The sequence below is a fragment of the Podarcis raffonei genome, chromosome 6 (assembly GCF_027172205.1).
Source record: "Podarcis raffonei isolate rPodRaf1 chromosome 6, rPodRaf1.pri, whole genome shotgun sequence".
Taxonomy (NCBI): Eukaryota; Metazoa; Chordata; class Lepidosauria; order Squamata; family Lacertidae; genus Podarcis; species Podarcis raffonei.
This window is the reverse complement of record NC_070607.1, coordinates 42,511,037-42,967,367: the sequence shown is the minus strand read 5'-3', so window position 1 is coordinate 42,967,367 and position 456,331 is coordinate 42,511,037. Positions and strand designations below refer to the sequence as shown.

The 456,331-nt window shown below is 42.9% G+C and overlaps 11 protein-coding genes across 38 annotated transcripts; 4 read left to right on the top strand and 7 right to left on the bottom strand.

The window, feature by feature from the left end:
* Positions 1-521: 521 nt before the first annotated feature.
* CDCP2 (CUB domain containing protein 2) lies at positions 522-24,521 on the bottom strand. Its single transcript, XM_053392359.1, has 6 exons — positions 23,941-24,521; positions 20,473-20,820; positions 17,036-17,374; positions 14,653-15,006; positions 11,767-11,945; positions 522-4,014 (listed from the first exon to the last, which is right to left on the bottom strand). Exons 1-6 carry the CDS (start codon positions 24,014-24,016, stop codon positions 3,697-3,699), a joined length of 1,614 nt encoding a protein of 537 aa, XP_053248334.1. The 5' UTR covers positions 24,017-24,521; the 3' UTR covers positions 522-3,696.
* An 11,460-nt stretch (positions 24,522-35,981) lies between these two features.
* Positions 35,982-50,281, bottom strand: LOC128415735 (NADH-cytochrome b5 reductase-like). Of its 3 annotated transcripts, XM_053392371.1 has the most exons (7): positions 49,888-50,281; positions 47,028-47,207; positions 45,198-45,346; positions 43,328-43,415; positions 39,610-39,714; positions 38,502-38,705; positions 35,982-38,021 (listed from the first exon to the last, which is right to left on the bottom strand). In XM_053392371.1, the coding sequence occupies exons 2-7, from the start codon at positions 47,202-47,204 to the stop codon at positions 37,818-37,820; spliced, it is 927 nt and encodes a 308-aa protein (XP_053248346.1). In that variant the 5' UTR covers positions 47,205-47,207; positions 49,888-50,281; the 3' UTR covers positions 35,982-37,817. The 3 variants fall into 3 exon arrangements, with proteins under 3 accessions (XP_053248346.1, XP_053248347.1, XP_053248348.1); XM_053392372.1 differs by lacking the exon at positions 39,610-39,714; XM_053392373.1 differs by lacking the exons at positions 43,328-43,415; positions 45,198-45,346; positions 47,028-47,207; positions 49,888-50,281 and adding an exon at positions 41,774-43,316.
* A 63-nt stretch (positions 50,282-50,344) lies between these two features.
* Positions 50,345-58,626, top strand: MRPL37 (mitochondrial ribosomal protein L37). The gene is made up of 7 exons (XM_053392361.1): positions 50,345-50,822; positions 51,758-51,941; positions 54,432-54,547; positions 55,931-56,116; positions 56,334-56,485; positions 57,695-57,898; positions 58,441-58,626. Exons 1-7 carry the CDS (start codon positions 50,438-50,440, stop codon positions 58,516-58,518), a joined length of 1,305 nt encoding a protein of 434 aa, XP_053248336.1. The 5' UTR covers positions 50,345-50,437; the 3' UTR covers positions 58,519-58,626.
* A 9,812-nt stretch (positions 58,627-68,438) lies between these two features.
* SSBP3 (single stranded DNA binding protein 3) lies at positions 68,439-239,735 on the bottom strand. Of its 5 annotated transcripts, none has more exons than XM_053392363.1 (18): positions 239,217-239,733; positions 238,277-238,349; positions 237,978-238,039; positions 235,175-235,259; positions 116,070-116,159; positions 90,627-90,707; positions 89,689-89,748; positions 85,802-85,868; positions 85,611-85,687; positions 80,402-80,490; positions 80,231-80,279; positions 78,440-78,475; positions 77,576-77,630; positions 75,786-75,856; positions 73,940-74,018; positions 72,546-72,568; positions 72,046-72,147; positions 68,439-70,442 (listed from the first exon to the last, which is right to left on the bottom strand). In XM_053392363.1, the coding sequence occupies exons 1-18, from the start codon at positions 239,270-239,272 to the stop codon at positions 70,413-70,415; spliced, it is 1,185 nt and encodes a 394-aa protein (XP_053248338.1). In that variant the 5' UTR covers positions 239,273-239,733; the 3' UTR covers positions 68,439-70,412. The 5 variants fall into 5 exon arrangements, with proteins under 5 accessions (XP_053248338.1, XP_053248337.1, XP_053248339.1 ...); XM_053392362.1 differs by having other exon boundaries at positions 72,546-72,574; positions 239,217-239,729; XM_053392364.1 differs by having other exon boundaries at positions 72,546-72,574; positions 80,402-80,466; positions 239,217-239,724.
* A 56,029-nt stretch (positions 239,736-295,764) lies between these two features.
* On the top strand, positions 295,765-353,150 carry ACOT11 (acyl-CoA thioesterase 11). Of its 3 annotated transcripts, none has more exons than XM_053392358.1 (17): positions 295,765-295,986; positions 321,300-321,447; positions 324,378-324,447; positions 329,006-329,056; positions 332,157-332,217; positions 334,687-334,788; positions 335,381-335,543; positions 336,795-336,951; positions 339,027-339,146; positions 339,587-339,731; positions 340,510-340,565; positions 346,738-346,804; positions 349,215-349,298; positions 349,559-349,692; positions 350,151-350,282; positions 350,582-350,708; positions 352,015-353,150. In XM_053392358.1, exons 2-17 carry the CDS (start codon positions 321,318-321,320, stop codon positions 352,168-352,170), a joined length of 1,755 nt encoding a protein of 584 aa, XP_053248333.1. In that variant the 5' UTR covers positions 295,765-295,986; positions 321,300-321,317; the 3' UTR covers positions 352,171-353,150. The 3 variants fall into 3 exon arrangements, with proteins under 3 accessions (XP_053248333.1, XP_053248331.1, XP_053248332.1); XM_053392356.1 differs by lacking the exon at positions 295,765-295,986 and adding an exon at positions 315,943-316,178; XM_053392357.1 differs by lacking the exons at positions 295,765-295,986; positions 329,006-329,056 and adding an exon at positions 315,945-316,178.
* Positions 353,151-353,841: 691 nt separating this feature from the next.
* Positions 353,842-372,167, bottom strand: FAM151A (family with sequence similarity 151 member A). 6 transcript variants are annotated; one of them, XM_053392347.1, is made up of 7 exons: positions 371,776-372,167; positions 362,244-362,381; positions 358,634-358,786; positions 357,418-357,577; positions 355,963-356,187; positions 354,839-354,978; positions 353,842-354,339 (listed from the first exon to the last, which is right to left on the bottom strand). In XM_053392347.1, exons 2-7 carry the CDS (start codon positions 362,350-362,352, stop codon positions 354,266-354,268), a joined length of 861 nt encoding a protein of 286 aa, XP_053248322.1. In that variant the 5' UTR covers positions 362,353-362,381; positions 371,776-372,167; the 3' UTR covers positions 353,842-354,265. The 6 variants fall into 6 exon arrangements, with proteins under 6 accessions (XP_053248322.1, XP_053248320.1, XP_053248319.1 ...); XM_053392345.1 differs by lacking the exon at positions 371,776-372,167 and adding an exon at positions 370,347-371,463; XM_053392344.1 differs by lacking the exon at positions 371,776-372,167 and adding an exon at positions 369,636-369,804.
* Positions 372,168-372,294: 127 nt separating this feature from the next.
* LOC128415729 (transmembrane protein 205-like) lies at positions 372,295-376,723 on the top strand. 6 transcript variants are annotated; one of them, XM_053392353.1, is made up of 5 exons: positions 372,295-372,392; positions 373,443-373,503; positions 374,702-374,883; positions 375,548-375,711; positions 376,203-376,723. In XM_053392353.1, the coding sequence occupies exons 3-5, from the start codon at positions 374,784-374,786 to the stop codon at positions 376,500-376,502; spliced, it is 564 nt and encodes a 187-aa protein (XP_053248328.1). In that variant the 5' UTR covers positions 372,295-372,392; positions 373,443-373,503; positions 374,702-374,783; the 3' UTR covers positions 376,503-376,723. The 6 variants fall into 6 exon arrangements, with proteins under 6 accessions (XP_053248328.1, XP_053248326.1, XP_053248329.1 ...); XM_053392351.1 differs by having other exon boundaries at positions 372,374-372,461; XM_053392352.1 differs by lacking the exon at positions 372,295-372,392 and adding an exon at positions 372,542-373,017.
* A 787-nt stretch (positions 376,724-377,510) lies between these two features.
* TTC4 (tetratricopeptide repeat domain 4) lies at positions 377,511-386,279 on the bottom strand. Its single transcript, XM_053392348.1, has 10 exons — positions 386,090-386,279; positions 384,461-384,578; positions 383,651-383,806; positions 382,842-382,919; positions 381,832-381,956; positions 381,643-381,729; positions 381,325-381,539; positions 380,607-380,688; positions 379,648-379,730; positions 377,511-378,708 (listed from the first exon to the last, which is right to left on the bottom strand). The coding sequence occupies exons 1-10, from the start codon at positions 386,198-386,200 to the stop codon at positions 378,606-378,608; spliced, it is 1,158 nt and encodes a 385-aa protein (XP_053248323.1). The 5' UTR covers positions 386,201-386,279; the 3' UTR covers positions 377,511-378,605.
* A 744-nt stretch (positions 386,280-387,023) lies between these two features.
* On the bottom strand, positions 387,024-415,724 carry MROH7 (maestro heat like repeat family member 7). Of its 10 annotated transcripts, none has more exons than XM_053392331.1 (23): positions 414,059-415,721; positions 411,671-412,045; positions 410,281-410,378; positions 408,759-408,860; positions 408,491-408,579; positions 407,773-407,893; positions 406,492-406,587; positions 405,348-405,452; positions 403,600-403,738; positions 401,360-401,472; positions 400,500-400,652; positions 399,511-399,665; positions 398,421-398,553; positions 397,410-397,573; positions 396,077-396,214; positions 395,486-395,600; positions 394,127-394,267; positions 393,120-393,284; positions 391,634-391,789; positions 390,697-390,819; positions 389,426-389,528; positions 388,713-388,775; positions 387,024-387,444 (listed from the first exon to the last, which is right to left on the bottom strand). In XM_053392331.1, exons 2-23 carry the CDS (start codon positions 411,810-411,812, stop codon positions 387,200-387,202), a joined length of 2,859 nt encoding a protein of 952 aa, XP_053248306.1. In that variant the 5' UTR covers positions 411,813-412,045; positions 414,059-415,721; the 3' UTR covers positions 387,024-387,199. The 10 variants fall into 10 exon arrangements, with proteins under 10 accessions (XP_053248306.1, XP_053248310.1, XP_053248309.1 ...); XM_053392335.1 differs by having other exon boundaries at positions 403,639-403,738; XM_053392334.1 differs by having other exon boundaries at positions 408,759-408,842; positions 414,059-415,720.
* A 527-nt stretch (positions 415,725-416,251) lies between these two features.
* Positions 416,252-419,937, bottom strand: PARS2 (prolyl-tRNA synthetase 2, mitochondrial). Its single transcript, XM_053392329.1, has 2 exons — positions 419,696-419,937; positions 416,252-418,817 (listed from the first exon to the last, which is right to left on the bottom strand). The coding sequence occupies exon 2, from the start codon at positions 418,781-418,783 to the stop codon at positions 417,353-417,355; it is 1,431 nt and encodes a 476-aa protein (XP_053248304.1). The 5' UTR covers positions 418,784-418,817; positions 419,696-419,937; the 3' UTR covers positions 416,252-417,352.
* Positions 419,938-421,231: 1,294 nt separating this feature from the next.
* Positions 421,232-446,592, top strand: LOC128415723 (lanosterol synthase-like). The gene is made up of 22 exons (XM_053392327.1): positions 421,232-423,270; positions 426,037-426,205; positions 427,420-427,558; positions 428,739-428,847; positions 429,659-429,780; positions 431,963-432,059; positions 432,498-432,633; positions 433,539-433,647; positions 434,982-435,100; positions 435,360-435,457; positions 436,039-436,066; positions 436,863-436,916; positions 437,297-437,368; positions 438,333-438,383; positions 438,630-438,779; positions 439,617-439,713; positions 440,228-440,333; positions 441,008-441,073; positions 442,353-442,433; positions 443,138-443,308; positions 443,785-443,863; positions 445,840-446,592. Exons 1-22 carry the CDS (start codon positions 423,257-423,259, stop codon positions 446,017-446,019), a joined length of 2,247 nt encoding a protein of 748 aa, XP_053248302.1. The 5' UTR covers positions 421,232-423,256; the 3' UTR covers positions 446,020-446,592.
* Positions 446,593-456,331: the final 9,739 nt, after the last annotated feature.

The window sequence follows — 456,331 nt, the reverse complement described above, 5'->3', positions numbered from 1 at the left end:
TGACAGGAAGATGGACCAGGACTTTAGCATGAGCATGATTTGGAAAACACAACAACAGGGCAAATTAGGCAGTGAAACAGTGGATTTAATGCATTTGCCTACCTCCATTCCCATCCCTCCTGTGAAACTCTTTTGATGTTGCCAGTTTTGTCCTCAGCAGTGTACTGGCACTTGCTCCCACTATGAAAACTGTCTTGTGTATTCATGAGTCACATGTACATCAGGAATCCGAAAAGCAGCTTGTCATACATGTGTCTGTCTAATTCATTGTCTAAGCTCCTGCAAGTCTCGGTTTCTTTTCACTTTTGTTAGGTGGGAGACTTGTGTGTGTGCTCTTGTGTTAGAGGAGGCCTTCAGAATCTGCTAATAATGCTGCCGCTGAAAACACAAGGACATTATTCTGAAACTATTGTGGAGAAGGCTCATCCTCTTTAGTGAAGATTCTGCATTCAAGGATAGTTCATTCTGGGGGGGGAAATATTGCTACCCAAATAAATATCCTCCATCCTGGAGAGTCAGGACCATGTTTGGACACAAGGTTTATTTTGAGATGTTTTTACATCATAGTAGGATCACATATATGTAACTTTTGGAAATAAACTTTTGAGAATTTTGGGAAAGGACCCTGAAGTGGCTTTACAACTAAAAATAGGGAATCAAGAAGTCAGCTACTTTATTCATGAAACCTAATATTCTTCGTGACTTAAAAGGAGTAATGGAAGTTAAGAGTTCTGGTATAGGCAAGTAGAGGAATATTGTTGTGTCTGATGTGGCTTTCTTGGTGCAGCCAGATTAAAGGACAATGAATTATATTGAGGTGTCCCATGCTTTTGACCCAGAAACAACTATTTTTTCTCTATAATTAATGCACTTTCATACAAATTCAGACCACATTCAACTTATTCTGTCCTGTCCCTGAGATTTTCTGTAGTACAGAATTTTCAAGGAGCAGAATGGGGGAACCTTTCACTTGTAATTATGCCATAGCCAGTCCCCCACTGTTAGTACAATGGTTATTGGTTTCCCTTGCTAGGTTTAAGAAGCTATGAGCAGCATCAAGAGACTGAAGGTGGCAAAGCACTGTATGTGCAACATTTCAGAAATAAAGCGCTTGAAGGCTTGCCATAGCTGTCTCTCTTGGTCATTTAAAAGTGAAACCGACTTGCTCAAATAGGCACTCTGTGGAAATCATTTAAGTAGAACTTCATGAATTTATCATGAAATATCATGTGCTAAGAAGTGATTATTTAAATATATGAGTATCGCATGTAATCAGAGAATTGTGAACTCATGAACTATCAGACCTTTTGAAGCTTAAAACAAAAAAATATGTTTGTTAACATTGCCCATGCAAGGCAAAATCACTACCAGGACAAAAATATTAAGAAGGCTTAACTTCTGTCTACTCCTGTTTTACCTGTACATATGCTAAAATCCCATAAGGGTACCTACACACTTGATCAGCACTTATTTCTTTCAACAGGGTATAGGATTCCAGGGCTGGATCCACACTGACCTTTTAACCGTTATTGGAACGGTATTAGATAGATCGTTCTAAAGCGTCACAGGGCATACTGGTAAATTAAAAATGTTCCTTACCTTGTTTTTATCCGTCAAAACGCAGTTTCCCTACTGCTGGTTCCTGGTTGCTCTGCAGCGTCCTCTGGTGTCAAATTTTAATAACACATTATGAACATTACAAGCAAAATGTAATGTGTCCATCTCCATTATGAAAATCATTCCTTAACGTTATAAACCACGAGTGTAGTTCTGCCCCAGGTGATTTGTACTCATAAACTTGTTACTTTAAAAACCAGCTTTTGGATTTGTCCCAGGAATATTTAAATTTGCTTTATGGTTTTAAATGGAAGACCAGCTAGATTGTTAGAAAAAAACATTTTTCAAAAAAACAAAGCTAGATTTTTTATTAAGAAAGGGAAGAATTGGTGTGCATCTTTTTTCTTTAAGAAGAGAGATGGAATACTGGCTCTGAATTATTTCAAGACTCTAAAAGTTTTTTTATCATGTCAGAGGCTGACTTCTTAAGTCTAAAGAGCAATATGTAGTATGAACAAACTGTGGGTTCCTCACCCTACCCTTGGCATATGAACACACCAACCCTCTGCTCCTAATGTGTACAAAAGCATCTGGCTTATAGGTTATCAAGATGCTAAGGAACTATAATACTTCTGCTGCAATGTCTCTTACAGGCTGCTGTGATTTTTCCACTATTCCATAAGCAGTGTGATATCTTCTCAAAGGAGACAAGAGTACACACTCAAGATCTCTTAATGTGGATTAGTTACTTGTTAATGTTCTTTAATCACTAGTTTCTTCACACAAGCAGGTTAAAGAGCAGTTCAAGTGTCACACCACTCTTTAAAGCAACATTAAGACTCTCTGTCTTCTTAAGCTTTTCTCCATAAGGGAAGGTGCTCCATCTCTCCTAATCATTTTAGTTTCTCCATTTTGTATCTTTTCCACCTCTACCATACCCTTTTAGAGATGGGGTGAGAGAACTGAACATAGAATTTTAAACAGGGACACACCATAGGGCAGTTTATGTGAAGGCATACACATTACTTGCTGTTTGATTTTCATATCCTATTCCTAATACTGAGATTGCCTTTTTCAGTGTTAAAGTATACCTCTTCACACCCATCTCTTCTGCATACTGCTTCAAAGTTATTGATTTGTATGATGACAGGAGTGCACAGAAGTAATTTTGCATAAGCAGTACTATTTTTTTGAAGTCCCCAGAAACCCACAATTATTCTAAGAGAGGTGATCACATATACATACAAAATTTCTCAGCCTCATATAATCAACATGCTTAAGTCTAATTAATGCATGAAGGTGTTAAAGCCACAGAGCAACCCGACATGCCAGGCTTAGCTAGGTCACATCCCCTCACCTCGGGAGGAAGGTAATCAAACCTATTGTTCTCTCCCAACCTGCCTGAGAACCTCAACGTGTGAGGTCTGAGCTGGTTGCTCCAAGCGCAGACTGCATGGCTCTAACAAGCCATTATTGTGTTCCTGTACCAATAATTTAGGAACTTTCCTGTAATTAAGTCAAGTTTTACTGCCTATGTTTTCCGAAAGATGTATGGAAAAGCACATGAACCTGACATGTTTGTAAGTAAACCAATTGAAGTATTTGTAAGTAAACCAATTTTTAATGTACCAAACATTTGATCTTTTTCTATGCTGAGGGAAAAGGGACCATTTTGGAACTCACAAGGGTGTATTTTAAATATTTAACAGCCTCCCCTCCCCACACTTTGCTGCATGTTTTGTGATTATAAATCTCTGCTGGGATTCTCTCACCAAAAAATACTTGCCCCAAACTTCGATCTTGGCATCCAGGAATTCTCCTTTTATACCCATAATTTCCCCTTGCCACCAACGAAGATTAGTACTGGGGAAATGAGGGGCAAATTTACATTAAATGAAAACGAGTATTAAGAAGGTGTGCTGGTGCAGATACACTCTAAGCGTGTGATTTTGAGCAAAAGCTCAGGAGTCCTGTTCAGATCTAAACTGGCAGGGGACAAGGCTAGCCTGATGTGGTGAGTTGCCACTATAAGTGAGCATTTTAACCCAGCTCCAGAAGAAGCTGCCTCTCATGTGAGTCTCATTGAGTAGCTGACATGGAAGGAGTGCCAAGAGGATAGGTGCCCGAAAGGCTGCATCCCTATAGCAAGACTAACCCGACAATAGCAATGATCATGAGAACCCCAGCAAGAATACAGATGCTGATGAAGACAATGTCACTGGTGTCCTGGCCCTTGCTCTCGTAGACGTCTACTGCCTCCATATCCTGCTGTTGGGACTCCACCAGGTTCTCTGCATACTGGTTCAGTCTGTAGGGATCAGAGCCAGAGATAAGATTCACAGAGGCCTCTTTCCTTTTGGGTTCGCACTGCACTTCATATTGGTGAATGTCTTCCTGATTTCCATCTGAAAAGTCAATATACAGGATGCTGACAATCACAGACGTGTTGTTTCTTTTCTATAAAAGAAGAAACACAAGCAAAAGAAAAGTGTTTTATTTTAACACCGTGCAGCCAGTGAACACCTTCCTTTTCTACATTAGTAATAAATCTTCTAAAGAAGTAAGGCTGTCTAAGGTTTACTTTGTGAGGTACTAATTTATTTTTAATCCGGTAGGGACTTTACCTACCAGAGAAGAAGGGCAGATCAAGTTGATGGATTATGCCAAAATGGCTAAAATGACCGGAAGAATCAGAAATCAGGAAGACCAAAATTTTAATAAGGAATGGGGGGAAATTATAACCTTAAAAACCATTGCAAACAGTTAAAATCATTAGTAGGTTTGGGATATCACTTGTAGCTTAATGGTGAGTTTTGGACACAATGGAGATGTAAAAGATTTGAATTATCATAAAAGATGCAGGAGGAAATGATTAACAATAAGACCCACTGTTGTAAATAAAAATATGCCCTTTTCCCTTATGGGGTATCCAAGAGCCCATATAGAGTCCTTACATAGGTTCCCTATTGGTAGGAGAAAATAACAGAGGCCAACCAGAGAATATTGAGAAGCAAAGCAGCTAGTAAGCTTGATCTTTATTGATCTGTTGCAACAGAAGAGCTAGCTTGACACCTGAGAAACACACAAAAATGGCGAAGGACAAAACACCAACTGCATTTTTCAGTCAGTAGTGGACCTTCCTGCTAAATGTAAAGCATAGCCACTATTGAGAAAATGGTCTCTCCCAAAGTGTTAGAATGCCACAAGTAATTTAGTAACAAAACGCAACATGTGTTATTTTTATATGATATATTTATACAAAGGCATCCATTTACAACATACGATGTTATTATTCGTGGGGCAAAAATGTTTAAGAAAAATTCTAGCCCCAAAGGGGGGATAATGTGATAGGAATTTTATGGTCTTAGATATAATAATAATAATAATAATAATAATAATAATAATAATAATAAATTTTATTTATATCCCGCCCTCCCCAGCCGAAGCCGGGCTCAGGGTGGCTAACAACAATAAAACAATACAAAAGTACAACACAAACAACACTCTAAAATCATTCATTATAAAATTAATTAAATTCAAGCCACTGGCCACCATTGGGCCAGAGCTCCGCGAAGATTGCCGAGGGAGGGAGTCAGGCTGTGCCCTGGCCAAAGGCCTGGCGGAACAGCTCTGTCTTGCAGGCCCTGTGGAAAGATGTCAAGTCCCGCAGGGCCCTAGTCTCTTGTGACAGAGTGTTCCACCAGGTCGGAGCCACAGCCGAAAAAGCCCTGGCTCTAGTTGAGGCCAGCCTAACTTCTCTGTGGCCTGGGACCTTCAAGATGTTTTTATTTGAAGACCGTAAGTTTCTCTGTGGGGCATACCAGGAGAGGCGGTCCCGTAGGTACGAGGGTGCTAGGCCGTATAGGGCTTTAAAGGTTAAAACCAGCACCTTAAACCTGATCCTGTACTCCACCGGGAGACAGTGCAGTTGATATAGCACAGGATGAATGTGATCTCGCAGCGAAGACCCCGTAAGGAGTCTCGCTGCAGCATTCTGCACCCGCTGGAGTTTCTGGGTCAGTCTTAAGGGCAGCCCCACGTAGAGCGAGTTACAATAATCTAGTCTGGAGGTGACCGTCGCGTGGATCACAGTGGCTAGGTCAGGGCGAGAGAGGTAAGGAGCCAACTGCTTAGCTTGGCGGAGATGGAAAAATGCCGCCTTTGTTATAGCTGCAATCTGCGCCTCCATGGAAAGGGAGGTGTCGAAGATTACACCCAAACTCTTAACGGACGGTGCTGGCACTAACTGCGCCCCCGCAAGAGATGGGAGTTCCCCCCCCAAACCCATATCGTCCCGTCCCAGCCACAGGACCTCTGTCTTCGAAGGATTTAGCTTCAACCGGCTCCCACGTAACCATCCAGCCACAGCTTCCAGACATCTGGTCAGTGTGTCTGGGGCCGAGTCAGGATGGCCATCCATCAACAGATAGAGTTGGGTGTCATCGGCATACTGATGGCAAGCCAGCCCAAAACTCCGGACAAGCTGGGCGAGGGGGCGCATAAAGATGTTGAAAAGCATTGGGGAGAGTATCGCACCCTGAGGTACTCCACACACCAAGGAGTGGCGCGATGACAATTCCCCCCCAAGCGCCACCCTCTGTCCCCGACCAGAGAGAAACGAGCGCAGCCATTGAAGGACTGTGCCCTGGATCCCCACGTCGGCAAGGCGGTGGTCCAGAAGTTCGTGATCGACCATGTCGAAAGCTGCTGACAGATCTAGAAGAATCAGCAGCCCCGACCCGCCTCGATCCAGCTGTCTACGAAGATCATCTGTTAGGGCAACCAGAGCTGTCTCGGTCCCATGACCAGCGCGGAAGCCAGACTGGAATGGATCCAGAGCCGATGTTTCATCCAGAAACCCACCATATGGCAATGTTCATAACCGCACATACATAGATCAACACAGGAAGGCCAACCTGGAACCATTTTGATTCCTAAACTGACCAAATGTTTTCTCTGCAAGGTCAAACTGGAAAAGTCTCCCCATTGTCTCTTTCCTCACAAATCCTGTCTTAAGGACACATTTAAGATATGAATAAGGTGTGAGCCTGTGACCTGGCCCAGGAAATAAGTATTTTACCACTACAAAAGAATGGCCAGGCTCCCCAGGAAATCCAATCAAGTAACCTGCCAGACAGGAGATAAACAAGGACAAGAGAAAAACAACATTTAAATTTCTGTGATGTAGGTGGGATGTATCTGAGGGGTGGTCTTAGGTTACACCCCTTTTGTGATGTATGCATAATGTTTCTGGGGGTGGTCTTGATCTAGAGGATGGGAATTTCAAAAGTCTTTATAAGCCCTTGCACAGAATTTTTGGGGGTCCTCCTCCTTTCCTGCGAGTGAGGGGAGCACCATGTTGCAACAGATCAATAAAGATCAAGCTTACTAGCTGCTTTGCTTCTCAATATTCTCTGGTTGGCCTCTGTTATTTTCTCCTACCAATAGGGAACCTATGTAAGGACTCTATATGGGCTCTTGGATACCCCATAAGGGAAAAGGGCATATTTTTATTTACAACACCACAAAGGGGGGGGGGGAGTGAAGTCCAGGAGATTCCTTGCAATATTGTTTTTATGTTGTATGTTTGACATGTGACAGTAAAAGTTTAATCTGAAAAACCAAATAAATAAATTTATATATATCTAAATAATTTTATTGTTAACCCTCTTTGTTTTCTAGCTAAAACAAGATGCATAATGCCATGCAAGGCAACAGAATCCAGGTGGGCCTGACCAACTCCACAACAACCAAGCTGAACACAGCTCTCAAGCAACATATTGCGGTTGCCATATGCTCAATATCTTTTTGGGTTTCTGCAGTGCCAGGCAAAATCAGATGCTTATTGAGAGGCCCCTGTTGGGCCACCACCCCTGGACAGTTAACTGTGCTCAGCTTTGTGGATCACAGCATTATGCAGGGCTATACAGAGAAAAGATAGGTGGCAACATAACTTGGTAGGTTTACAGGTAAAGTTTTAGGTCAGGAAGACACAGTATATTTACACAGCGAGATAATTAGGTGGATTGCAGTTTGTACTAGTGTCAAACTGGAGCAAGCTTTGAATAGAGCAGAGGGAAGTTATGTGCATTTTGTCTTTGACATTCAGCACGTGTACTGATTTTTATATTTCCGTGATGGAATCTTTGGTACCACTATCTGACTTGCATATGCTATGGATGCAGAGCAGACGGGAAGAAAATCAATACGATTGGCCTGATTATGAGCTACTCACAGCTGGTGAATAATCCTTTTTTTATTCTACTGGTAGTCCATACCCTTCCTTCCAGCCACAGTACATCAGTCAATCAATGTAGGCCTTTATCAGAAGAACCTGCATTAAAACGCTTGTAGAGCTTCCCCTTTCAAAGAGGGAAAGTGCACAAAGGAAGCAGACGGATCTGCTGCCAGAAAAAAAGTCCTTCTCAAACTCCATGAAACTAGAGAAAGCAAAATTGGATTACTCATTGGATTATCATCCCATCGTGCCGCTGGACATCTGACCTGCTGTGACATCATTGCCAAAAATAAAGCAACAAATGCACATGGTTATTAGACCCTTGTTCTGGACGTATTTTTTAAAAGTGGTTTATTTCATACTGTGGCCTCATTTAGCCCCATAAAGCCTCATTTATGGTGACTTGTCATAGGCAGATGCCTTGTTTGGACTCAGACCAATAGTCCACCAGGTTCAGTATTGTCTATGCTGACTGCCAGTAATTCACCAGGGTCTGAGGCAGGGAATCTTTCCCAGACCTACTTAGAGATGCTGAGGATGGAACTTGAGAACTGTTGTATGTACAGCAGATATGCTTTGCCACTGAGCTACGGCTCCTTCCCATCACCTTAAGATTGCCTCGTATTGCTTGTTCTCTGTCACAGCAGAGAAGTCATGCCCACAGTCCAGGAAAGGCACCTTAACAGCCCCCACCTCCAACTTATTGCCACCTTGACTGTTTTAGCCCCTGGGTGTTTTCTGCCTATGTGAGTGACTGCCTTGTGATTGGCGGGACATAGCCACCTGTCAATCAAGACCCACCTGGGCCAGAAACTCTTTAAAAGATGACTGTTGCCAAATAGGTCCCTCAGCTGACCATCTATCTGAGGAGGCCAGGAGCATGTTTATAAGTAGCTGCAATAAGAGAAATAGACTTGAAATGTTTTCTTTTTGATGTACCATTCTGCTTTTACCTTGTCTTTTTATTCTAAATAAACTTAATAAGATTGGCTGTTGGGGACTTGGGTGCATTTCTGCTGGACTCAAAGGGGTATTTCCCGCCCTCACAGGGCTGTACACGTTGGATCTGACAGAGAAAAGTAAAGTCTCTGGGGTTCAGGGAAGAGCTGGGAAGGCTTGATGATCTCTCATTTCCCCTCATAAATATGCCCCTTGGATCCACAGAAATCACTCTCATCTGGAGGCAGAGGAACCAGAGAACCTCAGGCCTGGTATGACTGACCTACCTAGACTGGCAGGTGAGGAATGAATGAAGCAAAAGACCTCTCCTCTCTTCTTTTACACACACCTCATGGAATCACAAAATGGTACAATAAAGGGAAACAAGTTGAACTTATGACTACCAGTTCTTTGATCATGACAAGTCAAAACTATGTCATGAGGAAGCTTGGCTTAGCTCCCACGGTTATGAAAATATTTTGAAAATAAATACATGAAAATATTATGAATAATTTACAAGTTATCTAGTATTCCCCAGCAGCGCATAGCCTCATTTCAATGTCGTTTGGATGCTCAGCACCTTTGACTGCCAAGCCATTGACCGAGGAATGAGCACCCCTCGTTTCCTCTTTCTTTCTCTGCTCACTGGGTGGCCATAGACAAGTTATTTAATCTAGGGTCTTTAACGTGAGCCTTGCCACCTGCACATCAACAGCTTCACAGATGACAGGGACCTAAAATGAAATTTCCCAGGACTCAGACAATAACTGCACCCCAAAGCAATGGTTACTTTCAAAAATGTATCACCTATAACTTACAAAAATATAGTGCTGGTGCTACTATCAGTAGCCAGATAGCCCTATACTGGAAATCATCCAATATTCCTATGAGAGAGGTATGTTTTCCTAATGTATGGAACACAGCTTTATCTGAATATCTGGTCAGACTTAGACATGTAGTTTGGGGTGAAGCCAAATCAGACAGTTCTGAAATGGATCCGTCTCCATTTTTTAAATTATATAAATATGGAGAGTCATATAAGTACTCCTCCCATGACTCCTCGCTGTGGTTGGACTATATAAGGTAAAGGGTAAATGGACCCCTGAGTGTTAGGTCCAGTTGCGGATGACTCTGGGGTTGCGGTGCTCATCTCGCTCTATAGGCCGAGGGAGCCGGTGTTTGTCCGCAGACAGCTTCTGGGTCATGTGGCCAGCATGACTAAGCCACCTCTGGTGAAACCATAGCAGCACATGGAAATGCCGTTCACCTTCCCACCGGAGCGGTACTTATTTATCTATTTGCACTCTGACGTGCTTTTTAACTGCTAGGTTGGCAGGAACTGGGACAGAGTAACGGGAGCCCACCCCATTGCAGGGATTCAAACTGCTGACCTTCTGATCGACAAGCCCTAGGCTCTGTGGTTTAGACCACAGCGCCACTACATAGACTCATCTTTAAATCTTGGCTATATGGAACTGCACCTCTGTAATTTTTTTTTATATACAAAATATACTCAGCGTATGGTTCTGTTATGGTTTGTATGATTATGTGTCAGTTTGTACGTACGTTTATGATAAATCAATAAAAATTATACTAAAATATATTAAAACAAAATGTGGGACTTAGGAGCAGTTTTTCGGTGGTTTTAAAAACAACCACCCCAAAGCAGCACAGTGGTAATTGAAGGTGTTATTGGTGCTGTGGTGTTTTAACCTTTTCCTTGCATGCCACAATCCTATTTGAAGTACACTCACTCTTGTTAGCTGCTGAGAGGAAATTTCCTCTCAATGCTTAAAATGAGATCTTTTTCTAAGGTCTGCAGAAGGGTGGAAGGAGTTAAATTCTCCCTGCTTTGATCCTGATATTTAACACCCCCTAGCAGAGGCTGCTATTTGCATTTTTAAAAGAAAAGTGCCCAACAAATGTGTGAAACTCCACCTTAAATGTTACTCTGGTTTAGCTCTTAGTTTTTCTTTGTGCAACCTGAGGATAATTTAACACATGCTGAACATCTGGAAGGATTTTGCTTAGTAAAAAAAACCCCAGATCTGAGTTCCCCATTCACAGTGGTCGGTATGCTTTCTGATGATCATGAAACCTTCTTCCAGAAAAATCATTAGACCAGGCTAATCAGCCAGAGTGTTGGAAAACCTTCTTAGAACAAAAACTGAGTCATGATGAGCTTTCTGCCTATGCTTGGATGCCACATGAGGTACAGTTCAAACAAAACACCACATTTACACCACAAACTTTTATCCAGGCATCACTTCACAGGCCGCTTACTTCGGAGTATAATGGAGGATACTTTTATCTTAGACAGATGCTTCTCAGCCTGACCTACCTCATAGGGTTGTGGTGAGGATAAAAAAGGGGGAAAGGGGAGAACCAACAACAAACGTTAGAATGTGCTTTACCCCAAATAGTTCTTTCCATTCCTTCAAATACACACCCATAGATGTAACATTTCCCCTGTGTGTTTGTGTGTAACATCTCAGAGGTGGTGTGGAGAAATGTCAGAGTATGTGTGTGCGAGAGAGACAGAAACAGAGAGGAGGTGGGGTGAGAGACCCAGGATGGGGACTCCCATGGGATTCCCCATGTACACTTCCTGGAGTTCCATGGTGGAAGAAAGGTGGCATATCAAATGTACAAGATGAATAATAACTGCATCTGCATTGCCTCATCTTCACTCCTCCAATAGTAATTCTTCTTCTTCTCCTCTTATCCATTCAATGACACAACTGTGTGTTGGCCTTGTAGTTCCCTGTTATTTATGTTGAACAAGCAAAGGAAGCAGCCAGCAGTAAGGGACAGCAAGTAATCCACACAGGAGAACTTCACTAATTCGGCTACGGAAACAAATCCAGGAGCAGATGCTCTGAGGATTGGTCCAGAGGCAACAAACGATAATAATTGTGCCTTCTGCTGATGCAGAATACAAGGCCCAGGCAGCCAACATATTTTACTTGGACATGGCCTTAATTTATACAGGCCTAACTTTTTTTTTAAAAAAAACCACACTGATCACTTACTTGCGGTTCTGTACCACAGGTTTCAAACCTTGCATGTATCCTAAAATTCAAGCCGACCACTTGTGCAGGGCAGGATGGGATTCCTAAATATATCTTATTCCTCTCCAGCTGAGCCAGTGACTGTGTGGGAATCTGGATCTGAAACTCTGTCCGTGTGCAGCTGACATTCATGAGGACAACTGCGAGAGGGGAAACAAAAGAAAGGAAGAACCTTCCCTGAAATCACCGGAGGTTAATAACAAATAGCTGGCAGCATTCCCACAGATGAATCACACTGTCTTAGCCAGATATGTCAGTGGACCTGATACAGCGCTGTCTAAAGGGAAGTCTATGTCCTGTGTTCTAAAGTCCTATATGGGCATATATGCATTGCCTGACCAGATATTTGGCTGCAGGCTTCCAGCGCCGGGTCCCAAACCACCTCATGGAGGGTAGGTCAGTAATTGATAATTTTGTCCGTGATAGCACCAGGGATGCCCCCCCCCTTCGTTTGCCCCTGCCAGGGCTTAACAGAAAGCAGAGCCTCAAAGAGCTACCCGGCTAATGTTTGTTAGTGATCCAACCTGAGTATGAAGTTGTACTTTACCAAGTGAATCAGGGAATAAGACATAACCAGTGGTAAAGGCCACAGGCTCAAAATTTTAAGTGAACTGAAACATTTGCTTTAGTGGTACACAGTATTTCATACAGAAAATAATATTATCTTTGTGCAGAAAATAATAGTATGAGCTAAAGCACAGATTTGAAACTAGATAATAATCGACACCACCACAGTGATCGTAGATGTGACTCTGGGCAGCAGAGTTTAGTGTTTGGGAAGGTTCATCACGCCTTTTCACTCCTGAGTTCATTTTTTCAAAGCTCACTGAGAAATCCTCAAATACAATTGTTTGGTAATTTAAAACCCTACTTCCAGCTTAACAACAGCAATGTGAAATAGAAGGCGCATCTCTTAACTGCTGCTCATTTCCTAATACCCACCACAGGAGATTGACACCACTGGCTCTGACCTGGGACAAAGAAACCAGTTTCCAGCAAACACATACAAGGCTGATCATTGGTACTATGCAGGAAGGAATGTCCCATGCAGAAATAAGATAGAAATCATCCCTCACACATCCCTGAGACACTATTAGTCAATAGCAAGACTGCTGTTTGCTGCCCAGCTTTAGGTGTGTGTGTGTGTGTGTGTGTGTGTGTGTGTGTGTGTGGAGTGAAAGTGTGAGTGATGCTTATTATGTATGATTAGGCGTCATAGATCTTATCCTGCCAGATTTCAGCAAGAGTTAGGCTCCAGGCAATAAGATTCTGGGACCCAATGGAGCTTGTTGTCAGCCCATGTGAGCCAGAAGCAGGTGTCCTGTCCAAAACAAGCAGAAGTCAAGGTCCAAAGCAGAAGCATACATTTAGTCAAACCCAAGATCCAAGAGAAAAATCAGAGAAAGGGAGCAGGGGCTTAGGCTCACTTCTGAGGGAAGCCATTCAGACTGCCAAAGACAAGCAAGCTCTGAGGCAAAATCTTTATAGGACATGGTGTCCTGGGATTGGTCGTTGGGGGGTCAGCTGACTGGGTGCTGAACAGGCTGGTATTACTGTCTAGATGGCACATCAGAACCCAGTGTGGTGGGCTTATGCTACTGGTGACACAGCATATGAAGCCCCTGATCATGACAGTTGGGAGTTCTTGTCCGAGATCCTGCGCCCTCCCTTTCAGCACTGTACACATCCATTTAAGATCTATGCATCCCCAATTATTTTTGCAGCTTGTACTGCGCTGTTGTGTTGTGGCAGCAGCATGGGCGCAATCGCAGGTGAGGGTACAGTTGCAGTGACGGGGCTGGCAGCAGCACAGGCATGACACCCAGAGCAGGGAGAGGGCGGGATCGGGACCCGGATTTGCGGAGGGATGTGTCATGGGGGCAGGAGCATTGTCAGCCATTTTGCTTACAGCGGCAAAATGTATCGGGTTGGCCCTTACGACATTGTCCATGTCTGGAAGCACCCGAAGTCATTTGAGAAGGTGAAGTGTTGGTCTAATAAACATACATACATACATACATACATACAGGTGTTTATCTTTGTCCTTGCAGCCAACCTCTTTATCCTGTATATTTTAGCTGGTACCAAGAGTCAAGGGAGCTCTGGTCTGATCTAGTACCTCAGTTCTTCTAAAGCTTCTCTCATTTCGTTTATTATGACTGTATGAACCCACAGTGAAGAAGTGTGCACTTTGCAGCACTAAAATGAACAGAACCAAACAACTGAGAATATTAAAAATAAAATGTCCAACCCATTCTGCCAAGGATTGGACCAGGTGTTGACCAATAGCAGCCCACCAGATTTCAGCCTACACAATATAAACCAATATGACACAAGACAGAGCAAGTATACTGCAGAAAACCCGTCTTGGATGACTTCACTCTAGATGACATAAACAAGACTTCCAATTTTAGCTGTTATGCAGCTGGCCTCTTGCAAAGCTCATCACAGAAATACAACCTGTGATAAGTAAATATTAGAGTAAAGAAATAGCAAAGCAAGGGTTGAAAAATTGCCCATATTTCTCCTGAAATGAAGTATGAACTACCAAATTCTTTCTGACCATGTAATAATGACACAGTTTGGGAAACTGCACGCAAAACAGAAAACCACTGAATGCATAGCTTTCCCTCAAAATTTTATATAATTTGTATGCCACTGCATTAATAATTTTGGTATTTTCTCCCAACACACAAACACAAGTACCTTCTGACAACTTATCATTTGTGTGTCATGCTCATTTTTGACAATGGTTATCTTCAGGCTTGTTCTGGATTCCCCCCCCCCCCCGCAAATATTCCACACAACAGAAAATCTGGGTGAAAGAGATCAGATGGTAGGCCATACCTCCGATGTATGCAACAGAGAAACCTCGGTTGGCTGTGTTCCTGTCTGTGTGAAGGACCAATAGCAGCTTGTTTCTACTGGATATAATAGGAGACAGCATTTCTCTCCCACACCACTTCCCCAGCAGAGACGCCTTCTCGGTGCCTCCATCAAACGCAGCCAGATGGTCATAATCACAGCCATCTGTCAGGCTGTTCCGCCCCTCCAGATCCAAGTCCAGGAAGAAGACTTTGATTCGATATCCTGGGGGCAGCTGGATGGCCCAGTGACACTTGATATTATTGGGGTAATAGTTGGGATACTGAGGACTGGAGAAATTTCCTTTGACGGCTGTGTACACCTCCTGACATGCACCTGGTTACAGAACAAAGAGAGTGTGATACAATTCAGACAGCCCAAAGAATGAACTTTAATTTCTTGTAGTGCTGTGTAAGACATTCCTAAACACTTCTCTCTCTTCCACATCCCTCTCCCAACCCAATGGGAAATGCAATTTCAACTTCTTAACCGCCCCCCCCCCCAGCTTGGCTGTAGGGTAGCCACTTGCTCGTCACCCAAAAGAGGAAATGCATCATCAAAAGAAGAGGTTTGCATAAAATCCGCATATGCTGATGTGTATGTATAGATTAGGGATGGGGAGAAATTGGATTCAGTTCACATTTAAACAATACAAGAACCAAACTGTAGCCATCCTTCAAAATTCACACTTCTCCAAGTTTTGCAATGCAGTCCTACAAACAAGTACTGAACATAGAAATGCATACGACCACCAGGATAAGGTGTGCATATAAATGTATGCATTAGTGAGTTTGATATATACCTACTGACATAGAATAACCTAACAGCATATTCCCTAGCCCATGTGTCTAATGGGAGACCTTTGTCCAAGCCCTATAGGAAAATCCCCAAGTCTGACTTAGAGCTGGCAAGCTCTTCTGGGAAAATGCACACTGTAAAGCTGTCCTAGGGCTAAAAAACTTCGTAATACAGATAAGGATGGGGAAATCCCTGTACATAGAAAGGTAGTGCATCTGGGAGAACACCAAGGCATGCCTTTTCTCCCTGACAGGCTAGCTTTCCTTAGGAATAAAGTTTTGTATGTTTGTGTTTAATGTGAGGCAGAAAACATGCAACCCTCTCCTGTACGTTTTATAGCTCCTGCAGGTTGTGCCCTTTTTTAAATGTGTAGATTAGTTCTGTGCCTTAATTCTCATGCTCCTTTTGAATGTGGTGAAGTTGCCACAATGTGATTTTTATTAATAATTTTCTGTGGTTAACATTTCTTCTGAATATGCATCAGTGTGGTGAGATCTCAGATTTGCCACATCCTGGAGGCTGGTCAAACACTAAGGTTCTCCAGGATGTGGTAAATCTCAGATTTCATGATGTGGGATTGCATTCAGAAGAAATACTCAACAAGCAAACATGTTTTCAAAATGAACATTAGAACAGATATATGTTGCCAAAGTTTAGCATAAGGTGAATCCTATTGATTAGGAACATATCATAAAAGGCTTAAGATTTGCAAAGGTTGAAATACTAACTTCAGTTTTAAGCAATGCTAGTTTGTTAGCTTTATTGAGGTCAGGATCTATCTCTCAATTTATACAAAAGCTAAGGTTTTTTGAGGAATGAGTAGATATATCCTATTTTTCCCTAGGCTGCTTCCACACCAAGCATTTTCTGAGAAAAGCTGCACTTGTTCATTCTCCTTTTTAAGATGCTTATGCATAAAATCCAGGACCAAAGCATACTCTTCCCATATTTTCCCTGTTCAGCTACCATTTTGCTTCCAGAGCTCAGAAATTGACTATAAAACAAACAAACAGTGGGATAGCTGCAGAATCTCCCATGGTGCAAATGGCCTATCACACAGCTGTTCAGTCGGTTTTGGAGCCAGTTATGGCCTGCTTGCATTTCTCTAGCCATTTCCTTCTCTATGGTCTGTCTTTCCTCTCTAGAAATCAACTCTGCCACTTTAACCGTTCACTTTCTGAAGAGCATTGTCACTATACTGTATCCATATTTTTTTCTTCCCCTCTTTGCATTGTAGCGGTGCTGGAGTGAGGGAAGAGGAAGAATTTAGCCCTTGTGCCCATATCAGGATCCCAATGATAATCACATCCTGAAACATTTGGGGCTGAATTAAGTGAGGCTTCCCTCTTGGTCACACAATGTTATTTGGATTCCAGAAGTTTAGAAGCCGAGTTGGCATTCCACTTCCAGCTTAAAGTAGAACCAGCAATATTTAGGTGCTGCTAAAATTTCCATGTCTGGAAGGACCCCAGGATGACTTCCTGTGCTAACAGAGACTCCACAAAACTTGCCATGCCTCTGCTCACTTGATATTGGCATAAGGTAAAGGTAGAATTGTCTTCCATACCTGAAAAGAAATATGCTTTGAAGCCTCTGCCTGCAATGTTAAAGTCTGATTTGAACACAACCAGCAGTTCCTGTGCAGAAGAGATGTCCGGAGGCTTCACATGCCCACAAAAGTGACCGAGGAGTGTATCCCCCATAGTTGGCCCATCAAAGATGGCCACATAATCAAAATTGCACTGCTCACTGTTTTCCATCTGGAAGTCCACAAAAATCAGTTTGATGACAGAATTTGAAGTTGCCTGGATGACCCAATGGCATTCGGCATTGTTGGGGTAATTCTCGGGGTAATCAGGGCTTGTTATTGATCCTGAGAGGCCGGTGAGCACCCCCCCACAAACATCTGGAAGCAAGAAAGCATAACATATTAAAATGAGAGAGAGGTTACAATTCAAGTTGCATTTACATCACACAACTTTCCTCAAAGCATCTTAGGAAGTGTAGTTTACCTCTCACTGAGGTAAAATTCCCAGCACTCTTAACAGACGAAAGTCCCCGGGATTCCTTGGGGAAAGTCATGTGCTTTAAGTGCGTTTTAAATACCATATATGGTGTGTACGCAGACCCAGGAACAGGGGCTGTTTCAGGCAGTGCGGGGCCTGAGCCACCGTGCCACTCCCAGGAGAGACAAGAGGTTCAGGCGCACTGCAGGCCAGGCCCCACGGTAAGTGCCGCCCCCGCGGTGTGCCATTTTGTCAACCCCTCAGGGATGACACCCGGGGCAGAGGGGCCCCCGCACCCCCTATCCTACGCCCCTGCCCAGAAAAGGGATATAAATTTTGTCATACAGATCTCCATCTCTCCAAGCAATAAAAAGAACCAAAACAAGGCATGTGAAAACTGGAAAAGTATAGAAAATGAGGACAGATAGTGGTTCCAAAGACAGAAGTAATATTATAGGCCCTGCCATTTCAAACGAAAAAGTGATGAGGTGAGAGGAGACACAGTGAGTGCTCCCAGACTACCTTCATTGTATCTTCACTGTTGATTTGTTTGCAGGGAGATTAGACAAGTTTATTTAATGAGCATTCATTCTGGTTTCATTGCAGAAGGGTTAGATGACATTGTATCAAAGCAAGTGTCAACCTACACTTCCCAGTGCGTTTCCCCTCACTTTCCTTACAGAAAAAATTCTGATCTTTAGGGGAAGCGGGTTTGTTGTGCAAGACTCCCCCCAATCAACTGTAATTGTCCAACCTGAATCTGCCCTTTTGCCTCCAAAAGTGACAGTCTGGAAGCCCCTACTGGAGCTAGTAGAGAAGACTAGATCCAATGCATATGTAGGAATTGAAGAATTAAATGAAATGAATGAGAAGAATGAGATGAAAAAGAATCAGCATGCACGGGGTGTACGGGCTTTCTTTTTCACCATGTTTCTAGGCACAGGTCTCAAACTGCTGCTTCCTCTGAGTCGACGTTAAACAGCAGGATTTTGTGGGGAAAGTACTGGGGCAAAAGAACAAGCGCTTGGTCACAGCGCTTTGAAATGCAGACTTGTATCTAAAATGCATGGGACAAGGTGTAAGGGTGGTCCCTTGGTTTTCTCAGTTCAAATAAGTTTCCAGGTTGTGGGAGGCCTAGAAGATCTCACACATATAAAGGAGGAGGCCTCATGACTCCATGAAGTTTGAGAAACATTGCTTTGAATGGTGGTCATTCACCATCACTTTACAAAACAAAACACTATTAACAAAAGCCACAGGCACTTTGTGCTTGCTGACATAGGTTGCTGTTTTGAAACTGCTTACTCTGGGGTAGCCTTACTGAAACCAAGAGGGTTTTCTAAGTTGGAACTGGTTTGCAAATCACAGCCTAAGTTCCCATTGTGAGGTCAATTTCTGCTTCCAATTACGCCAAGAAGCAATAAAACTGTAAAGAGAGAGCAGAATTAAGTTTGCAAACCCTTTCCTGCCAGTGCCGGCCCCTGAGACGGAAAGAATCCAATGTTACTACTCCTGAATCCTTCCGTGACTGTTCAGGAAAAACCCTTGAGAAGAAAATACATTTCTACTTGCAATCTCTGCACATTATTTTCTTGAAATCACCAGGAGTAAGCATAATAAATCTCAGTTGCTCCATGATGCCATTTTTATGGACCCATCCTGTAGCTTGATTACAGTTTAATATGAAAAGGGAAATGTAAGAGCTTTTAAAGGAAGTCTAAGCAAGGATTTATAAATGTTCTGGAAATCTGTATCTAAAGATAATTGATAAGCAAAATTTAAACTAAATTTTAAACTGCCCTTCTTCAGTTAGCCTCACCTGCAGCTGGTAGGAACTGATTGGGGAAGTGTGGTATACCACTGCAGTGTAATATATTGGATTCTGTCTGCGGAGAACCACACTAAGTTCCCCACTCAGCCATGAAGCTGAATGACCTTGGTCTAGTCACTCACTCTCATATAGACCAACTCAGTCACACCAAGTTCAGACATGCAAGGTGCACTTTCAAGGTCCATAAGGACAATAGCCTGAGCTGGAGAAACTGGAGATACAGCCAGGTCAATGAACTGCTCCGTTGACTACACCAAGGTAGAAATCTAGGCTCCTAAATATGTATACCAGGCAGGCCTAGTCAACACAAGACTTTGTAATGCCTGCCAGTCACAGGAACTGATGCTGCACACCTTTTTTCTTCTGCACCGGAATGAAACTTTGAGAACTTCTGAGATCTACAGACCTCAGAAGTTCTCTGGGGTAGGTTACAGAAAAGAACTTGTGTCCCTGACAGCCACCACCTTCCCCCTGCAGCCTGTGCACTTTTATTTTTGCTCTCTGAGCTCAAGTACCCTCTCAGTATATTAGCCAGTTTCTTGCCTTGCTTCACTCTCTCACCACTCTACACGACAAGGCATGTTTTCTCCTCTATATCTGGCTCTTCATGCTTGCTGACTCTGTTTGTACAGTAAGGCACACTGTGTTTGTTCTTTATAGGCCTATTACACTTCCCAATCGTTGTTTGCTTGCTACTTCACTTTTGACTCCTCTTTTCTCCTCTGTTTTACCTGTTCTTTTCCTTCACTAGCTCTCGCGTTGTTTGTTTTGATTGCCTAAAGTGGTATTGACCCCCGCCTGTCTTTATAATCACAGATTTGCCTTGTGCCTTAATGAGTAGCTTCAGTTCTATTGGCCGGCTTAGACATTGTACTTGCTGCTGAATTTTCCCTAGAGCTCCACTCTTGTAAAGGCTTATTCCTCCTAAGAGGCTCTGAATCTGTAAGGTGGTGCTGTGTCCCCTGATGTACAACAAAGCATGACATATACATGGTCTGGCCTAACGTTGACTGACATTTCTTTTCTGTAAATACGTTTTAATGTAATGTTGATGTATTTTTTGTATATCACCTTGTGAAGGTTGCAAGAAAGACGTCATAGAAATAGTTCAAATAAATAAACAATTCTCTCTTTCGTAGAGACGCTGCAACTGAATCCCATTCTAACCTTTTTGGTAAACTGCAGAGAATCCTTGGCTGGCCACATGGTTATCTGAGTGGAATATTACAGTCATGATGTTCCAAGATGAGGTAAATGGTGGAGGAAAACTTGTGCCACAGAATTTTCCTAGGAGATTGCCTTGGTCTTCCGAGATCCCGTTGTAAATCATGAGGTAGTCAAATTCACAGTTGTCATGGTATTCCAGGTCAAAGTGATGAAAGGTGAGAAGAACAGAGGACCCTTCTGTTACCACTATGAGCCACATGCAATCTGTATCGTATGGGTAGAGTCCAGGGAAATTCGGGCTTGAGACATTGCCATGTGGCGCTGAGAGGACACCACCACATTTGATGCCTACAGAAAACATAAACATTTGAAGGTCAACTTTGACTAAGCAGCCACTGTAGCCTACTGTATCTATAAGCAACAACTTGAAGAAATATATAGCAGTGTAAGTCCCCACCCCCAAAACTCCAAAATTTATTTCTGAATGTGGCTTTCTCTTTCCTTCTTCTGCACAATGCCATTCTCCCTAATGCCTTTCTCCTGCTTACCCAAGGAGCATTCATTTGACCATCTTTGCTTGTTGAAGTCAATTAAGACATATTGAACCAATCTTGTGAACAGTTTGATGTGTGTCCAGATAGTGACTCAACACACTACAATGTAGTATTATTGCCCATTTTGCTAATATTAGTTGGTTATTTTACATGCTTTACACGAACCGTAATCCACTCAAGAATTTCTGGGACTAGGCAGACTCAAAATAAAATCTAAATAACTGCCACAGGCAAAGAAGAAATACTCTGTCCTTCCTAACCTTTTACAATCAGTGTGTAATGCATTGTTATCAGACACTATAATGGACCACAGGGCAAGATCTACAGCTAGTAGATAGATAACATAAGCCAGCATCATATACATTCCTTTACTACATAAAGTTTAAAGGTAAAGGTACCCCTGATCATTAGGTCCAGTCTTGGACAACTCTGGGGTTGTGGCGCTCATCTCGCTCTATAGACCGAGGGAGCTGGCGTTTGTCCGCAGACAGCTTCCAGGTCACGTGGCCAGCATGACTAAGGAGCTTCTGGCACACAGCGCACAGAAACTCTGTTTACCGTATTTTTCACTCTATAGGACGCACTTTTTCCCCTTCAAAAATGAAGGGGAAATGTGTGTGCGTCCTATGGAGCGAAGAAGCCATAGCCCCGCGACCCTCTCCTGGCTGGAGAGGTGACGCGCGACTATGGCAGAAGCCTCTTTAGCCACATGTCACCTCTCCAGCCGGGAAAGCGCGCGCGTGGCTATAGAGGCTCCTGCCATAGTCGCGCGTCACTTCTCCAGCTGGGAGAGCGCGCGCGGCTAAAGCAGCCCCCCGCGACCCTCTCCCAGCTGGAGAGGTGACGCGCGACTATGGCAGGAGCCCCTATAGCCACGCGTCACCTCTCCAGCTGGGAGAGCGTATGGGGGGCTAAAGCAGCCCCCCGCGACCCTCTCCCAGCTGGAGAGGTGACGTGTGACTATGGCAGGAGCCTCTATAGCCACGTGTCACCTCTCCAGCCTGGAGAGCGCGCGGGGGGCTGCTTTAGCCGCGCGCGCGTGCGCTCTCCCAGCTGGAGAGGTGACGCGTGACTATGGCAGAAGCCTCTTTAGCCGTGTGTCACCTCTCTAGCCTGGAGAGCGCGCGGGGGGCTAAAGCAGCCCCCCACGACCCTCTCCCGCTGGAGAGGTGACGCGCGACTATGGCAGGAGCCTCTATAGCCACGCGTCACCTCTCGAGCCGGGAGAGCGTGCGCACGGCTAAAGCAGCCCCCCGCGACCCTCTCCCAGCTGGAGAGGTGACGCGTGACTATGGCAGGAGCCTCTCCGCTGCGCGCCTTTCCCTGCTCCCTGACCTGCTCTTTGGGGCTGGTGGTGGGCTTCCCCCTGCCAGCCCCAAAGAGCAGGTCGAAAAGAACCTGAAGCCTGGAGAGCGAGAGGGGTCGGTGGGCACCGACCCCTCTCGCTCTCCAGGCTTCCAAGGTAGTCGCCTTCAGGCGACTGAATGCACCTTAAACGGCACCTTGTTTTAGAGGGGGAAAACAAGAGTGGGAAAATTCTCCCCCTCTCTGCACAGCGCCTCCTGCCGCTTCGCTGAAGGGGCGCTGGGCAGAGAGGGGGAGAATTTTTTTTCTTGTTTCCCCCCCCTCTAAAACAAGGTGCGTCCTATAGAGCGAAAAATACGGTACCTTCCTGCCGGAGCAGTACCTATTTATCTACTTGCACTTCGATGTGCTTTCGAACTGTGAGGTAGGCATGAGCTGGGACCGAACAACGGGAGCTCACCCTGTCGTGGGGATTCAAACCGCCAACCTTCTGATTGGCAAGCCCAGGAGGCTCTGTGTTTTAGACCACAGTTATACACAGTGGAAAGCATCTCAATCCTGCATAAATCTAAGAGAATGAATAATTGCATATTATCTTTCACTGGAATATTCAGCATATCTAGCAAGGTTCTGTTGCCCAGCTCATTTTGGAGGGAATCTGGGCGTGTGGTGAAGATCATAGCTGCAGAGAGAAAAACTTTGGTTAAGATTGGGGGAAGCATACCTAAACTGGCAATAGCATTGTTTTAAAATCTGGAATTAAGTGGCAAGGAGGAGGAAGGCCTACTTCAAAACTGAGTATCTTCTTCTCAAATGCAGCTGCAGGTCCATAGAATTTAGAAATAGAATCCATTGGAAAGCATTAGTCACTCTGTCTTTCTTCACACAATTTCAGCTTCTCACTAAGAACACTAACCCTGCTCAACTGGGCCTAAACCTGTTACCCTAAACCTGTTTATATGCCTACAGTGATAATTGAAAAGAAAGAATGAAAAATACTGTTCTAGCACACCGCTATAAACATGGTTCTAAGCACACAAAACATCTCCATATCTACAGCTCTATTGAAATCAACAAATCTTTGCTCTCTGCTGTTCTTCTCAAAGCACATACACTGCTGCAGCAGACCCATTCTTCTCAGTAGGGGTGCTGGGTGACTAGAAGCTTCCACCCTGTCAACCTGATCCAGAAAATACTTGTGGATGCAAGAGTTCAGAGATGTATACAGTTCTATGTTAATTCCAGTGGAGGAAGCTTGACCCCATACTTCCTTTGCCCACTTGGACCCGCTGCCTCCATTACATGAGTTATGGGCATCATACATACAAGAGATCCATGTATGCATCTGATTGAGGCATGGATACAAGGACAAATTTGGAAGCCCTAGCTTAAAAAAAATATGTAGTGTATACAGGGAGCAGATTACTGAAAGATTTGTAAAAGAAGCACCATCAGTACACAGCACATTGCAAGTGCACCATGACAACTAATGTTCTAGAGTTAGTACCCTACATGATCATGGGAAGCAAAGCAAAGGCAGTCCATTTTAAAAAGAAGCACGATTTTGCAAATGGGCCCAGAACACAGCCCCCAAAATGCCTTACCTTACCTTTCTTGGCGTTTATCCCACTCGCTGTGCACAAGAAAGTTATTGTCACAAGGTGTTGGAGAAGCATCTGCTGCATCCTTTGACACAGCTATGAAGAGACAAATGGACCCAGTGCCAGAAAACAGCAGAAGTATACTCAATGCAGCCTATCTGAGAGGGAAAAAATAGCTGGAGGCCTGTCGAATTAATAATGGAATGAATAATTCATTGCTTGTTTGAATTAGTAACCTGATCTGTTCTTTGCTTCCTTCACTCGGTTTTAACGATCTGGATCAAATGTCCCTAGGATTTACACTGTACCAGGTACCTTGTCAATACACTATATTTGGAAGCGATGTTAATGGTTGGGATATGGTGCATAACTGCAGTAAGTCAGTGCTGACAATATGCCCTGAAGGGCTCGTGAAAATAATTTAGTTCACCATGCAAGATAGGGAACCAAATTAGGAATTTCAGATTTTACATGGAAATGTATCTGGGGAATTAGCTTGATTTTAAAATATGGGGCCTGCTGCACAAAGCCAGTAGTTGATAAAAGAAAGAGAAATATGGGACAGATTTTTAGATTTTGATGAGCTGAACCATACTAAAGGATCGAGGTGCTTTTTAGTTCCCTAATTACTGTTTGGATGGTGAACTGCATATCACAACCCTTTAAAGGGTCTCTTCAGACTGGTGGGCATGTTTGTTTTCGCAGATATATTCTGCAGCATCTCATTGACACAATAACTGTGTATTAGTAGTGGGATAATCCACACATCATTCCACTTTGTTCATTGTTCTGTGATGCTTCCACGGTGTTATTGCGTTATTGTCATGTTCGCAGGGGCAGGGGGAGAAGGATACTCGGTACTATAGTGCAACAAAAGCTAGTCGGTCTAGCTTCTCTGTAGGGAGGGAGTTTCAGAGTCTGGGAGCAGCCACCAAGAAGGCCCTCTCTGGTGTCCCCACCAAGTGTGCCTGTGAGGATGGTGCGACTGAGAGAAGAGACCCTTGAAGGTCTCAAAACCCAAGCAAGTTTGCATTGGAGAATATGGTCTTTCAGATGACTTGGACCTAAGCTGTCTCAGGTGTCAAAGGCCAGGGTAAAGAGGTGTGTCTTCAGCATTATCCAAAAACTGCATTGTGTAGATGCCAGATGCACCTGAGGAAGAAATTCCACAACTTAGGGATTGCCACAGAGAATGCCCTCTCCCACATTGCCACAACCCCATACATCTAATAAGGCAGAAGCGGCTACCAAGAGGGCCCCTTCTGAGATCTTAACAACCAGGTGGCCTACAGGAAATTTGGGGGCAAAGTTGTTTAAACACTAAATGTGAGTAATGTCATCAATGTCCTTACCCCATTACTATTGGTTCCCCACTGGCACTACCTAAAACTCTCAGGAATTTATGCCTATAGTCTGAAAGTTAAGCTTAGAGAGGGGAACATGGCAGTAAGATCACTGGGCACGTTTTATACTGGTGAGAAGGAATGTAACCTTTGACTAGCAGGCTTACATTTTGACTATTTCCTTCTGTCTTTCTCTCTGCCTCCTCTGTTGTGAAAAATAAAATTAAATACAAGTCTTATTTACCTCTGGATTTATGGAGAGCGGGATAAATCAACATTGAAGTCAAAATAAATAGCTGGTAGAGTGACAGCAACCTGTTTGTACATGCTGGAAGGACTCATGTGAAATACATGCAGCACTGATCAATATTTAACATCTACTTTTCCAAAGTGCTCACACCATCTTTAAGAGGCACTACCAAGGAAATGTTTCGGTTTGACAGCCCTCTCTTCTTTAATTAACCGTAAGTTGGGAGCATTTTAAAAGAAACTATCTAGAAGAAGGAGTGTAGACTCACTGTGTAGGCATAAGGATTTTTAGATAATCAGACCCTAATTGAGCTAACTAAATTTAGTTTATGCTTAAGCCTCAATTACATGTTAGTGGTTAATTTAAATCCCATTGATTTCAATTGTACTTGAACACAACTAGCTTTAGCTAAGATGGAGACCTCAGTCTTTTGCCATGAGTGTTAACCTGTAACATTTACTGTTTTCCTCTATCCCAAATGTATTGTTGCGTTTACTGTACCGTGATTAATACAGTGTTCATTCAAGATTTAGGGTAAGATTCAAGTTGATCTGCTCAACCGTGAAAAGGCTTGCATTTGACTGATTGATGCGATTTTAAATTTACATCTTTGGAATAATTATTATACTCGGGCTCTGCAGTGTAGCTTTGGGCTAAATATTTAGAGGATATGTGGGACCACACCTGAAAAACAACAACGCAAGAGTAGCAGTGCTTTGATGAATCCCTAATTTATGTTGGATTTAACTTGGTCCAGTAACTACCTATAGAAGAACGCTGCGTACAAATGATGGCCTTTGGAGCTGTTGCACAGGGTTTTCTGCACTGATGCAGTAGGAGAACATATGCTATCCAGAAGGAAATAGGAAAGCAATTTCGAAAAATCATTTGAATCTAAAACGAATATAAAAGTCATCTGCAGTCCTATATACACTTAATCCAAAAGTAAGCCCCAGTAAACATAAGGGGGACCTATTTCTGAGTAACAATGAGTTCGATTGAACTACAATATTTTCAATAAGCTGTGGTGATTTGAGGAGAGTATCCACTGTAGGCCATTCTCCTCTACAGTGCTACCTCAGGTTAAGTACTTAATTCATTCTGGAGGTCCGTTCTTAACCTGAAACTGTTCTTAACCTGAAACACCACTTTAGCTAATGGGGCCTCCTGCTGCTGCCGCGCCGCCGGAGCACGATTTCTGTTCTCATTCTGAAGCAAAGTTCTTAACCCGAGGTACTACTTCTTTGTTAGCGGAGTCTGTAACCTGAAGCTTATGTAACCCGAGGTACCACTATACAGCCAGCAGGACTCTAAATGTTGTCCAACAGGAGAGGAGAAAGGAATCCAGAGAGCAATGACGTTGTCCTATCTCTGTGTCTGGCAGGGGGGGGCGTTGCTAAAGGGCTAGCCAAAGGGTGAAGATATGGATGTTTGTAGCCGACCCATCAAAGCATAAGATGGCATAACAATAACCATAGGATGGGTACATGATGCTGGCATACTCTTATGCATTGGGTTGTATCTAATGCTAGTCCTACTGAGAGCAGACCCATTGAAATGAATGAATATTGTCAACTTAGTTCCATTGATTTAAATGGGTTTACTCTGAGTAGCACTTAATTACAAACCATGAGACTAAGGTTATGTGCACACCAGGGTGTTAATGTGCATGTCAGCCACACAGATCTGATTGTTTGGTGTGTGCTTCCAATTTAAATAGGTATTTAAGTTTCCTGTGCGCGCGCACACACACACACACTACTCCTTTCTCTTCTTCCCTGACTAAGGGTGAAATTCTCTGCTGCCTCCTCGCAGAGATGAATTCTGAGAGACAAAATGAAACAAAAGCTTTCAAAGGAAATACTTCCAGAGAGGCTGGAGGTAAAAATGTCACCTTCAAAGCAGCAGAAAAAGAAAGGTCCATCTCTAAATCTAAGACCATAAGACACGTTGCATTTATTAATTAAGCTATAAGGATCGATACCCGAGACATTTCCTGTGGATTAATGACCAGCTGGGAGGAGCTGATGGCCTGAGGTGCAGCTGAGGGCCATTAACACCAATCAGTCATCAATTCCCAGGAAATACCTCGTGCCAAGGTCACTAAGTGACTAGATTTATTTTATGGGCAATGATAACAATAATAATATTTAGTTCGTCTCCTCTCGCTCGCTTCCTGAACCAAATGATTCTCATTTTTATGCAACAGAATGAATTCAGAGTCGTACATATTCTAGAAATTCTATGAAAAAGAAATACAGAGAGAGAGATGTTCTCTTACACACACTTGGTAAAAGTATATTGAGGGTTTTCTTTTGCTCCTTTGTGGTAAGAAATTGTAAATAACTGCAGGACACCATAGCGATGCAAAAATTGCTCCTTTGCAAAACACCTCATGGGCATGCTAATTTACTCAAAGCTGGCAGGGTGGATTTCGAAGGACAAATGTTATGGCCTGCTGCGTCAGCAAGTAAATGGGGGTACAGTTACCACCATGTGAGCTGGTGTATCATAGTAGCTGAGGCTACAGCCATAGGAGTAAGCCTAAATGAGCACAGTAAGACTTACCTCCAACTATGGCTTTTTTTCCCAGGGGAACTCGTCAGAACTCAGTTCTGGCACCTCTCAGGTGGACACCATTGCCGTTCTAAGATAGGGTTACCAAACGTCCCCGGATTTGCAAATCTGTCCCCGGAAAACGTGGCAGTGGCAGCCTCAGCAGCCCCCAGAGCCAGCCTGGTAGCGCAGTTGGCTCTGGCTGGCTTCAGGAGCTGCTCGCTGCTGCCGCCACTGCTGAAGGGGAACCAGGGACGTCCGGCGGTGCAGATCTCCTGCCCCCTTCCCCCTTTGTTTTGACAGATCGGGGGAGGCTCGGGAGTCATGGGCAGGCGGGCACTGCCCAGGAGGGGCACAAGGCGTGTGGTTTCTCTGCCAGGCAAGGTGCAAAGCCCTTCTTTTGCACCCTGTGAAACATAAATGTGCAGAGTTTTTTTTAAAAAAACTGGGCAACAGCCACCTCCTTGTGACTCCCAAGCCTCCCCTGATCAGTCAAAACAGAGGAGGAAGGGGGCAGGAGATCGGGGGAGGCTCAGGAGTCATGGGCGCGCAGTGCGCCATTGCCCAGTTTTTTTAAAACTCTGCGCATTTATGTTTCACAGGGTGCGAAAGAAGGGCTTTGCACCTTTATACAATATGCATGTGTGCTTGGGCCCAGGGTCTTTTGCCTCACCATCCCCACTTCTGACTCCCTGTTGCTACTCAGTTTCGGGGGGGGGGGAGGAAGTGTCCCCGGATTCATTGGGAAAAATCTGGTAACCATATCTAAGAGAAAGAGAGAGGATTTCAGGGTGAGTTCCAGCACCTCTTTTTCTAGAAAAATAGCACTGCCTCCAAGTCAATATGCATCGGATATTTCCTCCTCTGGTCATGGCTGTGGATGCATGACTTGACTGTTTCCAGGCACTGTGGTCGTCTGCAAGGGATTCTCACGTGGCAGGCTTGATGTTGCCAGCCTTTATGTCGTGCTTGCAGACATCTTTGAAATACAGAGTTGGTCTGCCAACGGGCCTGGTGTCTGAGTGGAATAAGAATGTGATAAGCAAACATTTAAAATAATTATTTAGTATTTGTTAAGAGCATAAAGCATTATCAAACGGCATCCGGCCTATAGAAGAATAAATGTTTTGGACTCTGATTTGGCCTCCAAATTAGATGTAAAAGGCGGCATGGCTTCTGAAACATTAAAAGTTGTGTAGAAGATTGAATGGCATGCAAGCTGTATCTATTTATTTTATAAATTTAATAAACAAATTTTACTTAATTAACAATATTTTATTTGATAATAATATTTTTATTTAATAATTATAACTATTTTGTTTAATTAATAAATAAATTTTAAAAAGCTGTACCTGATGAAATTCTCAGTTATGCAACTATTAGAAGTGCAGGAAACTTGTCTTCCTTATAACTTAAGCTTCATAGAAGCCCAATGCGGTGTTTCACAGCTCCCGATCTCAATTAATGCAAATAATTATGACATGTGAGTCTTTCTCCATTCATGTCTGGAAAAGCTTCTTTTCCAAGGAGAAATTCCTTAAGGAAAGATGGTGAGCTTTTTTTTAAAAAAAACCCCAAACACCTCATCTGGCCCACTGAAACTTGTCTTTGCTAACGCTATTAGTCCTAGAATTAAATCTATTACTCAATGGAGGAATCAATATAGCTAGCTTTAGACCCCTCCACCCTTTTCCAGCCAACTGTTGGGCGTGTGAGTTGCGCCGGATGGAAACTGAGCATTAACATTTATGGTTCAGTGACATCCAGTGTTTTCTGGTGTTAAGTGCTCATGTAAAATGCATAAAGCTTAACACTGGGGTAAAAGGTGCTTTCTACAGGAGGTTGTGGTCAACTACCAGCATTTCACAGCCTAGCCAGTGCTGTCCACCTAATGAAGACTAATGTGGAATAGCTCCTGTCTCGTCCGCACAGTGTATTAAAGGGCTGACTACTCCGTTTACTTAAGCAAACAGGGAACTGTTACAAAGCCCTGAGGACCAATTATTAAAAAAACCCCTCTCCAGCATTAGATGAAGTGTTAACCACAGTGTCCGGGACAAATTCCAACTCGAGTAATGACATTCTATCTAAACTCCCTCTGCCTTCTTTTACCCTTTCGAAGGAATCAGGCTTGTGGTTAAAAACACCAAACAGTTGTGAAAAGAAATCTGGGGTCTATTCCTAACATGGCCGCTCACTTCTTATTTGACCTTGTAGACAAGTCACAAGTCGTGTCTGTTGGAGGCAGTTCTCGCAAAATGAAAATATGAAGTGAAATGGTGTGTGATTTCCATTTGAAGTACTGACAGTGTTTACATGATTTTCCCCAAGTTATCCTCAGGTATAAATTGTAGCACCCTCCATTTTGTACTTTCCCAGAGTACTTTGGGGGACACTGTGTGGGTGGGTGTAGGGTCTTCTTCTTCAAGCTGGGTTAAAACAAGAAGACACTCCACTCTCTGTGCTGCATGGTGATGGTGGTGGTAGTGGTTGTTGTTATTGTTATTATTATTATTAAAATTTGTATACTGCCCTAAACCTGCAGGTCTCGGGCGGTTTACAAGGTAATAAGTGGGCAAACGGGGATTTGAATCCACATCTCCACAGTTTGACACTATGGGTGGAAATCAACATCATGCTATTATGATCAGCATAAGTATATCTGAATGAGCATTACGGAGCTCCATGGTGCAGCCTCCAGACTCAGGGAATGCTCAGCAGGACTCAGCAAAGGTGCATACCAATTCTATTATCAACTCTCTCAGGACAACGACAAGAATCCACCAACAGCATATGAGTCAATATGGCTAACCTGATTCAAAAACACCCACCCACCCCACTCACACATGAAAACAAAGTTCAACACAGCCAATCACAAACAAGCAACCGCACCCTAGGCCAACCACAATTTCTCTCACCACCAAAGGAACACAAGCGAATAGCAAAGAGAACCTGCACAAACAACGCTGACACAAAAACCTACACATTCATTAAGCAAAATAGAAATATTGCCTCCCGACCCCACCCACCATGGCCCCCTCTACCTCTTCTCCCCTTTTTCCTTCTTAATGTAACCCTAATGTCTCAACAAATGAAACTGACCTATGGAAAATGTAACTTGAAAAAAGAGACATGGTGCATACCTTTGTAAACCAAGAAAACTTTAATAAAATATTTTTTTAAAAAAACTAAAAACTAAAAAACAAAACTGTCTCAGGATGTTGCTGGCCACTCTCTGGGCTACCATGCATAATGCCAATGGATACAATCATGGTGAATACAGTACACCTTTATTGCATCTCCACAGTGCTTGGCATTTGCTGTAATGGCCAGTGGATTACTTCTGAATTCAGAAATCCATCTCTATTTGCTGCATTGTGCTTTATGAGGCATTGTCTGTACGCTGTGCTGCAAGCCGCTTGTGTACTGAAACGAGCCGATACCCACTCAGCACATGTCAAATGCTGCACAACTCTGCTCAACTCAGTACAGGTTTGTTTTTCTGAATGGGAATCTCATTCTCATTTATACTTGGAATCTCATTTATACTTGGAAACACTTGCATGTAAGCTAAGAAGTTGTTTCTTGCCATAATATTGTGGTGTCCAGCAGCACCAACTTGTGCTTCTTCCTGATGTGTGACTGTAGCATGAACGTGCATAGATGGCGAAATGTGTTCAAAAGGGTGGCAGGTAACTGTATGTAGTTGCTTAGAGCCCATTGGTTAGTTCTGAGTCCTATTCCTCCTCCTTATTGACACCGTTAACCAAGGAATAATACAGCAATTGTGGTTGTGATTTTTAATCGCCGTTAAGTTCAATCGCCTTACTTTTAAGCAATCAGTTTTGACTGACTGAAGCATTACAGTCATTCGATACCATTTTATAGCATTCCATTTTTGCCCCTGCATTCTTCTGAGGAAATTGGGCATGCAGCAATGGGATCCCTTGCCCTAGCCTCTCTCAGTGAAGGACTCAATTCTATTTGCCTGGTTTTTCTTCATTCCTTTCTGGCTTGTTTCGCAGCCCCCCCCCCTCCGTTTTGCCATTTGCCGTGCACACAATGGACACAATGGCTTTGCTTAGCCAGGAGGGGGGGCAGAAGGACTGCAAAGAGGCGCCAGCTGTGACCTGAGCCCAGGAGACATCGTATTTCAGCCTTGTGACACATTTCACCCTCTCGTGACCTGGTGCCTGCGCTGCACAAGCTGTGTCTGAAATGGCAGAATTGTCATTTGTCAGTCAGATGGAGATGGAGGGGGAGGGAAGGAAAGGAAAGGAAAGGAAAGGAAAAGGGGGGGGGGGTCACGCAGAGGAACTACCAGGGCACCATTGCAAGGAAGGTGTCTACTTCAGCCTCTACACCTTGGTGGAATAAAGAATGAAAATGGGGAGGGCAGAAAGGGAATTTCGAAAGTCTGTTCATATGTTTTAGCAACCCCTAACTCAGCTTCTCTCCTCCCACAGCCCCCCAAACAGACATTTGTGTTTTTTTAAGTAAGTCATCTGGCATCATCCTTACAATTGTCTGGGAGATATCTAAAAGCTTAGAGTCATCCGATGCACTGAGCATACTGTTTTTGATTAATATATGGAAGCTACTAACTAAAAGTGTAAAAGTCCCACTGATGCGTTTATCACTTGTTAAGGGTATTAGAGCCTCCTGGTTTCTGGCCTTATCTATGTATTGCCTCTGGCTTCTCTTTTTTTCATATCACCTGTGGAGAGGCTGAGTGCTTGGCTGTGAATCCAAATCACAGTTGGTTTTCCCAACTGACTATTCTCCCCCTCCCTAAGCCTTCTTTTGGCTTTTCTTCAGGCCAGATCCCACCTGTGACCCACTTGTAGCTTTCTCAACTACCTCTCTCTCCAGAGTGACCCCAGCAATCATCATCATTCTTTACCAGAGAATCGCATCCCGCTTCTTAAACTCCTCACCATTGCTTTGACCTCTTTGCCCAGAAGGGTTTTAGGGTCTTTAATTGCTGCATGGAAAGCACAAATTCAGCAAGTGATGCTTTTCCAGGCACACAAATATACCCACTAAATGTCTGCTAGTCATGCAGCCATAAAAAACACAGAGCTCTGCAAGAATATAAAGGTTGCTATGAAATCTAAGCATATGTTCCCCTACCTTCACTTCTTAGCAACCAAGTAGAAGAGCTGATGTATTCTCCTTAAGACCCGACATGGACAGCTTCTCACTCCAGTTTTCAAGTATTAGGTAAGCATATCTTCCATCTACCTGAAAAACATGGCCTGCTCCACATAGAAGGTACAGTGTGTGTGGGTTTCTGCATGGAACAGGAAGCATGTGTAGGCTTCTGCAACTAGATGAGCTCACCTTCTTTCTATCTAGGAGGGTCAACAAATTCAAATTTAATTTAATTTCCTGCTGTAGAGCAACTGCAGGACTGTGCATTGTGAGTAGGAGCACCTGTATAGTGGGGGCAATGGCCTTTCAGATAGACCCCTGCCAGCTGCCACTGTATGTACACACAGCGTGTCTTTCATCGAAAAGGCTTTAATTCCAGTTAAAGAACTGTCATAGACCTGCCATAGCCAATGCAAGACAAGCCTATCAAACAAAGCAGGGTTGTTACCCATCCCTGCCTTTTGGGGTGCTTCCAGGTGTGCTTTTAAAAAAATCGATTGAGCATTCATTTGTTTGCTGGGAGGTTAGATGACATTGCATCAAAGCAGGTGTTCTCTCTTAGGTTCCATTGCATTTTTGCATCATGTTCCTTATTGAAAAACGTCTATTTTCTGGGGCGAAGTGGATTTGTTGCACAAGACCTTCTAGTCAAGGACTGTGAGCAACATCATGGGAGGAGCGTTTCCAGCTACCCCAGCCTTTAGAAGCCTTATAAGCTGCTGCAGGAGGAACTGCATGGGAGAAGCATTTCTAGGACCAAGGTGAAACTCTCAAGCTCCCTGGTTATTTCTAATGTTGTTGATGTAATGTTGTTATATACAGCACAGAGAAGTTGTTGTTTTTTGTATGCTATATTTGCTGTTATCTTGCGATGGTTGATCTTGAGATGTTTTGCCGTTTGTTATAAGCTGCTTCGACCATGATTTTTTTCTGGAGAAGTATCACAGAACTGTAGAGTTGGAAGGGACCCTGAGAATCATCTAGTTCAACCACCTGCAATGCAGGACTCTCAATTAAAGACTACATGGAAGACGACCATCCAACCTCTGCTTTAAAACCTGGAAGGAAGGAGAGTGCACCACTTCCCTAGGGAGTCTGTTCCACTGTCAAGCGGCTTTTCCTGTCAGAAATTTATTCCTGATGTTCAGTAGGAATGTCCTTTCTTGTAACTTGAATTCATTGGTTCAGCTTCTAGCCTCCGGAGCGGGAGAAAACAAGTTTGCTCCATCTTCCATGTGACAGCCCTTTAGATATTTGAAGATGGCTATCATATCTCCTCTCAGTATCCTCTTTACCAGGCTAAAAACATACCCAACTCCCTCAGTGAGTCAACTACCAATGTGTCACCTGTATTTGCCTGTACTTGATTGAATTCCACCCCAAAATAGTGAGAGTCTGGAAGAACCTCAAGTTACAGATTTCTGATTCACCTGCACAGGAAAGCTCAGGCAGGGAGTGTTTACCAGCAGAATTTGCTCATGTCACTTATGAACCAGTAAAATGTGTCATTCTCATCACAACCTTGAGTGATGAAATAAGACACATTTTAAGAAGTTTGCCCATCCACAGTATAAGCTAATTGTCAATGTTGTCACTGGCAGCAAAGACAGAGATGACACTACTGATACAGTGGTGATAAGCCAGTGTCTCTGGGGTCCCTGTTCAGACAAATTCACTTCCTTAACAGTATGGAAATCAAATACTCATTTTTGTTGTTTCGGTGCATGCCATATACTTTTGACTGACTGCTGAAAAAATTACACCTTTCATATCTTTCCTGTATGACTAAAAAAAGAAGCAGCAGCTTTTTAGGCATGTTTGACTAACTTATTAATAGTCCCATTCAGTTAAAAGCATAATGGAAATGACACATCTAATTCTATGAATTTAAAGCTAAACACAATCTTGTGTGTCAAAGAACTCAAGTCAGTATCGTTGCTTTGACAGTGAAATCTGAAACATGTTTACTCAGAAGTCAATCTAAATTCAGTGGGACTTACTCTCCAGCAGATGTATTTAGAATGGCAGTCTGAGTCATTCGAGAATAACTACTGCTATCTCACATATTATGTAGTGCAAAAACACAACATTTGATGGACAAGTTTCTATTTCTTACAACAAAATCCTATAGTGTACCTAAATGCTTACCACTGCTTGTGCCAACACAAGCTAATTACTATCTACCCATAACTATTATTAAATCAACACAGGAGCAAAGCTAGAAGAATTATATGACATTCCCACAACTGCTTAATGCCTCCATGAAGCATAACATTATACTGTACCAAAAAAATACCTCCAGTGCTTAAGCAAGGAAAGAACTGACAACGATGGCTCTGAGATTGTATCTCCTGTCTCCTAAAACTTTAGCAAGCAGCAACCACAGAGGATAGGGGATTTCAGTGATAATGAGAATGTTCTTTTCCCTGTTAAATGTAGATGCATACATGTCATAGAATAATAGAATTGTAGAGTTGGAAGGGACCCTGAGGGTCATCTAGTCCAACCCCCTGCAATGCAGGAATCTCAACTAAAGCATCCATGGCAGGTGGCCACCCAACCTCTGCTTAAAAACCTCCAAGGAAGGAGAGTCCACAGCCTCCCAAGGGAGTCCATTCCAATGTCTAACAGCTCTTCCTGTCAGAAAGTTTTTCCAGATGTTTAGTTGGAATCTCCTTTCTTGTAACTTGAAACCATTGGTTCGAGTTCTACCCTGTGGAGCTGGAGAAGACAACCTTGCGCCACCTTCCATGACAGCCCTTCAGATAGTTTTCTATTACAACAATCCAATCCAATAACAACCTCATTATAACAATGCCAAATTATAATACAATTAATAATACCAATCATTGAGATGCCAAATTATACAATTTAGTAGGGACACTTGAGTAGGGATTTAGTTAACAGGCTACAACCATTAAGTGACTGTTTTGCCCTAGGGCAAGGAGAGTGAGATACCATCCTGTCCTGTTCAAGCAGTCTTGCCAGAGGATAGAGTCAGGTTGTACGATTCAAGTTCTCCATGTGAACAGAGAAATAAAGAGGAGCAATTGATTATCTTGATTCTTATCATATTATTCCCCAAAGATCCAGGACTGTCTATTTGGAAAGAATCATGGTGACATAGCTAAAGCGTTACATTTTTCTATATACAGCGGAACCTCTCCCTATCCTCCCACCTTCAGATACTACTAATTCAGTTTTGAGTTCACCCATCTCTCTTGTGACTCCACATCAGTGTAACCTTATGGAAATGATATCCTCTTTTATCTGCTGTCTGATTACTCAAATGTTTTCTGTGCTCGTGAGGCTATTTAGATAAATTGAATTGCACAGTATATGAAGACATTTTTACATATTATGGAAGCATTTTAAATGCCACAAGAAATGATGGGAGTAGTGTGCTATATTTCTGAGCACTGTGTAGATTGGTCATGATTTTTAACATGAACAGCTTTCAGTAGCTTATTTGACTGTAAATTCTTTACAGGCTAAAACGTAGCCACAAATACATACATTATGTACACATATGAACATAAATCTGCATGGTACTGAGGCAGACCATTGTTCCTCCTTTGAAGAGAAGATGCCAGAGACTGGTGCTGGGAACTTGTGTATGCAGAGCATGTAGCTACCACCAAGCTATGACCCCTCCCTATGCTGGAAGCAAAGCTTTGTAGATGTATTCATTTTTCAGTTCTGCGCTGAGAAAAGTAGAACATCATGGGGTATTTCCCCCTCAAAGAGGCTTCTATGACTAACAACAGAAACCCAATGCAATTTTCCATTATGTGTATTAATTAGATCAGGCTAAGGTTTCCGGTTTCCTCGGTCTACAGATCAATATCCTCCCAGCTCTGAAATAGATCAAATTTAGGCCTTTTGTTATAAAGTGAAGTTGAAGCTCTCTTTTTTTGGTTCCTTATTGTACTGCAGATTCTGCCCTCTGAACTTGAATGGTGGGCAGTGGAGTCTGACCACAGTTCAGCAAAACTTAGTCATGACTAAATTCCATGCTATTGCTCTCAATGGGGCTTAAATATGACAAGTCTCTTGTTGGACTGTGCCTAGGGCACCTGGGCACCTAGGGATGGGCAATGGGGATTCAGCTTCAGTGCATTGGTTCATATCCAGCCCATCACTGCTTCTAAGTGTGAGTCCTGAGGTGCTCTCCTGATTCAGATGGAACAGAGATAGAGCTGGGCATCACCTGCATACTGATAACATCTCTCTCCCAATCTCCTGATGACAGCTCTCAGCAGCTTCAAACTGATGTTAAATGCCATGGAGGACAAGATGGAGCTCTGTGGGATGCCACAGGACAATTCCCATGGTGCTGAGCAATAGCTTCCCCATAATTGCTTTCTGGAAACAGTCAAGAATAACTGGCTGCAAGTGGAACCAGGCTTTTATCACTAACTGTGGTATCTGCTCATTCATGGGATTGTTTAGCCAACTCCTAGGACACAGAAGGCATAAATTTGGATGGATTGGCACAGCTAAACATTTTTTAAAAATCCAATCTGACCAAAGGCAGATTAAGGTTATTCGTAGCAAAGATACCTTGTTTGTTTAAAGTCTGTTAAAATATAAAATAAGAATCTTCTTTAAGCCCAATGGCTTTCAAAGATCTCTCCATCTCTTCACTAAATGTCACAGAGCCGCATATCAATACGTAAGGTTGTCTTCTGCATGTGTTCACCATACTCTTAATCACGTCCTCGTTTATCCGACCAAGGTAAGTGTTTTTTTGAAAGCTCCAAGGCAGATTTTCAAGTGAATGTTCCTGAAGAGGCAAAAGTATAAGACACTTTAAAATCATCTCAAAGAAACATATGGCAAATACTAAATTAGCCTTGAGCTATATTAATCCCGTTTTTCTCTCCTGGATGGAAGGAGAAGAGGTGGGATGTAGAGACCACTGGCTTTTGTCAGGCCAGGATGTAGCCTTCTGTACAAAGATAAGAGTCACATCCATTGCTCTGCCTGCTTTCGCTTCCGGATCCACTCAGCCCTGGCATGTGGCCCCTGGAACACTGTATATGAGGGGGTGCGGCTCTTGGGCTGCCAAAGGCTCTACATGCAAACATGGGCTTTACTACCTAGCTTTGGTCCTTTTCCCAACTAGGAAGGCTAGACATGACAAGGTTTTCAGTGCAGGACTGAACCACTTGCAATACATATAGCATGAAGGTTCATGCATCAACCGAGGGGAAGGTTGCCCCACTGTCCCATGAGAAGGAAAAATTGCCTATTAGAATATTACCTGGCTTAATACATAAAATGCCCTTATGTTCCAGAATCGAGATTGCTCTTGAAGAAGAGGCTTCATGTAGATATTTTCAAAGTTCCTGAAGCAGCCCACTAGAGTTACAAATGTTTCATCATCCTCATTCTCTGTTATGTACTGAAGAATAGGAAGCATTGGTGCTAGACCAGTACCAGAAGCAAGCATGAGAAGTTCTCCATACTGAAAATGAAGCAGAAGATGCCAAATACATCTGAGTCACTGGAACTGGAAAAACACTACAACAGAAACTGAATTTCAGCGCCAATTCATCATTTCATCCTATAAAAAAAGTGTGAACGCTGCATAACTCAGGGATTATCTTTTCTCCTTTGGCAATCGTGTCCACTGTGATGAACTGAGAAAGCTTTACTTGGCAATAAGTCCCAATGAACTTTTTGAATAGACATGAGCTTGTTCCAGAAAGTGCATGTCATGCTAAATCATGGTCAGTATTGAAATTCAGATGAGAAGGAAGCTTCAAGAGGGAAGGAAACAAACATGGTAGGAGGACAGTGCTCAGAAAGGACTCAGACTCCACCGTTTATCTTTTCTGTCTCTTGTGGTTTGCAATATTAACAGGACAATTCTAAGTATGTTGACTTGGGATGGAATTCTATTTTGTTCAATGGGGAGTGCATCCTATTTAGGATTACAGCCTTAATTATCAAATATAAAAGAAAATTATGCTAAATCTGACTCGACTGCTATTCTTGATCATCTGCTATATTTTCTCCTCTTGTTCTTTTTAAAAGAAATTGCATCCTACACAGATCCATGTCAAAGCTCTGAAGCACTGTGGTGAAAAATCTGAAAAACCCTACCCTCATCCTTAAACCCTAATGGTTTTCCCCTCATTTCCTGAAACCAAAAATAGGAACCCAACTATTTGGTATTTGACTACTTGTAATAATGGCCTTACATCTGATTGCATCTCATTGGTATTGTATTGTCCATTTTATTTTATATTACATTTTTAGATATTATTCTGTTAGCTCCCCTGTGATTGCTATGTAGTGAAGGGGTTGAGAGGGGGGTTGTGTGTGTGTGTGTGCGCGCACGTGTGCAAGTATATATATGGCTTTACTTGATTGGCTGAATAAGGAAAACCTCCAAATGGTCCTCTCCAACAAACCGAATCTCCTTCTTTCCAGGATTTTACATATTGTGACATGAGTCCATCTTCATAGCACTTGTAAAGAAAACACAAAACAAACAAACAAAAACATTTTTGAGAGGAAAACCTCATGTTTATATTCTACAAATAAAATTTCATAAACTAGAACAGAAAGTCTTCTATGCATTTTTTAAAAATTGCTTAAAATATATATTAAAGGTCTAGCACAAAGAGATTTAAATTAATCTAGGACATGAGTTACGAATCTAGCATTATTATTTGTTAATTCGCTCAAGTGTATGCAAAATAAAGATTGTCTATTGCTTGTATTGTGATTGTGCTGACTAAGCTGGGTGGCAGATAAAACCACTCAGGTATTTTAAAACCTGCTCTGACTGCAAATAGCCTTTGCACCCGATACTAACAGATACACAAAATAGCACCTAACACATGCAATCATTTATTCATAATGGAACTCTGTGCATTTATAGGAAAAAGGGAGCTTTCTGAGTAGTAAAATTCAAGTGCACAATGCCTCTTCGGTCATTTGTTCCAGGACTTGTATATTCTGCCTTTTTAATGCTTCCTTCATCTATGAGTTTGGAGTGAAAGTAGTTCAAGCTAAGACAATGTATCACACAAAAATCTGATCACAGCACCAGGCCTTATACTTCCTCTACAATAATGAATGTAAAAAGCATCTGCATCTAGGAAAAAACAGAGTTGGCTCAATCAGCACAGCATGAGACTCTTAATCTCAGGGTCAGGGGTCAATCCCCACACTGGACAAAAGATTCTTGCGTTGAAGGGGGTTAGACTAGATGACCCTTGTTGTCCCTTCCAGCTCTACAATTCTATGATTCTAAGAAGAGAAATAGCTATGCTTAAGGTGGCCAGCTTTACACAGACTCTGCTCCTATGTCTCTGGCATGACACACAGAAAAAAAATTCCCAGAGGGAGAGTCTATTGCAGCAAAAGCAACACAGTGTGTTGCAGCACCTTAAAGACTTAAGAATTTATCATGGCATAAGATTTCATGGATTAAAGTCAACTTCATCCACTGCAGCGGACTCTAGTCCATGAAAGCTTATGCCACAATATATGTGTTAGCCTTCAAGGCATAGCTGTCAACGTGTCCCTTTTTTAAAGGGAAATTCCCTTATTCCGAATAGGATTCCTCGCAAGAAAAGGGAAAAGTTGACAGCTATGCTTCAAGCTGCTACAGGTGGTCTTTGCTGGTTTTACAATTGCCATTTAGCAGATGGAGCTTTTCTTATCACGTATCTTCATCTCAGGAAACATTGCTGATAAATGTCTGCATGCCAGGCTGCTGTTAAAACTTTAGGAGCTGTGGCAGGGTGGAGTTGCTGGTATATCTCTAGCCATAGTGAGAAGAAAGCAGAAGAGGATGTTAAATTCAAGGTGTGAAGAGAGAGAAGACTTCAGTTACATTTCCCATTTGGTGAGAGATTGGTTGCAGGAGACAGAATGTATTTGGAATCCAATAGGTTCCTTCCTCGTTCTAATGGGGAAATGACCAAACTGGTTTGTAATGAATTCTTGTAAATAGAAGAGCAGGAGAAACTCCTGAAGAGAAAACCTCTATGCCAGGTTTTACACCAAAAAACACCATAACATTATAGAATCACTCAAAGGGAGGGTTAAGCGCAGAAAATCGCCACTCACTTGCACTTAACTGTAGTATCACAAATGCAGCGCCATAATCATGGGACACAGGGGTGTCTGAACAGCACTTGGATTGCATAGTAATAATAATAATATAGTACTTCCAAAAATTGCCTGAATAGTGAGAAATACACTACAATCTACAAAGCCAAGTTATACAAACGGGTGCTTTACGATGGGTGTTCCATCTCTTTTGTTACTGCCAGAGAATAACTATGGTTCCTTTTGGGATGAAAGGTTCTATATAAAGGGAAGGTGTTATTACAATCATTACTACTATTATTGAAATGCAAAACTTGTGTGTAATAAGCAAGTATATATAAAATTTCACAGTCAGCCTATAAAGGTAACCTATTAATGCAGCTCAAATGTAGCATTTCCCCCTCCAATTGCCACAATAATGGTGAAATGATCCACCCACAAGTGTCTTATAAAAGCTATACACACCTCAAAAGGAGTATAATTCATGCTCAAACTATCATGCAATCAGTGATAAAACCCTGAAAAGCACACATTCCTGGAGGGTGAGCAGAGGGCAAAATGATGGGTCCCTGTGACCCACCTGGAAGATCTAGTGCTTGAGGTTTGAGATTTACAGTGAAATCTATCTTCCCCTGAGAAGGTGTAAAGACAGATTAAAAAGATAGACATGATTTTGATATTCCTAGGCTCATAATTATTTATGTTTGCACTGATCCTTGTTAGGCTTAGCCAACATTCCTTCTGAACATAAGGACTCAAAGGCTGCAATCAATAAATCTCTTAATCCCATAGAGAAATCATTGAATTTACTCAGGAGAATTGCCTTATGCAGTGATTGACACTGATCCTAAAAACATTACAGCTGTCTTACGGCATGGAATGGCAGGCACTGTAGTTACTACAGTTTCCTGCTGTGGTCATTCTGGCTACACTGCCTGTAACATACCATAGCAATGTAACAGATGACTACTAATATAGGCACAAAGATGGATCCTATATAGATGGCTCCATATTGTCCAAAATGACAGATGAGCCACCCTCAACCCTTTTACCCCCCCACCTCATCATCACAAAACCCTTCACAATGACAAAATGCTGCAGCCCAACATGCACCAAGTAGATGCCCTTCTCTAAGAACAACTTGGCTTAACCATGAAGTAAAGCCTGTTGAGCTGTCAACTCGATTGACTTGGGTGCAGTCTATACATACGGCAGAATGACGGGGTAAAATGGACAGAAACAATTCAGATGGGAGGTAGGATGGGAACGCATTTTAAGATTCTCCCTTGTGTTGAAAGCTCACTGCAGGTAGAAAACTATGGATTAGGGAAAGTTGTACTTATTTATGGGGGGGGGGGGAACCCTTGCATTCTGCTATCCCCTTCGGAAATGGAGTTGCTCCAAAATGTTAACAAGGTGTAAACAGCCATAAAAATAACAACAACAGTAAAATAACATGTTATTAAAACAAATACCAAAACCAACTAGGTCTAAACACAGCGTCATGAAACAGGAAGGCACGGAGAGCCAGAGCTAACAATAAATAAACAGAATAAAGCAACAGCAGAACCAAAGCCTCGCGGTGCTGTTGTTTCTCTTAAAAAAGGCATAAAATGCCAGCAGAACACAAACAGAGAGGAAGATAACCTAATCTCTTGAGGCAGGGAGTTCCATATGTGGCACACTGCCACAGGAAAAGCCCTCTTGCATGTGCCTCAAAAGGCAGTGCTACATGTAGTACATGCCATTTTTTTACTTGCAGGAAGTTTCTGAAATGGTACTGCCCAGAATCCCGTCACTCCAGTCTACCACCTCATCTCGCTGCATGAGTAGCCCCGTCTTTACTTCAGAACGAGGGGAGGGGGGCAGAATTCCACATATTGATTAGGACTAACAAGCCAAATCTTTGACTGCAGGCCTCTAGTTATTAAAGTACAAAGCTAAGCACTCCGCTGGCCTAGAAGATGACATGATTCCTACGTCAAGCTGTTAATCTATAGAACAAAGGCCGCTATTTACCTTTATTAAAACTTCAAAGTGCCCTTCAGCATTCACAGGAGTAATTGGAGTATAGGCTCTCTGAACCTCCAAACCATTCACTAGTCCTCTGAGGAAGGAAAAAAGAGAGAGAGAAAGAAAGATAGAGGAAGGGAACCCTGATCTGAATCCCTTACAATTCCTGTCAGCAAAGTACTGCTCTCTCAGCAAAGGCTGCTGCCTGAAAAGCACTGCAGGTATCCTTCCTCCTTCCCCATGGGCTGTCCTTTGCCAAGCCAGACAATAGATCATTCCCTCCCATTTTGCAGTGAAATCACAGAGATTCAAGGCATTGAAATAACCTCAGATTTCTCTGTCACACACCTCCCTTAACAATCCTTCCCTTTCCTGGGGCCAGATGAGCTACATGGCCAGCCTAGCTATTTTGTGAAATATAGCTATGTTGCTCACAGAGTAAGGGAATTATAGAACTATACTAAGGGGGGGGGTTATAAATGGTCTTGGACAGATAGTGAATACATGGAAATAATATTAACAAACAATATTCCACACTCATAAAATTTTGAATTTGGGAATGCTCCCAACTAAATGTGCAGAAAGAATAACTTAAACAGTCATGCAAAATCAGACCTATCTCACAAAGGTTGCACAGAGGTCAATGATACTACTCCTAGGCTTAATCCATTGTATTCCTACATGTGTTGGAAGGAGCCCGGAATGAACCATGCTGCTGTCGTGGTGCTGGCAACTTCACCCAGTTTATAGAAACTGACTTAATCACAGTCATCTTAAAAGTCCAAAAATGACTTGGGAAGCAATGTACCTCTTGGCTTCCACTGCCAATCAATTGCACATCAACAACAGACAACTTTTCAACTCAGAATAGTCAATTCTTTTATCCTTAATGAAGTTTTGTGAGGCATCTAGCTGTTACAGTGACGTGGAGGATATATAGTGAACACTAAAAGTTTCCAACAGCAGCTTTATTAATCTGTTTTCAGTGGGCGTCAGGCCTTTCGGATAGATGCTCAGTGTGATAGTCCTCCCACAAAGGGGAGGGGGGAAGTCCAGGAGATTCTTTGGAATCTTGATTTTATGTTGTATGTTGCATACGTGATTGTAAAATTTTAATCTGAAAAGCCAAATAAACAAATTTTTAAAAAAGAAAGATATTATGGTCAGGGTGTTGGTGTTGGACCACAGAATCTAGAGACTGCACCATCATTCAGTTATAAGGTTCACTTGGGAAACTTTGATCAGTCACGCTAACTTATTTCACAGAGTTCCTGGGAGGGCAAAATGTTCCCACATACCTTAGAGCAGGCATGGCCAAACTCGGCCCTCCAGATGTTTTGGGACTACAACTCCCACCATCCCTAGCTAACAGGACCAGTGGTCAGGGATGATGGGAATTGTAGTCCCAAAACATCTGGAGAGCCGAGTTTGGCCATGCCTGTCTTAGAGGAAGGGTGGGATACAAAGGTAACTCATAACATAAATAATATGAAAGGTGGCTCTGTACTTCAATGGGCATAACTTCCTCAGGGGGAAAAGTTAATATACTTTCCCTAGGTGTTGGTACGTGACGATCATTCCAATACACATTTGCTTTTCACCTTTTCCCTTTCTGTAAATTGGCTTTCTTACCCCCACTTAATTTTTCTGCCTCCAATACAACTAAAATGGAAGGAAAAGCAAGTGTAGGGTAGCATATACCATAAAATTAACAAGGTTAATAAGCTCAGTGAGCTCACAAGTTCTTTCAACAGAGCCAATCTGGGAGCACAGAAATTATGATTTACTTGGCATGAAATCTTTGTAGCTCAACAACAACAAAAAGAAAGTTAAATCACATACTGAGGCCTGTTTAACTAGAGACTTAGTACAGTACCTTAGCACAATATGTTGTCCCAAACTCAACCCTAGGCTGCTATTTCCAGGCAATTCAAATTTATACTGGTAGGTGTCCTCTGCCAGCTGATCCACAGAGCTTATGATGAAAGCTGTAAACGTTTCTGGAGTTAGTTCTGAATTACTACACTGCAAAAGCAACAATAAATAATTACAAGGTTAAGCAATGCCACCCTCTTTTCTTTTTAAAAAAAAATGTGAGTGAATTCTGCCATGGTGAAACATGTTACTGCAAAACACACACACACAGCCTGCCACACACACAAATTTTAAAGACTGAATACATCTGGTCTCAATAAAGTGTTAATTCAGTAAGTAATTATTTGTGAAGTCCCATTTTAATCTGCTTGCCTTTTTTACAATTATGACCATAACAATATGCTGATAATGATTTTGGAAGGTGAGAAACTAAAGGTATGTCCACACAGAAATAGTAATAGCACTCCCAAAAGATGATGGAAGGCCATCTAGGAGGTAATTTTCTACCTATCTCAAGGAACGGATGGGCATTCCTCCTTAGTTTGCAGTCTCTCTCAAAAGCAATTTCTTATTTTTCTCCAGACCTCCCACTAGGGCTGCCGTCTTTCTTCCTTTGCAAAACTCCAGCGCTTTTAACAGCTCCATGTCTGCAAGAATTACATGAGCGAAGCTTCTCACAGTACAAAGATCCACTGAAGAGAATAGCTTATTCGGGCCTCCAGGCAATCTTTAGAAGCAAATTTTGCATTACCAATTTGTTCAAGACATGTTTTATCTTTTTCAGGGCACGTGAGCCATTCATTGTGTGGCCCCTGAATTTGATTGAAGTCTCAAGACTTCAGATTTGGAACAAGGAATCATAAAGAAAAGCACCTCTGAGCATGTGCCTCAGCCTTAGCCCTGGCACATCAAAATGGCTTCCAGGCCAATGGAAAGGGCTTCCAAGCAGGCTTGAACCTTAATACCTATCGTTTCAAATATATAAAAAAGCATTTCTCTTTGTTTCTTCATTTCCTTGTTCTCATTTTCCCAGCATGCATTTCACAACCCTATGCGTTTTTAGTCTGAAGTAGGACCCATTGTGTTCAATGGGGCTTAGTCTCAATGGGATCGGCACCTCAGTTCCTAGCATCCTTTCTCAGGTATTACTCCAATAAGCAACATCATATTTTAAAGGGATTTGTGCTTGCCCTCAGTTGTTGGGTGCTTGAGGTGCGTTAACAGAATTGGAGAAAGCCCAGATGGCACAATGGGATAAAACTGAATTATGAGTAAGTTGTGATGTTCATCAATATGAGAGATGCTGGAAAGGAATGTATTCTCCTGCATGGATTACTATATATTTTCTTGCATTTAAAATGTAATGTTAATTAAGCTTACATATTTTACTGCTTTTTATTGGAGCAAAAATACTTGCAAGATTTATTGGGAAGACAATATGGCAGCAAACTATAATTACAAATATTAAAGTGGGAAATTTGATGAGTGTTATAAAACACTTTTTCTAATAATTCTGCATTCAAGAGACTGACAGGAGAGAAACAAGTCAAAGACATAAACTTTTTGAAACATACTCATATTAAACTTCTAATTAGATATAAAAAGGACAAAATACTGTTTTGGAAAGTAACTGCAAAGTAACCATGTCTCCTCAGAAATAAGGCCTACTGAATGCAGTGGGGCTTACTCCCAGGTGTGTGGGGTTAGGATTGCAGCCTAAATAGATATACCTGAACATACAGTAGATCAATTTGAAATCAATGGGATCTATTTACAAGGGGGGGGGGAATAGGACCCAGATGAAATATTAACATAATTTTAAGATTTCTACTTGCTGTTTCTTCCTTGTCAGGAGGCTTCTGTCTTTTTTTGCCTTGGCCTTTTCCCACTGCTCCAGCTCGTCCTGATACGTGTCATAGACACAAGGTTTGCAGCCACTACCACAGCACTGGGATGGCAATGGCTCTTTGGGCTTGAGAGACAGCCAGTCATCTTCACTATCATCCATTATCTAGAAAATATAACACTCAGTTTCAAACTGTTGGATGGAGATGATCTGTCCCTACCACAATCAACATGTATTTTAGCACATTCTAGCTGAATTCCTTGCTTGGAAGCACTTCATTTTTTATTGATAATGTTAATATTACTTGTAAACCTCTTAGGAAATTTTGTTATGACCAAGTAGTAAATAAATCTTGTTAAATTTAACACTTATATCTGATTTTAATCTATTTTTGGAATATTGTTATTTTTAAGTTTTGGTATGTTACTACAGTATTTGTTATTTTGCTTCATGATATACACATGTAATCAACTGTAACCTTCTACAGCATCATACTTTACTTTGGATTGATGGTGCAGGTCCTACCCCTTAGAAACAGGTTAAACAGGTCATTTTTCCTCCTTCCAACTCTCTACAGAAGCAAAGGCGTCAAAGAGAATGTAAAATCTGTTGTCCCAACAGCGAAAATGTCGAGGCTGTGGATCCTGTCCCCAGTATGTTTTAGGAGCTAAACCTCTGTAAACCTGATCAGAGTTCAGTATGTCATCCTTTCGTATAATGTGGTTGTTTTAGGAAAAACTATCTTGCTGGACTCTTCTGAAGTTACATAATCAGGGGAGGCTGACAGTTTTACATGTACAGTGGTGCCTCGCAAGACGAAATTAATCCGTTCCGCGAGTCTCTTCGTCTTGCGGTTTTTTCGTCTTGCGAAGCACGGCTATTAGCGGCTTAGCGGCTATTAATGGCTTAGCGGCTATTAACAGCTTAGCGGCTATTAACGGCTTAGCGGCTTTAAGAAAAAGGAAACAAACTCACAAGAACTCGCAAGACGTTTCGTCTTGCGAAGCAAGCCCATAGGGAAATTCGTCTTGCGGAACGACTCAAAAAACGGAAAACCCTTTCGTCTAGCGAGTTTTTCGTCTTGCGAGGCATTCGTCTTGCGGGGCACCACTGTACACATTTACATTAAAAAATCCAATCTGGATGTATTCACAAACTAGCTAAGAGCCATATTGGGTTGTGGCTACAGATGTCTATGCACCTTGTCTTACATAAATATGAGTACAGTAATGGCCACCAACTTTACAAACAGGTTTAGACAAACTCATGCGGGATAAGACTATCGACAGCCACTAATCATGATGGCTGTGTTTCTACCTCCAGTATCACAGGCTGCATATCTCTAAATAGCACTTGCTGGGAAACACGAGCAAGGAGTATTGTGGCACTCATGTCCTTTCCAAAGACATTTGGCTGGCCACTGTGAGAACAGGATGATGACCTTCATTTCATCCAGTACAGCTCTTCTTTATGTTCTTAAGATCAAAATGTACAGGCCAGGAGGATTCTGGGAGTTGTATTAAGCACCATTAACAATATATGCCAACTTCCCATATTTTCCAGGTACAGTCTTGATAAATTACACCCTTGATCAATTACAGTCCATATTAACATTATCAGCTTTTTAAACAAAAAGGCAGGAAATGGATAGAATCAATTAATATTTTCATTAGCACATATGCACAAGGTAAGTCGTTCTTGAGATTTCTAGTCAGAATGTTAATGTGAGGGAGGGACAAGAGCTGTTTGCAAATGATCCCAAGTTCAGCCATTGGCATTTACTGGTAAGCTGAGAAAGTCCCTTGTTTGGAACACTGGAGAGATGCTCAGTGCAAAAGATATTGAACTAGATGGACCAATGGCTCTGACTTGTAAGGCAGTTTTCTATGTCCCGTTTTCCACTAAGCAGTGCTAGGAGGGTTATTATTTGACCAGTCCCATTAATGCTACAAACATCGATGGCGGTGGCACATCAAGAACAGAAAGTTGTGTGGTTCTGACTATAGCTTAAATTCAGGTCCACACTCCTGCCTACTTTCCTGTGTTGTGCTGCTGCCTCTGCCCTTGCTTGGTAGGTCAGAGGCAAAACTACCTAAAGGTGTGTGGCGTGGGCTGGCTTTGTATAAGGTAATGTGACCGGGAAGGGACACCCAGGTTCAAATCGCTGCTTATTCACAAAGCTCACTGGGTGATCTTGGCCCCATCACCCTCCCTGCCACCTACCTTACAGGGCTGTTGTGAGCATATTATATGTGCTGCTCTAGAAGAGGGATAGGGTATAAATGAAATAATGAGAAAGATACGATGCACCGTAGTGTACATGTCTGTAGGCCTGTCACTGCCTCTCAGCCTAATTTACCTTAGAGGTTCTAGTTACAGGTAGGTAGCCGTGTTGGTCTGCCGTAGTTGAAACAAAATAAAAAAATTCCTTCCAGTAGCACCTTAGAGACCAACTAAGTTTGTTATTGGTATGAGCTTTCGTGCGCATGCACACTTCTGAAGAACCAACTGTCTCTAAGGTGCTACTAGATGGAGTTTTTTTATTTCGTTACCTTGGGTTGTTGTGGGGATTAAATGAGAACTGTGTATGCCGCCTTGAGATACTTGGTGGGGGGATATAAATGCAATAAATAATGACATGAGGGGCAGGAGAAACTAATCGAATTATTTGGACTTTGGCTTGCATTGGCAGCCCATGAACAAGGAGCCTCTCTCTCTCTCTGCAGGCTGAGCGCCCCTCGATCTCCCCCATATGGAAGCTGCTCCACACCAAGCCGGGCCATGGGGGGCCACCAAGCTCAGCCCCTGCTGCCACCCTCCAGAGCTTCCAGCAGCGATGCCCTACCTGGAGACGGGAAGGGGTGAAACCAAGACCTTTCGCATGCAAAACGTGGACAGTCAAAGGTGCTTTAATCGCAGCAGAGCAAGGTGGTGGTGGTTGTTACGGGGGTTAAATGAGGACGCGGGAGAACCATGCACACCGCCCGGAGCTGGGGGGGCTCCAAGTGCAGCAAGCGCCGTGCACTGGCAATGCCCCTCCGTTGCGAAAGCGCCGCGTCCCCTGGAGAAAAGGGCAGGATTAGTCGCCACGTTGCGAGGCGGGACGCTGTTCTTCTGCCCTTGAGGGAACTGGAGGCGCTTCCACCGGCTGCGTCATGGGCAGGGAGAGCCACCGCCAGTCCCCTCAACGGCGAACCCCCGACCCGCTTCCTTCCCACGCCGGGCCCGGACAAGCGCCGAGTTTGCGCGGTGGGGAAGCGGCCCGCTGTCCATCACAACATAGCCCCGCCCCTCTACCCGGCATGCGCTTCGGAGGCGGAAAGAAAATGGCTGCGGCCGCCAGCGGGCGGTGAGGTGTCTGTGAGGGGACTCGGCGACGTGGAGCGGAGGCAGCGATGCTGGCCGTACGGCTGCCCGCCCAGCGGGCGCAGTGCTGGGCGCTTTGCGGGCAGCGCCGCGCCAAATTCACCTACGGACCGAAGCGTCCTCGGGAGCCGCTGCCCCGCACCCCGTGGACGGTGCGCGGGCCGCCGCCGGGCGCGCCGTTGCCTTGGTACTTACGCAAAGTGCCTCCGGTGCGGGAGCAGCTTCCCGAGCTCGACGTGGTGACGTACGAGGGGAAGCTGCACCGCGTGCCATGGCTGGCCAAGCCTCGTCACCCCAAGTGGGAGCGCGGGTGGCACGACCCCTGGCACGACGGCGGCCCCCGCTTGGAGGAGATGCCCTCTTACAAGCAGCGGCCCTGCTACGTCTTCCACCAGCGGACCCGCGTGCTGGAAGGTGAGGCTGGTGGGCGGGGAAGGCCGGCCAGCTTCGGGGTGTTTCGTGTCAGGATGGCTTGGGCTCTGAGGGAGTCCTCGAGGGCAGGCGATGCAGGGGGCGGTGAAAGGAAGAGACAGGCCAGAGATTGGTGCCTGCGAAGTGACAAGCTGAGCTTGGGTTATGCAGATCAGGCATTCGAGGAGCACTCGTTAATTAATGGCATGGACACCCAGAAAAGGCTCTCCGAGTGGGCAGTCTCAGTTTAAAAAAAGGCATACAGCAATAGCACGTGAGGGGAAAGGGAGCTTGTGTACAAGTTTTTAAAGGGGCTGTTCTTAATGGCACAGTTCTACAGCTCTGCCTTTATGGAGATTTTGGCTTCCTAGGAGAGCAGCGGTCTCCTCGCTGATGTGGCACTGCTGGCAGTCTTTCTCTTGCTAAAGAGCAGGCCTTTCCCAGAAGCACTCCACATCGGAGCAGAGCAGGTGACAGTGGCCAGCCTAGGAGGCTAGCACAGTCACATGGTTCTTCTCTCAGGCAGCTGGCCCAATGTAAAATTATTTAATAAATTTGTTACTTGCTTTATCTTGCCCAGCATCATAATTGTTATTTGCAAAGAAAAGCCCAGTATTTGGAAAGCATAAATACTGTTAAAGGTGGTAGTTATAAGAAGGCGGGAACTGCAAATTAATGGACACAAACTTGTTGGGCCACATTGTGCCAACTTATCTATACTTGTCCAGGTTTTGTTAAGTAATTAACTGCAATGCATGCAGCATTTATAAGGTGGTCTTGGTTTTCTGCTCCCATTTTGTCTCTAGAATAGCTCCCCCCCTCCCCGCTCCAAATCTTAAAAAGAATGGTGGAAAAGTCCTTGTTCTTGTGTAAGAGTGATTGAAGTGCAAGGTACAGTACTAAAGATGCTCACTGGTAATATATTATTTTACTTGAAGGTGTAAAGCAAGCATTGTGGCTAACCAAGACAAAGCTGACACAAGGTTTACCTCCGCGAATACTTAGCATAATCAATGGCCCAGCTAATCAATGTGAAAACCAGGATGAGAGAGTCCAGAATGCCATTTATCATGCACGCCTCTGGGGTAGCAGTGAGGAGGATGTACCTAGAGAAACCTATTGGTAAGTCTTTGGCTCAAGTTTCCTTTTTTGTTGTTCCAATGTTTGGGACCATTTCTGAAATTGTCATAACAGCTTATATATTTTATTCTTTTAATAAGGCAGTTAGCAAACAGTGTGGTGACAAATACAGCAGAACTAATAGCCTGGATCAGTTTATGCCTCCTTGCAGAGCAGTGATTCATGCAGAGATACAGGCAGTTAGTTTTTCATACACCCTAAAAAGTCAACTTTTGGGGCTGTAAGAATCAAATGTGCTGTCCAGTTTTAATTCAGAAAAAGCATGCTTTCACTATCAAGTGTTTGGGGAACTGTCCTGAGATGTTCCATGGAGACTGATTCTGTACTCTTGGCCTTTGTATGTGTTTAAATTAAAAAATAGGAAGTTTACTTTTTTATTACTGCACCTCAGATGTGTGTGAGGTATTCTACAGAGTACATAAGGACAGGTTTCTGCCCTATTTAGCTTACAGTAAAAAATCTGACATGGGGAAGCAACAGAGGAAGGGGAGACTGGAATGGATGATGATTTTGGTTGCATGCAGTTGGGTTTGTTACAGTAAAACATTGAGGGGGTTGTGCCAAAGGCTTTATAGAAAATCTGTGTGTTAAGGAGGGATTTGAAGAATAATTACTTCTGCACCTTTGTTCTGAATGAGAACAGCTTATGGATAAGGTTGTGTATGTTCTTTGATTCTGTATAAGTGCAGAATTCACTTTAGAATCTTGGAATGAATTTAAATGAGTTTCTAGTGACTGGCTAAGAAAGATTGAGGAATGACTGCTAAAACATTCAGAATCTATAGGGCAGTAGTGTAGGTTATTAACCATACTTAAGGACATAAGAAGATCACACCCAAAATCCAACTAGTCCAATGTCCTGCTATTTACTCTGGCCAATCAGATGTCTCTGGGAAGCTCACAAACTCAGCATAAAGGCAATGCCACTCCCCCAGCAACTAGCTTTGGAGGTACATTGGCTATGAATCAGGAGGTTTTCTTAAGTCAGTGGTTGGCTTAAGACTGAGTTTAGCCTCTCCATTTGCCCTGCAAGACTTTTAGCCAAGCTATGTCTACTTGTCCTGTTGGTCAGTAAAGATGTGACTGTGCCAAAAAAGGGGGTTGCAGGCTCTACTGATTTTCATCATTGGCAGCTCCTGCAAAGCCTGTGTGGCTCTTTTCAAGTTTCAACAAGCAGCTGATCTTAGGTGCTTGCAGAGACCCCTTTAAAGACCACTGGTTCTGTGCAAGCACATCTGATCACCAGTGCATGCAGAGAGCCATGTGTGGTGTTTTGGATCATTGGGGCTTCAAAGTGCTGCCACTGCTCCTGCCTGTCAAATTTGGTGATTGGAGGGGTGGGGGAGATAGGGATCTAGCCTGCTTGCCTTGCCTTGCTACTAGCTGCTGATAGACCTAACCTAGCCTTCTTTAATTTGGCTAGTGGTCTTAATGGCAATGGATTCCATAAATTAATTACACCTTGTAAGAAGAATTACTGTTTTGAATCTACTGCTGATAAATATCTAATAATAAAAATTAACTCTCTCCACCTGCATTCGCACCTCCAGTCATCACCCATGACTAGAAGTAGAATAAATTATGCAAAAGGAGACTTGCCATAGAATTTGGGTTACCTTTTGCACAGAACTATTTTAATGTAGCTCTGCTTATGCCTTTGCACAATATTGTTTCCAGATGATTGCCGGTAACACTGATTGGCTTAATTATTGATTCCTGGCATTCTTAATAATGAATACCTGGTGTACTATCCTATGTATAATTAACTGTAACTATAATTTGAAGTTGTGTTAAGGCATTTGGCTGAACACATGAATGGTCTTCAGTGTATTTGCCTGCATAGCACTCCCCCTAGTCCCTGACATTTAACGTGTTCAAGAACAGGGAATTTCCACTCACGTGCAAGTGAGGATGAGTAGGAGCCTTCCAGCTCAACGTGGGTGGTTGGGAACAGTGTTAGAAACTCAGATACATAAGCTAGGCACCAAATGACTCCTTAAAGCAGTGTTCCGTTTGCCAAAACGGAATGTCTAGTTGCCATTTGGGGGCCAGACGACTCAAAAGTTGTATTTTTCAATACAACTTTTTGGTTTCTGAAATTCATTCTGATTGTGCAGATAAAATATAATGGGTAGAATTCTACAGGATATGTTGCTAGTGTGTGAAAACAGTCCAGATCCGAGGATCCCCAGGCATCCACCGCCTGATGAGGGAGATGACTGGGCACCAGGATGGCACCTGACATCTTCACTTAGTCACAAGTGGCCAATAGTCAGGTGCAAAATACACATAGCAAATTCTGAACACTGGTCGGAAACATAGTGTAAAGTGTAACACACATTTGAGCCTGAACATGCCTTTAGCCATTGCAAATGCTATAATATTTACAAACCAATATCCATGAAAATCCTGCTATGTAATAATTTGTGATTTGGGCACTGTCAGTAAATTAGTTATTTTTTTGTTCTGAAGCCCTGTACTTTTAGAAGACTTGCTTCACTTATGCAGGACGATGACAGCCAAATTCCCCTTATTGGGTAAAAGAATGTTTGCTCAAGACTATAGAGTGGCAGCTGCATGGGAACGAGGTATGTCTCTTTATCCCAGTAGAATTGTCTAAAAGAACACCTCTCCCTGTTCTGTCCACCATATTGCCTTAAGGTCAGCTGGAGAAGCCCTGCTTATGGCCACACCCTTGTGAGATGCTAGGAGTGTGGTGGGACAGAGCAGTGGTGGCTCCTCCTTGGGGAAATATGGTCAGCCCTCACCATTAAGAAATAAAGGCATATGATCCGTTTGCTCTGAAGCTTATGGAATTTTATTGGTGATTTTTATTTATTTATTATTTGGATTGTTTGTAGTTTTTATATATCCATCCTTTTTTGTAAGCCATCTTGGGATCCAGATTGGAGGAAATGTGTGGGATTCTAACAAACAAGTCAAAATAAGTATTTTGTTTATAAGGAAGGTTCTGTAAAAAGATTATAAGGTCCACAGCTTAGCATCAGAAAGAGTGCCCTTGAGGTAAATTCACAAGATCTTCTATGTCATGAACCTTTTTCTGTAGGTTAACAAAAGGGGAATAAGTAGAAGGACAGAGAAAATCCCATAGAGCTAATTCCCATCATCCCCCACTGTTGGCCAGTCTGGTTGGGAACTGATCGGAGTCCTGACAACATCTGGCAGGTCACAAGTTTCCTACCCCTGCCATAGAGCCAGTGTTGTACAAGTAACATTATTTGTTAGAGCTGTGCTGCTGTAACAAAACGGCTTTTATAGCTCTCCTGAAATTAGAGGGGACTGTTCTTTACTGTAAACTTGCAAAATGTGCACATTTGATGTTAATGCTGAATCTTTAACAGGACATTTCTGTAAAATACGTATTGCTAGTTTATGTTCTCAAAGCATTTGGGACATATGTTCCTGAAAATAATAGAGCTTGATCGAAAAATATGATCTTAATTTTGGCCATGAACCAATTGATTTCCTTAGCTTAATCTGCTGACCATTTACTCAGTCCCTGCAGTGACTGATTCCACTTGCTCTCAGTCTTGGAGGGCAGAAACCCTTTATAGAAAATATACCATGTTTCATTGACATCCACACTAGCCTAGGTTCCCTTCCTAGCCAAGGGCGAACCATTACATTTTCTGGAAATTGATGGTTCCAAGAATACAACAGTAAGCTCCCCTAAGTAAGTATATGGGAAGTATCCACAATCACTCAATGAGGACGTGTACATTTAGCTATGCATATTCATGGGAAGTCGTGAAGGTCTTCTTTTGCTCAACATGGGAGGGAGCATGAATAGGAGAGTGCTAGCACCTGCTGTCCAAACAGAAAAGGAGATTGCCCCCTGTGAGTGGATTACAAGAGCATTTTTGGAATGGTATTTATATGGGTCAGCTGATAGCTTCAGCATAGTTCTATTGAGGAAGGATCTATTTACAGTCCACTGTTTTCCTTTACAGAATCTGTTCTACTTCAGGTTCGTGGTCCCCACGGGAAGATTTTGAATGCAACGAACCTTCTACGGCCTATAGCCTCCAAAGATGAGATATTAGCCACTGAAAACCACACTTTAGAAACCTTCTACCCTGTTTTGCCTACAATTGACCTTCAAGAAGTTAATGCATATAACATAAAAAATGATACAGGTGAATTTCCTAGAGCTTGGAGGATTAAGGGGGAAAAATCATTTTCACAGAAGTTAATTTGTTATGGATGAGATTGTATCAGATGGCATATGTGAGAATAGGGGGTTGAAGTCAATACACTAAAATGTCAGGTTTCTTAATTGCACTTTAGAAATTGTCTTCTTCTTGAGCAATGAGTTGTGAAATAGTTCTAACTATCACCTGATTTGTGGTTTAGGTTTCCGAGAAGGGTACCCATACCCTTATCCTCACACTGTGTACATTGCTCAGTATGACACCGTACGTAAAATGAGGCCACCACAGCTTCAGGCGAAAATGATAATGTTTGCTTTTGGGAATGCTCTGGCCAAAGCAAAGGAGCTATATGGGGTGAGTATTAAGATTTTTGTAGGAAAACTATGGCATATGCTGTCCAAATTAGGAGATGGCAGTTAGTTGCTTCTATTCGTCCAATCATTCCATTAATGGTCACCACGCTAGCTGCTGTTCCTAACTCAGAGGCAAAAGTTTGCTGAAGCTCCTTCTGTGCTTTGCTCTCTATCCTTCCATGGGCAAATTCACATGGAAGCTTGGTGTGTTTCAGAGTTGGTGTTTTGGCAGTGCTAGGACACTGTGGTATTGTGATCCATAAGTTGCATTTTAAAAACCCCTAAAAAGCTGGCACTTTCCATTTCTGCTGTCCACAGGGAGTGTGGGATTGTTGGGGACTGACTGATGTAGGAAAACAAATTATTGTTGCTAAGTTGTATGGTCCTTGTCATCCAGGAGTCTAACTGAAAAGCCTTGGTTGAATTCTAGGTCTGTTGTGGGCGTCATGGTACTCTATTCAACATGAGTTTCTCATATAAAATACTGAATAAATAATAGTCTGGTAAATGTCTGGTACCTGAACAGAAGAGGAAAAAAGCCCAATGGGATTGAAGCAGCTTTTTTAGCTGATAGTTGGTATTTGAACTTATGAGCATGGAGAGCTGTCACAGATTGTCCTCAAGTCCTGCAGCTTTTGTTGAGGTTTGGCTTGGCCTCTGGCAAACCCTCCAAGTAGGTGCCACTTCTTCCCCCAAACTAAAATCAGACATAATTGTAGTTCTCTGTCTTGCTAGCCTGTCTTATCAACTCAAAATGTTTTCCTGGCCAGATGTTTGCGCTGCTGTCTAGCATCTTTCTACCATCCATTGTGACCCTTTCCTGCGCTACCTTCTATCCCCAGTTATCCACATGTGGACAGACAACTTTACATGTTTTCAAGTACATTCGGGTGGCAAAGCTTAAGAGTAAATCAGGGATGGGGGAATCTGTGGCTCATTAAGGGTGGTTGGACTCTGCTGGTAAGGATGATGGGAATTGCAGTGCAACTGCACCTGGAGGGCCACAAGTTAACCACCTCTGATACAGCCACACTGTGTGCCTTTTTATCTTTATTTCATTAACAAATTAAGAATTGAACCCATTCACGGTTTCACCCAGTTATAAAATAGGCAGTATTCTTCTTTTTAATACTGTACAGCATTTCTCTTGACCAACGGAGCTTATCCTATGGCTTCTTATTTCACACTTCCCTCTCATGCCGATTTCCAGGATGAGCCCAGGGTCCTGGAGAACCCCATTGTTGTGCAGACTGTGGCTACAGATGGCCAACGCTTCCATTTCCTGGTGTTCCAGTTGAATACAACAGACCTAGACTCTAGCAATGGTGTAAAAAACCTGGCCTGGATGGATGCAGATCATCTTCTGTATGAGGATTTCAGGAGTCGTCCAGTAATCAAGAAGAAAGTTGTCCGGGTATGTTGATGAAGGTAGAATGACTTGCTGCCGCAGGAACTCGGTCTAGCTTTATAGTTTAGACAGAAGAGCTTGGAGACTAAAATATTAATTCTCTGAAACTAGAATAGGGGGCATCCTGAACATGATTAAGTTAGACTCTCAGTAGCACTGAGGTGCTTCATGCCCAGCACCCATGTGATTACTTAGAGTGCATTACAAGCAGAAATGACCAGTGTGTATCATTGTAAAAGTACACGTAACATCGTAACAGGCATGCACAGATGCCTTAACGATAATGCCATACTCAAGTGCATGTTGGCTGATTAGAGCCTGGTTCTGACAACATCTCTTCAGGATATCCAAAAGTAAAAAAAACAAACACAAAACCTTAAGTTGTTTGAATCCTTTTTATATCCTCTTCAAGAAATTGCTTCCTTTCCTTTGTTTCAGGGAAGGGACAGGATGAGAATAAACTTAAGATGGTATTTGAGCACAGTGAAATGTATTGCTGTATTAATGTGTATGACAGACATTGAAAATCCAAAATTTTCCCCCTACAGATTCCAGCTGGAATACATGGCTATCAACCAGACACATTCAAGAAGTTCCTGGCATTGTACTTGCATGGTGTCGTGTGAGCAGAGCTCTGCCTTTGTTTCCTCCTGTAATGCATATGCTTACGGTGCAGTTAAGGGTTAGAGACTATTTAATTTTTTTTAAAAAAATAAAGTTTCTTTATATATAAAGTGTCACATGTAAATAATATTGTTTCAATCTGTTGTCATAACATTTAACACCTTAATATTGGTGTTCATTTTGAATCATTAAGTGCCAGTGTTCTACTTTTACAAGAAAGAATGGAAAGCAAAATCTAGTTCTGTACTTAAGGCTAGCTATACTTGGGCCATAATCCTGTCTTTCATCCTCATAGCAGCTCACCCCCCCAAAAAAAACCCCAACTTAGGTTGAGTGACAATATTAATACAAGTTCTGGGGTGGCAGCAATCAAGTAATGCACTTTTACAAAACATCTTCAGTTGCATTTGTTCAGTCATTAGGGAGTAGGTGACATTCTAGGGCTTCAAACAGCCAAGTTGAAAGTTGTTATTCCAAACAACTACTGTATATAGTGTCTTAGTTGCAGAGGAAGAATTCTAAACAATGAGAGGACTAGTTGAGATTTAAGAAGATCAAATCTCTCAAATGTTTTGAATTTTCATTTAGACAATAATGATACACATAGCTAGAATATATACCAATAGTAGTACTGTGTATATTATTATGTCTATAAAGGTTTGTGTCATTGATACATTCAGGAAGTTGTAAAAAAAAGTAAGCTTCCTTTAGAAAAGGAATCTAACTTGCTCAAATCTAACTTGACAATAAGCTAAGTGAAACAAAGTTTTTAAAAAAATCTCTAAAATTCATCAGGAAACTGAACAAAGCTATTTGGGTTGCTAAAAAACAAATGGGTGAAGATAAAGCAGCAAAATTGAATAAATTCACTGTATATAGTCAACAGTGGAAGATGTAGGACAGAGACTTGTGCCTGAACTTCCAGGGAGGGAGTGTAAAGAACTCAGAGTGACCAAGAAATGAAGTGCTTGGGAAGGGGTAGTTGTTGTGGGGTACTTCCAACGTTCCCTAACCATTAGCCACTCTGGCTAGGGCTGATAGAAACATCTGGAGAGCGCCATATTGACTCTCAATGTTCTTGTAAAGTTAGATGGCATTAGCTATTTCCTGCTCTAGTCTAATGTAGCACTTTTAAAAAGGGAGCAGGATCATGCAAATTGGAAGTTAGTTAGCTTATCATCTGGGCCAGGTCAACTGGTAGAGAGCATTATTAAAAGATCATTTAAGAATCAACATGGTTTCTGCCACGGATAGTTCTTTCCTGAGCAAACTTCACCGCTATGGGATAAAAGGACAAGTCCTCATGGATGGGTAACTGGTTGATAACAACAACAACATTATTTATACCCCTCCCATCGGGCTGGGTATCCCCAGGACACTGAGAGCGAGAATAAGTGAATAGTCCTCATGTTGGAGGGAAGAAAGAAGTAGAGCTCTCCATATCTGCAATGATATGCAGTTACCAGCTGAATTATATTTTTGAGCTTAACTAAGTACAACCACAGTGCTGCTAAAGATGAAACATGTTCCCAACAAATGATTGGATCTAGCATTTGGGGTCCTTTAATGAAAAAAAATAGGATGTAAGATTTGTGCTTGGTGGGGAGAAAGTAGCTAGTTTCCTGCTTATTGGGATTCAGCAAAGCGACCCATTAGCAGTTGGTCCAGGACAGACAAAAGAAAGTTCTCATAAAGAATAACTTTTGGAATTCGTTGACAAGATGCAACAAGCGCTAACTTAGATGGCTTTAAAAGATTAGACAGACCACTGTAGAATAACTGTGTGAACAATTACTAGTGATGATGGCTATAGTCAATCTCTAGGTCAGAGCTTTCCAAACTTTTATTGTTGGTGACATACATTTTACATATGCATCATTTTGTGACTATGGTAATTCAGTTTTGCTGGCAAACCGGAGTTTAACTAACCCCTTTCCATCCCCTTGGGGAGTGCAGGGAGCATTCAGCTGACACACTAAAGTGTTGTGAGTCAGAGTTTGAAAAGCTCTGCTCTAGGTTCAAATGCCTCCAAGGAACAGTTGCTAGAGAGTAACAACAGTAGAGAGGACTGCTTTCATATGCTTAAGGTCTAGCCAGAGGCTTTTGATTGGTCACTGGGAAAGAGGGAACCAATCAGCTCCTGAGAACTTCTTATGGGGGTAAGAGGAAACAACAGGATGGAGAGGCTTGCCATGTTACTGTGCTGCATCTGCTGGCACATTCCCCATCTTTTCTGCAGAAGAATGTAAATCTTTTGAAAAAATAATGGCATGCACCCAAAAGGGACAGAGTTCCCTAAGCAAGAGAGGTTGAACCACCCTACTGCATAGCTGCAGTTTGCTTCTGATCAAGCAAGAAGCAGCAATACTTTGACAAAGCAATTCTGCTTACAGGAAAGCTAGTTGTAGAAAAAAATATTTCCAACTGAAACATTGTGAGCTTCTTAATTAATTGTCCAAGAAACAGAAAATTCTTTTCGGCTTGGTTGAATTCTATTATTTGCATAGAACTGAGGACAAAATCTATTTTACAACCTCATCTTTATGTAGCTAATAATATACTAGCTGCAGGAGGCTTTCCAACATGTTACTGTCAGGTCTTGCTAGGGATGTCAACAGCAATTGCCTGTGTGATGCTGGATACATCATCTTAACACGCCACAGGCCCTCAAAACTGGCATCTCATTGCCACTTCAGGACTGGATGGATTTTGACAGATGTAGAACTGACTTGTGATGCAGGGGAGCTATCCGATACCAGAGATTTTCAGCTAGCAGGATGGTAGCACTCGGCAGCTCCTCAGCCACAGCGAGCAAGCCATCAGACAATGGCTACACAAGGCCTAGTGCTATACAGGGAGACCTGGCTGAGCGGTTTGTGTCTCTTAGATATGAAAAGAAAACGCATCAACAAAACCACCAGGAACAATCTGTATTCTCAACACGCCTTTCCACCCTCTTGTTTCCCTCTGCTATGAGCACAGACAAATGCTCTCTCCTCCTACAGTTTCTGCACTACGGTGACAATTCTAAGGCTAGGCCCCAGGGACCTGCCAGAGTGTTTGTGATAGGCTTTTGAAGTTGCTCCCACTCGTTGATCTCTTTGTCTGAACTGTTTCAACAGGTATGCATGGCTCAGATAAAACACAGTGCATGATGAAGCCTGTATGCTGTTCAAGGGGAGAATTGTTTCTTAAAACAGCATGTTCCCTTGATGTGAAGCTAGTATGAAATCAAACTCTGCAGGCTGTGCTAATAGCTCTACCAGGGGTTTGCATGTGCCCACAAACAACTCAATCTTAGACTTCAGTTGCACACATTCTTCCTGTACTCCCTAACAGGGAAAAAGGAAAATGGGAAATGAACGCATTGCACAATTGGCATTTCATTTTTATCTCATCTAAGGCCAGCTTGGGACAGGCTCTGGCCACCTACCATTTGTAGTCCAGCGCTAGACTGAGGACAATGATTCCCCTGGGTGTTCTGAAATAGAATTAGCATAACCAAATAATAGACATTCATGATGTATAATTCCCACCACCACCACCCACACATCAGAATAGCTACCTTAATTTGCAGCCAGTGTTATGACCAAGTAATATTTGTTATTCCGTATGTTCTAGAACCATAAACCAGCAGGTTTTTATACTATAAACTTCTAATGCTTTAGCTAAAGTATTCTAAAACCCAGCAAACACTTTCACTGCAAAAACGGATCTAAACAAAATTCCCAGTTTCACAGCAAAACATTACATTAAAAAATTCTGCAATTTATATCGTAGGAAGGAATGTAAAGTCTGATTTCTGATGACACTTTTTTTAAAAAAAGTTTGAAGTGTATAGCTTTTACTACGGTGGGGTAGAGGTGGGGAATTGGGATAACTTTAAATCCATTCTCTTTGTTTGTTAATGACTTAAACAACCTCGTCCCAAACTATTACAGAAGGAAGCAAGGAGAGCAACAGCTACAAGAGCGCTGGCAAGATGCAGGATTGGCCATAGGGACCCTGCTGAACAGCTGGCCGGTGGCAATTCCAACAGCTGCACGCTGGCTGGTACAAAGGAGATGCTGCGTACAAATGAAAGTGCAAGAGAGCAGCAGAACCAATGAGTGGCTCCCCTAGGGCCACTGAACCGGTGGTCCTGGATTAAGAGAAAGGAATCGGAGAGCTGCCTTGGGGGTTCACTGAAAACACCTGCAAGTGCATTTAGCCTTCGCAAGTAGTCCAAGGGTTGAGGCAGGGCTTAGGGCCTGTCAGCAGCTTTAAGAATAAAAAGCAGCTGTGGGGAGCAGCACATCACATCTCTTGGGTTGTTTCTATAGTCTCTGCGGGTGCCCAGTCTTAAGCAAACCATTGCTTAAGGCTGGACAAACAGTGTCAAAGTGCAAGTCAGCAAAGCATGTGATCCTATGGTTAATAATCCTAATGAATATTAAGTTGTAACTTCCCACAATGCTTCCACCGTAGGGGAAAATAACATTTGTGGCTACCCAGCCAGGTGGTTGGGGTATAAATAATAAATTACTACTAGTACTACTACTACTACAAAAGCCAGAAGACCCAACCATTTAAAGTCATCTGGCTCTCTTAACTGGGGACTTTGAAGAAACAGTTGGATTAATACATTTCATTTCGTTTCTGCTGTGGGGGGACGACATATCTTCAGTAATGAGATAATTGGAAGCCTGTCTTCTGTACCAGATCAACAGATATTTGATATATTGCCCTGCTCATAAAAATATACCACTTCCAGTTACCAGAACAAATACAAAGTCCAAATCCTGCTATTTAATCTTAAATTTAGACAAGCTGCTATTATGTTATTTGGAGGAAGACAGGATTATAACAAGCAAATGGTTAATACCTGTAGCCATCAGTGGAATTTGCTGTGATGGATGTGTGTGTGTCTATATAAAACCAAGTCTACCATGTTTAAATGGATCCTAGTTCTATGGCTTCCACAAAGTGCTAAATAGGCAAACATGCCCCAGGGAAAATAGCCTTAAGTAAGCTGATTGTTTGGTGGAGGCCAATATCTAGAGTGAAATAGGGAGAAAGGCATTAGCTATCAAATCTAGGGTCTCAGGCAGTTCTCCCTTTACTCCTATAGCCTCTACCTGGGAGGTGAAGGCAGAACATATCTGTCCCTCAGGATTCTGCTGGGCTCCAAACTTATCAGCCATGCAATGGGCTTTTGGTTTGACCAATGCCAGCATCAATAATAAGGGACAGCTGAGACAGGCATTGGGCTGGAGCAGGAGAGGAAGTCTCTCTTCTGTGAGGAGAAAGGGCCAGAAGAGGTTCTTAAAAGAAATAAGAAAGTGGAACAAAAGATTACTAAAACAAACTGAAAATATGATGTTATTGGAAAAATTGTTATAGGTAGAAAGTAGTGAATGTCTAAGAAACAGGGAGGAGCAATGAAAAAAACCCTGGCAGCTGAGGGGGGTGGATAAGGTACAAAGCTGAGCATGAAGGGAAGATGGGGGGGTAGGGGATGAGAGATGGGTAAAAATACATTGAAATGCATGTGGGGATGAGATGGACACATGCCTTTTAGAACCTCTGGATCATCAGATTCTGACTAAAATGGAGAGGCTGTTAATAGCTCCAGAGCAAGACAGAGCTATGGAACTCCTTGCCACAAGGAAAACTCAGTGATAAAGAATGCAGTGGCAAAGTATCCAATGCTAGATTAGCTCTTAGTTGAAAATGATATCAGTAATTGCTGGCTGATTATATCAAAAGCCACCTGTCTCCATTTTATGACTGGCACTGCCCTTGCACCACCATTTTGAGAGTGGGGGGCCGTGGTCATTTTCAAACACCTCAAGTGGGCTGTGGGAGAAGGAAGTTTGAGAACCCCTGGATTATGCCACAGATGTACAAAGTGGCTTCATGCATGTGGCATGCCTAGATAACATGTCAGTGATTATCAAGTTTTATCACTACAAAGTATAGGATGCAGAAGTGGGCATCGTATTTAGCATTCAGAAAATGTCAGTCTTTTGGTACTTTTCACTCATGTAGCTAAAAAGATAGGCTTGATAGTCCTCAGGCAATGCCTGTTTAAATCTTACAAGCAGAGAAGCGCAGCAGGCTGCCATCACAATGTAGTATTCGCTTGCGCAGTAGAACTTCCCCCATCTCTTTCTCCACATGCCTCAGAACAGATATAGGGAGGATGTGGGGAGAGTGGGGGGGGGACTTCTGTTGCGCAAGCAAGCAAGGTAGTCAGATACTGCCCAGAGCTTGAAATGCTTTGTCCCTCTCTGATCCCTAATAGGTTCAGAATAAATTATGTATGAATAAATTTTGCGAAACACAGCTTAGTGCAATATTTTGGTACATTTTAAAAGAAGGCCCTCCATACAGCTTGTGAGCAAAATACTTGAAATGCTGGCCCCAAGAGAAGCTGTAACTCTATTGCATGAGTATTCATCAACTGCCTTGCTCCCTGTCCCTGGGATGAATCAGGGTTTAAGTGTTGCTGAGACCAAGTGCCGTGTTGTTTAGATGTGAAAAGGTAATATATGGAGGGCTGGATTCAGTGGGTCTCGCTAGCGGAAGCCCATGCAAGGTCTACTGCTAGTACAACGGGGCTGCTCCCCCATGTTGTTGTTTAGTCATTTAGTCGTGCCTACTCTTCGTGACCCCATGGACCAGAGCACGCCAGGACCATATGCCCCCCAAATTCCCTGGAGATTTTTTCTGCGAGAATCACCAGAACAGCATGCAGGAGATTGTTCTACCAGGCAAGCAAAAATGCTTTGAGCTGAGCTGACAAGAGCAATTAGCACCATTTTGAATTCCTCCCAGTATTGCTCTTTGTGTAAAAAAAAAATACTTGGGAGAAGTCAGACCATTCTGGGAGTCCTTATGCTAGAGAACCAGGAGGGAGGAAGCAGAGTGTTGCGGGCCTTTTCTGCTTTTAATCAGATGGCTGCACTTAGGCTGGAAGAACCAGACAAATATAGGATGGGGGACACCTCGCTTACTAGCAGTACATGTGAAAAGGATCTAGGGGTCTTGGTAGACCACAAGCTTAACATGAGACAACAGTGTGATGCAGCAGCAAAAAAGCTAATTCTATTCTAGGCTGCATCTACAGAAGTATAGTGTCCACATCAAGGGAAGTAATAGTCATACTCTATTCTGCCTTGGTCAGACCCCCACCTGGAATACTGTGTCCAATTCTGGGCACCACAATTTAAGAGGGATGTTGACAAGCTGCAACATGTGCAGAGGAGGGCAACCAAGATGATAAAGGACCTGAAAATCAAGCCTTACGAGGAGCGCTTGAAGGAGCTAGGTATGTTTATTCTGGAAAAGAGGAGACAAGAGAGGAGATATGAAAGCCATCTTCAAATATTTTAAGGGCTGTCACATGGAAGGGGGAGCAAGCTTGTTTTCTCCTGCTCTGGAGGGTAGGACTCAAACCAATGGCTTCAAGTTACAAGCAAGGAGATTCCAACTAAACATCCGAAAAAGCTTTCTGACATAAGAGCTGTTTGGCAGTGGAAAAGACTCGCACGAGAGGTGGACTGTCCTTCCTTGCAGGTTTTTAAGCAGAGGTTGGATGGCCATCTGTCATGGATGCTTTAGCTGAGATTCCTGCATTGTAAGGAGGTGGACTAGATGACCCTTGGGGTCCCTTCCAACTTTTAAGATTCTATGACTAGCAGCTGCTGCTTAAGATGAATTCTAGTGCTGCAAGACATTGCCCAGGTTTGTTACATGCACTGGGCAGTTTTCCACACTGCTGGTTGCATGACTTAGCTCTGAACTGCAAGTGGAAAGATCAACACTGCTTTCAAAACACGATTACAAAAGTGCACAGAGTTTTGTACAACTGCACCACTACGTTGCTTGAACGGTGGGTGCTGTGTTTACTTATCCAACTAATCCTGATGTGGAGCATTCATAGTCGGCGTTCTCAGATGGCCAGCAGCTGTTGGATGTGCTCACACTATAACGGCACAAGGACTTCCTCCTCACACAATGAGAAGAGTAGCAAAGACCACTGCTGCAAAAATTACTCTTCATCTCCGTAACGTTTCTCCACACCAGAGAGAAGCGAGCTGAGAAGTAACTGCTGTGGGAGCAGCCCACTATGGAGGTGGATCTGCTCCTCAGCATCAACCTGTAGGCACAGCAGCCTCTGTCCTTTCTTCACATCCTCTTTTGAGTGGTTATGCCTGGCTGGAAGGTGTCCTTGAACTCTGATCATATCTCCTGCTTGCTTTGATGGACGACAGAGAATTGTGTGTGAACGTGTGTAGAAACTAGCCCAGTAGACAAAGGTTCACACCCATTGCTCCACCTACTTTTCCCTCTGGCTCCACCCACCATTACCATGTGGCCCTTTGGAAGGTGACCCAGAAAAGGATGCAGCCCTTGGGGTCCCCCTACCCCACCCCTGCTGCACCACATATGGCTAGAGGGACATCTTCGCAATCTCCCCTGCAAAGGCCTGGGAGCGACTAAACAGCCAGTCACCTATGCAAAAAATAGCTTCAACTGACCAGGTAGTGGAGCTCTTGTGAACTGGAAGAATTTTTTCTTCTTCTGTCAGCTCTTCAATGTACAGCGGTACCTCGGGTTAAGTACTTAATTTGTTCCTGAGGTCCATTCTTAACCTGAAACTGTTCTTAACCTGAAGCACTACTTTAGCTAATGGGGCCTCCTGCTGCCGCCGCGCTGCCAGAGCACGATTTCTGTTCTTATCCTGAAGCAAAGTTCTTAACCTGAAACACTATTTCTGGGTTAGCTGAGTCTGTAACCTGAAGCGTATGTAACCCGAGGTACCACTGTACTACAAAATAACTACCAACATAATTAGGTATGGCTAGAAAAGGACTGGCACCTTCCCTGCATATATTTGCAACTTGTATAGCTGAAACAATATCCCACACAGAGATTCCTGGGCCAGGATTCGCAGAACTATACCACAGGCAATCCCAAAGAGCTGATATATTTTCCTTTGTTTCAAAAGCAGCTTAATGAAACTCTCTTTCAGGAATGGCTTGCCATTTAGAAAGGAGCTGTGTCGTTGGAGAAGTCCAAAGCTCCCAGAGGTGAGCAAAAGTAGGTCACAACACCCTTAGATAGCAACTTCTTCCACAAGTATGACGATGCCACCCTGAAGGCAGTAATCCAGGCTTCCTCCACTGACAATCACATGGGTACAGCCATACCTCACAGATCACAATAGCGCAAGCCTTTTCGGGTGAACGGTGTCAAACTCAACACCACTGCAGGTTCATTTTTTGCTTCTTGTGAGCAGCTAGCAGGAAGGACCACTGAGGACTTCTGCTGTTTTAAAAACACACGGTAGTTTTTCTGGAGGTCTGCTTATAACCCTTATTTCTAGGAGCTTTAGAACTGCTGCCACCATCTTGAATGGCCTTTTTTCTGCCTAAAGCAAAGGACAAGATGGCACACACAAACAAGAACTCTACTCCACGTTCACAAGCAGCTCATTATCTCGCTATCTCAACACTGCCAATGGGACAGTGTCCTTCTTTCAAGGGCAGGAGTTTGGGTTACTTCCAATAGAAGGAAACAGCTTAGAGAGCTGCTGCCCCCAAAGATCTGCCACCTGAGGCAGCTGTCTCACTCTGTCTAATAGTAGGGCTGGATTTGCTGTTCCTCCATTGTCTGATATACTGTTCTCGAGCTACTTTTCCTATGTATTTTCAATATTGACTGAACAGGATAATAATGTCTTAAAAACGAATGTGGCGGCAGGAGCCTGGAATCCAACACACTTATAACCTTTGTGACAAGCAGTTAGCTGTGTCTTCAGAATAAAGAACGCAGCCGATGACCATAGACTACACCCCAAGCCATCTCTTCTGGAACCACTGCAGGCATGAGAGTCAGAAGACAGCTGCTACGACAGTAACAAACAGCAAGGGACTGAAATCAAATGTTTATATTTATTACAGCATGGGGGGAAAGGGAGAGGAGAGGGTCTTGATTCATCTTTTAAAAACCACCCCGAACCAATGAAGACAATAATTTAGCTATCACTTTAATACAATGAAACCTGTCAGTTATCCTTTAAAAAAAATAGAAAGGGTGCTGCATTAGCAATGGGACAAATTGGTTTGCCGGTTTATCCCCCCCGCCACCCTGCTTTTAAATATTTTCTTGACTGAGAGACCAACCATTTGTCAACCCCACCCCCCCATCATATTTCTACAGAGAAAACACAATTAAAATGCCTAAGAAAAAGGCAAACATTAAAAAAAGTCATTGTACTACTAAAAAAGTTTGTCAATTCACATAGTTTTTGTTTTCAGTCAGAATAATAAAAAGCCAATGTTTCCCCCCAAAAAAACCAAACAAAAAAAAAAACATTTCGTTAAGGGGTGCGGAAAAAAGACATCCCTTTAATAAAACATTATCAACAAATATCGTACACAAACTACAATGTATAATAATTACTTTTCTTTTCCCTCGCTTAATTTTAGAACCAGACTACAAGGTAAGAAAAAACACTGAAACAAGATACAATGTTCTCAAGAATCCGCACAAAGGTAGGTAAATCCAGGGGAAGATAATATTTTACATAATATGAAATACATAGATCAGAAGTGAAGTTTTTTCTTCTTTTTATATAAAACAAAGACCAGCTACAAGGGAGTGTAATGTACAGAGATCCCAAGACTTGCGAGTTTCACTATACATTGTATGCTTTTCTGTAGTCACCTCTACCATGAGAAGTTAAGGGTTTTTTTTTTAATTTTGCTTTTAATTACAGAGTAAGAGAGAGAGAGAGCCTACAGAATAGCAAGTATACATTTTAACAACAATAATTACTTAAAAATATCTCCATCCAGTTTCAGAGCATATACAGTGAAACCCTAATAAGATCACATCATTTCATTAAAACAAAAAACAAATGTTAAGAAGTTTGCGCTCACAGTTTTCGTGTCCCAGGTCAAGTTTTTAACCCCTTTCCCTTTCAATTCTGGTGGACCAACACCTCCCCAACATAAAAAATTAAATACCACGTACCCTAACCCCACCTACCCACCCACCCCCGGAATTTTTGACACTTCAAAAGTTTTGCAAAAGGGGAGTTAATAACATTTCTTTGTAATTTGGGGAGAAGGACAAGGGAGGGAGGGGGCTAATACAGTGCATGCCACAGTCACAGATACCAAGATCACAATTAAAAGTTTTGGAGGATGTGATCCTACAAGGGGGCCAAGCTGCATTACGCAACTGAGAATGAGGCAGAAGAAATCTGTTCCACTTGGATCTTCCTTGCTGGAGAATGTTTTGTGCTGCAAAACATCAAATGCGGGGGGGAACAAAAACCAACCAAAACAAAAAGAAGTTGGGGGTGAGGGGGGCGGGAGAGGGAGGAAGTGGTCTTCCGAACAAAACCCACCAATTTATATATATAAAAACCAAACTCTCCAGTTTTATTAATTATTTTAAAATGGCTACAGAGACAACATGAGATTTCATATCTAGACTAGCTTCCTTGCGTAGCACAGCACAAACATACAACAGGTTTAAAAGAATAATCAAGCAAAGGAGGTTGGAAATCGGGTGCTAGAGGCTTTTGTTTTGTTTCCAAAAAAAATAATCAACAAAAAAGTGTCATGTACATAGAATCAACCCTTCTTCTGCAGAAGGATCTGGTCATGTCTTGAAATATTTTAAAGATTTGTCCTTCATTGTTTTATGGAATAAAAAGTTCAGCCTTTTTATTGCATGAAACTAAAAATCAGGGGTGGGTCTCCCCCCGGCTCTCTGCATGTCTCCCTGCCAAACACACCTAGATTCTCTTCTTGCATAATTTCTTGAGATCCTCCAAATGGCAGCCGACTTTTTCTTTATCCTGGAGAAGAGGATGCAGGGTGAGGGAGGAGGGAAATCACACACTCATCGTCATGCTGGGAGAATACTGGGCGGTTGGGAGGGAAACGGGGAGGGGGCGGAGAAAGAGAGAAATCACAGCGTTAGAGTGAGGCAAGAACAAGACCAAAATGCTAAATGTTGCGGAAGCTGAGGAAATGAGATATGAAAGAGATGTGGGCTTATGAAAACTATAAAGCAACGTAATTGGCTTCAATAAATCAGGAGGGCTAGAATATGCTAAAGACTAATTTATCAGGACATAATCGCTCCCATTTCCCCAAACCACAGTTTGCCAAACTGGGGGGTAAAGGAGAGTTTAATAATAATAAAAAAAGCCTAAACAGTATGTGGCAGAACACAATTAAAAAAAAAAATTCCCCCCAAATGTATATAATGATAAATACAGTGCCAGTTTACAGTCTTTTATAGGAAACATACTGTGTTTCATTTCAAGGCGCCACTGCATGTAATGAAGTACCACTGGTAGAACTAACTCATCTGGAGGGAAACGCAGGAGCATTAGGACCTCATGTATGGACGTATTCAACTAAAGGAGGCAGGCAGCTTTCCTAGCCCTTCCCCTTTGCTCATCTAAATTTTGACTGGGAATTCTGAAGGGCAGGGCAGGGCTCAGTCTTTGGCATATGCTACTATGCAACACATAGATATACATGGCTGGTGCAATAACCATCAACTGAGACTACTCCTGGGTAGAACTCTGTCCCCACAGGACCCCTCACAGGAGGAAAGGGGGAAGCCATTGCAGATTCTTCCTCTCCCCCTCCCACCCTGGAAAGTTTCTCCAAAGCGCCAAATGACACTCCAGAACAAGGGGGAGGGCAGGATGAGGCCTTCCTCTAGTGAGCAGGAGGAATCCTTCTATTTAGATGCTTCACATTCACTGAAATCACTGTTATGGAAACAGCATGAAATGGACATGTAGACTGCCAGATGTGATCTCACTCACTCACATATACAGTGCTTAGAAGCCATACATATTAATTTGCGGCTTGCCTGCTGACTAATCATGTTTCGAAGTGGTAACTACATTGCTGGATAGTCCAACTTAATAACCCATGGCTTGCTGATCAAACCAGGATGACCCTCACAAATGAGTCAAGTAACCATGGCTTGTGCTGTCCAATGTTGGCTTCATTTTCTGACTGCTCCTGCCTCTTGTTTTGTAGGCATAGCTTCATAAGCCAGCTGAAAGCCATGGTTTCACAGACTGGTTTGTTGGCCACGGGCAAACCATAATTAGTTGGCTGGAGTGGGTGGTTCAGAGATGCAAGCAAAGCACAGCAGTTAAGCTAAGCAAATCATGGCTTAGCAAGACAAGTGAACCATGGTTTCTTGTCTCTATTTTAATAGCCTCAGTTTGGAACCATTTATACCCTTTGTCTTTGAAAGGTATGTCACGTCTCAATATGCCGTACTGTGTACCTTTCCCAAGTTTTGTCAGCTCCAAAGCTGCCATTTCTCTATGTCTAGTTCCCTTCCCCCACCTTTTTATGATCACATAGCACCCCCTCCCTCTCCCCTCTCTGCACATATCAGTGATTCCTTCCCAGAAATAGCTTGAAAGAGCCTAACAGGCTCTGTGATTCAAACCCCGGTTAGCATGAAGAGTTGGTGTAAAGATGACTCACATTGTCATTCTGGAAGGAATGGAGGAAGTTGCCTCCCAGTTCACCATCATCTCGTGGAGTGCCGGGAGGATTGCTAATGCCACTTATGTTGTTTGGAGAATTCTGCAGGGTGTTTTTTTTTTTGTTTTAAAAAGAAACAACAGACCACACAGATACACATGCAAGAAGTGAGTGTGTGCCTTTTCAAGTATGCTGCATACTAGCAACTGCAACAAAAACATATTGTTCTACAATGGAAAAAAGATCACACAGATAGCTAAATATATATGAGAAAATGACTTGTTTTTGATGACTCCCTCACAGGGCTAAGAGCAAAAGGGGGGGGGGAAGAGGGAGAATGTCCTTGCGCTGGTGAGCAGAGGGCAGAAAAGAAGGGTAGAGCTTCAGTACTCCCTCCCTGCCCCTGCCCCCAGGGTCCCATATTAACCCCCCAACATAGTTGTTATTTTGTCCATGAAAGCAAGAAAAGAACACGGCCCAGTCTAAGAATGCAGACTTACTTTTGGAAGTCCATCTATGTCTCCTGACCCTTGCGAAAGAAGAACAAAAGAAAGAAAAGAAGAAAGGTAGGCTGTTAGTGGGGGAATAGCTGATTTCCTTGCTCTCGATCAGGGTGTCCCCCCCCATCAGCTCTCCCCACTCCCCCACCCCCGTTCCGCACCAAAGTGTCCGGTTCCTGAACCATCATCCAGAAATAAGACGCGGCTGCAAAAAGCTCCGCCTTGGCCTTCCCGGAAGCAGCTGGCAGTACATTAGTGAGCTGCAGGTCACAGCTGGGCTAATGCAAACCTCTTAACATTTGCCTCCAGAAAGGGACATGCTGGGGTTGCCTCAGCTGCCATTCCTTTGCATGCAGAACTCCCGGGAGCAGAGCCCCGGCTCACCTTCCTGCACGGCACTAGAGTAATGGCCTAATCGAGTTGCTACGGCCTCGGCTCCCTCCCGCGAGCTTCGTGACACTGATCAAGATGGAGTATAGCACCTCTACTTCAGCAAGATGTATAAGGCAAACATAGGAGGTTAATGGGTCTTTCTGCTGCTTTAATTAAAACACTCGTGCCACGGTTAGGTTGATGCTGCCGCTTCGCCTTTATCCATCAACAGGAGCCTGGCAAAGCCTGTGACCAGCAGTCCCTGCTCCCTGGCTACTTTCCTACGCTGAGTGTGTTAGGAATGGCCAAGCCCTCACAAGACTGGGCTTTGCAGATTACCAGCACTGAGCAAGTCCCCAAAGCTCTGGAAACAAACAGGATCCGCACCACAAAAACAAATGCCGAAAGCACACACCAGCCAACAGGCAGAGCCCTAGGAGCTCTGAGGTCAGGAAGCATCTGCTACAGAATTTTGCAGAGTATCAGGACAAAGGCCCCGGGTGTCGAGTCTAGCTAGGACTAGGGTCACCCCACCACCTTTGCAAGGGGTCCTTGCAAGAACCGATACCTGTACTAATCCCTGATTCAAACATTTCCCCCCTAGAGTGCAGTGCTTGGTGACTGCTCTTTTAATTTCAACCATACACCCGAAGTAACCCTACACCAGGGTCACTGCAAAAAGCAACAATCAAAGCAATTTGTGGTTCACTGCATGTCCTCCCAGGGTTCTGTACCAACGGCACTCTAATTCTGGACCCAAACAGATTATAACATATCTTAAACAACTATTCAACTGCCTGGTGTTGATCCCCCAGTCAAAAATTCTGCATTCCCACATTAACATAAAGCAATGTTTTCAGCCAGGAACAAGTACATGAAGAATGTTAAAACGTGTTTGTGATTGCACATCCTATACAGTTAAAATGACAAAGTGCACAACTAGAACTCATTTTATCACTGCTGGTTCTGGGATGTCCCGTGAGAAGATAGTCCAAAAACGCTGAATATTGCTGAAGTCTTACCTAATGAGCCATTCATGTGATGCGGCTCCATCCCACCCATGCCCCCCATTGGGCCATCTGAGCCAGGTCCCATGGGGAACTGAGAAAGAAAGAAAGAAAGAAAGAAAGAAAGAAAGAAAGAAAGAAAGAAAGAAAGAAAGAAAGAAAGAGCTGTCAGTTACGACACATCACTCATGTTATAAAATATCCAACATACAATAATATTAGCTTGTATGTCTACTGGCAGAACACCAATGGCAGCAATGCTCTGCAAACCCAGTTTTCTGAATTCTGCTTAAAACACAAAATAATGAAAAGTTCTTTAGGAAACAACAGTTTGCACTGAAAACCCACCATCGCCCACTGGGTATGTGTCTTCCAAATTGAGGAGGTTTGATACACACCCTCTCTCTTCGAAGAAGCCATTGATCTATTGCATCTTGTACCACTCCTGTGGGCAGCCTCAATCCTGACAAGGAAGTTGCGGGGAACTCTGCTCTTCTCTTTTGGATCAAAGTGGATAGCCAAATGGAGCAGCTGCTGCCCAGCTTAACACATGGTTGTCTGGGCATCTGATACTGTTGGATGGTCTATGGCCGGCCATACCACAACTACTGTGCTTTTCAGCTGTGCAGAAATTTTGCTACCACCCTCTACTTCAGCACCATGTGTGGGCAGTCTGGAACCCTTCGACCACAAACTACTACTATATGCAGGGTCCATATAAAAGCCATCTCCAACTTGCCATGTGCAAACCAAGGGAGGAATTCAACATAGCATTAAGCAAATTTTTGTGCTTGCGTGATGAAATGAATGCTCTGCCTTCTCTTCCCCCTGCAGGTGCTTGTGGGTGTTTTCCTGATCCCAACAGAGCCAGTTTTGTGGGCACAGGAGGAGGAGAGGGAGGAAAGCTAGCGGAAGTCCATACATGGGCTTCTGCTGGTGGGGCTCATTTGCTGAATCCTGCCCTTAAGTGACAGAAGTAGTGCAAGAGGTGGAAGTTCTAATAACATGACTAATCCAGGCCTCTGAAATCTCATCTGCCAAAATGTTTCAGTTGCCAGTCAAGATTTCTTTAGGCTCCATGTCATCTAATTGTACCCCTGCCTTTCATCCAAGTTACACAGGGAAGCACACACTGGATTCCTTGACAGTTTTCTATCCAAATACTGGCTAGGAACAGATTTCTTTAGCTTTAATGGATTAAGCCACAACACCTGTATTTAGACCCCAGTTGTTTTTTATTCTTGCAATCATCAGTTTGCTTCTCCTAACATCCCATGAATTAAAACCCTGAGATTTAAGTGTTTGCTCCTCCTCTGCCTCCTCTCTGTTCTGTATTCCATCCTCTTTGGACAATGTTTTCTGAGAAATGGACAGAACACACTTTAAGCAATCATCCAGCTGCTGGAGTTTAGACTAGTTCAGTCTGAAAAACTAGGTCTGAACATAGTAGTATCCAGGAAAGAGCTGCCCTTCCCCAATAAGAGCTTCTTATCTGAAATATTGGGCTGGCATTGTCCTGAAGACAAAAATCTGGCAGGTAATCTTAACAGAATCTCTTTGAGATCAGCTTGAGTAAAAGGTGAAGAAAGGCCCGGGCATCAGCTGTGTCTCCTTTAAATGCAACCCCGCTAACCAGCAATGTGCGTGACAATCTTGACCAGAGCTGCGTGAACGCCGCTGTTTTAATAAGCGTAAAAAATTAACAAAGTCGCTGAAGAGTTAATCACTTTTTGATGGTTTGTTTTATTTCTGTTTTGTAACAAATGGCTGAAATCAATTAAACTGCTTTACCCTCAACTGATGAAGTTAATTATGATTTGTTATGGTATCTGATATGTAAATTATTAGAAAGCAGACTTACATTCGACCGACTGCCTCCAGGCGGTACGGGATTAATCATTGTGTAGATGTTGTCACTTGAATTTGTCGAATCTGTAGAACAGTGAAACCCACTAAGTCAGGGTGATTAATTCATTTCTTAATTAAAACAAACTCATGCCACTTGAACTCATTCTTTTGTATTTTATCACCTAAAATTCTCTCTAAGTACCACCATTTTCTGGCTAATTTGTATTTAATGAAGATTCACAAAGTTTTTAATCACAGAAATTCAACTGTGAAAAGAATTCTGCTACTAACCGAGAATATTGGGGCTTTCTTGCCAGGAGAGGTGTAGAAAGATAATTTGCTGCCATGTGTCGCATAACACCTCAAAATTAGCTGATGCAATTATCTTACTACAACATCATATTTCATCTTTAAAAAAATAACAAAATACATGGATGACATTTAGTCTCAATATTTTTATTTAAAGAAAGAAAAAAAGAAAACCCAATATTTTTCTTAATAATGAAAGCACTACGAGACAAGTGTTTAATTGAGGGGCAGAATACAAACAAAAATACACAAATTACAAGCAGGCCATGGTGACAGGAGAGAGAGAGAGAGAGAGAGAGAGAGAGAGAGAGAGAGAGAGAGGGGGGAGTGGTGCCTACATTAACATATGGATTGTTTTATTATGACCTAGTCTGAAATGTAGGTCAGAGTTCTCATATAAATGCAGGAGCAGGAAGGCAGTGGTAATACTACACTGAAGCTCCACCCCTGCAGCTGTGGTACACGAGAGTTACACGCGGCATGGCTTACCTCCCCAGAGCCACCACTCCCCCCGCTTTTATTCTTGCCACCGACACATGCAATGTATAGTAAATCACCCTTGCAGGCCTATCAGGAATATTCACCAGCCCCAACACTGACACATACTCACTCTTTCTCCCCTCCCACTTTACTACCAGGGAAATACACGAAGGGGGGAAGGGAATTTTACTCAGCCTCCTGGGGAGTGAGCACCGTTTTACAAAGTGGAATTCACTCCCAGAACAAATATGGCAACACAACAACATTGACCCTGACCACAAAAAGAGATTTGTGTAGGCCTTCCTGGTGCTAATACTGGGCAACCCAAGAACAGAAGGGCCCTAAAGAAGTTGGGGTTTTTTTTTAAGGTGGGTGGGACTGGCTTAAAAACAACAACAATAACCCTCTTTAAACTTGTTTGGATATCTGGAGAATGTTCCTAGTTAACGTCTACAAATCCACCCCTCCCACAAATGATTTTTCCTTATCTACCAACATAAAAATAGGTTTTTTAAAAATTATCGACACCTCTCCCAATGTGTCAAATTTCACATGGATAATTCATCAAGGGACGCAGCGACCTCTCTCACATGGCTTACTGGGAGCTCAAGGCCGAAGTACGGTGCACGCTGCCTCCCACCCCTCAGGAAAGGCTTTTGGTGCGGCCAAATCTCCCACTAACCCCATTTCTCATACCCCTCTTGCGGGGTTTCCTCATGTTTTAAGCCCTGGCAGAATAAAAGCCACCAGCACGTGGCTGGCAGCGAGGGCAGGGAAAGAGGAACGGAAGACAAAACCTCTCCCTTTGAAAAGAGTCGAGTTGCTTTACAGCAGCTGCGCCCAATCAATAGCCAAACAGTGCATCGGTGGCATGCAGATTGTTGCAGTTGCGACCTTAAATAAAAATCCAGCAGCAAAGGAAACCTGCTAAGCTAACCTAACCATTACCGGGCTCTCAATTCTCTTTAAAAAAAAAAATGGGGGGAAATTAGTGCTGCTTTCTTTCACCCTTACCTGCAGGGCTAGGCATGATAGGTGTTCCAGGAGGACCTCCGCCACCAGGGGGCCCCTGTTGACAAGATTAAATACACATCAGGAACCACTGTGATAACACAGCCTGCAATAGGTCAGCCAGATCCTGCTGCTGTCAGCAACAATGTCTCACCTTGGTATTCAGCCAAGCATTAATCTCCTGCTAAAACCTTTGATGCACTCTTGTAGCCAAAGTGCAATTTCTTTGTTTAAGCCTCGGGAAAAATGAAGGTTTTACTGAGGAGCGGGGGGGGGGGCACATCTGTGCAAGGACCACATACCAAGTCTATCTGCCAGGGTAGTTAACAGGGGGCATTCTTTCTATAACCTTCACATCTGCAGAAGGTGCAAACAGAAACGGGCAACTTAGAACGCTGCAAAGTACTTCTTGGATGTGCCAATGGGATGATCTCATTCCAGAACTAGAGGAGTGTGCATTCAAAGTTCTCCACCGACACGCGAATTGTAATCACCGTGCGAAACTTCAGAAATGCGTTCTCGAGACCCCTTAAACACCGTTACGCCACCAGTGCATCATTCGCACAGCTGGGGTCGCTAAGGGATTTCTTTCCCTACTTTTGAGGCATGTTCAAGACTGGGGGGTGGGGCTTTTAACATGCTTTATTGTCTGGAGGAACAGAAAGGGGCTTCCTCAGAAACCACGTAGCTCAGACTTTTTAGAATTCTTGGCCTCAACGCAGAAGCGAATACACAAGACACAGAACCAAGTCCCTGCAGGCACTTGTATCCTGAGCCAGGATTTCTATTGGTATGCACGCAAACACCAAAATATCGAATCGTATGGTGGACCGGCATGTCATGACCCATAAAGAAATATAAACCTACCACGTATGTACCAGGCGATGAAGAAGAGTATGGAATCTGCAAGAAGATCAGAACATAGGCATTACTTGATGAAATATACCAGCCGTACAGGGAAATGAATCCTATAGGTGATGACTGTAGGCCAAGAGCCATACAACTTAATTTTTTTATATTATTATTATTATTATTATTATTATTATTATTATTATTATTATTGAATTTATATACCGCCCTATACCTGGAGGTCTCAACAACTGTTACCTGTGTCCAGGAGACGGATGCAATACACACAACCCAGATAACATAATTTCAGTCTTATTGGTTTTTTTTAAATGTTCGGAGAACCCAAGATAGGAGCAGAGGAACACTGGAGCACATGCCACCATCCCACTGGGAAGGCATAGCGGTCAACTTTTCCCTTTTCTTGCGAGGAATCCTATTCGGAATAAGGGAATTTCTCTTTAAAAAAGGGAAACATTGACAGCTGGGAAGGGGAATCAACACATTTCAACAGATATTCAGGAACCCTCTTAAAAGATTGCACACAAGGGAGGGCAGTGGGAACGAGCACACTAGCTCTGTCCCCTGGCCGCCATTGGATGGCAAACGTCTGAAGCAGGGAGATTCCTGTACGTGTGGCAGTTCCCCAACCATTTTAGAAGCCTGATATTCTGGGGTTGGAAAACATGCAGGAGATTCTCTACCGGCACACGCAGGTCCCGCTAACTGAACGCTTGTTATGCAAAAATTCGCTTAGTTGTGCCCAAACTTTGCTATACAAACGGCTGATTCAGATATCTGAACAGCTGGACTTGTGAGAATGGTGTTGCTTAATCGTGAGCTTTATTTTCAATGGTGAGCCTGAAATTTTCCTACTGTGTATCCGAGCCCACAAGCAAAGCCTCTTCCTCAGTAGTTGAGATGGGGGCCAAGTCACTGTCCCTGAGCGGCGAAGAACATGTCAGAGCCAAGACCAGAGAGTGCCAGCCAGGTTGGCGGCTGGGACAATGAGGGAGACACCAAGGATGAAGAAAAAGAGGAGGAGGACCTTGGCTTCCTTCATGGCTGAGCGAGCGAGTTTTGTCACTGCAGTAGCTGGTGGAGGAAGAAGAGGAGTTGGTGCTGATGCCGGCCTCAGCCTCATCATAGGCTTCACTCTTTGCCTAGGCCTCAGTGCCAGAGGAGGGCGAAAAAAGGAGAAGAAAGAGGTGGCGGCTGCACCAGTGGAGGAAGCTCCTAAGCTTAGCCCCACAGGCCTTGCCTTGACTGTCCTTGCAGGCTCATGCAGTGACATTGTTGACCAACTAACTCACTGGTTAGATTCAGGCAAGTGGAGTGGAACTGGTTCAAAAACGGGAAGAAAAGGGGTAGGCCAGTAGCACTTATCAGAGATGGAGGAAGAACTGGGGGAGGGTGACGGGGTGGAGAAACCATGCTGGTGTAGATATATAGTAGGGAAATGTGGTGTTTCTCCTGTGGCCTTGTTTTATCAGGGAACGCAGTGGGATTTCCCAATAGAAAACAAAGGAAATGATTGACTCATTATGCGAATGCTCGCCTAACGAGCCATGGTTGGAAAGCGGGACCCATGTGTACAGGAGACTCCCTGATTCAGACTTTCTCCCTCCAACTCATGAAAGGAGACTGGAATGGTGGCTGCAGCGTGGGCCTAGTTAGTTTGGTTGTCCCCACTCACCCCGACAGTAGAATGCCAGAAGACGGCAAATGAGAGGAATTCAAGTACTACAGGAAAACTAAATTATGAGGCCCAAGTTTACAAATATAAAGGCATTCAAATAAATGGACACTTACTGAATTAGCGCTGTTGGGATTGGGCCATGGTCTACCAGCTCCTGGACCCCTGGAGTTTGAGAGAAACAAGCTTTCAGCATGTACAGATTGACAACGTGAAACCAAAATGATTTCCACATCTAGAATTGTAAGAATGTCAACGGAAAGCCAGCAGCGTGGCAGGTGCCTTACATGTTAATCCCAGGCATGCCGGGCCCTAGAGAGTTGGGTGGAGGTCTCATTCCGCCGCCATAGTTCTGCAATGATAACCAAGGATCAGTCTACCATAACGAGAAGGGAAACCGGAGAAGAAAAGAGAAAGGAAAAAAAACAAACAAAAACGAGAGGGTTAGTTTGTGAAAATGAACTTTAATTAAAAAAAAAAAGATGATGATAATGAACATATAGGCAAAATTAGCTACTTTGAAAAAGTAAAACTGGACGGCGGCATCTCTCAATTTGCGCTTTGACCAGGAAAAGGATTTTTTTAAAAGGGGGAGTGGGGAAGAAAATCTTAGAAGCCACCCAAATTCCCATCTCATGGTAGGAGTGTACCAGGAATGCCCAGTGGGCTAAGGCTTCTAGCACTGGCCAATGCTGGTCATCAAGGAAGCAGTAGCTGCACCTAAAGGGTATGTAAGATGGTTATCTTGAAAGGTAATAAACACAAACAAACAAAACCGAAAAAGAGAGGCTTGTCACAGGAAGCCAAACGGGAGTGGTAGACATGAAAGAATTAAGATTCCTTGCTTAGTGTTGTGGTGGGAGAATTGCATGGAAAGAAGCAGGAAAAAATGTGGGATGGGGTGGGCAGAAGAGAGAAAGATTCTGCTTTAAGGAAGACAAGGCAATGAGCACGTGATGGGGTGTTCAGAAAGGGGAATAGTGACAGCACAAAGGTTTGCAACAGCTTCTAAGTAAAGAGCATTCAGTTACAAAACAGCAAAGCTGGCCAGTCACAAAACTGCGCAAATCTTTACTGGTGTTCATGCACAAGAAAGAGAAGACAATTCTTAGGCTAGAAAATGTCATTTCTCTCCCATTAAACACGGCTGGCAAACACTTTTGGTTCCCCCAACACAGACCAAAGTTAGAGCACAAATTCACTTCTGTGCACCAGAGAGATACTACAGAACTGTACTAGGTCCCACTTGTTTCGCAAAGGAGATCTAAAAGATGAAATCTGACAGAAAGGGCACCAATCTGTCACAGCTGCGAAGCCCACGGAAAGCTAACGATTAAGGGCTGGGATGAAAAGGCAGCTTATTGTGGAAGTCTACATGTGAGCACTTGCTGAAACACCTGAAGAAGCCGCTTCCTCCCCACCTCTCTGAAGTCGTAAATCTAGATCTAAAGTTGGCGGCTATGGATTCCGACTTTCTTGGTTCCTGAAAGACAGCTGACACTTGGCTGGCTGATTGGCTCCCCTCCAAACATGGCTGCCCTGCAGGGCCTGAGGTAGACTGCACAAAGCAAAGAGGTGGTTCAAAGCGGGTTCCTCTTTGAAAAGAGTTTAAAGCAAAATTGCAACTGGCTTACATACTGTTTATAAGCGATGCTTTTACCCTCTCGGAAGAGCTGCTCGCTGCACACCAGGCAGAGCTCTGCTGTGATTTTGTTGCAAGGGTTTCTCAGGAACCCTCAACTCTTGAACGGAACACTTTGGCCTTCCATTTCTCCTGACAGAGGGCAGCCACAGCTGGCAACAGATCTGCTGATCATTAGCCGATCAGTACAGTCCATACTCCTGGCAAGCAAACAGCCTGCTTGGCTGAATGCTAGGCAACCTGGGTAGTCACAATCTCCATTTTTTGAAAAAAGCAAATCAAAGAGCTTCACCTGCATCGCTAACTTCAGGGAACTACACAGGACAAGTGGGACAGCTCCTTCCTCACACTTTTATTAATGACATGTTTAAACTCTTATTGGCTAGGAACAGGGACCAATGCTATTTTGGAATGAGAAGCAAGCACCAAAGGGACAAAAAATGACTCCCCCCCCCCAACTCTGCACCCATAGCAAGGTAAACAAGAGCTAGACACAGGGAATGCTCATCTACACACATTTCATGCATGGCTTTAGAAAGACTCCATGCACCTACACTTAACAGCAGCTGCAAATTCAACCACGGCAGATGCCTACGTAACTACAACGCCCATGGAATGAAATCACTCTTAAGTACGCCACTTGGTGGGGATGGCAAGCACATGGCTTGTCCAAGTTGTACAGCACATCCAAAAGTTTTGAAGCAGTCTTTGTTTGGCTGACACAACTATAACAGATGCAAGCTGTTATAATAACACATCAGGGACTATTAAGAGCTTTGTACCCATCACTAACAGTGCCAGACCATTAAAATAGATAACAAAGCGATTGGAATCTAAGCTTGCCGGAATGATTATGAGGCAAGCAACTTTCTTTTTTCTCTTGCTTTCCTGGGGTGTGTGTGGCTTCAACTGGCATTCTAATGGACAAGTTCATACTTTCCACCAGAATCAAGAAGTTCAGTTACCGTATTTTTCGCTCTACAAGACGCACCCAACCATAAGATGCGTCTAGTTTTTAGAGAAGGCTTCAGGGATAGTTGCGCAGCCTGCATTCGCTCCATAAGACGCACACACATTCCCCCTTACTTTTTAGGAGGGAAAAGTGCGTCTTATAGAGCGAAAAATACGGTATTTATCTTCCTCTTTTGCACTCTCCTTCAGATGCTATGCTGCACAGCCTTTCCAAACCTGGGGGTTTCCAGGCTACAACTTTGCCTGTTCCTGATCATTGGTCATGCTGGCTGGGGCGAATGGACAACAACTTGAAGTTCCTGGGTAGACGAAGGCTGATGTGTTATGATAAACAGGATTAATTTGTGTAAATTAGATGCAGAAGATTGAACGTGGGCTCATACTGCACCTATTCCAATTGTTTTCTTTGCAACGATGCTGTCACAGAGTTATCAAGACCCTTTGACTAAAGTTGTTCCTAATAGCAGGCAACTATTATTCTGCCCACTTTCTCCAAGTCTAAGCCCTCCTTCTGCACTTGCCTATGCCTCCTGCTCAGCTATTGCCAGTCCTAGCCTGAAAACAGATGGTCTGACTTAAAGCCTTCTCCTTACACTTGCTGACCCTGAGGTTAATCTGGTAATAGCAGCAGAACCTTAAGTGCTGGGCTGACTTATCACAGGTGGCTACCTAGGAATGGTGTTTGTAAGGGTCAACACTTTTGCTGCAGCTGCAGATCCAAAGAACTTCACAGGGTATTACTGGATGAAAGCGATTTGCAAGGAAACCCAAGGAAACATTTTATGCATGTCCTCCCCCTTTAAAGTGGAGGTTCAACACTTTAAATGATTATGATTTCACAGTTGCTGAAATTGACAAACCTGATAGTATTAGTAAAAATGACAGGGGAGATGGAAGGGAAAGAAGCAAGCCACTTTTCTGACGTGTACTAGGCCCTGTTAATACATCCCTTGGTATGCTGACATTTTCTTAGTATCAGTTTTAGTGAGGGACTCATGGTGTGCTGGTATCGAATCTGTAGTCGGTTTTCTATGCTGTTCCTTCAAACACTGAACCATAATCATGGCTTGGAAGGCTGTCTGAACTGAGCCACTGCACAGATAGTTAATCCCAAAAGAAGTTTCAGAAAGTGCAAGGGACCTCACTAAAATGTGGCTACTGGTTATGGTTCCCCTATAACTGTTTTCTGAAGTGCACATGTGGCAAGCTGGTCATCTCTAGTATCAAACCATGTGATACAGGTGCCTCAATCTATTGGATTGGACACTACAGAAAAGCCTCATTGTGCAGCTGAGTATTACTAATGACCATATGGTTACATGAGCAATGCTTTAAGAGACTACGAGTTAAATGATCATCTGTAACTACCCCAAGTCAAGGAAAATCTGGCCTGAATGTCCCTAAAGTTTAATGTGAGAAAGCAAAGAGAGGTATCTGAGCTTGTCAGGTTTCAGGAAGAAGCATGCTAAGAGAACAAGGAGAGAGCAGGATTGCAAAGGAAGGTCCACAGGGAAGCGGCAAGCCTGTGAAAGAAGAGATGCACATTCCTCAGTACCATCCGTCAACACTTATTTATAACAAGTAAATATGCATCATGCACCTCAACAACCTGATCCAACCATGGCACAAAAAGTGGACCAGTCGAGAGACTGGAGAGAGGACCTTGTATATCTCTCTCTTCACCATCTGACTCCATCTGTCCCCTTGGAAGCTTCTCACACTGATCCGTTGGCTCAGAGAGTCCCAACAGAACCCACAAAACAGATGTATTGCAACAGAATTAGGTATCTAGGAGCAATGGCTTTCTAGGCAGCCTACGAAGTTGTCCAGATCCTTAAGGGTCAAACCTTGAGGTACGGATTCAACTAACTGAATTGTTCCCACTAACTGAATTGTTCCTTCCGTCCTCACAAGGTGCTTGATCCAGAAGAGGAAGTGTGGAAGGAGCTTTTTGCTGTGTTCTCTCCCTCCCCACAACCCTTTCCCCCTGTCCCAGAGAGCCTCCAACCCTCCAGAGCCGATTTTAGGGAGATGCAAGGGGCTGCAGAAGGAAGAGGTGAGTAGGTGAATGCCACCTCCCACAAGGTCCACTGGCGGGAGCTTTCCCTGAGTGGAGTTCTGCTGAGGGGATGCTACCACCAGAGGTAGCAGTGCTGGGATCCAAGACTGAACCAGAACTGTATAAAAGCAGATACGGGCCATGATTGGCCCATGGCATGCAACTGAGAAGTAACTTGTCAGCCCTCCTCTTCCCTCCATCATTCCTCCTGCAGTATGTAGTAAATGTGAAGTATGGACATCAAATACACTTTGCTGTGCAGCAAAAAAGAAAAGAAAAAGGAAGCACCTTTTGGGTCGACCTGCATAGTCGACAGGGTGTCTGCCGGTGCTATAAAGCGCAGAATAGACTGCAGCAAATTTTATTATTAAAAAAACAATTAAGTGAAATAAATTCAGCATTGTACCCACAACCCCACCTCACCCCACCTCACGGTTAGCATCCCAAGTTGTAAGATTCCTTCCTGACCAGAGTCCAATTAAACCGGAGTTTGCCTATTTGGATGAAAAAAGCAAAGATGGAAGGTGGGAGCAGGTGAGCACATGAAGTACGTGATATGAGGATGTTCACTTCTGAAACCATAACTAGATGTTGGAAGGTGGGATTCCCCCCCCACCCCCCATCCAGACACATGTAAACACACTAATGTAAAATGCATTATCGCTAATGGTGAGGAAGAAAAGGTTTGGGAGGAATGGAAGTGCTCCTAGCTCTTCAAGCTCCCAGAGGCTGCTTTTATGATGTTTTGCTAGCTAACTTCATAAAGTAGCAAAGCTATTGTTTGGCACTGGACAGGGTAGGAAATGCTCTGCCCAGGTTTTACCTGTGGACCTGGACCCATGGGCCCCATTCCTCGTGGAGGATTCATCCTTTGCATCGGCCCTCCCATGTTGGGATGCCCTAGCGAGGGAAGAGAGACAGGAAGATGTTACTTTATTACTGGAGAGTAATGCACTTGGTGAAAGGATAGGCCAAGGGGAAAGAACACTTGCAGACAAGCCGAATCACATTTACCTTGTTGTCGTGTGGGGTCCATTGAGTTGGGCAGCAAGGGCTGTGTACCAGGAACACCCCCTGGAGGCTATGGGGGAAAGGAAAAAATTTTGAGGAAATCAAATACTTGGGAGATGCACAGTACAATTATCAATATTTCTTTGCTACATTTGCTGCTGCAATTAGAAAAACCAGTCATAGGCTGAAGGCCCTTTTGGCTCAGCTGCTTTTATATCTATACTTAAAAGCATTAGACTTCAAGGAAATGGGTCAATTTACCGACGAGGGTGAGGGCAGAACAGTCCCCTTATGCTATAAGCCCTGCATTTGTCTCATTTTGCCATTGTGTGGATGTCTGCAGAGAAAACCTGGTTGATTTGAGGATAGGCTTAATATTCACTAGAAATCCTCCTTCAAAAACAAACAGGAAAACCTTCCCCACTTTCCAGTTATTCTTGGCCAACTTTTCCCTAAGCCAACAGTGAAAGGTAGGTATGGCAGAGGGAGTGGGATGAAAAAAAGCAGTATTTTTAAAAGTACCATTTATTTGTATGGGGAAAATGTAACATATGGGACATCATTTTCACAATACACATGTAGGTGGAGAATGGCTTCAGTTTCATTCCCTGAATGGGTAAGTGATATCTCTTATTTATCCCAGTTCACCTATCATCAGTTCCTAGAGTCTCACGTGTGCATAGCTGAATGCTACAACCCCCTTGTCTACCAGCCCATTGAAAAAAGGGGGTTTCTAGGAGAGAATCAGAAGGAAGGATTAAACAGTCCTTTCCTCCCACTTGTTGACGGTCTTCTAGGAATGCCTTTCACCTTCGCGTTACCTTGGCCAAATGGGCTTAGTGACACAATTTGTAATTTTGTCCACTCCTGGCCTTCTTCAGAAAACAAGCCTCCTTTTCTAGAGTTCATGGGCACTTTCAAAAATCATGCTTTTCATGCCGTAAAGCCAGAGTAAAATAGCTCCAGGTATTTGGGTGGGCTAATTGACTGTGGCAACTCTTTTGATGCTAAGTATTCTTCTAGGTTTGGTCCTTAAGTTCATCTGTGTTTATCTAGCTTGTGGGTGTTTTGTAAACACCCTCCCTCCACTTACCTGCTACATATAAGCATCCTTCATAAGCACCTATATATTCCACAAGCATATTGAAAATGCATACACCGGAGACTAGCTAACTTAAAAAGCCCCTTAATGGATGGGGACCTACGTATCTTATGGAGCACTTCCACCCACACCACCCAGCCTGGGCTCTTGGATTGTCTCAGGGGGCTCCTTCTTGTTCACAGTGTGGGGATATAGGGTAGGGCCTTATCAGTAATGGCACCTTCACTTAGAAGCCATGCCATTCAGGGCCTTCTTTGACATAAACAACTGCCCTCCCAGGTTTTTGTAGGGTTTGGTTGAATCTGCTCTGGAGTTTTAGTACAGTATAGCCTGCATTACTGCAGGTTTTAATGTGTGAACTGCTTTGTTTTATCACTAGGTTTATATTTATTTTCACTGTAAACTGCTTTGGGACCACTTTGGAAGTGAAAAGTTGTATTTAAATTTTTATAAATAAACATATATACCTATAACAGTGATGGAGTTTACCTGCACTGGCGGGGTAAGTTTTGATCAGGGTAGAATCTGCATGCATTTTTAAAATGTTCCTTTTTTTTAATCCTTTTGAAAAATACATTGAATTTGCTATAGCTCACAGTTGCCATCTAGTGTCTAGTGTATTGAACTTCACAACACATTTGCAGCTGCATAGCTGAGTCCACGATTGACAAACTCACGGGGTGTCACTTTTTTGGGGGGGTGCAAAATAAAACCCAGGTTAGAAAGATAATGAACTTCCATCTTTGCTGCTACCTTTTGGTTTGGGGTGCCTTTACTCCAGTCTCAGCTACACTAAACGCCTAGGTACCTGACCTCCCCCTCCCCCCCCCATTTGACAACAACGACTTCCTCATTGGAGAAAAACATAAAAGCTTTAAAATGAGCCACAAAGTTTCTTAAATATACCATTTCTCTCTTGCCTAATTGGCTAGATCTGCTTTCCTAAACATCAGTCATTGCTATGCCTTCATTCATTGGCTAAAAATACAGAAAGAGGAACAGGCTAAAAAAATTTTAAACAAAACAAATGAGCAGAGTAGCACCTGCATATTTTGCCTCATATTTCAGGTTCAACAAGGGCTGAAGACTTACTTCCCCTCCACTTCTTTTTGTAATGAAAACTTGGAATCCAGGGAAAATGGCTTATCAGGTGTGTGGGGTGTGTGTGTGATGCTCTCCTTATCCTCCCTGCAGATGCCCACGTGTGCATATCCCATTCCTCATGAATCTATCATATATCTTCATTTAAAAAAAAAGCTGTCATCCATATGCAGCCTGAGTCTCACAGTGAAGGTCCTTGAATAAAATGCTACTGGTGCCAGTGCAATTTTAAGGTATACATTTGGGAAATGCACTGCTTTAAAGAAAGTTATCTGTTTGCCAACACAGATGACATTTCATCAACAAGGGTGATAGCGTTTCCCCTTCCTTCCTTACTTAATGGAAGTGAACAGATTATGATGATGCCATTTGTATTTAAAATATGTCAACACGTTTTGTAGAAATGGTAAGATTCCTTTTTTCTTGGACAACAAATCCTTTCAACTTCATAATGTGCCTTCCATTTTTGATAAAGCTGGAGAGAAAAGACAGATATCGTCTCTCTCTCTCTCTAGCTATAAGCAAGTTTGCGATTTGGACATTTTCTTTAAAAAATATTTTTTAAAAAAATAGTCCAGATCCCTCTTAACATCACTACTTAATAGAAGTTGCTGGCTGTAACTTAGACAGAGAACTGGTATTCCAAAATGGATATACTGATATAAAACTTAGAAACATGTGATGGATAAAAGGTGCCGTGAAACTCCTACATAGCTTTATGGGTCCCTTAAGGAGCTATGCACAGTTCAAACAAAATGGACAGAGGACCTCTGCAACTGAGGATAGGTGAGATCCAACATAGCCAAGAACATGATAACTCTCTGCTCCAGTTTTGGCAAGCCTACTTACAAAGCCATAAGTGAGTGTGATGGCACTGGATGTACATTTTTTAAAACAACAACACGTAAACCACAATTATATATATAATTTTTAAAAATCCTGCACACAGTTATAAAAAGGAATTTAACTGCATACAAGATTACTTATTATTGTTATTGTTTTGGAAATGTGCAGGTGGTTAGTGTATATGGAGGACAAAGCTTTCAAAGGCTATCTAGTATTGATGGCTTTACGCTACCTCCAGGAATGGAGGCACAATGCCTCTGAATTCTAGTTGCTGGGAAACCGCAGCAGGAGGGAGAGTTTCTGCCCTCATGTCCTCCTTGTGGGTTTCCCCAAGAGGCATCTCTAGTTGGCTGCTGTGGGAAACAGGATGCTGAAACTAGATAAGCCTTTGGTCTAATCCAACAGAGTTCTTGTTATGTTCTAGCCTCCTGCAGCAATTTCAAAGAGGAATTTAATGTGATCATTGGTCAAGAAAGCCCGGAAAAGCATGACACTCAATAGGATGGCAGATTTAAAAAAAATTTTTTTTTGAGAGTTGGTAAATCTTCTGTGCACATCTTACAATCTGGTTTGCATGAACTCCACTTACAAAGACAAGCTGGCTACAGACAGGACATCCGTCTGCCCTCAAGCTCCCACGGTTTACTACATATATGCATTTATTATCTTGTGGGCAAAAGATCACCTGAGAGCTTTACAATTCCCCCTTTAAGAAATGGGGTGTGTGTGTCTCTGTGTGGTAACTCATTGCAACCCCAGTGTTAAAAAGTACATGAATGAAAGAATAAACATCTTAAGCCTCAATCGTGCTTTAGCTGCAAATACTGAAGAAATACAATACCTGATTTCCCATTCTGATTGGGGGCCGGGGACCTCCTGCGTATCTTGGTGACATAAAAGGCTGTAAGCATATAAAATTAGTTCAGTGGCAATGAACGCTCAAAAGTGGAAGTAAACATTATAACCACTTCTTTCACAACTGCTCTTTAAAATACCAAAATTGATTGTATTTCCCTTATTCTACACACGTACACACAAACTCCCCAAACCGAGCATTTGATTAGCAGAACATTTCTGAGGTGAATTCCAGGCCAAATGAATGAAAGATTTAATATACTGCATTCTATTCAACTTGTAATTAAACTTGACACATATACACACAGAAGCGTTTTTTAAAAAAACAAAACAAAACCCTGCTTATAAGAAATATTTAGACTCTCAAGTCTTTGACATTTGTTGTGCTTTACTGTATTTATTTGTTTAAGGTTAGGATGGTTTAAAATTTTTTGACAAGAATTAAAATTAGCACAAATGAAAGTACTAAGCGAATATTAAGATACTTTTTAAACAGACTGGTAAATGAAAGTGCGGTTTGGGGAGGAGAAGAGTTTAAAACATTTCAATGACAAGTAGTGAAAACAAGCACTTAAACCGTACAATGATTGTCTTAATGCTGTTCAGGGTTGGGGGGGGGGGAGGATTAAAAAAAATGATATTTGTATGTAAATTAGCATGTCTGAAATTCGAAAGCTACTTTGTAATCTGATGTCAATGGAACAAATGCAGCCAAGAGGAACAGTCTTCCTAGCGGAGGTGAGATGAGGTGGAATGAAAATGATTTTGGGGTCCCGGGATCTTGAGTGGATGTAAATTCACAACGCTCCGCAAACTACCCTGGAGCTGCTCGCTGGTTAAGTTAGCGGAAGGGTGTGGCTCCCACATGCTTTGAGAGTTCACACAGAACACACATATCACAGCAGTGCCCTGCGATGTCTTTACCTGACTGTGGGGTCCCATCATGCTGTTGGGGTTGTGAGGTGGAGGCTGTGCGTGTGGCGAGGGCTGAGAGCCAGGCGGTCCCTGTGAGGTTAGATAGCAGAAGGTGGTTATAGGTCAGGCACATGAATGTGCAGGAAAAGAGCTGGCTTAACAGGAGAAGCTGGCGAATCTTCACAGGGAATGAATGTTTTGTTTCTAAACATCGCAAACTTCCAAAAGAAAAAGAAATAGAAATTGGGGGGCGGGGGGGGGAGAATGTGGGCAAAGAACCAATAACTGTCAAAGCACATCAAATGAGCTGTTAATTCTGAGTGAGCGACACAGCTTGTGCCCTCTGACATTTGTGATGGGATCGCTAGCGAATCCAACGCTGGAATTGCTGCTCGGTGCTGGAATTTTACTGCTGTGCGGACAGACTAAAATAGGTGCAATGTGTGGCAGCACATAACCTGCGAGCAAACATTTTCATTGCCGAACCTTAATAAATGCAAACTGTGATCTCAATTAACACAAAAAAGTCTCCAAAATATCTGGAGTGGGGGTGGGGGAAAACCTGCCTCGTCTAGTCTCACACTGGAAATTGCACACATGGCACCGCAGAAACGCAACATGTCCGCCAACTGTGCCCTGGCATCTGCCCGCGTTCAGGCATGCTTTATTCAAATTATGTTATTCAGCAGATTTGGGTAAACAAAAAACAAAACAAAATGCAAATCTGTGTTGGCTGTATGGATCATGATATGGGTCTGGGCAATACAACTTATATAAGCTGAACAAAAAGCCCCCTCAAGTGTATTGCACTGTACTGTTTCAATCTTCCACAAGCCTGCACAATTAAATGCATCTGGATAAGTGCTTGAAGAACACATACAAAAGTAGCTCACCCAACAATATATTCCTATTAGATTAGCAATAGTACTTTTCTGTGTTTTCATTTGTCACTTGGGTTAAGAATTTAGAACAAGAGAAAGTTAACAAGAAGGTTTATGATGATGATGATAATAATAAAAATAAAAATGCTTAATAACATGTTTCCATGTTTTACCTAGACTTCCAATTCTAAGAAGTTTGTAGCAGCAGCAATAACTTATCATTTCTACACACAAGACTATAGTGTCACATTTTTGAGACCAGAATTGTGGTCCTTCACCAAGATTAACTATCTATTGAGGCAACAATTAATCTTGCATGCAGATTTGATTTTACCTTGGGGGGGGGGGCTTATATGCGCCTGAGAAGAAAAAGATTCATTTGTATAGTTTCAACCCTGCAATTCAGGGCTGTAGGATTAAACATCATTTTAATTCCCTCCATTCCTGGAATCCCGGAAAACAAGAAGTTTATTTCAAAAAAAGTGTGTTGTTGAACATGAATAACCAAATTCGCACTATGATGTACACATGTTCCCTGTGTAATTTTTTCTCTCTCAAACAAACACAAAATTGTAATTGGTCTGGAAAGCAAACAAGACTTGTAAGTACATTATGAGAATCAGCTACACACTTCAGGAAAAGCAGAGGAACAGATGTTCTATACCTGCCATGTTAGTAATTTCAACAAGTGTTCGCCTTCTAGCTGCTGCCAGCAATGGCACGGTTTGTTACCATGAGCAATTTTCTTAATTAACAGACATTAATTAGCCATTTAGCAATTTTGCAAGCATTTGTTTAGCAGCTTTCCTAAACATGAATACCACTGTGATAATGGTACTGATTAGAGGATCCCCTAATTAACAGTACAGGGAAGGAAAATTGAAATCACATAAATTTAAAAGGGGAGGGGAAGTTAATGAAGGCAGGACATATTTGCACCTGCAAATCTTTTGTACTAGGGAAACTTGAGTGCAATGTAAATAAAAGAGGGGGAGAAATTGTTAAAGAGTTAACACGGAAAGATGCAAACAGAGCTCTAAACAGAAGCAGACACTCTGCTAATCCTCCAGGTTATGTTTACGGGATCGTAGAAACTGATTTTCCTTTGCATTAATACGATCCATTGTACATAGGGTGCTAATATTTGCTCATTAACTCCTTTAACTGAGAATTAAGGGTTGCTTCTCACAGGTTATTTTTTTCTCTAGTACCGATATCTATAAACAAAATACATGAATATAGTGTTGGGTATGAAGTATGTTTCAAATGTAGCTTTCCCCCCATTTCAAATACTTAAAATCACAGAATTAGACCCCCGCTATCAAGTACAGTGGTACCTCGGGTTAAGTACTTAATTTGTTCCGGAGGTCCATTCTTAACCTGAAACTGTTCTTAACCTGAAGCACCACTTTAGCTAATGGGGCCTCCTGCTGCCGCTGCGCCGCCAGAGCACAATTTCTGTTCTTATCCTGAAGCAAAGTTCTTAACCCGAGGTACTATTTCTGGGTTAGTGGAGTAACCTGAAGCGCATGTAACCTGAAGCGTATGTAACCCGAGGTACCACTGTATTTTGAAATGCATGGGAAGCATTTGTACCTAACAAAATCAACTTTTAAGAAGCAATCACTGTGCAGCAAGGAGAATTTGTTCTCAGCACTAGCTTATCATGTGCTTTGACCTCTTCACAAAACCACAAAAAGTCCTTGTGCCTCTTTTAGGTTCCAGAAAATCAAAAACAACTTTTTCAATTACACACAATTAAAGGAAGGAGTTGTCAGGAGCATACTGCAAGTAATGCAATTATTTTAAAGTCAACTGAAAATGGTCTCTGGGATGGTAAACACATAAAGTTTGCACAATTTAAATTGGAACAGAAAAAGCCGGCTGCTATGTGGATGCCTTTGAGATGCTTCGATCAGAGCACTCCATGACCTCTGTCCGTAAATGTGCTACCTTCGTGTAAACACTTTATCTTCTCTAGACCAAAGAAACTCCCACTTTAAATGAAACTTCTACTGAGTAATTCTCTGTGTGAGGTGTCAGTGAAGCCCAACCCAACCCAACGAAATGGCAATGAGTAGGCAACTGTTGCTGCTATCAATGGCAGCTTGCTTTCAGCCATTGAGACTGCCTAAGCCCTCTCTGATCGCCTCTAAGCAGTAGCTGCATATGAGTCCTAGAGCGTAACATTTCCACTCTGTCTGGAAGAACAATGTCAAGGTCTCCATGACTGCAGAATCCCAATGAGGCTTGAGTATGACTTTCATGGTAGAGGAGGATGGGAAGCATCAAGGTTCTTTTAGAACAGGAGATGTCAGCACTGGGGTTACACGCAACAGCAACATAACAGAACATAGCCTAGAACCTGAGTTGGATTCATTCAAACATATAACAATTGCTCCTTGTCCAAGATATATTAACATATACCTCTGAAATGCCTTGCTTCATGACTCCCACATTTCTATCAAACATGTCAATGGTAACCTCAGAAAGAAACTCTTATTTTAGGTCTATTAACATCATATTTGAAGTAGCTTTGACCAAGAAGCCATGTAGCTAATATGATCTACCTAAGTCTCCATGGAACAAAAGAACTACCCCATTTCGTCAATCTAATTTATTTTATAGCATAGTTTATATGCAAGTTTATTTTATTCACATCTTAATTCAGGGGTCAGCAACCTTTTTCAGCTGTGGGCCGGTCCACCGTCCCTCAGACCATGTAGTGGGCCGGACTATGTTTTTTGGGGGAAATGAACGAATTCCTATGCCCCACAAATAACCCAGAGATGCATTTTAAATAAAAGCACACATTCTACTCATGTAAAAACACGCTGATTCCCGGACCGTCTGTGAGCCGGATTGAGAAGGCAATTGGGCCGCATCTGGCCCACAGGCCTTAGGTTGCCTACCCCTGTCTTAATCCCACCTTTCTTACACTGAGCTCAGGGCAAAGTACATTCAGAGGAGGGGAGTCTGGTGCAAAGCTCACTGCAAAATGAATCTCTCTGGTTGAAGTCCAATGCTGTCCATTACCCCATGCTAGTTTCCCCTATAAGAAGTGTGAGAACATGGAATATTTTCTACTAAAGACATAACCTAAAGATTATAGTCCTTTGCTTCACCATGTCACCTAAAGAGATAACTTCTTTTTCTGACACACTGTAGTTTGCAAGCAGAAATAATCTGCTGTTAATTGAAAAGGGTAGTGAAAAGAAAACGACAAAACCATTATCTTTCCCAACTGTATCATTAGCAAAGTACTAAAGGAAATCCAGCAGTTCAAAATAAGAACAGTTTTTGGAAAGCTCAGAGCGACTACCCAACTATTCAACTACTTCACATACATTCATTAATGGCAACAATCAAGTAAATTGGTTTTTAAGATAAAATGTTCATAGGACTGGGGGGCAGGGAAACACCTCAAGGAAGTTAAGAATACTTAATGCTGTTCCCAGTACTTCATTGCAAATACAGAACAGCAAGTAGTGACCTACAGATTTACATTCTCATAGGTATTCACCAAACACAAGAATAAAAGTTCCATAGGAAACTTATGCCAATAATCCCTTTCAAAACCTTCACCTCTGATCTTTCAGAGCCAGCACTTGCCATACTGCTATAATGTAGAAGCTTCTTTGCCTTCAGTTATCAACCTCTCCTTACTTGAACTTATGAGCAAATTATTTTGTGGTTCTCCTATATTGAAATAATTAAAGGCTAAAACATAAATCTAAAATAACCTTGCCTAAATCAGGAATCCTGCCTCTCCACATAATAAATGTTGAGAGATGAACCTCAGGATTTTAAGAAGCCAGTGCCAACCTTCATCAATTAAGTAGACATCACAGATTTACCATTGGTGAAGTGCCCACTAGTCTCCGTTAATGAACATGGCCAATACAGAATGAAGTATTTATTTCCTTATATTTATCCTGCCTTTCTTCCATCATGGAACGACATATTGATTCCATAGAGTAGTAACGCAGATGTGTTATTTCTGCATTAATGCCTGCAGACATAATGAAAAACCTTTCTTGACCAGGAGTAAGTCACAGGATTATGCACTTTTTAAATCCTTGTTAAGAGGACAGCCCCAATCACCATGTAATATTGATACCAAAGTAATGCTTAAAACTATGATCAAGGTGGGTAGGAAAAATTTGTTTTAGACGGGAGGGAGGTTAAGGCAAGGGACAAAGTGATTTCATTGCCTGTTCTCTATTTCTTTACCACAGTTTAAGAGAGCCATTTATATCTGAACCACCCCTAGGTGTCCCATTACTTGAGGTCTATCTTACCAATAAGCATCCACATTGAGACGTTTCTTTTGCAATTGCAGAAGTATGTATGGCAACCAAATTCCATTTGTAGCAAAATGTCATTTAGAAAATGGTTGAGAAGTAGCACTTTGCCAGTTTGGCCACTGTACATTTTTATGCATCGGTATTTCCAAATTAGCTAAAGAAAAGGACGATTATAATAGAAATCGCAAACATTTTGGGCTTGGAGGCACAATTGGAAATCTAATAAAACATCCATTTTACGGAAGACACTGGTGCTGCTCAGAACTCCCTCCACAAGCAACATGCAGAGAAACCCTATAACCTCCCCACAAAAAAACCCCAAGCCCCAGACCCTTCTCCAAAAGCTGCCAACTAACCAAACCAAATGCAATTTCTTTAAATTTTTTGGGATGTTTGGTGGCCTTGGAGGAGATTTGAGAATACCACCGTGTCTACAAGTGCCACCTGGGGACCCCAGAAGAATACCATGGATAAACAAAGCAAGCCTAATAAAAATTCTGCAAAAGAGGGGGGGGGAAACCTGGCAAAACTACTTTCTTACTTAAGCTACAGAACGGTTAATGGCAGACCCACATCTCTTAAAAAGAAAAAGAAAAAAGCAACCAGACACCGCTGTAAGATCAGCTGGTTGAAAAATTGCAGGAGATCTGGAGCTTGGATAAGATGTGTGGTTTTTAAACACAATCAATTACTTGGAAATGGTACAAATAACCAATGGATGAAATCTGCAGAATACTTTTTTAAATATTCAAAATATTGAATCTCACAGCAGATTGTGAAGCATATTAGGGAGGATCCCATAACACTGGGAACAGGCCATGGAATGGTACTTGAACGTCAAAGTTGGCAAGTATTATGTAACTTTTTCTGGAGGGCAGTGGGGAGGGGATAATCTCATTCATTAGAGACAAGGGAAAGGAGTCTACATAGGGACTATTCCCGCACAGCCACTCACTATTTCACACTATTTGGCATTAGCCTCAAGGACAGTGGCAAGCCTCTGCCGATTATCACATGCATAGGAGTAGTGAATGGCAGAGGACCTTAACAGGTTGGTCAAGAAATCCACGTTATGCCGAATTTCTTAAAAATGTCAAGTGAAAATATCCAAAACAGAACCCAAACATCCCTGCCTCAGTTAAGAACTCCCTTCGTGCACCAACTGCACCATATAAAAATACTGATCTTTATCTAAACTTAGAACTGTTTTTCCACAGGATGCAAGGATGACCAATAGCAAAAACGCTTTTTAAAAGTGTTCCTCACAGATGTCAGTTTTACTGGCCCTAGTTAGACTGGGCTTCTTCATTAACAGGTTCTAGGGGCTTGGGGACAAAAAAGCTCACAATCAAGATCTGCCTGTGCATTTTCAAAGGCACCTGCCTAACCACAACTGCAAGGATGGGGAACTTGTGGCCCATTATGTTGTTGGACTACCGGCTCAGGCTGGCACACAACTTGTAGAAGTCTACGTACTCTCCATCTCTGCACTACTGAGAAGAGGATGCTGGATTAGATGGATTCTTGTGCTGCTTTCAAAAACATGGGTTGATTAACATAGGAACAACTAGCACACCCGTATTCTTACCCTTACAGAATCATAGAATTGTAGAGTTGGAAGCGAAGCTAAGGATCATCCAGTCCAACTCCCTGCAATGGAGGAATATGCAGTTGTCCCTTACGGGGACTGAACCTGCAACCTTGGCATCATCAGCAGCACACTGCCCTTCCCGAAAAAACCACAACCCCTTGAGTCAAAGCCAAAAGGAGATTTTGCCTTTCGTGGTGTATCTCCTTTCTGGAGCACCATCATTATACATAGCACTTTAGAGAGTTGCATAAACAGGATGGGGAGGCAGCCCCTGTTCCCACAGACCTTACAATCTGAGAACAGTGGCATTCTGAAAGAGGTACATCATCTTTCTAAGAAGCTTGGGAAGTGGAAACACAGAACGGGGCTCCCTCCTTCTCAGGACTGATACAACAAAAGCTTAGAACTGGAATTTGAACTAGGGAACCAACAAAACATAATAATAATAATAATAATAATAATAATAATAATAATAATATTTATTTGTACCCCACCCTCCCCGGCCGGCGAACATCATGAAACTAAGACAGTATACAAAGAACATAAGAACATAAAAACAGGCAATCAATTAGTTAAAGAATAAGCGATATTTCTTAGAAACCCAAACCAGTTGGTAACCAGAAAGGGGGGGGGCATGTAATGTCCGTCTGCTCTTATCCAGAAACAAGATTCATGCATAATGTTATCTTCTGGGTAAGAATAGAGGCACATCTTGGAAGTGGTATGCAAAGGCTGAAGTGCAGGAAGCAACGTTTAGTCTCCCTCAGGAGGTGGTGGAACCTCTTCCTTGGAGGTTTTTAAGCAGGGGTTGGATGTTCACCTGTCATGTATGATCTAGTTGAGATTCCTGCATTGCAGGGGGTTGGACTAGGTGACCCTCAGGGTCCCTTCCAACTCCACGATTCTTTGACCCTGTTGTCATAAGCAGCATTGGACAAAAAGCTGGTTTTTAGGGACCGCTCACCGGATGACCCACAGGCCAAACAAAGGCTAAGCACACATTGTCATTTACTCTGCGCTCCCACTGGTGTCTGAAGCAGAGTTCACATGATGGTGGCCACAATTCTGTAGTTTGTTGAGAAAGACTGTTGTTTGATGCGTTTCCCCTCGAACCAGTTTCTATCCAATTTGAAAACGCAGGCTGAAGTTACACCGAAGTATGCACAGTTCAGACAGCTGTTGCACATGTGTAGATGACAGGGGTTTGCAGTCACAGGGAACAAAATATTATAATGCCTATTGGATGAAGACATCTCCACCCCCTCGCAAGTGTGTACAGTAACAGCAAATGTGACTTGAAACACAGCAGGGGGGGAAATGACCTTGCTGCATTTTAAGCCACTAATGTGTACGTTCCCTAATACATAAGAGGAAGTATTAAGGAATACTTAATATATTAAGTATTAATGTATTAAGAAAGCCTTCAAAACTCTGACCTCAAAGGATCCCAACTTATAGGAAACAAAAAGAGTTCCAGACCTTGACGCCTTGATTTTCTGTATATAAGCTTTCAAACATGTTCTCACATCTATCTTGGGCCATGCCCTCTCCTAACCACCTATGAATAATACAATCAGAGAATGGTAGAGTCTGAAAGGACTCTACCACCCTGGTGCTCCCCAGATGTTGTTGGACCATCATCCTTGGCTTTTGGCCATGCTGCTTGGGGCCAGTGGGAGCTGTAGCTGAAAACCTCTGGAGGAAAAGGCTGGCACACAGCAATGCTGCTTGAGCAAAAGACGAAAACAACTTTTGAAACCTGGAGGGTTATAACTTTAGCTTCAAAGCTCTTAGAGCCAATTCCTTTCTTCAGTTATTAGTTTTTCCACAGAAGAGAAGGCAGCCACAGGGGTGTCAAATTTAGGTATACCTCCGTCGTCATCAGCAATGTATTTTTAGGAGAGAATACAGTGTGAGAAATTGCTAGTGGTTTTGGTCCCCATGTGGGAATTCCATTGCAGCTTCAGAATCTGTTGGGAAGATGGAAGCAAAATGGCAGTGAGGCTCCTCCATTCCTGCTGCCATGTGATGGTGAAGCAATGGCTATCCATGTAGTTCCCATGGCACCTATGGATGAGTTGGACCTTCACATCATGTTTCTACTAGGAGAGAGGAGTTGGGCCTACACTGAGCAATTTCTGCGGTTCCAGGAGAAAGTGCCTCTCTCCCTAAGCCAACATCTCAGGCCCAGAAGCCACACTGAGACAACTACTTCCTGCGACTTGACGAAAAAACCAAGGGAGAGTAGCTAAGAGACAGAGGAAGAACCAAGAAGCTAAAAACAAAACGAAGAAAATTAGCTAAGGTAAGATGTATGCCGATGCAGAGCTAAGTAGAAATTGCTGCCAAGAATTGCCTAGTAGCCCTAGGCAGGAAGAGGCTAAGAGCAGGGGGTCCCCTCCTCCAAGTAAGTCATTTTCTACTTCTTGCCTCCAAGATCCCAGGTAAGGGACACCTCATTTCCAGAATGTCCCTCTGCCCATATCCAGGAAGTTGCAAAGAGATTCAAGCATGCCCACACTCAAGTGTATCATCTCAAGCATGAAGACCCTTTCTTTAGACTCAGAAAATGTTCTCCTGTGCCTCCTGGAGAGACATTAGAGTGATTCCACTCAAATTACCAGTTTTAATTAAAAAGGGGTCGAAAATCAATTTCTGCTTTTAAACAAAACTGATTAGCAAGTAGGTTATTGCAATTCACAGCAGCAGAGCTTTCCCTAATTCTTTAAACGAAAGCGACTGGTGTTGGAAGGGCATTCATCTAAGCATCAAGACACCCACGGTCCTTTATATGATAACGCCCGCTTTAAACACACACTTTTCCCCACAGGAGATCAAAAAATAATGGTTTGGGCAGGGAATCCCAGTGGTTAATTTAATCCACTTCCAAGATGCATTTGTGTGTGTGTGTGTGTGTGTGTGTGTGTGTGTGTGTGTGTGTGTGTACTGGAAGACAGGGGTGTGCTGGAACAACAGCTGAGTGCATGCTGCAATTTAGGGGGGGAAATGCGAGAAATTGTATGACACTCCCAGGAAATTCAAGACTTTGCGAAGCATTTTGTTGGCAAATGACACACAGCAGTAAATTGAATCCTCATGGCCACATTAGCTTGCAAGAGTAATGCTCATGACAGGTATCTCTGGATAATATAACTGCAGATCTACAGTGAAGGCAAGCATCTCTGCAAAAGTGCTGCATGCTCTTTCTTTCAACTTGTTATGCAGCAGTGGGAGGGGCTGGTGGCTTGGGGCTGGCCGAGAAACGGCAACAACAAGGATCTGAAAACATTTGCTACTTCCTGTCTGCTACCCTGGGGCCACTAAAACTGCCTTGCTTGGATATAAAAAAACCTGCGGTCTTACAACCCCCTCTCTTCTGGTGCCCCATCACCAAACGACCCCTGCCTTCTACCTTTTACAGCCCAGCTCAAGATTCATTTTCTACCTTCTCTTAGGAAAAAACAAAGCAAAAAAAGCCAGACCTCTGGATATTGTTATCTCTGTATATATTTGCAGATGTTGTAGGACCATGGAGAACTGCAATTCAGCAGAGAGTGAATGCTGGAGCACTCTCTCTTTCCCCTCCCCCCTTACATACACTCAGTTATAAATCAAGGACTGAAATGAACTGCCTGCTAATGCTGGTTTTAAAGATACAGAATACAAAGAGCCAAGGAAAGCCAAACTGGAATCTTTGGGAAGGAGACGCATGCAGCCAAAGTATCCCAGGGCCTTTGCATATAATCAGATCATTGCACACCCTCCAAGTGTCCCCCGATTTAGAGACCCACCCCAGTTTCTGGTTTTATTCCAGTATATCACACTTTTTCTTAGGATCTCCCTATTTTTATTGGAGAAATGTTGGAGGGTATGGAATTATCTGACCCCTGAACCACCTGAAGGCAATCATGTATAGGGAAGTTGGTTTTTTAAAAAATGTTTAATGCTTTATTATGTTTTTGGAAGCTGCCCAGAGTAGATGGGGCAACCCAGTAAGATGTGTGGGGTAGAACTAGTAAAATTATCATAATGGAATGGAACGTCCCTATTTTCATCAGAGAAATGTTGGAGGCACAGCAAACTATGAATTAGTTTCATGTTTGTTCTGCACAAGGTGTATGTGATCCTTCGCAAATGCACTTTGCTTGAAGAGATATTACATATTCCATGCATTTGAGCCACAATATTTTGAACCTGGGAAAATGCAATTCTTCAAAGCACAGTTTCTTGCAGTTGTGATTTCTGTGGGGAATATAGTTGCACAATTGCTACAAACACTTTCTAGCCATTCTTCAAGACAGATACAACATGCATATACACATTTCTGGCCTGCTCCCCCCCCCCATGTTTTATTTGGTGCATTTAATTTGTCCTGACATAAAATGCACACTTAAGACACCGGAGTATTCATTCATTCATTCATTTATTTATTCATTCACTTAGTGCATTTATCTCCCACCCTAAGGACCTCAAGGTAGCATACATGGTTCTCCACCTTCCCATTTAATTCTCACAACAACCCTGTGAGGTAGGTTACGCTGAGAGGCCATCCGTGGCTCGGGGTCACCCAGTGAGATTCATGAGTGAGGATTTGAGCAGTGGTCTCTCAGGTCCTGGTCCAATAATCTAACCACTAAAGGAATGGTGAGAGAAGAACAAGCAACTGTGCACTATCATGCAATGAGCTACTTTGGATGATTTTATCATGGCGTAATCAATAAACAAAGAAGCTCCCCCTGCCTCACATGCAGCCAAATAGGCCCTCCCTTTATGTGAGATCTGATTAAACCAGGAAGTCTGTAATTAATCAGAGTTTCCCATTCCATTCAAACTTGGAAACTATGGTTACAAGCTTTAATACAAGACAGGATGTTAAACCATGATTTAAAGCGGTCTTAATATCCTGGATTGCTCCCAAGCTAGTAAGCATAGTTTCGCAGTTGGTACAAAAAGAAGAAACTATGTTCAACTGAAGTCTTCCTGGTTTGTCTGGTCATGTTGTGATGGGAGGAGTAAAGGGGTTTCATAGGAAAGGAAATAGCCTGTTCATACTGGAAGTAATAGTAATACCCCCCCCCCCCGTATTCCCAATTTTCCACAGGGATGGGAGAGGGGTTGTATTCCACAAAGCCGCTGTGTGAGTAGAGCTTTGTCCCGCCACTTCCCCCATCACCCTCCAATCTGCTCTGTGGTTTCCCCCAACTCTCCAGAGCAGATTGCGGGGAGATGAGGGGGGCACACCGGTTGTGGGGGAGAATGAGAAGTTTTGTTCTATTCGCAGAAATTGTTCTTGTCACGCATTGACTTCATTGGCGCTAACCCAAAGAAATTATCTCCACAGTTCAGCAGCAACCCTAAGCTCATAAGAAGATAGGCTGCTGGGCTCACAAGGTGTAATAAGTGATCGTAAACTTTCAGTAATGTAGGAGGTGGCCTTGGACTGAGTCACCCTCATTAACTAGCTCAGAACTTACTGTACTACATGGGATGGGACCAAACAGAAATTTTAAAATATGCATTTCTATAGAACTTTTTACTTTCTCAAAAATGATGGTGTATTTATATGCAATGTGGTTGTTTAAATACTGGGTTTCGGCTTTCATGAAGCTGAGAGAATGAACAAATCTTAACAGAGCACTTCGAGATAATTTCAATACATTTTTTGCTTCCTTGTAAAAACCACCATTCACTAAACTTTGAAAAAAGCAGAGGGGTATTAAAAAAGAAAGAAAAGAAACTTAACTTTCCCCCCACCAAGCCACTGTTATGCATTAGTGGAGTTATAAATCCTGCCAGTCCCAGATGATTAGATGCGGAGAGCACAAGATACCAAACTGTTCAATACTGATTTTAAATGGTTAGCAAGCACTTTCTGTTCTGCTTTTACTTGGGGTTAGAACACTGAAATGTAGACCTCAGATTTTTTAAAAAAATTACTTTACAAATACACAAAGACAGCTCAGTTATGCAGCCTCTCTTGTAATTATTGAAAGTTTTAGTTTTTTTTAAAATCCCATGTTCTTAAAAGCAACACTCCAAAAAGCAACAGCTTGGCCACTTGGAAACTTCAGAAACTTAGGGTTCCTATATATCCACCCCCATGACCTAGGCACTTCCATGGAGGTTCTGCCATCTGGCAGATAAAAGAGATGTCATCTAGGAGCAGAGACTTCTGGGTAAGGCTTCCAGCATTTAGGCAGGCCCTGCCTAGGGAAGCCTTCTCTTCTTGGTCACCTTTCAGAAGGCAGATGAAGATGACTCTTCTTATAGTAAGTATTATTAGTTGTGAAGTGCCTAAAAATGGGGTGCTGCACAAAACCCATAAAGCAACAGTCCTACTCAATGGGTTCATAATCTAAATTAGACAACAACAGAACAAGGAAACACAGGGAAGGAAGCCAAACACAATTAAATGCAGGGTGCAACTCAGCAGGGAGATCTGTGATCAAGATAAACAAGGATGTTTGTTTGTTTGTTTGTTTGTTTGTTTGTTTAAAAAGGACCTAGCAATTGTGGGACCTTCCAGATTTGATTAGGACTGTGTTGAGAGGGTGGGAGTGTTAACTGTGCTTCCTCATGATATTCCCCCAATGAAGCCACCATGCTTCCCTGAAGCCTTCCCCCCAAAGAGATGAACCATGTAGGTACCACAAAGTCCCCTGTAGAGCAAGTAACAGCTTCAGGGAGTGCAATTTGAGTTTGGAAAATGATACAGGAGGAGCAGAGTTTAAACTCAATGCTGCGTACACAACCTGTCCCCTTCCCCACCCAACCCCATGTCTAATATTAATATGTTTTAAAAAGGCCTAAAATCATAATCATTAATCTATCGTTTTAAGTATAGTTGCAACCATAGGCTACCTAAAATAAATGAAGCTCTTTTAAAGAAGGAGGAAGAGGTCCAATTAAATGAGTATCAGCTAGGTAAAGAGTTCCATTGATAAGAAGCAATAAAAGTACAGAGCATAAAGATATGAAACTTAGAAACAGATACAGGGTTTAACAAGCAACAACAACAAAAACGGAAGAATGCAAAGACTAAAGCGGAGTATATAGAGATATCAAAGATAAGCAGGAGATAGAACGAATTCATATGAAGCAACAGATTCTTGTGAACAGGAACTCCGTGTGAAGAAGAGAGAAAAGCAAAGAATCATGATCATATTTACATGCATAAAAATAAAAGGGGTGACAGAGTGCAAACAAGAAGTTTAATATATCTATGTATATTTGTAGCATAAAGGTAAAGGGACCCCTGACCATTAGGTCCAGTCGTGGCTGACTCTGGGGCTGCGGTCCTCATCTCGCTTTACTGGCTGAGGGAGCCGGCATACAGATTCCGGGTCATGTGACCAGCATGACTAAGCCGCTTCTGGCAAACCAGAGCAGCGCACGGAAACGCCATTTACCTTCCTGCCAGAGCAGTACCTATTTATCTACTTGTACTTTGACGTGCTTTTGAACTGCTAGGTTGGCAGGAGCAGGGACTGAGCAACAGGAGCTAACCCCGTCGTGGAGATTCGAACCGCCGACCTTCCAATCGGCAAGTCCTAGGCTCTGTGGTTTAACCCACAGTGCCACCCGCGTCCCTTTGTCTAACCCTCTGCATATTTATTCAGAAGTCAATGGCACTGTATTCAATGCAAGCTGTACAGTACCACAGCCAAAAAGAGTAAAATGATAGCTAATCCAACCAGGACCAAATTAGAGAACCCACCGAGGTACAAGTAGAATCAACAAAAGGATGGACCAGGATACCTTAAAGACTGCCTGAGACAGACGGAGGCCAAACAACCATGCCTGAGCCCTTCGGTGGCAGCATTGCCGGAGGAATCCTGTTATCTGTCCCCTGTGTGAACAAGGCCCACTCGGCATCTAGAGGAAAAGGGGCACTGAGTGTGGCTGGGCCAGCAATGTGGACTGTGCTGCTGGTGGAAATCCATGCTTGTTATTCTGAGTTGCATTTCGAAGGCCTTTTCAGTTGGATGAATGTTTGTTATGTGACTGGCCAGTTCTTTATGAAAGTTTCTGCTCCCCTATATTTCTTAATATATTTGCTGTACACTGCTTAGATGTTTTCTATATGAGTTCGCAAAACACAAATATTTTTAATGATAAATAAGCAAACAAGGAAAAGGGGAATAAAGGGAAAAAATTAAATGGCAAGTTCTGCAGCTTGTGGCAAAACAAGAGGTGCTAACACCAAACAAAGGAACAAGAGAAGAGTCTGACTTCAAACAATGAGCAGAGGCTATGAGGAAGCAGCAAAAGATTAATAAGAAATGACAACAGATCAGAGATAGAAAAGAATGAGTGGAATGTGCCGCAAAAATGTTGCAGTGTATTAGCCAGCCAGCCATACCCTTTTCCAGGGCACTCCGTTCCACTACCACCACCAGTCAGCATTCTGTGGCCACTGGGCAGACAGAGTCCTCAGTGGGCTATTCTGGGGCTTCCCTTCCTTTATATTGTGAACCACCCTGAGATTTTCAGATGAAAGGTAGCATATAAATTTAATAAAAAATAAAATAATAATTAGTAGGGTTTTTTTTAAGTAAAAAAAACCTATTTCTGCAAACTGTGGTGTTTCCCTGAGCCTGCTAATACTACTCTCTTGCGCAAGAGGTGATGCCTCTTCGACTCTGTTATTATTATTTGGGATACTGCCACGATAGACCTGATAACTGAGGCAAAAAGACTAAATATTTCCCCGTTTGCTCTGTTCTGGGGGTTCTCCTGACCCCTGTCTGAGCCAATTTAGGGGGCATGCAGGGGAAGGAGAAGGAGAAAGCCCTGTTGTGCAAGCAGAAGTCTGTACACAGGGCTTCTGCTGATGGGACTGGTTTCAGGCATTCCCAACTCGGCCCTCCAGATGTTTTTGGACTACAATTCCTAGGTGAATCCCACCCTCCCAGCCTAAAAAACCAGAAATTTGAGTTATCCTCATATATTGGTTGGTGAGGTGGGAGGTAAAGAAAAAGAAGTATTAACTCAGAGATGGAAAACCAACATTGTTTTATTATAACTCCCATCATTCATGGTTGTTGCCTAGGCTGGCATTAGAGTTGGAGTTCAACATCTGGAGGGCCACAGGTTCTAGTGGAATTAGTACACAAAGATGAAAACAAGAGAAGATAATGACTGCAAAAACAAGGATACCGTTCAATGAAGAAATGATCAATAGCAATGGAGGAGGAAGATCAAGAAGAATAACAGATAAAGGAAAATTAGTTTAATTAGTTAAAGAAAGTAAAATGATTTGTTGACTAGTAAAATTACAGAAAATAAAATTATAACACAGCAAAACAACACTACAACCAGGCAATTCAGAAGAAACTGGATTATATTTAGGCCAACAAGGAAGAATCAAGAGTAGATTGTTGCACTTTTTTGTTAACTAGAGAAACCAAAAGCAGCCCTTTCCCTCCTGATTAGGTTGTTCTTGAACTAGAAACTCTATCCAATGGTTTTATTACTCTCTGCTGCTTATTTTCATTAAGTTTTTACTGTTGCAGTGTTTTTATGAATTTTATGTGCTTTTAATTCATGTTTTATTTCTTTTGAAAGCCACTATAGGAGCTGTGCTGAGAAGCAAGTGGGTGAGGTAATCCTAAAATTTAAAATAAAATAAGAGGACTATCCCAGCACTACCTGAAGTTTTGAATACAATCCGGAGTATATATTGCTTTAAGCCAAGCTTTATGTTCACCTCGCTATGAAAATAGCTTTGACTTCATATTTCTTTTGTTGCATATTATTTTCAAATAATTTATCAAGCTTAGCAAGCTGAGATTCTTGTATTGCAGGGGGTTGGACTAGATGACCCTCTGGGTCAACTTCCAACTCTACAATTCTATTGTATGATTCTATCATTTCACAACAGCATGAAATCCAGCCACACTACCATAATAATTGTGCGGAAAGCAGCAGCCACAGAGATTTGTGAATTTGTGACAGAATCCACTGGCTAACACTGATCACAATGGCGTCCAACCGTACAACCCAATGATATTCTTAGGTCAACAATGTGTTATTGGAGGTTATCTCCAAATAAAAGGGAAAGCAGTTTGCACTCTGAACGCAAATGACCAATTCACCATATTTAAATAGCTCCACATTTCATATTGTTTTGATTTCAAATGTTTGGTGCCCCTGGCAAAATGGCTGCATCTTTCTGAAAAATAACTGAATTCCAGCCCTACCATATGTACCTTCTTCTCAGCTGCTCTGGTGTGTGTGTGACCATAGTGTAGCCAAATAGCTAAACAGGGAAACAATAGCATTTTATTTTCTTCAAGGAATAATACTGATAGGAAAGGGTTAATCTAATGAGGATCTGGCAATGCATATGTCTAATACCATTAGTGCTAAGATACTCGGTAGTGACATAGCCACCAAAGGGAGGAGTTTGAATTACATTTATTTTTTAACACACCCCCACACCCAAGTGTTATTTGGTCATATATCATTTAGCTACTAATATTTTTTCTAGATTTTTTTTTCTTTCAGCCTGGATGGTTTTAGTAACCTTAATTAGAGGGGATATAAAGAAAAACACATGAGCATCCCTTTAACAAATACCATAGATCTGTGTATTATTTGTTATTGTCACTTAACTAAATTAAAGTTTTCCCCCTATTATGCAGCTCAACACAAAGCTATTAAAAATAGTTGCCATTATCGGGAAAGCGAATACACAGGTCACAGTCACACATGTGGCTACATTTATATATTTCAGGTGCAATTTTGCCACAATAGATCATGTTTTAGGGGGAAATGGTGGGCTTTCCATAATTTTTCAAGCACAGCCAAAGAAGATTATGAGAACACCAACATGCAGCAATCCTCACCCCGTTGCAAGGGCCCAATGAGGTATTGACAACATAAACTTTGCAAGAGAAATATGCTCCATTATTATTTTTTGTTTGCTACACATTCCAGAGGGAGAAAATGCATTCAAATTCTAATCTGATGTAATTTTCAGATGCTAATGGAAAATTATACTACTAATACTTTATTGGAGAAATTCTAGAATCCTTCATAAAAGCATACAGGGTTGCATTCAAGAGACTTCTGTACTTTAGTAGGAAACACAACTAAGATTAAAGAGGTATTTTCTACACCAGAAGATAGCATCATCTCCCCCCTACTTAAGAACTCCACAGTTAATCATGACAACATTAGCAGTAGGTGAGATGAATATTAAAAAGCACCAGGCCCTTACATTGCTTTCCCAAGGATTAATGTTTTGCTCTCAAACCACATATACGACACTAGGAATGCAAACACATTTTAGAGTCCTAAAATGACAGGCAACTAAGAAGGAAAATAGATATTGGGAATGACACCAGACTTTGTGCCATGGAACTAGACCAGCCTTCTCCACCCGGTGCCCTCAAGATATTTTTCACTACAACTCCTATCATCTCTAACCATTTGCCATGCTGACTGCAACTGATGGGAGTTGTAGTCCAAAATCCCTGGAGGGCACGAGGTTGGGGAAGTCTGCTCTAGACCAAGAAGAAAAGATCTTAACAAAATCAACATTCCACTTTAGAAGTTTGGGAAACCAGTTGATGAGTTGCATCTAAATCTAAACCAACAATTTCTTGTTGGGACCTCATAACTTTGTTCTCCTTCTTGGAGCAAAGTCGTTTTTCCACCTCAGGCTGTCTAGTGAAGATTCCTAATTTTGGAGGAAAGAAGGTGATACAAAGTAATGGCGTTGGGAGTTATTTTGCCTCCAACTGCTCACTTTAAGGATCTAGGAGATAATGAGAAGCTTTGCAAGTCTCAGGCACCTTGTCACAAACATCTTTCAAGGTGGCAGACAAACTTTTATTTAATAAAGCTAATTTTCAAAAAAACGGTAACATGACAGGATAGGAAATCAGGGGTCTTGCTACAGCATGCTGCCCTAGAAGATGAATGAACACAAAGCATAACCACCAACCTTTTCATTCATAGTATTTATTGCCCTTCCATACAGGCTGCTGAGGACGTGGGTGGCGCTGCGGTTTACACTGGGCTTGCCTCTTGGGCTTGCCGATCAGAAGGTCGGCGGTTTGAATCCCCGCGATGGGGTGAGCTCCCATTGTTTGGTCCCAGCTCCTGCCAACCTAGCAGTTCAAAAGCGCGTCAAAGTGCAAGTAGATAAATAGTAACCACTGCAGCGGGAAGGTAAACAGCATTTCGGTGTGCTGCTTTGGTTTCGGTGTTCTGTTGCGCCAGAAGCGGCTTAGTCATGCTAGTCACATGACCCGGAAAAACTGTGTGCGGACAAATGCCAGCTCCCTTGGCCTGTAAAGCAAGATGAGCGCCGAAACCCCAGAGTCATCTGTGACTGGACTTAACTGTCAGGGGTCCTTTACCTTTACCTTTTTTTACAGGCTGCTGTAAAGATGGTTAAGCTAAGGAAATGAAATGCGCAGTAATTTGAAATGCGCAGTATTCCTAAGTGTTATCATGATAGAAAAAGGCACAGAAAGGGCACTTTGAAAAAACCCAAGAACAGATAGATTGAGAAGGGTACTTCAAAGGTAGCAAGAAGCTGGGTTAGAACAGGTGCTTGAATGAAACTATTTTACTAGCAGATCACCTGCTGAAAGTGGTATGTGTGAATCCCAAGCAGATCCATTCTGCTGAATTTCTTAAGCACAACTGGGACTTGACTTTAGAAGCTATTCAGCTCACCCACAACAAACAGAAGCAAGTGCATTGTCAAGAAGACACTGGAAAGATTTATAATTTCACATTTCCCTATAAATAGGAATTAGGTTAAAGGGGGAAAATACTTCTGCAGCTGATTAAAGATGGGAAAACATTTTAATCTACGTAAATTGTTTATTTATTTTTTTAGAAGCCACTTGAAAGTCAATACACATGTTTAAAGGAATCTTGCAATAATAAACATCTAAAGTTATGGAGTGTGAGTATGTGTATGTGTATGTATGAGTGTGTATATATACATATCTATCTGTCTGTCTGTCTATCTATCTATCTCAACTGTATTAATTTTACTTAAATAATACAAGTTTATATAATATCCTGATATGTTATTGTAAGGGCCCAGCATTCAAACAAAGAAAGCTGTTTTACACTATCAGGCCACTGATGCATTTGGTCACTACTGCCTACTACACTGAGTGGCAGCAGAGCGCCTGAATTACAGGTGGTCAACATTCCTGGCCGTACCTGAAGATGCTGAGGTTTCAACCTGGGACTTTCTGCATGTGAAGCACGTGCCATTGATGATAAGCATTATTTTTTTAAAAAATGTGGCAGATTGAGAAAAAACACGGTAACTACCATTACTGGTCCACTAATGTACTGCAGAATGTACTGTTTATGAGTAAACAATGTCACGATGTCTACTGATTCACGTTAGCTGACTGGTTTTATTCAGGTACTGCTAAACATACAGCTTATTTCGTTTAGAGACTAAGAAATGGTTTAATGACTCCAATGTAGTGTTGACATCCATAGCCTCCTCACAAAACACCCATTAGAAGTGTTCTGAAACCTCAGAAAGCGATGCTTCCAAAGCCAATAATCAAAAAGGCTCATATTTCAAGCCACACTGCCTTCACAGAGCAACCTGCTTTCAGGCCAGAGGGGTGGTTTTCCTAACTCCCAATGCTGTGCAGATGTCTCCGATTGGGCTCTAATTCGACATTTGTTGTCGGCAGCACTCCAAGTAAGCCAGGGACAATTAAAAAACTGCATCTGTATGGCGACACTTCATTCAGGCAGCCACAACCTTCTGAGGTTCGTTCCCAAATGCATGGAGAATCTCCATAGTAGTAGCTCACAAAAACATGCAAGTGAAGGCAATGGCGATACCCCTCATAATACCAAAGGGCTGTCCCTGCTCCCCACCATTTTCAGTATTCTAACCAGCCATGCATAAGTGAACCAAAGTGCTACAACAGTCCTGTCCCCCCCCTTTTGTGACCCTGCTACATTCTGGGATACCACCTGGGAATTTATTTGCAAGGCTGCGGAACACCCTTTGTGGCAACTCCCAAGGAAAGATTGGAAAAACTGGTACGAATGTGTGACATCTTGGTAAATAAAGAGGACTCCCCCCCCCACTGGGTCTGAAAGACCCCAAAGCTTAGAATGGAAGGCTTTTGTGCTCCATTGTAAGTTTGGGGAAACAGCCATCCCTCCTTCCAGTCAGAACTGTTAAGCAGGGAATTATCTGCAGCCACTGTGGTAAGAAAGGAAATCCTGCCAAATGAAGATGGTGAAGATGTGTCTGTCAACAGCACTTCCAAGAGTGTTTACATAGGAGAGGCTGGAAGCGTGTAGCCCAACAATATTTTCAATTTTAGCTGCGTTTTCTTGTTTCTCTCCTGTTAAGATACTGCAACAAATTTTCAAGTGTTAAATAGCAAGGATTGGCATTTCATTCTATGGTGATGCGAGTCCATCAGACCCCAAAAGGCTAAAGTAGCAGAAACAAACATTGAAATAATCATACAGTGTTTACAGTCCCCAAATAAAATTATTCTCTGCACATCAGTTCCTTAAACCAGATCAAGCCAGTCACCATTAGAAAACAACCTATGTAAAACTTGATTTCTAAAGACGGGCCGCTTGAAAATTACAAGCAAGAACACACACTTAGAATTAATGTCCAAGCTGAATATCATTTCCATAGAAGAAATCATGTGAATTTCATTCAGGTATGATACACACTTGTTCCATTTCAGTGTGTATACATGTGGCAGGAAGCACCAATTTCTGGCAGGTTCCCAGGGTGACTAACAACTGTGCACACATCATGTGTAACTGCATGTACCTCCCTGAATGTCATTTCCGGCAGGGGCGTGATCTGTATCCATGTAGGAGATCAGGCTTATGCAATTCAGCTCTTAATCTTACCTTTCCCCCCCCACATTAATTTCGTTTCTGCTTTACCAACAGGATTATAAACTAGCAAACAAATGTAGCTAGTTAGCATGGGAAAATGCAGAAAGTCAAAGCTCAATAAAATGCAAAAGTGCTGAGGAACACCGTCATCGGTTGGCTCCCAAGGTCTCAATGCATTAGGGGGCAGTGTAGGAACACAAACTTGATAGTGCTTTGTTATGGTGCATCCCTCGCTAACTGCTGATGCATAGCTAAAACAGCAACAGACATTGATTTATGTTCAACTTTCCATTTCATCAGAGAGATTTTTCAAAATGCTACACACCGAGTTCAAAAATCAGCAGGAAAATACACAGCCACCAAGTGTACAGCAGTAACCGTACACAAAGAGCCTGAAAGAACACATAAGGTAACTGAGCATTGCTAGAAAACTCAAAGCACATATAGACTCTCATTTTCCAATCCTCGCCACTCTCTCCAGAGCAGGGTTAGGCAACTAGGTAAGAGTCTGGACCCTTCAGTGCATCTTACACCATAATGTAAAAGACAACACATGCCCATCTTTTAACTGCTGCAAAGCCTGCCTTATTTCTGGAGGAGGTGCGGACTGGTTGCTAAGGAAGGCCCAGTATCAGCAGCTGGCACTGTGGGGCATTTGCTAGGGCCCATGGGCTGGCAAGCAGTCCACGGCTGATGGCTGACAAAACCCTGAAGTGACCGCTATTGCAACGAGGAAGCGGAGCAGTTGGCCTGCCCTGTTCTTCTGGGGAAATGGGGGGGGGGGGGGGCAAGAAAGCGGCCAGTACTTGGTGGCTGTTCCACTCCCTTCTCCTTCACTACCAGCCCGTTCACCTGTCTTTTCTAGCTGGGGTCAAAAAGAAAGGAGAGAAGCAGGCCTCCACTACCAACAACACTCAGGCTACCAGGGAGGCTCCGCCATATACTGAAACCCTCCCTTTGTGAATTTGGAAAACTAAACTAAAGCTGATAAAAAGTTGAATTGTTTGTTATATTTCTGTCTCTTGGGCATTTTGATTTGCAAATGTTTTGAAGCCAAATAATAATAATAATAATAAATTTTATTTATATCCCGCCCTCCCCAGCCGAAGCCGGGCTCAGGGCGGCTAACAACAATAAAACAGTACAAAAGTACAACACAAACAACACTCTAAAATCATTCATTATAAAATTAATTAAATTCAAGCCACTGGCCACCATTGGGCCAGAGCTCCGCGAAGATTGCCGAGGGAGGGAGTCAGGCTGTGCCCTGGCCAAAGGCCTGGCGGAACAGCTCTGTCTTGCAGGCCCTGCGGAAAGATGTCAAGTCCCGCAGGGCCCTAGTCTCTTGTGACAGAGTGTTCCACCAGGTCGGAGCCACAGCCGAAAAAGCCCTGGCTCTAGTTGAGGCCAGCCTAACTTCTCTGTGGCCTGGGACCTTCAAGATGTTTTTATTTGAAGACCGTAAGTTTTTCTGTGGGGCATACCAGGAGAGGCGGTCCCATAGGGTGCAGCTTCTGACTTCTTTTATTTAAAAAATGGGTTTTCTTTGTGATCCCCCCCCCCCGAAACTGCAAAGGGAAACATAGATAGTTATAGCTGTATTCTCCGTCACTGGTCTGCAGACCCGCTTGACCTCAGGCCAGACACAAGAGCAGGCATTGTCAGCTGAGCATTTGCTCTTTTGCCCTGCCTTAGTTACAAATACAGAAGTTCAAGCAATATCCTTTGTCACCTGGAAAGGACCACATTGGTGTGGTGTGCATGTCATGTTAAACCAAGGTTTGCTCTTGGCTTATCACTTCCTGTATGTTTGTTTGGAGAGAAACAATTCACAAGCCATGGTGCTGAAATTGTGTCATCATCTCATTGCAGATGAAAGCAGGCTCAAAAGTGTGTCTGGTTGAACTCTGAATTTAGTTTTATACTTTCTAAATCTTATTGCTGATTTTTTAATTTATAATATGTATCTCTGCCCCAGCACATTCAGACAGAGGGGCAGATTATAAATACCTTTAGTGAATTTATATATATCCCAAATCAAAATGGCCAATACTGTACCATCTAACTGATTTACTGCTTAAAGGTTCAGTACAGTGTCAGCTTGTTGAACTGTTAAGTTTGGAATACTTGCCCCCAAACAAACAAAAATCCTCTGAAAAACATTGACAAAAGAGGATTCTTTCTATCAAACAGACTGAAATAAAAATCTACGTATGTTGTACCCAAGGCATACGAAACTTGAATTGCTGGCAGATGTTCCCATCTCACATCTTCTTTCACTTATTTCCACCAATATAAAAAACTCGCTTAAGCCTCTTTTAGTATCTCAGAACCAAGAGATTCTCTTTTTCCAAGTACGTACATGTCCTACAAATATATTATTCATTTTTTAAAAAAAATAATACAGCAGGCTAAGAAGCCCCATCCACAGAATTAGTAGTTTTAGCATCGTAATCCAGACCATATAACTTTGATAAAAGTATTCATCGCTCAATACTTTTTTTCTTGCACACAGTCACTAACTCAAATAAGGTAAAACATACTTCCAGACTACAGCTAATATTCATAACTTTTTAGAAAATATTCTTGCTGATATGTAGCTCTGAAATACTAAAATGAACATCACGACCAATGACACTGGTAATCAATTAAACCTATGGCTTAATATTCACGTGTCCCTTTTTAATTGACCATTGCCACTCATTAGGAAGAGGTATCCTAGTGTTCATGAATTTAAGAAGGTGCTATCCTTCATGGTTACAGAGATTAAAATGAATACATACTAGTCACAATATGCCAGGTTACAAGAAATAAAACGGCAACAAACTAAACTTGCTACTTATTAGATCTTATGAATTCTATTGCTTTAAAAATATTTTTAATGAGTTGCCAGAAGTTTATAAATATTGGGGATTAGCAGTTGCAAACTTAGATAATGTAAGTGCTGGAAATCCTGTGCCTATGTGTAACAACAAAACCACAGAAAACCACCACCACCATCAATGTGTGGCTTATATTAACTGCATCCTGCAGCTCCAATGTATCCAACATGGCCCTTGAAGGAAGCACAATTAGCCCAGCCATAACATAACACAGAGAGGAGGCATTTTGAAGAATTTAAACCTGTTAAAAATCCTGATTGCTTGAAAATCACTGTTAAACCCCTTTCTCTTGTTTCAACCATAAATGTCCTTCACCTTAGGTGTTGCTCACAAAACTATTACTTGGAAATCACATAAGGCTAAAGGGAAACTTTGCTAAAAGAAGGGAAATTTCAAGGGGAAATGAACTCAACTCCAATAGGCATATATTGAGATACTGAGTTTCTCTCTCATTGCCATGACAGGCTGGATGGGTTTCTGCCTGCGGCGAGAGCTTAAGCTGGTTTTGTTAAAAGATTTCAGTGATGGCAGTTGGAAAAAATCAAGTGGTTAACCAGAAGGAAAAGAAGAAGAATCCAAATCCTGAATGTTCTGAATTACACACAAGCCTGTCATGACCATGACCAACAAATAAATAATTTTTTAAAAAGCAGATTTGGAAAATACTGAATTGTAAAAAAAACAAAAACAAAAAATGAATCTTGCTTTCCAGACCAGAAAAAGCTAACACATACACACTGCAAAAACAAAGGTTAAGGGAAACCAAGCAGAATATTACAGCTAATTGGGTACTTCTGGCAGTTTTGTTTAAAAAGTGTCTCTGTTTAAAAAGTGCATCTGTAAACTACTTAAGAATCCATTCATGCTCATGCATGCAGCAAACAGCAACAAAAGTCAGGAGAGCCAATTCTTACCTGAAAGAAACCTGGAGGAATGGGTCCCCCTGGCATTCCATCATTTGGAGGAATGTTTCCAAGTACTGGACTTGGTGCTGCAGCTGCACTCTGTACAAAACAAAACAAAATATACGTATAGATAAACAGCACTGATTTCAGGTCAGCTGAAAAGGAAGTCAACACACATCTCACGGCTCCATCAATTAGCACATAACCAATAACCAATACCATCATCATCAAGACTACCCAAAGGAAATCAAACACTTCGCATTGTAAGAATGTGCCATTAAGACTAATAGAATGCCAATGGCTGCCATTCAGATTAATGTGCAACTGGGAGTCTGGTTCCGTCATCAAGCAAACTTGTGCAAAAAAAACACTTTTAAGGCGCTGTTAATGGCAGTAACTGCAGCAGGTTTCAAAGCTAAGCCACCATACTGAAATTCCCAAGGCATACCCACAGTCAAAGGAGATGGCGAAGGCCCAGCTATGGGTGTGCACAAGCACAATCTGATGCCTCTGTTACAACATCTGGGGTCTTCTTCAGTGTAAGACTTGGTTATTCATCCAAGAAATAATGAGTTATCAGCCACCCCACTCGTTCTTGTTATAATTAAAAAACTTCATGAATATAAATGCGAGTTGCCAACATCATGAGAAGTGTCTAGACGTCTGCTTGAACATGTGAATGTGTATCTGTGGACTGGGGCACATATGAAAGTCCCATCCGCACTGTCCCAGAGTGGGCTGTCCTGTATACTCAGTTCCTAGCCTCTCCTGTGCTGATGTTCTCATGTGCTCATGTCCAAGCAAATGTGAGTAAAAGCCCCTGCAGACATTTCCTGCTCTGGAAAAATATACTAACCACCACAATTCGCAATCTCATATAAATGTATCAGAAGCTGGAAATGTTGATTTCTGCTTCATAAAACATGAGATTTTGTAGTGAATATTTCAAGCAAAGCAAAAAAAAAAGTGTTATGTGTTGGGTTTTTATTAATTAATTTTTATTGGAGATTTAAGATATGCTTTCATTGTACAGTATAACAATGCAAACAGCAAGTATTCCCATTCAGAAGCACAATTTTAAAAATAAACAAACCAGATTTAGAATAAATACAAATCAAAGTAACATAAATTGTTTTCCAGATATGTATATTGGCAGGTGATCAATATATAAAATCAAACTGTTAATAAATATTCACAATGATAAAAATATTGGGGGGAGAGAATAAATAAGGTTTAAATCAACCAGATCTATTTGTACGCTGGCAATGGGCACTGCCCATGTTATTTAATATTTGTATAAACCACAAAATCATACCAAACAGAAATAAATTTATCTATCTTATTCTGGCCTTTCAAAGCACTTAGTTTGCAGGTCCATTTTTCCAGTAAAACTATATCCCATATTATGTGGGACCAGTACTTTATGGTGGTCTCTCCAGTGTCAAGCTATGGGTGCCATCTAATTGTTAACTTCGTACCTCTTCCTTCCTCCCAAAGCAGCACAGAGCAGGCTTTTTGCTTCAAAATCACCCTACAAGGTAGGTTCTGAGGTATGCCCAAGGCCACCCAGAAAGCTTCATAGCTGAGCAGGGAATATGAATCCGAGTTTCCCACATCCAAAGCCAACATTCTAGCCACTTCACCACACTCTGGCACTCAAGTTTCCTTCTCCTCCCACAAATTCTGACCTTTACTTCAATTCCCCAGATTGTCCTCATGTGATCTTTGGCACTATTTTATGAGGTTTATATGGGATTTGGGGGGAAAGGCTTACCCATTAATAGACCCCAATATAATTTCTTAATCATATTTGGAATTATACTAACCGAACCAAGTAATTTTGTACAGAACAAACCTAGCAGCTTCCTAGTTGAAGCAAATGCAACGGCAAAAGTTTGGTTTTGCTTGTCCCCCCCCCCCCCCCACTTTTACTAAACAAAGTGAAGTCTATACCAAAGATGAATCATCACCCATCACCCGTATTGTGTATATGGTCAGCACAACTGTAGCACTGACTCTTTCACTTTCTATTTTTGAAAGTGAAAAGGTTGCCAAGTAGCAAGATGATATTTGAAGCATAAAGGAAAAGGCATGAAACGAAAGCTAGTGTAGTTGAAGGCACAGAATGTAGTTTTTGCATAATCAACAGTAGCTAACTATGGAAATAAGAAGCTTTTCTAAGCCGCCAGTCCGCTTCGGCTTTCCATCTATGGAGTTAAAAACACCACAGATTTGTGCACCCTTAACTAGCTTATGACTCTTGTGCTTGCACAAAGCATTAAACAATGGTTTAGCATTATGAGGAAAAGCAACAGTGAGCCACAGGCTTGTGCACTCCTCGTCCTCCTCAGGCAGCTGCAGCTCAGCTTCATATGCTAAACCATTTTTGTGCAAACTTGGGTGTTTGCCAGTTTTTTGCTCTAAAAGAGGATAAAGAATCCTTCCCTCAAAATGCACCATTACTGACTTTCAGACAGAAATTAATCGGTCATCACCTGTAGTCTGTCTATCTGTCTGTCTCTGTATTAGGGGTGGGGGGAGATTTTTACATACACACAAGGGGAAAAATAATTTAGTTCAGGAGGAGATGCAAAGTTCCAATATCTCACATGGTTCAGACTTCCACTGGGTAGAAGAAATGGAAAGGCTGAATGCAAAAAGCATTAAAATGTATGGGATTCCATTTTTTACTATGGTCCTTACACATGTGTACTAGATCAGTAATTCTTACACACTGGTCACATTTGTCTGGGAGAAAGCCTCTCCTTACAGCATTTGTTGACCACCCTAAGTAATTGACAGAAGGTCTTTATTCCTTAGAAAGAGACATATTCTGCTTTATAGACATAATTAAGCATAGCCATTTTCTTTCTCTTCAACAACTTATGACCAAAATTCTGAGATTCAAGGTGTGTTGGTATCAGTTATTCCAGGTCCAACAGGTGCAGTATTTTTGTCAATAAAAATAACATTTGACATTCATTAAAGTGCATACATTTACCATTTATGTGCTTGTATACTTAAAGTCCTGTCCAGGTAGTGCAAACATTTCAGTTTAATATCTAACTAATGTTGGCAGAGCTGTGGCGAACCACAAATACATGATGGTCATGTTTGGCTGTTTAGATTTTTGGATAAAGCGTGTTTGATGTTGCAGACACCTTCGCCGGACAATCAAAGGATCCTGGAGAAACATTATAGGATATCCTCCCAGGGCACCAAGCAGAAGCAGTACGCAATCAACTACTCATCACCTTTTGACAGTTGCCAAAGTCGATATAGCTATACACTGCAAAAGTCAAAAACTACTCACTGTTAAATTCTGGTACAGAAAGATATGGGAACATTTCATCTTGGGCAAACTGGCACACCAAGTAAAATTTTCTAAGAATGATTTAAATCAGTAGTATTGACCCCTGGTATCCATGTATAACAAATGCATGGAGGTCACTCCTGAATTTAGCTTGACTAATATTTACCAAATAATTATGCACTATTTGAAATATTGAATCCTCGTTTTTGCTTGTCCAGGTTCATCTCTCCAATTGTGTAGTTATTAATTTTTTTCTTGTGTTTTTAAATTTGTTTTAAAAATCCATTATTTAAAATCTTAAAACAAAAAAAACCTTTCAAGAGGGTCACTTGTAGCTCCTTTGCCTCATCCTGCCAGGATGGAGTAGCTGCAAAGTGTCGGAAAAGTTTGTCCTTTCCATTTTCAGTTCCACACCAAAAGCTACTAGGAAAAGAAGGAATGCCTTTAGTGTAGCACAATGGGATCCGAATAGGTGCCCTTGTATTACAAATAGAAAAATTCTAATCACCATACTAAGATAGGCGGAATCTACACACACATAAAAAATGTTGTGAAAATGCTTTTTAAAAAACACATTGAATTTGTCAGAGCTCACTCTCGCCATCTAGTGTAACATTTGTATATTGCACTTTACAACACACTTAAAACATTTTATTTGCAGCTGTGTAGCTGATGTATGGAAGTGAGAGCTGGACCATAAAGAAGGCTGATCGCCGAAGAATTGATGCTTTTGAATTATGGTGCTGGAGAAGACTCTTGAGAATCCCATGGACTGCAAGAAGATCAAACGCATCCATTCTTAATGAAATCAGCCCTGAGTGCTCACTGGAAGGACAGATCGTGAAGCTGAGGCTCCAGTACTTTGGCCACCTCATGAGAAGAGAAGACTCCCTGGAGAAGACACTGATGCTGGGAAAGATGGAGGGCACAAGGAGAAGGGGGCGACAGAGGATGAGATGGTTGGATAGTGTTCTCGAAGCCACAAACATGAGTCTGACCAAACTGCGGGAGGTAGTGGAGGACAGAGGTGCCTGGCGTGCTCTGGTCCATGGGGTCACGAAGAGTCGGACACGACTAAACGACTAAACAACAACAACAACAACAAAGCTGAGTCTATAGTCACTTTCTATACTAACCCAATACAACCATCCCTGCTGTCCCCAAAAGTATTTTTCCTCCCAAAGGACTGCTCAAATCTGCTGACAAGTTGTACACAAGACACTTTTGAACCATTAACTGTAAGCTTGATTTAAAGGAAATCTGCACGACTTTCTATATATTTCCTGTACACCTTTTTCCTTCTTCCTTACCAGGTATAGAGGAGGTTCTTTCAGCTGGGGATGGGAGATGGAGTAGAGGAAAAAAATATGTTTTTTAAAGCTTTATTATAAATTCAAGTATTACTGGTTTTGGAATGCTAATGGATAGTGAATAATCTAGTGGAATATCACAAGCACAAAGTACAGGAATACTGATCAAGAAGGGAAAGGGTTTTAAAAATCAATGGTGATTTCAGAAACACCTGGAAGAAGTGATCTTCTGGTGGGGCAGGGATGCATGCAAAAACTCCTAGACTAAATTAATGGCCAAGAAAAATTATTATCCCAAGTGTGCATATTTGTATGTGTTTTAAGAAAAGGGAAGGGTAGGGAGAAAAGGTTGTAAACCAGTTGGGGGACAGTAAAATAATAAAGCAGGCACTCTTTTTACATCATAAAGTTGGAAAGACAGGGAAACAAGCATAATTTCTCATTCCTTTGTAGGCCATCTTAAAAGAGCAAGCAGAAATTTTATTCTAAGGCCACTAAACATAGTGTAACTTCTCTGTAAAGTGAATGAATGGTCTTAATGAAAGTATGTCCAGGATCCAGCTCCAAACTGCAGTATACTCAATTACATTTTTTTAATAAAAGCTCTCTATCACACAAAGTGCTGCTCTTCCAAAGACAGCAGGCATCGCAATAAAGCTGCCAGCCAATATTTTATTGTTTCAGGAGATTTCCAGCATACTATAATCCCTTGCTGGTGAGCCTCCCAGAGTTAAATAGATCCCCAAAACAGCTTAGAATAATGCAGTTCAGAGACTCTAGAGTTCTACAAACCATCTAAACATCGGGGGGGGGGGGACAGAATCCTGCACACTGTATTTAGCACTGCTATTTATAATGCAAAGTTTGCCAGTGTAAACTGGCAAAGAATATAGCATTCAACATACTGCTGGGCAAAAAAGAAGAAGAAGAAGAAGAAGAAGAAGAAGAAGAAGAAGAAGAAGAAGAAGTAGTCAAATGTATAGATCTACAGTTAATGTTCTTCATCTACAATGGCATGAAAAGCACCCCGGATATGCAGCCGAGCCATGGAAAATGAACCGCCAGGTATCATGGTCCCTTTGTGTGGTGTGCACAACCTCTCGGCTTGGACATATTGCAGACGCAGCAAGGCATCTGTTACATTTCCTGGCTGGCCTGGAATGCCCTGCACAGCTGCCAGTTGGAATGCAGGGTACAATGAAAACCTCGTCTGCTAGCACAGGCATACCTCCCATCAAATCGTGGGAGTTATTTTTCCAAGATACACACATGTCAATTCAATACGCATGGTGACACTTGGTTGGGACTTAATAATTAAAGGGCCCACCAGTGCCCTGAACAGAATGCAAAAGCAAGAATCGCATCTAAGAGACCTGATGCATTATTCAGAAAGCTGGAGTATGGTATTCTCTCTCTCCCTCCCTCCCTCTGCCCACCCCCGTACCCCCATCCTCCAAATGGCAGTTCATCTACAGTAGCAAGAGCAAACCTCCAAATCTATGGGCTCTGGTTGGAAAGTGTCAGGAAGGCCAAGGAAACAAGTGAGGGAGAAACTCGTATCACTGGGTACCAACCACATGTTAGTGTTACATCTAACATGGCAAGGATGGATCTTCACAAGATCACTGAACTTTCCCGTTCCGTGTTACTTGAAGGAATCATCCATTTACCCTGGATTAGGCTTCTCTCCTGCATAAAACTCACCAGCAACTGGGTGCACAGGACAGTGTTAATTGGCAGCGACGGCTGCATCGAAGCAGGCAAACTGGATCCTACCCACCCTGAGAGTGCTTTTCAGGATAAGGAGAGAGAAGCCGGGCATGCTGCAGGCAACCAATGCCAGTCACTTTGAAGGGAAGACACCACAAGGGATTATCACTTCTGCATGTAGCCGAGGGCCAAGACTACACTCACTTGAAAGTGGCCAACAGAGGGCGTAAGTGAAGGATCTCCCACTGTGAGAGACTGGGAGAGAAATTGAAAGTTCCCAGGTGAAAGCTGGAAGCGTCTGTCATTTTCTGTAGGGGAGGGTATTAAGAGCTATTTTGGATAGCGCTCTTGTGCACTGCTTTTGGACTTTAGACACCTTGCTGCTTATTTTCTTCTCCCTTATTTTTAGGCTTTTGCTGCTAGGTATGTACACTGTTTCACAGTTGTACCTGAGGTAAGTAGGTTGTGATTTATGAGAATCTCTCTCTCTCTCTCTCTCACACACACACACACACACACACACACACGCATATTATTACCGCATTTATGTAACTGTGTTAATTTTTGTACTGGATGGGTAATATCCACTGACATACAGTCATACCTCGGGTTACAGGTGCTTCAGGTTGCATTTTTTCGGGTTACGGAACCGCCGAAATCCAGAAGTACGGTTACTTCCGGGTTTCAGGGCTTGCGCATGCGCCGAAGTGCTAAATCGCACTTTGCGCATGCGCAGAAGCACCGAATCGCAACCCGCGTGTGCGCAGATGTGCTGCTGCAGGTTGTGAACATGCATCCCGCATGGATCACGTTCGCAACCTGAGCGTTCACTGTATATTGTTTGTTTATGTTTTAGGCTGCAAACCACCCTGTGGTTTTCTGACAAAAGGCTTTATATAAATTTAATAAATAAATTAAAACACACCAGCAATAGATCCTGGGAGAATGATTCCTATGTACAAAGTGCTGCACTAAGATTTGGGATTGTGGCATGTTTCTGAAAGAAACATGTCTTTATCACTAATGTCGTAAGATAACTAGGGGGAAGGAAGTCATGCTCCATTCCACTGGTGACCTTATCATCATATGAGTGGACAATTTCCCTTCGTAAGGTTCACACAGCAACCAGGATGCTGTATGGGAGGGACAGGGTTGAAAAGCCTTCTTAGAAATAGGGCCAGAATAAAAAAAAAGAAACCTGATTAGGCAATTCTTGACTTTTGTCTGGCACCCTTCATACTAGAGGCTGCAAAGGTGGAGAATGGTGATAAATGGCCAAGGAAGAGAAAATCCTAGAAACAGGTAACAAAAAGTTAACTAGCTAAGTGATCTGAGGTCAGAAAAGTGAAAGAGCGATGTAAGTATTTTATTAAATAAATTATGCAGAATGTAGTGAACAAAGGCGGAGGGATGAGAGCAACGGGATAAAAAAAGGTCAAGCCAGTAGAGAGGTTCTGAGCTGGATCTAGACACATCAATGAAACGTTTCAGTTAAATGCATTGCAAATTTAAGCAGGGAAAACAGGTAGAGAAAAACAGGACTCCACAGTAGCACCTGGTGGCACAATGTTATACCGCATGTACAACACGTATAAATTGCTTTTTCTTTGCCAATCTAGCGGAGTGCTTGTTTAAAGCTTGGAAGGGAGGGAGTTGGGTCACATCTAAGAGAAGTGATGCCAAGAACAGAGTGTCGCAATAATGGGTTGGAAGAGTTATACCGTATACATGTTATATTTTATAACGGTAGTAAAGTAGCAGCCAACTTGTATCCTTTCCACACATTTTTCTCTCCTTATATAAAACAATTCTTAACTGGGAGTAGACATCAGGTCTGGCTATAGTATTATTGTATGCAAATCACAGGTTGTGATGGGGACCAGCAGGTAAACAGTTGCAGTAAGCTTAGCAAGTCTTTTGAGCTGCTTGATCATTATGAGATTGCATGAGATGTTACTGAACTTGTTACTTTGAAAGTTGTTTGCCAATTCTCTCAATGAAATTGCACCACCAAGCCATCCTGCACTTCACAGGCTGGAGAAAATTTGTGTTGATGACTTCTCTCTTTGCACCCTGAATGCTCAACATGCCTGTAGCAGGGATATCCAGGCATTATTCTAACAATTTGGGTCATAAGAAGACAGTGCAAGACCCTTGAGGATACTTCTTTGCTAGATCTCTAGAGTAAAGGCCTGAACAGGCTCAGTACTACCATGCCACTAGGTCTGCCAAATGTCAGGCCCCAAAATTCATACTATTGTGATATAATATGAATATTTTTGTAACAGAATATGATTTTAAAAACGGGGGGTGGGGGAGAGGCAAAGCTCCTGTAAAGTAGGTTAACTGTGCCCAATAAATGATCTCATTATTAAAAACACTGTGCCCCGAAAAATGTTCAGCAGCGATTGCAACGGCTTGAGCCATTTGGTGCACCTGGTGGAGTTACAAGACTTCTGGGAAACATCATTACTTTGGGGCAGAACTTAACATCTGCATTTGTGGGAGGTCTGACAGATTTCTGCAGGATGGGAGACAAGGTTCAGAATTTCTACTTAGCTGTAAATGCAAAGTAAATTATGGGGCAGTTTCTGACATTCATTAATTATATTTTAAAAATGAACCAGCACAGAAAATGATGAAAATCTGGATGGATGAGTTCTGCTTCCAAACTTAGACATGCAGTCAACACACCGGCTCGGTACACTCCAGCAGATGCCGTCTAAGCCTTTAAATCGCACACTAATTGTGCTAATTGAGCTAACAGTCGCTGTTTCGTCTCCCAGCCCTGAGTCAACCAGCGTCTTCTGGTACTGCTACAGAGATCCAAGCTGTTGGCTTTAGTGTTATTTTGTCAGCCATTAAATGATTCATCAGAGTCATTAATTGATTTATTACTGCTGCCTGCAAGTATAGCTTTGCAAATAAAGAATGATGTAGGTCAGAATCCAAAAGAAATTGAACAAAACAACACAGCGAGGAACTGGATGCTTAAAAAATCTGTAGGAATCCCACACAGAGATTTTTTAAAAAGTTATGGGGGCAAAGGGAGTTAAGTAGGGGAGAGGAAAGATGAGCCACTGTTTGACTCCAACATGATGGAATCTACTCAACTACCCAACTCTAACCTTCAGCTGCATGCAAAAGGCATCGTGAGCTTTCACAAGAGCCCGCAGCCCTCCAAACAAGTGATCATTTTCTTCTGTTAAACGATCCAAAGCTGGAAACAAAGTCAAAAGGATTCCACAACAGCTTAAGATGGTTTGATGTGAAAGGACCACAAAACCAGGTTTCAGACATGCATACTAAAAAAGAAAAGAAAAAAATGATTCCATTTCTGTGGTGCTTTCACAGCTGACCAATTCATCATGAAGACTGCAGACAGTGGTTACATGCAGCAGGCTAAAGAGCCTCATTTATTAAGAGCAGGGCTCCTCTTAATTCAAGACCCAGTCAGGGCAACCTGGGCATTCTCTGGCTGAGAAACACAAAACACAACTCCGTCTGCATTCTGACACTAGTAAATCTGAAGCCTTTGTAATTAGATGCAGAGTCCAGACTATGAACCCATTACACAGCTTTTTTTTGTGTGCCCTCAACCTATAAGATAGTTATACTAGGAATCTTGTGCTGATTTTGATCTAGTGAAGGTATTTATAATCAACTTGGACAAAGAAGTGGAGGAGATGCTCATGAAGCTCTGCAGACAACACCCAATTTAGCAACTAATACTTTCAGAAACAGAATCTGGATCCAAGATGATCGCAGCAAGATGAAAAACTGGCCCAAAATTAACAAAATGGTTCTTAAACGGGGATTAATATAAAGTTTTTCATCTGAGTAGAAAGAGTAGAATATAATTCTAGGTTGTGTCACCAGAAGTAGAATGTCCAGAGTAATGGACATTGGACTCTATTCTGCTTTGGTCATACTTCCAGTTCTGGGCTGCAAAGTTTAAGATGGGTATGGACAAAATGGACCGCAGACAGAAGAAAGTGATAAAGATGGTGACAAGGAAGATCATGTCATTTGAGGAAAAGTGGATGGGTATGTTTAACTTGGAGAAGAGATGTAACAGTCATCGTCAGATATCTGAAGGGCTGTCAGATAGATGGACCAAATTAATTGTATGTTGCTCTGCAGGGTAGGACCAGAGCCAAAGGGTTCAAATTATAAGAAAAGGAATTTAGACTGAACATTAGGAAGAACTTTGTGATGGCATGAGTTGTACAAGAGTGGAAGAAAGCGTCTTGGAAAGTTAAAGGTTTTCAAGCAGAGGTTGAGTGTTGCCACCAGCCAGGGATTTTGTAATAGTAGGTTTCCTGCATTGGCAAGAGGTTGGACTAGATGAGAGCTGAGGTCCCATCCAACCTTTTAATTTAGGATATTCATATACAGCTTTACACAAATGGACAATTCATTCTACCCCAAGGGCTGCACTGCAGCCTCTTTTTATTTATTTTTGTTCATTAAAGACTAAAAGCAACAGCAATTTGCATAACATTTTAGAGCATTGGTCTTCAACTGGTGGGTCGGGACCCACAAGTGGGGTCATGGACTGATCTGAGGTGGGTCACAACAGGAGCACTACTGCCATGCAAATATCTGGTAAAAGATGACAAAATGGGTCCCCAAATGCATGTTTGGGTTAAAGGTGGGTGCTGGGTATGAAAAGGTTGAAGACGACTGTTTTAAAGAGCATTGAAAGTGCTTTTCATTAATCTTTGTAACAAGCCTGTAAGGTTGGTCAGTATTATAATCCCCACACTGCAGATTTTGGAGGGGGGCGGGCATGGAGAAGGGGCTGAGAGGAAGTCACTTGCCTAAAGGCCTTTAATGAAGCAAGATTTAAAATGGGGAATTCCCCAGTTCATAGTTCAGCCTCCTAAACTACTACACACCAGCTATAGACAGGTGGGGTTATGAGTAAGTTTCAAAACAACAGTAAAATCCATTTAAATAAAGTAAGATCAGAGAGTCAAAGCACAAAACAGAGCACTTGCATGTCAGCACTGCAGGTCTATGACAGCAGTGGCTTAAGACACTGCATGTAATTAGAATGGAAGAAACACAGCAAGGTTTTCAACATTAAATTTATTGCACAGGGTGCTCCTGCAAGGGGGGGGGGACTTTTCAGAGGTTTCCATGTGAGGCTGCAACACCGACGCTAGACTCCAGTTCAAACAACTCCTACTTGGACCACCATTGGATTTCTCAAACCGCATACTGCTTACACTCATGCATAGTTTACACAGGTGGCAAAACAAGGTGTTACTTTGAGGCGGTGCTATGGACAGTACCACTTCAGGCTGCAGGTAGGGCAATACTACTTTTGAACACTCCACTGCATTTAAAACACGATTTCCTACAAGCAAAAAGAAAAAAACCTAACACATCATACAGAAGGGTTTTAGTCCAGCCCTGCCTTTGTTGATTTGCTGGGATTTGTCTGTTTGTTTTTCTAATATGCACTCAGAGCAGCTTTCGGCACTTGCAGTCTGAAGTGGTACAGTCCACTCGTACCAGCTTAGGACTCTACCACTTGATTCTTCCGCAGGCCTCAGAAATAATTAGTCAAGAGCCATACAAGTGAAACACAAATTATACTTCCCCCAGCCTGCCATTTGTAATAACCTCCACAAAACAGGAATTTCTATGGCTCTCTGGTTTGAATTAAATGTTGGCTGCTTAAAAGGCCAGGGGGGGTGTGCAGAGACAGAGGTGCCCTCACTGCTAAACATTCTCTTAAAAACTTCTGGAGGTACAACACAACCATCCTCACCCAGTCCCGACAATGTTTTGGTAGAGTATCTGGAGTGTGTCATTCCACCAGAAGGCAGTGATGTAATCTCCACAGGAATGGTTATTCTGTTCTTTTATCTTGCACCTCACTCCTGGTGTGATTTACACATAGGCAGACTGGGGCCTGCTACGTGGAGACAAACAGCAGTTCACTCTCCAACTCCAGATTAGCTATGAAAACAATTTGCCTGTGCTTACACAGAAGCCCTACTCTCTGGAAACCAGCCAGGCTTGGGGGAGGCAGGGGAGGGAATTAAACAAGGCCCATCTAGCCTTTAAACTATTATGAAATGGGAGGATTTCGGTGCCCTGCATTTCAGCTGCAAGCTAATAGTTCTGTGATTTTAATCCAAGGAAGAAGAGGAGGAGCTCTGACATACAGAACCACCGACTGAATATAAGCTCTGTCCCTGCCTCACTTGAATAGAAGGGAGGATTTGGATGGATCATATGAAAACTGAAAGCTCAGTTCTCTAGAAATTGTTCACCTGCAGCTTATCTATCATTTCTAGAGTTCGGGTTGCTTTACAATGGCACGTTTAATTTAATCCTTGTAACAACTTTGTAAGGTATGTTAGGAATAGTGACTCGTCAGAGGCCAGATAGCGAGCTGCCTCCCCCCCACCTCACCCTGAAATTTTCATAATATAGTTCCCCCCCCTCAATTAATAGTGTGTAGAAAAATCACACTAATATTAGCCTGCTGCACCGCTAGCAATTTTGCTAGCAATTCTACTATCAGAAGATCCCACTACTATCAAAAGGCACAACTAAACACCTTTGTGGAAGGAGAAAATGATACACCAAGTTTACAAGTCTCTGGCCCTTTCTTCCTGGCATTTTGTTGCTGTGGTCCACTTGCTCTCCTTTGCTTTCTGCAGAGCTTGCTGGGGCCCTACACTGACTGGACGCTCCAAGTCTTGGCAGAGACTTCCTATCCATGGTTGCTTATGGAGGCACCTTCTTTTAGAGATGTGATGGCCATACTCAGCCTTCAGCTGTTTTGGGACTACAACTCCCATCATCCCTAGCTAACAGGACCAGTGGTCAGGGATGATGGGGATTGTAGTCCCAAAACAGCTGAAGGGCCAAGTTTGGCCATCACAGTTTTAGAGAGTTCCTGGGATACAGATTCTGGCAGCCATAATTAGTTTCAGTTGCTTTCAGATGACTTGGTTTAGCTCAATTTTTTCTTCAGGTAAGACCCCCAATCTCCACACACAACCACCTGAAATTTAGGTGAGTGGTTACTGAAGTGAGTGTGTCATCTTGGCCATGGCACCAGAAACATTGCCTGGAGCAACGTTTATGTATTTTCGGTGCTAAAGACGTTTTTATTTGGAGGGGACTTCAAGCACGTTTTTTATAGCTTTCCTGGGTTTTGATGAGGTCTCAGTGATTTTTTTTCATTGTTTAATTGCATTTGTTTTTAAATTGGACACCACCCTTTTTTAGTGAAGGGTGCTAATACATAGACCGAATAATTAAACTGCAATGTTGTGCTAGGTGTTATACAGACAAACAAAATGGGACTGCAAAGATCTTACAACCTAAGCACAATACAATATATTAAGCCAGCAGGCAAAAGAAAAAGGAGCTTTTCTTCAAGCCTCTCAGCAGCGTAACAAGAAAGCAGTAAGATGGCCTTGTGTCTGTGTTAGCCCTGCAAAGAAGAATACTGCTGCAGAAAGAACTGAAAATGTAACAAATAAGAGGTGGGTATCCACAGGATTACCACGAACTTGTATCCTTAATTATGCTGAGAAGCAGGTAAAAAAAAACAAATTTCCTTCATCCATTGTATAATTTATAAAAATATGAGCAGAAAGTAACTTCCTAATCTAAATGTGTACCAGTCCATGAGAAAGCAATATTTTTATACACGCTGTGAGCAGAATCAACTTTTTGCCTTTTTGCTTTTTCAGACATTCTTGCCTGAAGCAGTTTGGGGCCTAATAATAATAATAATAAAAATAATAATAATAATTTATTATTTGTACCCTGCCCATCTGGCTGGGTTTCCCCTGCCACTCTGGGCGGCTTCCACAGAAACCGAAAATACATATTATTATTATTATTATTATTATTATTATTATTATTATTATTCCAATCTGGAATAAGAGGTGCCTCAAGTAACAATGTTAGATCCAGGAGTACCCCCAAGCTACATTCAGAACAGGTTGTCTTCCCACCTCCTGGACCTGAACATAGAAAACTTCAGTCTTTCCAGGATTCAGTTTCTATTTGTTGGCTGACATCAAGCCTATCTCTGCCTCCAAACACCTGCCTAGCACCTCGACCACCTCTTCTGATTGAGATGGGTGTCATTCACATATTGGTGACCCTGCACTCAAAAGACTCCTGATGGCGGCTCTCAACATATAGATGTTAACAGTACAAGATGGAACTCTGCATGACACCATAGGAAAGCTCCCTTTGCATTGAACAGTGCCCCCTCCCATACCTACTTTCTGGAAATTACTCTGGGGGTAGGAGCAGAGCCACTGCAATACAGTGTCCACAACCCCCACCTCCCTGAGCCACACCAGAAGGCAACAGTGGTCAATGGTATCAAAAGCCACCAAGAGGTCAAAAAAGAGGTCTAATCCGATGCATAAAGCTTTAAGCCCCATCTGTGAAAATGATCGGTATTTAAATATCATCCTTTTCATATGTCAGCCTAACCATCTTTTATAAGTTCTCAGGGACCAAGCAAGAATTATACAGTCATACTGTGAGAACAGACTTTGTAAAACTATAGCACGGAAGAGCTTGTGTTGGAATGCCAGTGCTTTCTTTAAGAAAATGTGCTCAGCTTACGGTTTGGGGGTGGAGGAGAGTTTTTATCTCCTAACCAACTGCTTTGCTCAACCTGAGATTAGATCCAATTCATGTGCCTCCTCATGTATCACCTCCAGGAAGAAAGGTTGTTCAAGCCACATTCTGCTCTTGGCTACACATATGGAACCTCCCTGGTGCCTTCAATAAACTTAGCCTAGGTGCAATGATTGGAGTCAGTGATACGCAGGAAAGCAGGAAGAAACCCAACAGTTATCTGAACTGTGTTTACTCTTCTGGGTTAGCTTGAGTTAAAAAAAATATATTCAGCATTTGGATTATATGACTGAAAGTAACAAATAGGACCAAGCAGAGTTGTGCACTGCAGTGACATGGTTTCTACACTTGCTTTTCAAAAAGGAAATGCATTGTACAGAAACATGGTCAAAGCGCTTATGGAAAGTAACAATTACTTTAGACAGAGTAGGATAGCCCACCTGACAACTAACCACCAAAAAGTGTACAGCAGGGTTAAATCCATGGCCCAATAATTTTAAACCCGCGGTCCCAGGTTAAAGAGGCTAAAGACAAAAATATAGCCCTTATAACAACAATATTACTGTTTGGAAAATGTGCCCCAACCTACAACATAATGGTTAAAAGAACAAATTGGCAGTCAATAAGGAAGTTTTTTAAAGGAAGGCTTTTCATGCCATCCAACAACGAATACAGCATCCATTAATAAAGCAGAAGAGAATACTTGCGCAATGCAAACCCTATCACGGGTACTGGTAGAAATACAGAATACAGAAAATTTCATTTCTGGTTCTGCAGCATGTGACAAAACCTTTGTCATATCACTTCACCTCTATCCACCTGTAAAGTGGAGTTCATTATTGTGCTACTTTCCCAAAAGGTACAAGGATTGATTCAATTTACTGAAGCACTGTAATTAAACTTTCACATGCTCAGGGTTAATCTGTGCAGTTTAAATTTCATGCCATCTTTGTTACTATGAAATGTAAAAGGCAGAAAATCCAGTCAAGGTTTGGGTCTACAGTACCTGGCAACGCTAGTTGTAATCTTATGGTACCGAGTCACATTTAATCAACCCACAAATAATGGCTTGAGCTGTCTTACATTTCTGAGCAGCATTAATAAGTAAATAATTGGTCTGTTTGGCAAAAACTATCCCAGATATATTTACAGGATTAAAGGCTTCTAGTAGCAGATTGATTAACTGTCCCTCTATTTAAAAAAGAGTCACTGAAAGATGCCTGCTTCTTATTTTGATAATTTACTGGAGTCTTCAGTTTCATTACCTCTTGTCCAGTCTGAAACAAGCAACAGCAGTATTTTGCCAGGCAATAAGCCACTTAATGAAACAAGTTGTTTAGTAAATTCACTACATGCATCTTTTTATTGAGCTACACAATACTTCTAGGTAATAGTGGTAACTCTAAGCCATCAGTAAAGCAGTCTGAGAAGACTAAACAGAAGCTACCTAGGCCTAACAGTTTTAAGATACCTGAAACTGCTTGATATTTTTTTTAAGGTACCAGACATGTAACTCTACATTTGCCAATTGTGACCTTTTAGGCCAGCTCCCCAGGTCAGTGATCTGTTTATTGAAAGGTAAGCATTTACAGACCTGTACCTAGCACAACCTGAATGCTTTCTGCTATGTCTTAAAAGCAACCTTAACCACATTAACTGAATCAGGTATTAACAGAGGGCTGACAAGGTTCTCCTTACCTATGAAGCCTTTTATTACCAACAGGTCTGAATTCAAATCTAGAACCACATGTGTGTGACTAAGAAATTGTTTTACTCATGCAAACACCCCCCTCCCCAAACATGCTTACAAGAGAATGCAACTAAAAAGAAAAGCTGTGGATTAGTCAATGTATTCCAAGCAGCAATGTGAGAGCTTTCTTCAGCTTCGGTTCTGTTCTGGAATAACTTCTTGGTTGGGGCAGGGGAGAGCAGCTCAGTCTCTACGCTCATTTAACCCTTGACCTCCGCCCTGCAGCTGGGGTTGTTTGCTGTCAGTCACAATATTTGTGAGTGAAGAAATGCAGACAGCTACATTAGGTATCAACCCATAAGGCAGCCCATTTAAATCGGTTTGAGGGGAAAGCACGCAATTGATAATGGATACCCTATAGCTCAAATCTTTAACCTGGCCAAAGGAAATTTCCCTGTACCTCCTCTCTTCGCCCTCAACATCGACTGGGATTTCTTCTCATCTCACAGTGTGAAAAACAATTCTGCATCTCTTTCAAGCATCAGATCCAAGTCTTTTTGCGAAACAGGCTGCAATGGAAATGAGGAGGCATCTGGGTTTGGTCCACCCATTTAAGGCAAACCCTGTCATACAATAAATCTGTGCGCATTTGGCAGGACCTGCTAAGTAGCCCTTAAATAGTACTTTCTCTCTTTTTTAAAAATGAATTTTTAAATTAAAGTTTCCATTTTCCATTTCCAAATAAACATTTTACAAACTTTAAAATATCCAATGACTTCCCTTCTTCTCCTTCCATGGTTCGTTTTACATATCATACATCCCTGCATATTTTACTATAAACATTCAAATCAGTTTTCCACTTTTACATCCATCAAAAAAAGTTTACTCTGTTGAATTTATCTTAGTGCTGCCAGCATTTTCAGCTGTATAAAATTATTTTCCATATATTCAATCAATGTTTTCCACTCTTCTTTAAAGGTATGTTCTTCTTACTCTCTTAAAAACAATAGCGCTTTGTAGTCTCTCTTTTAGTCTCTCTCAGGTACAGAAAGAGGCAAGACCAGGAGAAAAACAAGCAACACTCCTGATGAAAGCTGTAGCAAGTGCACCTTTATTGTATACCGTTTCAGTAGCTGTTGGTTGTGAAGTGGCTTATACATCTGCAAACATACTCCTCTGCATGTGCCAGTTCTGCCATCCCTCTGTGGTACACAGCAGTCTGGATATCAGAATTTGTATCTGCAGGAGATTGCTGCATGGGTGGGATGTGGAGGCCAGGGCTCGGTTACCTTGAGATCATTTTTGGTAGTATGTTTTATTGGGGGGTGGAGCTGTGGGTTAAACCACAGAGCCTAAGACTTGCCGATCAAAATGTCGGCAGTTCAAATCCCCGCAACGGGGTGAGCTCCCGTTGCTCAGTCCCTGCTCCTGCCAACCTAGCAGTTCAAAAGCACGTCAAAGTGCAAGTAGATAAATAGGTACCGCTCTGGCGGGAAGGTAAACAGCGTTTCCGTGCGCTGCTCTGGTTCGCCAGAAGTGGCTTAGTCATGCTGGCCACATGACCCGGAAGCATGCCGGGTCCCTCGGCCAATAAAGCGAGATGAGCGCCGCAACCCCAGAGTCGGTCATGACTGGACCTAATGGTCAGGGGTCCCTTTACCTTTAGCTTGGCCTGCAGTATTATGGGCACTTTGGTTCCAAACTAAGAGACAAATAGCAATGACAACAGCAATGCATTTTATGAAAGAAATGTTGGCCGAAAGGGAACGCAACTCGCTGATGCGCACCAGAGAAGACTTGACACAACTAGGAAGGTGTAAGCGGTAGCATGCCTCTTGACTGTTTAACCTCCTACTACTTTGTACATGCTGACAAGCTTCCAGAGTAAGTACCTTAGCAGTTTAGATAAGACAGTCTGTGAATTTGCACCTTTAGCTCAAAATGCTCCACTCAAGGGTCTTTCGTTCAATCTCCTATTTGAACAGTAAGGGGCAAATAGTGCTTATTTCAGCACTCACGTCCCTTTCATTCAATCCCCCTGTCAGGATAATCACAAACTGCCATCCCCACTGCTTCTTTCCCCCGTTACAAGTGGCACAAAGCAAAGCAGCTTAATGGGTCACTGTGCTGAAAATTGAAGTTAACCTCATAAAGTATGGGTATATATTCCCACTTGAATCACAAGCATAATTCTTGGCCCTTGGGGTCTCTCTGCTCAACCTCACAGACCGGTTGGACAAGCAAAGTTTCGTAGGCTTTTGTCTCACCCCACCCCACCGTCATGTGCTTCATGTCTGGGACAGATTTTAATGTTCCAAAGGAAGCTCAGCACTGACCTTATTGTCAAATAATAGGGAAGAAGAGCAGTCTATTAAATAACATGCCAGGCAAAAACTAGATGCTACTGCAAAGAGCCAGTGTGGAATAATAGTTTAAAAAGTCAACATAAGGCAAATGGAACATTTAAAAGTAACCTACAATAGTACAGCAGAGGTATGCAGGGAGAAGGACAACAGTGTCCAAAATATCTGATAAGGGTGTTTTGATTCATCTGCATAAATTTGTCTCAGCAATGACTAATATCCAACTGGCTCTTCAAAAATACCAAAGGGTGCTTTTGTCCAAGAAACATATCCTGAGGGTACACACTACTACAGCCCATCCCCAGCAGAGATGGCTGGGTCAGATTGATAATATCTCTGCCCAGTTTTCTTCCCAGAGTCTAGACTACAAAAGCGTAAAAGAAACGACAATACTACGGGTCAGGGTTTAAACAGACTGCACAAACAGGTAAGACTGAATTTAAGTGGACTCTTGTTAAGCCTTTTCATCTCATTAAAGCTGCCTTCATCTTATATAGTGAGGTTTTAAATTTAATAATAGAACACTACCACACCTCATGCTAACCCGATTAACTTTAGAGTAAAGCACTATCTTGGCCATTTCATACAGATCTAAGCAGGAGATGGGTTTGTTTTTATTTCAAAATTCATCTCACTGCCCTGTTGGGTTAATAGTTCCAGCGTACTTCTGGAGACTTCCGGGGTGGCGCCTCCGGCAATGGCTGCCTCCCTCTGAACTGGAGGGACCAGCTCCGCGTGAAACGGGTCGTATCCGCTGCGGTGAAGCAGGGACCCTCTTAAAAATCACAGGCGGATGAAGCCTGTGACCATGGGACTCGGCGGGCACCTTTAGCGCCCCCCCAACCCACTAAGGAACCCGCCAACGGGCTCCGAAGTGAAGAGAGGGAAGTGACGCGGTGCTGAGAGTCACCGGCTATTTCCGTGGAGCGAAGCCGCATTGCTGTTGCCGGAGAGCGCTGCCTTTTCCTGGAACAATTGGGACTTTAAAACAACAACCCGCGAGTAGTACGGAAATTGGATCTTTTAAATATTTCTAAATTCGGCACTGATCAGGGAAGGTCCAACAGGAAGTCTGCCTCCCCTTTCTGTAAATATTTTAAAGCAAAGAACCTCCAACTAAGGTCGTGGAGAACTTTACTTTTTATAAAAGATTTTAATTCCACCGACTGAGATTACAAGAAAACTTATTTGGAAGCAGGGGAACCTGCGGGAGAAGAGCTAAATTTAAAAACTGACGTGCCACACCCCCCCCCCCCGGACCCGGGAGTGGTCTGTGAGAGCCGGTTGAGGAGTAATTGAACAATTTGACAGCTGTCAAGTTAGCTGTCAAGATACAAAAAGAGGACTTTGTCTCTGCTGCTTATATTGGTTACAAATTCATGTTTTAAAAGAAGGAAGGATTGCTACAATTTAACGTATGGAACTTTTGGTTTTGTGCTGAAAGGAGTAAAAAGAAACTTAAATCCCCCTAGAGGGAGTTTTGGGACATTGCAGTAAGAACCAGCTGAGAAATTGTTTTCTGACCTTGAATGTGTAAGAATGGCAGTTGGTAAAGAAATACAGTCTGAACTGAACAAGACTTTCTTTCTCTTGGGAAAGCTGCAAGGTCAAATAGGTGTTTTGACTACAAATGTTACAACTTTGGGCACAAGAGCCAGTACTAGTAATGAACTTGATAAGAACTTGGTACAGGAATTCTACTTAACTGAACAAACAGAGGAAATTGGGAAGGAGAATAATGTTGCCTTTGAAGAGAAAAAAGGGGGGGACCCAACCCTGCAGAAGCAAAAAGTGAGCTGTAACCTGAGGTTGGACATGATGGTAACAAGAAGAAACAAACTTTTGAAGTTGGAAGCCTGGCCTGAATTGGAAAATGAATTATGGAGAGATCCCCTTATCTGGGGATCATATGACACTTGGATTATAAATTTGATTCAGTTGGAAGTTGGAGCTATAGGGACATTTGGACTCCTAAGGAGAATGAAACAAGATGTGGAATACCCTATAGGCCTCATTTTCAAGTATGAAGGCCTGGCTGGAAGAAACCTGGATGCTGCAGGGCGGGAGTCCCATCGTGATTTGGTTTTGAATATTAAAGACTTTCAAAGAGACTGGCAGAGGGGCCACGAGAGAGACTTGAGAGCCTCGGACATAAGATCACCGGGTTGAGGGTTTTATTTTGAGTTCTGTTGGGGACCGAAACCGGGAAGGGGGATGGGTGGAATGAGAAATGGGAATTTAAAGTGTACATAATACAAGCTGCTTTTTTGTTTAATCTTTTTTTGTTTTATTTTTAGGAGAATTGCAAATTTGTGGAAAGGAACTTTCCTTCGACCTTAGGGAAATGTTTTAAGAATAAGTACCGTTATATAGATTTGGACGAGAATTAAGTTTGTATAAAGTAAAAAAGTGGTTTATATAAAGAAAAAATATGGTAAAATTAAGGTCTTTGTGATAAGGACTTGTTGAACTAACAATTTGAACTGGAACATAAGGATTTGTTGAATTAATAATTGGAATTGGAATACATAAAAGGGAGGTATGAGGAGGTCGAGGAAACATGTTAATGAAAAATATGCATTAGAAATTTTGTATGTTTTTAATTTTTTATTCTTGTATTTTTGTTATTTCTTTTTTCTTTTTTTTCTTTTCTTTTTGATTCCTTTTTTGTATTAATATTGAAAATTCTAATAAATATCTTTTTTTAAAAAAATAGTTCCAGCGTACTTCTGCCTGGGCTGCGTTTGTGAAATTACCAACACTTTTTTTTGCAACATTCACTCCTTGAAAAGCCTAATGAGTACTCATGCTGCTGCATATAAACTATATATATATATAATGTGTCTGCAATATAGCAGCAGTTACGCATAACCATCGTTTAAACAGTCAAAAGCAAGAGTAAAAGCCTACATCCCTGCTACTTTTCAATTCCAAGGTCTTTTGTGGCTCCCAGCAAGGACAGCAATTGAGTAAAAGCTGTTGCCAACTGCTTGCTGCACCCACAAATGGAGGTTTTAATCTAATTTTTAAAATATAATTTTATTTCTAAGGGTCAAATACGTAGGTTAGTTGTAGAAGTCATAGACCTGTTGATAATGATCTCAGGCACCAGGCTCAAAGATTATCTGAAAAGCTGCCCTATCACTACACTCTTAATGCCTGGTAAACTTTTATATCTTCTGATCTTCTAACCATGGTTAAAGTTAGGGATGTTCCACTCTCCCATTTTCAGCATTAATCAGAGCATTACATTATATCTGCACAAACATTAATGTCAACCATGGTTAGCTTTAACTAGAATTTAGAAGTTCAGTTTGAAGCTGGTTTGTAAATTCAGGGACAAAAAGGCAATGCTTGTTAATGATCACCTTATTATAGATGTCACACTTCACCATGGTTAATGCTGAAAATATGGGTGTCATGAAAGAGTTGAGAGAACATGAAGAGAGTTCAGGAGAGCCTCACAACAAGTTCCCAATTGCTTAAACCGTGGTTAGAAGTCCGGAAACATTGGTCCAGTTTTGCTGTCAGGAATGTGCTCTGTTCCCACTCCCTCCTCCTCTTTTTCTGCTCTTCCTGCTTTGCTGTAACCATGGTTTGCATGTGAAATAAGCCAAACTCTAGTTACCCACAAACCATGATCAGCCTCCAAACCAGAAATGAAAACCATGGAATCATATTGTATGGATTCAGAAGTGAAAAAAGACAGGAAGGAAGAAATGTGCAAACACAAAGCAAGTTCCCAACCACGGGCCACAATGTCTAAACCCGAGCCATTATGTCTCCAAGAGGCCTTTGTGGCCAAACTTCAAGGGCATTCATGAGCACGCAATTGAAGGATCTTATATATAAATAAAGGGTTGGGTCCCCCCCCCCAGACAAAAATTGCACAGAGTATTCAGAACTCCTTTAAGACAGGCTGGGATACACTGTGAATGAAATATCAGGTACTTTGGAATAATTTCCACATTAACGGCAATACTGCTTTACTCTTAGATTTGGTGCTAATAGCCTGTAACTATAATAATTAAAATAGACTGCTACACTCTTTCCAACTAACATCTAAAAGCATGTGTTACAATAAATTATGAATAGTGCGCACATAAGTTACACATAAGTCTCCCTTCCCCTGCCAACTGTTGACACACACAGCTTAATCCTCTCTTTCTGAAACACACTGGAAACATGAAGAACAGCTATTTGAAATGCAAGTCCTAAATGTTCTAGCAGTCTAATTAATCATACTGCTCTATCTACCACTTGCTGAAATTTACTGTTGTAGGAGGAACTAGATGACCGAAATTGGTTTTGCCAAAGCCTTTAAGAAGCCAAGCGCATGAAGGGTGTTTTCATTCAAAACTGCATCTAAATTTCCAAATATGTATGACACACTTGTATAAGAAGCCATAATTCAGGGGTAGCATACGTGCGTAGCATTCAAAGTGGTTCCAGGTTCGATTCCTGTTGTCCCTATTTAAATGAATCTCAGGTAGCAGGTCTTGGAAAGCCGTTTGCCACTCGCAATAGATATTACTGCTTAGAGCTGACATTATTAGGCTAAATGAGCTGGATATCTGACTCAGTATAAAGCACCTTCATTTGTTCAAAATTATACCTTCGGAAAGACTATTCCAGGTTAGAAGAATTTTTCCCAAATTAAGGCATCAGATATGAACAGCACTTGAAAGGACAGGGGTTTGGACCAAATTTCAGCAGTGAGAGTCATCTGCTCAGCCAGCACTACAGGCCTGTCCAGACATAAAACTCCAAGAAAAAATACAACTGTTCGCCACAAAAGTTCCACCCACAGCACCAGTATAATGATATATATAGAATTATACATTGGGAAGTTTATAGCATTATGGCAAAGTCTCTCTATGCTGAGCTATAAGGTCCAGCATTACATGCATGGGACAGATTTGGTACCCAAAACAGGCATCTCCAAAACAAGCATCACATGTTAGCAGTCAAGATAACACAAGGCGACTGCAAGTGATCAGTTTTGCATCTTGGATGATGGTAGGTCTCCTGGTGCCGCCACCACACCATACAACAAAACCAGTGCTCTGATAAAAGTTTAAAGTTTCATAGTTACAGTTGGAACCGTTTCTTTCGTGTTATGCCTTCTGTACAATTCAAGTATGGGTGGGCAGGGGTACCTGAACCATCTACACAGATAAATTTTATATATTACATTCATTCATTCATTCATTTACTCACTCACTCACCCACCCACCCTTATGTTCCAGGTCAAAACACTGTTAAATGTTGAACATGATTATAAACAACGGTGCCTTTGTTACCAGCAAAATATTTATCTTAGTGGTTCTTTTGAGCACACAGTATCTTTTAGAAACACTGATCTAATGCTTAGAAAAAAGAGATGTGTGTTTATTTTCTAGTACCTCTGATGTATGTATGTATGTATGTATGTATGTGTGTGTGTGTGTGTGTCCATTATTGTGGGTGGGAGACTGTTGCTACAGCCCCACTTTTTTTTGCTTAAAGATACTGAAATATGCCTGTAGTTGATGTGGTTTACCGGTATGAAATAGCTCAGTTGGTAGAGCATGAGACTCTTAATCTCATGGTCCTAAATTCGAGCCCCATGTTGGGAGAAAGATTCCTGAACTGCAGGGGGTTGGAGTAGATGAGTCTATGAAAACAATGTAGGGGCTTTGAGTTGCCGTGGCAGAAAAGTGACTGATAAATTTAATAAATGAATAAATAATAAAAGCAGTGTGGATTTTTCAGTACCAACACTGTAAATGTGTGTGTGTCTGTGTGTGTCTCTTCCTGATCTGGAACTTTCCTGAAGGGGCTTATGAGGGAAGGGTTAAGAAGGTTTTACTGAGGGGGAAGATTACTGACGAATATAAATTCCATCTTGAATTTTCTAATGATTTATCAGATTTACAATTTTCCTTCCCTGACAGTCACAAACCTAAGCAGCCATTCCAGAGACAAGTCAAAGGCTTGTCCCTCAAGTCAGCTAGAGCTCTGATTTTATTCTGTTACAAATACACTAACCAATACATTTTTAAAAAGCTAACAATTTCATAGTACTTCATGCTAATACAAGGCCTGTTTTCTTGTTTCTCTTGTAAAGAGTATGTAATCTGACGAGGCAGCTACACCAGGACAGCTTCAGTTTTTACACACACACACACACACACACACACACACACACACACACACACACACAGGCTTCCCTCTTCACCATTAGGAAACCTCTCCAGTCATTCACAGTTTTGTCAATGGCTCTTGGTGGTATCTCATGGACATACACGTTCAAAAGCCTGGCAGTGGTTACTTGCTAACATTTACAAACATCCTTGTACAAACATACTGAGACTCTCTGCTGATCTTGCTTTGTCTAAATATATCCCAAGGAAATAGCTTGGCAGGGTTGTAAAACTTCACAGCAACCAAATTAAAAGGGGGAATGAACATGAACAAGTGTAAAACAACAGGAAAAGAAAAAAGGAAGCCTGCACGCATGTACACACACACACACACACACACACACGGGGAGAGAAATTTAAGGCATTGTAGCCCTGCAGTGTTTGAAAGCTTTGAGGAAACCACTTGCTTGTTAAGTCATGTTAGCACATCAAAATCGAAAACATTACAAAGAAATTTGCTGCAACTTGCATTCTATGGAATTTAAGTTTTGATGTGCTCTATTCAACAGAGCTGTCGTGTTCTGGAATAAGGAACATAACAGGTTAGGTCTTTAGCAGCATCCCCTGTAGCGTTTCTCTTCAGCTGTCCTCTCCCCCACCCGCATGAAAGCTGAAAGTGGAATATTATTCAGGATCATGACAAAGAATTAGATGCTGACTGTACCGCCTGTACGTTCACAACATATACCAAAAACCAAGTCATGCAGACATACACCCTAAAAACATGGCAAGACAGAATACTCTCGCCAAAGATAGTTTTTCTAACTTTCTAAAGTTTGCTTTCATACTGACCAGGGTGTTCTTTCAAACTAGTAGTATGCTAAAAAGGGAGTATGAGCAACAGCTTCATATTGCCATCTTCAGTCATTCATAATGCTAGCCAGCTGACTAGAAAATTCAACTCAGTTAAGCTGCTTAGCTCCCCTTACAACTTTTAGCATCTTTATCTATTTGTCATAAAAGCTGGTGGTAGAGAAGTGTTTTTAGAGATCATTCAAGCTATTCAGCAGCTGATTGTTTCCTTCCCCCTCCACTCCCACCCTCCATGGATGGATAATGCTCCCAAGCGTAAGAACGCAAGATGTATACATTTGGCAGAGGAAAACAAGTGCGCTCATTTTGTGTTATGTCAACAAAGGGATTTAATAGTATGTCAGTAATCAAGCCACATAAAATACTTGGGAGATGGGTGGCATGACATACGACAGCATGTCAGCTTCAAAGCATCTTTTTCCTAAAGCACAGAAAGAGTATACTCAGCGTTTAGTGCCGTGTATTTGAGCATTTCTGCCATGTCACGATGCCTCTAAGGCCAAACACTGCAGTTTTAAAGACTTCAAATTTCAGTACAGTATATGCCAGCAACCATCCACTTTCCAGGGCCATCAGTACTACGCAAGCCAAACAGGTGTATGTTCAAATTCTCCAGCAGTGTTGGTTGAATAATAACTATTAAAGAACTGTACTTGGAGATGATGAAGTTGTCCAGAAGCAGAGACAACAGAATCTCTGTAGAAAGGAAGCACAAGGCAGTGCAATAGGGCAAGAGCGGCAAGTACAAATTTATTTTTTCACAAAGCCATCCCACTTGGGTTTCCAGGAGCACCCACTCCTTGCTCAAATACCCAAGATATAGGGGTGGAATGGGAAGGTACAAGGCTGAGTGGCGGAAGACAGCCCTTTGAGAAGTCTGCTATTCTACAGGGCCAATCCCATTCAACCAGAAAGAGGCCTCCTCATAAATTATTGCCTGCTTGCAAAGCAACAGAGGCAGGAAGTTGGTGTGGCTTGAAAGGTGCCTGTAAAAAGACAGAAGAACAGGGGGATCAGGGGAAAGGGAACTCTTTGTAGGCACAGGTGAAGGAGCGGGATGCACTCTGCCTCTTTCTCTGACTCAGGCAAAAAGGGCCCAAGGCCTGCCCCCACCCCTTTCCTAACATCTAGAAGCACCTAAAGGCTACATTCCCAAGGAAACCGCAACCACCCGGTACCAGAACCATCTAGGAGGCTTACTTTTGCTTCCAAAACTTGGACAATTGCAAATGAGCAGAAACATCATCACTCTGTCGATCTAGCTTGCAAGGCATGGGTTACGGTTTTCAGCCATGCCAACCCACCAGTACAACATCCATCTCCAATCTAAACAATTTTAAAAAGTTTATGAGCTCCCAACACTGCCAGAAGGACTCAAAAAGGTTTTCACCAAAGGCACATGCAATTAGCAGGCTTAAAAATGATGTACATACACAGGTATTAATTAACTATAAATTTTCGTCTAGTAATTCCACCAGCAGCAAACACTAGGCTCTGATCCAACAATCAATACTAGCCATTTAAAGGCTCCACCTGCCAAAAAAGTTATATAAAATAAATATATAAAACTTTCATTAGATTCTGCAATGACTTTAGAACAATTAATCTACCATTAATGTATCAGGCGATATTGTTTGGTTTTATTGGCATGACAATTGACACCATCAATATTTCTTCACACCCTACACTATAGCTTCACTCCCATGCTACTCCAAGAGAGAAATTATGCCTCATTTTACTGCTGTACTGGCTCCCTCTGGGCCTGTATCTTCTGTTACTTACACACGCTTTAAAGAAAAAGCTTACAGCTCAATCTTCAGAGTTTTTAAAACAAAAGAAAAAAGCGAGGCAACAAAGCTGTTGGGAGAGGTAAATTGCCAGAGTTTCTGCAAAGTTGTGAGTATTAAAGCAGATGGGTGTTTACTCGCTGCAACACTTCTCACTTCATGTGCTATAACCACCATGTTGCAATTACCAAGGGTCACTCTGCCACATGGCTGATCAGTATACCTCCCGTCTGGACACACACATGTACTTGCATTTCATCTCTCTTTATGTTTAAAGATAAAAGGCATCATAAGAGGAATCTAGATGATGAAGCTCTTCAAAATCCACCGCCCCCCGATATTCGAAACAATATAAATAAGGGGGGGTGTAAAATACCACTCCTCTGAAGAAAAGAAAACAACAAAACAGCCAACACAACACAAAGTTAAACACAAATGGGCAATACACTCAACTGGGCTTTGGGAGGCAACCATAGAAAAAGGGAGGCTGATTCCCTTATGGAGAATACATAGAATGCAAGGCTTTAAAAGCAACGCAAAGTGGCCCCAACTGAAGGTATTAAAATCAAGAAGGATGCATTGAATATGCCTTCACCAGCCCTCCGAAAGGTTCCAATTCGCAGCCTGAATTTGCATTTGCAGGACTGCACAGAGGCTGTGAAGAATTTGTACCTGTCCCAAACCCCGAACCAAGCTTTGTTGGGAAAGGCATGCTCTAAGAGCATTACTGTCTCAACATATCCTTCAGTCACAATTCAGCTATTAAAGGTTGACCATGCTAGTCATTAAAAGGCATAAAAGTATTTGCAGCTTTGCAGGAGCAAACTAACAATATAATATTCACTTGACTGGATGGATGGCGTGCTTTCTTCAGTTGATAAGTGCATATTGTACGCACACATGTATATAGAAAGAAAAATGTAAATATTTGGTCTAAATGGTTGTGAAATGCAGCAGATGACAATTCTTATGTCTTGTTTAAATATATACAAAATAAACACAGTATAGCCGTTCACCAATAATTGGCACTGGGAAACCCAGCCAGATGGGCGGGGTATAAATAATAAATTGTTGTTGTTGTTGTTGCTGCTGCTGTTAATGGTTACTGTACTTACCTTGTACATATTTAAGCTTTGCCAAAGACTATACCTCTTGCATTTTATGGTCATTTGCCCCTATTGTTTACAATATCCCTTCTCAATACCCATACATACATAAGTGTGCATCTCTCTCTCTCTCTCTCTCTCTCTCTCTCTCTCTCTCTCTCTCACACACACACACACACACACAATTTCTCGTTGTAGTGACCAATACTCAGTAACTTCTGCTGCTGTTCCACCGCCCTTTGTGAGGGAAGTATTATGGAGTGTCTGTTGTTTCTGCTTATTGCTTGGCAAGGGCTGGGCTGGTTGTATCCTCCATTCACTTCTTTGAAATTAGGCAGGGGGCTGACATTTGGTGTCTTTCAGGCAGATAGCTGCCTCTCTCACACACCCCTTCCTATGAATTCTTGATTATCCAAAACTTTGGATGAGCTCACTCCAGTATGACCCATGCCACATAAGGGGAGCTCAATAGAAAAACGTCCTATTTGCTCACCTAAACTTCTAAAATTGTGACATAATGGAATGCCCCAAGTTGCTTTGATAAATTATGCTGTGTTCTATGTCCTCAGGGTAGAAGAAGGGGTGTGAGAGACATGCTGAGTGGAAACTAGGAAAGGCACTACAGAAGCTGCAGCATGAGGAATTGTCAGCATTAAAAATAAACCCTATCATTCTGGAAGGGGAATTCTTTTGGGAAAAGCTTAGAAGGGCGGGAGATGAAAAATATGAATTAGGTTTAGAAACGTAAGCTTCAGTGATATCTTTTGCTGTCTTTGTATTTAGCCAGCTATTTCCTCTGACTTTTCAGTTAGGTGTGATTGCCTGGTGGCTGGATAAGGGGAGGAAATCTTGGTCAGCTAGGTTCTGAAAGGGTGGGGTGCATAAAAATGAAGAGAAAAATATATAATTGGGGGGTCCCTATTCTGGAAGTATACCAGCATGTTAACAAAAAAATAGAAAGCATGAAATATTCTGCCAAGGGGTGAGTACTTTATATACTGTTTCCCAAATTAAAAAAAGGGGGGGGGATGAAGGGGAATACATATACTAAAGACTTTCACTCATTCTTATTGCACTTGAATGCCAAAATATCACATTTGCTTAAGCCTATTTTACTGCTAGCAGCTGTCTGTTATATGGTGACTGCTGGAGAGCTCGCCCAAGAGCAGGTGAGCACCATCTGCCTGCCCCTGACAAGATGCCCATTTCATTTAGACAAAAAGCTGACAGCTACATGGCCACCATCTTCACGCAATAATATAAAAACCCTTTTCTCAAATGCTGCTGTAACCTTTCACAGATATTCAAATAGGCATTGTATACCTAGAGAAGCAGTAACACGTCTCCCCCAATCCGCCCCCTTCCCCCTCCAGCCTCTCCATGTTTAAATAAATCCCCTCTCAGGCACACTGGTGAGCATGCTTTCAGAAAGACCCATAATTGGCTTGCCTACTGATCTGTGAAGAGTACATTTTCTACAAAAGCTCTCTCCCCACTACCCCTTCTTTAAGAGGAGGGGGGATCTCCCTGTCCTCGAACAAAAACGTGTGTCAAGCTAACGCAAAATTACCATTTTTAGCAAGTGGTTTTGTAATATAGTCTACAAAACACAGCTGATAAGTATTAAATACACCAACAAGAGGGAAAGGCCTTAAATTGAGGTGAAAAGGGTCAACATGGCCACTGCATTAACTGCTGGCAGCTCTCAGCTGTTTCCTATTATTCTTCCTTTCTTTAAAAGTTCCCTCAGCCCCCCGAAAAATGGTGGTCACAATGTGTGTCTTTTTCTCCTCCTCATCTGGTATGGCAACACTTAAAATAAATGAAGAGTATTCGGAGGACTGTGTCTATCAATGCAAGTTCTAGATGAAGCTTACAGAAAAGCCAAATGAATGATAAAGTTATCTCATTGGCTGAAAACATCTCTTGACAATCTAAGGGCCAATTCAAACTTTTAAAGTTTCCACATCAAGGCCACTAAAATATGGTAGTTGCTGGCAGCACATAGAAGCCAAGGGTAATACCAGATAGTGAATGTAAACTGACTGAATGTAATCAGTCAGTACGATGGGAGGCCATTTTGTGACAATTCTTCTCCCCTCTGTAGTACCCATAAATATTGGTAAGCTAAGGTCATCATAAACATCCCACTTTACAGAGGATAGCCCTCTATATGAAAGGCTGTCCATTCCAAGTCTGTTTTAAGAATCAAGATCATAAGAAGGGAAAGGAGACACTTTGAAGTTGCACTGGTCACCTGGTCGTAAGTCTTTCCTAATATGGCAAGATGCATTGTATTTATAGTAATTATTTCTAAATCTGCATCTATACACATGAATCAGCATAAGCAAATTTTATGCAAATATGCACTGTATAGTATTTTGTCCCTTTTTTGATGATGTACAAGTGGCCACCATATTGCAAACTGTTTATTGTGTAGATAGATATTACAGTGACAAGTTTCAATACTCGTCCATCTAACATTCACGGAGCACCACACAAATGTCACAAGCAACACACCAAGTTCTCCTACACAGATGTGTTTTCTGGCAGCCTCCTCATGGGGTCCGTCACATTTTACCTCGGAAGTCACAGGCTCAGATCTGGGGTTGCCCACCTCATATTAGAGGTGGAGACACAAAAATATTTAGAAGAACTTCCCAGGATCCTTGTATGTATGTCAGCAGTGTTTACAAACAAACCATGCAAAACAGCAGAAACTTATGAAAATCTTTTGTTAGTGCACCCACCAAGAAAGAGGTTTACAGGGCGTGATATTCTGAATCCAAGGAATGAACCTCCTTCAAAAACTTACCTATGCATTCCCTATTTTGCTCTTTTGGAAAGGAAAGAACATCTCTGTATTTGCTCGTGTCTTTCTTAGACCAGCAATACTCCACATTTTTCAAAGTCCACTGGGATACAGCACTATGTGCACAAAAAGACCAAGGGATGTAAATCCATACCTCACTGCAGAGTCAGCTTTTATGGCTGTGGCAATGTGGTTCTTGACAGTTAACTGGGGTGCTGAGCGCTTAACTGAATGACTTCATGAACTCCTGACTTTACTTGCTTTCAGACTACAAAATGAGTAGAAAGCTTTGACACTTGATGCTGCATCCTTGCTTTAAATCTGTAAGGAGAACATGACTGAGGAGGAAGAGTTATAAGAAGGACTGGCTGTGACACACAGCAGAACTGTCCTATAAGGGCAGCATGATTGCAGTACGATCAAATCCTTCACCCACCAAAGGCCAGCGTTTTCTATTTCTATCCAGGACGTGGTACAAATCCTTTGAGTCGGTGCTAAGGTTAAGTCATGAGGTGTACCAGATGGTCATTTGTGGGACTAGTCAGGACCGGGCAAGAAAGGGCAAACAACAAAAGAACTTGTTTTAGAAGTGCTGCAAGTGAACTAAGGGCAAAGGAATCTCTTTCAGAATGGCAGATTGAGCTCTTTCTTTGGTGGTCCTGTGCCTTAGTTCTTCACACCACACACTTTAAAAGGTCCTACTGCCTTAGAAGTGGTGCATGGGATTTTGTGGTTGTACGTTTCAGAAAAGGCCCACTGCTGTGCAGAGATCTGAGAGGATCTTTGGAGACAATGAGATATTATGAAACTCTCTCTTCTTCTTCTTTAATTTAAAGAGCAAAGGGGGATTTACATTCATTTAAGAGGTGAGTTTGAATAGCTTCCTAAAAGAGGAAGGAAAGCTTCTTGAAACCAAGATCATCTTGGTTCTTCACAAATATTGTAATCTTCACAAATTAAGAGTGAAAGAATTTGCGAGTTTCATAATCGCCAAGGGAGTGCACTTTTATTATCGGTTCCATTCCTAGAAAGCTCTCAGTGACTCTACTATGTTTTCGGTAAAAGAAAGAATGAAGAAAGGAATCTTACAGGAATAAGAACAAAAACTGAGCAAGATTATGAAATGGGTTTATGTTTGGTTGAAAATTGAGAAGCCCCTCAAAATACAAGGAAAGGATAGGTGGGAAATGGTGGAACAGGAACCCCTCACAAAGTCACTGGCACAGTTATTCTCCCAAGGTGTGCCATGGAAATATAAACAGGGGTTTATATAAGTCAGGGGTCTTAGATGTTCTCAACACTCTATATCCCTCAGCGCAGGTAGGGTCTGTGCACCAACCATTTCCTTCCCACTCACAATATATGGGGCAGTGATCATATTCTGTGGAAAGGAGTAACATGCATCAGGATTTTTTATTTTTGGAAGCAATTTGGCCTAGAGGTGAGAGGTATGGGGAAAATCCCTTAAGCATCACTGCTGCCCATGAAGTATGGTCCCATCCAGAGTCCCGACTAACTGGTGAAAGGAACTGGGTGACCCGAGAAGGTAAAATGAATTGGCTATCCCTTAGCTGAAAGATAATGGCTGTCTATTGTTGGTGTGTGTGTGTGTGTACGCGCATTCACGCACACATGCATAAATTTATTTTTAGTCGAATCGAGTAGTATGCCTCCAATTTTAATCCAGAAAATAACATTGTGCCCCATGTATCAGGAATTTGGAAAACAGTACACCAGCCAAAAAATGACAATGTTTAGAAAGGCATTAGAAGAGAAGCATTTGCAATGGGCTACACTAGTGCTGGATATCATTCCTATCAGTGTGCCTCACTCTCTTTTTTTTCATATTCTGTAATTAAGTAAGAAACAATTGTGCAAGTATTTCCTGGCAGAAATGTTCACTTGGGATGCAGCTTAGAAACAAGGCGCTATGCTGTAGTTTGCTTCCCTTTCACCTCCAGAGATTTCCTTTCCTGCCATGTATGGCTCTTTTACCAGATTTGCTTCAATGTGGCTCCTAAACCAAGATTTCTAAATCTCTCTAATGTCTCAGCAACTTTCCCCTCCTTCCACATGCCCGCTCCCCTCCCCCCTCCCAGTTAATCCCTGAGACCAGTCTTGACTAATCCCTTTGAGCCATATGGAGCTTGAACCACTGAGATCTCAACTATGCCCCCAGAATATTTAGCTCTGCCTTAGGCAGTACTTTATAAGCGCTGCAGCAGCAGCTGGCACAAAGCACTCCAGAATGCAGCATTCGAACCTGGCAGTTCCAAGAGGAGAACGGAAAGCTGCTCCGAACAGGTATGACGGGAGCGGGGTGCTCTTTGCCAAAGGAGAAATAGTCTAGAAGAGCACCAGAACCAGAACAGCACATAGTGTCAAAGGACTGGGCTGCTTCTATATGCAAAGTCTTCTGGTTAACTTTATCAATGGCTACTAGCCATGATGATTGTGGTCCGTCTCCAATGGTCAGAGGCTGCCATGCTTCTGAATACCAGTTACTGAAAACTCACCCGATGAGAGAGTGCTCTCAGCCTCGAATCCTGCTTACAAGTTTCCCACAGGCATCTGTGAGAACAGGATGCTGGACGAGATGGGCCATTGGCCTGATCCAGCAGGCTCTTGTGTACTATATGGAAATACAGGAGTGCCTGGCATGCTTTGGTCCATGGGGTCACAAAGAGTCGGACATGACTAAACGACTAAACAACAACAGCTATATGGAAAGACTGAGGTAGAATCAAATACATGTGTTTATTTTGGAACAAAAGTTTAACTTGTCCTTAATTCCCAGAACGAGCTATGTGTATGTACAGTTCAGAGTGACCACTGCAATATGGTGGGGAGCAGACATATATTTGGGGACGAGAAGTCCATGTCATTTATGCCTCCTCCAGCTGTATATCTATTTGTATATCTGCACGTGCACACAGCTATATTAACATTAAACAGGGAAAACAAGAATATTGTGTTAACTACTCGTATGATAATCTTGACTTTTCTGTGGTAGAATGGGAATGGAAGACCCAAAGGTCATGTTAATTTACATAAGGTTCCCATAAGGTCCCATAAGGTTCAGTAAGTGTATGGGTGGGTCCCACTTCAAAATATTTGAGGATTGCTCTAGGGCAGGGGTGGGCAGTAAGTAGCTCAGGATCTACTGGTAGATCTGTAGTGATCTGCAGTAGGTCAGCAAGAACTCTGACTCTCAACTGTTTAAGTGGCAACAACAAAAAGCCACCCCTCTCCTCCTAATTTAGGCTGCTGAAGAAAGTTTAGGAGTAATACCAGGAGTGGGTTTTTGGGTGATAGGACTGTGAGCTCATTTAACCTATGAAAACAAATTTCTGCTCAAAGACATCCTGTTCCTTAATTATAGGAATATGTCCCTATCTCACCACAAGCCACTAAAGCACCTGACTCGAGCTGGTGATTTTGGGATTCTGGTAAACAAACAAGCAAACAAACAAACAAAACCCAACCAAAGTACATCCCATAAGCCTGAAGTCTGCCTGCCACTGATCTAGGGAGTGGTTCGGTTTCGGCACATCTGCCATAGCCTCATGTTTCACTACACAGCCTGCCAAGCATCATAATCTTTCAGCTGGTGGACCTGATACACAACTGCAAATGCTGTAACATGGAAACCCACTAGGGCTGAGATTGGAAACCAGTACTCCTCCAGATGTTGGATTCCATCAGTTCCAGCCAGCGTGGCCAAAGGTCAAGGTTGATGGGGGTTGGAGTCCAACAACATTTGGAGGGCCACAAGTTTCCCAGGATGCCCCAGGGCCACAGGAAAGAGCGCCATGAATCATAACATCTTGTCCAGGTTTAGTTGTTAGTTGTTCATTATCCAGACCAAAGAAAACAAAAACAGAGGGCACTTCAGATTAGGCATAGTTGTAACATCACCTCTGCACACTTCCTACATAAAATGTGCAGTCTTAAACCACCACATGGGGAAAGAGAACAGGCACAATTTGACTCATTCTCCTAAGAAAAAAACATTCCTGCTTCAGCAGCCCAGCTTGATTTCTAGGCAGAAACTGAAGTGCCAGTCTCCAAGAGCTCAAGACCTTTTGAAGTAGGTCAACCAGAGCAAAGGGCCACGGGGGTAAATCTGATGTAAGCTACCATGTAATTCAGTGCTATCTGCAATAAACTGGATGCTTTCTTCATGCCTGGTGAAAGCAAGAAACTAATTTGGCATGGAGGATGGGCAGATTTCAGACAACTGGTAGGAGGATATAGGTGCTTTCACAATAAGATAGATGAAATAGAGCAGTACAATTCACAAGCTGGATTAACTCTTCAGCGGACTCAAGGAGGATAGGGAGTCTGCACACTTGGAAGAAAAATAGGATGAATTATGTCAAATTTATGGTTACAATGGAGAGGGGAAGTCTGTACAGATTCATCTATGCAACGCACACGGAATATAAGGCTTCCAAGGACAAACAATTACATTTTCCCCTCCAGCTTGTACTAGGCAAGGACGTCTTGTTTGCTTTTTCAAAAGGCATCTTGTAGCTCAAGGCTTCCACTACTGTTTCTGCTAAGTTCTCACCCTAGCAAGCAATCTGTAGTACTACAAGGGTGTGTGGCCGTCATTCAAGGGGAGATTTCAGTATCAAACTCACTAAGCATCACACATGCAGCCAACGATTTACCTGTGTGATGAAAGAAATAGCATGAACTGGCACAAATTCTAACGCATGAGTACATTTAGTTTACATTGCCAGGGAGGGTTTGCAGTGCTGAGGTTGGCTTCGCTAAGGTGCAGGGTGGCTGGCTGGGTGTAAGAGGTCAAAGGCAAAGGGAAGACTTTTCTTATGAGAGACACGCAAGGAGCCATGACCAAGAAAGCTGCACATTATCACTTCCCATCAATGCCCAGTCTTGCTTCTCCTCTCCCACCTTCTGAACTTTTAAAGTGGCATAACTTCTTAAGCGTACCTTTTCAGAACTTTTTTTCATGACCACGAGGACTCAAATTTTGTTGTTTGTTGTAGAAAGTGACACCTGGATATTTCAAGCAAGCGAAAGTCTAAGTGATGTTATCTCAATTCCACACAGTATAGCACATTTAGAGGTGGATGAAATAGGATGAATTAAACAAACAGGGAACAAAACTCTTCCAAATCCTGTAAGCTCCCACAAACAATCGCATTTAGATGCCACGTGAAGAATCACACACATACAAAACTGGTCGTGTTTTTACCATCCTAGCCACACACCCTGCCCTCCAAAAGCTCCCAAACAGATCAACTCAAAATTATTTTTGCTGACTGATTGCATTTATATGCCACCTTTCTGCCAAGGCACCTAAGGCTGTTTACAATTTAAAATACTTGAAAAACAAAAGCAGTGTCACCTCAGGTCATTAGTGGTCGCCTCAGAAGCTGACTGAATGAGATATTTTTAAAAAATATTTCATTGAGATCTGGTTTTAGTTTATACCAAAACAAACACAGCAGCAGCAAACTGAAATAACAACAACCACAACTGAGGGAAGAGGGAAGGGGAGAGGGATTGGTTAGCATTCATAGGTTTTCCTCATTTTCAATTTAGGGGTGTCATAAACAAAATACTTTCAGCTAGGAAGAGAGTTTGGTATAAGGCTTGCCTGGGCAGGAAACATTCAACTGCTAATTTTTAATTCCATGTTCCTATTACCAGCTTCTGATTTTGGTCATGAAGCTAAACTACAAAGATATGTTGCCTAGTAGATATGGTGATCTGCAGTCAGCATCCAATACCTAAATCTAGGTGGGAAGGATAACTAGTATATCCAGATATGTTCATCTAAAAAGGTGGCTTTGTATTATATTTATCTGGTTATACTAGAAGCACCTTTTTGGAAGCTAGTGTTTGTGGAACGTTAAGAGGTACCTCTGCCCCTTCTGCCCACTACAATGTCTTCTGTCCACCATGTCAGAGAATCAGGAAAGTTCACCACACAAGGAATATGAGATACACCTACCCTAGCATTCTGGATTACCTTAAGAAGGGCAGAGAAACCCTGAATATGAAGCTGTATGTTCAGTGGGAATGTTCTATTTATGGCCCAAAGATGATGACAAGCAAGGCAAGAGGACAACTGCATCTCTGAAATCCCCCAAAAAACCAATTCTCAGGATTATCAGCCCTGATTTGGGATGAAGAGAAATCAAACGAGTGTGACAGGTAAATGGGTATGTTAACAAAATCAGGGACCGACTGATCCCTGCTCGATCATAGAGATCTTTGGGGAAGTCAATGTTAATGGCTCCTCACTGTTCAGATGTATAAGGAGCAATGCATTTTTAATTGTTGGCCCAATTTGTTGGACAAGAATACTTTTTAAAAAATATTCCAGCAGGCTTTTTAATTGAATTCTGATTTTATAGTTTTTAGTCATTTTCAGTCTTATCATATTGGGTCTTTTGTACAGTGTTTAGCTATGACTGTGATGAAGCAGTATACAAATTGGGGTGGGGGGTAAATAATACAAGTCAAGCACTTTCCACTGACTGCGCCTCACACTTCACCAAGGTCTGGGGCCATCTTAATTAAGGAAATGAACCAAGGAAGAATGTAAATGGTATCAGGATAGCTCTCAGAAACTCAGATTAAAATAGGGCAGAATTGTCCTACAACATCTGGCAATCATACAGAGGCCATGGGAGAAGAGGCCACATCTTTGAAGGATGTCATTTATCAAGACACATATTCCCCCCAAATAAGACAAGTACCGCAACAGCAACCACTACCTAGAAAAGGATTATATACATCCCTTCATCAACCTTGCTTCTTCAGAAGATGTGAAGCCAATGGAAAGGGGCAACTGGATCCCCAATAAAACACCCCCCTTCATGTGTTTCAACACCATTTGTATAGATTGCTCAATAAACTGGACCTGAATGTGTTCTGAGAAAAGTCCTTTTGTGTATGTTTGGTTTTTAAATCAAATCAAAATAAGTCTTTAGTGGGGGTGGGGAGGGATGGTATGAACCTGAGCAGAAGCAAATTTCAGCAGAAAGCCTACATGCAACTGCAAAGCCAGCATCTCCCATCATGGGAAAAAGTTTTTCACACAGCAAAAGGAAGTGACATCAGAAGCCAGGGGCTTTTTATTAGTACAGCACCCTGCTAAGCTTTACAAAAGGGGCAGTGTGAATTCTAAAGACTCTCTTATTGCAGAGAAGAGCCCTTCAATCTTCCCTCAGGCTGCAGCTTTTGTATTGCCTTTACCACAACAGCCTTGTCTGGATTTGTTAATGATCATTTAAGCCCCCCAAAAGGAATTGCTGCAGATTGTACCTTAAGACAACCACCGAACAAACCAAGCCCCACTGCCACCACAAAATAGAAACTAGAAAATCCCACAAACCATGTATATCACTCACTTCTTTGGGAGCAATAGGGCATGTAAAGAAACAACACTTGCTATGAGTTTCTTTATCTTAAAATATGTTTGGGAAATTTTTTGACAACTACAGTGGTACCTCGGGTTAAGTACTTAATTCGTTCCGGAGGTCTGTTCTTAACCTGAAACTGTTCTTAACCTGAAGCACCACTTTAGCTAATGGGGCCTCCCGCTGCTGCCGCACCGCTGCTGCACGATTTCTGTTCTCATCCTGAAGCAAAGTTCTTAACTCGAGGTAGTATTTCTGAGTTAGCGGAGTTTGTAAGCTGAAGCGTCTGTAACCCGAGGTACCACTGTACTCCAAAAAAAAGAAAAAAAGCAGAAATCGTGTTTCCAAAACACCCAGTTTTGAATCTTTTATTATTTGAAAAATGTAGTCAGCCCTACGTTAGCAACCTTTCAGTAATCAGGTCACCTCATTTGTCAAAACCTCTATTAATACGAATAATTCAATCAATCAGAGCCACTTTTGAGTAACAGGCTACCAATATGGTAGCTATTTGGACTATAGGCAACTAAAATCTTACCTGCCATCACCTCCTAACTTGCTTATGTTCAGGTTACATGCAACTGAAGGGCTACTGTGATTTTTGCCCAGTCTGACACTTGCTGTGGCATGTGACTACTGTTGCTGTGCAAACTCTCAAGAAACAACCTGTACCTGTCATGATCATAATCACCATCATTTCATAAAGCCTTAAACTGCTTAGGTCAACAATACCTAAGGACTGTCGCTCTCCATATGAACCTACCTGGACCCTGTGGTCATCACCTGGGGCCCTTCTTTGTGTGCCCCCTTCCATGAGAGGTCCAGAAGGTGACATGAGAAGAGGCCTTTTCTGCAGTGGCTCCACCATTTGTGGAATGCTCTCCCCAGGGAGGTTCGGCTGGCACCTTCATTATACACCTTTAGATGCCAGGCAGAAAAAGTTCCTCTTCACCCAAGCCTTGGGTTGACTGACATCTGATGCCCTTCTAAATGCGTCGTGGGAGGGTGTATTATTGGTTTGTTGTTGCTCTTATCTTTTACTATGTATTTTGTGGTTTTTATATTGTAATTTTATGTTGTGAACCTCCCTGAGATCTCTGGGTGAAGGGTGGTATACAAATTTAATAAATTAATTTATTAACTAATAATATCTGTATGACACATTTCCATAGTTAAAACCATGCTCAAGTCAGCCTATGACATGAAAAGACTTGCACAATTACAAATATAACAAAAGTAGTCATAAACAATAAATAAAACACATCAAAAGGTACACAACCAAATTAAACAATTTCCACATCAATAATAATATATTTATATTTATAATCGTAATTATAAATATACAACAAATTAATATCAATAACAGCAACAAAAAACCCTAACCAATGTCCCAGCCAAAGAGTCTAATGGCACAATGGTACTGTTATATTTGGCATACAATGCCATGATAAGAAGCTACACAAGTCCTCTTTTGGAGAGAGGATAAAAGGCCTATTGGCCCTTTAATGCTAGAAAAAGAGAGTGTAAGCAAAAGCACGTGCAGGCATTTATGTAGAAATCTCTCATCTTACATTCAAGAATCAGTAAATGAGTTACTAGCAAAGAAAAAAGGTGGTGAAGAAGTTAAGAGCAGAAAACAAGCTGGCAAATTTCCTTTCAAATTATATGGCTGATTTAGCTGGTTCATTGTTTCTTCCTAAACAATATTCCTGGAGATCAAGATAAGCTTTGCATGAACTAAACTACTAGCTTCAACAAAACTGTTCTGCAAAGCGTAAGTTGGCAAGGGATCAAGCGTGAGTCTACCCAGCTTCAAAGTTTTTCCGCAGGATAAACAAGTCTGCAGTGTGTCACTACTAAGTAGAGAGCTATGATCTGAGCAAATAATTTAAGCACATGAAATTATTATTGGATTTACTTTCTGTATAGAGGTGGAGGTTTCCCTATCATAATTTATCACTTTTGGATTTAAGTATGACATGGATGTCCCCAAGCCATTCAGTATATGAGGACATGCTAGTACGTGGAAAACTGGTCTGAGTCAACAGCTTAGGAAACTCGTTCATTTTGAAATCAATCACACCCTCCCACACTTAGGGTGCTTCTCTTGAAAACTAATTTATTAAAAAGTAAAAGTTTATTTTTTTAAAAAAATTGCCTTCACATTCTTACCAGTAGTGAACAATCAGTTACAACATTGATGCTGCTTTCTCAAATGTTTTCTCTTCCTTTGCAGATTTGGCTGCAATGGTGGGTCATCAATAAACTCCTCACAGTAGCCAAAACAATTTTCGGCACCAGGACACAAGAAGCATCCTTAGTTGTGATAGGGTCCCAGGCCCTTTCCACCCTGATGCCACTATCTAGTCCAGGCATGGCCACACTTGGCCCTCCAGGTGTTTTGGGACTACAACTCCCATCATCCCTAGCTAACAGGACCAGTGGTCAGGGATGATGGGAATTGTAGTCCCAAAACATCTGGAGGGTCAAGTTTGGCCATGCCTGATCTAGTCTAATAGTTTCAGTTCCCAGTCCACCAACACCCTCATTCAAGAAATATCACAGAACCATAGAATCATAGAGATGGAAAGCACCCTGAAGATCATCTAGCCCAACCCACTGCAATGCAGCTGTTCCGTAGGGGGATCGAACCTGCAACCTTCGTGTTATCAGCACCATGCTACAGCTAGCTTTACCTAATCTGATCTGAATGAAATCATAACATAATCTAGGTCTTACATGGAACTGCATTTCTTTGATGGACTTGCCATAATGTAGATATAAAACTCATAAACCATTTACCTATCTACAATAGCAGTAATAATAGGCATTTATTTAGTGCATCAAATGCATATGATTCTTGCAACAACCCTGCAAAGTGAATCAGTATTATAATACCCACGTTGTAGTACAAGAGTGGCCAGCCCATGGGCACATATGCATATTGGAGAAACAGTCATGGGCACCACACACAGAGAGAGCACAACTTACACCACTGGATACAACAAGATGCTTCTTTCAAGATTAATTTCAGAGGGAGGGAGGAATCCTGTAGGTGTCAGATAAGACCTCTGTGGGTGATGCATTGGCAACCAGTGTTATACGGGGATGAAGGCAGAGTAGGGCCAAGGGGAAATCTGAACAGACATTCCTTGGTTCACTCTCTTAGCCTTTTCTGCACCACACCAGTCATGCTATCAGGACAACTTTAATTTAGCATGTGTTTGTTTTCCTTTATCAATTTTTACTATTAATTAATCTGAGCTGACCTCTTTGAACTCCAAAGGGCTGGTGGAAAACCTACCACTGTCTTAACATTTATACTTCTATGCAGGAAAGTAAATGCAAAGCCATCTTTAATTATAATACTGCAACAGTTTATACTTTTTTATTTGGAAGGAAGTCTTAGATACCCGCAGAAGGGATTTTAAGTGAACTTTAAGATCACAGCGTAACATTGCAACCCTATAAACCATAGTTAAGGAAAGAAGACGCAATTATCGCCACATACACACACAACAAATCACTAATTAAGATGCTAATTAAGAGAGATCTTCTGAGGGTCAGCACCATTGCACCAGGAATAACTGCCACTTCAAGGTGCAAAAGCACACACAGCACAGAGAAAACAATGGTTCGTAGGACCAGTTCTTGACTTAATAACGCAGGATATGCAGATATCGCTTCTTAAGCCAGAATTTGATTGCGTCAATCTACCCTGTGAGTATACAGCAAAAGGACATTTTTGCATAAATCAGTGCTTCTGATAATTCATTCTGGAGGTCTGTTCTTAACCTGCAACTGTTCTTAACCTCAAGCACTAATTTAGCTAATGGGGCCTCCTGCTGCCGCTGCGCCACCCGAGCACGATTTCTGTTCTTATCCTGAAGCAAAGTTCTTAACCCGAGGTAATATTTCTGGGTTAGCGGAGTCTGTAACCTGAAGCGTCTGTAACCTGAAGCGTCTGTAACCCGAGCTACCACTGTACTATACCCCAGATGCTAAATCAGGTTGTGCTTCTAGGACTAATGCCTTGAACAAGACGGTGCACATTCTCATAATATTAAGAAGAAATACACAAACCAGTAGGGAAGCAAGTTCATGGAAGACTCTCAGCCCAATATGTATCTTGGATACATGAACAATTGTCTCCATTAAGAGAAGAAGAAAGTTGTTTCAGGTTTTTGACTGGGCATCCCATGAGATGGCACATTCAAGTGTAGTTCAGCCCAGTTTGTAGCTCAACTCCCCCTGCCAGATGAGTAGAAAGAACAAACTCATGTCCAAGACTCATAACCGGTTGAGTGTTCTCCCTGGGATATAATGCGGAACAGGTCTGTGATCAGCTGTTGAGGTGCAGAAATAATGAGCAAGAGATAAAATGAACAACTTTAGAAATAGAAAGTTGCCAGACACCAAAAGGGAGCAGCAAAAAATATCCTGGCTATTCAGCTTTTAGGTTCTTCTTCAGTCAAAACTGTCACAGTATGCTGTATTCATCATGATATACTATAGATCTAGAGAGCGCAAGCGAGCTTTCATGGTAAAATGAGTTTAACCACACAACAGTGGTCTTCTCTGCTGTATGTAAATATTTGTGCACTTTGAATTGCTACTGAGGTCAGAAGGTTTGGAGGAGCCGCGCACTATAGTTAGCTGCACAGCAAGGGGAATGGACAACCAAATTAATTTACTGGGTAAGCAGTAGGGAAGGAGGAGATTTTTTTTACATATCTGTATGAGAGAGATTGCCTGTATATGAATCATTTTTTTATTACCTCACTGGCCTGGGAGAACAATATGCAATATATTATGTGTTTCTACTAAGACACCTGGAAAGTACAAAATGAATGCTAAAGTTCTGCGTAACTTTTAAAACTTCATTGTCTAAAACCAAGTTTCTGTCCTAAAAAATGCAGAGTAGCATTTGGATCTGCAAGGAATTTTCTTAAGACCCAACTCCTAGCTGCTTCCCCCAACAATATTTCCTTCTATTTATTATTTCCATGCAACAGATGACAGGTCAGATAGCCCTTTAGTGAGAAGTGAACAGTTCAGCTGAAAACAAACCAAGTGCAGAGGTCAAGCATAAGGTTAAGACTATCACTGAGTCTGAGATTACATTATCTTTAACAGATCAGTTCGTGTATTTCAGATGTGCTGCAGTAATACATTTCTGGATGCACTGCAGCTACTGTTTTGCGGTGCATCAGTGGAAACAGTGGGGAGGGGTGACAGCACCTTTGTTGATTTCAGAGAACAGGTTTCAATGGAAAGGCACATTTAAAAATCGGCTATTAAGAATTGTAAAAGTGAAAGCAACATCATACCCATGACGACTTGGGGGGCTCAACATTCAAGACATTAAAAATTTGGGTGAAGCAGAGTTCAATGCTAAGAGCAGAATATTCTCGCTAGACGTGTCTAATATGCTTTCCTTCGTTGAACAGCCTTGATATTTTGCCTTGAAGTGCACCGATGGCGATATGACAGAACACTATCCAGATGCCCTCCGAAGGACTGGAGTCTTTGGAGCAGAGAGACACAGAGAGATTCTATCACAGAGTACATGTAAAAGTTTATCTTGCTTGGGCAAAAGCCACCAGCAGGTTCTGTACAGAATATGATACAACTAATTAGCATCTGCAAAGAGCAGGTGGTAGGTTCACCAGTCAATTCCTGAAAAGACCATTTCACGTGTGGTTATTTCCATGTAGGAAAAAACAGCAGAATGTGATACGTGTTAAAATGTCTATTAACATGTGCACATGAGCCCTCTCTGCATGATTAACATTGCACAGAAGAGGAAGAAGCAGGGGTGGGCACACTCACCCCATGCCACTGCCTGTGAGTTGAGGCCGGCTATCTGCAGCAGTCAACCTGCTCTATTAGTGTAAGATTCCCATGTGTTTTAGAAGCCTGGAAAACCAGGGTTCTTAAGTGTGTGGGGAGTCCACCTAAAGAGAATGGGACCCCTGCAGCAATTGCTCCCAACTCAAGGTTCGGGTTCGTGGACACATTTAGATTTTCAAGTAAGGAGGGCAGTGAGCAGGGAGCTCAGAAATGTTATACAGACAACAAGCAACTACAGCAAAGGCTCAAGTGCACCCATGGGTGTCTTGTAGAGAGTAATGGTGATACAGGAGGCTGTTTTTGCTTCCTACCCCATGAGGCATTAATCATGGGGACTATGGAGGGACTATGGTTTCCCATGTAATGGTGTATATATGGTTTGTACATAAACGCAGTGTTGACATATGTAAGCAATATATGAAATCTTATGTTTGCAGGCTCAAGCAGGCAGCAATCAGCACCCCTCTCCCTTCTTCATCACAATCTCCACTCTAAGCTGTGAGCAAAATCAGACCCAAGCTCTTACTGTATTAGCAATGAACTATTTTTTAGAGGACCAGGAAGGTCCACCAGTGGGTGTGGGGCAGGGAGAAAGAGTGGAAAGTCAACTTTTAAGTCAACGACATACATGATCTTTAGGAGGAAAGGTTCTGTGTTTGAAGCTGATCTTGATATTTAAACATAACATTCAGATTCTTGAACAAGTGCAATGGGTACGTCTCCCTCCGGTCATTTCCACTGAAGTTAATCCAAGCCCTGAAAGGGACCTAGAGCTACTAAAGGAAGTGAGAGAGAAGGTAGCCATCACTACCCCATGATCAAGCAGACACTGAGTGGGCTGAGTAGGAATTCAGAGGCTTCATGGGCACCAGGGAGAAACTTCAAAGGATACCACTGTGTCCGCAGGCACCATATTGGTGACCCCTTATAAAGCTAATCTATGTACTTCTAATGTCACAACATGCACAGGATGGAGTGTCAGTGGAAAAGAGAAAACGGAAAGAGGCAGAGGAACATGAGAAGAAATAAATTGCATTTTTTTTAAAAAAAAAAACCCTTTTCTTTGCAACCCATGAGGACTAGAAACGTAGTTTCACCCACTCCCCAACATTCCAAAAACAGTCTATATGAGAATATAAGATAATGCAGAACAACTGTAATGCAGCAAGTTTCTATACCTCCTGTTTATACACAGACAGCCCCAGTGAAACTAATAGCTTCAGAACCAGACTATTCATCATGCCATGGTCCCATAATTTTGCATACTATAGGGATGGAAGGGTTCAGGTCCACAGCTGCTGGGCACGTCAGATTTATAGAGTGAAAGCACCTGAGCTCTCTCTCCCAGTCCTTTGGGGAAACTCCAGTTTTTAAGGACTGATTAATGATACAACGTTAATGTAGCAGTCATATATCCTGCTTCATAGTTTGAAAAGTTCTGCATTGAGCAGATGATGAAGTCCATGGATTTGCTGTGATTTAGCACCTCCAGCTCCTAAGAACTAATGTCTCCAATATGTCAGTAAATCTACTAAATGAGGCAGTTTCTTGATGGCGATTTCTATGATGGATGATCTGAAACTGTGCCAAATTTTATCACTTAGCCCCAAATATGAAAAGGCTAGACAGACAAGGTGGGGAGGGGGGTTCTGATTTTGAAACTTTTACAAAAGCACACACCACATCTCTCTAAGATCCAATTCTGAAGACCTTGTGCTCCTCTCTCTAACGGTCTGCCACACAGTGACCTGGAAACATAAGAGAGGGGGCAGCTACACAGATCATGAGTGGCTTGGTTCTCAGTATCTTCTCATGCGTCTTGTGTGTGACAAAATCAATGGGCTGCAATCTGGGAGGAGGGCAATTCTGGGATTGCCAGGAGTAGTACACAAATTTAGCCCACACTCCAACAGCGTCCCTTAGAGCAGTGGTGAAGAACCTGTGCCTCTCCATATGTTCACAGAATCAAAGAACTGTAGAGTTGGAAGGGACAACAAGGGTCATATAGCCCAACCCCCACCAATGCAGGGATATTTTGCCCAATGTGAGGCTCAAACCCACAATCCCGAGAAAAAGAATCTGAGCTATCCTTGGTTGCTGGACTCCAACTCCCATAATTCCTGACAACTGGCCATACTGGCTGGGACTGATGGGAGCTGAAGTCCAACAACATCTAACAGGCCACAGGTTCTCACTCCATCCCTGCCTTAGACCGTGCCTTTGCTTTCTCCTAGACTGGTAAACAACTATAATTCAGTCCTAAGGAGAAAAGTGAAGTGCTTCCCTGCCTCTCTCTCTCTGGGTCAGCATTAGAGGGGCAAGCCCTGGCACTTGATGACCACTCATGGAAGAAACTCCTAAAACTGAATCTGTGTAGAGTAAAAGCAGTATTTGGGCTGCTTAGTGCTAAACATTTTTGCCCAGGCTATTATAACAGGCGTGGATGATGGCTGCAATTGCCCCAAGTATTAAAAGCATCAGCGACTTAGCTTGAGGACACCGTTATCAGTTGACATTTCCATGCCAGCAAAAGGGCCCATGAGATAAAAATGTTGCTGTTCACCTATCCTGAAGTAGCACAAGTTTCATGGCCACTGATGTACATGCAATAGAGGCGTTTGTGATAACTGAAGGAGCCAGCTTGCAGAAAATGCTGACTCATATGATGACTGCACTGTTTCAAACTATAGACAATAATGATTCACGTCCCTAAGAATAGCAGTGAAAATTCAGTTCCCCAAACTAACAAAATGGGATATCGGACAGGAGGCTAAAAAGGTCTCTTGTGTGCAGGAGTCTTCCATGATTAATTAGGGCCTTACTTGTAAACCCGGGACATAACTGGGATTGAAAGTCAAGCCCCTAGTACATAGTGGAAAATATTATATAACAAAAATGTTGACTAAGGGGGGAAAAGAACACACACAAACACACACGCAGAGCGAGAACAACTTTCATTGATCTATTACGGGAAAAGAAAAGAAAAGTTGAGAAGGGGAAGACTGAAGCAACAGATGTATATGCATGGCTGGGTAAAAAGTACCAAGGGAATGTACTAGTAGAAAATTGCTGTTCATTGAATAATATAGAAATGAATACTTCCTGCACTGTTGTACTAAATCAAATACTAGCTGGTGAATAGATGATTTAATACAAAGCAAACAAAAGCCTGGCTTGCAGCATTTTTGGCTGTTTACTAGAATGCTATACTCTGCCCAGATGCAGAGTCTAAACAAGGGAAGAACAGGGAAATCAGGAGCTGCTGATCACCAACTATCCTTCCATCTGCTCCGGATCATTTAAGTACAATTAAGAGATCAGGAGTACTGTATTTTTCTGTATAGAAGACTAGTTTTCCCCCCTAAAAAATAATGTCAAAAATCTGGGGGCCGTCTTATACACGGATAGTAAAATAAATGATTTTTTCTTAAATCAGAGTCCACAAAAATAGGGGGCGTCTCATACATGGGGGAGTCTTAAAGATGGAAAAATATGGTATTACATCTGCACTGGCTCTATATGAGAAAGACAGTAACATCGTTCCCCAGCAGAAGATATATAAATTCAAAGTGCTATTAGCTACCAAGCTATTTTCTAACTATATCGCAGAACTGTACATCAACATCCTAGCACAAAACACAGAGGCAACCATGAAACTATCAACTTGTTTACAAAATACAACCAGCGAGTATACAGGTGCAGGCAGCCAAGAAACTACAGTGGCCCACAATAGCCAGAACAAACATGTGAGCATGCTGAATACAATTGGCAATCCCTGTGCTAGCAAAAACTCATATATATGAAGGATGTATGATTTATGCTATAAATGCAAGAATTTGGGAGGGGGTGCTGTGGTCATTTTAGAAGGCATGATACAAAATATTTACTATAGCTTTAAAACTCAACCACATTTCATCAACTGTGTGTAACTAGTTTGTACCTGGGAGAGCTTTATAGAAATCTGTACTCTGCCAAGAACCTCCTTAACACCCTTGTGCTCTCCCTCCAATCTCAATACTGTAAAATGAGAATAACAGGAACCTTTGCATGGCAATCAAAACTGTGATACAGAAGATCAATCTATGAATTTGCATGTACAGAGCCCAGCACACACAATATTTCCCAACAGCACTATACAAGAAGGACAATGCTTGGACTGAAGAATATGCAGGGAAAGTCTCACCCGCTGAACGCTTGCTTATTATAGATGAGAATAGCTTAGTCCGGGCCTAATGGGAAATGATGGCTTCCTGCTATGTAAATTGAGTTACAGCCAACCTCAGACTTCCTCTCAACAGAGCACAAGATCAGAAGGATCTGCTTCATGTTTTAAAACTAATCGGTTTTCCATGACTTCCAAACTTAGGAACTATGACCATTTCAGAATGAATGAGCACCTGAAACCAGTTTGATCCTGGCTTGTTCTCACTAGCTATAGTTTAAACCAGGGGTAGTCAACCTTTTTATACCTACCACCCCCTAATGCATCTTTCTTGATGGCAAAATTTCCTTACCACCCACCAGTGCTCAATGGAAGGGGGATTCAGCTTGTGCCATAGAACCCCCTACTGCCCCACCTGGAATCCTGAAAAGCCCACTAGCGGGTGGTAGGGACCAGGTTGACAACACCTGGTTTAAACAAACCACAGTAAGTTCAGATGCCATGGGAAACTATAGTTTAAGAGCAGGAACCAGGTATGTCCAATCACCTCCTTTGGTATGTTTCTTGTTACCAGTGAACCGTATCCCCATGTGAGTACAGTGGTACCTCAGGTTACAGATGCCTTGGGTTACAGACGTGTCAGGTTACATACCCAGAAATAGTACCTCGGGTTAAGAACTTTGCTTCAGGATGAGAACAGAAATTACCAGAGAAAGGAACTTGAACACTAAGCACACCACTTTGTTCAGTAGATTTCAACCTGTCAAAAGATGGGACAGGTTTGGCCTTGGGCCTCCTTCTGCACCACAGAGGCTTTCTCACTCACCTTGTTTTGGGGGAGCGATACAAAGGAAGGCTCTTGGCATCAGGCAAGAGACACGATCGGGACACACAGCTGGCCTTCAGTAACTAGTGAGGAAGGGGATTCCAAAGCTCCCACAATAGCTTGACTTCCCTCTTCCCACTCCCTGATATGTGTCTCTTCCCATCTTTCCCTATAACATCATGCTTATCAAGGAGAAACGGTGGAAGGGCCATGGCACAAGTGCCTCCACCTGCCTCCCCTCATGACTCGGAACCAAGGACAGGGATCCGGGGATCTCTGGGCAAGTACAGAGTGCCATGTGCTAGCCTACAGCCAAAGCTTATGTTGGATGAAGGGCAAAGGAAAAGTGAAAGCAACCATGTGCATTAGAGGATCAATTATGGCAAGAGCACACAGAGCTCCTTTTTAGCTAAAAAGCAGTCACTACTTCATGCTCTCCACTCCTTCCAAGTGTGTGCTGCTCTACCTCACCCTCCCTTTCCCCTCCATACCAAAAGGAGGTGGCAATGCTCTGTTTTTATCTTAGAAAGAGCAAAGGAAGTTCTGCCTCATAAAACAAAATGGCGGTGGCAGCGTTTGCCTCAACCAGCTGTGATTCTGCCACAACCCATCCCATGGTCCCGACCCAACCTGTTGGAAGATCAGGGCCTTAGCTGCTATGTGTAACAAACCAGTGCCAACACCTTTCGCCATCCAGGTTCCATTAATTGAAAATGCTCTCTGATACTGCCCTTTATCATGGCGACGACAACAAGATGGCAGGGGAAGAAACCCACCTCAATGCAAAACAGATTCTGGGTATTTATCTAATTTGAATGAGCATTCCAATGACAACATTTGGTTCTCTGTAACAGCTGAACCTGGTATTGTATATTTTCCCACCTCAAATTCTGGAACCCCAGTCATAATCACTGAAACCAATGCAGTCATGCTTTTTGGAGACCGATATCCCTTAGAGATCTGTACTAATGGTTTTTCATAAAGTGACTGCCTTAACGACTGCTGAACACAATGATGTTCAAGCTAAGCTTGTGTCAAGTGGGGTGTGGGTGGGCGTCACCTTCATTTTCTCTGGGCTACAGCATCCCACTTTTAAAGCATCACAAAAGACGACATTATGCATCTTGGAGGGGGGGGGTTCTGGGGTTCTTTTCGGGCAAAAAAGGCAGAGAAGAATAGCTGGTGTCAACAGAGTACTCCCATCTGCTCCCCCCTCCCCCAGATGTGGTCTTGAGACTTGGGTGACACTAAGCCCCTAAAGTCAATGAGCATCTGTTCTCCTCCACCCACTGCAATCTGCCCAGAACTGCCAGTTCGACAGCCATCAATCAAGCAATAATATGCTGACCACAGGACCCGGTGGGACACCATTTTCCAAGTCAAATGCAGCAGTTAGCATAAATAAAGCACTGCTCTGTGGTGTGTGTGTGTTTCTCTCCTCCCCCCCCCCCCCATGATTCTGCAGCTGCTGCTAAGAACTCTGTATGCAATAAAAAGTAAGAAAAATAGGCAGGACAGAATGGCAATTCTGCTCCTCTGAGTCATAACAATTATGACGTTGTGATAAGAACCATTTTTCCATGAATTTTTAAGTATCAGTAATCCTGTGCTGAGTCTGTCCCCAGGGAAAGAGGTGACAGGTTTGAGCAGGATTGACAGCTATTTCATCCTGACAGTCAGCCACAGCTAAGCCACCTTGAAGGCCTGCGCACCCCACTCTGGATACTTTGAACTTCCGCTTTGGACTTACTAAGAATTGTTGCAGTGTGACGGCTTTGAGACTAGCTATGACTCAGGAAGCCTTAGTTCACATCTCACCTCTGCCATCTCCATGGTGTAGTGCCTGGGCTCTTTGGGGAGGAGTGTGTGTGACAGAAATTGAATCAATGAGTAGAAAATGTATGGTCGGATTCAACCAAGGAGCCCTGGGCTATGGTTGCCATAACAGGATGTCTATTTGCCAGGGGGTTGGACTAGATGACCATAGGGGTCCCTTTCCAACACGACAATTCTACGATTCTATGACTTCCAACTACATTGCTTCACTGTAGCTTGCTCTTACAACAATTCACTTGTCCCAATATGCAAGGAGGAGAAACACACACACACAGTGGAAATGGAAAAGGTATTAACTATGGACTATAGTTAATTATAGGTATTAACTAATTAACTATAGCAGAGCTTTTCAAACTGATTTTTCAGTTCCATTTGGGTGGCCTATGGAGAGGCTGAAGCACAGTCAAATATACTCAGCCCTGCACTAACTTTCCTCGATGAGATGATGGAGGGCTGCAAGTGAGTCAGTTATCTCGATGGAGATATCAGTCACCAACATGGTACCCAGAAACCTCCATGTAGTCGCAATTGGACCTGTGCCAGTAGCGAGATGCGCTTGGCACCTGGGGGATTTCGAACCCTGAGCGGAAGCCCTGCGCAATCACTTCTGCTCCCCCACATACCCCGAAAGAGACTCTGGGTATCTGGGTCAGGAGAACCCCCCCAGAGCAGCATACGGGGGAAGGGAGGGGTAATGCTTGTGCAGATGGAACGTTCATTACTCTGAAATTCCACCCAAAAGGTTGTAGCCTATGCTAGTACTACTCAGAGTAGACTTATTGAATTCAATGGACATGGCTAATTCAGGTTGATTCATTTCAACGAGTCTACTCAGAGTAAGCCTAAGCAGGGGATACAACCGAAAATATTAGCATGCTGTCAAGTTGATTTTTCTCTGAATGGTGCCCACGACGCAATTTGCTTGCTTCTACGCTGCCATGTCTGATTTGTGAATACAATCAAAATGAAGTCAGACCTGCCCAAACCCTATTGAAATCAATGAGGCTTAAGCACATAGGTAAATGCTCAAGTCCTCTTAATTTGCTATTTTAAAATAAAACTAATCACGCATTTAAACCCCTCGCCCCAACCACCCCACTCATATCTCCCACAGCCTGACTCTGTCTGCCAAGGTGTGACATTATGCCAGGAACTATGAAGGAAGCTTGGGCACATCGAAGCGTTCCTAGTGGTGCAGCAATGAAACTGCTAGCACATTTGCAAAGCTAAGCAGGGTCCTGTATTGCTTCAAATTGGATGGGGGACTGTGTGTTTAGATTCCTAGATCCAACTCTACAATTCTATGATTCTATGCACACATCTCTGGCATGTGCATTGAGTCAGAACTCAAGAGTTGCAGCTAGGGCTTCACATAAAGAGCAGTTCAAAAGAGCTAGAAAAACTAGAGTCTGTATACTGCAGAATGAATGTTCCTAGAAACCCAAAAGTGCGCTCTCTCTCTCACACACACACACACACACACACACGTAAATACTAAACTATTATCAATATAAGCATCAAGCCAGTACCTTGTGGCCTGCATGCAAATACACCTTATACTCGTAACTTTGGCACATTTTTGTTAGTTTCATTACCTGTCCTAACTGCAACATGCAGGCAACACACCAATGCAATATGAGTGAGGATAAACAGAAAAACAGCGCTCTAAAAACTACTAAAGAAAAGCAAGCTCACAGCACACAACGGTATAAGTGCAAAGTCTCAGAAAACTGTCATCAGAACAGGGAGGCTGCTTATATATATATTCTTATCTTGCCCAATCTGCTGTCAAATGGCAGAACAGTTATATGACAGAAACAAAATGAGGTCAACATACCAAAGTCTCATTAAAAAGGGCAAATTAAGGCCAATGAGGTCCTCTGGTATCTAGCAATCTGCTTGCCTGTAATTGTTAAGATTAGCCTCCATAGACTCCCTTAGACTCCCCAGAACCCCCGTTTATGGTTCCAAGACATAACAAGTTTCTGGCTTTCAAGGTTGCAGAGAGCAAAAGTTAACACACACTGTAACCTCAGGTTACATACGCTTCAGGTTACAGACTCCGCTAACCCAGAAATAGTGCTTCAGGTTAAGAACGTGCTTCAGCGGCGCGGCAGCAACAGGAGGCCCCATTAGCTAAAGTGGTCTTCAGTTTAAGAACAGTTTCAGGTTAAGAACGGACCTCCGGAACGAATTAAGTACTTAACCCGAGGTACCACTGTACTGTCTTTGAGGGAGAGAAGAGCCTTCTTCCCTGTATGTTGGGGGGGGCGGTAAGTAAAACATACAATCATAGAGTTGGAAGGGACCGCAAGGGTCATCTAGTCCAACCCAATGCAGGAAACTTGCCCAGCATGGGACTTGAACCTACCACTGAGATTAAGAGTCTCATGCTCTTCCAACTGAGCTATTCCACATGTCAAGAAGTGTGTTCCCATGTAAGAGAAAGCAACACACAGCTTCCAGAATTAAACTTATGAAACCGACCTTTCAACAGAAGCACCATTTTTCTTATACCATTCACATTTTTATTTTCCTTATCTTTCCGTGTTTAATGTAAACTGCTTAGGGACTTTGCATATTAAGCAGTATATAAATATGATGAAGCAAAATGGTGAACTCCCTTTTAAAAAAAAGTCTGGTGTTTTTCAGTGATTATAGCTTGGTTCGTACGTAACTGAATCTAGAGCCTCAGACTCATGTCCTCCCTCTGCCCTCTCTCATGTGCTTCAATTCCCCGCCCCCCAAAAGTCTCTCTTGTTCACAACACACTACAATTTACTGCTAAATCCCAAACAGGCAAAACTATGGCTTGCTGGGAACCTGCAAATTCACAAGGAATCAGAATGTGCAAATATCAGAGGCAGAAGGAAGTTCATTAGCCTGAGGCTTGGTCTCAATGGCCAAACTCTGGCCATCCAGGCTGGCTCTCAGTGCTCTCTGATCACGTGCACATTTTTCAAAACATGTAGAACACCACAGAGTCACCTCGCTTGTTCTCTTTAGAAATACTCTGTCAATGTTATTGCTAGTAACAGTAGCGAGCATGATAAATATCACCTTTTCCCAGATGACAACTGCGGTTAAATGCTGCCCAAGCTGCAATATTTCTGGAGCAGAAGAACAACCTTAGGCCCAGATTGTGCTCAACTGATGAGAAAAGCATGAATTTATTGTGCAACTTCTTAAAAGTGCCAGCTGTGTGGAAAAGCCCTTCAGATTCAGTGGCTGTAGAGATGGGAACTGTGCACCCATCACAGCACCCTGACAGAAGGACCAGGTTCCTGTTTTTCGCCCCTTGGTGCCTGACTCTGGATTTATCATATATTTATGTTCCCTAAACTGGGCTCCTTGTTCCAGACCCTGATAGAAATAAAGAAGTTATGTTTCATTATTGAGGAAAGCCAGTTTTCCCTTAATGGGTTTTATACAGTGTAGTTCTGCACAAATGATCCTTCAGCAAAGGGATTTCTGCTTGCACCATGGGACACTCTCCCCCCTCCCTAAATCTGTACAACCCCTAAATCTGTTCTAGGATGTGGATTGGGTGGGGGTATGTGTGGGGCGTGAGGGGTCGAAGCTGCATAAGCAGAAATCCTTGCATTGATGGAACATGTTAGTTGAATACTGCCCTAAATCACCAAAAACAAATTTAAATAAAGTGCTAAATCAGATTTATATTTATTCATTACATTTTAATCCCACCTTTTCCTCCAAAAAGGTTAGGACTGTAGATATGAATCTCTTCTCCCTTGTATGTTCACAACAGCACCGAGAGAGGTTGGTTAGGCTGACAGATGGTGACTGGCCTAAGATCACGTAGTGAGCTTCAGAGGAGAATAGAAATTTGAACCTAGTCTACCAGTTCTTCATCCAGCCCCTCCAATCCCTTCATCACACTTCAAGATGTCAAAGCAAGTTACACTGGAGGAGCTTGCATTATTAAATATAATTTAGAAACAAATAGCAGCATGCAAATGAACAAAGGAATCGTTTAAAAGAATGGTTCTGTTCATTTAAAAAACGAGCCAGGAGCATTTCTGTATAGTGACACAGAGCAAGGCGGTGTGGTCGCTCTCTCGCGCGCTCTCTCTCTCTCTCTCCTGACAGACAAAGAAACCCAGGATCAACCCTGAAGGAATAACCACCCAGCAAATGGGCTGGCCGATTCAGGATACACACTCAATGGCTACGCCAAAGCCTACTGACATCTGTAATCATTGTGGCCATTTTGATCCCATGCTTGGGTCTTGTCATCATTTCTCCTTCCCAGACCCATTCCCGAAGGTCTGGGAATGCTGTGCCTGGTTCCGCAGAGTATTATTTCCCCCCCAAATGGCACCTGTGGTCAGTTGACAAGAACTTCAAACCACTGGCACCTAGTAGGGAAGTTCTGTGTAATTGGAGGTGACAGCTTTTACCCATCTTCCTAGGCAAAGTTCCTAAAATTAGCAACCGAAAAGGGTCCTGTCAGTATCTGCGACCACTCAGCACAAATGCATGAAGGCTTACAATTAGCCTTCGACTGGTTACATTGGGAGAGTAAAAGAACAACACCTGGCATCAGGTGAGCTTTCTGTGCAACAGAAAAGTGGTCAATCATTCTACTCGCCTCACCTCAAAAAAGCTGCAAATGCAAGTCTGTTGAAAATCACCTATGTTAGCTGACGGTTTTATAGCCATACTTCCACTGACAGCTTACAAAGTACGCCCCACATAACAGCAAGCCTTTGCTTTGAGCTTGACACTGTGGACACCGTATACCAGAGAACCTCTCACCTGAATCCTAGTTACCACTTCTCCTGTTATCTACATTATGAGCATGTACCACATCCATGCCTACAGTAATTGATCTTTTTTTATAAAGAGCCCCAATGGGCATTTGTTTAGATTCTGTGCTGTTTTTGGCAACTGTGTTTGCTGAATGTGTTTTTACACCAACATACATATTCACCCTTTCAACATCGTTTGCCACTGCTGCCCCCATTTTCCTGCCGAGAGATAATCCATTTGACATTGTGAGCAGGAGGACCTCCTCCTTGTCTGCATCTTCCTCTTGATGGGCATACCCAAGGCCAAGCCTCTAGTAACACATTTTAATTTCCGCATCTTCAATTGAGGAGAGAGGAAAAAGCACAATCCCTTGGGCCTTGCAAATGCCCTTTCACAGTAGGCGTGTTGAGTATCCTGGAGCAGAAGATTAATTCAATTGACAGGAAAGTTCCTTCCAGTTAAGCATTTTACAGTGTGGGTGATTGGGTGAAGAAACATCACACCAAGATCCAACCATGGATGCAAATACATATACAGTCATTAGCTTCATGCTACTGCAACATGGTGGTATTAATTTCACTTTAACGTGCAAAGAGGGCCTTTTGTTCTAGTGTTCAAACACTAGGATATTGTTTAGGGATCAATTAAAGTCTCTTGCCTTAATGAGATTCCTAGAAAGCCTTCAACCTTGTTTTCTGGATAAGCCTACTTCTAGAACTGCATGGAGTAGCTCCCCTTTAAAGATAAGACTACACGAATGAGAGGTAATTTTTTCCTGACATTAGCCATAGAACAAACCCCTTTTAACCTCTGAACACACGTTACACATAAACACAGGCAAGGCTATAGGGAAGCCTGCTTGTTAGCAAATGCGAGGGATTTAAGGTTCAACACCCTACATTAATTCTGTCCTCTTGGATGCCTTCATTACAACAGAAGTGCAATTTCTCTGCCTCCCCTGTAGATAGCAATTAAGTGTTTAAAGGGAAAAGATGGCCAGTTGAAAGACAAGGGGAGTCACTTCACCTGCTACTGAAAAGGAAGGTGGTTTTATCAAAGCAGGGATAACAGTACAGCCTGTACATGTTGACTAAGAATTAATTCGGGCCGAGTTCAATGTGACTTACTCCCCGGTAAATGCGTACAGGCTTCCAGCCAAAATCAGTCCTCAGGGAGGCCCATGGTCTGCCAACTCAGGGATGACACTTTTCCGTGTTAACTTTGTTCTGATACATTTGGCCTTTTATAGGCCAGCTTCCCCTTTGCGAAAAAGGGAAATCATCCTTTTGACTCAGATGCTGCCTGCGCTGAAACCATTAAATAATCTGTATGAAAGAGCATGTAGTGGAAAAACTGTACTACTTTCACTACTACTAAAGACTAGCTCAGATTTACATTCCACATATGTTCGCTGCCTCGAGGCTTTATGTAAAAAAAAATGCTCTGAAGAAGAAGAACGGTCAATTTTGGATGCATAATTATTTTAGGTATGATTCAGAGGTTTTCAGAAAGCAAAACTGCTCCAGCTCTGTCTGCAGCAATTTGACTCTCAAGTGTATTAGACCTTATTAGAATGGGTGGTCGGGCGGCTCATGGGATTGGTAATGGGATACTGAGACTTTCACCTCCAGGTCACCCTCTGCTCGAAATATCGCCCAGCTCCATGATGATTGAGAAGGCTTTACAGTCTGGAAGCTGTTCGGCTGTCGAAAGGAGCTGAGAAGGTACGGACAGGCTTAAACACTGCACCCGGCGCCCCTTTGCTGCAGGGAGAATGCCTGTCAACAAGTCCTTGCACAAACCCTCTCGTTTAAATCTTGAGCAGCACAGTTAGAAGAACAATCTGGCAACCCACAAAGTCGAGGCTGCTGTGCACAGGGCCCTGCACACAACACATGCTCTCTCTAACCAGATAGCACCGAAAAGCAGGTTGCACCCAAATGGATGGTGCAGAGCTGGTGCTGCTCTTGCTCCTCCTGCAGGAGACAAATGGAAAAGAGCATGAGACTCTTGATTTCAGGTCAGGTTCAAGCCCCTCGTTGGGCAAAAGATCCCTGCACTGGGGATTGGACTAGTTGACCCTTGTGGTCCCTTCCAACTCTACAATTCTATGAATCAAGAAGTTTCTGGTTCAATCACATCTCTACCATGAACATACCAGGCAAGCTACTTTCTCAGCACCAGTTCCCATGCCTACACCACGTACAATATGGAGAATAATTAGTTCTTTTACCTTGCAAGGTTGTTGTAAGGATTACGACTAGATAATGCATGTGAAACATTTTGAACCCATGGGAGTAGTTTGAAATATCTGCATGTGTCCTGTGAAGAGGCTTTGGACACACACGCGCGCACACACACACGCGCGCGCGCGCGCGCACACACACACACCTCTTCAATGAACAAGCAAAATCCTCATTGGTAAATGATGAGTAAAACTGGACGCCTGCTTCAGTTTCGACACTTGATAGAACAACAATCCTATATCCTTTTTTCTGAGGTTTTGACAGGTAGTCTTAATCTGAAACTGCAATTGATACAAAAACATGCAAATAGGCACCAAGTTCAGAAGCAGTAAGCCATGTGATGATGTTAAGATTGTATGGTGACAAATCTCTGCTAGGAGAGAGAATCTATGTTCTTACTCTTTTATTGCTTCACTTTTGTGGCTGTGTGTGTGTGTGTGTGCATGCGCGCACCGCTCTCCATCCGTCTTGGCTAAACTCCAATAAAGGCAGTTCAAGTTGCACTTAAGCTTCCTTATATATTTTCAATTATACCCTAATTGAAAAAGTAATCTTCATCTTTCTGTTCATGTTTCAAAAGTGTTGCCATTTGCTCTTCAAAAGCAACTGTCTACTATATCCCAGATACAATTGAATTCCAGTTGACAAAGGTGCTTGAAGATAGTTTCTGATTTATTTATTTTTAGAGGAGCTACACGGAGGGTGAATCAAGTACAGTTGAGCACCTGTAATAAGTCCATTGGATAAATTGTTAAAGCAGTAACTTCCTTGGGGTTTCACTAGTTCCTATTAAGCAGGTACACCGGTTTGGCTAGCATTATGTCTCGCATGGATTAATACTCCCCTTTCGCAACTGAAACCGGGTGAACTCCTTCAAGTGTCAAAGGGGCAATACAAAAATGCCTACATGTACTTTGCAGCACAAAGCTAGACCACATCTCATGAGCAAAGTGGCCATTAACTGTATCCAGCCAGAGCCTGGTGGAGTTTGCTGCCTGCAGGACTGCCAAGCGTCAGCTGCCACTGGGTCAGAAATCAGAATCTCTTCATGGGAAGGAGCATCCTTATGATTAGCTAAACGGTGTGATCTACCAGCTCATAATAAACCAGAAAGCAATTTTGCACATGCTGCTTTTAACTCTTGGGATATTCAGGCAAGTCTCAATGCTAAAAACATCAGGCTTTTATTGAAGTATATGGAACTCAAGAGGCTTGTAGTTCACCAGGTTAACTCAGGTTTTGAAGGGGACATAGAAAACAAGACTGTAAAAAGGTAGCATACAGACAAGACAACCTCAGTGCCTCAGAGTTGCTCTCTGGGTTGCCAAAAATCTAGCCAGCTAGTCTCCATATTAACACTTACCGCTCAATTCCAGGAGAATAAATTGAAACTCAAATACAGGACAGATCTAAGGGCAATTGAGTACTCGTATACAACTGGTAGAAAGTTTATTAATTTGAAGTGAGGGGGGAATTCAGTCACATAAATAGTGTTTATCAATATCCAAGTCCTCCATCATGCGACTTATGTCTGTGTATTACATATAAATGGGGAAGGAGGGGGGAGTGTTGCTCCTCTTCATTTTCTGTACTGTCTATGTTGCAGTGTCATGAGAGCCACAATTCACACAACACATTAACACAGAACTACAGACAAAAACAGTAAGAAATGCTTCTTCTTTTCCAGCTTCTGTATAATGTGGCTTCTTTACAGTGGAGGCCCTGGTTCTAAATGGAAAGCTATATCCTACTAAACTGGAGTCTCAGATTCTACGTGGAGATGGATGCTCTCTGTGGCTTAGTGGGTCAATGTGACTGGTTGTTAACCGGAAGGTTGGTGGTTCAAGCCCACCCAGGGATGGCTGTGCGCAGGATTCTTTGGGGTCCCTTCCAACTGTACAATTCTATGGCTGAGATCATGCCATCTATCTCACAAAATATAGCTTTTTATGGTGGAAATCACAGAATGTGGGGGACTATAACCTCACAGGGGAAGAACCTTCCAGGCAATCTTTCGACAGCCACACTCCCAGACTTAATTGTATGGAATAAGTTCCTGTTTTTGGCACAATATGCCCATTTTTAATAGGGAAAAGACGAATGCAGCACAACGCCTGTCAGTAGACTGGGTGGCAATGGCATGAAGTGTGCTTTCAGGCATCCGGAAAGTTGGCTGATTGCCTTGCAAAGGTGCTCCGGACCCTTTCTGTTATATCTGTAAGAACCCACCACTTAATATACATGCAGAGAATGTGCATAACCTCAGCTAGCAGACTTTCAGCATTCTTCTGGAGCAACCTCCCAAGTCTGGTCATCAAAGAGCAAGGCTTTTCATATGCCACAATACCGCTCTGTTAGAGAAGATGAACCGTAGCTTCTACAAAAAGTAATTTGAAGATCCTTATTAAGAGTCCGCTTCAGGACAACTGCCCATTCACTGTGCTTCATCTTGCCAAGCGTTTGCTGCATTCAGTAATGAAACTATTTCCCATGCGGCAATTCCCTACTAATGTTTTTCGGGTAGCTCCTCTCGATTTGTGGTTTTCAAAATATAACACTGGTCAAAAACTCGGATATACCCCTTTGTAACACCAGAAGGAGGATCTGAGACATGTCTAAGCACAATGCTCCCAAACTTGCCTCTTTCAGGTTCACTTGCCACCAGCATTCAAAATTCACCAGGTGCCAGGAATATTATGCATCCAGCTATCAGCCACTTAGGGACGCGGGTGGCGCTGTGGGTTAAACCACAGAACCTAGGACTTGCTGATCAGAAGGTCGCTGTTCGAATCCCCATGAGGAGGTGAGCTCCCGTTGCTCGGTCCCTGCTCCTGCCAACCTAGCAGTTCAAAAGCACGTCAAAGCGCAAGTAGATGAATAGGTACTGCTCCAGCAGGAAGGTAAACGGTGTTTCCGTGCGCTGCTCTGGTTCACCAGAAGCGGCTGTCATGCTGGCTACGTGACCCGGAAGCTGTACCAATAAAGCGAGATGAGCAGAGTCGGCCACGACTGCACCTAATGGTCAGGGGTCCCTTTACCTTTACTTTATCAGCCACTTGCCTGGGGATGCTTGGATCTGGACTGTTTACACACTAGCAACACATCCTGTAGAATTCTATCCATTATATTTTATCTCCGCAATCAAAACGCATTTCAGGAACCAAAAAGTTGTATTTAAAAATATGACTTTCGAGTAGTCTGGCCCCAAAATGGCAGTGAGGCATTCCATTTTGGCAACTGTAAAAGGGCGTCATTTGGTGCCTAGCTGATATATCTGAGTTTCTAACACTGCTGGGCGCAGATTCAGATATGACCCCACCCAAAGCAGCACATCTTTAGCCCATCTTCTCTGCACTCTCCTATCTCTGCACAGGCCTTAAAATAGGTGAATGTGGTGTGTGAAAAGGGCCTTGAGCAACATCTACCTGCAGTCAATCAAGGTAGGTAGGGCTGGTACATTAAGAACTTAATGGCACCTAGGGCATGACGTGCTAAAACTGTATGTAGCTGCTTTGATGTCTGGCACACTGCTGCATTCTGTTGATTTTATGATGGTTCATTTCAGTCCTTTGGAACCTTATTCCGTGGCGCAAGAAAAAGTCCTGTAGCGTTCAGATGTGCCAAGTTCATTTTTACTCAATTCTCCCGCAGCTTCCCTAGCAGATAATATCTAACGTCACGATCCTCCCTTGTTTCAGTGACATGCTACCATTCATCTTTTCCAATAACCGGGAATAAAACAAATCAACTTACTGTTGTGCTTCTGGTCCTGACAGCCAGAACACAAACACTGAAATTAGCAAGTACCTAGAGGGCTATGGATTGCTGTGGCTTAACAATGCTCTACCTTTTCCCCTTTCAGGGACAGAGGTTGCTGGGAAAACAAGCTTGGTGGTCTCAGATGGAGTCCCAGGAGGGCATTTGTCCTGAATTACTGCCACTCCTGCAAATAGCCAGAGACAAAGCATGTCACCGAGTAGCACTCTGAGCCTGATATGCAACACCTAACTTCTCACACTGACAGCTCAGCGTTATTTGACCCATCTGAACTGTTACGGCCAGTTAAAAGACACCTGGTAAATAAGCATTACTTAGAACAGAGATATTTTAAAAAGGAGGGCATACAAGATTTAATTTCTTCTCTCCCTGCCCCCAGCCACCAAATGCTGTAGTTAATTCTTTTTTCCAGGTAACTTTCACCAGGAAGAACAGTGATCACTGTGTGTGTGCGTGTGCAAGCACATGCTCTATAGCTTCAATGTCTGCTTCAGTAAGCAGTTTGTGTTCTGAACTGTATTCGGTAAAAAATGCAGGACGCTGAGAACAAAGGGTTCTTTCTTCACCATGTTTGTCATGCATTTGATCTGGACAGTCTGTCAACAGGTTCTCCATCTCCATCATAAATCCTATTCCCTTCACAAAGATGCATCTACCGAGCCCTTTTCACACATGATCCTCCTATTAACTCTCTGCACTTCAGGCAAATGCAGTGTTAAGTATTTCATACAAAAACCATACAGAGGACTAATTGATTACCCAAAACTCAGATTCCTTACACAGCACAAACACACACACACACACACACACACATGCTCCACGGGTTTTAGCCCAGTGCACATTATTCTTCAAGAAAACCTTCCAATAACCAGGCATCTGTTTTGAATGGAGGACACTAATAATATTACTAATACTATTTATATGACAAATAATTCTGTGGCGCCTTGAGGACTAATTTTTATTAGGCCACAAGTTTTCATGGATGACAAAATGTAGTCCACTATTTAGTGGATTACTCAGCCACAGTAGCGTATGTCATAATAAATTTGTTGGTTTTGAAAAGGTCCCACAAGATTGATACAGCAAAATCATATTGCTACCCATATTATTTATATCCAAACAAGAAAAGTGTGGTTTAATACGGCTTACTTACCAGAAATAAAATCAGTTTCCTGTTCAGATGCAGCTGGAAATTGTGGCTTCCACAAGCTCTGATAGAAGCACCAAAACTTGTAACTCAATGGGAAGATGACACTCATTCTCAGCTTAATAAGCAATGCTGAAATCCCAGTAAATCATACTCTTGAGGAGATCCACTAACATTGGTAGACCCACTAGACCTAACTTAGGCTGCATTCAGACAACACTTCATTTCCTTTCCCCAATGTTCCCTTACCTATTAATGTCTGTTCTATGTGGTCTTTCATACAACAACAAAAAACCCTACGTCTGGAAATCTGGCAAAATCTAGTGAAAGCTTAGTACTCACTTATGTGAACTGTTTCCAGGAGAAAAAAACCCCTAGGGACTCCTAATATTGCAGGAGCTTTGTTCAAATAATGAAATTTTGGGCAGCATTTTGGCATTCCAGGCAGTGAATCATGGCAGAACAGAAGCACCCATGCCCCCAAAGGGTGAGAGAGTAGCAACATCCCCAATGACGTTGGGTCCTTGTGCCACACCACGCCCAGTGGTGTGAATTAAATTTAATACACCCCATGTTTGAATGCAGCATTAGTCATACTCAGAGTATGACTTAGTGAGATGCTGTCCATTATTGTCTGGCCCAGTCCATTGTGGTTACCATTTTAAGCGGAGCTTCTTTGTGACATGTGCTTAGGGTTTCCGAATGGTCAGCTGCTGGCATTGCTGTTTTCTTCAGCCCTACCTAAACAGTTGATTTCACCTACCTGAAATATTTTTATAGGAATGGGACATTAGCTGAAACTGTAAGGTTCAACACAGATGCTTCCGCAAAAGGACTGAATACAGCTCTTTGTAAATCCAAGTGTCACTCACCTCAGTATAACTGTGAGTTAAAAGGACTGCATATATTTGGGAAACACCCACCCACAGAGTGACTGAGAATTCAAATGGGCTTGGAGCGTTGCATATGGTCGCCTCATTGTTGTCTTGCAGCCTGGCCCTAGCCAATGGGCTTGGTCCCACCCCATTCATAACTCAAAGATTCTTACGTCAATGCATGAAAGCATCATAATGAGTCTGACTCAGTCTTTATCAAGAGACTCGGCTAGCCAGGTGAAGTCAGCAATCAATCTGTTCATTTGCAGAACACAGCAGATGTTTACAGGGCCCCAGGAACAGTAGCAATACTTTTCATTTTTAATCTTTTCTACTAACAAGGCTCAGCCAGCGCAGAATTTGAAAGGTATTCTTTCTCCCATTTCCCCCAACTAACTCGTGAGCTTTTCTGCTAGTGTATAGGGTGAAGTTCTACTTTCATCAAGTTAAAATTTTCCAGAGTTGTGGGAAATAAATTGTTTTAATGGCAGCAGATGTCAAGGTAACATGCATGGAACGTCAGTGATATGCACCAATAAACGTATTTAAATCTGCACAAACACTCGAACGGCACCTAGTTTGTAAGGTGAGTTCCTCTCTTCTGTGTGTGCTTGCTGTTAGAACATACCCCTCAGAATAACTTCTTTGGCTAGCAGAATACCTTATATTTTCCTTTGGTACATGATACAACTTTTGCTAGCATATACTGCTTGAGATTCTTAAAATCAGTATTTGGGAGGAAGATCTTCTGACATTTTACAAGTGTGCTTTTTAGCAACAAGGAAGCACAAATTTTGATGCTAAGACTGAAAGACACACCAACTCTTGAATCCAAATGACAGAAGCATATTCACACTCCCCACTCCATCCACAAGGACCTGATAAAATATTGGTCCCTAGTTTCAAAAGACAAGTCTCACTGCACAACACCATATGGTATATAGCTTATATAGGGTGTTGTACCAGTGACACTTGTCTTGTAAAAATAGGTACTATTATGGCTCAGCCATGCACGCTTTCGGCAACATTCACTTACTTTGCCTAGCTTTATATAGCATACTCAATTTATACTGACTATTGATTACGTATTTTATACTGGGGCAGAAATTAGTTTTGCAGGAACAAACCCAGTGTAACGGGAATGTGCTTTATTTCTGTTCCGTGCTCCGATAATTTTGTTTTTAACTAGGCTGTGTGTGCTCGCATGATGAAACAGGGTTTACTCATAAAATTTTAATCCTTTCAAGGCTTTATGTAACAGATAACACTGGGAGCGAAAATGGCCTGTAGGAAGCAGGAAGAATATGAATTTGAGGGTGACTGATCCCACTAGCAGTGGACTTGTGCATTGTACACTTGCCTGCTTAGTGGGAAATAGCATATAATAAGATGGAAGGCAGAGTGAATACTCATGCCTTAGAGACTCCATTGCTGTAAAAGGAGGCTTCTTCAGAAACAGGGATGCTGAGGACTGCACTCCCATTGCCTCTCCAGCACTGTAACAGCTCTCTGCTCCCTGACTCAGTGGACTAAAGGCAGAATAGAACTTAGGTGTATGGTACGACTTCACACTGTTGACTTTAACAATGGCACATTTACCATATGCATTGCTACTAGGTTAAAGTATTGGGTTTGAACGGGGAGTTTGTAATCGTTGTTCTTGGACAACTAGACATTTCTGAGTCTAACCTACCCTGTTGATGAGCTACTATGCTGCACTCAACTCCATGTTTCAACTCCTCATTTAACCCATTACTCAAAATAACACATATTACTTATGATGCCACAAACAGCAAAACCAATAAACACATATGAGTAGGTCAATGACATAGCCCAAAGCAAGCAAATCATGCTATATGCGCAATTTGGAAAAATAATTAGGTCATGAACTATTTGACCTGGGGATTGCAGGGCACAGAAAGGGGATTTTCCACTTCAGCTTCCCTGCTTCACATTATTAGTGAATGTTGTGGTGAGTATAAGCTCAAGTCAAGTTCTTTATAGTTTATACATGTCTTTTTATTAGCAAAGCCATTTGCAGTGGCTTAGAATTATTATTTTTTGGGTGGGGTAATACCAGCCCTTACAGTATGCTTACTGTTATACTTCTGCACTGCCCAAGCCAATAAACTAAAAAACCACTTGAAGGGAAAGAAGAGTTTAATTATTATTGTTTGAAATAAAACGCAAAATGAAATTTGTGCATGAGTCTACTCTTGTAATAATTCTTAATATTTATATAGTACTTTGAATACACTGTAAAGTGCTTTAAGCATTCAGTTGTAGATCAGCTGGATCATTCCCTGCAAAGTAGATCAGTATTATTATCCCTATACTGCAGGTGAAAAGCTGAGAGAGAATGGCTTAAGATCACCTGAGTGATTTCTTGGCCGAGATGAGATTTTAAAGAGAAAAGTAGATTTGCTCTAATCTGAAACGAGGAAGAATCCTAAAAGTACTGAGAAATCCTCTTCTCAGAACAACATAGACATTTCAGCAGTGGCTTTCCATGTCTGAAGGATGGAACACTATTTATTTTCCTTTGTTGCTTATTCATGTTGTTTGTAAAATATAAGTGCTGTTGCTCATTTTGCAAAACCCTTTAAAAAATTCTCTGGGACGCCAGGAGGCAGAAACAAAACAACAACAACCACCTCCAATTTATTGTTTGTTTCCTGCCTTTCTTCCAAGGAATCTGAGAGCTGATGACTGAAGTTTACATACTAAAGCAAAAAACTAGACACAAGGCAGGTCTGGGATGGAGAACCTCCACCATCAGGATTAAAAATTGGCAGGAAGGTACTTCAAACCATAACTAAAAGACTGTGTCCGTAGAAACCTAAGTTTCCACCTAGCACTGCTTGGTGCTGACTGTTGTCTGGGCTGATGTCCTAGAGATGCCCCCCAAAAGAGACTGCTCTCCATAAGAGTCTGGACCATAAACTCTATGGACATGGTTCCCTGATGCTACAGTTATGTCAGCTATTGGCCACTTAACCAGGGCAGACTTCAATTCTTTGCAATGGTTTATGCCAGAGTAATACAAATAAGACTTCAAAACTCATTGGTATGACCAATGAATGCTTATGAGCCTTCCAAATATTCAAAGGACACCAAACCCTTTACTTGGGTGTGCATTGGATCTGGGCAAACATTAAATAGGGAAAGCTCCTGAGACCTGTGAAAAGGTTAGTTAAATGGGACAAGGCAAACTACAATTTTATTATAGCTAAAACACTCTGCAATGTCCACAGGGACAAAGAAAAATCTTGCTGAATTCAGGACTATGGAGAATATGGAGAAGCAGCAGCATCATAGAAAACTGGGCTAAAGGTTCAAAAGGGACTGAAGAACCAAATTTGGGCTCCATGTGGGAAACTGGTAGACAATTGGGGGGGGGGTTTAACAACTTCATTCCGACCAGGAAATAATTGGCATGTGGGTTATCTAAGATGGGTTTCCTTCTGTTACAGAGAAGAACACATCATAACTGTTGAACACTAATAATATCCTGGGGTGAGGGGGAACCCTGATCCAAACTTTCCAGCAAGATACTTTTAAAGATATGGAATGTCTGTTTGCATTGGTCAACTAGCAAGAAGCCTTTGAGCCAATGACATTACACACAGAGAACAATTCTAACCACGTCTAGTCAGAAATCAGTCCTACTGAATTTAATAGGACCTACTCCCACGTAAGTTAAGGTTACCAGATCTTTTTCAATGAATCTGGGGACACTTTTCAACTTCCTACTAAATAGATGGATTTTGTCAGGGGACTAATTTGTAAATCTGGGGACTGTCCCCGGGAAACAGGGACATCTGGTAACCTTAACGTAAGTTGAGTTATTATTTCAGCCTTAGTAGGGCAGACAGGGTCTTACTGGGATAGACAACAGGTACTATCTGGTACTTCTCAGCCTTCAGATAGAAACTTTTAAAAGCAGACCCGTTAAGGACATATTGCTACTAATCAGAAGATAGGACTTTGGGGGGAGGGGCTAAGTGAATCAAAATAAAAGTGAGCAATGTGATATGGAGATGGTAACTGCAATTAATAACAACAACAACAACAACAACAATAACAATAACTACTACTACTACTATTACAACATGTAGGGAGAGAAGGATTGGTCTGCTTATTTTCATGCATGTACAGCTGCAACATGATTTGGCACATTGGCACTTTAAATAACACACACACTGCAATTGTCCACCTTGCTGCAGTTTGGCTACAGGTCTCACTGCAGTTTGTCCCACTGCAGCATTTCAGCCAGTGGCTTTTGCTGACATCATATTCATTGGTACTGAAATGGGTAACATTTCAGGACTGGCTGTAAATTTCAGCTGTGACCTCCAACGAAACAAAACTTGGTGATGCAAGTTTTTCCTCTATAGAGATTTATTCTTTTTCCTTGAGTCAAGATTACAGATTTTTGCATCACAAGCTATTTGGCACTGGGCTGCAAGATAATTGTGCCTAGATTTACTGCAGCTTCTCTAAAACCCTTACCCACATCACTGAAAAGCCTAGCAGAAGTTTAGTGGACAGGCTAACTTCAATCTGAAAAATCTACCAGAAACCTCATAATCAAAGGCCTGCAAAACGCAAAACATGAACCAACCAATGTACTGGTGCATTGAGTTAAAACTGTGGCTGTTTCTCTTCTCCCCCTGATCCTATTACTACTGTGCTATTAGGGGCCAAGGCATGGTTTGGGCTTAGCGCTACAAGCTCACTCCAAACAAGCTACAAACTGCAACCAAGGTTTGTTCTTGGCTTACAACTCATGGTTTGTTTGAAGTGACAAACACCACAAACCTGGGTTTGCTCACAACTATAAGGCAAAATATTGCTTATTGATATCCATCTAGCTGCCATACCCTGCTAAAAACATTCTAAATTTCACAAGCATTCTGCACATTCAAAGTTCCAACTTGTTTCAAATCAAAAATAACTCTACAGTGGTACCTCGAGTTAAGTATTTAATTCGTTCCAGAGGTGCGTTCTTAACCTGAAACTGTTCTTAACCTGAAGCACCACTTTAGCTAATGGGGCCTCCTGCTGCCGCCGCGCCGCCAGAGCACGATTTCTGTTCTCATCCTGAAGCAAAGTTCTTAACCTGAAGCACTAGTTCTGGGTTAGCGGAGTCTGTAACCTGAAGCGCATGTAACCTGAAGTGTATGTAACCCGAGGTATCACTGTATAGATTACTAAACCTTTAACATAAATATTAAGTCACATATTAAGTGACTGAAACACACTTGTGCAAAAAATATTTAGGGACACAAATCAATATCCTGCAAATGTTAGCTGTCATTACGTTTATGTCCCTTAAACCTGCAGGTGCAACTTTAAATGCAGGGGCAATGGCAAATGGGGGGTGTGTGTTTTGTCCTCATGCCTACCCATGAGTTGGAAAGAGAGAACTACTCCCAATAAGAAAATATGCAGATATGCTTAATTTGAAAGATTTACACATGTCAGAATCCAGAGGGATTATCATGTTAGCATGTTGCAGTAAAACAGTCTTGTGGAACCTTAAAGACTTACAGATTTACTGAGGCACAAGCTTTTGTGAGCTCGTCCACTTTATCCAATGCACAAAGTGTCCTCTGGTAGCGCGTATATATTATATGTTCACGAGTAATGGAGGGAGAATTGTAGTGTCAAATAGTCATGAAATATCAAGGAGTAGCTAAAATTCAATTGAAGCCTAAATGTATGCAAAACTAACAGAGTGACCATTCGCAACAGCAGTAGCTTGGGTGGTTGCGTTAATTAACCCCCTTTAGTGGGTTAGGAAGCCATTGTCTCCATTCAAACCCAAACAGATACAGAATTAAACTTCTTGGACTCCAGAGCTGGCTGGCGGCTTTCAGTCTGCTTTGAGGAGCCGCAAGGCCAGGCTCTGCCAAGCTCAAGACGATTCCCAGAACTTACTGCCCCAGACCCTTGCCAGTAACAGCTCTCAATTAAACTTTAGGACTAAAAGCTCAAGCTCTTCTGACTGCGAAAACCCTGTCCCTCACTATCTCAAGGAGCCAAGGAGCCGCCATCCAGAGATTTATAGGTCAAAACCAAGTCATTAAAAACAACCACCAGTGGCTAACTGGGCACCAGCAAAGACACATGCAAATCTGGTGCATAGCTAAAAATTAACTAAATAATGTTAATTGATTAACTGTGTTAGTTGCTCAATTAGTCAATCAATTACATTTGCATAAATCTGCATATGGCATTTTGCAATCAGTAAGCATGATTTTTGTTTCTAGGTGGTGAACAAGTGTGTGTTAGTAAGCATCTTAGAAGAGGAGTCCCTTCTGCACGATAGAAGGAAGATAGCAGGCACCAACTCTAAGGGGCCAAGACCCCTTCAGTGCCCCCCAATATTTTTGGGGGCCCCAACTGACTGTTGTGAGCTGCCCCAGTCTCCTTCTCCATCACATGAGAACGCATGTAAGGCACCCAATGGCCTACCACCCTCCATCTCTCCCTGGCTGTCCTCCCTTCTCCCCTCCCCTCTGGTGGCCTTGGTCTGGACTCAGCTCCCCATGAGCCCCCCGACTCAGCCTCTTAGTGCCAGCGCCAGCCCAGGCAGCACTGCCTCTTGCGCCCAGCTGCCTAGACCTTGGAAGTGCCAGGCAAGGGAGGCGGGCGATACAGCCTCTGTCAGGCTAGGGGGGCTCATTCAGGGGTGCACTCACTTGGCTCTGACCTCCCTCCCTTCTGGACCACTGGACCACTGGAAAATATTGTGTCTTTTACAAAGGTACTTGCAGATTTTAAAAATACTTATATTTAAAAACAGTACTATTATTAATTATTACTACTACTACTACTACTACTACTACTACTACTAAGTCAACTGAAATAATCAACACAACAAAATGTTGCAGCTGTACTTAAAATATCTGATTTGGAAAACAAAGAACAAATGAGGAAACACCTTTTGGAGTCAGTCAAAATTCCAAATGCTACAAATGAATTACGTAATTTATCTTTGCAAGGTGTAGGTGCACAAAGCAAGAAAGTGCAAGCAGCTTAAGTGTGATGCTGTATTGTTTTTAATATTCAGTTGGAAGCCGCCCAGAGTGGCTGGGGAAACCCAGCCAGATGGTCGGGGTATTAATAATAAATAATAAATAATAAATAATAAATAATAAATAATAAATAATAATATAATAGTAGTAGTAATAGTAGTAAATCCCAAAGTGGGAACCCTCAAAGCTAGCCTGGAGGAAATTAAATTAAGGATTGGGTGTAATAAACCTATAGGCACATTAGTATGAATATTGATTCTTATCCTCACGACAAGCAAACTTGACAAAGCAGCACTGGGGATATTCTTCATATAAGAATCCTCAACAACAGCCTTGTAGAAGTTAGGAGCAACTATCAAAAGGCACAACCTATGTAGAAAATGAGAAAGTGCTTGATGTATGGGAAGAATACTTTAAGGCGAATTCCATCTACTTACTCATTTAAGGACCGTCCCTGTCACCAGAAATTCACAGCTACTTGAAGTAGCTGAAAAATCAGAAGTGCCTTTCCGTTTCTCCACACAAGCAGCCATCAAAGGACCAGAGCCATTCCAGGGTTACTTGAATACCATTTGGAAGAAACTGAATAGCAGCACAATCACTATAGTTTGCATGAAGGGCCAATTCTAAGATTTTTGGTCCATGGAAGAATAGTTCAAAGGACGAATATGTGTATAAGAAAAATATCTGACATAATATTGGGGGCAACTCTACAGCCTGATTTTGAACTGCCCCTTCCCCAGTAGAATACTGTTTAAAGGAGCCTGACAGCAGATACATACAATAAGACCACCTTTCCCAAACTGGTGTCCTTCAGGTACTGTTGGGACTACAACTCCCATCATCCCTGACCATTGGCCATGCTGGTTGAGGCTGATGGGAGTTGGGAGTCCCAATAATATCTGGAGGGCACCAGCTTGGGGAAGGCTGCAGCAGGGGAATTTAATTGCCAAGAGATCACGCCAACATATTAAATAACCCTTTGAAAGTTGATAAATGCCACTCCTCTAAGCTGAATAGGAAGGGGACAAAATAAGCGATGGACACGACATGTTCGCCAGCCAATCTATCCAATGAGAAAATTATTTCCCCAGTCCCAAAGGACACTCTGACTATCAACATGAGATCTAGGTTTCTGCATTGAAACACTTCACTGCAATGAGTTCCAACAATATCCACATACCGAATGTCTCCTCCTTTCTAGTGGAAATGGCTTAACCATTTGGGAGTTCACCAAATCCCATTTTGAGAGAAAGCAATACACACGATTCACACATCTCTCTCTCTCTCTCTCTCTCTCTCTCTCTCACACACACACACACACACACACCCCTCCAGTGGTGGCCAAGAAATGCAGCTTAGCTCATCCTCCACTGTTGATGTGTGTCACCATCAGCACACTTGGTAGGAATGTTTTCCATGTGCTTAGATGGTGTGGGAAGGGGTTCTCCTTGGGTACCGATGTATGTGTCAGGGACTGGACGAAGAAGAATAGTGCAAGGCAACAGTTGGGAAGCCCCCAAAGGAAATCCCAGAGCCCAGGGTTTGATGGTGGGATGCTGAGGAGAGCGGGAAGATTGGCAGGAGGTGCTGGATACTGAAGGGACAACAGGGTTTAGTGAGCAGGAGGAACCTTGTAAAGAAGCTGGTAAAATGTGGTCTTGACTATGCTACCACTCAGTGGATTTGTAACTGGCTGACTGACCGAACCCAAAGGGTGCTCATCAATGGTTCCTCTTCATCCTGGAGAAGAGTGACTAGTGGGGTGCCACAGGGTTCTGTCTTGGGCCCGGTCTTATTCAACATCTTTATCAACGACTTGGATGATGGACTCTAGGGCATCCTGATCAAATTTGCAGATGACACCAAACTGGGAGGGGTGGCTAACACCCCAGAGGACAGGATCACACTTCAAAACGACCTTGAAAGATTAGAGAACTGGGCCAAAACAAACAAGATGAATTTTAACAGGGAGAAATGTAAAGTATTGCACTTGGGCAAAAAAAATGAGAGGCACAAATACAAGATGGGTGACACCTGGCTTGAGAGCAGTACATGTGAAAAGGATCTAGGAGTCTTGGTTGACCACAAACTTGACATGAGCCAACAGTGTGACGCAGCAGCTAAAAAAGCCAATGCAATTCTGGGCTGCATCAATAGGAGTATAGCATCTAGATCAAGGGAAGTAATAGTGCCACTGTATTCTGCTCTGGTCAGACCTCACCTGGAGTACTGTGTCCAGTTCTGGGCACCACAGTTCAAGAGGGACACTGACAAACTGGAACGTGTCCAGAGGAGGGGAACCAAAATGATCAAAGGCCTGGAGGCGATGCCTTATGAGGAACAGCTAAGGGAGCTGGGCATGTTTAGCCTGGAGAAGAGGAGGTTAAGGGGTGATATGATAGCCATGTTCAAATATATAAAAGGATGTCACATAGAGGAGGGAGAAAGGTTGTTTTCTGCTGCTCCAGAGAAGCGGACATGGAGCAATGGATCCAAACTACAAGAAAGAAGATTCCACCTAAACATTAGGAAGAACTTCCTGACGGTAAGAGCTGTTCGACAGTGGAATTTGCTGCCAAGGAGTGTGGTGGAGTCTCCTTCTTTGGAGGTCTTTAAGCAGAGGCTTGACAACCATATGTCAGGAGTGCTCTGATGGTGTTCCTGCTTGGCAGGGGGTTGGACTCGATGGCCCTTGTGGTCTCTTCCAACTCTATGATTCTATGATTCTACCTGTGACGAGGAATAGTTCAAACTCTCAGGCTGAAGCAGACAGGATAATGAGGAGAGCAGGCAGGGGTCATAGGTGGGCAGGCACAGTTTGCGACTGCTTGGGAAACATCCAGGACAGGAGGGGCCTTAGAAAGGGTGGAAGGCAGGGACCTTCAGCCCTGGCAACTATTCTATAGGGGCAAGACCTACTGGGAAGTGCTGCTGAGTTGTACGCAACAACTTCACTGACAACTGACTCTGCTTCTCTGTCCTGACCGACATCTGACTCCAGCCCTGATAGTATGCAGGGAAAACTCCTCCATGCAGGGAGGGACTCTAGCCCAATGAGTGTTCCTCCCCAACCAGAAGGAGTTCTCTCCCTGTATAAGCAAGGACAACTCTTTTGAACACCGTGAGGATGCACAGATGGACAAGCAGGTGCTTCCACCACATGCATGAGCAGCACGTGGCATGTCAGTGGCTGGGCCAATCCACATGGTCCTTCTCCCTCCATTGTTCACTATGGAGAGGGGACGGTCATTTCGTGTGAACGCCCTCTAAATGAACCAGGTTCCTCTTTCCTTCTTTCTCAATTGCACTCCCACAGAAGTTTATGTGCCTCTCCTATTTCTATTATAGGGACGCGGGTGGCACTGTGGTCTAAACCACAGAGCCTAGGGCTTGCCGATCAGAAGGTCAGCGGTTTGAATCCCCATGACGGGGTGAGCTCCCGTTGCTCAGTCCCTGCTCCTGCCAACCTAGCAGTCCGAAAGCACGTCAAAGCGCAAATAGATAAATAGGTACTGCTCTGGTGGGAAGGTAAACAGCGTTTCTGTGCGCTACTCTGGTTCGCCAGAAGCGGCTTAGTCATGCTGGCCACATGACCTGTACGAATGAAGCTGTATGCCAGCTCCCTCGGCCAGTAAAGCGAGATGAGCACCGCAACCCCAGAGTCGTCTGCAACTGGACCTTTTACCTATTTCTTATATCCAACAACCTGACGGGATTAATACTTATCATTGAAGGTCGTGATCAAAATGCACATACCCTTATCCGCCCAAGCGCTGTCCCTATCAACTCAAAGGAATGACCATCAGCTCAGAAGCACCATGGATGCAAGCGTAAATGACTGGCACCATCAAGCAAACTGTTTGGCATTTTGACTGTTAACATTTCATTTAAGAGCAACCAAAAAATAAATAAAATGGCAACAAGGAATAAAACCTCCTTTCCTTCTCCAGGCTGTCACTCTGTGATAATAAGGAAGAATCTTTGGCAGAAACTGAGAAATTCACACCTTTTTAGAGGTGGGGAGGAGGGGGTGAGAGGAATCTGGTTTGCAAAAAAGGATAGTGGCTTGAGCCACAAGCCTAGCTGGACTTTCTCCACACTGGTCTGTGAAATCCAAAACAGGTTTTTCCCTCTCTTTGGAAGATTTTGTTTTGGAATGCCAGTAATTCTAGTGGCAAGAACAGCAGCTTTATGTTCAGAAATGAGCCAGCTGGAGAGCTGCAGCCCTCATGAAATAATGAAATGCCAAACCAACCCCTGCATCTTCCACAGTCTCTCAGGTCACCTACCAGATTAGAAGGCCTGTTGCTAAGGCAACCATATCTTGCAAGTGCTAGCTGAACTTCCCCATAATTTTAACCCTTTAACTATCTCAGGAAGGTAATGCTAATAATAATGCAGCTCAGAGAAAGTTGGATTTATTGTCTGCTTAACAAAATGAAGGGGGGGGAGAGACCATCCTTCTGCATTTGATCTAAAACTCTCTGGCTGCTTTCCTAGAATTTAACAGAAAATTACTGACGGATAAAAGAAATACACAGCCAACAAACTTTTACATGCACCTGCCAATATTTTGGGGGGGGGGGAGGACAGGCTGGGGGGGGGAGAGAGAGAAGAGTCTGATGTGAATATGAAATAGGAACAAAGCAAAAAATGGGATGTTATTATTCCTTGCGGTCAGAATTTCGTGTCTGCATATTACAGAGCATGGGTAAGCCCTTCTGTGGTAAACAGAAGGCAGAGAAAAGCTATGCTGAGGGGGACAGATGGTCAGCGGTACACTAACACCTTCCAGTTGCCTAAAAGGGACCCACTGCCAAGTGACACCCCCCACCCCCTTCTCTTCCTCTCTCCAAATATCTTGATAAAGGGTCACGCAAGGCAGCACACTCCAAACTCAAGGCGAGTTACTCTTATGTGTGGCAAAGAGCTGCTCAGCATCCAAAAGGTTGACCATTTGTGAAAGCATGATCAGGCAACGCAAATTATTAAAATCAAAAGCACCACAAAACCCTGCAGCTTCCATGCTCAAAAACGAGCAGTTGGGGATTGGTGATGGTAGCACAACAGCCTCCACAAACAGTGCATCTTAAGGCTTTAAGAGAAATTGCTTGCTAAGACCAATAATGAAGCAGCGTGACTTGTGTCCCAGACTTGGATCCTTCCTGTTGGGTCCCAAACCACGACAACTACATGTGGGATTCCCCCCCCCCCAGATGTTTGTTCTCAAATTGCCAATTCAGAAGCTTAACATGTTATATTGTATTGCCAGAGCTCTCAAGCAGCTGGCCAACGAATTACTATCGAACCACCAAAAAGTTAAAGAAGTTAAAACCAACTATCTAGAAAGAAGAAATTACAATACTGGAATTGGGAAAGTCCTACCTGAATAGTCGTAACCAATGAAACATCCCCATTTCTTGTGGACACCTGCCTTCCCTCAAGAGGCAGGGGCACTCTAGGCAGAGCTTCATCACATATTTTTTAAGGCACATAGGGAAGGAGGATTTCGTAGAAGGGGTTCTTAAACTACCTTGGTCTCAAAGTGTATAGACTGCTTTGCGCTTAAGCAGCACTGAGGAATGGACAGTCAGGAATAAAAGCAGAACTGAAAAAGCAAGGAACAAGGATGAATAAGAATTCCTACTTCACAACAGCCAATTTTAAAAAGCTGAGGCAACTTGTCACACCTCAAGAAAGAAAACGCCAACGTGGAAACAGTGCAAGTGAAAGGCATCCTTGGCCTATATCCTGAATGCCAGCAGAAGAGGATGTGGGTAGAAGGAGAAAGTAAAATTAGCACCAGGGGTCAGATAAGCTGTGCTTGTTCCCACTCTCCTATTCTTGCTGTTCCTAAGTTGCTTTGGAACCTCATTTTCCAGCATAGATTTTCAGCGCAAGGTCAGTGGTCAATAAATATAAAGGGCAAGCAGATCTCATACGCATCACTATGAAGCAGATGCATGAAACGTCTTGGGTTGATATTTCCCCTGGTAGTTTGAGGTAGACATTCTGATCAGCAGTATCTAAATATTAAGACTAACACACACACACACACACACACACACACACACACACACACACACCATCTGTACTGTTGGACCCAATACTGGAATACCACTGGGGGACTTGGTTGTGCAAGCACCACATATTTAAAGCACATTGGAACACTGAGAACTGTACAGAGCTACACACAGAGCTGCAATTCTCAGTACCTAAAGACACTACAGTTCCAAATACCCTTGAGGGTAAGCTATGTGCTTTAACTGTATGGTGTGTCCACAAACGTGGATGAATGCCTTTGGCTGAAACAGATCAACAGACATTGCTTCTTCCTACAGAAGAAATGGATTCTGGTAGGGTTTGGGTGGTGTGCAACAGCAGAATTGCTCATTTGACCTTTCTTGAAATCATTCTGCTGACTCCTGGCAGTTACCAAACAGCGGCAGTTGATGGCGCATTGACCTCTGTGCAGTGGAACCTTTTCTGAGATGCCTGCACAGGATTCCTTCCTGCCTGCACACAAGACCTTGTCTCTCCCCCCACCCCTTTTCTTGCATTTACCAATCCTCCAATCTTGGTGCTTATGCTAGGTGCAGCCAAGCCAATAAGCAGCGATATTCAGAGAAGTCTGAACTAATGATAGTCATCAATGTGTGATAATATGTAATTGATGAGAATCTGTTCTCCCAGTCACTCTGAGGAGCTCCTGGGTTGACACCAGGGATGCTTCCATGTTGCAGTTTATTAGTGCTGCTTACACATGCAAGTTTTGTGCAGCATCCGCAAGACGTTGGCCTCATCAAAATGCTGTCCCATATTATTTTCCCATTTAATACTTGTACTTTCCATGAAAAATCCAGCAAGTTTAAAAAACCTGCAGGAGCAACTAACGACATTCCCCAAATATTAGCACTAGTGAAAGGATTAGCGCTAGCGCAATGGGGCTTGCCCACTGTCTTCCCCCCACCATTCCCAAATTTGCTCCGGAGGGTTGATGAAGCTTCCATAACAGGCTTGGGGGGGTGCAGTGGAGAGGAGAGCAGGAGAGTGTTTTCCTACACTGAATACAACCCAGTAAATCTAGATTAAATTTTGGGAGTAGGGGATATGGGACAGAATTTTGATGAGAACAAAATCCTGCATGCATGTGTTGCATTGAGACCACAAGAAGCTTCCATGCAGAAGCACCTCAGGTTTCCAAGATGGAAAGAGACAATAAAATCCAGACAGCAGAATTCCAAAGTTTGGAATGGAATCTGCATCAGTCTTCTTTTCCCACGTTGCAGGAAGCTTCTTGAACTAGAGGTTCCTTAGATAATATCTCTTTGGCTAGCAAACAATGTGGCAGTACTACGCGGAGAATTATGAAGGGATTTCTATCATTATTAAGTAAAATAATAAAAAGAATGCATGATAGAACAGGGGCGGGGAGGAGATACTGGAATCAAGCTTTCAAAAGAAGTGGTGTGGGGGATCTGCTACTGCAGCCTGTGTTTTCTAGAATTTTATCACTGAACTGCACACTTAACCTGAACTTGGTCATCTGCCAAACTGTATTATGTAAGGGATACAGATACGGAATGTTTCGAGAAATTGCCCGGCAGATTTTAACAAGGCAACTCTCCTATTGCAAGATCCTTTAGTACTCAGTAAGAAAAATCCACTTAATATTGAATAAAGTTATACACTTTTTGGGGTGGGGAGGGGAGAGGATACAGGACAGGAGAGATAACGGCCTTCTATCCCCAACTTCATGTGCTAATTTGACACTGGTGCTTGAACAGCATTTGGTCTGCAGACAAGGCAATTTAATACTCTTGTATTCCCAGAGTAAAATCTCTTTAGAAAGGGCTTGAGAGGGGGTACATACACAAGGCAGGTGGGGAGGGGGAGGGTCTTCAACCAGCAGCCACACGTAAGACAAAATACACTGCTAAAATTAACCATACAATTGCCTGATTTGAGATATTTTGAAAGAATAGGCAGTTCCATTTCCAAATAAATTTATCCTGCAACTTTAAGCAACTGTCTAGAAAGTATTTCAAATGCCACATTGTTCCCTGGTTATACTCTCTCCTTCTCCCAAAAAGTGGGGAAAACTGAAATCTTTAAACAAGACAGACTGTTCCAATTATAATTGTACATTAAGGCTGCAATCCTATGCATGCTTCCTTGCTAGTAGCCGAGTTCAACGGGGCTATGTCCAAATAAACTTGCCTTGGCTTAGGCTGCACACGCATTAAATAAGCCTTAAAGCTGTGCGGCAGTAACCAAACATCTAGGCTCCCATGAGTAAAGCAATCAATAACGGAGCCCTGGCCCATTCTGGCAGGATATACAGTTCCCTTGCTATGGTCAATAGATGCTGTCTCCTACACAGTAAAAGAAATGTAGGGGACACATATGCTGGTTGTTTCATCCCTGGAAGTACCAGCTTATCAAAGTGAAATATTTTCATAAACATGCAGTTTGTTTGCTTACAAGAAATATTCTGGAGAGTTTAATACTCCTACTACATTTTATTTAGAGGGCTTTAATGAAAAGGTAGGCCCCTGAAATCTTTGCTCCAATTTTACAGAAGCTTGAGCTGAGCTGGTGACTTATCCAAAGCAACATGACTCTGTGACTGAGATGGACTTGAACCCAGGATTCATAGCTCCAATACCCTCTCCTAGGGACTGCTACCCTGGCAGCTTTTCATTGTGAAGACTGGTGTTTCCTATGCCACAATCCCTCCCAGTAGAAACAGGACGCCTGAGAACAAGAACAGACACATCACCACCATGTCCGTCCCTCCCACTTTCCTCTGGTTCACACATCAAGTTCAGACAAACTATAGCCTAGCTCAAATATATGAATTCCTGGGGAGAAGGAGATTGCTGCTGTTTCCTTCCTCCATGGTCACTCTCCTGCTGAGCTGAACCAAGCCACAATTTGGCTTAGTATGTCATCTGAACTGAGGCTTGTGGGTTTAGCTCTCTCGGATGCCTTGGTTACATAGCGTGATTCATCTGGAGAGAGCTAAACCACATGCCTGGGTTTGGATGACTTAGCTCAGTAGAGTGGTGGTATGACCAGAGTAGCAAAGTGGCCACAACCTCCTGTCTGACAGTCTGCATATTTGCTTCTTCGTGCAAAGCCAAAGCAGGGCTTAGTTTGATGTGCAAACCAGGCTCACTTTTGGCCTTCCTCCTGCTCCCTCCGTCACTAAGAGGATTTTCATCAAAGGTTTGAAAGCATCTAATCATTACGTGCAAGTGGTGATTTTTAAAACCACTCGATCAGATCCAGTCATCTTTCTTTTGCGTACAGCTCTGGTGTTTTCACACACAAGCCAGTTTTGGGGCCAAAAGGAAACCCAATGCAATCAGCAGCATATGAAGGATGTACAGTAGCTTTAGTGAACAAGCCTATGGTGCAGTGCTTTCATTGAAAAAGCAAAAAGGCAGCCAAGCTACCCTTTCTCCTAGGCATGTTAGTGCCTTGGCAAGACATGCATACTCTTCAGTTCCAAGTAGGCCCCTGTGAATTCTGCACACACACACAAAAACCTCCAATACACTTCAAATTCCACAGACTACACTAAACAAAATTGAGAGTACTGGAATCATAAATATCAGGCAATTCCATCCATAGATTCTATCTTGCCACCAATTTGTATTTTGTTTTGTTTCGGCAAGGACTAAGCAGTCAATGAGCAAAGTGCCAAAAAAGCACGCAAGACAGGAATGCCAGTATTGTTGTAAATTCACATGTAGGTGGACTTGCAGCCAACATACAGTCCTGCATCTTCTCTTCAGCCCCCTTTAATGTCCCCCAGCAGGTATTTTGCTGCCAAACTGTCACCTGCTGTTGATTTCACCACCACTGGGAGATTACCCTCCCCACCAATTTGGTCTGCCACTCTTGCCTGACAAATTTTGATCTTGCACTCATCTAACAGGCCATTTCCTGCTCCTGACCACAGAGTCCATTGGGCAGAGCATGTACTTTGTGGCACGCGCGATTGTCAGGCATCCATTTACAAGGGGGAAGGATGCACAGGGAGGGCCACCCCTGCACACCATCATCTTTGTATGAATCACACTCCCTCAGCTTGCCAGACAACTGTTGGGGGAGCATGCAACTGTGATGGGGGTGACAGCTCATGTGCAGAGACGGCACCACATTCTTGTCATTCCTGTGAAAATTAAGCCTTTCATTTCCATGAGAGGGAAAGAATGGTCAGCCCAGTTTCCACCCACCACTGGCTCTTGCCATGCCCCTTTGTCCTATCCACTCCCCATCATCAAATGTGGCCCTTTGAGGCAAAAGGTTAAAGCAGAAAGGACCCAAAGGTACCTAGTCAACAAGTGATGTTCATGATGAAGAGGTTCCATTGCTCAACATCACTGGGGATTTAGAAGGCAGGAGTGTTAAGATGTTAGCCAGATTCTGCCCCAAGGACAAGTAAATTTACAGGGGTGGTCAGTAAGATTCCCATTCAAACTATAACCATGAGTGAGTGGAACAGATTGTACATTCCAGGGTATACAGTGAATCCATTATTTGTGTCAATTAAGGATCCCTTTTCTTTAAATTGCTTTCATCATTACTCCATTGTTCACTAGACAATTTCACTTCAGAGCAAGCTTCAACTTTTGCAACCAACCTCCTCTCCTGCACCATTTTCTCATATCACTGAAAAGTTTATTATGTCCTCTAGCTGTAAATAAGCGGAAAACACACAGGTTAGAACTCAGCAAGGCAAATAGGAAATGATCGTAGACGTGAAAAAGAAGCAGCTCCCATCAGTTTATTACTATAGAAAAAGAGACTGCACAGGAGACAGATTGTCCTGAGGTATGAATGAAAATTCTTACCATTTAATACATCTCAGGATACAGAAACAACTTGTGCCTGTGGTGCAAAATAAGCTCCATATTTAAGAGACAAACGTGTTTGCTCTGCATATACCAGCAAATGTGAACATGCAAATGTGAACATGTCATGATCATAATGATTCCCAGATGCATTTATATGTCATCTACACTCTGTGTTTGCTCCAGGAAACACCACTGTTAACACCTGTACAGACCAAACATTTACCTTGTGACGTGTAGGACTGCCCATAGTAACTGGAACAGCAGTGGAGGGGGCCTACTTGGAAAGGTCTAAGATCCTGAAAATGGAACTACTCATTTCTCTCTCTCTCATAAGCACACACGAGAGCACAGGGAATTTTGGGGGGAGGTAAATATTTCATGTTTCCGCAAGGGTGGTTTTAAAAGGCAAGACGTTTAGACACAAGAAAAGAAACACTTAAGGCTTAATTTCCCATTCTTTCCCTCAGCAATATATCTCCATCCCCAATGCACATAAATTTTGAGGGAGATCTGCCAAAAGTACCCTGGCAAAATCAACACCATAGACAAAGTTGGATGCAGATGCAATGCTGTTGTGCCTTTTTACCAATACATGCTTTCTGAAAGAGACCCTTCCGCTCTTATTCCATTAGTTGCTAGTAATTACATATTTCGTGTACCTAGAAGATGGTTTTATAGTTATTCTCTCTTCCTTCAAACAGAGACCCTCATTTTTGAACCCTGCCAACTGGCTTTGGAACTTGATTAGCTATGTATATCAACACTAAACATCTGTAACTGGCAAAATTTACAACCAGAAATAAAGAAGACTGACCTTCACTACATTGACAGACATTTAGGTTCTTGTATTACAACCATGTGGACAGGCAAAATTCATTATCTGTAATAGCTTCCCCTTGTAACCTGATTAAAACACAAAAGGCATCAATTCTGTATCCCTTTGACCTGCCAACTACTTCCAACCTAAACCAATGAGAGGGATTATTTGACAAAAGTCATTGTTCCTGGACCAATCAGTATTACACAGACAAAACCAACATGTTCTCAATTTTTAAAACTTAAGTTTATTATTGGCAGTGACTTTAAAAAGATGTTAATGTTGGTATAAAGCAGTAATCCCAGCCTGTCTATGGTCCAATGGTAGCCATTTGCCAGTTCTCAATGGATACATTCCTGAGGGTTTTATAGTAGCATGCAGAGCATTCAGAGATGGAAATTTACCTCCACCACCAGTTTAAAAAACGAATTAATGTGCTGGCATGGGTTTATGGATTTTAAATGGATTGGATATGTGGCATAACTATTGTGGACAAAATCCAAAGAACTCTGCATGAAATTTACTGACCAAGGAAGTTTGGGACTGGGGCTCCTCGCATGGCAAGCCACTTTTGAATCAGAGATGAGATTCAAAAGCAGTTAGCAATACAGCATTTGGCTGTGTTAAGAATAAGGCTGTCCTAAGGAAAGGAGGGAAGTAAGACTTAAGAAAACCCACTAAGAATGAAAAAATGTTTAGATCTGAATCTTGGTTGCCAGTGGGAACATGCATCTTAATTTTAAACTAGTGAAAGGCACAAACTATTTTACTGAACAATAAAAATAATAAATAAATGAGCCCCCTCAATTTAGTTTTTTAAATTTAATTATTGTAATTGAAAACCAGCCCTATAATGGCACCATATATAACTAAAACATCAAATACTAACACTGTCAGTAATTCAAGATTCTTACTCAACCACCTTTTAATCAAGTGATAACCATTGAACCTGAATATTATTATAGCTTCAGCATTCAGAGACAAGGGGTGTTCTAACTCCAAGGAGCAGCTACAGAGAATCACTCTCTCCATGTCCTTGTTGGGCAAACTTGGTGTGTAGATTGTATGTTTAAGAGTATGCTTGTGATCGAGGACATAGGATGATAGGGTAAGTTAATGCTGTAAAGGTTAAGTGATGCCCTGGTTATAAAAAACTTCTGTTTCCGAACACACATCAGTGAAACTGGGAAGAACGCTTCAATGCTCCTGTATTGCTACTTTTCACATCTCCAAATGGATTTGGTAGGCAGGTACCATGGGCTCAGGGTGTTTTGGCTTGGTTTGCTTTGAGGCAGATTTACTTTACAACTTTGAATACAAGTTCTACTGCCGCCTCTGCTCTTTGATGCAACATTTTCGGTGTGACAGCACCAGTGCATTCCTTACCTCACAGAAGTGTTGTAGCATTACGTAAAATGAAGATATCAAGCAGAACTACTACACTGAGTACATAAGAGACAGGCTATGAAACGACGGAATGATCACACAACTGATTGGGGGGGTCTCATTGAGAAAAGAGGAGCAAAGTTAGATAGTAAAGAAACATCTAACTGATAGTATGTGAAAAATTGTGCTAATCAGTAAGGACCAAACCAGGATCACTGGTACAAAACTCTTGTATAGCGTGGTGAGCTGCAGCAAGCCCAAAGAGAAGAGGACCACTGCAAAAAAATAGTTTCATTTTCAAGTAATGTTGACTTGTTCAGGAAAGTTTTTAATGACTGGTGTTTTAACGTATTATTAATCTTTTGTTGGAAGCTGCCCAGAGTGTCTGGGGAAACTCAACCAGATGGACGGGGTATAAATAAAAAGTTGTTGTTGCTGCTGCTGCTGCTGCTGCTGCTGCTGCTGCTGCTGCACAAACCAGGAATCCTGCCACACCATGAACTCTGGTTAGCTGAACAATCATAGTTTATGCTTTGTTTGTTTTGAAATTTACTGGAGTTTGTAATATACCAATATTCCTCTTTACTAGGAAAGGGAAAGCTCCTGTTGTCCTCCTTCCTGCCACAATTTTTTTGGGGGGAGGGGAGTGAGGTGTTGCATGTGCATGAGTCTAACACTTGCCTTGGACTTACTGAAGCTCATCCAGCAAAGCAGTTTGCTACTGCCAGTGTATTCGTTGTGTCAGTGTGCCTTTACATAGCATACCGCCTCTGTTTGCCCTATATTCCTAATCTCCTACATACATGAAGAGCCTCTTCAATGAACCCTCTCCAATCAAGTGTGGATTTATTAAGTGTAGGGGAAAGTGCAAATGTTATATTGCCAAGTTTACAAATGCATATCGACGCCCGCTAGCACAAAGCTGCAATACCCCATATAATAGAAAAACTGTTCAGCATTGTCCCTGACCCTAGAAATTTTGAAAACTCCATTATGCCAAGATGAAAACCATGGTACTTTAAAAACAAACCAGGAGATAAGATTAGGTAGAAATATTTCTATAGGTCCTTATTCTTCCCAAACACATGTGAAATACTGCACAGCAGAAGAGAAGATGACAAAATACTTCAATTTTCAGAACTGTTAATAAATGCTCCGTGGCCCTTCCACCAAAAAACCAAGACTAAAATTGCATTTACATCATATTGTGTGTTTCTCACAAGAATGATGAATGAGCACTTTTGCACTGAAGAGCCAAACAATATGGTTTTCACCTCCCTGATCATTCTCTGCAAGGCACGTACAGCGCAAAGCAGCAAACTGAGGAGCGATAGCCTGTTATTTTCATCAGATGATGCTAAGTGCACGCTTCACCTCCTCTCTTCTCCATATTGCAGCCAAAATACTCGCTTACCCTGAATGCTTTGGGGTAAAGGGAAAAAAAACAAAACCCAGGCTGTGTCGCAGTTGTCAGTTACTTTTAGTGAATCTCCCTTTTGAAAGAAAAATAAAACAAACTTCCAAGAACGGACAGGGATTTGGCTTGTGTAACAACAAGTTGCCAAAGGAGGTGGGAGAAGGAGGAGGAACATGCAGTCCATTACTTCAGAAAGAATGGAAGCTAAGAAACACACAAATACTAAAAATGGACAGCGCCAACTGCATGCCGAGATGAAGCAACATTAAAAGTTAAAATTAATTAGCTGGCACGTTGACAGAGAATCCATTGTGCAGTACAGTGAAGCAATCGAAAGTTCGGAGCCTTATATAAGTAATATTGAAAAACTTGACTTCCGGTCAGCGCCAGCGACTAATGGCGGATTCCCTCTGAGCTCCGGAGGGAATCGGCTCCGCGGGAACTGGGTCTGGCCGCTGCGGCGAAGCGGGGACCCGAAGAAATCACAGGCGGTGAAGCCTGTGAACTTGGAGACTCGGCGGGCTCCATTTGCGCCCCACCCCCCGCTGCAAAGGAGCCTTTTTTAAGGCTTCAGAATGGAACGGGGGTGATCGGCGCGGGGCTGAGAGTCGTCTACCTTCTTCGCGGAGTGAAGCTGCATAGCCATGGTCAGAGAGCGCTGATTTCCTTCTGGACAATTGGAATCTAAAGCAACTACCCGTGAGTAGGATCAAGCAAATCAATTGGAGAAAAAATTCAGTAATTTTGGCACCGAAACGGGAAAGGTACAAACAGGAAGTCTGCCTTTCCGGCTTGTAAATAGATCAAAGCAAAGAGACTTTAAAGCTGTAACTTTGAAAGACGTTCTCTAAAGGTCGAATTGCGGCTATAAAGATGAATGTATTGCCTAGAATGTTGTTTTTGTTTCAAACATTGCAAATTGTGGACAAGATGGACTGTTTCAAGAAGTGGCAGAAAGACATTTCTAAATTTGTCTGGCAGGGCAAGAAGCCCAGAATAAAATTTAAGATATTAACTGATGCAAAGGAAAGGGGTGGATTTGCCCTGCCAGACTTTAAACTTTACTATGAATCAGCAGCATTCTGCTGGTTGAAAGACTGGCTGCTTCTTGAGAACACAGACATTTTGGATCCAGAAGGTTTTAACAATGTTTTTGGGTGGCATGCATATTTGTGGTATGACAAGGTTAAAGCACATAAAGCATTTAAAAACCATATTGTTAGGAAAGCATTGTTTAATGTTTGGATTAGATATAAAGATTTATTGGAAAATAAAACCCCAAGGTGGTTGTCACCAATGGAAGCGAAAGCTCAGAAAAAGCTCAATATGGAGGCCAGATGGCCGAAGTATTGGGAAATTTTGGAACAAGAAGGAGATAGACTGAAACTGCAGAGTTTTGAGAAACTAAAAAACAAAGTGCAAGACTGGTTTCATTATTATCAGATAATGGAGGCTTACAATTTGGATAAGAAAGTTGGCTTCCAGGTGGAAAAATCTAAATTGGAAACAGAACTGTTAGAACCCAAAACTAAGATTTTGTCAAAAATGTATAACTTGCTGCTGAAATGGAACACTCAGGATGAGATGGTCAAATCTGCTCTGATCAAATGGGCACAAGATGTTGGACATAACATTATGTTTGCTGACTGGGATCAGTTGTGGACCACTGGGATGAAATTTACGGCATGTAATGCCTTAAGAGAAAATATTATGAAAATGATATACAGGTGGTACATGACCCCAGTCAAGCTTGCAAAAATTTACCATTTGCCCGACAATAAATGTTGGAAATGCAAAGAAAATGAAGGTACATTCTTTCACCTTTGGTGGACGTGCCCTAAGATTAAGGCTTTCTGGGAAATGATCTATAACGAATTGAAAAAGGTATTTAAATATACCTTCTTGAAGAAACCAGAGGCCTTCTCTTGGGTATGGTCGGCCAGTTGGTGTCAAAAAAGGATAGAACTTTCTTTATGTATGCTACAACAGCAGCAAGAATACTTATTGCAAAGTACTGGAAGACGCAAGATTTACCCACTCTGGAAGAATGGCAGATGAAGATGATTGACTGCATGGGATTGGCAGAAATGACTGGCAGAATCCGTGACCAGGGAGAAGAGTCAGCGGAAGAAGATTGGAAGAAATTCAAGGACTATCTACAGAAATATTGTAAAATTAATGAATGTTGAATGATGTTGGTAGAAATCAGGGGGTTTTTAGCTGTAATGCTTTGAGATAAGGATTTGCTGAATAAATAATTTGAATTGGAATACAAGAAGGGGAGGTATGAGGAGGTCAGGGAAATATGTCATTGAAAACTAAGTATTGTGAACTTTATGTGTTTTTAAACTTTTTTGCTTTTTTCTTTTTGTTTGTATAAAAATTGGAAATTTTAATAAATATCTTTTTTAAAAAAAGAAAGAAAAACTCCTTGATAGCTGCAGGTAAGGACAGACAGGTAAGGACATGCCACAACACCAACCTGGCTCCAGCAAAAGGTTTTGCAACGCAGCTCATAAGCGAGTCCCAAAATACTCTGAAGAAAACATCCAGCGATGAACAATACTAGGAACACAGACAGCGCACAGGCTCCAGACGTTTGCCAATACCAAATGTTCTAGATCAATTACAGTACAGCAATTTATTCTAATAATGATGGTCAAAAAATAGCTTCCGAACATATCAACCTGCATCAACACATCTATTTAAAAAACTAGCTTTAGTTGCCTTTCGCTCCTCAGAAATATCAACATGCAGCAAAGCTACTACAGCAGCAACACCTCATCTACACTGTGGGTCTAGGAAGCAGCATGTAGATAGGAAACCTGATATATTCTTCTGAAGCCCATGGCAAATTCAGCCCCAATGTGCAAAGAAAAATGGAGCAGCAATGTTGCAAATACGTACGTGGCATTAATTGATTTCACAATGGAATCAAGCACCTGTCTGATCACAACATTTGTTTGAAAAGGCAGATTAAAATACAAACTATTCAAAGTAGGCCATGCTCTTCAGCTAGACAGGTAGGTAATTGGGTCCTCTAACTAGATACCAAAGGGGGAACCTAGAGAACGTCCCTTCATAGTATAGATTAGGTAATCACCTGTAGACTGAAAGATCACATGTACAATTGTGGTTAAGAAAATATTTCTGCAGGGAACAGAGCTTGTGACTTCTCAGTGCAGGAGCATATTTAGGTTTATAGCAGGAGGTGCCCTAACCTTGGAACAAGATGAGGTGTTCTGCATGGCAGACTCCATAGGGCACAATCTTCCTACCTCTGGTCATTGCATTGGTCTTATTTTTAAAGAGAGTATGTGTACACAAGTATAAATGCGTGCACATTATTTCCCATGCGAAACACAAAAATGTCTAAGACCAGCTCTCTTTTCAGTAGACGATTTTTTTGTTTTATTTATTTAAACAAATTTATATGCTGCTTTATTGTAAGAATATGTATGTAAACTGTTTTTTTCTTAGCAGTTTACATACATATAAAATTTAAATAGCCAGGGGGAAAACCAGTTTAAAACCGGTATCAAAGAATATTCGAAAGACTTTTAAAATGAACATTAGCTAAAAAGAAATAAAACACATGTACATATGAGGGACAGTCACATACAGCATTATTATGAGCAGTGCTTTTTTCTGGGGGGGCGCCTATCCCTAAACATTTTGTGAATCTAAGTTTGGCCTCACTGAGGGGCAGTATTTCAATGGGAGTAGGAAAATGAGAGTACCCCTAAACTTCTTTTTTAGAAAAAAGCACTGATTAAAAGTCATGATTTTCATCAGAGTAACAAAGAATTGTTTGCATATACTGTACAGTATACCAAGAGAAAAGACACAAGTTGTGTTTGTTTGTTTTTTGCATCTTTCAAGAATAAAGAACAAATATAATTCAATATCATCCAGTGCATAACAATAGGTCTCATTGTACATATACTCAAGACTTCTACCAGACACAATTTAGAGGACAAATTTCCACTGTGGCTCACATATTCCAAACCATTATCATGCTGGAAGCAGCACAAGGCTCTTTTTAGAAGTTCCTCCCATTATCTCCAAATGTACCTTATGAGCAGACATATTCTATGAGAGTTTAGAATTATGTGGCAAAAACCTGGTCTGGTGCTTTGTTTCCTACACAAAATTAAATGGGTGATCGTGTCACAAAGAAGGAGCATTTGGGGTGGGTGGGGAGGATAAACTATTCTTGTTCAAGCATCACACAGCAGGACCAAGACTTCGGCAAGTTCCTCTGAAGAGTCCCAACTGGATCTTCCACTGCAGAGAAACAGGGGGACGGAAAGAAACCAGCAAACAAAGCCTATTTTAGGCCTGCTTTATCATGTGCTAGAAGGCTTCACCTAATTCAAAGAGGTGACTCAGTCACAGTTGAGGATCTGGGATGAAAAAAACACTTTGCTACACCTTGTGATCGTCAAAGCCAGATGGGTAGGATGCTAGCATGCTATGAGTGTGATTTATGCCCGGTTGCCGGATTCAACTCCTGTTTAAAGTTTGTGGGTGGAGGTGGGGAGAGAAAAGGAGATGGAAAAACCAAGGTATAAACTTCTTAATCAAGACAATTGTGTTGTTTTTTTAAGTAGTATTACTTTCAGGTATAATTCATTCCATGTTGATGTAAGAATCTCCTTGTTTCTTATGCCATGCAGTTGGGGGAAAAAGGAGCACAAAATGGGAAAACAATTAACAGGAGAGGACCAGAAGCAGCCACCAACACATATCCACCACCCAGTCTCCACTGTGGCATGCAATTTATTAACATAGCAGGGACATATTGGGCTCATCTCAGCCATGTGAAAGTAGCCTTCGACACCATCAATATCCGCTCCATTACACCTTGTACAAATGAACAAAGATGTGCACTGCTGCCTTGTTTAACCACACTGAGCCTCTGGGAAGTGCTATTATTACACTGAAACTAAGTGATCATCAAGTCCAGAGGCCAGATGAGTCTAGCATAAGTTAACTAGCTAATTTCCTGTTGGGACACTTTTCCCACCACCTGGCTGCCTCTCCTCACAATGGCTCCTTGCAGTCCCACCTCTACATAGGACCAAATTTCAGAAAGGAAGGCAGCTTCTGGTTCACAGTGCCACCTTCCCTACAAGACTATGGCTTCAAGTTATAAACTCACATGGATCTTCAGTTCATGGGAGCGGCCGCATAGAACTCATTTCCTGTATCATGTAAAAATATGTTATTGGGTGCACACTCTGGCTTTAAAAAAATGGACTGCAATAAATTAGGGAGTAATAACAGAAAGCAAGAAGTCCATTCTTCTTTTTCTAAAAACATTAGGCTCCCCTTAAAAGAGAGTAAGAGTTTGGGGGCGGTATTGACTTGTTTCTGTTTTATTATGTATTTTGTCTTCTCATTTTGTATTTTTCCATTGTCAACTGCCCTGTGATCTTTGATATACAAATTTAGTAACAAATTTAATAAACAAATGAACAAATTATTCTAATCCAGAAAGTCATGGGGATGGGAAGGGAAAATACTAAAAGTAAAGTATTAAAAATTCAGCTCCACAGGTATTTCTTTATTGTTTAAAATTCTAAAACACACTTCAACCTGATGCATTCTAGGGCAGCATAAAATATCATGGCAAATCCTTTGTTATCCATGAAAATCTTTCCATAAAAACGATTTTTAAAAGAAAGAAGCTGAGCAATCCTATGTCTTCACATCATCGTGTCCAGTTCTTCAAGCAGTCCCAGTTGCTAATGCCACTGTTCACTCAGTACCATTTGCATTCAAATCTGCTTCCCATCTTCTACTTTTCTAAATATATAATTTCCTAAGCGTGCGCGCGCGCACACACACACTCACACACATATATATGACTCTCCTGCATTAGACAGCTCTACCTCTTGCTATATAGAGAACAGTTTCTCAACATCACTGCAGCACAAACAGGTATTTCTAGTATAGACACATTGGCCCAGCACAGACATAGCTCTAAACCATGCTTTGAAATTAAAATCGGAGTTTGAGGGTGGTTTGCAGACCTACATTAAAGTTAAATCCAAATTACATTAAGCATAGTTGTCACCAGGGCTACCATACCACACAATGGTGGACAAAGCCAAAGAGAGAGGGGAAGGGAAGGGAGAGAGATATCCTGAGAGTCAGTTTGAGATGTTTTGCAAAAGGCAATGGACAAAGATACTAAATCCTAAAACTTAAAGCATGGAAGATGAGGTTGCTATCCCTACACATATATGCAGTGCTTTTTTCAGGGGGTAGGGAATGGAGGGGTACACATACCCCTAAACATTTTGTGAATCTAAGCTTGGCCTCATTGAGGGGCAGTATTTCAATAGGAGTGGGAAAATGAGAGTACCCCTAAACATTTTTTTAAAAACAACAACACTATATATATGTGACCAAAGTCTGGCATTATTGCATCTGCATCAGTTCACTCTATTTTAAAACCCACGCTATGTGCAATTGATACAGGAGAAGTATACAGGGATGGCAGTTTGTTCTTTCCTAGGTAGTGCATTGGGTATCTTTCTCTCTAATGAGGTTGTTGTCAGTGTCACTAATTAAGCAACAATCCATATTGGCATACTGCGAAGGAGATACACATCACCAACTTACTACCTGCTGCAAGTCTCAGAAGGGGAATCCTCAAGGTGGCATGATTTCAGCTATGGCTGAAGAAAAGGACTTCAAATCCATCCAGGGTTAGAGGTTTCTGAAGACCCAGGAAGGTAATAATATAGTCATTTCTTGTGGTCAGACTTTTAGATCTGTAAATTGAAGACTTGGTTTTCTTCCAGAGATGGTGCTATTGTAAGCCCCTTCCTGTACTACAGAAAGTACTTTGCAACAACTCTGCTGTAATTACAAGATTGGTTTGGCAAGTGTCGATGACAGTAAACCAGATTACGGGGCTTTATTGCAGCTTAACCTATTGTGAACCAGCTATGCGCCCATCATCTGGCAGTGCCACCCAACTGGCACACTGAGACAACCAGAGAAGTTTGAGGGCATCAGCAGTCAGGACACTAAGCTACCAAAAGCAGGATTCAGACACTGTAGCATTAACATCAACGAGAGCTTCAATTTCAATATGTGGTTTGGAACCAAACAAGTAGGTCCCCAATTAATCTAAAATGTCACTGATGAATCCTCTCTACAAAAAGACCGAAAACATATTTTAAGTACTGTATGCTATACCTTATAATATCCCATGTGCACATGCAAAGATGTGAAGTATGAATTGACCCCAAAGGTAGCATGTTTGACAGAAAGCTGGCAACAGCAGAAGAGCTAAAGAATCTTGGTCAAGCCTGAACAGATGCTTCAAGCGGTGCCTCCATCAATTCTCATGGAATTGGGTTATTACTCATATAGCATTTGCAAACAGGAGAACTTGGGGGGTGGCATTGAAGCCTCTTTTCCAGGGCCTTGTTTTTCCACATGCTCTGCTAAATACACATGTGGTCTCAGAACAGGCCTACTTAAAATTCCAAGATGAAAAGAGGGACCTTTCTTCCATTGGCAAGGATCCCTCTATACAACTCTATACTGCAACACTTAGAGGTTCTCCCTGGAGCATAACACACTCTCGGGAGCAAAATAGAAGGAAGCCATAGCAGTAAAAAGAAAATCAGAGAAACCTCCTCCATGGTGCCCCTGGTGCAGACATGTGCCTTAGCATGCAAGCTAGACAAGGAAAGCTGTCACCAGAAGAGGTAGGAGGCTCTGGCAGGAATGGCATGTAAAATGTTTACCTAGTCTAAAACAAAAAGTCAGTGTGATCATGGCCTGGAACAGCAGTCCTAAACATATCTGGGTCCAGGACACAACATGAACCTCATAACCTCAACATGAAAAATGGAAGACAATTTTACTCTTACCCATCCTTGCTTCCTATCTAACCCGTCAACCATCCATTTCTTCCTCTCTCTCTCAGCATTGGTATGAACCGCTATAGGTCAGGTACCCATCCTGTGTCTTGACTCACAAGTTTGGCCAACTCCCTAAGGCAAGACCAACAACCTCCAGGTCCACCACAGCATAATCGGGTAACAAGAAACCACTGCATTCAATGAGGTCCCTGATAGAAATCTTGCAACTTTTATCAGCTAATCATTCCTGACCTCTGAAAAAGGGATTAATGACACAGGTGAGCAACCTGCAGATTTTGGCCACTATCCCTGTGGCCCTTGGGGTAAAAAGGCTTCCAAAATCCTGGATTAAAATCTACAACATACCAATATTCAAAATCCCACTTACAGAGACACACTTACTCCTGCAAGCAAGCTGTTTGTATTCTACCTACCATACGGTCAAGGAACTCAAGAAACAAACTTTCACCGGACAGTTTATTTGCATACATATAAGCAGCATCAGTATCTGTCTATCTTAGTAAACCTGGTTTTCTGCTGATACCCACCTAATGCTTCCACCAGCAAGGAAACATCAACCCTGGGACACAGATAAAGTGGCACCAGGACTTAGGGTTGTTGTTTAGATAAAGAAACAATAGAAACAGACAAGCCACTTGAAAAACTTTCATGAAAAATAAGGGTTTTCCCTGTTCTACTCAACTGGGTACATAGCGCAAATGACAAACATGCAAATAGAGATCTGCAAGGACATAAGATGAACCCCCTCTATTCTTCTCGGCCTTTCCCCACAACTTTTTTCCATTCAGTTAACTGGGCTCTTCCAGGAAGATATATGTCATTCTTGGCTACTGTGTAGTTTGTTGAGAAAATCTCAGGTATATTCACTGCAAACAACACATTTATTTTAAATATTTTTACTGCATTCTTCTGCCAACAAAGTTCACTAGGTAATTTATATAAGCCCATTTCCATGAGTTCCACTCAAGACTAACTATGTTTGGCTCCCATAGCTCAAGACAGCAACATCAAGCAAAAGCATTATGTGTTTGAATGTAATCCTAATAAAACAAAAAACTAGGGGAGTCATGATTGGTTGAAACTGAGGAACATACCAGGAAAGGTTGAGAAGATACCAGGCAAGGAGGATGCAGGATCTGCCTCATTAACTGGAAGAATTTTCCATGTGATTACAAGAGGTGCTAAATGTCATTGCAGGTGGCCTCCTGCAGTCATTTTGTATACATTCCAGAAGTCAGAAACCCAGTTTGAACAAATAATAGTCCATGTGCATGCAGCTTAGGATCATGAAGGGACACTATACTTATCATTCAAGATTTCTGAACTGCTTTTCATTCAGTTGAAAGTGGTCTACAATGCATTAGCTCAGCACAACTCGTACAGAGGTGCATGGGGTGAGCAACAGGGCACTTATATGGAATTGATCACAGGAGCTTTTCAGACCTTCACAAAGTCAGGATAAAATGCAGCAGCATATGAACAGGTTAATACAGAGGGCGCCATTCTCAGAAACAATCACTCCTATTAAGAGAGCTCCAGGGTCATGTGACCAATGGAGATCCTACCATTCGAGAAGGGTCTGGAAGGACCACAATATATGTTAAGGTGAAGCTATTTCAGCAGTGGCTGAGGTTCCTGGGGAACCTCAGGAGCAGTGGCCAAATATGGCTCCTCCAGTCCCCTCCTGGCCAACACGCACAACCAGATGTCATGGACTGACTGGACACAAAGGAATGTGGAAGGCACCAGCTGGGGAACCTCCAAGGGATGAAGGATCAGAGCCCAGGGAGTGGTGGTGGGATGACGATGAATTGTCAAAGGGGACCTTCATTTTCTGCAGCTGCCTCATAGGGGCAAGACCTCCTGAGAAGAGTTGCTATGCTCAATAGGCCTGGTTCCCCTGAGCTGGTCTGGTTTCTGCTAATCAAGAGCCTGCTCCATGTGACACCAGCTAGGCTGCATACTCTCTCCTCAGCTGCTTTTGTCTAGATGGAATGTGCTCTTGAACTGTGACTAAGCCTTTTGCTTGTCTGAATGCAGAATGAGAAGATACAGTGTGCAGAAACCTTTGGCCTTTGTATGGCAGGTGCGTAGCCTACTGCACCAAAGTCACAACCGTTACATGGCTCGCTTTTCAGCTCTGGCCCCAGCCACCACAGGCTTGTGGACCCCAGAACGCTGCTCAAAAAGATTGTGGCCCCCAGGCTGAAAAAACTTCCCCTGGACAAGATGTTGCAGCAGAAGCAGGGCTGTAGTTGGGAAACGCAGCACACTAATCTAGTCTCCTTGTGCCCATGTCCTGTGTTGCTTCAAGTTTCTCCACTGACACTCTACTTGAGTGCCTGCTGCTTATGGGGCAGGAAAACCTATGGGGAGACACAGGCCTGATTTCCAACAGCAGCCCTACCAACTGCAAAGTACCAAGAATAGGCTATTTACAATGCAAGTCCCTTACATACTGGACTGTGTAAAAATAATTACACCGCCCCCCCAAATGCATGCCAGCAGACCCCACAGCAAATGGAGCTCGGCATTTTCATAAGAATCCAACAATATGCCATCTATATATAGCCTGAAGCCTATTAGGCCTTTTGCACAATTGCTAGCAGAAAACCTGGAAGTTTCTTACTTTTAACACCTGTGCCCGATAGGCAAATAAATAGAAAACGCCAGCATCAAAGTTCAACTGGTTGCAACTTCCCCATGAATTGCTGTGCAACTAAGCTACAGTTCAGAAGCATCTTTTAGAATAAATACAGAAGCCACACACCAGGGTGCGAGCAAAGTTAAGCAACACTGTTCATCCACATTGCGCTGTGTTGACAGCTTGACTTTATTTAAGGTTTTTTTTTTAAGGAGCCGGATGATAGAGCTTGCTTTTGCACCCCCGTGAGGCAGGATTCACATATAAGCATAGCAGGCAAGACAGTGGTAGTTTAAAGATATATATACTTTGCTCCAAGGCGTGAGGGCAGAAAGCAGTAACTCTTTATAAATTAGAAACATCTACATTCAACCAAAACGCAAACAGTTTTACAAAAACACATGCAAGCGCGCAATTAAAAAGAGGCACAGCAAGAAAAGTGAGAAGCAAGAAAGAGAGTCGACAGAAAAAAGCCTAGCTAATTTTCAATGCACAAGATCAAATATTGCAGGGTGGATAGAGAGTTCACTCATGACACAGCCAGAGGTCTTCCTTTGGACTTTATCTTAACATTACAGGCTGCCGAGTCATTGCCTTTACAGCAGGCATCAGGAGCTGTGTTTTTTTTAAATTAAAAAAAAACACACCCATCCCTTGGCGATGATGGGCCTCCACCTCTCCATCGTGCACCTCCCTCCTGCCTCTCTTGCGAGGAAAGAAGGGGGGAAGAGAGAAAGAAAAAGAATGGAATACAACCCTGGCGATGCACCCAGCAGAAGTGTATGTCAGCAGGATGGCATGAGTGAGCTGCGTGGGCAACAGCCAGCACCCAACAGGAGAACTGACAGAGCACTTGTAAAGAGAAATGGGGGGGGGGGAGAGAGAGAGAAAGAGAGAGGGAAGAGAGAGAAATATTCTTCATCTTCTGTGTTTTTCTTTGTACTCCCACTGCCTCCCTTCCCCCTGCTTAATCCCCAGGGCAACAATCAGTTATGCAAATAAGCCCTCCCCCACCTCCTTCCACATTCTAGCCTGGCTGCTCTACATCTGCTCTAGGTCCTCCACTCCCCAAGCTGCAGCTACCTCTCTATTGTTCAGGCCTAGGCAACTCTCCATGCCACAACCCCCCCGCCCCCATTCTGCTGCAAGAGAGAGAGAGAGAGAGAGAGAGAGAGAGAGAACACACACACACACACTCAACCTTCATACCCATCCTCATACTACTTTTAAAGCCAAGGCGGTTATTTTAACAAGCATAGCAGGCATAGATTTATTGCCACACTCACGCTTAAAATTAAAAATGCTCCATGGCCGGTCGCTGCCAACAGTACCATCAAACCATGTGCAAAATGGAGCTCTCTCTCTCTCTTTTGGAATGGAAGAGGTGGCCAGTGACACAGAGAAGGGTTCAAGCAAAGCATAAGGCACACAAAGTACATTCCACCAACTCTCATACATGTACATCCACACACTAAAATGGATTTTACGTTCAGAATCTTGGAGTCTTTTTCTTAAAAAAATAAACTTTTAAAACACTGAATATTTTTTTTTAAAGCCAGACTTACACTGACAAAGCATATTCGTAACACCTCCGCACAGGATGGTTTTGCCTCTTACTTCCTAGAGGACTGCCAAATTAGCTTTTTTACAACTTACTCAAGTCTCCTATGCAGGTGTAACAGAAGTTTTAGTTTTGTTTTGGTTTTTTCAAGTAAACTAAACAACCCTATTTATGTTCATAAATAACGTGCCAAACACCACATACACATCAGTGAATTAAACCATTGTCAAATAATGAAGCCTTTTCACTGGGGAGGAGCTAGATTTAAATATTCATATTTTTAAACTAAACCAGAGACTGAGGTTTCAAAGTACCTCCAAAAATATGGTATGGTCATGGCAAAGTTTCAAACTTTCATTATATAAACGATGCAACAAAGATTATCAAAACGTGTTCAAGAAAAATGTTGCCAGCTACAAGACCTATGATTCTATAGTCTAATCCTTATGCCCCAAACAGTTACCTTCCAAACCATATTACAACTATTTGCATGCTGAACATACCAACTGTGCATTGTATCTCTTAAGGAAAAAATTAAAAAAACACACACCAAGCAGTTTGACAAACCCCATTGCTCACTTGGGCATTTTGCCTCAGAGCAAACAGTATACGGATGTAGATTCTGTAACCTGTGTCTGGACTGAATCATCAATATGCCAAAAAGAAAATCTAGAGATATAAAAAGAGTGAAGACTTATAGTGTCAATAACCTCAATTTGTACCGCTACGGCTTCCATCACCGCTGCCTATAACCAGCTGAGGCTGCTCTCCAGAAGGGAGACGGAGCCCCAACAGATAAAGCAGTGACAGAAGTCAACTTTTAAAAACCATCTGTCTTTTCATGGCAATTTCCATGAATTACAAAGAGTAACGAAGGCAGCCAGTCCTACAGATCCAAAGAGGGCTTAGTGCCTCTGTACAAAACCTTCCTTTCCCTATCAGTTACCCTCCCTATTCCGTTCCAAATCAGAGATTAAACCCCAAACCTTCATTCTCCCCCCCCCCCGAACTAGAACATTAACCAGAACAGAAGGGGGACAACAGATCACAGGCTCAAAGCAAGGGTGATAACTGAAAAAAGTTATGTGGTGTAAAACGCAGGGACAGTTTGCTTGCCTGAGGCAAAGGGCAAAATGGCGCCTCCCCATTCCACCCACAGAAGCAGCTGAACCCAATTTCAACACTGGCAATGGAACAGCATCCACCCTCTGCTGCTCTTTAGGGCAGATTATATATGGCCTCTCCTCCAACAGAGGTGGAAATAAGAGGGGTGGCTTGGGGGTTAAGGCCAAGGACTTGCTGCCTGAGGTGGCAGCCTCACTCCACCTAGTTGTAGGCCTGGTTCTGTAGACATAAGCTGCATTCAGACAACACTTTATTCCATTTTCCAGTGTTTCCTTACCTGACGATTTCCATATTTTATGTGCTATTTCAGACAACATAAAAGTAACTTCTGGAAATCTACCACAAGTTTAGTGCTCATTTCCACTTGAAACAGTCATGGCTTCTCCCCTCAAAAATCCTTGGAACCGTAGTTTGTTAAGAGTGGCTGGGGAAACCCAGCCACATGGGCGGGGTATAAATAATATATTATTATTATTATTATTATTATTATTATTATTGTTCTGAGAGCAGCGTTCGAAACTCCCATTATTCTAGGTGTACTTTGCAACAGGCAATTTCATTAATGTGAGCAGTTTCTGAGCTCTGAGCGCAGGACTGTGCCCAAGATTTCAGATTAAAACTGCCACTGCTGGAAGGAAAGGAGGGCCTTTTTCTGCCTCCCCGCTTCCAGCTTCTAAGGACTGGAGAAGTGACCTTCATATGAATATTAGGGGGGTGGGCAAGGGAAGTATGGCTTTGTTTTTTTTTGCAGTCTTAAGATGAGGACTAGGACCATGTGAAAAATGAACCTAAGATTTTAGCTGCATTCATTCATTTGCAGCTTTGTATTCTTGTTATAAAAAAGCACGCCCAGACACTCCATAACCTAAGTTTAAGTTCCTAGCTTGCATATCTCAGTTTCTAACACTGTCTGATAAGAGTAGTTAGGAGACCCCTCTCTCCCTCCCTCACAGAGCTACAGTTCCTCAGGAGTTATGCGCGAAGAGGGATGGATTATTAAAACGCTCTGAGAATTAATGGGGAGCAGGGCACGCATCAGTAGTGAGCTCCTATGGTGTGAAAGGGCCCAGCAACTGCCCAAGACACAGGTGCCAAAGCTGTCCCTCACCATAAATTTCTAAAATAAGCATTTGTTCGGACACCAAGCATTCTGATCATAAGGTACCTTACCCCAGCTACCTGAATACTGGTTGCAGCTATTTAGTGGCAAATGCTCAGGAGCACATATGAACTCCCCTGCTAAGCATTCTATTTGCCCCCTTGGGGGCTTAATATAAGACAACAAAAATATTGAACATATATATACCGTATATTCCTATTCCTTGGTTGCCCTGTATCTAGAAGTCATTTAGTAATACTATATGGAAAACTAAAAATATCTTTGTTTTCTTTCTATCTTCATTCATTCATATCCTGCCTTTCCTCTAATGAGCTCAAGGAAATGTGCATGGTTTCTCCTTCACACCTATCTCATCCTCACAACCCTGGGAGGTAGGTTAGGCTGAGAGTGCAAAGTCACCCAGATGAACTCCATGGCATTTCGAACTCGAGGTCTCGCAGTCAGGGTCTGACACTCAAATTGCTACACTGACTTACTGTATATCTATAGTCAACTCCACAAGCACTGCCGTGAAGCTTTGCTATTGCCATTTTGCTGACAAGCCGCCAAGGAAACTCAAAACTTGCCCTATCTCCCCAGAAGGCCACCAGTCCATTAGCTAAAGTGGTGCTTCAGGTTAAGAACAGTTTCAGGTTAAGAACGGACCTCCGGAACAAATTAAGTACTTAACCCAAGGTACCACTGTACTGGGAAGAAGCAGAGGATGAAACTCCCCTACCCTGCCCAGTGTCAGCCCTGGGTGCAGATGGGAGACCGAGCCCTCCATCCATCTTCCACCATCCAGCTCACTCGCCTGCATACAATCCCATGGATACAGAACGCTTCAGGTCAACTCCTTGTCACCTACGATTGCATGGCTGCTGAAAAGCACCCTCAAGAGAGCCAGGCTCAGCGTGCACTGACCAGCACCCCCCCCCCCAGATCTCTCTAAAACCCACTCAGCCCCATCTGCAAGAGGAGGAAGGCACAGGACATAATGGATTTTGGGGGTGGGGGGGCTTACCCTCGCCCCTAAACCCCAGAAATAAAACTGCTTTCGCTGCCTTCAGCAGGGGCATTCGGGGACCTGTTTGCAACCCGAAAGGCTTGTTTCCTACAGGGTTGATCTCTCCCTCCCCAGTGAACTGCAGCCCAAATCTTTTCACTTTCTTGGTCAAGGAAGAAACCCGAGCTCTGCCGCCGCCGCCGCCAACAAAGAGCCGAGGCCGCCTCTAGCTAGCTGCAAAGTGTGCTGAATTGTCAAGGCAGCGGCTACTTCTCCTCCTTGCTCCTCCCAGCCTGCTGTGTCAGGGCTTAAGCTGAGAGCTTGCCACGGACCTCCCTATCATCAAGTCACCAGGGTATAACGCATCTCCCCTCCCCCACAGTTAGCAGTAAACCAACAGCCATTTCAGCTTAAAGAGACAGCGCATCTCCGAGTCCGCCAGCACATTGCCAGCACATTCGTCTTTTGTGTTTCCCGGTTGAAACAGGAGGGAGAGAGAGAGAAAGCCACACACAGACAACATTTCTCTCTTTCCACCCCCATCCTCGGTTCTGGATCTGCTGTGACACCTGGCCACCCAAATTCCAGAAAAGCGGCCTTGTTAGACAAAGACTATTTGTAATCTCTCCCATTTCCCACCCCCCATTAAAATAAATTTATTAAGGCCTGGGTGTTTCTCTCGGTGCATTCTGCTACTGGCATGATGGTGGTTTCAACCCAATTAGAAAGCCAGCTCCAGGTCCTCAAAATGCTGTCTGGTTGCAACATTCATGTGTTTGTTGTCTGTTTACTCAAAACCTGAGGAGCAGGTTTTGCAGCCAGCTCAGATAAAAGGAGCCAGCCAGCAGCAGCAGATGTTATCTGAATCTTACCCCAACCATGGCAGCTATGACACACTTGCTGACTCATGGGAAAGGAGCATGGCTGGCTTCAAATTTGCTATCTCTTTTCAGAAACTGTATACTGAGTCAGTAAGTAAACAAACCAAAACTTATTTTATAAGCAGCCAAGACGGGAGCCAAACCCTCCTGTGAATAATTTCAGGTTCTAATACCGTTTTCTTTCAGATATTCGGCTAACGCAACAACAGCGAAAAACTCCCCCATGTCCACTGTGTGTGTTTACCAAAGCTATCTGCTTATACATGACAAGAATTTGGAGACCATTTGCTGCAAATGGCAACAGCTAAAGCTACTGGTTATTGTACCATCTGTCCCTTAAAAAACAAACTTAATGAGTTTGCATTTAAATGTTGCAGCTCATTCCCTTGGCCCCTCAACATGTGATAATCTGACCTAGAAAACTCAGTCACAAAACCTCACGTGTGGACAGTAGTGCCTCACCACTCCACTTAACTTCCAGGAGGAGGTTGTCTTTCTTTATCTTCCACTCTCTCTCATTTTCTTTCTATAAAATGATATTTCACATGTGATCTATAGGTCTGCAATGTTTAGCCAATTAATTGGTTAATTATTAATACATGCGCAATCTCTGGTCAATTAAGATGGTATCCTCAGCTAAGTGTGTAGTTTTTTTTAATTAGTTTGAAAACAAATACAAACATCACAGGTGACAAGCACCATTGTTTTTTATTTCTTTGTTTCTGACAGTAAAAAGAGGGAATGCATCTCCTAAAATGGTGTCTTCAGTGACACATGCAGGCTTCATCTTAAAAAAAAGTTGGCGCTTCAAAATGCTTGGTTTTATTCATATGCAAATTTAAGTAAATGGATCTTTAAGCCCTAAAGACCCATACGGGTCCTCTAAGATTTCTGATGAAAGATCTAGCAATCTCAATCTCAATAATATTTTTCCAAGTATTTCTATTACTACAGGTGCAACTTAATACAGGTTCTACGTTTGTAAGAACTCAATAGTTTAGTATGGCAGCACCTGCACTTTGGAACTCCTTGCCTGTTGAGATCAAGATGGCACCTTTCCCTTTACTCATTTCCATGTCTGCTAAAAGCATTCTTTAGATAAGCCTACCCAAATGCTTAGAAAGTTGAGGTAATTTTAATCTACTTTAGTATGATGGTGGTAGGTCAGGCAGCTGGGCATGGAGCTTCGCACACCACAAAATTTTAATAATCTTTTTAAAATTTTTAACTTTATAAACCAACTATTTTAGTATTTAAACTTTTGTATGTTTTGCAATTTTTTCTCAGTTTTAGAAGGTGCTTCTTAGTGTATTATATTAACGTTGTCGTGTTCCCTCCTCCACTACCACATCCCCCAAGAAGATGAGCAACTACTTGTTGCATCCGTGAGTTGCAACATATACAACTTGACTTCTGCTGCAAAAGTTCAAAGTTTTAAGTGTCAATGGATGGGATCCAAACTAAGTTGTGTGACTCAATGGGCCTTAATTAGTCAATGTCTAATCTTCCTTGTTCATCTCAGTGGGCCCCAAGTATAACCAAATTGTTCTAGAGATCTAAGCAACCAATGCCTTAATATTTGCATCTTAAAACTACAAATATCAGTATTTCCTTTCTAGATGACCCCCTTGGATGAAGCCAAGATTTTCTGACTATTTGAATGCTGCACCCTCTCCACCCAAAAGATAAATGATGCCACCGACAGAGCATGTTGCAGACCCCACCACCCCGGAAAACTCCTGTAAACAAAGCACAGTCTTAGATAATTTGAAGTTTGATCTGCCCAAATACTACATTTCATCCCTCTAAAGCAGCCATTACTGAAGTGCAAGCAGGCGCACTTAAATATCAAGTTTTCCTAAAACTGAATAAACCGTTGTTATCTGGAGATCAAAAGAGACTGCTTTTAAATGAGACACATAAAGTACTTTACAAAAAGGTAGGATAAAATCCAAGCTTCCAAGGTAAGGAAGGAAATGATCAACAGAACAGGAAAGCCCTACTCAGAGTCACACATGTTGCACCAGCCTAGCAAAATTCATTAATTGCCTGCTTCTGCAAAGAACCATTTCTCCTGAATTCTTCTCCCTATTAACAAAAATCTCTCCTCTCTTTGCTGTTGGGGTAGGAGCCCTTGTTATGACTGCTCCTCAGTGGAGGGAGAAGTCTCCCCTAGCTTTTGTATGTGAACTGCTTTGAGTTTCTTTGTTCCTCAGAAAGGACCACAGAAAGGAAATGAAGGAAGGTTTACAAGGTTTGTATTTACTCAGAGCTACAAATCTGTCAGCCCCTTAAAGACACATACACACCCCTTCAAAGACAAAACTTCTCTCTCTCTCCCCCCTCCTTTATTCTTTCTGCGGAAGAAGGGGGGAATCACAGCACAAAGGCACCAACCCCCACCCCACCCCACTCAGTGCACCCGGGAGGCCAATCCACAACCCATGCAATCCAGACACCAGATTTTGCTTGCAGTCATATGTCGGGGGGCATGGAGAGAAGCAGACGAGCAGCGTATCTTGCAGAAAAATAAATAGCCTTTTACACTTGCAGCAAAAGGCTCTGTTTCCCAACACCGCTCCCCCCCCCAAAATAAATAAATACCACCTTCATTCCCTTTTCTAATGGTGATCAAAGCCTGCACAATAAGGGGGGGGAGGTAAAGAGGAGGAAGAATTGGGAGGAGGGATGACTCACTTCTGTGTCACTAGCATCTCAGAGCTACACATCCGTTAGCCTGTGGGGGGGGGAGCCCTCTTTAACAAGCGGCCCATGCCAAGAGCAAATTACAAGTGATTTCAGCAAGCAAAAGAGTACAAAGAAAGGGGAAAAGAGAGAACAGCCAAGGCAGACCTCTGTCGACCAGAGTTTTCTAGTCATTGGGTCAGGAAGTGCTCTTTGCAACACCCACAAGATTGCAAGCAGTGTATGGATCTATCGTAAACACAGCTTCCAATACACAGACACCCGACTTTTCCACATCTCTCTATCCCCACCAGAACAATGCTTTCTCTGCCCCCAAACAAGTTCAGCAGTTACTGTGGGTTTCAATCTGCAAAGTCTACAGCCCAGACTTCCTTAAGACAAATACAAAAACATACCAACTCTGCGAAAACAGACGTACCAGCCCTCACACTTACAGCAAAAATACCCTATTTGTCAATAGACTTTTTTAAAAATAGGAATTGCAGAATTTAATAACCCCACTCTGCATTCCTTATCCAAGGGTCTTCCCAGCTGAAATTCAGCTCTCACTGAATTTAGAGAGAAGAAACTTCAGGTCTTTTGTTGAGAGTAAACTACATTTTGTTGCCTTATTTCACAAAAACGCAGCACATCGTGGGGTGGGGGTAGTGGGGGGGAACGTCTGTTTCCATTTGAAACTGTCAAAATTAGCATGCAGTAATTAAAAATCACACCCTTTCTCTTAATAACCTAACCAGCATGATACAATCAGGTTGTGCCAACTCTTTAATCTAATTGACTAATTACAGATTTTAATTTAGTCAGTTACTGAACAACTGTTGACAATTTGTTTTCATTAGGGACAGACCAGGATAAATATTTAGGCTCCCCAATCACAGAGACTACAGCGTAAGCGTTTTGCCATGACCTCTGGTTTAATGCTTCCTGGGTTTTGTCAATATCAACTTAAAAAAAGGAAGAACTGCTTTTGAACAGCCATCCATTCTTGTAGCTCCTATGCAACTGCAGAATGCCAGAATAACTCCTACTTTAGGGACATTAGTTCACTCAAACGACAAATAGGTACTTGCCTCTAAAGGAACAATCAAAGATTTTAAAGCAGCCCAACCTTATACCAAGAATGTAAATGAATGAGTGTGCTTTAATGATGCATTTTTATTTTTACATAGTAAAGTCATTATCTTGCCACTGGTTTATCAGCCATGGATCATTATTAATGAAAATAGAGTCATCAGAAGTTCATTCTTAAGGACAAAATCAAACGCACTTAAGTGCCTGTCTTGGAATAAGTGGGTTACAAGAGGGTTCCCCCCCCCAAAAAAGGTGAGACTTCCACAATGAAGACCAGTTTCCTCCTGAGCAATGGAGCTTGTGATGGGCTGTAACCCCCCACTGAGTGTATCTGAGCACCCTCAAATCTGCTATGTGGGGCTGCGAGACCCTCCAAAGCAGATATTGGAGGAACACTGCTTAATGCTCATTTGCTAAAACTATTATTTCAAATAGCAAAAGTGCGCAAAACTGAACAGATGCGGGTTTGACAACAGCCGGTCCACAGAGGTGCTAAAAACTACGGCAAGCTGTCTCCCTAGCTGATTAGGGGGTTGCCCGTGGTGAAGGTCAAATAAATGCACCCCACCTCCCTCGTTTTCTTAGATTCAGGCAGGTGAGTAGGGCAGCTCGGAATGGCCCTTGCGCAAATGCATACAAATGCAATAGTAGAGGCCTGGCTGGAAAGTTTAAGCCAGCTGCCACTACACACAAGGCGGATTGAAGAAAAGGAAATATGAATTGGTCCCACCAATTGTGGCTAGGAACTAGGAGGAGTCATAGATCTAAAAAAAAAAGTGTAGACTTGCACCCACTGGTCAGCTTTTGTTTTGATTTGAAATTCTGGGCTTCTCATAAGTACATAATGGCAAGAAGTGGGTAGGGAAACTCCTGGCTCACAATAGCATCCACCTGAGAGGTGCCAGTTCTGCACTCTGGCTAAAAAAAAAAAAGTACTGGCTTTTCCTACAATTCCTTCCTAGGAAACAGATAGCTTTGGTTTTCTCTCATTGTCACGTTTTAAAGTACAGCGCAAAAATGCACTTGCCCTCTGCAACCCAAGGGACAAGCACTGACCCATGTTCCCCTTTGGGATTAACTGCATACAGCCAGCTCCTCCCCCCTTGGGTAAATTTACAGGAAACCTGACAATGCACCCCTTCAAGAATTCATATGCAGCTCTCTTGTACTGAGTCAGCCCATATATCTCTGTAGACCAATATAGCGTCTGTTGGCCTTTCACAACACGATGCTTTCTGGGTGTTGTTGGGACTATAGCCCCCATCATCCCTGATCACTGCCTATACTGATAGTGCTAATGGAAGTTGAGAGTTCAGCAACACCTGGGATGGCGCCAGGTTGAGGAAAGCTGGCCTACTTTGATTGGCAGCAGTGTTTCAAGGCCTTGGGCTCTCCAAGCATGCCAGCAGAGTTCCTTCTAACTTGAGATGCCAAAGACTTGATGCTGGCAAACCAAGTGCTCAACACTGCTAAGCTACAGCTCCTCCCCTTCAGCTTTAACACTGATCTATGGCCACTCAACTATCCTCCTTCCATTGCCTCTGTTTTCAAATACATTTACTTCAGGGACACAGCAAGAAGAACTGTAGCAGGAAGGAGGTCCAACCCCCATAATCCCTTGAGTGGAATAGACCCACTCAGGGGTAAGATGGGAATTCCGCCTCTGACTATGAGCCAGTTCAGATATATTTGCAAATGCAGCTGCTCCCATGACTCTAGATTAGGAAAAGCCTATCACGCCATTTAGATTTCACGGGCCTATTGAGGAATCCACTGAAATACCAAATAGCTTTCTATTACACAAGAATTACCTCTGCCAAAAGAAGTGTTTGAAGCAGCCCAAGAGAGCTTCTACAGCAGAAGGATCTATCTACCCTTTCAGGTCAAGTTGTACCTCCTGCATTCCACCAGTAAGAACAGCCAACACAAACACTCAATACTTTCCCTGATGTTTTCCTGTTTACTTCATTTATGAATCGCTTCCCATTAAAGATCCCAAAGCAATTTCACAATAAACTCATCAACAATTAAAACAACAACAACCATGCACAAAAACAATTTCAGGTGTGGCACCGAAAAGGACTGGGATGAAAATCTTCACTTAAAAAACTTGTTGGAAAAAGGAAGATCTTTAATATACATAAAGATTATTGAGAAGAAGACACCCCATGGAGACGTGGGATGGAATTCCTGTCACACTTGAAGGCCCAATTCCTACACTGTGAGGAATGGACCTCCTGATAAAATGTCTGAAACCATGGAGAGCCCCTGCCAGTCAGTGTAGACAATACTGAGGTTGATGGACCAACGGTCTGACTCAGTATAAGCAGCTTCTTGTGCCCTGTATGCAAGTTGCATAAGGCTTTGTACATCAGGACGAACCCCTTGAACTTGTCATAGGAGTAGGGCTTCAAATGGATACTGAGGATGAAGGAGAGCATGAATACCTCCCACGCTATTTGTAAAAGAATGAAGTGGAAAAGCAAATAATTCAAGAACCTAATATGCTAGAAGGGGGGGAAAGGCTGGTATTCTAACTAATAAGATCCAACACCCAGTGCTACTGTGGGGTTGACTACCTTTATTACACCTGGAAGAGACTTCTGTCATAGCTTAATAACTGCCAGTGTGCATATAGCTCCATTCTTTGGTAGTATGTCTTACTGCGCAGTTGCTTTTAAGTTTAGGACGTATGTCCCCCAAAAAATTAAACACACTGAGAACTTAAGTCTGTGCACACAGCATACATTTAAAACCACAAGGCTTGCCCCAAAGAATCCTGGGAACGATGGCTTACCCCTCACACAGGTACAATTCCTAGCACCCTTAACTAGCTACAGATCCCAGGATTCTTTGGGAAAGTAATGTGCTTAAAATGTATGTTGTATATGCAGCCTTAGGCACCTTAAGCTGAAAAACAATCCTCTCTTGAAAAATATTTCCACGTATCCTCCGGTAGCAATAGGGAAGCTGTAGCCCTCCAGATGTTCTTAGACTTCAACTCCCATCATCCCTGACCACTAGCCATGACAGCTGGGGCTAATGGGAACTGGAGTTCAACAACGCCTGGTGAGCCACCAGTTCCCAGTCCCTTAAAAGGCTTAATAGTATAAGTATGTTCCATTGAAATGAAGGGTGATCTCTGAGAAAAAACATGCACAGGAATGTGTGTTCAGTCTTTGTTGACATAATACCTTTTTGGTCCTAATAAATTGCTTCTCCCTGTGATCCGGTGAACAGAGGAAGCATAAGGAAGAGGCAGAATGCAAAACTGGAGCCTACTCCCAATATCAAGTGAGGAAAGAAACATCTGAACAGGATGAGGGCAACCTAAACATTGCAAATAGATCCATATATTCTTAGTAGGCAACCTCAGACGCTTCCAAAGGGCTGTTTTCAGGTTAAGTGGGCTCTTCCCTACCTTTTTTTTTCTGAGTTCCCAGTAATCAGTGCCTTGGAGATATTCTGCACATATGATGGAATCTAAGACTGATGGACCCAGTTTCAGCTCCTGCAACCTCCCTCACATCAGCAGTCACCCATATGACCCCAAAATCTGCTCCAGAGGGTCCTCCCAACTTGTTGGAGATTTTGAAAGTTGTAAAGTGTGAAGAGGAGACAAAGGTGAAGTCCCACCGTGCAAACAGATGTTTATTTCACCCACATATTGATAGTTTTGGATGCAACCCACCTCTTCCAGCCATGTGAAGGAACACGTTACACGATCTATTCCTCTTTGAATCTGCCTAGCCCTTACTTAAATTCCAAAGATGCCAACATAAGATCAAAGGCATCCATAATAAAGCTCTGTAAGTACTTATTTTGGCTTGTTATAAACCTGTGACCTGTTAATTTAACCAAATGGCTTCCGTTATGAATAATAAACAGCAGCTCCGTATACATTTACTTATTTATTTCACGCTCACTCTTCAGTTTTCTTTTCAGAATTATCTGTCAGTAACTTCAAATGGGCACAAGAGTCGCCTCACGGATTACTTTTTCTGATGTAGAAATTATTCTCCATTGAGAAAGAACAATATGGGGAGTGGCCTTCTGAAGGCTTGGTGGAAGAGCCCACTTCCAAAAGAGTGCCAATACATTTAGAAGGGTTTCCATGAAGATACCTTCCTGACTCAGAAAGGGTTTGCATGAAATCACCTGCTAATATGAAGGGAGAACTACCTTTGTTTCAGCAGCAGCATGCAAGGTGCTTTGAAGTCCTGACTTTGGGATTTCAAAGCACCTTGCACCTGATCTTGTTGTGATGTCAGTTGAATGACAAATGGGTGACTCCTCACACCTATCAAATTTGGCCTGTGAGGCTGATCCAAATAAAGATCTGACCCATGGAGCCAAAAAGGTGCCCTGCACTTGCAATAGTGGGTTTTAAGGGGAAATGCCCCACAAGAAGTGGTGAGCTCCACATTCAAATACTCATCTTACAAAATTCCATTGTTAAAGTTTCCTTAGTGATATGTTCAAGTACCATTCTTCAAAACCTTCCTTCCTATGCTGCCTTGATGAACCCATAGTGAATACCGCAAGCACCAGCCAAAATAGATAGTACACAACGAAGCTCGTTCACAGCAACCAACTGCAAAACGTAAAGGGTTGAGGAGATCTAGAAACCTAAAGGTTACAATGTCTTCTCATCATATGCCTTAACCCTTTTGTTTAACTTAAAGGAAAATGCAAGAGCATAATTTGACAGTAGCCTTTCATATTGCACAAAAAATAAAACGTAAGACGTTGTGCATAGCAGTGCAAGGAGGTTTGGTGCAGGAGTTGTTGCTAGGTTGGTTTTTATTAAGACACATGTCAAAGGAAGGCACTCCCATGTTCAGCTACCATGTTTTTTAAAAATTAAGGAAGGATAAGTGAGAGTTTATCAATGCCACAGGCTTTATCCAAGTGCATAAACATTAACACAGCCTCAATACGCTGCAAACAGCTAGCAAGGGCATCACTATCTGGAGAGAGAATCGTGTTTTCCCAGACAAAAATGCTACCTTGGGTGAAGACTTCTGGATTGCTTAGAAAGAACAAGTGACAACTGGAGCATCTACTAGTTCCAGACACCATCATATGTACCAGCACTTGGAATCATATGTCAAGAGGAGAGTCTAGATTTTATGTAAAGCCTTTCTAGATTGCGCTTCATCCTTGCAGATACAAATGCAGTACAGTAAGCCTGAAACTTACACACACCTAATTTGTGCATACAGCTTTATGCACTTGGCAAAAAAAAAAAAAGAGGCAGAAAGGAGGCAGGTGCCTGGGAAAAAAGATTTTGGCAATCCCAGCTGCCATTGAACCCAATGTGTTTTCACTATGTGTGACTTTGGCTTTAGGAACGATTGCTGGAATGTAACCCCCACATAATCTGCAGGCTTACTGTATACAATAGGCATGAATAAAATCAAACATGTCATAAAACACAATAAAATAAATAAAACAATCAACCGTCATCATGAAACAAGTAAATTAACCAGAGTAGACTAATGTAACATATTTTAAGATGCCTGGGCAAACACAGAAGTTCAGACGTTTCGCCAGATTGATTATGGCAGCATCTGTCATGGTCCTGTTGTGAAGGCAATCCAAAAGCAGGAGCCACCACCAAGAAGGCTCTCTCTGTTGTGAACATGTAACCAACATCACAAGGCAGAGGCAGGTGGAGAAAAGAGCTTAAGACATAGACACGGCTGAGACACTTCTTTGGCTTTGAAGTCCCAAGCCAACATCCTCAGTTATGCACCAAATGTTTTATCTTTCGAAGAACTAGCTCATCCATCAAGCCATGGAGAAGGATGCAAATCTCAGTTTAAAAAGTAATGTAAGAGCTATTTAGTGGACCACGAGGAGGCTGACAACGATGAGAAATAATACAGGTATGTTGAAGTAAGATTATGCTCCAGCAAAGCAGAATATACTGTATGGGGAAACCCTTCTGCTCTTGGTAGAAGAAATGAATACTGGTTAGTTGTCAGGATTGCCAAGCCACTTTCTAATGGAACAGATCTCCACAGTTGTGGCCGCTGTGAGAATCTGAAAATGAACATGGGCTTCACGTCACGAGGGAGAAGGACCTCTTTGAAGAAATGGATTCTTGTCACATTCTCCCAGCAATTAAGGTTAAGTCATGTAGAAAAAAATATTTATGTTACACCTACTGCTTTTGCATAAATGAAGCAAAGAATTATTTAGATTATAATTAACTGTTTGACACAACACACAGTTAGCAGGTATTTAAAGAAGAGAGAGAAAAGAAGTCTAGAATTTTTTTAAGAGAGGAGTTGTTTCTGCTAGAGCAAACAGATAGACAGCATATGCTGCTGGACCAAAATATGCCCTGTATAAAACTTTTAAAAATGTAATTCTTAAAATATTTAATTTTGAAAATATTATGTTAAAGTTTTTAGGGAGTGGTTCCAAAGGACTAATATCACCAAGGGAGCAGCTGGTTAAAAACGGGGGGGGGGGGGGGATTGTGTTGAAAACAGTTTCTGAATTTTTGCACTCTCCCTTGAAGTTACACTCAGAGGAGCATGTGCAAACAGAATAATGCCACAAAAAGTATGTAGCGACAGTCAACTAGATTTAAGTTCATTTTCTGTAGCTGGAGGCCAAAATCGACTAAATTGGTTCTAGTGATCAAGTTTTCTGCAATTCCCCATTCTGTGTATTAGCTATTTGACAGAAATTCACTGCGGTATTTAAACTGGCAGTCATCACAGCTAACTCAAATTGTATTGGCTTTCACAGTGTTGAAACGCTGAACTGCAATCATCAATCGGCCAATTCCAAGATAACGCGGTGGTTGAAATTCCCTGTCATGCTGTACAATCCCTTTGTAGCTCACCAGCTCAGAAGATGCACAATAAAACCTGCAACAAGAGTGTCTGGCAACACCGCCACAATGTAATATGAGTGCGCCTACGGAGGGGCTTTGCCTAGAAGCAAGATAAAGGCAAGCGTGCCAACAGCAGTAAACCTCTAGAGAGAGTATAACATTTTCGTTTGGAAACGCACAGGAACACTGAAATTGGAAGCACATTTTGGATTTCTCTTCTCTCCTTTCCCCCCTAGACATTTCTTTTTTTTCAAATTTCAAACCACTGAACCACCACATTAAAAGCACCACAGTTTTATCAAATTTCTACTCTACCCCAAGACTTGGGGAGAAATGTAACCAAGTGTATAAAATTAATAAGCTGTTTTCTGTTTTAAAGTCAACTTTGTACCAGTTTACACAGCTTCAAATTAGCTCAAGTTTTAACGAGTGACTTTAACGCGTGCTTCTGCAAAAATATGTTGCAACCAAAAACATAAATTAGCATAATTCTGCAAAGTCAGCCGAGAAATACAAGTTTTCCTGGGACTTTCTCTTCCAGAAGTGGAACAATGGGACAAAGCGGACAAGATATAGCCCCCTTTCCTCATCCCACAAAAAGGTACCTATCTTGCCATTGTCCTATCTTCACAGCATTAATTGCTTTCTGCCACAAAATTGGTCCCAGGTTCCCCTGTGGTGAGCAAATTTTGTGATTTGCAGGAAAAAGAAATACCTTGGTGTTCAGCTCACAGGGAAATGTGGAAGAGGAGCATTTGTGCAGTCTCCAAAGCATAAGGAATATTCACCCATCCCCTTGGTACAGGATCTACATAGTACCATTCTACATTGCTGCTAGCAAGAATTCAGCACACAGCGTCCCAATCTCAAGAATTCCTTTCGAAGTCAGTACAGGTCAACCGTCTCAGAACTCTTATGAATCGATTAAGACACAGAAAAACCAAGAAGAACGAACACTTTTTGCTGTTTTTAATATTAAAAATGTTCTTTGGGGAAATTGCTTGTTGCTCCTGCTGCTTCTATTATCATATAGTTATATTGGGAAATGAAATGGAAGTTACACAGCATGGAAGTGCTGTTATACAGGCTGCTAATGAAGCATGGTCTCCCATTCTCTGAAGCATGTATTCGCCAAGCCTACTGATCTGGAGAGATTTGCTTCTTATACGTCCAAGTAGCCACACCTCAACCATAAACAATGGGAAAGAAGCATGCAAAGGAAATGATGCCAGGCTTTTAAATGCATTTCTCCAAGCACAGAATACTGTCTTTTATACACAATAGGTTAGGCACTCTCCCGAATTTTAAGATAATATTTTTGCTTTCAGGCCTGTGACACAAGACGAAAGATCAACCTCAGTACACAGTCTCTACTGGTGCAGAGAATAAAGGAATCCACAAAATACGTGCATCCAAGTCATGCACATCTATATATATAAAAAAGCCATCAAGAGCGTAAGAGAATTTTTACCAATCATACCGACAACCTAGAATAGCACTTTATTTTTACTCCATCTACCACATTAGTCATCTGTCCATTCTGATCATGATTTGCACAGACCCCCCGAGTGAAAATCTTTTTTAGAACGTAAACAGCAGTAGCTATTAACATGTTCTCGCAATCCTGCATGTTCTTCCTGGAGTCTCCATTAAAACCTCCATACTGTGTCAATCCAAATCATGCAGCCAACTATCCTGTAGTCTGGTTGGGAGCCTTTCTGAATGAGTCACCGTTCATTCATTAGCTGTTAAGAAGGCTTGTCGTTTAAACTATGTTACATGGAGGCAGAGGCTTAGAAGAAGAAGGTGGGAACACATCCTGGCTACATATAACAAGCCCAACAAGCAAACTGATCAGCAAGATTTCTCAGGCAAGACCCTTCCATGTTTGATACTCGGTCCAACTTCAGCGCCAGATGTTCTGCGCAGGGGCAGTAATTTAGAAGATTAGGAAAAGGGAGAAACTAGTTCAATGTTCTTTAATAGACTCAGTCCAATGAATCCTCTTCGAACCCCTCCCATACATGAGAAATTGTCCTTTTCGTCTCCACAACACGCTCCAATATCTCATCCATGATGGCTTGCTAAGTTCATTATAGGCAGTGAGCTACAGATTTGGGGGGGGGGGGACGACCACGTTTATAAGCTTGATACATCTATGATTAAAAGCAACATGATCATGACAATACAGATTAGTCAACAACTTTAAAACCAACAGCCCTTTACAAATAATGAGTATAATGAAAAGAAGGGGGGAGCTGCGGGGGGAGGAACAGAACATCTTTTTAGTCTTCATAATACATAAAACTAAAAAGGTAAAGTACTACTCAGGAGTGTTATGAAACTGTATTACACTAAGATTTTTCAAAACAAAACAAAACAATCAGGATTGCGTCTATTTGCTGTAAGCTTAAAGCAACATGTATTAAAGAAGTTTATGCGAATCATCTAATGCACTCATGCCTATTATTAGAATTATTACCCAGCTAAAAAAGATTAATTTCTCTAAATACCGTAAATCCTCAGACACTATTATAAGGCTGCTGCTAATGTAGCAGTACTATATCTTGAATGCAAGCAGCATCCCTCCACACCTTATGCTTTGCATCTAAGACCTACAGAGGGCATTCCAACATCATTAGAAAACTATGTTAAGCCACATTTCATCGGGGACAACCTTAACTCAGAAGCAACTTCCCAACCAAAAAAGAGACATGGGAAGAAGTAAAGAAAGAACCAGCAATCCAAAATGGCAAATCCAGCGACTGATTTGTCACTACGTGTAGCGACGAAGATCCTAATTCTGAATGTATCCACCCGCATGCTTAAGTCCCCACTGGTGTCAGTGGAAGTTCTATTTCTTTAGAAGTGAGGCTCAAAACAATACAGACGCACTTCAAGAATAATCAGAAACAGGCTTGACACTTGCAGTCCTAAATCTAAACAGTGTCTTGTGGCGAAGTTGCCACACACTAAGCAATTTGGCGAGGCCACCTCTAACTGGGATGCTGTGTGCTCTGCCTCAGTTTTCAAGGTGACAGTCCTATTTGAGAGCTACCAATGAGGAGCAAGTAGGGGCAAACTCCTTTCCCATCCACCAAACTGCAGGGATAGCACAACATGGCCTCTTAAGTTTTTGCCACAAAAGCAAATTCAACTTCTGCTTCTGGGCACACTGTTACGATGGAAGCAACACAGACCCAGGGTAAGGGACAAAGTCAGGTTTTTTGCCACCAACTGAGCCATATTCCTTACGGCAGAAGAGTACTTCTTCCCATTCAGATGAATGGCATTTATTTCTCACTACTCTTAAGAGGGCTTAACTTTGATTGAAGGAGGAGGAAATCTACTTCCACTGGGATCACCAGTGCTGGGGCTGAGTTTCTACTCTCCAACTATGTCCCTAAGTTGCAGTCTGGTTGCCCACGGATTGTACAAGAAAGCAGACAGTTTGCACGCTCTTCCCCCCTCCCCGGAAGAACACCAGGGCCAGGCTCCAACCATTGCTCTGAGAAGAAGCAGGCGCAGGGAGTTTGCTTCCCAGCCCTCTTCTGCCAGAAATGCTCTGCTCCCTAGGACTGTTCATAGAATCATAGACTTGGAAGGGACCACGAGGGTCATCCAGTCTAACCCCTGAAATGAAGGAGTCTTTTGCCAAATGTGGGCTTGAACCCACAACTCTGAGATTAAGAGTCTCATGCTCTACCAACTGAGCTATCCCAGAGTATTTGGGGAGAAACTATCTGGCTTCTGCTACCAGCCAGAAGGCTAAGAACGAGAGCATCAAGGGAAGATCAGCCTGGCCACAACTAGGTAGATGCATCCACCTGCTCACAGCTCACAACTATCCTCTGGCATGCTCCAGCTGATCTTCCTCGTCTATCTTCTCCACTCTCCTTCCCTTATGTATCCTGTCTTTTTAGTTTGTAAGAGCCTGCTCCTCATTATTTTTTATTTTTATTGGTGCAAACTGTTTGGGGAGAGAACATTGTCGAAAACAAACCAGACCAATAAATAAATAAAAATATCAGATTATTTTATTCCCCTTTAAGTACAACTGCTTTTCTATGGGAAGGCTACAAATCAGGGCACAGAGTTGCAATGAAACCAGCCACAGAGACTAGGGCTAAAGTTTTTTGTGGCCCTCTCCCTTGCTTTTTTCTTTCAAGACAGACACAGTTTCCTGCTAATTCATGCTGTCACAGCCTACACTTCTTCACGCAAAAGCAAGTGCTTCCCATCAACAAGTCAGAAAAACATCTTCTAAAGATTGTTCATCATTAGGCAAAAGGATCTCTTTGGGGACTTGGTCAAATCGAATACACAAAACCAGATCAATGCCCGGCCATCTGCCAATTTTCTGGGAAACATAGTTCTATATTCCTGGTATGGCTGCATCAGGAGGAGATAAAATTAAAAATGTAGGTTGTGGATTTAATATGAAACTCTCCTTTCAAAAGTTAATTCTGCACGAATGTCCATGATAAACACAGAGCAATGCACATTTTCAAAGTTTTCTTCTAGCCTAGGAAATCTGCCTACAAGTAAGTTCTCAAACCTTTTACTAAAAGCTGCTTTAGATATCATCAAGAAGAGCTATTGTCCTGGAGTTTGTGATTCTCAGTACAGAAACCAGGGACCCAGTTCATATGTTACCAGAACAACAACTCTGAAACCATATTTATTATTTTGTCATGTCTCACCCTGATCCAGCAACATCCAGAGAGATAAGCAATGGACGAATTATCCCCCTCTTCCCTGTGTTAGTGAACCCTTTTTCCCAGCGAGCTGGTCTGAGAAGCAACCATATAATTCAGGCAACGCTATAGCTGTTAACTGACAGGCAGAAGGCTATGGAGGGAGCAGCTCCCCTAATGATCTTAACTTACAAATCATGTGAGAAATTGATTAAAGCCAATGGGGTCTCTTTCCAAGTAAATACTTTTTAACCAGACTGCTCACTTCCGACTCACTTTCCCCATAGACCACAGCTTCTCACCCTGCATATTATTTTGAGGCTCAGCTCAATGGAAACGTGGACAACATTCGGCAGCTTGCTTTTTCTCCATTGAAACTCATCTCCTTACAAATCCTTCCGTCTGTGTGTTGCAAAAGAAAAAGGACAAGATGCCTTTCCTTTTATGAACTATCAAAATCTACATCCTCCTGGGAATCCATGCTCTGCCATCACAGGTAGAAGCTGACAAGTCAAAGTTTATCCAGAACAGTTAGCTTGGGGCAATGTCCCCTCTAACAGGATAGGGTCACTAGAAACAGCTTCTAACGTTATCCTCCTTGGGGCTGGTAGCTCTATAGTTACTCTCACAACATCCCCCCCCCTTCCACCGTAACAAAGCAAACTCCAGATGCTCATATCGCACACACCTGCTATTTATTTGGGGGTAATCAATATCACATCGGAAAACAAAAATGCAAGATTCTCCACCTCGATTCAAACCCTGCATACAATACCTCACTCTTCCTCTTACAGTCAATTTTGTACCCACAGCCCATACAAAAATTCAAAATTAAAGAAATAATGAAGTCTGCATTGCAGTCTTAATGGGAAAACCTTTGCATTGATATTTTGAACCAAGTCCATTGACTCTCGAAGGCTACAGTTCTAGGCCCACTTACCTGGGAGTAAGTGGGGCTTACTTCCAGGTAAACACGCACAGGATTGCCCTGCAGCGCAACCTTACGACAGATTCATAAATACAAACAGGCCCCGATGAGCTTTCAGAGACATTCTCCTCCTGGAGAAAGAGCATTCCACATTCAAATACAGCCACTCACTTATGTCAGAAAGTTTGCAAATGAGATTTCAACATGATAAATATCGCCACTGCATCTCTCCTTCACCCTGCTTATCCTGCGTGCCACGAGGAAGATGCATGGCGATGTAACTAGATCAATATGCACCACCTTAAAGTACTCAAGATAAGTATCTGAACTAGATTCACATAGCTGTGACTTTATAAAATATTATTCAACCAAGTCAGAATGGCAGCAGTGGCAACACCCTTTTCTCCCCATTTGCTCCGGTGTGCCGTATTCCCATGAGTTTCTAGTCAAAAGGATTAAAAATTAAGTTACTCACATAATCATGAAAGGCTTTTGCTTCACTCGAGTGTTCGCAAGTATCTCGCCTTTCCGGAGCTGCACAGTAAAGGTCCCAAAATACACTGTAGGGCAAAGGAAAGAGAGAGAAAGAGAGGAGACAATGACTATGAACCTGCACAATATACAACACCCCATACAGTGTTTGGTAGGAAGTCTGGCCATGCCAACAGTTCAGCAGCGAGGAGCATCTATCTTTAGCCGAGAAGCATTCAGTTTATCACCTTTGTTCCACTTGAGACTTCGACCTCCAACAACATCCAACTAGAGACAGGCAAGATGTGCATTTGGGGAAGCAAATGTTATTAATATGTAGATTCCCACGAAAGTGTCCAAAGACAAGCTGAACTTGGGGAAGGGCCGTGGCTCATCGGCAGAGCATCTGCTTTGCTCGAGGAATGTTCTGGGTTCAATTCCTGCCACCTCTAATTAGGACTGGGAATGCCCCCCTCCAAAAACTTGGAGAGTCACAGTTGGTGACTCTGGAACACTGGAAGAGATGGGCCAATGGTCCGACTCACTATAAGACAACTACCCGTGTTCCTAACTTTGGGGCATTCAAGCTCCCTATATTTAGACTCGCTCTTTTGTTTCAAGAGATTTCTTTCTGCAGCCATTCGCTTTTGCTCATCTTGCCAGGGCTAGCCCATCCTGCTGTTTCCCTTCTATGCTCAGGCTGAACTTTTACTTTTGGACCTCTTACACACTTACTGCACATTCAATAGCACTTTTAATCGCCCTCTCGCTAGAACCGAATGCGTCCAATTCCGGCTGTTGTGTTGGTCCATTAAACCCGAACACACCTCCCTCTACATATGAAGCCATCTTCCAAACCAGAGTGCAATCCATTAGAGCTGTTTCAGTTTGACATTAAATGCCATACTGTCAATACAACATTGATTTCATCTTCTGTCTTGGATGTTGCACATATATAAGCACCGCCATAATGGAAGCCCCTTAGATAATAAAACTCACTGTCCTCCCCTTGTCAGCTGCAGTCACTTATACAATTGCTGACTAATCTAGTGCCGTGTAGTGGGCAGAGTGTCATGAGGAGACCCAGGTTTAAAATCTCCACTACCATCATAAAGCTCACTGGGTGACCTTGGGCCACTCACTGGCTCTCAGCCTAACCTGCCTCACTGGGTCGTTGTGAGAAACACATGGGGGAAATGGGACAACCACATACACTACCTTGAGCTCTTTAGAGGAAGAGTGAAATAGAATAAAAAAAACAACACCCCCTTTTCTTTCTCTCCCCTCTGCCCCATAACCTCACAATGCATATTGACAGCAATGTCTCACATGGAATGTAACTAACAATGTAGAAAGGACTCTATGAACTGAAAACAGATGTTATGTTGTTCTCCATAAAAATATTTTAATAAAAACCTTTTTTTTAAAAAAAATGAACAATTTCAGTCTCCCCAGGCATTCAGGTAAATAATGTGGGGTGTCAGAAAATATCCAAAGCGCTCCTGCACGGTGGTTGTTTTTCAAGTATCAAAGACTCCAGGTGCTAACATATTTTTCTTCTCAACTTTTTCTGACCGGTGCTGACTGCATAGCCTGACGCCTGACACTATGCACAAACCCCAAGCACTGTAACAGACTGGGAAACAATCCAAACAGCATTAACCTGGGCCAGCTGACGGAGAATGTTCTGACAAAAAAAAATGCTTCTGCTAACTACACACTAGAAAGAGAAATAAAAAACCTTTTAGCTCTCCTGCTCTACAGGTTCAGAAGCAAGAAGCCTTCAACTCCATGTGCTACCTCAACCTCTTCTAATCAGATAAACTACAAACCAACCCACAAGCCTAATCCAAAAACTGCACCGCTTACCTAAGCAACATGTGTCCCTCAGCTCTCCATCTTTGGGTGTCAAGCCTGTCTCACATATGTTGAAAGCGTCCTGTTCTGCATTACTAGCAAACTGCCCAGACACATAGTAACTTCATCACATGCAAATGGTATCAATAGGGTTTACTGTCAAGAATTACCCTTCGGAACCAGGTTGTAAGAAATGTTTCTATCACCCAGCATCTCACTACCAATTGTACAACTGCTCCAGTCAAGCTGAAGCTGCCCACTGGACTATCTGCGTCTCTGACATAAATTCACAAGGGAGAGACAACCTCATAGCAAGTAGCATTGATCAGTAACTCTGTGCAGAAGCTAGGGGAAAGGCCCAGTGCTCCTTTGAAACTTTTTAAGTAAAACTAGAAATCTATCTGCAAGACTAAGAAAGCTCTTCCCAAGGAAACGTTTCAGGAGAAGGCAAATACATTTATAAAAAATATCAGCGCCTGATCTATCCTGTCACACATTTACACTTTAGCATCATAACAAGCGTGGGGGAAGAAACAGAGCAATAGGTGTAACTTGCAGAAGTACTCCATGTATTTTCTTACAAACAGCAACACATAACTGTCCTATGTCTGCACTCTGAATCACCATACATAAGGAAGTAAAGGCTACAGCTAGACCCCCTTATGCCTTGCTTAATGATAAAGGAAAGCTCAAGCAACATCTATCTTGTATGGCTTGGAAACAGTTACAACAACTGATCAAGACTTTCTTCAGTACCTTTTTCTCCAACACTTGCTGAACTAAATCCCAACTACGATGAAGAGGCGAGCTCACAGTTCAACTATGTCTATTTCTCAACGCAGGAACACAAGATCACTCCAAAACTTTTGCCTGGGACATTATTTCCCACTTACAGTCAGTTAAGCATAGGAGTTTCTATTTTGGGGAAGAGAAAGCAACAGCCCACTTACCACCACCACGAATGTAAAAACCCAGGAGGTTCTCCTAGTGTGATGTTTTTTTCCCATCGGATCTGTAAACAGCAAAAGGTGCAAAGAGGTTAGATACTGGGAGAAAAAGATGCTTCCTCTGTCCCCAGCCCCCACTTCACCTCCCCTTTCCCCAAGCAGCCTCTGAGGCCCAACTAGCAATAAATGGCAAAAGGTGATAAAAAATTCAAAATGGAGGCTACAGTGCCTGCTTCTGAAAACAAAGGCCATCTAAAACAAGGGGTGAGGGAAGAGGGTCAAAAGTAAACAGAGCCACTCACCTCTGATAAAAAAGTCTGTGCTGATTTCTGTGCTCCTACATGCAGCAAGTATTCATACACATACAAAGCTAACCTGTAAAAGGACGGAAGAAGAGAAAAAGTGGTAGAGAAGGAGCAAGCGGCCACTGTGCCGAACAAGACTTTATAGGATTGTCCCACTTCCACGCTGAGCTTCCTCTCACTTCAGTGGGGATGAACCCAGGTTTAAAGCAGGGCAGTGAAGAAATATCACTTCCTTCCTGCCTCCAGTGCAGAGAGCAAGGAGCGCTCTCCTTCCCGCCCCGCGCAGCCCCCATCCCACCTCAGAGATAAGTTGATACTAGCTCAGGGCAGGAAACAAAATGCAACTTCTGCAGGCACATGCCCCCTTTGCAAGGCAGCCAGCAGCATCCCCCAGCCATTCATTAAAGCTTCCAGGAACCTAAAGCGAGGTGGGGGGGGGGGGTTTGAGGTCTTTCTCCACTAGTGCCTGGACAGATTTGGGGGAAGGCCAGCTGGGGTCCCCCACCCCAAAATCCTCTTCTACCCAACCCCCCGATTTGCCCAAACTTGCAAACTCTAGAAGCGAAGTGGGAGGCGGGGAGGGCCAAGGGGAAGCCTACCCATCGCTCATCGCCTGGACAAAGCCCTTCACCCCTTCCACTTGCACAGACGGACAGACACTTCAGACAAAAGGACGCGGTGCATGCGTTCCTCCATCGTGCTTTCCGATCCGCCACCCTCCGCTCTCCCTTCCACCACGAAGCGGCGGGACCGCGGTAGGGAGAGATCCTTTCCCCGCCACGACCACCCCGCTTCCACCCCTGGATCGCAGCCTCCATGCCCGTCCCCTCCAGATGCCCGAGCTCCCCGAAGACAATGAAGGGACGGCGAGAACGCCTGTCGGAGGAAACCATGCGCGGCTGCTCCCGGGAGTCCCCTCCGGTGCCTGGGCGCTTACTTTTCCCGAGCCTGCCCATCCGAGGGCACCGCCGAGCCTTTGCCTTTGGCGAACATGGTCCGCAGCGAGAAAGAGGCGAAACCGAAGCCGCCGCCGCCGCCGCCTGGATCTCTCCGCTGCCGTTCGGTCTCCCAAGCCTCGCGCCTTCCCTCAGCTGTGGCTCGCCCAGGCTCCGCCGCTGGCGCCGCGCCGATAGCCCCGGTTTCAGCTGTCAAAGCCCCAGCCCCGGCCTCGACCCCATCGCCCTGCCCCTCTCCGCGGCTCCGGCTCCTTCCTCAGCTGCTCCTGCTGCTGTTGCTGCTGCTGCTGCTGCTGCTGCCGCCACCGCGGCTGCCCCCGGCTCAACCGAACGTGGCTACACTAGGGATGGAACGCGGCGGGCGTCAACGTTCCACAATGGATACATTCCCCGGCCAATCGGCGGCCTGCGGGGGGAAGGGTTGCTCCGCCCCCGAACGGCGAGTTTAAGGTGGCACCGGGGGAGATGCTGCCGGGCAGGACGAGGCGGAGAGAACCGCGCGCCGGCTGCTTCCTAAAGGGTCCCCTTGGCTGGGGGGAGGGCCTCCGCGGCTCCGCCTCCTCCTCCTCCTCCCTCTGCCGAGGGGCTGAGCTGCCTTCCTTACCCGGCTCCCTCCTCGACCCAGGTACCCTCCCCTAATCCCAGCTTCCCCACCAGACGCCCTCCCGCTGTCTCGCTCGCACCATTCACCTTTCCCACATGCGCCGCCCTGCTCTCACTCCTCGCCCCAGCCTCCCCGCGTGCGGTTTGCACCCGCTACAGCACGATCCCGCGCCGCACCAGCCAGCAGCCCCCTCTGCGCCCCATTTTGCGCCCGTGGCTGCACCTGCCTCGCTCGATCCCTATCCTAGCTCTCCTCCTGCCCTTTGCTTCTCCCTCCATCCTCTTTGCTCTCTCTCGGCCGCCCCAGTTTCTCCGCCTTCCTCTGCCTCCCGACCTCCCGCCTCCATTACCTTTCATATTGCGGCCGCTAGCGCTGCCCAGGCTGAAGCTGCGATCCTCAAGCCCCTTCAGCTCCCGAGTACATTAGTGTGTGTGTGTGTGTGTGTGTGTGTGTGTTCCTCGGTTGGGACTGGATCGCAGCACAGAAGTGCGCAAAGTGAGAGGCTCATCTCTCCCTCCATCTCAAGGCGTGCTACTTACTCAGAAGTAACTCCCACCTTGTTCAGTGGGGCTTACTCCCAAGGAAGCGCGAATCTGTGGTTTGCCGTGGGATCTGGGCTTCGCCAGTGGAATCTTAAAAACGGGGCCTCCTGATGGCCATAGGTCCATTCATTCATTCACCTTTTGTACCCCGCTTCTAAACACCTTTATTAGCAAGTAAGCCGTACGGAGCTCAACGGGACTTAACTCCCAGTCCTAGTAAAAAGGAACAGGGGCGGCGTGGTTGGACCACCTTTGCATACTCCTCCGGTTCCCCATCTCTTCCACCCACCCTCCCGCCCAGCTCCTTTGGTCCGCTCGAGGCTATTTTTGTTTCTCCTTGCAGAGAAGGGGGTGTCGTGTCTTACCCACCTTTGCAGAAACCGGACTAAAACCGCTTTTTAAAAAATGTTATCTTACACCAGGATAACATAACATAAGGACCTATTCAAAATGCCTCAAAACGGAGGGAGCGCGACCTCCCCAGATTTATTTTTTAAGGGGGGGGGAGACACAGAGAATTGGGTGGAGGTTTGAGGAAGTTTTGGAGAGGGGGCACCGTTTAGGAGATCTTTAGAACACGGGTTTTTAAATGATACCCGTACCCCCCGAAGAAAAACCTCAGAGATGCCTGGGGGCTATGTATGATCCAGGAAAAGGCGCCTTGTATCCTTCAAACAATAACTCCCCACCATCTCCCCATCCCTGTTAACAGCTAAAGACCCACATTTGCGGTCCGTTTCTTTCCTGAAGCCTAAAGTTAGAACCTCCTGAGAAACTGGGAGGGAGAGCTTTTTCCAGCTTCCCCCCCAGCCCGCAAATGTCGGTGCCTTTCGCTTTAAATATGATATAACCCGTTTGCTACTGTCCCTTTAAAAAAGACGAGCTGAAAAAGCTGTGTAAGCGCTGATTGGCTGCCTGTTTGGATACATCCTTAGGGGGGACTAGAAACTGTTCGCCAGGGTTGATTTTTTTTTTAAACTGTGCTGTTCCAATAAACAAGTAACGCCCCTCCCCCTTACATGCCTATCACCAAACAATTAAAGGGTAGGTCAGTGTCCTGGGGAAAAAACAGTGGAAGAAGGAAAACTCAAACCCAGAGTTAATATAAACTACAAGCGCGCACACGCCCATTAAAGTTCGGTGATATTGTTCAAAGGTGTATATTTGTTTAAAAGGGGGCAGAGTCTTCTTAACGTGAGCAGAGCCCCTGAGTGATCTGTATTATGGATCTTTAGAAAGCGAATTTATGTGCGTTTTCGGAGTAATGTTCCTTCCTTCCTCCTCTCTCTCTTCCCCCCACCCCGCCCCCAGGAAACGATACAGCCCGGAGCTTTGTACTCGCCTTGATTTAATCTGTGCTATGCGTGGTTACTGAGGCTTCCAGGGAAAGGTAACATTCAAAGGCTGCAGAGCACTCTGTCTGCGGTGGAAACTTGCAAGTTTTAAGATTATTTTTTTCCCGGTAGGTGGCATGGAATTCACAGAAGGAAAAAGATACTCACCGCCACAGATCCCTTTAAAAAAGCGTTTCCATATATATATATAACACACATTACATTTAGGAGTTGTGTGAGCCATCAGTAATTGAATTAGTTTGGTACAGTTGTTGGGGTCAAAATTCCTTAAAACCATAAAGGCTAGCAGTTTTCTTGCTCAAAATAAATCCTTTGCTTTCCTGGTGTTTATTTCCAATGTTATTATTTTTATCATCATTAGCATATGGGGGTAGTTTAGGTGATCAACTTTTAGATGCATGATGTAGATGGACAAAATTCAAACACAAATCAGAGGAGGAGTTTCATTTTCTCTGATTTACAGCAGTGCCTGCATTGTTAAAGTAACTTTCCTTGTAGGATCTCAAGTAAAGGTCAAAGGAGTTGGATGTGTTTGACAGCTTGGAGAAAACATGATGAAGAGGCAATATGATAACCATAGTCAAATATTTGTAGGGTTCACACATAGATGACAAAGCAAATTTGTTTCCTGTTGCTCCAGAGGGTTGGGCTACAACCAATCAAGTTAGAATTACAATAAAGGAGATTTCAAGTAAGCGTTAAGGAAGATTTCCGTTTGCCATGGGATGCTGGACTAGATGGGCCATTGGGCTTATTCAGGAGTGAACAGAGAGATGGGCCACATCAGGGGTAGGGAACCTCAGCACTTTTCCCCAGGCCACTAACTGGTCCTGATTCACTACTGGGGGCTTTCGCTGGAATGTGTCTTTGAATTCTGACAATGCCTCTTCCTTGTCTAGATGGAGGACAGAGCGAGTTGTGAGTTTGTGTAGAACAGGCTTCCTCAACCTTGGCCCTCCAGATGTTTTGAGACTACAATTCCCATCATCCCTGACCACTGGTCCTACTAGCTAGGGATCATGGGAGTTGTAGGCCAAAAGCATCTGGAGGGCCAAGGTGGAGGAAGTCTGGTGTAGAAGGTAGCTAGCTGTACAGAGGTAAAGTCCATACATCCACCCACTTTTGCCTCTGGCTCCACCTGCCACTGTCACCTGGCCCTTGGAAGGTTGCGCAGAAGGAAATGTGGCCTCCGGCTGAGAAAAGGTCACTCCACCCTGGAGCTAGGCGATCTTTGAGGTCCTTTCGAATTCTGTGACTCTAGAATTCTACTTTGAACCTAAGAAATCAATGAGGGTGTTAACAATTACAGTCATACCTCAGGTTACAGACGCTTCAGGTTGCATTTTTTTGGGTTACAGACTGCCAAAACCCAGAAGTACCGGAACGAGTTACTTCTGGATTTCAGCGGCCGCACATGCGCAGAAGCACCAAATCGCAACCCGCGCATGCACAGATCCAGGTTGCGAACGTGCATCCTGCACGGATCACATTCGCAACCCAAGCGTCCACTGTATTGGAAATCACAGAGGGTGGGGGAGGACGGTGCTACTTGTTGAAGAACTTCCTCCATAGGAAAGGCACAAGCACTCTGCAGTTTCCCTCACTTAGGGGTGGATGGGTGGGTGTTTGAAAAACATTTATCACAGCAACTTTGCATGTGAAACCAGAGGGAGTGAGAAGGGTGTCTTGCAGTAAGCTGCATTGGCCGCTGTGGTTTGCTCACAGCAGGGTTCTGTGCTCTGTGAAAATGTCTGAAAAGCAAGAGCTGCTTTTTACCACAAGGGGTTTGTACGGGATATCGCTTTTGGGGCCAAAGTGTGCAGGCAGCACTTTGCAGGAGGCAGAGCTAAATATAGTGAACCCTGCAAAAACTATGCTGCTGGAGCCTCCTTTCCACATCATTGTCAGCTGTGGATTCCAGGGTCTGTTTGCAGAGGAGCAAATGCTTGCAGAAGGATGTGGATCCAAGGAGTCACAGAATTCCACTGTCCATGTGCCCCTTTGCAGCATCTCAGGGTCAAAGTGGGGTTTTTGGAAGTACTCTTTCTGCTTTCTCCAAGTCAGAAATACTGAAGAGGGTCTGTTCCTAACAGATCTTTGACCCCTTCCTGAGCCGATACCATTTTGTGCACTGACCAGTTTCCTTCCCTGTCCTGGAAATGCCAATCGATACCATGAGCAAGCAAAAAAACAACAACAGCAACACACAAGAGCAGCCGTTTCAGAGAAGGAAAACAAAGCTCACTCCAGCCTTCTTATCCTGAAGTGTGATCCTTGAAGCGGGTCGTTTTTCTTCCTTGGAAACCTGCATAAAGGGGAACATTTGCAACGCCTATTATTTGTGTTATGAAGCTCTGTTCCCGGCATCTCTCTTGCTAGCTAGTTTGCTTTCCTTCCAGGTATTTGGCAATACGTGGCCTCCTCCTCTTCCTCTGTGCTCCGCGTCCCTTATGGTCGGGTGCTGCAGTGAAATCAGAAAAAGAAGCCCTTATTGGTGACATCAGCCTCCACCAGAAGGATTAAAGAGATGTGCCAAATTCAGCCTTGTGAGCTCACTGCAAGGAGAACCAAGTGGATACACATGATGGGCTGGGAAGGAGCCAACCTTCCCTTTTAACATAAACAGCTTCCCAAAGTGGAAAGAGGAGGAAGATGACTGCCGAAAGATAGGAATGCATGTTTGGGACTGGGATATTTACAGACCTAACCCCAGCTTTCTGCAGATTATCTTAATTAAATGTGGCTAAATATGATGGACATTTTTCAAGTCTATCTGAAACCCGATCTTGCCATGCCTTGTTCCATTTTAAATCCCCTTAATGCCATGCTGGCCTACTCCTCTTCCACTGGGAGGAAAAATACTGAGCAAACTTTCAGGGTACTTGCACAATATGGATGCAGTTTCGTACCTCAGCTGCCAAATCCTTGTGCAACGCTGGGCACACGGCTGTATCATGCCACAGCTGTACGTCTGTAAAATGGGGATGATCATAATAATAGGACTTCATATCTGATGGGACCTGTAACGGTAAACTTGTTAAAAATGAAAGGGGGTGCATTAAGGCATTGCTGTGTTATACAAACAAAATTGTACATTAATTCAAGATGCTTCTGTTGACACGCAAGCCCCCAAACCTTGTGGGCGTCAGATATCTGAAGGAGCACTTCCTCATGTGTAGACCTGCCCAGGTGTTACATTCTGCAGGCAAGGTACTGCTAGCCACTCTGTGAAACTTGTGGGGTGGCAGCGCAAGAGAAGGCCTTTTCTGTGCCATGCCCCCACCCCTATCCCCCGGTGTGAAATGCCTTCCCTTGTCCTTGAGTTCATTTTAATGTCTCATCAACACACATTTTTTATATACATTGGCTATATCTTACATGATGGGTTGTCAACATGGCACCCATAGAGACCTTCCCTGGTCACTGTGGGGTCCCCTCCCCATTTCTTAACAAAGAGAAAGCTCCCCTCCCAATCTAATTGCAGTGCAGGGTTGTGTTTAAAACTGGGTAGAGTTAACACACACACCACACAAGACCCCTGTATAGAAAGCTGCTTTCAAGTACAGTTACCACAGAGGAGAGAGAGTTTGGGAGGGATTATCCCCTCCCCAGCGATGACCACACCCTGCCTGCTGAAAACACCCTCATTGCAACTGGGCTTCGAAGAAGACTCCTCTTGGCTCCAATACGGCCAGGCCTAATGGCTGCAGGAGAGAGATGACCTTCCTAAGAACTTAAGAGGAGCTTTCTGGATCAGGCCAATGGTCCATCTAGTCCATCACCCCATTTTTCTCAGTGGCTAATGTGGACCTCCAATTCCTAGAGCTAACAGGTAAGAGGTGGGGGTTAACTCTTGCCTCCCCAGCTGCACTCTCCAAGAATGAGGCTTGTGGGGCAAAGAGAAAACATTGCTTTGGAGACTCATCGCTGCTGGGAATGGGGGATGAATGTGTGAGAGGGAGGTCTTATCTGCTGGGAGCCTGAGGGCCCCATTCCTGCCTCTCTCCACCTGGCTTAGGGCGTGGCCTGGCAGGCTTCATAAGAACTGCTGCTGCTACTGCCGCCCAGCAAGGACGGGGTTATTTTGGGGAAAGTTTTGTTGGGAGTTTTGCTGTTATTGATATTATTTTTTGTATCTTTATGTGGAAATTGTTATGTTTGGTTATGTGGTTTCGATGTGCTTTATTTATTTTTATGACTACTTTGCTGTTTTTGTAACTATGTAAATCTTTTCATATTGTAAGCTGCCTTGAGCATTGTTTTAACTGTGGAAAGGCGGCATACAAATAAAAAGATGATGATGAGTGCAGTGTGGTGCATGCATGATGTTCCCAGCTGTTTCTCCAGTTTGCAAATTTGCCCCCCCCCCAGGTTGCCAACCTCTGTATTGACTGGTTTAATGGTATTATGCTGAATGTAAGCCACCTGGGGGGGGGGCTGCCTGGTGAAGAGTTGGATATAAATGCCTACAGATAAATAAACTGAGCAGCAGCAGCAGCTCCCTTGGTAGAGCATGCGACTCTTAATCTCAGGGTTGCGGGTTCGAGCCCCACATTGGGCAAAATATTCTTGCATGGCAGGGGGTTGGAATAGATGACATTCGTGGTTCCTTCCAACTTACAATTTTATGATTCTATGAAGTAAGCCCAACTGTAGAAAAGCAAAAATAACCATGGCACTATATTGTGAAATGCAATATTTCAAAGGTAAGATTCATGCAATTGCTTCTATGGCTTTTTAAAGACTAATTTTGAAACTTTCTGAGCCACATTTTCCATCCAGGAGGGCTCCTGCACCTTTAAGGTGTGCAGAAGAGAGAATTTCCACATGTTATGCAAGCTACAGCTGCCGAAATCCCACCTGGTCACCCTAGTGATCTTTGCAGGTTAGCATGGAAGATCGGGGGTTTATGAGGTTTATTTTAAAAAACTGTGTGCATGCAAATCTGGCATTGCAAGAAAATCAACCGGATTCTTTATCAAAGCAAGCAATGACTCATCAGCCCAGTAGAATTATTGGAAGTTTCCCAGAAGCATGTTGCAGATGGTGATCAAGAAGCATGTAGATGGGGGTACTTGGATTCTTTAAAAAGTCCGACTAATACCCACACTAATAGTTCCTAAACTAAAGCAGCAGCCATGGGATAAAAGGATTGGTTTGCTTGAGGCGAAGGGGGAGTTAAGCAGCATAAAAATGGAAACAGTTCATACTAGAAAGGAGTAACCAGTGGGGATCAGCCAGATTCAGTCCTGTTTATATGTGCAGCAGAATGAGGTAGTAGGTGGGCGATTTTATTTTTCAGTAGTCAAAAGCTTCCTGCAAATAGACAGAAATCAGGCAAAGGCCAGCAACAGACATTTTCTCCCTGCTGACTGTGCTTGACAAGGCCAAAGGTAAATTATCATCACCCAGTGGCGTAGCCCAAAGACCCCAGGTGCAAAATTGTTAGGGGTGCAAAATTTCAACACCCAGTTCTGCCTGAATACAACTGCGCACTTCCATCACCGGGCTCCATTGAAAACAACAACTCCATGCGAACCAGGAAGTGACCTATCCAAACAACAACTTACCTCTGTGGCTGCAACTTACCTCTGTGGCTGCAATCTTTTGGGTAATGCAGATGCCTTTATGCAGTTGAATGCACATGCATACTTCGTTTCCCTACCTCTCACCCCCTCCACGCGGCCCTGGGCTCTGGCAACCCATTCTATGCCACTGTCACACCACACCACCCCCACCCACCCAGCCCCCACAAGCACCATATGCTAATGGCTAGATCTTCGACTACTCAGTTGATATTTCAACATCTCTCCCTGATTCAAAAATGGGGACAAAATAGAATTTCTCAGCTTATCTCCAAAGCATGATTGCCAAAGTAGTCTGGACAAGAAATACCTTAAGTTCTGCACAGGTAACATCTCTTGGAACTGGGGTGGGACATGGGCACTTAAAGCACCACCTGCTCCTACACAGACTTGACCAAATGATTTATTATCGTTGGTTGCCAGGTGAAAAACTGTTCTGTTTGCCTGGGTGTTTTACACCGATGCTTCTATTTCTTGGTTTCTTTTTCATTTGTTATTATCTGTTGAGTTTTTTTCCTGCTGTAGCAATTTGCCATTGTTGTTTCATGATATTTAGGGTGTTGTTGATGATGATTTTAAAAAACCTCTTTTGCTGTTTTAGGAGTCAAGGCTGAAGATGTTTTAATAAATAATATCAATATTGTGTTGTTTGGATAAGTGATGACAGTGGAGACGAAAGCCCCGCACAAAAGGTTTAGCTCTATTTGAAAGGCAACTCCAGGAATCCCAGTTCTGCTCATCAGCTTGTTATGTTTCCAACCAGTTCTCCAGAGGGCAAACTTTGTGAAACCTGTATTGTACTTCCTTTCCCCTTCCTTGTCTTTGCCATTCTGACATTCATTTCTATGGAAACGGGAGCATAAGTAGGAACTGAGAGGCAGCTCCTGAAACTAGCAAGAACTCCTGATCACAGCCATTGGCTTTTGGATACAGTTTCCATGAGAACAGATGTTTGGTCAGCATTAGTAGTGGGGGGAGTCTCAAAACAGATCTCTCTGTGTGTGTTAATATGTTCGTGTACATGCATGGGAGAGACTGCCTGTCTGAAATCCTGAAAAGCTGTTGCCAGTCAGTGTAGACAATGCTGGTTTGACTTGGTTTAAAGCAATGTCCTATGATCCTATCTACAAAAACATTTAGAGGATCAGGATTAATTTCTTTTTTTAAAAAAAAAAAGTCACCTGGATATTGCATAGCTGCTTTAATATTACATGGCTATAGTAATTAAATGGCTTTGAAACACCACTACATCTTTTATAATTAGTTACTTTATTCATCCTCCTCACTGCTGCATGAATGTGAACAATCCACTGCACAGCAAAGTTTTACAAAGAGCCTCTATTTCCCTGTTGGTTTAAGTTATTCAGCAAAGTCCTTTATGTATTGTTATAAACTGAGTGGAGGGGAGGCCCCCCTAGACCCAATAAATTAATGTATGGGGTGTTAGGGGAGGGGTAACGCTTCTGGTGGGGCACATGCCATGCTCCTCCTGTGGTAGTTTGTTCGCCTTTGGCCCTGCTCTTGTCTCTCACCTGTGGCTCCTAGAAGCTGTCAGCATGTGCCAGTGGCCACACCCTGGGAAACAGCTTCGACTGGCCAGCTAAACCAGGTAAGGGTAGCCAATGGGTCTCAATTCCCTGGTGAGTTAGGGCTTTCCCCTAGGGTTGCCATATTTTGAAGAGCAAAAAAGAGAATGCTATCATTTTATTATGTTGTTTAGTCGTGTCTGACTCTTCATGACCCCATGGATCAGAGCACGCCAGGCACTCATGTCTTCCACTGCCTCCCGCAGTTTGGTCAAACTCATTAGTAGCCTCGAGAACACTGTCCAACCATCTTGTCCTCTGTCGTCCCCTACTATATGTAGGCTATAGAAGCTGTGATATATTGCTGAGGGGGGCAGCAGAAGAGAAGAGGAAAGCAAATCTACAACCATCAGTTATGGCTCTGACTCACCCAGAAATTATAGCCAGAGACATTTTGGCAAATTAAAAAAAAAGTCAGTTTCTGCATGTGCCATAGAGGGAAGTGAAGGACAGATAGAGCTGGCCGACCTGGGAAATAGAGAAGGAAAACTCTTATTGTAAACCTCTTCTGCCTTATGGGACATCTTTAGCAGAATAAAAGGCTAAGGAGTAAACCCTACAGAATTCCAGAGTGGAGTCCCTAAGATGGTTGGACGGTGCCTTGTACACCTCCTTCCAGCAATTCCTGCAGTCAAGCTGGTGCCAAATGTATTGCTCTGTTTTCCTTTGGACCACATCAGCAAGGCTGAGAACGGGGTCTTGTCTGGGCAGCCCAGGACCTCCATACACACTGCTCAGGCTTGCGCTCCAGGGAGGTCGCTTTGGTGCTACTAACACAGCAGTTGGACTTCACTCCCCAGAGGCACATTCCACTGTCCCTCCAGACGGACGGAGGCCAACAATAACAACAACAACAAGTATCAGAATCCGGCTAATATATGGGATAAGAAGGGAAAATACAAGCTACAGAATTGTGCCAGACAAGGAGTCCCTGGGCCTCACCTGGCTAGTTGGATGCAAACCATCATGAAACAATGGCCAAGCATCTACTCATCTAAGAAGGTTCTCAGGTCTGGGCAAAACAGGCGGTGCAAAGGTGATGAAGAGGGTTGTGGGGTGACAGAAATGTGTGTCCTTTTGCAGGAGGCTGTCATGGTCCAGTCTATGGGCAATCAAAGTCCCGGCTGAGGACGTCGGGACCGGGGGCAAGATGGCAGGGTGGGAGCAGGAACGAGAGTCCAGAAGCCAGGGGTCTGAGGGTCAGGAAGTAGGGAGTCACAAAGTCAAGGGTCCGAGGGTCGAGAAGCAAGGAGTCAAGGAACCGAGGTCCGCGGATCAGGAAGCAAGAAGCCAAACGCAGCAAGGTAGGAAACAAGTTGCTGTGGTAAAGAGCCGAAGGGAAATGCTGACCTTATATTCCTTCCCGGCTCTTGCCACCAGGTGCAGTGAGTTACCAAGCAGCCTCACTTGTGCAGCCGCGTCTTGCCTCTCAGAACAAACTTAGGAAGGCCCCAGTCCTGCAAAGCTCTACTGGTCACAGGGCCTGGCTCCGGCACGCACTCCCTGACGGAGGCTTGGGTTTTTGACTAGAGGTATGCTGGGAAGGAGAACAAAGGTGAGACTGCCATGAGCTGCTGTGCAGGCCTGAATTCCATGCGGTGCTGGTTGGAGAAGGCTGCACTAAGAGACCCGGAGCCCTGAAAGACTGCTTCATTGGACCCCAGCTTGCTGAAGCTAGGAGAGCGGCAACAAGAGGCACTCTTGGGGTATAATGTTCTGCACCCCCTCCATTGCAGACTTCCAGGTGTAAGTGTGTGTTAATAAACCATATTTCTTAAATACACTAGTCTCTGCTGTGCCTTGATTTTTCCAGTGGAAATACAACCCCGGGTAAGTGCCTGGAACTCCTTGAATATCACACCACTCGTGGGGTGGCATGTAACAGTATCAATGTGTGTGTATGAAATGATTGGCTCAATTAAGAGTAATTGCGCCTGAGATCGTAATAGGCTGGTTCAAGAGAACAACATGTGCTTACTCAGCCATTGATAGTTTTGGATGTATCTAGGATGTATGTATACCCTACATTTAGAGCACATTATTTCCCCCCAGCAATCTTGGGAACTGTAGTTTGTTGAGGGTGCTGGGGTCGTAATTCTGTGGGCATAAACTACAGTTCCCAAGAGTCTTGCTTTCAGTGTATATATGTAGCCTTAGTGTGATTTACATTTAACTCAACAACCATTGGGTAGGATCCAGATGAACACCACAATCCTATAGACACAGACTGATGTAAATCCTATTGAGTTTAATCCCATTGGAGCTTAATCCCAGGTAACTTAATATAAGATTGCAGTTTAAATTAGATTAATTTACATCCCATTAAAATCAGTGGAACCAGATAGTCATGGTGTAATTAAATTTAAGTTCCATTTATTTCAATGGGAACTAATGCAACCATCTTGTTCTGGATCCAACCCCATATTTGTAAATCTGGAGGAATTTCTCAAAGGATATAAACATGTGTTTTTTAATGGAGTCCTGTTTCATTTTCAAAAAAGTTCTGCCCTGCCATCTCATTGGCTAGCCCAAACCCTGCCTGAGTTGTGCCAGGATCCTCCCCGATTCTGCAAACAGCAGAATCAATCCTACACTTGTTTACATAGAAGTAAATATGGCTCCTGCTGAAATAGGGGCTGAAATGCATCCAGCAAGTATATTATTTCTGCATAAATAACTTTATCTGTATTAATTTGCAGTTAATAAATGTGCACTTTATTATCCTTGTGCAAACAGAACCGTGGTTTGTCAACCTAAACTTGGCCTAGTTCTGTCACATGCAACTATCTGCAACACTGTTTGCTGTTTTGTATTTTCCCACATGTTTTTGGTAAGGTTTAATAAAAATGTTTCATAAAATTTGATTTCTAAAAAATTAGCAGAATTCCCAGGACACTGGAACAAGCTAACAACATTCCTAAAAGGTGAATATTCGTACCAAAGGTGATAAGGGCAAAATGTTTATGCCCCTGGCCCACCCTCAAATGTTCTCAAGGCAGGCAAAATTGCTCCCTCCATGCTGCTTAGCATTGCAGGAATAGCTGGGCAGTAGTGTAAAGTATTAAAACCTTATCGGTAAATATATTTCAAAAAATACATTCCTTTACTCTAGGGGGTTGGAAGCCTGCAGTTCTCTAGATGCTGCTGTGATAGATCAACCAGTAGAGCTCTTAATTTCAGGGTCATTCATTTGAGCCCCATGTTAGGCAAAAGATTCCTGCATTGCAGAGGGTTGCACTAAAAGACGCTTGTGGTCCCTTCCAACTCTATGATTCTATGAGAAAATAGGTGCTTCCCTAATTAAACAGGCAGAGTCTGAGTCCATGAAGCATGTTTTGCAGAAATATTGAAATGCATATAGACTGTAACTGAAGCTCATCCTTCTTCCAGGACTCAGAAAGGCTGTCCTATATGAAGCGTTGACTCTTGCAGAGGAACACTAGTACAGCTTCAGCTACATCCTGAAGTTCCTGACTCATTCTGGTCACCATCTGCTTGTGCCGTCTCCATCTCTCTCAGAAGGTCCTTTAACTTTCCCTAGGAGGAGATGAGGAACGTGCTACATGAAGCCAAGTTCCATCTCAAAAGCTCCTTACATAAAGCTTTTGGAATAATTTCTTCTGAGTGGTGTTCAATACCTCTAGCTACACAGGCCAATTTCTAATTAACTGATCTGAATTCTTTCTGAACATTGTGCCAGCAGTTTTTGAGTTCCAACCACCCACCCACACCCTTCCCATCTACTTTAGAAGACGACGGAAGATCGTGCAAGTAGTATCAATGCATTGGGCTGTGTCCAGGCTAACTGAATGAGTTAGTTCCTACTGAAATCAATAGAACTGAAATGAAGTCACAATTAACTTTCAGTGGGACCCAAGTTAAACAAATGGGATCATTTGGATCCACCCCATCATGGTGAGTTGTCATCAGGTGCCTTGAGTGACCCCACCACACATAGTGATTGCCTAATCTGGATTTGAGAGGGCAGTCCTAGATAATTCAATGGGGCTTACTCCCAGGTAAAATGGATTACAATTGTCTCCATAGTTTCCTTTGGATGAGAAGTACTAGACTCATCCAACCTTTGTAATATTTATTTTCAAATATATAAGCATAAAGGTAAAGGGACCCCTGACCATTAGGTCCAGTCGTGGCTGACTCTGGGGTTGCGGCGCTCATCTCGCTTTATTGGCCGAGGGAGCCAGCGTACAGCTTCCGGGTCATGTGGCCAGCATGACTAAGCTGCTTCTAGCGAACCAGAGCAGCACATGGAAACCCCGTTGACCTTCCCGCCGGAGCGGTACCTATTTATCTACTTGCACTTTCACGTGCTTTTGAACTGCTAGGTTGGCAGGAGCAAGGACTGAGCAATGGGAGCTCACCCCATCGCGGGGATTCGAACCGCCAACCTTCTGATCGGCAAGCCCTAGGTGATAGCAAATAGGCAATCCTACTTCTGGCAGAAGATTTCCTCCATATCAGGTTGGGCAGCCCCCTAAGAAGGTATAGCCAGCTTCAGCTAACTCCTGTTCTCTCTCTCCTGCCCATTCCAATGGCAAAGTGCTGTTCATTGCAACATTCCTCACCAGGACTCTGCCCCCACCTCTGCAAGTGAATTACCTTCAAGGACATTAAGAAAATGTTAATGCTCTTTTCATCAAAATCTCAGACCGCTCATTCACTCACTGATCCAGCCAAACTCACAACAACCAGTTAATAAAAAGAAAAACAACTATGGATATTCCATTAAGAGTTTTAAATTAGCTTATTTTAGGATCCAAGTCTATGTCTTTTAGGCCTGCAGAAAGCAAACAGGTGAAGCTTTTGCAGGCATGTAGATTCCATGGTGACAAGTGGGAAAGATCATTTGATTTCTGCCCCTGTGCAGGATTAAAGGCACAGAACCAGAAAAAGATGAAATCATTACTCTTGATACAAACCATCCTGACATAACTGAAGTAATTACTCCCAGGTTAATCACCCAACCTATCAATTGCTTATACTTACCTGGGAGTGATCTCTGGGAGAGCTGACTTCCCAGTATGCATATGGAGGGTTGGGCTGTTTGGAGTTTCCCCCATCACTTTCAGGAGACTAGGGATAAGGATATTTACAGATAACCTTACTGTAAATGTATATTTCCACTTGAAGTGACAACAATGGTGGATGTGTTACTATAGAAAGAGAATTCAACTAGCTTTCCTGTGCAGGTTTTTAAGGCAATGCAAGTAATGCTTATCTGCAAAAGTATTTTATAGGAGTCTTGGGTAAATTTAAATCTTCTGCTGCTATGTAGGAACCTCAAACAATGTGAAGATACACAAGCATCTCTTCCTGCTAGATTCAAGTTTATTGTTTTGGACGCTGGTGGCTATTGGGGTGAGATATGATTCACAAAGATCTGATCCTAAGAATGTTTTTTCCTTAGATACGAACATTATCAAAAGCAATTGGGCTTGCTTTCATGCACTTAAACCAGGTCAATAAGAAGGGAAGAGCCCTGCTAGATCAGACCAAAGATGTACCTAACTCAGCATTAGGTACTTAACGGTAGCTACCTTGACGCCCTCTTCTGCTGCATTCACAGTCATAATGACACTGATACGAGAGATATAATATATAGCTATTGTGAATAGTAGCCATTGATCAAACATCTCCGTGAATTTGTCCAGTCCCTTGTAAGTCATGCTAAAACGGTTATATTTTTTGACGTGGCTAGATTAATTTTTTTTGCCTAGTGTGAGGTATTGGTACAGTTGTGCATTTTCAGTCCTTCCTACATTCTGGTGAGCTGCCCTAGGCATTGTCAGCATGAAGTGGCCAAAAGGGGATATCTTCTCCAAACTTCAGAGTTTCTCTAGCATGGAATAGGCAACCATGATCCAAGCTAAGAATATATCTTAACTCTCATAATTCCTCTTTTGTGGATCTAGAAATATCTCAAATCTCACGTGTTCCTAGTTCACAAAGGCTGATTGTTGTTGTTGTTTAGTCGTTCAGTCGTGTCCGACTCTTCGTGACCCCATGGACCAGAGCATGCCAGGCACTTCTGTCTTCCACAGCCTCCCGCAGTTTGGTCAAACTCATGTTTGTAGCTTCGAGAACACTGTCCAACCATCTCGTCCTCTGCCGTCCCCTTCTCCTTGTGCCCTCCATCTTTCCCAGCATCAGGGTCTTTTCCAGGGAGTCTTCTCTTCTCATGAGGTGGCCAAAGTATTCGAGCCTCAGCTTCACGATCTGTCCTTCCAGTGAGCACTCAGGGCTGATTTCCTTAAACTAATGTATTACTAAACTTCACAAATGCTGATAATCTTGAAGTGCTCTCCCTCCTGCTTTTTCACCAACTATATGCAGAGTCTGTGGTATCACTGTGTTTTGTCAACCCTCTCATATTCATGAACCAAATCCCTATTGCTAGGTAAAACTGAATGGCTTGGATCCTAAGGTAGCAGCAGGCAGAGCAATCTTACTGATGGGTTGTGGATTGGTGGCAACCAAAAACAGAGGGTTGAAGTCTCCCAAGTTGTCGTCTGGCAAAGGGGGTGGAACAGTATTTTTCCCTTTCCCACCTTTCCATAAAAACAAACACACACACAACTTTGTAAACGTAAAAGGTGCAGTCCTGTGGATCTTTATTCATGTTGGTCCCATGGAGTTCAGTGGGGCTTACTCTCAGGTAAATGTGTGGAGGACTGTAGCCTTGGCCTTCAGATACAATCCTACAGAAGCTTACCTGGGGGTAGGGCCCACAGGACTCTGTGGGGACTGACCCCCATTTTCCAAACCATCCAGGCACTCACCTTGAGTAGTATAAAATTTTTGCCCACAAGCATCCACAGCAAGAAACTCCCATCCCTTACCCACAGTAGCAAAAGAGCAAAAAGTAATGTAAAAAAGCATACTCTACACAACTTCCAGCTCCTTCCAGCTGTACAGCTGAAGTAATTTGGGAGCCACATCGTGCTTATGAGCTGGGAGTTTGCCATCCCAATCTTCACCCATTCTTGTGTCTTTCTGGTGTTTGCATTGAAGCTTGCAAAAGTGACACAATTGATACGTTTGGGGAGTGTGTATTTCTTTCTTGGGAACTCTCCCAAAAATCTTGAACGACCCCTTTGCTTTCCTTTAAATTTTTATAAATAAAAATTTATAAAAAATAATGACACGTTTTCTTTATTTTGAAAAGATTGCAAAACTTTATTAGGTCAGCTTTCCATGCAAATGTATGTAGCTCATAACAAGCCATTTAATGTCTCAGTGGGACTTGCATGTAGGTGGGTAAGAATATGGATTACAGGCTTAAATCTTGCACTCTCTCTCTTTGAACCTTGACTGTCCTGTTCAGCCTGTGCACGATCTTGCTTATCCAGCATTCTAAAGCCCTTCTCTCTGTTCAAACATGGCATGTAAAGTGTTCTGTAATCCTCTATGGGTAGGATGTGCCAATATTCTTTCAAATAGTACAACTCCTAGAGACTAGGCAGTGTTCATGTGGAGGGACTGCCACCATAAAACACCCACATTCCAAGTTGCGTTGGCATTGCTTGTGTTGATATTATTGCCAATTACAGTGGTACCTCAGGTTAAGTACTTAATTCGTTCCGGAGGTCTGTTCTTAACCTGAAACTGTTCTTAACCTGAAGCACCACTTTAGCTAATGGGGCCTCCTGCTGCCGCTGCGCCGCCAGAGCACGATTTCTGTTCCCATCCTGAAGCAAAGTTCTTAATCTGAGGTACTATTTATGGGTTAGCAGAGTCTGTAACCTGAAGCGTATCTAACCTGAAGCATATCTAACTCGAGGTACCACTGTATACACTGACTAGCAGAAAGAATTCCCAGGCAATGCTGGGCACCAAGAAACCAGAAAAAAATCAGCGGGTTTTGAAATAAGTGGTTAAAATTAGTACAGCTTTGAAAGGTTCAGTCTGCCATATAATTCAGTGTCCCGAAGTAAGAGTACCACTCTAAACTGCCTTGGTCAGACCACACCTGGAGTCCTGTGTCCAGTTCTGGGCACCACAATTTAAGAAGGAGGGTGTCAGGGGAACAAGTATTATGAGGAATGGTTGAGGGAGTTGGGTATGTTTAGGCTGGAGAAGAGGAGACTGAAAGGAGATATGATAGCCTTCTTCCAATATCTAAAGGGTTTTCACATGGAAGATGGAGCAAGCTTGTTTTCTCCTGCTCCGGAAGGTAGGACTTTGAACCAATGGATTCAAGTTACAAGAAAGGAGATTCCAACTAAACATCAGGCAGGTAGAACTTTCTGACAGCAAGTGCTGTTTGACAGTGGAACTGACTCCCTAGGGAGGTGGTGACTCTCCTTCACTGGAGATTTTTAAGCAGAGGTTGGATGGTCATCTGTCATGCATGATTTATTTGAGATTCCTGTATCATAGGGGGTTGGAGTAGATGACCCTTGAGATCCCTTACAACTCTACAATTATATGATTCTGTAGATGCATGTAGAGAGTGCATAGAAGACTATAAGCCTCTCACCTGACTGAAGTTAGCCTCTATTCACACTTTTGTATATTGCCATAAAATCTTTTGATGAAGAGCACTGAGCAAATATTTTAAATAAACTAATTTAATGATGCCTGTGAGTTTTCTTTTTGTTTTCTCTTTTGCAACCAGTATGTGTTGTTGTTTTTTTTAAAAAAACTATGGTTTAATGACAGGCAATGGGAAGCCTTCAATTTTGCAATAAACAAATAAATAAATTGCTTGAATGAAGTTTTCCTCCATCCCCTGTTGGTGGCAAATTTAGTCTCCCCACCCCCACCCCCGCCACATAGTTACCCAGATTAGAAGTCTGTTTGCTTGCAGGCTTGTCTGTTCTCTGATTGGCTTTGCTTATTTGGTAATTACACTTGCCTTCCATTCCACCTCATAGTTGTGGCTCCACGCCCAGTGCGGCTGAAGCTGTTGCACTCCCCTAAATCTGTCTCTAGCCTTCGTACCTACAGCGCCTTTTCCACCAAGGTCAGGAGAAAAGGCATTTTACAATTTCTGGCAAAATCCTTTGACAAACCAATTCCAACTTTACCAGTAATGGTACTTGAGGACTGTACCAAACTCCTTCATGGGAGAGAGAATCAACCCATCACTTTGCTCCATAGGTCTTAATTTATTGAATGAGGTTCTATTGGAGCCATGATGCTTTTTTAGCTTCTAAAATCCTTTTCTTCTTTCTCTCTCACACATTTTGGCTTCAAGTAAGTATGGTTTCATGGAACCAACAAATCCTTGCTGGCTTTTGTTTTCCATCAGAGGGTGGAGGTGATGAGAGAGAACTACTTCAGAAGTTTTCCAGCTAGGCTTCATAATAATCCAGCCTGTTAAATGCCTCAGTACCAGGTAATGCAAACATTACTCAGAGTGTAAAGCCTGAAGTTAGGCTTCCCTTGCCTTGGTCTATAGACTTTCAGTATGTTTCTCATTATGCAGCTGAAACGGATATGCACAGTTATGTAGCACAGCCTGCCTTAACTGCACTTTATGAGGTTAGGAAAAGATCAGGCAAAAATATACTCTGCGGGTGATGGGAGTGCAATTCTAAAGGCTCATAATTGAGAGTCAAATCAAAACCAGTTTTCTCTGGAATACAGAGGCATGGTTATTACTGTGCCAAACTACAACCTTTCTACCCCCTAGATGTCTCTTGCATACAGCTGTTCAGAAAAAAATGTCAGATAAATTCATTTTGTAGGCTAGGAGGAAGATGACAAACACACAGCTTCTCCCTCCCTCTGCTCGACAACTTTTACTCAATCATTTATTTTTTAACAAGTTTATGGAACCTGGAAATCTGTCTAGTAGAAGGATAAAATATCCGATGGCACTGAGCAACAGGAAAGTGGAAGATTAGAACAGAAATTATTATAGATCCTGTTTCTCTGTGCTTGAGGACTCCATTTGTTTGCAACCTGAGGTCTAAATCGCATGTGAACGTTCACCAGAGGTTGCAGCGTCGTGATGCCTTGCATGTGTGAAATGTTCATTACAGATGAAAAGCTGCAGGCAGAGCTTTCATATCCTATTGCCTCTCACAGATTTTTAAATGGAGATGGTTGACACATTTTGTTGCAACTATCACATGATGGGACAGATACCAAGTGATGTCAATCAGTGTGTTAATTAGCTCTGAACTGGCTCATTTGAGGTGTGTTGAATCATGCTTTCTAAACCTAAGTACCTTTTTTCCAGGAGTGACATAAAATCCACATTATCTTTTGTTGGGCCAACCAAAAACGTTACAAAAAAGTTTGAGTTTCCCAGAATTCACCATCAGGCCAGATGTAAAAATGCAAACTGGTGGTGTTGGTGATGCAACCCTTGTCTGCCTCTGCTGAAAGTCTTAAAGTAGAGGGCATGAGGAGTTAGCAGACATTCAACTGAGGCCCTTTCAAGTACTTGGGTTTCAAATTGCAACCCAGCCTTCTGGGAAGAAGCAGTACAAAATGGATGGTTTCCCATCTCTAAAAATACAACTAGCTAATACTCAGTTTTTCTCCATCTCTAGGTGAAGCATCCTTTAATGGATGGAGAACAAGCATGAAATGGAACTAGATAGTTCCCCACCCTACCCCATAACAGGTCTATGTAACTGAAAATGGGGGTATAGGCTTTTTCAGATGAAGAAATAAAGATTTCTCACTGGGAGACTCCAGACTTGCTTTTATATTCAAGTGGTAGTTGATGGGTTCAGACAGTCCCCATACCACTTGCAGTTTACAAGCTTACATCTGGCAATCCAGAATGGGTGAAATATATCAAAACTTTCTGCAGTTCTGCCTTACAACTTTGGTAACCCTACTAAACAGGAATGATACTTGTTCTAAATCCAATATATGGGTTTCTGCTTTGATTGCAATTTGGGAGTGCCTAGGATTTGTTGGTGGGCAAATAATAAATAGTTCTATTTTTAAAAAGGAGACTTCCTGGATGCTAAGATTCAGATTTGGGCAAGTACTCTTTGGTGAGAGAACCTCAGGAGAGATATAAAATCACAAAATATGCAGCAAAGTAAAGCATGGAAATATAGTATGTTAGACCTTTAAATATGCACTCCTAAGTTTCCCTCTTTCCCTAGCATAGAAAAAAACCCACATTTGGTAAGTTAAACATGGTTTACTTTCAAACTCTCCAAAGGTCAAGTTCATGTGCTTTTTCCATAAAACATTCAGAAAACATTGCACAGGCAGTAAAACCTGGCTTACTTACAATAGTGAAAGTTCCTAAATTATTGATACAGTAACACAAGAATGGCTTATAAGAGTCATGCAGTCCGAGCTGCAGCAACCAGCTCAAAATCTCTTCACGTGTTGAGCTTTTCTGGTAGACTGAATTACAACAATAGGCTTGATTACCTTCCTCCCAATATGAGGGGGAGTGGTTCAGCTAGGCCTAGCTTACTCTATGACATTAACCCCTTCTTGCATTAATTAGTCAAGCATGTTGGTTATATGAGGCTGGTTATGCCACAGACCATGCTATATTTATTACCAGGGATGTTCAGAAGAACTGCCAATAAGAAGTAATAACACAACTGTTTTTCCTCCAACTATTCATTCACTCCTCATAATTTGACATTCTTCTCTAATGATAGAAAGGCAGCAGCAGGGGGGGGTGGCTGAGATGCAGGGAGTCTGGAGTCTTGTGGTACCTTAACAAATGTACAGTGGTACCTCTGGATGCGAACGGGATCCATTCCGGAGCCCCGTTCGCATCCTGAAGCGAACGTAAGACGCATCTGCACGTCTGTGTGTGTGTCGTGTTTCGCTGCTTCCGCGCATGCGCGTGATGTCATTTTCAGCGTCTGTGCATGCACGAGCAGCGAAACCTGGAAGGAACGCGCTCCGTTACTTCCGGGTCGCTGCAGAGCGCAACCTGAAAATATTCATCCCGAAGCTACTTCAACCCGAGGTATGACTGTATTATGACAAATGCCATTTTATGGACCAGAGTTGGCATACATCATCAAATGGACAAAGTGTAATCCTGAATTGGCAAGTGTGTGTGTGTATGTGTATACAGTGGTACCTCAGGTTACATATGCTTCAGGTTACATACACTTCAGGTTACACACTCCACTAACCCAGAAATAGTGCTTCAGGATAAGAACAGAAATCGAGCTCTGGCGGTGCAGCGGCAGCAGGAGGCCCCATGAGCTAAAGTGGTGCTTCAGGTTAAGAACAGTTTCAGGTTAAGAACGGACCTCCGGAACGAATTAAGTACTTAATCCGAGGTACCACTGTAGTTCGTTCTTTCTCTCTCTCTCTCTGTCTCTGTAAGTAATAGAGAAGAATGAGGTCAAAATAAATACATTGGTGATTGTTACATAGAGCAATAGATACAGTGACAATTGTCAAGCAAGTGTTGGTGAACTAAAGTGATAAAAAACTGTCATCCCAATTCAAACTGCAAGTGATACAATTGAGTTTCTTACCCTGCTAAGATACAGGGCAGATGGTGGGCCATGGTCTTCCCTACAATGGCCATAGTCACTGCACCAAACTCAAGGCAACCAAGAGAAACAAAGCTGTGCTCCATCCAGTCCCTTACATCTATTTTTGGCAACTGCTTTCCTCAAAATGTGGAGTGGATTGCATGGCTGAAGGAAGCAAATCAAAGGCTTCTCCCCCCACTTAGACTGCAATACATGCCGTACATTTAAAGTACATGACTGCCCCTAAAGAATCCTGGGAATGGTAGTTTGTTAAGAGTGCTAGGTATTGTGGCTCTGTGAGGAGTAAACTACAGTCTCCATGATTCTTTGGGAGAAGCTCTGTGCTTTAAATGTACCTTATGTATGCAGTTACTTCAGGTAATTTTCCCCCCAGCTGTGATATGTGCCAGGCAAGGGGGGGAAACTGCTTGAAGCAATAGTGCGCGGTGGGTTAAAGTGGTTGGAGAGAAATGGCCTGGTTTACCCAGACCTATGCAATACATTTCATGGGTTTTAAAAATAATAATTAGGGCCCACCACCACCTTGCCCACAGTGGCTTTTTATGTCGGAATAGGAATTGCATATGAAACTGTTACAAAAACACTGAGGCCTAATTTGAATAGTAGAATGTCTGGCATCTGGTGGGCAGGGCTTTTGTGTTGTGCTCTGGAATTAGCCCCTCCCTTCGGGTGTTCAGTTAACTTCAGTTAGAGAGGCCAACTGTCATTCTTGGCTCATTCTCGCCTCATGATGTTGTTTTAGTTTCTCTCAGATAGTATGTCATTGTGTTATGATTTTCTTTATTATTATTGAAGCTTTGTTTGACATATACCTGAGCTGCTTACTTTTCCTTGAAAAGAAAATAAACTTTGCTGAAGAATGGTGGAATATCCTAAACTGGGTGAGGGAGGGGATATTCCCAGTCTGACAGGAAGATGGTATTTTTTAATCACCCCCACCCTCCACAACAGAAACATCAGCCCTGGCTGCCCAGTGGCATCTAATTTGACCCAAAGCTCCCCTCCCAACATGGGAAGAGTTTAGCGGCTTTTAGTCCATATGCCCAACCGCTTCAAACAGTTGCTGTTATTCATGTGTGATGCACCCCTTTTCTGTTTTAATTCTGCTGCAATACTTTCCTAGACCACTGCTGAATCCAGTGTTGTATTTGCAGTACCCTTTTAAAATCTGAGATTATAACGACAGTCACAGTCATGTCGCAGCGGTATGAAAAGCTCCTGAGTTCATGTCTTTGTTTGTTTGTTAAGGGTTCCCTGGAAAATGCATTGGCGCTTAGCCTGTTTATTCTCTCTCCAACGCCCCCCCCCATTTTAAAATTGAAACAGTAGTTCTTTGTCACAGTGGTCAGATCAGACTTGATTTATTTGGTATACAGGAAGCTAACCCAGCATGGAACTTGGGGTGTTGCTGCTTTAACTGAAGTCTTTTGAATAACGGGGAGGAGCAGAACACAAGGACCCTTGCTTTGGAACAGAGCAGAATGAGTTTACTCAAGAGATAAGGCCTTTTTGCTTCTGATGCTGGGCTTGTTAGCATATGTTGCCGCTTTGCCAATCTTGTGGAAAAGCCAATAACCATAAATGCATTTGATGTGGCTGCTTTGCTTTTCATGTGTGCTGCGCCTGCCCCTGGCACCCCCAAGCAGCCGCACAGCGAGGAGAAACTGCGGTGGTGGGTAGGGAAGGCTGTCCACAGGTGTAGGCCGGTGCTTGGGCTGTGTGTGTGTGTTGTGTAACTGATGGGTGCTTTAAAAATCTAGTGCTGCCTGACTGGCTGCTTCCTCCTTTGTGTGATCAATGCTTAAATAAAACAGGAGATTAAAAAATATCATCAGAACTCCCCACTATTCCCCTTACAAGGAAACTGGCTGTGTGAGAAGTTGTTTGCGGAACCTCCTCCCACTTGGAGGAGTATCAAACAATAATAAGCTGGAAAAGGTGGGGAGGGGAAAACTTGCACAAGTGGCATTTAAAAGCAACCTCATAGCTGGAGGAGCTCTTGAAGAATAATTGCATGTGGTCTAAAAAGCACACACAGAATCGGGAATGCACAGCCCATATCCAACCCTTCCAGGTTTTTCCCTATAATTCTGCTTCAGTGTACACTACTCCCATTTACTCTGCATCCAACATGCTCCCACCACTGGTTTGGGAGGCAACATGCACATGGCATTAGCCACAATCCATATCTAGCTTGTCATTTCCTATTAAATACTGTGTTTCCCCACAAATCAGCTGCTGTCCAAATTGAGAATAGAGAATGCCCTAGCTGTGTTTTAAGGCAGTAATGTGCACACAGCCTGAATGAGGAACATTCAAAAGGTCACACCCGCACCTTACATTTAAAGCACTACCACTTCAACAGCCATGGCTTCCTACAAAGAATGCCAGGAACGGCAGTTTCAGGGCACTGAGAGTCGTTAGGAAAACCTTCAGTAAATACCCTTAACAATCTAAAGTTCTCGGGGTTCTTTGTGGGAAGCCATGACTGCCACCATGGTATAAGAGTGGTTTGAATGTACAGTGTGGATCCCTCCTTAGTATTGCTAATGCTTGCTAGAAGATGCTTGAAAGTTGTAACTAATGGTGCACCTGCAATTCCCAGAGTGTTTTAAAGGATCTGTTTCTGGCATATGTCTTATTGCCTGTGTTCGCTATCCATTGATCTCTGCCCACAGACGCTGCACAGCCAGGGGCAATTGGGGGAATCAGCATACAGAGTGCAGCTCATATTACTTGCTCTGTGTTCCTGAATTTTAGGGTTTTGTCCTGCTCTTATAGAAGAGAGTGGGAGAGCTGTCAAGCAGACAAGCCTGAACTGTTCATAAGTTGGCCTTGGCCATGAAAATCTGGGGAGAACCTAAAACCTTCGTTATATGGGGACAAAGGTCCAAGCTTCTTGAAGCAAGAGTCTGACATCCGAGCAGGGTGGAGCCTCAAACCACATTTTGTCTGATCTGGGGAATAAGATACAGTGATACCTCAGGTTACATACGCTTCAGGTTACATACGCTTCAGGTTACAGACTTCACTAACCCAGAAATTGTGCTCCAGCAGCGCAGCAGCAACAGGAGGCCCCATTAGCTAAAGTGGTGCTTCAGGTTAAGAACAGTTTCAGGTTAAGTACGGACCTCTGGAACGAATTAAGTACTTAACCTGAGGTACCACTGTATTTACAGGGAGAGTTTGTGGTGCTCAGGCTGCTTTTGAGACTAGTTTCAGTCACCTGTGCACTTGCTTCTGTGGCTGCATAATGGCTGCTAAACCTGTGCGTGTTTTAGAATGCTATTGCAAAGGCGCCATATGATAGCATCACTCTCTTCTCCCAAAGGAGAATTTACTACCCTGAACACCAAATCATTCAGAAAGGTACAACCAGAAACACCTTCCTAATAGGGTTGCCGTATTTCAAAAAGTAAAAACCAGGCACCCTGGTTTTTTTTAAAGGAAGGCTCCAAAATTGTTGAGCTTTTTTTAACACAAACCCCAGAGTTGTTGAGCTTGTTTTTACAAAAACATGATTTTGCGACGATTGTCTTGCCTAAGATCCAGGACAAAGCACCCCCTTTTGGAAATTCCCCCTGGATGTCAATTCCGCCTTTGAATTCCCAGTAATGTCCGGGAAATTCTGGACATATGGCAGCCGTACTTCCCAAGGACGTGACTCAAAAGCACATCTGGAAAGATTGCTTCTATCTGGGTGGTTCACTTACCACATGGTAAGGATTTCTACCACATGGGTGCTTGGTTGTCTATATTAATGCAAATGAACTGGGTCCCAACCCCATGCCCCACCCACAGATTATAATATGCAGTAAAGGTCTGAGGCCTTTTTGTGTGCTGTATTTCCCTTTAGAATTTCACAGTACAAGTTAGCTGTCTGTACTTCCCCATGCCATAAACCTGAGGTGGCTGGCCTGGATAGTGGTAAATGCCGGGGAGGAAAGTGGGGAGCGAGAGAAAGAGCAGCTGTAATATGTGGCCTGCAGCCCTGCACCAGTTGACCATTGCCTTTTTAAGTGGTGCTGTTGTCTATTATTTGCTTGGATAAGATCAGAGCCTCCTCCAGACTGGTGTGTGATTGACACAATAATAGCAGTGGATTTAAAAGAATCTGAAGAAGTGTGCATGCGCACGAAAGCTTATACCCAGAACAAACTTAGTTGGTCTCTAAGGTGCTACTGGACAATTTTTTCATTTTTTTCAGCAGTGGATTTATTCTGCTTTATTACTTGTTCTATGATGCTTCCCCAATTCTACTGCATAATTACTGTCCAGAGGGATTGTAGCACCACAGAAGTTGGACTAACCCCAGGGCTGTCTTAAGCATATGAGGCGCCGGGGTGCAAAGATCCGCCGGCCAGCCGGCCGGTTGCCTCAACATCTCACTGACTTGGTCACCCCAGAACTCGCGGTGCAGAGCCACCTGCAGCAGAAGAGCCCGCTGCGGCACTGCAACCGATGGCGGGCTCTTCCCCGGACTCAACTCTTGGGCCCCAGACTCTCGGCCTGGCACCCCTGAGAGCCCGGCGCCTGGCTGCCCTGCACCCCTAGTGCCTATGGGTAAGATGGCCCTGACTAACCCCCGCCTCAAACAGAACATTTATGGTAGGGGAAATTGTGGAATTCCGGCAGGGACTTATAGAATAGGCACTAACTTGGAAATAGAAGTTGGAAATATGACCGCCCCCAAAACTTTTTGCAGGTTCAAATAGTTTTGAAAGTGAGATCATGTGTGATGGCCATGGTAGTATAGTGAGCACACATCAGTGGGAATGAGCAATGAAAAGGATGTCTGGAGGGGCTCCAGATATGGGGAAAACTCCCTCCATTGTCTTCCCTTTCTCAGATGGGCCATGTTCTCAATGAAATTTGTGTGAGAGGAAATTGTGGTGTTCAGTAGCAGCAAAATGCCAACCAAAGTGACTAAGGAACAGAAGGAAGGTGCACCAACAAATCCAGAGGAAGCCCATGTCTGGCCAGGATCGTAATCTCTTATTTAAGTTGTGCAAAGGAAGCTGTCGCTGGTCCATCTAGTTCAGTATTGTCTACCCTGATACCCAGCAGCTCTCCTGGACTTCAGATGGGGGACATTCCTAGTTCTACCAGAAGATGGTGGGTATTGATCCTGGCATCTTTTGAATGTAAAGCAGATGCTTTACCGCCAAGGAATGGCCCCTTACAGGAATGTAAAGATGAAAAGGCTCTGGCTCATATGTATGATATGATGCATGCTGGTCCTAAAACCACAAAAAAGATGGACCTCAAATTTGGTACATGACTGTGGTCTCATACAGCAAATATTCCATGTTTCCCTACACACTTTTCTGTTCCTGTACTGATTTGGCCTATCAACATCCTTTCTGCATTCCCCATCCCAAGCCAAGTCCTAAATCTATACATCTGTAGCTCAAACCCATTCCTCCTTATTTTATTTTATTTTTAATGAAGATTAGCTTATAATTTGGCCACAGCTTTCAAGGAAAAGCCCTGCGAACCAACGCCACACAAGATTGTTCTGTGGCAGGCTGGAATGTAGACAAGTCAGTACGTTCTCATTCCACTTCGCTATAATTTAGAAATGGTTGAGCGAGAAGGATAAAATTGGAACAAGACTTTTCCTCTTGTATTTGGACGGTAGACTGGAATCATTTAGGGGTGGTCAGCAGCAGTGCTGTCCAAAGCTCCGAAGGTAGTCTTTTAATAATACAGGTCTGCTCTGTGATTAGCCCCTGTGAACTGGGGCTTTGCTTTGACTGTTTGCTTTGTGTATTTTATAGGTGTGTAAACATGATTGGCTCCGTTTCTTTGAAACAGACCCTTGTTAGGATGTCCAGATTCCAGCAGCGGAGGGTTAAGTGGGTATTGGTGACTCCACCAAGGCTGCGGAAGAGGATCTTTTTAATAAGGTCCAAAGCGCTGCAGTTTGCGTGCTCTGTGCCTGCCTCTATTTGCAGGGGGGGGGGTTTGTGTGCTTTTTTGGTAAACATTATTTGCTACTATAGTGCAGGAGTAGTGAGCAAAGCAGTAGTGATGGTGGTCTAAGCTTTTATTGCATATCCCCTTGTATTCAGGGTCCCTTTTCCTGCCTACAAACACACTTCCTGGCTTCCAAGTTTCAGCACTGAGTAGCATTGTGAATTCCATCAATTAAGAAAATGAAACTGTTTTGGAAAGCGTCATTCCTAGTTCTGTTATTTTATCGGTGTTGTCTATATGTCCCACCCAACTGAAGAGCTGCAGACAAATTAAAATGAAGAGTATTTGAAACAAGGCTTCCTGTCCTTTTGATAAATGGAACCAAGAGACATTAATATATATATATATATTCCAAAGAATATTCCATAGAGCAGTTTGAAGAATATCACAAAATAAGTATGCAAGCTTTTGAGTTCTCCATAATGCTTCCTCAGGCTACACCACCATGTAAAAAAGCAGGCTGGTGGTGAAGCCATGGTCCTGCAGCTTTAAGATGCAGAGGTTCTTTGTCTTCTATTGTTTTTTTACCCAGCACACACACCTGAAAGGCTGCCTAGTTTTATTTATTTCTGTTGCAATCTGCCAGAGAAACTGTGTTTCTTCTAAGCTTGGAGACTAACCTGGGTAACAATTGGTTTTTGTTCTTTTCAGGAATGGGGGAGTCAGCCATTGTGTTTTCCTCCAACAGGCCTTTGGGGGAACGGACTGTTTTTTAATAGTTTTTTAATAGTCTGCACTGTTTTTACTATCTGCATTTTAATAGATTTGTTTCTATATGGTTTTGATTCTATTAGAGTTTAATTACTCTATTAATTAACTTTATTTAATTAACTATTTAATTAACTATTGTCTTCTATATGCTTTTAGCTTTTTGTATTTTATCAGTGTTGTTTTAATTTGTACAAGCTGCCTTGAGTTCCAGTCTGGAAAGGTGGTATATAAATAAATAGAATAATAATAATACAGAGCCTCATTTGCAAGTCTCTTCTTATATGAAGACCATAACCAAATACAGACTCATGACTTTCACATTAGTTTTTCTTTTCCTTCTCTCAAAACCTGCACAGTAGGAAAGGGGTTGCCTGTGGTGAGTGCAGGTTTGGAGCCTAATCAAATGGCTCTCTTAGCTAATAGCAGCTGTAACTTTTCGTTCTGCCCATGGCAAACCATGAGCATGTATATTTAGGATTCTCCCTCTTTATATATATATATATAAAGTTGAAGCCATTCTGGGCTAAATCCCAGAAGCCTGTGTTTGTCAAGAGGTCACACAAACAAGAGCCTTCACTCTAGTAAGGAGACAGTTCTGCATCTTCTTTGTAATCTGGTTCTGTGGTGCAAGGATGGCCATATTGTGACCTCAAGTGGTGAATTTGGGGCGAGGTTCAGGAGCAAAATATGCTACACCCAGACCCAAAGCTTGGGTCTTGAAGCAGCAGGCGAAATGGCACCAGGCATCTGCATGTATACAGGTGTGCAATTGTTCCAGCAGATGCCATATTGTGCAAGATGGCCCCAGGAAGCCTGTATGTCATTTTCGTACCCTGTTTGGCACCACCTGTCAACAGAGTAGGCTGACCAGATGTGCATGAACAGGAGAAAATGGGCTTTGCTTCTTCAGTACAGGAGGCAGCCTTCTAGCTTCAACACCCCCCTGTTTACATGCCCCAAAGCTGTTCTTTTCTCCAATGGCAGGAAGTGACGGGTAGTTGCTTAGCAACTGCAGCATGCTTTCCCTTATAACCCTGGCAAAATAACTAGCCAGACTGGGGTTGAGGTGCTGCTGTTAAAGCAGGCAGATGCAAAAGCAGGACTAATACCCAGGATAATTGAGCCATGAATTACAAAAGTCCAAATGGTGCTAAACCCTATCCCTTGTTCTTTCTTCCTCTCTCTCTCTCTCTCTCTCTCTCTCTCTCTCTCTCTCTCTCTCTCTGTCTACAGGTGATCAGTTGGGAAACAGTATGAGCAAAATGCCACAAAAGAAAAACTCCATCAGGAAGCATGGGTGGTTCTGGGGCACAGGAGGTGCAAAATTACTGAGAGTTCAGAAAATCAGCATTCTGGTAAGGCACAAAATGTAACCAGACATTACCATATGATGGCTTGCAGGGCAGCGACTGGTATGTTTTCATCTTCTGAATGCTTGTGGAACATCTATTTTTGGTGGTATCTGACTAAATCATACTCGGAGTAGACTAGTCAATTACTTAATAAGTTATTAAGACTAATTTTAAGTCCATTGGTTTCAATGGGTCTACTCTGAGTACAACTTAGTCAGATGCCACCCTTTGTCTTTGGATCCAGTTTTAGCCTGGAAACGATGGCAGCCATACCTTGGAAGCCAAACGCCTTGGCGCTTGTACATTTTGGCTCCTGAACGCTGCAAACCTGGAAGTGAGTGTTCTGATTTGTGAACGGTCTTTGGAAGCCGAACGTCCGGCGCAGCTTGCAAGGCTTCCTATTGGCTGTAGGAGTTTCCTGCAGCCAATTGGAAGCTGTGCCTTGGTTTCTGAATGTTTTGGAAGTCGAACGGACATCCGGAACAGATTCCGTTTGGCTTCCAGGGTACGACTGTAAAGTGCTGTCTACTTGTGTAGACAGTACTGTCTTCAATGCCTGGGGCTGACAATTTGAGTTCTTGATGGGACCTGCTCTACTCTTTTCACGTGTAGTAGTCCATTTTTTGCACAAAACAAAAAAAACCATCAAACAACTTACATTTTGTATTCAATATTATCATATAAGCAACTTTCCACAAGCTGTGTGTGATTCGTTTTCACTATAAGCCTTGAGTTTTCTTAGGAAAGCATGGAGAGGTATAATTTTGACACTCCTGGAGCTGGTTCTCTCTGTTGCTGCACAACAGCAAGAGAGACAGAGGAAGAAATTCCAGATTGGATGTGATGGAGGGGGGTGGTGGAATCCAAGTTGGATTCACCCCAAGGCATAGGTGGGTCATGGTACTAAGCAGTCTCCTGATTATCCTATCAGGAAAACTCAGTGTGTCTCCATCTGATAATTTTCTGGCAGAAAAAGGAGTATCCAGTCTTTCCTGATGGATTCGATATTGTGTGATAACTGGCTCTGGCAGTAGGCTGGAGAAAAGAGCTGAATTGTGGGATTCTGTGACTTAAAAAAATATGAAGGGGGAGGAGAAGGGGAGTTCCTTGCAAAATGCAAAGTGTGAAAAAGACAGGAAGGAGGATTTGTATGTGGAATGTAGGTGTGTTTTAAATTCTGTCCATATTTGATGGTAAACACTGGGGGGAAAGAAAAGGAACTTGTTAATGTGTCTTTACTTACTTGGAGAATGTGAATGAAGAATCTCAAACTTTGATATTAACAGGTGAGTTTCACCATCCCTCAGAAGCAGTGGCGTAGCGTGGGAGGTGCAGGGGGGCCCGGCCGCACCGGCCGCAACATCTGGGCGTTAGGGTTAGGGGGCGCAAATTACTTGCCTTGCCCCGGGTGCTGACAACCCACGCTACGCCACTGCTCAGAAGTCTTAACCTTCCCATATTCTAGTTTAGATTACTGCAATGTGTAACATGTGGGGCTGCCTTTGAAGACTGATTGGCAGCTGAACTCTGCCCCAGCTGCAGTTTCCAGATTGCCAACCTGAGCTAGGCTTTCTGAGCCTATAACACCAATCTTGGCACAACTGCACGGGCTGCCAATTGGTTTCTGGGCTCAATTAAAAGTGCTGGTTTTGACTTAAAAAGCTTCCTGTGGTTCAGGATCCCAGTACCGCAAGGACAACTTCTACCTACATGAGCCAGCCCCAACCCTGTGTTTATCATCTGAGGCCCTTCTTTCTGTGCCTCCCTCTGAGGCAGATATGAGGGTGGTGGCACAAGAATAAGCCTTCTCATGGTGGCTCCCCATTCATCAAATGCTATTACCAGGGACGTAAGCCCAGTGCCATCATTATCTGTTTTAAGGCACTCAGCAGAAACATATCCATTCACCTAGGCCTTTGGATCTTAATCTAGAGGGTACCTAAGTATGTTTGTAGCCTCTTGTTCTGCTCCTATTTTTAGTGGGGTGTGTTAAGGCAATATTAAGAGCCTGCAGGATCAGGCCAATGGCCCATCTAGTCCAGCATCCTGCTCTCACAGTGGCCAGATGCCTGTGGGAAACCTGCAAGCAGGATTTGAGCACAGAAGTGTTCTCCCCTCCTGTGATCTCAAGCAACTGGTATTCAGAAGCATCGCTGCCATTGTGACTAGTACCCATCAATAGCTCTTTCCTGCATGAATTCGTCCAGTTCTCTTTCAAAGGAGTCCAGGTTGGTGGCCATCACTGCGTCCTGTGAGAGTGAGATCCAAGGCTTAACTAGGCACTGCAGGAAGAAGTAACTTTCTTTTATCTGTCCTGAATCTTCCAACGTTCATCTTCATTGGATGTCTGCGAGTTCTAGTGTTATAAGACAGGCAGAAAAACTTTTATCTATCCACTTTCTTCATGCTATGCATGATGTTACAAATGTCTCTCATGTCATCCCTCACTCAACTTTTCTCTAAAGTCTTTCAACTCCACTAATATCCAACCAGTTGAGTTGAATCTGCCTGTGTGTGTGTGTGTGTGTGAGAGAGAGTGTGAACATTTTAGGTTTTTTCTTCTTATACTTGGTTTTAATGTTTGTTTCTACATTGTAAGTCACTTTGAGTCACTTGTGAAGAAGTGAATAATAATAATAATAATAATAATAATAATAATAATAATAATATCATCCCAGGCACTTTTCTCCTATTCTGACCAGCTTCTAATATTGGAGCTGTCTTGGGGTGACAGAGCATGGAGAAGTGGCTAGGACAGTTCAGCTCCCCTATGATCTAAAAATAATAAGGGATATTTACATTAATAGAGAAGACATACGATTGAACAGTTGTTACTGCTCCCATTGAAGAAGAAGAAGAGGAGGAGGAAGAGGAGTTTGGATTTGATATCCTGCTTTATCACGACCCTAAGGAGTCTCAAAGCAGCTAACATTCTCCTTTCCCTTCCTCCCCCACAACAAACACTCTGAGGTGAGTGGGGCTGAGAGACTTCAGAGAAGTGTGACTGGCCCAAGGTCACCCAGCAGCTGCATGTGGAGGAGCAGGGAAGTGAACCTGGTTCACCAGATTACGAGTCCACTGCTCTTAACCACTACACCACATTCCCTTTTCTACAGTGGTTTCCCATCTCTGGAACAATCGCCACCTGGAAGGTACATCTAACTCCAAGTGTAACATCATTTTTCTATGACCTCAAGCACTTGTATGTTGATAGCTATTGGTCCCTCACTCATTGCTGTTTTATGGTGACCACTTGTGATAACTTTATGGGTGTGTGTGGATACATAGTGTGATCACTTTTAGTTGTATGTTTTCAAGATTTGCTTGTTTACTGTGTAAGTCACCTTGAGACCTTTGGGTATAAGTTATTGTTACAATGATGAAGATGATGATGATGATAAGAATGTTGTTAATGCATAGTTTGACCCAGAATGATAACAGGAGCTGTATATATGAACTATTTAGAATCAAGTTCAACAGTATATTAGTTAATATCTCTGCCTTTAAAAAAAAAATTCACTTAAACTGCTTAGTAAAGTCCCAGTTCTGGTTGGGACCTCCTCAGCATGGGAAGGTAAGGAAGCTTTAATCCTTTACTGCTTGCTAGGAAATCAATCCAGATCAGGCCTCCCATGGTAGCAATCTGTGAAAAAAACAAAAGCTGCACTTAAAGACACAGATACATAGCAGCAGCATGGCTCACCAGAGAGGAGTGTTGCCTGTAGCAAATTGTCTTGACATTCTGCCTTGGACAGGAACACAAGCAAATTCTAACTTTCCCTTCGCAGTTTTCTAACTAATAAAATTGTGGTAGCAATAATAATAAACCTCATTATTTTCAAAGGAAACATGCGAAGTAACACGCTTTACAACAAACATCTTGAGACTGTTGGGCTACTGATTGTGATAGTAGGAAAGGTCTTCCATGTAGCTTTCACTGTTTGTAAATTCAGCTTTAAAAGTATGGTGGGAGTGCTAAAGGAGATTGGGCTTATTTCTATTTTAACTTGAATATCTGAAGCACACCCTTTTGCAAAAAGAAAGCTGGACTTCTATCTGAACCATGCAGTTTTGAACTGTGCTGTTTTGAGGGCCCTTTCCCCTCCCCACTGCCCACAACTGGCCTCCAGGGCTGTCCAGTTTGTGCTTATCACACAATGCTGCTTACCTCACAGCAAAAGCTAATGCACTGCATAGATCCTAGAGCGGGAAGTGTGCCCAAGAGAGAAGCAGCGAGGGGCTGGCAGCTTTGAATAAGGAGCTGGAATTATTATGTCAAACTAGAGCAGTCTTTGCAAATCAGAGCTCTGGGAGGCTGTACTTACTGACCCATAACTGTATACTTCTTCCTTGGCTACACAGTTCCAAGTGTTGAGGCTGAGGCTTCAGTCCCATGATGCATGTGCTAGTAAAGGCAGCTAGATTTGCTATTTAAAGCAACATATTCCTGAGCAAATTCAGATGATACAGAGCAGGCTCTTGGAAACCAGTGAACCATAAGCAAGTATCCATCTGGTGCAGTGACTAGAAGTTTTGGAAATGGATACAAGATCAAATCTCAGCCATTCAGGCGGTGCATTTGCTGGCCTTGAGACCAGAATTGCTTTCACTTGCCGTTTAGTTTCACAATCACCACTGTGCTGCTCTGAGGCTCTTGCAATATATCTCAAACCTGCTTTGTTAGTATGGATGTCATCTCTGGGTATCTGAATAGAGATGATGTTTCTTGCCTTGAAACGGACAAGTGGTCTGTGATTTTCAAATCTGAGTCTCCACCACCAATCTCTTCCAAGTCCGTTGAGTGGATGAAGTGCATGTTGCAAGTTGTGAGCAGCGGACTTGGTAGTTGATTCCAAGATGACTGATGCAGAGAATGTGATCGTGTGCAAGCTAATATCATCAGGTACTCATTGGCTGTTGCCATAATTCAGTCTTCCTCACCCAAATGCTGGACTCCAACTCCCATCATCCCTGATCATGGGCCTTGCTGGCTTATGGGATTTGGAGTTCACCTACATCCAAAGGGTTGTTGGGAAGGCTGCTGCAGTTAAAATGTGGTCTGCTGAACCCACTAGCTATTTAAATGATATTAAAATTCTACTATAAGACCTGTGTGATATGGGGAATAAATAAATGCTATAGGCACATAGGGGAAGATTACACAGAATCCAAACTATGAAGACAAAAATGCATTACTTAACTTTCTAACAATACATAACTTTCTTTCCCACTTTGCTATCTGTTCCTAAGGTCCAAAAATCATCTGATAATAAATGGGTCGCAATACCAAGTAAATTTGGATTGTGAGTTACCATACCCAAAAGGTTGGGAACCATTGCTTTTTATGGCATTAGTCAGATAGCAGTACAGGTTTCTACCACACAGTCAGTCAGTCCCCAGAAGTTCCAATTGCGGAGGAAATAGTAGGATGTAGTTTTCTCCTTTGTGTGATTTGAGTGAAATACCTAGAAAAACCTGTATTGACTGTTACAGTTCTCAAAAAGAAGGTGCATTTTGCAGCTTCTCTGCAATATTTGGGCAAATCAGCCAGTGACAAGGTAGTGAGATAGCAGTGGATGAGAAAGCAAAAGTAAGGAAGGGTATTAGGACCTTCATGACTAAGACTGGATGAAATTCGTGGCCAAACATACTAACAGGCCCTGTGTTTGGACCTTAATGAGGGAGTGCATCATGTGCAACTCTGGATGAATGTTTAATATTTTCAACTCACTGGGTTGGTTACCGGCTTACATCTAAGCCTGGAGACTAGGGTTTGAAATGATGCTGAAGCCCTGAGGAAGATTAGTCAAATGCTGAGCAGTGGTGTATTTCTGGTTATGTTAGCCTAGATTCCTGGCAGTACACTTGGAGCTGCTGCTTTCCTCCCACCTCCTGCCATGAGAAGAAGCCTGATGGATCTGGTCAAGAGTCCACCTAACCCAGCAACACTCTTTTCTACAGAGGGCAGCCAGGGGCCTCTATGAAGGCAAGAGCCTTCTTCTGCTCTCAGGCAATTGGTATTCCCTGGCATCCTGCCTCTGACCCTGGCGTTTCCACATGACCATCAGAACTTGAAGACATGGGTTTCTCCTCCATGACATCCTCTAAGGGCATCCATTCTAGTGGTCATCTTCTTACTTTGACTTCCATACATGAACTATGCCCTGTGTGTGGAAATTATATCCTTTTCTCCATCTATCCTGAATCATCTGGTGTTGCATGTCTCTTGCCTGTCTGTCCTGAATCATCTGCCATTGCCTGTTTGATTGCAAGTCCCTTTGCGTTCTAGTATTATTATAGGGGGGGGAGGGACTTCCCCTATCATTTCCCCACACCACGCATGCAGCAGTGCTGACTCCAGGTTTTGGAGGGCTTTGGGGGAATCTTCCCTCTGTGGGCTTCCAATTTCCTTGCCCACTAGCCCTGTCTCTCTGGCCCATTCCACACAATTGCCTGGGAGGGTGCAGGGAACACAAGGCAATGGGGGGGGGAGCCCTGCGCCACCTTCTTGCTAGATGGCAGCAGAGAGGGGGAAAGAGCAGGAAGACCACATGGGTCAAGACAGGAGAGTGGGAGTGGCACCCCATTTAAAGTATCAACAGTTTTATTTTTCCATCCCTTGGACCTCTTTCAGATAGTTGCATACCTGTTCTTAAGCAATTTCTTACAGCAACATGCAGTTCCTTTATATTTGTTTTTCACCATGATCAGTATCTAAATGTTTAACCCAAAAGCAGTAGTTGAGCATTCTAGTTCTGTCCCATTTGTTCTTGCTCTTTATTTGTTTCGTTGTTTGTTTGGAATAAGAACCACTGAATAGTAGTGCTAGAATTTAAACACTCTTTCCTATTCCTAACAGGGCATCTACTTAAAACACGTTGTGGTCAAATCTGGATAACAATAGGTTAAGGGGAAAGAGCCACAGCTGGCATTAATTCAGACATACTAGGGCAGGCTGTCATTCCACTGTTCACATTTAAAGCAGGGAGAGTCCAGGGTTCAGGCAAATTAGAATGCCATACCATTTGGAATGCCTGCTCCTTAACCCTAATTGCATTTGTTTGCTGTTTTTGTGTGGGGGGGACACACTCTGCACATGCTCAGAGGCACACCACGTGTTCACAGATTCTGTCCTGGCACTAGAAACTAATTATGAAATTGAGTCCTGATTTTTTTGGGGGGGCTATTATTCAGATTAAGCCTTATGTAGGGACCTCAGTTACCTGCATTTCTGCCAATGCTGCACAGAATGATGTTCTATATGAATCTGAATCCAGTGATGCACACTATGTCATAAGCTTAACATTTTCCAAATTGTGACATTCTCACCCCCTCCACCCCAATGTAGATGAGTTGGATTTTATTTTATTTTAAAACTTGTCTGTGTCATCTGTTTGTCTTTCTACTCCCCTTTTTGGGGCAAGGATTTACTTGGACCGTTTTTTTGCTTTCTGCGAGACTTCCACACCTCAGTGGCAGTGGGAAACGCTGAGCGCAGATTGCATTTAAATGAAGTCTTGCAAAGGAGGTGTTCCAGACGCTGTCTGGAGAGGCTGAAATCTTTACCTGATTCCCTAAAACGCTTGCAAATATTCAAGCCGAGTTAAAGAGAGACTGTTCTTCATTTAGGCAGCCTGCATCTTTGTTGGGGGAAAGACTGTAGAGGGAAGCTGGGGTGGGGGCAGGGATGTGATTTATGGCTTTGGGGAACTGGAAGAGAGAGAGGGAGAAGGAAGACCGGCAGAAGAAACAGTTCAGGAGTAAAACATACAGAACCCAGATTATCTTCCTTTCGGTTTTCACACATACACACACACATCCATTTTATGTTAGTAATATCGAAGTTAAACTTTTCTTGTTAGGGGCTCCACCGAAAGCCTCTGCTATCTTCATGCAGACCAACACAACTGCATTTTGTAGCCCATGTCTAAGTAAAATCTTTGTGAGTGTGCTTTTATCACTTGTGGCCCCATACATAGGCATGTTGCTTGTGGAGTATGCGTTCAAAAGCGCCTTTTGGGCAACGTGACACTTGTGGTACCATGGCTGATGAGGTAAGACTAGGATGGTGGAAGTCCTTGGAGCAATACCGGTTTGGGGTCTTCCCAAGCCCTCCCTATAGTGACACACTTCTTTTTAGGAGGAATGGTTGTCCTCTTGAGATTTATCAGCAAATTGCTGGAGGACTATAGAAAAATAGAGCTGGAACCTGGACCACAAGTGGTGCATTAAAAAACTTAAGAAGCATCCTGATGTAAGAGGCCAAAGGTCTGGCTAGTCCAGCCTCCTCTTCTCACAAGAGGCAACCAGATTCCATAGTAAGACTATGCATTGTGTGAAGTTTTCTTTTCTCTGTCCTAAATTGTCCAGCAGAGAGAGAGAGAGGAGAACTCTACTCCATCCACTTCCTCCAGAGAATTCATAATTTTCATAATTTTATGCACTTCTAGCATGTCCTCCTTTTCTTTTCCCAAATGTTGTGTCCTTTCCTCATAGAGGAGCTGCTCCATCCCTTCGATCGCTTTGCCTCCTTTCTCCTGAACCTTTTCTAGATCTACAGTTTCCCTTCTGAGGTGAGGTGACCATGCAATATGTGAGCACCCTCTGGAGTGAGCCCTGCTGCTGGGTATACTTGTCCAGTCCACTGCACGCTGCTGCCTTTCAAGTGGTCAAAACACCAGTCGTATCAATGTGCCAGTGCTTGTAGCAGACATAAAAAGACAACTGTGTGCTTGTTGAGTTAAATTTCCTGAAATCACTATTAGAGGGCTATGTAGCTCACATGCAGTGCTATATGCAACCTGCTTCATTAAAACACTTGTGTTAACGTGTGGAGAATGTGCAAAATATCATTCCCCCTCCCCGCCACAAAACATATCTGAAAATATTAACAAGGAAGCCAAGATACCTGTAATGTTAAAACACATGATTTAACATTGCATGCTTGTATCGGAATTATCATAGAATTGTAGAGTTGGAAGATCTCGTCCAACCCCCTGCAATGCAGGAATCTAAACACACAGTCCCCCATCCAGTTTGAAACCATACCAGATCTTGCTTAGCTTTGCAAATGTGGCAGCACTTTTATTGCTGCACCACTGAGGTGGGAGCGTCTAATCAAGACTGGGACTGCAATGTGTGTATGTGTGTGTTTAATCCATTGTGGCAAGAGGGAGTTCCCCCTCATGACCAATAGCTTCTACATTGGGATCATGGCACAGGAGAAAAGGGTTAACCTGCCCTCCAATTTTGCACTATGGTCAATCCTGATTGGGTCCCCCAGCAGCTGGCATTTACACTTTTTTTAAAAAGGGAAAATGATTGGCAGGGACAACCATCATGTTTCAATGTCATGTGTAGTTTGGCTCTGAAATTCACAACAGCTATGTGTCAGACAAGCCAACCAACCCTCAAATGGTTTGTAGACTATACAGTCTAGATTAGAGTGCTGATTTTATGTCTGCTTTAGGCAATATTTGGTTTCTTGTTCATGTCCTGACACACATATTTGCATGGAGGGAAGTGAGATGAACCCACAGATCTGGTCAGCAGCACTTCCTCAGACGCTCTTGTCTTTGCCTGTCTTTTTCTGTGACACACCAGTTACATGCATTATGTTTGTCTACATAGTTTTGCATCCGGGGTTTATTGACTCTGCTCACAGAGTAAAAAATGGGTCCATCGTGAAGATTTCAACTCCTGAAAATGAAACTATGGAGATGCAGCTTTCCTTAAGTAGTATACTTCTGAGTAATACAGCAAGCTTTTCCTTAGATGGAGACTTGAATTAAGCACCACTGTTCACCTGTTGCTGAGACTGCCACCTACAGGATAGCATCAGGCTGGATTGTAAGGGACTCCTCTTGACGGCTGGACATACAGTAGTGGCAGGTATTGACCAGTCTTTGCAGCAGTTTGTGTGCTTATAGCCACACGCAGTGTAGTGTGTATGGTGTCATCCTATACAGATAATGCCATTAGCACTTTATGTCCACATAGCAGTTTCAGTGGGAATTTGAGCCACTATACTGTAAAGTGGAAGGGACAATCTTTGAATGGGATATGGAACTTTCCTGAACTGGCATTTTTATTTGGAACCTGGAAGAGCGGATTTTCAATGAACTTTGCAGTCTTTGATATCTGTAGCTGGAGTCATTTGCTGGTTGGGAATAAGGGCTGATTTGTCAGATGTAATCATTTTGTTTTGGAGTTCTACAGCATGACCATATATGCACGTTTACTCAAAAGCAAATACTATTTAAAGGGGTTACTTTCTCAAGTAAGCATGCACAGAATTGAGAGTAAAGCTTGAAACAGAGATCTGCATCCTGATCTCATGGCCTCCCAAATAGTAATTAGAAGCCAAGTGGTAAAACAGGCTTTGTAAGACTTAAGTCTCACATCTCTAGCAATTCCTCAGCATCATTACGGCACAGAACGTAATTACTGATGCATGTCTGAGGAATATCTTGACGCCAGTTAACGCCACAGGACAGGCCCAGCAGCCGAGCCTGTTACTTTCTTTAAAGTCTGGGTCCCACAGTGCTATAACCCTAAGGGGTAGGCAGCACTACAAATACAGAGATACTTTAATTGTTGTCTGCAGTTTGTTTTGTAACTCGCTTCTGCTCAGTATTGCTGTCAGCAGATGATTCTACCATGCCCAGTTCTGCAACCAGTTCCCAAGGTTCAGAAGGATGCAGTTAGAAAACATCCATTGTAGGCATATAGACCATCCATATAGGTATACAGTGGTACCTCGGGTTACAGAGGCTTCAGGTTACAGACGCTTCAGGTTACAGTCTCCGCTAACCCAGAAATAGTACCTCGGGTTAAGAACTTTGCTTCAGGATAAGAACAGAAATCGGGTTCTGGCGGTGCGGCAGCAGCGGTAGGCCCCATTAGCTAAAGTGGTGCTTCAGGTTAAGAACAGTTTCAGGTTAAGAACGGACCTCCGGAACAAATTAAGTTCTTAATCCAAGGTACCACTGTATAGACCCAGGGAAATATGAAGGTGCAACCTTATGGCATTTCTTCCCAGAGTTGTGGTTTAGCACTGAACATAAATAAGTGTTGGCTGCAATGAAATGTTGCAATGTATACTAAACTTGTGGAGTTCAGGGGGCCAGTCATGCCTCGCTTCAGGATACTCCATTCTGTCCCATCCTTCTTTATTTCCATTCCTTCTTTTCTGGATGGCAGTATTACTTGGCTAATTAGGATGCTCTGTTTTCAGTGAGTTTTTTGGGTGGCGTTGGCATCCACTTAAGGTATGTTTGTATTCTGTAAACAGTACCTGACAGCCCAGTTTCCCCTGAGCATGTGAATGCCTCCCTCTTGTTTCTTGGTCACCTCATCATCCTCATTCGCTATTGGAAGGAGGAAAGTCTGAGAAGACCTTGCATAAAAGATGACTGTGTGAGGCACAGAAACAACATTGGAAGCTTCCCTATGCTCATGCTACTGGTCCATCTAGCTCAGTACTGTCTATAATGACTGGCAGTAGCTCTCTAGCTGTTTTGGACAGGGTCCCAACACTTGTTGGAGATGCCAGGGATTGAACCTGAGACCTCCTGTGTGCAGAGCAGATGCTCTGCCATTGAGCTTTGACCCTCCCAGGGTGGCTCAGGAGAGTTCACCCCCACTGTATGAACTGTGCTGCTTTCTACCAGCAGTGCACCCCTTTATGTGTTGTTCAGTGGGGGCTTTTCAGGTGGAACTCAGTTCTGGCACCTCTCAGGTGGGTGCCATTGCCATTATAAGACAACAAAGGAGGCGTTCCTGGTGAGTTCCGGCACCTCTTTTTCTAGAAAAATAGCACTGGTTGCTGATGCATGCAGGGAAGGTGACCGGTGTAGGTTGATGATCACTGCTGTCTTTGATTCAAGTAAACAACACATCTAACCTTTTTTTAAAAATGCCTGTGCGCTGAAGATGCCTTTCTTGATCTACTTGGTTCTAAAATCCCTGTTCCCTGCAAGTTCCCATTTGTTGTTTTCAGTAGTGTGTCATTTTGGAAGGAATGTGCAAGAAACGAGACAACTTTTGTGTGTGTTTTCAATGTCAAGACTGGAAAGTAGACTTCGCAGTCAGTCAGAATTTGTGTGCATGTGCATGTCTGTCTGTCTGTCTCAGAAATTAAAACAAAAAACAGCAAGCTGGGCACTCCAGCTACTGCTAGTTTCCTGTTTACTGGAGCAGCTGCATGGAGAGTATTACAAAGGGTGTGTGTGTATTAGGCAAGTCAAGCCACTGAATGGTAAACACAACGCAGGCACCTAACAAGTTTTGATCTTTTCTCTCCCCCCTCTTCCACTGCCTCAACCTTTCTTTTGCCCCAGCCATTTTCCAGCCTGGGTGAAAGATCCTACAAATGTTTGTTCCTTCCCTTTGGAAAATGTAGGGCCCTTGAAGTTTTTTGGTGGTTTGCAGAAAAAGCCTAAGCTCTTTTAAGAGTATGAATGGTCTGTTTGCTCTCTCTCTCTCTCTTTTTTTTAATCAAGTACTTAGAGATGAAGAAACTAGCAATCTGCTTGCAGCTACTGTATATGCATAATTAATACAATCTTGTTATTCATAAAGTGTAGGAGAAATAGGGATATTCCCAGTTAAAAATAATGAAGTACCAGCTACCAACTAGAGTGCAGCGCTATTGTGATTTTATGCTGGGAGTTAGGCATATGTCACGACATTTTGGTTACTTATTTTGCAAAAGCTATACAAGAGAATTCATTCTGTTAACAAGCATAGTTAGACTCTGTTGGATACCTCATGTCCTGCTGTCTCTCTCTCTCTCTCCTCTTTTATTTTGTTGAACCATAGGCTCCTGGTCACTTTTTTAAAGGTATGCAATGCTATAATTTGCTTGTGGATGTGATGAATTTCATGTGCTCTTTAAAAAATGTAACTCTTTGCATTGTCCGCTACATACACTGAACTGATGGTATCTCGTTTCCATATTAATATATTGTTTTGTTAATTCCACCCCCATCCCCATATTTAGCAAAACCCACCTACATCCCTGTCTCTTGATCTCAAGTCCTGACAATATTAATAAACAGGGCCTTTCTGCATACTGACCCTTCTTGCTCCTAAAGGGGCCCAAGTTGCATTGGGTGTCTTTGTTTTACAATACATACAGTATAGATCTGTCTGTCCATATAGTTGCACATAAAAGCTTTAGCAGGGAGCCAGAACTGGGGGGGGGGGGAGAGAGAATTTTTATGATTCCAACTTGTGCAGCTTAGGGCTGAGGAATGTGGGGTTGTGTGTGTGAGTGTGTGTGTGTGTGTGTCTGTGTTGGGGGACTTGGAAATCTCGCTGCTGCAGCAGCACACTCAGGGTTACAGAGACGTGTGTAGAGAAACGTCTCAGCAATTCTTGTGTAGAGCAGGGGAAAGGGAGGGGAGGTGGGGAGAGCAGGGGCATTTTGAAACTGCTGGCTGCTGCGCGCTGATTGGCGGAGCCTCGTGTCTCAGCGTTCCAGCCATGCAGCTCTCCTCCCTCCACTCTGTCCATCCCGGAAGGAATTTCCTTTGCTGCTTGATCTATTGTTGTTGTCACTGCTCTTTGCTGCATGTTTTGGTCAGATCAAGTAACCATAGTATCAAAACTGTGTCCCAGTGTCTGCAGGATTTTATACTAGCCTCCCACAACCCTGCTCTCTTCCCCTCGCAACCCCTTTGCGCGTTTCTTATTATGATTTCATAGGACACAGGGGGACGAGGGGGGGCTGTGTTTTTCCACTGCAGAGATGGTTTCAATTAAAGGCGCTCTCTATGTGGCTTGCTTCTTTTTTTAAAAGTTTCCTCTCAGTGATTAGATGCAAAGTTTTTTTTTCTTCTTCTTCTTGCGTCCAGCAAAACTTTCTGCTTAAAAACAAAACAGCTTTTATTTCCTCGTTGTAAGTAAATGTTGGGGGGTGGGGGTGGGGTGTTATACTGGGGTTATCAATACTTTCTCTCGCCCGCCGGGCTATGAGAGCGAGTCGAAACGCAGAGGTTGCCTCCCCACCCCCCAAAAAGTGGGGTACTTGCAAATGTTGGGGTTTACACTGGGTGTTCCTTTCTCTGTCTCTCTGCAGGAATAAATCATATGGAGGTGTGTGTGTGTGTGTGTTTAGGGGGGGGGGGCTTTTCCAAATGTGCCTCTCCTACCAGAACCAAAATTTCGAGTCTGGAGAGAGAGAATCATTTGCTTGGGTAGAAATCCATTATTGCAGATTTTGTGCTGAGATCCCTATCCTTTCTAACGTAGCCATTTATTGTGTGCTTAATGTGAGAGGCGAACTGGTTTCCTTCTTTCCCCTGCCCCTTTTAACATGCAAAGAGGAGACGGAAGCAAGATGCCCCATCTGTCTCCCCCCCCAAAAAAGAGGGGTGCAGCAGGTTTGCTTTAGAGCCACTGCAGTGTCTGGTGTGGGAAAGCGCGGGAGGGGGAGAGAGAGAGAGGCTCAGCGGTGGAAAAGACCCTGGCATTTTCTGCTCTGCAACACCGGCTCTCTTCTACTCCCTCGGGGTTTTGCAATGGCTAATTCCTCCTGAGGCTGACACTTGGCACTAGGGAGGGAGGGAAGAGGATGCGGAGCCGGGGATGAAGGGCGGAGGGAGCGGGGTGGAAGAGGACATTTCTGAGAACAGGCATATTCGCCGCGCGAGCTGGACTGGCCGCGAGAGGAACTCGGAGCAACACTGCCCCCTAGAGACCTCTCCGCCCCACGGCACCCAGACCCGGCAGGTCCTCCCCCCACCCAAACACACACACACACACACCGCGTTTCATTCCCCAATTTGGGGCGCGGGAGAGATTAATTTTGGCAGGGAGTGCTGTGTGGCTTCGGGAAGGGATGCGGGGGGGGGGGAGAGATAAAGCCGGCCAGCTAATCCTTGCTGCGGTGCTTCTTGGTGCCTCTTTTTTTTTTAAGTCCACGTGGTGCCACGCTAATTTGATTTCTTTTTTTTTAAAAGCAGTCTCCCTCTCCCTCAACTGGTTTATAAACCCCTGGAGACTTTGAGGGAGGAAAGGGGGGTGGGGTGGGAGAAAGCGCATCCAGTGTAGCGGGTCTTTATTCTCTCTGGGAACACTTCTTTGTCTTGCAGGAACGGCGTGGGTCAGGCAACTGATCTGAGCTTACATCTGTCATTTTCAAAGAGAGAGGGGAGAGATTAGCGGATACAATAAAATAAAAAGAATATCTGGCAACAAAAGCCTCTCAGAGTAGCCCAGGGAAAGTACCACAGTTGCCGGGAGACGTTGTGCAACACGAACAAGGAAATGGGGCTGTTGCATAGGGGTGTTGCATATTATATATATATATATATATATAAAATATACACATAGAAAATAACCCACAAAGGATGCTGAGCTCTGCCATGTGCTCCAAACTTACAGTGGCTTTCTGGAACCAAGGGCCACTGTGTTTGTATGTTTCCAGAGAGCTCCTCCTCCCCTGTGAAAATACAGGAATCGGCTGTCCTTGGAAGCCAGTTTCAGGTAGCTGAACACATGTAGAGCAACTTGAGGCAGATTTTATTATTGTTTGTGCCTGGGCTAGTTGGTAGTGGCCCCTGCTGGCCTAGAGAATTAACTGACGGAAGGCCCTAGTGTTAATAGCATATTTTATCTCAGTCACTTTTTAAAAATAGTGAAGGTTTTTGCCTCAAGAACTGAGTCAACCGACTTTTTAATTTTGGTTTCACAGCCTTTTGGGATGGGGTTCTGTTGTTTTAATGGGGGCTGAACTTCAGAACGTAGCAAGCAGCCTTAATCAGACCACCGGCTCGTTTCTAGCTCAGTGTTGGGTACAGTTAGGTTGCGTGCACACTTTTTCTGTAAAGCACATTTGAAACACATTTCCTTCTCCCCTCAAAGAATTCTGGGCATTGTGGTTTGTTAAGGGTTGCTGGGAGCTGCAACTGTCTGCCCATGATTCTTTGAGGGAAAGAAAGTGCTTCAAATATGGCAGCACTGTGTAGCGCATGGGATGTGTGAGGCGAGCATGTGACACTCTGAATGCTGCTAAACCACAGCTCCCATCAGCCCCCGCCAGCATGGCCTATGTCTGGGTATGATGGCAACACATTAGCCATCCTTGCTTCAGCTTGCCAGCTGCTTTGGGACTACAACTCCCATCATCACTAGCTAGCAGAACCAGTGGTCAGGGATGATGAGAATTGTAGTCCCAAAGCAGCCAGAGACCCAAGTTTGGGAAACCCTGCTCTAGGGCAGCTTTTCTCAACCTTGGGTACCCAGCTGTTGTTAGACTATAATTCCCATCATCCCTGACCACTGGTCCTTCTTACTAGGAAGGATGAGAGTTCTGGTCCAACAACATCTTGGACCCAAGATTGAGAAAGGCTGCTGTAGGGTTTCCTAGTCCTAGCTCTGCCTGGAGATGCCAATAACTGAACCTGCACACAAAGCACATGCTCAATCACTGAGATATATAGCCATGTATATCTCAGTTATTACATGACATTGCAACCCTTGGGGGTACAACTCTGCAATGCTGTTTTCCCTACAAGACTGGAACCAGCATGCACAATAGCAAAATTCCAGGGACAGCCAAAGTCAAAATAGAAAATGAAGGGAAAAGCAGCATCAATATAACCCAATTACCTAGGTTCTATCCTGCCACCTGAATATACGTTTGCATCTATGTCTGGTGGACCTCCCCATGGAGGTCATTGTCCAGTTGGCACCTGCTTTATCATACAGTTGTAACTAATAGGTTTCTAAGACTTAATAATTCTGCAAAGCTTTCGTAAGAAATATTTATATGTAGGTGAGTGTAGTACTTTGGCAGTCTCTGTCTAGCTACACTGCAGTAGGCTCACTTAGAAAGCCTGCATTTTGTTTCACAGATATTTCAGATAGCTATTTTAGGTTAATCAATATTTAGGATGAAAATATCCTGTAAAGGCTCATGGGTATAGTGTCAAATGCAGAGCTCTTGGAGTTAGGTTCAAAAGGAAGGTTTGTCTGAAGTTATTTTCTGAAAGTCATTCCTTTGTATTCCTGGTATCTAGAAACTGATGCAGACTAATATTAACTGCATGGTTTTGTTCTCTTCCTATATTGGATTAGCAATAGTTAAGTGACATATTATAGGTCAAAATAAAGCTTCTTACTAGTGAAAAATTACTTTTCCCTTTGTCATGTCTCGATTGTTTCTCATTTTAGTAATTGGCCCAAACCTAGTTCAGACTTGACGATCTTTGGCTTTTTGTAATGAGCTTGCTGGATGATGCCTTTGCTTGTTCTCCAACAAGTGACATTTAGTAAACATGGTGGTGCTGCTTTGGTTCTTAGCAGTCAGTTCAGTATTTAGTTCCTTCCAGGAGAGGGCAGAGTTACATGCACAAACTTGTTAATTACAAAGCTTTACAAACTTCTTTTGTGTTTTCCCTTTCAGCTTTTCCTAACTCCTGCCTGTGCTAGATGATCAGTGCTGTGTTTGGAGCAGTGATGTCTAGGTGCCTGCTAAAACTGCTTTTCTCTTTGTCCACAAGTCTAAACTGCTGTGAAAACCTCCAATCATGGGACTGTCAGTATTTTCTGATGGAATTCAGTTGTGTGTTGGCAAATTCAGGTCGTGCAATTATAGCTGGTTGGGAGTCCTTGTGCAATAAATCTGCTTCCCCACTCCCCACCCAAACAGACCTTTCAGGTCCTTTCCACAGCAGAAAGCAAGCTTGCTCCATCTTCCATGTGGCAGCCCTTTAGATATTAGAAGATGGCTATCATATCTCCTCTCAGTCTCTTTTTCAGGCTAAACATACCCAGCTCCCTCAAACATTCCTTATAAGGTTTGGTTTCCGGATCCTTTATCATCTTGGTCGCCTTTCTCTGCACACGTTCCAGCTTGTCAACATCCTTCTTAAATTGTGGTGCCCAGAACTGGACGTAGTACTCCAGGTGGGGTCTGACCAAGGCAGAATAAAGTTGTACTATTATGTCCTTTGATCTGGACACTATACTTCTATTGATGCAACTTAGAATAGCATTAGCTTTTTTTGTTTCTGTATCACACTGTTGACTCGTGTTAAGCTTGTGGTCTACTAAGACTCCTAGGTCCTTTTCACATATACTGCTGGCAGCCCAGGTGTTCCTCATCTTGTATTTATGCAGCTGGTTATTCCTGCCAAAGTGTAGAACCTGACATTTGTCCCTGTTGAGATTCATTTTGATAGTTTGGGCCCAGTTCTTCAATCTGTTATGGTCATCATGAATTCCAAATGTGTTTCAGAAACCAGAAAAGCAAGAACAGTGGATTAAAGCTAAGAAGCATTGTTAGTTTAAACTGCTTTTGCCGTCTTTGTGGTGGTACTGTAAACATGGAATGACTTGCAAGCTGGGTGTGTTTTGGATCAGCCGCATTAATAATTTTGCATATACTGTTGGTTTTGGAAAGGGAAATCCCCCCACTGTTAAACCACAGGGAGAGCTTTAGAATAATGGATCAGATTTTAAAGTTGGCCACCAATTTAAACATAAAACATTAGTTCTAGTGAAATAAATCAGTTTGGTCAATTCTGCAGAGGGATTTCTGGTATTCATAGAACAGGTCTAGGTACAAGGAAAAGAACTTATGTGTGTATTTCTAGGTGTGTGTCCAAGTACTGTTTGGTCAGCATTTGCAAACAGGCTGCTTGTGAATTCAAATTGCAAACTAGGTACTCTGCAGGCAATCTTAGTGTGACATTTACCTGGCTTGCATTCATAGTGTGCTCAGTGCACAGCACACTGCTGTTTTTCTTATACCTTCCAACAGTAGCTTGCTTAGCAATTGATACATATATGCTATATATGTACCTACTGCAGATGCTGTTTCCAGAGGCTACTGAGTTTGTACCTCATACAGAACGCAACTCGGCCAGATGATAACAGTGATGTCCATCTTAATTGGAAGCTGGTTCTCAGCCAAATTCTGACTTTAGTACTTTTAACTTTTATACCTGGAGTTGAGATGTTGAGCTATGAATATCCTGATGTACAAAAGTGTGGTATGGGGGTTTGAATTTAACAGTTCAGAAATTTGCTGAGGCATGCTCAATCTGTTGGTAGGCAAGGTACTGGGAACCTCTTTTAACCCTTTTTATCGAATAATGCATTGAAGGAATTCAGGTTCTGAACCAAGCAAATGTGGCTTCTGCAAAGGAAGAAGTGCATGTTTGCTTCAATTTTAAAATATATATATATAAATTGTCGGCAGGGGTGAACATCATCAGACAGGGTGGTGAAGTGCTGCTCTCTTACCTGTAGAAAACCCTGCTTTGTCTTTTGAGACATTTTTAAACACACATCATCATATAGATAAACTTCAAATTATCTTAACTGCTAAAGAACGTTTTTTAAAGAAAGCTTAAATAGAAGCTGAGATTCTAAGACTGCCTTATTCTGCATCTGCAAAATAAGATGCTTCTGTGAAACACTGGAAGTTACAATATGACAATGGACAGCTTTTTTATATACAGTATAGAACCAGCAGTCATGATGACTAAAGACTAAAAGTGGATACTTCCTTTAAATGGTTAATTTGCTGGCTGTAGCTGAATCTGCCTGTCTGTGAGCTTCCAAGGATTTAAAGGGAAGCTCTGTTGAAAAGGAGCAGTTGTAGGTGGGAAGGGACTAAGGCAGGCTGGTTTGCTAGCACCACCACAAAGGTTTACTACTTTGGTTAGGATTTCCATCTCTGCCAGAAACTCAAGTTGTCCCAGAGGCTAGGCTAGCTAATGCAAAAGAATCTACAAGGCTCTGATTTATTAGGCTAATGCGCCAGCTAGTGCCTCTTTCCTATTTCATAATGAGCCTTTTCCATTGGAGATGTCTGCAAAACTGCTTTTATTATGCACTTTGGAAGTACAGAGTTCCCAGGTTGTAGAACGCTTGCTGCATAACATAGTGTGTGTGTGTGTGTGTGTGTGTGTGAGAGAGAGAGAGAGAGAGAGAGAGAGAGAGAGAGAGAGCGCGCTTCTGTAAATGAGGGCTCTTGCATCTCGGAAGGAATTGTGATGGTTCAGCATCCTCTTTAGCTGTGAAAGGAGATTACAGTTTATGTCCAGCTTTTAAAGAGTCTACATGAGCCAACCTTACGGGCGAGAGGTTAAGTGCATGATCTCTTTGAGGTAGAAGCCCTCCAGTTCAAATCCTGGGTAAACTCCATCATAAATAGGAAGATGATAAGGTGGTATTATCTTAAGTTACTTGTATTAAGAATTTAGTGGGACCAGAGCTACACATGCAGCAGAATGAGGAACGGATGAGGTTGTAGAGTTTTGAGATGATAGCATGGTCTGCTCCATTTCAGACTACAGGGGTTGTGTGGATAAATTTTTTGAATATTGCCCTAAACAGCAAAACTAGCAGAGTACACAGTTGAACCACACTCTCATTTATTCTGGGTCATCTTCTGGAAGGGATTGTTTTTGTTTAAGGAAAGGGAGCATTTGTTGTGTTCCTTTATATTTTGTCAGGTTGGTGGGGTACAATTCATCATCATCACCACCACCATCATCATCATCAAATGGCATCTTCCTGCCTCTCCCCTTGTAATCTGAAGTTCTGTCCTTGACTCTACTACCTCAGAACGGTTGAATGTGCAGATCAGAGCTGAAATAACTTTACATGCAGGTCTTCAGATGTTACTAGCCCTCAAATATTTCTGATAGCATCTCACATGCATATATGGTACATTGATTGCATATAAGGGGGAAGGGAAGTACACCAGACAGAGAAGCTTATGCACTAAAGTTAACAAAGTGAGTGGCTACTAATTAATGGTGGTGGTGGGGTGGGGTGGGGGAGCAATATGAAATGATGTCTGGGGAACTCTTGGCTCCTTTCATTATCCAAAGGCATAGAATGCTTCCATCTTTTTAAATAGATGTGGTCAGGGGATGTGAAGTGACATATTCAGCACATGAGTCCGTTGCCATGCATTTGCTTCCCTGCTCCTCCAGAGTTACCTTTTCATGATGGTGCCATTTTATCAGTATGTTGTTTATGAACTGAGTTTTTAAAACTTGTACTGAAACACCTTCTTTGCCTTAAAAAGTATTGAAGAAGTTATGCAAAAGCATGTAAGTAAAAAAAAAAAAGTGTCCATGCAAATTTTAAAAATAACAATAGTTCAATGGGCTGAAGAGAAAGGAGGTTAGGAGTAGAGCAAGTGCTTTGCATGTAAAGATCACTGACATTTCCATGTAGGACTGGGAATCCTGGAGAACCACTGCCAGTCAAAGTAGACAATACTGAGCTACATGGAGCAATGATCTGACTTGGCATATATTCCTATGTAAATGACACGCTCAGGTAAATGGTCCCTTCCATGCTCACATGACTATGTTATCCCCATTAGTGTGGCTGGAGCATAGCAGAATGTACACTGTACACACAAAGCGCTGTATCCCCAAAGTGTGGAAAGTATGCTTTTCTTCTTCATCATGCTTACGGTGGAAGAGCAATTGCTGAATAGGAGTTGCTAGCCTGAAAACGCCCAATGTTATTGTCCTCCTCTCACAGATAAACACAGATTTGTCAAGTTTTAGTTGTTAATGCCTAGGTCACATCCACATCATACATTTAGAGTAGCCACAACACTTTAAGCGGCGTAAATGTATGGCGTGGATCTGACCTTGTTGTGAAACCTGCAGTTCTTGGCTGCTGATTTCCAGAGAGCAAAATTGATAAAAATCAGTTGTTTGGGCTTTGCTCTCCTTATCCGATAAGTATTCTAGAACCAAAGGCTGATACTTGAATACAGCTGCATCTCTCGGACCAAAACATGTGATGTGAGGCCTCTTGAAACATTTGGGTTCTTTGGGATTAGGTTTATGAGGAATTCTGCCAATTAAGCTATGTGCATTTTCCCTATTAGCGATTTTCAAGAGGACTCCTAGATGAAACGTAATTCTTGCTTATGTTGAAAGGAGCAAGATGATTAGAACTTCTTAAACGCTTGACTTGCGATGCGATCTCCAAACCAAAGTTGTAGTGTTGTTGCAGTATCCTTCCAGTGATATTTTGATCAATGTTCAGGCACAATTAGCATAATGCTGTAATTATGGCTTATGGAGCTGGTATTCCCCAAGCTGACAGTGCCTTTTCATCCAGGGTGTGCTGACATACTAACTTAATACACATGTGTCCATTCCCCTCCCCCCCGCAATGCCTCATCTGATGAAATGAATACCCACCAACATGCTATGTTCTGTTCCAAATCTATTACCATATGCCTGTCTTTTTACAGTTCTTTGGTGCATGATGTTCATAGAGTGGATAATTAGCTAAGTGAATTAATTGACATTCATACGTGCAATTAGCAAATGGTTACAAGCAAGCTATTCTCTTTGGGATGACTAAAATTTCTAGGGGACTAGTGTAAAAATACTGTAAAATCATTAAGAGTAAATAATGAGGGTTGATTACTATGCATGATTATAGAGGCTGTTTTCTTTCCTGAGCCATAAAAGTGTACACATTGTAAACAAGCCTGTGGGAGCGAGGGGGTGGGAGGGAAGAGAAGCAATACTATAAAATGTTCTGGAGCACATCACTTCTGGAGAGATGCACTGGATATGTATTCCAGATAAAATCTGAGCCAGATGGATGGTATGCCATAAACAATGTGGTGATATTTGCCCCCCAAGCTCTTCTTCTTCAGTGGATAATGCCATCTTTTACTTAACAGGTTTTCTGTTCGATATTTATTATGGGACAATGGAAGATGTGCAGCTCCCTAAATAAGAATAATGTCAAGTCTCTAGACTGGAGGCTCTGGATTTCTTAGACATTTTTCATACGCCCTTGTAAGAAAAGATGCAATTCCCTGCGGTAAAGGAAACTTAGGAATGGTGATTCCCTTCACTGTGTAAACAAGAAAAGAAGAGGAAAGCATTGTAATATGACTTTGCACATTAAGGCATAAGACACCTCCCATCCTTGGTATTACAGTGGTACCTCAGGTTAAGTACTTAATTCGTTCCGGAGGTCCGTTCTTAACCTGAAACTGTTCTTAACCTGAAGCACCACTTTAGCTAATAGGGCCTCCTGCTGCTGCCGTGCCGCCGGAGCACGATTTCTGTTCTCATCCTGAAGCAAAGTTCTTAACCCCAGGTACTATTTCTGGGTTAGTGGAGTCTGTAACCTGAAGCGCATGTAACCCGAGGTACCACTGTACCAGGGAAGAAGAATTTATAGTGGTAACTTTTATCAAGGGGCAGATTTTCACAAGAGGCTGTTTGAAAAAGGGATCTTAAGAACATAGAATAACTCTTCTCAGAATTGCTGTCTCCAAACTTCGGCCCCACACCTAAACCCAGTCTTGACTTTTTGCTGCTTCTGTTACCCCTGAGTTCTGGATATCTACTTGCATTATAAACACAAGTGCTTCATGGGTCTGTATTCTAGAATGATGGTAGTGCGCTTGCCAGAATGGCAAAACTGGAGATTATGAGGGTCTCTTGCTGTTTTTCACACTGAACAGCTGATCCAATGCTTGTGCTCTTGTTGATGACACCAGGACAGCAGAGGGCTGGTCAATAAGATGTATTATGGAAGCAGCTGGAAGTGCTTTCCATATTGGAGCAGCTGCCCCATACAGGAATTAGCAGTGATGTGAAGATGTTCCATGATGTGGATGCTCTGTAGAGGGATTCATGAGACTCTTTATGGCTGATGCACATAGCAGCAGTTAATACGCACATGTTTAATTATTGCCCCTACAATGATTGGTAAGTGTTCTGCACACATCTCAGTATGCAAACTGGTGGCCTGCGTCACCTCTGCTCATCTAAGGAGCTTTTCCACATCTCTCATAGTAAAATCAAATGGCGAGGACTTGCACGACACGGAGAGTTGGAAATTGGGGGAAGTGAAGAAAAAAGCACCCCTCCCCAAACACCCACTATACATTTAAAGCAGATCCAACATACATTTAAATCACATGATTTAAAACTCTGGGGATTGTAGTCCATTAGGGGTACTAGGAGTTGTAGGTCTGTGAAGCTACAGTTCCCATGATTATTTTGGGAAAGTCCTGTACTTTAAATGCACATTGATTGTACTTTAAATGCATGGTATGGATCGTTTCACATTGCTGTCAGAAACAAAATTGTGCAATCAGAAATTAAAAGTAACACTTAATGCATTTATAGGATTGGAGCCTAACCCTATTGAATTTTCTTCTGAGTAACATATAGGGTTGTGTTGTAAAGGCTGTGCTGTAAATGCTTCCTAACCACATGGGAAGTTCAACCACTGCAACAGATTAGGCATGGATGTAGTAGATGCACTATCCCAGAGGAATCTTGAAACTGAGGAGGGATATTTTTGCATCTAGTCATACTTTACTTCAAGCCAGATGTGGATGTTGGATGCTGTAATTCCTGGATAATATTCTAGAGCAATTCAGAACAAACCTTTTTGCTCTTGGAAATCTAAGTACTTGTGAGGAATTTTATTAATGCATATTTCAAACACTGAAAAGGTTAAAAGGAATTGAACAAGGCAATAACATCCCCTTGTCATGATCCACAAGAGGGTAAGGTCTTGGCTTCCAATCCTTTCTGCTAGTTTTTACTATAAATGCCTTTATATTTCTTTAGGGTTGCTTTTTCCTGTACACTTGGATATTTACTCTTGAGCCCTCGGGTCTCTCAGCTGGGTGTTGCCTGACTGCACATATTTGGCTTGAGTTTGAAGGGAGGGTAAGAAAAGAGGGTAACATGCACAGCGAGGAATATGGGTTGGAGGGACAACAATATCCAGATGATCTGAACCATCTGCAAAGAGCTACATTTGTTCCCTATTATGCAATCAAACTTAAGTATATACATTTGATTTGTTTAAGGATGAGACTAAAAATGAGAAGCATGACAGACTAAGGGGGTGCGTAGCACAGGCACACAGCCGACATTTAAATACATTTAATACATTAGACACATTTAAAATTATTGTATGGCATGGAGAAAGTGGACGGAGAGCAGGTTTTCTCCATCTTTCATAACAATAGAACGCATGAACATCTCATGAAGCTGAATGTTGGACGGTTCAGGACAGATAAAATTACTTATTCACCCAGCAAATAGTTTTAAGCTATGGCACTCACTCCCACAGGAAGAAGGGATGGCCACTATTAGACAACTTCGTGGAGGATAAAGCTATCAATGGCTACTAGGCTCTGCCTCCACAGAAACCACAGGAGCAGGGAGAAAGCTCTTGTGTTTGCGTCCTGCTTCCCACAGGCATCTAGTTGGCCACCTTGAGGGCCAGGTGCTAAACTAGACCGGATCCTGCAGGCTCTTCTTAATGTTATTGTGTGTGTGTGTAAAATGGTAGTCATGAATTCACAGTTGGTAGTTCCGTGAGTGCAACAGCTGCAGCCTCCACTTACCTCTTTGTCTGCTCAGTTATTGGCTACACTTAGAACATGTCTCAGTTATTTGGAGATTGGCTTTTATCCTTCACACTGTGGCTGTGGCAGGTTTTTACAGCTTTGGTCTCATAGGTGATGCTGGTGGGGGAAGAAAGGATATATCTTGGAATAACTATTCCTTACTGTCACGGACAAAAAATTCCTCTTCACATTTATATGGCTTATTGGCCATATTGTCCAACTACGCCCCCCTCCTATATTTATGACTTAGGAAGATTTTGTAAGGCTGAAATACTGAGATTTGTAATAGAATATAAACTTTAAATTGACTTAAAATTTATCACAATGACAATTTGGCTTCCAGACAGTCACTGGCAAATTCAGGCTGTGTGTTAAAGCTCATTTGGAGCTGTTGCAAAACAAACGCCAAAGAAACGGACTTTCTGTGATAAGGAAAATGACAGGGACATGCACTGGAAAGTATTGATGCAACCTTAAGATCCACACCGTGCATTTAAGGCACATCCAACTCACCTTTAAAGCCCGTGAGTTGCCCCAATGGATTGTGGGAACTGTAGTTTGTTCAGGGTACTGGGAATTTTAGGTCTGCGAGGGGGACGCCACAGATCCCAGGATTATTTGGGGGAAAGTCATGTGCTTTAAATGTGTGGTGAATGCACTTTGAATATGATGGATGTTTGTTAAAGGGGCCTTCTGGAAGCAATCTCAGAATCAAGGCTCTTCTGCTTCTTTGTTTATTGCCTACAGATTGGTAAGGAGTAGTATGTAGCCAATGTTCGAGGTTCTTGAAAATTATAGAGAAATTTCTGTTACTTTAAAAGGAATGGGAGAGGGGATTGATGAAAGAGTTAGGAAAGTTGGCTAACGATGAACAGTTCTACAAAGTTCCACCTTAAGAAAACTTCAAAAGACTTTTTTTTTTTACGGAAGTTGAGGGTTTACCACTCCCCAGTGATCCGAAGGAAAGCCCTGCTAGTGGCTCTGCCTGGAAAGCCCTAAGGACTCACACAGAGAGAATAAAAAGCATGGGGCAGAAAAGTCCTGCGTGCAGGTGGCTTGGGGTTCCTCCTTCACTGCGAGTCGCAGCCTGAACTGAGATCGCTCAGTGCAAGTGCCTGTCTGCTTCACAGGAACAATCTTTGGCAGTTTTCAGCTTCCTCTGGCGAAGGTGAGAGGGGCAGAGGAGATTGGGAGAGACCTAGCCACGGCTAAGAGTTTTCCTGGGGTGTGAGAAGCATTATTATTTTTGGGTAAAAATAATAATAAAGGGTGGAGGAAATGACTTCTCAAACCAGTGAACTCTTGATCTTGGGGAGGGCTGCTAAAGCGGTGGGTGTTTAGCGTTGAATACCTCTGCACTGATGAAGCTGCCTTTAGGCAGAACTTGAAGCAAACTTCTTTATTGGTGCGCAGTTGTGATAAAAACAGCAACACTTATGTGGTTAAGAGGGAAATGCACACTTTATTTCTGAAGGTCCCTGATGGAGCAGTGGACCGTCTTATTTCTCTTCCATGACATGGCATTTATCAGATAAAGGAAGAGAACATCTACAGACTGAGCTTTTTCAGCAATAGTTTCCAAACTCCCTGACAGTCCCACAACTGGCCTTTTCCAGGATTGCTACCTCCACTTTGCAAGTTACCCTCTCATGCTAAATTTTCCTCATATGGATGACAGGATGGTTCTTCAGGTAGCTGGGGTTAAACTTCAGAATCTGTTAAATCTATAATCTCCAAGGTGAATTGAGGCTTGCAACTTTTACCAGCTTGTTTGCTTGGTGTAGAGAATTACTGCTAAGTTGGTTCTGGAGCCAAAAAGAGAGTCTAGAATGTGCCTTTCACTTTCCCCACCAAAAGCTGGTCCAAAGTTTCCGTGTTCCACACTTTCTAAACATGGCTGAGTCACAATGGAAACTGCTGATAGACCTGACATTTCTGTAGGAGACCGTGTTTTTCATGCAATGAGTTGCTACTCATTGAGCAGAAATAGAACAGAACTTTCCCAGCATTTGAAGAGCAATATTTGAACACTAGTTGCCTGCGGTTTCCATCTGTGGAAGATGCAAGAATACCATGGAATTCTGTCCCAGAAAGATGCCTGGCTTCCCTGCAGTAAATGTGCTCTAAACTGTCCATTTGGAAAGGTCCTTGTGGGTCAGGAATGGCATGACCAAATGCTCTCCATAGATTATTCCCCATGACTAGGTGGAGATTTATTTGGCGCTTGGGATGCACTAACTCGGTGCCAATAATTTCTGGGAGTGACACTCAGTTATTTTCCCTTTTGCCTTGTCTGCTGCATTGGCAGACATGAATGGAAGACTGTGTGTCCAGTGTGAACATATGTAAAGGAACACAATCATACATTGACCCTTATCCAGAAGGAACTGTCTCATATGTGCCTAGTTAGGTGTTAGTGCCCTTGCCTTTCTAGATGTGTGGTTACTCTATGGCTGGCATAGCTCTCGGAACCTGGCTGCCACCGCTGCCTCCTCTTCTCTGCTGCTCCTCCTTGCAGCTCTTGTCCCTCTAGTGATGAATAAGGAGATGGAGCAGCATATAGCACAGAGGGCAACTTAAGGAACAGCTGGGAGGAAGAGGAAGGTTTGCTGAGAACAAAATCTGAACCTGGCACTGTCCTATCTCACCAACATTATTATTTGATATTTAATCTTCACAGGCTTTTCTATGCTGCCAGGCTTACAGAGATTCGTTTTAAACTGTTGACTGGTGATTTGTGATTCCGGTTTATTTTGTCTGTTATTTTATTGCATAGATTTTTTTGTACACAGCTTTGATATTTTAATGAATTTGTGTTATTTAAGTATTTTATAAATAAATAAATGATTAGGCAAGCCACAGTTTGACTTAGCATGTTGTCTGAACACAGCTTATAGTTTAGTTCCCTCTACACTAACCACAAGCTGCAGCCAAGGTATGTCCTGTGGTTTATGGCTCCTTTATGCAAGGACTCTCCTGTCCCTGAGCCACACATCCATATACACTCCTCCTGTTTCACTAGTTATTTATAAAGTGCATGACAGGGACTTTGAACCTCCTTGAATGACTTTTGAATGACTTTTCTGTTTACTTTCTCAAGCATGTTATTGCTGTTGTAGTGAGATGGGAAACTGGCCTGAACGATCTCCCAACGTCTTCCCCATCCCAACCTGTGACTCTGGTTGTTAGAAAAGTGATTGCCACAGAGGGTAAACCAATTAGGCAAGTTTAGTTGGCCAGTTTCTGTCTACTGGGAGGATGGACCTTGAGGGATTTGAATAGCTGACCTTTGCCAAGTATTCTTTCTTGAAGAAGGCAGCTGGAGGCGGTGTCAGACAGGTTCTTGTGTGTGCATGCACATGAGAACAGTAGACCAGTCATCTTTAGAAATAAATGGGCTGGAACAAGTGTGTCTGTTTTAGAGCCTGTAAGTCAACAGCATTGTCGTGGAGACTGGCTGTTCCCCACACTGAAAATCTGAGGAGAGAAGTAAATTTACAATATCTTTAGGAGTTATGCTGTATCTTTCCCAATGCTCAATCTCTCTCTCTCTCTCTCTCTCTCTCTCTCTCTCTCTCTCTCTCTCTGTGTGTGTGTGTGTATGTGTGTGTGTGTGTGTGAGAGAGAGAATAAATAAAAATAATACAGAATGGTATAAGCTTTGGGGGACCTCATTTCACCCCTGGAATGTAATACTCTCTGTGTACACACAGGAACCTCCCCCACAAAAAAACCAGAATCCTGCAATTGTTGTTTACTCCTCATTGAGCTACAGTTCAAAGCACGCTTCACAAACTACAGTTTCCAGATTTCTTTTTTGGAGTGGGTGCTTTAAGTGTACGTTGTGCATAAAGTAGTTACACATTTTCTGAGTCACCGAGGGGCATCCTTTGGGGAAATGGAAGGAAAAAAGTAGAGTGGAGTAAGAATATGTATGTAGCTGGTGGGTTTTGGAGGAATTTAGCAGGAAAGGTGAATTGTGGTGGCTGCAATTTTCAGCTAGGCCCAAAGAATATTTGCATAATCTTGCACAGGCCATTCATATGTGAATGTTTATGCAGAGAAGTATCATCTCTGTAGGATTTTGTAATATGTATTTTAGTTCACAAATTTATTCCACACCTTTCCAAACTGTTCAAGGTGACATAATGATGTGTTCATCTGTGAAGCAAACATAAGTTTGGGATTTCCCTTCACCTTAATAACTTAGACAGACATTTTTTGAAATTATGTGAACAGAAAATTACATAAACTCGCTCTGTGCCATGGAGTTCCGAGTTCCTTGTCTCTGGCTGCCTCATTGTTGGAAAAGTCCTGCCTTTGTTGTGCTTTCAAAGTTGGGGGTACTTTGGGAGATAATATGTCATTGTCCCTCAACAAGCTGATGGAATTTTTCAAACTAGGTCAGGCTAATGCAGATTTGCTTGTTACTATGGATATTGCTTAATTATACACCAATAATCCCCCATGAGAATCTCACGATTGCTGCTCATCTTTCTGTTTTTAAATATTCCCAGAATGTGTAAAAGAAGCTCTGATGGTTGAAAACTGGGAATATATGAGCTGAAGCAACTGAGAATCTAGGTTAAGATAAAAGGTGGGGAAGCAGCTGTCTCCAAAGTGGCGAGGAATGGTGTTGCTTGTGCTATTTTAAACCTCCCCCAGGTCCCCATCCAGGCCACAGGTGGAGAACTGGTAGTACTGCAGATGTTGTTGGCCTACAACTCCCATCGTTCCTGATCATGGAAGCTGGAGCCCAACAATATACGGAGGACCACAGGTTCCTGTCCCTGGTCCTGGTCTGGGCCAGTCTTTCCCATCCTGGTGTCCTTAAGATGTTTTGGGCTACTAATCCAAAGGGCTGGTTATAGTCCAACAACATATGAAGGGTTGGAGAAGGCTGATCCTAGGGCAATACCCTACTGCAGTGAAGGGCCATCCACCCAGAGACCCTCTAAGCAATTCAGATATGTGTGGCTCCACATATATGTACACCACGAAGGTGCTTACAAAGCAAGTAAGGTTTGCACAAAGAAGGCAAGTTACATGCTGCCTGGTGAGGTAGAAAAAAATGGCAAGTACAGTTTAGGGTAAGGATACCTAAGGAACCACTGGCTCCCAAATGCATCTGCCTGCAGGTGGAGATCTATCTTAGAGGCCCTTTCGTGGATCCCCTTGCCTTTTGTGATGGTGAGGGGACCTGCTCTTTCCAGGAGTGGGGTCCTGGCTTTGGAATGCCTTCTCCAAGGGAAGTTGGTGTGAAGCTGACTTTGTCTTTTCAATATAAGGTAAAAAATTCTCTGTGTGTTTGCCTGGACCTTTTAGATTCTATTTTAGTGAGTGTCTTACCTTGCTTTCTAAATATTGCAGCTCTGTTTTACTGTTTTGAGTGTTTTGTTGTTGTTTGTTAATTTGTGAGATGCTGCAAGAACTCTTCAGGGTTTATGAACAGTGTGGAAATATAGAACAGTGATAATCCTGGACTCTTTTCTGACCCAAACAATGTTAGTTAGATGCTGAGTAGAACTCCTTCCATTGACTGGGTGAGCTTTGTCCCATCTCTATGCTGTCCAACATATTGTACCTGCCGGTGGCAATTAATTGCCTCTAGAGAAAGTAGGGTATCTGTTGCATACAAGACCCACCCTATCTCACTGTCAGGTATAAAAATTTCCCATTCTGCATAAGGATTCCCTCCGCCTGTAATTTCTAACTGGCATAAGTGCAATAATTTCATTTGGACTTGGCTCTTTGATTCTGCGTTAGCTGACATTCTCTATCGCTTCACCTTAGCTGACATCCTCTATCATTGTGAAAAGGTGTGAATTGCTATATCACTGGAAAATTTAATTGCCTTGCCGGATGCCACAGTGGATGTGTGGTGGGGTAGACTGGTTGAATGTTTTGTTCATCTCCTTATGTTTCGTATGTCTTGAGACCTGGAGATTCAGTTGCTGCAAAGGAGAAGTTGGGAGCTAGTGAGGCTGAAAGTTGATCATTCACTCTGCGTTCTGCTTCTCCTGTTTGCTGGTAATTCTTTGCAGATGCATACCTAGGAGTTGGTGACAACCCCCCCCCCCCGGTAACTATCAGACTATCTATGGGGCATATGACATAAAAGGCCAAAAGGTAAGTGTGTTTCAAAACCAGGCTTCAAAACAACTTGAATTAAATATAGTCAGTTTCATCCAAGGGTGAACAGAGTTGTCCAGCCACCATTCCTCTGCAATTGACTTTCAGCATTTCATGGCTGCTGAGCATACTCAATCTCCATTGGATGGGGTGTTTTTCTTTCCCCGCCCCCTGCCCTCTGGCTTAGGTTGGATGTTGTTTGTATTTCTGTAAACATCAAGGTTTCCTTGAGATGCAAATACACTCCCCTTTACTCGTGTCTGTAATCCCATTTTGACCTTATTTCTTTCTGCAGCCAGCACTTGATGTTATTAGGAGGAGCTTTAATGTTATTTAAAAAGTCTCTTCCAGCCATGTAACTTCTTTTTTAAAAAAGAGCTGCTTGCTATATGCATTCAGAGATGGTACAGTCTTATAAAGGATGGCACTCTGCGGCTTGCGTGAATATCTCTGTGACCTCGTTGCCAGTCAATATGACTGCTAGCTTCGTGTAGCATTGCTTGTCATACTGATTTGGCATGAATCTGGTAAATTTCCTGAGAAATTTGGACCACTTAAATCGTAACTTCCCAATAGTGTGTCCTTCAAATAACTTAAAACTACTCATTGTTGATTAGATACTTGTAAACAATGAGAATGCATACTGTTTACCAGTGAAATGAACTTCATGCTTGACTTGTGACACTGACCTGAATGATCAGGCCAACTTTTCTACTTTTTTATATAAAAAAAATCCTGCCCCCACAATACATATATCCTGCTCTTCTTAATTACCTCCATGACTGGTGCAATATTCAGCTTGAAGGCTTATATCCAAAATATAATGCAAACAGTTCTTCTTTTTTGCAAGAACTAGGTCACCCAAGGGGTGACAATGTAAGAGCGCCATCACCTAGGTAATGTATCTTGTTGCCATGGTGACCCTAAAGGCTGCATCAGTCAACAGCTTTCAAAATTTTGACAGCTGACTGAGACTGAAGGTTTTAATGAGGACAGACACTTGGTTAGTTTCAATAGCCAAGTACTCTAAAAATATTCTTCCACCTTGTTAATGTTTCTAGAATGTAAATTAATAATTTAGGTCTCCCTCTGTGCAGTTCCTGACACTCCAAAGCAAGATTGTTGAAGGATAATAATGTTAGGCTGGTTCTCCCATTTGATATGGAGTCCGCTGGTCATGAAACCCCTGAGGTCATAATGTGGTATTTGCTGGTCCTTTTGTCATATTCCTAGGATAACTATTGTGCTGGTACAGAAAGACCTCTGTCTCTTCATTGCTTTCTCAGATGGATAACGCAGATGTGAATATCTTGTAATACTTGCGGAGGGTAGTTAACACCATACTTTTCATAATGGTGGTCTTAATTGCAGATTATTTGTCTTTGCTACTGTGTCTTTATATTAATTGTTAGTACACTGTAGCATCTCTCAAGCAGTGTGTTTTCCTATTGTTGCTTTTAAATGTTTGGACCACATCTGTAAATCTGAGTGGCCTGCTGTCCTCTCCTAAGAACAAGTATATCCATTAAAAAGGGTTATTGACCAATTTACATTTTTCTACTGTCTAACTTTTAATTGAGTTTCATCGGTTAAAGCAATGTTATATTCCAATATTAGTAATTCTGAGCCCATCCACAATTCTGTTTGTCTCATGATTTCAAGTGATTTCAAGTCAGGGTTCCAATAGGGGGTATTTTGTCCCTCCACTTTCCACAGGAAAACTACTGTTTACTGCTGAATTGGAACAAACATCAGTTGGGTTTTCTGTGGCTTGACATTTGTTCCAATTCAGCTGTAAAGAACGTGCTTTCCCAGAGAAGGCACAGGACAACAACAACAACAAAATCAACCCTCTCGTAGCCGTGACTTGGAATCAAGGGACAAACAGGACTGTGGATGGACCCACAATTGAGGCAATTTAAGCCAGCATTAGTTCTGTTTGCTAATTAATGCATGAAAAACGCACATTGTTTAAACCCATGGTCTAAATCCATCAAAGGGAGATGTACAGAAATCTGTTAACCATGAAAATTGGCACTGAGTACTTACAATAAATAGATACTGCTGATTTTAACACATGTCATGAACATTGATTTTCTAAATGATTTTTTTCAGCCCTAATTTTCCTATCTCAAGGAACTTTTTGTTGTTGCAGATAGTTCCCAGGCATTCTCAATAACCACCTATACTCCTACCCCTATTTCCCTTTTTATGTGTTAATTTTCAAGAAGGGTGCTCTCACAATCAAGGAGCTTTGCATCCAGATTGCTGGCCCTGCCTCCAGGGTTTCATGGTTTTCTTTGTCTGGATCTTATTTGTGGCCAGTGCTTTTTTTCGGGGGGAACGCAGGGGTATGCATACCTCTGAACATTTTGTGAATCTTTGTACTTTTGTCCATTTACTGTATTTATTTTTCCCAATTTGAACTATACAATGGTGTTTTTCTTGAGTCAAAGTGAGAGTACCCCTAAGCATTTTTTAAAGAAAAAAAGCACTGTGCAGCTGTCTGCAGAGGCAAAGCCTGTGCCCATAGACCTCATTTGAAACCTTGGTCATGCTGGCCCTGGGGAAGGTGACATGTGCAGATGTGTATATGTGTCGGTTCCCCCTGCAGATGTCCATTTCTAATACACAGATAGGCTGGTTGGTCTATGAGGGCAACTGGAGCAACGTCCCACAGCCTCAGCCAGGCCTCACCCACTTGTTGTGTTGTTTACAACCAGTCCAAGGGATGATCCAACCTGCCAGCTTCCTCCTCCTTAGTGCCAGTGTTGCTGTTATAGAACTCAAAAGGGAGGAGTATGAGGACAAAACAGAATTAGTTGGCTCTGGCCGCCATTGGCTTTGGCTCCCTGCTGTCTGCCAATCCAAATGGGCACCAGCCACTACTGGGAAACAAGGCCAGGGGTGCCCCTTGATCGTGTGAAAAGCCCTTCATGTGAGTTAACATGTGAATGTGGCACACACCTATTATCCTCTTCTGCGCTTCTGAAAGTGGTGAATTCTCCACAACTCCTGCTTTTCAGAATATAAGTATAAGAGAGAAACCAGGCAAACGTTACACAGTTCTAATCATAATAGAATGACCCGTCTTGGATAATGTCTTAATAGGGAATTGTACATTGTGTAACTCCTAGCCATATAATGGTTTTCCTCCAGCTAGTGTGCTTGCTATGTTGGCAAGTGCTTTTCGGTAAAACTGCACAGCCAGGAAAGTTGCTTTCATCATGTCCCAGAACTAAAAACTGGGATGCAACAAGTCTTTGTGGAAAGCAAAACTTGTGTGTGTGTGTGTGTGTGTGAGAGAGAGAGAGAGAGAGAGAGAGGGAGTGAGTGTGTAACTCAACAAGCAGCATGGAGAAGCAGCACACAGAGAAGATGGTTTAATGAGGCATGTTTAGTACGAAAGCTTTGGAAAGCACAGTGGTCAGAGTTTGAATTTGTGTGTGCGCGACATGCCCACAAATGCTGAGTGCTTGGATTACTCCGTCAGTAAGCTGTAAACACAAAAAGCAGCCTGTTCAACAAGTCACTGAAATAGAAATGCTGGCCTTTGTGGAATCACATATGTATGTTCCTTGAAGCACAACTGCTGTTTGCTTTGCAGCCAGTGCCAAAAGCTGCCAGCCTGCAGCCAGGAAAGCGGGTGGTGGTGGGGTGGGGTGGGGGGAGTAAAAGCCTTCAACAGCTGTGTATGACTAGGGCTCCTGTTTCCCATTCTGTCTGCCATTTCTTAATGCTGTTGTTTAAACCTTCTCTCTGAGCCCTCCTGAGGTTGACAGCCATGAGGCTGATCCTGTGATTAGATTAAAGTTAGCAGTAGCTCTTGGTACCTTTCTTGCACAATAGAGGTGTATTTAATTTACTGCATTTATGCACAGTCCATAGGTCCATATTCAAGGCTACAGTTCTGTTGTGTTCATATTCAGTGCTTTTTAAGAGGAAAAAAAGGTGTCAGTACTCACCATGAAGTTGTTATAGTAAGTGCTACACTTTTAACATTTGGGGAGGAAATGGTGCCGGAACTCCGTACCCTAGAGTACCTCCAGAAAAAAACACACTGCCATACTGCATTTTTCCAGCTCTGGAAGTGCTGTATTTTGCAGTGTGTGTGTGCGTGCAATTTTTCGCACAAGTTGCACATTAATTGCCATTATGATCACCATGTGTCAGGAGGACCACCAGCTGGTAAAGTAATTTGTGTAAAGCAGTCGGTGATGAGTGATCCAAATCAGTTAGCCGTTATCCCTGTTGTTGCAGCCACAATGTAGAATGAGCTTTCTAGCGAAGACCAGCAACGCTGTCCCCATCTCCTACAGCAGGGCCTGCTATTTTGTCAAGTATTTTTAGTTTGATGTTCATTAGCTTTGTAGTCAATTGGTTCTAAAAATAGTTCAGAGCTTGTACCTGTCTTTGCATGAGGAGGCTTAATCTTGCACCAGCCTGGTCTTCTCTATCGAGAAGAATGAGGAGGTCGGACTTGTAGGGACAAGTAAAAACGCCCTTGGCTCTCCTGAGAACCACTGTGATTACAAGCTCGAATTCTTGCCTTGCCTGTTGTACAGGCTGAATAGCAGGCAAAAGATGCTCAATTTTGGCCAGTTGCTACAATAACTAATGAGGAGCTTAGATCCGTTTGCTAAAAACCCCAGTTCAAAAAGCCCCAGTAACTTGAACTGAAAAGAGACTTGTAGAAGTGTGGTACAAAAGCTAAAGCACAAGTGGTGTGTGCATCATGTAAGCTGAAGCCACTCACCATCTCTGACCTCCTTGTGCTCAGGGCAATGCTAGCTGCTTCCACAGCTTGGTTGCTGTGGTTCAAAATGTATGCTAGTGACTGCTTTGGTAAATGGCTTTCACAGCCTCTCCCCCAGTTTAATGTGGTTTCTGTGGGCCAATGACTGTTTGCCCCTCTGCTCTCCAGATTGGTAATTTGCACATGCCATTTTAATTTTAATGCACGGAGGGTTAAAATTTCCTGTAGCACAAGACTGAGGTTGAGTTTACAAATTACTGAGTGGCAAAAAGGCACCTGTAAGAAAGGCTCTTCAGGTGGCAATTTTCTGTGCCCACCAGATTTCTGAGCATAGGCTGTTGTTATGTAATGTATATATTGCTAAATGCCAAAATAGGCTTCTAAGCAGATGGAGCAATAGAGCGAGCATTTTTACCTTAAGGAAAAGTTGCAGTTCTATCAAGATACTATTACATGCTGCCCGCTATTGCTCTCTTTTATCAAACAGTAATTAAAAACAATCTCTCATGCTAGCTACCACTCTCTTCTCCTTCTTAGTTCAAGGAATGCTCTAAGGCATGACTTTCAAGGAAACAGAGTGTGCTTGAACTACCCTTCAAGGCTACCCTAGTAGACCAATACAGTGAATGCTAGTGAGCTGTCATAATAACAGACGGAGTAGGAGTCTTTTGCTGACTTTCCAGCAGCTTGATCAGTCACATGGTTTTTCTGTTTAGATGCACATAGGAGGGATCTCTTTGCCATAACTATACTTTTGAATTCAGATTGGCTGAACGCTGCAGAGACCTTACTGGCCAGATAACAGTAGGTGGAACAAAATGTTTGCAGAGCTTCTCCAAATATAATTAGAAGTGTGAAATGTGTATGGGACAGGAAGGAGCATGATGCTTTGAACTCTTAGGGGCACAACAGCAGCAGCAGCAACAACAACAGCCTTTGCTTGACATTCTCCTTGGGCAGGCTGTGACCCAGCCCAGCACCTCTTGCGGACTAGTATCCACGGCATGGGTTTACCTTTGAAGATGGGAAACAGCAGCTAGTGCAGAATTTAGGGGCTGGAAGGTTGTTGGCTGGAAGTAGGTTTGATTTTATCCATCTCTTCCATGCTGCCCATTATTGCTGTATAATTTCTGGCCTACAAATCAGCTGATGTGTGATGCCCCCATTAGAAGCAACCGGGGGTGGGAGATGGTCATGCATAACATAATGTCCATATACAGTATAACCCATCTGAAATGCAAATATGCCCATTTCTGACACATGCTTATTTTGACCCTCCCCTTTCCACAAGCTTGTTTACATGAATTGGGCCTCTGGAGTTTGACATCTTGGCTAGCACGACTTAATGTATGAGAATTTCTAATCCAGATAGGTCTGTTTTGCCAGCGTTGCTTTCCATATCCTTTTCTGTGCCTCCTTCTACTTTCCCCTCCCTGAGATGCAACATCAGCATACTGCCTCTGCTAGGCCAGGGAAGAGTAAAAACTAGCCTTAAGCAAAGCAAGCCCACCCCCCTTCACAACAATACTTGGGGGGGGGGGAGCTGTGCATAAATATCCAATCTCTGCAGTGGCACAGACGTGCTGTGACTTCTTATGAATGTTGCACCGTGAATATTAAGTTGTATTCCTGCACATTCAGAGGCTGTTGCCCTGATCCTGCACGCTCTGAAGGGAAGGGGAAAGGCCCGTTAGGATGTCTAATTCCTGTTAGAAATACAAAGTTTTCTATTGCGGTGTGTTCTCTAGGATTTTGTCCACTGGCTTTTAATGTCTTCTCTGCAGAGACATGCTGTGACTTAAAAAAGGAAAGAATCGGACTTACTGACTGACTCCTGCTTGGCTAGGCCAGATTTCAATGCCTTGGCTTTCAAAGGCTTCTGTCCTTTCTAATCACACCCCATGTTAACACCAGATCCCATTCTTTAAGCAGGATTTGTTAACTTCAGGGGAAGGCACCTGATTAATAGCAGAGATCCTGTCGAACACAACCTCTCTTAAAAGGAAAAAGGGAAAAGAAATTTCTTGTAGGAGACTGGAGCAATTAGAACCTGTCCTTAATTCCTTTTTATGTAGCTAAATACATTCAAGAGAGGGCAATTTAATATGACAACAAAGGTGATGTCAAGTTTCTGTCTTCATTACATTAAATGTTCTTCATTTTAAAGCCTAATTTCCAGAACTGAGACATTTTGCTGTAGCTCCAGAGTCCTTGTTCTCTGAAGGGGGGAAAAATCAACCTCCACCACCAGCTTGGCCTTAATTATACAGCTTGTCTAGTTAACAGCTTGTCACTTTTTCTTTCTCTTATTGTTCATATTGAATAGTCATTTATTAGTGTCATTAGCTTTCCTTTCCTGAAGGGCAAGTAAACAAAAGCCTATCTTCTGAGAACTGATCAAAACCTCTGTTAGAATTAATTCTCAGGCAGGGAAAATTAGCATTTTGCACCTCTTCCATTTTTATTCCTAGGTGTGCATTTCTTTTTACATTTTTGAGCTGGCATCGTAGAGCTGTCTAAAACCTATCAAATGGCCTAGCTTGCTTGTCGACTCCCACCCAGGTCTACATTTTTAGAACTGATTGGTGACAGGGCTTCCAAGCACATTATTGAATGGGAATTTCACATGCTGCTGCTTGCTATACTATTACTACTGCTGCCTCAGTGTTTTGGCCCTAAAGCAGGACCACGAGAGGCTCTGAAAAAGCACAAGCTATTATGTGGTTGGGATAGTCTTTCCCTATCATCTAGGCCTTAGAGTTGGCACCAGACTCTCAGGTGAAAATCTCTGGAAGATCTTTGTTGAATGATGTCTCGAGTAAAAGCACTTAGCCAGTATAAAATTCCTGCAAATATAATAATAATAATAATAATAATAATAATAATAATAATAATAATAATATTCCACTGTGATGTAGGAGAAGAACCAGCAGGAAACTGACAAAAGATTTACCAAAAGTGTTGGTGTTGACCTTTAAAGCCCTAAACGGCCTCGGCCCAGTATGCCTGAAGGAGCATCTCCATCCCCATCATTCTGCCTGGGCACTGAGGTCCAGCGCTGAGGGCCTTCTGGTGGTTCCCTCACTGCGAGAAGCTAAGCTACAGGGAACCAGGCAGAGGGCCTTCTCGGTAGTGGCGCCCGCCCTGTGGAACGCCCTCCCACCAGACATCAAAGAGATAAACCACTACCTGACATTTAGAAGACATCTGAAGGCAGCCCTGTTCAGGGAAGTTTTTAATGTGTGACATTTTAATGTATTTTTAATCTTTGTTGGAAGCTGCCCAGTGTGTCTTGAGAAACCCAGCCATAAGGGTGGGGTACAAATAATAAATTACTATTACTATTTACAAGGGGGGGAGGAGACAAGAGGACTGTGGCTGTTGGAAGATGAATTCTCAAACTCACAAGAGTCAGGTGGTTTGGGAAGTCATGGAGGTAGTGACACTGAGGAGGGTTCAGAAACACAAGATCTAGTGCCCTGTGGTCTTTGGAAGGCTCACTGTTGTCTGTTGTCCAGTAAGGACTCCCACACACTTCTGCTTTCCCTGTTCTTTACAGATGAATTGGAGCAAATGTCCCTCAGGTTTCCTCTGGATTGACGTTTGCTCTGATTTAGCGCTAAAGAGCGGGGTTTTCAGGGAAAAGTGCTGGGGCAAAAACAGAACTGCTTGAACCCATGCCTAGTAGGCACAGGACAAAAGGAAAACCGATTGGATTCATGCATTCTAGGCATGGGGCAAGTAGAAGTGTGGCTGAGCCCAAAATCTAAAAGCATTTAGGACTAACAGCATTGATGGTGTAACTGAGCCCTGACATGAAGCAACAACAGCCAGTGCTGTTGCTAAAGGTGCTTTTCTTTGCCTCCCTTGTTCAAGGGTGCTTCCAGAAGCTGGCTTAATATTGTAAATGGACCACTGAGGTATCACAAACAGGTCCATAGGCTTCATAATAACAGCAATGTCAAAACAGCAACATACGGTAAATGTTACTTCATTAAAAAGCACTTCAGTACATAAAATGTAGCAACATTACTCTTCCTGGCAATAGCAAAAATAGCAAAGGAGTTTGAACAGTTCTGCCTTGGTCCTAGATGTTCCAGCCACTGCTGTTGTGTCTGCTACACATTAGCCAAGGATCAAGTCAGTGTGATCAAATATATTGATCTTCCCCCACAAACCACTGCCCTGTTGACGTTACCAGTCAGACAGCAATTCCTCCTGTGGTGTTACTCAGCTTCCCCTCCTGCTGCAGTTTCTTACAAGGCAAGGGCATGGGAGCTGGAAACACTCCTCCCATGATGTTACGACATAGAAGTCGTCATGACCAATATCAGGTCATTGAGAAGAGTCTTAACTGTGTTTTGCAACATATCGTTGATTAAGAATCTCATTTAGTGTAGGCTTCCTTCAGCAAGAAATATGGCAGCTGCCTCAAGACCTGTGCACATGTTATGGCTGCCATGTGGGAGCTGCTTTAAATACCTAAAAAGGTGGGTCTCTCCACATATCAAGCTAAAGCTCTCTTCACTGCACTGCAATGGAGGCCTTGCTGACAGTGCCACCACTCTTTGTTGTTTGAGGAGCAGTGTTGTTGGGAGGTGGCCTTATTGGTAGTGGCCCCCCACATTGCAGAATGGCCTCCCTTCTGAGGAGCCTCTTGTCAACTGTTTGACGATTGGTCAAAACACAGCTCTTTACCCAGGTCTTTGGTTGAATAGGTGTCTTCCCTCTGACTATATTGCTGTTCTCTGCTGCTGTTTCATTAATTTTGTTATTGGTTAGTTTTGTAGTTTTGCTGCTATGATTTTAGTTTGAATTGTGCTTGCTTCAATTGTGACAGTTTTGGTGGGCTTTAAATACAAAACAAACAAATAATGAGTATTTAAAGTTGTGAAAACATGGGCTTTTATGCTTATTGTGAAGTCATCATGTGACAACTTGTTTGTTTATTGACAGCTTTTATATGCCACCCAAACAATGGGTAGCTTACAAGCAATGAAAGCATTAAAATCCATGAACTGCAGAACTATAGAAACATTAAATAAATTCCAGCCTAAAAATAAATTCAGCAGCAGAACAATGTCACTAAAACTCATCTAAATTTCAGTGGATTTAGAAACTTACAAAGCCTGGAAATATAAAAAGTATTCTCTTGGTGCTGTGTAAAGTCCATAGCGAAGACACCTAATTCCAAAATTAGGCTGCCACCACTGAGAAGGCCCTTTCCACAGGTTGTGCCTCACTTGGTGGGGGCAGCAGGAGAAGTGCCTCCTTTTCTGCAGGCATGACTCCCAGTCCAATCCAATCGCTCTAAAATTAGCAAAGGCAGGCAGCGCTGTGGCAAAGGAACTACCCAACTATTTCACATTGAGCAGAACTCAAGTATGCCTTGGCTTGGCACCTGCAGTCCTTCTTAGAATGGTTGTTTGAATGGTCCTGAAAAAAGTCATTCTTCGAGGTTCAAATCACATGGGCAGTTGCCAGGGATGTGAGTTTCACATTCCGAGCCAGTATTCACATGCAATTGGAAAATCTAGACTCTATTGCTTGCACACTATGTGCTTGCAATGTATAGAATTCTTTATGACAGTCCACTGAGCCCCTCCCTGTACTTAGTTTAGTTCCAGGGAGCTTCCTACTTGGGGTTCAGCTGCTGGAAGATCAGGAATAGCAGGTATCAGGCATGCGGCTATGCATGTTTGCTCTGAAGCAGCTTCCACTATATCCAATGGAAGTGACTTCCAGGTTAATGTACATGTGATTTCATTATTCTTTTTTAGATACGACTGGGACAAACCTTGTTATGTTGAGTCCGTATTTTGCACAATTTGTATACGGTGTCTGTTTGATAATGTATGGTTTGCTATGCCTAATAAAGGATCTTGATTGATTATTCTTTTTTTCAAACATGGCGCTTCTCAAATTTTTGTTTTGCAGCCTTTCTGTTATGTACTTCAAAGGTATGCTCAACACGTGCCATGTGTGTTCTTTGTGGTTTGCTGCTTTCAGGACCCTGTAGTTTGGCAGAACCACCACTGAAATCCGTGGCTGGGAAGGTTTGCGTTGGTTGTTTCTCTTAGCCAGATGAAGGAGCTCAGCAGGGCTGGCGGGTAGCAGTTTCACCCACACATGCAAACACGCACACTGCCCCTCTCACTCCACTTAGCATTTTGTTGTGTTAGCAGAGGGGGCACTGGCAGTCTCACCACCTCGCTCTGAAGAAGGGCCAAGCGTGATGAGCCAAGACTAATAGAAAACAAAGACGAAGAGTCGAAGGGGCTCACAGGACGTGCTAAGGTTCACAACGATGGAAAAGCATAATGCCCTTGAAATGCAATGATAGTTCCATTGGAAGCCAGCATCTTCATCAGAACCTGGCACCTACATTTCACACTGTTGCCACTTTGTGGCCCACTTGGCCCAGGCGGTGGCATGCCTAAGGGGCAGGTGTTTCCACATGTCTCCAGACAACTCTTCACAGCCCCTTAGGGCTGCTTAGGGGAGGCGTGCAGGAGTAGAGACTTCTTTTTAAAAAGCTGCACTATGAAAATACCAAATGTTGGTATACTTGTGATGTGATACACTTTAGCTGCACAATCGTCACATCTAGACTTCATAATGCAGACAAAGACCCTTTCTCTGGAAGCCCTTGGCATAGAAATGCGAGCTGTCCTGTGGTCAAATAATGACGTCGTTGTACTGTGTGCTCTTTGTATTCTGTGGTAAGCACTTCTCACTTATTTCGCAGTCCGCTGAGCAGTGGTGTCAAAGGGGCTGTTCTAGGAATTTGGTTCTACTGAAGCTGAGTGAAGCCTTTTCGTTCATATGCTGAAATAATTCAGTTGTCTTGAATCCTGCTGCCACAACAAAAAGGAGTTCGTTGACATTTCAGTTCTTAAGAAAAGCTCCTTCCTCGTGTTGCGTAGTTTCAGGATGTGATGACTCGCCTGGGAAAAGAGCTGCGTTTCCTATTGAAATTGTGAGTTGGGAAAGTCTTTGCTCTGAATGACTATTCTTCTAGGGGTGGTCTTGGTCCACACAACTGATTTTTTTTTTCTTGTTCCGGCCAGGTGCTAATGCAAAGTGCAAAGGTTGGTGGTGGGCATTCAGATTTTTTAAAAAATTTCCTTCTGCTTTTCCTCAGCCCACATGACCACCAAAGGATTAATAGGCAGGGTATTAGAACAGTAAGCATTTAAGATGGAGGATCCATGTTGCGAGCCAAATGCAACTGCTGTGGCAGCCTATGCATGCAACTGAAAGCAGGAATGCAGCAGAGGCAAAATGCAAAGTAGAAGCAATGGCAATATCTTCTGGAGCAGTACCTGCTGTCCTGAGCTCCTTTAGGAGGAAGGGCAATATATTAATTTATTAAGTAAATAAAATTTGCCAGTGGGTCTCACTTTGGGGGTTGGAGGACAGTTTGGGCCTTACCCGTGATGCCTTTTTTTAGGCAGTCTAGGCTCAGGCCAGTAAGTGGGCTAAGGTCGCACTGCCAACTCCATGGTTCATCAAGAATGTGGACTCAGTTCTCCACAGCCCAAGTACAGCTCACTATTCTATGGCCCCATCTGCACTATACATCTAAAGCAGTATCATCCCACTTGAAACAGTCATGGCTTCCCCTCAAGAATCCCGGGAACTGTAGTTTGTTAAGGGTGCTGAGAGTTGTGAGGAGAGCCCTATTCTCACAGAACTACAGTTTCCAGAGTGGTTTAACAATCCCTCTTCCCATGGAATTCTGGAAACTGTAGCTCTATGAGGGGAATAGGGGTCTCCTAACAGCTTTCAGCACCCTTAACAGACTATAGCTCCCAGGAATCTTGGGGGGGGGGCTATGGACACTATTTGGGGGTGTGGTTATAGGGGTTGTCACCACTGGTTTAGAGTGAAAGTGGGACTGCCCCATACCATCCTTGATTTTTTGAGCCATTCCCTGTTATGCTGGAGCCGTGGCAGTTGAAGACAGACATCTTGCTATACAGGACTTGGATTTGCACTAAAACAGACCTTTTGATTCAATATTGTTGACAGCTGCTTCAAGTTACGTCTATAAGGGGAAGCACAAGTTGGTGAAATCCTCTGTTCTGTTCTCTCTTGCTCCTTCTGAAGCTTGCTTTCCTGATTTGTGCCAAGACTGCCAGCTTCTAGGGATGCAAACTTCTACTGCTAGACTCAACAAGAATCCAGGTTACAAAGATCAGAAATAAACTTGAGTTTTTCTCTTTCCCTCTCATGCGGCTGCATTTGTGTCTCTGGCGCTGGCCGGCCTGTTTCCAAAACAGCAGCCTGAGGAAGGAAGGTTGGTGGAATGTCAGATGGTGAACAATTTGGGCTAAAGTATGGGCTTGAGGTTTCTGTTTTTGTCCAAATCTTCTCTTCTATTTTTAAACGCTTCCCATGCTTCATTTCGGAAAAACAATGCCCTTGATTATCTCCATTTGCTGTCGCAATGACACCCAGCAATCCCTTTTCAATTGGAGTACCAGCCTAGAGGCTCGCTCAGATTCACTCTCATGTGGGCGCCTGGGCTGTCACTCAATTGCTCTCCTTCGGCAGCTCCTGGACGTTTCACTCCTGGCATTGCAGCTGAAGTCATGTGAGGCGTGTGGAGATTTCTGGGCAGAGCACAAGACAAACTTGTTCATCAGAGAAAGCAGGCAGCCACTGACCTGCTCTCCAAAACACCCCCAGAAAGCTTGATCCATGTGTCACTGCTCAAATCTTTTATCTCTGTTAGGCTGGAGTCGTTTGATTAATAAGTCTAAATTATTGTTGCCATATTGGAGAATGAAGTATGGGAAAGGAAAAATAGGTGAGGTAGGATTGTGCTTTATTCCTTTTTTAGGGAACTAACAAACTGGTATAGGAGAATGTGCAAGTTTTTGTGTTGCACATTACTCTTCACTAGACTTGGCTGGCGGATAAAGGAACCACCATTACTCCTAATCAAATCAAACATGCACTGTACAGCATGTTTAATGCCATATCAAACATTCTTTTGTTTCACCCGTATAAATGCTATTAGATCATTATGACCGCAAATACTCTTGCATAGAAAAATGGTTATGGACCTAAATTGCTTATTACTTGTAGGTGAGCACCAGACCACTTTAATCTCTGTCATAGTAATGTGTATTCAGACAACCAGAAGCCTCTGATCTGGTAACTGCTTGAAAGTAGGGGTGGCCTGTATGATTTTAGTTTTTGTTTTGAAACTGGTGCTTTTGCAGAGAGCAGAGCTATTTCTCCCTAGAATCCATGAACTGACCATTTTCTCAGTCCTGTTCACTGCCAATGTTCCCTTATGTGTGGCCACTTCTGTGCTGCTTATGTTTTTTATTGCTGTATTGTTATGAGTTTGGGTGTCAGAGTTTGTGGGCGCAAAGCACCCACAATTCCTGGATTTAGTAAATGTTAGAATTTAATCAAGACTTGGAGAAAGCGAACCCTGGAATTTTGCACCACACAGAGGTTGGGGTGGCGTGTAACACTCATGTCAGGAGTTGGGTTTCATGCTTCCAGGAGAAAAGGCCTGTGAGCAAGGTGTGCCTGGAGCCGAGATGGAGGGAGGAGCAGCAGCAGCATTCCTGGAGTAGGTCAGGTTGTTGCTCCCAATAGCAAAGTCAGCAGCGGACAGAGCAGTAGTGGAACGAAGCAGCTTGACTTCTTTGCTTTGGAAAGGAAGTTGTATGAAAACATTATTGTTGAACGTGTACTTCAAAAGTTTGCTTGCCTTTTGTTTTTCCAGTAGAATTTTGTTCTCATAACAACTTGCAACCTGCCTATTACATCTATACACTTGAATGCAGCAAAACTCTTAAGAACCACATTGCCATGAGATCAAAAGTGTGTGTGTGTGTGTGTGTGTGTGTGTGTGAGAGAGAGAGAGAGAGAGAGAGAGAGAGAGAGAGAGAGAGAGAGAGAGATTGAGATTGATTTGGTTGGTGTATGTCTCTGTAAGTGGCCCCAAAGCTGCTAAATATAGGTATCCTGGCTTATCACTTGTGTGTAGGCATGGAATTGACTTGAAATTGGATAGTAGGTTTGACTTAAGTGGCTGCCAGTTACATACAGTTGTAACAGACATTTGTTCAGCCCGGTAGAATTCTTGTGGCATGTCTGTATTGTTAATTATCAGCGAAAGGGTCTTGGCTTCCCTGAGTTAATCAATGGCTGGGAGAGAAACTGGAAGTGATTTTTGCTGCAGGATGGTGAGATCTACCTGCCTTTGGAAACACCAGTCCTTCTAGAACCTTAGGTTGTATCAGCAGTTATCTAAATGGAACACTCCTAGAAGTACTGAGAAAAGTGGGATCTGTCCATGAGGAGGGGATGCGTTCTGTTGTTGTTGACCCAGAGAAACTGTTTTAATGGGAAGATTGCTCCCACTGCAGCCTGTATTTGCTTCCTTTTATTTCCCTGTTGTGTCAATTTCAAGCTGTTACGACAAAGAACTCCTGATGATACAAGTGAGTGGGGCACATCTAGGCCTAGATGAGGGAAGTTCAGGCCACAATTCTAGGCTAGTGTCCGATGTCTAGTGAATTACTCATCTTCAGATTAGTTTGCTGCAATATTGGTATAAAAAGGGAACTGTCGGGTCAAAATCTAAAAATTAAAAGACAATCAAGAGATCGAGGTCTACAAGCACTTCTCCCCATTTTTTCCTGCAAGGTGTTTTCTGTAGAAAACAATCTGAAGAACAGACAATGTTTCTTTTGTTTATATTGGACTTTAGAATTTTAGAATTTGTGAAATTGCACTGTGTGTGTTTGATTATATTTCCATAGCTACTGACATTCCAACAAGACAACTGATAATCTTTATAAGTATTTAAATTCTATGTACTGTGTGTGTGTCTATATGTGTATGTAACATATATGAGAGTGGGGAGGGGAAGAGAGAGAGAGAGAAATCTAAATGCAGAAGCCAAAGCTGGTATCCTCTGCACAGTTGGGCACCTTCAATCTGGTTGTAGTCAGTTGGATAAGAGCAATTTAACTGTGCAGGACAGTAGCTAAAGAAATTATCTGGGCAATTGAAAAAAACGCCAAAAACATTTGTTAATGTATAGATGGTTTGTTAGAAACAAACATGTATACAATTTTCATTTGGCTCTAACTCTTCAACTTGCATGCAATGGATGGAGAAAGGATTTCAGGCTAGTAACTTGATCTACCTTAAATAGTAGATGAGTCATTCGGAATGATCATGTGCTGATGTATCTGTTAAGGATGCTCTATGTGTACAGTTCCAATAAACACATTTACATATCACAAAACACACTCCAAGCTTACAGTTTCTTAAAAACTCTAAAATTCGCAATTGGGCAGTACCTTTATTGGGACCAATCAAAATGCAACAAAGTGTGTTATTTTAACATTTTTTTTTTAAAAAAATAAATCTAATTTTTTGACCAAATGGGGCCCTTCAGGGAGCATATATGCTTTTTGTTTCTGTTTTCTTTTTACTGTAATACTAGTATGGGTGGGGGCACCCTCATATCTGCTATTTGGATTCCCTATAATTTTTTTCAATTTAAGCATTATGGCTATTCTTTTCAAAAGATTCCGGTTTTACACCTCCCCACACCACACCGCCATACATTAAAAAACTCAAGCCCTTTTTAAAAACCGACTTTTCCCACTGTCTTCGAAAACCCCAGCAAAAACAATGAGAAAAGGTCTATGTAGAACAGTCTTTTCTGCTTATACCCCCAAATGCATATTTGCTCCAGGGTCAATTTTGGATAGCCCATGTTGCATTACTCCAGCACCTTTCTCAGTCAGGAAAGGTCCTTCTGTAAAGTGATGCGGTGATGGGGGACCCTTCTACAGTGGTACCTTGGGTTAAGAACTTAATTCATTCTGGAGGTCCGTTCTTAACCTGAAACTGTTTTTAACCTGAGGTAACACTTTAACTAATGGGGCCTCCCGCTGCCACCGCGCCGTCATCGTGTGATTTCTGTTCTCATCCTGAAGCAAAGTTCTTAACCTGAGGTACTATTTCAGGGTTAGCAGAGTCTGTAACCTGAAGCGTCTGTAACCCGAGGTACCACTGCATATAAAAAAGAGCACTTCCGAGAGTTCAGGTGCTTATATGAATTAATTTTCAGGTAGACCACAGTGGGGGGTTAACCCCTAAGCCAGGGCAACTCCCGCTTTGTGTGTATGTGGCTTACGAGAATCACTGAACTTCAGTGGCTGTTGAGCGCCTAACCCTCTCAGCAAATCCCAGCTTTTGTGTTTCAGCAAAGCAAATAATTGCCAGCTTCTCGTGTCCAAGCTTATGTGAAAGGGGAGTCTGTTATAACAGCAGTGAAGTGGAAGAGCTTATGTTTAGGAAGGGTGTAGTAAGTTTGCCAGAGAGAAGTTTCGTTTCAATGCAAACCCCTGATGGCCTCCCTTTTACCTTTTCTTATTCCCTGTTCCGCCTCAGGGCTGTTATTGGTGCCTAAAATAATACTGTATTGTGTTTTTTTCTAATATACAAAACAAATGTATCCTAGACAAAATGTAAAATAGAATAGGATAATAATGTAACAAATACCTTCTAATTCTGAAACACTGATCAGGAAGTCACTTTATATACTGGTGGTTGCCTCCCAGCACATATATCAGAAACAAAATGGATGTTTGTACCATCAAATATATTATTTTCCAAAGACCAGTATTAATATCCATATTGGGTGAAAGTAATGTCGAGCAATCCGTAGTCTTGTCTGAAGTATATCCTGCAAGTTCGTTCCTCTGCTCGAACTCCCAGTGCCAAAAGGAAGATTGCAAGGAGAGCCTGCCTCCCCCTTTCTTTCTCTGCACCCCTCATGTGCATAGCTGACACTTGCTATGGATATTTTTTTTAAGTTCTTCATGCCATTTTGTGTGTGTGTGTGTGCATTAAAAGTGCATGCTTAAAGCATGCTGCCTGTACTCCACAAATGTTCCTTTTTACAGCATGCAATTGTTTCAACACTCTCTCATTTCCAAAGGGTTAAAGAGCAAAGGTGATCCTTTCCCCATTCATTGTCATCTTGATTGCATCAGGGAATGTACTTGTGCAAGTCTCATAGGCGCGTTCACTGTTCAACACCACTGAGGCTCAGCACAGTAACTTGGGGGCTAGTTGTTCAAAGATGCTGTGCCCTTTTTAAACCTTTTCTTTAAGCCTTTCCTGTGTTCTGACATGGCACAGCTTGTGTACAAAGTGTTTGTCCACTTCATTATTATAGCCAAGAGTGCCACTATCACATTCTGCTCCACATATTCAATCAGTTTGTGGAGGGGAGCGAGATTGTGCCCTTTGACCTCCATGGGTTAGGCACTACATAAGCAATGTATGGCCTGTACACTCAGTTGTATACGCTATGTATGATACAGCCCATTCTTGTGCTCTGCTTGATGTGCAGAGGTCACTCCCTCCATGCATTGAACAAGAGGACGGGAGCATGAGAAGAGGGTGAATTCTGTGCTGCTGTTTCTGAAATATCCTGTTGTGAGCAGGAAAACAATTCTCTCCATGTCATGAGGACTACTAACCATTATCATCCCAATTAGGAAAGGACATCCCAGTTAGTCCACTGAGGTGAAAGAAAAGCTTCCACTCTTGCTTTTATCCCAAAGCTGGTAAAGTTTTGGGTTTTTTAAATTGTGTTATGTGTTTTAGTAGTTTACCAATGTCAAGATGTTTGTGTTACTACCAACCCTGCTTTGTGAGTAGAATCCAATAATGCAAATGTTATGTGTGCATATTTACCTGCCGTTTAAGGATTACATTTCATGCATCTGATGGACTGTGTTGTGGCATGCACTTTCGTAGACTAGATTTGATAAATCTTTTTTCAGTTTATTTTTATTAGTTTTCAAATTAAGATAGAACCACAGATAAACAACAACAAAACCATAATATATCCAACTAAAGCCTTAGCATACAGACCCCAAAACATATTAAATAATAACAGCCAATCTAAGATCATGACATCCATATTTATCTAGACTGTGCAGGGAGAGATACCTATAAATCTGAAACTATAAACTATATGAAATAAATCCCACCATACTGAGTAGAAATGGCCAGAATCTTCCTGTCCCTTTGAGACCCATAAGTTATGTTATTTCCCCCCACAATAACTAAATGTCAGAGATTTTATGCCGATTTGCTGGTCTTTAAGATGCTACAAGACATTGCGTTTTCCTGAACAGACTAACACCAATGACCCTCCGGTTTAAGGTGGGTCATTGGGTAGGAAGTCACAAATGAAAATCAGGAAGCATCAATAATACACTAGTCTTGGGAAAGTGTTACTGGCTGTTATTAATATTTTCAAAAGTGGTCAGCTGGGATTCAATAAAGCCTCTTCCTGCCACATCTCTTGTATAGGAACTAGTCCTTTTTTTTTTTAAGGGTGCAATAACAATGCTTGCACAAGCATCAAGTCGCTGAGCAGGCACTATGCACAGTGCTTTCATGGAAAGACAGCTGGAGAGACTAGCCTTATAAAAAAATAATAATTGTGCAACTCAAATTGGTTCAGACCATTTTATTTTTTTTGCTTCTTGGTTTGAGGAATTGCATTGCCACTCGTGTTGTCCTTGTTTATTCCTTGCAGATGCATCAGGAATTCTGACACATCCTTTGGCTCCCAGTTGACAGCTGCTTTTGATTTAGCTCATGCCAAACTTGCCCCAAAGAACAGGGCCAGGGAACCTGTGGCCCTCCAGATGTTGTTGGATTCCCAACTCCCGTCCGCCCTCGCCAGCATGGCTGGTGTTTGGGGATGACAGGAGCTGTAGTCTAATAATACCAGGAGGGCCAGATTCCCTATCCCAGGATTAGGGTTGGTAAATGTTGGAGGGATTTTGGGGTGTAGAAGTGTTTGGTTTTGGGGATGTGCTGGAAGTGTTTGGTTTAACCAGAAGCTCCTTTTGCCTGCGATTGGTCAGTTGCTAAATAGTTTTCACTACTGCCTTGAATTTGTGGGGCAAAAAAAAGGTGATTTATTTGGGAAATAATTCCTTTGGTGGCCATTAACTAACCTTTTTTGAGGTGGTTTCAGTCCACCAAAAGCATGGGTTTGAGGTTTGTGTTGCCATAGATATTAAAAAGCATTTGGTCCACCCCTAGGTGTCATCAAAGTGTGGGTTGTGGGCATGGGTGTAGAGCCAGGATTTATGTTGGGGGGGGGGCAGGACACCCACCTGTCACCATCCTCTGTCTAGCAGATTCAGAATGAAATATATCAACAACAGTGGTTTTTAATTACTTTCTTTTGACCCCAAGTGCTGAGAAAAACCTGTCAGGATCTTTTCACCATTTCTACTTTTAGTTAAGTATTTTTATTTATTTGCTTGATTTGGGGGGCAGCTGCCCTCCCTGCTCCCCGCTTGGCTACTCCCATGGTTGTGGGGGCTTCCCTTTTTGATGGGTCAAGAAGGGATGTAGCGTCCATAAGTGTGTGAATAAGTGTGCTAAACGCGCTGCATAACGCACTGGAGGAAATCGGGCATCCAGACTGCAGCCGGGCGGCGTCTTGCTTTCTCTCCGCGCTGACTCTCTGCTTTGTTCTCTCTCTCTCTCTCTCCTTTCCCCCTCAGAGCTCGCCGGAGGGGCCCATGGAGAGTTACCGGAATGCCACCGAGGTGCAGATGAGTCAGATGGTGCAGCCCTGCCACACCAACCACCGCCGCGAGCTCAGCATTGGGCAGCTCCTCAAATGGATCGACACGGCCGCCTGCCTCTCCGGTGAGCCGCCGCGGACTCGCCTCGGGCACGCGGAGGGGCGGGAGCTCGTTTCTTGGCAACCTGCCCTCGGCTGGATCTAAAGCGCGCGCGCGCGCGCGCGAGCACGACCTCGGCTTGCTCGATGCTCGCTCTTAAGGTGGACCGAGCGAGTTCCGGCGTAAGCCCTCGCCGCGCAAGTGAGAGGCAAAAAAAAAAAAAAAAAAGGCTTTTAGGGCAACGGGCGAGCCTCGCCTGTTTTTCTTCATACCCAATAAATCTGGGGGCGGGAGCGCGGGCGGAAACGTCGGAAGGGACGCCATATCGTGGGGAAGCCTGTACACGTGAAGGCTCCCTGCATCCGTGGACTTTCAGAGGGAAAGAGGAAGGGGTACAACTTGGCGCTCCCCACTTAGAGACCTCTATCCCCCTTCCCTACCGCTCTGAAAAACAAAACCGTGAGAGAAACTTCTCTGAGCTAAAGTCAGTCTGGTTTGGAACTTGGTCTTTTTTCTTCATATTTTATTCCCTGAGCTAGTGGTAACTGTGAAATAAAAATAATGTTCGTGCACACATGTATGGGGAACAACTGAAGTGGCAAACAAAACAAAACAAAACAGAATGAGCAGTTAGTTAGTGTGGTTTTGAATTGTGAATTACGGTAAGCTGGGCTGGCAGCTGGAGGCTTTCTTTGGCACCAAGAAGAAGATGCCCATTTCCAGTTCAGAGGCAAGACAGAAGGGCATGGAGGGCTGTGACAAGAGGGTTCATGGGGTGCAATGGTGGTGGTGGGGTGCATGTCTCACCAGTGTCCAACTTCATCTCAAAGCTTCCCTATCATAAAACTAGTTGTTGATCAGCAGATCAAGAGTGTAACTGCACAAGCAGAGAATCCCCTGAGGGAAAGACCACCAGGCCAAAAGTGCTGGTGGAGAAAAGCCATATATCTCAAAGCAAGCTAGGGGAAACCACCCCCAACCAAACCAGAGCAGCCATGCCCACTGTTATTGGTCCTTATTATAGAGTGCAGCTTATTTGTTTTTCCCTCTGGGCATGTTGCCTTTAGAACCTTTAACTACATTGTAGAAGCACTACTAAGGAACTTCATAAAGGAGCTTGCATTTTGAAAGCAGATGAATCTGAGGGGCTTAATCAATGAGCGTATTCCACTTTAAATGTGCCCAAGTCAAGCTGTTGTAATGATCAGAGGTTTGGGAAAGACTTAATGCACTCTAGTCCTGTACACTGACAGGCAGGATTGCTCACCTGCCAGACATCCGCAGAGGAATCTGCACAATCCATAAGAACAGCCCTGTTGGATCAGAACCGAGGCCTATTCCATACAGCAACCTGCTTTCCCACAGTAGCCTGATAGACACTACTTATACTACTGACACTTCCAGGACATACAAGCAAATGCCCCTTCTTCCTTGTATATACTTTGCTCGGCACTGGGCATTCAAAGGTAGACTGCCTCTCACCTGGGAGGTTCCATTTAACTGTCATAGCTAATAGCTTCCAATATGTTCTCTCAATTTGTCCAATCTTTCTAAAACAATCTAAGGGCTCATGCACACTTTCTTTCGTGCCATGTTTCTAAGCACAGGTCTGAGCTTTAAAGCTCCGTGTCCAAATGTTGTTGTTTTCTCCTGGCGCTTTCCCCAGAAAAACCCTCCTTTTACTGCTGCATCGGAGCAAATGGTTCAGAAGTGGGAGTCCCTAGGTAGTACTCAGACACCTTTAGAGAAACGACTTATACAAACACTTCCATTGGGTTCTCTTTAGCACTGTAGCTGGTATTTGCTTAGATGGAGAGTGTTGTGTGTAGAAACCTCTAATTTCTGTGTGAATGAATTTTGGAATGTAGCCTGTCATACAAAGGTAAGTATTCCACCCATTGTCCCACCCACTTTGGCTTTGCCCTCCCCCACTTGAATGTACTATGGAATGTTGCTCTCGGGCTACAGAAGATTTTCTACCCCTACCTTAACTCCACAAATTAAAATTTGACCTTGCTAATTAAATTGGCACTCACCGTTAATCAAGTAAACCTTTAATTGATTAAATCTGTCAATTAAAACTGATTACAACTTATGGGCTTTTTAGTGCCAATACTTCAACTGACCTGAACTTCTGATGCAAAGAAAAACTATTGAGAAGGGTATATTGCTGTTTATGGAGCTGCTTGCACAGTGGAAAGATACCTTCTTAAATTAAAATGAAGCTTGGAAGGTAACAATAATCATACAATTAGAGAGATCACCAACCTTTCCGGGGGCCCAGCTGCATGTTCAGAAGTCTTTGTTTTGGGCACCACAAAATGTTCATCTCCTGGAAGAAAAGCTGACAGTGCTCAGAGCCACCTCCCCTCCACCCTCCCTGCAAGAAGAGGCAAAAACACCCACACGTAGGCCAAAATAAAGCACAAAATAAAAGCAGTCCACACCCTCGAAAAAACCTGGCAAACCTTGCAATAACCTCCCAGGCCAAAAAACATGAGTAAAAAGCCTGAGGTTGGTAGGGGGCATGTTGGGGGTTCTGGATATAGGTAAACCACCATTCTAGAAGAGAAGCGTAGCCTTTTGAATACAGTATTTCAGATACCAAAGACCCAGCATCAAATCTTTAGGAGTCAACTATGCAAAGAGCTGAAAAAACATTTTGAATGCCTATGTTCCAACAGCAGCTTTTTAGGCAATTGGGTGATCACCTGCCTGGGATTCCCCCCCCCCCCAATTCTGCATGTGGGGATAATTGTGAGAGTGCTTCTTAACATAGCAGGCACATGTACTGGACTCTGCAGTTTTATGCGTCCTACCATGGTGCCGGTTTTGTTCCTGCAACCAAGGCTTCTTGTTTCCATTCTAAGCCTGCAACTGTAATTACTGTGAACAGAAAGATCCCTGTTTGCTGCAATAATGTACATAACTAATGTGGTTTGTTTGCCTTTTCAGCCGAGAGGCATGCTGGCTGCCCCTGCGTCACAGCTTCAGTGGATGATATCTATTTTGAGCACACAATTAGGTAACTGCCTCACTTCCTTGCCTCATTGCAGTTTAACTGGATTTTTAACTGGATTTTTAAAAATGTGCCTTTAGCAAATGCAGAAGTAGTAGAAATATGTGCCATGTTAATTAGCCCTTTTGAGCCTGGGTAACTTCTCTGGGTTGTTTCCCCCCCATTCCTTTCCTTTTACTGGGACAGCCAATGAAAAATATTAGGTTGAAAAATCAATGGTTTCTCCTTATCCATTAAGATGGGGTGTTCCAGCTCTGCTGTTTCAGTGCAGCATTGCAAAACAGGCCTCACCTTTGGCGTGTGCCCTTAACAAAGAATGCAGTGCAGATGCGAAGGGTCTGGGAAATTTTTTATTCCCTTGTTATAGCATCCTTATTCATGTGTTTTGCTTGCAAATAAATAGCACATTTGGGGAAGACAGGGGGGCAGGCATACTCCCTCCAAACCCTGTTTATCCCATCTCTCCCCAATTCAGGGAAGAGTGGCCTCTGAAGTGGGGAGTCCCCTGTACTTTAGGGGTCTCCCTATGCATTTTAGAATCCTGTTTTTCTAGGGTTTCCTAAAGTGTTCAGGGAGTATCCAGGACTACATTGACAATTTGGAGGGTGATGAGGATGGGGGTGTAGCACTAGCACCATGTCCCCGCTGTCCTCCTACATACTTACTTTAGCTCCCTTCAGGTATTATATTTAAGAGTAACATTACACACAAGTTGACATCCCAGATAGAAGGTTTAATTGGAGCAGCCTCGGGACCTGTTTTGAATTCGGTTCTGTTTGAAGGTCGGTTCTGTTCTAAGAACGAAGAGAGTATTTGGAGCATTTGCAGGAAGCTGCCTTCCCTACTGACCACAGCCCACCAGACACATCTGGCGTTTGGGGAGGATGTTTGGGGGATTATAGGATTACGACTTCTCAGAGGGCTTGAGCCTCAGCACCTCTCTGATTTAGAAAACGAGCCGGTGCCAAAATGTGCAGCTGCATCATCTTACACAGTGACATGTGCGTCAGCTGCAAGAACATATTTGTTCTTCTGTTAACCAGCTTTATTTATTTCAATTCCTGTTAATATACCAGGTCAAAGTATTTGTCTCTCTAGCCCTGTATGATGTCCCTTGACTGGCAATGGCTCTCCAGTTCACCAAGCAGAGGCCTTTCCTGAGGTCGTCTCAACTGGAGATGCCAGGGATCTTCTGCACGAAAAGCATGCTCTCTTCTACTGAGCAATGACCCCTCTCCATCTTCTCCTAGAAGAAGGTCACAAAACAAACTCCTTCAGGGCACAGGAACTTGCCTTGTACTGAATGAGGACCATCTGCCTATCAAGCTCAGTATTGCCTTCACTGACAGCAGCTCTCCAGGGTTTCAGATGAGTCTTTCCCAATGGGGGACTTTTGAGATGGGCTGTTCTTAGGCGACAGAGCAACTGCCTTATGTGCAGAAGGCATATAGTTAAATCCCAGGCAGCTCCTGGTAGTGCTGGGAATTTAATTAATTAATTAATTAATTAATTAACAGGATTTATATCCTGCTTGATCACCCATTGGCTCTAGGTGGTTTACACAGAATGTCCCCCGTCTGAAACCCTGGAGAGCCACTGCCAGTCAGTGTAGACCAGGGTTCTCCAAACTTAGGCATCCAGCTGTTTTTTTGGACTACAACTCCCATCATCCCTAGCTAGCAGGACCAGTGGTCAGAGATGATGGGACCAAAAGCAGCTGGCGTAGACAATACTGGGCTAGAATAGATGGACAGTCTGACATGGTAGAAGGCAGCTTCCTAGGCCCACGTGGAGATGTCAGGGACATTCTGCATGCGAAGCAGGCGCCCTGCCATTGACCGATGGTCCTCCCCCATGGCGCTTATATTTAAACTTAAAGCCTTGAAGCGAATTTTCTGAAACAGAACGTTCACGCTGAATTTTTATTATCCTGCCGTTCGTATTTGAATATGTTCATGTGTTACACAAATGGCATGAAATCATTATGGTAAGCACAAGCTCTGTGGCATACCTGTCTGTGTTAAAAATTAATAAAGCACCTTTCAGGCAGCGGTGAGAGATTAAGTGGGCTTCTTTTTCAGAGGGCAGGTATGTAAAAACCTAGGTCCTTTTTTCTAGCTTACGGGGTGGGTGGTCGTGTCCTTCTTTTGGGAAAGCTGTCGGAAGAATGGGTGAATTTGGAGTTTTGCCTTTTTTTGGTAATACTTTAAACTTTTATATTCCACTTGAGTACCCATCATCTTGATTCTTTTATATGTGTGGATTTACTAACAATCTGCATGACTCTCAATATGGCTTCAGATCAGGAATGGGTTAGTCCTCCAGATGTTGTTGGACTTCAACTCCCATCAGCCCCAGCCAGTGTGGCCAATGGTCTGGAGCAGAAGGGAGTTGTAGTCCAACAGCCTCCGAAGGACCACAGGTTCTCTATTCCTGCCACAGATTATTATGTCCCATTTACTACCACCTGGATGCCCTCTCTCAGCCAAAGTTTGGATGCTTGGGAAAGGGCATGTCTCCTCTTTGATAGCCTTGTCAGTAGTAGCTAGCTGTGAGCCTCTGGTACTTCCTTGTCATTTACACAGACGAACAATGTACCCTGGCCACTTCCAGCAAATGTCGCCTAGCCTTTCCTGTGGTTGTAGGTCTGTCTGTGGTCTCTGGAGCTTGTCAGAACGTGGCTTTCATATAGTTTTTAGGGCAGGTTTCCCCAAACTTTGGTCTCCAGCTCTTTTTGCACTACAGCTCCCATCATCCCTAGCTAGCAGGATCAGTAGTCAGGGATGATGGGAATTGTAGTCCAAAAACAACTGGAGATCCAAGTTTGGGAAACTCTGTTTTAGGGGAACCCAGGTGCACTGTCAGCCTTTACAAATTTCTAGAGAAGCTATGCTTTGGAGATCCTTTATTTATCTCAGATATTTATACTCTGCCACTTCAGGCCCATAGGATCTCTGAGTGGTTTACAAATGAAACGGTAAAAATACAAGTCACAGTAAAAGTGCAGCAGAGCAGCAACAGTTAAAACAAGGAAACTTTTTTTTAAAGAACTGCATGGCATATAAAAAGGTCTCTACTTGGCACTGAATGGACATCAAATTTGGTGCCAGGAGAGGTTCTCTGAAATGAAGAGGGCATTCCAGAGTTGGAGGTGAAATGCTACTACCTCCAGCCACCACTTCCCTCTCCTTCAAAGGGGGAGAACCCAGAGATGGGCTTCTGTGGATGCTCTTAATGTTTGGACAGGTCCATGAAGGAACAGGCAGTCTTAGACCCAAACAGATCATGGTTTTAAAAGGTTAAAACTAGCATAGAGAGGAACAAGGAGCCAGTGCCTTTTTAATTTTTTTTAAAAAAAGGGCGTTCTGTCTGCCTAGTTAGTCCTCTAGCTGCTATGGGTTGAAGCAAGAGAACTTTCCTGTCTTCAAGGACAGCCCCATATAGCAAAAATTACAGTAGTCTAAATGGGATATTACTAGAGTGTAGATAATTATGACCAGGCTATCTCTGTCAAGGAGAGGCTGTAGCTAGTGCTGCAGCTCCAGCTGCAGGCAGGTGTTTCAAGACATGGATACTGCTTAGCTTTCCTAAAGCAAGTCTGGATCAAAGAGCACCCCAAACCTTGAAAAGATAGTCAAAGGGAGATGTTTCTGAGCCAAAACGCATGGCTGCATATGCTGTGGAAGACAGTAAGTTATGTTTTGTGAGTGCTCTATTAAGTGATAATGATCGTGGTTAGAGTGTACTATATATAAAACACTGGAACTTCGAAACAGTACTTTAGTACTTGAGCAGGGGTTATTACGCTCCAGGGAAGCAAATAAAGACAAATTAAAGGTGCAAGACTTCCTGCAAGCCACATATTCCCTGATCAACGGCAGCATTCAAACAACATACGCAGACTGGAAATAAGCAGAGAAATATGAGCCAGGATTGTCTTCACACCTGAGAGCAGCTTGAATGGTGCTAAAAATGAGGGGTAAATTAAGAGCCGTAGCCCACTAACTTGGGTTGGCTTCTTGGGTACAAGCAAGGTGTGTCTGTGCAGGAAATCTTGGATCAGTGTTTTGTCTCAAGATCAGAAGCCCAATAATGTTCACTTTAAAAACATGGGGGGAGGGAGCAAGAATCAGCACAGGTTATTCAGCACCTTTTAATCGACACAACAGACTTGTAAGGTGGGCTACATGGAGACTAGCCCAAGGCTAGTGAATTTTGGGGTTTGGACTCTGATCTGGGTTCATGTCGGACACTGTCCAGTAGACTGAACTTTCCCCTTCTGATATGAATATAAAATATGGGCAGTGCCTGCTGGCCTTTTGTCTGTCCACGTTTAAGCCTACCCTTCTCCCTGTTCTCCCACAGCTGGAAAGCATCTATAAGAATGTTCCAGTGCCACTCAGTTATGTTGACCTGGTGGGTTGGACAATTAAGGTCCTGTAATGAAACACACCCCTTAGGTCCCACAGAGTTTATGCAAATGTATATTTTATATTGCGAGAGGCGACTTCTTTCTTTTTCAGCTCCACTTTGCTTTGTTTCCCTCCTTATCCTTTTGTATTAGACAGCTGCATGTAAAGTCTCCTTGGTGCCTATGTGGGAAGGACGAAGCCTGGTATGAGCCTTTGCAGTACAAATGTTTACAGCAATAGACTAGATTGCTGATCTCCTAACCCACTGATGTCCTGAGATACTGGTGTTAATTAACCTAACTGACACGGTATTCAGAATGCACCTACTAGCCTGCTTTTCCTGTGCACAGAGGCGATTCTCAAAAAGTGTAATATTCACTTTCTGCAGCTTGCAGATGTTCTTTCCATCTTTCCGGCTCTAAAACAAACTGTAACTCTTCACAGGGTGCACATGGGACTATAAAATTGTTGTGTGAAAAATGAAGGGATGCTTTGTCCATCTGCTGTTCTGGCTTCTAGAAAAGATGCAGTTGCCAGATGAAGGGCTCATTTTATGGGAGCAATTTAATTTTCTTCATAGTACTCTACGAGTGGATGGAAAGGGAGTAGGTTGTGTTTTGTGGGACGAAGGAGGGACTTCAGCCCCTAATAGCTCTTTACTTCTATGTCCTAAATCCAGATCAGGAGTATTAAAGGGGAAGAGTGAGTAGTGTCCGAGCCTGTTAGTTACCAGAATGAAGAATGACTTTCAAAAAGGCAGGGATTCAAACTGTTATGTATTAACTGCAATTAGACCCCTAAGTGCAAAGTAGGAGTTCAAAAAGCGTCATCTGACCAAATCATCCGGAAAATCTGAAATCCACACAACTCTCTGGGAGTTGTGCTTCAGATGAGCAATGTTTTCTACTTAATGTCATATGATTGCATTTCCTGAATGTCAACTGGCGGCAAATGTAACCCAGTCGTGCAATGTCATCCAGAGATATTAGCAATACTCTGGTCATACACAGGGACTCTAAAAATAGCTTCCCCCAACTATTATTTTTTTCATTATGTATTTTCTTTATACATTATGCAAACCATTGTTTTAAACACACACATACATATATCTACATGCGCTAAATTTTTTGGTAGAAGCTATACCCCAAAGCATTGCTGAAATCCTTTCTGCATTTTCCTGGGTCTTGCGGTATAAGTCCTACTGAGCACAGTGGGACTTTATTATTTCTGGAGAAGCATGCATTGGATTGTGCTTCATGAGAGAAGTCATGCTATACCAGGTGGGGCAAAATTCTTTCTTTAGTCCATCATTCAGATCAGACATCATTTTATAATTCACACAAGAATCAATATGCACGCATAGCATTTAGTAAAACTGAGCCAGTGCATGTTTTTTGGCTACCTCTGGGCTTTGCAGTTCAGGATGTGGTTACCTTCAGATGCTGTTGGACTACATCACCCATCAGCCCTAGCCAGCATGGCCAGTAGCTAAGGATGATGGGAGCTGTAGTCCAGAAACATTGCTTGCCTCTGGCATAGTCTGTCAAAGAGCTGAATAGTTTTGTTGCTTTCACCTTTCTGGCTTAGTTTCTTGACTGTTCTTTCCAGTTCAGAATTGTCAACAAACTACCAACAACTCTAAGAAGAAGGAAGTTGATCCTCTCTAAATCTTCTGTGTTGTTTTTTTTAAAAAATGTGCTTTGAAGCAAACTGTTTTGGAATAACATTCGTAAATTGTTCACTCCCTGATTTAAGTAACACATCCCTTTGAAATGGGGTAAAATCTTCAATATTCTGACAGAGACATTTAATTTAGTTCTTGATCTTACTTGCGTGCCTTTTGCATGTCAAATGCCTTTATTGCAAAATAATTACTTGTCTGCATATAATTTCTGAGAGTTTAGTCAATGAAATGAAGGGTTTGTGTGAAAGAAACTAGGTTAGTGGGTGAATCTTTGCTTGGGATCTGTGTTTATTGTAATAGTATACCTTTTGGGTGTTAAGGCCAGTATGAAGGCAGTTCGCTTTTGAAATCCATTGTTTCCACTTGTGTATGTGTGTATATATATATACACACCCACACCCCTGCACCCTGAGACAACTTCCATTTCAGAATATAGCACTTAAACTGGGAGAGTTAATCTCCAGCTAATGGCGTGTGATTCTAAAATATTATTAATTCAGTTTTTACCCTGCTGTTTGACCCTACCTGAAAAACATCACTTTGAGTTTCATCAGCATTTGCACTGGGTGGCAGTAAGAGGATGTGTCCTTAAAGAGGCTGTGGCTACTCATAAGGTGCTTCCAGACGGGGGCTCAATTTTCTAAATGGGTCATTGGGATATTGTAAATGGGTTGCCTGCAGCAGATTTAAATGGGAGAAATTGTGGGCTGGGTTTTTAATGTCAGTGATATTGGCAGAAATGTGCATGCACGAAGAGCACAGATTCCACAAGGAACAGCTGTCTGGAAGCACCCCTAGACAAAACACCACGTGGGAGCACTTGAGCCTGGCTTCATGCCAAGCAGATTCACTTGGCTTGTAGCACGAGGGTGGTGGTATCCTTCACTATCCATATCAATGTTGTGGTGTGCTTAACGAACTCCTACATCTCATATCTGGGCTGATCTGATGGAGAAGCTTAAGGAAAGTCCTGTGTTGAAATGAAGTGTTTAAGGCAGGCTGTGACTATCCTGCCTAACCTTATTCTGTTCTCACCATTGGGGGATTTTATTTTATTTTTTACTGAGAAACTGAAAGGGGAGAGAGACTTGCCATTGCGCTTGAGAGCTTATATTAAAGCTGAGCGTCTCTGAACCCAGGCAGATAACTTTTTGAGGGATGACACATCCTGCTTCCTTTATAGAGAGGTAGATATGATTTAAATGTGTGTTTAGCCATGGGTGAAATCTTATCTATGTGCCCTTTTCTGATGAACCAGAAAACCACACGAGGCCTGGGCCTACGAAGTCTTCCACTTGGGACCTGGTGGGGAGGGGGAAAAATAATTTCCATCCCATAAATCTCTAGGCCTATCCAGTGCTTCCTCTCAGCCGTTCCGTGAACTGTCCGGGTGACCTAACTTACAGGCCTCAGGAATTAATCTGACTGTGTTGCTTCTAGACACCCGGTGGGAGTGATTTGAGCAGAAAGCTATCTTAACAAATGGACCATGACAGCAGTATTGTCGAGCAGGGCCCACCAGTCAGGTAGAACTCCTGCATATCAGAACCACAGGATGCTTTCTACCAATTGCATTTTAATGTTTCTCATCTTATTTATCTTTTCTCCCCTATCCCTAGTGTTGGGCAGGTTGTCAACATCAAAGCAAAAGTGAACCGAGCATTTAACTCTAGCATGGAGGTTTGTATGCTTCAGTGTGCTATCTTAGAGGACTTACACTTGTTGCCCAGTAAGCAGCTAAGGTTGCAATCCTAACCCCACTTATCTGAGAGCAAGCTCCGCTGCATTCAGTGGGACTTACTTCTGAGAAGGCTAGGATCTCACCCTACAGTTGCCAGTACCATGCGCTCAAATTTTGTTCTCCAAAAAGATAATGCAAACAGTTATTGAGTTAATTTGAATTGAAGATGAGTTGCTGGGATACACACACACACACACACACACACACACACAGTCATACCTTGGATCTTGAACGACTTGTAAGACGAACGTTTTGGGTCCCGAATGCCGTGATTGTTCCAGTTTGCAAACGTTCTTTAGACCCTGAACATCCCTTGCGACTTCCGTGGCTTCCGATTGGTTGCAGGAGCTTCCTGCAGCCAATCAGAAGCCGCAACTTGGTTTCTGAACCGTTTTGGAAGTCGAAAGGACTTCCGGTACGGATTCCGTTCAACTTCCAAGATAACACTGTACCAATATATCTCATAAAAAGTTGTTATCTGTTTTCCTAAGTTATTTAATATATCAAAGGATGGCCACAACCACTTGTAGAGGATGAGGATAGGTGATGGAGGGTAAATGAAAAAGTGCAAGCTTTGTTATGGGAATACTAAACATTGTTTTCTTTGTCGAACTTGAAATATTTTTGGCAAAAGAAGGGGGTTGGATAGTTTAAAGGAAAACAGAGAGGGCTAGGGATGAGGAGTCCTATAGGAATAATGCATGACACAGAAATAACATTCAACTATTTGGAGTGAATGCTACATAAGGGAAAGGCTGTTTTCTGTGTCTTCCTGCAGAAGTAAATCTTGGTTTCAGGTTTATTTCCAGCTTCCTATGCCCTGTCAATGGGTTGAAATTCACTGTAGTGCAGTGGATAGGCGGCAGCCTATTTCATTTCATTTTTTTAAACATGCCCCACATATCTGGCAAAAATCAAATCAAATTCAGGGCACTTACATGATCTATAAAGCAATAACCATAAAAACAATTGCAAAACCAATAATGTATGAAACAAAAGCAATACGAACCACATGAGAAAATTTAAAAAGCGCATATAGGCTCAGAGCAGCAGCTAATAAAACCACAAGCAGGGACAATACCAGCCACAATGAGGACTTAAATGATACAATTTAACCACCACCGAAAACTTGAGTGAACAGAACAGACTCCAGCAGGTGCTTAATAAAAGACTGCAAATACGGTGCCAGGTAGATGTCTCTTAGGAGGGAGTTGCAGAATGAGATACAATCGCAGAAGCAGCTCTGTCTCTGGTTATGGCTCACTACTCATGGTAGGAGCTTCTAGAAAAGGGTCTCCAAAGACTATCTCAGCTTTTGGGCAGGTTCATGTGAATCTGCACCAGTCCGTGCAGAGGAACATCCTCCATGTCAAGCAACATGTAGAGTAAAATGGGAGTTTTGCAGGAGAGGACAAAATCCACTTGCTTGGCACAGTGATCATGCTACAGCTGAAGTACTATTTTACTTGTGAGTTGCTGAACTTTTGAAGCACATTGGCAAGATTTGTGTTCCAGAATGGTGTCACATTCCTATAGCAAAGCCTTGTATTTCTTGGCTATTTTTCCATGTGCATGTGAATCCTGGAATATGTTCTCAGAACCAGTTATTGTTATATGTTAATATTATGTTAAATACTCAATTGAATAATAATATTAACATACATGAATTCGTAAGGTTCCCCCCCCAAATGAAATATTTCTGAAGGGAAGTAGAGCTGTCACTGTTTCTGTGCAATTGGTCCAGTTTGGAATCCTGATTGTGATACTATTTCCAAGTCATCAAATTGTCCTTCATAATCATAAGGGCTAGAAACTTGGATTTTAAGTAAAAATGAAAACTTAAAAGCAGCTATTCCTGGAAGCTATATAGAGACCACATTTTGCAGGGCACAGAATATGTATGGCCCTGGTTTGTGGAATATTCATTGCTCCCATCAATTGTAAAAGCTTTTCTGTAATTCACAGTACAAGAATCTATCCAGGCGAAACCCAAACAGCACCCTGATTCCCATAACTTGGCTTCTGTTGCTGGAAAAGGGAAGAATGTTATCCAGGGGGTGTCTGGTTTTCATTTTTCTCCCCCAGGGAACAAACCTCTGTGATTCATTTGCTTAGGAGAGCAGCAGTACATAGAAAGCAATAATCACACCGCCTGTTCACCTTTAAATATTCAGAAGTATGACTTGCCAAACCAGAGCTAAGAACTAGAACAACACAGAGAGCTATTATGCAGTGCAACTCCTTCAGGTGCTACAAAGCATTCTTTTGAAATATTATCCAGTTGTTTCAGATGTTCCTTTTTCTGAATGGAAATAGTGGAGGTTTTTTCCCCCTCTAAATACAACTAAACTCTTAATTCAGTACCTCACCTTCATTTTATCCTTCTCCCCTCTGGTGATTGTTTCTAGGTTGGTGTACAGGTCAGCTATGAAGACCTGTGCAATGGGGAGCAGTGGAATGTCTGCAAGGCCTATGCAACTTTTGTGGCACAAGGCAAGCCGTCTGCTAAGGTAGGCACAGAGAGTTAAAATCTTCAGTTTAGGCATTTGGAAAAAAATAGCATTGCTGCTCCATCCCTTCAACCCCCTTTCCCCCTTGAGATTTGCTTTATAGAGACTACCCTGTGCATTTAGAGAATGTATAAAGACTCTTGTTGATTGCTTTAGCTATGTTATCATGGTCCTTAACAACTATTTATAAAAATAACACACACACACACACAAATCAGTTTTTATATGGTATGTTGCTGGTGCAGCTCTGCTGAGATCTAATTTGTAATGTTGAGACTAGGAGAAAAATAAATATATTTTAATTCAATCATAACTTATTAGCTGGTCTAGAATTCTGCAGTACACAAATGGGATAGCACTGCATGGTTTTTAATACAAATTGGGGCACACAGATATAAATACAGATTGTGAGGTCTGTGCCCGAAGAGGCAGCTGAAAAATACTTCCTTAGCTTTTAGATTTAAAATAAATGGAAGGTCATTGCTGAACTACTTTCTCAGAATGTGGAAAATCTCAGGTCAGGATGCTTAACACCGGCAAAGGCTCTCTACTGAAAGGTACATTTTATGCTGTTTTTCCATAATACACTTAGATCAAGTTAAAGCCCCTGGTTCCTCAAACCGAAGAGGAGAAGATTGAGTACAGCGTTGCAGCTGAACGCCGCCGCATGCGTCTGGCCCACACAGAGACCATCAAAGACCTTGTTACTAACAGCCCTGTCCAGTCCGGTACAGAAATCCCCAGGCTCCTTTCAGGTACTTTTTGCTGACGGGCAGCACTTGTCTAGTACATCAATCCTGCCACAGGGTTGGAAACAACAAAGTGTGCTCACAAGCAGGAAAAGGGAACCATCAGCAGCTGAACATTGAGAGTTGAAGCTAGCCCTGTATCTGGAGAGCGTGGCACCACCTATAATTGTGGGGTGGCCACCACAGAATATAGAAGCAGATGATTATGTAGTAGATGGATTCCTCACACTTTGTCAGGCAGCATTGTCTCTAGCAGTCCCCTGGTGCATGAAGCAGTATGTACCTTTGACCACATGTTTGCATAGCCAGCTACAGCTTCCTGCCAGATAGATATACATGGATGTATTTCTTTTTTCAAATTACAGTGTTTACAGTGTTTACATGATGGGTTTCCCACAGCGATATTTATGTAAGGTATTCTCACGCATAGAAGAAAGAAGGTAATTGGGTTTTGCTAAAGATGTAATCTTCAGCGGCAGTCAGCCTTGCTTTCTGTGTTGTCCTTGCATTTAGAGCAGCAGCTGTATTTCCTAGCGGATAGGAATACTTGGAGGTTTTGCCAGAAGATATCCTCATGGGTGGCACAGTGGAAGAAGCTACTGAGAGCACATCGCTGGCCTGTTGTTAAATCCCTAAGGGGTCACAATTGCTGCAGAGAAGGTGCTCAGCTGCAGGCTTGAAGCCCATATGCTGTCCATGCCATGCTGTTTAAGGAGGCACAACAGTGGTGCCAGTGGTTGTCAGTTAGGGGCTTCACCTTTCATGGGTCCTTGCTTTTATTTATTGGTTGCATTTATATCCCACCTTTTTCTCCAAGGAGCTCAAGTGGCTTTCCCTCATCCCAATTAATCCCTACAACCACCCTGTGAATTAGGCTAGGCAGAGATGCAGTGAGCTTCATGACCAAATGGGGATTTGAACCCTGGTCTCCCAGTTTCTAACACTCTTAACCACTGTATTACACTGGCTGCCACTTGTTTCCTAGCTCCTGGTATCTGCATTCCTACCAGTTTATTCATTTCGACACATCCCAGTTTATCACAAATGCTGACTCTCCGTGGCTTCCTGGGGTTGCATGCTGTAAACAGGAACCATTGTGTCCTTCTTGTGCCAGATAATTCTGCAGCAGTTCCTGCCCACTTCCCTGCCAGACTGTGGCTCCCAGCAAATTGGAAAGGGTGTGGGGATTCAACCCTGAGAAGATTGTTCCTCTCCAGACACCTCTCTGATAAAATTGTGTCCTTTTTTTCTTACCAGAGTTTGAGAACAGAGAGTGTGGCATGATGGTACCTGCAGAAAAGACCAGAGTGGAAAGTGTGGAACTCATCCTGCCCCCACATGCCAACCACCAGGGGAACACATTTGGAGGACAGATCATGGCCTGGATGGAAAATGTGGCCACAATAGCGGCAAGGTGGTCTACTTGGGGGGAAGAACTAGGCAGGGTGGTACTACTTGGCTGTTTAAGTTTGGACCCTGCAACTCCTGCTTTGTGCATGGTTGGGACTGGCCTCCATATGAAGAGATGAGTTTGTCACTATGACATCTACTCTCTTCATTGGAGTACTTCTTTTACCAATAACAGAGGTGTTATTACTTCCACAGTTGTAAAAGTGTCCTTCATTGAAAGCATTGCTCTGTAACACCTATTTAGTTACCTATTTACCAAAATTTAGCAATGTTTCTTGATGACCATAGGAAGCTGCCTTATGCCAAGTCAGACCATTGGTCCAACCCTAGCCCAATATTGTCACTACGCTGACTGGCAGCGTCTCCCCAAGGTTTCAGAATGGGCATCTCCCAGTCTTACCTGGCAATGCAGGGGTTGTACCTGGGACCTTCTGGATGCAGACAATTGCTCTGCACCTGAGCTCCAGCCCTTGCCCATTGGCAAAGGTTTAGCTCCTTTCCGTAGAACTTGACTAGGCCTGCGCAGCACCATAACGCACATTATAGCCAGTTATAGTAACATCCTGGTTTCAAAGGGTATGGACGAGACATCCTAATGGCTTAGACATCCTGGGTGGTATTTAACTAAGTTTTACTAAGAGAAGACCTGTTGACATTAATGAACCTAGCTTAGTCATGTTCATTCATTTCAGCAGGTCTGTTCTGCGTAAAACGTAGCAGAATGCCATCCCATATCTTTCTCTGGTACTGCAGAAGCCAAGCAGGACTTATTTTAACTGCTGTCCCACAAGACAGAGATTCCTCATTGAAACAAGTTCCACTGGTTCAGATAGGCTAAAGGAAACAGTCCCCCTCAAGCAGTGCTGGATTAAACCCTGTGGAGACTCCTAGGCAGCTGAAATCTTGGGGTCCCTTGCAAATTATCTTCTAAAACTGAGAAAGCCTGATTGTAATTTTCATTCAAGGTCAAATCAATATTATTTTAATCCATTTTTAGTGGGACCCCTAAAAGTGTGGGGCCCGTAGGTCGGTGCCTACTCTGCCTATTTACATTTCTACTTCTGAAAGTAAATTCTATGAGTTGTTGTTCTAGTGAGGAGAAGTAGCATAGAACATATACACTGCCTTATATCAAGTCAGACTATTGGTTTGTCCAGCTCAGTATCATCTATACTGATTGGCCCTGGATTTTCAGGGCGTCAGAGAGGAGTCTTTCCCAGCCCTGCCTAGAGATTCCAGTGGTTGAACTTGGGACCTTTTGCATTCAGATTGCATGCTGGATTGTGGCCCTACCCAAATATTTCCCTGGCTGCTGCAGAAATGCATCCCCCTTTATGCACTTCACTCTGGCTGAGGCTGGTGTGCATAACTTTTGCCTTCTCCCCATAATTAAGCAGATGCACTGCATCTCTCTTCACTGGGGACAGTTTGTTGTAGCACTGGCAGCCTTCCTTGTGTAATTGTTTAGGGTCCAAAGCTTTGAGCAATGCCAAAGATCGCCCTTCACTGTTAGCGGAGACAAGCTAGCTGCTTTCCTGTAGGTGACACAGTGACACTTAGTTCTGGGGATCTGGATGACATAAGTTTGTGAAGAAGAGAGATGAAGGGAAACTTAAATTGGGCATTTCCCAAGCTTCCCAAACTCCCTCATTTTTAGGGACTCCCTGTGTATTCATGGATTGAGAAAGAGCTTCTCCACAGCAACGAGCCAGAGGAAAAATAAGGTCACATCCACACTGCACATTTAAAGTGCATGGCTTCCTGGGTACTATTGTATACCCCTCACAGAGCTACAATTCCCAGCACCCTTTGCAAGCTATGGTTTCCAGGTGTCTTTGGGGGAAGCTGTGCTCTTTAAAATGTATGGTGTGGGCTTGACCTTTGCTGGATAGCCTAGGTCTGACTCTCGCTGTGTCATGGTAAAAATGTGTTGTTTTGTGAATGGAGAACTGATAATATCTCTTGTGTGAGAGTACAGCTTACCCATTACTAGTTGGGAGTAGTATTTGGATATTTTGTCCTGCAGAAGAATACTGGTTTTGATTTTTCAGTGCTCATAATATACTCTCTCTTCCCTAGCCGATTGTGCCACGCTCACCCCACCCTGAAGACGATCGAAATGTTCCATTTCAGGGGACCATCTCAGGTTGGGGACCGCCTCCTGTTCAAGGCCATTGTCAACAATGCATTCAAGAACAGGTATTGCCTTTCAGAAAACTTACAGTACTTCACTTGTATAAATTAGACCATTTTATGATCTACCAGAACAAATGCAAAGTCATTGAACAGGAAGATGACAGATTGAAGTTTTTGGTTTGTTTTGTTTCTTTTACTCCCCCCCCCCCATGTAGCACATAAGAGATTTCACCAATGAGATCTAAAAGTTGTCAGTTACTGACATCATCTGAATGAATCCAAAGACAGAGCTTAACTCGTCTGTGAATAAATAAAAACAGCACTTGGGGGGGGGGGACTGCCTATTTAAAATCAATTTGGATAAATTCACAAGTCCCAAAGAAGCGGAGTTAACAAAAAGGCCCTTTAAATAAAAAATGGAATCTGTTCCTACTTGTCACAGTTCTACATATACTTTGATCTGTGCCAGCTAAAAAAAATAAATGTCTTGTTCTTAATTTCAGCATGGAGGTTGGGGTTTGTGTAGAGGCTTATCGACATGAAATGGAAGTCAGCCGAAGACACATCAACAGTGCCTTCATGACCTTTGTGGTCTTGAATGATGAGGGTCAGCCACGCACACTTCCAATGCTGAAACCAGAGCCTGGGGTAAGAAGCAGCAATGCCTTTGAAAGTGATGGATTGTGGTCCTGAATCAAATTTGGTAACCCTGTATGAACTCACTCAGCTGCACACTGTAGCATGTTAGCCATGCAAAACCAGCTTTCTCCTTGGGGAAACTGTGAAAATTTGTTTTGTGTCAGCTTAGAAGTAAGAAGAAATCTCTTAAGGAAGGTGTGCAATAGCATGAGGACCACCATTTATTATTAGTATTATTTATATAGCGCCATTCAAGGCCAGATGGTCGGTGGTCACACGTCAATTGGACGCACGCAAAATGGTTGCTGCCTTTATACATGGGGAGGGGGGAGAGTATATCATTCCTTCTATATCTTATGTTCAGGCATTAGTACCACTGCTTGTGTAGTCAAAATAACACATCTCACACAGAAGAGGGAAATATTGAGAGGGAACCCCAGGGTTTGCAAAAAATATATATAAAGGCAACTTTTTAGAATATACCAGGGTGTGGGGAAGAGACCCTTAAAAAGTCTAATTAACTGACTGGAGCCTTCTGTGCTGCAACTTTTTTTGCAGATACCAGTTCACGGTGTTGATACTATTTGTCCGTGGATCCAGCCTTTGTGATGGTCTTTTCTGGCCCATAATTTTTTACTGCAGGAAAATCAGGGCAACCTAAACTCCTTTGAGTTAAACTCTTAACATCTGGCCCATCTATTTAGTTTAAAGCCTCGCTTTGTTTGTTCCTATGCATGCTTCATATGTCTTCCAAATGTCATCCATCCATTTTATTTCCCTTTAACAGGATGGAGAAAGACGATTCAAAGAAGCTAGCGCTAGGAAAAAAATCAGACTGGACAGGTAAGTGAAAAAGTATTATTCTGGCAACTTCCTTGCATCGCTCTCTCCCTAACTAGGACCATATGTGATTCCTCCTCCCTCATTGTACATTCCTGCAGTAGAATTGTATTCATATGTTGTAGGCTGAAACAATTACGTATAAGCAGGTCTTCCTGCACATGGAGCCCCTGGATTTGATCCACAGGTAGAGCTTCTGCTATTCTCTGTGGCTCAGCAAAGTGCCCATGGTGGCGTTCTTGAAAACAGCAGAGGCAGTAGCTACCAAATGGGGATTATTTTGAGGGGAAGGAGGTAGGAGTGAGGGCGAGGTGTTTCTTGTGAATTTATCCAAATTGACTTTAACTAGGCCGTTTCCAAAAAACATGTGCTGTTTTTATTTATTCACAGAAGAGTTAAGCTCTGTCTTTTGACTCATTCTGATGATGTCAGTAACTGACAACTTTTAGATCTCACTGGCAAAATCTCTTATGTGCATTCAGAACAGCATGCCTGGGTTTCTCTCCTATTTCCTTCCTAGGAAGGGACACATACTTTGCACATGCTCAGACACACACTTCTTTTTTTGTAATTACTTCACATTCTAAGGTTGAACTTTGGCCTTGCAAATGGGCTGACATTAAACGTTTGGAATAGGAGGATGGTGGGTTGAACAGCACTGCCTGGCTGTAGAACGCAGTCATAACATAACTGGAAATGAGGCAAGGCACACGGACTCCATTTCTTCAGCGCTGGAGTTTTTTATGGGCACTTCTGGTTTGATCGCAAGCCTGTTTCCACAATGAAGGAGGATACAAATTAGCTTTTTAATTTTTTTTGCAAGTGTTAAGATCCTTCAGAATCTGTATTCTGTGCTGATTACTAAATTTGATGCAAAATATGTTTGCTGAAAATGCAGGGAAGGAAAGGCAATAGCAAGAAATTCACTGGCTATATCCGGCCCACTGTGTTCTGGTAGCAAAATTTGTCAGAAAGGTAAAAGCTTGGTAGAGACGAAAGTGTAAGTTTTCGTGGAAGAAAGGGAAAGCTGGAAAAAGTGACCAGCAAAGCTCAGAGAAATGTTTTTCCCCCATCCTCAGTCTGTTCCTTTCTTCTCCAGCCAGTCCTGTTTATAAAACAAACCCTCGTCCAGCTCTGTGTTTTCTAGTTTTGCCTTGCGGTGACATCAGAGCCCCTTCCAGTTTGCCTCCTGTTATGTCACTAAAACCTCATAGCGTATTTATAGCCTTGTTCTTTGGTTGTCTCTAATTCATAATTTATTGCAGAACACAGACTGAGACCGCATGCATTATCCTTAAGGCCACAGTTCTCGGAGCATTAATGCCAGATCAATGCGTTCTCTTGAGAGCAGCGAAAGAAGGCAGGGAAGAAGAAGGCAGGCTGCCAGAGCATCATACTTAGAATGCTCTGACTTAGGGGTCCATGGCACCTTCCTTGCTCAGGAGTCCCCTCTTTTCTGGCATCTCAATGGCTTGGCCATTTGTCTCTGTCATTCTCCTGTGCCTGCTAGTGAACCGCAGCTACAGCATCCTATCAGGAGAGCGTAGCAGGCAGAGCAGTTAAATAATCTACAGGGTAACTTTATTTATCCTAATCATTGGGGGGGATATACAAAATGCTTGGCTGAGCAGCAGTGCCGTTTACTGCAAAGCCTACTTAGAATGAAATACACTTCTGTGGTGGGGAGAAGAGTCAGTTCAGGATAACCTCAGGTTTAAATATGCCACAACTTCAGGAGGTAACTGGTGAGTAGCTGTGGTCTCTGGTGTCTGCCGGTCTCGCTTGGTTTCTCTGGCCCATCTTTTTTAGGACCCGCCTTATTTCTGTGATTGCAAATTGTTTTAAATTGTTTTTACCATTTTACTTTAACCTGGCCTGGGACCTTGGGGTGTAGGACAGGTCACAGTTTTTCACAATAGTAACCTTTACTCTTCTAAAATCTTTATTAGGAGGAAATGTTTTTTAAAAAAGCTAATAAAACTTTTTGCGTATGCATGTTTATGAGATGCTCAACTCAAAGATGCATTGTACCTTGCAAAACAACCTTAATTTGAAAGCAATATTAAAATAAAGTTTGTGTTGCCCTCCACCCTTGTGTGAAACCCCCCCCCCCACACAAGTCAAGGAACTAAGAACTAATTTTTCATGGGGGGGCGCTGTAGCTTAATAGTAAAGAATCTATTTTACATGCAGAAGGTACCACATTCAGTTCTGCAGCTTCTTTGTGCTGGGAAGGGTTCCCTGCCTAAAATCCTGGATGACTTGCTGCCATTTGGTATAAACAATACTGAGCTGGATAGACCATTGGTCTGACTCTCTCTAAGGCAGCTCCCTATGTTTCTGTGTACTGGTGTAGAGACTGAGGCCTGTGGCTTCTGCATCCTTGCTGGTAGCTTAGCTCTCAATATCCTGCCACACAGAACTCTCCTGCAATCTGTTCTTTGCCCTAAAATTCATTCTAGACAGAGCACATACAGAGAGACCACAGAAGCCCCACACCTCACCTCAGACCTGCCTGCTAGTAGGGGTTCAGAAGTGCATGTGTAATCCTCACCATCAAGGCAATGACCAGGTTGTCACTTGGAGAGGCTCCTTGTGTCGTCTGTGGTGGATACAGAGAAAGTGGAATAAGTCCTGGTTTCTGTTACGGGGCTGCTTCATGTCTGATATTACTTTAACCCACAGAGAGCCTTCTTCTGGGGAAAGCATTTGTAGTACACTTGAAAACCACACGGGGGCCTGTTTTGCTGTGATTACAATATATTTGTATCTATCTGTAACTACAATATATTTGGAAGCCACAGAAGCTCAATAAGGCACTTGTGCAACTTTCACCCTCCCAGGAGTGTAAGCACATATATGCCTCCCTTCCACTGCCACCTTACCCTGGTCGGGGCTTACTATAACACTATCTTGCAACTGGTGGGTTGTTAAGCAAAGTTTTGGCCCACACCAATGCATGACATCAGCCTGGCCACCTAGCTATGGTGTCTGAGTGGAAGGGAAGGTGCTTCAGCGTAAAGCACATTCGGGAGAAATGGTCTCTGCCACTACAAACAACTTTTAGATTGTGCTTCCATTACTCTTAAAACATCTGCTCTATTTGCGTGTGTGTGTGTGTGTGTGTGTGTGTGAGTGAGAGACTGCAAACATACTTCAGCTTGGAGGTACCATTTCCCTCTCTTTTCAGTACTGCTGCAGGAGGATCAAGTTGGTGCATGCTGAATTGAGGTGCCCTCAGTCAGGGAGGAGAACCTGTAGCCCTCCAAATGCTGCTGGACTACAACTCCCATCATCCCTGCTGATTGGCCCCACTGACTGGGGATGAGGGGAACTGGAGTCCAACAGCATACAGGGAGCCACAGGTTCCCCATCCTGTCTCTTAAGTGATTTAAAAGGGGTTGTTTAGATTTGTTGTCCCAAGATCATGATTTTACTTCATCTTGTGTTAGCGCTGGTCTTGCAAGCTGCAAATCCAGGGAACTTATTAAAAGTATTTATTTATTTTTAAACTCCTAAACACATACACACAGCATTATTTGATATGAAACACAGAATAGAGCTGTAACTGAAGGCTTGCAATCTAAATAGTAATGTCTGTAACTTACTATATATTATCTGACCAAATGTTCTGTTTATGATGCTGGGACTCCATGGGTGCCTTTTAATATGGGGGAGAAAGGAATATGAGCAAATTCCTTTTCTTGAGAACTGATGTGCAAGTGTGCATTTTGTGTATGTACCTGAATCTCCTTGTTCCACAAAACCTGTGGACTTTGTTCTGTCTGATCTCCTCTTCCTAAGAAGTTTAAAATGTCTCTAAGTCATATGGCTTGCCAAGCCGAGACCTCTTATTATTTACCATGGCTCTGTCACCTTGAAGGTCATAGATCAGTTGTTATCAGTCAGATCTCTCCTCCTTCTCATTTCCTTATCTTAGGTCCTGATAATGAGATTGCATGGGAGTGATACAGTTGAGCAAAGAACAAGAGCATCTTGTGACTGTCAGTGCCCTGCTGTTAGCACTAAGCAATTTTTCTGTCACTTGAGTCCAAGGCTACTGCTGGTTCTATAGCAGAAATGCACTCTACCAAGCTGAGTCACGCACACCATACTAACCAGTTTCCATTTCCTCAAGCCCCTACATTAAATCCCATTACATTTCACCTGTGTGCAGCAAATCCTCTCTGAAAATAGACCCAAATTTAATAGCAGTGTCTAAATTTGAGAGATGCTGTATCCTGTGCAAGGTTTTATTTTAGTGCAATTAGGTGATACTTCTGACTTTAACCCTGCAACTAGGGAAAAGGAATCTAGGGCACTCTGTGTTGGAGGATGTGGCAGGAAGTTGCATAAGTAGTTATTCACAAGTGGGCCTCTTGATCCACATATGAAAGAAGTCAATAGATGTGATTGTGGTGTGTTAGAGCGAACCTGAATGTGATTTTCTCCAGGTGTTTGCCTGCCTTCACTCCCTAGCACCAGCAAAAGGCCAGAATGAACCAAGACAGATTTTGCCAAAAATGATTGCAAGCAAAGGAATTCACTTAACTGAAAAACAAACCCAAAACTATACCTTGAATACACAATGTGCCCCACACAACAAATAAAAGGTATCCCACAAACTAGCACAGTGTTCCCTAATACATCTATAATCTCATACTCACTCTCAGCTGGGGAGTATTTACCAGTCTTTGATTTGTTCCCTTTTGACGTATCTGAGAATAATTAGGAAAAGGATTCTTGCTGCAGCAAGAATACTATTAGCACAGCGATGGAAGCAAGAAGAACTACTAACAAAAGAAGAGTGGCAGATGAAACTGATGGACTATGCCGAGTTGGCAAAATTAATTGGGAAAATTTGGAACTAGCAAGACCAGACTTTCCTGAAAGATTGGAAGAAATTTATGAAATATTTGAAAGACAATTGTAATCAATTGACATCGCTTGTAGGGTTGCAAGAAGTTTTGTAAGGAGAACTATATGAATTACTGCAAAAAAGGACTAAGGAGTTTATTTAGGATTTGGATTTTATAGCAATAACTATTAAAATAAAATGCAAAATCAGAAAGAAAGTTAGGAAACCATTAGATGAGGTTGACGGAAGTCCTGGGCTGTGATAGCCAAAGGTTTGTTATATTGTATAAGATGGGATGTTATGTTTGGAAAACATGTGCAAAAACCAATAAAAATTTTGTGTGTGTGTGTGTGGAGAGAGAGAGAGAGAGAGAGAGAGAGAGAGAGAGAGAGAGAGAGAATAATTAGAAAAGGGAAGGTTTCTGAAGAGGAAGACCTCCCCCCCCCTTGATTGGTTGTTTGTGACCACCCACTTTCTACTCAAACCCTCATCCCGGCTATCTCAGTTTTGCTTTACTTTCTTTAACAGCCACCAGCCCATTTGGGAATAATACTCTGTGTACAAAAAGAGAGAGATGTTGACACCACTATCTTGTGTAACTAGCTTGCTCCAGAGTGCCTTGATTAAACTGGCATTCAGGTATTCTCCTCCTCATATGATGAGAAAAGTGGGGGTGAACTCCTCTGTGTGTCCCTGTGCCTGCCCTTGCTGTCCTCCAGGTGCAGGAACTTGCTGCACCTGTGGAGGCTTCCTGTGCAATTTAGAGTCCTGATCATGCAGGCAGGCACCATGAGTGCAACAGGCTCCTGCTGCAGTCAGTTTGCTCTCCCAGTGTGCAGAGAAAAGTGGGCATGCGATGCTTTGCGGGCCAGCCACCCTTCCTGCTCTTCCTCATGTGATTCTAATCACACGTGGAAATTGAAGGCCCAGATCCCAGATCTGGTAACATGCCAGTCTGATCCGGCTGAAAATGAATGACTCCTGCCTCTGTATCCTATGCAGATTTCCCTAAGGGTATTTAACCTTAATCATTTCTATGTTTCTGTGATGACCATATAGCTATCTTGCCCAGCGAGTCTCTGTTAAACCAAAAGATTTATTCTCCCTTCCTCTGCACATACCTGGATTCAGTCTGGTGGCTAATTTAAAAGCTATACTTAAAAACCTATTTCTTTTAGATAATATCTTTGGAAGGTCACGTTCAAAGCATACTTGCCATTTCCTTTCTAGTGCCAATTTTATGAGGAGCATTTTTTAATTACCTTTTGTTGACAGTCAACATTCAGCGTAACCGATGCATTTTTTTCCTTTCTGCAGAAAATACGTCTTTTCCTGCAAGCATACAGAAGTACCTTTGTCTGTGCCTTGGGATCAAAGCAATAAGGTAAAATAAACTTGCTCCACAAGTTGCTAACATCTGCATCTCAGGGGGCCTTTAGACTCCTCCAAAGCAGGAGGGCCACATTCCTCGTGGAGCAGCCTTCCAGGGGCCACATGCCAGTCGTGGGTGGTGCCAAAAGCAGAAGTGCACAGAGCAACAAATGTGAATTTTACCTTTGTACAGTAGACTAGTTTCTACGCCCACCCATGGGTGTAGCCGAAATAAAAAATCCTTAGTTATCAGAAAGTTCATTTGATGGGTGGAGAGTGGACAATAACCCCTTCCCCCATCAGTTGATCTGCACAAATCAGCTTGGGGTGTGTGTTGTGAGTCCCATCTGTGTACAAGTGTGGGTGTGCCAATGGGAGGTGCCCATTTTTGGACATATTCGTCATCTGTATGCTTCCCTGAGAAGGTTGACCAAGGGGGACTGCCGCCCTCAGGCCCCAAAAACTTAACCGTACCTGCCATGGAACTTGTTTGTGCCTCAGATGTCTTAAGGAATAAGGGCTCTCTTGTGGGAGGGAACGAGAAATGCTACTCATGAGCAAAGATAAAGTTAGAAAGCTTTGTGTGTTGGTTTAGAACAGTAGGAGAGCCCTGCTGGATCAAGCCAGTAGCCCATCTAGTTCAGCATCTTGTGGCTAAGCAGGTGTTTGGGGGAAGCCCAAAAGCAGGATGTGAGTGCAGTAGCATCGTCCTCACTTGTGATTCAATGGAAACGGCATTCAGAGTCATACTGCCTCTGATATTGGAGGTAACATAGCCCTCTCAACTAGTAGCCATTTTCTCCAGGAAGGAGACTCCATGCTGTTGTCTCAGAATGCAAGCTGGCCTCCAGGTAGCTTCTATATTGGCTTTTCAGCCAGACATGACATTTTGCCTGTACCTTGGGAAATTAGATATTTAGAAGCGGACATGTGTCTGTTGCTATGCAATCAGGACAAAACCCACTGAAACCTTGGCTGGTGATTAAAGTTAGAGCATTTGATTTGTTAAACCCATGGTTTACTTTTTGTTTGCTTAAAATATTTACTTATACCTCCTTCAGTCTGACAGCAGGTCTCTTAGGCAGCTGATGCAAGAGAAAAGTAAAACAGAATAAACGCAAGAAAATATCATCACATTCCATGTAAACACTCTTTCTCTCCCCCCACCCCAAAGGCTTTCATAAACTTCTTAATACCTTCAGAAGGCTATTTTGGGCCTTGCTGGGAAAGAATTCCATACCACTGATGGAAGGCCTTCAGCTTATTGCCCTCCTAGCTTGCTTCCAAAGGTGGTGGCACTCAAAGCAGAGCTTCTGGTGATGATTGAAAATCTGCCTAGGTGTTTAAAGAGACGGACTATTATTTAGAATGTCCTTATCCTAAGTCACTTCAAGATGACTGCTCAAAACAAATTACGATGAATGCTCAACAAAGTTTGGGTGGTGGTTAGGCAAAGACAGCTATTTATTCAGTTCAGTATTCATTCTGATTTGTTTGTGAGGACATTACAGGACATTACATTATTTTTCCATCACTAGCCTTGTCTCAAAAACAGTCCCAATTTGGGAGAAACAGGTTTGTTGTGCAAGACTGCCAAATAAGCTTTAAAAGTTAAAACCAGCAGTGAATTAGGCCTGGAAAGCAACTAGGAGCCAGTGAATAAGTTTAAGAACAGTGGAGAGAGTTGCTAAGATGTATTTCGTTATCAAAATGTGAACAATATTTGGCACCTCTAGAATTCCCCCATTCCTCAAGAAAGAAATACACATGATGGAAAGTAAATCAGACTTTCTTGCCATAGTATATTGTGCAGGTTAAGGGGTGGGAAAGAGGAGGACCCTTTACAATCTTCTTGTGGAAGGAAGTTTTGTTTGAAGTTGTGAATATTTTGACAGGAACTTGGTGATACTAGATGGTATAAAGGAGGTTCCACGAAGTATAGGGGCCATTTGCCAGGGTGGATGGGGGAGCAATTGGAAATGGAACAGGAAGATGTATTTATTTTTGCAAGCTTTATTATCAGAGTCCTCACTGATTCATAGCACTCGACTCCCTGCAACTTCTAAATAAATTATATAACGTCTGGCTAATTCTGCTAAAAAATTCCAAAGCTTCAGAATTGTGAAATCTCTGGGATCATGGAACTCAGTGTCAGAAAGAGCATATAAGGCAAAGTTTTAAAGTGGAATGATGTCCCCATCACTGTCTTTTATTTCTAGAGCAAACGACATGTACTAGGACCCTCAATACTTTACAATAATAGAGAGAAGTTCACAGCAGTCCCTGCCCACCAGTGTGTAATTTAATAAAGATGAGAGGAACAGTGAGTGGAAGAAATGGGAAAAGGTCATGCTGGTGCTGGACACATTACAATTAGTAGCTCTTTTTGATGGACTATTTTCTTGTGTGTTTTTTTAATGCAGGTTTACCTGAGTTACAACAATGTTACTGCACTGAAGACATTAGTAGCAAAGGCCAACTGGGTTCTTACCTCCGAAAGAGACAAGGTAGCTGACCCCATCCTCAAGCAACTGTTCAGTCTCAAATGCAAAACATGTAGTCAAGTATCCAAGCATCTCATCCCAGTTTATCTTTGTTGTGGGAGGAATCATGGTTTTCAGACTGCAAGCACTATTATTTTTGTTCTCGTGAAGTGTGCATACAATGAAACTTGTTGGGCTACATTTGCATTGAACTGGAATGTAGATATTTTTTGTTGGAGGTGCCATTTTTGTGGTTTTAATCACCCCTGCCTTCGCTCTCTAAGGTCAAGATGTACACACTGGAAGAGGACAAATTCCTCTCTATCCGAATAGAGATGACCATCTGCATTGATGCAATGCAGGCCTTTCTTCTGCTCTCGGACCTGCGACACAGGCACGAATGGGACAATCATTATGCGTAAGTACTTTGGTGGTTAACAATTGCTTTTTAGTTAGGGATGGTGTCCCAAATTCCCATTCTCGTAGTTTAAGAGATCTTTCTGCTCATGTAGTTAAAAACAAACAAACCCAGAAGCTGAGATTCTTGGAACAGTAGATTCTGTGCCCAATGCACATTCTTTTCTGTGCTCATGTAGAATCTCGGCATAACTCAGATCTGAGGTTATTTAGCTACTCTACCAATGATACTAGATACAATAGCAGGCCTCCTCCTTTATGCCCTCACAACTTTGATCACTCCCAAAAGTTAGCCAATTGGCTCTTGTTGCTCTTTATTGTTGCGGTTGCACAAATATAAGAACCTAAGATAAGGTCTCCTGGTCGAAGTTCAGCATCTTGTATCACACAGCGGCCAGCCAGATGCGAAAGGGCAATTGCCACCTCCAATTGTTCACCTTCTGATTTCCCTTTTTGCAGGAGTTCTGAACTTGTCCAACAAGTTGATAAAGAGGACATGATCTATCATGTTGTTAGCCATACTATGAGCGAGGAAAACAAGCCTCAGGACTTCGTCATCCTCGTGTCACAAAGGAAGCCTTGCAGCAAAGGGTATGTTGCCAAACATCTCCTCTCCACTGCAACTTCTAGGGCATCTGTTCCGCTTCAGATATGGTGCACACACATCTGTAAAAAAGACCAGTGCCCAGGTGGCCTTTCAAAATCTCTTCTGCAAACTTCATTTCACCAGTTTTGAACAAAAGCTAAAGGCAAGAACTAGGCTAGCTCAGGGCAGGTTTAGCCTATTGAGTAAGCAGAACAAGATTTCTTTGGGGGTAGTTATGGGCATAACAAAGCAGAGAGGGAAAAGTTCAGTGCACTTGTTCTAACTGGGTTTCCTTTCTTTCCAGTGATCCATATGTTGTAGCATTCAGATCTGTCACACTGCCAACACATCCAGCAAAGCCAGAATACACCCGTGGGGAGACCTTGTGTTCTGGCTTTTGTATTTGGCAGGAAACAGATGAGCTCACCAAGGTAGGCATTTAGCTTTCTAAGAGTGCAGCAGAGGAATGAGTGATAGTGGCTCAGTTTGGATATGGATTATGGGGAATGTCCCATGGATCCCCTTTCCCTACTTATTCAAGGATTCTGCTCCATTTCCAGGTTTTGGGCACCAGGTGAAAACTTTTCTCTATAACCAGGCTATTGGCTGATTAAACAAACTATGGCCTTTTAAATGTGTTTGTGGGGAGTGGGGTTATTGGTTTGCTTTTGTTTTTTATTATGCATTTTGTGTTCTCATTTTGTATTTTTAAGTTGTAAACTGTCCTGTCCAGATGAAGGGTGGTATGCAAATTTAATTAATAATAATAATAATAATAATAATAATTGGCCATGATTTCCAACTAGGGACAAACCATGGTTAGTGCTAAATTCCAAACAATGGTTTCTAAACGCATAGTTTGGAAGTCAGCACTAACTGTAATCTGCCCAATTTAATAAACCATGGGAAACTATGGCTAAAGCAACTCGGAAACAGTGGAGGCTGGAGGCTATGAGCCTCTGTTCTCCAAATTGGTTCAGTTCCCAGGGATGTATTTTATAGCATGAGTTCACCCTATTTGTTCTGAGAGTAGCTTTATGTACCAGATTATCTTTATAAGTGTCACGGATCTTTTTTTTCTGATGTTAGAATAGATGCTGTTTGTGAAATATTGAGACATAGCAAATCACTTGCTATGAATTCCTTTATGTACCATTGGTTAACGCAACACTTTTCTCTATGCAATCACATATACCAATGTATTTGGGAATGGTTGTGTGGAAAAAGAAGTCAGGGACCTGCGTGTGCACGCCAGCTTTTAGCCTCTGCCCATTTCTAGCTCCAAGGCTTTTCTGGCTGTAGGTTTTTGTGATTTAAAATGGGCACAAACCCTAAAAACAAAAGAAGCACCACCAGTGTAATGGTTTGGATTGAGTTTGTGGGTTGCTATTCCAGGGTTCTTGCAATCATTTCCAGAGATGGCTCAAGATGTTCTGATGCTTAAGGCAGAAAATCCACATGGTGTCTCTCCTGCTACATGCACCCACAGATGTATACTAACTAGTTCTTTGTTTGCTGCCCTTCCATTGTACCTTGAAGCCTGCTGCTGCTTTGCATTCCTCTGAATAAACCAATGTCTTGTGCAAGTTAGGAATTAGAACTGAGTTCAAGGAGCCAAAGGTCCTCTGGCATTGCTGTCAACTGTTACATTGAGGAGGGAAATCCATTCTTAGTTTGGGGTCAGTAAACTGAAGCCTTCCCAGGAACTAATTGATAAGATGCTTTTTTTGTTTCCAGGTGTCATATTACCACCAGGCCACTTCAGGTGTTTTGGCCTACATTACAACTAACATTGCTGGCCTCTCTTCAAGCTTCCATTCCACCTTTCAAGCCTGTGAACAGTTCCTCCAGAAAAACAAAGACAATCTCTCGGTTGGGCTTCAGAATCTTTAGTTGTACAGAAACCAGTCATCTTTGTCTGACAATGAGCATTGTTGTAAATACTGAAATGACGGCTCAATGTATGTGATAAAAGGAGAGGAAAGAAACAGGTTTATTCAAATGCACAAATTGCACAGCCCTCACTTGTGGAGGGAAGTCACTTTTATTGGCTTATGATCAGAATGAAGATTTTTATGCAGTAGGATTTAATGATCAGTAACTTAGCAATCATGTTTGCACTTCAGGAAGCAACTTGTTCTGATCTGTCCTGGGTTTTACATATCCTTAATTGCACCTGTGTTGGCTTCTGTTGAAGCCTTGTATATATTTGATTGGCAGAGAAATGTGATGTCACATAAAAACTTGAAAATGGACTGTTTCTTTCTGTGTCCAGAACACTAGGTGGGAGAACAGCTTTCAACTGAAAATCAGTAGCTTAAAAAATGACTTTTCATATGGAGGTGAAATGTTTTTTAAAGTGTTTTTTAATGAATTTCACAAGAATTCAGAACAAATTCATTGCAACAATTGTTCTTCATTGGAAGAATCTACAAACTAATTTTTGAATTGGTGGAGGGCATTCTTAACTACCTACAGTGCACACTGCACAAAATCAGCACAATATTAAATCATGTCACATGTTAGCTTTTCTTTAACCATTATTTAGTATCAATGTGTCTTTCTTGAATGTTGGAAGTTTTTTTATCATCAGTCTGAGCCTGAGGGAGATTAAATTATTTTGCCCTGGCGGTGCTGTCCTTCTCATGTAAAAAATCATTCAAACTTGCCCTTCTGGTACTTGGAATGAAGGGGGATGATTAATCTATTCTTTGATCCATAAACTAAGTACCTCATTTTCTGTTTTACTAGGTGGGTATTTTCTCTTACTCTTTTGTAGTAAAGTTTGCCAGTTCTGGTTTTGAATCTTTTTGACAGAGCTGTGGGACTTTATTGACATTTCTCTCAATAAAAGAATATTTAAAAATTTAAAAGCTCCTGAGTTTGCATTTATTGGGCACAAACTGCTCAGGTGCTATTGGAGGCTATGGTGGCATGCCTCCATTTTATAATTATATATGTGCATGTTAACAAATTCTCATTTCATGCTCCACAGGGTTTAGCGCTGACACTGTTAAGCACATAACATATATTCCTGGCATAACATATATGTCAGCCTGCTTCTAGGGTTTTCTTGCTTTGCTGCACATGTATGTCAGGCTTCTGCATTCACATTATGCAAGCGTGGAAGCTGAGGTCAAATACAGAATTCAGTACCTTGGGATTAATTTTAAAGAAAACAAGTTCCTAGTACTTTAAGGTCCAGAAAGAAGATAAAAACAGGTAAACCAATCAGTGTGAAAGTGAATTGAGCACAACTTGTGATAGAGAATATAAAATTGTTTATTTTCTTCTAAACCTTTAACTATCAGCTAAAATGGGACAGTTTAAAGAAATGTCTACAGCTACTGAATTTTGTAATGTACAAACCCATTGGTGATGCTCCAGCCATGTCCTCAGAACGTCCACATCCAGAGTCTGAGAATGAGTTTAGTTCAACTTCATTCATTTATCAAGTTATTGTGTGTCATGTCTGCCTTCTCTGCTAACACTAATTTGAAAGTTGTCTCAGCCAAATGGGATGGCATTTCCAAGCTGTTTACGCAGCAGCACCGTCCAGAGGATACTATTTGTTGTAGAAGTTGCTTCAGGGACTATGAATTGGTTCCTTTTTGGTGTATACACATTGACTGAAGTAGTAGAGTTTAAACATATTAGTTGATCTGGTGATATCAGCCTAGGTGCTTGCCACGTTGAACTTCCTGTTGTGCTGAGAACCAGGAACAAGCACACTTGGACCTGAACATCTAGTCCATGTGTGAAACTGCCAATCCAGCTGCAAAACAAAGGAAGTCAACCAGATTCTGGAGCATACCACTGCTGGTGATCTGACTCTGGGCAGGAAAAAGCTGCAAAGCAAGAAGAGCCTTGCCCAATGTGAATCTCTGCTGTGTCAAAGCTATTCTGGAGCTCATCAGTTGGCCAATGAGCCAAGAGGGGAAACATTACTGGTCTCTGAATTAAATGAAAAACTCGAAACTTTGCTGGATCAGCGCATATCAGATGTATAACAAAGAGCGGGACTTGGATGAGGTTGCCCTGCTTCTTGGTGCTTAGTCTCAACTGAAACGACAGGGAGTTGAAATATTTGTTCATGAAAACAAACACAAATGACTTTTATACTATAAAACAAGTCCTTCATATGTTCTTGGATGGCCCACTGGCCACACGGGCAGGGGCTGTTGGGAGTTGCAGTCAAACAACACCTAGAGGGCCACAGGTTCCCATCCCTGGTAGGTAAGGGTCACAGCTCAGTGGTAGAACATCTGATTTGGACGCAGAGGGTCCCAGGTTCTCTTCCTGGCCAGGTAGGGCCTACAGCTCCCATAAACCCTAGCCAGCATCACCATGGTCAGCCTTAGTCATTTGTTGTCTAAAATGGTAGTTAGACTGAGAGTCAGTGCAGGAAACTAGGCAAGTGCCTATTTACAAGCCTGCTGAATTGGTTGCTTAGAAAAGGGGAGTGTGTAGCTGTGGCTGTATGATATGCAAATATTTTATACTCTTACTTGAATTTTGCCTGTATCTTGGTGCATTTTCAAAAGTAAAATTTAATACTCACATGCCAAGTCTCGGAACTGAGTTAACACAGGTTCAAAAAGGTCGTAATAGATTTGTTCAGGTTGGCTATTCTTTCGGATAAAGAGGAGATCATCCACTGTAACTGGATCAGTCTTCCCTTGCCAGAGAGTCAGACTGTACCTAGGAAGAGAAATCATTTGGGGGGTACAGGAGGTTTTTGGAAGCTGTGTAGTCTAGGATGTTAAACAGGAAATCATTCAGTGCTAAGGTCCAAACTATACGTTAAGTGGGAGATCCATGATTAGGCTGCAATTGACTTGATACCTGAGAGGCTTTGGGGTGTGTGGTTTGATTTGAGGAAATAGCATAGAAGGGAATGGGGAGCCAAGAACAGTACTGCAAAATTCAGAAAAGTCTTATTAGTATATATTTCATTAAATTTCTATTCCTCCTCCCAAAGGAGCCCAGGGCAGCAAACACTTCTGTGATAATTATTTTAAAAACTGTTAAAAACATCTGAAGACAATAAAACACCTAACACAAATTTAAGAACAGATGTAACCAAATCACAAGCTGACCCACCAAAAGAGAAACATTTTCAGCAGGCATCTAAAGGATACAGTCATGACACCTGCCTAATATCAACTGACAAGGTATTCCAAAGTACAGGTGATGTCTCACTACAGAAATGACTCTGTAGGATATGCCTACAGGGATGACTTTACAGGGATGCAGCTCTGAAGGATAATGTTCCAATCTGCACATCAGTCCAAGAGATGTAACCCAGCAGGGCAGTTAGGATCAGAATCCCCAAAGATCAAATTCCTCAAGCATCCCGAGTTCTTAGCAACCACTTCTTCTTCCCCCTACTCCCATTTTGCTGTGATTAATCTGGCTGTGTCCTTGTATTGCACTGTAGGGAGATCAGTGTTGTACCTTGTGGGCAATGCATTCTTTGTTCCCAAGACAGCACTTTGTGAAAGGTGGTTGGCATGTTTTGTGACTGGGAATATGTAGATTCATTCTAATATTAGCAGTTCTGTTTTAATCTGATCTATTGCATACAGTTTGCAAGTTTCTAGTGCGTGAGTAAACCAAGATTTCTGAATTAATCTCTGTGTGTTGCAGTAGAGATAAACAATAAGTGTGCTGTAAATCTCTTACCTGTCAGACTGGCTGAGAAGCCAGCTCAAATGAGGCCAGGCTGGTCTTGCCATGACGGCTCTTATAGGGAAGGTGATTCGCTGAGGCAGGTTCCCTACGAGGCTATGCATGTCCTCAACCATTTTCTGTGTGTATGTCTTGTTTGGAAAGAAAGGTAAATAGAGGGTTGACCATCCTAGGGAGAGAGTGCAGTCTGGGAACTTCTCCTGAATGAGTGAGAGGAATCTGAGGACAAACAACAACAACAACAACAACAACATAGCTGCAACTGCATACATCTAAAGCCATTCTAGTTTCTTTTCACACAAAGATAGCCAAGACTCAGAGCCTATTTGGGAAGCCTCTCTAATGACTCTGGCAGCTAATGACTCTGGGACTTGATCTGCTCCCAGTAACCTTCATACCTGGCTTTCAGCATCCCATAATCCTGATCCCAAAGCCTTCCCTTATTACATATATCTGTATTCTCTGATCTGCCATCTTTTGCCAATACAAGCTGAGACACTACTAGCCTGCAAAACACAGTCTAAAATCTAGAAGGAAACCCTGCTTGGCTTAGTGGTGATTAAGAGATTGTCTCAAGGCACAAGCCAACTTGGCCATTTGACACAATCAAGTAGACACTTGGCATTTATCAATAATTGTGTCGTTGCAAAATTGGCTCAGTGAAGTCTTGTGCTAGAAAAAGACTATAGAGACTGTGGGATGATTTGGAAGCTTTTCAGATGGAAAATGTTGGCTCCATTGCAGATTAAGTTGGGTCTGCCTCAGAGGAGAATTTATGCCACATATGCAGAGAATAGATGGTTGTGGGGTTATTGGGTTCCTAAGCTATCTGCAGCAATTAATCCACATTTTTCTGATGTCTTGCAATGCATTTTAGTGCAGTGGGACTACTGAGTACACCTTGTACTACATTTGCCCACAGGTGTCCCCTCTTGAGCAAATATGGGGCTGAATTTGACTATATGGGACAGTTTATTTACACCATTTCTAATTATATATATATATATATATATATATATATATTACACACACACACACACACACACACACACACACACACACACACACATATATACATACCCTCTAAGGAGTATACAGAAAATTAAAGCAACAGATAACTTAAAACAGCAAATATTACAAAAATACACAGTTAATATATAAAAGGGGGCCCCAAGGATATGAAAAGGGCACCTCTCCTCTCATAGTTCTTTCTCCAGCCTTTGTCCCCTTCTCCTCCAGCTGCTTTTCACAGGGTCCCCTGTATGCACATGCTTTACACAAGTGGAGGCTTAGGAGAAAGTCACAGGTTTTGATTTGACTCGACTCCTACCATGTGTCGAATGTTAGTGTGTGATAGAACTGTAGACAGGTACTTCTGGATACAGATGCTCCACCCCAGGATAGAAAATGCATCCTGATACAAATACAATAGAAGTTCATTTTACTCACCGGCTTGCGTTGACTGCAATATTAATAGGTACATTTGGGCCTCTCAAAATGTCTGCATTTAGCCACACAGGTCTGTGGATATTCATTTGAGAGGAGGTTTTTACTAATATATCCAGAGATGGGCCAACAGCTTTGATGCTTTTGAAATCCAGCTTGATGGCTAATTGGAAAAGGAAGAAACTCCTGTGAAATCCATCAGGTTCAGTTAGTGCCCCTAACTCAACCAGCCCTGCTTTGTTCTAGAATGGATGGATGGATGGATGGATGGATGGAGGCAACACATGAAGAGGTCTGTTGTGGGCACAAGTCACCCTTTGCGTGGATCTCTCCCACAGTCAGGTAGGCAGCCTTTGAGAACATACTTTCCTAACTTTCTACAAAGAAAACGGGCGCATCACAATAAATAGCAATGACCAAGTAGAGCTCTGGTGCAACAAATCTACTCGCCTCCCTCCAAAACAAAACAAAACAAAAAACAAATAGAAGTCCACAAAAAGTGTAGGATAATAATAATCACTGGGTAGGGGGCGTGTTGGTGACAGCATAAGACTTCTGCACAATTTTTGTGAAAACAAATCAGGACAACTGCTCAGTAAGTTTCCATCTGGAAGTGACCTGTAAGTTGCTTCATTATTGAGCAGGAAGTGAGGTAAACAAAATTAAATAAATAATGAAACCTTCATTCCTGATTGCAAGTTGCTCAGACTTGAAAGGAAATCACCCTCTATATTTCAAGTTTTTTGCTTGTTTTCCTGCCATGGTCAATGGGTGCATGTTCTTTTTGAGGTGTTTCGACCCAGTAATAAATTATGCTGCTACATCCAAACTCAAAATACACCTACTCTGCTTGGACTGCTCTCAGGGAAGCTACCCAGGGCCTCTTTTATACATAACCTCCTCCCCCCTCCTGGGAGATGCTTTCGGCACAAATGTAAAGTACTGGATATAAGATCTTAATGGTGTAGAGTCTCAAATCCACATTAAAAATGGGCCATTATGCACCGTGTCTCAGCCATTTCCATGCATGTGGCATATGGCAAGATCATAAGGCTGACAACAATAAATATGGTTAAATAAAATAATCTTTCCCCCACAAAAAATTACACTTTTCAGATGAAACAATTTGAGTAAAAACAAACCCAATACCATTGGCTTGAAGCTTATAATTTCCTTCCCTATCCACTTCAATTGGCACGTCTCCTTTCAACCAACATACCTTTATTGGATGACTTAAGGACTGCCTCCAGCCATTCCTGAAGAGTGTTATCACTGTAGATGTCAGGTGGATGGGCCATGATGGGCGTGTCTGTCTCATTGGGTGTGTTATGTGCTTCAACGGTGACATCAGCTTCCAAGGCCATAACGTCACCTGTACACACACACACACACACAGAGTGAGCGAGTGAGCGAGCAAGAGAGAGAGAGAGAGAGAGAGAGAATTCATAGTGAAGAAAGTTCTGTGCACAGTCTATTTGAATATGGTGGGAGTTTGGCATGGGCAGCTTTCACCCAGAGGAACCATTTCAGATTTTAGGGTCTGGGATTGGAACAAGGTCTAAAGGCTTGCTTCTAGATGCATTCAGTCAACTGTGAAAAAAGTGCTATATTTAAACTGTTTGCTGCACTTCTCTTATCATTTTTTTAAGGTAATAATTGCAGCAAATATTATTGATACAGAACAGACAATAATTTTATAAAGCAAAGGGATTTATTTATAGTGCATTTATTATTAATATTATTTCTTTATTGCTGTTGCCAGTTGCTTTTCTTATGGAGTAACTCAAAGTGATTTACGGTATTTTTCGCCCTATAGGACGCACTTTTTCCCCTCCAAAAATGAAGGGGAAATGTGTGTGCGTCCTATGGGGCGAATGCAGGCTTTCGCCGAAGCCTGGAGAGCGAGAGGCGTCGGTGCGCACCGACCCCTCTCGCTCTCCAGGCTTCAGGAAGCTATCCGCTAGCCGTGGGAGACGCAGCTCTCCCACGGCTTGCGGAGAGCTTGCCGGCACCCAGAAGCTTGGGGCGCGCTGAGCTCAGCACGCCCCAAGCTTCGGGCTTTGCGCAGCCTGTTCTGGGGGCTGGGGTCGGGGGAAGCTCGGGCTTCCCCCGCCCCAGCCCCGCACCTGGGGGAAAATAATATTTTTTTCTTTATTTCCCCCCCAAAAAACTAGGTACGTCCTATGGGCCGGTGCGTCCTATGGGGCGAAAAATATGGTACATTAAAACTAGTTAAAAACAAAACCAACCACCCCCAAAAAACTTACCTATATGAATAAAAGGCAGGACTCTAGGTCCTAGCCACATTAAAGAGGCCAAAATGAAATTAAGGGCTGAAAGCCCCAGGCAAAGAAAAAAACCTTTGTCTGCTTCCTAAAGCTGGATAAAGATGGCACCAGGTGTGCCTACCTGGGGAAAGCATTCCAGAAGCAGGAGGCCACTATCAAAAAGGCCCATTCTCATATAGTTCCAGGGCTTTTTTTTCAGCCAGAGCTCGCCGGAACTCAGTTCCAGCACCTCTCAGGTGGCCATCTTTATAAGAGAACAAGGGAGATGCTCATGGTGAGTTCCAGCACCTCTTTTTCTAGAAAAATAGCATCCTCAAAACCTCCCATGGAGGGGGGGGGTCACACAAAGAAGGGTGTCAGGTGATGATTGCAGGGTTCAGGTCAGTTTATGTGGGGAGAGGCAGTTCTCATTGCAAGGAGGGTTTAATTTGAATGAGGACTCAACACAGTTGAGTTCTGGAAATTTCAGTGGTGTTATGAGAAAAATATCCACCCAGAGTTCATTGTCAGCTGAGTCCTTTTTCTTACCCAACAGCAACTACGAGTGAGGCCAATCAGACACCAGGATAGAGCAACCAAAGGAGTTTAATTTCTCACTTGATAAATTATTTGTATAGTTTTGTAGGGACGCGGGTGGCGCTGTGGGTAAAACCTCAGCGCCTAGGACTTGCTGATCGCATGGTCGGCGGTTCGAATCCCCGCGGCGGGGTGCGCTCCCGTCGTTTGGTCCCAGCGCCTGCCAACCTAGCAGTTTGAAAGCACCTCCGGGTGCAAGTAGATAAATAGGGACCGCTTACCAGTGGGAAGGTAAACGGCATTCCGTGTGCTGTGCTGGCTCGCCAGATGCAGCTTGTCACGCTGGCCACGTGACCCGGAAGTGTCTGCGGACAGCGCTGGCCCCCGGCCTCTAGAGTGAGATGAGCGCACAACCCTAGAGTCTGGCAAGACTGGCCCGTACGGGCAGGGGTACCTTTATTTTTATCTGTAAGCTGCCTTAAGTCCCTGTCAGGGGAAAAGGTGGGGTATATATGTATGTATGTATGTATGTATGTATGTATGTATGTATAAATAAATGAACATCAACTTTTTTATTTTAAAGCTTAGTTGGGGAGCCTTTAGTTGTTGGACCACATCTTGTTGGACCAAACCATTGGCCATGCTGGCTGGGATTGAAGGGAATTGGAAGTCAAACAACATCGGGAAGGGCTTCTACTCCCTCCAATTTAAACAATATACAAAGTGCTATCTGAAGAAAAGAAGAAACTAATTGGGTTCACACCACAAAGAAATACCCAACACTCAGCATATTAAATTCCTACTGAAATAAATATATATTTGGTTTCTGATCACCAGGACAGCAGTGTTCCTGAAAGTGCAGAGGTCCTCCATTTTTATGCCATGTTCTTTTGATTCCTTTTGCTAACTGATAGACAACTCAGTGGAAACCTCTCTCTTCCAGTTCCTTCCTCAAGAAGGATTCCCAAGGCCCAATGAAATACTTGATTTTTTCAGATAAGATGTCTGATGTAAGTTGTGCCTGAGCTGATAATGGAAGTGGAAGAGTTCTACATCAGCCTGGAGCTTTCTGCCCATTCCTCTAGTTTCATTATCACAAGGTGATAAGCCCCTTCAGACAGATCGCAGTAGGAAACCGTAGCATTCCATGTTGATGGAGTTGTCTTATCTCACACAACTAGAATCAATTGCTCATTCTTATCGGTACAATGTGAGCCATCCTATCCCCCTTATCATTACAGATTTCTCTGCCTTGATTAACTGTAAGGAATGGTGTAGTTAATATGTTAAAGTTTAGCAGAACTTTTAAATCATGGTGGTTAACCCACCTTAAAAAAAGAAAAGGTATATTGGAAGAAGAATGTATTAAAATGCACTTTTGAACCTAGAATGAGCCCCTTAAAGTTAACTTCTGTCACTTGCCCCTCAAGCACATAAATTGACAAATAAACTGCAGTTGTTTTTCTGTCAGTTGAGGGATATTGACAAGCTCTTACACCCATTAGCAAGCCTATATACCTCTTTATCCTCCATGTGGGTGGTTGAATACAGACTTACTCTGAATTCGTAGCACTGATGTATCTGTGAAAAGCATTATTTGAGGGAGGGAAAACCCTCAGCTGGACTTGAAACTCAAGCCGTCTTCTTTCCTGCTACTACGGTACATACTTGAAAGTTTGTTCCTTGGGAACTGTAGAGAACAACACTTGCAACAAATGAGACCAATATCTCCATAAGTCTGGTAAAGAAATAATGATGTCTAACAACTGTAGAGCAGTCGGTGTGGAAGCACCTTCACAATGTGCAGTTAAAGCCCAAATGTACCTCTTTAACCACCACCACCCCTTCCCAACAAACATTGCCAAAGTCAGTGACATCAGTACGTCACACGGTGTGCGCACAGCATGCACACTTCACAAAGCACCAACCCCACACAATTGAAGGGGCGAGCTGGTGCACTTGTTCCCGATTATGGTACTTTTAGCCAGGCATGATCTAACCTGGGAGAAGAAAACAGTGTCTTACTCTTCAATGCCTCTTCCATTTCACTCTTCCGGTTTGCAGCATGGTACCAGCTGACCAGCAACCCATCTTTCCGGTCTATTCTCCTCAGATTGAACAAATAATCCAACATATCTCCACCTGTACTGAAGGCTTGAGAATCTAAACAGGAAATTGAACACAAATAAACACGGGTTACGCCCAATGCTTTTTTCTCTAAAAAAATGTTTAGGGGTACTCTCATATCACCATTTTATAGTTTAAATTGGGGAAAATAAATACAGTAAATGGACAAAAGTACAGAGATTCACAAAATATTTAGGGGTATGTGTACCTCTGCATTCCCCGAGAAAAAAAGCACTGGTTACTCCTAATAAAAACTAAACCCACACACAAAACAAAAGCTTTATGCAAATAAGAAAATAACGCAACTTCCCGTGTCATTCTTGGTAGTTAGAACCAGTTAGTGCATATCTTTGGTGTTGAAGGAACATACCATATTTCATTCATTTCAAGAAGGGAAGGGTCAACATTTCCTTTCTAAATAAATATACATACGGCTGATAACAAGATGACATTTAACACAAGGGCCAGAATTGGTGCAACAGTATGGTGTACAATTGGTGTACAGTATGCCATACCTAAATTTTCCAACAATACGTAAGAACAGTTTTGTTGGCAGGTTTTAACATTTTATCCTCCATGAAACTAGACATCAGATTTGCCAAAGTTATTTTCAAGGATAGGAATTGTCCTTGCAACCAGTTAAAGCCTGAAATGGTCTCTCGTGTGTCCTTTAACTATAGATTTATCAAGGGGTTTGAGAAAGCATAATTTATCCTATTAACAGATGGATTTCTGGTCAAACCTTAGAGAACCTTTTGAGTATCTTCCTTGAGGGGTGGTGTTGGTAATATATCTGAAGCTTGTAATATCTCTCAGACATGCTGTGATTTTTATTTTACTAACTTGTCACCTTTAGTAATTCATAATCAGTTCTGCTGAGGTTGTGATTTTGAATTATTTTGTATTTTGTACTTTGCCTAATGGTTAGTTGACTGTAATAAACATTTGATTGATTGACTGGTTTAGCATCAGGTATCCGAATCCTGTGAGGAGGGGTCTTATGTTACAGTTCACATCTTGGCTTCCCCTTCATGGGCTTACAAGTTCTTGGCTTCGCTTTCTTCCTTGCTATGTAGAAGTGCTTTCGTTTTAAACCCCCCCCCCCAAAAAAGGGTAAAGATCCTTAATCAAAATTCTGTGCAAATTCCAAGTATTGAAGAAGAAAGACGCTCAACCTATGGAGTGTTATAACTTAAGAAACTGCTTGATACAGAGACCATTGATCCATCTAGCTCTGTGTTGTCTACACTGACTGGCAGGGCTTCAGACAAGAAACATCTCCAGCCCTCCCTGGAGATACACAGGGACTGAAACTGGGGCATGGATGCTCTGCCACTGAGCTTTCCACTATAGCCCAGGGAAAATATCAGGCAAGGTTGTGAGGGTTTCACAGGGGTTGGGTTGAGGCTGTGCACATCTTAGGGAAAACAAAACTGAGTTTGCCCACCTTCCCACTACCCAGCCACCTCTTGTGTATACCGATTTCATGGAATCCGCCCCAGAAATATCCTGTGAGGCTAAAAGACCTGAAGTAATACATTTCATTGAACCAACTGGCCTCAAAATAAGTAAGCATTCACATTTTACCATAGAACCTTCCGCCTGAGGAAGAGTTCAGCAAAACAGGGAGCTTGCATACTTGTGCATCAACCTAAGCCAAAAGCAGTTGCAATCTAGTTGGACTAGATGGCCCTTCGATTCCCTTCCAACTCTACAATTCTATTCTTATAGCTGCAACAGAGAGCCTGTCCTGTCAACGTATAGATAACAAATGCAACATGAATTCTAACCCAGCAATCACAGCACTTATGTGAAATTCACTGGCCCCCGCCTCCAACAAACCCTGGTCTTCTTGCTTAGTACCTTGCGGGGATTTCCTGTTGACTGTCAGGGTTATGGTGAGAGCTATGCAAACGGAAATCACTGCCATGGCAGTGATCACAGCAATGACAACTCCTTTTCTTCCAGTGGAAGGACACTTCATGCTGGAAGCTGTCATGTTCTTTAAGTGTGTCAGCTCCTTGGCAGCTTCACCTATACAATTGCAGTTTCCTTCCAAAAACAGGATGAGAGAGTAAATGAAGCTGAAGAGGCAATTCAGAATGTTTAAACTCCAGCCAGAAGCCTTGGCCCCCCGAAAACAGAAATCAGGACGAAGGGATCTTAATTCAGTGGTATTCTTTTTCTCCTTTTAAAAATCCAGAACAGCTCTGAAGAAGTTTCCTTCCAATAATCCACTGTTGCCTTGAAGGGATTCTCTTAATAACTTGTGATTTTTCTCACTTTAATAATTACTGCCTTGGACAAGTCACTTGCAATACCATGCTACTGTCTTGGAGGAGATTCCTTCTAATGATGTTTTGCTGTCTTGCAGGTGTTTCTTTTAAAGAAGCTGGTACTTTCTTGAAGAATTGCTTTTCTAACACACCTTCCTGGCCTTCCTTTCTTCTGATAATCTGGCACTGCCTTAAAAAATAATTATTCTTTTTTAAAAAAAAAATAGTTCTGTGTTCCTTGCAGGATTTACCTCCTGGCAATCAAATCATCAAATCATCAAATCATCATCAAATCAAATCATCGTGGAGTAACAGGCTAAGTTTCTGCAATAGCTATAGGTTTTCTACCAAGAGGGGGGAAAGGCACTGGTGATGATCTCTCTAGCTCAGAAATAATTTTACTGAAGTTCTCTGAGGTTGTGCTCCTATGAAAAATCCATCAGGGCAATATTTTGAGGCCAAAGTCCATCTACTTGATATGTGCTGGGGTGAAGGGAACCTTCCCTCCAAGAATTTGTTATATTAATGCCATGTGTGTGAAGGCAGCTGTTCTGAGATTACGTAAAGATGGGCCCTCCCTCTTCAGATCTGCGCATACAAATGCTGGATCACATTAGACACCACCCCCACCACCAGGGAGGAAGAAAGAAAGACTATGCCTGCTGGTTTTAAATTAACAGGTTTGAAATAATACTGACATTATCACTTCTAAGCTTTCCTGACCTTACTAGATTAATATATTCCTCTGAAAAGCTTCTGTTAAAATTACAGCATTAGCCACACACACACACACACACACACACACACACACACACACGTAAATGCAAGAGGTTCAGGATCTCATAACAATTGAACTCATCCCACTGTAGATACAGGAGACCTGAGACATACCTCTGCAAATCCCACTAAAGCCCTTAAGTACTGTGCTTGCTTTACATATCCCAAGACAGGGTTGGGTATACACTGTGTATGCTGGGCCAAATCCTCATGGTGCTCTCTTGCTTTGCCTAGTGAAAACCATGACAACCAGGTTCAAGCCGATTCAGATGGCAGGCATGTGCGATGGCTACAAAGGAGGTGTTTCTGCCGCACAAGTTTGTGTTTCCTTTCTCTAAATCCCAGTGGGCTGCTGCTGTCACTCTCCTTCTTTCCAATAAGAAGCAGAGGCAACTGAACCCCAGCTTGGGGGCCTCTCGCTAAGCAGAAAAGAAAACTGTCCAGTAGTTTAGTTTGGGGCACAACAGTTTTTGTTAAGGTTAAACTCTTGAATGAACGTCTTCGAGACAGTTCACATGATCAAACAATCTGTTCTATATGTGGCAGGCAGGAAAGGTCAGTGTGCAATGCCAAGTGGCCAAGCGATTATTCCATTGTCCTGCCAGACTGAGACTGCCTGTAGTGTGCAGTTTACCCAAGCCCACAGCTCATCCTTGGATTAAAAACAAAGGGAAACCACAAAACTGGTGTTGTGCTGTGTTTTTCGTATATAACATGTCGTTGATGCAGTTAACAGTGCATTAGAGGTGGATTCATACTGGACCGTCCAAATTTCATTCTGCTTCATTCTGCAATGCTTCCTCAGCGTTACTGACTTGTTACCTAATTATAGCCATCTGGAGGGGGGCACACTTGAGCTACAGCACAACGAAGGTGGAACATACACACACACAGCATGGGATGAAAAGTTACATGACTTGAGCAAGAAGCTATGCACTGATTGGAAACCTAGCTGTTTGTTTACTCCCAAAACTTTTGCAAGCATGAATGGTATTGGAATGACGCAACTGTCCCGATACCACCGTAAGCACAAATTCTCCTGAACGCACAATAAAAAGGACATTTGGAGAGGCCCAAAGGCTTCCATGTGGCTGAGGAATCTCCTTGTCCAGTGGGGAAATGCAATGCCAGCTCCACGTCTCAGGGACAATGTACAGTTAAACCACGAATCAACAGCCTGCGTGACTTATTTGGCAATTTTTATGCAGTTTCTTTACTCCCTGTTGAAGTTTGCATAGAATCAGGATCTTAATATTCAAGCAGCACCTCATTGCTAGGGATAAAAGTAGCATCCATCACAGATCCAGTAATTCCACCCTGTTTACAGCATGATCTGATTATTTTTATTTGCAACTTATATTGTTAGAATCATCATGTAATCAATATAGTGATCATGCTATCAATAAATTTATGAACACGCACTTGCTATGGGAGCATGGCATTCTTAAGACTACTACATCCTTTCCAAAGCTGTCACCCAAACGCAGCAGACATTGGTCCATTAGGCCATATGGGGCACTGCTCCAGCCAGCCTCAGTCTGCCATCAGCCAGGCCCCACCTGCCCGCCTTCTTACTTACAACCAGCCAGAAGGCCGCTCTGTTGTCATTGGCTCTATTCCATCTAATGTTGGTCTTCCTGCCTTCTGCCCCACCAGCCCCAATGAGCACAAGCTACCACTGTCCAAACATTGTTCCATTTCTACACCACAAGCATAACACAAGTGTAGTATGCATGCAGACCAGCAGAATGAAAATAAAGTCAGATCCAGGATTTATGGGCTGGACAGGTGGCTCCTGAGAAGCATCATTTTAATTCATTTGTAAGCTTTTATGCGTCAGATTCACTTTTCTCAAAGCTTCCCTTCTACTGCCACCTTCTGGCTGACATGCTGGGACAAGTTAATCAGGCCTTGTTCCATTTTACAATATTCTTTACAGGATTCTAGTGGTGTACTGGGAAAAAATGAAGTACAGGAGATCATCAGGACAGTCGTCATAGCAATATTCTAAAGGAGAGTCCAAAATGTTGGTGCAAAAGAGGGGAAAAAATAAAGGATGCCAAGATCCAAGTTTGGAGCAAGTACTCTTTGGTGAGAGAACCCCAGCAGAGATTTAAAATCACAAAATATGCAACAAAGTAAAGCATGGAGATATAGGCTGTTAGACCTTTAAAATATACCCTTGTAAGTTCTAAAACTTCCCACTTCCCTCAGCATAGGAAAAAACCACGTTTGGTAAATAAAAAATTGGTTTACTTACAAATTCTTCAAAGGTTAGGTCCATGTATTTTTTCATACTGTACATCAGTCAGAAAAGTTGTATAGGCAGCAAAAATTGGCTTAGTCAAAATGGAGAAAGTTCATAAATTATCGCTACAAGAACACAAGAATGGCTTGTGAGAGCAATGTGACTAAACTGAAGCAATCATCTTAGCCTCCTCACAAGCTGAGCTTAAGTAGACTGGAAGGGGAATCAAGGCTTGATTACTAGTCCCTCCCAAGGTGAGCTAAGCCTGGCAGGACAGCTTACTCTATGGTATTAAGCCCTTCATGCATTAATTTGACTTAAGAATGCTGGTTATATGAGGTTGGTTATCCCACAAAAAATGCAAGCAACTGTGTTAATCCATTATCTATTGACATACACACACACAAACACCACATAATGTTCTATTGATTAGGCTCATAATCCTTTGCATAGTTTACCTGGGAGCAACCCTATTGAACTCAGATGATTACTTCTTATCAGGTCAATTTGTAAAATATAGTGAGCTTTAACCAAAGATCTTTTATTAGGAATGCAAACCATCTTGCAAAGATATGTTTCCATTTAAACTGATACCATGAAGTAGGAACCCCCATCAAAGGAAAGAAGAAGCCAGTTTCTGCATAGCTATTTCCTCCTATTCCCTGAATTTCTTTATGGGAATATATCCAGAATAACAAACACAGGTTGCTATTATGAAATCCTTCAGTAGGCTTTTAAGAATCGGTTGCTCATTAGCCTTTTTGACACAGGTGAAGATGGTAAATTCAGTAAATGGTAGCTCATGTTCTAATACAATTGTCTCCTGCACTTGTTTGAATTTCTCTTAAAACAACAACTGTGTTCCATTGCTGCTGCTTTGGTGTGTTCTAAAATAGTAAATGAAATACTGATGCTCCCCCCTCTGCTTTTTGGCTGCCTTTATCTAACTGCCATGGGGAGAGGAAAGAAGAGGGAGGGGAAGTTCCAATGGGCGTAATGGGGCTTACTCACAGGTAAACAGGTAAAGGATGGCAGCCACAGGGTTCATGTGCCTTTAACAGCTGTATGGCAGACAGAAATTCAAGAGGTTAAGCATTTTCTAGTATGGAAACACATACATGGCTTCACCATGATTGCGCCCTCCCTAATTTTGTGTTGTGGCATGTCTCCCATGGCAGATATGTTGTGAGAATTAGAGAATAGAGGGACTGTTGTAGCCTTATGAGGCTTTGCCCTCGGGTGGGAAAAATATTGCACCTGGGAAAGGGAAGTGGGAGTCCACAGACACTCAAGGAATAGTTTCAGAGAAAAAGGTTTTATTTCTACCATCCATGAACTGGTAGAAGCAGCAAGTGTGATAAGTCACAAAAAGCATGCACGAAGTCCACAGTCATGAGCACAAGCATATATACCCCTTTCCAGTTCCCTCCTCCTTTCTCCTCCTTCCAGAGTCCTGCCCCATGAGTTCCTCTGAGCATGAACAGAAAGCTGTCTTGGGACTCTTGGGACTCTTGGCACCCTTCCCAGGAAAGGGGGGGGGAGTTTCAGATATGTTTCAATCTCTTGTTCTGGCATGGTTCCCGGACAGAAAGCAAGTTGCAATGTGGTTCTTTAGCAAGGCTAGAAGGCATGAGAAAGGCCTGAGAAACAATGGACTGTTCTCTACCTTTGTTACAGCAGAGCGGAATGCTTCTGATGCTTAGCTGCTGAGAAAATGATTTTGAAAAGCTTTGAGAAGCTTTGAGCCTGCTTTGGTGGGGGGTGACTTCGGGCCTAGGTGAGGTCACCTGTCCTCACCTTCCTTCACTGTCATCCATCAGACTAAAAGTGACAGGTGCTGTTGCCCTCTTTTCAGTGTAAGTTCTATCTCCTTTTTGGATCACTTCAGGATTCCCCATTAAAATGCTACTTTTGGGGTAGTGCCCTTAAATGTTGTTTCGGGTGGTTTGTGATCCTGCTGTACATTCATCTCAGTGACTTGGACCATACCGAATGAGTGCTGAGTCTCCTCAACCTTTAGCATGACTCTGGAAGCAATGACACAAAAGGCTGTTTTGGGGTATCATGACTGGCTCGGTGCCCCCGATCTGAAGAAACAGGCTTAAAGTCCCCCTGGTCCAGTCCTTCTATTATTCTGTTGTGCTATGCCATGTTCCCATGGCAGCCATTTTGTGTTATGCTACACCTCCATGGCAGCCATTTTGTGACTGGCACCCACAGCCTGCCCTCAAAATTCAAAATAGAGTGGTACCTCGGGTTACGTATGCTTCAGGTTACATACGTTTCAGGTTACAGGCTCCACTAACCCAGAAATAGTACCTCGGGTTAAGAACTTTGCTTCAGGATGAGAACAGAAATTATGCTCCAGCGGCACGGCGGCAGCAGCAGGAGGCCCCATTGGCTAAAGTGGTGCTTCAGGTTAAGAACAGTTTCAGGTTAAGAACGGACCTCCGGAACGAATTAAGTACTTAACCCGAGGTACCACTGTATGCCCCTGGTCCAGAAAGGTTGATGACACCTGCCACACTCCAACTATTTTCTCTGCCCACCCCCTCTTATTTTCCCCCATAGTGTATTATGTTTGGGGGAAGGAAAATAAGCAGCAAGTGTGACAGGGAAGGAAGTGATGGGCCTTTATTTTAGCTTTTTGAAAAACAAGAAAATGCCTAAATACATTTGATTTAAAATAATAATAACCACCTGTTATTCTGGTTTCTGTCTGTTACTCGTGCAGTGCTTCCAGTATGTTGCACCTTCCTGTCTTTAGGAGAATTCCAGGCATGCCTCTGTTTTGTAGAAGCCATTTAGCAGCCATTAACTTCTCTGGGGGAAAGTGCAGGCAGAAGAAGCACAGGCTGACAGCTCCTTTGTCTGCAGACCAGATTTGCTGGTAATTTTTGACACTGTAACTCATTCCCTCATTAGAGTGCTAACATGACAGTCGCTCATGGAGAAAGTCAAGACTTTTTTGTTGCAAAAAACAAAACAAAAACAGACTATAGACACAAAGAAACTATTTCTAGCCTTTCCAAACACTGGCCTTCTTATATGTGAAAAAGCATTTCTAAAATTGTATCTAAAAACAAACTGTTCAATACTATAGACCCTGTATTGCTGATGGACAAGGAAAGGGGAGGTTGTGATATATTATGTACATACAATGGGAGCTGGGAGGCAAATATTGAAAATGTGGCTTACTACAACCCTGCAATGTCTACCGTATATCCCCATATTGCAGGTGGATAGAAAAAGCTGCAGCCAAGTAACTGATGATGATGTAATGCTATCTGCCATTTATATGCCCACATAGCAGAATGGAGTGGGAATTATAACCGTTGTGTATCATGAACGCTGCATTTCAGATGGATGCTAAGGTTGACAGACAATGGCTCATAATAGCTCTCTAATAAACAATCCTAAGAACTGCCCCCTATTCAGCCTCCCTATTGATGAATTAAAACATCAAACATGCCCTTTTCATTGCTGTAGTACAGAGTACACAGGTATTGCCAAGATACAGGGAGTTATGTAGGATACAAAGATATTTCAAATAAGCTCATTTCGTCACACAGTTATGCTGGAAACAGACACCACAGCAAAATATATCCTCCAAAAAGCAAAACATATAGTATGGGGAAATTTAGCTAAATTTGCTGCCTCCTTTGCTTCCCAACCTGAAGCTCAACTGAACACAGACATTCTGGGCTCAGTTCACAAACATCAGACTGCACCAACCTGTTGACCTCCAGATATTTTGGACTACAACTCCCATCAACTGCAGCCAGCATGTTGTATGAAGCATGACACAGTCACACACACACACACACACAGACACACTGTGGTCTTAGCAGTCTTACCGTATAAATGGAGAGCTTAAACAGGAAACCAGGTAATATGTGTTACCCTAGACTTTTCCTATCCTAATGGGTTGTATTTGGGGAACATGGGGATAAGATGTGAGGCTGGTGATGCACCCCCAGAACAATGTCCTCAAATGCAGGGCTTTTTTTCCACCCATGGCTTTAAGGATGCTGCAGAGAATCATTGTGGTCCTTTTTAATTCAGACACCCCCATTGCATCGTTTTGCTAGCTTTGCAACAACATGCAGAGGGAATACTGTTTCTCTACCTGCACAGCTTTTGGATATATAGAATAATACTTGACCATCCTTTACACCTGAACTTTCTGCACCACGTTACCCACTGGAGAGTTATGATGCCTCTAGTTACTTGCTTTTGCAGAAACAAACATGACTCTCTGCTAACTCCAGCTGCCCAATGCAGGGGTACTTTCCTCCCATCTGCAAAGCTCTGCCAGCTTGTTCTGGCTCTATGGACAGCGGCTTAGGGCTGAGGTGCCATAAAGGAAACCAAGTATGACCCCCATGGTTGAGATGCATGCTAGCTTTTACTAGACCACGGTACTAAAGTTGGACATAAGGCAGCTGAGCTGCACAGGACTCTTCTTCAAAAAGGCAGGCGTTCTGTGCTACTGAGAAGCTGGCGCTTTGAATATGGCGCAACTCCCTTGTTTTTGTCTGGGGTCATCTGTCCTCGGGTTTTATGGTGTCCAGAGCTTCCATCTCAGCAAAGGAGCAGCTGTAAAAGCCTCGGTGATGATGGGGGCTCAGGAAAAATAAACTAGGGCAAAGGCGACGTCTCTCCAGAGGCCGAGACTCCCACCCACCGCTGGCCCCGCCTCGGAGTGGGAAAAGGAGAACTGGGGAGAGCCGTCGGAAGAACGAGGTGGGCAACCCCTAACTCAGAAGGGAGTCGGGTAAGGGGGGTTCGCCTCCACCCAGGCGGGCTAAGGAGGTAGGTGGGGGAATAGGAGGATCTGGGGTGATCTTTGCAAGCCCCGCGCCGACCAGTCCTGCGCCCCCCCCCCTCTTGGCTGAGCAGCCCAATAGTGTGGCCTGGCCAAAAGACCCCGCCTAATCAACTGCCTGCCACGAGGGGGCCGCTCCCCTCTCGGATTGGTACCCGTTTTCCCACGATTGTTGGGGTACGGGCTGAAGTTTCCTCCAGTCGTAGATAAAAGAGCACTTGCGAAACAGAAAAGTCCCCCTGTGCAAACTTGCACATCGCGACACGCCCCCCTCCGCTTGCCTTTCTGGCTCCTTTTTAGAACTAGCACGAGGATTTCCCTATCGCCCAGTCCAGTCTGTCTCTGCATTCCTGCCGCAAGGGGGACCTTCCTTCCCAGTTCCGGGATGTAGTTCCGTCTGTTTGCACAGCAAAATGCTTTCTATGCAATTATCTGGCCGCGCTTGGGGACCGTTTGATGTGGGATGTGTGGTAGTGGATCCGCTGCTTTTGAGTGTTGTGCTTGGTTCTTGATGTATCCTTTCCGACCCTGCTTATTTTGATGGTAAAGATGCCATTCTTGTTTTGGGATCTGATCCGGCAGCCTTGCTAGTGTTTGTGTTTCTGAGATTCTAGCATTGGGCGGCGGGGAGTCTGAGTGACACACTGAAAAACGCACCAGTGCAACATTATTCATCGGTGGTAAGGAAAGTTTTGTTTTGAAGTTAATATTTCAACTTGCTAGTCGCTGAAAACCCGTTTGAAATGTCTTTGGCCACCTACTCGGCTGCAGCACCTGCTATTCTTTCAGACTGAAGGGACGTGACAGCACCGCTATACTAAGAGGATCAAGAGTGCAATTTATAATCGTGGGATTCCTTTATGCAGAGTTCTTGCTCATGTACTCCTAATTGCAATTTATCTGAGAATCCCTTGGGGAATACAGTATTTGTCTTTTACTAGCCTCCAAGTTTCCCTTTTGTGTTGCAGGTTGAAGGGATGAGGAAGACAAGCTTACGTGTTTCTCTGAAAGTAAACTGCCCATCTTGAGGTACTTAGAAGTTTAAGGAGTGGAAAAAAACCTGTTACTCTCCTAGTTTGCTCTTCCTATATTATATGCAGTATTCTGTTCAAATCAGGAAAAACATTTTACTGCTTGGAATAAAACCATGTAAAACCATTTCAAATAAATTCAGGTATGGACTCTTCTGTTATAGCAAGTGGCTTTGATGAGCAGCCATCAGTCGGGATCTACATTTGTAGTCGATTCTCCACCTGGGGGTCTGTAACGGCAAGTGTATTTTTTGTAGGTGGTTGGAGGATGTCCGGGTGGGATGGCTGAGGGACCTGCTACAGACAATTACTAAATAATTTTTTTCATTCCTGCTTGTGGGTTTCTAGATACTAATAATGTAGGAGTTTGAGTTTCTACTAGCCCACACCATTCTAATGGTTTTGGCCCATACCAAAATTTACATTATGCCCTTTGCATCCACTTTGTTACAGCACTCTGGACATTTAAAGAATTTCTCCATAATAATTGATGTGCCCCTCACATGGCTACCACCATACATGGAACATTTCCTCTAGGAGGGTTTCCCAAACTTGGGTCTCCAGCCGTTGTGGGACTACAACATAAATTTGTGACATTGGAAGTGGCCCTAATTTTTGGTAGGCTGGAATAATTGCTTTGAGCTAAATCCAGACCTACTTTACCCAGCCTAAGCATTGACTGGGGTCAGAATTTACCTGAAGTAACAGAGAAGCTTCCCTCCACTGTAATTTGAAGGCCATGGAATAAATGCTGGAAAAAATGAATAAATAAGAAGTCTGTGTTCCAAGCCCTTAAGAATGCAACCCACATCCCTCTGTAATCACTGGTTAAATGCTCATTGGCATTAATGGTCCCAGATGTTGCCCAAAGCCTTTAAAACCTGCACCTGGCTTTATGGTGGCATATGGTGTGCTGACCTGGCCATCTTTTTATCAGTCTAGTCAAAAGGGGAGGCTAGGAGTGCCACTGTTCACAGATGTCTCAGAATAGCTTTCTCTTGGGAGCACTGGGTGAGAATTTTGTTAAGCACTATTAGCTGGTCCATTTAAATTCAACTCCTTCACAGCAGCAATACAAAACATATACCCCAAAGAAATGTGGTGTGAGAGAACACGTGACAATTACACTTTAATTTTGAGGGGACAGGACATTTCTGACTACTTTGAAGCTAAAGTAACTTTCTTTTGCCTCTCAGTGTGTCTGAACAGGTAAAACGAGTGTCTCCCAAGTTGAAGTTTGGCCAAGGGAGTTGCAAGCGACTATCTTCTTGAAGTACCATGTCCACAGATGCTGATCCCTCAACCTTAGTGAAAGTGCTCCACTTGGTTTTCCTTTCAACTTTCTGGGGAATGCAGATTTGGGTGACTTTTATAGCCAGTAGGTTGGGACCGTTCCACAGCCCCCCTCTTTGCACATAGATGCTTAAAGGCCAAATTAATCACAGTTAATTTATTTAGGGAGGGATTCAACATGTGGAGAGATGGGAGTGCTCTGCACTGGCATATGCAGTGAATTCAGAAAGGGGAAAAGGGCTACTTTAGCTTGGCAGTAAGATGTAGGCTGGGCAAATAGGGATAACACTGGTTGGCAAAAAGATTTACTTTCTGGATTGGTGAGTCTATATTCCTAGACACCAAGCAGCTGAATGATAATGATGTTGATGTGAAGGTAAAACCACCAAGTGTGGAAAATCCTAATAAACAATGGAAATAAGCATAGCTGTCAACTTTCAGATTTGAAAATAAGGGATCAGCAGCCTCACCTGTCCCGGGGACAGTCTACAGGATATCTAACAATCCGGGATAGCAGCGGGAAGCAGCAGGAAACAGCGCTGAAATAAGGGAATTTCCCGCAAAAAAAGGGAAGGTTGACAGCTATGGAAATAAGCCATTCTGAAGCTAGAAGAGATTATCTAAAACTGTATACGTCTGTTAATTTTGCATCCAATGGTTTTTTAAAAATAGCTATTCATTATTATTTTTAGCATTTGTAGCATTTAAATAACCTTGTTCCTTTGTGTTCGCCCCACTTGTTCTTGCAGGTTTTGTGATGGGCAACAATCTCTCACAACATACATTCGGATTCATTCAGAGTTGCCTCTTCCCTTATTACTTCCACATTGGCTCAGCTTGTGCTTTCATCAACCTGACCATATTTGCCATGTGTCACCCCAGCGAACTCCTCAATGAGGAAGAAACCATGCAGGTAGTGGGCTCCCTCTTTTAAATATCACGTGCATCCGTTAGTCCACCATTCTGCTTTGTTATATGGCCTCGCTTGTGATGGCATGCCTGCCTTAGGAAGAAGTGGTTGGACCGAGAAGCCACCAACGCTTACTAGCAGGGCACTCCTTGTGTTTCCTGTAACTACCACCACGGCTGGTAGGAGGTAGTATTAGTAGGTGGAGGGGCAGAGCATCAAAGGGGCACAGTTTGGTGACCTGGCACAGGAATGGAACATCTTGCACCGAAAAATACCCTATTAATCCTAATTTGAAAATGCAATGGCAGGGCCAACCCACAGGTTTATTTTAAGGATGATATGCACTGCTGGGGCCACAGGAGCCTGCCTAGGTACCAGCCATGAATCTAAATATTATTCCTGCAAAGCGATTGCAGCTACATGTGATATGAAAACCCCCACATACTAGCTGATGCTACCAGACAATGAATAGTATAACTATCTTTCCTTTCCAGATTACAGTCTTCTTCATTTGTGTCATAGTTGCTGCTCTAAACGCTCAGTGGTTTGGGCAAGTGACTTCAGATATTATGGCCGAAATGCACCTGATTGAGCAAAGCTATGGCTTGGGAGAGGATGCTGGGTGGTTCCCGCATAAGTCCTTTATGCGGCTGCGTCAACTGGATTCTCATTACAGGGAGCTGACAAGCAGACTGAGCATCTATCATGGTTTCTCTTCCCTCTGCAACCTGTGCTGCATCGCATGCAATGGCTTGAGCCTCTACTATATGGCTGCTCACCTTTCAACATTATAAGCAAATGGGTAAATAACTTGCATGGGCATGATTGTGAAAAGATGGACTGCAAATGGCAGAAGCCAGGGCCTGGGTTGCTGTAGAGTGCTCCTCCAAGCAGGATTCACAGGTGCTTGGATCACCCTGTTCTGAGTACAGCATGCTATAAATTATCTAGCCATCATTGAGTTGGCAGCCCATGCACTAATCAACCTTTCATAGAACACTGGACTCCTTGTTGATCAATGCAGTTAGATTTTGTTTTATTACCGCATCTGTTGTTGCTCTTTGGAACGTAAGGCTTTAATATAATCCATGGTAGAATTAAAAACCTTTTGGCTGGGAAGAGCATTTTACCTTTTCAAAAGTTGGTATCAAATATATTTGATATCAGAAGAGATTTTCCCTGGACTGGACCAAGCACAGTTAGAAAGTCATAGGTGCCCTTAAGCTGATACCCATAACTAGCAAGGCTGCAGCCACCTTAAAAGGTTAACATCTGGTCCTTTAGAAGACTAAGGGGAGCAGAGGGCACATGAAGTGACAAATCCTTTTTCATCTGTAGGCATCTGCTTACGAATTTTTCATTTTCAAAAAGAAACCTGTTACTTGCATCAAGTATTTTGGTGGCATTTAAATTGTCTCATAACTGCAGTAATGAATTTGTTTCTCGGCCGAAAGTGCTCCTGTTCTTTATTTGCTATACAACAGAGGTCTAGTTTCAAAAGTCAAGCAGCCGTTTGGTACCTCCTTTTCCCTGGAGACAAGCACTAGCCAGAGTTGTTCAGATAGAACTTGCCCTTCTATATAGGTTGAACTCAGGAGTAAGTTGCTGTACAGCACATTCCTTGCCTTATGTCTTATGCATTTACTGGATCTTCCCACCTCCATGAAAAGTGATGTGAGTTCCAAGTTCAGAAAGCACATGCATGAGAGCACTTCAAAAACAATTAAGCTGTATACAGAGGGATGCCATAGATAGACTCAGTGTGAAGGCGCATCCTTGAGATACTGTACTCTAGAAACAAGTCATTTTATGTTTTTTTTTTACTTGTTGTACATTAGCAGCATGGAGAAGGGCACTACTGTGGCCACAACTTTAGCAATTGGGTAGGCATAAGAAATGTACCTCCGGAAATTAAAACCATAATTTAGAACCTATAAAATGTGCCCAGCTCCTTTTAAAACCTATTTTGGATAGGTTAATGCGATCTTGTCACAGCAAAAAGCCAGCAAAATTGTAAAGCTCTCAACAATGGGATTCCACATTCCTTTGCTGAAGTGCACAAGACAGTAGTGAATAAATCGCAGCTGTGGTTTAATCTCTGTGCCTATTGAGCAGGCGAACGCTCTGAATGAATCTATTGGAAAAGTAACAACAGGTGGCAGGCATTTAGGGGTCCCCCTCCATATTCTAAATATTCCAAAAACAGAAGTGTTAGCTGTGCTTGCATAGCATTGGATGCAAGCATGCTCCCTGACCCCTAGATACACTTATTTTATGGCACTTAAATCTGTAAAGTTATACTGTGTTGCCCCAAGCTGCAAGTAGAAGCCCCATTGAGATTAACACGGTTTATGGCAAATTGGATACTTCAAGAAATAATCAGATATTCGGGGGGTGGGGGTGGGATCTATTTCTCTCAAGCAAAACTCAGTGTATTAAATATCTAGGTGAATAACGTAACAGGAGCCCTGCTGGATCAGGTGAAAAAGAGGCCCATATAATCCAGCAAGTTGTACTCACAGTGCCCAAGCAGATACGTGCGAAGTGCCTGCATGCAGGACCCAAGTGCCACAGCATTCTCCCCACCTGTGATACTCCGCAACTGGTATTCAGAGACATACTGCCTTTGACAGTGGAGAGTGAGGTTTTCTACTTGATGTATGCCCCGTTTTGTTCTATTCCTTTACTTTTAAGGAAATGTGAACGATGCTTATTCACCCCAATTAAATAGAAGTGCAGATGCAGTTTCTGTGGCTAGGTTTAGGAAATCTGCCATCTCGATGGTTGCAGAAGAAGATACATGTGTACGAAATGTTCCATCTTTCAGTTTATAAATCTAAAGAGGCCTTGTTCCATTATGTGTTGTAGTCCACCCCCACTCTCCTCAAAATGTTCATTCACTTTAGCCAGTGGACCTTCTTCCCAAAGAAGTAGTTTTTAGAAAAAGGTGCAAGTTTCACCAAAACCAAAAAGGTAGGAGTCCCAGCTTTTATGAAGTACCTGCAAAAACAATTAGAAAGTCAACCTCCAGTCTTGGCTCACAACATTCTAAGATAACCTTATATGCTTGTGTTTGTGCATGCATGTTTGCTTATACTACCGTCCCATTTCCCCACCCCATTCCACACTGAAAGATACTGGAATAACTTGATAGGTTAGATTCTCACCTGCTCTACAAATCTGGAAGAAGATAGGACAGAAACATAATATGGGTGGGATTCACCTAACAAGCCCAGTCAGCAGAAGCTCTTATGCCCAGAAATTGGCTCTGGGCAGGGGTCAGGAGAACCTGCAGAATAGCGCTCAGTGGAGAGAAAGGTAGGCTTCATTCTGTCTGGCAAGCTGAAATGTTTGCACAGAGGGAATGCTCACTACAGCACAATGCTCAAGTCCATCCCCTGCTTTGACTGTTGGAATAATCTAATAGGCTAGGTTGGTAAGAAGAGATGTCCCCACTGCGAAGATCCATGACATTCTAAAAGTTCAAGCAGGCACAACTGCAGCAAATTACCCTTTCTTTAGAAGCTGATCACCTAACCTTTTGCTGCAAGGCAGTCTAAAAATTCAGCCACCTTTCAATGCAATGGCTATGCATTGTTATTTCTGTAAGTAACTGTCACGTCTAGCTGGTGCCACCAAGAGAAAACTGAGGCAGCCCTGTAGTGAAATGGATGAATAAGCTTCAGCTGAAGCTGACACCTCTAATCTGAAGTGACAACATATGGGCAGTTTTGTTGGCTGTTGATATCTAAGACTACTGTATCCTTAACAGCAGAATCTGCTGACGAACAATTATGTCTCTGTCAGATTACTGTTAGACAAAAAAAACCCTTCTTGATTTTTTGAAGCAAGTAGATGGATCCTGTTGATTCAACATTACACACGTGTCATTTTGACAATAAAGATGAGTAACATGCAGTCCCCAGCTCAGAATCTCACCTTTGGTGCTGCAGCGCCTGTAGCAATGTGGTTTCTGTGTCTATCTGGTATATCTCTCCTTTTTCTTCATCCTCAAAATACAGCTGTGCAATTTAATATGAGAGACAAATCGACTAAATATGTGAACAAGGACAAGCAACATTACCTGTAAGGCTTAGTACGATATTTATGCAGGTCAGCAGGGCATCCGTAATACTAACAACCAACTACTCATGTGATGGAAAACCCTTTTTATTGCTTCCGTTTGAGACTGCAGTTTATTAGGGCAAGTTCTGGGAGTCCAGAACTGTGGTAGTTTAGGGGTTGTTTTTTACCGGATTTAATTTTATTTCTATTTATTGCTTGCCATTGGAAGAGCTAAATAAATGAATTTTTATTCAAGCCTACAAATCTAAGTACTTAATGGAAGTTTTAAAACAATTTTGCAGTTGTTTATGGATAACACAACCCTCTGATTTGAGATTATTCTCTGCCTGTCTGACCTATCTGTGGCTATATCAGGGTTGGGGAGTTTGGCCCTCCAGATGTTTTTGGACTGCAAATCCCATTAACCCCAGCATAGCCAATGATCAATGAAGATGGTAATTTTAGACCCAACAGCATTTGAAGAGGCATAAGTTTCCCATTCTTCGCCTGGGATGCAGGTAGAGGCTGACTCAGGCTCTGTTAAACTCCATGATGAAGCTGTTGCTTAGTATACTGTTGTGTGAAGGCAAAAAGTGTGGTTGCTCTCTCAATCTTTGCTGGAAGGCTCCTTTTTACTCCCTCTAACCTCAGTCTTTCTGTCCCCTCTCTCTCCACCTCTGCTAGAGCCCATTGCTCCCCTCCCGCCCCTCCTTAGGGTACAAAAGGTCTAGACTCCAGGCATCCCACATGGGGCTACACTGCTCAGGGTTATATATATTAGAATATCCATTTTAAGAAAGGACGAATAAATGCCAAAAGGCGTTGTATCTTACCTCCAGTTCACTAGGAATATATTTCTTTTCTACATCCCAGGGAGGTAGTTCTTCAAACATGACCACTAAGTGGTCAATAAATCTGAAACACAAGATGCATCATGTTACTCTCAAAGCCATTAAGTTCAGCTTCAGCAACTACTAGAGTTGAATTCAAGTAGATACTGTACACTGACGCCTTTGGAATTCAAAGCAATGTAGCTTCATTAAAGGCTGCTAACCAACGCAGTATTTTTTTAAATTAAATTCTTCAATGCTTTTTTCAAAATAGGCATGCTCAGGAAGATCATAAATCTATTCTCTTATTTAAGGTTAATCCAAAAATAACTACTTTCTCACAGCACTGCTCAGAGTCTCTAAAATAGCTCACAACCACCACTTCATATAAACATGCTCTAAGACTCCAAAAGTTTTGGACCACAACTTCCATCATCCCTGTCCATTGCCCATGCTGGCTGGGGCTGAAATGAGTTGTAGCCCAAAACATTTGATGGAAGGCATCAGGCCGGGGAAGACTTGTTCAGACATTACTGAGATTAGCAGATGAGGCTGGCAGGCATGCTCCCACTCCTACTCTTCACATTCAGAACATCTCAATGGTCTTACCAAAGTACTGGAAAACACAGCAAATAAAATGTGTGAACTGAACCCACTGCCTCCTCCCTTCCATATTATGTTCATTTGGATTTATATAAATTCAGCTTTAAAAAACAACCACCTTGATTCTTCATGAAAAGAGGAGATGAAGTCAGTTTGCCCATGCTCGGGATACAGGAACAGCACAGGCCAGGTTAGGCTGCCATTCTCATCTAAACAGACTTTGGCACCGATATCATTTTCTGAGCCAAGTCCATCTAAAGACATCTCAGCCAGGTCTGCTGATATCGTTGTGTCTTCCTTAGAGGATGCTAGAGACAATTTGATGTTCCGATCCTGTATCGGAAGAGGAAAAAAAAAAAAAAATGAGGCAAGTATCCACATCTTTACACATCTGAAATTTCCAGGGGCAATTCTTCCCACCAAAAGAAAAAGTTACCTTGATAGCTTTGAGTAAGGCCTCCTTCCGAGACTGTTCCCTCTTCTCCTGCAATTTAGCTTTTCTGAAATCCCTCTCTTCAGTGCGCTGAAAGACAGACAAAGCTACATCGTAACTGTGGGGAGGAGATTGCTGTTCCACCAGTCTTAGTCTACTGTATAAACAGGTTTCCGTTTGCCCCCTTCTAACCTTTAGTCTATCAGCTTTAGCTCTTGTTTCCAGAAGTTTCTTTTCTTTTGGATCTATTCTCAATCCCTCCTCGCACCATGTTATGGCTTCAGAGAAGTGTTTAAGTTCCAAATGGCACAGTGCTCCTAGAAAAGCAAGTTTGTTTCACATATGTCCGCAGCAAACACAGATACACTCAACTAATTTTTAAAACATCAGTGTGGCAAACAGGGAGGTACACTTACGCTGGTCAATTTGTTTCTAGACTGAAGGCACTGAAGAGCCATAGAGGCCTGAATTCTAGGCTGACTTTTATTTATTTTCTTACATTTATGCCCTACTTTTCTTCCATCATATAACCTAGCATGAACCTACATTTATTAGTACGGTACTTTTAGAAGTATTTATAACCCACTCTTCACCGACTATTTTCAATCTCAGAGCAGGGAGCCACATAACAAAATAATAAAAACATGTCCAGTAAATAATAACAAATTTACAGCTAAACTACAATAAGGGCACCAATTGCAAAGATCTCCCACTCCTTTTCCAAAGTAGCAACATCACAAAAGAAGAAGAAGAAAAAAAGACAAGGGTGGCAATAAGCCTCAACTCTTGTTTCTTTCTTCTTCCTGGGCTGCTGGGAAGGATGCGGCAGGTGGATTTGTGAGCATCTCCCATCTCTCTCTTTACTAGCGAGCACAAACAGCATTCAGCATCCTCCCATGGTTCCCAGATGCTAACTAGACCAAGACCTGCTTTGCTTCATTGGAATGGTGGTCTCATGTGCCTTCAGACCACATGCTGCCCCTAACATACTGCAAATAACTTCGTTCCAAGGTTCCCATGCTTCTTCCTTCTCTCTATCTCAAGTAGACACAACCCTTTTAAGTTGCATTATGTTAATATTTCATGGCACTTTGAAAGTTTACTTTTCAAGAAGTTTACTTTTATTGCTGTTATACAGTGCCCCCACTTTCTTAATTACACGGAGGCCTTTATTAAAATGCAACTGTTGAACATTCTTTTACCTCTTGTAATTGCCTTGAGGTGAGTGGGTTTCAGTTTTCTTGCTGCAATAGCATCATTGAGAGCAGAGCGATAGTTACCTAAACAAAACATACCTCTGTAAAACCTGGGTCATTACATTGGATTTTTAAGGGAGGCTGGCAAATTGCTCCCTAAGAAACACTGGGCTACACTGAGGCAAGACACACAAGGTCTTCAAATATGACATTAATTTATACGGATAATGAAAAGAGGAGGCATTATAACAGATTCCAAAAGCTGCCCCTCTTTTTTTATAAATGTATTTGATAAATAATAATTTGATTTTGTTGCAAAAACTTCAACACAACCTATTACTTCTTGGCTTTCTTTTCAGACTCTGTATTTGAGGCTATTCATCCCTACTAAAAACCAACAGCACTCAATTCTTTTATTTATCCAGACTAGCTGCTCAAGAGACATCTCTGCTTGCACATACTGAGTCTTGGGACCTGGAATACATTGGATCAAATTATGTCTAACAAAAATTAAAGCACTGCAATGTGGACAGTGACAGCCAAACCAGATGCAATATTATGCATATTTGAGAGTAAGTCCTAATGAACTCAGTGGTCCCTATTTTCTTTGGGAGCTCCACATACACTGCTAAATTCACATCTAACAAGGATAAGGGTCTAAAATTTAGCATCCACAATACTATTTGTTTGTTTGTTTAAAAAAAATTCAAAAACAACTTTATGACTGCTGGAACATACAGGATAAAGTCCTACCTTTGATATTCTTCTGCTATATAGAATTTGAACTAGGCACAATTTTGAATGGAAAAAATTACCCAAATAAAACTGCGCTGCAGCTCTGTTTGTATGAAGAACAGTATTCAATTCTGGGTCATTGCACTTCTTTTTCAGTCCTTCTGAATAGGATATCACAGCCTTCTTATAATTCTTTTCCTTGAAATAATCATTGCCCTCATTTTTATAGGCCTGGGCTTGAAAAACACCAATAAAGATAAACATTGCAATGTTAGAAAAGCAATAATAAGCACTCCTTTAAAAGTCAAGTTATCTATAACACATAAAGCACAGATCTTATGCTTCCCAGAAAACTCAGGCTAATCAGCCTGCTATACTATGGTTTTTTTCTTTTACACCAAAGGGGGTCAAGGATATTTCTGCAGCTATTAAAGTTTTTAATGCTATGATAACCTCTCATTTTTTATGGAGCTGCGTGTGCCGGCCAAGTTAAATTTCTACAAGTCCTATGAGCCCCAATATGTATTTTTTGAAATGGGACGGTGCCCTTTCAAGATAAACACTTGGTTGTTAACCTTAAAGCTCTGGCTTAAAATCTTTATTTTCAAAATGGGAATACTGTAGGGCCGTCAGCTCATTTATCTGTGGACACCTATTGCAGCATTTGGACAAAGGTTATGACAGAGGCCGTATTTGACTGTCACCCTTTCTCCTTCAAATGGGACACAACAGAGCACCCGCCTTGGTAAGACAAAGCTGGGATGTCTCTTTTCAAGACATTGAACTGATTGAAACGAAACAATTATGCCCTTTGATTCCTAGAGAAAGTGTTGCGAGAACAATGTAAATTTCATCAGCTGATACATTTACAGTATGTAAGTGGAGACTACCTTCAGTTGTATGGTCCTCATCAAAAATAATAGACTGAAGACAAGCAAGGTCAGGATTCTGCTTAGGATCTATTTCAGCAGGAGCTTTCCTCATGAACATTGGGATCTGGTCAAATTCCTGTCAACAAATGCAGGCAGCCCAAGTTACCAAGGATAGAAGAAAAGGGTTCAAAATAGCCACATGTCTTTGGAAATAAGAGCCTTTATTCGAGATACTTAACAGAAGAACTTGCATTTTCCCCCTCCCATACATTGAATTTTGTCCCTGGGTATTTCTAAAGAATTCACTTAATTCATAGTTCTTGGCTTTCTAGGTAAGTAATTTCAGACTTAGCATCAGCCCTTGCTAAACCTTCAAACCCACCATTTTCCTGTTACAAAAACACAAAACCAAACCAAAACCAACAGGAATGTAAGATATAGATCCTGTAATATCCGTCATTGAATTATATTAAATTTCTCTAATCTTTCAAGTCTATTCTTGTTTACCAAGAAAGACACATTGGCGAGGTTATCACATAATGCTAAACCATTGTTTATTAAACTACAGTTTATTAAACTGTATCATCAATAAACTAGTTAATAATAAACTAGTTTAATAAACAGTATAGAAAAATGTGACTAGAGAATTCATCATCTTATTCAACAACTAGCCCTCCCTCCAGATGTTGTTGGATTCCAATGCCCATCAGCCCCAGTCAGCATGGTCAAGGGACAGCAAAGAGGAGAGCACAGTCCAGCAAAGTCTGCAGAGTCACAAGTTCCCAAATTCAGGTTACAATTAAAAAAAAATTTTTTTTTGATACATTGACATGTATTGTGAACTTGCAACCCAATACGAAAATTTAAAATGCCACCTACTCTAATGTCACAACACACATTCCACCCCTTGGTTAGAAAGCCAACATCCACTGTACATGTTCTCTAAAACTGCTCTCTATATCCAGGTGTGGGAGATGACTGGTTATTAACACTGGAGGCAAGGCATTCTGCACAAGCTCTAGAGGCACTCTCATCTTTACTGCTGGTTCATATGCCTTGAAGTTGAAAGCAGGCTCCAGAACTGACCTCTGGCTCAATCATAATTTAGTAGAGCTAACCAGCAATGCTCACAACAAATAACCCTGTTAAGATCTGTACCATCAACCCTCGCCCTGCAGTGGTTAGGAGGAAGACTGGGAATTAGTGGTTTGCAGAAGGCTAGCCAGTGTTTACTTTATATCTTACCTTTCATCCAAGGAGCTCAAGACAGCGCGCACGATCCAACCCCCTTCCACATGTCATCCCAATGACAACAACAACAACCCTGCGAGGTCGTTTAGGCTGAGAGAGGCAGGGACCGGCTCAAAGCCACCCCAGCAAACTTCTCGGGCGAGTGGGAGATTTCGAACTCGGGTCCTATCCCGACATTCAAAACTACAGACCAATTCCCCCCAAAAGCTCACCCTCTGCCTACCTGTCAGGGCTGTTGGAGAGGACGGAAAGGGGGGGAGGGGACAAGAGGCCGGTGAAAAGTGGATAAAACTAAGAGGCTGGAGACTCTTCCCCAACTTGGCATCTCCCCAGGAGCCTGTGCAGTCGAGCGCGGCCATCGGGTCCTCCCTCGTCCCGCCGCCCGGAGAGACGCACCTGCTCCCAGTTGTCGGGGCTGAGGGCGCCCGCGTAGCGCTCGGGGCCGCGGAACCTGTCCAGGAAGGCATCCCAGCCCGCCTCGTGCTCTTCCTCCTTCTCCGCCATCATTTTGCGCTCCCCTTCCAGTCGCAGCCAGGCTCGCTCGCTCCGCCCTTCCGGAGGCGGCGGCTTTCCGCCCGTGCTGAGCCCGAAGCGGGAGGAGGCCGACGCTGCTTCCCTGGGCCAGCAAGGGGAACGCGGTGCTGAAGCGGGGCTTTTGCAAGCTCGCTCTATCACCGCCCCCCTTGTTTTAAATTATTTCGCTTGTGGGGGCGTCAGTTGTCTGGGGTTGTAGGCGGGAAAAGGCGAGCTGAGGGAAAACCAGGGGCGCCTGTCCATACTAATGCACATCCAGTGCCGGATTTACATATAAGCGGGTGGCGCTGTGGGATGCGGGTGGCGCTGTGGGTTAAACCACAGAGCCTAGGACCTGCCGATCAGAAGGTCGGCGTTTCAAATCCCCGCGACGGGGTGAGCACCCGTTGCTCGGTGCCTGCTCCTGCCAACCTAGCAGTTGGAAAGCACACAGTGCAAGTAGATAAATAGGTACCGCTCTGGCGGGAAGGTAAACGGCGTTTCCGTGCACTGCTCTGGTTTGCCAGAAGTGGCTTAGTCCTGCTGGCGACATGACCCAGAAGCTGTACGCCGGCTCCCTCGGCCAATAAAGCGAAAGGAGCGCCACAACCCCAGAGTCTTCCGCCACTGGACCTAATGGTCAGGGGTCCCTTTACCTAAGACGACTAAACAACAACATTGGTATTTAAAAGGGGCTTGCAGGAGTGTTGTATTACAAACTAATAAGTGACTAGGGCATGCATGCCTTGATCTTCATAGAAAAGCCTGTTATGATGTAACTATAGCAAACAAAAGTCCAGGAGGCTGGATTCTGTAGGGAATTGATGTTCTTTATTATCCAGGTAGCTGGTAAATTATCAATTCCTTTTATGGTCCTTTATAATGTTCTTGCTGAGGTTCAGTATAGGAAGAGTGATATTCACAGCCTTTTTGTTGTTGCTGCTGTTAGGAAGAGCTATACACCAAGATCCTTTCTCCTCTTCCAGTCCACTATTAATTTCCATTGGCCGATCTCCAGAGGTTTATAACAGCAAGAAGTCTGGAAGGGGTGTGGCGGATACTATTCAGGGCTCTGGAACTCCTTAGCGCATTTTCAGCAGCAGTGTCACCGGCCTCCGTCTTGCAGTTGCTTTCAAGCCTCTCCTTCTGACTGGAGAGAACAGAAGAAACGCGCTCATGGGCATGTGCTGCAGCTATGCACACAGAAGCATCTGGGTCGTGCATCAAACCTTCAAGAGCTGAAAATGAAAGGGACACATTAACACATAAGGGGACTCTGATCCAAATAAATGCTAAACCTTTCACATTAAACCTTCAGCTATTTAATGTCCATTGTGGTTGTTGTGGATATCTTTAAAAATAACTCCACAAATTTTATGACTTGGACATATTTAGTGAATTTGCTTATTCATCTCTTTCATTTTAGGGTGGATCGAAACAGAGAAAACCCCCCGCTATAAGTAAGTCAGAAATTAGATTGTTATAACAAAAGAAAAAAAAACCTCTATGGAAAATCACATTTTAAAATTTCCTGCTCTCTGGCGCCATCTGGTGTTGTGTATTTGTAGTGCATTCAAATCACTGTTTCTTTAGTAATATGCCTGAGTCCTGAGTTGCACATTATTATGATGGAGGTAATTATTAGGGACCAATGTAATAGAGAGATTGGATGTAGAGAGAAAAGGCACAAGTCCTGAAGGAAAAGAGCTTTACCTACAACTATTAGCTACCGAAACATTAGCCGTTATTTCTCTGCAACTGTGGGGACCAGAGGTTACATTTTAGGATGGAAAATATGACAGTCCCATAATACTGCAGTTTTCGGCAGACTTAATTTCCTGAATTGCAGCATAATTGTGTCCATATAATCATTATGTAAAACCATATCATAGAATCAGCCTTTTACAGCCTCTTTTTCTAAAACTGATACCATACAAAAAACAAGACGGTAAACTTACATATGTCTAATAGAGATTTGAAAAATACTTAAAGGTGTGTATATATTACCCCAAACACACTTTGATTTCTTCCCCTCTGTAAGTATCTTGCAGTTTGTGCAATTTTGAATGCAACTGGGAGAAAAAAGCAAAGCTGATTTTTCTGATTATATTGTGTGATTTTATGTATCCCATATGAAAGGATGTGCTCTACTTTAAGCACCACTTGTTGAATATTAAAGAAAAAATACATTGCTGCCTCAGGGTGGCCTCATAATGTTTTAAGGTGCTTTCAGTATTTTAATAGCAAGAATAATTGATGTGAGTTAATTCATAAATTATCGACCAATAAGTCTTTGAACTTTGCTTATATTCTGTCTTTTTTGTGTCTATATTATCTTTCACGATTTTGGTATTTTAATAAAAATGAAGGAAGAAAGAGGAAAATATACACTCTATACAAGTGTAACAGTGTCTGCATCTCATTGTCTCTCCTTTGTGTTCACTCTCTTCATTTAGTACCTAAAGACAAGACAGCAATAATCTTACAATTTCTCTATTTAACCTACCATGAATGATCATTTCCAAGTCTGTAGTTCCTGCCTTGCTGTCCATATGTTGTACTAGAAAACCTAAAGGCAACACACAAGGATTTAGTTGTCATTTAATTGGGTCAATGCCTGGTAGCAACACGTGTAACTAATTCTACTTGAAAACAAGCCCTTTGTTTCAATGAAATGTCTTAAGAAAGTGGGTTCAAAATTGTTATATGCTCAAGGACAAGGATGCAACTCTGTACTGGTTATCAGGGGAAGGGGGGCTGGATGTGCGTTCTGAAGCTAGCATTTGCTGAGTAGAAGCTTTCATCCAAACAGATGTCCACAAAGCAGGTTTATCAGCATCCTTTCAGCATAGCAGTGGCAAACCTTGCTCCCGAGCTGAATGAGGCTGTGCATTTGAACTGTGACAATGCCTCTTGCTTGTCTGGATAAAAGTGTGTGTGTGTTTTGTATAGAAATCTCTGGGTTTGATGTTGCAGGAATGTAGCCTACTGTACAAAGGTTAAGAGTCCTATCCCTTGTTCGATGCCCCCTTGGTTCTGGGCACACCCACTACTAGAAGGCTGCTTATAAGTGAATTTGGCCCTTGGGTTTAAATAAATTCCCTAAACTTGTTTTAGGGAATTTGCATGATTTTAATGAATGCTCTCCACAGTAAAACGAAGATCAAAAGGTCCTGGCAAGAGCTAATGCAAACAGTTGAACTTGTGTTTTTCATTTACCAAGGAACACGATGGAAGCCCTTTTTATCGGAAGAAGTTCACTCTGAGTGTAGTAAAGGTCCTGGTACAAGAATCTCTGGAGATTTGCCTCTTGCTTCTGCACCTGGAAACTCAAGAAATGCATAACTGGCTTCATTAAAAATAAAAATAAAGAGCTGGTGTGAGAGTTAGCAAAGAGCTACATAAATAAACATGCAACCATTATCGTCATCATCATATCTGATTTTTAAAAAAGTCTGTAGATGGACAAATATCAGCTTACTGTGAAGAATCAAATGAAGAAAGCTGTGCATAGCATTTCATAGTGATGAGCAGGAGGAGGGATTTCAGTGCTGCTGCTCAGCTCACGGCATGGCTTTTGTTCCTGCAACTGGCTGCACTAACAGAAGAGGAGGAGAGCATCTTTGAAAATCACCTCTTACATGGAAGCAACATTTGGATCAAAAGCCATTATGCGAGCTAAATGGCAGTGTTGAATTCCACCCCAGAATTCCAAAATGTCACAATTAGGGATGTCACTCAGCTCATAATCTTTCAAAAAGATTATCACCCCACTTTGCCCTTAATCTAATCTAGGTAAAGGTAAAGGGATCCCAGACCATTAGGTCCAGTCGTGACTGACTCTGGGGTTGCAGCGCTCATCTCGCTTTATTGGCCGAGGGAGCCAGCTTACAGCTTCCGGGTCATGTGGCCAGCATGACTAAGCCGCTTCTGGTGAACCAGAGCAGCGCACGGAAACGCCGTTTACCTTTCCACCAGAGTGGTACCTATTTATCTACTTGCACTTTGACGTGCTTTTGAACTGCTAGGTTCGCAGGAGCAGGGATCAAGCAATGGGAGCTCACCCCGTCGCGGGGATTCAAACCGCCGACCTTCTGATCGGCAAGTCCTAGGCTCTGTGGTTTAACCCACAGCGCCACCCGCGTCCCAGTAATCTAATCTAGACATTTATAAAAAACAAATAAATGCAAAAAAATGTGGCTGTTGGGTTTTTTTGTTTTAATTCCTTCAAGGTCATTATCCTTGCCACAATCAAGCTTGTGTTCTGCCTCTCTTCCTGTCCTTGTCTCTAGACTCCTTTGTACCAGCAAAGAACTTTTAGTGAAGCACTGGGAAGGGTTTATATTCAGTGGTAGAGCACATATCTTCCATGCAAAACACCCTGGGGACAACCCCTGTCATCTGCAGATAGGGCTGGGGAAGACTCTGACAACCTGGAGAACGGATGCTGTTTAATGTAAAGCAATAGTCAGAACTTGTAGACAACATACAAGGTACTGGCAGGTTTCATCCAGAACTTCTTCATGCTCAGGCCAAGCTTTCCTGCTGACAACCTGCTTTGGTAGTTTCCATCCCAGGAACTGAAAGGATTCATTTAAGGCATAACTACATTCCTGCAAGATATGGAGATGATATATCATTTTTTTTACACCATTCAGAAAACAAAACGCCCAACTACTGAATAGTCTTTAGGAAGGACACACCTTCTGGTATTTGCTCATCAACGGACAGGAAATGTGCATGTTGAGGTTTAGTATATTTACACTCAAGGAAGCATGAAAACACTGTATGGGAAATGCATCCAGAAGACAAAATGTATTGAGGAGTTAGTGATCTGACACAGAGCCCTTCCTGCCTCTGTTCCTTCCCCCTCCCTCACTCTTGTTAAGTTTTTTGAAGGTGTGAGAACAGTCTTAGATGTCCTGAGAACATTGGGAGGAGGTGAAGCCCACGCCCCACAGCTGCCTCCTCAGTTGTGAAGGATAATGATGGGTACCTTCTTCGATGTTGGACATTCTTTTGAGAAAGTGAGGCATTGGGGGGGGGGCTATCTATAAAATTGGACGGTTCGGGCAGAGTTTCTTTGAAGCTCATGCACAGACTGATTGGCTGAAGAGCCATGCAAACTGAAGCTACCTGGGTGAGTCGCTTCACAGCTTCTTGAGGGCTTCTAAGTGGCAAACTGAAGTGCTTGCTTGGTATGTACACATTGCTTGCCGTTTTAGAATAAAATCTTTAATCTTCTCACTCACTTGTGTAGTTTGTATTGCTTCTGAATCTCATTTGAAAAGAACCACCTTGCCTTTTGCAAGACAAGCACTCAGATGGGAGCTAGAAAAGGCTAGAATAGAGAACTTTTTAAATTATCTGGTTGGTGAGAACCATGATGGTTCCCCTGAAAACAAAGAAATGTTGGCAGAAGCTTGCCTTGTGGATGTCAGGGTCCTCCTCTTCGAGATGCAGAAGTAATGGAACCAAGTTTTCTAGTACCTGATGCCTCATTGCATGCTTGTTATTTTTCTTAGCCCGTTTCACCATTTTCCCAAAAAGACATATGGCGGAAGCACGGACACTTGCTCTTTCCTGTCTCAAAAACAAAAGAAGCCAGTGAGATTGTTTCAGCAGAGAGTGATGTGCATACTGAGCCTGATTAAAAATTTGTAATCCCATTTCTCCATTATTTTTTTAAATGATAATTTTATTTCATTTATGAATCATTTCCTATGAAGCACCTCAAAGCGATTTCACAATACAACAAAAACATATGCCAAGCTAGTGCCAAATGTATTGCTCTGGTTTCCTTTGGACCACATCAGTGAGGCTGAGAGGTGGGGTCTTTGTCATCTGGGCAGCCCAGAACCTCCATACACATTGCCCAGGTTTGCGCCCCGGGGACGTCACTTCGGTGCTGCTAATGCAGCGGTTTGACTTCACCCCCGGAGGTGAACTCCATTGTCTCTTGAGACAGACGGATGCCAGCAGCAACAACAAACGTATCTAAAACAATCACATAAAAGTAATCCAAAAGCATTATATCTTAAAAACAGTTAAAAACAATCACATATACTGCATATGTATGTAATGTAATACTACTGGGATAAAAAATCTCCACTTAGAAGGCTTGTTGAAAGTGGAAAGTCTCCAACAGATACTGAAAAGGCCATAAAGATTCCACCTGTCGGAAATGTAATGGGAGTTCAAAAGGTTAGATACCAGCACACTGAAAGCCAGGTTCCCCTTCATGTGGAATGAGCCTCCTGATAAGATGGAATCTGCAGTATGTCCTCTCCTGCTGAGTGCAGTGATTGGTTTGGCATGTAAGGGATGAGATTATTTTTCAGATATCCTTGTCCCAAGCTGTATAGGGCTATATGGAACAGTTCATACAAGTGAATAGTAGCTGCTGCATTTTGCCCCCCATAGGGGGATTCTGATTTTGGGGTATTGTTAAAGGATGACAAGTTGTCTACCTTGTTACTATATTTTTGGCACCACATGAGGATTTTTTCCCTCAGACTTTAACATCTATTGGGTTATCTCCATTTTTTTACCTTACGGAAGCTGTGCAGCATCTATCTCTGGGCAGGGCTATCAGCTGTTAAATTTTTATTTTGCTCCCCTGAGCTCAGTGTCACATCTGTGATTCTCCCCTGCTATTTTATTCTTACAGCAACCTTGAGAGGTAGGTTAGGCCAAGAAAAAAGAGTGACAGCCACGAGGACACTGAGTTTCTTTAATGGCACTGCCAGAGTAGGGATCTGAACCTGAGAGTCTTTAAGTCCCACACTCTAGGCACTGCACCACATTGGTTCTCATTGTCAATGTGACCTCAAGAGAAAACCACTTCTGTGAGAGGGTAGGCCTGCCTCTTGGCTTGCAACAAAACCCAGCTAGTGTGACACTCCTTTCTTACGTCACTGAATAGTTCCTGAAGAGAAAGGCTGATATCGCAAATACAGTCTGCTCCTTCTGGGCCATTAAGAATCTTCTCAATTTCAGCAACTGCCTCTACAAACAGCTGCCCATCCATCCCAGAAAGACCTTTTGTCATGGCAGGCAATACAATCTTTACTTCCTCCTGCACAGAAAGGCATAATTTAAGTTAATAAACAGTCAAACCTTGGTTCTCGAACGGCTCCGTTTTCGAACGTTTTGGCTCCCGAATGCCAAAAACACGGAAGCTATCTGGATGTTATGTTTAAACATGTTTAAATATGAAGCAGTGGACAAGAAACATAATTTTAAGGCAAAAAAAGTGAAATAGCAATGGAGAATTAAGATTTCTTTGCAATATAATGTACGGTACTCACCTTCTCAAAGTGATAGTCTATTAAAAATAAAATCTTATACATGCCTGCTCAGAAGTAAGCCACACTGGCGTATCCATATTTCCAATTTTGGGAATATTTTATAAGTGCATTCAAATGAGAACACTTTAAAAAATCTTTATGCTAAGCATGCAAAATGCTGAAGAGCAGTCCATGTGCCTATAGATGTTTAGGGCACAATTTGCTTATGCCACGTACTGGAGAATTTGTGGCCATAACTCATAGGCTTTGGAGATTACTGCTATTTTTTGGATGGGATTCAATTCAATATACTGGAAAATTCAGGTTGCTCAATTAAAGTTGATTTTGTGCTCTTGCACAACAAACACACTTCACCCAAAATCAGACTTTTTGTAATATGGAAAATTATGGGAAAACACGCTGGAAAGTATGATTGATTGATTGACACAACAACATAGAACCTCCCCACGAACAAATCAGAATGAATGATCAATACAGTAAATTGTTCATGTTGTCTAACTGCTCCACAATTTTTGTGCAAATTGAGCTGAATGCCATTACATCCTCAACAGATATTTCTGAATTTATCAACTAAATCCAGTGAAATCATAAGATGGGCCCTGTTGTTTACCTTTCCTATCCAGTATGCAATGTTAACCAGTCCTTTGATACACAATGTCCGGATGACTGGGTTTTCATTAGCCAGTCCTCGCTTCAGACGATACAAAGAATATTGTTTGGGAAGTCTTCTGGCCTCTGACATACAAAGAAGCTAAAAGACAAAGAAGAGGTCCATGAGAATTTGGTTCACAAGCAACTGCCTGCTTCAGATGCCAAAAATGTACTAACTTGTTTCTGGCACTTGGTTATCAATCCTACCCAAAATTTCAAAGTACACAGTGGCCCTTCCAATGGACGCGCAATCTGTTTCTTCGTCCATGTTAAGCAGAAATGGCCTGCAGCAGTTGCACCCATCCATTCTTCTGCCTTCCGGGGGATTTACCGTATTTTTCGCTCTATAAGACGCACCAGACCACAAGACACACCTAGTTTTTGGAGGAGGAAAACAAGAAAAAAAAAATCTGAATCTCAGAAGCCAGAACAGCAAGAGGGATCGCTGTGCAGTGAAAACAGCAATCCCTCTTGCTGTTCTGGCTTCTGGGATAGCTGTGCAGCCTGCATTCGCTCCATAAGACGCACACACATTTCCCCTTACTTTTTAGGAGGGAAAAAGTGAGTCTTATAGAGCAAAAAATACGGTATATTGTTTATTCTTTGTGCTGCATTCAACCACAGCAGGGGTAGAGAATCTCCAGCATGTGGACCAAATTTGGCCAGCACAGGTCCCAGTTTGTCCCATGAGGCCATTTCCCCTGAGCCATGCCTACTTGCCGCACATCTGATGTCATATTTGACATGACCTGATGCCAAATGTGTAGGCAAAATAAGGACCAACCTAGCATTAGAGATCCTGCACTTTCTCAAATATTACTAGTTCTGTTGTTACTTATTTTGTCACAGTTGAACAGCTTCTGCTTTCAGGTAGGTAGCCGTGTTGGTCTGACGCAGTAGAAATATATATATATATATATATATATATATATATATATATATATATATAAATAAAAAAATTGTCCAGTAGCACCTTAGAGACCAACTAAGTTTGTTCTTGGTATCAGCTTTCTGCTTTGAATAAGTAAAACCGTATTGTTTTAATAGACCAAATATTATTTATCTAATTTATTCTGCCAGCATCCTACACAAAATGCAACAGGAAGAAGCGGCTCTTCAGATGCACTGCTACAAATATATTCTGTTTGATCCAAGTCCACTTACACCACCAGTAACAACTATCTGAGAACATAACCACAAAGTCACAGGTGGGCGTTATCACTATGTTCCACATCCTTGGAATCAAGGCCAACAAACCACTCTGCATTCCCAGAAAGGCCTCTATGGTTCCACAGTGCAGAAGTTGCATCTTCCTTACTTCGCTGAAGAAAGCCAATCCTGTGATCTGGTGCTCTTCATCACCTCGCTCCAGGAAGGGAACTAGGAGGTACAAGATCCTCAAAAGGTCATAATTGGAGGTCTGAAGCATGATTCTGGTTAGGAAAGACAATGCAGATGCACACCGTTATGGCCAGTGGTTAACTCTACACTTGGGAATTTTTGTAAATGTTTGGGGTGCTCTAACCAAATGTTAGGGACGCGGGTGGCGCTGTGGGTTAAACCACAGAGCCTAGGACTTGCTGACCAGAAGGTCGGCGGTTCGAATCCCCGCGATGGGGTGAGCTCCCGTTGCTCAGTCCCAGCTCCTGCCAACATAGCAGTTCGAAAGCACGTCAAAGTGCAAGTAGATAAATAGGTACCACTCCGGTGGGAAGGTAAACGGTATTTCCGTGCGCTGCTCTGGTTCCCCAGAAGCGGCTTAGTCATGCTGGCCACATGATCCGGAAGCTGTACGCCGGCTCCCTCAGCCAATAAAGCGAGATGAGTGCCGCAACCCCAGAGTCGGTCACAACTGGACCTAATGGTCAGGGGTCTCTTTACCTTTAACCAAATGTTTACCACTGCACACCTTGCAATAAGGCCTACTCCCCGATGGTGATCTTCACAGCTGATGAGGAGCTCCCAGCCCCGCTCCTTCTCAATAAGAGTAAACTCACAATAGCACCTCACAGCTAGGAGAAGAATCTTCAGTGCTGCTACAATATAGCTGAATTTAAAAATAAAATAAAATATGAGACACATCAAGAAGCAGATGTAGCACAGGGGCGACTTCCTAGTTGGGAAGTCCCCAGTTTAAATGTTACCTCTGCCACAAACCCACTAACTAGGTGGCCTTAGGCCTAGACTCAACCCTCCATCTGCAATATGGGGATAATACTAGTCTGCTTTACAGGGCCAGTGTAGGATTATCGATGAAGCAATAGAGCACTTTGGAGAAATTCTATACAGTAGTACCTTGGTTCTCGAACGCCTTGTGACTTGAACGTTTTGGTTCCCGAACGCTGCAAACCTGGAAGTGAGTGCTCCAGTTTGCAAACGTTTTTTGGAAGCCAAATGTCCGACGTGGCTTCTGTGGCTTCCGCCTGAGTGCAGGAAGCTCCTGCAATCAATCAGAAGCCGTGCCTTGGTTTTTGAAAGTGTTCAGAAGTCGAACATTCTGTTCGAGAACCAAGGTATGACTGTATACACAATTTAAACACTGTTGCTCAGCACTAGCTGAAGCTTCTGAATCAGACTCAGGAGCAGCCCCATATATAACATACACTGCAGTAATCAAGCCTTGAGGTTACTAATGCATGGACTACAGTGGTCAGGTTGTCCCTATCCAGGAATGGCTGCCTAGTCGTACTCCTGAACTGCTTCTGCAGGACATACATTTTGAAAGGACACCACTCCCTCCACATCTAATACAGGAGACTTGGTGGCATGCAGGCCTTTTAAACCAGCCCATTACCCTCTCTTCAGCATCTCTGCTTGCCTGGCAACCTTTCCTCTGCCCACTTCCTGCAAAAGAGCCATCTTTGGGAACTGCCACTTTTATCATTGCAATCACTGGAGAATGCTGGCTCCTCCAATGTGTGTGATGCTGTGTCCACCCACCAGTGCCCCTTCAAGGGCATTGCCAGAAATTAAAATGGCGGCCTCCAAAACCACCTGCTTTTTTCAAAGGGAAGGGCTGGGACTCAGGGCAAGGCAAAAGTGGTGGGCCCCTTTTGTGGGGGTGGGTCCTTGCAGCTGCCTGAGGATGCTGATGCCAGGGCTAGATTATGCCCACCACTCTGTGTGGGTGAGATTTACTCAAGAGAACATAGCGCATGGAAGCATGCCGTTACATAGGAGCATGTTCACGCGTTCTTGGGAGTGCGTTTGACCCCTACCATAACAAGTTCTCTCATATTTACCCCACAGGCTCAAATTCCTCCTGAGAATCTGAGTTCTTTATTACGCTGTGCCTGATGCTATAGTGCACCTGAACAAGCAGCGCCATCAGCAGCCGGGGGTAGATGTAGAGGGCCACTTCCGAACTTTTGGGCATAGATAACAGCTTCGAGAAAGCGCTGGCAGCCTGAGGAAGAGGGAGAGAGAGACTGTGGTAAGATCTTTTCTCTGCAGAGCTCATTTATGTTTCTGGGGGTTGTTACTCCTGAACCACTTATTCTTCCTGGATTAATTTTAAACGTAAACACCTCTTCCCGAGTCAGGTCAACGGTCTATGCAACCTCTGTATAATTAGGTATATATTATTAGGTATACTAACTGCAATTGATTTGAAAGCCTAGTTAACAAGGATGTGATTTTGGCAAGAATGGGCACCGCCTGAAAGAAACGCAACCCTAAGCCTATTTATTCACAAGTAGCGGTCACTGGATTCAACACTTTTGCAGTAACATCACTCAGTTCCTTTACAATCTCCCTGCATGGAGAATGCTTCCTGTCGGACACCGCACGGCACATTTGTTTAATGTGACTGCTATTCACATGAGTTTACATTTGCTAGGAAGCAGCAATGAATGTACATGCTAGAAAATACCTGGGCATGCAATCATTATGTGATGCGACATGTATAGGCTGCATGCTACTTCCTACAAGGGATTTTGTCACATCCAAAGTAGGTCCTGTGCAGAAGGAGATTCGGAAGAAGTACTGGAACTTGCTTTAGGAACAGAAGATGCTGCCTTCTGCTGAGTGGACCATCGGTCCATCTAGCTCAGTATAGCATACACTGACTGGCAGCAGCTCTCCAGGCCTTCAGGCAGGGTTCTCTCCCAACCCAACCTGAAGATGCTGTGGATTGAACTTGGAACCTTTTGCAGGCAAGGCAGATGATCTACCACTGAGCTGTGCCCCTCCTTCCTTCTCTCTAGGGAGCTCATTTGCAAAAACCATCCAGACAAGTTGGAACAATTCCTTACAGCCAGAGGTGTGATATAGTTTCCCGTGACCTTTGGGCTCAGCTGCAGCTTTTTCAGCAGTACATTCACAAGGAGAGTTAGGTCATCATTCGAACATGTTTTGGTCAACACATGCCACATCTCAGAAGCATACCTGCAAGTTCAGGGGAGGGAAACAGAAACATTTCAGGTTGTATACCCACAACCATGTCAGCTGCCCCCCCAACTGTTCTGAGTGCATAAATCAGAGATGGGGAAGTTGTAGTCCTCCAGATGTTGATGGGACTTCAGCTCCCATCTGCCCCCATCCAGCGTAGCCAAGGGACAGAGATGCTGGGAGCTGCAGTCCAGCAACATCTGGAGGACCACAGCTCCCCCATCCCTGGCATAAATGAAGACTTCGAAGGGTCCACAGAGAGCAACAATGGCTGCAGTGGTGGGATCAAAAGTATACCATGGAAACCAGTCCACCAGGAATGATACGTTATGCTTAAGTAACTGAGGTGCAATACCGTTATTCAGACCAATAGAAATTATTGATTGGTCCTCAAAGGGAAACATTCACAGAGATATGGCATGCGAGGAGAAAATCCCAATCTGCACTTTGTAAAATGGAGAGGAGGTGGTGTTCTGCAGACTTGGGGTCCAAACTAGATGTGACCCCTGAGGCGTGTGAATGCATCTCTGTTGCTTTACTTCCCCCTCTGCCCTCAAATAACAGCCATGCCTCTCTCTTTAGCATCAGAAATCCCTTGTTCTATTTCCCCTCAATCCAGAGCCCTCCTACATTTCCATAACCAGACCAGGCTTCTGCTCCAACCCTCCTAAATCCATGAGCTGTTTGCTTTTTCCGCATGGGAACTGGTTGTGAAGGATGACCGCGGGAGGCCATTCCGGTTCCCACTCTCTCCTTGCAGGAAAAGGTGGCACTCATAAGAATCTTCCCTGCTGGCTTTAGGTATTTTCTGATTTGTATTTTCTGGAGCACTGAGGCCTGATTGCAGGTGGGAGAGGATGGGAACCCGTGTTCCCATGTTCCCCACCCCCCACCCCAAGGTGTCCAGGGATTGAAGGCTGACCCAGCAGGACTAAGCATCATTGAACTATGTACCTGTCAATTGGTAGAGGGCACTGGAGAAGGGCACTGCATACTTCTGCCATGTAGGTATGAGCCAGCTGGGCCAGGACCCCCATCATTATTTGCCTGTCCTGGTACTGGTAAATGGAACCAAGCTGCTGGTAGATCTTATCCACAATTTCCGGCACCTTGAAGGAAACAAGCATGCTTCAGTTCAATGCCCTGCTAGAGGGAAGCAGCGCTGGGGCAGGGACCACACCACAAGGTACAAACCAGAGCCCTCAAAGAGCAGAAAGCAAACATATACTTAAAGTATGTCATCCAAAACATCCTGGGAACTGTAGCTTTGTCGGGGTAAACTGCAGTTCCCAGGAATATTTGAGGGAAGCCACGTGCTTTAAATGTGTGGTATGGATGCGACCCCCTGTTTTCATGGCCAAGCAACAAATCATTAAAATATTTATTATTTAAGATCATTTAAGGTATTTAAGATATTTATTATTGCTGTACTTTCACTGCTAGGGAGGGGGAGAAGTGCCTGTGGGATTTTCCATCTCAAGTGCCAAAATAATGCAACTGGACTTAGGCTGGGGAGACTATTTGCTCAGTCAGCAAAACATCTGAGGCTGGTCCTGGAGGTGAGAAGGCGCAACGATCCCCTGCTCTGGTCATTTGGGTTCTCCTGAAGATTGGTAGAAGTTGGATGGCCATCTGTCATGGATGCTTCAGCTGAGATTCCTGCATTGTGGGGTGTTGGACTTGATGACCCTCGGGGTCCCTTCCCACTCTGCAATTCTATGGTACAGGGAGCACTCGTCAGCTGATCAATAATTAGGCACTGACACAGGAAAACATCCTGTGAGCACTGACAGAGCCTTGCCAAGACCATTAATGGTCCTTCACCACAGATAAACTGTAAATGGGTTTTACGGTTTATCTCAAGGTATAAAATGGTAATCGTGCCTCTCCAGAAGCCGCCTCTGTCACTGCTGGGGTCTCTGCAGGCTCCAAACATCTCCTACCTGCCCATGTAACCTGTGCATGTATTGCTGCAGGATTACAGATGTGATGTCACGTGATGCCGCAGTGGTGCTCCTATTGGCTTCCTTTAGGCAGTCTATAGCGGTCAACAAAAGCTCTGTGATCTGTAGTGCTGTGAGGTAGGGCAGAAATTCCTAAGAGAGGAGACACAGAGCAGCACTTTGTGGTAGGGGATGCAGCTGAGAGGACAACAGCAAGGCAAACTCAACTGGCAGGGCTTCCTTGTTCTAAGAGACCTTTGCAGGAAGGAATTAAAGGTTCTGTGGAGGAGCCCGTTCCTCTGCCACGTCACATGGAAGTTAAATCCAACCAGCTACTCTGGAATTTGCTCCCAAGTAAAGGTGTACAGATCCAAAACCTGATGTTCTCAGCTTTTCATCTTACGGACGAAACCAGACCAGTTCTTCTAGCTCAGTACTGTCTTCACTGGCTGGTAGTAAGTCTTCTGGGTTCCAGGCAAAAGACGTTCACAGCCCGGCCTGGAAATCCCATGGATTGAACCTGAGACCTTTCTTACCCAATGCACGTGCTCTCCCACTGATCTTACAGCCCTTCCACAAGTTTAAATCAGAAAACTGAAAATGGGGGAGATCCCATGCATGCAAGCTCAGAAGTGCCACACAGTTCAGTGGGTCTTTCGCCTCTCAAGAAAGTGCATGTAGAATTGCAGCACTGCTGACCTATGATCTGAAAGTGGAAATCTTTGCCTCAAAACTCACTACAAAGATGTAGTAATAATTATGGTTCTACCCCTACCTTACACCCTATCAGACTAAGTTACGATGGCCTCTGCAGTTTGCATATCCTCTGTGTTGCATCATATCCAGCACGGAACAATTACCTGAATAATATGGGTGATATTTTGATGAGACGTAGTAGGGTCATAGGAACCCAGAATCTCTTCATACAGTTGGATCTCTTCTGCTTCCAGGGAGTCACTTTTGTTTTCGAAGCCTAATGAGAAAAAGAGTGACTTTAAAGTTTCTCCAAGCGGAGAGTTTGCTCTCAGGTTGCTGTGTGGGTGTCTGGAATTTGGAAAAAAGGGAGAGAAGGAGCCAGAATGGCTGGCTAATGACACCTAATGGCCAGTGGCCAAACTGTTCCAGCCACATCTTTCATTAGGGAAATTGCAGGAAAATGGCACAGAATGCCCAACAAACACTTTGGGACTCACCCACAGCTAAGGTGGGTCTTGGGTTCAATGTATGACAGGAACAACAGACGTGTGTTTTGGAACAGGAAAGGAAGGCAGAAAGACACAAGCTGCTCCCAGGAAGCCACTATTTTGCAGGTGAGAATCAATTGCATGCCAACTAATTAAAAGTTGTGAAGGTTGTTTATTTAGATGATAGGCATACTGCTCATTGTACAAGCCACAGCACAGTTAAGTAACTGGAACAAAATAAGCTGTTTGCCTCCTCCAATGCTCCACTTGAACGTTTGCAAATAAAGCAAATATTACAGAAATGGCATATATCTCTCATCGTCTCTTCTCCAAAAGGAAGACAAACCCTGGATAGTATTGCCCCTGGAACCTGGAGATGTGGGGATGCATAACAATAACCTGGGTTGCCCTGCCCCATTCCAAAATCCTCGTTAATTCTCAAATTAGCTCTGGAAACTGCAGAGCGGGTATCCTGCTGCAACTGAGATGTGACCACCCATGATTTGGCACTGAGCTATAGATCAAGAATATCTTCTCCACCAGGGACCTCTCTCAAAGTCCCACTTTGTAGCTACGTTAGGCAGGATCTTCTCCAGCTTCTGCACAGTGAGGACTACAGGGGTTGTCAGCACAAAATCCAACGCACTATGGCAGAGACAAAAGGAGCATCAAGGGCAAACAGACCAGTGTCTGCAGAACAGCTAACTAAATAAAAGCACTCTTTGCTGTTGCACAAAATGGGCATGTCTCTCCAGATTTTTGGAATCCCCTAACAATGATGCAATGCATCAAATTAATAGTCTCTGCTGTGGATCTTTCCAGAATACTTCTTTGCAAATGAAATAATAGAAAGTTGTTTTGAAAACTTTAAGTTGGTTTTAAGTTGGTGTGCGATTATTCAGCTGCAGAGCTGAAGGAAAGCACACACTGGCTTCTGATACCATTGAGAGGCTGCACCTCCTGCATCGCAACAAGAACATTGCGGCAATGGGAAGACCAATCTGGCTCCACTCATTGGCTAGTGAAGGTTCCTTCTCCCTCCCCTCTCCCTCCCCTCCCTGTTTCATGTCTGTTAGATTGCAAACTTGTGGTCAGAGACTATCTTGTCTTTTGATATATGTGAGGTGCTTAGAAAATAGGCACCTTATAATAACAGTAGTCCTGCAGTTATTTGTCTGCATGTGTGTGCAGGTGTTTTGTCTTTTGTTAATGTGGGGGCCTGGAGTTTCTAAGCACCCCTGTTTTTTCTTCTGTGAAATGGGTATTATGTGGTGCCAACAACAGTTGATTCTTCTTCTTTATTAAATTTATTAAACACCTTCTCTCACTGCAGGCAACTCAAGGCGTCTTGACAAAAAAAAAATATTTCCAAATGTGCCCTTGGGTCAAAAAAAGAAGAGAGAAAATCGGGAATTCCTGATATAATGCAATACTGCCTTTTCAGTACTGGCCCCAACTTGATGGAACGCTCTGTCACAAGAGACTAGGGCCCTGCGGGACTTGACATCTTTCCACAAGGCCTGCAAGACAGAGCTGTTCCGCCTGGCCTTTGGTTTGGACTCAGTCTGACCCTTATGTTTCCCTCTCTTTATGGTCTTGATTTATCGGCTACTTTAAAATGAGGCTACATTTTAAATTGCATTTTAACCTGTATTTTAAATTGCCCCCCCCATTATGTTTTTACTGTGATTTTATTGTGTGTTAGCCGCCCTGAGCCTGGCTCTGGCTGGGGAGGGTGGGGTATAAATAAAATAAAATTATTATTATTATTATTATTACCCAGATATAATAAAATACAGGACATAAGAAGAGAGTGTCAAGGGCAACAAGTCTATGGCTGCCAAATAAAGTACAGTCTACTACTTCTATATAGATGCATAGTTTGGATACTGGAGTTTTCACAGCTCCTATCTTACCCTTTTGGCGCAGCATAAGGGAGTACAGGAAATACATGCCTTCCATAGCCTGTTCACCAATTTCCTCTTGGGGGTCATTGAGACGCAGACACAGCTGACCAATCAGATGCCCAAGCTTAGGACATCCATCAGGTGACACCTGAATGGAGAAATTGAGAGTGCTGTCTTTTGACACAGAGGGGAAGAGAAGGAATCTTTGTGGTTCCTGAATGAAAGAAGTTCACCTGTTTGGATGAACTGATGTTTGGAATTATACTGTCTTTTTCTGATGAGCCTTGTACCCTGTTCCGGCTATTCTCCTCGCACAAGGAGAGGGAGACAGGGCTATTCTAGCTGCCTCTACCGACTCCACCATGCCTCCAACAGCCAGCTCTGCCACCCCTCCACACACAGGAGAGCAAACAACTGCAGCAGGAAGTCTGCTGCACTCTTAATGAGAACAAGCCTTGCATGACCAGGGGGTTCTGAGTCATGAGGGAAGCCTCTACAGAGACAATAGGCTTTGTGCTGCAGACACTGCAGAGTGCCAGTGTGTTGTTGTGGTTAGAGTGTTGGACTAAGAACTGGGAGACCTGGGTTCTAGTGCCCTCTTGACCACAAAGCTTGATCTTGCTTCTGAGCCTAATCTACCTCACAGGGTTGTTGCGGGGACAAAATGGCGGGGGGGGGGAACTATGTACACCAACTGAAGTTCCTTAGAGAAAAGGTGGGATAAAAATGTAATAATAATTTTATTTATCTGATTCCATTTATGAATCATTTCATATAAGTATATCCAAGCAGCTTCACAGTAAAAACCATAAACAATTAAAAACAATAGATAAAAGCAGTTTTAAAATAATTTCAAATCCGATTCAGATAGAACTGGGGTACAGACCTCCACTTAAAAGGCTTGTTAAAGAAGAAAGGTCTTCCACAGGTGCCTGTGTGATATCTAGTGGAAGGGAGTTCCAGCGGCTGGATGCCACCAAACTCAGGGCCCAATTCCTGTATCATGTGGAATGGACTTCCTGATGAGAAGGCATGTGCAGAAGGCTCTCTCCCTGTATATATAGAGGGCGAGATGATCTTTTAGATCATCTGGTCCCAAGTTGTACAGCTGTCTATGGTCTTACTTTTGCCCTCCCATGTTGCATAGGGGTGGCAAGGCTGGGCATTGGGGATGTGACAGAGGTGCTGGCTAGCTCTCTCACAGTGATCCTAATTGTGTGTGGGGCAGAACACCTTCACAGGGTTTAGATTCATACCCATTATCAGTTTGTAGCAGCAATACTGTGAAAAGGCTATGGCTCATAGCTGTAGCATGGTTTTTGTAGGATATAAGGGATCCAAGCTATAATAGGCCAGTTTTGTCTCTAATAGACCATTTGGATATTAGAAAATGTCTTGTTCATTTGCTTCTGGCCATCCCAGACTCTAGTCACTCACCCCACCCCTTTTTAGTAGAAGAATAGTGAGGCAGAAATAAAGCATCAGATTCCAGTGGGTACCAGTCCCTAAACTTGCTAGCACAGTCAAGAGAAGAGACTTAGGGTTGCTCTTCTGTTTGGTGTGTGCATCCCTTGAATCCATCCTAGCCCCTCTAACCTTTTCACAGTCTCTATCCACTCACTTCAGTGCACAAGAAGAATGCAATATTCACACTACAGAGCCAGTCACATCTCTCTACCTCCATTTTCTGTCTTAAACATTTGCAGGTCTCACAAGACCCGTTGCCCAGTCACCTCAAGCCAGAGGGCAGCACTCACATGAAACGTGGGGCAGGTGGCTGCAAATTTTAACAGGGATACATAGGTGTTCGCTGCTCTTGCCCGCTCATGTGCTTGTCCTGATATCATCCAGGGCATCAAATGCTGTAAGGGTAGTGGGAGCAAACTGTTAGCAACTGTATAAGAAGAGAAAGTGCATACTATTGTAATTTTTCAAAGTCATGCTTTTGTCTTTCAGAAAGGAACCCAGGAAGCTGCCTTATTCCAAGTCCAGCCATCATATCATTAAGCTCGCTGTTGGCTACGCTAGGGTTTCCCAAACTTGTGTCACCAGCTGTTTTTGGACTACAACTCCCATCATCCATAGGTAGCAAGACTAGTGGTCAGGGATGATGGGAACTGTAGTCCAAAACAGCTGGAGACCCAAGTTTGGGAAAACCTGGGTGGGGAACTTCAGGCATGGACCCTTCAGGTTGCTCTCTCAAAGCTGTCAAAACCTCACAGAGAGGAAGTAAGCTAGGTTACTTCCTCCCTCATTTCCCCTCCCACCCTGACACTTTTCCTGGTTTCCAAAGATTAAAGAATATGGCGAAAGGGCACTTCCTGTGTTACTTCCCAATGTCAAGGAAATCCAAATTCCACTTTGGGTGCTTTCCTTCCGGTCTTTAAAGTTCTGAATAATGTCATGCTAAGTCCTGTCAACAATCTTATGGCTTGCTGTCTGGCCTCTTATTCCCGTTCTTGTAACTCTCCCTGACCAAACTGAAAGGAGCCATTCTGAGTGGACATCTTTGAAAATTGATTTTAACACCCCCTAAGAAAAACAAAAAACCCACAAGTAGATTTCGGTGAATGAGGCACTTCTATGCTCCCTGAGCAGCAAATGCCATTTCAACCAAAGATCTGTCTGAGAGGGCGTGGTGTAGCAATTACACTGTTTGACTATAACAGGGCACAAAGTGGTTCAAATCTCTACTCAGCCATGAACCTTATTGGGTGATCTTGGGCCAGTGAGTATCTCTCATTCCACGATGACTCACATGGTTGTTGTGAGGATTGTATTGGCACGAGGAGAACCATATACACCAAGAAAGAAAAGAAAGACTACTTCATGAACCTAGCTATAGGGCATATTCTCATCACTTGTGATTCTTTGAGCCACAAATAGATAACAGGAGCTTACTTCTAAGAGTGTGGCCAGTTCATCTATGTTTGGTCTTTCTGCCAATAAGCTTTTCAGCATTGATTCTATAGCCTCTAAGGTCTGCTTGTACAATGCCTGAGAAGGAAAAAAAATGTTGCATAATATATTACTATAACATTGCAGGTGCAACACCTTTGGGAGAGGAAAAGGCTAAAGAGTAAACTCTACACAAATCTGGAGTGGAGTCCCTAAGATGGTTGGGTGGCACCTTGTACACCTGTTTCCAGCAACTCCTGCAGCCAAGCTGGTGCCAAATGTATTGCTCTGCTTTCCTTTGGACCACTGCAAAAGCAACACGGGAGGCAGCAGTTACAAGTTACTGGTCTCTGTAGCCATAGCTGTGATTCTCCAGCAGTTTGACTTCACCCCTGGAGGTGCACTCCATTGTCTCTCGAGACAGCTGGATGCCAACAGTGTCCATGAACTGACATAACTAATAAAGCTGTGATTCAAAAGTGAGTGTAACTCTCCCCCATAAGCCCTATTACAACGCATAGGGGTTGCCTAACAGTGAACAACACGCTCAGTGTATTTCGTCCTACTTTTGCCCAAGGATGGGTTAAGATGGTTGGGAGCCCTGGTGCAGTTCTCAAAATAGGGTCCCCTTCTTCCTAAAAAGAGGAATGCATGAAGTAAGGTCCCACAGATAAGTTTTGTGATATCTTAAAGATTAACATGTTTATAATGGCATTAGCTTTCTTGAACTACATGCAAAGACCCTCTTTCACACTCTCAGCAAACTGCAGGCAATTTTCTTTTCTTTTTTGTGAACCTTGATAAACAAAAACTCATTGTTTTTGCTCACTTCCTGCCCTGGGCCAGTCACCAACCCAGCTTCACCTAGCTCACATGGTCATCGTGAACATATAGGAGGTACAAAATGGCTTCAAAAGGGAACTTAGGGCTTGTTATCATCAACATCAAATTTGGGTTCCTTTAACCAGACTGATGTATCTTTGTTCCACATAGGGTCATGTTTTTGCCACCCCCTTCCCCAAATCAGTACAGTTCTTTCTCTTTTCTTTTTAAACCGTATAGATTCAAACAGCAAGATGTTCTTATTCGGGCACATACCGTACCCTCTCCATAAGCAGTAAATTGGTCGTGAGAAATCTTATGTTCCCCCCCAGACTGGACGCAAAATCTCACCAGCCCCAGCTAGAATAGCGAAAGGCAAGGAATGATAGGAGCTACAACCCAGCAAGAGACATCTGGAGGGACACAGTTCTCCCCCCCACCTGCAACAAAGTGAGAAAATACCTGTACGTCAACTTCTTCTTTGCTCTGACTTTGTAAAGTGTCAACCGAGGGCAAGGCAAAGACGCTGGCAATGCAAGTGCTGAGCAGCTTCTCTTTAGGCCAATGAGAAGGCTCCACTTGGCTGAGGAATGGCGGTCGGGGGAGAAGAAACAGAGCATTCAATGTACGTTACGATTCTTCCTTACGGAAATGGAGCTTAACACAGAAAAAGTTCAGAGTACCGAGGAAAGAAAACAAACCATGTCTGAGCTGTGTAGTGCCTACTGGAATGGGCAGCTACAAAGGGGTAGCCACTGACCAGAATCTGGTGTGAGTATGCCTGCCTTGAGCCCATGGCTCTGACTGGAATTCAGAACTACCAGGGTCAAGATCAGAGGACTCCATGCTCACCAATGTAGGTCATGTAATTCGTCAGTAGCGCAATAAAGCAAGACAATCCCTTCCATATCAACAGAGCTGAGACAGGTTTGGCTTTTCTGTGTAGTTTGTTTCAAATAATTCCACAGATACAGATGATGATGATGATGATGATGATGATGATAATAATAATAATAATAATAATAATAATTCTTTATACCCCACCCATCTGGCTGGGTTACCCCAGCCTGAGGTAGTCTCTTCCTGATGGCATTATTCAACTCTATTCTTAGCACTTTTCTTCTGAGCTTTGCTTCAACATTTGGGTCAGGGAGGATGTTGGGTTGTAGATCCGACATACCTTAGGTCCTGAATGAGAAGCATGCCCTGACAGCGCAAAGCTGTGGAGCGCGAGTCGATGCTGTCCAGAGGCAGGTCTAAAATCTGTGCCTGTGAAAGAGCAGCAGCAAATTCTGTGAGGAAAAACTCTTCACGTGTCTGCTCTGTTCTGTTGCTGCTACAGCTGCACTAATGTGTGATTCCCCCCCCCCTGCACTGGTCAAACACTTACACCAATTGTACAAGCTATTAAATACACAAATAAAGGATGTGCATTGCATCTGACTCACCATTGTTTGCTCCACCAGCTGCAATTTCTGATTCCCATGCCGATAGTTTTGATTACCGTTCCCACTCATTTTTGAATCGAATTCCTGTGAATGCATATGAGACTAGCAAGAAAAGGGTGGAAGATTTTAATAGCATTTTCACATATGACCGTATTTGTTCAGAACCAGTTTCCAGAGCCAGTTGCATCATAACATGTGAAAGGAGGGCAATAGAATGCTGAATGGCATTAGACATTCTGCTGATTGCCCGGTATTCTCTGCTTTAACACAGAAAACATGCATTGAACATCAAGCCAGTAAGGTAAAGGTAAAGATAAAGGACCCCTGGATGGTTAAGGCCAGTCAAAGGTGACTATGAAGTTGCGGCGCTCATCTCGTTTTCAGGCTGAGAGAGCTGGCATTTGCCCACAGACAGTTTTCTGGGTCGTGGGGTCAGCATGACTAAACCACTTCTGGCACAACGGAACACCATGACAGAAGCCAGAGTGCATGGAAATGCTGTTTACCTTCATGCTGCAGTGGTACCTATTTATCTACTTGCACTGGCATGCTTTTGAACTGCTAGGTTGGCAGGAGCTGGGACTGAGCAACAGGAGCTCCCTCCCTCATGGGGATTCAAACCACCAACCTTCCGATCAGCAGCCCAAGAGGCTCAGTGGTTTAGACCACAGCGCCACCTGTGTCCCCATCCAGCCAGTACAGTGGGACCTTGGGTTACATACGCTTCACGTTACAGACTCCGCTAACCCAGAAATAATACCTCGGGTTAAGAACTTTGCTTCAGGATGAGAACAGAAATCGTGCGGTGGCGGTGCGGCAGCAGTGGGAGGCCCTATTAGCTAAAGTGGTGCTTCAGGTTAAGAACAGTTTCAGGTTAAGAACAGACCTCCAGAACGAATTATCGTAAGTACGTAACCAGAGATACCACTGTACTGGGATACAGGAAGGGAGCAATACCTTTTTCGTGGAAAGCTGTTTACTAAGACTTTGAACATAATAATCGGAAATCAGTACCATCTCTGCTTCCTCTATTTCCTTCACTCACAATCAGTTCACTTTCCCTTAGTCTTCCCTGAACAATGTGCAAGAAAGTAATCCCTGTGATTATACAAGGGCCAGGTCGTCTGAATGGGAAAAGGAAGACTAAGTTCTAAGAGCTCATGTCACCATAGTAAAAAAAAAAAAGAGGAATATTTTTATTTTGCAAGACTTTGAAGTCAGCAAATTATCTATGAGCTAACATGGAAGGTGAGTCCGTGACTGGGATGGGCCCAATAGAAGAGAGACCCTCATTATACTGGTATAGTCTGATCTCCTCCGTTAGCACCTTACCCCAAATTGAAATTATCTATTATTCAATAAAGCTTTATGCCTTCCAAAGTTGAGCTCTTGCACTGAAATAAGTTCTGAAGCTATCTAATATTAAGGTTCAGGTATATGCAGAATATTGCAGATGTGTTGAAAGCAAAGTGCAGGGAAGGGCAATGTTAGAGTTAGCAGAGTATTAAGAACAGGTTCCTACCATTTTATCACGGTCATCAGAGGCTAGCGGTGTTTCCTTTTCCTTTCCTTTTGCGTCATACAGCATCATTCCATAGGCATTGCTGGAGGTTACTGAAGCTGTTACAAATAAAAAGTAAATAGAACTGAGGTTGCAGTTGGAACGAAAATGTCTCCTGGTACTGTTACTCTAACACAGGGGTGGATAACCTTTGGCCTCCCAGATGTTGCTGCCATCATCCTTGGTCATTGGCCCTGCTTGCTAGAGCTGGGAGTTGTAGTTCAGCAACATCTTGAGGGCCAAAGGGTTCCCACCCCTGCTGTCGGGGTGTGTGATAATGAGCCGAGGTTTACTAAGACTTGTGCAAAAATCTCCTTCCTCCAAACATAGCTATTTTGTTCACTTCTAATCTTGAGCCATTTATTTGGGACTCTTTCTTTGAAACTCAATGGTAGGTCATCAGGAAGTTAAAACATAGTTTCATGGTGCAAATTAAGACTTCCAGCTGAGGAAGGGTTCTATGCAAGTAGAAATCCTCCAATTGCAGTCTTCATCTAACTTCATCTAACCATAGCGAGAGTATGGGGTTTTGGTATCTATCATCTACTTACCAACATTATTTCCATTCCACTTAATATATAAAATATATCTCACTCAGAGTTCTTTCTCCAGTCTCTGCCCCTTCTTCGGCAGTTGCTTTAGTAGACTGGTAAAAATCTAACTATCAAATTGCCAGTCTAATTTTGGTACAACGGCAAAATCAGAGCCGAAAAAGACTGATATTTCTTTACTTTACACAGGCCCTGTCTGGTTTAAAGTTGTTTGGTCAAGTACTTAGGAAGTTACCTTATAGTGAATCTGGCTATTGGTTCATCTAGTTCAGTACTTGATTACAATTTTTCACACAAGTACCTGCTAGGCATCAATGAGGAGCCTGATGTTTCAATTTTGTGTAAGTTCTGTGTAAGTAGTAACAGATGCATCGTTGCACCTGTGTTTTATTTTACCACATCATTTTAAAACTTGTTATCTCACTTTGGAATTGCCCGTGGCAATAAAAAGTGGGTAAGAAATTATTTAAATAAACTAAACTGAACTGGGTGATACCAATGTGAGTAAACATCAGAGTAGATTCCACGGACTTGATTCCAGCGGGTCTGCTCTGAGTGTCACTTAGCTGGGTATCATCCACTGACTTGCAGTGGCTTCCCAAGGTCTTTTGGATGTTATGGTTCCCTAAACATTTAGAAGCATTAACCTAGGCAACTAAGGTTCAAGCTTGTGCATTGTCAGACGCACATTGGGGAATGAGCTAAAAGATTCGAGTTTTAGTATTTATGCCTTATATATTATACTTAGTTCTTCACTCTACATATTTACTCTCCAAACCCTAGAGGTCATTTGTCTTCACCTTCAGAAATTGTATCTGGCAGGCAGTTTTCCAGCAGTAGGGGATTCCTGGATAATTCTCTCTTTGTCGTCAGGGGGCACTGTTGAATTGTTTGGACTTCAACTGACTCTTCATTCTCAGTTTTTTTTATTTCTTTTTCCATCTTTGGGATCACAGAGAGTTTATGTTTGTTTGTTTGTTTGTTTATTTGTTAAGTACCAGAAGAGCAACTGATTCTTCACCAGCTAGAAAAAGATTGTTGGTATTGTCCTTCCCTCCTTCATTCACAAAGATCTATAGTAAGATCCATTTTGAAAATCTTGACCCATAGCTTGACTTCTCCAGACTTTGGCGTTCCAGTCTTGAAGACCGATGTTCACAACATGAGCAGTGTTCCTGTATGAGAGTCAGGAATTTAGAATATCAGTGATGCCTCACTGGTGAACTTCAAATATTTTGCCTTGCAGATTTTCGGCTGGCTTTGGTCCTCCTGCTGTTGCATTGCTGTGAGATGGCTTAAGCCATGCTTTAGTTTAGTGTCACCTGAATCTGGGCTCATTGTTTCTCTTGCTCCAGACAAAGTACATGCCACAAATAAAGTTTGTCTCCAGTTTATAGCTCAAGGTTTTTCTGGAGGAAACAACTCATGAGCCCAAACTCAGGCAACATGCTAAGCCAAAGCATGGCTTACTCACAGCAGGACTTGTGGATGAACAAAGTGGCCTCAATCTGGCAGCTTCCACACTCATGCATTCACATCAAACCATGGGTTGACTTACGTGTAAACTAGGGCATATAGAGTTGTGGTGGAATCAAGCCTTCACATTGTGATTAGGGTTGAAGTCTGTTCAATACCCTATTAAAAACAAAGCAACTGTATTGGAGAGGACCCCAACTGCCAGACTCTCTTCTGAGCTGATCGGTAGAAAGTTCTGTGTACATACAGAAGTTATCAGCTTTTATAGAGATGGTGATGTTATTACAACTTGATTAATTAGAGATCACAAGATATTAGCTGGGGGGAAAAAAGGAAAACAGCATTGGTGGTCAAAAACTGTTCACCTTTTAAATTTTATGCTTGTTTTACGCTCTAACCATGAAATTTAGATAGAAAATGGCTCAAGCCTACGCAGTCCAAGATCCTTGCAGAACCCAGAGCTATACATTTTGGTTCTATAGGCAGCTCTTCTAGCCCATTTAAGAGAAGAAAGTATAAAAGACAGTCTAGTGTCTTTGTAAAAAGAAAAGTTGACAACCAATTCAGATTTTGATACGAAATGTTTGGAAAGCAGTAGTCAGCACTGGGAATGTGAAAACCAATATGCCTTGTGGTTGGAATCACAGCTAAAGAATCTCTGACAGATGACCATCCAACCTCTCTTGAAATACCTCTACGGAAGGACAGTCCACCACCTCCCAAGGGAGCCTGTTCCACTGCTGAACAGCTCTTACTATTGGAAATTTCTCCCAAATGCTTCATCAGAATCATTTGAATCCACTTAAATTCAGGTCCCATGCTTTGGAACAGCAGAAAACAATTTCGCTCCATCTTCCATGTGACAGCCCTTAAGACATTTGAAGGTGGCTATCATATCAGTTCTCCTTTCCTCCAGGCTAAACATATCCAATTCCCTCAACTGTTCCTCATAAGACTTGGTTTCCAGACACTATCATACTGGTCACCCTTCTCTAGGTTGTCAATATTCTTCTTGAACTGTGGTGCCCAGAACTGGACACAGGACTCCAGGTGGGATCTGACCAAGGCAGAATAGAGTGGTACTATTACTTCTCTTGACCTGGGCAGTATACTACTTTTATAAGAGGCTCAGCTGATCCCTACAGAAAGCTCACACACTTGCTTACTTGTTGGTGAACATGCACAGCCATTTGCTAGTTTCACATTCCTTTTCCTCGGATGGAAAAAAGGTCTTACTAGTCAATGTCACAATGGAGATGTTTGTGTCATCATTCAAGCCAACAGTGCTGGTTGTATAGTATCTAAGATCCTGAACACAATGGGTAAGGTAGCTGACCATGGTTGTAGAATAATACTCGCTGTCTTGAGCACTGGCCTTTCCTTGGCCCTGTCTTGTATCCCTTAGCAGTATGCTATTGTTTTGGGTAGGTTATCATCCCTACTTCCATCTCTCAGTTTCTTGGGATTTGCATAGAAACAATCCATAATTAAACATGCCAAACAGATTTGTTACATTTATATTTAGTATCTCAGAAAAATGGGACAGAAAATCAGTAGAATTACCAAGGCGACCTAGTCATGTACTTCGCCGAGTACCTAAATGATTCTGACACATTTGTGGATAAAGGTATTAGACCAGATACTGAGGAACTGATGGACTCAACCATAGAGACTCAGTTGAGCAGATCAGAAAAAGAAATACACTTGCTTACTTGTTGGTGATTGCTCCCAGCTGTTTGCTGGGTTCACATTCCTTTTCCTCTGAGGGAAGAAAGGGCTTACTAGTCAATGTCACAATGGAGAGGTTTGTGTCATCATTCAAGACAACACTGCTTGTTGCATTGTATCCAAGATCCTGGGTAAGGGAGCTGAACATGGTTGTGGAATACTGTAATACTTGCTCTCTTGAGCACTGTCCTTTCCTTGGCCCTGTCTTGTATCCCTTAGCAGTACACTATTGTTCGCGGTAGGGAATCATCTTTACTCCCACCTCTCAATTGTTTCTTCTGTCAAGAAGGATGATTCCGAAGGAGCCCTCCACTTTTACTTGCCCAGGGAGGATGGGTGAGAGAGAGCCAAAGTATAAGAAACAGAGAGACGCCCCCCCCCAAAGGGAGGGTAGTCCCCCCAAATTCTCCCAGTCACAGGAACACAGTGGGAGGAAGCAACCTGACACTTCATTCTCATCTCGTAGCACACCAGCAAGAGTAACTGCAACCCCAGACGAAACCAGAGTCATTATCCCAGGAGATGCTGGCTTCATGCAATGGCTGCTTTTGCTTACATGCTGATCTTCAAGCAGGCCAATCCAATCCATATTTATTTGGGGATAAATTGCACTGAATTCAGTGGGACTTTCACCTAAAGTTAGTGGGCACAGGACTTCCTTTGCAGTAATTCTAAGCACAGGGAACCATGCCTGGCACGCCAGATTTGTACAAAAGCAAACACCCAGGGGGAGCCAGAGCCTGGGTCACATCCTGGTCCAAAGTGGGTCACAGCAGCAGCACTATCACCACACAAATATCTGGGGGGGGGGGGGGGAGAGAGAGAGAGAGAGAGAGAGAGAGAGAGAGAGAGAGAGAGAGAGAAATGGGTTCCCCAATGCACTTTGGGGTTAAAGGAGAGTCCTGGATTTCAAAAGGTTGAAAACTACTATCCTAAGTGATCAGTTTGCTGCTGGTTTGAGATTTGTACAATTTGACAACAAAGATGCTCTAAGTAGACTGAAGCTAAATTCCACAGAATAGGATTTATTGTAAGGATGTTTTTATTCCCAAGAAAATGTGTGAGAGATGGTAGGAAAGGTGGGGGGAGAACAATGACCAATAATGGTAACATCCCTACCAGATATCTAAGTTAAATGGTTATGCACTTAAATGGTATTTCAGAGTACTCAAAGTACTCTACCTATGTAGTTCTTGTTTGGATGTAACAAACTATGTTTTTACATTACATGAACAAGTACAGGGATGGGGAATGTGTGATTCTCCAATTGTTGAACTCCCATCAGCCCTAGGCAACGTGACCAGGCCTTCTCGGAGACCTGGGGAGGCTCACAGACCCCTTCCTGTTTTTGAGGCCCCATAATAATAAATGCAGTCATGGAAATATGACAACATGCAAAAACAAAATGTGGCATGTGGGCAGCGGCGGAGGAAATAAGACATAATTTGATTTTTTAAAAAGAATACTTTTCCAGACTCTTTCTTTGCAAATGCACTTATTCTTGAGGGAAAAACTTGCTTACATGCAATGTCGCATTTAGCATGTGGCAAAATCTGCATCACTTAACAAAAAAGTAATGTATTTTATCAAATCTCATCTCTTATTTGCTTAAATTTGCAGTTCTGAACTTAGAATGTATTGCAATTTGATCCGCTGCACATAAAAACAAGTTGCAAAACTTAACAAGTGCCTATATTTGTGGCCCACTTTAAGCTTGAGGCCCCAGGCTAAATTACCTTTCTCCAATTGGCCCTGAACATGGCAAAGGGCAAGGGAAGACCTTCTAGAGCAGCAGTTCTAGAACCTTCTAGAGCAGCAGTTCTCAACCTGTGGGTCCCCAGATGTTGCTGGACTACAACTCCCATCATCCCTGAGCTCTGGTCTTACTAGCTAGGGGTGATGGGAGTTGTAGTTCAACGACATCTGGGGACCCACAGGTTGAGAAAGGCTGTTCTAGAGGGTCACAGGCTTTCCATTCCTGGCTTACAGTGCAATCCTAAACATAGCTACTCAGTAGCAAATCCTATTTAATTCAATGGAGCTGATTTCCAATTAGGTGGGGCTAAGACTGCAGCCTTACTCTCTTAGCCATGCTCAATGCTCACAACTGCTTTATCATTGGGAAAAAGTTACCGGAGTGTGGGTATGTCATATTTAAAGCAAAACAATATTCAAACTTAGCTGTATATCTTTTAATTAAGTGAAATGCTTATGAATACTGAAAATTCAGATTACAGTACATGATCTTAAAGAGGGGAAGAACAGCAGCAGCCTATTTGGCAATCAGCTGTCAGGATTTCAGAATAATAGCCAATTTAATTGGCTTACTCAGAAGCTCAACATTAACCAGGTTCCATTAATTTTGTTGTTTGGAATTTGGTTCCATACTTAGAAATCGAACCCTACAGTCAGAAGAGGAAAATTTACTTTTAATCAACATGCAGGTGGGGGAGAGGTAATACTCTACTCAAGAAGGCATGATTTTTCTTTTCTTTTTTTAAAAAAAAAAGTTTACAAAGATCAACTTGGTATATATATTTTTTTAGCAAAGTCCATCTTGAATCCTTCCAGGAAGTATTTGGCTAGTATAATCAAGACCCACTAGTACGTAAGCAGCAACTCAGTCTTTGAATTCATGTAGCTGATGACCAGATGGGACAAATCCAGTTAAGTACTCAGACCATGAGAGTCCCTCACACAGAGGCACAGCGCACCTAAGAAAAACTAGAGGTGGGGATTCCCCTTTTGCTTCCATGACCACAGCTGCACTGGCAAACACATTATTGCAAACTTTCTTTTTACCTTAAGGCTTAATCACATCTAGCTCCAGGCTGCTGTCCCCCAAATAATTGTCAAGCAGGACACTATTATTATTTTGCATAACGAAAGGCCGGCCTTTGGTTATGCAAAATAAGCAGTGGGAAAACTGTGGCCCTCCAGATATTGTCAGCCTACAATTCCCATCACTCCTGGCCATTGGTCATGCTGGCTGGAGATTATGGAAGGTGCAGACAACATCATCTGGAGGGCTACAGGATCCTCACCTTTGCAGAAGACCCCAAATGTACAGATGGAACTGTCTGCTGTTGAAATCGAAGGACAACCAAGTTTGCACATGAGGCTTTGGCATATAGGCAGCACCCTATCTGCCTTCGCAGTAATCCTTGGGCTGGAAGATACAAATAAAAATAATTCCCATAGACTCCCATAGCCATATGCTTAAGATGGCAGAGGGGAAACACTGACATTTCGGTATTCAAAAGCTACACATCCAGTATTCAGCGAGTCTGCACTTTACTCAGCAAGTTAACAATGGCTTCTTTGGTAAGGAACAAAGTCTCATTAGTATTTTGATTGCATACTTCAAATAGAGAAGGCTCATCCAAAACCTTCTTGCCACCTATTATAACATAGGGGTACCCAAGTTTACTTGCATCTTTTAATCTTTTACCAATGGTGAATTGTGTCCGGTCATCCAGTACTATCTCCTCCTTAAGCCGAGGGACTGCTTCAACAATACAGTCATATAAATCCTCCAGGAGCATTGCCCCTTTCTCCTCCTTGCTCCCTCTCTTTGGGGGAATAAGGCAGACTTGATACGGTGCAATGAGGCTTGGCCACCGAATGGCGTCCTCAGTAGAAAGCACCTCAATAGAGGCTGCAAGAATCCGAGTCACACCCAGCCCATAGCAGCCCATTTCAGCCGGAATATGCTTATTTTCTGCAGTGCGGACGGTAGCATTAAAAACAGAGGAGTATTTTGTGCCCAAGAAGAAGGTATGGCCAACTTCAATCCCTTTGTACTCAGCTAGTTTTCCTTTGCAAACTGGGCAATGCTTCTCATCTGGGTTTATTGTTTCCTCATTGGCTGCAAAGTCACAGCCTGTGCACATCATCAATCGGTCCTCACCAATGTCAGCGGGCAGCTGGAATTCATGAGACATCGTCCCCCCAATGCTTCCAGTAGCTGCTTGGACTTTCACAAACCGAAGGCCTAAGTTGTTGAATATGTTGCCGTAAGCGTTGCACACAAGGGCATAGGTCTGGAGGGCAGCTTCCTTGGAGGTATCAAAGGTGTACATATCCTTCATATAAAATTCTCTGCCACGAAGCAACCCAAAGCGTGGTTTTGGCTCATCTCGAAACTTTCTTGTTACCTGGTACAGCAAGAGGGGAAGCTGCTTGTAAGACAAATGGCCTTGGGAAGCAATTAGGTCTGTGATGGCCTCTTCATGAGTAGGTCCTAGGCAGTATTCTTGATTGTGCCTGTCTGCCAGTCGTAATAGTTCACTGCCCATGAGTTCCCACCTTCCACTGGCTCTCCAGAGCTCTGCTGAGCTCAATGCGGGCATGTTCACTTTCTGACCCCCTATACCCTGCATTTCTAGGTCTATCACTCTGATGAGCTTCTCCAGTGCTCGGACAGTGTAGGGCATATAGTGGAAGCAGCCAGGACTGGCCGGGTAGATAAGTCCTGCTAGTAACATCAGTCTCTGACTTTTACATGTCAGTTCACCCGGTTTGCTGGTTTGCTGCGATGCTATGCTATCCTCCCGCAGATTCATTGACTGGAAGTGCTGGGATACACACTTTTGTCTTGCATGAAGATCAGAATAAAACCTGCAACACTGTTGCTGCTTTTGGCACCAACCAATCCAATTTTTCAAAGCAGGAAGAATCGTTTTCCCTCTTCTGAGAAGCCCATCCATTTTGAGACTCACAGATGAAGCTTCTCTTTCAAATCTGCAGGCAGAGAGAGAAAATAAAAGCAACTCATTTCACATAAACAGATGCACATTTTATATCTAGCCAAAAGAGATTCCCCACATATTTTAGCTACTGTGAGAGCCGAATGCATTGAACACAGCCTGTTTGGCTAAACATGGGGCTGAATGGTTCTAGCTGATTCAGTTAATTGGCAAATAAATGAGGAGTTTCTAGAAGAATGCGCTTCCCACAACTGCCTCAAATTATATTTAAGACCTGCTTCATCACCTTCAAAATGTATGAACAAGCACAAAAATATACATTTGCAATGCTCACACAACAGCTGTACAGCTTCCCCTGCCCCACTTAGGGTATACATATGTACATAAAAGGCGTAATGGCCCTTCCATTATCCCTGACCATCGTCCCTGACCCATCAGTCTGGGACTGATGGGGCTGCACCCAGCAACACCTGCAGGGCCAGAGTCTTCCTCATCCCTGCTGCAATGCAAGAAGGTGCATGTTTTAATACCAATAATGAGCTAGCTTTTCCTATAGTTGCAAAGATAACATTTGAAGAGCCACGAAAAGCAACCAAGTGTCTTCACGGTCCAAATTAAGAAGTTGTCCAAATCTGTTATTCTGCAAACGCCTCCAGAGACTTTTTGAGGAAGCAGGAAAAGAGAAATAAGAAATTCCCCTGCGTGCCCCCCAATTACATTGCTATTGTAACATTCCCGTCATTTTCATCACGAGGCACCTATCTCTATGGTGCCTGCTTTGACATTTCTGCGAAGAGGGACGCCGGCGGACTGGGCGCAAAGCTGCAAGAGCTTCCTCGGGGGGAAGTCCCACCGAGCACAAGCAGGGCTTCCTTCCGAGAAAAAACACAAAAGCACTGGACTTGCACGAACCTCGCTGAACTGGAAGCGCAGCCGAGTCAAGTTTCATACGGAGCAGCTCCTTGAGAAGAAAAGCAACCATAGGCGCCGCTGAAGTGCAGGACGCAGTTTATATCCCCGGGGAAGCCTGCAGGGCCAGACTCGTCCTTGCAACGGTCGCCGGCTTTACCACTCTGCGCTGCAACTTTCCAGCTCTTGCAGCGCCCGTGGCAGAAACCACGCGGCAGCGGGACTGGACGAGCAACACAGTATGCAGCAGCTGCGCATGCGCAGCAGCGATGCCCCGTCCCTTTCGGAACGGAGGCGGAACCATAGAGTTGAAGGAAACGAAGAAGAAAGAGCGACGCTCTTTCTCTTCCCCCTCCGTCTTGGGCGTCCAGATGAAGTCCGCCAATAACCATGGCGATTCAGGTTCAGGCAGCCTCTCGTGACACGTGAAGAGGCCTTGCTAAATAGCATCCCGACTCTTTAAATGTTCCTCTTTTTAGGCTCCTTGTTGCAGAAGTTTCAGTTTGCCGGCCCAGAGTAATGGGAATAGATATGAATTAATAAAATTACTAACTAAAAAGGCCAAAGCAGGAAAAGTTTAGTTTCTGCGCTTTCAGTGCGCAAACAAGTCCCAGAAATAACTGGAGGAACACTCACGTTAATTTCCTTGTAGGGATTCGCATCACTTCAAATGCCTTATTGGTAAACGGAAATTTGGCAGAAATTTAAGAAAGGCTTCGCCCACCGAGTCACACAAACAGCTTAAATTTGTGTGCTTGAGGAAGAGTGACAGGCGATATGGAAAATTTCGAGAGATGCTGCTCTCCCTTTATTAGGTGGATTCATTGGGGAAGGCTGCTCCCCTTAGGCAACCATTTGAGAGAACAGGATATTCCCCATCCTCCACCCTAAATGAAGCCCAGCACCTTATCTGTAGTGTTGAAATATTGTGTTCTGGGGAAGTTCTCGGAATGAGTGCCTAAAACAGTCCCTGCTTGGAAAATTATGATCAAAAACAGGTATGGGCAACCTTTGGCCTTCCCTGTGTTGCTGAATTACAACCTTCACCAGCCACAGCAAGCTGGTCCGATGGCCAGGGATGGTGGAAGTTGAGTACTATCTGGAGGGCCAAAGGTTCCCCCACACCTGTTCTAAAATACATTGCACATAAGGAAAAGGGGGTGAGAAGAGATATTTACCTTTTTGACTGTACTTGGCCGTGCCACATTTACTCGCGCTTTTGTAACTTCTAGGCTTGGCTATTGTAGGGTGCTGTGTGTAGAGCTGCCCTTAAGGACAGCTCTGAAGCATCATTTGGTCTAGAAGGCAGCTTTTTAAGGGTGGGAAAAATGCATTCCCATATAGCCTGTTTGCATTTGTTGCACTGACTATCGCTATGGCTTGAGGCCCAGTCTAGATGCTATCTGTATCAAAGTAAAAATATCGCTCTTTCAGTAGCTCCATGTGATACTTTCATTTTTTTATCCCCCCCCCCCAATTTTTTATTGGTTTTCCAGATTTATAACAAATAGAAAAAAGAACATCAAAAAACAAACAAACAAACAAACAAACAAACAAACAAACATTTAACTTAATTGTAATAGTTCCACTTTTGTTAACATTGTTGGGTGACTTCCTCGAATCCCCCTGGCTGAGCTTCCATATAAATCATTGTAGCAGTTTTCCAAAACTATTTTCACTAAAATTTACTTGGTCAATTAATATCTTTCTTTCTCCATGTGATGCTGTACTTGCAGTTGGTTTGATGCTTGTCTTTTTGTTGTCAACAACTCTCTGGTCCTAAACCTTTTCCTGTGAAAGTCTGTCACTTTCTCCATGCTAATGATTCTTCTACATAGCTTGCTTCACTGTTAACTGCGCAATACTGTAGAGTATACAGTTTACAAAACCAGATTGGCCATATGTTTTGGGTGGGCGGTTTTTTTGTTATCTGATCAGGCATAAGGGCATTGAGATTTGCCCCCCCCCCCGAAGTTGAAGAAGCCTGGTAGCTGTAGGATAGAGTTAGTTTTGGTAATATGGGAAAGTTTAACTTAATATTTCCTGTTTTCTTCCTTCCTTACGCACTAAATTGTTTCCTCGGGGCAACAACATGGGGGTAGGAGAAGGGAGTGGTGGGTAGAAAAATTGGCTTTCACTGAATGGACATTTTCAGACTATCCTAGGGTAATTGTTGCAAATACAGTTATGTGCGGTCATCAGGGTTTTTGTTGTTTTTGTTCCAATGTGTATCATTTTACATCAACATTTTGGGGCTGTGGTCACATTTGGAATTTTGAATGAGTATCATGGGTACCAATCTATGGCTTTTAAATTGGTGGGGTTTTGTTTTTATTTGTTACTATGTTATTTTTTTGTTTTGTTTTTATGTTGTAAACTAACGTTTGCTCATCAGATAAAGGGTGCCAAATAATAATAATAATTATTATTTGTCAGTGGCGTAGTGTAGGGGGGGTCTACTGGGGAGATTGACCAGGTTGCAAACATTTTTGGGGTGCGTCTCTGCAGCTGCCACCCCGACTGGAGGCCCTCCCTATCCCCCCCGCCCACCTTACCTAAGCAGCATGCTGAGCAGGAGCTGTAGTGAGAATGGGCCCTTGCATCCCTCAGCTGTGTGGTATCCCCACCAGCGGAGGAGGTGTGTAGACAGGAGTCTTGCGGCGGCAGCAGCCCATCCCCAGCACAAAGAAGCGTGCATGCATGTCCCACCACTGCTGCACAGCTCCCTCTGCGAGCAGCAGTATGCAGTATGGAGGCGCCAGTTAGGGGGCACAATATTTGTCTTAGGGGGCACAATGCTAGTCTTGCCGTTGGCACTGGCAACCCACGCTACACCACTGCAATTTGACGAGGCAATGGAGCAAGGGATGATGTAATCTGTTCTTTTTGCTTGCTGCTTGATCACATTTCCCAGAATTTACCTTTACCCTTGTGCTAATTTAAAGTTCAACCAGGTTTTGAAACATGTTTCCGGTTCTCAGGTGCATGGCAGCTTGCAGAAAACATCATCACTGCAAAAGAGGCACTTTCACAATTTATGCATATGATACAATTTGCTTCCTTCCCATAGGTGGATGTTGTCTTCATTTGGGAAAATCTCCATGTCAGGTTGGATTAGCATTCATAGGGCATTAGGGTAGATAGTTCACATAGCATAGCTAAGAGTCTGACTTTCAAGAAATCTAAACACACATCCTTTTGGGAAGTTACTTTACTCATGGTAGATTTTTATCTCCAGAAAACGTCAGTGCAATGCATCAAGGATAGCCCTGTCATACATTGACCTTTGTTATTGTGGGTGTGCCTTTCATTGATTACATTAACACTCCTGATCCCACCCTGTAAAATTATTCTTGCTATGATTGGTTAGTTGGGTCTTTATATAACCTTCAAGTATTTTACTGGGAGCGTGAATATTTTAGAAACTGTGGAACTTCTGAGGCAGGAACTCTAGCCCAGAGTCCAAGAGTTCAGTGTCCTATTCAGTGTCCTGTGTACCTGAAGCCTTGCACCATCTAAAATATAACCAGAACAATCTGAGGCAGTCTTCATCAATCCAAGAAGATGTCTGATGGGACGTAAGTACATTGTGTGCAATCTATATGCTTTGATTAGGATGATGGTTAAATAAAATAAGAGTGTGCCAGTTGCTTGACTTAATTCATGCTTATTAAGCAAGCTTTATTACAGGAGAAGTTCACAGAAATAAGATGGGAAGGGTAATTAACCTGATGTATTAAGGAATAAAAAGGCAGCAATTTGGCTTTTCTTTTTTCCTGATGATAATTTTTATTAATTTTCAATTACAATCCAATAATAGCCTCATTTGCAACAATACCAAATTATAATACAATTACTAATACCAATCATTCAAATACTGTATTATACAATTTAGGTGGCCCCCCACATGCTAGATTTGATGGTTTGATGGTTTTATTTATTTCTGCGTTCCAAAATCTTCCTAATTTCAATTAAATTCCGGTTAAAATAATCCCTTATACAACAACTGCAGTATTAATAACATCTATTCGTGTTGACACATTAAATGATTTATAGAACTACAAGTGAGGCACTCAAACTATATCCTTGTTTTTCCTGTGTGTGGCAATTATTCTGTTCGTGGTGCTTCTTCCTGTCCTTGTAAAATGTTATGTCTATCTTTTCCCCATTGTTGCTGTTCTCCATCATGCCAGGCGTGGAGCTGATACAGTCATACCTCGGGTTGAATGCGCTTCGGGTTGAGCGTGTTTGAGTTGCACTCCACGGCAACCCGGAAGTAACGGAGCGCGTTACTTCCAGGTTTCGCCGCTTGCGCATGCGCAGATGCTCAAAATGATGTCACGTGCATGCGCAGAAGCAGCGAAAAGCGACGCGTGTGCACAGATGTGCCGTTGCTAGTTACATTTGCTTCTAGATGCGAACGGGGCTCCGGAATGGATCCCATTTGTATCTAGAGGTACCACTGTATCCCATTGTTTTTCAGAAAAGTCTCCATTACTCTGTCCCATGCTTCGTCGTTTTGCAGCTTTAACAACAGCTGTAAAAATCACTATGTCCCAATAAATAACCTGTTTTCACCATTTTTCCTCTCAGCCTGGGAAGAAGAGTGGTCTGTCGAACTGCAGATGACTCAGTAATGAACCTTATCAGTTCCTTGGCAAGTTCACAGACTCCTTTCATCCTTCCATCCAACTGAAGATAAATGAGCAATTATACTTCCAATTAAATTAAATTCCAAGTCCTTTTAGTGTTATTCAGTTCACTCCGTAGATAATAAAGGATGGGGAAGAGTCAGTTCTAAGTTTCCATTGTAAACCTTTTGCAAAATAGAGCTTCCCTCCCCTTTTCCTTTTTTTACAAACACAGTTTATATTCCATATCTATAATCCAGTTTCACCCCTCCTTATTTGTACATATATAATTTGAACTAACATTCAAGGGAGGGTTGACGAATCATAAACGTAGAGAAGAAAACTTTATATCAAGAAGCTGTAGGCTCCCCTCCCCCCCGTCTTTTGCACCAAATGAAGTTTTCTCTCAAGTTCAAACCTTAACAACCTTTTTGCTGGTTCTGTTCCGTGGTTTATGATCTCATTTCTTCTAGCATGCACCTGTACTTTAGTCTGTAATTTCTTGATACAAAAAGGTGTGAAAAATAGAATGGAACTTTTTGATTGTGATTAGGAACAGAAACGAAAATTGGTGTAAAAAGCTTTTGTTGGATTTCTGGCAAAACAACCTGCAAAAACTAACTTGTAAGCCTTAGGAAATGGTCTTTCATTGGAAAGAGAAACAAGACAGGTGTGGCCTCTGATTCTCAACCCCCCCATGTACTGACGGTTTAGTTATAATAAATTTGCAATAAAAGAGGAATGAGATGAAAATAACCATGATGTTACATGAAGCTTAGCAAGCACTATTTGATAACAGAAGGGGATAAGCAGAAGATGGGTTAAAAAATTAATTTAAGTAAAGCAGAGTATACAGTACATAAATAGTAAATTTTTTTGGAATTGAATCAGTAGTCCTTATTATTTGTCAATTATTCATTTCAAAAACAGATTAATTAGTGGAGGCCAATGAAAGACTTATTAGAAAATTGCACCTAAATTTTCTAACATGAAATAGTTTACTAGGACAGTCCTATGCATGCTTACTCAGAAGTAAGGACCACTGTTTCACTGGGGCTTTTCTCCAGGAAAGGTGTGCAAGAGATTGCAGCAAGGAAACCCCCAAAGATGTAATGTGAAAGACAGACATGTGAAAATTCATCAATTTCAAGTTTGTAAAGATATTGTGAAGTAGCTAAGAGAAGAAGGGGGGAAATGTTGAGGAGAAGACTTGGGTAAATGAACAGAAGTGGGGAGATTGGAAATTAAAGCTGTGATCCTATGCCAAATTATCTGAAAATAAGTCCTGTTGATCAATCTGGGACTTTTGTATAGGATTGCATTCCTAAAAATACTATAATGAGGGAATCGGATATAAAAGAAACCCATAAAGCATCCCTGTTAACCTCTTTATGTTCTGAACAAATGGCTTTAACAACTGGGACAAAAATATGGTTGTAGAGAATAGGGACTGTTTCCATAATGAGCTAGTTAGAAAAAAGCAAAGGATCTATGGGTGTTACATGACTATGCCATACTCAGAGTAGACTCACTGAAATCAGTGGATAAATTAGTCATGAATAGACCCGCTGAAATCAATAGACATGTCAGTCCCTCACTTCTGGCTGGAAGGACCACAGAATGGGGTTCAGAATAACTTCCTGTGATAGGATAACAAACCGATAGTCTGCCTGCATGTTTCAAACTCCCCACCTCCTCTGTGTTCTTTGGTAGAAGTCTGCGCAGAAGAAAAGGTGCACATGAAATAGAACCCAAAACTGATCTTACTCGCTGGCGATTCAGCTCCGTGGAAGGGCGGCAGAAATGGTACTACGTGGCAGACAGTGAAGAATGTGTCCGTGAACAGAATGCACTCGAGGCTTACACTTTAGGGCTGGACACTGTAAGTGGCTTAATGATAACAGATGGTACAACACTGAAAGGCTACAAAAGGAGCACAGGGCATGAGGACTGCTGGCTTGGCCCTGCCTAGCAGCAGTTTCCCAGGGGCTGGGTCATTTTTCTTTTGGCTTCTCATCTTCTGACACCTCAGTTAGGAGCACAGGAAGCTTGGTTATTGCTTTCATAGAATTGTGGAAGGGATCATGAAGGTCATCTCCCCCAACCGCCTGCCACTTGGTGCTGTACAACTGCAACTTGCTAATGTCAGGGTTGAATATGAAACCTTACATGAAAAAAGACAAGCCTGCAAGATGAATATGACAATCTACAGGAAATACTGAAATACATAACTTGGTTTTAACTTTCTACAAGGCAGCTTCTTCAAGTTTTTGCCTACAATGATGACTGAATTCATCTGCAAGCAGTTTGCGGCCTCAGTGTTTGGTTCTTAGCCTTGGAAAGGGAGTTGGGCTACATGATCTTCTGGTCCCGCATATTCTATAGTTCTCTGATCTGAGAGCTCTGTGGTGTTCTCCTAGAGAACAGCCACTCTCTTGCTCTCTGTGATCAATCTCCAATATACTGTGCCTGATACTCATTTCCATGATGCACAGATGATGCATCTGCATGAGGCATTTTGATGTGCAGGAAAATACTGAGGCACATGAATCCAATATGCAGCTTGTTTGGATAAAGGCCTCTGACTGACGGCTGGTTTTCTAAATAGTTGTGATATCCCATATTGTGAGATGTTGCCAGGTGTAGATTTCACTTGAGATATGTTTGTAAAACATAGTTTTGGAACCGTCTCTCAGGGTTAAACCATCCAGTACATTGAATGACTTTTTGTATTTAACATGACTGTTGTTTTAAACCGAAACAAGTTCATGAGGGCCCAATCAGGATAGGGATTGGGCTGGGTGGGAAAGAGAGAGTTATCCCTTTCCCAGCCTGCCCATGTCTCCAGGCAAATACAAATAGCAGCTGGTGATGGGCGTTTCATTGAGACTGCTGCTAGGAGGGGAAGTGTTGAATGACACCTCCCCATCTGCCATGGTCGCATTCCTGACTACCCTTCCCGGCTACATTTATTTCTAAGTGACCAAATAGTTGCATGAAATGTAGCAGGACGTTTAACACAATTCATACTTTGTCTTGTAGATAATCTGTTTAGCTTTTGTGCATTTCTCTTACTTTTCCTATTTTGTTTTACAGAGCAAGTTCTTTCCAGATTTGCCAAAAGCTAGCACCGCCCAGGAAGCTGTCCAGAAAGCGATTAAATTCTTCTCTGACCTGCAAGCAGAAGATGGCCACTGGGCCATGGAGTGCTCTGGTGTTCTCTCTCTTGCACCAGGTACACGGACACTAGCGGATTTACCACATATGCATTAACTGGCTAAGGAGGACCTCCCTGTATATTTTCTATAAATTTGTTTATCTTCTTTTACCAGACAGACACAAATAGGTTGATATTTGGAGAAACCTCTTAAACTGAGGCCTTCTTTTAAGAGCTATTATGCAGTGTGTGAATGTTCCTCGCTCGAGACACTTCTCCACTCTCTGTAAAACTTCTTTGATCTCAGTGTCATGAATGTCTTTTTCCATGCATGAGAGGCTAAACCTTGAACCCTCTTAATTCAGAAGGGAGTTTTTGTAACTAAGATATATATCCCTGTTATCTTCCATCACTGCATAATTATTTCTGCTGACAGGAGTGTCAGGGGTCGACACTTAGTCTTCCATTACCTTCCCTGGAAGTCTGATTCATCAGATGTGTATGTTCTTCAAGCCAGATTGCTTTGAGTCACCTGCCTGGGAAATTCTTCATTCTCAGAATTGCCTATACTTAAATTTATATATATTTTTAAATCCCTCTATTTAAGAAAACTAAGTCTAGCCTCTCTTACAAAGCAGAATACTTATTCAGTATATTCTGAACAGGGGGATAATCCATTGAATCCATTGTGCAGGATACTGTCCATCGGTGGCATCATACAGCTGTATGGGGTTGTGGTAGACCAGATGATTTAATTTTTTCCCCTTCCCCTTACAGTTAATCTTAATTATTATTTTTAACTGTCTTTACTGAAAATTTTAATATTTCCTGTAAACCACTTAGCGGGATTACGCCACTGAAGTGGTATATAAATAAATAAATAATAAAATTTGATTTGCATGCAGATCAAGATGAGAGAGAAATTTGATTCAGTTTCCAGTTAAAGGTCTTATTAGCACTTTCAGAACCAGTATGAGAACTGAAATACAGGCATTCTTTGAAGTTTGCTCTTCACTGATTTTTGTAGTTCATTTCCCCAGCCAAGTAGTGTGTACAATGGCATATACTAGAGTAAAAACATAAATCTTGTTATGTTTGACCTTTTTCTTCTGTTTCAAGATGGTAAAAACAAACAAACAATGGGGTACAAAAGCATAAGTTACGTTTCGATATCCAAACAGGTGGTTTATTGGCAAATCGTACCAAAGTTAAGATTGTCAAGTACTACACATATTCTTCTTCTTTTTTAATCAAACAGCTATTTTGATGTCATGTTATGCTGCCAAGATCTCACTACCAGAAGAGGTCGAGAGAGAGCTCCTGCGCTACATCCTCTCAAAACAGCTTCCAGATGGTGGATGGGGCCTGTAAGTAGTTCAAGGAGGGTGTGAGCTTCTCTAGAGTGGCATGAGAAGAGATGCTCTAATTTTGCATATCTTTGTCTTGGGCTGGTCCATGATGCAATTCCCCTGTGAAGGCTTCTTTAAATCACTTCTGCATTCTGCTGCCTTTTATTTGCAATACTCACCATGTGAACTGGGCAGCAGGGTAGATGACCAGAATGCAAGCTGGCCTCAGCATGTACTGAAGTTGCCCAGCTGTGGCGGAGAAAGATAGAATTGTGGCATGAGGAGTGGAGAGAGGCAACAGTAATGAAGATATGATAGCTGACATCGCTATTGCCTTTGAAAAGCACCATCTATAGGAAGTATTACTATTGATAAATGGTGTGGTGAGGCCAGGTTGCCTCCATCCAAATGTATCCTGTCAAACCAATAGCAAACCACAAAATGGATCAGAGTTTGACTCAGCTTTGAATCTGAATTTTTAGTAGCATAGTATCAACTTTATTTAGCTGCAATGGAATTTCAACTGGTACTCAGGTTGTGTGAGCTGCTCTCAAGCTGCTCCTGTCTCGTGAAAGGAAAGATTTAAAAGCACCAAATGCCCTTCATTGAGGCATTACTTTTCAAAAAAGGTAATACAAAACAAAAGAAGGTATTCTGTGGTGTCCCGGCTAATGGTTAGCTGGGTATGGGTGAGGCAAATTCTCAGAAAAGCTTTTGAATTTAAGGTAATGCACCAGAAGAATGGAAACTAAACAATTCAAAGAGATTTCTAGACCTCTGGACTCACTGGTCCACTTTCTAATGGCTCTTTGATCTCTCTTTATTGTAGCCACCTTAAAGAACAGTCAACAGTATTTGGCACAACCTTCAGCTACATAGCTATGCGAATCCTTGGACTTGGGCCTGACCATCCAGATGTAGTGCGAGCTCGGATAAATCTCCACAAGAAAGGTAAGGCAGAAATCTCCGGCAGGGCTGGATCAATCCATTTTGCTGGAGTGTAGTGCCCTGGCAAAGCTGGGGGCCCTGATGTAGTTATTTGGGAGCATCTTCCTATTCTGTCTTTCCACCCTCCCTCCCTTCTTTTTTGGGTCGTTTTAGAAATCACCATAGATTGATCATAGAAATTGTGTCTATGTCCCAAATAGAAGATGCTGGTCATATCTTCCCTCCCATTTTCCCTTCTCTAAAATTTATATTGGGAACTCTTGGGATGGGGGACATGGACCTGCCCTTTTATGCCACTCCATAATGAACATTATACAGTGATAAAATTTTATTTTACTGTATTCTTAGAAAATACAAAGAATGAGGTGAATTATAACCTCCCTTCTGCAGTAGCGTTTTGCGGTGAACCCCCCTCTTAACTACTGCTTAATCTTTTTGGTTTTATGAAGAAAACTCTCTGGTACTTGGAGACTTAGGAAAGTTAAACAGGGAAAGGTTTTTATTTTACAGAAACAAGGTGGTAAATGCACAGCTTCTTTTCAGTTATTTCACTTCAGTTCCTAAAACTTAAATGAATAGATGTTACAGCTTTGGTCTTAATACCTGGGGTCTTAAATAAGGTGGTGCTTGCTGTCAGTTTCCCAACTTTCTGTAAATCACACTCCTGAGGCTCTAATAGGATAACAGGTGATCACCCTCCAACTGGTTTGGGAATCTGCTTTTTCTCTAGAAGTTCTGTCACTTACTTTCTGAATTGGGACCCCAGGTAGAGTGTCCCCCTCATAACTCTACTTATCCTGTCCCCAATTCAGCTTCCCAATTTTTCTCTTGTCTGTACACTCCTAAAAAGACACTAATAAATTTCTTTCAAACTAAACTCAACAGACTTCCATCTCTGGTTACAGATATTGTCCTGAGTTTGTTTGTATCTAGCTGAACTCCAAGAACGCCAACTCTCAACTCTTCTCTCCCCAACTGTCTCTACGGCTTTCTCTTTTTCCTCCCAAAGTGCGGACTCCACACACACACACACCCCTGCCCAGCTAGTTGTATCCACAGCCACTCAGAAGGAGGCTACAGCTCAGCTCTGGTGGAATTCCAAGGCACTTCATCACTAAACTCTGGTCTAGCTGAGCTTTCTGTCACACATTCACATAAGGTTTAATGGAACTAGGAGGTGAGGTGGTTCCTTCTGCATGGATACAGTCTGAGAAATACATAGCATATGTTTTCAGGATGATCAGGGCATTCACTCTGTCTCTGGGTAGCTTGTGCAGTTATAGGAAAAATGAGGAGGGAACTCTTTGGGTTCAGCCAGTTCAGAAACACTGCAGTGAACATAGCTGAAAGTTGTGCAACTGCTACTAGACTTCCCCTCCAATGTGTGGAGTGTGGCCGGGCCAGGCAATGAGGGTGTGATGGGGCAGGGGTGGGGGGACTGGGCCAGTAAGCCCAGTTCTCTTTCTCCCCCTTGTGTGATGAGGACATAAAACCTGCATAGAGGTAGTGTTGGGTGGTATTAAATCTGAACACCACAGCAGTTCTTATACTCATGTCTCCTCTTGATATGGGTAAGAAGAAATCTGGCTCTCTCTAAATAATAAGAACAATCCTAGAAAAAAGAAAGCTAGGATTAAATGTCTTTGTCGTGTTCCTGTACAAAAGAGATTCTTTCTAAGTACCCATTTCCCTTTTTATAGTTTTGCAAAGTATCTTCACAGCAAGGCAATAATCATATCTACCGTATTTTTCGCTCTATAACACGCACCCGACCATAACACGCACGTAGTTTTTAGAGGAGGAAAACAAGAAAAAAAAATATTCTAAACGAAATAGTGGATATATGATTTTTGTGGTTCATGCTGTGGCCACAGACATGTGATCTGACAGTGAGTTTGGAGTAGCCCAATGCAAAAATCCTGAGGATCCATGTGGATCCATGCTTTGTAACCACAGAGGAGGGAAGGAAGGGGAACCATGGATCCTCTGCTCACGACTGCAGCAGATCCCCCCCGCCACCCGCAGGCATTCGCTCCATAACACGCACAGACATTTCCCCTTACTTTCTAGGAGGAAAAAAGTGAGTGTTATGGTGCAAAAAATACGGTAGGTTCTCATTGTAAATTTATTTGGCTTTGTCCCCTTCAGTCTACAGAAGCAAAGATGTTGATAATTCTCTTTCCAGGTGGCGCTCTTGGAATCCCTAACTTGGGCAAAGTTTGGCTGGCCATTATGAATTTGTACAGCTGGGAGGGAATGAATTCACCATTTCCCGAGTTGTGGTATGTGTCCGAAAGTTTACTGATCCCCACCCCACGCCACCAATCATGAAATCCCCCCCCCCAAATGTCTACAGTCTTACACAGTAGACAAATTCTTTATTAAATAACAGTGACTTGGAAATTGAAATTAATCCATATTAATCTTCACCACTCTCAGAGGTCCAAAGAGGCCTGGGCTAATTTCAGTTTTTGAGGCCCCTAGCCATAAAAAAATAAAGATAAGAATGACAACTCTGGAAAACAAAATAAGACACCAACAATATAGTGGGGGATTATTGCTTTGTTTGTTATTATGTTACCAGGTTTTGTGTTTTTATACTTTAAATTGCCCTGATCCTCAGATGAAGGGCAATATAACCTGCTTTTAGTGTTACCACTACATCCAGGATTCCTGACATTGTCTTCCATGAACCTGTTTCTTCCTTCTTTCTGAAATAGGCTGTTTCCTACATGGCTGCCGGGACATCCCTCAACATACTGGTGTCACGCTCGCCATATCACCCTCGCGATGAGCTACTGCTATGCCACTCGCCTGACTGTAGAAGAAGATGAACTGATCCAGAGTCTAAGACAGGCAAGGCAACATTCTCCAAACATCCCACCATCCTTGGTCAAAGTGGGATCCTCATACTCCCTTGGATTTGCAGTTGGGGGATTGCTTGCTTGTATCTGACAGGGAGAAGGCTGAGCTGGCTGTCCTTTTTCCATTTAAGGCAGAAGCCGAGCTCAGAGCATTGGTGTTTCAAAATGCCATGGGAATATTTATTTTGGAGAGAGGCGGGGGCATGGAAGCATGCCACTTGACCATCCCTATTCCATAGGGAAGGGCAACTTTGGGAGGGTAGAATTTGGAGTGGAGATGGTGCCCAGGGCATCACCCTCCCAAATCACATAAGTCTCCATTCATGCTTTTATTTTAATTTATTTAAATGGTTCTGTGCTTCCTGTGCCACAGAGTATTCATTAACTCTTTGCCTCTTCTCGTAAAAACTGGTGAACAACATCAATATTGCCTCCTACATCACAGTAATACCACAATCTCCCTTTTTGATGCTTCTCTTTCTTTCTTTCTTTCTTTCTTTCTTTCTTTCTTTCTTTCTTTTTCCTCCCCTTTCTTTTGGTGTGGTAAAAGGAGCATTCTTCTCCCCTCTTCTGTACTACCAGAAAAACAAAGCAATGAAGAACTGTTGAACCATTAATCTCCTATGGAGTACCCTCCTCTTTCTCCTCTAATGTTTTATTTATTAATTAATAATTATTTATTATTTATTATAACATACTTTTTTTCAATTAAGTATCAAAATGGTGATGACGTAGACTATAGCTCATGAAAGCTGATGCCATAACACAGGGAGGGGAAAATGCTAAAATGAATTTGCTGGGGGTTTTTTAAAGATCCGAAATGACATTTGCCAAGTACACCAGCATCCTGCAGCTTCTTTACTATGAAAGTCATTTCACTTCATGGTTTCCTTCTAGGAGATTTATGTGGAGGACTTCTCCACCATTGATTGGCCAGCCCAGAGGAACAATATTTACGAAGCCGATTTGCATTCTGCACACAGCTGGATGCTGGATGCCGCTTTTGGTGAGTGATGTAGGATTTGGCAAGTCTTATTCCAGGAGTTCAGGTCTTCAACGTAGGTTTCCTAAGGTTTAGTTCACACAGAGAAAGAGACTTCTGTTGGTATAGGCAAAGACTTTTCATCAGAGGATATCCATGGAAACACAACATTTTCCAAGTTTCATATTATCACATGTAGCAAGCAAATACTGTATTTTTCACTCTATAAGATGCACCAGACCACAAGACGCACCTTGCTTTTGGAGGAAAGCAGTGAAAGCAGCGATCCTTCTTGCTGTTCTGGCTTCTGGAATAGCTACGCAGCCTGCATTCGCTCCATAAGATGCACACACATTTCCCCTTACTTTTTAGGAGGGAAAAAGTGAGTCTTATAGAGCAAAAAATACGGCACTTAGCCAATTACAAGGACTAGGGATATTGAATCACACCGTGAAGACAGCATGTGGGATCTCTCACACGATCTGAATTGAGATTTCTACCCCACCCATTACTTTTACAGTGTGAATTGGCCATTGTTGCCATTGTTGATCAGTTAAGGAAGAACAAGATATGTAACTACTTGATGCAGGGGTGCCAACAGGATTATCTGGGTCCAATGCATTGTACCTTGATTGGGCTCTCTGACGCACTTGCCAAAGAGAACACAGATCTGAATAAAATGTGTGTGTGTTGTGTAACATGCAAATTTGTGTCCTCTTTTCCGGGATAAGGTGGAAGGCCCACAAATGAAGAAAGACATGTTTTGCTTCTTTACATTCTCATAGTTTGGGAGCCCTACTGATCCCAATGAGAGCTAGTGGGAGGGACCCTGCAGCAGTTTTATGGTGCTTAATGACCCCCCCCCCATTTGCTTCAGTGAACCTTAAAACTATCAAACTGTTTCATTCCATTTCTCTAGATGTAACCTTGCCCAAGCCAAAGGAGAAAATCTGGCAGGGATTGTGATTTTGGGTCTCCAGTTTTGGGGGGGTGGGTCCAGGGTGGAGGTTTGTTGGGAAAGATTTTGGGAGGGGATCTGCAAAAGGTTCATGGAAGTTGGGGGTAAATGAAGAGAAAAAAACCAAATGACCCCAAACAACAGGTGCCCACCCGTGGTAAACCCCTTCACTCACACCCATGTTCTTTTGCAGATTCCCCCCAAAATCATATTTGAAATTGGGGGCTGAAATCCTGCCTCTGTTTTGAGCCAAAAGATCTTTCAGAAGCAAGTGCCATTGAATTCAATGGTGCCTTCTTCCAGGTAATTGCATGGAGGATTGCAGCCCAAAACACGCGAGGAAGATAGAACTGCATGAACATGATTGCGATGTTCATAGTGTCTCTTATTCCTTCTGCAGCTACTTTCAATTTGTATGAGAGATACCATTTTACCAGTTTCAGAAAGCAAGCCATTGCAGAAATGTATGAGCAAATCAAGGCTGACGACATATTCTCGAACGCCACCAATTCTAGCCCGGTAGGTCCTTTGTGAAGAAATAATTGTACTGGGAACAAATTCCTTTTGATGACAGCATATACTTATTCTCCTGAGGAAGCTTTGCCTCAAAAACCAAACAGAGAGCTATGTTTGTGGCAATCTTGTTCTGCCCACTTGAGTTTCTGTGCTTGGCTGGTGAGATGCAGACACTTAGTCCTGTGGCAGATGAGAGTGCTAAGCATGGAGATATTGCAGAGGGGAATTCCTAACTGGAATGATATTCTCTTTTGTCCTGCAGACTTGTAAAGCGTTTCATGTGCTAATAAGCAGGTATGCTGATGGAGCCGATTCTCCAGCTTTTCAAGAACATATCTCCAGGATCTATGACTACCTTTGGTAAGCCTGGCATATTTATTCAAACCCATCTTTGTAGAATCCTGAACATGGTCTTGCATAAGTGTGCTTTTGCAGACCTGGATCTTTCCTCAAACCAAGGTCAATTGCACTAGGAAACGTAAATGGTGTGTACACCTGTGAAAGCTGTAGTATGTGCACACATGAGCACAGATGCTCAGATGGCAGCTTCATCACTAGGAGTTCCGGGGGGGGGAGGTGTGCGGGGGGGGGACGACCAGAAACAGCATGCACACTCTGTAAAGACATCTCTGCCCCTGATATGAACAACACTGTGCAAATGCAGCTTGCAGTGCAGTAGGAAAAAAAAATCACCTTGTGTTTTAAGCTGCATATGTGAAAATATCCTTATTTGCAACGTAGGTGGAACTCAGAAAGGTGTCATGCACACCTGTGTCCCACTCATTGTGTTGTCTGGAAGAGATTTCAGGGAGATTTTGCTTTTTGGCTGTTCTTAAAGCCTATTCTAGTCTTGTCAAGCCTTGGTCTCCTGTTATGCAATGAAGTTAGAGAACTACATGGACTTGCATCTGCTATAATCTCTGCTTCTTATATCTCTGCAGGATTGGACAAGATGGTATGCTAATAAAGGTACAGTAGTGTGAACCAATATGTTGGGAATTGCTATGGCCTGCAATTTGCATTGCTTTGGTGACTCTCAAGCTGAGTTGTCTTCTGCCTGCCTGATATCAAAATATCAGGAGATCCAGTCTTGGATCTCCTGCATATTGTGTAGCTTCACCCCAGGATTAGGGCTAGGAGGTAAGATGTAACATAACACAAGGTCATGTAGCACATTTTAAAACTGCTCAACCAGATATTATCTAATACACTGAAAATCCAAAGACTTGTGTTTCTTAACTGAGTTTCAGTTCAGCAGAGTTCAGATTTTTGCAAGCCATAGCTGCAGAACAAGGGGAAAAGCTATTGAACCCAGGGGAATTGAGCAGTACAATAAAAAAGAGTAAGTAAACATGTGGAGGAGCCCTTTAATTACTGATTTATTCTTAGTGTTCTTGCCTTCTTTTTAAATAGTGCACTGGAACATACATTTTAAAACAGAAAATAAAAATGTGAAAAAACCAGTTGTTTAAGATCTCCCACAACTACCACGCAATTCTGACCACATGAAATTCAGACCCACCCCCCACATTTCCCCATCTTCCACTCAGTTAAGCAGGAGGGCTTATCACAGTTCCATGAGACATTCCAGCCCCTAAGGAGGGTGCAGAGCAAGGCCAGTTGGGGAGGGTGTAGGCTGGGAAGTGGACGTGACTGGGGAAGCATCCAAAGGGCTGGTTAGAGAGGACTGCCTTTAGATCCCAGGCCATTGGTTCTCCAGCCCTGATCTAATGGTCAAAACTGTTATTCCTTTTTTTTATATCAGGTCATGGGATCACAGACCTGGGATACATCATTTGCCATTCAAGGCTTCTTGGAGGTATCATTTTATATTGTCAAATCTTCTGCTTTTGTTCTTTCCACAATAATTTCCATTTACATATATATTTTAGATGAATGAACTGGCATGTAGAGAGTGTGTGTTCATTATTTAACCAAAGCACACACATTACGAGATCTGAACATCTCGTATGCCTGTCATGGTTACCCAAGAAAGACATGTTCTCCAGGTGATTCTTAGGACATGAGGTCCAGAAATCCACACACTGAGTATTCCTTTTGTAACACTGAAGTTATCCCTGAAGAAATTGCATTTATTTTTGTGGCTGTCCGAAGTGATGCTTTTGTGTAAGTGTCTGAGATTTTCTCTGTGGCTTTCCTGGGTCAGAATCCTTAAGCATAACTTCTGTCTTTTTCTAGGCTGGGGTTCAGAACAATCCTGACTATGCATCCTGTCTGAAAAAAGCCCATGAATTCTTGAAAGCCTCTCAGGTAAAGCACTGATCTTGGAATAACATACACAGGGACTCAATACTGCTTTCAGCTGTCTCAGCAAAAGACTCAGGAGGGAAACACTTGTCTCTTTTTGCAAAGTAACATGAGCCCCTTTCATGTGTTACTCATCACGAGAAGGAGCTATTAGGTTATCAAAGGCAACGGATCTACTTGACCTAGATGTTGAAGGGCAGCTGCCAAGGTTGTATGGTTTCCCCCAGCCCTGACTCTGATATCCGTGCATTTAGACATGGATGCCTGCATAGGCAAAGCTTAATGTGTGGGTGTTGTGGTCATGAAATGTTGAGCCTGAGTGTGGTCCAGCTGCCTCTTGATCGCATGAGATTCATTCAGCTGAATAATGTGTCATGGCGGGACTATAGAATAATAGGTTTTTAATCTGAAGCCCATGTGATCCTTGACTGTAATGTCAATTCGGTTCTATAGTGTGGCTTCAGTCCTGTGTAAAACCTTGTATATCCACTGCAATTTACCTCAACCAACACTATGGGTTGTACACAGTATGAATCCTATTCACAGCAAACCCATTCAGGTTAATAAACATGACCAATCTGAGTTCATAAATTTCAGTGAGTCTGCTTTGAGTAGCACTGGCACTGAACACAACCCTATGTGCTGCCATTGTATCAGGCTGTAGCCATATTCTGTCTTCTAAATTGCAGACCATATTTCTGACTGAGTTAATTTATTTTCTATTGTTTGTTAATTATTGCATAGCCCATCTTCTTCTCCAAGGAGCTTAAGGTGGCATACATGGTTTTCTTCCTCCTTACTGAATCCACACAACAACACTGTGAGGAATTTTAGGCTGAGAGGAAGCAGGGATTGGCATCCTGGTCTCTCAGGTCCAACACTCAAACTGTTATGCCACACTGGCTTTCTCTGGTTATAAATATATTCTGATTGTCTTTTATTAATATGCTGCTAATCTGTTTTTCAGATTGTAGATAACCCACCTAACTACCAGAGATATTATCGCCAGATGAACAAGGTACATCCAGAATTGTGTCCTGTCTGTGTGACACACAGCCAGCAAAAAAAGAGTCTTTAAGTGTTAATTCTGAGAACCCAAAGAGCCTGCTGGTTTAGGCCAGGGCCCATCTATCTAGTATCCTGAAGAAGAAATATGGATCACCCGTCAAATCCCTGGTTGCTTTATTGGGATCTTTTTGGGAGGACATTATTCTACACTGACTGCTGCCAAAGAAGTTCTAATGTATTTTTCTTCAATACCCAGGGTGGATTCCCCTTCAGCAATCGAGAGAATGACTGGATAGTCAGTGACTGCACTGCTGAGGCCATGAGGACATTGATGCTGCTGGAGGAAAAATGCCCCTTCATAGAAGATCATGTGGCACCTCAGCGCCTCTTTGATGCTGTCAATGTGGTGAGAAGGCAGAAAGCCCAGAAGAGAAAATGGGAAGCAGGCAGGAGGAAGCTATTGTGGGAAGACTGAAGTCATCTAGCATTCAGTAATAGTGCTGAGGAGAATATTGGTTTTGTGGGACCGTAGAGAATTGGTGGAAGTGTCCCTATGGCAGCATTGTATCCCCTGTGAAGGATGATCAGTCTTGAAGTTTGAGTTCCTTAAGCACAGGTAAAGGGTTGTAAGGTAGCAGGACTGAGAGCAATCTCCCTCAGTAAGCTGGATCGAAAGCTCACTGGGCTTTAGGATTGACAACAGACGGACTACTGATTTTGTTCATTAGAACGTTGCTATTACATGCTTACGCTTTACTTAATCAATTTGAAGTCAAATATATAATGAGTTCATCTCCTTCCATACAGTGGTAATTTGGAGTTAAATCACATTCGATAGAAATACGCAAATTAGCAAATTTTGTCCTGGAATCCTCATCATAGTCGCAAGGAGGAATGACACTTTCTAGTGTCTGCTAGGAGAACAGAATCTCCCCATCCACTGAGTTCTCCATTGGCCTAATATGGTGAGAGAGGGCCAACTGGCACAACTACATGTGTATGGAGAACCACTCTCCATTTTTTTAACTCCACTTGAAGTAAAGAGATTAGTTTTTCAAGGTATAATATTTGGGGCTTTTTAGTTTAGGAAAAGAGCAAGTGAAGTAAGGGCACAGGAGTGGCTGGTGGGACTGGGCAGGAGTGATCATCGTGCACCTCTGCAAGTAAGACAAAGCACACCATGCCCATTCTTAAACCCTTTGCCTTGCTCCCTCCCCAATCACACTTGTACTTTTTTTTGCAGATGCTGAACATGAGAAATTCTGATGGTGGTTTTTCGTCTTATGAAACCAGGCGTGGGAGTTGGCTACTGGAGGTCATGAACTCCTCAGAGATATATGGTAAGAACACAGCCTTGGTATTGGAACAACTTAAATGGGAATCTTATGTGAATTTCCCCCAAAGGTGGGGGAAGCGCTTACTGGGCTTTGGGAAGGAGGCATGAGGGCTCATGCAGTGCCATTGACAGTGGCTGCCAATGAGTCTATGGACCTAGTTCAACATAATTGGTTTTCAACTACACCACATGGGTCTTGCTTATTTTAGAAGCCATCTCTCCCAGGATGACCCTAGCACCTCACAGCCTTCAGGGAGGGGACACATTACTTTGAGGGTATTGCTGGGCATGCCAGCAGTGGGTGTGGCCCTTTTGCCACACCCTTTGCACGCCTGTTTTGCTGAGTGGATGGCACGTTTGGTTGCTAGGCTTTTGGTGGTGAAGAGCTGGCATTTGACTTGTTGCTTTTATAGACACCCCCCCCCCCGCTGTTTAAACTGCTAGGTTTTTGCTCTCTTTTTAAGGATATAAATCTGTAAGCCATCTTGAAAGGTAACATTCTGGACTTTGTTTTTTAGCTGATTGTATGGTCGACCACACCTATATAGAATGTACTTCGTCAGTAATGCAGGGATTGAAACATTTTGGGAAAAGATTCCCAAATCACCGGGAAGATGAAATCAGGTAAATATATGAGGGGAAATCAGGTAAATGTATGAGCTGAGAATGATGTTATTGTTACGTTATAATACACATATTCTATATTCTAGAATTCTGTATTCTAATGCTGCAACAAACCAGCACAGCTCTGGAAAATGCAGTGCTTTTTTTCTAAAAAAATGTTTAGGGGTACTCTCATTTTCCTACTTATATTGAAATACTGCCCCTTAATGAGGCCAAACTTCGATTCACAAAATGTTTAGGGGTATGCGTACCCCCCCCCCCAGAAAAAAGCACTGGTAAAATGTATATGTATATGTACACATAGCATGCATGTTATTTCCAACATGGAAGTGATACTTTTGTGAGATATTCATCTCATGTACAGCTGCTGCTGCTGGTTTAAATATCCTTAAAGACTGATGAGGAACACTCTTCATCTTAATTAGCAATCACCTGCTAGGCTGGGAGGACCTACTACTGGGTCACAGCCTGCTCTAAGGTGGGTCACAATAGCAACACTAACGTCATCAAAACATTAAGAAGTAGGCCACTAAATGCATGTTTGGGGTGGGTCCAAGTTCCGAAAAAGTCGAAGGCTACTTTAGGCAGCTGAATGCCATTGTTACAAGGGACTTGGGTTAATTATTGTCTGTTTAGCTTGAAATGTAAGAAGACTCCTTTGTTTTTCTTCTCAGTGATACTCTAAATAAGGCTTTGCAGTATTGTCGTAATATGCAGAAAGCTGATGGCTTCTGGTTAGGGTGAGTGGCTTACAAATATTCCACACTGAACTTGACAGCGGCACGGGTTGGCATAGTTTCTGAATGCATACATAGCATTCTGAAAGTAGGACTTGAAGAGGTTGTTGATGGGCTATGGAAACCTTCACCTTTCGAATGACTTTCCTGCACAACAGTTTGGCAGACTGCTGCCTTGTGTGGAATGTGACACACCTAGTGGAACTCTTGCCTTTAGTAGCATCCCTAGGCTGCCTGTTACCTCCAAGAAGGAGATATCCAGAGCTTCGTCTGATTCATCTGCATTTGCGCAGTCTGCAGTTTGTGCTTTCAGTATTCTACAAATATGAAACATTTCTGCGATGAAGGGTAAAACACATGCACAGAAAGGGATTTCTCACTTCCCACTGTGGAGGGATGTGCTGCAGCCTAACTGTTCATGGTAAAGAAAACACAGGAGCATCCAGCCTCTTTTTAGAGGTAATGGGATCCTAAACTGATGTGTAAAATGGGCAATTTCAGAATGTGACACCTAAGAGGGCAGTTGGGAATCTTGTTCACCACAAACAACTGATTGCTAGTGTGTCTAAGGAGTGATTAGAGACCTGCAGCCTAAAATGTAGTACCAATATCCAGGTGTCAGCAGCTTGCTCCACCCTCAGTTAATCTATGTTCTTAGGCAGGATTAGGTAGTTGCACAAACCTTCACATTGTCATTAGACTTAGAGAGAAAACATACTGTACTGTTGGTAACACTATGTACTGATCCCATACTGATCCCTACATGATTCATCAGGAATATGCACACCATGAGATCTACAGCCACTAAGTAAAATAACTGGTTATATAAATTAGATCTAGTTAGATCAATAGCAAGCAGGGAAAAACACACAACTAGTTATAGCAACAAGAGATTCTGGCTTTGACCAGGAATTTCACTGCAAGTTTATGATGAATGAACTTGGCTCCATCCCTCCTTTCACTACTTTGAGGAGAGTCCTGTCTGTAGACGATAAAACCAAGAAGAAACCTTCTCCTCATCTAGTTGTTCACTGTTTGGTGCAGCTAATGGAGGGATATGGAAGAAATGCAGAAAAAAGCATAGCTGCAATAGCTCAGATGATAAAACATGAGACTCGAAAGATTCTTGCATTGCAGGGGTTGGACTAGATGACCCTTATGGTCCCTTCCAACTCTTTGATTCTATGAAACAGTGAATGAAAGGGCATACTCAAAGGGTGTAGTCTGTCATTTGTCTCAGTATCTTTCATTCAGCAGCTGATGGGTTTTTCCTCCCTGACAGGCGATGGGGCGTATGCTTCACATATGGCACCTGGTTTGGACTAGAGGCATTTGCATGTATGGGATACATCTACCGTGGTGGGTGAGTAAGCAGCCTTTCGGGTAGAAGATTAGTATGAATGTTGCTCTGCTGGGAGCCCTTGATGGAGCTTAGCTTCAGGGTGAAGTGGAGAGACTGTCAGGCTCCTCCACCCAAAATATCAAAGGCATATCAAAGGGGAGTCATGCGCATATAATATTGACAGCACCAGCCCCAATGCATGATTAAAAAGGTAAAGGGACCCCTGACCATTAGGTCCAGTCGCGGATGACTCTGGGGTTGAGGCACTCATCTTGCTTTACTGGCCAAGGGAGCTGGCGTACAGCTTCTGGGTCATGTGGCCAGCATGACTAAGCCATTTCGGGCGAACCAGAGCAGCGCACAGAAATGCCGTTTACCTTCCCACCGGAGCGGTACCTATTTACCTGTACTTTGACGTGCTTTCGAACTGCTAGGTTGGCAGGAGCAGGGACCGAGCAACGGGAGCTCACCCCGTCGCGGGGATTCAAACCGCCGACCTTCTGATCGGCAAGCCCTAGGCTCTGTGGTTTAGACCACAGTGCCACCCGCATCCCCTAATGCATTCCCTAATTTACTCAGAAGTAAATCCAACTGAGCTTAGTGGGCCTTACCTGCAGGTAAGTGTGCATAAGATTATTTGGATGCAGTCAAGGCCAACAGTGGAACAAAACCCAATGAGGCATCTCATGGGCTATTTTTTCTCTCTCCCCTCTCATATTTTCTAGGGAGGCATGCAAGGAAGTGACCAAAGCCTGTGAATTCTTAGTCTCCAAGCAAATGGAAGACGGTGGCTGGGGAGAGGAATTTGAATCCTACAGGTTTCGCAAATATATTCAGCACACTGTTTCCCAGATCCACCAAACCTCCTGGGCTCTGTTGGGGTTGATGGCTGTTAGGTAAGCACAGAAGCTGGCAGTTACCTACCTTAGCAAAGGCTTCTGTCTGTTTTTGCCCAAGTTCTTTCTGCAGCAGTTAGACAAACCAATTAAGGCGAACTAAAGAAACATGCTAACTTTTGGAAACTTACAGAGGACAGAATTTTCCTGCAGCTTCGTATGTTGATGTTCCCAGGTGCTTCTTAGTCCAAACAATTGAAATAATGCCAAACAAAGAGGCAGTTAAGGCCGTCTTAAGGACTGGGATGGAGGCCTCACAATTTCATTTCTTTAGCTTCTTCACTTTTCAGAACTTGTGTGAAGGACTCATGCACTTACAGGTCTTTCCACTAGGGGGACCCATTGTGTTTCTGTGAGCCCATGAGGGTTTCTTTCTTTTAAAAAGAAATTGTAGTCATATAAGCTCCTTAGAAGAAAATGTTAGGCTTTCCCTGCTGATAACAGAACTAATGACCAGTATTTTTGTGGCTTTGCAGATATCCTGATGTTCGGGTTCTGGAAAGAGGAATACAAGTTTTGATTGACAGACAGACATCGATTGGGGAGTGGCCTCAGGTGTGTTAATACTTTTAATTTCTTTTCCTAATCAAATATCCTCATAGCAATATAATTTAAAGGTTCACAGAAACAGTATATTTCAGCCAACTGTGAAATGGATTATATCCTCTAAATATACCGTATTTTTCGCACCATAGGACGCACTTTTTCCCCTCCAAAAATGAAGGGGAAATGTGTGTGCGTCCTATGGTGCGAATGCAGGCTTTCGCTGAAGCCTGGAGAGTGAGAGGGGTTGGTGCGCACCGACCCCTCACGCTCTCCAGGCTTCGCACACCTCTCTGCAAGCAACGGGAGCCCAGCGCTGGGCTCCCGCTGCTTGCGGAGAGTTGCCAGCATGCCGAAGCCTGCGCGCGCTGAGATCAGCGCGCCCAGGCTTCGCGGACCTCTCCGCAAACAGCGGGAGCGCTCCCGCTGCTTGCGGAGAGTTGCCAGCATGCCGAAGCCTGCGCGCGCTGAGATCAGCGCGCCCAGGCTTCGCGGACCTCTCCGCAAACAGCGGGAGCGCTCCCGCTGCTTGCGGAGAGTTGCCAGCATGCCGAAGCCTGCGCGCGCTGAGATCAGCGCGCCCAGGCTTCGCGGACCTCTCCGCAAACAGCGGGAGCGCTCCCGCTGCTTGCGGAGAGTTGCCAGCATGCCGAAGCCTGCGCGCGCTGAGATCAGCGCGCCCAGGCTTCGCGGACCTCTCCGCAAACAGCGGGAGCGGTCCCGCTGCTTGCGGAGAGTTGCCAGCATGCCGAAGCCTGCGCGCGCTGAGATCAGCGCGCCCAGGCTTCGCGGACCTCTCCGCAAACAGCGGGAGCGGTCCCGCTGCTTGCAGAGAGTTGCCAGCATGCCGAAGCCTGCGCGCGCTGAGATCAGCGCGCCCAGGCTTCGCGGACCTCTCCGCAAACAGCGGGAGCGGTCCCGCTGCTTGCGGAGAGTTGCCAGCATGCCGAAGCCTGCGCGCGCTGAGATCAGCGTGCCCAGGCTTCGCGGACCTCTCCGCAAGCAGTGGGAGCGCTCCCACGGCTTGCAGAGAGCTGCCTGTTTGGGGGCTGGGGTCGGGGGAAGCTCGAGCTTCCCCCGCCCCAGCCCCGCGCCGGGGGGGGGGAAATAATTTTTCCCCTTTATTTCCCCCCCAAAAAACTGGGTGCGCCCTATGGTCCGGTGCGCCCTATGGTGCGAAAAATACGGTATGTAAAATGAATGAATGCAGAGCATTTTCCACCAAGTACTGAGAGTGGGGGTGGCTAAGTTGTTGCCTTCCAGCCTACATAGGCAATAGACAGGGATGATGGGAGTTGCAATTCAGCAATATAGGGAGGACCAAAAGTTTTCCACCCCTCACTTACTAAATGAGGCAGATCAGAATGTACTCTCATTGGCATTGTTGCTGTCATAAAGATGCTTTTCGTAGATGGCTGCAATGTATTGTGGACACACATGGACACTTGTGTGGCATTGGCAGGTGAGATCTTACAAGTGCTTCCCATATTCTCCCTCTATTGGACACTCTGATGTTCCTGTGGGAAGTATTCTGTTGCCTTAGGCACCCAAGTGATTCATGTACCTGTCTTGTTACTGCTGTGGCATCAAAATGTGCCATCAGGATTGAGTTTGTGTGGTATCAGAGCACAGGACACAGCTGGCCCTATTGTTAGATGTGGCAGGTCAGAGGGGTGCTTTTAAAAAGCTATAGACTGCCAGTTAATTATTTTATTTTTTAATCATGGAACCATTTGGATATTCTGTCTGAGATGCCACAATGTATTTAGTTGCCTTTTCTACATTTTAATTGGCTCTGGTCTCTGATTCCTGCTTCCAGAGTCTTGTTTGCCAGCCAAAAGCTCAGTGATACTGTATGGGACTGCTGCTCTTAAAAGAGGTTACAGTGATCATACAACTGGGTTCTCAGATGGAATTTAGTCACCATGACGTCAGGACAGAAGACTGCATGTCGGTTGTTCAGGAATTTCTCTCTTGCTTCTCCTCAGGGTGACATCGCTACAGCATTCTACAAATCTGGTACTCTGCATTACAATGCCTACCGAATCATCTTCCCTATCTTTGCACTTGCCCGCTTTACCCGGCTATATCCCAGCAGCCCTGTCGCTAAAGGACTCCTGAAGAATGGATCTGTGCATGCAGAGCAGAGTCAGAATGGAGGGTGCTGAGCAGAGGTGCACTGTCATTCCTGAGAGCTTCGGTTTCATCCTTCTCAACATCACCCAGTGCTTTTCTCTCTTGACTGATATTCCCCTTGTAGCACAATTGCACTTTGAAATGCACAAACATGACCCAAAGAAAGTGGACAAAGAAGCACGTTAGCTTAATTTCCTGGCAGCGATTTGCACCACTTCAAATCCCTTACTGGCAACAGAAATTTAGAAAAGGCTTTGCCCACTGAGCGATTCATAACCACGATCCACATTCCTACACACAGCAAAATACAGCTTAAATTTGTGTTCTTGAGGAGGAATAACAGAGGTTGTGGAAAATTCAAGATATGTTGCTCTCCCTTTAATAGGTGGATTCAGTGGGGATACCGTTAGGCAACATTTTGAAGGTACAGGATATTCCCCACCCTCCACTATAAATGAAGCCCAGCACCTCTGGGTTATTTGTGGGGCCTGCCTGGAGTTCGTTCATTCCCCCCCACAAAAAAAATATTGTCCAGCCCACCACATGGTCTGAGGGATGGTGGACCGGCCCACAGCTGAAAAAGGTTGCTGACCCTTGTGCTAAGTATTTGGTATTTTCTGCTGAATAATTGTAGTGGAGAATGTGGCAGGATTTTTGAGAGATGCCATGAAATGACGTTACCATAGGTCCTAAGAGCCATTTTTGTACCTCATGATGTCTGGACAGTTTTATGCTAAAGTATCTCCTACTATGTTTTCTTCTCTGTGTTGTGTTCTGATCCATGTATACAATGCACTTTTTCTATGCCAATAAAGGAGATTGATTGTTTGCATCAAAATCCAAAAAAAGTATACATGTGCACAGGGGGAATAGTGATTCTGAAATTAAGTATTTCAAAGCAAGAGATAATCAATTCCTAGTAGGTTTTCCTAGTAGGTTCATGGATGCACAGCGCAGGATCTCAGCATGAGACAGTGGTGTTCAAACAGGGAGACAGCTCTGTAGATCTTTGAATAAGATTAATTCCTAAAAAAGGTAATGTTTAGACTGCATTGACAGCACTGAGCAAACGGGATCCCCGACAGTGATTAATAGTGGGAATACAATGCATTGCAAACTAACCAGTTTGGCTTTACCCCCAGATTAAAACATTCTGGCATAAAGCATATAATACTGGTTCTATCAACCTAATGCATTTGTCTTGCAATCACCTCTTAATCTGAAGCTGTATGAGTGTAGCATGGATTCTCCCAATACTTAATAGTGAGCTGATCTCTAGAAATGCTTTGTGCTTGGTGCAACTATGAACATCCAAAAAAGCTCTTAACAGCAGAGCGCTGTTGCAGTGGAGCAAGGGATAAAGTTACTTGTTCTTCTGGTTTGCTGCGGGGCCAGATTTCTCAGATTTTTCTTTTACCCTTGCACTCTCCTAGCCAAGTTTTAAGATACCGATAAATACATTTTTATGGATCTCAAGTGCTTGGCAGCTTGCAGAAAGTGCCATCACTTCAGAAAGGCACTCTCACAATTTCTGCATATGATACAATTCTCTTCCTTCCCTATGTGGATATAGTCTCCATTTTGGGGAATCTCCATGTTAGGTTGTGTAAGCATTCATAGTGCACTAGGGTAGATGGTTCAGATAGCATAGCTAAGAGTTCGACCTTGAACAAATCTATATATACATCTTTGGAGGAAGCCATTTTACTCATGATAGATTTTTATCTTCAGAACCAGTCCATAGGCATGCTTTTAATTTATTACATTAACACTCCTGATCCCCGTAAAATTATTCTTGCTGTGATTGGTTAGGTCAGTCTTTATATAACCTTAAAGTATTTTATTGGGAGCGTGAATATTTTAGGAATTGTGGAACGTCTGAGGCAGGAACTTTAGCCCAGAGTCCAAGAGTTCAGTGTCCTAGTCAGTGTCCTGTGTGCCTGTTTGGCAGCATCTAAAATATAACCAGAACAATCCGAGACAGTCTTCTTCAACCCAAGAAGATGTCTGATGGGATGTAAGTACATTGTGTGCAATCTATATGCTATAATGGATATGCTAGGCATAGCAAGGTCAGGTGGTACCCGGTGCTGAAATTTTTTTGTCACCCCCCACAAAGAACTACTTCCAATCTCCACCGTCAGTTAACTGATTATTATTTATTTGCTGCAGATACTGATACCTATTTTCAACTTTCCCTCCACCCTCTCAGTTTTGCAAAACGTTTATCAGTTTTTACAATTCCTTGTGGAAATGTTTTATCAAGCACTTTTCTTTTCTCTGATTTTATATCATGCACTTGTACATGCACATACAACTTTCATAGCAGCATAGAAAGGGGTCACATGAGCAGATTTTACATGTCTTGTAGTCCACTTTTATGCATGTCAACTTGAAAATAAATTTCACTTAGATAACGTGGCTTATTTATTTATTTATTGAATTTATATACCGCCCTATATTCTGATGTCTCAGGGCGGTTCACAGAACAAAATCACTTCTTGACTTAGTCCCAAGTGTGCATAAGATTGGAAAAGCACCAGCAGGACACACCGTGGGGTGGGGGGTGGGAGGTGAAAAACTAGGAGGAGGAGGTGGTGAAAAACTAGGTGAGGAGGAGGTAGGCCTTTCATAGGGTAAAAGGCTTACATGCATGCATACTAAAGAAGATTCAGAGCAAGATGCCAAAGCATGACCATAAGTATTCCCGCAATTTTTTAATATTTTTATTGTGAGCACATGAGGAACAAGATTTACCACCACAGCAGGTAAGTCTGTGTGTTCCAGTAGTGGCTGGCACCTGTTGGGACTGATAGGGTGGAAGGGAGGGAGCCCAGCAGCGCGCAGCACCAGAGCAAATGACCGGCAGAGCCAACTAATTCTAGTTCTGTCTTCATCCTCCTTCCCTGCTGAGTTTTAGCAATGACAAACCTAGACAGTATCTTAAAAAGTAGAGACATCACCTTGCCAACAAAGGTCCGCATAATAAAAGCTATGGTTTTCCCAGTAGTGATGTATGGAAGTGAGAGCTGGACCATAAAGAAGGCTGATCGCCAAAGAATTGATACTTTTGAATTATGGTGCTGGAGGAGACTCTTGAGAGTCCCATGGACTGCAAGAAGATAAAACCTATCCATTCTGAAGGAAATCAGCCCTGAGTGCTCACTGGAAGGACAGATTGTGAAGCTGAGGCTCCAGTACTTTGGTCACCTCATGAGAAGAGAAGACTCCCTGGAAAAGACCCTGATGTTGGGAAAGATGGAGGGCACAAGGAGAAGGGGACGACAGAGGATGAGATGGTTGGACAGTGTTCTCGAAGCTACCAGCATGAGTTTGACCAAACTGCGGGAGGCCGTGAAAGACAGGAGTGCCTGGCGTGCTCTGGTCCATGGGGTCATGAAGAGTCGGACACGACTAAACAACTAAACAACAACAACACAACGAGAGGAAGCTGGCACAACCAAGGCCACCCACTGCACTGGATATTTGTAAAAAGGCAGGCAGGTGGGTCCTGGCTGATGTTGGTGGAGCACTGCCCCATTCAACCTGACACATCAACTTCCATTGCCAGCGTGTACTTGGTCTCCAGCAAGCAGAAGACCAGTTGAATGTTCCTCTTCTGCTCCCTCGCCCTCCCCACCACTCCATTTTGCCTGAGTGGCAGCAGAGATCAATCCGCTGGCAAGAGATCCCCATGTGTTCTATGGCACAAAACCACTTCCTTTCGATCTCTAGAAATGTACCGGTAACCCAAGGTACCACTGTAGAAAGAAAGACAAGTGTGCAAGGTGAACAGGCCAATCTACTGGAAATACTGAAGTACCTAAGCCTGCAATTCTTACCTTTGGAAAGGGAGTTGGGCTTCATGGTCTTCTGGTCCCTCCTATTCTATGGTTTTCTGATCTGAGAGCTTAGTCATGTTCTCTTAGAAAACAGCCACTGTCTTGCTCTCGATGATCAGTCTTCAATATACTGTGCCTGATACTCATTTCCACGATGCACAGATGATACATTTGCATGAGGCATTTTGATGTGTGTGAAAATACAGAGAAAGGCCTCTGACTGATTGCTGGATTTCTGAACTGCTGTGATCTCCCATTGACGTGAAGCATTGTGAGATGTTTGCAGCTGTAGATTTCACTTGAGGAATCATGGTGTGGTTGTAAAACATTATTTTGGAACGGTCTCTCACAGCTAAACCACCCATTACATCAAACAACTTATTGTATTTAGCATGACTGTTTTTTTAAACCAAAACAACAAGTGCAATCGGGATGAGCGTTGTGGTGGCTGGAGAAGAGGAAGTTGCTTCTTTCCCAGCCTGCTGGTATCTCCAGGCAAATATAAGTAGCAGCTGGTAAGGGGCAGCATTTCATTGCGACTACTTCTGGGAGAAGAAGTGTTAAATGACACCTCCCCATCTATCATGGTCCCAATCCTGACTACCCTTCCCTGTTATATTTATTTTTAAATGACCGATCAGCTGCATTAAATGTAACAAGACAAATGTTACATTTCCATACCTTGTGTTGTAGATAGTGTTTTTAGTGTTTGTACATTTCTCTTATTTTCCCTATTTTGTTTTACAGAGCAAGTTCTTTCCAGACTTGCCCAAAGCCAACACGGCTTAGGAAGCATTCCAGAAAGCAATTAAATTCTTCTCTGGCCTGCAAGCAGAAGATGGCCACTGGGCCATGGAGTGCTCTGGTGTCCTCTCCCTTGTGCCAGGTACAGGAACACCAGCAGATTTACTACTTATATATTAACTGGCTAAGAAGGAATTCCTTGTATATTTTCTATAAAGCTATTTATCTTTTTTTACCAGATAGACTAGGAACAAATAGTTGGACATTTGGAGAAACCTCTGAAACTGCTTAAACTAGTTTTGACTGTACCAAGCTGTTCATCAAAATAACTACCTTACCCCACTGGTCCATTCAGCTGGTAGCAACCCTCTGTGGTTTCCACAGCTCTATGTGGAGATGCCCAGGAACGAACTTGGGATTTTCTGCAACAAAGCAAAAGTTATCACTCTTTCCAATGAAGGCAGAATAATCTAGAAGAATAGAGCTGTGAGTCTTTAGCTATGAAAGGAAAAAAGAGATCTTACCTGTGACCTTACAGCTAAATAGGTTTTCCTCTTCTTGGGTAAGCAGAGATGTTTATCTTATTCAAGCCAGTTCAGACTGCCTTTGGTCACATTTTTGGAATATTCTCGAGTCTCAGAATTGCCACTAGTTAATGTTTTATCCTTTAAACAAAACAATTCACCCCTGTTTAGGAAAACTAAGCCTTTCTCACAAAGCAGAATATATTTTCAGTACATTCTGAACAGGGGGATAATCCATTGAATTCATTGGGCAGGATATTGTCCATTGTTGGCATCACATAGGGGATGTGTTTTTTTAATTTTTACTCTCAATCTGAATTATCTATTGTTTTTATGGATAATTTTAATATTTCTTGTAAACCACTTAGAAGTTTTACTACATCGAATTGGTAAACAAACAAATAAACAAATATATAAATATATAAATGTGATTGGCATGAAGATTGAGATTAGAGAGAGGCCTTATTAGCACGATTGGAAACAACTCAAGAATTGAAACACAGGCATGTTTTGAAATTCACTCTTCGCTGAATTTTGTAGTGTAGTTCTCATGCCAAGTAATGTGTCCAGCTGCATATTCTAGACTAAGGTGTGCATATAAATGCATTTATTCATGAAAATAACATCAAAAATGCATAGTATCAGGAAAATTGCTTTGCAAAAATGTGTATATTAGGATGGTGAATTTTCATGAGGAGTTTTCTTAAAAATCACAAACTGATGTGAAAACTGAACTTTGAAATGAGGAAGTGAGAGGAGCTGAATTCAGGGTCAGGTTTGTCCTGTGGCATCTCCTGATAGGACTGGGTAAGACCTCTCTGAATCCCCAGATGGACCAGCAGTTTGAAGGTGCTTCACAGAGAAGCCTGGCGCCTGCAGTTCAGTGGTTCACCACACAGGGGAAGTGCATATACCTCCAGGCAATCTCTGTAAGCAGCATCTCACATTGAAAATTGAAGGTACAAATTATGCACCTTCAAGTAAAGTGACAGAAGCGATGATCTTTTGCCTAAACTTGCTGGATGATGAAATATTGTTATCCTTGACCTTTTTCTTCTGTTTCAAGGTGATAAGAAAACCCAATAGTGATACAAAAGCACAATATAATTTTTCATATCAAAACAGGTGATTTAGTGGCAAATCAAACCAAAGCTGAGATAGTCAAGTATTATAAATTGTTCTTTTTCTTTTTTTAATCAAACAGGTCTTTTGATGGCATGCTATATTGCCAGGATATCATTGCCACAAGAGGTCAAGAGAGAGTTCCTGCACTATGTTGTTTAGTCGTTTAGTCGTGTCCGACTCTTCATGACCCCATGGACCAGAGCATGCCAGGCACTTCTGTCTTCCACTACCTCACGCAGTTTGGTCAAACTCATGCTGGTAGCTCCAAGAATACTATCCAACCATCTTGTCCTTTGTTGTCCCCTTCTCCTTGTGCCCTCCATCTTTCCCAACATCAGGGTCTTTTCCAGGGAGTCTTCTCTTCTCGTGAGGTGGCCAAAGTATTGGAGCCTCAGCTTCACAATCTGTCCTTCCAGTGAGCACTCAGGGCTGATTTCCTTCAGAATGGATAGGTTTGATCTTCTTGCAGTCCATGGGACTCTCAAGAGTCTCCTCCAGCACCATAATTCAAAAGCATCAATTCTTCGGCGATCAGCCTTCTTTATGGTCCAGCTCTCACTTCCATTGCTCACTACTGGGAAAACCATAGCTTTAACTATACGGACCTATGTCGGCAAGGTGATGTCTCTGCTTTTTAAGATGCTATCTAGGTTTGTCTTTGCTTTTCTCCCAAGAAGCAGGCGTCTTTTAATTTAGTCTAATTAATTCCTGTGCTATATCCTCTCAAAACAGCTTCCAGATGGTGGCTGGGGCCTGTAAGTAGTCCAAGGAGCTTCTCTACACTGGCCTGGGGAGAGATGCTCTAATTCTGCATATCTTTGTCTTGGGCTGCTCCATGATGCAATTCCACGGGAAGGCTTCTTTAAATCACTTCTGCATTCTGTTCTCTTTTGACTGTGAGCCTTTCATTTGCAATACTCACCATGTGGACTGGGCAGCAGGGTAGATGACCAGAATGCAAGCTGGGCTCATGAGGGGTGGAGATAGGCAGCAACAATGAAGACATGATATCGGACTTCACTATTGCCTTTGAAAACCACCATCTGTAGGAACTACTAAAATTGATAAATCGTCTGGTGAAGCCAGGCTGGCATCATCCAAATGTATCCTGTCAAACCAATAGCAAACCACAAAATGGTTCGCAGTTTGCATTAAGGTAATATATCAGAAGAATGGAAACTAAACAATTCAAAGAGATTTCTCGACATCTGGAGTCACTGGTCTATTTTCTAATGGCTCTTTGATCTCTCTTTATGGTAGCCATCTTACAGAACAGTCAACAGTATTGGGCACAACCTTCAGCTATATAGCTATGCAAATCCTTGGACTTGGGCCTGACCATCCAGATGTAGTGCGGGCTCAGATAAATCTCCATAAGAATGGTAAGGCAGAAATCTCCAGCAGGGCTTGGTCAATCCACACGCTGGAGAGCAGGGCCCAGAAAAAGCTGTGGGGTTCTGATGTTGTACAGTTATTTGGGAACACCTCTCTATTCTTCCTTCTTTCCTTCCTTTGTGGGCCCTTTTTGAAATCTCCATAGAAACAATACACTGAGCATAGTTGAAGGCTGTGCAACTGCTACTAGATTTGCCCTCCAATGTGTGGGGTGTGGCCAGGCAACGAGGGTGTGACAGGGCAGGGCTGTAAAAATGTGGTTACAAAGCACGGATCCACATGGATCCTCAGGATTTTTGCATTGGGTCACCCCAAACTCACCATCAAATCACATGTCTGTGGCTACAGCATGAACCACAAAAATCATACATCCACTGTTTCGTTCAGAATATTTTTTTTCTTGTTTTCCTCCTCTAAAAACTAGGTGTGTCTTATGGTCAGGTCCGTCTTGTGGAGCAAAAAATACGGTATATCTCTTTTTCATTAAGTGAAAAATATAGGGGGATGGTGGTGATTTTCTTCTAAATGGAAGAGCACATCCTCAGGTTGCTACAATTAAGTTGAATGAATGTATATATCCAAAATCAGGTTATAAGGATATAAGTATCAATATATGGCCACATTAAGTTTTATTATATTTTATGGCTGGTGGTTAACTACTTATATGAAGAAGTGACTGGAGAAATGTGAGGGCTAATGATATACTAATGATACCTCTTTGATATGTGCAAACACGCCCCAAAAGGAACAGGACAAAGAGGCACATTTACTTAATTTCCTGGCAGGTATTCACACCACTTCAAATCCTTTCTTGGAAAATGGAAATTTGACAGAAATCTAAGAAAGGCTTTGTTCACTGAGTGGTTCTTGACCATGACCCTCCCCCAGCGCAACACAAAATATAGCTTAAATTTGTGTGCTTGAGGAGGAATGACAGAGGGTATGCAACATTCAAGAGATGTCGATTCAGTGGCGAAGGCTGCACATGCTGGGCAATAATTTAGGAGGACAGGATACTCCCCACCCTGAATGAAGCCCAGCACAGGGGCTTCTGCTGCTCCAGTTTTCCGCTGCTCCAGAGAAGCGGACACGGAGCAATGGATCCAAACTACAAGAAAGAAGATTCCACCTAAACATTAGGAAGAACTTCCTGACAGTAAGAGCTGTTCGACAGTGGAATTTGCTGCCAAGGAGTGTGGTGGAGTCTCCTTCTTTGGAGGTCTTTAAGCAAAGGCTTGACAACCATATATCAGGAGTGCTCTGATGGTGTTTCCTGCTTGGCAGGGGGTTGGACTCGATGGCCCTTGTGGTCTCTTCCAACTCTATGATTCTATGATTCTATGATTCTAAGCTCTTGGAATGACTTTTAAAGATCAGCAGTTAGGACAGTCCCTGTCTGGAGAAAAGACATCACACACAAGGAAAGGAAGGTAAGAAGAGAGGATGATATTTATTTTATTATGCATTCACATATAGCTTGTTTGCATCTGTTGCACTGACTATCACTATGCTTTGGGGCCCATTTAGGTGCTATCTGTGATCTTTAAAGCTTTACATGATCTGGGATCCATATAACTAAAGGACTGGCAGTCCTTTTATATGGCTGTGTACCAAAGTAAAAAATCTTGCTCTTTCAGTAGCTCCATTTGATACTTTCAGTTGGCTTGCTGCTTGTCTCTCTGTTGTCAACAACTTTCTGGTTCTAAACCTTTTCCCACTGAAGTCTGTCACACTGTTGTTCTCCATGCTGGTGATTCTTCTCCAAAGCTTGCTTCACTGTTACTTGCACAATACAGTATACATTTTTCAAAACCTGATCAGCCATATATTTCAGGTTTGTTTTTTCGTTATCTGATCAGGCATAATAGCACTGAGATTTTTTTCTTCAAATTGAGGAAGCCTGGTAGCTGTAGGATAGAGTTAGTTTTGGTAATATGGGGAAGTTTTACTAGTTCCTTCTGTTTCTTTCTTCCTTAAGCACTGGGTGGTTTCCTCAGGGCAACAACATGGGGGTGGGGGAAGGTCGTGGATGGTAGCAAAATTGACCTTCCTTAACTGAGTGGGCATTCTCAGGCTATCCTAGGGTAAGTGTGGCAAATTCAATTATGTGCAGTCATTAGGGCTATTGTTTTTGTTCCAATGTGCTTCATTTTACATCAAGGGTTGACAACATTTTGGGGCTTGTAATCACTTTTGAATTTTGAAAGCTTGTCATGGGTACCACTCTCCCTGATTGCTTCTCCCTTCACCAGTCATTCCCCTTCCCAAAGACAAGGCTCAGGTTAATTTGCTGCTGGTTAACCTTTGGGTACTTAAACAATCAATGGCTTTTAAACTGTGGTGATGGGAAGTTCTTGCTTCTAAGCTTTGTTTCTGCACATGCTGCACAAATCGTTCTAATATTAAGACGTTCCTTCATCACCTTAGAATGTTCAGTTCACATTGAGTTCAGGAAAACATTATACTCTGACCCTGTTCTTAATGCATAGTTGACCACATCTATCGGAACGTAATTGTTTAAGTCTTGCTATATCAATCACTAGTTATATTTTAATTAGGAGGTTTTCATGCCTGTCTAGTTTTGTGCTCCTTTTCCCAGCCTTTAATCTATCGGTGATTAATGCCTATATGCAACCTTTTGCTTTGTATTTGTGTTAACCAATCAGCAATAAGCACATGTGTGGCAATGCTGTAATATTCAATAAAAGGGACTC

Coding starts and splice junctions, on each gene's coding strand:
- TTC4 (XM_053392348.1), bottom strand. CDS start 386,200: ATGATGGCGGAGAAGGAGGAAGAGCACGAGGCGGGCTGGGATGCCTTC. Junction 381,540..381,642: donor CCTTACTCAAAGCTATCAAG/GTAACTTTTTCT, acceptor CTTCCGATACAG/GATCGGAACATCAAATTGTC. Junction 378,709..379,647: donor CAGGCGCTGCAGCACCAAAG/GTGAGATTCTGA, acceptor TTGTTTTTGCAG/GTACTTCATAAAAGCTGGGA.
- SSBP3 (XM_053392362.1), bottom strand. CDS start 239,272: ATGTTCGCCAAAGGCAAAGGCTCGGCGGTGCCCTCGGATGGGCAGGCT. Junction 90,708..116,069: donor TTCCTCCAGGTTTCTTTCAG/GTAAGAATTGGC, acceptor CTAACCTCACAG/GGACCGCCTGGCTCTCAGCC. Junction 78,476..80,230: donor ATCCCAACAGCGCTAATTCA/GTAAGTGTCCAT, acceptor ATCTTCTTGCAG/ATTCCATACTCTTCTTCATC.
- LOC128415729 (XM_053392353.1), top strand. CDS start 374,784: ATGTCCACAGATGCTGATCCCTCAACCTTAGTGAAAGTGCTCCACTTG. Junction 374,884..375,547: donor TTGGGTGACTTTTATAGCCA/GTAGGTTGGGAC, acceptor TTGTTCTTGCAG/GTTTTGTGATGGGCAACAAT. Junction 375,712..376,202: donor ATGAGGAAGAAACCATGCAG/GTAGTGGGCTCC, acceptor TTTCCTTTCCAG/ATTACAGTCTTCTTCATTTG.
- LOC128415735 (XM_053392371.1), bottom strand. CDS start 47,204: ATGGATGATAGTGAAGATGACTGGCTGTCTCTCAAGCCCAAAGAGCCA. Junction 43,416..45,197: donor GGACAACATATTGTGCTAAG/GTACTGTACTAA, acceptor TTCCTTCCTCAG/AGGACTAGTGAATGGTTTGG. Junction 39,715..43,327: donor ACTTTGAAGTTTTAATAAAG/GTAAATAGCGGC, acceptor TTTCTTTACAAG/TGCTATGAAGATGGACTCAT.
- PARS2 (XM_053392329.1), bottom strand. CDS start 418,783: ATGGATGGGCTTCTCAGAAGAGGGAAAACGATTCTTCCTGCTTTGAAA.
- FAM151A (XM_053392342.1), bottom strand. CDS start 364,344: ATGACAGCTTCCAGCATGAAGTGTCCTTCCACTGGAAGAAAAGGAGTT. Junction 362,382..364,208: donor CAACAGGAAATCCCCGCAAG/GTACTAAGCAAG, acceptor TTTCCTGTTTAG/ATTCTCAAGCCTTCAGTACA. Junction 357,578..358,633: donor CCTTAAGTCATCCAATAAAG/GTATGTTGGTTG, acceptor TTTTCCAATTAG/CCATCAAGCTGGATTTCAAA.
- MROH7 (XM_053392331.1), bottom strand. CDS start 411,812: ATGGAAAAAGAAATAAAAAAAACTGAGAATGAAGAGTCAGTTGAAGTC. Junction 399,666..400,499: donor TGCACAGGTTACATGGGCAG/GTAGGAGATGTT, acceptor GTTTCCTTCAAG/GTGCCGGAAATTGTGGATAA. Junction 395,601..396,076: donor GGAGTAGGCCTTATTGCAAG/GTGTGCAGTGGT, acceptor TTTCCTAACCAG/AATCATGCTTCAGACCTCCA.
- CDCP2 (XM_053392359.1), bottom strand. CDS start 24,016: ATGCAGCAGATGCTTCTCCAACACCTTGTGACAATAACTTTCTTGTGC. Junction 11,946..14,652: donor CTCTGTTGCATACATCGGAG/GTATGGCCTACC, acceptor CCCCTCTCGCAG/TTGTCCTCATGAATGTCAGC. Junction 4,015..11,766: donor CCTGTGGTACAGAACCGCAA/GTAAGTGATCAG, acceptor CTTCTTTTATAG/AAAAGAAACAACACGTCTGT.
- ACOT11 (XM_053392356.1), top strand. CDS start 316,080: ATGGGAAGATTGCTCCCACTGCAGCCTGTATTTGCTTCCTTTTATTTC. Junction 329,057..332,156: donor TGTGGGAAGGACGAAGCCTG/GTATGAGCCTTT, acceptor CCCTATCCCTAG/TGTTGGGCAGGTTGTCAACA. Junction 334,789..335,380: donor AAGGCAAGCCGTCTGCTAAG/GTAGGCACAGAG, acceptor TAATACACTTAG/ATCAAGTTAAAGCCCCTGGT.
- MRPL37 (XM_053392361.1), top strand. CDS start 50,438: ATGCTGGCCGTACGGCTGCCCGCCCAGCGGGCGCAGTGCTGGGCGCTT. Junction 51,942..54,431: donor GTACCTAGAGAAACCTATTG/GTAAGTCTTTGG, acceptor TTTGTTCTGAAG/CCCTGTACTTTTAGAAGACT. Junction 54,548..55,930: donor GGCAGCTGCATGGGAACGAG/GTATGTCTCTTT, acceptor TTTCCTTTACAG/AATCTGTTCTACTTCAGGTT.
- LOC128415723 (XM_053392327.1), top strand. Junction 432,634..433,538: donor TGATCCAGAGTCTAAGACAG/GCAAGGCAACAT, acceptor GTTTCCTTCTAG/GAGATTTATGTGGAGGACTT. Junction 443,864..445,839: donor CGATTGGGGAGTGGCCTCAG/GTGTGTTAATAC, acceptor GCTTCTCCTCAG/GGTGACATCGCTACAGCATT.